The 525,327-nt window shown below is 40.8% G+C and overlaps 3 protein-coding genes and 1 long non-coding RNA gene across 11 annotated transcripts; 2 read left to right on the top strand and 2 right to left on the bottom strand.

Annotated features, from left to right (window-relative positions):
* Positions 1-7,325: 7,325 nt before the first annotated feature.
* On the bottom strand, positions 7,326-11,444 carry LOC142013180 (uncharacterized). Of its 2 annotated transcripts, none has more exons than XR_012645575.1 (3): positions 11,377-11,444; positions 8,939-9,049; positions 7,326-8,211 (listed from the first exon to the last, which is right to left on the bottom strand). It is a non-coding gene; the product is annotated as an uncharacterized LOC142013180 (long non-coding RNA). The 2 variants fall into 2 exon arrangements; XR_012645574.1 differs by lacking the exon at positions 11,377-11,444 and adding an exon at positions 10,656-11,092.
* A 347-nt stretch (positions 11,445-11,791) lies between these two features.
* On the top strand, positions 11,792-264,859 carry ADAMTS6 (ADAM metallopeptidase with thrombospondin type 1 motif 6). 3 transcript variants are annotated; one of them, XM_074995514.1, is made up of 25 exons: positions 11,792-12,057; positions 25,664-26,045; positions 27,298-27,656; positions 38,566-38,734; positions 54,434-54,651; positions 55,215-55,298; positions 55,815-55,960; positions 116,146-116,189; positions 119,523-119,628; positions 135,569-135,715; positions 150,346-150,487; positions 161,871-161,978; positions 169,036-169,181; positions 171,014-171,077; positions 185,454-185,556; positions 189,726-189,859; positions 193,089-193,212; positions 193,578-193,658; positions 203,734-203,897; positions 204,477-204,615; positions 229,761-229,890; positions 236,030-236,234; positions 242,787-242,963; positions 246,273-246,429; positions 261,722-264,859. In XM_074995514.1, the coding sequence occupies exons 2-25, from the start codon at positions 25,949-25,951 to the stop codon at positions 261,829-261,831; spliced, it is 3,354 nt and encodes a 1,117-aa protein (XP_074851615.1). In that variant the 5' UTR covers positions 11,792-12,057; positions 25,664-25,948; the 3' UTR covers positions 261,832-264,859. The 3 variants fall into 3 exon arrangements, with proteins under 3 accessions (XP_074851615.1, XP_074851616.1, XP_074851617.1); XM_074995515.1 differs by lacking the exons at positions 150,346-150,487; positions 169,036-169,181; XM_074995516.1 differs by lacking the exons at positions 11,792-12,057; positions 25,664-26,045; positions 27,298-27,656 and adding an exon at positions 38,944-38,984 and having other exon boundaries at positions 38,709-38,734.
* Positions 264,860-324,550: 59,691 nt separating this feature from the next.
* CWC27 (CWC27 spliceosome associated cyclophilin) lies at positions 324,551-489,405 on the bottom strand. Of its 2 annotated transcripts, XM_074995517.1 has the most exons (14): positions 489,226-489,405; positions 484,195-484,291; positions 474,572-474,684; positions 470,462-470,605; positions 469,504-469,602; positions 469,204-469,307; positions 463,941-464,010; positions 457,337-457,416; positions 455,449-455,482; positions 453,245-453,411; positions 376,719-376,822; positions 347,044-347,153; positions 346,487-346,590; positions 324,551-324,945 (listed from the first exon to the last, which is right to left on the bottom strand). In XM_074995517.1, exons 1-14 carry the CDS (start codon positions 489,265-489,267, stop codon positions 324,783-324,785), a joined length of 1,431 nt encoding a protein of 476 aa, XP_074851618.1. In that variant the 5' UTR covers positions 489,268-489,405; the 3' UTR covers positions 324,551-324,782. The 2 variants fall into 2 exon arrangements, with proteins under 2 accessions (XP_074851618.1, XP_074851620.1); XM_074995519.1 differs by lacking the exons at positions 324,551-324,945; positions 346,487-346,590; positions 347,044-347,153; positions 376,719-376,822 and adding an exon at positions 427,265-428,982.
* A 160-nt stretch (positions 489,406-489,565) lies between these two features.
* Positions 489,566-504,117, top strand: SREK1IP1 (SREK1 interacting protein 1). Of its 4 annotated transcripts, none has more exons than XM_074995521.1 (5): positions 489,566-489,707; positions 492,401-492,508; positions 493,301-493,441; positions 498,424-498,502; positions 498,964-504,117. In XM_074995521.1, exons 1-5 carry the CDS (start codon positions 489,695-489,697, stop codon positions 499,151-499,153), a joined length of 531 nt encoding a protein of 176 aa, XP_074851622.1. In that variant the 5' UTR covers positions 489,566-489,694; the 3' UTR covers positions 499,154-504,117. The 4 variants fall into 4 exon arrangements, with proteins under 4 accessions (XP_074851622.1, XP_074851624.1, XP_074851621.1 ...); XM_074995523.1 differs by having other exon boundaries at positions 492,401-492,448; positions 498,964-504,115; XM_074995520.1 differs by lacking the exon at positions 489,566-489,707 and adding an exon at positions 489,897-490,002.
* Positions 504,118-525,327: the final 21,210 nt, after the last annotated feature.

Consider the following 525,327-nt stretch of genomic DNA (forward strand, 5'->3'; position numbering starts at 1 on the left):
CACACAAGGATGCCCTTGAAGTATCCCTTCATAGCTCAACATCAGATGGGCCATCGACTTGTACCTCAGTAAGACCAAAGCATTCTGCAAATCCATAAGACTGTTGGTCTCCCTAGCAAAATAATCGAAAGGTGCAGCAATCCCTTCCTAATGATTTTCCAAATGGATCTGCATCTGTATGTATACCAGCTACACAATACATAATGAACACCTCTCAAAGGGAATCACAGCACAGTCTACCTGAGCAATGGGAGCTTCCATGGCATGCCTTAAAATGTCCTGTTAACAGACACATGCAAAACTGCAATTTGGTCTTCCAAAAAAAATTTTGCAAAACGTCATGCCATCACAAGTGGTCCCAGTCCTACATCAAGTCAATCTTGCTCTTCTCTCTTCCATGTCCAAGGCACAACTCCAAAGCCCTTGATCTGTGTGGAAGATACTGCTGTACAGACATAGAGCGGAGAACCCACAGGGGCAGCCCTCAAGAGAGGTGGCTTCCCACTGCCCACCCTTCTCCCCTCTCCTCTGTAGTTCATCTACTGAATATTATGGTAGAGAATGCACAGAAGGGCCATGTTGTGCACATGAAAAGCAGCTGCCAATGGCACCACAAGATGACAAATGTGCATACAGGGAAAGGCCAGGGATTGCTAGAAAAAATCTCCAAAAGCCAATGCAAGGGCACACTGACACCTAAAGCAGAGCACCCACACAGACACACATCACTACTGCCATTGTTACGAAACAAGATGAATAATTTCTTCATCCAGGTTATTTGCAAAACCTTCTGGCATGTTTGTGACTTGTTGTTCAGGTTTGATGCTGGCTGCAGACACTCATTGATCATTGATAAAGTTGTAGAAAACTCATTGGAGTGGGTTTTGGCAGTTTCTTTGGAGGTTGATAGAAAATTTTCTTGGCTGATAATCACTAAGAAGAAGAGTAAGTTCTAATGCTTCCTTTAAAAACATGACTTCCAATATAAATTTTTAAATAAATAGAAATGTACATACATGATATTTGCACCTGCATTTATCTTAGTATATGTCATCTGTCCTTACACATTAAACTCATTAAGGTTATAAATAAAGGGATAATAATAGTTGTAGGCACTTATTTTTAGGTGGGCCTCACTACAGCCTCCAGTATTAATGGAGCAATTTTGTGTCTGTAATGAAATCCAGGCACAGACCTGCAGGTGCAATCATTTACCTGCATCTGTTTAATAGTGCAAGTGCCTAATTTATGAGTGAAATCCTGTAGTTAGACTTTCACATGGCTGTGATTCTGGGTGCAAAGAGCTAAAAATAAATGCTTACAATTATGATTCCTTCTTGATAAACATACATCTAAAAAGCAGCATGTACAACACAGCATAGTTGCCTCTCATTCCCCCCAGAGTATCAGATACACCACAGTGGCTACGTCTACACGTGCACCCAACTTCGAAATAGCTTATTTCGATGTTGCGACATCGAAATAGGCTATTTCGATGAATAACGTCTACACGTCCTCCAGGGCTGGCAACGTCGATGTTCAACTTCGACGTTGCTCAGCCCAACATCGAAATAGGCACAGCGAGGGAACGTCTACACGGCAAAGTAGCACACATCGAAATAAGGGAGCCAGGCACAGCTGCAGACAGGGTCACGGGGCGGACTCAACAGCAAGTCGCTCCCTTAAAGGGCCCCTCCCAGACACACTTTCATTAAACAGTGCAAGATACACAGAGCCAACAACTAGTTGCAGACCCTGTATATGCAGCACGGACCCCCAGCTGCAGCAGCAGCAGCCAGAAGCCCTGGGCTAAGGGCTGCTGCCCACGGTGACCACAGAGCCCCGCAAGGGCTGGAGAGAGAGTATCTCTCAACCCCCCAGCTGATGGCCGCCATGGAGGACCCCGCTATTTCGATGTTGCGGGACGCGGATCGTCTACACGTCCCTACTTCGATGTTGAACGTCGAAGTAGGGCGCTATTCCCATCCGCTCATGGGGTTAGCGACTTCGACGTCTCGCCGCCTAACGTCGATTTCAACTTCGAAATAGCGCCCAACACGTGTAGACGTGACGGGCGCTATTTCGAAGTTACTGCCGCTACTTCGAAGTAGCGTGCACGTGTAGACGCAGCCAGTATGTGGTATGCATCTATTTGCTTTTCCATCCATTAATCCTCTGTATCTATAAATGCATCCCCACTTTATGTGCCCTCTCTACTCTGTCTGATCTTTCCAATTAACTACAAAATACAGAAGTTTAAAATAGTTAAATAGTTAAATACAAAAGTTTAAAATAAATAATGTAGTTATGATTATTGAGAGCTAGCAAAGTTTCAGCCTGTTTTAACAACCCATAGAGTAGGATATTTATTGCATGGGAAGTTGACTCTTTCCAGTAAATCAGTATTTTTCATGAGGAGAAAATTGCTGCAAAAGGCAACATAAATCCCTTCCAACAATTTCCAAAGATGACCTCAAGGAGGCTGAGGCCTCTTTTGTTCCTGAATAGGCAGCCAGTATAGACAAGAAAGAAAACCTCCATCATCTTACACATTAAAAAATAATCACTCCGACTGTCCTATTGCTATTTTATATTAGAATGGAAATCTGTTAGCAAATATTGTGCAAGTCTGCTGAGCCAGAATGTTAAACTTTATTAAAGTTTTTTAGAACAATTCAATCTGATCCCTTTTAGTAACTTGTCTATTGACGTAAATAATCACTTAATGGTTATAGCAGGAACAGCAGCATGCTGAACCCAGTTTATATTTCAGTTCACGGATTGTGCCCAGAATATAAACCTATAACTAAAGAATTTCATCTTTTAACTCTTTAGAAATTAAAAGTTGTTTTGCAATTTGATCCATAGCTCATTCTTTAGCAAATGACACAAAAGATTTCCCTCAATGTGCCTTGAAGAGTAATAAACAAAAAATAACATGAAACATCATAATTGTAGCTCAGAGATGGATCTATTCTGTTTTTGAGTGATTTCAAGAAATGCTTACTTGTAACTTACTGGTCTTCTAACTTCATCTGAAATGGTCTTTGTTTAGTTTTTATCCTTAAAATACAGCAAACTGAATTTACAAAATAATCATTTAAAATGTATACATGAGTTAAAGTATTTCAAGAATATTCAGTTTAATATTATAATATTAATAGGTCCAAATCATAACCGAAGGAAATATAATTGTTCTAATGTGTATTGGTTTGCCAAATCAGGGCCAATTTGATTATGTTCAGTTCTTTTCATTTTTTAAAAATGCATGATCATTCTTAAATCTGTCATTTAATACATACATTCCTGTCATATTATAAATCAGCTTCATCAAATGTTAGTAGTGTTAAAATGCCTATCTATATGAATACTACATAATCCTCATTCAATCCAAATAGTTCACAGTTTTTTTGTAAGTCATGTGGATTCTTTTAATTTAATTCCAATCAAATCACCTAATTTTCAAATAGTTGTAGCCTGGTATTTCAGTGCTTTCATCCTACAATCAAAACTAACAAGTGAATTGTTAGCTTTTGCATGTCCTTGGAGAATTACTACATAGTTTGCACATGTATTTATATGCCCCAGCCCCCAAGCAGTGCTGCCAACCTGAATTTTTGCAGAGGGAAATTTTGTAGAATTTCTCTCTTATGCTTTTATGGCTCTTACAGAAGGCTGCTAAACAAGTTATTTTGGACATGGGAACACAACAAAATAGAAATATATATAATTTGAGCCCAAAACTGCTCTCCTTCATCATGTGAATAGGCTTATTGGGCCAAGCACATCCTTGATGTAAATCCATTGACTAGGAAAATTGAAAATAGACAAATAAATCAGGCTCCCTGCCTTCTGCACAAAACAGTTTGAAGTGCCTGCAACTAGACTGCTTGCCTCCACTTCCAAGTTAGCAACTTCAAAGTTCGTGTGGCAGGAATTATGCTAATGAGGTGCTGCATATGCAGTGGAGCACCTCATTGCTATTCTCCAATGGGGTTAATTAGCATGTCCCCTTTGAAGAAGGGGGCTAGTGTACATAAGCCCAGCGAGGAAGGGTTTAAACTAAGTTCAACAGACGCAAGCTCACAGGTAGATACAAAACATGGAGACCCTGGGGGAATGGCTGGAATCTGGAAGAAGCATGGGCCATTATAGCATGAATAGGGGAGAGATGAGAGAGAGAGCATAATGTGGAGGAAATCAGATGAATATGTTAGATGTCTGTGTGCTAATGTAAGAAGCATGGGGAGTAAGGAGGCCAAAAGTGAAATACTACTAAAAAAAATAACTATGTCAGTTGCGTACCTAAAATTGACTTTTCAGCAGTAGACTTTCATCCCTGTCCTCACAGAAGAAGGTCAACAGACACGCTCCTCCCATCAACATTCCTTAATCCTTGCGGCTCATGAGCAGTTCTGGAGTTGACATTGACCCCAGAATGCACCATTTTGCACATGCACAAAAGGGCTTCATGGAAGATCAAAACTTAAGTGGTTGATCTTTTGGAGTTAGTGTAGATCCAGCCTCAGGGAGGTACTAGGCAAGGTCCCAAAGGAAACAAGTCTAAAGGGGAAGAGACCATCCTGATTTAACCAGGAGATTGTCAATGATTTGAAACTCAAAAAAGCTTTCTACGAAAGTTGGAAACTAGGTCAGATTACAAAGGACAAATATAAACAAATAGGCCTGTTCCCCAGCCTCTGTCCCTCTTTTTTGCCCTAATAATGTCATCAAGAGATAGATTAACTTATCTAACTCCCTTCCAGCCATCCTGATAAGGAAAGTATCAGGTCCTTTAATTTACCTGGCAATCAGAAGAAGGTAAAACCTTGAGTGTGTATCAGAGTCTCAGTGGAGAGGTCAACTGATCAGTTTGACCAATGTGTATGTGGGATCCCCTACTCCGGTCTGCCACTGGGAAGTTTATGTGGTTGCTGGTTACTTGTGGTAGCAGGCAGTATTCCCTTTCCACTCCCAACCCAACCACCATAGTTACGACAAACCATTATGCTCCCCTTGAAACAAAGGATGAGGAATCACCCCCGCAAATGTGAAGGAGGTGAAGCCATATACTCAGGATGTGGGGATCACAGCTATTATTCCCTGGAGAATATGCAAGGTAGTGGTGTTTAACTATCTGAGGAGAACTGAAGCACCCATCTGTCAGCCTCACATAGCATCCTGCGAGGTGTGCTGCCTGCCAGGGGCCCATATCCAAAACATTTTCGAAGAGCAGTCAAGGATCATCCAACTCTCTGCATGCTGCTCATCCATGTGGGAGTAAGGGAATTTTGAAGTTCGGCAGGCACAATGGAGTCCTTGTCCATAACTAGAGGTCCTAGGTGCTAAAATAATTAATTGTAAATAATAATTTGTAGAATAAAGTTTTCTTCAGTATGAATGTATAAAAGTCTTTTGATGATAAGAGATTTATAAAAATTCAATATTAAAACTGGTGTTCTTTCACTAAATATTGTTGGATTTTTTTCCTAGATATTTTAGCTGATCACATCTTCATTGCACTGACCAAAAGAGGAGTGTAAAGATTGTGAACAGGGTGTGTACTGCTCAGATACGACCACGCTCATAATCTTTAGTCATATTGTGTGTTTACCTCATCTATATGATTAAATGAAAGGGTTACTAATTTTGTGTGGGCATGGGGAACAGATATCACTGAAATTTTACCACTGAAATTATCTTAAAATCGTGGGTAATCACTTCCCTATAAGACTCTATTACCAACTGCCATAACTGACATCCTACATTCAAAAATTCAAACCTGGTGCAGTCCTCAATCAGGTCTATTATACCTGAGGGGACTGGCCCTTACCAAATATGGGCATCCTTCCAGAACTCGCTGAATACTAATGAGGATGGCCTATATAAGGACACACCTCAGCAGCACTGGGAATCTGAGGATCTCTCGAAGGAAGTGTGTGTGTGGGACTGACCGGACCTGATCTGAACACAGAGCTGAAATTACTTGCACTGTTGGCCTTTTGAGCTGCAGCTGCTACTAGACAGCACTTCCCTATAGGGGGAGCCTTGTCTGCTGCCGAACCATTCACCACCTGAGAGCCAGCATTCAAGGAGGAACTGCGGAGTCAGCAACCGCTGTTTTAGCACCCTCAACACCTCAGTGCACACACAACCCTCCCCCGCCAGTGCTGACCATCTTCTCCTGGCTGGCGTCGCCTCGACCTGCTGCCATCAACTGCTGCTTCCACAGAGAGCCTTGTGACGTGGCACCCTGTGCCAGTGCGCCAGGCCTCTCAGCCATTTGCTGTACAATAAAGGCCTCGTGCCCTGCTTTTCAGGCTCTCTAGAAGCCGAAGACCATATCCTTTGAACTGTTATTTATAATTGTTATTACTTGTTACAATTGATTGTTATAATGTTTATTATGATTGTTTACACAATATTAATGTAGGTAATCTAGTTAATCTTGATATAGGTATAGATAGATATAGAAAATAGTGTTTATATAATCTAATTATTATCTATGTCAGGATAACTATCTAGTGACAGGGAAACCCTGCACTACATTACCCAGCAGTGGCCTAGCAACCCACTGACTGGACAAATAGGCTCTGGCCCAGCGAGCCAGAAAGCCAAAACTCCCTCTGGCCCATATTGCCAGATAATACCCCAGCAATGGCCTAGCAACCCACTGACTGGACAAATAGGCCCTGGCCAAACAAGCCACGAAAGCCTAAATATGGCTCAAACCGACCTTTAAGGCACCTCAGCCCAATATCTTAAAGGCTTTTAGTCTACATATTTCTTGTGGGTACAAGGTGCTCCAGCCAATCCTAACCAGATACATACTAACCAACCTTTCAGTTATTCCTGACAGCAGAGTACTGTGACCTGTGACAACCAAATTATCTACTCTGTTACTGACAGTAAATTAAAACAATGAGTTTCATATCTTGTATTTGTTACTGTTGTTGCTGTCTGTTTGTATTTTGCTGTTGTATGTGAAATAATATACTGTTTTTGATTCGTTCCAATTAAACATTGTCCCCGCACTCATCATTATATCTCAATCCCCTGGGCACAGGTACAAATTGACTTAGTGTTTGTCTGCATGTTATTTCCGGGTTATTCGGGCTGGGCCAAGGTTAGCCGAGCCTGCTCCCCTAGAATAGTACTTGAGGCATTCAATTTGGCTACCAATTTACCATTTTTATATAATTGCCTCGACAGGGAGGAAATGAACAAGTCTTGCAAGAAGCAAACATGCAAGCATAGATATCCAAGTGCAAGAGAAACAAGAAGCTCATTTTAGCTAATAATGGACAGCTCACCAAATATTTAAAGATTTCTATCATGGTCTCTTTGAAATTAATGGCAAAAATTCCAGGATTGGGCTCAAAATTCCTTTAAATATAAAACAATGTCCACATAAAGTTTAAAACAAATGTTTATTTAATCATAAAAGCATGGCAATCATTAGCTGTAAGTGTCTGGCAGACTAGGGGGTGGCAGGATAGAGGATTTAAAAGGCCTAAAGTCAGGGGTGCTTAATGTTTCAGCAAATCACTCTTACAATCAGAAAAGACTGGCAAAGTAGTTAAGATGTAGAATAACATATGCTATGCTGAATAAATCTGTAGCACTATTCAGGGTTTCTGGTGACATAATTAGTGGTTTATTAGTCACCAGAACCCCAAAATGGAATTACTGTTTTTGTCATGTGATAGATACAACAGAGATTGTCTCAGTCAACGAAGTATCTTCTGTGGTGTGACTCTGCATACTATTTGCTGTATGATTCCTTTAAAAAAAACCTGGAAGCTCTCAAAAAATGCATGTTTATTTTATTCATCTCTTGGCTTTTGAAGCAAAAAAAATTAGATAAATAGGCTGATAATTTTAGTTTAGCTGTATTAAACTTGAAGCTAGGCTTATTTTGAAAATATCCATTTTATGCAGTGAAGTGAAGCAAGCTGGATCAGGATGCATTGGGAGGTTTGTCAGAGAGATTCTAAAGTCTCTAGAGAAGAACAGCAAAATCCATGGAGCAGCTTTACAGTGCTACCACTTTTACTCAGTGAATCACAGAACACCAGCATATTCTTCTCACATTGTCACTGGCTCTGAAAGGTGGAGAAGAAACCAGCTGCCACGCCTTACAATCTGATCTTTTTAGAAGTGGAGATCAAAGTAACAGCCAGTGGTCTCCCCCATTCTCTGTACCGCTGCCTGAAGGAAAGAGGGTAAAGAACAGTCCACTAAGATGTGTGTTGTTGCAGCGTACACTGGTACTCTTCACTAAACCTCGCTAATTTTTTTAAATAATTTCAGATGACTTGAAACATGATGAATTTTTGTTGATTTTGCCAAATATTTTCAACCACAAAAAAATGTTTCAGTAATGTTTAAACAAAATGTTTACACCCAATGTCTCTGGACATTTTTGCTAAAAAGATAGGATTTACAAAACATGCGGGGGAGGGAAGCAGGTCTCCATTATAGGCTTTAGCCTAGTAGATAGGGTGCTTGCTCTCCCACAATCTGAGAGACTGGGCTTCAATTTTTCCCTCTCCCTAGTGAGAAGAAACATGACCTCACATCTCTCCTGTTGGAAGAGAGTAGCATAATCATTGAAATATGGCCATGTGGCCATGTTTTTCCTGTGGAAGCATTTATATTTTGGATCATGAAATAGTAGTAAACACCAGGCTGTATAGTTTTTCTCACTCTCATTCCCCGATCTGATGACTATTCAATGTCATTATGAATTGCTACTTTGAATAACCCACTATGGATGAGCCAACACCTTTTGATTTAATCCAAAATGAAAGTTCTATCAGAATTGCCAATGTTATATTCCACCCACTGTACTCACCACCTCCTTTAGCTTTTTGACTGTTCTTGTGACAAATAGATATTTTGGAGCATAAGCTTTTGTAGGCAAAGACCCGCTTACCTGTTAGTCTAAGGTGCCACAGGGCTTCTTGTTGTTTTTGTAGATACAGACTAACACAGCTACCTCTCTGATACTTGTGACAAGTGAATGTGAACACATAAGTTGTTGCAGCTGCAGAAAGTTTTGAAATAACCTATTTTATAAACTGTGCATACATCAACTGCAAAAATAACTGTTTATCCATATCTTTTGCTACACAGCTGTTGCATGCATGCACACCACAGGAAAAACAGAACCCCTGCATAGGCATAAACACACATGTGAAATACCAGGCACACCCTGGAAAACTGGATACATATTGGCAAACAGGCACGAATCCCACAGAACACACACGCAAAGCATACGCAACAAACAATACACAGAATGCACACAGAAGAAGCAAAATTCTGCCTTGTGAAAGTCCATCCACTCTGACTCTCCCTTTATAGCTTTCAGACGCAGGATGGCGCCCTTTGAATAAGCAATTATATCAAGGGCAACAAACTGACCGCTTATCTCCAGAGCAAAACGCTTCTTTAGAATAACTGGCATTTCTTTTTAATAATTCAGACTAAGGCATGCAGTTACATTCGTATTTCTTAATAGCACAGAGATGTTGTAACATCAATTTGGCTAAAGACAGGATCTGACCAATAAAGAAGGGTTTATAATACATCCAACAGCTACTCAGGTAGTATTTCAGTAAAACAAATGCCAACTACTTTCTTCCAGGTTTTTGTGTTACTCGTTAGAGCTACTGTTAAAAGCAGTTTAATGTAATTAGGTGTAGAAATCCAATTTCACTATAATGGCTCTTTATCTTCAAAAATGAAACGTGCTGCGCCATATGGAGTGTGTTTATTTGAAACTGTCAATGCCGACCACAGGATCTTTTTCTACATTTTAAATGGCACATAGCCAAATCCTGATTAAGGTCACGATAAGGACTATTGACTCTGCAGACTGATACTTTTCCCTTTCAGCACTCGAAGAATTGGCATAACTATTCTTGGACCTTTCCAGTCTGAATAATTTCATACTTCAGCCAACTATTCATGGATTCAACAGAAGAATTACACCTACAACCTCCGGCGTAGGATGAAAACAAATCTCATCAGATGGGAAATAATGTTAGCAGAAGCTTGAAAGCTTAGAAGCGGGATTCTGGAAAGATTCGTGATCTCTTGGCTATCGGAAATTAACTAGGCGCTTATGCGAGCTGAAATTCCAAGGCGCCAATTCCATTCTCTCGCGCCCTTCCCCCCACCTACCCCAAAGCCCAGACTTAGCCTTAGCCTGGCTGAACATAAATGATCCAGCAGAGCACACTGCTCAAAGGCAGCACTTGTCCTGCACTATTTTCACCTTTTTCCTGGTTCCGATTTGTAGGTCAGATTTTGTTTACGGTCCTACTACACTGGAAAATACAGCTGCGCTTCTCTTCCCCCCCACCTCCCCCCGGACGGGTGCCAGGTTGTTGCTCATTGCAAATGAAAGTGAAAGTGCCCGTGCTACGCGTTGTGCTATTTTGATCTGTAAAGTTAGGGCTGAGCGCATGTGGTTACGGGCCACACGTTTGTTCTGCTCAAACTTTAGCTTCATGCCGTTACAGACCGAGCTTTTGCTTTCTGGGTCTCTCTCTCCCTCCCGACTTAGTTGACTGCTGCCGTCAGTACTGTGCCAGTCGATGACCTTGCTTTCAAAAACACCCACCCCGTCCACTCTTTCAAGTACCAACCAGTCGCTTGCAGTCACATGGAAATAATGCACCGTTTTGTAAAGGCTGAAACAGCGCGTGGGGTCAGTGAACAGGCACCAAACGAGCCGTTTTCTGCTCTAGGTACAGTAGTACGGTTCCCTCTTCCGCGCCCGTTCTTACTAGTAAGGAAGATAAGTAGGTGCATAACTACTCTGCGTTCATACGTTAAAGCGGTGCATCAACCCCATGCTATAGCGGCAGAGATACTACGGCGGAAGGACCCTTACGGACACCGACTTGTTTGCACACAGTGTGTGGATCAAAGGACTTTTTCATAAGGGTCTGACGGTCTCTTCGCTTGTAGCCACTCGTTAATACGACCCCTTCCCACAGGGAAGACTCAAACCCGCGCTCTTCACACCGCCTTCCTCCCCCTCCCCCATCCATTGGGCTACGGCGTTGTACAGCTTGCAGCCTTTTCGCTGGTTTTGCACTCACGCTACAACACGGCAGCTCGGGGATGGGGGGGTGGGGGGGCTTGCCCGGGACTTTAACTCATATTCCGCCCCGCTCCAGACCAGCCACCACTCCTCGGCTTGGCAATCTCTGTGCGGTGCCCTGGGGCACGGGAAGCGCTAGAGGGCCAGCTTCCCTCCCATTCCCTGGGCGCGAAAGCGGACCTTGTACCCGGCAGCAGAGAGAAGGCCCTGCCAGCCTATCTGCTATCCGCACACAACCGGCTATTCTGTTCTGAGTGTACCCGGTGAATGACTTTCCTCGGTCGAGCTGCGCTTCTCCCCCTCTCTGGTTACCCTGATTGTACCTCCGCATCCCCCTCCCCCTCCACGTGACGGGCTCGGCATGCGCAGCAGCGCCCTGGGAGCTCGAGGCAACATCTGCGGCTGACGTCAGTGTGCGCTCAGCCTCCCAGGCGAAGCTGCCAAACTTTCGTCTGCTGCTGGAGCTCTAAACTTGGCTGCAGGCCGGCAGGGAGAAGAGATCTAGGGCTACTTCAACAAAACTTTCTTGAGTCCTCCCTGCCCGCTTTCTCCGTTTCCCTTTCCTCGCTCTCCCCCCCCCCCCCACCTCTGATGATATTCACATGGTACTTTGCCCAGAAGAAGCTAGCCAAGAAGAGGGCACTCACCACCACCCCAAAATAAGTCTCTTTTCCTTCCTCCCCCTCCCCCTTTTAGCTTTTTTTTCGGTTGGACGGACAAAATGTGCAGGGTGATAGATTGGGTGAATTGAAGGCATCCCTTTTGCTGCCAAGTCAGTCCGATATCTCAAAATCCCGTGTAGGAAGACTGGAGGATTTCACTTTGTTGGAGAGTATAACTGGTGTGGCTTGCAAAAAGGGGAAAAGCAGAGAGGAGTACGGGACTCGTACAGTGCTATCTCTATTGTTTGAAATTTATATCAGAAATTGAAGATGAAAACGGTAAGAAAAGATTTCCCGCTGTTCAATGAAACTTCTTGTGCTTTTCTTGTCTGCTGAATAATGTTGCATGTAGATCTTTTGGGGGATGGGGCAAGTTGTACGGCAATAAGAGAGGTGGATTTGGAGTCGTTTCAGAAAGAAACCTTTGAGGTTAGAGGATTACGGGGTGGGGGGGAGAGTTGTTCTATTGGAAATAATAGAATAGTGGTAGAGAAAACCTCATCAGGTCTGGACTAAATCACTCGTGGAAAATAGGCTACACTTGCTAAAAAATAGAGTTAAAAAATCCAGTATTTTGTCGTGTCATGTCAGTGTCTACTTAAGCGGCCAGACAAGTGCATATTTTGTGTCTGGGCTCAAAGGGTCCGCATGAATGTGCTAGCTGCAGTCTGATGCTCTAAGAGAAGCTAAGCTCTTAATAGGCTAATCAGCGAGATGGAAGCGTGTGTGTTTCTGATTTACTTCAAGCCATTTGGGATTTGCTGGACTCTTAACTCCACGGAGTCTTATTTAACGCTGTGTGTCTGTGTGTATATTGTACGGCACACGGTTCAAAGGGATTTTTAGAGGGAATAATTGAAACCCCGCTTCCTGGTGATGTGTGTGTATAGTTCTTGTATTTGCTCATTTCTTTCACTGTACGAGAGGAAGAAAGACAAACAGAGAGCGAGGGCGAGCGTCTCAGACTCTTGTTTTTATTTGGGCTGCCGGTGCAACGCATTTGGCCACATGCCAAGTGTCTGGGTCACACGCGTTTTATCCAAATAGATTTAGCGCTGCTGTCTGGAAATGGGCTGCTGAATGTTAACTTTCAGATCAACTCCGCCAGAGCAGCTAGACTCTTCTCTCCAGTCTCTCCGGGGAAGAGAATTGTTCTTTGTCATTTTACAAGTGTGTGTGTTTGTCTAATTTTATGCTGATGTTTTGTATGAGGCGATTTTTAAGGATTTTTTTTTGTTACTATGCCGGGTTTTTGGAAATAAAACTGCCAGCTGATACCTCTGGAAAGTTTGGCATGACTTGAGGGGAAGACTCGGAGAAGGCTGTTCAGATAACTGCCGTTTTGTGTCTGCCCCAAGGTGGTCCCCGATCTGGTGGTTTACATTACAACATACACAACATCACTTGGTTGTTCATGCTTTGGCTTTTGATTAATAAGTGGGTCGCAAGGACCCCTCCCTCCCCTCAGTGATTCCTTCTCTTTCTCCCCAACACGTTTTTTTCAACAAGCCCTCTAAAATGAGGTCCGTGTGTCTGTAACCCCCAGGGCATCAGCTTTCTAACTCTCAGGCTTCTGAAGCAGGGCAAGGCGTTTCATGGCCAGCCCAATACCTGTAACTGAATTTGAGGTCGGGTTGTTCTATTCCTACTCGCTCCTTGTCCTCTGTACCCCTCCCACCGCATTTGCTTAGCAACCACTCGTACTACCACCAGCACTCAAGTAGGACTGCCCCTGTCCTGTGGAGGCTGCGCTTTGCTTCAAGTCTGAGCCGGCTAGGGAGGGCAAAGGGGCAGGAGAGGGGACTGCACCTCGATCACTGCAGAAGGAGATGGTAGACTGAACAAGGTTTGCTGCTTATCCAGGCGTGTGTGTCTAACCTGAAGATTGTTCATGAAGTGGGGAACATTTCTTCTGAAGAGAGGAAATGTGGTTTATGTGTGCGATCAGCAATAACGGTAGCTTGTGTTTTAGCTGAGGGCATAACTTCCACATGTCATTTCTCTCAATTTCTTCTATTTGGGGCTCTTCACTGATAATACTTGATCTCCTCCTGCCCCCTAAACTGCAACCTGTGGTTTGTTTATATACCCTGATGTAATTTAATGAGAGGTTATTACTGGACCTCAGGTGCTGATGCACGAGCAAATAGTGTCAAAGGAAACATTAACATGGAGGTGATGCTTAGGACGTAGTGCTGAGCCAGCTGTTGTGGGAGACCAGTCAGGATTAGCTTCCCTGTTCTGGAGTCCTAGTGGTGACTAAGTGGAGGCAGGTGCTGTTGCCAGTGGCAGGGTTTGAGGGAATGAGGAAGTGCATGGACAGGGGCTCTGTTTCCTGAGACGTGTATCTGTTATTAAGTTACAGGAGAGAATCCCTGAGCTCCCCTACACCCCCCTGAAAGTACGGGAGAGTTGCCTCTAGGAAGTCTAAACCAAAACTCCCTGGAGCCTGCAATGGAACAACTGATAATGCACATGGAGCCATCTCTCCAAAATAGCCTTTACTGGGGGCAAAAGGAAAATGCATGTTGTTGTAGGTATGCTAGGGTAGGCAGATTACAGCCTGTGGGCCACATCCAGCCAGTCAGCCATTTTAATCCATCCATTGGGTCCTGCCTCTGTCCATGGCTCTATGCATCTCCTGGAAACAGCAGCAGGTCCCCCATCTGGCTTCTATCCATGGGGCAGCCAGTGGGCCCCATGTGCTGCTCCTGCCCAATCACCTCCCCCCACAGCTCCCATTGGCTGGGATCCACGGCCAGTGGGAGCTGCAGGAGCAGTTCGTGTGGAGTGACGGGCAGTTGCCTGGTTGCATTTCCAAATAGGCGCCAGCCAGAAGCAGGGCATGTCACTGCTCCAGGTAGCTGCTTGAGGAGTAAGTGCAGTCAGGATCCTGCAACCCTGAAGCCCCATCCCACATCCCAACACCCTGCCCTAGACTTGATACACCTCCTGTCCTCCAAACCCCTTGGTCTCAGCCCCGTGCACCTTCCTGCACCTGAAATCCCTCCTCCCCAGCACCACCCCAGAACCCACACTACCAGCCAGAGTCCTCACCCCTTTCTGCATTCCAATACCCAATTTTGTGAGCGTTCAGGGCTCTCCATGCAATTCACATACCCTAATGTGGGCTGTGGGCTAAAAAGTTTGCTAAATCTGAGCCAGCCTTTTTAGGCGACAAATCTGAGGAACTCACTCAGATTGAAGTGACATTAGAGGAGGTTTTGGAATTAATTAATAAGCTGAATAGTAACAAGTCTCCAGGACCAGATGGCATTCACCCAAGGGTTCTGAAAGAACTCAAATGTGAAATTGCGGAGTTATTAACAGTGGTTTGTAACCTATCCTTTAAATCCACTTTGGTACCAAATGACTGGAAGACGGCCAATATAACACCGATATTTAAAAAAGGCTCTAGAGGAGATCCTGGCAATTATAGACCGATAAGTTTAACATCAGTACCAGGTAAATTAGTAGAAACACTAGTAAAGAGTAAAATTGCAAGGCACATAGAAGAGCACGAATTGTTGGGCAAAAGTCAGCATGGTTTCTGCAGAGGGAAGTCGTGTCTGTCTAATCTATTAGAATTCTTTGAAGGGGTTAATAAACATGCGGACAAGGGGCACCCAGTGGACATAATATACCTAGATTTCCAGAAAGCCTTTGACACGGTCCCACACCAAAGGCTTTTATGTAAATTAGGTGGTCATGGGATAGGAGGAAAGGTCCTTTCATGGATCGGGAATTGGTTAAAAGACAGAAAACAAAGGGTGGGAATAAATGGTAAATTTTCACAATGGAGGGGGGTAACTAGTGGTGTTCCCCAGGGCTCAGTCCTGGGACCGATCCTGTTCAACTTGTTCATCAATGATCTAGAAAATGAGGTAAGCAGTGAGGTGGCAAAGTTTGCAGATGACACCAAGTTGTTCAGGACAGTCAAAAGCAAAAGGGATTGTGAAGAACTACAAAAAGATCTCAGCAAACTGAGTGATTGGGCAGCAAAATGGCAAATGAAATTTAATGTGGGTAAGTGTAAGGTAATGCATGTTGGAAAAAATAACCCAAATTACACGTACTACATGATGGGGTCAAATTTAGCTACGACAGATCAGGAAAGGGATCTTGGAGTTATAGTGGATAGTTCTCTGAAGACATCCACGCAGTGTGCAGCGGCAGTTAGTAAGGCAAATAGGATGTTAGGAATTATTAAAAAAGGGATCGATAATAAGACAAAAGATATCATACTTCCCCTATATAAAACTATGGTACGCCCACATCTCGAGTACTGCGTGCAGATGTGGTCTCCTCACCTCAAAAAAGATATATTGGCATTAGAAAAGGTTCAGAAAAGGGCGACTAAGATGATTAGGGGCTTGGAAAGGGTCCCATATGGGGAGAGGCTAGAGAGACTGGGACTTTTCAGTTTGGAAAAGAGGCGATTGAGGGGCGATATGATAGAGGTATATAAAATCATGAATGGTGTGGAGAAAGTGAATATAGAAAAATTATTTACCTTTTCCCATAATACAAGAACTAGGGGACACCAAATGAAATTGATGGGTAGTGGGTTCAAAACTAATCAAAGGAAATTTTTCTTCACACAGCGCACAGTCAACCTGTGGAACTCCTTGCCCGAGGCGGCTGTGAAGGCCAGGACTCTATTAGGGTTTAAAAAAGAGCTTGATAAATTTTTGCAGGTCAGGTCCATAAATGGCTATTAGCCAGGGATAAAGTATGGTGCCCTAGCCTTCATAACAAGGGCAGGAGATGGATGGCAGGAGATAAATCACTTGTCTTCTGTTCTCCTTCTCTGGGGCGCCTGGCATTGGCCACCGTCGGCAGATGGGATGCTGGGCTTGATGGACCTTTGGTCTGACCCAGTATGGCCATTCTTATGTTCTTATGTTCTTATGTTCTTATGTTCTTATGCACCCCTGAGCTATAGTGTGTTATAGCCATGCATAGTTATTGCACTTGAACAGTAGCATAAGGAGGAAGAAGAAATGGAAGTTAGGAACCAGTGGAAGGCTGCTAAACCAATCACCCCTGAGCTCATAGAGCTCCCTGCTGTGTGCAATTTCTACCAGCTATATCTCAGATTTCAAAATACTTCCTGCATCTTTTCCTTCACCTCTCTAGCGTGGCATTTTCATTTCTGTAGTGTCTGTTGCATTTAGCTAAATGTTAAAAACATGAAGTCACACAAACTATTATCTTGGAAATGCATCTAGTTCATTCCCTATGCTATTTATTTGTGAAGAAGCAAGTCTGACAGAAGATGGTACTTGACAAAAGGGGAGAGTGAAATCCAACATTATTTCACAGAACAGGTGTATTTTAGCTAGTGGAAGCTTCCCCAGCTTTGTGCTGGAAGGACCAATCTAGAGTTGAGTCAGTGGTTCAGCCTCCATGTCCATTCTCAGTTTTAAGGCTCTCAGCAGCAATAAAAACATTATTGCTCTTCACTGAACCTTCTCCACTTTGTCCACATATTTCCTGAAATGTGGTGCCCAGAATCGTACACAATACTCCTTCTCAGAGTAGAATGGAAGAATTACCTCTCGTGTCTTGCTTGCAAAACTATGGAAATACAATGTAGATGGGAATCCTATAGGATGCGTGTATAAGTGGCTGGATAACCATTCTCAGAGACTAGTTATTAAAGTTTCATAGTCATACTGGAAGGGTATAACAAGTGGGGTTCTGCAGGAACCAGCTTTAGGACCAGTTCTGTTCAATATCTTTATAAACAATTTTGGTAATGGCATGGAGAGTATGTATATAAAGTTCACAATGATACCAAGCTGGGAGGGGTTGCAAATGCTTTGGAGATAGGGTTCTAATTCAGAATGATCTGTACAAATGGGAGAAATAGTTTCCGATAAATAGGATGGAGCTCAATACAGCCAAATGCAAAGTACTCCACTTAGGGAAGAACAGTCGCTCTGCTAGGTACAGACAGAATATGAGCTCCCTACTGTGATGCTGTGGTTAAGAGGACTGATGTGATCGTTAGGGGTTTAAAGAGGGGACTGTCAAATAGGAAGGAGTCAGGAGGTGATATTACTTCTGCATATGGAATTCATGAGACCATTAGTGGAATACTGGTGCCCAGTTTTGCTTATTCACACTAAAAAAGATGTTGACAATCTGGAAAGGGTTCAGAATAGAGCCACAAGCATGTTAGAGGTCTGGAAAACCAGCCTGACAGTGAGCGATTTAATAAACTCAATGAAATCATAGACATGTATGGCTGGAAGAGACCTTGAGAGGTTATCAATTCCAGCCCTCTATGCTGAGGCATGATTAGGTAAATCTAGAGCAGAAGACATCAGTCTTTTCGAGGTGGAGTGCTGAAATTTAACCTTTTAACTTCTGTGTGTGGTCTGACTGCCAGTGATACTTTTTAAAGTCACTAATAGTCTTACTTACAATAGCTTCATTAATAAATACGTTCAAATGCAGAGCTTTACCAACCACCACCTAAATGATAGCATTAGCTGGTCTTTTAATAATCTACAGGTTACGCGGCTTCGAGCAAGCTCCAGGCTGAATGAGGTAGAAGGGGTGGGGCTGAGCTCCTGCCTTGTGTGGTGATGAAAATTGGCTCGCGTGCCCCTTTTGGCATGTGTGCCGCGGGCTGCAGGCCCCTGATCTAGACTATCCCTAACAAATATTTGTCCAATTTGATCTTTAAAATTTCCAGTGATGGGGATTCCACATCTTTATTTAAAAGACTATTCCAAAACTTAACTACTCTTAGAAAGATTTTCCTAATATCTGACCTAAATCTCCCTTGCTCCAGACGAAGCCTATTATGTATTGTCCTACCTTCAGTGGATATGGAGAAGAATTAATCACCATCCTCTATTATCTAAACATGTTTGAAGTTTTTTTTTAATGATATCAACCCTCACTCGTCTTTTCTCAAGACTAAACTTGCCTATTTTATTTTTCTACTAGCTCAGGTACTACAGTTGAGGTTTCACCAATGGTGAGTAGAGTGGGATCACTATCGCCCATATGATGTTCCTGTTAATAATCTCCAAATAATATATAGCTTTTTCACAGCTGCATCACATTGTTGAATCATATTCAATTTGTGATCTATAGTAATCCCCATATTCTTTTCCGCAATACTACCATATAGCCAGTTATTGCCCATGTCCTAGTTATACATTTGATTTTTCCTTCCTACAGGTAGTATTTTGAACATCACTGAATTTTAGTTGACTTCATACCAATTCTCCAGTTTGTCAGAGTCGTTTTGAATTCTAGTCCTGTCATCAGTTCTTGAAAATCTTCCCATCTTGATGTCATCCCCAAGTTTTATAAGCATATTCTCTGTTCCATTATCCACATCCTTTAAGAAAATATTGGATAGAACCTGACCCAGGACTGACCCCTTCAGGACTGCAGTAGAGTCACCTTCCCAGTTTTATACTGAATCATTGATATCTGCTCTTTGATTATGGTCTTTCAACCAGTTGGGCATGCGCCTTATGGAAATTTAATTCACAACATAGTTCCCTGATTTACTTATGAGAACCTCATCTGGAACTGTGGTAAAAAAGTTATAAAAGCAAGATATATCACGTCTACAGCTTTCCCCCATCCACAAGGCCAGTAACTCTGACAAAGAAGGAAATTAGGTTAATTGGACATGATTTGTTCTTGACAAATCTATGGTGGGTATGGTGATACCCTTACTAGGCCCGCCAAAGCTGAGGGTGAAGTGGGCAGTTGCCCCTGGGCCTGGCATTTCAAAGAGGCCCAGAGCTCTGGCTGCCACCGCTGCTACTTTGTCGTCGGTGGTGGCTGGAGCCCCGGGTCCATTTGAAGTGCCGCAGCAGAGCTGTTTTGGCTGTATGTGGATGTGAGTGAGCATGGGGATGAGGAAAGACTCTTCCATGGTCAGGTCAGTGCTGACGGCTGAAGTCCTGCAGCTTCTGCCCTTGGCCCCACCCATTCCGTGGTGTGAAACCAACCCCCCACCCCACCTTGTCCTGGAGCCCACAGTGGCTGTCAGCCTTGCTGAACCCTGCTATTCACCATGTGTTTACAAATTATTTAATAATTTGTTCCATTCTCTTAGTAGGTGTTTGGGTTAGGCTGACTGGTCTATATTTTAATGGACCCTCTTATCTTAAAATGGGCCTTTCTCCTTTCTGAAAATCTGTACATTTACCCTTCTCTGCTCTTTTGGGATCTTACCTGGTTTCCCGAGTTCTTGAAGAAAATTGCTATGGGTTCTGCAGTTTCTTCAGTAGTTACTTAAATAGTACCAAATTTAGGGATGCAAAATCCCATTTAATTAGTTAACTGGTTAAAGGTTAAGTATAGCTAGTTAACCGATTAAACATGGGAGACGACAGGGGGCTGCCCTGGCCTGTCTGGAGTGCCCCTGTGCATGACGTACCCTGGGCTGCCGCAAACCAGAGCTGCTCTGACTGAGCTCTCTCGCTCCCATGGTGCTCCTGGGCTGGACCTGCCACAGACGAGGGCTGTTCCAGCCTGGTTGGAGCTCCCTTACCCACAGTGTGGACCAGGGATACTCTGGCTGTGCTGGAGCTCCCCCCATCACCCAATAGGACTGGAGCAGCCCCCTGCCTGAGATGAGTGGAGAGCTGATCCAGCCCCCATCCGTTAACCATAATGGTGGACCATTAATATCCCTAGATAAATTTAATCAAACCTTAACAATCTGAATACATCCGACTTATCTAAATATCCTTTAATGTCTTTTTTTCTCTCTCTTGTTTGTGTTCCTTCCCTCTTGTTAACATTAATTGTGTTGAATATCTGATCACCCTTAGCCTTTTTTAGTGAAAAGTGAAGCAAAATAGGCATTAGACACTTCAGCCGTTTGATTTAGTCTGTTATTAGCTCTCCTTCTCCTCTATGTAGAGGACCCCCATTTTTCTTCATTTTTCACTTGTTCCTTCTGTGTTTAATAAGCCTGTTCTTATTACCTTTTATGTTCCCTGCTAGGTGTAACTCATTTTATGGTTTAGCTTTTCTGATTTTGTCCCTATGTGCTTGTGACAGGTTTTGTTCCCTTCTTAGCAATTTGTCCATTATTTTTTGTACTTCTTTAGGATTCCTTCTCGATTTTCAGGTCTTTAAAGAACTGCTAATGGAATTATTAAAGAGAAGATGAAGAGGAAATTTGATCAGTCTGTCAGTACCTGGATGGTAGAAGATTTCTGATAGAGGGCTTTTTAATAAGAGGCAAAGATAGAACATAACCCACATATTGGATGTTGAAGCTAGACAAATCCCAAAAGGAAGAAGGGCTCACTTTTTTAATGCTGAGTGTAATTAAGCTTTGGAGCAATTTATCTAATTGGTGAATTTATTATCTCTTGAACTCATCAAGTCATGATTAGCTAGCTGTCTAAAAGATAAACTTTAATTTTATCAGTTGGTTTTAGTACACGTACTTCTAAATTAATTTTCAGGACAGTATTATGTAGGCAGTCAGATTAGATGCTCATTATGGTCCTTTCTGGGGCTCAAAATCTGAGTCTGTTGAATAAATCTCCTGCTCTCCCTGGGGGAAAAAACCTCACTAGCTTAGACTTGCCATTTACTTTAAAAGTATCCTTTAATCTCACTGCTATTTCCTCGTCATACCATAATGAAATACTATATGCTATTCTGACAAGAAAGCTAAAATAACAAAGTGTAATATGTGGCAATAATTATGGTAACTTCATTTTAAACACTGGTTACAAAACATGTATACTCTTCACTAGAGCACTAATAAATAAATAGACCTAACTAGATGCTGAGTTTATTGAGAAATTTGTTGTACGCAGAGATGAAGCAGATAAACTGCGTACCAGTACAGAGTTAGAGAGCCTTTCAACCCACCTGTTACATGTGCAGCCAATATCAAGCCTGGAGGGGGCAGTAAAGGAGAAAGCCTGGCACAGTCTAGGAGGAGGGGGGGAACTGATTGGCCAAGAGGCAGGAACCATAGAATCATAGAACACTAGATCTGAAAGGGACCTCAAGAGGTCATCGAGTCCAGTTTCCTGGCCTTTTGGCAGGACCAAACACCATCTAGATCATCCCTGATAGGTGTCTATCAAATCTGTTCTTAAATATCTCCAGCGTTGGAGATTCCACAACCTCCCTAGGTAACTTATTCCAGTGTTTAACCACCCTGACAGTGAGGAAGGAAGTTTTTCCTAATGTCCAATATAAACCACCCTTGCTACAGTTTAAGCCCATTGCTCCTTGTCCTATCCTCAGAGGCCACAATTTTTCTTCTTCTTGTAACCTTCTTTGAGGTACTTGAAAACCACTATCAAGTCCCTTCTAAATCTTCTCTTTTCTAAACTAAACAAGCCAAATTCTTTCAGTCTTTCCTCATAGCTCATGTTCTCTAGACCTTTAAACATTCTTGTTGCTCTTCTCTGGACCTTTTTCAGTTTCTCGACATCTTTCTTGAAATGTGGTACCCAGGACTGGACACAGTACTCCAGTTGAGGCCTAGTGAGCGGTGAGCAGAGTGGAAGAATGACTTCTTGTGTCTTGCTCACAACACTTCTGTTAATACATCACAGAATCATGTTTGCTTTTTTGGCAACAGCATAGCGCTGTTGATTCATATTTAGCTTGTTGTCCACTGTGACCCCTAAGTCCCTTTCCGCAGTACTCCTTCCGAGACAGTCGCTTCCCTTTCTACATGTATGAAACTGATTTGTTTCTTCCTAAGTGGAGTACTTTACATTTGTCTGTATTAAACTTCATCCTGTTTACCTCAGACCATTTCTCCAGTTTGTTTGGAGCATTCTGAATTATGAGCCTATCGTTCAAAGCAGTTGCAACCCCTCCCAGCTTGGTATCATCTGCAAGTTTAATAAGCCTGCTCTCTATGCCAATATCTAAATTGTTGAGTAACACTGGTCCCAAAACAGATCCCCGCAGAACCCCACTTGTTATGACTTTCCAGCGTTACTGCATACCATTAATAACTACTCTCTGAGAATGGTTATCCAGCCAGTTATGCACCCACCTTATAGTGTCCCCATCTAAGTTGTATTTGCTTAGCTTATTGATAAGATCATGCGAGAGCATGTCAAACGCCTTACTAAAGTCTGGGTATCCTACATCCACTGCCTCTCCCTTATCCGTAAGACTTTTTATCCTGTCAAAAAAAGCTATCAGATTGGTCTGGCATGCGGGGACCACTAGCCCACCAGCCAAGGAAGCTTCCAGGCAGTAAACATTGTCTCCCTAGCTAAGGGAGATCGTGAGGAAGATATAGGACCTTTCAGTACCTAAGGCAATGGAATGAACAAACCCTAGAGATATTGTGGGACTTGGTCTCAACAACTTGTGGCTGTCAGGCCTGAAGGAGCCTGGGTTTGTGGCAAGGTGCTGCTCAGGACCTGAAAGAAGTCCTTACGAGAAGTAAGCACCAAAAAATTGGACTTAAGGGGCCATGCAATGTTTCCTATAACCTTTTCTATCCATGTGCAGAGTTTTCCATCCATGTGCGGAATACTGTTTTTATGTGTGGCAAGGCGTGTGTGAATGTGCACCGCCAATAGGAACGAAACATTTAGCTGTGGAAACTCTGCTAATCAGATGGACAACATTTGGATCTCTCTCAAGCAGCTGCACAAGTGTACAGGGAACGGGGGGGTGGGGCATGCACTAAACTGTAGGTAGGAAGCAATCCAGGACAATGAATTTTGACTCCTTGCTGGGAGGGCCTTGGTCTGTTTAGGGTTGATGTACACAGTGCTCTAGGCTAGGACCCAATGGAAGGGAAGGGCCTGTGTCCCCTGGTCCTCCCTGTGGTCTTAGACTGAGTCTCCTCAACCAAGGGGGAATGAGAGCCACGTGCTCTAACCAGTAGGTTGCTTAGCCCTCCAAGCTACATGTTAATGCACTTCGAACAGTGTGCACATCATGATCTTGATTCTGTAACCTTTACCCATTCAAGTAATTCCACTGACTTCAGTAGGAGTGTTTGTGTAAGTAAAAGCTATAGGAACAGGCCCCCTGTTTTGCTACAGTTCTGAGGTAAGGTAAGTTCCATTCAGTTGCAATGTTAGAGTGACTTCACATGGCATTTCTGTTTAAGAAGTTTTCAACTTTTTAGCTGTTTTGTTGTGACTCCTGATGGCCTCTCAGAGCCCAATGTGAGGCACATGATACATATTGGTGTGTACAACATTGAGTCCAGCATTTTAATTAAAAAAAAAAAAAAGTTTGTAATGTGTCCTTGTCAACAATTCATGTAGTTCCTGGATGCTACAGTTATTAAAGTGTATACAATTACATTGAGGCCATGTCTACACGGAGCTCTGCTGCCATGCTGCTGGGGCAGCATGATGCAAATGAGGGTTCTTGAAAATGCAAATTGATGCTCATTTGCATATTTGCACAGGTAGTTTGCATAGTCGCACAAGGTTGCCCTGCTGACAAGAGTCTGCTGCCAGCAGAAAACAAGCCATGCAGATGTGGTTCTGTTGGGGAAAACCCATTTTATCATCAGTTCCTTATCCCTGATTCTTTCAAGGGATAGGGGGCTGCTGACAAAGGGGGGTTTCGCCAACAGCACCACATCTACATGGCTTGATTTCTGCTGGTAGCAGCTTCTGCCAGTGGGGCAATCTCATGGGGTCGTCCATTTGCATTTTCGAGAGCCCTCATTTGCATCATGGTGCTGGCAGCAGTGCTGCAGCAGGGCTCCGTGAAGACATGGGCTAAATGATCAGCTGTGTGTACAGAATGTCTTTGTTAACATTTAAAATGCTGAAAATGAATTCAATATATAGTTTCATATGAGGAACTTAATTTTCTAAAAGCAACACATTGCAGAAAATGTCTAGTGAAGGGTGGATTGATTTATATCAAAGCAATTTAAAATCACTGATCTAAATTAAAAAAAATCCCCAAACTAACAAACCCACATGGACTTAAATCAAATTACCAAAAAAGCTAAGACTGCACTTAGAGTTCACTAGGACCCATTGAATTCACTGGCACTTCAGTTTTTTTGAGAAAACAAGCAAAGGCAACATGTGGGGCATGCACATTCTCCCAGCATCCCCTGCCTCACGCTTCTGATGAAAACCAGGGTCTTCCCCCGAAGTGGTGCAACATGAGAGCAATGTGAGTTTTCTAGCTTGCGCTGTTCCTAGGCTGTGCTACAGGGGATGGAGAAGGACTGCCCCACATACACTGTAAGTGGTGGGCTGGGGTGGAGCAGGGGTGGGAGGAGAGCAAGGCATGAATGGGGAAGGGGTGGGAAAAGGGCAAAATAGGGGGAGGGGCACAAGCAGAGCAGGGGTAGAGAATGTGAGGACAAGGTAGGGAGGGGGCAGGGCAGGGGCATGTGGCCAGTGTCTTCCCCCTTTTCCTCTGCAATTCCTGCACCAGCTGCCTCTGAAAACAAGTATAGAATAGGGTTCCCTGAGAAAAGCTGAGTTATGCTTGAAGTAAAATAGGGAACATACTTAAGAAGTCACTATTAAAGTCTGTGACAATGAGGTTCCAAAATAAGGGGCGTATATTATGTAATATAGGATTAAGAAAATTGCACTCAGTGGCAACTGGCAACTTTAGGCTTCTCTTAGTGCAGCTTTATGCATTGCATTCTTGAGTGATCAGTTCTAAACCTAGTTAGCTAGTCTTTGTCTTGTTTAATTAGTTAAAGCAAAACTTTTTTCTCTAGCTACATCTAATATGGCAAACAGCTTGGGAATTTATTTGTCAAATCACACTTAAACTAAAAGACATAGAGAAAGTTTTGAATAATGTTCAAATTTGATTGCCAACTGTGTTGTAGTTCATTACACTTGTCTAGCATTTTTGCAGTATGGATCTTCCAATTTAAAGAAGACCTTTTGCCCTTTTTTAGGTAAAGAAATGGACAAAGTTCAATAACTATCCAGTTTGACATCTTATTGATACGTAAAGAAATTTTACATCATACTTTTTTGAACTGAGAAAATGACTTCAGATATGGAAGAAAGCACAGCTTGTTGGAAAAGAGTACCAGTCAAAAAGTGGAACATCCAATAATTACTTTGGAAGAAATATAAAATAAATATCCCTGTTATGGTGCGATTCTGGAGTGGAGTTAACTCTATAGCTCATAGGTAGCCCTCCAAAGAAATCCAAACCCTTTTTGTTTTTCTAAATTATGGAAATTTTGTGGAAGACGTTGACCTGGATTTTGAGCCTAGTCATGGCTTTGTCAGAATTTCACAGTGACAGCAGGCTTTCATATAATTCTCAAGGTAAGAATCCCATTTTTATAGCTTTAAAGATATATACCTTTTGCATAATTTTAGATAATGTTTTCATCAGCCATTTTAATGTAAGCAGTGAGAGAAGAAATTGATGCATGTGTAGTTTTCTCATGATTTGTTGTCATTAAAGTCAGGGGTGCTGAAATAATTTGTATAGTGGAGGTGCTGAGAGCCACTGAACCAAACTCTAAATCCTAAAAGTGATGAAAACCAATTCAAGATGGGGTGTGACAACACTCCTAGAAACTCTAGTTTTAGCACGTATGATGAAAGTTAACTTGTAGAAAAATTCATTAGGTCCAAGTATATTTTGAGATTGATGTTTAATTTCCTTTATTTCTAACTTTAACTATAACATAGTCTCACAAGCATAATGCGCTGGCCACGATCTCATAAATATTTTTTAAAATTGTAGGAACTACATAAAGTGTATCTTGCATATTTGTATTTGTAGAGTATTTTAGTGAACTGAGGATACATTTATATCTTTTTACAAAGATATTTTTTCATTTCAACTGTTTTTATTTTGGCGAGTGCATGTAATAGCTTTTGTCTTTTAATGAAACAACTGGGAGATGCACATCCTTCACAGTGTAGAATGTATCTCCAAATATTTACATACTACAGGTTGAAATTTGCTAGTCTGGCATTCAGTGGTCTGGCAACATGTATAATCTGGCATGATCTTGGTTAGTTGAATGTCCACTCATCATTCCTGTGGCCAAGTTTCCCATAGTCCCATAAAGTTTGTGTACAGCCACCAGTTTTGGCTCTCAGTGTTCTGTGCTGTTGTTTAACTCTAATTTACCCCTAACTGTCTTCTAAGAGCCCAGTAAGCAGTGGAAGTGTTGGTAATGCTGCTAAACAATGTTGACCTCCTGTGGTTGGGCAAATTCTACTGGTTCGGCACTGGTCAGGTCCCAAAATTGCTGGAATATAAAGGTTCAACATGTAACTTAAATAAGAAAAATATTGTGAATTTGAAATATTTGCATTTCTAGTGACATCAAATTAATGGGAACCTGCATAAATTTGGCTGATTCTTTTTAAAAATAGGCTATTATCCTTGATTTTATTTAGTGAAGCTTTACACCTTGCACGTATTTGAAAATGACTTTCACTCATGAGGGTGATAGGATCTTGCCAGTTGTGGTTAATGTTTATACTACTACTTGTTTCCTGTTATGTTTTCTTCTCTTTTATGACTTTTCCTGGATTGGTTTACCTTGTGATTACAAAGAGGAATTCCTGTCTTATCTTGAACATTACCAACTAACCGTTCCAATAAGGGTTGATCAAAATGGAGCCTTCCTCAGCTTTACTGTGAAAGATGATGAACCCTCAAGGAGAAGGAAGAGGAGTATAGACCTTTATGACCAAGCATCTAAATTATTTTTTAAACTTTCTGCCTATGGCAAGCACTTTCATTTAAACCTGATTCTCAACACAGATTTGGTGTCCAAACATTTTACAGTAGAATACTGGGGGGAGAATGGACCTAAATGGAAACATGATTTGTTAGACCACTGTCATTACACAGGATATTTGCAAGACCAACATAGCACAACTAAAGTGGCTTTAAGCAACTGCAATGGTCTGGTAAGTATATATTACACATTTCAGTGTCATAGTGTATTATCTCTTTAAAATATAGAGGAAGAACTTAATTAGCATCTGATTCTCTGACTTTCTGCAAGAAGCAAACATACAGGCAAGGAACAGAGATCTGGCTGCTGAGGAAAAGTAATCATAAATTTTAGAAACCTTATTCTAAGTACTATGGGCAAGTCCAGAAGTCCTACTTGAGGAAAAATGTTAGTGCTGCAAGATTAGTTAGGGGTGAACTAGATTTGTCAGGACTACTGCTGAATACAGAAATAAAAATTACTTGTCTGATGGGTGTTGAGTGTCTTTACAATGGACCAACTGGCATTAACGTCCAGTTCAGGATGTAAGGTTTCTCTCAGTATTGGGTCCAAAAGGCCTGAAATAAATAATGAAGAAGGAAAACTCTTTGGCCTAAAAGACTTCTGTGATACTAGTCCCAAGGAGTGAAGAGGAAAGCAAAACTCTTGGCAGACACCAAAACCACAAAGAAATCATTGACATTTTTTACAGGATCGTTCATGTTTCATAAATCAAATAAAATACTTCAAAGTAACAGCATTGCTAGAAAGCTAAGTATTTACAATGGTCTTTGTAAATTGTTCTCTCATTGTTGATGAAACTATTGGTCATTTCAGCACTAGGTCTTATATGGAAAAACTCTTACTCTAATACTATGATTGAAGCGTTAAAATAACAATAGGCTATGGAATTACAAAGTGATGAAATAAAAGATCATGATTGGGAAATACTATACCAAGAGTCTACTGATTGCTGTCATAAATTTTAAAATACATGTTGCTATTATCCATTGAAAAAATGTTATTTTACTATTTCTATTACAGTAGCATGTAGAGGCCCCAAAAAAGATTAGGATCTTAATATAGCAGCTTCAGAATGTCGACATGTTTTTTTCTCTCAATTGCTGTATATAGTTATACATAAGCCTGTTCATTTCAAAGCTGACCTCCTACAATAGTTAGGCAAAAAATGGCAAAACGCTGTGATTCTTTCATAAGGCAACTTTATATTTCAGGGATTGGCAAACTTAGTTTCCCTGGCCATCAGGGTAACCCGCTGGCATACCCAGGATGTTTGGTTTACCTGGAGCATCTGCAGGCATGGAGCCATTTCTGGCTAACCGAAGCAGTGGATAGTATGTACCTCAGCCAGCACCAATTGCTGCAGCTCCTGTTGGTTGGGAACAGCGAATTTCAGCTACAGGGAGCTTAAGGGGCTCTGTGCCTGCCATTGCTCCAGGTAAACAGAACATCCCAGCACGTCAGCAGCTTACCATGACAGGCTGGGAGCCAAAGTTTTGCTGACTCATTGATAAGATGACCACCACGCTTTGCAAAACAAACAAACAAAAAAAAAGCAGTCCTGTAGCACCTTAAAGGCTAACAATATTATTTATTAGGTGAGGGGCTTTCGTGGGACAGACCCATTTCTTCGGATCTGGAGAATAACTGATGACTGATAACTGAGAGGGAGGGAAATTTAAAAAAAATAATTTGTTGAATGAGTATATATGGTACTTTGAACACTTCCTTTTTCTCCCTCCAGGTGTTATAAAATAATACATCCTGTGACATTGATCACAAAAATCCACTATTACAGTAGAGAGTGCCAGATCCTTAACTAGCTAACTACATGAAGTCCACCTAAGTGATTAATATGTAAAAATCAATGATACCAGCATGATACATTCTGGGGCACCCTTCCCCTAGGAGAATTTCAAGGGGGAAAATCATATTTAAGAAGTTTAGTTAAACATGTATTTGTGGTAAAATGTGTCCACAGCCTGGTGAGTGGGGCATACAGTATGTACTTCAGAGCTTAATTTAAATTTCCATTTACCTTTACAGTTCCTCCATAAGATTGTGTTTTTGGATGTGCCTTATGGTAATACTCTTGAGTTATCTGCATGTGGATTATGTTCTAAAGATAATGTGGTGACTGGATTGCCACTCTTGAGTCTCAGCTTGCTCGTGTACGTGCCCAGATGCCTGGACTCTCAGAAGTGTTTGCCCTTTGAGGCACAGGCTCGCTCACCTCATTCTGAGATCAACAGACTGCACCTCAGTGCTCTCCTGGGCATTCCATTTTTGTTCCTCTCTGGCCTTGGTCAGCTTACAAACCCCAGAGCTGGGTTTGTTGTGTGTGGTTCCTCTTGTCTGCCCCCGCAACAGACTTCAGCATTGACTTGGTCAACATTTTTATACCATTTGATTTTCTTCTTTAGCTGTTTCATTTGCCAGAACTAGCTAGCTCCTCACAGCACCTGTTTCCTTCAAAGCTTTTAGCTGCGCAGCTGGGAACATCTTAAGGTTATTGGCATTTCATTGAGACTGGGAGTTTTTTGACTTGCATGGATCACATGCTTCAGAGACTGTTGGTTACTTGCCTTGTCACTTCCCTCAGAAATTCCTCTGGCTTCTCAGTAAATTGATAGCTTGAATGTTTTGTCAGTAACGTGTCCTCCTCAGTACACAGGGCTTCTAGGGCCTTGACAATTAACTTTAAGTGTCAGGTCCTCACATTTAATTCATTATCTCTGGTGTCTTTTGGCTCTTCACGCTTGTGCAATATTTGTTCGAACCAAGCCTGGATTAAGGTAAATATGGTTCCCTAAGCACACCATAACAGGGTGCGGGAAGGTACTCAGGACCCTATTCTCTTGTGGGCCTGCCCCTTGCCAGGGTCATGCCTCCTACTTTGAATGGCAGTGTCAGAGAGACCCAGGCTTACAGATAGTGGGGTGTGGGGAAGGCAACAGTTGTCCTCAGGCCCGGCATTTCAAAGGGACCCAGAGCCCCAGCTGCCACCGCAGCTGAAGTAGCACCAGTGGTGGCCGGAGCTCTGGGTCCCTTGGAAACGCTGCCACTGCTCTGTGTGCACCTCGGTGGTGGGGGAGTGGGACGGGCAAGGCTGACTGCTCTAAGCCCCACACCTTCTGCCCTTGGCCCTGCCCTTCTGGATGCGAGGAACTAGCCTCCTCTCCTGCCTTGCTCCGGGGTCTGTGGCAGCTGTCAACACCATTGCAGAAACCACTGCTTCCTCCAGAAGGACTGAGACAGTAGCATGTGGCTTCTTTCTTTCCCCAGAAACAGCATGAAAGGTGGAAGTCAGGCTCTTCTTTCCTCGTGTCTCAAAGAGGCAGGGACCCTTCAGAACTGACACTTAAGTTTTTGGGATATCACACTGTACTCTGGGCTGGGCTCACTGCACACTTCTCCTGCCCCATAATGACTCCCTTGCTGGATGATGTTGGCAGGACCCTCCAGAGGTATGGGTTTTGGAGTTAACTTGCAAATCAGGTGAGCCCATCATAAAGCTATTTTTTCAGGGTCTCTGCAGTTTCAGGCAGAGGTCACTGGATCAGTTACACTTATGGAATATTTTCAAACTTTTCCTCACCATCCCTGGGAGTAGAAATTTAACTGCTTAAGCTGAAAACTTGCATTACAATGTAATCACAAATCTCCAAGAGCCAGGCCTCTAGCCTGTGCCTTAATCTTGACTTAATCTTGTTTCTAGCATTCCCACCACTTGTTTTAGGGGAAAATTTGGGAAGTTGTCTTCATTTTTGGACTATCTGAAACTGTTTTGTATAGTTTATTTTATTCCTCTAAAACTGGACAATCTGTGGGTTTTTGTAGACTGCCCTGTGGTTTTTAGCCTCTAAGAGTAGGAGTCAAGTCAATATTGTAAAGAAAAATAATTACTTATTGACAGTTCTGCTTCTCTGAAGAGGTCATTTATCTGAATACTTATTTCTGCTGCCTTCTTCCTGTCATACATGTGGATGGACCTACCTTTTCAATTATTTTTTTTTTCCTTCAGGGTTTCCTCTTATTACACATGTCCTTTGGTGTCTGTTGTATTTGGAATATGAGAAGCCTTGTTTTTTCCCTCATCAAGAAACTAAAATCTAATTTCTTGAAGGTTCTGAGGCACAATCATTTGATCTTAGATTAAGACTGTGCCTCAAAGGTACACGTGTTGTTAAGACAATTCTGCTCTGTCCCTTTCTGGCAAACTGAGACCCAAGAGTGGGAATACAATCTAAATGATATTTTCAGAGAAACAGAATGGCAGATAAACAATTATTCCTTTTCGAAGCGTCTGAATTAAAAGCCTCTCTTTAATAAACATTTCGGGTGCATCTACACTAGCCGGCTACTTTGAAGTAGCTGGCACAACAGCGAAATAGTACGTGCTGCCTCTACATGTGCCGTGAGCTATTTCGATGTTGAAATCGACGTTAGGCGGTGAGACATCGAAATCGCTATTCCTATCCGAAGATGGGAATAGCTCCCTACTTCAACGTTCAACGTCGAAATAGGGCGTGTGTAGACAATCCGCGTCCCACTATGTCAAAATAGTGGGGTCCTCCATGGCGGCAAGCAGCTGAGGGGTTGAGAGACACTCTGTCCAGCCCCTGCAGGGCTCTGTGGTCGCCACATGCAGCAGCGCTTAGCCCAGGGCTTCTGGCGGCGGCGGCTGCTGCTGCTGCTGTTGCTGCAGCTGGGGGCCCATGCTTTGTGCACGGGGTCTGCAACTGGTGGTTGGCTCTGTGGATCTCATGCTGTGCAGCGTGAGTGTGTCTGGGGGGGCCCTTAAAGGGAGCAGCTTGGGGCTTTGCTGGCCCCTTATTTCGACGGGGAGCGCTTGTGTGTTTGGACGTTCCGCATTTCCTTCTGGGGCGGCTCCTTTTGATGTTCTCTGTCGCTACTTCAATGTTGAACGTCAGTGGCTCCAGCCCTGGAGGATGTGTAGATGATATGCATCGAAGTAGCCTATTTCAATGTTCTTATGTCAAAATAGGCTTTTCGACATAGCGTGCTAGTGTAGATGTAGCCGTCATGAATAGAGAGAAAGTAGTCCCCAGTGGAATAAGGAGAGAGATTCTTATTGAGCCAATTCTAAGGTAAAAACTCAGGAAAACCTCACTCTGTTGTAAGAATATTTTTTGTTCATTACAACCTGTCATTTTCAAAACAGCATACACTAAATTAATGAAGACCCTGATGAGAAGTGCAAACAGAGAGTAATGTATTGCCATTTCTTCTATCCCAAAGTTTCATAGGATTCAGATTCATAGAGATTTAAGACCAGAGGGGACTATTAGGTCATCTAGTTTGACCTTCCACATATCACAGGTGCCTAAATTTTGCCCATTTACTTCTGGGTTGAGTTCAGTAACCTGTATTTGACTAAAGTTGGGTTAAAGCATAATTTCAAGAAAGGCATTCAGCTTGGATCTGAAGGCACCAAGAAATGGAGAATCCACAGCTTGCATTAGTAGTCTCCTTCAGTGATTCATCCCCCTCCCTGATAACTGTTGGCCTTATTTATCAATGTGTGTATGTCTGGCTTTAGCTTCCAGCATTGGTCCTTGTTATGTTTTTCTTTGTTAGGTTTAAGGAGTCCTTTGGCACCTGCTATTTTCTCCCATTGAAGACAGTTATATATTCTGATCAAGTCATCTTTCCTTCTTCTATGTGATAAGCTAAGAAGTTCTTTAAGTCTCTCATTGAAAGACAGTTTCTCTAGCCCTGGAATAATTTTTAGACTCTCTTCTGGACCTGCTCCAATTTTTAAACATCCTTTAAAAATATAGAGGCTAGAACTGTTCATGGTTTTCTGGTGTCAGTCTCACCAACACATTAGACAGAGGAGAAACCGTCTCTGTAGTCCTTCCTACTGCTTCCCTGTTTATAAACCAAAGGATCACACTGGTCTTTTTGTAAGAGCATCTGGTACCGGGAGCTCATGCTGAGTTGCTCACCCACATTGTCCATCTTTAAAAGTAATTACCATTTAACACAACTAAATACTTTCATAGCCGTAAAATCAATTTTAAATATGACACCTTGGATGACATTTAAAATATTATTTGATTTATGAAGATTAAGACCCAGACCACATCCTGTTCTAGGTCTGAGTGGAGTTCCCTTTGATGGAAATGGGCATTTTGTGTGTAGGCTTAGCTTTCAGATGATCATATATAGGCTGCCCTATGTGTGTTTGCAATTACTGGGAAATGAGTGCACACATATTAGCACAGTCATTTGCAACAGGACTATCCAACTACTCATGTACTGTGCAAAAATGGTTGAGGCGTGGGTGGAACTATATTTATGTTGGCACCTTTAACTTCCAGTGGAAAATTGTGTAGGAATCTTCCATTATGGTCAAGCAACAATGCACATGTGTACAAATTGAAGTAGGAGAGCTAGTATTCACGCAGTGGCTAGGCATGTGGATTAGGACATCTCAGAAAGAATATAGTCCAATACAGGGAGCAAACCAAGGAGCTGGTGGTGTGATTCCCCTGCTTCTGTACACACTCACACAGCTCTGTGAGAATTTGCATGAATCTACTGGTGTTACCATCAGGTCCACTGACCGGCAGGGGGTGAGAGTGCCAAATGTGGAATATGACCCTTTGTATAGCCACAGCAGTGCACAGCTGCGAAGGAGAGAGGGAAGGAGGGGGGCCAGTGCCACAGTCCTGGCATCGCTGATGTCAAAATGCCCTAGGCCCTGCCTCTTCTGCCATTGGTCCTGCCTGTTCCAGGGCATAAAGTTGGCTCCTGTCTCACCTTGCCACAGGGACCGTGACAGCTCTCAGTGATGCTGATTACCATGGTTGCTTTGCTATTTAGACATGGGCTATCTCTGAGAGCTAGTATGTATGTTAGCAGGGGACTCACACCCCTAGAATGTAGTATAGGCATAGCCTAATACATAGAAATTATTAATTATTCATGGCTTGTCCACACAGAAGAATAAGCCTTGGATATGAGAAAGTAACATGTTTGACCGCTGTGGGAGCATGTGAGAAGTCTGACATTAGTTCTGTGCTTTACCCCAATGGAGAAAATTGCCATCCATAACATTTTCAGTAATAAGTGTATTTTAAATGGTAACTTGTATAAACACCTCCCCCCAAAAACTTTTTGTTTCAAATCCTAGTTAAGATCACTATATAACAACACAGTTACCTGCAACATCATTTAGAAACCTCAAATTTATCAAAATAAAAAATAGGTTTTCAGTAGGAACAAGACAGGTTTATAACAACTGTTACTGAATTCAGTAGGAACAGGATTGGATCAAAATTATCCAGAAAAGTCGTACGTTTTCTAACTAATGAAACAGTGTTCTATGTCTAAAAAACACCTGAGTTTTCAAGGAGCTTTATCTACATGGAAAATTTGAAGGAGTGTAAATAAACTACAGAAAGACAAAAATATTAGAAAAGACAATATCTCAAATCATGGTCATTTTTGAATAATCTGTAATTCAAAAACAGTTTGATATGGGTTTGCAAAAATGTTCTCTTTTGCCTTCAAAAATGTCTGACTATTTTCAGGCCAAACCAATGTTCAAAGCTGAAGTTTCAGGGGACTAAAATAGGGTTACACATAACCACTTTCCATTATAAAACCCTAATTATGGAGTGGCTACCATTTCTCCATAATAGATGGTATTCTAAGAAAAGTTATTTTGATTAGTAGAATTATATTTCTTTTCCATCAGATAGCTTAATAAAAACCATAAATTCAGTTTATTAATGGTGATCTGCAAAGAAATTTAATAAATTGAGGGTTGTGTGCTAATTTTTGGTGTATTATCGGGTGGCCATCACCTCTTCTTGTCTGGTCTGGTGTAGGCAGACTGAGAGCCTGGATTGGGCCCAACATCCAAGATCGGAAAGGGGTGCCTATCTTATGAATCCTGGTTGAACTTAGATGAGCATTAGATGGTGAACAGCTTGGCAATATCAGGACTTTGTTGGCTTTGCACATTCCCCCCTTGCAGAAATGTCACAGAGACTTTACTGGTGGAATCACAGTAGTGTTAGGTTAGGTGGCACCTAAGTGGGGACTTTGTGAATTCCATTGGCACCTAAAGGACTGAAGTGCATGAGGGGGTAGGTAAATGCATAAGACCCTTTTCTGAATCTAGCCTTTCATTTTTATTTTAAATGAAAACTTAGATGTGGAAGAACAAGAAGGCACTATGAAAGAGGTATGGTACTAGCAAATGCTGACTAAATTTGAGCCAGGATGTTACCTCCTGTGAGAAGTAAGTCAGTTTAGTGAACACATAGTGAAAACTACTGTAGACAAGGAATGTTTTCTATGACCCTTTCGAATCTTGCTTCATGCACTTTACATTGCCTACATAGAGACAATAGCCTATGTGCTAATTTTTGAAAACAGAGGTCCTGAGCACCATCTGGGAGATGTTGAGCACTTTCAGTTCAATAGTCAGACCAGGTCTGTACATTGTTTTAAAAAAAAAAATCTGTGGCAGTGAGTCTCCGAGACAAGGTCTACAAGTGCCAGGTGGGTGGATCTCTGAAACCAAAATTCAAGCTAAGTGGCAATGTTTATACTGCTGTGGCCAGGTCTACACTAGGTATCAAAGTCAATCCCAGATACGCAATTCTAGCCATGCCATTAGCATAGCTAGAATCAACATATCAGGATCGACTGTTCCCTGGTGTAGATCGGAGCTCTTTGGGCTCGTGCTGACGTCCCTTACTCCACGCAGCAGTTGACTCAAATAGCTGAGTCCAGAGAGATCGATTTTTGCCAAGTCTTCATTGATGTGGCAAAATTGATCTCTGGAAGATCGATCACGGTGCATCAAACCCCCCTTAAGTATAGACATACCCTAAGTTTACCACCATAATGTAAGTCCCTCAAGTCTGTCTGTATATCCAGACTCTGCTTTAGTTGGAGTTGATTCTGTTTTAGGCAGGGGGTTGGACTAGGTGACCTCCTGAAGTCCCTTCCAGCCCTAAAATTCTGTGACCTTCTACAGTGTGGTACTGTTTTTTTTTCTTCTTCAGTATAGATCTGTGAAATGGACCATTTAAAACTCTCTAAATCTGGTTGATGCCAGCATAGTTCTTATAATGACGTTTTAACGTAAATAGCATCAGTTCTTCGGTGACTTGTCTAAGATAACAGAACCAAGTTAGAATTTGAAACTTCCTGCTTCTGAATTCTCTTGCTGTCCCATACCCCCGCCCCCCACCCCTCTCTCATACTGTAAAGATTATCATCAATTTCAAGACATTTTGATGTAGAGGCTGGAATCTTCGCATTTGCAGATAACAGTGTGAAATTATCAAAACAAAAAGGCAGTCTAGTATCATTTTAAAGACTAACAAAATAGTTTATTAGGTGATGAGCTTTCGTGGGACAGACCCACTTCTTCAGCTCATAGCCATACCAGAACAGACTCAAAATTTAAGGCACAGAGAATCAAAAATAGTAATCAAGGTTGACAAATCAGAAAAATATTATCAAGGTGAGCAAATCGGAGAGCAGAGGGGCAGAAGGTGGGGGGAGAGACAAGAATTAGCTAAAGCCAAGTCTGCAAAAGAGCCCCTATAATGAGCTATAAAATTCCCATCCTGGTTCAAACCACATGTTAATGTGTCGAAATTGAATATAAGAGAGAGTTCAGCAGCCCCAAACTGCTGTGAAAGAGCTCCTGAAGAGGAATATTCACAGCAGTTTGGAAAGAGAGGCTGCTGAACAATCTTTTATATTGAATTTCAGCACATTAACATGTGGTTTGAACCAGGATGGGAATTTTATAGCTCATTATAGGGTCTCTTTTGCAAACTTGGCTTCAGCTAATTCTTGTCTCCCCCCCACCTTCTGCCCCTCTGCTCTCTGATTTGCTCACCTTGATAATATTTTCTGATTTGTCAACCTTGATTACTATTTTTGGTTCTTTGTGCCTTAAATATTGAATTGGTTCTGGTATGGCTATGATCTGAAGAAGTGGGTCTGTCCCACAAAAGCTCATTACCTAATAAGTATTTTGTTAGTCTTCAACGTGCTACTGGACTGCTTTTTTATTTTGATAGTATATAGACTAGCACGGCTATCTCTGTTACTATTCAGTATGAAATTGTGTCTATTAGGGCAATTCTCTAGTGTTTCCACAGCCACAGGGGCACCAGAGATGGAGTCATTTCTTCTAAATTCACTTTTAGTGGTGAAAATCCATGTATTAAGACAGAAAAGAATTTGTGGAGTTTATTTGACATGCCTCTTTTCCTCCTTGAACCACTTCCTTTTTCATGAGAATCTGAGATTGCAAATATGGAAATAATGAAAAATAAAAAGTCTGCCCTGCCTTGTAAAATTTGGAAAAAATATCAGTTTCCTGGTGAGAATCAAATTGATGAATAATCTACAACAATCATGATCTGCCTAAGATCTGTGGTGTAATTCTGAGGTAGAAATGTATATTTAAAAACTGTCATAAATAGTGAAAATTAATTTAATATTATTAATTTAAGTCCAAAGAAGTGCAGTATAGTGTTAGAATTCAGCATTTGGAAACAAAACACAGTGGTTTCTTTTCATAATATTTGTCTAAAATAAATGTTATGTAAGTTTTCTCCTTTGATGCAATATATGGCATTAAACCATCCTTCGGCATGGCACCATAGAGGGACATTGTGTTCACTCTTTGAACAAGGCCATTTTGGCTTGGCATCATTTTTAATGGTATGAATCATATAATTCTGGAACATCTTTGTCAATAGATTGTTTCATGAGGAAAAAAAAGGCTGATTGTCTGTTACACGCGAAAATGTCTCTCGCTCTCTTACCACATCTGCCCAAAAATGGTGGGAAAGAACTGAAGAAGCAAGACAATACTTTTTTCTTCATTTTCTTGTTATGTTGTTGATAGGAGCCTACAGCTTTTCCCACTAAAGTCTGTGGGGATTTTGCTGTTGAGTTCAGCGAGAGGTGAACTGGTGTCTGCTCTGTTTAGTATCTGGTCTTGTAACTATTGATATTTGCAGAGGAGCAATAACTAGTTGCTTTTGTTTGTCTTCTCATTCATCTTTAAGCATGGCATTATCGCTACAGAAGATGAAGAGTATTTCATTGAGCCTTTAAGGAATATAACTGAAAATTCCAATCGTTTTAGTTATGAAAATGGTCATCCTCATGTTATTTACAAGAAGTCTGCCATGAACCAGCAACATTTCTATGATCATGCTCACTGTGGCGTCTCAGGTAAATAAGCATGAACATCAATTATATTTTCACTCTTTATTAAAAAGTGTCATTTAAGATTTAAAACTAAAAATACCTTCGTATTAGTTCTACATTGGTTTAATGTACAGTATGTAATAGGGTTCTGTTATAGTGAGTTTAGCACTAGGAACTCGCCTCTTGGATGATACTGTTCACCCCTTTGAAAAGTAGCTTTGCATTTTTTTCAGATTCAAGTCAAGACTGTAGTGTCTTTGAAGGCTAAGGCACTGTGAGTAAGTCTTGTTTTATTCCTGTATTGAGCACAGTGGCAGTGATAAGTGCAGGCTTCTACACAAAGTGCTGTAAGTTTACCTTGTCCCTAACTAGAAGGCATGACTTGAGTGACTAAGTATTACAGCTCAATGTTTAGGAAGTGTTGTGCGTGTCATTTGAAAAAGCTCAACACATGATAAATGTGTGTTAATGTTATAATTAATAATATTTAGAAATGATCAAGAAGTCTTGATCTTTTTTTTTTTTTTTTTTTTTTTTGATAGTGAGTATTGCTTCCATTTGTTAAGGTTACTCCAAAAAATGGTGCATGGGTGATTTAATTATGGGAGTCAAAGGTCTGACAGCATATTTTTTGTTGAAAGATGTTTCCATTCATAGCCCAATTTTCCATCCGCTTTAAACTTTCTCAGATCTCTTCTGTGTTCCTGAATTGTCCTTCCTCAGAAAGAGGCCAAAAGACAACTTTTTTTAGTCCAGTTTAGCATAAAGCTAAGAAGCTGTTTTAAATGTCTGGAGGTAAAAATATTTGTTATATCTTTGAAAAACCATCTAACCTTTTCTTGCTTATATACATTTTAAGAATAGTTTGTTCTTAAAAGTTCACTTTATTTTTGGGTGTTAATCCTCAGTAAGATCTGCTGCATAGGACAGTGTGGCAAATATTAATTTTCAAAATAAAAAGATATAAAATTCACGATAGGTGTAATCTCTGTTTCATTGCTGTTGTTGGAGATGGTAACTTGCTGGCACCATCTGAATGAGATTACAACACAAAGGTGCATACCTGTAGAAGATCTTTTCTGAGTGGTTAAGTTAGCTGTTGTCTTCCCTTGAGTCAGAAGAGCACCCCCAACTCCTCCTTTTTAATGAAAGCATCATGGAATGTATGTTAGTGTTCCCTCCCACCCTCCCCATGGACATATCTGCAAAGCAGAGAAAACATAGATCAGCCACTCAGCATGAGGACAAAGATAAATTAACTATACCCAAAAAGTCACAAGTAATAATTGAGGGGAGGAGAGATGAGAGATTACCAGCCTGTGCATATCACACAGTTCATCAAATGTGTACACTGAGATCTTGCAGTCCCATAAAATGTGTTGCTATACCACCCTTAGCTTTCAGACCCTTCTCATCCTTAACCTGCACCCCCTACCAACTCCAAACCACCAAATACAATGGGTTCCTCTCCACTTCACACTCACTGCCTTGGAACCTTCTTGTTTCAAGTCCCTTCCACTGAGATACTCTCCACATTTCTTTCAGACAGGTAGGTCTTCCACCCTATCCACTCAACTCCTTCCCTGCCCACAACTGTCAAACCCTCTTATGCCAGCCACCGTACCTTTTCTGATGTCCTCATCTTAGCTGCCAAAATCCTACAACCTCCTTCTACTACAATTACTTAGACTTCTGACTCCCATTTGTCAAACCCCCAGACTTCCTCAGGACCTCTGACAAGATTTCTTTTTCTCATCTTTTCTCAACTTCCAAATCCCAGGATCAGGTTGCCACTAGAAACATTTGCTTGTATAGTAATGTTGGTTAGAGTGTGTTTTTTTTTTAAATCTGACACTTTTTATATCAGTAGAAGCTGAAGTGTAAATACAGTTCCATCAGCAAAAATGTTTTTGCTGGTATATCTTATATCATTCAAGGAGCTAACCTGGAATAAGCACTTTGGCTGATATAAACTGTGTCTACACTAGAAGAGTATACCAACATAGGTAAAGGATCCCTAGTCAAAATCAACGAAATAGATATAGTGGGATCTCTAATCAATTGCAGTTGGTGGACATGGGTAAGATGATACTTCTGGCCTATCTGACAAAGATATTCTGATAGCTAACATGAAGTTCGATTCTCCTCCTTGTGTACTTATACATGACACTGGATTGTGCACAGGAGTCAGATATTTTTGCTGGAAGAACCCCTACATGGCATATTGCCCCTACTTTCCTTGTGCTCTCAAGTGAGGGCATACAAGGGGTGCGTCCAGCAACTCTCTCTCTCACTTCCTTTTTACCATTGGTGGTGAACGTTGTAGTTCCCCATAGCATTAGCTTTGGTTAGCTAGCTTTAGAAAATGTTCAGTGTATAATTAGTATAGTTGTAATTAATATCTAGGATAGAATAGATTGGGAGTAGTTTTCTTAGTACCTGCAGGATTTATTATGAAAAATAACCCGAAGTTTTAAACAGTGTGCCATGATCATGGGTATTATCTCTGTTGTGCTCTGTCATGCTCTGTCATGGATGGATTTGTTTTTTTTCGTGGGTGAGGGACAGAAGCAGGACAAATACCCTAAATAAACTTTCTTTCCAATCCACGCTAAGACACTGAGGGTGCATCTGCACTTGCATTCCTCTTTCGAAAAAGGTGTGCAAATGAAATAAATCGAAAATGCAAATTAGATATAAATTTGCATATTTGGAACCTTGTTTGTGTATTCTAATTTCGAAAGAGCTTCTTTTGAAAAAAGAAAGCCAGTTGTGACGCTGCTCTTTTGAAGATGGGTTTACTTTTGAAAGAATCCTTCTTCCCTTTATTTAATGAGAACAAGGATTCTTTTGAACATGGAGTTTGCTTTCGAAAGAGCAGCGTCTATACTGGCGTTCTTCTTTTGAAAGAAGCTCTTTTGAAATTAGAATATGCAAACGAGGTGCCACATATGCAAAAATATACTTTGTTTGCATATTCTGTTTACCTCATTTGCATACCTCTTTTGAAAGAGGAATGCAAGTGTAGATGCATCCTGAGTGATTAGCATTTAAAAGTTCACCTCATGAAGTACGTTGTATGACCTGCAACTGAACCAAGCCCAAATCGTGACCCAGAGCACTCTGGATCAATATGGAGTGCTGCTCCAACTAGTTCAGGAAGCAATACAAAGTCTGGAAATAAATATTATGCTTCCGTTTCTCGGTTTGGATTGAAGTTTTTAAGCATTCAGATTATATTACCACCTCAAAGTCCGTCTGCTCAACAGTTACTATATTAACTGGATATATCACCCCATCAGTGCAGGATGGGATGGAGAAGTAATAATGTTTCTAGATCCCATTAATGACCGCTTCTTGGAGCAGGTAGTTCCTGAATCCACAATGAGAGCAGTAACTCTTGATTTAGTTATAAGTGGAGCAGAGCACCTGGTCCAAGAGGTGATGATAGCTAACCCTTTCAGAAACAGTGACCACAATGTAATTAATGTCTTTGGGTGGGTGTGTATAAATACCGAAGAAGCCAAGAAGTAGAATTTATCTTTCGAAAGGTGAACTACGTGAAAATAAAGAAGCTGGTGAAATGGAAATTAAAAGAAAAAGTCACAAGAGGGAAATGCCTGCAAGCTGCATGGAAACTTCTTAAAAACACTGTAATTGAGACTTAAGTGTATGATTAAATTAAGAAGACGACAAAAAAAATTGCCACCAACAGAGAAAAGAAGTGATTAGAGGCAAAAGAAAGTAAAATTCTTCTGAAGAAAATAGAAAGGAGGCTAAAGTCTGGCAAGTCAAGTGTAAAATTTATAATTAAGCAGTCCAAAAAAAGCCATTGAAGAGCAAATAGCAAAAAACAACAACAAAATAAAATTAAAACCAGAAACTAGCAGCAATTTTAAAAAAAAATAATACAAATAGGAAGTTTGCCAATCAGTGGGGCCACTGGACAAATGAGGTGTTAAAGGAACACTCAAGAAGACAGTGTTTCCCTGAGTGCTTTTCACCTTCCAGGAGTGAAAAACACACTAGGGGATTCCATCATTAAGGTTTTCACAAGTGGCCTGTCTAGACTCTCTAGAAGGATAGTCTCCTCCAGATTTTCTACTGCTGGGTTTTGGATTTTTCAACTATAATGTTGAATAAACTAATAAACTTATTTGCAGCCAACCTCAACAACAAATGCACAGTGTTTTGCTCCAGTGCCAACTGCAGCTGGTTCTGTCACTGATGCTTTTTTTTTTTTTGATGGTCTGTTCCAGTGTTCCCTGTAAACTGAGCATTTGGGTAGCCACCAAGGAGAGATTCAGGTGCTGCCCAGCTGATTAGAAGAGCACGTATAGCAGGCAGCATGTGTTACTACTGCTGGTGCACATCCCCATATGCCTTGGTGCACATAACAAAATTTATTCTTCCCATGGATGAAAAATATTAGAGGGAACCCTTGTCTGGTCACCTCCTAAATGCATTCCCTCCAGTTCCTCTCATTTCAAGGGTACTCAGGTTTTGTCTGGTTTCAACTTCCTATCTCACAGAGCTGGAAGGGACCTTCAGAGGTCATTGAGTCCAGTCCCTTGCCCTCTTGGTAGGACCAAGCACCATCCCTGACGGGTTTTTTTTTTTAAATTTATTAGCCCCAGACCCCTAAATGGCCCCCTCAAGGGTTGGGCTCAGAATCCTGGGTTTAGCAGGCCAACGCACAAACCACTGAGCTACCATTGCACTGGGATGGCTAACGCCTGGGGACCATCTACAGCTGGAGCATTTTCACAATCCCAAGATTCTCCCAAGTCTCGCTCCTTCCATTTACTATCCCACCCTCTCCCCAGCATTGCACCCTGTCTCCTGAGGCACACAGCCTTTGGGATTACTTGGGGGTGGGGGCGGGTCTGGTGCAGGAGAGCAGTCAGGTGCCCCTGCAGTCACTATGGCAGCAAGAGCCAGGCCAGATTGTGAAAATGTTCCACCTGTAGATGGCCCGCCAGCCATGAGTTTGAGATCGGTGGCCAAGACAATATTGGCTCAGTCAATGCGCAGGATATCTCTAAACATGTGACAGCCTGATGATGGATCACTGGAGAGTTGTCCTGTTCTGGTCATTTCCTCTGAATTATCTGGCATTGACCACTGTCGAAAGAAGGGATACTGGGACCATTGGTCTGATCCAGTATGGCCTTTTTTTATGCTCATCACATCAGTGTTCTTGAACAACATTTCAATAACTGATATGAGCAAGGTAACAACATGATCATCATCATTTTCCAGCTCTCTCTGCCATTGGTGAAACCTCTTACAATGATGCCAGGTGTGGCAAGTCTGTGTTACAGTCTCTGTTCACATGGTTTGAAATCCCTGTAAGGGAAGTGCTGATAAATAACCCACAGTGTGACGTTTATGTGCACAATCACTTGCGGAAGAAAAAAATATTACTTATCTGACAGTAAGCTTTCCAAAATGTGTTGGGCACGTAAATATTCTCCTGGCCTCACACCTTCCCTAGTAGGTCAGACATTACTTACAGTGGTGCAAAAGAACAGAGAAATGGGTATCAGACACATCCATTTTATGCCCTCACTTGAGAGCACGTGGCACCCGCATCACCTAGTGGTACTGCTGACAAAAGTCTCTAAGTACACTGAGTGTGCACGTGCGTAGAGTTGAATTTACGTGCACAGCTACACTAAAAGCCAGCTGTTATTGCAAAGTAAGTAACCATTTTGTCTTTGTTCCGTAAGTGGTGGATCGCATGCCAGTATGGATTGGAATTGTCTGCAGTCTGTGGCTCAGATTGAAAAATAATATTTAAGGAAGGGTTAAAGATTTCTGTTTCTGGCCTTGAGAGGTGATGTAGAGAAGGTTGTAGGGGAGACTTGAGAAAGAAAAGTCTTACTGATGTTTCCATCAAGTTTTGCATTTTTCAGCTGTAATATTGAATAAACATTTCATATTAAAGTATGTATGTGCTCACAGCCTTACCTGAGTTTGGCTGTGAGAATAGTGTTTCATTAACAAAATCAATGTACAATAGGACAACTTTTCTCCTCTAAATTACGCTAGTGTAAATCCAGAATAACTCCATTGTTCCAGTGTAAAAGTGATGATATCAAAAATTTAAGCAGAATAAATGGTGTCTTTTTAATGTTTCAGGAGAAAAAAAGAGTTAAGAGTAATACTGTTGGAGCTCTTACCCACCTTACCCCCACCAAACTGATTAAATTCCTCATTATAGGCCTGATCCTACTCCACTGACTTCAAAAGGAGTTGAGAGTACTCAGCTTATTGCAGGAGTACTTGGCACCTCGCAGGATCAAGACCTTAGAGTTATCTTAATTTTTCTATCTCTTTTTATAATTTTTTTTGCAAATACATAAATAACATTTTCCTAATGCAAAACCAAGTTAAGTTTTCGGAAGCACGTGAAACTGTATTTTGCCAGATCAGAATTTGGCTTGGTTTATAATCAAGCTTAATGTAAGAGTTTTATAGGCAGCACTCTGAAGTCTTTCACCATTAGTTTTGTGATAAAGAGCATAACGCAAATTTTACTTCCGTGGTATTTTCACTTGTGTGCATACTTTGTTGAGACGATTTTTGAAATGGTTACTTAGTTGATAAGTTGTCGTGTGTGTTCGAATAAGGTTGCAAAGTAGTTTTCATTGTAATCCACTGTTTTTGCATAGCATATGAATTTTTAAATAAACACACACTTTTAGCAGAAATGTTCTTTTAGACTTTTTTTCTTGAAGGTGAATTATGGTGCATTTTGAGAATTTAGCAAAATACCTCAGCAATTTTATAGACGTGAGAGAATGAAAAATGTTATACTATTACACATTATGCATTATCCTATTAAATGTGAATTGAATCTGCTGATTGTAAAAACAATTGAAGTTTGAACTTTACAATTGACAAGTATGTAATCTGGGGTGGCACAACTATGTGATTCCCCATGTCCAGAACAAATTGTATATGCACAGTCTTGTGTAAATCAAGGGCGTCAGGGAAAACACATTAATAGTTCCTGAACTGGACGTTGTAAATCCTATTTAGTATTACTAAAATCTTAAAACATTTGTCAATGCAAGAAAAAGTTGGTACAGGTTGCAACTCTCTGGTCCAGCATGGTCGGGACCTGACCAGTCCCAGACAACAGATTTGCCAGATCAGAGGATGTTTCCTGTCACTGGCCCCCACCTCACTGACCCCTCCCCACTGTGTTTCACGGGGCTGCTCACCCATCTGGAGCATGTGCCCTGTATGTGCCCTGTCCTAGGCTGCTGCTGGGGCTCCTGCTCCCACTGTTAGGGCTGTTTGTGGGATACTGGTTCCAGCTTCTACTCAGCAGGGCTGCAGGGATGGCTGCCTATGGTCCCATGGGGCTGCCAGGAGAAGCTGGCTCTGGCTTGGCCAGGTGTGGCTGCTCCCAGACCCAGTTTTGGCCCCATAGAATTGTCAGGGCTCCAGCTGCGGCTGCGTGGGGCTGCACCAGATGAGGCTCTGGCCCACAGGACTACTTGGGACGCTGTTCCAGCTGTCAGGGCTGTGGCTCCAGTCCTGAACGGCAGCCCTGGTCCCATGGAAGTTCCAGGAGACTCCACCACTGACTCTCTCCCCACAAGTCAGCCTAGGGACTACACAGTTCCCCCCCCCTCCTCCTTCCACACCCTCATTTTTGGGGATGCAGGCTCCTGCCTATGCAGCTGCCCCACCATGGGGCTTCCGGGGATCCTGGCTCCAGCGCCAAGAACTACCTGAGGACATGAGCTGCAGCTTGCCCTCGTGCCCAGCTCTCTGGTCCAGGAACATCCCTGGCCCTTCCGGATGTGGGATGTTGCTGGACCAGGGAATGCTGTTTTAGGAGGTACAATCTATACTTACAGAACTTTTTTTTTTAAAGACCCTTTGTGCTTTTTCATGCATTATTCAATTGAATAGCAACTCTTACTAATTCATGGTTATTTTCTGCTGCATTATTCTCTAAGCCATTAATAGAATGTTATATCATTCAGTAATATGGAACTGTTATTTTTGTGACTGGTTGGACTATTGGTATAAAAGGGTACATACAGCTTACTCAGGAAGGATAGATGAGGTAAACAGGGAGGAAGTGTTGCCTTATGTATTAAAAATGTACACACATGGACTGAGGTGGAGATGGACATAGAAGATGGAAGCATTGAGAGTCTTTGAGTTAGGTTAAAAGGGGTAATAAACAAGGGTGATGTTATGCTAGGGGTCTACTACAGACCACCTACCCAGTCAGAAGAGGGAGGTGGATGAGGCTTTTTCTAATCAACTAGCAAAACCATCCAAAGCACAACATTTGGGGGTAAAGGGGACTTTAACTGTGCATACATATGTTGGGAAACTAACACAGCGAGGCACAGACTATGCAATAAGTTCTTGGACTGCATTAAAGATAATTTTTTATTTCAAAAAGGGGAAAAGGCTAGTAGGGAAGAAGCTGTTCTAGATTTGATTTTAACAAACAGGGAGGAACTGTTTGAGAATTTGAAAGTGGAAGGCAGTCTGGGAGAAAGTGCCATGAAATCATAGAGTTCATGATTCTAAGGAGTGGTGGAAGGGAGAGCAGCAAAACGGAGACAGTGCATTTTAGGAAGGCATATTCCGGTAAATTCAGAGAGCTTGTAAGTGAGGTCCCATGGGAAGCAAGACAAGGGGGAAAACAACTTAAGAGAGCTGACAATTTTTCAAAGGGACATTAGTAAGGGCCCAAAAGCAAGTTATTCCACTGCATAGGAAAGATAGAAAGTATGGCAAAAGACACCTTAGCTTAACCAGGCGATCTTGCATGATCTCAAAAATAAAATGGAGGTCGATTAAAAAGTGCAAACTAGGGCATATGACAAAGGATGGATATCAGCAAGCAGTATAGATATGCAGGGGGCAAGATTAGAAAGGCAAAGGCACAAAAGGAATTCAGAAAAGCTAGACATAAAGGGTAACAAGAAACAGTAAGATGACCAAGGACAGGATAGGCCTGCTGCTCAGAGAGAAGGAAGAAACAATATCATCAAACTTGGAAATGACAGAGGTGCTTAATAACTTCTTTGTTTTGGTCTTCACCAAGAAGCCCAGTGAAGGAATGCTTAACATAGCGAATGCTGTTGGGATGGGGATAGGTTTAGAAGATAAAACAAGAACAATTTAAAAATCACTTAGAGATGTTAGATGTCTCAAGTCACCAGGGCCTGATGAAATGCATCCTAGAATAATCAAGAAGCTGATAGAAAGGTTTCTGAGCCTTTACATATCATCTTTGAAAAGTTCTGGAAGTCCAGGAAGATTCCAGAAGGCTGGCAAAGGGGAAACATAATGCTTGTCTATAAAAAGGAGAATAAGTGCAATCCAGGGAGTTACAGACCAATCAGTTTAACTTCTGTCCCAGGAAAGATAATGGAACAAGTAATCAAAGAATTCATCTGCAAACATGTAGAAGAAAATAAGGTGGTAGGTAACAGCAAGCATAGGATAACAAGCCTCGTGGATTATGGAGAAATGGTGGAAGTGGTATACCTACACTTTAGTAAGGTATTTGATAGGGTCTCGCACGATCTTCTTATCAATAAACTGGAGAGAAGCCATTTAGAACCCTACTATAAGGGGGGTTCATAACTGGCTGGATAACAATTCTCAGAGGGTAGTTATTAAAGTTTCACAATCATGCTGGAAGGGCATAAGAAGTGGCGTTCCACAGAGGTCTCTTTTGGGACCAGTTCTGTTCAGTATCTTAATCAACAGTTTAGATATTGGCCTGGAAAGTATGCTTAGTAAATTTGCAGATGATACCAAGCTGGGCTGGGTTGCAACTGCTTTGGAGGATAGGGTTGTAATTCAAAATGATCTGGACAAACTGGAGAAATGGTCTGAAGTAAGAAGGATGACGTTTAGTAAGGACAAATGCAAAGCACTGCACTTAGGAAGGAATAATCAGTTTCACACATACAGAATGGGAAGCGACTATCTATCAAGGAGTCCTGCAGAATGGGATCTTGGGGTCATAGTGGACCACAAGCTAAATATGAGTCAACAGTGTGACACTGTTGCCAAAAAAGCAAACATGATTCTGGGATGCATTAACAGGAGTGTTGTGAGCAAGACATGAGAAATCATTCTGCTCTACTCTGTGCTGATTAGGCCTTAATTGGAGTATTGTGTCCAGTTTTGGGCTCCACATTTGAAGAGAAATGTGGAAAAATTGAAGAGAGTCCAGAGAAGGACAACAAGAATGATTAAAGGTCTAGAGAACATGAGCTATGAGGAAAGACTGAAAGAATTGGGCTTGTTTAGTTTCGCAAAGAAAATGCTAGGAGAGGGGTTTGGGCTTGTTTAGTTTACAAAAGAGAAGACTGACAGGTGATTTTTATATCAGCCTTCAACTTCCTAATGGGAGCTCTAAAGAGAATGGTGAGAAACTGTTCTCAGTGGTGTCAGATGTCAGAACAAGGAGCAATAGTATGAAGTTACAAAGGAGAGGACTAGATTGGAAGAACTACTTCACCAGGAGGGTGGTGACGCTCTGGAATTCGTTGCCTGGAGAGGTGGTGGATTCTCCATCCCTTGAGGTTTTTAAGTCCCAGCTTGACAAGGTCCTGGCTGGGATGACTTAGTTGGGTTTGAGCCTGCTTGAAGCAGGGAGCTGGACTAGATGACCTCCTGAGGTCCCTTCCAGCCATATGATTCTATGAGAGGACGAGACAGCAGATTACAAGTGCCTAAAAGAGTGTTACAAGGAGGAGGGAAAAAATTGTTCTCCTTGGCCTCTGAGGATAGGACAAGAAGCAATGGGCTTAAAGTGCAGCAACAGAAGCTTAGGTTGGACATTAGGAAAAACTTTCTAACTATCAGGGTGGTTAAACATTGGTATAAATTGCCTAGGGAGGTTGTGGAATGTAAATCGCTGGAGTATTTAAGAGCAGGTTAGATAGACCTGTCAGGGATGGTCTAGATGGTACTTGGTCTTGCCATGAGGGCAGGGGACTAGACTTGATGACCTCTTGAGATACTTTCCAGTTCTATAGTTTTATGATTCTATGACTGTTCCTTCTTTCACTGAAATTAGAAGTAAACATCACATAAACTTCAGCATGAACAAGATTGGGCCTTTCTTTGGAGATACTGTGGAGGTCACAAATCCAAAGATTAGGTTTAGTCAGGTTTTTCACTTAATCAACTATTTAACATCTGCATGACTTATGAAGAATGTAGAGTTTTCTTCCCAAACTGACGACATATACTCTTGTTACACTGAATCTATACGAATACACAATAAAATTTGTTAAAATTAATTTTAAATCTATTCTTTTAGAAATGTAGGACTTGTTAGACATTTTTGTGTCCCAAATGATATTAATAACAGAATAATGCGGATTCATTGAACTTTATGTGGAGTCGAAAGTTTTATGCATCAGTCAAAGCATACCAAGTGTGGCATTAAAAATTAAAACAGAAAAATTATTTAAGATTGATATTATAAATCTTTACTGATTTGTGATATTACATAACAATGATCTCTTTCGGGTTTATGTTTCGTGTTCATATGTGCAATTTTAATACTTAAAAACAAAACAGAATTCAGCAAAGACATCCACAGACAAAAATCCCCTCTGCTATGTTAGTGTTAAAGTTGAAAGTATATGTCAATAACCTGTCTTGTCTTGTAGTGATAAAATGTAATTACAGTATGATAATGAAAGAATTTTAGTGCTTCTAAGTCCATATTAGATAGAACTGATTTTAAATATTAACTATTTGGGGAGGGGTTTCCCTTCTGAGATCTTTACAGGGCAGAGTTAAGGTTGTTTGAGTACTTTAACTTAGTGTTTCCATACCTAACAAGTTTGAATTTCTTTAAATCTGAATTTCTTTGGTTTGTAGTACTTGTTTTATGGATCATTACAACACTCTTGAGAGGGGGTTACTTTTAAATTAATAATATATACACTCTTAACCTTAATGTCAGCTTAAGTTAGATATATTTTCTGGAATCATGTATCAAAATGATAGAATTACAGCTGGTGGGGAAAAAAGGCAATTATCATGAAAGGATTGCCAATGTGCTTCAGTTTTCATTGAAATTTAATTTTTTTTTAAAGTTCTAACCAATTTTAGTTAACATGAATTTAAAAAAAACAAACAGAAAAAAGAGCATATAATGACTGAGGAAGGGACCAAGAGTGTAGGTACCTGGATTCATTCCAAAATTTCCCCATGATTTGTGTGACTGGTCAACACCATGTTGCCCATGGCTACGCAGGAAACCTCTGTCGACAGATGTCACTGTTGGAAGAGATTTCCCGGCAGGACCTCTGTCAACAGATGGAGTCAACACACAAAAGCAGATGAGAAGCGCAATCTACTCAGTCAACAGAGAGCAGCCAGATTACCTCTCCGTCGCTCGACAGAGCTGCTGACCGGACGCTCGGCAAACAGGGCTGCCCGGTGAACTGGAAGCCCGGTCTGTCAGCAAAAGGGCCCCAGAGCATCTTCATGGCTGTTTTGTTGACAGAACACTGTTAAGGTAGGCATCATACCTGAATGGGGAGAGGCATAACGCTGCTGGTGGATGTGCTGGGTTTTGTCAACAAACTGTCGACATAGCGTATTTTGCATAGACACTCCATGCGTTTTTACAACAAAAAACCCAATTTTGCCAGGAAAAGATACTCATGTAGATATGGCCTTTTGTGTCCCAGTTTTCCCAGGTGCAAAATAAAGATATAAATACATGTTGGATTTTCAAAAGTGCTTTGAAACCTTAATATAAAAGCCAAATCGAGTGTAAAACATGGTTTGTTATTTACACTAGAAAAGGGTTCTGTAAATGCACACTAGATGATTTTCAAGTTATTTGTAGTGGTTTAATGAACAACATTTTTTTCTAGTCCACGTTTCACTTCTGTAAAGTAATTTTTTGCATTATGGGAACACCAAAAGCCAGACTATTTTCAACTTGAATATGGCCAAATAAAAGGGCTTTTTCATCTTATTACACAATTTATCAGACAAGATTCCAGACATTCCCAAATCATTGTTTCAGTGAGATTAAAATCTTTAAACATTTAAAACAAACTTTAATTTCCTTGAACTGTGATTGAAATATAGGAGGATGCTTTGTTTTGATTATAGAAACCGTTCAGCAGGCTTTAATACGTGAAGATGTTTCTTTTTTTCCCAAAGGAATGACTATAGCCTTGCTTAAGGTTTGTCACAATGATACCAATAAAACCAATGCTCTGGTGTAACTGAGTTTATTTGCATTTTCTCTACAATTTAAGAAGGGTCTGTTAAAGAAATGGCACTTGGTAAATCTGTATATTCTGTGAACTGTAAACATTTCATATATAAGAACTATACTCCAGCAATGAGGATTTGATCTGTACAAGTTTTCTTCATAGCTGAGTCACTAACCATAGAAAATGGGGTGTATAGTTGAAGCAACTACGGGCTGCCACTGACACTATAGGCACCGCCACAAATTAACTCACTGCAGTAGATAACTATAGGTTTCTTTCTGCATGTATGACTCCCCTGAGTTGTCCTTTTAAGCATCCAGTTCAGCAAAGCTCTTAAACTCAAGTCCATCCATACACAGCAGAGAATGCTTAAGTTTAGATGTGCACTTAAACTGCATTGCTATAAATTGGACATAAGCATGTGCTTAAATTAAGCTTGTGCCTAAGTGCATTACTGAAGGGTGGGCTCAAGCACATGCTCAGAGTTATGTATATGCTCATTTTATTAAATGAAGCCCAAGCCATCAGGGCTACTTTTAAAAATAAGGATTATTTATTGGGGCTAGGTTTACACTACAGCAATCTTTCAAAAGAAGTTCTTCCGAAAAATCTCTCCTGAAAAAACTTCTTTCGAAAGAGCACGTCCACACAGAAAAGCAGATCAAAAAATTGGTCCGCTCTTTCAGTACTGAGTATCCAACACAACCCCTGCTCTTTCAAAAGGACAGGCCAGAGACTGAAAAATCTGGTGCCATGCAGACTGCTCTTTCGAAAAAAGGCCCTCCAGGGTGTCTGCACATGTTTTTTCTGAAAGAATCTTTCAGAAAAAGGCGCCCTTCTTTATCTGGGAGAGGAAGAGGGCTGCTGGAAAAAGTGCTGCGTTCTTTCGATTTCAGATCAAAAGAGCTCATTTTGTGTCAATGCTCTGCGAGTTCTTTCGGAAAAGGGCTGTTTTGTTTTGTTTTTTTAAAGAACTTGCTAGTGTAGATATACCCTAGGCGTGTGAAGTGCCAGTTGCTGTTCCATAGCTGAAGATGACAAACTTAAATATTCATTGAAAGTGAGAGAGAGAATGATTTGGTAACCCAGGAATTTAGATGCCCACCTGAAATTTGGGAAATCCAAATACAAGTCCCTGTTTCAATGCTGTTTGGTTATTTACACATTATGGCATAGGTTCACTGGGAGACACTGAGAAAAACCCAGCCCAGAATATCCCCAAAGACCAGTAACTACGGCATGCCAATGGGAGGATGAGACTGGACTTCAAATTTTTGTGCCATTGGGCCCAGAAAAGGGATTTGAACATGATTCTGTTGTATTATGGATGATATTTTAACCACTTGGCTAAACTTAGTAGGGATCCTGCATTTGCCTCCTCCATCTGTTTTGTACAAGGTCTGATTTCAATAGCTTTGCTCTGATACACTTACAGATTGGGCCCCACAGGTGAGATAAGTGGGGCAAAGCCTAACTTGAAGGTTTCACTGGGATTTGGGTGTAAACTAGACACCGGATGTAGGTGGCTATACCTATGCATGACAGAAGAAATTTAGGAAGCTTGGGGACTTTACCTGAAGAAACTTGGGTATCTGCAGGGTTAGGTAGCAGCTGAGCTGGTGTTTTGGGGACCTAAATTTTGGACTGAGGCACATAGTATGAATCTCTCTGTGGATCTAGCCCTTAGTTTAATTTATTGTTAAATTTAAATTTAATTCATTTTATGTTATTTACATTTAATTTATTGTTTAAATGTATGGTTTAATTTATTGTTAAATTTAATTAAAAAATTAGTCCATGAAGATATGCAGTCAGGACATTTTTAATTCCTGCCTGAATGAAAACTTTTTTGGTATGTTTTCAAACATCAGCTTAATTTAATCTGGAAGAACAAACACTATTATGCATGAAGCAAAATTGAACAGTTATTGCATGAGGTCCTAATGGGGCACAATCATTTTTTTTAGTGCCTTAAATGTGTATTACCATGACTTAGCATGTTTGGAGTTCCTTAAACTTTAACTCTGAATTTCTGAGGATTATAGTTCTTATTTTGGGATAATGACAAGATCCCTGTAGTAGTTTTACCAATAAAATACTGAAATGTATTAAGCCAATGTAGTTTGTATAAGGGAATATAAATTAGGGTTTTGCAGAATCAGACGTTTTAAGAGAGCAAGCTGATACTGATATCAGCAGATTTATGAAATAATGTATGAAAGCAGAACTTGTGTATAATATTTTTTAAAATATTTTATATTAAATCTTTCTCCTTTTCAATTTGCAAATATAAGTGCTAATGAAAGTGTAAAATATACTATGTTTTTAAAGAAAAGATTTAATTTCTTCCTGCCCTCGCGAAAGTCTTGTTTATTTTAGAAACTTTAAGATAATATCAACATGAAACAGCTGTATCTGAACATGTTTAACTAGTGACCTATCTGAAGTGGTTAATTATTTTGATTCCTAGAAGACCTCACAAGAAGTAGTAAACCTTGGTGGATGAATGATACATCTGCTTTTCCAACTGTACTTCCAATTAATAACACTCTAAGTAGTCATCGTCGACAGAAGAGATCAGTAAGCACTGAACGCTTTGTGGAGACGCTGGTAGTAGCAGACAAAATGATGGTGGGATACCATGGTCGCAAAGACATTGAGCATTACATTTTGAGTGTAATGAATATTGTAAGTTTGACCCCTCCATATGTTAACATAAGTAACATTTTTTGTAGGATAGGCAATTGTGCAATAAGTATTTTTTTATTTGAAATAAACACTGCCTTAAAATATGTATCAGCCTGCAAAAACTGATACAACAGAATGTTAATATTAAAAGATAAGTAAGACATCCAATACTATTGTCTTTCTTATTCAGATGGATATTGTGATAGTTATTAATACATGTTGTTTTGAGCTTTATTTTAAATAAATTAACCCTGTTGTGGTTATACTTTTAATTGGTTCTTTTGTTTAGATTAGCATTCTGAACATCTTTTGTCATAAGGTATTCAGTTATGAAACAAGTTTATTCTCTTCAGTATTTGCAGTGCAAAAAAGTGTATGGGATATTGATTTATCTTACTGAATAAGTTAAGATTGACTTAGATATATTTCTTTAGATAGTTGTAATAAGTGTTCAAATTATTAAATTATATATAGTAAAAGAAAACAGACTAATTTTAAACATATGTCAAATAAATGGTGTTTTTTGTCTGACTTTGTATCTTTTCTTCTTTTCTGGAGGTCAGGTTGCCAAACTTTATCGTGATTCCAGTCTAGGAAACGTTGTGAATATAATAGTGACTCGTTTAATTGTTCTTACTGAAGATCAGGTAAGACGGGGCTACTGTAATGTTAAACTTCAGACCACTAAACTACAGGCTGTTTCACTGTATGTTATTATAGAATCTTCCTAATTGTTGTTTAGAAAGGCTATATTTCAATATAAAGCCTCATCTGAAATCTTTTGCCATTTTTAAGGAAATTAGAAATAGTTTGAAGGACTATGCCCCATCTAACATCTTAATAATATTCACCTGAAGTAACAGATGTAATCAACTTTTGGAGATTTCAGTAGTAGAGACTTAAAATTACAATTTTATTTCTAGGTCTATATTTTAACAATCTAAACATTTTAAACTGGTATACCCATTATTAAGCTGGAAGTGAAAGAATTCCTGTTCACAAACTGAACTCTAGGTCAGATTTTAGAGATAAAAATTGGCAAGAAGAAATTATTCCTAGAATCCACTGCTTCTAATTATAGTCCCATTTTAGTCTTCAAAAGGCTTAACAACTGACCTTAGTAATTTGTTTGGAACATTTCTGGTATGCATTTTGTATTGCAGCCAAACTTGGAGATAAACCACCATGCAGACAAGTCCCTCGATAGCTTCTGTAAGTGGCAGAAATCCATACTCTCCCACCAAAGCGATGGAAACACTATTCCAGAAAATGGGATTGCACACCATGATAATGCGGTTCTTATTACTAGGTATGGTTTATTGCAAGTCTTGTATTTATTTTATCTTCTTTCTATGGTTTTCTTATATTTACTTAAGTATAAAACATACATTTAAAGTAATTTAAGGGGTAGGTAATCTTGTGATGGTAAAAAGATAATATGTTGCTTGCCTTTGAGAATGTATCAGACCATTAAAATACATATGTAAAAAATTGAAAAGAGAATGCATAAAAACTTCAAGTACATACAGTTTCAGTAACGTCCATAACTGTGCTTCTCTTAACTACTCTCATAAAAAAAATCTTGGAGTAGAGCTGATGAATTTGTTTGATCATTTGAAACTTTTATAGCTGAACAAAATTTCTGGGAAGAGGATCAAAAAGCAGGATGAAAATTGTTTTGTTACTACTGCATAATGTTTTCAGTGTAAAACATTCTTGACAGATCCTAGGTGTAAATCAGTGTCACTTCAATGAAGTCAGTGGAGCTATGCAGATTTACACCACCTTAACTTCTGGCTGTGCATATGATGCTTTGTAACTTAAATGAAGAAAAAGACAGTGAAATGTCAGTGTTCATACAACACTTATGTCTAAAGGTATTTCACTGTATATAAACCTTTTCCATAAGCAAGTTCTATGCTGCATGCTCTGTAATCTCTCAGTCCTATTATTCTATTTTCTTTGTGTGGTTACAGGTAAAGAAGTAATGCATTCTAGAATTAGAATGTCTTAAAATAGTATTTCTGTGCAGCTGTTTCTGAGGGACATTTTTATTATTTTTAAATATGAAAATGATGCTAATATTCATGGATCTTTAATGTTTAAGGATCTTTAAAGTTTCTATTATAAATACCGTTTTCAGTGGTTTACGCAACATATCAAACTTCATTGGAAGCTTTTGGTATGAGATTAGTGTAGAATAATGCCCTCAAGATTTATACAACAAAGTATCTGATTCCTGGTTGGCATTTGAGGATAAATGGCATGATATTTTTGAGGGGGAAAAAATCTGATTCTAAATTATAGTAGCATATCAATGAAAGAATATGCTACAGGTACTGATCTCTTGCATGTAACTATTTTGAGTGCAAAATGTTTTTCATCAATATTTGATAAATTGCTTTTAATATATTCCATTAAGGAACATGCAGTAGCTACACAAATACAATAAATTCCAGTATCTTTGAGAGAATCACTTTGCTTTAACAGTAGAAATTGTTCTGAAAAAGTCCTTAAAAAAAGTACAAAATTTAGAACCTAACTATGTACCATGTTAAGGCACTGATTTTGTAAAGACATGCTGAATGTGCAGGATTAATGTTGTACACGTGAACACATGTATGTCTCTGGCTCTGAGACTGTTAGTACATGTTGAAGCGCTCTCATCTGGAACACTCTCGTCCAGCATGTAATCCAGCATGATTTTAGTTAGGCAACCACTTATCCTGGGTGTGGCCAACTTTCCTGTGGCCCCATAAAGTTTGTTTACAGTCACCAGTCCTGGCACTCAGTGTTCTGTGCTGTTATTTATCTGTAACTTACCCATAAATGTCCTCTAAGAGCCCAGTAAGCAGGGGAAGTGTTGGTAAGGTGCTACACAATATTGACCTACCATGGTCCGGCAAAATCTCTTGTTTGCACCAGTCAGGTCCCAGTGGTGCCACATGAGAGATGTTCAGCCTGTACAATAGATAATGTTTTTATGTACTTCCTTGGGGGAATGGTTCTCTTCATTTAATGGTTATAACTATTGATGATAAAAGTGAAAATTCGTGCACCAAAATTGACACTATATGACATTAAAGACTTGCCCTTGCTTATCTTGAAATCCCTGATGTGCACTGATTTATTTTAGTAAACAGTGCTCAGTCTGAAACATCAGCCGTTAGTCCCCATTTATATCATTCCCACATAGAACATGGCACCAAGCTGGTGTAGAAAAGGAAGAGATTGTGAGGCATTCTTTCCTCCCTTCACCTCTCTCACAGCAATGAAAAGATTGGTACGCTCTGCTTTCTGTAGGCAGTGTTGGGAGGATGGCTTTTGATTCTGTCAGTGATGCCAGTGTTTATGCTATAGGCAGAAAGGAATGCTGATCATCAAGAGTATTTCCTGCCCACTAAAACTGTACTTCATCAACATTGTTGTGGAGGTTCTGAGGACACAAAGCGTGAAGCCTTTAGGTTTTTTACTTTTTGACATAGCTCAGCAGCTTATTTACTTTCAAATAAATGTCCTGTAGTAGCTGAGTGCAGCTAGCTTATAGTATGTGCTTATTGCAGAGTCTCAGTGTAGTGGTTGACCTGACGTGACATCGGAGTAGAAATTACTTAAAGACAATAGGCATATTTGATAAAGGAATTGCATTCTTATCTTTTTACTCAAAAATTGTGAGATTATTTTGTTTGTGTTGGTTTTGTGCACAGAATAATTCTGTGGTTGGACTAAAATGTTCAATAAATGAAGGCCATTTTTTCTATCACAATTCCTTATTGCATGGTTCAGTTAACTATTTTTAGCCTGAGACTATAACAAATATTTTATCCTGAAATTGTTGCAGTGAATTCTTTAAAAAGAAATATTAATGTTTGAATACTGAGCTGACAGTCTTCTGCATAAAGCCTACTGTTGATTAATACTCTAATATTGTTTGTGTCATCTCTTTCCTATAGAGTAACTCTGACTTTATCAAACTCCAGTGGAGTTTTAAATATTTTTCTTTTTATTGTCAAAGCAACATTAATAATAGTATGGAAACTTCTGTGGGTCCATATTTTATATCTGAATGCACACAAGAACAGTTTGTGTCTTTGAGGACAAACTACCATCATTACATTCGGGTAGAACATTGTTGGTGTCACAAATAGTATCATCTTATTAACAAAATGATCTCCAGCCCAGCTTTTTGAAGTTAGCACTGTGGAACTGGGCATAGGCTTTGTGAATCAGTGCAAAACAGAAAAGAATAGAGACCTTTCCTGCATATGAGTGAGATCCTGTATGTTTGTATATGTGCAGTACACTCTTCCTGGTAGCCTCTTGTCTGCCTGTGTCACAGCTGCTATCTCACATCAGAGGTGCTAAGAACTTTAGAAGCTGAAATATCCAATATATTAGACTACTAATTATTTTTGGTATGCATGATTGCATTCAAACGTTCTGAGTTGGGCTTTTCTCCACAGTTTCAAATAATCTTTTCCTCTCACCCGAATTTAAATAAATAAAAGAAGAGAGAGAGCATGAGAGAGATTTTGAAATCATGCATACCTTTATCCTCCTGGCAAGATTTAAATTCCCTCTTTGTGCTCCTGCTCCCTTGCGACCCCCTGAGCCCCCCGCCAACCTCCAGGATTATTCTATAGCAGCAAAAGTTAGGTGCAAGTGTGTTGTTTGTTCTAATCACCTGTGCAGAAATGTATGGGGGCATAAAGTGTCTTTTGCTGTCATGCACCGTCTGCTTGTGCCACAGATCACAGTGTGAGGGGAATAAACAAAGCAAACAAAATGTAGTTATAGTCTCTCTCTCTTTAACAAAAGGATCTTTAATCAAGCCCATTCATTTCTGTAGACTCATAGCTTGCGACCTTTAACTTGTTACACTCAGGTACTGAAAAAGCTGTTTTTTTCAAATAACGTGACTGATTGAATAAAATGTGCAGGGAATGATTCTCCTCCTGCTGGAGTTAAGATCCACAGCCATTAATTTTATTCCCTAGTATGGCAGCAGACCAAATTAAACACATATCCAACAACCTATAGAGAAAAGAGTTGTTCCGTGGGGAAATTGAGATGCGCATGTGTGTCTCCAAAGGACAGCTTTTGGCCCCTAGGCTTTAAATGTTTTAAACAGATAGATAAATATTTGGAAGTTGATTCTCTTAAAGGGATGGTGTTTCTTTAAAAGAATAAGAGCATGAAATTTCACATCCTACTGACATAATCCCATCGCAAGTCTTTATTTTATCCTTTAGAATGAAAAACAAACTTAATGTGGTTTGCAAAACCATCAGGATCATATTTACACAGCCACAGTGCTTTATGTATAAGAATAACTTATTACATCCATAAAGGATTTAAGAAGCATTCATTTTTTTTTAAACTTAGGCGCAGTCTTGCTTTTCCCATTTACAAACTGTATTATTACTTTTTCAGTAAAGTGTTGCAGTGATACACTGACATGGCTGTGGGCCCTGTAATTAGTACCTTATCGTGCCTAGAAATTTGAAAAGTTTGTAATATTAAAGTGTTTGGAATCCCTATAAATGACTTATATATAGCTTAATTTTTCAAACCTGATATACATACTAGTCCTAATGAGTAAAGTGGAACCTCTAATGTGAGTGTAAACACTACATATGGGAGTAAAGAATCAGACTGATAGTGTCTCACACTGAGCAGTCCAAATAATTTTATAATCTATATAGTTAGACAAACTGCAGGAAAACAAAAAAACATGCCATGTGTGGTATATTTTGAGTATTTTTAAGTGGTTGACATTCTTCTTTGGGCTGAATAGTAACAGAGAGGAAACCGTGCTAGTCTATGGTCTGGCTATGGTCTGAAGAAATGGGTCTGTCCCACGAAAGCTCACCTAATAAATTATTTTGCTAGTCTTTAAAGTGCTACTTGACTGCTTTATTCTTTGGGCTGGAGACAATTGAACAGGCCCTGAGTACTTTTCTTAACTAGACAGTTATGTAATGTTGCCAACTACTACTGTCTTTGTTATTTAGGAAGACATTTCTAACCTATATGCTGTGTCTCTTTTTGTCACCAATCAGAACACATAGCAACATGTGTCTCCAGCACTGCCCGTATTTGCAGGAGAGGAAACAGTATTGCTAAATGTTTGTTTCTCAAGATTTCTTGTCCTTTCAGATTTGAAAAAGTGCACAGAGACGCATTTACTGTGTATATATTAAAAATCACTTCACACAATGAGTGACCGACCCACTGCAATGAGTCACTTGACAGCTATTTTCCAGTGCATAGCAGCAGTATGTAATACTTTAGAATGTACAGTAGAAAGTATTGTATCAAGGGGAAGTGTGGGTAGGCAGAACTTAATTCCTTCGAATTTGCAGAGATGAATTATGCCTTCAGGACATAACTTATGATAGAGGTTAATGCATGGCTGCAGTGGCCCAAATGAGAACCTGGAGGCATGGTGCCACGTGGCAATGAGGCCCTTTAAAATAGCCATGAATTGGGAGAATATATCTTGCGCTATCTCTGCTGGCCTTTTCAAGGAAAAAGAAAACTTTATGGCATCAGTGTAATAGACTCTTAGTTCTTGAGCTCATAAATTAAGGAACTGTAAATTTTCTTGACCGCTGCAAAGAGGCACAAAACCGTCTCACATACCTGTGCAGAGATGACTAAAGGCCTTTCATTTTTAATATATTTTGAAGTGCTTTTGGCTTTTAGGCTCCAAGAGGTGGTGTTCAAACTTTATCATCCAAAAGTAGTTCCAGAAGTCACTGAGATGTTACAGACACAATGCTTTCTGTGCATTCTCTTCAGTCATGTGGCTCTTATTAGAGTTGCTTGCTCATGTCAGTTCCATATTAGCTGTGGGTGCACCCATCAGCACAGTTGCTGGAGATTTTTCCCATCAGGATATTTTCCATAGGGCTGACCTTAGTGGTGTCCCCTGAGGCCCCATGCTTACGCCATGTCATTAAAGGCCTCTATCAGCTCTGTGCCTTCTCAATTACTTCTAGCCCATGAAGGTTACTGCAGCCTTTTCTCGTGTGACTGTAAATTCTTGCAGTGGGTTTTTGGACTCAGTTGTTCTTGTGTGCAGTTAGGTGTTTAGTTGTTAGTAAATTGGTTAGACTGAACAGCAGTCCCTGTCACAGAATGTCCTAGGGATGGGACATGCCTTGGTCCTTGGGTATCAAAGCATGTACCACTTCCCATAAGTTTATCCAAGTAAGAGACCAGCATGCAAGCTGCTTAAAGATCCTTGGGAAAACTCACATTAAAGATAGGTGCAATATCTGCAGCAGCTTCACTCCACACAGAAAAGGACCAGGACATTTGTTTGAATGTCTTGTTAATGGAACCAAGTGTATTTAGATCTGTTCCCATTCAACACCAAGCATTTCAGCCATGATAGAAAGGGCTTTCTACAATATTGGGACCTTCTTGACACTGATCACCATCTCCAGCACCAAGGAAGTGGCACCAGAAACAGTGTGCAGAACTCCCCTCTGCCGAATAATAAAGGGGGAGCGACTGAGATGAGACCTGCACCAGGCCACTCTTCCTCCCCACAGTCTCCACTCACCACCACTTAACTCCACTTACCACCTTCACTTGAGAGCAGTCAGGGCATACTGTGCTTAATATTTCTTCAACCTGAGGCTTTTCAGATGGCAATGAATTTGATGGCCCTCCCAGTACCACTGATTTCCCAAGACAACCCACCAGTCTTAGAATCACTGAAAGCCTCTCCTTCCAGGGGGAGACCACCATGAACCTGCTGCAGTGGTTGCCAGCTCCACGTTGATCACCAGCTTCATGGCCCACACTCCAGCTTTGTGGCTCTGATTACCATCTTCATGACCCCAGTTCTCGAACTAGTTTCTGGAGCCACACCATTGGGCCCTGACTCCCCAGGACTGCTCCTTGTCTCTGCATCCCAGCCAATAGGTGAAAGTGGCAATGACTGCACCATGGTCTCTGAGTGAGGAACTCTCAGAAGAAGAATCCATTCCCCCCCAGCAAGGAGACACTGCTCGTTTTATGCATGGATTTTTGGTGCTGTACCAGCCAATGCACTGGAAGTACTGGAATCCATTGAGGTGCCCTCCAGTGCCAGATCCTCATTCTCCCTGTTATCTGCAGTTGCATCGGAGAGACAAGCCCCAGCATGATCTGACTTGGACTGTGTCTACACTTACCTTGAAGGTTGATGGCTATTACGCATGTTTTGGTAGGCCAACTGCTTACCAAAAATTGACTTTTCAGCCATTAACTTCTGTGCCTGTCTTCACTGCAGAAGGTCAATGGGAGCACTCCTCCCGTTGACCTTTGTTACTACCATGCGGCTCAGGAGGAATTGTGGGGTCAGTGTTGACCCTGGAACACGCAGCTTTGCACTTGCATGAAATGGCACCCTAGAAGATTGACCCAGAGTGGTCTGTCTTCTCTGGTAAGTGTAGATGTAGCCTTGGATTCTGTCCCAATTTTCCAGCTCACCAATAACTCCTCAAATGAGTCCTCACAAATTTGAGGCAAAAAGTAGAAGAGCTAAAGGAGCCTATGTGATGGCCATTTTGATATTTTGGCTGCAAGAAACCCCTTCAAAGATTATGCTGCCAGTCCAAGATGGGATGTTAAAATTGTTCTGCCGTCAACCTCAAAAAGAGCAGAGAAAAAAATATTGTGCCCTGACTGAAGGATTTAAGTAGATGTTCTAGCACCCTCCATGGACCTATAATATGTCTGCACCCACTGGTGTTATCTGAAGCATTGGCTAGGGATGTGGAGAGAGCCAAAACTCAATACGTTTCTTGCTTCTCACGGGTCCAGGCTCCTACAGGGGTGTAGTACAGGAGGAGCTCTTACTCCCTCTTACTGGGTAGATAGTCCAAGTTGCAATCTAGTTTTTAGCAACATATACCATCAAAGAAAGTTACTTCATTAATTTTATTTGTATTTTCAGCTTTACAACTATACAAAAATAGTCTCTTCCTACAGGAAAAGTGGGTTGACATTTTGAATGACTTAGAGCAGCAATTGGGCATGCGATCAATATTCTGAACACTTCTGTTTCTTCTTTGGCCGTGTCTACACTAGCCAAAAACTTCGAAATGGCCATGCAAATGGCCATTTTGAAGTTTACTAATGAAGCGCTGAAATACATGTTCAGCGCCTCATTAGCATGTGGGTGGCCGTGGCACTTCGAAATTGATGCGGCTCACCACTGCGCGGCTCATCCAGATGGGGCTCCTTTTCGAAAGGACTCCAGCTACTTCGAAGTCCCCTAATTCCCTTCTGCTCATAGGAATAAGGGGACTTCAAAGTGGCCAGGGTCCTTTCAAAAAGGAGCCCCGTCTGGACGAGCTGCGCGGTGGCGAGCCACGTCAATTTCGAAGTGCCACGGCCACCCGCATGCTAATGAGGCGCTGAATATGTATTTCAGCGCTTCATTAGTAAACTTCGAAATGGCCATTTGCATGGCCATTTTGAAGTTTTTGGCTAGTGTAGACATAGCCTTTATGAAGTAATGTGACTGAAAGTTGAAAGCATCTGTCACAAGGATAAAATGAAACCCATTTTCAAGCTTGCATTGTAGCAAGGTAAACCATTGATCATCTAAATTTCAGAAAGGATTTACTGTTCTTCATCGGAGTGCGTTTTAAGTTTAGTAGTCAGGCAAACAGCATAATACATGCATTTCTTGGCTCTCTTTTCTGTAAATTCTTTAAACCATTAAACTTCTTCCATGTATGTGAGATTAGGAAATGCATAAATTCAAATGCTTAAATCGATTATACTAAGTATTGTAATATAAGGTTCAGAAAAAAAATTAAATTGTTTTTCGTACTGTGAATTTTACGATTAAGTAGGATAATCTGAGGAATTAAGGAAATGCATTAATTAAAAGGAAAGCTACTGCAGATACACTTGTGAAGTTTAGACCAAGTATTTGCTTTACATTTAGACTTTTAAAATAACTCATGCACAGGACCAGATTGCTCTCCTGATATAAATTTTGTACAAGGAGTGTCTGGAGGAGCAGATGCCTTCAAAGAGCTCCTTGCAGAGATCCCTTGACATCATTCCTTGTGTAATGGGGAGGACAGGTTTTGTCTCTTGTGAAAATGGCTAAGGAGACTGGCCACAGGTGGTGTGTCCTGAAGAGGATAATTGAGATCAGAGAGGGCACCCTGTACTCACAGATATTTTCCTCTAAGCAGAAGGGTGTTCCCTCCAGCCCTGCTCCTTCTGTGAGCCACCCATTAGTCTGGGGTCCATGCAGACGGGAGGCGAAGTTAGTAGGAAGTGGAGACCAGCTAGGCTGATGGAGGGTTGGATAACCTAGAAAGAATACACTTTGGAAATGTACTGCTTTAGATCCTTAAGATTTTATGAGGGCTGTGGATGATTCAGCTGATGGAGGAACTGTTTATAAACCTTTGCTCTCTGCAGTTATGGAGCTCTATGTTTCCTGCTGCTCTGAGATGCATGGGTTGTGCCTGCTCTGAAGTGATGCAACACTGTTAGGCTTCAGCACTGGTTTGCTTGCCTTTTCTTCGACATACTACCTCTCTGGCAATGTTCCATATCAGGATAGCTTGTCCCACTCCCATTCTGAAGCCTGCCTTGCCTTGCAGAGAAATGCTCCTGCCCAAGCTTGGTACATACATTAAGTCCTGCCTTAGGTTCTCACTGAGCTCTTGGACCTTGTCCTGTCAGGGAAAAGTGGCTCCAATTTCAGGCAACAACCTAAAGGGCATGTTTCTCAGGCCTTGCACTCTTATTTCATTAGGGAATATCATGTCCAAAGTTTCAAAGGCAAAAATCCGTCTGTTCCTGTCTCTGCATGCACTTAAAATGTAAGGAATACTGCAGGCAATCCTAGCCCAGAACAAAAGTGCTCCATTCCTACGTGGTATAACAGATTAGGTCAAATGACTTTCTGCCTTCTCCCGGAATACAAATCCAAGCCAAAAAAGTACAATATTAGCTTCAGGGTTTCCTGTACTCTTCTCCTTTAAGGACATCTTAAGATCTGAAGGAATGATGCAGATTAAAACTAAAATATTAAATAAAAACATATGGAAATCTCATAAATTATGAAAATTAGTACAGATACCAAATAAATATTCTTATGGGGGGTAGTGTGTTGGTCTGTAATTTCACAAATAACAAGCAGTCCTGTAGCACCTTAAAGACTAACACATTTATTAGGTCATGGGCTTTTGTGGGTAAGATGATTGTAACAAGCAGTCCTTGGTGCCAAATACATAAGATCAGCACAGTAATAATCACCTCTGCAGTAGAAGGCTGCTATCCAAAAGACTCCAGACCAGAGGAGAGAGGACAATTTATGTAGAAATTTTAAAGCCTCAGTTTGTCCATCAGACTGAATGGATTCTTTGTCATTAGACAGGCAATTTACTTCATGTCAACCAACTGGTTTATCACTGTAAGTATGATGTGTCTTGGCTTGAGACTCTAGAGAATTTCTTGCAGTAGCGTATAAAATACTTGTGACCATCTTCCCTGTGGCTTGATGCACTTTGCATTAAGATCTATAGCTCCCAACTCAATGGGTACATGACAGTCATGTTTAAACCCCAGAATAACATACAGTTATCCATAACATGTACTTGTGCCAAAGAATGCCAATTTTTCCACATTTAATAGTAATGGCACAAAGCACATTCCTGATCTAAAGATCAAATGTCAAGCCCCTGCTCCAAAGCATAAGGACACTGGAAATTTCCAAATGAATGGTCACTGATTGTTTTTAAATATTGAAAAATGTATTTTTTTCAGAAGCCTTTTTCTCAGAAATGGCTGAATCAGTTTGGCTCAAACTATATAGTTAAGCCAAAACATATAATATGAAAAAACAAATATAAAACAAACAAAAACATATAATACAAAATATTGTGGACCAGTTGGCTTTGACATCATGCGGTACTTAACTTTAGATTTCTCAGATATTTACTTTATTGAAAACCAAATTCTTTATTGCATGTGTGTTGCACGTTGTATCCGTTCAAACATTTAGAAGGCTGTACCCAATCAGACAGTGTATTCAGACCAACTGCTGAATTGAGGCAGAAAATATTACTCATTTTATAATGTTGTGTATTAATTAATTTTAACCCAAAGAAACCAGTATGGTAGTGAATTATGAATAAAGTTCTACAATCTAATTGCATATTAAGAGTTTAGCAATTAAATTAAGAATCAAGACCAGAAGTTTTATCAGCACTTTGGCTTTAATTTCCATTATTGTAATTTATTTTATTTGTCTGTTTCTTCTTTTGTACACATTTGTGAGTTGAAGGCCTAAGATACCACCCGGGTTTTTACCCTTACGTGTCAGCTTTGGACTTCTGTGTGTGTGTCAGTTGGAACTTTAACATTTCTTAAACACAGATTTTTGTAGCTGAAAGGAGTCAAACAGACTCAGGGAATTAAGGGAACTCAGAACAATAAAGACGTTAAAATGTGATTCTGAAAAACTGCTTACTACATAGTAAATGTCAACCAGCAGGTGATTTGCAGCTAATTAACAAGAGCATTATGTGAGTGGAATGTTTTCTAATCACTAAAAAGGGAGTTATTTTTCATTTGTGATGGAGTTAGCTGAGCTGTGATTTTCAGTTGGTTAGCAGGTGTCTTCAGATTTAGTTTATAAAATTTTTGTGTATGTGGTGACAGGGATAGAGAGGTGGGGGAAGGTATACCCTTAGGCTGCCTAATCCGTTCCAGATGGCCACAGTGAATTTTATTTAATATCAAACCCAGTGGAATGACTAGAACCACAAACTATAGTCCAGACTGTCATGTTTCTAACTAAAGGAAAATCTGAAGGTGTTAATTAACGCTGGCGATGCACTGTATGACTAAACAAGTATATTCTTTCATCTCAATTTAAAATGAAAACTTTGAACCTAATCTTGCAAACCCTTTAGTTTAACTCAGACAAGCAAACCCCGTACACTCATTGGGACTGCTCCTTGAGTAAAACCTTTACATATGCATAACTTTTTGTGAAGTTCAGCCCAAAATTTGTCACTTGAGGTAGACTGCTTCACCATTTTATAGGTACCTTGATGGGAAGGTGAGAGAGCTTTCCTTGTCTCTTTGGTACACTGTTAAAGACCAGTCACAAACTATTTCTTGGATTTATGGCAGCAAGGACGTCTTTTCTTATTTCCTCAGATTGCTTTGTACCATAGTGGAGTTGGAGAGAAAACAAGGCCATGATCACCTCCCTTTTCCACTATTGCACGAACTCCCTGCAGAGGAAGGGTACAGCCAGAATAATAAGATCTATGTGGGCTGTGTCTACACTAGCCCCTTTCTTTGAAGGGGGCATGGTAATCAGTCTGAGCGGAGAATACTGATGAAGTGCTGCAATGAATGTGCAGCACCACATTGGGCAAATTTTCCCCATGGCAACTTCGAAGTTGCCTAATATGGTGCTGCATATTCATTGCAGCACTTAATTAGTATTCTCCACTCAGGCTGATTACCATGCCCCCTTCGAAGAAGGAGGCTAGTGTAGACAGTCTTTTAGATTGGGTGTAGCAGTAGGTATGCTCTTTTCAAGTGCTGCAGAGATAGATAATACCTACCTGTGATCTACCCAGGTGATGCGAATCCCTCTTGCCATCTGTTTAAGTCTATATGGTACAACTGAACAATTAAAAGTATTTTAGGACAAATTCATGAGACAACAGTAGAAACTAATAATCTATGAATAGCAGTGGTATTAAAGCTTGTTTTAGATTATAAATAAAAACTTGCTGCTGTTACACACTGAGCTTACTACAAAATAAAAAAAATGAAAACTTTTTTTTTTAAATCAGACATTTACTTTCTGACTCTGGAACTCACAAAGGGTCATAAAACTATTTTTCCAGGAAATGTGTTTGGATGTAATTGTTTAAAATATCTGTTAGAACATTCAGTTAATAGTTGGCCAGATATCTAAGAAACAACTTTCTAGGCCTCTGGAATGTCATATTTTTGTCATCTTCTTTAAAGTACATAGACATGTTTAAAATTACTTATTTTTTGTCTTCTAAATCAAAATCTTAAGTCTTCTTTCTTTTTCATTCTCTGTTCCTTACATAGAGAGAAAGTACTAATTTTATTTTTCATGTGTTACAATCACTAGCAAAATAATGTATCGGCTAGTGAATAGCTCTACTCCTCATTCTTAATAATGTAGAATATCATGATAGGCCAATTTCTTCATTGGATTTTCACCAAAGGTGAATTTGTTAAGTAATTGCAATCTTTTGCACAAATCCTGCCTCTCAACAAACACAACTATGCACTGCATTTTCATCTTTCTTCACTTTTTCACCATGGAAAATTTACTTGAACTTCGATCAGATTTTATTAGATTTCTTGTGTATAAGAATGCATTTAAAGCATATGTTTTAGATAAAAGATTGAATGCTAATTGCAAATTAATTTTAGTTATGAACAGCTAGTCCATTTAGCAGTCTGACATTTGTAGTAGTTGAGAGACCTATCTTAACATAATCATGATCATTCATGCTTTAAGCTCAATAGCCAAACTCCCATTGAATTTAAGGGGGTAGGATTGAGTTCCAATCTGGGGTCGTATCGTATTTGCTTTAATCCTAACAATAGTGCTGTCTGAAGGTGAGCAAGACTGGGTCCACAATATTTAGCCAATTCCTAAAATATTTTGACATAGCTTTACAAGTAAGTGTGCGTGTGTGTGTGTATGTGTATGTGATTCTTGAAATGCATGCATATGTAAAATGTATGCTCTTAAATAAATATGCCAGTGTCCATTAAGCATTTTTGTTAGGACTGGTGTTTTCTTTTTAATTGATTTACATCTATCATTACATTCTACTCACTGCTCTTAAAGATTAAAGGCCAGTTTAAGTGAAGATAGATCACTTCTGAATTAATTGTGAAATTCTATTCCATGTGTTGGAAATCGTTTCTATTATGATTAGCACAGTTTACAGATGAGCATTTGGGCTTGCTTTATGAGTTGTGGTCCAAGTTAGGGTCACCTCTTTGGTCTGAACTAACAGAAAATGTCTGGATACTTTCCAATCACAGAGCAGGTGCGATCAAGCAGGAGCAGAGTATTGAGTTGTCCTAAGTAAGAAACTACCTCGGAGTTCATGACTGGAACTGTGGCTGCTTAGTTTCACAGTTACAATATAATATGGAATACTGTGTTTAGAACGCTATTCTGTCTTTGAAAAACTAAACAATAAAGAGATCATCCTTTATTAAAAATAAAAATTCCTATATATTACTATCAGTTTCATAATTATGCATAATTTTAAAATGAAGACTGTTATGCACTCTATTAATTGGTACTAATGTTTATTCAATTATAATTGTTAAAGATTTGTTTTACAGTAGATAAGATAAGGTGCTTCTGTTTAAGCTCATGTCCAAACAAGATTAAACAAAAGAATTCTGATAAGAAATTAAGCTGGCAGCCTTTGCTACGTCTACAGGTTTTATTTTGTCTTTCCTCAACTTGAAGATGTAATGTTAGTATTCTGAGACACAGTAAAAGTTAGTATAGAAGACACTCTGATTTGTTTACATATAGCATACTCAAATTAAAATGATAAACAGGGAGTCTGAACAGGATTTTTTTTTTTTTTCTGAACTGACACTTTGAACTTTAGGAAAGCATATACAGCACATTTTTGTTTATGTGAAGTAAGCATGTTAAAGAATGTTATGAGTACAACAGAAAAACAGACAAATGCATTTTCAGCCATTTGCTTGCTTTTTATATAGTCTATAGTTACATTTATGAATTAAAAAGGTTTTTAAAGCTATGAGGAGAGTAAACATATTTTGGTCAAACCCTGTAATCTGCCAATTGTGTAGCTAAAATAGATTTATCAGTGGTCGACATTAATATCTATTTACATGGAAGAAGATCAATGGGAACATTTCTCCTGCCCACCATCCTCAATCCTTGCCGTTCATGAGGACTTCTAGAGTCAATTTTGACCCCGGAAAAAGCTGTTTTGCACACGCGCAAAACAAAACCCCAGAAGGTCGACCCGGAGCAAGTTGATCTTCTAGAGCAGTGTAGACGTAGCCGAAGGGTGGAAGTTTCTGGTCCACTGCAAAGAATTATATGTGTAGTTAGGCTAGGTCTACACTGCTTTGGAAGATCGACCTGCTCAAAGTCAATCTTCCAGGGTTTTGTTTTGTGTGAGTGTGAAACACTGCTTTCCAGGGTCAAAGTCAACCCCAGAACTTCTTGCAAGCAGCGAGGATTAAAGAAGGTTGACAGGAGAAACCCTCCTGTGGACCTTCCTCCATGTAAACAGACATTAAAGTCGACCACTGATAAGTTGACTTTAGTTACGCAATTGCAGTATCTAAAATTGCGTACCAGCAGTCAACTGCTCCATCTAGTATAGACATAGCCTTAGTCTGTAATCTCTTCATCAGCATGATTTGTGTGACTCTGCCCTTCCCACTATGTTATATGCTGTCTTTTCCATCCTCTTTATTTTTTCCCCCTTTCTCTTGGTACCCTATGAACTAGTCATTGTTGGGTCGTGGATTATGACAGCCTATCCCATGGGAATGTGACATCAGTAGTAAATTTGTCCATAATTCATTTTTATTCTTTTGCGTTTGTGTCTTAAACTTTTGGTGTTAATTTTAGTCTTTGGAAGCTAGGGAATTATCTGTTATTTCTGAGCGGTAGCTCCTCATGTGTCAGTCTCGTTGCTCAATAGGCAAGCTATTTTTAATATTCTGTAGCAATCTGAAAGAAATTTGTTACCATTCTCGGAAATTAAATAATGGAATATTTTAACTTAATCAGATGTGGAAATAATACAGTCAGCCAACCAGTAGCCCTTCTGTTATTTATTTTTATAGTAAATTTTAATTAATTTTACTCTGTCCACATCTCATCAGTTTTTCATATGCCACAGATACTTATATGGTCAGTGCTTAACTTTATCATAACATCAGCCTGTTTAGTGATATGCATCTGGGCCAGGCTCTGCAGTGCTGCTCTTCACTAGGGCTGGCCCTAGGTGTTTATTTCCCTACTCTCCTTGGTACTGATATGGCACCCAGGTTGACAACCTTCATTGACTGCCCCTAAGTCTGGCAGGCTGCAGACAGGAGTGGGGCTGGGGGCTGTGGAAAAGGGGAATTGCCCAGGGGCCTGGGTGATTTGAAAGCCCCTGAGGCCCCTAGCTTCTTCTGGTACCACTGGCAGTGGGGCTAAGGCAGACGTCCTGCCTGCCCTTGCTCTGCGCTGCTCCCAGAAGCAGCCAGCACGTGTGTGTGTGTGTGGGAGTGAGAGAGAGTGTCTCTCCACACACTGCCACTGCCCCAGGCTCTTGGTTCCATAGCTCCCATTGGCCAGGAACTGTAGCCAATGGGAGCACACAGGTGACATGCGGAGACCCCACTGATCCTCCAGCTAGGAAGCATTGCTGCTGCTAGAAGGGTACACTAGTCATTTCTGGGAGCAGTCTGAGCTAAGTGCTGAACCCCACACACCTCCTGCACCCAAACTCCTTCCTCTCATCAACTTCCTGCCCCAGCCTGGTGAAAGTGAGGGTAGAGTAGAGTGAGCAGCTAAGAAGGGGGATTGAGTGAGGTAGGGCCTTGAAAAAGGGCAGAACAAGGGCGTGGCCTTAGAGAAGAGATGGGGTATGGGCAGGGCAAGAGTCATTGGGTTTGCACGGTTACAAGTGGCAAACATACCAGATAGGCATGTGGGAGCCCTGGTTGTGCCAGAAGAATGAATCCAGCCGTGCATCTTGCAGCTTGCTGGGCACCAGTCACTGCAGACACAGCATCCCCCACATGGGAAAGACTTATGCATGTAGGGGAGAGATTACCTCTTCTGTCCTGGGGCCCAGAATTGTTGTGGGCCTGAGACTGGTCCTATTCCCAGGTAAAGAAGCAATTCAGGAGGGGCTATACTATAGAAGTCTGAAAGAGGGGCCCAAGTTGATATGTAAGAATGCATTTACCCAGCAAAGAAAAACACACAGCTGACCCATGCCACCTGACAGGCCTCAGTGTACATAGCTGTTTCATTTCTGCATAGATTTCTGTGCTCTGGCCAGAGTCTTGGCTCTAGGACCTTGTAGGCAGTGTGGGGGAGGGGCCCCGTATATATATTTGCTATTCAGTAGAATGCGTTTCATTTTTTGTGTGAACAGTCAGTAGTCTTTCATGCTTCCAGACTCATAGACCATTAACAATTTAAATCATCTATTTAAATATGTGAAGCGGGTCTAGTTTATATGAATTCTGACTAATATTTTTTTGGAGAGAGTGTTTATTTTTTGTTCTAAAAGCAAAAATTATACACAATTTAATGGGCCAAAGTTTTTAATGTCTGTAAACATCTTATATGCTAATATTCCAAATGGATTTTCTGTCATACTGCTTTTGTTTCTTTGTTCTGAGTGTCAAGTGTACTTTGCTTTGCCTACATCTGATTTATATTACACAGCAGAGGAAATGGATTAAGCCTTTAATTTTGAATGTTGGTGTAATTATAATTGAAGGGCAGGTGAAGATTTGCTTTCCACTCTCACTCATGCTGCTGCTTATCTACTGAACATGAACCTACAAAATATCTTCTGATTTCTGCCGAAACCAAATTTGTGTCTTGCTGAATTTTCTAAATGTTGTGTTATCACTTGTCTCCATAAAACTTCACCTTTGGGTCATATACAGTGTGGAGACAGCATTGTTTAATTAGGTCTAAACCCTTCCATCCATTTTCCACATCCCCTAATATCTTATCCAAACTTCTGGTTATAATTTTCTATCCGAGCAAGGACTGAATAGCCAAAATATATTTAGTTTTTATGTAGTAAGCATGCATATTATAAAACAAAAAAAGCTGTCTTGTAGCACCTTAAAGACTAACAGTTTTAGTTTATTAGGTGATGATCTTTTGTGGGATAGGTCCACTCTTCAGATCTGGAGAATACTGATAATTCAGAGGAAGAGAATTTTTAAAAAAGGGAAAAAGAAAGAAAGAAAAAGGAACTCCCTGACAAATCAGCTACATAGAGCAGAAGGAAGGGCTGAGAATGGGGCAGAAAAAAAGCCTCTGCAAGTGTCTATTAAGTGGGATGCCTGCAGTCACTGTGAATATCAAAGGTGAGAAAATAGTCCTGTAATGTGTAAGATAATTGATATATTTGTTGAGTCCAAGGTAACAGGTATCAAACGTAAAAATAAATTCCAATTCAGATGTCTCCCTTTGTAATCCGGTGTTAAAATCTTTGTTTTAAAATGCACACCATTAAGTATTGAATACTGTGTCCTGCTAAATTGAAATGCTCACGTACTGGTTTATGTGTATTCAGTTTCCTAGTGTCTGATTTGTGTCCATTCATTCTTTGGCAAAGTGATTGTCCAATTTGTTCCATATATGTAGGAGTGGGGCATTGCTGACACATGATGGCATATATCACATTAGTGTAAGTGCAGGAATATGAGCCCCTGATTGTGTAACTGATGTGGTTAGGTCTTGTGATGTTGTCTCTAGTGTAAATGTGCAGACAGAGATGGCAACGGGGTTTGTTGTAAGGAAAGGTTCCAGGTCAGTATTTCTGTGGTGTGGTGTGTGGTTGCTAGTAAGAATTTTTTCCTGAGATTGGGCAGCAGCCTGTAGGAAAGAACAAGCCTGTCACCTAAGGTCTGTGAGAGTGCAGCCTCTTGTTCCAGTATAAGATGTAGATTGTCAATAATGCACTGGAGGGGTTTGTGTTGGGGGCTATAGTGATGACAAGCAGTATACTGTTGTTATCCTTCTTGAGCTTACCTAAAAGTAGCTGGTTTCTGGATGTTCATCTGGCCCTGTCGATCTGTTTCTTTACTTCTCCTGGTGGGTAATTGTTTTACAAATGCCTGGTAGAGATCTTGAAGTTTTTGGTCTGTCAGTAGGATGAGACTATTCACTATGCATATTATAGTTTCTATAGTATATAGTATTTAGATTTGTATAGTAATCCTATATCCTTTCAGAAGTATGAGAAGCAGCTCCTCTGTCTGTGGCTGCTTCTACACTACAGGATGAATTCGAATTTAAAGCAGTTAGCTCAATTTTACCATATGACTGTCTTCTCTGTAAATACCATTAGCTCAATTTTGAGAGCACTAATATCGAGATTACAATATCGTAGTTACCTGATGGGTATAGTGTCAAACTTGAATTCAGAAGTTCGATTAAAGGCCAGTGTGGAAGTGCCACTTCTTAAAATCAAATTTATTAGTCTCCATGAGTGTCCCTATGTATCCAACAAAGCTATTTGCTGCACCTGGCTCCCAGCTCCCTGCTACTAGTAGGAGCCAGGAAACTGACCAGGGCTGCTGCGCTGTCAGTTTCCTGGGTCCTGCAGCTTGTATCATATTGTCCTACTTGTGTCAAATTGCAGGAGCTGGGCCTTCCAAGGTACAATTAAAGGAAAAGTTATTCTTGTTTATCGCAAGTACAACACTCTGCTTAATTTGTAATAAAAGGTGCTGAAGCCGAAGCATTTTTTTTTTTTTAATTTTACATTCATAGCTCACCCAGCAAGTGTAATAGTGCTGGGGCTCAGGCCTGGTAAGTCCTGGCACAAATTAAGCACTGACAACACTTGACTTTTGTAGGACAGTAGTCTTTGTAATAATCTTTTACTTTTTTATCTTTACATAATTACTCTTCTTAAAAACAAAACAATGCCTCCCAGCCTGTACTTTTCGGTAATAGTCCTACATTAGCTAATGTAAATATTAGTGTTTTGGACAATCATTGTGAAAGATAGTATTCTTTTTATGATTGTCATTTTTTTCTTTCAAGTTTGATTGTGATTTTACTTAATTTAGCACAGTGTGTGGGGCAAACGGAAAGAAAAGCAAGGAAGGAAGCTGCACTTTTTTAAATCCCCCAAACTATTTTGACTGCTTCAGTATTGCATTGTTCCAGCTACAGCCTATGGCTGCATCTACATATGAGTGAAAATCAAATTTATTAAAATCAATTTATTAATGCTGGGTTTTAAAAATTTGATTTTCATCATCCTCACTTTCCCACATGCTCCCCACAAAATCGCCTTATGCTGCTACACGCAAGTAGCTTAAATCGAGTGCTGCAGCAGTGTATTGTGGGAACCTATCCCACAGTTCCCTGAGCCCCATAGCATTCTGGCTATTTCACTGGTGCAGCATGGGAAAAAATGCCCTGCAAGTACATGTGGGTATCTGAGGACATCTTCCCACATTTCATTCCCCTCCTTCCCCTGCCATGTTAAACAAATATCCCTTTGTCCAGACAGGGGTCTGGCTTGCCTTTATAAGAGATGTGCTTTGTATAATTGAGGGGAGGGGAGTGGTACTAAACCTGTCCCAACTGACAGGTTTTTGAAAAATGGATGGAAAAGCACTGGATCTTTGCAGGCTTGGATCTGGACCCAGACTTCCTGTCAAAGGAGACCCTCAGAAGAAGACGACCCAAAAATCTTGATCACCCTGGAAGACTCACCACCAGCCCTTATTAACAGCGTGCCTAGTCTTGGATCGAAGTTTGGACCTGAATCTGGATTTAGACCTTCTGGAAAAGAAGACCCTTAAAAGAAGAATATGTTTAAGCAGACGTTGGTGTTACACTGAAACTGCAATGAATCATTGAAACAGTTATGGCTTGGGGTGGCTAAAATACTCCAGACTGTAGCCAGCCCCCAAAATTGTGGCCACCCAGGGATACCCACCACCTGCCCTTATTAACAGCGTGCCTAGGTAAGGCTCTACATTTAGACCTGAATCTGGATTTAGACCTCCTGGAAAAGAAGACTGTCAGAAGAAGCCAGCTAAAAGACCCCTGTCTACAGCCAGCACCCAAAAATCATGACTGCCAAGGGAGACTTCCCCTGGGCTCCTGAAAGAATCCCTACTACAGCCAGCCCTGAAAATCATGACCACCAAGGGAAACTTTCCCCAGGCAGCTGAAAAACCCTCAGCTACAGCCACAACCTGAAAATCATGACCGCCGAGAGAGACTTCCCCCAGCTGACTAACAGACCCCACACTACAGCCAGGTTTGGACCTGACAAAGAGAGGACTCTAAAAACAAGAATATTCCTTGGTGCAAGCCTTACTTTGTGAACTGTGGTAATTGTATAGCTACTACATTGCCTTCTCTGAAACAGTTATGGCTAGGGGCAGCTAAAAGACCCCCCAGCTACAGCCAGCATCTGAAAATTGTGGCTGCCGAGGGACACTTCCCCCCCCAGGTGGCTGAAAGACCCTCGGCTACAGCCAGCACCCAAAAGCATGTCTGCCCAGGGAGACTCCCCCTCCAGCGGCTGAAAGCCCCCCTGTTACAGCCAGCCCTGAAAATTGTGACCACCAGGAGTGACTTCCCCTGGTTGGCTAAAAGACCCTCTGGTTACGCCCAGCCCCTTGGCCTTTGACTAAAGCCCATTCAAATTTTTTCCTCTCAGAGGACAGCCATGCTGGCAGCAAAGTATCTTCTTCAGTTGCCCAAAAATCGTGACTGACCAGGGAAGTTTGACCTGGCTGCCTGCAGGACCCGCACTATGCGTGAGCTGCCTGGCACCTTGCACAACACATCATTTGATTGGTTCAGGGTCAAGCCACATCATGTGGCTGGGCACAGGATAGTTCCACGCTGTGTGGAGCCTCCAGAGGGAGGGAAGGGAGGGAATGTGGAGGGGGGTCAGGACAAATTGTAAGTGGCTGAAAAGAAGTCTCTCGTCCAAGCACGACCCTCACCACTGACTAGCTGCCACATGATGCGGGCGAGGGAAAGTTCCAGAATGCGTTGCACCTCGCAGGTAGGGAAGGGAGAGGAGGTAAGGGGTAGGACAACATGTAAGTGGCTGAAAAGAAGTTTATCGTCCTATTAGACATGCATGACCCACAGCCTAGCTGCCACGTTGGGGGGTGGGAGGAGCACAGAAATAAAAAGGCAGCTAGCAAGGGTATACATGGAACCACAGACCCCACAGTTGCACTACTAGCAAACAAAAAGAAGATATTTTCACCCTCTCATGACCTTACAACCATGGGCTTCCAGGTGCCAAATTGAAACAGTCTTCCTGTTGCCTAATTCCTCTGCACCTGAGAGCAGTGGAGATGGAAGAGAACACATCAGAGAACTGGGGGGTGTTGTGGGGCACATAGAGGGCATGTCTGGAGGCTAATGAATTCAATTTGAAGACATGGAACTTCCTCACTGTCCTTCATTTGAAATTTTAAATTTGAACTGAACACTACACCTGTCAGGTTACTATGATATCCTATCAATATTTTGTTGATTTTAGCGCTCCATAAAATCAAGCAAATGGAATTTACATTGAAGAAAGGACTTGGAAAAATTGGGCTCCATGACTTAAAATTGATGTTATCTTGTAGTGTAGACACAGCCTAAGATGAATTTTCCCATTTAATGAGATAGTTGAAACATAAATCATTTACTCCACATACCAAATACTCTGCTGACTTGCTTAACTAAGCCATAGGAACCCGGCTATGTGAGCTCAACTACATTCTCTTTAAAGAAACCAACATGGCTGAAAGATAAAAGATGAACTGAGGCATTCAGCAGTAGGAGAGACTGTCCCTGTAATTTTCCTCACAGATACTGCATATATTTGTGCAGTGCTTTTGTGGTAAAAATAAATAAATAAATAAAAGAGTAGCTGGCACTCAGTGGAAGTGTTGATAATGTGCTAGAAAATATTGATCTCCTGTTGTCTGGAAAATTCTCTCATCCAGAACTTGTCAGGTCCTGAGGCTGCTGGATGAGAGAGGTTCAATCTGTATTATGTGCTTATGTAGAATCTGTATGGGCAAGATATCGCTGACAGTATTGTGTAATCAGTAACTATTCTCTTCCATCTGAGAGAACTTTTCTGATCTCTTGCAGTTAGGGTTTTAGTAGTCCTTTAGTAGTCCTTTAGAGTTGCAGGAGGGGCCAGGGATTTACAGTAGAACTATAGAAGCTTTGAAATCTTAACAGCCCATTAACAGCAGGATGTGGTTCATGAGATTTAATGGGTAGTTGTAAAAAATGAGACAGGACTATTTCAATTCAGAGGGGTAAAAGGGTACCAAATGTTTGTTTTTTTCCCTCCTTTCTGTCTGGTAATAAATTTAGGTGGTAATGAAATGGACTTTATCTTGATAAGTAGCACTATGATTGTGAGAAAGCTTTTATGGTTGTATACATTAATTTCCTTTTCTGTTGAGCATTTCTCAGTACTGTTTTAGAAAAATTCACCACCTTAAGAGTGATTTTTGTGACTTCCTCAGCTGTTTGTCTGATCCTTGGCCACATACTTTACAAGAGCTGTGGTGTCCTGGCTGGCTGACTTATAAGCCTTAAATGACAGAGATTTCAGTTATACCTGTACCCTTAAAATACCGCCAACAATTGCTTTTGAGCCACAGAGATGCTCTGTCAAGACTATAGCATCTAGTTGAACAGCCTTGAATTGCCTCTGGACAGCAGTTGGCAGTTAGCCCCTTTAAACAAATCCTGTGCTCATCAAAGCTTATGCACTCTCTCCTATCAGGATAAAAGATGGCTAAGATGGTGGCAGACAATACATCCATAGGGAAGCAGTCCCTTCTGTGTGTGCCTCAAAGACTATAAGGCTAACAGGAAGTTTACTTTCTTAACAGAAGTACCAAGGGAAAGCTGCAACAGGGCTACCCTGGAACTGTGGATCAGGCATTCAGATCTGAGGTGGCAGGCAGCAACATGTCCAATTGCCCTGGTGAAAAAGACTTCTTCCTGTCTAATCTGAGTGTAGAAGGCAGACTTTCTTGCTTCAGTAGAAGAGTCCCACTCCACTATGGGTGTGTAGGTGAAAGAAGTAGTGAAATTCAGTTCTCTCTCAAATTCAAGAATCCTGCTCACCCTGCTTTATACAATCACTCGTCTTGGGCAACCCTGTCAAACCTGAGGTGATGGTCAAGGGCTCCAAGATGCCCAGGCCTAAGGTGCAGGAGAAGCTGTAGTCCTGGCCTGGAGGACCTATTAGATAGAGAAACAGGTTCCCTTAGAAGAAAGGTTCTTAGGTACATACTCCGTGTTTAGGTTTCACGAGATTTGATTAGGTCAGTATATTGGTAAAGGTCTATTTTAGCCTACATTGAAATAAGTGTGAAAATACTCATCCGTGAGAGTCGTAATGAGAGCAGACTCCCCCAGCAGCTTGTGTGTTGTGGGATTCTTCTGTCACAGAAATTAGTGAGCACTGTTGTGCTATTTGAGATGCAAGGGGTTCCCTTCACAGCCATGGGGCTGGGGAGACCCGATAACTGCAGGAACAAAGTATGATGAAGGCCGAGGTCTTGCTGGAAGAGATCTGGGAACCCTGGGCCAGGGCTGCCAAGAGGAAGATGAACGCCTGACTGTGAGGGAGGCCAGATTTCACAACGTCCTGTGCCTGTAGGGATCAGGTGTCACCAGCTTCACAGCTGTACAGAGAGCTCTCTGTTTTCATGGGCCTGATTGTTCACTTGCTCAGCAACCAAGGGTTTGGGTGTGGGGGTGCTGGGCTTCAGCATGAACTCTTCAGCAGTAAGGTGGCCTCCTCTCATTGCCCTTCTTGCAGCCCTGGCTTAGCATTTCTGTTCCTTGGGGCTAGGACGTCAGCTTCCCCCGCACCTTAGGCCTGAGCATTTTGGAGCTCTTGACCACACAGGTAGCGCCTCCCCACCCCCTCACACTCCAGCTTTTTCACCCTTAATTTCCCACAACTGTATACAAAAATGGGCTTAAAATTAAAATTATTAGATGTTGAAATTGCAGCAAAAAATCCGTCAAGTCTGCCCAGTAGATTCACATTGTTATGATTAGAGAAGATGTAATGCAATAATTTTTGGTGGCAAAATGAAACAAAAAATAATTAACTCAGAAATAGAAATAGGGTATATTTAATGCCCTTGAATATAATTTGTTATATGTACTTTGTCCTTCCCCCATGCATATTCCCAGAATAATGAGTCAAAGTTGGTGTGTAAAGATGTAATAGCAAACAATATGTGATAATAAGGAAGTTTGGGAGTGTTTTGGCTTTGGGAATTAAATGATACCATTACAGAGATTGTAACCATGTTCAGTATTTGGATACAGCTCCAAATAGCTTCAAAAAATAGAGGGTTTTGAATCAAGGGTATTTGTTTGGGACCGCTTCTAATAAAACATACTCCTTCTTCATTGGAAAGTACACAATGCCTCCAAATCATAATTAATATGAAAGCATGAAACTGATTTCACTATGAAAACATGAAATGTCTTTTTTAAATGGTGTTATGCTTTGGATACATCAAGAAAATACCAATAGTTTATGTAAAATGAATAGTATTTAGGTCTTGTATTTAAATTGATTTCCATAGTTCTGTATAATATAAAATAACTGAATTAGGAAAACATGGAGTGATTCAATATTTGAATGACTTCAATATTAAGCACTGCACAACTAATACAAAAGTTGAGTGAAATTACGTGCTAGTCACTAGAAAAACTGCACATGCAGTGCGTGATTGTGCCATCTTAATTGCACACTCAAATATCCATGAATGTAGATCTTCAGAATACCCTTTGTCACCATTAAAATCTTTGAATATAAGGCACTATTTTGAACCTCATTGATGTGTAATTCAGGACATACTGCCCAAACAAAAGGGCTTAGGTGGTGGGAGGAGAGAAAGACAAGAGAAAGTCTTCAGAAGATTAATTTGAAAACGTTGTGATTTTTCAATACATGATGGCAATAAAGGTAAAAAACCTGCAATATAATTTGGGAGTACTTGTTGGTAGGGTACATGGGGATTGTGCTGAAATTTTCTTAACTGTGAGAAAATGTTGCTAGTGCAGTATGCTAAATAACACAACCTCCAAACTGAATGCAGGGAGAGAATATTACAATAAGAATAATGGCTGTATTTTTATAAAAAAATTCTGCCTATAAATTCAAATTGATCACCTTAACAATTAGTTGTAGTGCACAATAATGTCTGCTGAATCTGTTTTATAATTTGTAACTGTTTCTGTAACTGAAATGAATGAAAAGGGGTCTTAGCAAATGGACCCCCTTTCTTATGAAATCAGCCCTGCAGCTACAGTATCCAAAAAAACAAATGTTCTACTTTCCAAGCTAGTGAAAATCTTTTAGGATTCTGTTTTCATTTCTAGTTATTCCAAGACACACATTTTTCAATAACGTTCAATAATGAAAGAAGCAATGTTTGCAGCTTTTAGGACCTGAACTGTGAGCCTAAGCTCTTAGGTGCAAAATGGTAAAGCTAAGGCTCATCATCGATAACCTGTTGGTGTCTGATGCCTCTGTCACACTTTCTTTCCATCTTTCCCTGTCCAGTGCAGAGTGGCTTAGTTTCTGTAGACTAGCTCTTTGCCAATCTACTATATAATCTATCCATACTCTGTGGGGTCTGCCTCTCCTGTTTGAACCATCCATTATGCTGAATACTAGGGTCTTGATTTTTCGTTCATTGTTCATTCTGCAAATATGTCCAAATAGTTGTAGCTTCCATTTTATAACCTTCTGCAGCAGGTTCTCTTTTGGCTGTATCTTCCTATATAATTCCTCATTGGTGACCTTCTGCATCCATCCTATTCTTGGAATCTTTATATAACAACTCCTTTTGAATGCCAATATTCTTCTTTTTGAATCTTTCGTTATCACCCATGTCTCAGATCCGTACAACATGCTGCTGAATACACGTTTTCATGACACTCAGCTTCGTTCTTCAGCTAATTGCTTTGCTTTTCCAGATCTTATCCATTGCCTTCAAACTCGCTCTTGATTTTGCCATTCTAGTCGCTATTTCCTTCTTACAGTCTAGATCATACGTTATGTTGCTCCTCAGATATGTGAACTTCTCTACATTTTCTAGTTCAATACCATCGACACTGATCTTCCTTCCTATTTTCTTATTTCCAAATACCATTGTTTTTGCTTTATCAATGTTCATAATCAGTCCGTACCGCTTCCCTTCTTCATTTAACACCTGCACCGTTTTTGCTAGCTTCTCCTTATCTTCCTCAATGATAACTATATCATCCGCGAACCTCAAGTTGTTAATTCTTTTCCCGTGCACAGATATCCCTTCTACCTCTTCCTTGATCTTGTCTATCACTCTCTCCAGATGTGCGATGAAGATACTTGGTGATATTGGATCTCCTTGTCTCGTACCTCTACTTGTTTTAAACCAACTTCCCAACTCCCTCCAGTTTCTCACCACTGCCTCCTCATTGTCACTGATATGCTTCAACAACCATATCAGTCTGCTCTCCACTCCGTATGACTCCAACACTGCCCAAGTCACTTTCTGATCTATACTGTCAAATGCCATTTGAAAATCGACAAAGCAAGTGTATATGTTCGTGTTCTTTCATCAAGTTTTCTCCGCTATCAGTTTCAGTGCCAATATCTGCTGTATGGTACTTCTATCTTTTCTGAACCCTGCTTGCTCATCTGCTGTGTTCTTCTATCTGCAATCTTAATCTCTCAGTCAGTATCATCATCAGCACCTTAACTAGATGACTTGTTAGGGCAATTGTTCTGTAGTTCTTCCATGCCAATGTACCTCCTTTCTTAGGTATTGTCACTAGCACAGATCTTGTCCGTTCCTTAGGCACCTTCCCTTCTTTCCATGCTATATTACATAGTCGGTGTATTTCCTGAATCATGTTTTCTCTGCTGTATTTGATCATCTCTCCCGTGATCTTATTTCCAGGCCTCTTATTGTTCTTTAGTCGTTTCACTGCTTTTTCTACTTCCTCCTTCAAAATATCGGTCTCACTCTTGATGCTTGGGGGAGATATTTCTTTCAATTCTTCCGTTAGTCTCTCTGAGATACTCGGGTCCAACTGTGCTTTGTACAGATCAGTGCAATATCTCTTCCATCACTGCACAGTCTTCTCCCTATTCACGAGCACTTCTTTGCTCTCATCTTTGATCGCCATCTGCTTTGGTTGTCATTTCCTATTAATATTCCTAATTGTTTTATACGCCTCCCTGGTCTTACGTTTGCTGTAATACCTCTCTATATCTTCACATTGCTCCTCTGACCATTTCTCCTTATCCTTTCTGGCTGCTTTCCTTACCTCATTGCCTTTCATCCTATGTTGCTGTTCTGCCGTCTCAGAAACATCTCTTATGATCTTCAATGCTCTCTTCTCTGGAACCAACTTCAGTGTCTCCTGGGGTAATCCACTTCTTATTGATCTTTTCTTCTTCTGGAACAGTCTGCTCAATTGCCTTTTCTATAGCGATGGCTATCCCTGCGACTCTCTTATCTAGGTCTATCTTTGTGGTGATGTTCTTAATCTTCTCTTCAAGCGCTCTTCTGTATGCATTCCCTGTGTCTTCCTCACATAGCCTCACCACGTCTCTTCTTTGCTTAAACTGTGTTTTACATTTTCTTTTGAGTTTTATCTTGATGTTTGTGATCACTAGACTGTGGTCTGAGTCCGTATCCGCTCCTTGGAAAGTTCGGCACTGTTCTACTAATGTTATCTATCTTCTTCTTATCAAAATCATATCTATCATGTTCTTGGACTTCCCGTCATTTGATCGCCATATCCACTTCCTACAGTCCTTTTGTTGGAATCTTGTGTTTCAGATCACCATCTCATGTTCTGTAGCAAACTCTAGCAGTTTGTCACCTCGTTCGTTTCTTTTTCCATATCCAGCGCTTCCCATGACTCTCTCCCAACCTTCATTATCTGTTCCAACCTTCGCATTCCAATCTCCTCCGATGATCAACACATCTTTCTTGGGTATCTCCTCCACTGTCTTTATCAATTCTTTATAGAATAGCTCAATCTCTTCCTCCGTACTCTCTGGTGTGGGTGGATGCACCTGAATGACTGAGATGTAGAAGGGTTTTGCTTCGAATCTCGCTACCATCATTCTTGCACTCACTGGTTTGTATCCCAATAATGCTCTTCTAGCTGTTTTGCTAAGAAGGAATCCAAAGCCTGTTTCATGCTTCGTTTCATTTTCTGACCAAATGACTTCGTAACCGCATAGCTCTCCTGATGTTGTCTAAAGCATCTCTGCCAGTCCAGGTATATCGCATCGGTGTTTCTCCGTCTCCTACCGAAGCAGCTCTAATTTTCCAGTTGCCCACAGTGTTTGGACGTTCCATGTTCAAATGGATAGCATATGTGTTAGCTGTAATTTTCTTTTGGTAGCTGTTAGCCAATGGCCGGGGGTGAGGTACCACATGTGCCCTTATCTCATCCGAGTCTTTAACTGCTAGGACAGACAGTCCCTTCGCAGCGGGCAGCCGGGGTGGCTGACGGATGCCCCAAGGATTTACTACCCGAGTCTTTAACTGCTAGGACGGAAAGTCCCTTCGCAGCGGGCAGCCAGGGAGGCTGACGGTGCCCCAAAGGTTGTACTGAGAGCCTCCTTCACCCAAGTCTTTGACTGCTAGGACAGAAAGCCCTTTCGCAGGGGGCAGCCAGGGAGGCTGACGGGTGCCCCAAGAGTCTGCCCCATGGAGGCGGCACAACTCAGCACTCAGCTCTCAGTATGCCTCACCAGTGGCCACGCTAATACAGCCAAAAACTGGCTGGGTTCTTTTATTTGCGTTCGGTTTGCACAGTAACAGGAAGAGTCAGGTTAAAACTTAAACAGTTACTATTTAATTGATAAGGAAAAGCTTAATTCTTATGGTTACAAGGTTTATAGTTTCACTTCTTTAGTTACAAGCAGCTAGCATACAACAAAAGTACTTTAACTCATAGATCTATTATTAAATGTGCGCAAAAGCAAAACATATAGCAGGTCTTATTCTCACCCCTGTGTTACCCGGCTTGGCGTGGCCAGTGTGTGTCACTCAGTCCCTCAGGAAGAAGTACGAGGAGGGTGTCCCCTGGGACCTCGGGAGGCAAAGACCTTCCTGACCGACAGGTAGAGGTAATTTGAGCTCAATTACAGGGGGCTGCCGGACCCTTCTTTATACCCCTTGGGTCATGTACACTCTTTCTTATCTTTAAAGATGCCAATTGTGTTAGATCGTCTTGTGACACTAGTTCTCACAGGGGAGTTTCAGGGACTTAATTCACACCTGTGAGGTGGAGATAATTTAGACATTCTTTTCTTATGGGCGGGAGATTCATCTCCTGGGATGATGTGTAAGCGTATCAATCTCCAGTACTAGCCAAGGGCAGCCTGAGGCCCCGGTCGTCTGCTAGCCCATTTGTCTTTTGTTGTCTGGTTTTGGTCCGTTCAGGGTCATGATGAGGCAGTCTGTCTATGCTCTGAGGCATCAAAGACTGTGCTTGAGATTAGCACATCTTTGCTCTCAGGCATTCCAAGACTGGGTTGTGTCCTTTTGCTCCTTTGTTCTCTGAAGCACCTAAGAGGGGCAAGATGGAGTAGAGCAGGGGGGATTCTGTCTGGCTTCAGTAGCCAACTTATCGACCCAACCCCAATTGCTCGATTGGTATCGTGGACCTTGTTTTTCTGGGTGACGTCCGAGCCGGCTTCTTTTAACACTTAGTTGTACTGGCATCAGATTTCATTCGTATTGTTGTTTAACAGTCAGCGCATCGACACGCATCTGACCAACCCACCTCCTTCATCCAAGATTGGGACTGGCATGGAGTTGGTAGTGGCTTCATGGCAGAGTTAAGCTAAGGCTTCAGATCTGTAAATTGCTAATATGATCAGTTTATAATAATGTGAAATGATAGACTGATTGCTAACCTGGTAGTGTGGTAGGCTGTCCTGTATAAATTCCTGCCAGGAATTCTTAAAATGGCAGTGTTCTAGATGGTAGTTTATATATGTTGCACCTAAGTCAGAAGGCATTACCTCATAATGATATCAAACAATAAGAGCCAGATCCTGATCTGCCAAAAATCAGAAGCTGTTATGTATGAGAGGTAAGATGCTGATCATTATTATAGAGCCATAAAATCATAAAAATGTAGGGCTAGAGAGACTTAGATAAAACTTAGGCTATACCCAACCCATACTAAGGCAGGGTTTTGTATACCTTGTCCATCCTGGTCAAAAAAAACCTCCAGTGATAAGGATTCCACAGTGTCTCTAGGTAATATATTCTAGTAACTTTCTTTAGTTAAAAAGCTTTTTCTAAATATCTAACCAAAGTCTCCCTTGCTGAAGATTAAGTGATTATTTCTTGTCCTGCCTTCAGTGGGCATGGAAAACAGTTGGTCACTATTCTCTTTATAGCATGGGTTAGGAACTGCTCTTGGGCCCCTTAGCCTCCTGCCCAGCCCCACAGAGGTCCAGGCTCCCTGAGCAGCCCTTACCAGAGCCTAGGGAAGGGGTGGCCAACCAGTTAGAGACGAAAAGCCAAAACAATGGTGGATGGAGTGCAAAGAGCCTTCTGTCTGTCTGTATAGAGAGAGAAATATAAATGTAGATCATATATAGATATATATGTGGCTCAATGCCTTCCCCCTCCCCAAAAGCTAAGTGCTCCCAGCCCTCTCCACTCCCATTGCCCCAGAGCCAAGCACCCCCAAGCTCCCTCCCCACAAATAAATGAACTCACTGGAGATGCTACTGCTGCCACCATGGGCATCTCCCACCAAGTGGTGGGGCGCATGTGCGGAGCAAGCAGGAGGCACTCCCAATGTGCAGCTCGAGGAGGAGCTGCCACTGCTGTGCCACTGCCGTCGCGTGCTTCTCCGACCAAGCGGTGGGGCATGTGGATGGAGCAGGTGCAGCACTCCCAGCCCGTGGCCCTGAAGAACCACATTTAAAGGCTCAAAGACCCATGGGTTGTCCACCCCTGGCCTAGGGTACCATACATCTTACTGATCTCATGCAACTTTCCCACTAGCTCTGTGCACATGAGTACTTACACCAGCAAAACATGGCACGCAGGGCTCGGTGTTCTTTTCCTGCTCCCGAGTGACATAAGCCTTGCTGACATAAGTGGTAGTGTAGACATGGTCTCAGAGAGACAAAAATTCCTTTCAGTCTTATATATCAAAGATAGTTTAATTTGATAGGTAAAACTTGATGATAGAAATCTTCTGGAGTCCTTTTGGAAAGCGCAGATGACTCTGACTGCTATTTGGTATTTCTCTGGCAACAGAAGAGTACCAGCGATGTCAGCATGACATGCTGGAAGGATTTGAGTGGATGCTAATGCTGATTATGATTGTAAGCTGTTGGCACTGCTCAGTAAAGCATATCTATCTGAATTAGGAAACCACAAGACGGCAGCTGTTAGCTATACCATGTATTAGACACCAAGGGTCTTAAAACCTGACCCTGGAAATATATAAGCAATTCTAAAATGTCCCATCCAAGAAGTGAGCAAGGCATGAATTGTATTTTGGCATTTGTTCATTGTTTGTCATAGGTCAGTGAACCCTTTAGAACATTGATTCACGGATTCTGGAAAGTGTTAGGAAGCTCAACCACAAGACACTTTCAGATACAAATTCTAGTGGCTAACTAAAATGTTATCATGTAAAGGAACCTGTAATTAGAACTAGGTGAATTTTTTCAGTTGAATAGTTTATTCACTAATAAATGCAGTTTTGGTTGTCCAGAAACTGCTTGTGAGTCTGAACTGATAAGTTTCGGCTGGGAAAAAAGTTTTCCAGCATTCTTGCTCTATGCCCCGTGTTTAGGGCAATTACCTGTAGCATATAGGATCCAGATTTGAATCCCACTCTGGAACAGGGATTTGAACTCAGAGTCTCCCCTCTTCCTCCTTTAGTGCTTACGCCACCAGGCTACTAGGCCAATATGGGGGGTTTTCTCAGTCCTGTTGAATCTTTTCTTTGAAAAATATTTCCATGTTCATTGGGCCAACAGGAGAGTGAGAATGACTCTTTGGTGTGCTGCGTAAGGCACTCACATGGGCATGAGGAGGTAAAAAATCAAATCTCTCCTCTGAGTCAAGGAAAGAGAAGATTTGAATTGATATATCCATTGTTTCTGCATGTAAACACAGCTGACCGTTGTCTCCTAGGATGTGATCATATACATGTGGACACAGATTTTAAAGATTTTTGGTCCGTCGTCAGAAAATTTTTATCAGCTCTAAGCTAACTTCAGGCAATGTTAATGAAACTTCAGAAATGTTGCGTAGGTGGCAACTACAAAAACTGCAGCCTTTTATAAGCATAAGGGCTGCATCTACACTACATTCCCTTTTTGGAAGGGGACTGTAAATGAGGCACTGATTTACATATCACATGCCTTATTTGCATAATGACAGCCACCTGCTGTTGTACAAGTGCTGTTTTCAGGGGGAAAAAAGCAGTGTAGATGGGGTTCATTTGAAAACAAACCCTTTTTTCTGAAAAATATGAGGAAGAAGGGTGCTTTCAAAATTGGGTTTTGTTCTCGAGTGAACCCTGTCTACACTGCTTGTTTTTTTTCCCCCGAAAACAGCACTTCCAGAAGAGCAAGTGGCTGTCATTGTGCAATGAGATGCACAATAAGTAAATCAGTGTCTCATTTGCATTTCCAATTGGCCGCATTTGCATTCCCCTTCCAAAAGGGGCATGTAATGTAGATGCAGTCTAGATCAGAAACCCATGTATAATAAAATCATATGTGGAAGTGGTAAGTTTAGTAATCTTGTAATATTTTGTAGATGATGTTGTACTGACAATTTGAATTATATATATTCAGCTGGCAAATGTAAGTTGTTACTTTGAATTTAATAGTATTTTATGAATGTGACAGTTTTACTTTTTGGTTTCTTGATTAGTTCTGCACTTTTGCTACGTAGTAATTGCCCAAATAATAAGGTTTGACTATGTCACTTAATTTGTAAATAATAATAAGTAGCATACGCTATACATTGTGAACTCTTGTGAAAAATTTTATTGTATAAATAATTTTAGTAGATATCCTTGAGACTCTTTTGCCAATAGCTCACTAGCAGTGTGGATGTGTTGATCTTTATTATCGTTATCAACACCTTAATATCTACTAGCCGAAAATGGGGGCCAGGAGGACCCCACTGTGGTAGGCACTATAGAGTGTGAAATTGAAAAATGCTCATTTGTTTAAATATTTTTCATTCAGGAAATTTGTGTTCTCACCGAATTCTGCACAAGACCAAGTGAAATTTTCTTGAGCTTGACCTTGGTGATTATGTTTTAGTAGAGTTGTCTCGGAAAGCAGGCTTTTGTGTGTAGGAATGTGGTTTTACGTTATATTTCTTGATTTTTATGGGTTTGATTTTTTGGATTACTGTCCCTTAGCAAGGTGTAACTGTTTTTCACTAACAGTTCTGTATATTCTGAATATGAAATTATTGTGGAAAGTATGGGGTACTTGACATTGAGAGTCCAAAGTTTTGTGGGGCTGTTAAAATCGATTGATGGAAACACCAACATTTAGTTCTTACAATAAATTTTCTAATAGAACAATGTATTAAAGATAAGACTGATTTATTAAAGATAATTAATAGGATCAGCATAATGGCAGCTTTTCCATAGTAAAAGGCACGGGAAAGTCTCAGTGTCTGTAAATTGCAAACATGTGCAGGAAGTATAGCTATATAGTTGCTTTGCATTGTTCTATCAAACAAGCCTGCAGATAATGATTGTCATATTCAAGGGGGAGCATGACCTAGAATAGTAGGTGAAACCTCTTAGATGAGAGAGTAGGAATAGTCAGAGCAATTTTTAATTGTAGCTAGATTTTTAAAAGTATTTAGGCGTTGCTGTAGTCAGTGTTGCAACACCGAAATGACTTTTTTTCAAAATAGCTGTGCTGCTAAATACATAAATCCTTTTTGAAAATGAGATTTAGTTTCCTCAAGCAGTTAGGTTTTGTTGTCAGTGCCTAAATACTTTTAAAAATCTGTGTGTGTATCAGTGAGCACCACTCAAGAAGCAACCATCCTGGGCAAGCCCATCCTTGCCATGCAATTAACTGTTCATAACTCTGCATTCTATGAATTATGTTTCTATTTTGGATTGTGACTGTCTTGCAATCAAAATGTTAAGATTATATTGGGTATCATTGACACCACATTCAAAAAAGGCATTGGGTCAGAGTTTAAGGAACCATTCGGAAAAGATGGTGGTTAAATGTAAGAAAGTAAAGAAGGAAATGTGGTAGGTAGTGGTTCATTCCCAAATATCTAGAAGATCTGCTGTAATAAAAAATACCAACTGAAAGAAATGGATAATATCAGCACTTTTCTAAATATTTATCTTGATTGGCAAAAATAAATGCCGCTGTTGGCTTAGCTGATGAAATGATACCTTGTTGGAGTGGAAGTGAAGCTGGGGCCAGAGAATCTAATTTCTGTCCCCTAATTTACTTTTTTGGCCCTATTTCCAGTATTCCCAACATTGTTTGTTTGTTCATTTATTTTCTTGGTCTTGGCAAGTGTGACTATCTCAAGAAGTTAAGTTTTACTCTTTTTTTCCCCCAATTAAGCTACTAAGTCAGCAAAGTTGGAAGGTTACCCTAATGTTCTATAAGCCAATTAGATTACAAGGTGTCTGACATAATTTGGGATGCTGAATAATCTTAAACATATCTGAACAAGTAGAATTTGCTGTGATAGATGAGAAGTAAAAACACAGTTCCCTTCCCCCAACTTTTAAATGCAAATCAAAAGAACAGAACCGTGAAGCAGGGTGTAATTACAAACCTTTGAAAAGTCAGTCTGGTAATCAGTCATAACAGTTGAGTTCTGCTAATCTTTCAACAAAAGTTTGCATCTGGTTTCAATGTTAAAACTGTCTCCTTTTAACAACGGGTAAAATATAAAAAGTTCCCTTAGGCAGGAAGATGTTTGAATTATCGGATGTGAAATCTTGGTGACCTTAAACTGTGCTGATATCAGCCCATTGCAAAGATTGCAGTCTCAGGGTAGGGGGAGTAATTACATAAAATGGGAGCATAGAAAATTGTAGGCTGGAAAGAGGTTTCCTTGTTAATTGATCCGATAATTTATAACACTGAGTTTCCCTTTTATCAGTCTAGAGTGTTCATATTTAAAATAATATTTGAAAAACATGGTTAATGTAAATCTTTATATAGTGGGTAGTATCATTTTCTTGCACATTTGTGGTATCATTCAATGAGTGCCTTTTTCACTGCATTTTTATTATATAATGGAAATTAAAAGGATCTTAATTTTTGTGAAAAATCCTCACTTATAATAAAAATTTAAGCAGCACTGTCACATTAGAAGTCTCTGTGCTAGCTTTAATATACAGAAACTGCTTTTAGTGTCTGTTTTAGAAAACAGTGAAGCATAACAATGATTAATGGCTTAGCTGGCAAAGAACATGAGCGCTAAGTATAAAAAAAGTCTCCTCTCTCTTGTTTAGGAATTTAGTTTAGAAGACATAACAAAGATCACAGTCCACTCTTGCCTTGTCCAAGATCTACATGTGGCTTTTAACAATATAAAAACTCAAGTTTGTTCTATTTGTACCTTTTGGCATAATTTCAGTATGGTCTTTCTAAATTTTTATACTATTTCTTCTTTGAAAGTTTCATTATTTTTACATTGTATAGGCTTTATCCTATTCTGCTGATGTCAGTGGCAATTTTACATTGACTTCATTAGGTGCAGGACCCTAGCCTAACTCACAAATGGAATACTTGATAGTGCTGTATTGTAATAACTATCCAGAAAATTCTATAGTAAAAGGTGCAGGGGAAGGAAACCCGATGAAGACGTGAACATGCTATTAATGAAAGTAAAGTCTATATACGAAAACATGAACCTCAATTCAGTCAATTTTTCATGTAGTCAGACCTCCTCATGGAAAAATATGTGCAGGATATCAGATATAAATCAGGATATAATAGTTCTATTATTACGTTTAGCACAATAAAAGACAAAAGATATAAGCCAAGTTAGACTCCCTACTTACAACCTTCTCCACCTGTGCACATCTCAGCGTCTCAGCAGAGCTACACTGAAGTCAGCGGAGCTCTGTGCAGGTACAGAAATCTTTGTTGGTGGGTCAGCTTCCAGAATTAGGAGCCTAGCAATCCAACAACAAAATGCATCCCATTTATAAATTAAAATATTGTCTGTTTGTTAAAGAGCATCCACTCTATAGTAATTGAACATGTAGTAAGACTTGCTTGTAATAATACTATTCTGTTCAAGTTCTTACACCATGCCTATCACTGGTTTAGGTGAGCACCTTCCAGAGTCTGACAAGCCTACTATCTGTCATTCTTACTTTTTAACTTCCTTTCTTTAAGGGAAAATTGTCTGTGTTTTACTTTTATACTTTGTTTTCTGAGTGCTGTGCATGGTAACTCTGGCCTGGCACTAGCATCTGCTACAGTGTTGACCAAGAGGAGTAGTGTTAGGGCCTGCAGCTGTGATGCAGCTGCACAGAATGCTGTCCTGGGGGTGGGGAGGAAGCCAATGAGAGGGCAGCTGGGGTCAGGACTCAAAATCTACCCAAATGAGGTGGTTAGAAGGCAGTTTGAGAAGAATGAGGTGAAAAAAAGCAGTGCTGGTGTCTTTTTGGAGGAAGCTGGGCATAGAACGTCAGCATGCAGAAGTCCATAAACAAGGGGCATAGAACATATCAGTGGGTGAGGTTGGCCATAGGGATATTGACAGAGTGATTAGGGAATGGGTGTAGCCCTCCTTTTGTTTGAATATCACGTCTTGGAAAGAGAGTGGTCATTGCAATGTCAAAGCAAAGGAGTATCGCTAACCAGGCCAAGGTCAAGGCAGGACTACTATGGTGAAGATGGACGTTGCAGCCCAAGAGAGAAATTGATTCCTTCTTGGGGTGAAATAGTATGGCATTTAAAAAAAACACTTTTATTGTGATGGTAATTTTTATTTATTATTTTCCTAAGTAAGTATTTGATATTATTTTATATTATTTATATTCTGTCATTACTCTGTTTGTTTATTGTACATGCATAATTTCTGTTTTATTTTGTAAAGTTTAAACTTCAAGCTTACATCCATTGTGTTGGTTTGCCTCTGCTTCTCCTCAGTAGGCCATAACCTACCTGAGACCTGGGTCACTGCGCTATGGTGGGTGTATTTTAGTGATGGCCAGGTGTCACAGATCCTAGCAAGTGCCTCCTCCTGGCTACCCATTAGGACTGCGATGAGTGTAATCCAAACTTCTGTGTTCTGGATGGAGGTGAAAGTAAACAGGTGTGCCCTGGTGCACAGCTCCAGCAAGAGCTGGGTAAGTTGTGGCAAAAGCCACCAAGGAGCTATTTAAAAAGCTAGTGGGGATCTGGGTTGCAACAGGACAGTACCTGTAAGAAATTTTAAGTTACTTTCACCCTTGCTTCTGGATCTTCTGGGATGTTGAACTTCTGGAGGTCAATAAACCTCAACACTGGCTCCTTTTTTGACTTTTCTGGTATGTTTCCCTCTTCACTGACACTGTTTGTTACATTATCTCAGAAATGGGGATCCTCATTCCAGCTGCCGTAGGACACCAGTACCAGCATTGACCCCAGAAATATTGGTGGGTATGTATGCACTTGCTGGTAAATCAGCACTGCTGCAATCAATGTAGCAAGTATTGATTTAGTAGATCTGGTAAAGACAGGCTAAATCGACTTGAGAGCACTCCCCAAGTGTTTGTGTATTCCATCTAGCTGAGAAGCTTAAGCGAAGTTGAGGGGAGGCACTCTCTTGTTGATACAACACAATGTAGCCACCATGGTAAGGGGGTGTAAGAATTTCGACTTCAGTTACATTGTTCATATAACTGAAGCTGCATAAATTAGATTGATTTACTGCCATTGTGTAGACCAAACATTAGTTACTTAAACACACCCCTCTTCTACAACTTCACCCTAAAGTCATGAAATTTGTGGTCTACTGCATTCAGTAGTTGTGAAGCAGGTATCATGCAGAGAGACATTTTACATTGTCTGACACTTTTATGCTGTTTTATACTTAATCATGTGAAGCAAAGCAGAGTTACAGATTACACAAAATAATAAACATCCAAAACCTCAGATGTGTCTCACTTTCTAGATCAGTTTTCCTTTCTGGGTCCTAGAGGAACCATCTGGATCCAGGCAGACAGGCAGTGTCTGCCCTGCTTCATTGAGGCTGTTGCCAGGAGGTGGTCTGTGTGTCTGGATTGGAGGAAAGCTGCTCTGGCAACCAGACTCTGCCTTTTTAATGCCTTCAGCCACTTGTGTCAAGCGACACTGTGGACATCTTCTTCACTTGAGCACAAATCCCTGTTCTCAAAGGCTATGTTTTTTTGGAGAAGGAATGCAAATAACGGAAATTAAAAATGCAGATGAAGCACCGATTTACAAATCTTGTGGTTCATTTGCATAAGTTCATGTGATCACATTTCCGGAAGAGGCTTTTCCAAAAACAAAAACAGCTGTCTAGATGAGGTTCTTTCGGGGGGAAAAAACCCTGTTTTCTAAAGAACCCTTCCTATTTTTTTTCAGAAAGAAGGGTTCTTTTGAAGGAAAAATGTAGTGTATACACATCCAAGGTGACTACTTCTGGGCAAGAGTTTTTCCTGGGATAAGTCTTCTATCGAGTGAATAGATTTCCAGCAACTGGGTATTTGAGTCAACTATCCTGTTTCTTTTGGTACTAGCCTTTGGAAATTTCAATGCAACATAGAAGCAAACTACAGAGAAGGCAGAAGGCTGAACATTCAAAGTGGAGTTTTCAACCTGACACAGACACACAGGGTTTATAACCTCAAACTACTGTTACTTCAGTGCAAGCCTTGGACATAGTACCTACAATGCTGTTTGGATGAAAAACATTTTGATTTCACTGAGCTGTTGTGGTACCTGAGATGCCTGATTCACCATTGCATAGATCCGATAACTTCCAGATTTCTGTATGTCGATCTAATGCCAATGGTGGTACCTCACGTCCTTGATATTTAGAGTCTCCAGACTCCCCTCTGGTTCTGATGTGGTATCTCATGCTTTTTCTGGTGCCCTGCTGTTACTGAGTGACTTACAGAATTCTGATGAAGATTTGGCCTCAGCCTCTGAAATATCTATCTGTGTAAGGCTCTCCACTCTACCCCTCTCAAGTTTTCTTTTCCTGATGTCCCTGAGCTGTCTCATGACAGTTATCCACAGCTACCCACCTGCTGGGGCGAGCATCCACAAATTGCACTATCAATGCTGTAAGCGCCACCCCCTTGGCCTGTGAGCAGGCACAAGCGGTCCTCCACATCCATGTCTGGGGGAGACAATGCCTTCTGGCACTTTGTCTGCTGGGCTGGATCTACATGGACTTTTGTAGAGTTTTGCAGATACTTGAAGGAGAGAGCAAGAATTTCAGACTTGTTGCAGAATGTGAGGGAGGATAATGGTGGGAAAAATGAGAGAGCAAAATTAGAGTAGGTCGATTGTATCGATGGAAGCGATGAGCGATATGGCAGAGAGGGAGTTGCAGAAGTCAAAATCAGAGTATTTGGCCAGGACAGAGAAGCATGGATTTTAAATATCCGATAGAACAAGTGGCAGAATTTGTAGGATCTCATTGTGGGAAGAGGTGATGAACAATAAGGAAAATAGGTATTAACCATTACAGTGATAGTTTTGTAATTTTAAAACAATCAAATAAATACATAATGTATTTAAACATTTGTCTATTATGTTTAATTTTTTTAATTTAAATTCTGTAATCTTTATATTATTTTCTGTGTGCTTTTTTAAAATCAGGCCTTCATTTCCCACCTTTTGGCTGGAGGGCAGATTCTATATATTATTCATATACCTGTTCCAGGGTGTGCATAGTAGAATTCTATCACTTTACAACCTATTATAGCAGCTGGTGACAGCAAAGGGCACTGTACACATTCAACTCCTTGAGGAACTCAAGCTCAAAAAAAAAAAAATTAGAAGGGCCACAGATTTCACAGGCTAAAGTGAGCATATTGTACATGTTCTTGTTACTTCTTAGGAACTTCCCTTATATATTTCTTGTTATATTTTTAGAAAGTCTTGCCACACTGTAACAGTATCTTTGCGGATTTACATGTTTCTTTGTGATAGGTTTTGTTTAGCGATCAGTTTATATGTGGGACTTGATTTGTTAAACTTTGAGTAAATGAAGAAGCAGCAACATTTTCAGATGTAAATTTAGGGCATTGTGTTGGAGCAAATACTGCATGTTTTGGAGACACTTAATCAGCTTCCCGAATGCTGGAGAAAATTATGATGTGTCATATAGAAACTGAATAACACATAGAGAATTTTCACATGACGAGATAAGTATTTGCTTTTCTCCACATTCAGAGTGAGAATGATAAGACTTCCTTGGTAGAAAAGGTCTGATTTTATTCTGTAAACTGAGCTGTACGAAAGGCTCATATGCAGATTCTACTGTTGTTGTTAACCTCATTTGGCTAAAGATTATCCTAGACTGAGCTGTTTCTGAACAGGCTTTTCCATTTTTATTCTAAAGTGAGTAAAAATAGAGAAAATATGTTTGCTGTACTCACACTTTGCATGAATAGTTATGTATATAATATTCAATCAATTCCAAATCCCTAAGTTACAGAATATGTGCCTTACTGCTGCATAAGTGTTTTAGGGCAAAACTGAATGTGCAGTAATCAGTCGCAAATGAGAACACCCAGTACCTCTGTTATGTAAATTTTACATTTTACAGTATTTGGATAGATTTGCTTTTTGATATTGAAAGTGAACATTACTCTTTTGTATCTGTCCTTACAAATTAGCGCTTAGTATTCATTGGCTGTGGTGAGTCCCCCAACCATAGGTGTAACCTGGTGAAACTGAATCATAACATATTGTGGATCATGGACTAAAAACTACTTATGTGGGTGACCAGATTTTAATTTTTTTTTCTTGTTGTTTGCCTGTAGTAAATAATTCTGTTTGTGCTGTGGCTCTTTTAACTTCCAAAAAAATGGAATAATATATGAGAGAATTTAATGATAATTTAAAAGCATGAATTTAGTACACCCTCGATTTAACGGGCTAATGGAGTGGAGAAGTGTCCGTTAAACCCAGATGTCTGTTAAATCAGAGGGTTTACTATGACCCACCCCTGCCAGGCTCCCCCAGCCCCTCCATCATCACCCCCCAAAAAAGGCCCACTACTCACCACCACAGGAGGAGCCACTGAAATCCACCACTGCTGCTGGGGAGCCTGCCATGGTGAGGACTCCACTGCTGATGGGGGCTCCACTGTGGTTGGGGGCCCTGCCATGGCAGCAAGGGTCCCATTGTGCATGGCAGTAAAAGCCGCACCGTGACTGGGCACCCTGCCATGCATGACAGCAAGGGTCTCGCTGTGGCGGTGAGCCCTACTGCCTGCGGCACCAAAAGCTGCACCACAGTGGTGGGCTCCGCTTCACATGGAAGCAAGAGCCACCACTGCCACTGGAGCCACCACACACTTCTCCCATCAGCAGTGGGGTGCGTACGTGAGTGCCATCTGCCCCCATGTTATTTATTTAATATGGAGATACACCTATCTCACAAAGCTGGAAGGGATCTTCAGAGATCATTGAATCCAGCCCCCTGCCCTCACAGCAGGACCTATCACCATCTCTCACAGTCTGTCTACACTGGCACAAAACTTCAGAATGGCCCTATTGATGGTCACTAAAATGCACAGTCAGCACCTCATTAGCAAGCCACCAGCCAATGCTCTTCAGAATTGCTGCTTTTTGCTCCTGCATGGCTCATCCAAACAGGGGTCCTTTTTGGAAAGAGCCCCACCAACTCTGAAATCCCCTTAGTCCTAGGAATTTGCATAGCCATTTTGAAGTTTTAGGCCAGGGTAGACATGGTCACAGTTGTTTTTTTTTGGTCTCTCTCTGCTGCAGATCCCTAAATGGCCCCCGTAAGGATTGAGCTCATGACCCTGAGTTTAGCAGGCCAGTGCTCAAACCCCTGAGCTGTCCTGTCACCTATACATCTGCCTGTCACCTATACATCTGCCTGACCCCTAGTGGGAGGAGTGTGTGGTAGCTCCAGGGGAAGAGGCAGTGGTTCTGGCTCTGCAGGGATAAGTCCCCTGTGGGGGGAGGAAGCAGGCGGGTATTTAGGATTTTATGGTCCCTGGTTAAGCGGACTTCAGGAGCAACAGGGTCTGTTGTTCCTGAAGTCTGCTAAATCGGGGTCTGTAAAATTGAGGGTTTAGTGTGTAGTAAAACCGTTAAGGCACCTTCATGAAAATGTCTGTTTAAAAACGTTTCAAGATTTTTTTTTTAAATTATAAATTGAAATGTTTTGACGATTTTTGACAATCACATTTTATGGACATTTTCAAAATTATTGGTTTTAGTTTTGACAGCAAACAAAACACATTCTGAAATTGTGGATTTAACTTGCAAAATAGAAATTGTGGTTTTCATACAGCTCTACCGGATGTACTTCATTGTACCTATGTATTGCCCCTCATTACATACATTTAAAACTGAAATAAGAAAGTATCTCTGTACCACACCAAAGCTGCTATTTCAATAATAAATTATTAACCTCAGATTTGCTAATTACAAAGAAAAAAATATATAGTAATTTTTGGGTTAATTTACTCCCTTTGGATAAAATTTTCAAAAGCACCTTAGCATGGAAAGTAATGGAAAGTTGGTGAGATTGTGGCTCCTGAATCTCTAAAGAATGTTTGACACTTTTACCTTAGTGAGAGTTAGAGGGATTTAGGCTGTAAATCTCTAATTTTTGAAAATAAGACATAAGCACCTAAATCACGTGCATACTTTTTAAATTTTTATCACACAGAAATTGATGTGAGTGGACCTATAGAAGTTTATACCATTGGAGGATTTAGCTCATTGTCTGAACTAAAAAAAATTGGTCGCAGTTTGCTGAGTTTCCTTTACTTCTTTATATGTGTGCTCATACACTTGCATGGCTCCTGGGTAGCTGCTCCCTTGCCAGTCCCCCAAAGTGCACCTCTTTTGAGTGCTAGAACTGTGCCTCCATTTCTCTTTTGTGTGAGTTCCTGCGATCCAACCACTCTCCAATTGAGTGTCTAGGTTACACCCTCTTGGATGCCAACTCTGTTACTTAGCTGCCTCAGCAGGCTTGACTCCTACAAGACTTTTCTTTCAGCAGTATGTAGTCAGTAAGTGTACGGTGACACAGAAGCAGCTTCATCAAAACCAAGTGTGGTTTATTTTGCCAAAACATGCAGAGCCTTTAAGAGATGGATTTAAAACAACAGGGAGACCTGTGTGCATAGTGTTTCCCTCAAGCCTCTAGATACATGTGATTTAGCTTTGGCATCCCCTGCTTTCTTGGGGACCAAGGTAAAGCGTGCCTTTCCCTGTCCCTGTCAGCCTACAGCCACTGACAACTCCCTCTCCTGTTCAGGACAGATCATTAGATCTGTATCTTTGTCTCTTTGATTTCCAGCCTTGCAAACAGCCCTGTTGCTAGGACTGAGGGAGAGGATGTCTCCTTTTCACAGGAGTGTTTGAAGGGATGCTCCTTTTGTATGATATTGCATTACATTTCCTGTCTGGTTTAACAGCCCTTCTTTTGGTGAAACTAATTATTCAGTAACGTAATATCACACACATGCTGAGGGGTTTATGATATTTCAAGTAATAATACAAATGTTTCCTTGTGCTCCACATTTACATGTTTTATCTTAGGTTTTATTCTTTTTTTTTTTTTACCAACTTTACCACAGTGGGCTCCTAAGGGTTTAGTTGGGACCACTTGCTGACTAAGGCTTTGTCTTTATTAGAAATTGAGTGACAAAGCTTTTGTCACAGACAGCTGCTATGCATGTACACGCACACACTAACTCACTCCCAAAGGACAAAAGCTTTGCCAGGGCAAACAGCTCTCCTGCCAACAAAGCAAACATTTGTGAGAAGTGGAAGTTTTTTTTGTTGGCAAAAGTGCCAACAGTGTTTAGACTGCCTGACTTTTAGCCACTTCCTTGTCACTAAAAGCTGTGTCATGTAGACAAAGCCTCTGATGCTATTCAGTGTAAATAAAGAGGGAGTTGGGACCTCAGTGAAACAAACAGTTTTTAATACTCACAGACAAACAAGTTAGTCGTACAACTTCTATTTCTAACCCATTATTGTAGCTGGGGCTAAATGTTATTTATTTCCACACAACGTAGCTACGACTTGATTAGTAGCCATATCTTTTATCCGTGTCTTCTGCTTGAGGACTAGGTTATAGTTTATTCAGTTTACTATTATCTGCCATGTGGCAAGATGCACCCAGCATTGTTTGCGTAGCAGTTCTCTGAATGCTCCTTCCTCCCCACTCTCTGTGCATTACAACATTCCATTGAGCATTGCCCTACAAGTTTCTGGTGCTGTTCTGGGCTGAGGCCCTATAGGTTAGCTGCTGGATTTTTCCCAAATGACGCAATACGTACATGATCACAAGTGTACTTGGTGTGGATAGTCCAATATTTGTGTTGTCTCCAGTCCCATTTCAGCCATTTTGTGCCCGTCTAGTTCTATTCAAACCATGGCAAAGTACTGAGAAAGCAAGATCTGAGGAAGGGGATGTAGTGATCTGAATATCATCTTCAGGCTGGCAATAATTCCAAACCTCTCAGTCTCTACCAGTGAGCTTGCACAACAAAGGCAAAAAAGTTGCTGTGTGGCCACAAATTGAAATGTATAAATTCAGTCAGCTAAGGTAACTGTGCCTCTAGCTAGTTATATTGGGGTGTCCCACATTCTCACTGAATTTGAAGTCAAAAGGTAATTGCAGAACTAGAGCCACAGTGTAGGAAGGAAATTGAAATAAGTCGTCACAGAAAACCTTCAGAACATTACTCATAATTTTATTAATTGTGACTTGTTTGATTAAGTTTATGAGTTTATTTGCAGTTTCTAGCTTCATGTCCAGTAGGTTAATTTGAATCTCTTTTCAAACTTACATTGAGCAATTGTGGCTCTTAATTCCGTATTTGGTACTGTGAGTGAAGCAAATGGCATTGCATGATGAGTAGATTAAGGCAGAATTCGGCCTTTAGTCAGTGCTAAATAATCCCTGCTTTATCTCCTATTATTTCTTTTCAATGAATTCATTAATAAAAATCATCTGATCAGTGTTTATTTTACCAAACTGGGTGGGGACTCGCACAGGGCTTTATCATGCTCTGTCATTCTATATCCCTGGCCAACATTACTCATGGAGCCAAAATGGGGCTGTCTTAAACAGCTGATTAGCAAAGTGCCCACAGCCAGTAGCATACGTTTTTATTGGTGGCGCACATCTGCATATACCATGGCACATATAACAAAATGTGTTCTGCCCCTGGATGGGAAAAAATAGAGGGAACATTGCTGGCTAATGTATTTTTTTTTCTTCAACTTCTTATGGGTTTGCTGTGCACCCAAAAGAATAGAGAAGGACAGTCGTATGCCAGCAACATTAATTCCCCTGATGCTGGGCAGGCACAGCCAGCAACAATGTAATTTCACATAATTATAATTCAAATATAGTGGTAAGATCTAGACCATAGGAAAAGGGGCTTTGTAAATTAAGAATGTCTCATTGGCTTAGCAGACTATATTTAACTTCTAAATGTGTCAATTTACTGGCCTAAGTATTATCTTTAAGTGAATTGCTAAACCTTTTCCTTATGAAGAGAGACTTCAAACTGAAAAGCAGTCACTAAGGAGGGTTGCAATGATGAATTTTTGAAGGAGAAATGAATAACAGATTACTACTTCCCCGCAATCACCAGAGTTCCTAACTTAGCCGCTAATAACCTGTCTTAAATCCTGCCAAAGGAGACAGACATTATTGGAATATTTATTTTCCATGCCCTCTCTTAGCTTCAGTTGTTGTGCCAGCAGTGCCGCCACATAAAACTGCCATTCCCTCTCTTTTTCCTGGTACTTGAGCACATAGAGGTTTCCCCATTACTTGTTGAGGGCAAGACGTCTCACTTGCATAAATGTTTTCTGAAAACTTGTGAGTATTGAGAACAATTCAGGAAATGAGACACCAGGCACCCAGTCGATATTTGGGGGGAGAAAAAGTGACTCACCTCAGCCCTCCATGTCACTGAACATGAGGCGTTGGGCCACATCCTCCTCCCAGTGGAGTCTCATCTCTTTAGTATGCAGTCAGGCCTCTGGTCACAGAAAACAAACTGTTTAGGATAAGCAAAATAAACACAGGAGAAAGAAATATGCAGACTCTTCTAGCCAGGCCACTGTTCATTCAGAGGCCTTTGGTATGCTTAAAAGAAGCACACAGGATCTTCTTCAAGGGGATAAGACAACATGACACATTTATTAATAATATAACAAAGTAGTATATGCATACACACATACGCGTTCTGCTGATGTTCTACTTACCAGTCTTTTGCCTACCCTAACTTACTGGACAGATAAATTAGGCGTGTGTGTGTGGTTGAACTGAGTCCTATCCTTCTGGACGAATGCTCCATGTTGTAACAGGACAGAACCCAAAGACTAATACAAGACACCCCTATTTTTATAGGGTGTTTTTTCCATGCAGGTCTATTCATTTTTCTCTATCAGGCCTTAATCAGTTACTCAGCATCACAATCAGTCCTTTTGCAACATATATTTATCTTGAAATTGTTCTTGCAGTTACCTGATATCAGTATGCCAATGACCCCCACTGGGTGGTGTTCTCTATGAAAGCCATTGTCAGTTCCCTATCAAGGGATGCTTGTCCCTAACTTGTCAATCTGCCTGCTTGTCAATCTGCCTAGTTCAGTCTTCATAGTCATCTCCTGCCCCCAAGTCTTCAGCCCCACCTCTGGTCATCTGGGTTGCAGTGACTTTTATGCCTATCACTCTCTAAAAAGCATTCCTTCTTTCATTCACATGGACGACACTTTTACATAATTGTAACATGGAATGGAGAGTAGCGAAGTTTCTTCCTAATACTAAGAAAACAAAAAAGCAGTTCAGTAGCACTTTAAAGACTAACAAAATAATTCATTAGGTGATGTGCTTTCGTGGGAGGGACCCACTTCTTCAGATCATAGCCATACCAGAACAGACTCAATATTTAAGGCACAGAGAACCAAAAATAGTAATCAAGGTTGACAAATTAGAAAAATTATTATCAAGGTAAGCAAATCAGAGAGCAGAGGGGCAGAAAGTGGGGGGGAGTCAAGAATTAGCTAAAGCAAAGTATGTAAAAGAGCCCCTATAATGAGCTAGAAAGTTGTCATCCCAGTTCAAACCATGTGTTAATGTGTTGAATTTGAATATAAAAGAGAGTTCAGCAGCCTCTTTCCAAACGGCTGTGAAAATTCCTTTTCAGTAAAACACAGACTTTCAGGTTGTTAACAGAATGGCCTGCTCCATTAAAGTGCTGGCTGACAGGTTTGTGAATCAGGAGTGGTTTTATGTCTATTTTATGCCCATTAATTCTTTGTCTAAGACAGTTTGAAGTCTGTCTAACATACAAAGCATGTGGGCATTGTTGGCACATGATGGCATATATGTTAGTTGAGGAACATGAGAATGTGCCCGTGATTCTGTGAATAACCTGGTTAGGTCCAGTGATGGTATCTCCAGAATAGAGATGTGGACAAAGATGGCAATGGTCCTTGTTGCAAGGAAAAGTTCCAGGATTGGTGTTCCTGCTGTATATACTGTGGCTGTTGGTGAGAATCCTCATAAGGCTGGGAGGTTGTCTGTGGGAGAGAATAGGTCTGTCACCTAGGGCCTTCTGGAGTGTGGCATCCTGATTAAGGATTGGTTGTAGGTCTTTAATAATGCATTGCAGTGGGTTAGGGTTAATGACCTGAAAGTCTGTGTTTTACTGAAAAGAAATTTTCACAGCTGTTTGGAAAGATTGGCTGCTGAACTCTTTTATATTCAAACTCAACACATTAACGTGTGGTTTGAACTGAGATGACAATTTTCTAGCTCATTATAGGGGCTCTTTTACATACTTTGCTTTAGCTAATTCTTGACTCCGCCACACACCTTCTGCCCCTCTGCTCTCTGTTTTGCTCACCTTGATGATAATTTTTCTGATTTGTCAACCTTGATTACTATTTTTGGTTCTCTGTGCCTTAAATATTGAGTCTGTTCTGGTATGGCTATGAGCTGAAGAAGTGGGTCTGTCCCATGAAAGCTCGTCACCTAAAAATTATTTTGTTAGTCTTTAAAGTGCTACTGGACTGCTTTTTTTGTTTTCATAGTATTTAGACTAGCACAGATATCTCTCTGTTACTTCCTAATACTAACATCTTCATAGCTACATCTACCCTACATTGTGCTTTCAAAAGGTGATCTTCTGGAAGGTATCTTTGGGAAGATCGCCTTTTGAAAGAGCGCGTCTACATACAAAAAGCAGATTGAGCTTTCGATCTGCTCTTTCGAAAGACCGGCCTGATCTTTCAAAAGGGACCATCCATGCAGCTACGGGCACTCTTTCAAAAGAACCAGCCAGGAAACACCAGGGATGGGGTCCTGTGGCAGACAAGCCCTTCCAGGGGCACAGCTAGCGGCTCCCTTAAAGGGCTCTCCTGACACCCTTGCCCTGCACATGCTGAGGGCTGCCAGGCTGTCCACAGCACAGCAGACCCTGAGTGCAGAGCGGAGCCACTGAGGAGACCCAGTGGACTCACAGTAGCACCCCGATGGGGACCTCCATGAGGCCTTATTCAGTCGTCTCACCACAGTGCTCATCATCATCTTCTAGTGCCTTTGAGAGGGCCACCCGCCTGGCTGCAGTCCTGCAGGCCTTCTTCTTGGGGCAATGTCCACACCCCCTCCTGTGGGCAAGCCAGTGCCTTTGAAGCTTCAGGTGGCGGGACTAGCTCATCTTGGGGGAGTGGGACGACGACTGCTGGCTCCAGAACTTCTGTGTGACGAAGCGAACATTTCTGGAGTTATGCCACTGGCTGGCCTCTGTCCTTCAGCACCATGACACCCGCATGCAGCCCTCACTTTCCCTGGAGAAGCGGGTTGCGATCTGGAAACTGGCCACCTCGGACAGCCACTGGTCAGTTGGGCACCAGTTTGGGGAGGGTAAGACCACCGCTGGAGTAGTCCTCATGGAAATAAGCTAGGCCCAGGTCACATACCCACCACAGAGAGGGGGGAAAGGGACTGCCAGGCAAGGGGTCTACTGGGGGCAGGGGAGGGAGGAGGGAAGGGGCACAGGGGAGGAGACATGGGGCAAGGGCCAGGGAGGCCTAGAGCACCCTGCCACACACTTATGGGTACATACACTCTCCCCCACTTTGCAGGTCATCCGGGTGATCAACACCGTCCACCTGCGGAGGGTTGTTTGCGTCGGGGACCTAGACACTGCCCTTGTGGGATTTGCTGTCCTGGCGTTCCCCATGTGTTTTGGCGCCTTTGACTGGACACACATCACCACCTGCATCCTCGACCACAGTGTTGGAGGGTACATCAACAGGAAGGGATACCATTCTGTTGTGCTCTAGACCCTCGTGGATTCCCATGTGCGCTTCATGGACATCGGTGCAGGGCTCGCCATGGTCCTGGATGGGGCTCACCCGGGGCTCAAATGGCAGAACTGTGGAGACAGAAGGGGAGAGAGGGACGACCCATTAGTCCTATGACCTGTCCCCGAGGGATCTGTCCTCCGTCTCCCCTGGCCAGCCCCTTCTCCCACCTCATTGTCCACTGGCTTGGCAGCCCAGGGGGCTCCTGGACACTGGGGGCGCTGCATGGTTGGGGTATGTGCTAGGTGCAGTCCCCCCACCACTCCCTACCCGGGCATGCAGCTTGTGATGCTGTCCATGGGCGTGGGTGCTGAGTGCCTTTACGCAGCCCTCTCTGCAGCCCAGGAGACACGGCCATCTGGAGTTCGTCTGGACAGGGGCTGATGATCCTGTGGCCAGCCTACTGCCAGCTGTGGTGGGGGCAGGAGCCCCACCCCAATGCCTCGGGGTGTCCAAAGCTCCAGGTACATACCAGAGGGTCCCTTGAGGCATTCAGGGGAGGCCTAGGATATGGGGACTGGCTGGAGGACCCAGAGGGGAGGGCAATCACCAGGGCCCCCTGTTTCCCCAACATGGGCTTATTGGCGGTGGTCCCACTTGAGGGTCCTGGCTGGTCTTTGGCCCCCAGCTTGGTCTCCACCTCTGCTTCTGACCCGGCAGGCAGTCCAGCTCATTGTAGTGGGGGCAGCTGATGGGCACCGCCCTTAAGCACCTGGCCATATCTTAGGCCCAGCAGTAGGCCTGGTGGAGCTTTTTGACTTTCAAGCACACTTGCTCAGGCATGCGGGTTGGGTGCCTCTGGGTAATCAGGCCACTGGAGAGCCATCCAAAGGCCATGGCAGTTCCCCACTGGACACCGGTGTGGAGAGTGCGAGGCGGTCCCCCACCTCAGCCTCAGTCCATGATGGGGCCCTCTTGTTTGGGCCATGGCCAGACTCCTGGGAACCCTGGAGGGGCATGGAGGGGGGCTTCTGGAGGGGCACAGGGCTCCTGGCCACTGGCCGTGTTGGTGCTGGGGTGCCTTGTAGGGCTGGCTTGTTAGCAGGAGGGTAGCTCATGTCCTCCTGGCTGCTCATATGCTCTCAGCTTCCTGCCACGGGGTCTAGGATCCCTGCACCTTTAAAGGTGGCTGGATGCAATGAGCATAGAGCTCTGCCCGTGCTGGCCAGGGCATCTCCATGTGCCAGCTGACCAGTGCCATGGAGGACTACTCTTTCGAAGGAGTGGCCCGCAGGGTGTCTACACGCATTTACTTTTGAAAGAGTGTTTTGAAAGCAGGCATTTTTCCTGAAAGGGGAGGGAAAGAGCACTTTTGAAAGGAGAGCTGCATTCTTTCAAAAGAACACGTTTTGTGTATAGACGCTCCGTGTGATCTTTGGAAAGGGCCCTTCCTTCGAAAGAGATTTCAAAAGAACTTGCTAGTGTAGACACAGCCTACATGTTACAATTTAACGTCAGACTACACCAATACCATACAGAGCTGGAGCTAAGATGACAAAGCTGCCTGGTGGTAAGACCTAAGGCCTACATCTTGTATTTAATTAATATCACAACAGAAATTCTTTATAAGTAAATTATTGCCTACAAAACTATAAAGTTACGTTGTTTATATTGATTATAACTAATTTTTTGAACACTACAATACTATAAGGCTACCACTCAGGACTGGCCACAGTCTGACAAAAAGTCTGCTAGGTCACCGAAGAAGGAATAGGATACTACTTCCTTCTCATCGGAGGACATAGTAACAGAGAGGAAGCCATGCTAGTCTATACACTACCAAAACAAAAAGCAGTCAAGCAGCACTTTAAAGACTAGCAAAATAGTTTATTAGGTGAGCTTTCGTGGGACAGACCCACTTCTTCAGGGTCTGTCCCACGAAAGCTCACCTAATAAACTATTCTGCTAGTCTTTAAAGTGCTACTTGACTGCTTTCTTTTGATCAGAGGACATGTAACCTTCATGTAGGCAAGTGTCTAGACTCTGTTCTCTTCCTGGGAGCTAAGCTCTCCTCTCCCAGACCTGTCTGATACTGAGCTGAGCTTCCCTCCTCTTAAACGCCTTTATTTTTTGATGACTTGTAGGTGTGGAGGAGTAGGTCCAATCCAGCCCACAGCAGCACCTTAATCCCTCCTTGTCTGATGCAGTGTTTATACACTGCTGCTGCTGTACTTCTTCAGTGGTGGAAATTTCTTCCTCTAAAAGGCAGACAGTTGTATAAACTTCAGATCCTGCTGAAGAGGGCAGGAAGTAGCAGAATCTTCTAATCAGAGTGGGTGGCTGTGATAGCAGAATCTTCACAATCCACCAGCCAAGGGCAGGCAGCAACATTTGCATACACAATCACACCAATGCACATATTTCAAAGTCTTTTCCCATAGTGACGATCATTCGTTTAGTTCTCCAGGAGCAAACAATGAGTCATGTAGCTCAAAAAAGGCGAGAGATGGGGGTGGGGTTTGCCATGGATCCCACTAACTTTTGGAGGTCAACAGTATGACTTTTGGAAAGTCTAAAGGAAAACAAAGTCAAGGGGAGACAGATAAAAGCCAACCAGCCCCAAGCTGCACAACCCTGGAGCAAACCACGCAGTGCCTGAGGAGCTGCCACACTGCCACCCAAGCTACTGCACCAGCTCTCGGGGCTGCGCAGCTTGGGGCTGGGTGGCTTTGGCAGCATTTCTCTGGTGGCAGCTCCAGTGAGTCATGCTGGGCAGGGGACCTGGCTGCAGGGGCATGAGAGTTAGGGAGCCTGGCTGGGGGGAGAGTCGCCTGGCTGTGGGGAGGGGTGTGTGGCGATTGGGTGTCTTTCTTCCGGACACCGCTGCCCTCGGGTCTAGTCATTCCTTCACCTTTCATTTTGTTACAAACTTATCTCCCAACATCTTTTTCTGCTCAAGGTTCTAACAAATAGAAACAGGAAAAATAAGTAGCCTTCCTAAGAGCTCAGCCATGGGTGAGACTGGTGAGGTTTACACATATCTGTGAGCTGGCTTACACATATCTGTGAATCTCTCTGCTTTCCTGTGAAAACAGATTTCCTCTCCATCACATGCCAATGTGTTGGTGCTTCATCTCAATGCATGGCTAGATAGCTCTCTGGTGTAGAACAAAATTGTTCTCCAGATGAACAAATAGTACTGCTTAATAGTCAAAGATACACAACCAGGAAAACTCACTTATTTTGGCATTCCCTCTGAGACCTTTCTACTTGGTTTCTCCGAGCACTTTGTCCAGTTCTGGAAGAAAACTTCATCCAAAAAACTCAACTTTACTCCAACTTATCATTCAGGTTATTGTATTATATGTGTAAAAGCCCTTTGCACGGACTGGCCAGGCCCAGGTGCAGTGGGGTTAGGGACAGGGTTATACTGCAATTCCAATTTGTGTCACACACTACTCAATTTATATACATCTTTACTAACTACTGACTATCTGGGATTCTTGCATATAAGCCCAATTACGTTGCAGGTTGTGTAAGGCAAGTTTAACAGTTCAGTGTTTTTAATGTCTCAGTGTCTGACTCCACTGTTCTATCATGATAGTGATGCTACAGCCACATCCTCATGTCTAACTTCAAGAGTTGTCAGGATTCCACATTAATCAGAAGATTTCTATATGTACAATATAGTGTTTTATTCCAAACCTCGCTCTTCCAAAGAAGAAGCCTTACTGAATGTAAGAAGTCATCTCACCTTTTATGTTGATAGCTTTATGCCTCTTAGGATTTCATGAAAGCTTTTCGTCTTGGTTGCAGAGTGATCAAAAGGACACCTGTCCAGTGGATTACACGATAAATCTTAACCTTGTATGAAGCCTTTGGGCTTGGGGGTCTTGTCTCCCTCCAAGGGCGATTTGCTCATGTCACTAAGACAAAATCTAACTTTGAAGCCCTGCTGAAAAATGTGTGTGTCAGATATTTCTATGGCAACCACCTGGTCTTTCAGTGCACAAGCTTTTCCCAGAACTGGTCTCTCATGCTTTCTTGATAACTAGGGTACTGTTTGGAGATGGTGTGCTACTATCTGTACTGGATCCAACTCCTTGGCATCTTCCTTTGTAATTAAGTATTATGAATATTTGCTAGAGGGTATGCGTAGTGATGCTACTCAAAGGAAAAGGAGACTTTACTTACCTTGTTCAATCAACTGAGTTCTTCAAAATGTGTGCTGCTCTTATTTCCCTTTATCTTGAATTATTTCATTTTTGAGAAGGAATTGGAGTAGCAGGGTGGATCTGTCCCTTTCTTATATTATTCTTGTAATGGAGCACAAGGGTGTTTAAGGTACTGGCATAGTGTAATGGAGCACAAGAGTGTTTAAGGCACTGGCATAGACTACAGACACCATTGACAAAAGTCACTGATTAAAAGTGCATTGGAGCATATACATTTTGACATGGAGCATCATAAGAACACACATCTCGAGCAACTCCAGTTACTGTACAAGATAAGTAACTTTTTTCTTCCTAACTATCACTCAGAATTTCATTTACTTAACCAACTTAAGTACTGAAATGAAGCCCAACAGAGTGAGACTTTGGTTGTCGGTGGCAGTTTTTAAAAGATATGGAAAACTAATAATAGAAAAAGCTATTTCTGTTGAGTGATGTGTAACATGTATATTATGCTTTTCCTTCCTTAGCTGAAATAGCTCCTTTGGTTTTGAGGTTTTTGAGGAAGAAACCAAATAAGATGTGTACTTTATTTTAAGGCAAAATGCTGTTGTGGTACACCACTTTCTGTAAGACTAAGCAGATGCTATAGTAAAGTTTTTTGAAAGAATTCAAAAGGATTTTAGAGTTGTAAAATATATTGTTATTTGCAAGGTATACACATCAAATCAATTACCCTGATGTAAAAATGATGAATAATCTCTATAAAAGCTTAGTTTTTATATAGTAGTCATCCAAATGTGCTAAGCATTAGATTTATGTTCTAATTATTGGTCCACACAGCTCCTTTAGCACCAAGGGGAGCAATTGAACCTGCAAAAATAAACACATACACTTTAGGTAGGCAAAAACTGCATTTGTGTGTATAAATAATACCTATGTAAAATGCCAAACCACCCAAAATTTGCCTGTTTTTGTTTTGTGTAATGATCTGGACATATAACCCAGATTTGTCTAATGATTCAGTGAAGCTTGTGAATCCTTTTTGCAAACCCAAAGGCCTACTTTTGAGAAAGTCTGGACTAATTTGTGTTTCTATATTTGAATCAGGTGAATTTGCCTTTTTGAACTGTTCTGCTTTCTTTTTGAGTTCACTAAACCTAGACGCATGATCAGCGCAGCAGTATTTCCAGTGTAAGTTTGTAATATGATTGCTATGTGGTCTGAAGAAAAAAGAAAAGGAAGAGCAAAAAAAAGGGGGATGGAATCAGTATATTTGTATTGTGGTAATTGTCTTAGCTGATGTCAAAGTGTGTAAGGCCGACAGTTCTCAAACTCAGGGTCCTGACCCAAAAGGGGCTTACAAGGCTATTATAATTAGTCACAGTATTGCTACCCATACTTTTGCACTGTCTTCCGAGTTGGTTTGGCGAGCAGCGGCTGCTGGCCAAGTGCTTAGCACTGCAGGCAATGCTACTACCAGCAAGTAATACAGACGGAAGGTTGGCATGGCAGCAGAGGGGTTCATCGCTTTTGGGGGGAAGGTCATCATGCATGAAATATTTTAGAAAGGGGGACCCGAAACTGTATAGGTTTGTTAGATACAGGCTGTCCTCTGAAGAGCTTAAAGTCAAAATCTGCGATGTTGCAATGATGAGATACAAGGGTCAGAATAAGTAGGATTCAGGTAATAGCAACAGAACTATAAAAAAAATCTTTGTTCATGGATTATTTATTTAGAAAAGTTTCCTATAAAGAAAGTAGCATTAATAATTTTTGATCAATGGCCTCCTTCCCTCTTAGTTATTACCATGTCTATCATGAAGTTTAATCTTGTTCCCTGGTCCTGATTAAATATATTCCAAGTGCATCTCAATTTACTGGAGCAAATTCCAAATAGCAAATCTCTGAGTCTCTTAACCTAAGGGAGCCTCACTTCTCTTTGAAATACCCAATACTTACTTTTCTCCACTCTGAACTTTTTCCATTGCAAGTGCCCTCATGACATTTAGGCATTTTTGTAGTCCCGTTCCCAGATGGAAATAAGGCATTACAAATAATTGACCCATTGGAACAGCTTACTAATTACCATGGTGGGTGCTCCGTCACTGACAAATTTTAAATGGAGATTGGGTGTTCTTCTAAAAGATATGTTCTAGGAATTATTTTCAGGAAGTTCTTTGCAACTATGTTATACCGGAGGTCAGACTAGATGATTCCTTGGTCCCTTCTGGTCTTGGAATGTGCAGTTTTCTATGTTTCTACTTTCTGCTTGTTCAACATTTTGCTTAAAATACATTTCCTTGGAGTCTTTTCTACCAGCTATCTCTATTTCATACATGCTGCTTAGTGGGTAAAATAATCCCCATAGCACGGATGCATTCGGGTGATTTTGTAATATTCACTGCTATTTGGTCTTCTGTGTGTCTTAGTTTTATAAATTTTTTTCTCCTATCAACTACTTAGCTTTTTTTAGTTTGATATATGCCATCATCACTGGTAACTCCTATGTGACAGTCAGTTCCTTTCAGGCATGCTCTTTACACATATTTGCTTATAATATTAGCAATCTAATAAAAGTCTCTTAATACCATTTCTGGGCCGACAACTGGCTTGATTCCAATCCAGTGCAGCTAATCCCTTTTCCCAAAATGATAGTCATCTCCCGTAACATTCATTTCCCAAGACAGTAACAACTGTACTTCTGAAATCCCCCTTTTTGTTACTTTACAATTCCACTTAACCAGGATGAAAAGCTATCCTGTGGGGCTTACTGATTGAGTGGATTCCACTGTAATGCAAAACAAGGCTAGAGGAAGTGGAGTCAAAAGAAGAAAAGGACAGAACAATTCAGAATTATTGAATGCTTAGTTCTGCTGAGAGGACAGGGAACTGGACTCGATGACCTCATGAGGTCCCTTCCAGTTCTGGTGTTCTATGACTCTGTGGTTCTATGAACAGACCAATACACAAACAGATGAATGAATTAAAACAAAAAGCAGTCAAGTAGCACTTTAAAGACTAGCAAAATAGTTTATTAGGTGAGCTTTTGTGGGACAGACCCACTTCTTCAGACCTTATCCAGACCAGAACAGACTCAATATTTAAGACACAGAGAACCAAAAACAGTAAGCAAGGAGGACAAATCAGAAAAAGATAATCAAGGTGAGCAAATCAGAGAGTGGAAGGGTGGGGGGGAATATCAAGAATTAGATTGAGTCAAGTATGCAGACGAGCCCCTATAGTGACTCAAAGTTCCCATTACGATTTAAACCATGTGTTAATGTTCTGAATTTGAATATAAATGTGTATATATAATATATATATGTTATTATATTGATTATATATATATTAATATATTATATATTATAATATATAATATATAATATATTAATATAATATATTATATATTATTATATTGAATATAAATATAAATTTATATTCAAATTCGGAACATTAACACATGGTTTAAATCGTGATGGGAACTTTGAGTCACTTGGCTTGTCTGCATACTTGACTCAATCTAATTCTTGATCTTTCCCCCCAACCCCTCCACTCTGATTTGCTCACCTTGATTATCTTTTTCTGATTTGTCCTCCTTGCTTACTGTTTTTGGTTCTCTGTGTCTTAAATATTGAGTCTGTTCTGGTCTGGATATGGTCTGAAGAAGTGGGTCTGTCCCACAAAAGCTCACCTAATAAACTATTTTGCTAGTCTTTTAAAGTGCTACTTGACTGCTTTTTGTTTTGATAGCGTACAGACTAGCACGGCTTACTCTCTGTTACTATTCAAGATGAATGAATTGTGCAGTTTACCTCAGAAAAATGTTAGGTAATAAGATAAGAACAAATCACATGAAAAGGGAGCATCCAGAACCTTGTGGTACAAAGGACTGAAAAGATCTATAGTAGATAAAATAAATTTGTTGAGGTTGTTTAGCCTAAAAAAAAGTTGGAATTCATAAGAGAAATTATGAATGTCATTAGGACAATATTCTAGTCTGTACCATTGACCTGTTTAGTGAGGCCATATGTAGATTAGTCTGACTGAGGGTTTTCTTAAAAATGGATAGAGCTCATCGGAAAGCAGAAAAAGGTTTTTCCAGAAAATTTTATTTTGTTTTATTTTGTTTTGTTTTTGTCTTTTTCATCAAACTTTTCCTACTAGGTCTACCCTACATAATGGAATTATAGAAGGTACCTGGGACAATCAGAATGACTAAAGGTCATAATTATTCAAAAGTGTGAGAGAATGTAGGGATTTTATTCAGGTCTCATTGTTACCCTAGTGAAACATTACTTAGTGCAATGGAGTTACTGCAGATTCATACCAATATAATTAGAAGGAGAATCATTCTCTAAGGATGAAGTCCTGAACCCAATGAAATCAGTGGTGAAACTCCTATATACTTCAGTGGGGGCAGGATTTTTACCAAAGAATACATTATTGTTTTAGGAAGTGCTGGTTGAGCTTTTCAGTTCTTAGTAGAATTAAAACTACAGTACACTATTTACTTTATGTGCTTTCTTTTGTTGGGTTCAGAAATAGATATTTAACATTTTCAGGCAAGATATTTTTTGTCATTTAGTGTGATTGGCTCCAATCTTTGTGGTCTTTGGATAAACAAAAGTATTGCCATACTTCAGTAAGAGTGGGAACAGGCCCTGTACAGAATGCAGACTAGAAAGTCCTACATCTTCACAGATGTCAAGACCTGAAGCATGTAGTGAAAAATCTTGCTGCTCATTTATAATTGTGATATATTAGATAGTTATTTTCCCACACATTGTATAGCAGAATACTGATCTGAGTTCCCATACCTCAAATATCGTAAGAGGAACTAGGTTAGTGCATGAAGATGGGTTGCAGACAAAAATTTACTCCGTTTATACATCTCAGACTCAATCATGTATTAATCATAAGAGGTCACCAAGTATTAGTTTTTTTAAACATTTTAGCAGTCTGAAATTAGGTCTGAATTGTAAATTGAGAGTGAAAAGAGGAAACCATGTCTCCTCATCTTCTTCTTTGGATTTACTTTTTCATAATGCAGAAACCTCTAAACACACGCTCTGAAACATTGTGCTGCAAGAGATCAACGTAAGTCTATCAAAATATAAGTCTATAATAATGCTGGCATATTGGAGCTATAGGATTGTGGCTGTAACACATTTAAAATATGCAGTTGTATTTCATTGGGCCACATTATGTACACTGGATATTAGCTGTACTGCAGGAAACTTTTAATTCCTTTACAGGCTCCAAAACACTATGTCATCTATACAGAGATTCATTATTTGAACTTCAGTATTGGTAAGATTATATCTAAAGTGAGGGATGTTTTAGCAACTTATTTAGATGTTTGTAAGCAAACAGAATACAAATAAAAATATTAGTGACTTAGTATCCATTACTTCCAAAGCACACATAATATGGAAGATAAGGAAAGGAGGAACCTAATTCTTATTTACTTGAATTTTGATAATGTTAGTCTAATAGTAAATTTTAATGAAAATCAGAGTTAGAATAGTAGCAGTTAAAATGAAAGCTGTTCAATTTTTAAAATATGCCATGTCTACCAAAAGAAATTTTTTCAGCAGACTTAGGAATATAAAAGTTGCTAGTTAGCCTGTTGAAGGAGTAGCAGTCTTCAGACATGCAGCTGTAACTTCATAACAGCATGGCAGACGGTTTTATGGAGCCGGTGATTACAAAGATCCACTTTAACTTTTTTTTTCCCCTTGCTGGCAGGTGTCCCACTGGCCTGAGGCCAAGGGCTGTGAACATACTGCAGCCTGTGGTTTGCACCAGAGTGTAGAAAATGCCGACACCAGCTGGCTGCACATAATTACACTGATTGCGGTCTGACAACTTGACCTGTGATATAGAAAAGTGATAAATATGCAAAATATCTCACAGATATGATCCTCGTACAAGTTGTGTCTGTTTTTTTCCTCCACAGATACGATATCTGCACTTATAAAAACAAGCCCTGTGGAACCCTGGGTAAGTTTACAAAGTAGAATTTCAGCTTGTATTTGCTGTTTGTGTGCTTTATTCTTAATTATTGATTGATTAGTTTTGACCTGTTCCGCTAGTAAGCTTTCTCAAATATACATACATATATAAACAGTAAAATGTGACTTACACGGGTATATGTTTTGTTAGATCGCTAGAACATTAAATTATGTGACTTGCTGTTGGGCGTTTCTTTTCTGGCAGCTGTAATGCTGATAAAACCTAGTAGATGATTCAAACTTACCAAGCACTAATTAAGGGAGAAAACTTACTGCTTATTTCCATATAATCTATTTTCATTATATATTTAAAAATACAAATGGGATAGAAAGGCTAAAAAGACCCAGCCCTAGGAAACAGACTTTGTGGTTTAAATTTTTGTATGCTGCATGAGTCAAGGTGCAGTATCAAGACTGCTTCTTCTATAAAGCATTGTGGAAAATAATCCAGTGCCATAAATTAAAACAGTATTGGAGCTCCTTGGTGCCTTGAGAGTGGAAAGCACATTTGTCAACGTTACAGACAGGGATTGTCCTTGCCATCCCCAAATTTGTCACTACAAAGGTGTGTATTATAAATATTGCAGTTCACTAGTGTTTTAAAGATAGAAATTATTATTAAACAGACTTTAATGTGTGGACTACGTGTCATATTTACATAAGAAATCATATTTTCAACCTTAAATCATTCTGTTAGCTTCTTCCTTATAACTGTCAGAACTCGAAGTCTGAGTGGCTGTGTACTTTAGCATACTGATTCTTGTGTGTGATGATTTTGTAGGTCTTCCACAATCAGGGTCCACCAGTGGGTTTTTTTTTCCCCAGTTTCCTCTCTTACTATTTGCACTGACCAGACTCTGATAGTCTTAATTCATGTTGAATAGTAACTTACTATGTAAATGTTCCTAGTGAAGTAACTAGGGCGACCTGTTTACTTAAACTGTAGTCACTGTGCATAAAGGGTATTGGAATCTTGCCCACCGTAAACATAAACCATATGCATAACTTATTTTAGTATAACATAAATGCCTTCAGACTACAAATTTTCTAAATTAAAGCCAGCACAGAGATGTCAAAACTGTTAAGATGTAGTAGTGTGTCAGAATTGCCACTGTAAGTGTTCAAAGGTGGAAATATCAAAGGAAATACTCAGTGAAAAAAACTTTTCTTCTTGCATACTCATACTTGATGTATTTAACTATTGCGTACTAATCCTCATTGCATAAGACTAACGTAGAGCCTAATTCTGCTCCACAGCAAACCAGCACACTGGAGACTAGACATGGCCCTATACTTCACTAAATAGAAAGTGAACACATTTTAAATTGACGCTTTTGTTCGTAGAGCATTAATCCCAACCCTGCTCCTGAAATGGCTTCTTGGAAATGGAAATAGAACTATGGCAGCTTCTTTGCATTGTGGGAACTGGAGTGGGAGAATGGACAATGTCTTCTCTGGCCCTGAATCAACAAAACACTTAAGAAATACTTGTGTCGTTTACCTCAAGTAGTTAGAATAAAGCACATGCTTAATGAGGGCCTATATGAAGTCCTCATACTGCAGCAGCACAATGAGTAAGAGGAACCAAGGTCAAGGTGCCCTGAAAAGAAATGGGACTAGATGTTCAGCTCCCAGACACATCTTCCTATTCTTCCCTTCTAGCGTCCAATATAAGAAGCTGTGTAAGGTTCTACGTTGAAAAAGCAGCCCATGTAAAAGATATCTCCACACTGCAGTAAATCACCTGTGGCAATGGCCCATGCCAACCATTGTGACTCTGTGAGAGAGGAGAGATCCAGAATTTGGGCTCCAGCCTCAGCCCAAATGTCTACACCACAGTTTTACAGCCCTGTGAACTTAAGTCAGCTGACAGGGCCAGCTGTGGGTGTTTTACTGAAGTGTAGACATACCCAAAGTGGCCAGGCAGCTGTTCTGTGGTTTCAGTGGAGGATTTCTCCTCCATTTCTTACACATCTGTCGAGCACCTGGCACAGCTTCTTGGGCCAAGTACTAGGATTTAAATTTGACCTCCACTTTTTGCAAGCCTAAAAGTACTGTACAGATTTACAAGTATTATCCTGACCTTGAGGCTATTATTTCTGTGAATAGGGCTGTTGATCCAAGTTCTGTACACTGAACATAATGGGATTGCTTTGTACATCCTTGAAATGTGGCCACCTCAGTGGGGGAATATGACAAGTTATAAAACTTCTAGGTATGCTACGTTCAGATTCAGGAAGTAAAGAATACTTCATCCAGTTTAAACAGGAGAGAAATTTAGTCAGGTGGAACAATTATTAGACTGACAACAGATAGTAGACTGCAAAAATTTGTTAAACATTTTCTTAATTTTCTCTCCCCAGTTATGCTCTCCTCTCTAGAGTTTACTAGTCATCTTATTTCTACTTATTTTAGGCAGAATGGCATCCTTTAGCATAATTTTCTCATAAAAGGTAATAACTTGCCTTCAATAGCAAGGTAATTCTTTTTCCAGTCACTGTTTTGGAGTGCTGTGTTTCGCAGCACAGGTGATTCCTTTGGAGAGGCTGTTAATGCTTCTTCCAGATAACAGACCACAGGGAAGAATACCTTAGGGAAGGCTGCTGGTTACTCCATCAACAATGACAGCAAAGTGGTTCTGCCATAGCATATTTGCTATATGATATTCTAATGCTGAAGACACTGTATGACACAGCAAAGCTGTATTCTATAAGTGCCGGTGCCTTTCTTCCCATTAACGAATCTTTAATATAATACGATGATAAATGGAAAAACCTTCCATGTTTACCTGAATTTTTTTTATTAATGTGTCTCCTTTCCCTTTATTGATGCGTTCAGTTTTGTTTTTATACCAAAAGAAAAGAAAAAGGAAAAAAAAGTATCCCTTGGGGCTTTTTGTAGCTTAAAAAGTTTCTTGTGCATTTTTAGGAGCCCACTAAACTTAAACAGATCTCTTTAGAAAAAGAATGTGGATACGTTTTACTTGCTACAGCCTCAAGAATGTTAAAATAGAAATGCTTTCTTGAATTCCCTCTCCTGGCTCAAGTTACTAGGTGGTCCCAAGTTACCAGAAGTAAAATTTATAAATCTAACCCCTAGTCTAGACATTTTCCAGCACTGACTGTAGTTCAAAAATATTAATGTCTAGCCGGCAAGGAGAAATTCCCCCCAGTGATTTTGAAAATGGCTAGAAAGTTAACCTTTTGCCAACTGCTCCTTCTGCATGTAGAGGTTATTAAAAAGAACCCAGCCATTTATAACTAGGGCTTTTAAGAGTTGAACACCTTGGCATGACCCTTTGTGTCTCTTTCTATTTATTCAGGCTTGGCATCTGTAGCTGGAATGTGTGAGCCTGAAAGGAGCTGCAGCATTAATGAAGATATTGGCCTAGGTTCAGCTTTTACCATTGCACATGAGATTGGTCACAAGTGAGTAAGTTTAAAAATAAGTATAATAAATTTGATTATACCACCTTTGAAATAACAATGCAATAATTATTATTATGATTTCTTATGTTTGGCTGTAGCATCTGTCCTCTAGGTCCCCTGGTTGCTCCAGATAATATTATCGATGATGAGTGATGATATATTTTATTTGGTGTGTTTTAGCAAGGACTTCTAATTTAGAACTGAGGATGTACTGATCTCAGTTTAATCCCATTGATCCCACTGCAGATCCCAATTTAATCTGTGATTTTGAGGCTGAGCTCAGAAATTTCTGCCTTGTTTCATATATATTTTTAAACGTGTGGTTTTGGTGTTGTCTTTTTTCCCTCTTTCCTTTGTCTATCTTTCATACTAGATCAAAACCAGTTAAAAGGTAAAGATTCTTACTTCTCATTATTTTGCTTTTAATTTATTTTGATCTGTACTGGGGCCAGTGCTTTTCAACATATTCATAAATAATCTGGAAAAAAGGTAAACAGTGAGAAGGCAAATTTGGTAGATGACACAAAATTACTCAAAATAGTTGAGCTTAAAGCTGAATATGAACAGTTACAAAGTCACTAAACTGGGAATATGGGCAACAAAATGACAGATGAAATTCAGTGTTGATAAATGCAAAGTAATGCAGAATCGAAAACATCTCAAATACTTAAATTTTTAGAATCTAAGTTAGCTGCTGCCTCTCGAGAGAGATCTTGAAGTCTGTGTTGATAGTTCTCTGAAACATCTGCTCAGTCTGTAGTGGAAATCAAGAGCTAACAATTTTTTGAGTCATTCAGAAAGGGGTTGAAAGAAGACAGAAGATATCATACTACCACTATGTAACTCCATGGCAGACCTTGAATACTGTGTGCATAACTTCTCAGAAAAGATCTATTTGAATTGAAAAAGACGCAGAGAACGGTAGCGAAACATGACTGGGACACTGAACCATTTCTGTATGAGGATAGGTTTGGACGAATGTGGCTGCTCAGTTTAGAAAAGAGATGAGTGAATGGGGATATGATTTATAAAATCATAAATGGTGTGGAAAAAGTGAATAAAGAAGTGTTATTTACTACTTCATATAATCTAATAACTCAAAGTCACTAATGAAATGAATAGGCATCAAATTTAAAATAAACCTAAGGAAATACTTGTTCACACAATACACAGTTGGCATATGGAACTCTATCTAGGGATGTTGTGAAGGCCATAAGTGTAACTGAATTCTAAAAACGGTTAGATAAAGTTTATGGAGTATCAGTCCATCAGTAGCTATTACCCAAGATGGCCGGGGATGCAACAATATACTCTGGGTATTCCATAATCTTTGATTTCCAGAAACAGACTAGATGACAGGAATTGGATTAACAATTATCCTGTTCTGTTAATTCCTTCTGAAGCATCTGACACTATTTGTTGCTGGAAGACAAGATATTGGTCTAGACGGGCTGACGTGGAGTGGCCATTTTTATGTTTTCATGATTAAAACAATATTTTTATTTTTACTTTTGGTACAGCAATAGTAATGTAGTAACCATGAAGTATGCACAGTAGTCATAATATCACTTGCACTTTTAAGGCACGCACACATCATTTGGAAAGAATGTCATGCTTTGGGATTTGATTAAAGATTGGTCTTGGGATGTTTCAGATCTGCGTTCAAGAGCAAGAATCACCAGTAATCTCTGATGAATATAAACTGACTAGGCACCTGCTGTTATGATTCAGTGGGTCTCCTTCGTTGTTTACATGTGTTGACCAATGCTGAGTTATGGATGAATTTTTTTTGAGTCATTAACTGATGCAACAGCTAAGAGTTCCCATACAGACTAAAATGGGAGCTATCAATCTACTGAACAGAATTAGCAGCTGGAAGTTTATTTATTCCAGCCCACCTCTCATGCAAGATAATCATTAGGTAACTATTACCTCATTTATTTTATCTGTGAAAAAAGGTTGTTTTACAAATATTTACACTGAGGTAGATTTTTTTTTTATAACTGTAAAACCAATTGTTTAAAACTGCAACAAATATAAGAAAAACTAATTTAAAACACATGTAGTTCGTTCTCTCTTTATATCTCTCCTTTTTCTATAATTATTTACATAAGTGGTAGAGTAAAGGAAAATATATTTTCACTCATGAGGGAATACTTTCTGTGATTCAGTAAAAACCCTGAAAATTTCTCATTCACATCTTTTGTAGTTATATAGAACCCTACTGTGAATTTAACGTACTCTCTGTTGCGGTGATACGTATACATTCTTGTACAGTGTGCATTATAGTGCTCTTAAATCATACAGATTTTAGAGAGGTTATTTACACAAGTTTAAAAATAGTTTAAATGGTTTGGGTATAGATTATAATCGAAGAAGTATGATGCAGCCATCCTGCACATCCTGTGGTCACAGAATCTTTTTTTCTTTGAATTGTGGCTAAGTTGGCTACTACCTGTACTTCTACATTTTCAGCACTGTCTCCTTCCTTTATACTGAAAGTCTCTTTTAAAAAATTCTGAACTTGCCACTGCTGGAGGTTGCTACTTTATATAGCAGAATCGACCAACTTTGTCAAGCTTTGTGTTGAGAAGTGCGTGGACACCAGTTTCACTTTCCCCTGATTTCTAATGCATGTGATGACTGGAGAATGCAGCACAGCCTGTCCTTACTAGTAAATGTTAATTACAGAGAAATATTTGGTTTGTAAAGAGTGACAGCTGTTCAGATATTTTGAGACGTTCAGCCATCATCCCAACTTCCATGAAAAAGAGCTCTGATTAAATGATCAAGTGCAAATTTCCTCTCAACCTATTTCTCCTTATTTTTAAATTGGATAGAGCTTGGTACTGAGTGGTACTGTACCTGAGAGAACTTGCATACATAAGTAAAGTAATTCTATCAAAGAACATTCGTAAATGTTTTCTTTGATTGTGCCATGATTATCAGTTTATTTTTCATAATTACAGTAAAGGCCAGGTTATCTGGCACTCCGATAACCAGCATGTTTAGTTAACTGGCATGCTCAGCTGGGTCCACATGGCCGGTGTCTCGGCTTTGGCCAGTTGACGCAGAGGCTGGCTGACAGCAGGGCTGAAGTCCCGGCAGGGCCAGCTGGTGTGGGGCTGGTGTCTTGCCTGGGGGCAGCTGCTGTGGGTCAATTTCCCACTGCTGCAGGGCCAGTGTCCCATCTGGGGCTGGCTGCCACAGGGCCAGCTGCTGCAAGGCCAATTTCCTTCTGCTGCAGGGCCAGCTGTCCACTGCCCAGCTGGTGGGTGGAGGATATAGGGGGGCCAGCTGCTCTACTAACCAGCACATTTTATTATTCGGCATGCCGGGTTCCCCATGGAAGCCAGATAATAAAGCTTTTACTGTACATGGGAAATTGAGAATTGTCTTCCTTGTTAAATGCAAAAATTTGAAGCATAGAACTATCTATAAGTGATATGTCTAGATGAATATGTAACATACACAAAAAACTGAGTTAAACTAGAAAGAATTCACTCTGAAATATTGTGTTCTTGTTACATCGTAGTCATGGCATATGGAAGTTGTGAAAACTGTGGAAGATGGGAGAAGAGAGTAGTAAAGAATGAAACAAGCTGTTGTGTTTGTATGAAAATTGTAATGTAATTATTTGCATTTTGCTGAATTGTGCATACTTTCTCTGAAATATGACTTCTAAGATATCACTGAAAGAAGTATAACTCAACAGGTGTTATAGATTCATAGAGTTTATGGTCAGAAGGGACCATTAGATCATCTAATCTGATATGCTGCATATCATAGCCCATTAAATTTTACCCATGAGTCCTCCCTGTATTGAGTCCAATAGCTTGTGGTTCACTAAAGCATATCTTCAAGAACGGAGTCCTATCATGATTTGAAGACATCAAGGCTGCGTCTACACGTGCACGCTACTTCGAAGTAGCGGCAGTAACTTCGAAATAGCGCCCGTCACGTCTACACGTGTTGGGCGCTATTTCGAAGTTGAAATCGACGTTAGGCGGCGAGACGTCGAAGTCGCTAACCCCATGAGCGGATGGGAATAGCGCCCTACTTCGACGTTCAACATCGAAGTAGGGACGTGTAGACGATCCGCGTCCCGCAACATCGAAATAGCGGGGTCCTCCATGGCGGCCATCAGCTGGGGGTTTGAGAGATACTCTCTCTCCAGCCCTTGCGGGGCTCTGTGGTCACCGTGGGCAGCAGCCCTTAGCCCAGGGCTTCTGGCTGCTGCTGCTGTAGCTGGGGGTCCGTGCTGCATATACAGGGTCTGCAACTAGTTGTTGGCTCTGTGTATCTTGCACTGTTTAATGAAAGTGTGTCTGGGAGGGGCCCTTTAAGGGAGCGGCTTGCTGTTGAGTCCGCCCCGTGACCCTGTCTGCAGCTGTGCCTGGCTCCCTTATTTCGATGTGTGCTACTTTGCCATGTAGACGTTCCCTCGTTGTGCCTATTTCGATGTTGGGCTGAGCAACGTCGAAGTTGAACATCGACGTTGCCAGCCCTGGAGGACGTGTAGACGTTATTCATCGAAATAGCCTATTTCGATGTCGCAACATCGAAATAAGCTATTTCGAAGTTGGGTGCACGTGTAGACGTAGCCCAAGAGAGAGAAAATCTACTCCCTCCCTTGGTAGTTATTCAAGTGGCTAATCTCCCTCACTGTTAAAAGTACGTGCCTAATTTCTGATTTGTATTTGTCTGGTGCCAGCTTCTAGCCATTGTCCTTGCGATGTCTGCCTCTACTAGATGAAAGATCCATTTAGTATTGTGTATTTTCTACCCATAAACATATCTATATATTGTAATCAATACATACCGCTGCCTTTTGCTTGATAAACAGAGCTTGTAAAGTCTTTCATTACAAGGCATATTCTCCAATCCTCTAATCATATTTGTGCACACTCATCACTGCTTTCCAGGATACAGTCCCCTTTTATGTAGATGTGGCCTAAGTTTCTTGCTCCTTTAAATGTCTAAGTTTCCATTTCAGGGTATTAAAGTTCATTTTGTTTTAATGGGCCTAGTTGATCAAGCAATCCAGATAGCTTTGTGTAACTGTCCTGTCTTCGTCATTTCTCACTTCACCAATCTCTGTGTCATCTGCAAATTATCAGCTGTGATTTTATGTTTACTTCCAGATGATTGAAAATGCTGAATAGTGTTAAGCCTAGTATCCAGGCCTACCAAGCTCCATTAGAAACACCCTTGAGTTGATAATTCCAGAATCCTGAAATTTAGACGTAAATTCTTTACTATGGGCGTAGACTACACTGAGATTGGACGGGATTTGTTCATCTTCCCTGTATAACATAAATATTGGCAGCTAACATGCCCCATGCTTTCATCACAAGAGATGGAAAAATCAGTATGTGTCATGTTGAATGCAAGTAGTCTGTTGGAGATCTGAGGTCAGATGTTGAAAAGACAGAGGTGTGAGACAATACATAAGAGGAAAAGGCTGGCATAGAGTGGTAGATTGCTGAGTCATTGATGTGGAGTGAGAAAGATGATGGAACAGAAGGAAAACAAGATGAATGTGTAGTGGAAGATGTCTGGATAGTTTCTAGATTTTCTACGAGGTCTTTCAAACATTTGAAGCAGTAGTGGAGAAAATGAGTATGAGAAGAGAGAGAGCTCAGTGGTTTGAGCATGGATCTGTTTAAACCCATAGCTGTGAGCTCAGGCCTTGAGGTAGCCATTTAGAGATCTAGGGCAAATAGAAGAGAAAATGGGGAAAGGGCCTGGGGAGAATGCTTAGCTCTGACCATGGTAGAGGGATATCTCAGTGGTTTGAGCCCTGGGCTGCTAAACCTGCAGTTGTGAGCTCAATTCTTGAGGAGGCCATTTAGGGGTTGGGGCTAATAGATATCAGGGATGGTGCTTGGCCCTCCCAAGGGGACTGAACTAGGTGATGTCCCTTCTAGTTCTAGGAGATGTGTATATCCAATTATTTATTTAGTTCTACACTCAGGGTACACAAATGGTTTACCAGTCTATCTTTGGATATGACAACAGTACAATTAAAAACCCTCTGTTGACTTGGGCTCATGGGGCTCAGGCTAAGAGGCAATTTAACTGCAGTGTAGACATTTGGGCTTAGGCTACAGCCTAGGCTCTATTACTGTGCCAGGCTGGGAGGGTCCGAGGCACAGGCTGAAGTCTCCAAGATGCATTTTCCTGAATCTTAGCAAGCTGTGTTCAATTCTTCAGCAGCACTACCTCCTATTACCATCTATGTAATGGGTCATTAAGTGTGGGGCTGAGAAGCTCTCTGTGCACTAAACTAAGGAAATCCATTTCTTATCCAAGGAGAGCATATAGGGATGACGCCGCAAAAAAATAATACTTTCAGCTGGTTGAAGGCATTGCTGCTTAATGACAGGGGAGTGTGGTTCCAAATCGTAGAGAAGACTACAACGTAAAAGAGTAGGTGTATGCTTATCAAAGCCCAAACCACATCTAGCACCAAATGTCATTTGGGTCTCATAAACTTGTCCCTGACAGTTCATGATGACTGGGTTGGTACCTAATTATGAAGAAAAAACATGTTCTCTGCCATGGGAAGGCTGAAAGACCACATCCAAGCTTTACTTGAAATCTTGCTACCAGGATCACAGGCTCAACAGTATGTGATGGTCTAAGTGATATAAGTGTGAAAGATACTTGCAAGCAGACAATTGGCCCCTAAGGTCAGCCTAACTAATGAGAATCCATGAAGCCATTTTAAGATAGTCTTTGCTGGAATGCCAGTGGTCCAGATAACCCAAGCAATAGTTTTTTGCCCTGTTGCGTGTAGAATAATCACTTCACCTTAAAGAGGCACTGAAATAACTGGAAAATCATATAAAGCAATCATTAAATGACATATTCATTTCAGCATTTCTTTTGAGACTCAAGAAATGATTTCCTTTATTATGTCTTGTGTCTGCCTCATGTTATATTGCAGTTGTAACAACACGTGTGCATTAAAAAGAACCCTTCACTGGGACTTTAACTTTAATTATTAATTGTCCAAATACACTTAAATGTCATAACATTGACGCTAGAAAAACAATTATTGTTCCTGTGATGTGAAATAAGATTCGTCTTGTGATTTGTAAAAAATGCAGTTTAAAATTTAAAATTATGATACTAAAATGATTAGTCTGACATTAAAATATTGTATTAAAAGAAAGGGAATGCAGTAACATTTCACAGATCTTCTGCATAAGTAGCGTTGAATACACGGAGGTGAAAAGAAAGGTTACATTAACAGATCAACATGAATGCTGGTTTCATATTTCAAGTGGCATTCTGAGCACAGAAGTTTGCTTCATGATTTAAGACAAACTTACTTCTCTGACCCACAGGGCTGATGATCACTATTGCATATTTGTACTCCTTTGTGTGGCACCTTCACTGACTTTACTTGATTTTCCTCCACTTGTAAGATATCTGCAGGCTAGTTATCCACAGTGAAAGGAGAATTTTGCTGTATGCCATTAAGGGTGCATCTACACTAGCCGGCTACTTCGAAGTAGCCGGCACAACGTTGAAATAGCACGCTTCGCGTCTACACATGCCGTGTGCTATTTTGACGTTGAAATCAACATTAGATGGTGAGGCATTGAAATCGCTATTCCCATCCGAAGATGGGAATAGCGCCCTACTTTGACGTTCAACATTCAACGTCGAAGTAGGGTGTGTGTAGACGATCTGTGTCTTGCTACTTCGAAATACCGGGATCCTCCATGGCAGCCATCAGCTAAGGGGTTGAGAGACGCTCTGTCCAGCCCCTGCGGGGCTCTATGGTCGCCGTGTGCAGCAGCCCATAGCCCAGGGCTTCTGGCTGCTGCTGCTGGAGCTGGGGGTCTGTGCTGCATGCACAGGGTCTGCAACCAGTTGTCGGCTCTGTGGATCTTGTGCTGTGCAGGGCAAGTGTGTCTGGGAAGGGCCCCTTAAGGGAGCGGCTTGGGGCTTTGCTGGCCCCTTATTTCGACGGGGAGTGCTTGTGCATGTGGACGCTCTGCATTTCCTTCCAGGATGGCTCTTTTCGCTGTTCCCTGTCGCAACTTCGATGTTGAACGTCGATGGCACCAGCCCTGGAGGACGTGTAGATGATACGCGTTGAAGTAGCCTATTTCAATGTCCTAACTTCGAAATAGGCTACTTCAGCGTAGTGTGCTAGTGTAGACATAGCCTAAGAAGCAAATGAGAGTTTCCCATTGCCCTGTTGTGAAGTTTGTTTCTGAGCTGACTATAATTTTTTCCCATGATCAAACTTGATGGTATTTTAAAATATTTCATCAGTAGCACAACACAGAATTATGCTCAATAAGGTGATAACTATATATTTTAAAAGATTCACGTTCAACTATTTTTGCATTCATTTATTTTAAAATTTCAGAGAAAAATCATGTTGAGAGTTGAAGAAATGCTTTTGTAGATTTTTGCTTCTGTTTCATAATAAAACATCAACAAATAGAAGATAAGAAAATTAATATAATGGAGGTGTTGCACTTAAATGTAAAGAATATGTTGCCTACGCTTTTTGTCACGAGAATAAGATTTTATTGTGGTATACAATGAAGAATATAAATTGAGTTGACCAATGGGCATATATTACAAATTCATATGGATATTCATCGTGGATTCTATGTAAATATAAAGGGCAGAACACAGTCTATTCTAAATCATGATGTGGAGAGAATGTTAAAAACCAGGTGCTGACACACTCATATCCAGCATTCTATTTTCTGGAACCCTCAGATAACCGGCATTTTTGCCATAAGTAAATTTTAGTTCCGTTTTCTGTAAGTACATTATAGTAAAAATAAATACAAATAAATACAGCAAATACAGTATACGACTGCAGTTTACAATGCTACTGTGGTTGGTAAATAATGTACTCTGCATACATTATTGTTTGTTTCTTAAACTCTAATCTTGTTTTACTTTAATGTTATGCATTGCTTGGTATAACTCTCTATTATCCAGAATATTTGAATATCCGGCAACTTCCCAGTCCCAGGGCTGCTAGATATGAAAGAGTTTACTGTATTGCTGTAAAAGAATAAAAAATTAAGATCAGTTTACAAATAATTATTCTATTAGCTGGCATAAAACTAATATATAAGCCAGAGGTCTTTCAAACGGTTCATCAATTAATGTAGGTATTTGCGTAGTTTTACAATGGACTACATAAAAAAGCACTGGCAGTCAGTACAAATTAAGATTTCATTGGAGAATGACTTGTTTATACTTCTTTGTATACTGTACAGTGAAATGCAAGTGTAACATTTCTATTCCAATTATTTTTATAATTGTAAAAACTAGAGAATGAGCAATTTTCAGTAATAGTGTGTTGTGACATTTTTGTATTTTTATGTCTCATTTTGAAAGCAGATAGTTTTTACTTGAGGTGAAACTTGAGGTACATTACACAAATCAGACTCCTGAAACGGGTACAGTACTCTGGAAACAATGCAAACCACCGATGTAAACAACCTTGCCACATATGGTCTTAGAGGTCTTGTCGAGCTGACCACTTGAATTTCAGAGCTCTGACACAGTAGAAGAAATCCCAGTATTCCGTATTTGTGGTTTTTGTGCAAGTTCATACTTTTTTTCTGATTAAAACAGATTATTGATTAAACACTCCCCTTTCCCCCTTCCTCCTTGCAATTTTCTTATTGCCACTATGAAAAGACATAATTTAGAGTCCTGTTTATACATGTTGAAACTTTCTTGTCCAGCACCCGCAGGACCTGACCAGTGATGAACGAGAGAATTTGCTGGACCCTGGAAAGGCAAAATGGTCTAGCACGTTACCAACACTTCCACTGCTTACTGGGCTCTTAGAAGACATTTAGGGGTAAATTCCAGCTATGTAACAGCACAGAATATGGAGAGCCAGCACTCGTGGCTGTAAACAAACTTTATGGGACCACAGGAAGCTTGGCCACACCCATGATAAGTGGTTGTCTGGCTAACTAAAATCTTGCCAGATTACAAATTTTGCTGGACAAGATAGCGCCAGATTAGAGGGGTTTAACCTGTATTTTACAATAATAATCCTTCTGATTTTTATTATCCCTTAATATTTTTCAATGTAGTTCTTAAGAAGAATTCAGTTATCATAAATATTATTAATATGAGATTTCTCAGTTATATAAAGCACATATTTTTGAAATTTAAGTGATTCTGTGTATTTGATACTAGAACAAGCACAATCTATTTTAAAACTTTACAGTGAAGAATGAAGGCTACACGAACTTTATGAAAAATCAAGTGTGGCTTGCTTAATAGAAACTATGATGTTAATAAAGTGTTGACAGTGTTTTGCATCCAGATTGCTTAAGAGCAAAGAGTGAATTGATTAAAGATTCACTTTAGTTGTGTTGAATCTGTATCTAATTTGAAAACATCTGTTCTTCTTTTACTGTCTTCTGTATATCCCCCCATAAAATGCACCAATGATGCTGTTTCTACAGTGAAGTTTTTTTTTTGTATTCATGTTCAGAGCACTTTTGTGCTCCCATCCTTTCCCCCCACTGCTCCAGAAGATTCTGAAGATGAGGCTATATAATGCTGTGTTTCTTATATTATGTTCCACAGAATGCTGGTGTGCCATGAACAACTTGCAGGTGTGCCGCGAGTGTCTGACACTTTTTTGTTTCATACACTGATGGCATATATTTTTTGTTATTAAAACCGGATACAATGTTACTTCTTCATTGCTATGATACCTGATTCAATTACTTCATTTTGTTTTTGCTGTATAATTTGCAGTTCGGGTTTTTTTGGGTCTGACAGCAATTTAAGAACATTTTCATAGGTGTTCTGCATGAAAAAAATTGTATGGTGTTCTGTGGCCTCAAAAAATTTAAGAAACACTAATGTAAGGGTAGTGCCTTGACCACATCAGCTCCTTTCAACTGCCTTAAGTGCTGGATAAGGTATTTTATCTGGGCCTTTGGCCCAGATTCACAGCTTGAATAATATCTATTATTTGTATAAGGCAGATTTTAGCCTTTGTCGTTGGGTTTTATTTCTTTTTATTTAATTTTTAATTATTTTCTAAGTAGTTATTTGAATTTAAGATTTTAGCTCTGCTCTTAGGATCTGATGGTGGATTGGAAGTTCAAGAGGCTGAGTATTTAAGAAGCGTGCCTCTTGCCTAGAAGTCTTTCCAGCATTAAATGCTCATACAAGATGCTTAGCCTTTCTTAGGAAGTGAAACTTTCCCTCTGGATGCCCAATCTGCAGTACTTTCACCTGAAAGCATAGAAAGAGTGGCAAAATTGACTTAAAGTTCTACTGCTGCCCTCCAGAACTGGTACATCTTCTTATCTGGCAGTGAACACAGATTGGCGCTAGCCCTTGCCCTTAAAGAAGAGAAGCAGCAGACTCTTTTGCAGAAGGGACTATCACAGTTTTTGGGGAAAAAATACAAAGGAGTCTTGTGGTACTTGATTGCTTTTTCTGAAACAGGCTAAAACAGCTACTTCTCTGAAATTTGTCAAGAGTTTTGTACATGACTGCACTTTTGACCCTCTTCCCCCTCCCAGTCTGCTTAAGGAATGCACCCTTAGGTCATGGTCTCTCTTCTTTCTGAGTTTTTATATTGCATCTTCCTTGTTATAGTGTTTACGGTATTACTTTTACTGTGATTAAAATCCGGCACCAGTGATTTGCTTTCTCTCCAAGGGCTATGAGCAATGCAGGCCACTGATTTCAAGAAACTAAACAGATCTTTCAAATGAGAGAACATTTATTTAAGGACAAAAGCAATACAGAGAAAACATAGGAAACAATATAAGTCTAAACATTTAAGTGGCCTCCCATCAGTCCTGTGGAGATCCTGGTAGGTAACAGCCCTTTTCATCCTACGGAGTTTGGCCTCCCTTTGGACAAAAACACACTTTTGGAGGAAGAGGAGCCTATGGTGTCTGACAAATACCAACCCATAAAGCGTGAACTAGAGAAGTAAACTTCTCAGGGAGAGAGTATAGGGATTACAATAGTGTGTTCCCTATGAGAGGTAGCAATATTTCATGAAGTAGCTGACAGAATGGCATCTACTTTGAAAATCCCCTCTGTGATAATAGAGGGGACTTCTCATCACCTTCAACATTCTTGACTCTCCATTCAAGGATAGAATTACACTGCTAGATTTAGATGGGCTTGACAGCCAGCAAAAGCAATATTATGGTTCATTTTCACTTCTGTTCAGGCAGTGTTGAAAAAGATATTTGCCAATTACCATGTGAACATTTTTCATCCTTTTTTTCATTGCTGTCCAGTTCTGAACTTGCATATATGTGAAGCTGCCATTGATGTTTAAAGGTGGCTTGATGTAGTCTACACCTTCCCATAAAGAAAGCATGAAAATGAATATTTTAAGCAAAAAACTATTTTAATCTGAAAAATTGGGTGTAAGAATGTCAGATTGCCAGATTGTAATTGCATGCAACTAACACAGTCTTTGGTAAAAGATAGTAGTATTTGTAAAAATGCATCTCGGGGTTTCCAAGACAATTAGCCAATGCTCTCCTCTCTAAAGGACAGATTATTGCACAATGCTATTTTACAGTATAGATTAGATCATCTGAACTATCTTCAGAGGGAAACAATAAAATGGAGGCACTTCACTTTAAAGGTGTATTTTGTAGTAAAATAAGCTTCTTGAAGAAGTGATGATCTCTAGATACCAAATCTTTGTGAATGTACTAATAACCTAGGAGAAGATCTTCGAATCATCTGTGTTCACTTATCAGTGACAAATCCTAGCTCTCAATGAGATCTCCAACTGGCAAGGAATTACAAATGAAACTTAGGTTGCACATCTGTGACACTGATTGTACCAAGGCACATGCTCCAGTCTTTATTGTGGGAGAGTTGGAATTTCAATCTGAAGGGAATAGCTTTCAATGCTCCAGCTTTATCAACAACAGTCATATCAAATGTTTCCAACCTATGTTTAGAAGAACATTTTGATAAATTGAGCTTTTGGCCAATGGACTTTTCAGGAAAAGAAATTGAACATCAAGATGTTATAGCTAAAAATGATACATTGGGCTCTGAAATATGCCTCTCATAAGATAATTTATATCTTTGTGGACAATACAATGTCAATGCATTATATAAAGAAGGAGGAAGAATTCATTGCATGTAGCTGTATATAAAAATAGTGGCACTGTGAGGATGGGGAATTCAGTACAAATCCTTTAGTTCTACACCTTCCAGGGAAAGGAAGAAAAACCCTTGCACACCAACTGAGCAGGGACATGGCAGAACTTTAGGAATGGTCTTTTCAAGCTGTCAATGATTCTGGAGAACTTCAGTGCATGAGATTATCCAGAGGTAGATGTTTTGTGACGAAGCAAAATAAAAAGTTATCCCAGATGTTGCTGAAGAGCAGGGAAAAACAGTCCATCTGTCATTGCGCCTCAGAGGGTCACAGCTGAGAACAATATATTCTGGACAAACTCCTGAGAATAGGGCAGTCTCGCCCCAAACTGGTAATTATTCTATTAGATTATACCAAGATAGTTATACAATTTAATCTTCCGCCTCAACAATGCAGTCTCCTTAGGCATTGCAGCCCTTATCTCAGCTCCTAGACATTGGACTCTATGATGAGTGGTTATTGAAAACCTTCTAATCTCAAGATATCATTCACATAGCTAAATTGACACTTGATTTTAGCCAAAAAGGGTTGATGATTCGGGGTGTGGGGCGGTGGGTAACAATTGGCTCCTTCAAGGCTGAGGTGTCTGCAGGAATTTGTATCTGGGCAGAATGAGCTTGCATCACAGCTACACCATCAGCAAGAGAGTCAGTGCTCAATGAGTCCTCATGACTGACCTGCCATATGTTGTGTTCCAAAATATAAAGTTGTGCTTCATCATCATCCTGAGTTTCCTATCTAGAGAATGAATTTCATGCTGATCAATCAGTCAGCCAGCCAATAGGCAAGATCCCATGCACATGCAGATTAAAATAGGTTATATGGTTTAGATGTCATTGAGGCTTTTATTGTTAAAAAGCTCTAATTGATTCAGAAAAAATCTCCAGATTTACTCAGATCATATGGTAATAACAAAAAAAGGACAGACACTTGCTTCTCAAGCATTAAAATAGGCTAGACTGTGCATACAGGATGGCTGCTTATTGGCATCTAGTCTCTTCCTATTCCTGAACTGATTAGGTTCCATTCCATGGAGACCACAGCTTCATCCGCTTCATCCATGGTATAGGTTTTAGATGCATTCCACTTAACAGAACTGTGTATTGTGAAGCATGCTCACGCTTTCTGTGTCCCCTAATTACAGTATGAGAATTTTGGGAAGGGTCTTAGAAAAAACAATGGTTGTCAAAGTGCTATACCCTTTTTATAACCTTGCCCTCAGAACATTAAGGTACATTGAGGGCAGACGCAGGAGGGCATGCAGGAGTGTGCCCACAGGCAATATTAGCAAAAGTTTGTGTCCATCAGAGCTGTTCAGGTGGTATATTCTGTGGGTGTGACTATGAAGAGTACATATCTCAAGAACTCCAGTAACCTTAATGTACAGTATTACAACAAATCATGAGACTGCGTGCATAAATTACATTTATGCAAACCTTAATTAATTTACAGCATTTTCACAATATTTAAATGATTTATAACTCAGGAACAGAGCAGAGAGATATGATTAAGATTACCATTTACATTAAAAAATTGAAATTAAAAGTACATTTTCCTCTTTCAGAATTTTGTTTCTGCATAAAAATGTAAAAAATTGATAACACTGAGAAGTAAGACAGAATAAATGCAACATGCCTGAGGGATAACTTGTTTAACATGTTTTGATTTTGCTTTGAATTTTTTTCCTCACAGTGGGAGTGGAAAGTTTGTATTTCACAGTTAGGAATATTTCATTTTCACTAGACTTCTTTCTCCCGCTTCCCATGAGTCATGAAATGTGCAATATCTAATGGCTTATGAGATATCATGATCTTTTGTCACTTGATCCACAATTAAATACAACAAGCCCATTATCTTAAATGACATTTGCATAGAAAAAAGAAATTCCTTTGAGATAAATGAATTTCAGAAAATTAGCCATACTCCAAAATCCCAAAAGACAGATGGGGGAATTTTCTTTATAAAAACTACACAGTTAATTTAAAAGAGTGCCATTAGGTATGTTTTCTTTCATTGTTGTGATTAATTTGTCATAGCAATCACAGTGCTAGCAAACTGACTATTTCACTAGCATGTCATATAAAATGCCATTGCTATTTAATTTTAAAGGATAATGTGATCTATGAAGTTAAATCATTTGTTCTTAAGTAGTCTGTTAAAGCAGAGTCCTTATGGATGTAGCTTTCAGTTTTAGTTTGGTGATGATTTGGCTCATATGCATTATGCTGGCCATGTACAGTTCCAACAGGCTGTTTCAGGGTCCCAGGATCCTTGGGCAGACCTCAAAATAGCAAGACTCAATTCACTATAGAATGGATGCAGATAGGGAGCATGGATTGTTTAGTAGTTAGGCTGCCTAAATTCTGCTGAGTTTTTGATTCACAGTGTGATCTTGAAAATATCACCCAGCCTTTCTGTGTCTATGTTTACTGATCTGAGTGCAAGACCAGGTACTGGCCTGTAGTTCTTGGTAGGGCGGGGGGGGGGCGGGGGGCAAACTCCCAAATAAGCCTATAGTGCCGCTTAATGTCATGTAGTAAAATGTTTTGATATCATTGTAGAAAACTGCAAATTGCATAGTATTCTGAGTATGCGGAGTTTATTGTGAATTAGTCACATATATCTTGTTTCGGTCCTTCTGCATTAACTAAGTGTGCCCTTCCAGTTCCAAACTTTATTTTTGTGGAAATCACAACACGCTGTGAGAGTTGTCTGGTACCGCAGAAAAGTAATGGGGTACTTGATTTCTTCTGTTTTGGACAGTTTTGGTATGAACCATGATGGAATTGGAAATTCTTGTGGAACCAAAGGTCATGAAGCAGCAAAACTTATGGCAGCTCACATTACAGCAAATACCAACCCCTTCTCCTGGTCAGCTTGCAGCCGGGACTACATCACCAGCTTTTTAGAGTAAGTAACCTCTGGAATGAATAATGAATTGCTCCAAAATTTTATTCAGATTGCAATAAATAAATGGTGGTGATACAGTGATTTACACTAATTTTCATTCTATAGAATGCGTAAATGTTTGGTGAATTACTTCCAACTTGTACATCGTAGGTAATTTCTTTGGGCTATGGAATGTGCTTCTGTCCCCTTTTATGAACTATTGTATTTGTAGTCTGCTGGTCATATTTAATTATTTTATTAAAACTGTGGATCGGGAATAGGAATGAGAAGGCTCTTTTAAGGTTAGTGATAAGGTTTGGTTTGTTAAATACAGAGTGATGTCAGGCTTAGATTTTTGTTTTGTTCATCTGAGTACTGGCCATAGTCTGATTAAAATACTATGTTGTTTTGGAAAACAGATTATTCCACAGGTTTCAAAGTGTGTCTAGTAAAACAAACAAAAAACAAATAATGATTGAACCCTGAGGGAGGTAGAAATTTCAGTGTAGTGAGCTCATTGATGGTCTCTTTGATGCACAGTATCTTTTGAAAGAAGCTTGAAACTACTCTGCAGTTCCCCTTTATGAATATTACATTTTTTATGGCTTAATCCTGACAAGTTCTGGGCCCTGCCTTTCTTACTGGCTCTTGTATAATTTATTTCAGAAGATGAAGCTCAACTGTAACTTTCCATTGCTTCATTGTCTTTGAATATATTTAATTTAGTTTGCTTGGATTATTTGCATAAGAACCACTAACAAATCAGAGTTGCAAGCCCGTACATTATGGGTCATATCCTTAGCATGGATGGCATGTGCTTAGTGCAAGACCCAGGAGCTGGGAGAGTAGCAACAATTTTTCCACTCTTCCAATCCCAAGGATTGCCTGGTCCGGTATGGCCCCTAATGCTATGTACAACAGCTCCAGGGCTGTTGATATTGAAAGTGGCCATTAATGGGACATTCCATTGCCCTGTGAGTCTTAGAGCACAAGATAATCTGGCCAAGCCCACTCATATATGCCATGTATAGAGACCCAGGAGCAGGAAGTATAAAGTAATGTACACTGGTCCTCCAGCAACTGGGGATTCCTACTGCATAAAAAAGGGTGGAGACAGAAGAATGGCTTTTAGTTACTTTTCTGCTCAACTGCTCTTGGGACTTTCCTAAGCACTGCAAAACAGTCTGAAGAGGGGGTTGAGGATCTATCCCTATATCTGTCAATTTGATTATCATCATTCTCCATGTCTTTTGTTTGCTTTCTATGAAATATCATTAGATACATTTTGTGAAGGTAGATAGGTTTGTAGGACAGGAGGACATACCCTTAGATATTAAAATCTTAAAACGTATTGAAAATTTTTATCTAAAAGTACTTTTGCCCTTTTGGCTGCATGATGTTTTTACATCTACTTACACCTATTTTTAAAAGAATTATTGATATAGATTAAGTGCTAAGAATGTTCTCAGTGCTGTACATGATATAAATGTAGAGGGGTCCTCTGCCAAAGAATTTACAGTGCAGAAGGCAGACAAAAGAAGCGAATTGGTTGAAACTATAGTTACAAACAGAAAAATGAAACATATAAATTAACATGATTTGTTGTGGGAAGAGTCAACATTATTTTTGTATAGGGAATTCATGCATCAACAATTTACTAGAATTCTTTGTGGGAGATAACATGTGTAGACAAGGGATATAGGGTGTCTGGATTTCCAGAAAGCCCTTGACAAAATCCCTCTCCAAAGTATCCTAATCTGTCATGGGGTAAGGGGAAATGCCCTTTCATGTCTCAGAAATTGGTTAAAAGATAGAAAACAAAGGGTAGGAATAAATGGTCAGTTTTCAGACTGGAGAGAGGTAAATAGTGGTATTTATAATGTGAGGTGACAAAATTTGCAGTTGATACAAAAGTACTCAAGATAATTCAGTCCAGTGCAGATTGCAAAGAATTACAAAGGGATCCATATAAAACTGGGGGATGGGACAACAAAACGACATCTGAAATTCAGTATTAATAACAGCAAAGTACTGCACATTGGAAAACATAATCCTGACTATAGATATAAAATATAAAATTATGGAATCTAAATCAGCTGATAAAACTCAGAAAAGAGATCTTGGAGTCATTGCAAATAGTTCTCTGAATGTACAGTAGTAGTCAAAAAAGGTAACAGAATAATGGGAATCATTAGGAAATATATTGCCTTTATGTGAATCCATTATATGCTGACATCTTGAAGAGTGCAGGCAGATCTGGTCAAACATCTTGAAAAACCACATATATTAGAATTGGAAAAGGTATGAAAAAGAACAACAAAAATTATTAGGACAGGGTACAGAACAGCTTTCATGTGAGGAGACTGGGACTTGTCAGTTTGGAAAAGAGATGACAGGGGGATAGAGGTCTATTAAATCAGGACTAATATAGAGAAAGTAGATAAGGAGGTATTATTTACTTCTCATAACACAAGAACTAGGGGTCATCAGATGAAATTAATATGCAGTAGGTTTAAAACAAAAGCAAGTAATTCTTCACACAACATATAGTTAACTTGTGGAATTCCTTGCCAGAGTATGTTGTGAGGGCCAAGACTATAACAGTGTTCAAAAAAATCACAAAAAAATAAACAAGAACAAAAAACCCACCAACTTGATAATTTCATGGAGGATAAGTCCATCTATGGCTATGAGTCAGGGTGGACAGGGATGGTGTCCTTATCGACTGTTTGCCAGACGCTGGGAATGGGTGACACTATCTTGGATCTACGTATCACGGATTTATAGAAGTTAAAAACAGAAAAAACCTGTCGGAACAACCAACTGATTCATGTCCCTATCAATCAGTTTGAGACTGTATACTCTGTAGTAAGTTTCTACTGTATTGTAACATCAAGGTTTAGCTGTGACATAAGTCCACTTCTTCCACAGCCTAACAGGTCTCACTATCTGGAAGCTCTTTTGTGATACTCAGCCTTAATCAAAGGGTTTTGGAATTTTGTTTTGTAGGGCTTTTTGTTTGTGTATTTTTACTGTATCCCTACTATTTTACTGTAGTATTATCTTAGACTTTTTGTTGCACTTTTTTGGTAATCCAGTTGAGCGATATCATCCTAGAAATGAGTTTTGACAAATGAAAACAATACACCATGTGTTGTCATTCCAGAGACACAGCAGGGGCTGTTTCTTAGTTATGGAATTGATGTAAGAACCACTAGTTGAAATTCTTGGGTCTGTGTTATTTGGGAGATCAGAATATATGATAATTATCATCTCTTGTGGCCTTAAAATCTATGAATCTGCTTACCTGTTTCACAACATAACGCCTCACAGTATATAGCACAATAATTCAGTAACTCAATGGTCTTTTTAACTTTTTATCATATTGCTATGTCGCTGATAGCAAATCCGTCACTGTTTTTCAGTCCAGGGACTTAATTTGTCAGTGCCTGCTCCAAGTTTAAGCCAGTGCAGTGGAATTAAAATCAATTATACTGACGTTAAACTGGATGATCATATTGCTAATCCATTTTGGTTTCTTTGCATTAGTTTTGTATTGTCATTTTTGCTGTAACTCATGTTAGATTATACCATCTCAAAATTTCATTAATATTTTAGGCACATGTTAGACTATTAAAAATATATTATATAAGACTAGAACTGTCTTACATCAGCAAAATATCTAGTAAATAAATTAGCTCCCCTAGTTCAGAACCCTTTCTTTTTGATAGTGCCATGATTTTAGTTGTCAGTGACCATCCGTCCCATTTTGGCTGGGACAGTCCCATATTTCAGGTGTCAGGAAGGCATTCTGACTTATTTTAATATAGGGAATAATTATCCCTATTTACACCCCCAGGTGAGCTGCCCTTCCCCCAGGTCAGTGCAGCTTCAGCCATTGGCCGGAGAGCAGGTGGAGCACATACACACTGGCCACATGTGCAGGCAGCAACAGGAGAGAGAGCCACAGGGACTGTGCCATAGCTAAGGCAGGGCATCTTGGGGCAGGAGGGTAGTGTGTGTCCCCCACAATTTTTTAAGATTTTAATGAGCCCTGGGTAGCTGCCCCTCCATCCAGGGACACGATCCCCCAGGGTGGGGCTGCAGCCCTGTTCCAGCTCCCCGCAGTGTGGGGAGAAGCCAGGATCTGCATTAGCAGGGCTGCAACCCCATTCCTGGTGTCTGGAGGCATGGGGCAGCTGGGGAGGTCCCCTACAGGGCGGCATCCCCCTTCCCGGTGCCCAGTGGCATGCTTCATCTGGTGAACCCCCTCTCCCACTTCCACAAGGCAACCACTCCTGCAACTGGGGAGCTTCCCCCTGGGACAGCAGCCTGTTCAGGCACCCAGTGATATGTGGCAGCCAGGGACCAACACTTGTGTGGCAGCTGCAGCCAGGAGAATGCCCCACCCCATGGGTGTCCTGTATTTGGTGTAGGGAAATATCGTCACCTTAGTAGTAGTGATTTTTTCCCTAGGGAAAAATCCCATTAATTATTTGATTCTGAGACATTGTATTAAATACGTTACTAAGATCCAAACATATTATATCTATCAGTTTCTCTTTATCTACCAACTTTAAAATTCCGTCTTAAAAATTAATTGGTTTTTCTGGCAAGTGCTGTTTGTTTTACTTTCATGGTGCTTGTTGCTCATGGTTCCACTCTCCTCTAAATGCTTCCTGATTTTTCCTCATAATAATTGTTCCATTACTTTATCAAGAGTAGACCTTAGAATTATGGGACAATATTGACTAAGATCAGTTTTTTTCATGAAGATTATTCATGACTCATTCATTTTTTTCCAGTCTGAGTACTAGCCATCCCAATTTTTCATGCTTGAAAAAAAAAGATTGTTAGTAGATATGCATGCTGCTGCAAGTAACTCTAGCATGATACATGGCTCCAGTCCAATAAGGGGCCTTGTTTCTTCCCTCTCTTCCAGCCTCTTCCCCCACCCTTCTCCATGAGGCAGGAGCTTACAGCAGAGGCTTACCCTCTTGACTGTTCACACTCCATCACAGAACAGGGAACTGTAGGGTCTGTTCAGACAGCAGCCCACAGAATTAGCTCCCAAACTGCTCCTGACTTGCAGAACTGCATCCAGAAAAGAAAAGCTGCTCCACATCATGTTAGCTCCTTTAGAATCCAGCAAATCAATCCTTTAAAGACTCCAGACTGTAGCTTGAGGCACTATGCCCACAGCAGATGCCTATGAAGCTTGGAAAGATGAGTGCACCTAGCGTCTCTGAGTGGCAGAAAGGAGAGACTAGGAACAAAGAAACAGTGTCATTTCTGGGTTCCCTCAAGAGTAGACAGGAGTCAAGAAAGGAAGGAAGTGTTTTGGGAAAACTCAGGATACCTGTGGTCCCTTCCCTGCTCAGGTGGAAGCACTGTGGAACAGTTGCCATTAGGGATGGGGCTTCAGTTCAGCTTCAGTTCAGTTGCCACTAGGGATGGGACTTGTGTTCAGCTTCCTCCTCTTCTTCCTCCACACCTGTCTAAAACTAAAGTCCAGATCATGGAGTTTTTGCAACTTACCTTTCAGACTTTAAAAGGGAAAAAGGGAATGAGACTAAAGAGCAAACATAGCTCCTTTCATTGTGAAGGGGGAATTGCCAAACTCTAGCCACTGAATATCACTTAGAAGATGTCAGTTCAACCAGACAGCACTCAATAAGATTGTACCCAAGTTGGAGGGTGACATTTAGTGCATTGAATGAAGTATGCCACATGTTGGGATAGGCATGGGTAGAGAACTCAAAGTTCTTGCAAGGTATGTTGTGGAAGTATTGATCATTGTAGAAGATATGTCTGCAGGCTTTGCATCTGTTCTAACATGATCTGGGCCCGCTTTGAGTTGGTGTGTCCTGGCCTGTGGGGAGTTAGCTTCTGGTATTGAGCTTAGAGAGGCTGATGGCTGTTTGAAGTCAGAAGGGAAATTCAGGAAAAATTGTTGTAATAATATTTCCTGAGTCTGTTCTTCTGACCTTAAGTAGATATAAAGCAGTTGAGTTTACCAAAAGGTAGATCATGCCAAACTAGTCAGATTTCCTTCTTTGAGAAAATAACTGATATCTTGGACAAGGAAAAAGAAGTGGATCTAATACACTCGAACTTCAGTAAAGCATTTGATATGTACCCCAGGGGAAATTATTAAGCTATTAGAGAGGATGGGGATTAATACAAGTACTGTAAAATAAAGAAGGAACTGGCTAAAACAGAGAAAGACAGTGTTTTCTGCTGAAAGGTGAACAATTAGACTGGAGGACAGCAATTAGTGGAGCTCCTCCAGGATCAGTCAAAGCTTGGGACCAATCTTCTTCAATATTTTTATTAATGAGACTGGCAGAAGGAGTGTGCTAATGAAATTTACTAATGATACGAAGTTAGGAGGCATCATCAATGCAAGTTCCAGTGCAGTTTTCAAGTAAATCACAACCACATCACACAGTACTAAATCATGTCCAGAACCAGGATGTTGCAAGAGCCTGAGTCCACAATGCTTTCTTCAGCTGTAGCACCTGCGGTATAAGATGCGGTGATAACATCCCTAAACCTCACTTAAATGCTGACAAATATATAGCTGCAATCAGTCTGGCTTGTTAGCATTGTTGAAATAAGTGTAAGAATTATACAAATGTGTTTAGTATTTTAGACTTTATGGTATGATCATAAATTGCTTCATGCCTTAATCTCATGTATAACATCTGTAGATAATATTGTAAGATAGCAGTCAAATATTTGCCTTGTAACCCTCTGTAACTATGTGTATTGTCAGACAGCAGAGAGACATTAGCTAATTTAAAATGCTGATCTGATGCAGAATGTTCTCTCTCTTGGCCAAGAAGAAAGGTTTGTTGATCCAACCAACTGAACTATACTGATATTAAAGAGTACAAAAGATTTTGTTGTTTATACTCCTCCCACCAAATGAAGATGCATCTTTCCAGTGAATTCCTCCCATCAAATGAGTTTGCAGCTTAAAGTAGAAAAGGGGAAGGGGACCCCTAAATAGGAGGACTTGTATCTTTTTTGCTTCGTGGTTCCTGGAAGACAAGGATTACTAGGCATAAGCTAGGTTTGCCCTAGAAGACATGCAGGGCTTGCTTATAACAGAAGCTTTTGTTACTTTGGGAAGTGCACATAAGACCATAGCTCTGTGTATGTTTTTACTTGCTTTAATTACTCTGTTTTCTTTTCCTATATACAATAAAGCCTTGGTTATCCAGAACTTTAACTGGAAAACTTTGTTAACGGGCATTGTGGCACTGCTGTCTGATGTCTTCAGCAGGCGCTTCTATTCCTGTGAGCCTGCCTCTGGCATTGCCAGATGATGACATCAGCAGGTGCCTCCTTTCTCCTCAGCCTGTGTCTAGCACTGCTTGGTGACATCATCAGCAGGTGCCTCCTTCCCCTTCAGCCTGCCTCAGGGTGCTTAACCCTTTGCTTGAGTGTGACACGTTCAATTAACCAACACCTGGCATTTCCCATGAGTGCCAGATAACATAGATTTCACTGTAATATCTTTATAGAGTTTATTATGGCATTGGTTGCAAACATTGTCTTTGTTGTGACAGTTAAAGTGCAGTTGACTTGGGGTAAGTGACTGGTTCTTTAGGACTGGGATTGACCTGAATATTGCTTTGAAAGGAACCATCTTTCACAAAGGCAAACTTGCCTGGGAGGCAAGGCAGATCAGAGTACCCAAGGGGACTGTGCGTGGATCCATGTTAACTCTATTACAATATATGTAGATTTTACCCTTAATAACTGGTTGAAGGAATTTAAGTATAGCACTTGCCACCAATGGGGGTTTTGTTTCCTGGTTCTTTAAATTTTCCCCTGAGGTGAGTAGTCATGCTTTAGAGCCACTGCAGGCCAGCTTGACACCTAGCCATCTTTGTCTATAGTAACAAATAACTGTAGACTCAGCACTTTATTCCTGTTACTTCTGCTCCTCTGTTACACAGAGGTTGCACTTTTTCATCAGCATCTGAGGGCAATCTGAGAAACTGAGGCAATAAAATAAGGCAACACCAAGAGAACAAAAGCCAAAGTACTTGGTCAAAAATCATCCTTGTTCGCTATTTTGCAATATCTGATGATGAGTTCTCAGACCCTTTGGCTAACATACAATTGTATGGTAGATTGGTACGGTAATGAGATTTTCAGATATGCTACCACCAATTTTCTTTACTGGTCACTGAGGATCATTTGATTGCCAGAACGAATCTACAAGCTGAACTTGATATGGTAGATGCCACCTTAAGATCAATGGCCAGGCCATTGTGATGAGTGGAGCCACATTGCTTCAGAGGTCTTGTTTTTCATGGGAGGTTAACTGCACTGTGGAGGACTTGCCATTCTAAGGACCAGATTTATTTGGTTCCAAGGTGAACAATGTCCTTCATACCTGGAAGGATTCTCAAGCTGCACTTAGCTCTCTCGGGCTAGCTACCTTAGAAAAGAGATTGAGAACATATCTTCCTTAATAATTCACAAAAGAGTTAAACGCAAACTCCATAGTGAGGATGTGTTTTTATCTTCTTTGGAACATAGCTTCAAGTACCTTTTTTTAATGACAAATGACACACTACTGCTGCAAGCAGGGCTTTTAAAGATTGTTTTATGTTCCCATCAGATATCAATTGGATATTTCTCTTTGTGTGCTTCCCTGAAATGGTCAGTATAACCCAGGAACAGGTGCAAAGGGGTACCATTCCATCAAGGACTAATACTGCTCTTCACTGTTGAGATGGGGATCCTATAATTAAGGCCTCTGGAATCTGTGAGAAGCACAAATGCACATAAACTTGCTGAATCTCAGACCAGTCTTCAGAGCTTTCAGTCCATCTGAATGACTGACAATTCAGCCATGTTTTGTAGAAACAAATTGGCAGTCGTAAAAATTTTTCCCATTATTTTCAGAGACAGAAAGACTATGAAAGTGGTATAATTGGTATTGAATCCCTACAGCTGTGTACTAAGTTGTTTTGTAGAACAGCTTAGTGGACAAACTGAGCAAAGACGAGTCTCAAATCATGAATAAGAGACAAGGATTTGATCTTTCATGACACTTTTCAGGTAGAGGCCATCTTCAGGTGAAACTGCAATACACAGTAAGAAGTTTCTAGCCTTCTGTTCAAGAGAGGGTTTCAGCCCAGGCTTCCTCTTTGATGCTGTTTTAAATGTATGGTCAAAGACCCTAATTTATGCATACGTACCAGTTCTCTTGATCCCAAGAGTAGTGCAGAAGAACAGACTGGACTCAGCCAAAACTATATTAATTGCATCAGGATGGCTAAGACTATTTTGGTTCCTGAACATACTGAATTTGCTAGACTCTAAGCTGTCACCAACAGTGCATTGCTTCACTGCTAGCAAGTCACCATAAATGCAACATGTATATGGGTAAATATCTTGATGAAGCAAAGATACTTGTTTGTTGGATAATAGTTCTTCAAGATGTGTTGTATATGCCATCATTCTACTACTCATAATGCTTCTCCTGCGCTTCAGAGTCCGATATCCTTCAGATTACTTGGTGGAAAAGGAGCCAAGCGGTGGTTGGCTTACCCCATTCTGTATGTTCTTTGTCTTGAACATGAGGACACTGAGGCTATGTTTAAACTGCAGAGCTATTTTGGGATACTGAGGTAGCCCGAAATAGCTACTCCGCATCTATGAAACACGCCTGGCTTTTCAAAATATTTTTTGAAATACTGAGTGCATTGTTTCGGCATCCCTCTACACCTCATTGCAGGAGGAGTAAGGAATGCCTCAAAATAGCACAGTATTTTGACATTGCCTATTTTGCCTATTATTTGCCAAAATAACCTATTTTGAAATTAATCCAAAATAGGATTTGCAATTTGCATATCTTATTTCAAGTTAAGGATGCAGTGTAAACATAGCCTCAGTGTGCAGATGTAACCAGCAAGGAAGCTGCTTTCCAAAAAACCCCAGTCTCAGGCACTCGGGGCATTTGCTCATTATAAGTGTAATATACTTAATGATAACACATTTAAAAAAATCCAGTAGCTGTACACATAGGTAACTTTTATTTTCTATCCTGATAAAAAGTCAAATATAGAGACACTCACTGAAAAATTAAGATGCATGTATGCATGCATTAAGACAGTATGCAAGAGGTGCAGCTTTCAAGGATGTCTTTGACTGGCAACATTCTTTGAGATCCCAGGCCTAATATTAACTTCTGATTGTGCATCATGTTTCTCAAACTTGGCAGCGAGGTAGCTTCTGTGTAGTATGGCAATTAGCCAGAGACAAAAATGAGGAGTTTGAATTGACTGAGTCTCCCAGTTTTGGGATCAGTTGCTTGCACTTGGGGCAAGATATATAAAACAATCTGATAGAATTCTGGAATCATGGCTGCCTCATCACCTCAGCATCATGGAAAAGTGCCCTGTTTCCTTCAAAATCTGTCTAGAAATTCTGCCTTTAATTGGGAGATTTATTTCCAGGGAAGAATTATAAAACAGCCAACATTCTTTAGCTACAGCAAAAAAAAAAACAAAAAACTACCCCGGGGAGGTCCAGATGGCTTCTAAGATTGCAACAGGAACAGACCCAGAGACGCTAAACCTTGTCATTGAGGGAACAAACCCAGTTCAATAGGAAGGCAGACTTAAATGGATTAGTCACTTTTATTAGCTAAGAAGAAGTAAAACTGTTAAAGGCTTGCTTTTGTTATACTTCCAAGAAAAGCTAAAAAAATTCAGCAGTAATTATCTTACACAGTGCCACAACCATGATATGTATCCACCACGAAGGAGACGCAAAAAGATAGTGAATTTCCAAAGAAGCTACTACTAAAAATAAATTATCCACTGATCATGTTGGCTGAAAAGTCCTATCATTCTATCATTGGTCCACAGTGAGAAAAATAAATAGCATAGGTCACTGCATGAACAAATAGCAGGTGACTCAAAGCAGATATGCGTTAACTTCCCCCACTCCAGGTCTTCGCCTGTCTATTTATAGGACAAGACTTACATGGTTCTTATGGCACTGAGGAAAAGCAGGCAAGTCCCAAAATATTTCAGCATGTACAAAGAAGCAAGAGGAAGCAAATGCCCTATTTATTTCCCTAGACTGTCAATCTACTTTTACCTTTTCTCCCTTCCCATTCTACTTAGTCATATAGAAAATTGCCAGATCAAGAGAGATTTTTACATTCATAGCATCCGACTCGGTGAAGAACCTGTGATACCTGGATCTGGTGAACACGTCTACGTTCTCCCCTCCCTGGCTCATGCTAACTGTATGGTTTCTTCAGAAAAAGTGATTTCTGCAATCCAGGAAGACATTAGATGCCATGTGCTAAAACTTAATCTGGCAAAGTGAGAACAGTGCCATTCAAAGCCATATAAGTGGATGACAACATGGTTGCTGCTCTGTTGATATACTGTTGGATCTAAGAGCGAATTGTCCTCCAGCACTGAATGCTGGTATGTAGGTATCATCGGTCTCAGGGACCGTTTGTTACCCTAGTGTCTAAAGCAGGCCCACCGATAGGGGGAGCAAAGGGGTAATTAGCCCAAGTCTGGTGTTTTAAAGGGGCAGCTGCAGTGGCCAAAGCCCTGGATCCCTTTGAATTGCTGTGGTAGCACTGCTGCGTGTGGTTGGGAGTGGAGATGGAGTGCTGCAGTCTGGGCAGTGCTGAGGGCCAAATGCCTTAGGGCCCTGCCTCTTCTGCCCTTGGCCACGCCCCTTCTGAGGCATGGAGCTGGCCCCCTCCACCTTGCACCGGGGCTTGTGGTGCCTCTGAGTGCCACTGATCTAAAGGGTTAAAATAGACCACACCAGCCACTGCTGATAGGAAGTCTCTTCACAGTCGGGAGGGTAAAAGGATTGGGAAGCAGAGAGGCATGGCAGCTACCAAAAGTGAGTGAGCAGGCTGGAGGAAGGAGCTTCTGACTACAAGCTATCCTAAACTGTCCAAATACAATGCCCCAGGAAGGCTCACATGGAACAGCCAGTGGGCTGGCACTGCTGGCAGACAGGGTAGCCTGCCTGAGAGTGCTGCTGGCTAGGAGCTGCTTAGGTAAGCACTTCCCAACCACAGCCTGCCTCTGGCATTAGTTTCCAACTCCCTCCCAGACCCTGCACCTTCTTCTACATTCCCCTCCAGGCCACAACCCTCTTCTACATCTATACCCCTCCCAGACCCTATCTCCCAAGCACCTGCCCCAGGTCACAACCCCTTCCTTCACCCAAACTCCCTCTCTGACACCCCATTCTCTCCTGCAACCAATCTCTTACCCAAGCTGCCTTCTGCAATCAACCTCCATCCCAGACTCCACACCCACTCTATAGAAAAGTGTGGCCCTTGACCACTTAGTGTAATCTTGGAGTGGCCCTCCGAACAAAAATTATTGGCCTCCCCTGTGGTGGATGCACAACCCGTCAGTGCTTATTTAAACGAAATTACCATTTAAAGTTTGTCTGAACAAGGAGTACAGAGACAGGTGATGCCTCTCCCCTATTTAAATACAGGACTGTTCTCTTTCCTCACCCAGTATGATCAGTGCGAACACTGAGAATTTGGGTGCACAGGAAATGTAAGATCAGGTTCACCCACAGGTGCCGTGTTAAAAAAAGAAAAGAAAATTTTACACTAAAATTGGCTTAGAGATGAATGGGCTCTGATTTTTATCTCAGAATCATTTTCCTCTGGTGTTCTGAAGATGGATTGGGGGAAAGATTTTGAGCCCTCATCCTGCACACATTTGTGAATGTGAATAACTTTACACTTGTGAATAAATTCATTTCTTTAACTGGTATTACTAATTGCATAAAAACAAAGCAGCAGAAATGTTGCACTTTGAAGACTAACAAAATGATTTATTTGGTAATGAGCTTTCGTTGGACAGACCCACTTTTTATTAAGTGATGAGCTTTTGTGGACAGCTTTTTCTGTCCCATGAAAGCTCATCATCAAATAAATCATTTTGTTAGTCTTTAAAGTGCTACATTTCTGCTGCTTTGTTTTGTTGGAGTACAGACTAACATGGCTCTCTCTCTGTTACTATTTAACTGCATAAAGATACTCTTGTGTTTACAGGACTGATGCCTTCATTGATAGTTGCCGTTTTGAATGTTCAAAGTTTTCTACTGCAGAAAATATAAATAAATTAAGGTTAAAAATTGAGACAGTGCAATGAATAATTAAAGGGTGTTGTACTCTAGTTTATCTCCCACTAGAAATAATGAAAATTTGAGTTGTGCAAAATAATATGTGTAGAATATTCATTTGTGATATTACTTTCCTTTGCCAAGATGCATGGAAAAGCTTTATGTGTGGGGAGGTGGGGCAGAGAAAATCCTAAAACAAAAGCGTTGGCAAATTTTACAGGCATGTTAGAAATTTTTTTTAAATGTTGGCATAGAAATTCTTTTAAAATCCTACCTTATTCACGTGTGAAATTAAAGTAAAAAGCATCTGTCGTATTTTATTCACACTAACTGAATAAACTTGAACAATCATATTTAGCAAACTATAGAGCTTTCTAACAAAGGAACTCTGTCTGACTTTTGGCTTCCTTTATATTATTTGTTCCACTGCATTAAAATATTATTTTTGAATACGGGCATACTTTTAAAAAAAAAAAAAAACAGCAGTGATTATAAAAAAGCAAACATTAACTTTTTCAAGAATGATCTTTGCTGAAATGTGATTTAGTCAGACTAAATCCTACTCATGCATTCGATCAGAGACCTTTGGCTTCATACATATTTTGTCATTCACCTCACCTCTTATTGGCATGCTAAAAGACCATATACAGTTTTTATCACAGTATCTATTTCTTTGCCCAGCTAGAAGAATATAGATTATGGACCTAATCCTGCAAACACTTAAGCATACCTTTGCACACTTGGGACTTGTCTATACTTGAAATGATACAGCAGCAAAGCTGAAGCACTTCAGTGTAAGATACTACTTAAGTTGATGGAAGGAGTTCATATCTCTGAGCGATGGCAACTGGATTGATGGTGGAATTCTTCTGTCAACATCAGTGTCTACACAGGGGGTTAGGTCATCTTAGCCAAGTTGCTCAGAAATGTGAATTTTTCATACCCCATAGTGATGTAGCTGGTTCAACCTATTTTTTTTAAATGTAGACCAAGCCTTAAATATATCCACAAAAGACAGTGGAATACTGCCATTTATAAGGTTGTACAAGTGCTTCACTTGGTAGGATCAGTGCATAGACCCTGAAGGGTTCCACTATATTTCTTTTATTGGTGTCTTGTTTTGCTTTTTATTCTACATTGGGAAGTAGTTATGTTTTCAATAGAACAAATAGGCTTAGAATAGAAATGAAAATCAGTCTTGTGTGGCTCAGAAATTATTTAAATTTTAAAGATAATATTAAATCCATTTAATTGTCTAAAATGAGTATTTTTGTTAATTAATATTAACTCATGAGAAATTATTCTGATCTCTTAATTCCCTCCTAATTTATAATTTTTCACTATGGGTGTACTATATCACTGTTTGTTTATTTGCAACCTTATCTGTTTCACACACCCAATGCTGTTAAAACTAAGAACTAAATACATGATATCATAACTGTGATTAACAGTCAATAGAGTTCCTAATTCCTTTGGTCCTTTATGTTGAACAGTTCAGGCCGTGGTACTTGCCTTGATAATGAGCCTCCCAAGCGTGACTTTCTTTATCCTGCTGTGGCCCCAGGTCAGGTGTATGATGCTGATGAACAGTGTCGCTTCCAGTATGGAGCAACATCACGTCAATGTAAATATGGGGTAAGAAGTCTTAATCCTTATGCTCAGTGTTCTGATTAGTCATTTGTATTTATTCTTTCATGACAAACAATTTAGTTAGATGCAATATTGAGTTACACAGTTTTCCTAAAGTAATCCACGCAGTACAGTGTGTATAAAAATAAAGAGCAGGAAGTTTTAATCCTTATGCTGCATCTTTTGCTTGAGTCATTTGTATATACTATATTCCCAAATGTTTGGGTAATAATGCATGTATGCAGTGTTGTAGCTGTGTCAGTCCCAGGATATTAGAAAGCGATATCCTTTATTGGACCAACTTCTGTAGGTGAGAAAGAAGAGCTTTCAAGCTTACACAGAGCCTGACCTTAAGAAGAGTTCTCTGTAAGCTCGAAAGTGTGTCTCTCTTTATGTTAATTAATTGAATAAATATTGTTTAAGTAAGGCATGCAAAATAGCTCACAAAGCTCAGTACTGCTTTCTTTGAAGTCAACTGGAAAACTGCTATTGACTTCCAGGGGGAACAGACTCAGGTTCCAATATGTCAGATCTTGAAATATGAAGTTTGTGATGCAGGCTTTCATTTTTAATTTACATTTACATTTTGCGGTCATTTTCTACTTGTTCTTTTTTGCCAGACTGTCTGTTTCAGTTCATATTTGCTGGCATTCAGGTTGTTTCACACACTGATCAAATCTCTTACTAAGAAAAGGCAAGAACATAGAGTAATAAGAAACTAAATGGCCAGAAAGGACACAAAAGTAGCTGCTGATGAGAATGGTAGAGAGTGAAAGATTTATTCTCCCGCCACCAAATTTCAGTTGCATTTAGAATAGAGATAGCAATAGCTATTTGGGCATTACTGTTTTATACAGTTCATTAAAAATATATTAAAATATTGTTTTAAAGAAAATCTTGCAGCCCAAGATTACATCTGTTAAATGATGTTATTGTCAGTGATAGTCAATATATATTCAATATCTTTAGATTAAATCTGAATAAAACTAAAAAAGTCTATTTTATAATTTATATTTTAAATTTGTCATCATATATGAAAGAAAATTAAAATGATTAGACAATTCAAATAACATCATGTAATCATAACATTTGCAATAATCACTTCTGATAGAGCTAAAATACAGAGAGAGTTCATTTTGAATAATCCTTGGGTGATAAATCAGTATTAATCTTGGGATGGATCCTAGGCTGATCATATAGGGCATTGGAAGCAGGGCAACAATGCTACACTGGATGGCGTGGAGGGCTGATGTTCTGCCCCTTTCAAGGGCATGCCCTTCTGCCTGATGCTCTGCCCCTTCAAGAGCATGGAGCCACTACTTCCCCCACCTTGGCTGGGTGCCTGCAGGGGTTGTCAGGCTCCCTGTAAATAATACTTGAAAGATGCATGACTTTAACTGTGGGTTTTGCGGTTTAAAATAATTCATAGCTTTATTACTGGTTTGCATCTAGTCGTAGAACTGGGCCACAGATAGTTTGGTCAGTGGCTAAAACCTCAGACATTTTTATGGAGGTTAGCACTTTATGCATATGGTTGGTTTTGTGTGGTGCATTTTATTATCTGTGAAGATGTTGACTGCTAATGTGGACTTACGGATAGTGCTTAGTCATTCTTTAGTATACTAATTGCCTCTTTGGCTGCTGCTCCTTTAAAGGTTCAAATGCCTACTTCTGTTGAAATCAGCAGGAGCCATCTATGCACGTCTAAGAACAGAGTTTTGTCCATACTTCAGGGAATGTACTTCAGCAGGGACTCATCTTTCTCTTGTTGGTCATGATGCAATATGTGTAACTAAACTTTCCAGTCAGTTTTTCAGCTAAGATACCATGAAACTCAAATGTCACAGTTCTTGTTTGCATTTTGTTCGTGTATGTCTGAGGGGAGATGAAGTTCAGTTCATGCAAACTGCAGTAGAAAGCATGTACACTGCCTTATAACAGACAGCCAGAGTGCACATTCTCACATTGGAGTGATCCTGCTACTTTCAACAGCATACCTAAGATCCCATGGGCACTCATACATTACATTGGAACTCAAGAACACTCAGGTTTCCTACCAAATAGACTTTCCAGCAGTGGCTGGATTAACTGTGCCTCTGCTGTTTTTGGGGAGCCAGTTGTGAGGCATGAACCTGATTGTCATCAGTAGAAATTACTGGAGCATTTAATAAGGGGCATTGATACTCATGCCTTAACAGATGCACCTTCCCTGAGAAACCAGTTCTCTGCCTTCTGTTGTCCATTCCCATTATGTTTCCTACCTTGAGTAGATCGCAGTGCAAGGGAAAGCTGAGGCCTATATGTGGCTTGCCTGAATTTTAAGAACAGAACTTAATCTGGCAGCTGGTCTCACTGTACAGTATCAGAATATGTAAACTAAAAAGGAAATGACCAAATCCAGAAAAAAAAAAAGGTGGGGAAGAATGACTGGGCAGCAATTTTTCCTAGTTCTATGTACTTCTTTCAATGGAAATTAAAACTACAAAAGGATTCAAGTTACAGTAGAAGTCATAGTGGGATACTCTAAATATTCAGGGGGCATAAAAGTAATGTATTGTCACACATTTACTTATGTATGTTTTATATTTATATATTTAGAAATGCTCCTGAAGTAGCATGACCTACAACTTGTGGTGAATGAAGTGTTCCTTGTTGTATACAAGTAACCTACCCCATCTAAATGATGTTGACAAGATACTCTGTTAGCCTAACTTGAGGTCTTCTTGAGAGTGGAAATAAATGTGAGAAAACAAGAGCACATTTTAAGGGGATGCTTTGGAAAAAAAAAAAAAAAAAGAAAAATAGAGAGAGAGAGAAATTGTCCAAGGTCTTCACCTGAATAACAGACAATTTGAACCTTCTCTTCATTCCCTCACGCGTTGACATTATGAGATATACTCTGAATTATGTTTTCATAAGTTCCTATTGAATTCTTTCTAATTCATTAAATTGTGACCTTGTTTTCCGCTTGATTCCTATCACACTGAAGTCACATTTTACCTGTAACACTTGTGTTTTTTAGAAGAGCCCAAATTATTCTGCTGGGCCCCGATTTAATATTTTTTGTATCTACTTCATAAATCTATGTTAAAGAGAAGAGTGAGGGGGATTTGATAGCAGTCTTCGACTGCTTGAATGAGGGTTCCAAAGAGGATGGAGCTAGGCTGTTATCAGTGGTTGCAGATGATAGAACAAGGAACAGTGGTGCCTAGTTGCAATAGTGGAGGTCAAAGTTGGATATTAGGGGGAAAAATTACTAGGAGGATAGTGAAGCACTGGAATGGGTTACCTAGAGAAGTGGTGGAATCACTATCCATAGAGGTTTTTAAGGCCTGGCTTGACAAAGCCCTTTCTTGAATGATTTAGTTATGGTTGGTCCTACTTTGTGCAGGGTGTTGGACCAGATGACCTCCTGAGATCTCTTCCCACCTTAATCTCCTAGCATGCTGTAAAAGTTTTTTTTGTAGACTGAGAGGCAGCCTGAGCTTTTAACATTCTATTTTATCATTGTAGGCTCCCTAAAATCTATTATTTTTAAGGTGAGAGTGTCTTGGTTATTAAGTGCAAAATATTGTATCAGGAAGGGTCCCATCATGCAGGGTTTTCCAATTCAAAATTATTGAATTCTGTTACAGTTTTGCTTTCAAAACTAGTTTGGACCATTGTTCTGTTCTTGACGTGTACTTACATCTTTTAAGATTAGAATAGAGTCTAAAAAAGAGGACCATAGACTTGACTTTTTCTGATGCTTTTTATTCTTTTCCATCTTTTCCCTTACAGACTCCCATTAAGGCAACATCATCCACCACCTTGATACAACTCCCACTTTCACCACCAAACATTTCTGGCTACGTCTACTCTTAGAAGCATCTGTCGACAGTAACGTCTGTTGGCACAGTTGTGTCGACAGAAACAGACAGAGTGCATCTACACACGAAAGGAGACCAACAGAGCAATCCACTCTGCTGACAGAATCTCTGATCAGAAGCTCTGCAGACAGGGCAGCTCCATGAATTTGAAGCCCCTTCTGTCAACAGAAGTGTCTACAATGCACTTCAGTCAACAGAACTCTGTCGAAAGAGTGTTATTTCTCAATTTTTTGAGAGATAACACTGTCAAGGCAAAAGCAGAGTTCTGTTGAGACTCTGTTGGCAGAATGCTTTATGTGTGTAGATGCTCCCTGAGTTAAGTTGACGGAAGGCACCTTCTGTTGACAAAACTCTGTAGTATAGACACAGCTTCTGTGTCCATCTCTCCTTACCTTTAAAGATGTACACCCAAGCACACAGACGTTAAATGTAGGTTATACCACTAAGGCATATAGGCCCTGTAATTCAATTTTAGGGGAGCCAGTAGCGAAACAGGGTGGGGGTCATAGAAGGGTAGAAGATTACAAAGTGGATTTGGAGCCATAAATGACAGTTCAGAGGCTATGAGGTGATTGAGACAGGAATAAGAAATACTGTATGGGTCTGAAAGAAAAGGTGTTTGTCTCAGTCTGACTTATTGTGTGGAACCTCTGTAGTTTTGGAAAGGTTCAGATAAGCACTCAATATTTAGTCAAATGAGATGGTAATGTAACATCCATACATCATCTAAGTTTAAGAAGGACACTTCACATTCCTTCATCATGTTTTGATTTATAACATGCTGCACAACTTAATGAGCATTTATGGAAATAGAGCATTAAAATATTAACTTTTGGGTGCTTATCTGAACTGAGCAAAACCTCCGAACTGTCTGAGGTTCACCCACAATTCATAATCACCCTCATAATTCTAAACATGTTGGAAGTAATATTTTTGTAGTGAGGGTGATAAGCCAGCCAGAATTTTTTGCAATTCTCAATCATGTCATAATTCAAGAAAAATATTTTAATGCTCTATTTCAACAAATGCTCATCAAAGGGTGCAGCATATTATGGATTATTATATTCTGAAAGAATGTGAAGTCCCAATTTTTTAAAAAAATTTTATTAAAGAAGCTCAAATCCCAACTGTATCATTAATTCATGTTTGGAGTCAATGTATTTCTCATTTTATTTTTCTGAAAATTTTGGGGTTTAAAAAAACTAAATTCTATAGTGAATATTATTTCGAAACTTTCGTTTGAGTCTAGATTTTGCAAGCAGCACAACAAGTTGATCTTTCTCATATTATTGAGTTTATTATTGAGTTTTCATTGCGCTACAGTGTTATCATCATTGTATCATTATTAATATGTAGGATGTTTATTTGTTTCATAATTTAAAAATGTCTGTATGTAACTCTGTATGACATACAGAAAGCGGCTCCTTCATTTATAGCATGTAGGCAAAAGGAAGATAATTTGATTTGCTGTTTTTTTTCTCTAGATGGGTTCAGCTTTGTTTAATTTACTGCAAATACAACCATCCGAATTCCAAACTGAAGTCATGGAGCCCTAAGATACACCGTTACAGGTTGTCATCTATCTTGTCTTAATCTTGTGAAAGGCCTCAACTTCAGTTTATGTTTCCTGGATTTTTAAAACATTTTCCATTGTTTTCTTTACAAATTAATAGGTATTACATCCAGAAATTCAGTGACTGACTTTGAGCTCATTGATCAACTTTTAGATTGTTTCCTTCTTTTACCATGATCCTTTTTTGTGCAACAGGATTAGGATCTATTTGAAGTTGGGAAAAAGATATAGTGTCCTCATTTGATGTCCAGAAAGGAGCAGGGCTATTGGGTTAACTTATGTAGATTTTTTTGTTTTTGTTTTGTGTGATAAAACATCAGTATCCTTTTTAATAGTGGCTCTGGCCCTGACCTTTCCAGGGTAGAGCTTTCAGATGGTTTTCAGACTGGCTTATTGGAAACAGCTGTTTAGAGATGTTACTGATAGGGTAATGGTAACAAGGAGAGTGTCTCAAATCCGTAATCAAAGAGTAAAGTTAGTGCCCGGTTTAGGGTTGCCCTGGAGTGCAGAATGCTTTGTGAACCATAAAAATTCTTTAAAGCCTTTCTTTCTAATTTTTCCAAACTTCTTTGAAAATAAAGAACAACCTGAATCAGATTTATCCCCGGTGTAATTCCAATTTCATTCAGTAGAGTTACATTACAGGTATCTGTCTTTTAACTTCTGTTTTTTTGAATTAGCATGCTGGGGGAAACAAATACTTTTTACAACTCTTGTAATATCTAAAAGAATAGACAGAAATTTTTATTTATTTCTCTTTAAATTTTCTATATGGAATGACAAATTGTGCTGTTTTGGTGATTAAGGCCTTAGTTTTGTCATGATTTTTCACAAATAAAAATATTATATGCACAATGAGTGATGTGACATGATTTTTAAAGTAGAATTCCTTATATTTATTTAAATGGGGGGTACTTCTTAAACACTAATAAGGAAAAGTCCTTGCTAGTTTTATGTAATTCATTATTTCATTCCTTATGTGCGACTTCTGCAGAGTTTACTGAAGCAAATTCTGAGTAAAGACTGGGTTCATAATATTATTTAGCTCTTATACAGAACTTTTCATTTGTGGCTCTTAGAGTGTTTTATAAATGAGGTAAGCACCATTATCTCTGTTTTACATATAGGGAAACAGAAGTGGAGGGACTTGTGCAAGATTGCCCAGTAGCTGAGCTGGAAATGGAACTTAGGTCTCCTACCAAGTTATTTATTTGTAGTTACACACTGTAGGGTAAGATTCATCTGTGTACTACAGTTGGTATTGTTCAGACACCTCAAAGTAGTGTGTAGAAAAGAGTCTCTTCCATAATTTTCAATGTTTTTTTTAATGTTTAATAACTCTTAACTTCAATAATGCTACTCTGACACTGGATGGGTAAAAAGTTTGTTCCATTACCATTTCTCCCTTAATAGTAAAGTACAAATGTGGTACATGTAAAACATAAGTGAAGGAAACTATAGATGTTGTTATCTGAAGTTCAAAGATAGACTTTGAAAAGTGTAAGTTGTGCTGAAATTCATTTTACTAATAGCTAGGCTGTTTGGTAGCCTAGAGGTATGAAAAGCATGAATCTGAATTCAGATGACCTTGGAATTTAAAGGTGTTTAAAATCCAAATCAGAATCCAAATCTTTTTGTAAGTGGCTTCTGCCTTTATAAGGAACAATCAAAGCACCGTATCCAAAAACATAAAATCTTTGGGCTGTTTAAGATCCTAATCCAGACTTTGCAACCTGAGCCCAACTATCAATTTAAACATTAAAATTGTTCAGGCGCAAACAAAAGTAGTGAGGTTGCATGCAGGATGATCACAAATGAGGTGAGATTTTTTTGAGATTTGCATCAATATGAAAAAATGTCTAAACCACATGTTATGGTACATCAGCCAAAAGAAAATGAAATGGGACATGAGATCACCTCTCCTTACCAGAAAATTGTACCAAACTAATTTGGGGTGTCCTGTTTGGAATCATTAATAAAAATGGATTAGAGACAGGAGTCCTCTTTAAAGGCATATGTTTATGGTTTGGTTTGCATTTTGAAACAGAGCTTAATCAAAGTGAAATTACTAAACCAAGAAATAAATTTTTCAAGGTGGTATATTTTTGGTCTGTCTGTCTATGCTTTTCCTCTTTTCAAGGATCTTTTAAGCAATACACATCTGACAATGTGCATCTCAAAAACATTTTGAATCTTGAGATATTTCTGAAATTTGAAAGAGCTTTTTCTTAGTACACAGCCCAAAATTTTTTTTTTGTGGAGCTATAGTGGGGCAGGGGACAAACGAACAAACTTAATCAGGAAGTAATCCAAATACACTGTATCTCTATAACTGAGAATTTGTTCCAGAGGGAAATGATATATTTTCTTACTTTTCATCAAACATTTTTCATCAAACATGTGAAGGCGCAGCCTTGAAACTGAATGTCACTGTATCATTCATCCAAACTGATTTCAATGCATCTGTGTTCAAAGTTATTTGCATTTTATTCCATGTTTAAAATACTGATTATTTTGAGATTTTATAATCCACCAAAAACCATTACCTTGTCACTGGCAAATAAGCATTGAGTTCTCTATTACTCTGAAACAACTTCTCTAAAAAGCAATATGGTCAGCTGATGTGGCTCTGAAGTATAATTCAGGACAGACCTAGTTCTGTGCCTGCTGTGCTACTGACTGGCTATTTGACTCAGTTCATTTTGTCCATTCACCTCTCTGTTTCCCCTTAACCTCTGTCTTGTCTAGTCAGATTGCAAAATTGAACATTTTGAAACTCTGAAGTAAAGGCAGACACAGAACCTTCCTGTATGGCGTTCTCCTGCCTTAGCCATTACCCCACTCCCTCCCACCCCCCCACAAACTTTCTATAGTAACTGCTTTATTCTTCGCGTGACCATCCGCCCTGTTTTGGCGGGGACAGTCATATATTCCAGGAGTCAGGAAGGCATCCCGACTTATTTTAACAAAGGGCTAATTGTCCTGTATTCCCTTTTCCTAGGTCAGTGCAGCCACAGTTGCAGATGCCAGGTGTGAGCCAGAGAGCATGCATAACATGTACTGACCAGCCAGATGTGTAGGCAGCAGCAGGAGAGGGAGCCTGCAGGGGCTGTGCCATAAGTAAGGCAGGGAATGCTGGGGTGAGGGGGGTAGTGTGTGTGCCCCACAGTCCTTTTTAAGATTTTAAGGGGGACTTGGTGCCTGGGGTAGATGCCTCTCCAGCCAGGGAGAACCACCCCACCCCTCAAGGAAGGGCTGCAGCCCAGTTCCAGGCTGCAGCTTGGGACAGCCGGGAGCCTCACCCATGGGGCTGCAGCCCAATTCCCAGGTCCCCGCAGCATGTGGAGAATTTGGAAACCTTACCTGCAGCGCTGCAGTCCTGTTCCTGGTGCCCTGTGGCTTGCGGATGCTGGGAGCCTCATGCACGGGACTGCAGCCCTCTTCCAGGCTCTCCACAGCATGGGGAGAAGCTGAGAGCCTCACATGCGAGGTGCAGCCCTGTTCCTGGCTCCCCACATGAGAAGTTCAGGTGTAGCAAAGGCATGAGTCTTTCTCAATATGAGATTATCTAAATTAGCATTTTAAACACTTCAGTGGTGGGGGAGGGGGCTATTTTTGAAAATTAAGGCATTTTTCCCATCTGTTATCATAAAAAAATCAGAATTGCTTTTGGACATGGTAACATCTCTCCTAAAAAGAGTTACTAAAATATTAAGTAATAATATTTCAATTGCTCAGGCTCATACCTAAGTAGTTACATGCAGGATGATCACAAATGAGGTAAGATGTCTTTGACATTTGCATCAATATGAAAAAAGGTCTAGCACTACTAATTCAGTAATCTGACTTTCTAAATAATCTCATCTACTTCAGTTGAGCTCCAAAAAGCAATAGGAAAGTGACTTTCAACTGGTTTAAAATTAAACTGGATGCAAACAGGGTGCAGACCATACAGTTAAAAGTGGGACAGAGGCTCTAGAAAATAACACAACCCTGATTCTCTGAGAGAGGTAGCCATGTTACTCTCTATCTTCACAAAACAAAAAAATAACAGTCCTGTAGCACTTTAAAAACTAACAAAATAATTTATTAGGTGATGAGCTTTGGTGGGACACACTCACATTCAGAATTTCCAGATCTGAAGAAGTGGCTGAGTCCCACGGGAGCTCATCACCTCTTAGTCTTAAAAGTGCTACAGGACGGCTTTTTTGGTTTTCTGAGGTTCTCAGTATTTATCCCCCAACAGGTCAATTCCACTGCAAAGTTTTTGAGAAAATCATTCCTTTAATATTCACTATTTGTACCAACATTGAAGAAAAATATAGCAGGGACCCAATCCTGCAAACATTCTCTGTGCACGTCTCTCACTAATTTTCATTACTTAAGTGGGGATTTTTCCATTTGGGGTGGCCTGCAAGATTGGAGTCTAAGTTACTAATATTCAGTGGAAAGGACCACTACTATAGCCATTAATAAATAAATATGTACAGGAATATTTCTGAATGTAGTATAATGGAAGAAAACTGAATCTTATAATGAAGTATAGTAATTTTTACAAGCAAGGTACATATAAATGCACCTTTAATGTAGGTGTGGAAGACAGAAAACTTAATTAACTACACCGTATTTGTAGTAATATTGTTATAAAATGTGAAAGGTAAGATAAATTGCTTCAGAATGGAAATTTTAACTCCTTTTAAATATGAACTTTTGTTAAAGACGGACCATAATGAGGTTTGATAGTAGGTTCTTCAGGGAACCAGTAAATTTTGAGTGGACAGTAGACTAGTATCTTTGACTTACTGATACCTCCTGTTCCTTTAATTCTTTATGTATGTGTTTGTATCATTAAAAGATCTATAGTAGAAATAATAATTGCACTGGATCATTAAAACATCTGTCTGATTATTTATCTTTACATTTGAAATTTAAAAATTGCTTCTTTGGGGTTAACAGTAAAAAAAAAAATAAATTCCATCTATTATTAAGGTCTACACACTCTCACAACATTAGATTCCCATCCGTTCAAAGATATCACCTCCCAGCATAAAACAAAAATTATCGCACAAACCAATGAATACAAAAGCACTATATCCCCCTTTCCATTCCACATAAAGAACATGATCCAAAAGTCATTGAAATGACAGGAAAGACTGATAAAGGCTTCAGAGGTGTTTAGGTCAAATCCCTAGCCTTCAACTCTTCTCAGAAGCCCTAGAAATATCTGACTTTTGCAGTGTACTGTAATGGTCAACAAATCTGGGCTAATTTAAATTAACAGAATTTCAACTGCAAAAGTCATAGTATTTTACAAGAAAAACTATATTGATTTGTTTGATACCACAAATATGAAAATCTCATTTATAAATCTGGGAGGTCTAAAAGAAATCTTTAATTTAGATATTTAATATTCAATATTTAACATTCAATTGTTGCAAAATTTACATAATTATTTTAGTAACTGTAAGCTCAGAACCTTTGTCATTTAAAACATGGGAATAAAATACATTGTTGCTGTTTTGTATTTCAGAAGTAAAGTTATCATTCTACAATTGATATTTGGGGTGGATAGGTAAGGCAATGAGGATGCAGAAGCAGACAGTAAGACTTCTTTTTTAAAGGCATCAAATACGGTATTAGTGTTAAGCAGAGGGTTCTGCTTGTGTCAGAACATCACTTCCATGGAAACATGGAAGACACATTTTTGTAATCTACAGCTGATGCTGCCAGATTTTGTTGGCAGAATATTCCTAGGCAAAGTATAGTGGCTTTGAAATTGCGCCAATATAGTTTCCAAACTCTTTTAAAATACATATATAAAAATTCTATCCATTCTTATTATCTCTATTCAAAATAAATCGTGTGTGTGCGCGCACACTTTTGTAGGAGGACTGGAAACAATTTTAGACTGTTACTCTGATCAACTTGCTCTTGCCTTCTTTCCTAGGAAGTGTGTAGAGAGCTCTGGTGCCTCAGCAAAAGTAACCGCTGTGTTACTAACAGCATTCCAGCAGCTGAGGGTACTCTTTGCCAGACAGGGAGCATTGAGAAAGGGGTGAGTTTAAATGATTTATTGTTTTAGGAGAAATTGAAACACTGCAAAAATGAAAAACTGAAAGTGCTTACTCTTTGATGCTTAGATGACATGCACTAATTCAGAATATATTTACATATTGACCTTCTGCCTAGTGGAAAAGTCCTAAATAATTTGATAGAAAATATTATTTGAAAAAAGCAGTATCTATAATTTAATGTGAATTTGATCCCTGTTATAGAATTCTGTAGGGTGGCTGGAAAAATATGCAGAAAGGGTACTAGACTCTATCAAATTCTTTTGGTTTTCAAATAAAATTTCCATAAAAACGCTATTGGTTTCATCTTTATTAAATTCTATAGTACTCTTCCATAACGAATTATTTTAACTCTGGGCTCATCGTGTTTTCATGAATGAGGTATGACATATATCTGGAGACTGAAAGTTTTTATTTTGCTCAAAGAAAAAATATTCTTTCAGCAATAAGCCAAATCACTCAGGCGTTTAAAAAAAAACGCTGTCAGAGTAAAAGAGTCCTTTATGGTCCCACATTTACCACTGACAGCTGTTTTGGCTTTTAGAGTTGTTTCTATAAAACCCTGTTGTTTTCATAACTACTCAGTTTTAAAGGACTTTTCCATGAGAGCTGATAAACTTGCAGATAATAAGGTTTAACGGTGATAGCTGTAGAAAGTAATTCTTACAATGGGGATACACACAGATTTATTTTCTTTTGTCTCAGGTCTACAAAATCTGTGTATATATGTCTGCACATGCATATTTTTAATAAAAATGTAATACTTTGTTTGGTTAGTAAAGATGTGTATTTATTTTTTTCCATGGAAAGGTTTTATGGCTGAAAATTTATTTTATAACTAGAGGCCAGAGTCTATTCAGAACTTATAAGCTAAAACAGAAATTATTTTAAAATAAATGAATTTACTGAATAGAGACACAGACTTGAAATAACTTGAGTTTCATTTGCAAGTTAATACACACTTTACTTAGGCTTGCTCAAATTGACAAGAGTAATTCTATAGAACCATTACCATAATTTCCTGGGAGTTTGCCAAAGCTACATTTGCAGAACAGTCCCTAAAATTTACTGCTCCAGATGGATTTATGCTAACAATGACTACTGTCATCTTTCCTCAGTTCTGACTCTGACTCTGCCATATTAGCTGAGCTAGTTTAAAAAAACTGCACTACATTTCGGATTACCATCTGATGCTTAAATAAAGAGAATAAAAGCTTTTGGGGAGCTGTCATACCTTATTAATCCTTGCTGGTGACTTGATTCAGAACATGCTGAGTTTAGAAGTATTGGTAAACCATGTTAAATCATTTCTTTGAGATCATTAAAGTAGTATTTACAGTTAGCTAAAAAAATATGGAGATCTTCAGGTTACCAGAAATGACTGTTTATTAGAGTAACACAAAATGATACCATCCTTATTTATAATCAGTAGTCTAGGTTTACTTTGGAATCATCTGCCTTTGCCAGTGATTAGAATCAATTTACCTCTCTTTCTATGTCTAAACTCACAAAACTACAGTGATGAAGTAAAGATGCTTTAAAACACTATTAGAGTCCATTTGCCAGAGGTTGAAATCATCCTCTTTGCTATAAAATATCATGTCACCTCATCAATGACTTATTCCATCATTGTAGAAGTCACAGGAGCATGTGTTTTTTTGCAAATGTAAAATTATCCATCACATGAAACAGTAAAGAAGCTCATCTGTGAATTGAAGCTTCAAAGTACTGTATCCTGTAAATTAATAATCTCTGATAGCAAAAAGCCGTAAAGCACAAATCCTTTCCAAGCATGTAGTTATTTTCCACACACTAAGGAGACAACAATAGCTTACATTTCAGTAATACCTACTGTTGTTATTTGTAACAACAACAACAACATGTATTTTGAAGGCCACTACTAAGTTGGGCCCCACTGAACTAGGCACAGTCCAATAATATAACAGGACAGTATCTATGCTAAAAAGCCGAATTGTATTTAAACATATTCAGAAAACCAGTTTCTGCTTTCAGTTTAATGGGGGGTAAATTCTGAGCAAATGTGTTAAGTCAGTGACATTACTCCATATTTACAATGATATAAATAAGAGCAGAATTTACTCTGTTGTTCAAGAGTGTGTAGTAATGGCCTATCTGCAGAGCTGGCAGCAATATCTGTAATTAAGAATACCTAAAGTTTTTATTACAAGGCCCTGTTTTCAATAAGGTTGCCAAACTTTAACCGTTTGGCTGAAATTGTTATGCAAATTCTGCCTGCTTTGGAAGTTTAAATAGAAATAGTTCATCTATTTCTGACAAAGACATTAGAGAATAATAGTTCTTCCAATGTAAAAATTCTTACAGTTCCTTTATTGAGAAGCTCTAGTTTTGCCATGCTTCGGTGCAGGGACTTGAAATTTGGCAAGGTGTCACCCTGGGCCAGAATTGTGCCTTTTGCTTTCCCTGTGAAAACCCAGCCAGATTTAGTTAAGGTAGGAGCCTTAGATATTATCTTTTGTCCTTATGTCATGCACTGCAGGTGTTCTGATGCTGCTACTGCATAATATTACATATATAAAATGTACTATGTTAAAACTCTCTAGGATTATTATTTTTCATGCATTTATACATTTGTCATACGTTTTTGTCATTATATTTAAGCAACTCAAAAAGCATTAACTTTTTCTTAAGCTTATCAGTCTGGACTTACTTTAGTCAGTTTACCAAAGTCCTCACAATCTGCTTCAGATTTGAAAGAGGTGATGAATTGCATGCCATGATAAAAGTTACAGACAAGCAAAAGAAGGTACTGAAGGTAAAGAAGGTAATGAACCCATTTTCAGATGAAGATAACTATTGAGATTTATTTGTAGACACTTTGTTCATCATTGTTTGAGGTATTTATGTACAGGGTTGAACTATTACTGCTGATTTAAACTGCTTTTAAATCATGCCTCCCACTACATCTTGATCACTTCTGCTCTCCTTGATTACATTGCATCCAAGTTTTTTCCCATTATTTTGTTTTCCTTAATCTACAAGCACATTTTGATGATTGTGGTAATGAAAGTCAGTCAATAGGTTATTCCTTGGAAATTGATATAATTGACAGTGTAAGGGGTACACAGCCAAGTGTCCAGAGCCAGATTAAGAAAGTTGCTGTAGGGTTTTCAGCCTAGGGCAGGTGACTCCATGTTTTGACCCCAAAATATAGTTAATCTGGCCCTGCAAGGTTCTTGCATTAAATTTAACTCAGAAAATTGTAAATGAACAGTATGAATGGCTTAGGTTTTAAATAAGAGGTTGTTGCCCACAAAGTGTAAATACACTGTACAGAAAGAAGTGTCAATAGAAAGCTTACTTGCTGGATACTGAACTACACATAAATTAACAATGTTATGAAACCTACAGTTGCAGCACCATCACTGACTTTAAGATGATTTTTGCACTTAAATTCAACTTCTTAGTTTTGTATGAAAAAGAAGTTCTCTCTCTCTCTCCCTCTCTCTTTAGCACCTGGCGTTATCTTTATAGCAGAATAGCACAGATAGTTAATAACATAGATAGAAGAAGAAAAAAAAAGAAGCAGTAAACATAGTTTGACTGTTCTGTAGTATTCCAGAATGGTATGATGTACCAGAGAACACCAGTACATCTGGCCAGAAAAGTTAAAATAAAATTTAGGATTCTTACTTTTTATCATCAGATTTTTAAAAAATACCACATGATAATATTCTCATTCAATTTCTTGTTTTTATATAATTTTTAATTAAAAAACAGAAGTTCCCCAACAAAAATTGTTAAAATGGAGTTAAGATTGTTCATATATACCAGTAGTGTAGGGTAGAATACATTACAAAGATACTGTGACTATCTTAGATCAAAGTCTTATAAACCAAGGAAATGCACATATAAGATTAAATTAAAAAGAAAGCCATATATGCTAAGGAACAGAAATATGCAATTAGAGCTTATTAGCAACTTTAAGTGTGCCCTGCAGTGAAAGCAAAATGAAAAATAAAAAGAAATTGTAATATGACATTAAAATCAGTTTAATTTGTAAAAATAAATATTAAATGCCTTAATTATAATTGTATAGCTATTGTATGGTGTCACAACAGGGTTGGCACTAAGGTTGTGTGTCCTAAATGCTACAATTCCATGCTTTAACTTGTTTAGATTTCTTTTAAGTTTAACTTGAATGCTGAATTTCCTGTTTCTACAATGATTGGTTGGGGATAATTATGGTCTTTTTGTAATATATTTTACCCTAAATTACTGATATATGTGTGTGTGTGTGCATGCGCGTGTGTGTGTGTGTATATATATATATATATATATATATATATATATATATATATAGTCTAAATTTTCATTCTTTTAATGTAGCTTTTACAGGAATTATGTATTAAATACTGTATCTATCTCTGTGTGGGTACTTATTTGATCCTCCTCAACATTGTACTTGAATTTCCATGCACTTGTAATAGGCTTATAACATTGATGCTTACCTTTAATGGATGAAATGATTATTGCCTACTTTATTATTACAAATATCAGTGTTGTTAAAAAGAATAAAACTCTTCATACATAATTTACTGAACTACTTCTTTACACAGTACATAACTAATCTGTGGAAAAGATTTCCTCAAAATATTGAGAAGAGCTTGACAGGATTCCATAGAAAGTTAGACATGTGTATGAATGATATGGGTATCCATAGTTACATTAGAAAGGAAAATATGTCTGTATAGAAACCCTCATGCTTTAGGGCATAATCCAGTCACTAACTGTCTGGATTTAGGAAAAGACACTCCAAATCTACAGACAGATCCATGAATATCTGCATAATCTCCATTCATCAGGTTTAGTTAGAATCACAGGCACCTTTTCACAGGAAGAGTTGAACCCTACTTCCCCGAAGGAAAAATTCCATCCAGACTGCTAGTTAGCAGGGATTATGCTTGCTCATGTCAGTTTTGTTTCTCTTAGAGCAGTGGCTCCCAACCTTTTTGAGACGGCGACCCATTTTGATGATTCAGTAAAACTTTGTGACCCAAGACAATTCAAAACCAGGGAAGTGGGGGAAAGGAGGTTCTCCCTGGGGTGGGGGGAAAAATTATAACTCTTGATTCAGACACGCACACACACCCCTGCAGCCAGGCTTAAACCCCTCACAGACATAAAACACTCCCCACCAGCTAACTCACTTGAATGCCATAGCTGCCCCTTCATTGCTCCTTTGTCAGGCTGCCACCACCTCTACATGGATCCCCCCCAGCCCTCCTACTCCCTTCCCTCACCTGCAGTGCAGGCTGTTCCCTGCCCTGCTGCACTGAAATGGGACTCTGTTTAATTGGTTTAATGGTTGGAGCCCTACTGCCAGCCATTAAACCAGTTAAATTTAGTTCCATTGCAGCGAGGCAGGGCAGGGACTGGGAGCCAGAGGAGAGAGTGGTAGCAGTGGCAGGAGCCGCACACAGCTCTTTAAAGGCCCAGTCAGCAACCCATAGAAAATCTAATGGCGACCCATATTTAGGTCCTGGCCCATAGGTTGGGAATCACTGTCTTGGAGAAAGACCCTGCATTTTGAACTGAGATTTAAAATATTTCACCTCAGACGTTTTGAAGGGGCACATAAGCTCCTTTTTCCTTCTAGCTGATGAAGTATGAGTTTTTGTGAACAAAAATATGAAGCACGCCAGCAGCCCTGCTTAAAAAGAAGCTATATTAAAGGTAGACAGCTACAAAAATCCTTATAGTGTAGACAAATGTGAAAAAGTGACTAGCATGCATGTGGTTAGCAAAATAAGAAGGCCAAAGGTCTCAATTGTTTATGATGATGCTAAACTCTCATGTGTCTCTGTGTGCTTGGTTTGTAAATACCGCTGTACATAAATGTACTTGTTGAAGGTAAATTACAGTCTATTGATAGTGCCATGTTGTTCCAATGTTAGTTCATTATAATGATGCCTGTAGCACCTCCTTATATCAAAGCACATTTGACAATTTGGAATGGACTTCTTGTTAAGGAATATAATTTTCGGATTACCGTCCTTACCTGCATTAATTGAAAAGAGTGTTTCACTTTACTGAAAGCCACATCCTGTAATCCTTACTCATATAAAACACCTGTTGAAAATTGGAATTTTGCCTGAAAAACTTCAGGCTACATTCTGCTCTCAGTTACTCTGTTGAAAATCCAGAGTAGGTATGTTCATCTTAAGTTGAGCATAGAAAGCAGAGTTTGGGTCTAAGTAAGGAATGCAGGATTTGACCTCCATATTATGTAAATAAGATTTGTCATACTGGATTTATGAGAAGATAAAATCACTGTAATTTGCTTCATTTTATAATGGATTCCTTGCTTCATACTTACATTATGTATGTTCAGAGTATGTAACATATTGCAGATGCTCAGCTATTGTTTGAAAAATATTAATTATGCATGTTCATCCAGTCTCTGAAAAAATGGTAGCCAACATGTATAATTATTTTCTATACCTCACCCCTACTGTCTTGGCATTGCTTTTATTATGTCTGCAGTGTTAGTGTACTGAAATACTGCAACAAATTCCTCTTCCGTTGTAATTTCACACAATTTTTTTAATAAAAGAAGATATTGTCATAAAAATTCTTTAATGGGGAACATTCTCTGTTGCATTATCAAGCCATTAGTTGAATAGTAGGTGCAGTGTTTTTTCATAAGCATTCTTAAAAACCGATCTTAATTTCTAAAAGCTAAAAGAATTGAAAAGACATCAGTCATGTTTAATGACAAAATTGTGAGTATGGTTGTGAAAAGAAAAAAAGGAAAGTCTTTAAACAAGCTCTCGATGTATGTTAAGGATTTATAATGCAGGACTTAGCTAAAGATAATTAACAAATCACAAAACCCTCACCAAGGTCTAAATATGGCTAGAAAAAGTAGAATTTCAGTCTGTTATCTATAGAGGGAATGCTAATGCCTACAATTGGTCATTGTCTGACCTTTATATTTTTCTGTCCTGATAACTCTATCAGCCTGAAAGCTAATTCTGTGTTTTCTGTAAAATCTTTCAGTGGTGTTATCAGGGAGAGTGCGTACCTTTTGGCACTTGGCCCCAGAGCATAGATGGGGGTTGGGGTCCGTGGTCAATATGGGGAGAGTGCAGCAGGACCTGCGGGGGAGGAGTCTCCTCATCCATAAGACACTGTGACAGTCCAGCGTAAGTAGCTAAAGTAAGCCGGAGCCAACAAAAAGACACATTTGGAAAGTATTCAAAATTGTGGTTTCACATATTATCTGTAAAAATGTTTCACTAGTGTGCCAACACATGTCTTAAGACGAGCAGACAGAAACAGCTATACAGGAGAAGTTTGCTAAACACTGTTTAACATTTTTTAAATGTATACATTATACATGTACTGTAAAGAAAGTGAAGCTTTATATTTAGCAGTAACCAGAAAAACTTTCTTCCACAAACCATTTATGTAATGTAATGGTGTACATTATGTTTACATTACATTATGTAAAATTAACTTATCTATGCCTTAGATATACTTCTCTCTTCTCGAAATCTTATGTCTATGATGTTCATACAGAATATAAAATAACTATTGCTATTTACGAAAAAAGAGCAGCAAATATGTCAAGGTTTAGGAATGTCAAGAATAACATGCAATCGTAATGAGTATAAATTAGTGCCCATGTAATACATTATGCCATATCACATCTGATACTAATAGTTCTCCAGAGCTGTCACTCCCCACTGACTCTTTATATGGTTTGACTACTCCTCTCCCCACCACTATCTGAAAAGTCAAGAGAGCTCTCTTCTTCCCCACTGCTGCTGTCATGTCAGTTTTCTTGTTGTCTAAGCTCCTGTCATCTCTGTCTAATTCTTTCTGTCCTATACCGTGTTCCAGGGAATGTCTATCCAGGCACGTGGTAATCTTTCTCTTTTCACCACTTGCCATTTTAAGCTCTGAGCTTCTTTTTTTTCCCCCAGATAGTCCTCACACCCCCCAGCCCTTCCCTTCTCCCCACTTGCTTTTTCTACTACTGCTTTCTCTTTTCAGATTTCTTAACACCTTTTCATCTTGGCTGTAGTTATTTATAGGCTGGGACACTTGTCTTCAGCTCTAGTTTGTTTTTTTTTTTTGTCATCCCTGGTTCTGTCAATTTCTATCCCCAACACTGCTCTCATAAGACTGAATTCTCTTCAATACAGCAAGTGACTTAAATATATGATTTTAGAGCAATGTTATTTAAGTATGATATGGAATACCCATGAAATGGTCAGTTGTTAAATACATTTTCTAGCTACCTATAGGTATTTAATTACTTTTAAAATAAAGCAGAACACAAAGATTTTTTTTCTTTTACCTGCTTTTAACTTGATTATCATCAGCCAGTCATGTGGTGCCTAATTAAACTCCCACCGAAGTCTGTGTAGGCTTTCCTTGGACTTCAAAGCTGGATAAGGCCTGGATGACATTGGGCACCAATTTCTGTTCAGGGACACTAATGTAAATCTGGACTGACTCTGTGGCTTCAGTGGAGTTACTCCAGGTTCACAGCTGTGTAATGTAGATCATAATAATACAATTGGTCTAGAAAGAATGTAGCCTTAGTTACTGACCTTATCATAAGACAAAATCTACAGGTTTAATTTGTAAAATTAATACATAATGGTTGGCCACTATTCACTGTAATGTTGAAAGGCAAGCATGAATAAACAGAAAGAAAGAATATATGTTGTTTGAAGTTTTATTGTGTGTAATTTAATTTTAGAGTTTGTGAAACTATGCAAACTACATAAATATTATATAAATGTAGGATTTTCAAAAGTGCTCTTAAGTGCTTTATTTCTGCTCCTATTGAAGTAAATGGTCAAATTTGTCTTGATTTTGGTGGGAAGAGGGTGAGGACAATTTGAAGCACTTTTGAAAATTGTAGTATAAATTATATATATGCAATTGTATTTATTTATATCCTATATATGCAATATAAAGCTATGTATACAAGACATAATACAAGACATAAATGTTCTTTCAGACCTTCTGGTGGAGGAAAATACTGTCTTGGCGAAAGGAAGAGATATCGGTCCTGTAACACAGATGTGAGTAAAACCATAGTCAGCTATAACAATTAACCAACTGTCTGCTTTTTCTCTCTGGAATCAATGGAATCACTGCATTTCACATTTTAAGAGGGAGTGAGAGCTGTTGTTCAGCTTGCTGGGAAAGAGGGAATAGCATACTTCACAGCCAGGAGGCAGTGAGGCTCAGAAGAAAAGAAGGGGACAATGTTTACCCAAGACCAGAATGGCTGGGGAACTGAAAAATGGCAAGCCTAGGCAGAGCAGTTCCTACCCTTACTAGCCTTGAGCTGCATCTACACGTGCACGCTACTTCGAAGTAGCGGCACCAACTTCGACGTTAGGCGGCAAGACGTCGAAGTCGCTAACCTCATGAGGAGATAGGAATAGCGCCCTACTTCGACGTTCAACGTCGAAGTAGGGACCGTGTAGACAATCCGCGACCCGCAACGTCGAAATTGCTGGGTCCTCCATGGCAGCCATCAGCTGGGGGGTTGAGAGATGCTCTCTCTCCAGCCCCTGCGGGGCTCTATGGTCACCGTGGGCAGCAGCCCTTAGCCCAGGGCTTCTGGCTGCTTCTGCGGCAGCTGGGGATCTATGCTGCAGGCACAGGGTCTGCAACCAGTTGTCAGCTCTGTGTATCTTGTGTTGTTTAGTGCAACTGTGTCTGGAGGGGCCCTTTAAGGGAGCGGCTTGCTGTTGAGTCTGCCCTGTGACCCTGTCTGCAGCTGTGCCTGGCATCCCTATTTCGATGTGTGCTACTTTGACGTGTAGACGTTCCCTCACTGCGCCTATTTCGATGTTGGGCTGAGCAACGTCGAAGTTGAACATCGACGTTGCTGGCCCTGGAGGACGTGTAGACGTTATTCATCGAAATAGACTATTTCGATGTCGCAACATCGAAATAAGCGATTTCGATGTTGGCTGCACGTGTAGACGTAGCCTTGGAGTGACAAAATACCTGGTTTGGTCAGGACCTGCTGTGGGCATTTCGCTAGCTACTCCTTTCTAGAAAGGCTGAAAAGGAATTTTTTCCTTACCACCAGATATTCTTAGGAAATTTTTACCTTTCCCATTGGCTCGGGGGCGGGGGAGCTTTGTTGTAGTAAGTAGAGAGAGGTGTTTGGCTGTGATGTTGAATATCATTATGGCTGTGTCTACACGTGCACGCTACTTCGAAGTAGCGGCACTAACTTCGAAATAGCACCCGTCGCGGCTACACGCGTCGGGCGCTATTTCGAAGTTAACTTCGACGTTAGGCGGCGAGACGTCGAAGTCGCTAACCTCATGAGGGGATCGGAATAGCGCCCTACTTCGACGTTCAATGTCAAAGTAGGGACCGTGTAGACAATCCGCGTCCCGCAACGTCGAAATTGTGGGGTCCTCCATGGCAGCCATCAGCTGGGGGGTTGAGAGATGCTGTCTCTCCAGCCTGTGCGGGGCTCTATGGTCACCGTGGGCAGCAGCCTTTAGCCCAGGGCTTCTGGCTGCTGCTGCTGCAGCGGGGGATTCATGCTGCATGCACAGGGTCTGCAACTCGTTGTCGGCTCTGTGTATCTTGTGCTGTTTAGTGCAAGTGTGTCTGGGAGGGGCCCTTTAAGGGAGCGGCTGGCTGTTGAGTCCGCCCTGTGACCCTGTCTGCAGCTGTGCCTGGCACCCTTATTTCGATGTGTGCTACTGTGGCATGTAGACGTTCCCTCGCTGCGCCTATTTCGATGTGGTGCTGCGCAACGTCGATGTTGAACATTGATGTTGCCAGCCCTGGAGGACGTGTAGACGTTATTCATCAAAATAGCCTATTTCGATGTCGCCACATCGAAATAGGCTACTTCGATGTAGGCTTCACGTGTAGACGTAGCCTATGTGAGCATGGGTCAGATGTCCATTTCAGGAAATGTATATGGGATAAATGGCTTGGTAAAGGACTGAAAAGAAGATAGTTAAAGGCATGGACTTTGTGGTGGTATTCAGGGCTTTGATGAATGGTAAGCCCAGGAGCTAGCCCCCCTCATCTTAGCCCATCTTAACCCTCATTTGAGGTAGAAAGGACCGCAAGGTCCCAGCAATGGGTTGGTTGGGAGACCTGGGTCGATAAGTTCTGGTAGAATTCCCTCCCCTGCAACACAAACACACCCTCCTGAGTAGGTAGTTAATGATCATGGAGGTACTTGCACTGTACACTTTGTCTGCCAGGTAGTCCCAGACATCTAATTAAATTGTGTCCTGATTAAAACCATCTCAAGTTCTCCTGTCCTCCTTCTGACATAGTTGGGACAACTGGTTCAAGTCCACTGACTTCAGTGAAGATATAGAAGAATTTCATTTTTCATTCTGTATGCATCTGAACAGTCTGATGTCATATCAAATGTTTAGACAAATAAATATTGGAGTATCTTTATAACAAATGTTAATTCTGTATAATTTTTCTTTACCCTCCCGTCATCGAAGATCATCCACAGAAATTGCTTTAGAATACTTTGGTCTTTTACTTCGACTCAGCCACTTATGCGTTATTGCTCCTCTTAGTCAATATATATTTTTAATTAACAAAAATCCATAAGTAGCATTTAAGGCTTCAATGAAATTGTAACAGGGATGAACTTATCCAACAGAATAAGATACAGCAGATGCACTGGTACTTAGAAGTATAGACATTCTAGGTTAATAATAAAGTACTTCCTGCAAAAAACCTTCATGACTTTGTGTCATGCCATCAACATCTAGAGAGTAATAAATTGTTTTATCTCCAGCATATGCTGAAATGTGGTGCACAACTACAGTTAACTAGTCAAAAACTTCCCAACTGAATTTTTGCTGGGGAAAATGCCTTGAAAATATTAAAAATGAAATATTTTATTTCGTTTAGCAAGGGAAAAAACTTCTCATTACTTGCTTATGTGAGTTCACGATGAACAAGGAGTATATTAAATGAAGGATTTCAGTGCTTCCCCTCAATATGACTATTCCTCCATGAAATGTCCAATTATTTTCCTCTTTTATCTTCCCTCTCCTATCCCATCCATATTTTCCAACACAACAGAATACATTTTCTTTTCCCCTAAATGTGTGTAAAATGACTGTGGTGTGGAAGTGTGAATATTGCTTTTGCAGCAAGACTTTGCTTTGTACCCTTTGGGGATCATCAGAGTTTGACAGCCCACAGGAGGATTAACAAAGGCAAGAGTAACATCATCAATGGAGTTAGTACATTCATTTCTGGACATATGCTCTTCTTCCTCTCTCCCTGACCCCGGGATGGTTAGAGGGACCAGAGAGAGCAGGAGCATAGGAGTGGACTTACGTATGAATAAGAGCCATGGCTCCTACAGCAGTATTTAAATCCTGCCTCTGTCAATTGTCCTGTGCATTATTGGAGGCACAGCTAATCCAAGCCACTGTTGATGCCTCAGACAGAAATCCCTGAAGGGGCGATTGATCCTACCCCTGCTCTCCAAATCTGTGCAGCTCAGATGGGGCGGAGCTTTGAAGCAAGAGACAGGAATATCTTCCTACCCCTAGCACCAGTGATTACTTCCTCCTCCCCCCAAGTGGGATTTTTACCACAGCCTGACCACTTCTCTGCTCTTATGTGCTGCTCCATTTCCTTATGGTCTACTCTTGGCAGTGGGCCCCAAGTGTCCTAAGCTATTGAAGACTGAATAGAAGTACAAAGAAGGGCTGGGTACCGTTGCTATATGGGATTTTAGGTTTATACCACTAAAGACACGTCTACACTAGCCCCTGCCTTTCGAAAGGGGCATGGCAACGAGCAAGGTTGTAAGATGCTAATGATGCACTGCCATGAATATGCAGTGCCTCATTAGCATAATGGTGGCTGCAGCGATGCAGAAGTGCCACTTTCGAATCATGCACCGCCCATGTAGATGGGGGCCTTTCGAAAGGACCCCCCAGTCTTCGAAAACCCCCTATTCCTATTTAGTTTTAGGAATAAGGGGCTTTCAAAGACTGGGGGGTCCTTTCGAAAGACCCCCATCTACACGGGCAGCGCACAATTCAAAAGTGATACTTTAGAATCGCCGCAGCCACCATTATGCTAGTGAGGTGCTGCATATTCATGGCAGCGCCTCATTAGCATCTTCCAATCTTGCTCATTACCATGCCCCTTTCAAAAGTCAGGGGCTAATGTAGACTTGGCTTACATGTTTCATGTACCTTACATAACAGGAATTGTATGGGGCTTTATGTGAAATTTTTGTCAGTTTTGCGAAAAAAAAATATGTAAAGTTCTTGAAAACTTCCGTTTCATGTTAGAAAGGAGAATCCTAAATGCCTGTGCACAAATAGGCTATGGTTACTCTACAGCACTCTGTTGACAGATGTCACTGTTGGAAGAGATTTCCCAGCAAAACTTCTGTCAACAGAGTGCGGCCACACACAAAAGCCAATCAGGAGATTGCTCTGCTCTGTCCACGGAGTAGCCAGACTGCCTGACAAAACAGGCTCCTGGAAGCACAGCAGACTGGGCTTCCAATTGTTGTGGACACCCTGTCTGTCTGTCTGTCTGGGGGCATTTACACAGCAGTTTTGTCAACAGAAATCTGTGGATGAAGGCATTAAGCCTCAGTGATTTGAGGCAGAACGCAGTCAGCAAAAGTGCTGAGTTTTTTCGACAAACTGACAAAACCATTTTATGTATAAATGCGTGGTGTGTTTTGTTAACAAAACAGGTTCTGTTGAAAAAACTCTCTAGTGTAACCATAGCCGATGAGGGTGATTTTATATAGATACATATCTGAGAACAGGAGAAGGTTTCAGGCTACACAATCACCTAAAAGTTTGGGCGATGTAGACTTTTTTATTTTTTTTTTTACGTTGTTCACAAAGGTTTGAGGTAGAGAAGAGTATGACAGTCACACTGAAGAGCAAAGGGAGCCTCTAATGTATTGAGCTAGAGCAGGAGTGACAAAACTTTGTCTCACAAGACACATGTGGTTCTTTAACCATTAAAGTGCAGCTCACAAGTCCCCATTTTCTCCCTTCTTCACCCAATTCTCTGCTACCCGACAAGAGTGAGGCAATCTGGGGACCTTTGCCTTGTGTTCAGGTTGGGGATAGGCACATTTGTCCATCAGGGAGAAGAATCTTGAGGCTTCAGTCTTGCAGAATGCACCTGCTGAGGCTTAGGGCTTCAGCAGGAGTGGGGGAGAAGCCCTGAGTCCTGGCTCCTGGCAGGTTCGCTGTGGTTCTCAAACTTCTGAATATCATTGTATGTGCCTTGGAGGGCCAGTAACTATGGCCAGCCTTGGAATAGAGCATTGTTGGACCAGAACTTAGACAAGATGAGCTTGTGGTATGAAGTACAGCTGGTTGAAGTTGACCCCAGGCAAGACCAGAGTTTATGTTGATGGACATAGGAAAGTTTTTGAAGTTTTTGCAGCACAGTGCAATGTTCTCTGGTGGAAGATATGCATCCACAATTGGTCACTACTTAGTTTGTATTTAAGGAGTGCCCTTGGATTCCTTCTTGACTGTAAACTCACATAGCAGTCTCTGGCCATGTCAACATTAACACATTTTTCAAAATATTTTTTGAATGAAGGGGATTTTTTGAAATATGCAGCAGAGTATCCACACGCCCAAAGCATTCTTTCAACAGTAAATCAAAAGAATGAAGAGCTCCTTTTGAAGCATGCTTCCACTCCTGTTTCAGGAAGAGCACCTTCTTTTGAAACCTAAAGAAAATGTGTGTAGACGCTCTGTGGGCCCTTTTTTTTGAAAGAGCAGTCCTCATGGTGCCAGATTTTTTGATCCCTGGCCCATTCTTTTGAAAGGGCAGGGGCTGTGTGCATGCTCTCTATTGGATGAAGTTCTTTTGGAAGAGACCTTCCAGAAGGACTTCATTCAAAAGAGTGCTGTAGTGGAGAAGTAGCCTAATATATGGCTTCATCACCTCTTGGCTACGCTACAGCAATGCAATGTGCCTGGGCATGAAGCCTTCAATGTTTAGGAAGCCCCAACTTTTACAGAATGCAGCACTTCTCCTTAGCAATATACACTCCTGCAACCACATCAAACCTGGAATGCACTGCTTTTGTCCTGGTAGGCTGAAGGTTGAATTCACTGTCTTTCTGGCTCCAGGAGATAGATGGATGGAATGCTGAGGTCTTGGATGCTGCCTCTCCACGTCCAGTTTTGGGTAGAGGCTGGATGCCCTGACTCTCTTCCTCACTGTCTCCGCCATTTGTAAGATTCATAGAAGCAGATAGCGAACTTGATAAGAAGACTTCCAGCTGGAAAGCTGTCATTTTAGTTGTTCTTCAGGAATTTTGTTTTCTTTTTAATTATTAAACTGAAATTGTCCATGAAAGTTTTTGGTTTTGTAAAAGGGTAATGAGAAAACCATTCCAACAAAAAATTTCAGTCAGCTCTAGTTCTTTGTCTTATGGGATAGAATTGGCACCAGATTTGTCACAGAAAAGACACATAAACTAGCTTTTAAGCACAAGCTCAACAGTATGTTTTGTGTCAGTGACACGGTGATAGAATCTTCCATGGCCAGGCAGCCAATTGGCTAAATCGCTGGTCTTTCAGATGGTAGGGGAATCTTGTGCCCCAGCCCAGGACCCTGTGTAGGTCGACCCCTAAATAGGGGAGATGAGTCTCACTCGTGGGATGGTGGGGGGTGTTAAGACCACTTCCCTCGGCTGTTTCCTACCCCACTAGTCACGTTACCAGCTGCACTGGCTTGTTTGCAGATTTCCCTTGGCAGGAGAGCCCTTACTTGTCTCAAGTGGTTGTGCTGGCTGGCAAGTCATTGACCCATCCCATTGAGCAGGCAGACAGAGAGGACCTGCCTCCTCAGCACTCAGCCCTCAACTGAGCCAGACTCTATCATCTGCTTCTTTCCTCCAGTCATGGCATTGACTGAACCCAACAGTTTAATTTAACTCCCACTGTGCTGGATGCAGTTCCTCTGCTCCCCCACAGGTACCTTTAAAAATATCTCACTTACAAAATGGCATCAGAGAGTGTTGTAATAGTACCAGGCAACTTCATATAACTGTTTCTAGTATAATTAATCTTAACATGTTAGAGCTGGAAGTTATTGCTGACACAACTATACTAAAAAGTACAGACTGTCCTAGACGTTCTTGTGATGTCTGTGAGACTGTATCGAGAGACAATTCATAAAGAGCCTCTCAGATTTAATATGTACTATTTTGTATTTGTAATTTTACTAATGCATTTGTAACTTGCCAGGTTTGGGAGATATTTGAGGTAAAGGAGGGTGCTGAGGGCTACTGCAAAGAGAAGAGACTCCCCCAGTTCTTTGTCCTTGCAGCAGCACCAGGGCTGGGCTAGGGGCAGCACCTCTTGCCTCTCTGACAGGTCTGTGGCTGGGCAGGGCTGGCTGCGGCATTGCTGGGGCCAGGATCACGGTGGCATAGTCTAAGCCAAGCCCCAGCCACTTGAATTCTGGGCTAGGTTGGGGCCAGAATTAGAGCAGCCCTCCTCAAGCTGCTTCATGTCCCATCCCCTGTGCGGCTTCCTTCAGCACCTGTGCAGTGCTGAATAGGCAGCTGTGCAGCCACATAGCCATGAAGTGTACATGGAACTTAGGTAGAGACCCTACTTTGGCCCTTTGACAACTTAGGGTACTGTTACAATCAGCTTTCCTTACCTAGCAAGCTCGTACCACTGAGAGTGTATGAATGGCTCTGATTTCATTCACATTACCATCTCTGGGCTAGCTTTCTCTGACACCGATGTATTCCGCTCCTCTTACATAGGAGGGCTAAGAGTATTCATCATCTTCAAATTAAGAGGTTGGGTTCTGTGTGTATCAGCTGTGACAGAGCATTCATTCACTGTCAGATATTTATGTACCTTGGATCGAACAGCAGCCTCAGCAGTGGCTGCCTACCAAGGGGTAATGGCCCAGTTAAATATGGCCATAGGACCATGTCAGTGAATGTATTTAATGTGAGCTGCTGGGCAGAGGACTGGAGTGTGCTATCTCTCAGAACCCTCTTGGGCCTTCATTCAAGACCTGTAGGAGCTGACATTTAAATGCCCAGAGATTTTTTTAGTGCTGGACTTAATACTGTACATAGCACATATCTAATGCGAATTTCCTGTCCTTTTTAGAATTTTAGTTTGAATGATTACGACAGTTTGAATGATTACAATAGTTTATATAATTACTTTTTGGAAATATGTATTAAGTTTATTTATCCTGAGAGGTAAATGTAGTGATTAGTATCAGAAGGGTAGCTGTGTTGGTCTTTATCTGGAAAAATGAGAAGTCCTGTGGCACCTTGTAGACTAACAGATATTTTGGAGTGTAAACTTCTGTGGACAAAGACCTGCTTCAAAGCGAGTCTTTGCCCACGAAAGCTTATGCTCCAAAATATCTGTTAGTCTGTAAGGTGCCACAGGACTTCTCGTTGTTTCGAAGACTCAAGTGAATGATTGGGAGACCAACAAAAATACAATGCTTGATAGGGAGGGAAGCATTGGCTTTGTAAACTCAGGATTGTGAGTTCAGTCTTTGAGGGGGGCCTGTCAAGGGTCTGGGGCAGATGATCACCTCTTCTCATAACTGTTTTTTGCTTTGCATAATTCTTGATTTGATTCTTTTCCCTTTTTCTAATTCAGATATAGGCTGTGTACAATTTTTCCCCTACACCTTACTACTTTTCATTTTTACTCATATTTCTGATCATACTTTTTTCCTGGTTTCTCCTTTTATAATTTTCTCTTTCTCATAACTTTCTTCAGAGTCTCATTCTTTAACTTTAATTCTTGTATACCAAATACTGTTTTTTTTCTCTGTCCTAATTTCAACTCCCTGTCTCTTCAGTTGCACTTGCATCTTCAGTCAGAAATTAATGCCTGTTGCTGCTCTCACCATGTACATTCAGGCCCAACTCCAGCTTACTTTTGGTCTTAAAAATTAGTCCACTGATAGTCATTGTCTAGAATGCTATTGGTTAAAAAGTCTGGCATTCTTTAAGGTTCATTTCTACCTGTCTGTAAGAGTGTGAGAGGGAGGCCAGGCATGGCAGGGGTAAACGACCTGTTGGCCCAATCAGCCGCACCCTGATTCACCTGCAGCCTGTGTCAGGCCTGGAGGGGTATAAAGGGAGGGAAGCTAGCCCAGTTTGAGGCTGACCAGCCAAGAGGCAGGAACGAGCTCTGAGGCAGCAGGGTCCGAGCCAGAGCTGCCACCCGGTTGGCTGCCGGAGGGCACATCCTCAGGGCCCTCCCACAGGCACAGTGCGGAGTCAGGAGTCCCTCCCAGGGAACCCCTCTCCCACCAAAGGGGCAATTAGGCTGTCGGGGCCATGCCCCAAACTTATCTCATAGTCTCTCAGGTGGGGCTGAAGATCCACACCCCAAGCCCCGGGCAGGGAGACTAGCCACTAGGCAACACTGACCCAAGTGGGAACCGCTCACACTATCCTTATCATTTTTTGCTGTTAAACACTCTACTAAACTTTTTTATTCTAATCTTGTGTTTCAGGGCATCTTTTCAGTCTATGCAAGAAGCAGTTTAAGAGGTCAATGCAGTGATGTAATCACTCTTCATTAAATTATCATTTCCCACTTCCACGTTCTGAAGTATGTGTTGTAATAAAGTAACTCTTTGCTATGTACAGTATAGTCTTCAGTACGTCCTGGCTAAGTCTAACTGGCCCCCCCATTTTTAAAGGGGCATTAAAAAAGGGACCCATCAAAATGCAAACTATGCACTGATTTGCATATTCAGTGCCTCATTTGCATGACGGCCACTCACTTTTCTGGAAGTTCTGTTTTCAAAAGCCAAAACAGCCGTTTAGACAGGGCTCCTTTGAAAGGAAACTCTGGTTTTGAATGCACCCTTCTTCCTGAAAAAAATTAGGAAAAAGGGTGCTTTTGAAAGCAGGGCTTCCTTTTGAGGGAACCATGTCTACACAGCTGTTTTGGTTTTTGAAAACAGCTCTTTGGAACAGCGAGTGGCTTCCATTATGCAAATCAGAACCTCATTGGCATTTTCGATTGGCCATTTTTGCATGCACCTTCCAAGAGGGAGGGGCCAGTGTAGACATAGCCTCAGAGTATAACTCAGGTGTCTGCATGAGAAGGTATAGTTCCTTTATTTTCGTTACTGTGATGATCTATAATGATAACTGGAAGTTGACAATCTCTTTTTAAAAATGTTGATGTAATCCCCTTTTATCTCAACACAAAGTAAGATTTTTCAAAGGTATCATTTGATGGGGAATATATGAAACAGTTTAATTTTTTATCCTAAAAGATTCCCAGCTCACATCTGTTTTTCAATGTAAATGAAAGAAGAATTATTCTAATAATATTACTATGAGGAGGATGGCAGTTTGTTCAGGCTTGTAGCAATTCAAATTGCACTAGAATATAACTCTGGTAATCCGTATTATTAATTTGTTATAAAGTAATTTCTTTAAGGTTTTAAAAATTTCCTGAGCCTTGCAAATTGTTTCAAGATTTATGATGGACCTTATTGCTAGTCAATTTTTGAAAGGAGAGGAATGTTTGATTAATGTAAACATTAAGAATCTGCAAAACTGTCATGTGTATGAAAAATTTGTTTGTACCTCTCCTTTCTCTTGGGATTTTGTGTAGTGTCAGCATTCATTACTCCTCAAGTAATTTAAAAAAGTATTTCTCCTAAAAGTTCCTAGTATTCATAAACAAAAAAAGGTATCATTGATTTAATTTTTCATTGCGAAATGAAATAATGCTTCTGCCCTTTCCTTTGACCATTTTCGTTCTTTGAAATCACAGTACTCAACTCCTACTAGGCAGATCCTTTGAAGACTTTCAGAACAATATTTGGCTTTTCAGTTGAGAAGACAGCTGCTAATAGAAACATTGAGATCAGCAGAAAGGAGTTCATGAGTACAGTAAACCCTCGATATAACGGACTAACTGGGGGGGAGGGATGTCCGCTAAAAACTAAAGTCCGTTATGTCTGAAGGTTTACTCACTGACCTTCCCAGCTCCTTTCAGTTCCAGCAGAGTGTGGTGGCTCCTTCGGTTCTGAGCAGCCTGCACTCTGCCCTATGCATGGCGGCTTTTCTGGCTCTGAGCCACCCACACTCAGGGCAAAGCACGGGGGCTCCTCTGGCTCCCAGCTGCCCACACTCTGCACTGAAAGTGGCACCTCCTCTGGATGTGAGCCGCTGCTGCTGTGTCCCTTTCCCTGTTTAAAGTGCCTGGGTGAATTTCACCTATTGGACCTGTGCAAAATTTGTGATAATTTCAAGCCCCAGAAGGATAGACAGGACAGGCTGACTCTCTTGATGGAATCTGTTTTAAGACTACCATTGAGGCCTTCCTGTTCAGAGAGAGGAACAATCTCTTCAGCTTCAGTGAGAAGCATTCTGAAATTTTGGTAGAGTCCTGGCACCAGTCACAGATTAAGTATGGTTTCTGTGTAAGAGACTGGAAAATAAGACTCCAGCTGCTAAGCTCACCAATAAGAGTGAGAGAGACTCTAGTAGAGTGCATCCTTAATCTAAGTACTCTTTGACCAGATCATCAGCTAAGGAAGCACCTTTGACTCTGGCATTAAGACACACTCAGCTGGTAGGTGAAGTGGCACTTTCAGCTAATATGGTGCAGTTTTTTATGGTAACTCATCAAACACTGAGCATTCTGGTAACTGACTACACCAGAGGCATTGGTGGTGGCAAGGTATTTATTGTTTGTCGGTACCTGTTTCTGCTCCCATGGTACCATCAGCTGATGCTGCACTAACTGCACTGGTACAATACCCAGTACTGCTCCTGCTGCTCTTTTCTCTGAACTTTCATCCTATGATTCTGTAATGGAGAAAGATGGCAAACCTGGCATCATTTCAGTCATCTCTGAGATCTTAACACTTATCCCCAGTTTATTTCTGTACCTCTTCTGATTCTCCCTTCCTGTCTCCCACTAGAAGGCCCTTCTCCAGGAAGTGCTAACTATGCCTTTGTTGGGGAGTGAAAAAAAAGTTTTGTGAGAGCAAATCCATAGAGAGGTATAGGTTTATTCCCGCTGTTTCCTTATCCCAAAACGACTGCAGACCTGTGAAACTCAGAAAAAGAAGCTTCACATGGTCTTGCTGCCTTCAATAATCCCACATAGTGGTATGCTGCCCTGGACATAAAGAATATGTATTTCCGTGAATTTAAAACTTCCTGGTGAAACATTCTCACTACCACATCATAGTGCTATCCTGTGGCCTATCTACAGCTCCCAGAGTTGTTACAGGATGTATGACAGTTGTAGCTGCAGTTTTGAGGAAATTAGGTAGACTTACATGGTTGGCTTTCTGTTAGCTGTCAACAGGCAAAATCTGTTAGCCTCGGGGATGGTGTAGAGATAGGTCAGATGCTGAGTCCTAGACATGGTCAGTCGGTGTGGGGAGCCTAGCTTGGCTCCTCTCTCTCTTTCTGCTGTACAAGGAGTGAAAGATGTTCTCTCTCCATATTATACTGCCAGAAGCAAAAGTGATAGGCTTCTTGGGCCATGTATTGATTCCAATAAGTTGTTGGCGGAATCAGACCACCCCACTGTTTTTCTCCCATCCCTTTGGACATTCTGGGGAGCCTGTTTTCATGTGGTATCTCCAGAGAGTGAGAAAATCACTTGCTAGGTGCAGGTGGTGAGCCTGGGGGACATGGTCTTTACAGGATATGACCCTGGCTCCATTCCTACTTCATGTATCGCTCACAGAGTGGGGTATGTGCTGGCTATTAATATATGGAGAGCTCGGTTCAACTCTCTCTTCCTCTCTGCCACAAATGCTCTGACAGCTCCCAGTACCGTGTCTGCTGCTGTTTTGGCAGCAGCATGAGACCAGCCTTAGAATATTTGTTTATTATTTTGTCAGGCTGCCAGAATTTTCCTGGGGAAACCTAGAGAAGACAAGTGGCAAATTTTAACCGTTCAGCTCTCAGCAATCACTGAATGAAGTTTCACAGGGCAAAGAGAAGGCACTGTTGTAACCTGATTATTGTGCCTCTAGTGAATAGGAAAGTCCTGCTAAAAACAAAGATGCGAGAACTTCTTAAAGGAAAGGTGGAGAAAGGGTGGAGGGATATTTTACAAAGGCGATCAGGCAGAAATCACAGAGCAGTGCTGTGTTCAGAATTTTATTGTACTTAAAATATTTTTAAACTTGTAGGAAACTTCTTGCTTTGTTTTCAGGTCAAGATTCTATGGCCTTTCTATGATAGGAATTTGACCTACAATATACTGAGAACTCTGGTGATTACGCAAATATTTGCATAGTGCAGTAAGTTTTACCATACTTGTTTATATAGTTCCTTTCACAATTAATTCAACACAGATTTCTGAACACCATGAACTGGCTTAGAAATACAGGTAGGCCAGTAAAAATGTCAAAAATGAACTCTGAGGCTGCTCATAAAAACAGTAAAGTTTATTAACAGCTAAAAATTTCTGTCAAACTGGTTCTTCTGGTCTTGCTTAAAGACAGTATTCTTGATCTGTTTCAAATGTTTTAACTTTACTATGTAAATACTGTAGATGCAGAACTGTAAAAGATAAATTATTTTAATTATCCTACTTTACACAGATTGTAGAGAAGATTATTTTGCAATGTTAAATTCAGAGATTAAGTCAATTAGTTGACTTTGTTATTTTGAACCTAAGCTTCTCATAGACAAAAAAGTGTATGTAATAGCAGTGAATTATATTGTTCCTGTAATGCTTCTTTAGGGAAAATTCATTCTTCTACATTCCTAACAGCACCCCAGATGAGAAAGCTATTTAATATGTTTCTGGGCTCACTAAATTGATTGTAAGAAGTTAGTAGGTGAAATGTAACTAGAAGTTATTCCAAATGCTTTACATTTGGAAGGTGCTTAGAATTGAGACTCAACTTTGTCCAGTCTAACTTAGACCTCAAATGTGTTTCTCAAAGCTAGTCATTGAACAATAGTAGGTCATCAAACTGCGGTTGAGTGTTGAATGTGATATTACAAATCCTGTTTTTTGATCAGTTAAATGCATACTTTAAAAGCAGCTGTGGCGGCTGAGCCTGAATCTGTCATCAAAAAAAAGTTTGTGTTTTAGTTTTTCGTTTGGTTTTTACGTGTGTTTATAAGGAGATACCTGATGGATTGATTGCAAAGTGTACTATGACATAATTCTGAGTGTAAAGTTATACAGAAACTTGTAACACTTAACATTGTTTAAGTTACTTTGTGCCTGCCTAAGATTACAAAATAGACACTTCACTTTGAATTTCAATTGTGAAACAATAAAGCAAGTGCTGGAATCAAAGCCACAAAATAAAGCTGTGAGCTAACATGACACAGTTTAGGATCATTTTGTCTATAGTAAAACCATGCCCTGGCTATGTTGATAATATCTAATTCTTTTTTTGTTTTACTTTTACTTTAGCCATGCCCTTCAGGTTCACGTGATTTTCGAGAGAAGCAGTGTGCAGACTTTGACAATATGCCCTTCCGGGGAAAGTATTATAACTGGAAGCCCTACACTGGAGGTAATGTGTTACTTGGTAGAAATATAAAATGTTTGGGGCCTCTGAAAACAAACTCAGTTGATTAATCTTGCACTTAGATTTTTAAGTAGCCATCAATTAACCTATTAATTAAAAATACAAAATTCCCTAAAGGGCGTGTCAATGGAAGGGCCACACTGGTGGTTAACTGGTGTGGTTCAGTTATGAAAGTGTGACGGGGCACTAGGCAAGAAGAATGCACAACTTCATAGTGTTAAGCTCTTCTCCGTCAACTTCCTTGGCAGCAGCATGCTGAAATTGGACATGGGTGATCCACTACTATACCTGGACACTGTAGTGAGTTGTACACTATAGAAATCCCAGCTGAGTTTCCAGACCTGGAACTCTGCCATCCTGGATGGAGCATGTGTTTGTAAGAGCCTATACAAGCTATTCAATCATTGAGCTACAGTAGCTTCCATTGTTTGGGTAGGACAGTTGTGCTCCCTTGAGCATCTGTACTGTGCTCAGCGTATCTGTTTGTGCCAGATTTTTTTCCATTTTGGGACAGATTCATTTGATTTCATTTATGCCAGTTGTATGCTGGTCTTCACTCTGATGAATTCCCTTGTTGTGTGCCTTTCCCCTTCAAAGTAAAAGATGAAAGCAGATAAAAGATGAGCTCTTTAGGACAAGGAATGTCTCCTCTTGTGTGTTTGCTCAGTATCTGGTACACAGGGCTTCAGTCATGAATGGGGGTTGTGGATGCCACAAAATGAAATTAGTATAAATTAATAGAATAATTTGCAACCTAACTACACTAATTGCATTGTGAGAATGCAAGGATTACTCAAAGCTAAACTGAAGATATCTATAAAAATTATTTTTACATCCAAAGGTCTAATTTCAAACTTTCAAGTGTATCCCTGAGCCTTAAGAGCTGATTCAGTTTACTAAAATCAAGTACAAAGGAGTGAGCTGTGATACCTACACTGTATGACGTAAATGTAGCAATAGAAATATAATCATAGATGCCTCTATTTTACAGTTTCAGCTTTGTGGAGCAGTTAACATCTGACATAGTTAAAGAAGTCCGCAACTGCTCTAATTTATTTTAAGGGATCAGCTCTGTACACAGTAACTGGGAGAGTGAAAAGATGAACTTTTCTTCTTCTTCTCTTCCAACTTGTGCTGTTTGTTCTTCAGCCCTCGCCAAGGATCTGTCCTCCTGTTTTTCTTTTCCTTTTTGTTTCTCCTTAGAAGAAAAAAGGAGAGAGATGGAGAAGGATGGTCTTTTGATTTAGATACTGGACTGGTAGTCAGTAAACACAGGTCCTTACTTTATGCCAGCTTCACAACTGTCCCCAGTCTTGGGGGTATCCTTGGGCCATGTAAGCCCTGGTAATTATTAGAGCAGTATCTGGCCTACTCCAATTTCTGTCTGATTGCCAGTAATTCCACAAGCTACTTTCTTTAACCAGTCATACGCCCTGCTAAATGTTTGCTTTCCAGAGATAGAGAACTCACTAAATTGCTCGAATGTTTAATTACCCCCACTGTTAAAAATGTTACATTCTTTCTATTTAAACTTGTACAGCCTCAGCATCCAGCCAGTGATTCTTTGTCTGCTTGACTAAAGAGTCCTCTGTTACCATGTTCGTAAGTACTCACAGACTAGTCAAAACACCCTTTAACCTTCTCTTTGATAGAACTAAGTCAACTGAGCTCCTTAGCTCGCTCTTTCTGCAAGGCATGCATTCCAATTCCTTAGTCATTCTCCAGACCATTCCCTGTTTCTCAATAGACTTGTGTTGTGGACACCACAACTAGATGCAGAATTCTTGTGGTTGTCACATCACTGCCAAATACAGAGATAATAATACTTCTCATTAATGCTATTTGTACATTTAAGATCATAACATTTTTGGGCATAGCATTGCACTGGAACTCATGGTCAGCTGATTTTCTACCATGAACTTCATGCCCCCATCCTTTTCAAAGTCAGAGCTTCTCAGAATAGAGGCTCCCCATCCCATAAGTAGAGCCTGCTTGAAGAACAACAGTTATGATATATTATGGTTGTTTTTTCTCCCCCAAGATGCTGAGTCACAAATTAAAATATTTTTAAATGAGTGTCATCAGCATGGAAACATATCTCTGGAATAGTAGTTAAAGCAGGAAGGGGCATATGACTGTTTAGCATACATGACATGTAAATAACTTTCAATGCCAGTAAAAAAGTGCCACACAAAGAACTATTCTCACTTTCAATTCACATTGTAAACATGAAACAGGTAGCATTATCGTCAGTACAATGTAAATAAACTTGTTTGTATTAGTGATTGGCTGAACAAGAAGTAGGACTGAGTTAACTTGTAGGCACTAAAGGTTGATTTTTGCATGCAAAAACAAAACAGTTATGTAACAAAATCTATGTTTATCAGTTGCACTTTCATGATAAATTGCTCTACAGTACTTATATGAGATAAATTGAAATATGCTATTTCTTTTGTTTATCATTTTAACAGTGAAAATATTTGTCATCAGAAATACAAAGTAAGCACTGTACACTTTGTATTGTGAAATGTAACCAAAATCAACATATTTGAAAATGTAGAAAATAGCTGAAATATTTTATAATACATTTCAATTCAGTTGCTATTCTGTTAGGCTGCATCTACACTAGCAAGTTCTTTCAAAAGAGTTTTCAAAAGAAGGTGGCTCTTTCAAAAGATCCCGTGGAGCGGCTACACACACACAGCATTTTTTTGAAAGCAAATTGAATGAACGTAGCACTCCTTTCATAAGTGCTCTTCCACTCCAGTTTCAGGAAGAACACCTTTCAAAAGAAGAAGTATGTAGACGCTCCTCAGGGCCTTTCTTTCTAAAGAGCAGTACTTACGGCGCCTGATTTTTTGATCCCTGGACTGTTCTTTCAAAAGAGCAGGGACTGTGTGGACCCTCTCTTTTGAAAGAGAAGATCGCTCTTTTGATCCGCTTTTTTGTGTGTGGGCACACGCTTTTAAAAGAAGCTCTTTCTGAAGAGATCTTCCGGAAGGGCTTCTCTTGAAAGATCTCCATAATGTAGACGTAGCCTTCTTGTTTAACTGTGTAATTAAAGCTGCAATTAATCATGATCAATTTTTTTAATTGCATGACTTAACTGTGATTGACAGCCCTAGTTGGGAGTTCTATCCTTTAACCTAAAATACACTGAAAGTGTGTGTCCTGTTCAAAACACTATGAATGTAAGCTTTAAAACTGCTAAGCATGACATTTTTGTTCATTATCCTAGCATAAAAACAAAGGAAAAGTGACCCAATTAATGATATTTTTAGTCCATGCTAACTAGTAATAGTGAAACAAGAATGGAAATCTTTGCTCTATATTTTGTTCATTGCCTGCGCTCCACACAGGTGAAAAACTGTGTTCAAGAGCTGTGTTATTCTATGGCTGTTAGGGATCCTTTTTGGTGCCTTGTATGAGATTGATTTTCACAAATTATGCCTTGGAAACTGTCTTTTTATGCTCACAATTTGTGTTTGCAGATAATTATGATTCTTACCTCCTAGTAAATTTAGTGGTGGCTGAGGGCACTTAGCATGGCTCAGAAGTGCTTGTAAAAATCAGGCTCTCCTGGCTCCGTTACTTGCTGAGTGAATAAAGGCATCTATATGTCCACTTAATGGATTGTGCTACAAGTGAAATAATTAGACATCTAAATGTCCCATTTTATGTGCAAAAATATAATTATAAGCATTCAAGAAAAGTGAAGTCAGGTTAAATTCACTTTACATTCAGGCCCTACATCCCCAAACATTGTTCATTTTATTAAACATATTGTAAACTTTACTATATTTCAAAACTTGAACGAACAGTAACCATCGTTACGCTATTGCTTAATGCTTTTCAAAAATAATCTTTTTATGTGTTTTAGTGGTTCAGCAGGCATTAAGATGTTATCATTAAGGACTGTTTCACCTGAGCTCACCTGTGTCTTGTTTTGCTATAAGATGAAGTAATCTTTTTATAGAGAGAGAATCTAATGGATAAGGCACTCAGAAGAATTGAAGACAACATTAAAAACTGTCAGTATTCAGATGGAAGAAGATACTATACGTTTCCAGTCTGATTTTGTATGTGCTTTTAAATTAGTTCTTACCTATTTAGGAGCTGTCCATTAATATTTTTTTTCTATTTTGCTTGTTTAGGAGGAGTTAAACCATGTGCATTAAACTGCTTGGCTGAAGGTTACAATTTTTACACTGAACGTGCCCCTGCAGTAATAGATGGAACTCAGTGCAATGCTGATTCGCTGGATATCTGTATCAATGGAGAATGCAAGGTTGTATATTTTCATAAACACTACATTATGGATTATTTCATATTGTCAGTTATTTATCAGGAGTAATTTTGCATAGAATTTTAGTTGCTGTACAATTTTTTTATCTTAGATAAAACAGGATTGTTGACAGTAAAAATTAATTTCTTACATAGACAGTGAGCCTGAGACAAGGGAAAGGAAAACTGCAGAAATGGAGCAGATTACTATGAGTTGTGATAAGCTTTATTAGAAATTGTAATCAGGGCTGTCCCCTCCAGAGCATCCCCTTATGGCCAGAGGTAACTCTGACATGTCTATCCTGTGTTGGTATTCCACTGTTCAAGGCTCTTTAAGAACTGCAGTCCACAGTATTTAAAAAATTCTTCTTCTTAGCATCCAATTTATTCAGTCCTCAGGTAAACATACTGGCCCTCTAGGCCCAGTCCCATTCCACATATCTTTCAGCTTAGGTAGGGATCCTCCCTCCCTCCTCTCTCCCCCCTACCCCCCAGCTCTACTTCCTAGATCTGGGTCACACTTCAGCCACTACTTCCAGACTTCTCCTGACTGCTCAGCCTCCAGGCTTTGACTTTCTCTTGCTCTCAGTGGCCTCCTAGCTAGGGTGCCCTTCAGGAATCATTACTCTTTCCCTGCTTCTACCATAGCTTCCTTACATTCCTACTTTCCTTGTACCTTTCTGCAGTCTATAGAGGGGAATTAGCTGGCCTCCATCAAGCCCCATGAAGACTGGTAACACAGCACAGATGGGCTTGTGCAGTTCCTTCATTAACCAGTGTTTGCTAGCCCCAGGCCTCCAGCCCTTAAGAGCCAAGTCACCCTGTTGCAAGACTGAATTATAATCTTTTGTTTAGTCTCTTTTGGCTTCTCCTAATCTCTAATGTCTGTTGGAGGAGCAGTAACTGTAGGGACCATTTGTTTAAAAGTTAAAGTTAATCATTCGTTTAAGTTCTTTGTAGAATTGGAGTCTTTGTGGGATGAATGGTAATATAACCATAAATATGGCAGTCCAACTCCATCTTTCTTAAATGTCATGTAATTGCGTCATTTATGGCTATACTGCTATTTGTTGGGGTGCCATTTCAGAAAAACTTTGTGGGGGAGGAGCTAATTTGTGTCAGCATATAGAATGTTATATGATGATATTATGTCCTACAAAATCTGAAGTGCAGGTAAACAATGAAAGACCTACTGGAGCACATACATCTATGAAAAATCTGTGGAGGCCCAGATAGCAAATGATGCCACTGCTATTGATTCCAATAAAAGCTCAGTTCACCTAAACGCTTAAGCACATTCTTTACTTTAAACATACGAGTAGTGTTATTGATCTAAAAATTCCTGATTTCTTAGTGACTATTCACTAAGTTAAGTCTAATATTAAGTGATTTGTGGAATCTGGGCCTAAAGAATTTTTTTAAAAGATAAAGAGTTCTGTTTCTACGAAAAGTGACACAATTAGCATCAAAGATTTGCCATGTATTAGCAAACCAATCACAAATCAGATTAAAAAGTAAGTGTTAAATACTCTTCCAGGATGCTAAAAATATGTGAAGATATTAGAAAACAGCTAATACTTTTGAGGATTAAGGTAAAATTGATTGTGCCAGATATTACATGTAATTCCACAAAAATGGAGGAGTGCATTTGATAAAACTAAATTAAAATCTTTCACACAATTGCAAGAAAAATCTCAATTAAAGCCTAGAGGGTTTGTAGTTTCTTACAGTTAAGCTATTATTTATGAAATGGGAAAATACAGATTTGTGTTGTTCCCAGTAGAAGCCTGCCTAAGGAAATATAGGTTAGCCAGATCTCTGGTTTGCTTTTTGTAATCAGTAAACAAGTTGAAATTTGTGTGACTGTATTTATTTGCCTAGCAGTGAAAACATTCTGTAACTTTAACTTCTGTGATCACATCTGTATTATTTATAAACAAGATAATAGAAAATTACATTTTTGCCAATCTGTTCATGTGGCAGCCATATGTTCTGTTGTGGAGATCTTTGATTCTTCTGTGTATTATATAATCATCTGAAAAAGTGTAAATCTGCAATGTTCCTCCTGCTCAGTTTATCCTCTGCTTTTTAAATAGTTCTTCCATCTTTCCCTCAGCATACATTTTTCCTCCATTCTGTGTCTGAGGTGAATCCTTAGTCATGCATAGCTATCCCCTCCAGATAAATAGAGCCCTGCAAATCCACATATATCTGCTTTATATCTGCAAGTATCCGCATCTGTGGATGTCAGTATGGATATCTGTGGCTCATTTTTGCAGACATTGATGTGGATGCAGATACAAATTTTATATTTAAAACCCTTCAAATTTGCAGATATTTGCTTAATATCCATTGTTGTCTGCATACGTAGATGTCAGTGCAGATACGCACAGCTCATTTTTGTGGACACAGATTTTGTATCTGTGCAGAGCTCTGTTGATAAACTCATGACATAGCACATGTACAGTTTAAAGCTCCTTTGTCTTCCTGCCTCTTCAAGGAGGTTCTTCCAATCCACTGCTATTTTCCTGCCATCTTATTTCCAGGCAGTAGTGTAGGCTAAACTTATTTTTGTGTGTCTAATTCTGGAGGTTAGATGCAAGAGACAATCAAATCCAGATTATATACAAGCTTTCTCTGCATCTAGCTGTATTTCCTTCTGCTTGAGTGAGCAGTGAACTCACATATTTAAACTTTTATATAAGTTTGTTATCAAAATAATTGTGATGTCATAAATTTAGCTGCATTACTTTTCTGTGGGATGTCAGATGGTCTGTGAAGTGTAAAGATTTTTAGAAACAAACACCACAAAACTTGCTTTTAAGCAATATAAAAATAGTGTTTTGTTAAAGAAACCAAAGGTGGAGGAAACTTAGTACATTTGGGGCCACTGAATAGACATTAAATAATAATTGTGTTAGGTTGTGTAGTACATTAACATTTGTAAAATACTGTGACAATCTCCTATGAATAGCAGTATAGAAGCACAAATTATTTATTGTCATAAAAACTAAATTTGGATAATCTATAATGTCTGAGTCTCCTTTTCTGGTAAGTAGCTTTTTCTGGTAACTCTTTTATAGTGTGGCTTACTCAAATGGGGAAGGCAAAGGAAGAAGTAAATCTCAGATATTTAGGAAGAAATCTTTTGAGAGAATATTTGGTATTTTCAGATAGTGACCCAAGAAACCACCTGCCTGCAGTAATATTTGTTCTCTCCTTATTTTTCTCAGCATGTGGGCTGTGATAATATTTTGGGCTCTGATGCAAAGGAAGACAGATGCCGGGTATGTGGAGGAGATGGCAGTACATGTGAAGCAATTGAAGGTTTTTTCAATGATTCATTACCCAGGGGAGGTAAGTATGCAGATATAGATCACTTCCTACCCTGTGAATCAGACTGTGAAGGTGGACTGCTGTGCCCACATGGAACCTAAATGAACATGGAAGATAATGTATCAATATTTTACAGTCAGCTTGTAAGTGACTCAGTGAAATCTGAAACTTTGTATGAAGGACTTTATTAATATATAGAAAGGTGAAACTCATGGCTGCATGCTAGAATCTTGCTATAGTTGTTCGTGTTTGTCTCTGAGATTTTACTTCTCCATTTTTTGGCATGAATGGCAGTGTTTGGATATATATGAAAACAAAGTATAATTTATGAATTATTAGTTTCATAAAGGTAATAATTATAAATAAGGTTTACATTTACCTTATAGGCTACATGGAAGTGACTCAGATTCCAAGAGGTTCTGTTCACATTGAAGTAAAAGAAGTAGCTATGTCAAAGAACTACATCGGTAAGAGCTAGTTGAAATAAGAGTTTAATTAGTTAGTTATATTTATAAAGTGCTTTGAAGATTCTGCAGCAGATTCTATGGTCTGGGTAGGCTTTGCTGGGTAGAGGACCTGTGGGTGGGGGCAGGGACAGTAATATTATCCATCAGTTTTAGGTACTTGGATGCCTCTATAACCAGAGTATCTAGTTACCCCACAATCGTCAATGTACTTTACAACATTCCTATGAGGTGGGGAAATACTATTACCTACATTTTACGGATGGGAAAAATGAGGCATAAAGATGCTAAATTGATTTGTCCAACATCACACAGGAAGGCTGTGATAGAACAGGAAATTGAAATCAAGTCCTAACTTCCAGTCAGCATTCTTCCTCCCTGTAGATGTGGATTTATAGATGGTTTTAAACTTGCCTTGTACTCTTCTGATCTTGGAGTCAAACAAGAGCCAACCTGATCCATAGAGTAAGAACAGGTTTCATGAAGGACAAAAGAATAAGCATGGCTAGTTATTTCCCATGGTTTATATAGCAATTCACAAACAAACAAGGCAACAAATTTCTCAGTTGAAAGAGACTGATGATTTAGTTGTTCATCAAACTAATGAACTGACAGTCCTAGAAGCTGTTATGTGGCTAGGCTACAGCTGTGCTGATTAAGCTGCTTTGTTGTGCTGTAGCCACAGGAATGAAAATATCTAGCAAAGCAAAAGCTTGTGGAAGACTGTGATGTGTAGAAGGTGGGAGAGTGGAAGTAGCTAACCTCCTAGACAAATTAACTGCATCCATCCACCCACCCAGAATGATTTGCTGTAGTGCTAGTACTGGACATCTGCTCCCCTCTGATTCAGCAGTATTGTCAGCCTCCTGCCATTTAGGAGCAATAATAATATACTTAATTCCAGAAATCAGAACATCCTGTTACATTTGCAAGACCCAACTCTCCATCCCTTTTCCTTTCCCTCCACCCCACAAAAAATTGGATTGCTGGTAAATTATCTTCTATACAGTAGGGTCTCAACATTCGCAAGCATTCTGGGTTGAGAACCCTCACAAATATTGAATTTCGCAAATGCCGGTCCTGCCTGGAGCCCAGCTGCTGAGGGTCCTCCTCAGAGTCCTGGGGAGGCGGCAGCTGCTAGCGCTCCTGCATGTGGCCCTAGGGGATGCGGTGGCTGCCAGCGTTCCCTGCCTGGATCCCCAGGGAAGCGGCAGCTGCTGGTGCTGCTGCCTGGAGCCCTGGGAAGCAGCAGCTGCCGGTGCTCTCCGCCCTGGAACACCAGGAAGCGTCTGCTAGTGACCTTTCGCAAATACTTGAATTCGCAAACCTTAGGTTCACGAATGTTGAGACCCTACTATATCTTATAACTTAAATGTCAAGCAGAGACCAGGTGAGGTTATATCTTTTAGTGGGTTGGCTTCTCTTGTTGCGACAAAGTTTCAAGCTTATAGGCTACATCTGTGCTTCAGCACTCTGTCAACAGAACACATCTACACACAAAAGCAGATCGACAGAGCATCTGCTCTTTTGACAGAGAGCAGCCAGACTATCTTCCCCTCTGTCGACAGAACGGCTGACCAGAAGCATTGCAGAAATGTCTGCCTGGTGAACCGGAAGACCTATCTGTCTACAGAGTGCTATTCCTCAAATTTTTGAGGGATAACACTGTCGAGGCAAAAGCAGAGTTCTGTCTAGACTCTGTCAACACAACGGTTTATGTGTGTAGATGTTTCCTGAGTTCTGTTGACACAACCATACAGAGAGAGCTCGTCTTCTGCCTGAAGCAGAGCTCTGAATAAACTTGAAATATCATCTGTCCAGTAAAAGATACTACATTGCCCAATTTCATTCTGTAATATCATTGGACTGACATGACTACAAGAACACTGCTCATTTCAAGCAGAGAAATGAGAATCACAGTGTATGCTCTCTCAGCCGTTTCATATTACAAACCAAATTTTTAAAGGGTCATTTTGTAGCTGCACCTCCATTCATTTTACTACAATTACAACTGAGAACAACTCAGCTTCTTTTATCACAAACTCCACAATTAAGGGTAAACATTAGACAGAAGGGCAACTAGTTTTCTTAACTACTTCAGTTCATTTTGTAAAATTGCACAGAACCTAATCCCCTTTGAAAAAAATTGCCGTATATGAAACAATGGAAACATAATTTGGAAAATATTTTTATTGAGAAATCTGTTTTAAAATGTGTTGGGGAAACTTTTGGTTTTATTTTTAAACAAATTTAAAAATCCATACAAAATAGTTTGCAAGAGGTTTATTTTAGTTCTTGGACATCTATCTTCTTTGGCAGTCATTTGAAAATGAGTAGGACGTCTTCATGTCACCTGCCTATTTGTGAGTCTGTTGATGGCTGATCAGCCAAATACTGGAGCTGCAGATCTTATCGCAGAAGGAGCAGGTGTCGGTAGCATTTGGAGGGGTGCAGGGCAGTTTTTTTTCTTCTGAGCCTCTCCTCATCTGCATGGTGGTGGAACCTCTCAAATCGCACCACCTCCTCACGGATTGCCATTCTCCACTGGGGACGGTCCTCAACAAGGTTCTCCCAAGTGTCGACAGTGATGCTGCACTTTTTCATGTGTGCCTTCAGCATTACTTTATATCACTTCTGCTGGCCCCCAACTCTTCTCTGTACTTCCTGCAACATAGAAAACAGAATCTGTTTTGGGAGGCGCTGATCAGAAATCCGAACCACATGACCAGTCCAACAAAGTTGTTGATGAATAATAATGTCTTCAATGCTGGCTGTGTTTGACTCTTCCAGGATGCTAGTGTTCATACTCGTATGCTCCCAAGAGATATTTAGGATTCTCCTGAGGCAGCATTGATGATATTGTTCAGGTGCCTTCAGATGGTGTTTGCATGTTGTCCAGGTTTCTCATGAACATAGTAGCATTGGAACAACCACTGCACGGTATACAAGGAGTTTTGTCTTGGGATAGATGTCCCCGTTTTTGAAAACCCTTTGTCTCAAGTGGATGAAAGCAGAGATTGCACAGCTCAGATGATGCTGGATTTCTGCATTAATGTCGACTTTAGTGGCAAGATGACTTCCAAGGTATGCGAAGTGCTCCACATTTTTCAGCCACTCTCCATCGATTTCAATAGAAGGTACATGAGATTGTCCCATCAGCAAGGGTTGGTGGAGCACCTTGATCTTTCTTATGTTCAGTGTGAGGCCAAAATTCTGGTATCCTTCAGTGAAGGCACTTCAGTCTGCAAGGCTGCAGGAGAAAGAGCACCGACCTGTTGTCATCTGCATTCTGGAGCTCCATGATCAAGGTAGTGGCATTTTGCTTTTAGCCTTCAGTCTCCTGAGATTGAATAGCTTCCTGTTCATTCTATGGACAGTCTTCACGCCATCTGGAAGCTTGCCATCAATCGGCTGAGGGGTCATGGAGATGAAGATGCAGAATGGTGATGGAGCAATGACACAGCCTTGTTTGACTCCTATTTTGACCTCAAAGGAGTCACTTTGGGATCTGTTGTTGCTCAGTACTTCGGCAGTCATGTTGTTGTGAAGCAGCCTCAAAGTGCTAATGAATTTTGGCAGCCAATATTTGGGAGGATGGCCACAGTGTGCTATGATTGACTGAGTCAAATGGTTTGATCAGGTCGATGAAACTCGTATAAGGCTTGGGATTGTTCACAACATTTTTCTTGCCATTTGTTAGCCGGTGGCCAGGTACAGAGCTCGTCGCTGCAGGCATCCAGGCCTGGCTGACGGAATCCCCTGGGTCCTAAATAACCCAGTTTTTACTGCTGGAGCAAGGAAGCTCCTAGCACTCTCACCTATGGCCAGGCTGTGGTAACCAAACGGTTAAAATTCTTTTATTGTGCCGGCTGTGTTGCAGTGACAAAGAGTCACAGCAGTCAGGCTCAGAACTTAACTAGTTACAGGTTTATTTAAGCTACAGTTATAAGTGTGCGGTTACAAAAGGCTATTGTCTACTTCTTATATGCTAGCAAAGATCAGGTGTTAACAGGTTACGTTACAATCCAATACAAAGATATCTGTTACCATCTAACACAATTATATCTTAATACAACGACATCTAGTTACAGAGCTCTAATTCTTTAACTGTGCGAACCAAAAAGGAGACCTTAACATGGGTATATCTTACCCTCCTTGTGTCTCTCGATACCAGCGTAGCCAAGCCGGATCGATCACTCAATTCCGCGAAAAGATGAATACGAGGTTGGGCGTCCCCAGTTGCCGACCTCGGGAGGCAATCACCTGACCCGACCAGCAGGTAGTTGGTGGAGATGCACTCAGAGTTAGAGTTCTGCTGGGCCCACCTCTATACCCCCTTAGGTTATGTATTCTCTTTCTTACCTATGGTGCCAGATCGTACTGGTCTGTCTTCTGTGACTCCAGCTTTTACAAGGGCAATTCTTACTTAATTTGCACTTGTAAGACAGGAGATAAGCAATTTGGGAGTACAGGACATTCGTTTACAGGGGCGGAGATTTCCTCTTCTGGGATGGCTGTGTGGTCATCAAATCCATCAATGCCAGCTGGGGTGATTTCCTGAGGTCCCCCCGCCTTCTCTTGTTGACAGTTTGGCCTGTTAGCCTTTTATCTGTACTTTCTGTTTCTCAGGGTCACGATGAGCTAGCACATCTGGGCCTCAATGAGAGACATCAAAGACTGTGCTGTCAGCAGCTGTTTCCGTGCCCTGTGTGCTTGTGAGGCACCTCAGTGGGGGTGGGGGGGGTAGCGAGCAAGCTGGCTTGTAAGGGGGCGACTTTTGTCTGGCTACACCATTGCTGGGCAGTGAAGATCATATCTGCTGTTCCTTGGAATGGTTGGAAGCCACACTGGGGTTCTGGCAGAATTTCTTCTGAGAGTGGCAGGAGTTAATTTACAAGGACTTGAGCTAAGATTTTCCCTGCTGTTGCTGGGAGGGAGATGCCATGATAGCTTCTACAGTCCAGCTAGTCACCTTTATTGAAGAGACTGATGATCATTGTGTCTTTGGAATCTCATGGCATCTGTTCCCTATCCCAGATCTTGAGAATCAGGAGGGGGAGCTGTTTGTGGAGCTCTGGCCTGCCTTCTTTGATGACTTCAGCAGGGATTCCATCTAGTTTGATTCCCTTGTTGCATTTCATTGCTTTGATGACAGCTTGGACCTCACTCAGGGTAGGAAGCATGCAACATCGTCTTTAGGTAGTTGCTGAGGGATTTGGTCAAGGGATTTTAGGACCAGGCTGGACGGTCGGTTAAAGAACTCAGTATAGTTCTCTCTCCAGTGAGAAGCAATGGCTTCATTGTCTTTCAAGAGTTGGGTACCATCCTTTGATCTCAGGGGATTGATTCATGGTTTCTCGGTCCATAAACAGCTTTGGTAGCATTCAAGAAACGTCTTGTCTCATTGACATCTGTGAGATGCTGGAATTCTTGTGCCTTCTCAGTCCACCACTGGTTTTTCAGATACCTTGTTTTGTGTTGGACTTCTGCTTTGGCCTTGGCATGCATTTCTCTCTTTCTTGTGCAGTTGATGTCACTTTGCCAGGCCTAAATGCTTTCCTTTTTGCCTCAATCACACATTCAGTTTCCAAATCATTCTCATCAAACCAGTCCTGGTGCTTCCTGGATTCGTAGCCAATGGTTTCTCCACAAGCTCCAATGATGGCATTTTTCAATTGACACCAACATTCTTCCACATCTTCAGGCTGTATTGTTGGCAGCTTCCTTTGGAGCACTGTCTGGAAGTCACTTTGGCTGATGTGGTCTTTCAAGCCTTTTATGTTGATCTTTCATCAGATCTGTTTTCTCTGACTTCTCCATTTGGTGATCATCCTGAGCCCTGTTGTGGATCAAATAAGGTGGTGTTTGGTCCAAGAGTCATCAGTACTAGTCACTGCATGTGTGAGAAGGACATCACGCCGATCTCAAGCACAGGCAATGACATAGTCTATGAGGTGCCAGTGCTTCAATCAAAGATGTTGCCATGAGGTCGTAAATTTGTTTTTCTAGCAGAAGAGAGCATTCGTGATGATGAGCTTGTGTTCTGCACATATTGTAAAGAGGAGCACTTCACTGGAGTTGCTGTTGCCATCTCCTTCTTTCCCAATGGTAGTCTGCCAGAGGTACATCTCTCTTTTGACACTGGCATTGAATCCCCCGGAGAATAATCTTGTATTCTTTAGGATTGTCTTTCAGGACTGTGTCCAACTGGGTGTAGAATTTCTCCTTCAGATCATATTCAGCGTCTAGAGTTGGTGTATAAGCACTGATGACAATTGTCTGTTGTTTGTTGGCAAGCTTCAAGCAGAGAGTTGTGAGATGCTCATTGATGCCAAGAGGGACTTCAGATAGGATCTTCATAAGTTTGTTTATGATGTCAAATACTTCTGCATGAATTCATTTTTGTTTCTTTGCAGAAAAATATGTACCATCTGCCATCTTCTCTTAGCTGTCCTTCTTCCGATCTGTATCGGAGGGGTAGCCGTGTTAGTCTGGATCTGTAACAGGATGAAGTGAGTCTGTGCTCATGAAAGCTCATGCTCAAAACTTTTCTGTTATTCTGTAAGGTGCCACAGGACCCTTCGTTGCTGCTTCTTCTGATCTGTGCGTTTCGGCTAGGGCAACTGTATCGATGTTGAATCATCACAACTTGTGGGCAGTAATTGCTGTGCATCTTTCAGGTCGCTCACTGTCTGGGTTGTCCATTAGAGTCTGAATATTCCATGTTCTATATTTGATTTTGACCACATTGATGTGAACCCACTGGATGGGGTTATCTGTCGGGGGATTGAGGTGAACTATGTTATGTTTCTGTCTAGTCCCCTCCCGCTGTGTGGTGAGCAGAGCACACCCTAAATAGGGCTGCTCAGTCATGGATTAAGCAGCCGGACCATTCTGTCATCTCAGTCCTCAAAATGGAATGGCTGATACATCCACCACCTACATGCTGGTCCATGACTAAAAGCTTCCAGATTTCACAATCCTCCTCCCGCCACTATTTGCTGTGGGGCTTAAGTTTAAGAGAGTAGTATGCAGAGGAAGGTGCCTGTTCATGACTTTTTATTGTGGGGGGACTATTGCACTGCAGCCACCACACAGTTCTTGACAAATAGAAGGCTCAGGTCCAATGCCATGGGATCCACAATGACTGGGAGTCTCCTGTCTGCTGCAGCCTTTGTCTTCCTACGCGGCTGTTGTAGCATTACCCTTGCTATCCTCTGCTTCTTCTGCCATTGAGGACTTTTAGGATCGTTCTTCGTCTGGACCCTCTCTCTTGACCTTGCCACCATGGGTTACCCTGCTGGGAATTTGAGACGCGCTATGGCATCGCTCTCGGGTTCACTGGAACACACAAGCCCACTCACCATGACAAGGTGACAATCTAGAGAGTGAGAAAAACTCATGAGCTGCCTGCGACATTTATATGATAGTTTTAAATGTGTATATTAACTCCCTTTTTGTGTTGAAATGTCTTGTCTTGCCAATTTAGCCTGATTGGATCTTTTGAAGTAGATAAAAATTAGGGCTCTGGAAATTTAGCTTCTGCTAAGGCAAAATTATGACCAGTATTCAGATTTTGTCTTCACACACATTTTAAAATAAAAGCATTTCCCTCCATTTAGTATTGTACAATATCATGGGTTGTTCTCTCTTGCACCTTTTGAGTTTGATTGTGATTTAGCACAGTTTGGGCATGAGTGGAAGTTTGTGAGCAGACTCTAGTCCCTTTTCTGGTGAGACCCCACCATCCCTTCCCCTTCCTTGTTACTCTCTTCCCACATACATGTTTCCCTGATACCAGTACCTCTTCATATAAAGTCTGGTGTCATCTCAGGAGCCCAGGGAGAGTAAAAGTTTGAAAACCAAATTTTTCTCTGTTATATATGTCATTCCCGAGTAACACCAGTGAAGTCACTAGAGTGAGATTTATATTGAGACATATTATTTGTCTTATTGTTCACTATTGCAATCTATAAAGCAAATCCTGAATTCCTTTTTTAGTCCAGTAGATACTTTAATTCAATGAAGACTAAGTACTCCATGACTAGATTAATCTGATCACAGGCCACAAGACATTTTGCTGATGTTCTGATGTTGACCACCTGCAGGCACCACCTTCCTCCTGCCCCCTTCCTGTTCTCTGATTCTGGCCAATATGCAGCAACCAGCATATATGTTCCTGAGCCTCTTTGCCTATAGGCACCACTTCCACAGTTCCCATTGGCCTTGAACAGAGAACTGTGGCCACTCAGAGCTGTGAGGGTGGCAGAGCTAACAGACAGTCAATGTAAGCAAAATGTCTCTTGTCCTGCAATCAGATTACTCTGAAGGACCACATGTGGCTTGTGGACTGCAGGCTGCCCATGACTGATCAGATCCGACTTTCGGGGTATCATAGGACACAAACAGCACCAAGAACCCACTGGCTAAACCCAACAGCCTAAATTAGATTACAGTAATACAGTCCATGGTAGACTAGGCTAATATTTGCCACAGTCAGAGAATAGCAAGGATGAAAATGCATCAGTGCCTCAGGCCCCTGCAGTGGCAGGGTAGTGATTAAGTAAGATACACCCAGATAACCCTGGCAATTGACTTGCTCTGATGTGCTGCTGAGGAAAATTTAACCTCTAATGTCCCTGCTAACCTCCCATGGTTAGCCATGGGGGAAAATTTCTTCCTAGCTCCACACATGGTAATCAGTGAGATCCTGAGCATGTGAGCTAGAATCAGCCAGCCAAGTACCGAAGTGCCACCTCAGAGCCCATATTATACATAAAAGAACATTCAGAGTAAAATCTGCAACTTTCCCAGAGTCCATCTTATATTTTTGAAGCCAAAAAAGGAATCTTTTTGATTAAAAAAAAATCAAATACCAACCTTTGAATAGAATCTGTAAGACTACCCTCAACAAACTGATGAAAATTATAAAAAGCTAATATTTTGTACACCAAATAAAATTTTTATTTCAAGCTGTTTTAAAAATGATTGCAGTCTTAAGTAATTTAAATAAACTAGTGAATAAAAAAAAAACGAAACATGTTACCCACAGTGCTATTTTCATCATGTCTACTGTTAAAAATAGTAGTTTAACAAATTATATTGCAAATGCAATAGTTTACCAGTGTTTGGTTTTCTAAGTTGCATAATTTGATTAAACTATTGGTATTTATTACTAATTTCTTGTTGCTTTGAACAATTTATTAGATATTCATGGAATTATTAAAATGTGAATATTCTGTATTACCCTAATAATGAACTGTGATTGCATTCGTATGTACACTTGGAACAGCATAGCTAATTGATTAGTTCTAGGACTCAATCTGAGGGCTGGCCACGTTTTTGTGTTTTGACATAATATATATTTCTCTTCCATGTTTCCTGACTTCAGAAAAGAATCACTGAAAAATCATCTGGGATTTGTGCAGAGTTTTCTGATTTTAAACATTAGTGTCTTTCTGAGTACACGCTTCTAAAATACAATACTTGGGGTTGAACATAAGGAAGTAAGAACTGCTTGGGGACCCCCTTTGGAACTCAATCAGCCTTTTCCTTGGTCCTACACACACATATGCAAGCTTGTGCACGTGCACACACACACTCTCTCTCTCTAATGGTACCCAAGAGATTTGGATATTCTGTACTCCAAAAGATGGGGGTTTCAAGGTTGTGTTCAACTGAAGGGTACATTGCAAATTATAAATTTAAGAGGCACATCTAATTCGCATATAATGGAGTAGATTCACATTACCCATTGTAGTGCAGAGTGCACAGCCTATTAATGTAACAAGTTCTAGCACACACTACTGTATCTCGAACTGTATACCCTGTTCTTGCTGAACTCTGTAGTCTCTGCAGATCAAACCGGCTACTGGAGATATCTGAAGTCAGTACTGTAGATCTCCACAGACCACAATGGTCATTCTGCCAAAAGGAAAAGGAGGTTTTAAATTCTTTGAAACCAGTGATATAGAACTAAAATACACATACTTCTGTCACATTAGTAGTTTAATTTGCCGTGGCTTCTCTATTACAAATGCTGCTTCCAATTTTTAGGTGGCTTGTATTTTTTTTTAAGCTTTAAAATCTGAAGAGGATGACTATTACATTAATGGTGCCTGGACTATTGACTGGCCTAGAAAGTTTGATGTTGCTGGGACAGCTTTTCATTACAAGAGACCAACAGAGGAACCTGAATCCTTGGAAGCTTTGGGCCCTACTTCGGAAAATCTCATAGTCATGGTAATGTAATAATTTAATATTTCTGAACTGAAACATGAGTTTATGTTCCAAGTAAAAGGGGGAGGGGGAAGAGAGAAATAAACTCACTAAAGATGCATGGGAAAGGAGTATGGCTTTCCTAGTCCTTGAATTTTGAAATTACATTGCACTCACCACCTTGTCTTTCCAAAACAGGTGGTGTAGCAATGGAGATAAAGCAGAGGACTAAAAACAAACTGTTACTATTTTTATATTGTGACATTGTATAGAAAACCTGAAGTGGGAAGGGCCTCATTAGTTCCCTAGACAAGTTATGTATACTCCCAGCATAAGAAGTCATTATGGGCATTTGAAGATTGTTGCTCACCTGCACAAGGCCAGCTACAATTAAGTCCCTTAATATGAAGTCATCTCTGTGAAATGATTCAACGTGTTTGTATTAAAAGTTAGTTCGTACTTCTTTTCAGAATATCTGCATGATCTGTTGTGGCTTGCTTGATGACATTTCCACCTTCTACACGATCTATTGCCTAGCTTGAATGTTGTAGTTTTTCTCTGCTTGCATGTTTTCATGGCATAACCAGTTGTTTTCAACTGCAGATTCTGCTACAGGAACAGAATTTGGGGATAAGGTATAAATTCAATGTTCCCATCTCTCGTACTGGCAGTGGAGACAATGAAGTTGGCTTTGCATGGAATCACCTACCTTGGTCAGAATGTTCTGCCACTTGCGCTGGAGGTAAGACACATATCTGGCAGTCAAACTGAAGGATCAGTTGAATTACAAAACATACATTGCCTCACATTTGTTTAGGAAACTAATTGAAAACATTTATTTCAGGACTGCCTCAAGCCTTACTTTAGTGAAAAAAGAAGTTTCTTTTGATTATCGCATTGTATTTTATTTTCAAAGTATGTAATTTGTACAGATTTGTTGATTACATTCAGTAGTTCTTGGCACAGTGTCTGTCTGCTCGTGCGTCTCCTGAGAATCTCTTAAAGTTGGCAAGCTAGGTTTTCACAGGAGCTTTGTTGAGAAAAGACATCTGAAGTTTTAAGTAAGGATATACACAAGACTCAGAAGGTAAATATAAGGTACCTGTAACAAACGAAGAGGGATGTACTTGATATGCTTTTAGGCAGGCCCTCCTATCTTCCAGGCACCAAAAGTTAAGGATATATACTGGCAGCCTTTCAGTAGTAGATATTTCACTACTGGATGATACTTCCCAGCCCATAGCAGTATCTGAGATTCACTGGCTATTGGCAGTGGTGGGGGATTTGTGGGTTGTCCCATGTGAGTTCATCATGGGTGCCTTTTGCCCACAATTTACTGTATTCCTAATCCTCCTCCCTCTAGTGGCCACCAATGCAATTCTTTACCTCTGGCTGGGAGAGCAGGACAGTTGGCTTCCTTCAAAGCCAACACCATTGCTGCTGCATGGACTGGTGAGTAGAAGTGCTGTGTGAGCAGCATCTTTCTTCTCTCTGGAGACTAAATTCATCACCTCCACCACACACATCAATTTCAGAAGACAAGAAAGTGAGAATTTAAATCCATCCCTGGGCCTTTGTAGTGCATGTCCCTGTATCATGGGAAATGCTTCATTTTTATTTAAGGGTCACCAATATTGAGAGGGTAGGATTTTTTTTTAATAATTACTCTCAAATTCAAGTACTCAAGTGATTTTTCTTGCTATTGAAGATTTTGTATTTAGATCTTTCTTCCTCACAGTAGCCTTCTGCTAGATCTTGGGGTGTTTATTTACATTCCAACAGTATGTTCAGAATTGCACGGAATGCAAACAAAGATACAGATCCTTACTTGTGGTGCTATCTAGAAAAATATTTGGACACAAATACACTGGAAGATCAAGAGGATGGTGCTAACTTAGTGTCTTTTTGATTGTTTGACGTAGGTTTTTTGTTGCATAATAGTGTGAGTGACAGAAGTTTTAGTGATCTGCAATAGCATTTTTGAGCCTAATAGAAAAATGATGGTTTAAGAAGGACATTCAAAGAAAGAGAGAGAGTGCCCATCTCATTAGAATAGAAAGGCAGTTCCAAGCATGAGGAAGTCACAAGTGATGGCAAATCCATGTTTATGAAATAGTGAGTGAAATCTAGCCCTACCAAAGTCATTGGCAAAATTTCCATTGACTTCAGTAGAGCCAAAATTTCCTTCCAGAATCTTTTGTTATGAAAGTGATTCCAATGTCACAAATGCAGTATTATGTGGGAAAACCGGTTGTGAAAGAGCTGGCAATTTTTTAATAGATGATGCTAAGATAGTAGTATTTCATCTGTAAACAATGTATGAAAAATTGAGAGGTAAATGAAGTAATTGTGGATTTAAAAGTTTATCTTAACACAAAACTCCCTCTTTAAGTACTTACTCCTGGCTAAAACCAGTCTCTTTCCTCTCTCTCTTTTTCATTTCAGCTGAATATGGAATATGAATATGAAAAAATATTGTGGTGACTGATTTTCTTTAAGTACATGAGGACTCTGTTCAGTGACTAATTGTTTCATTGTAGCTGTAATTCATAAAGAAATGATCTACTTTTCCCATGTTAACTTTTTTTAAATTTATGAAATGCTTTTTGCTATGCACCAAAAGACAGGAATACTCAATTGAAAAGAGGCTGAGTCAGGGAACAAGAGAAGTGTGGTTGATATTGCAAACATTAAGTTAATAAAAATAGGCGTTACGAAAAAATCCTAGAAATGCTGTGTGGTTTTGGGTATTTTATAGAATTATTTTTGCATTGTGCAATCTTAATTTGCTGCCTTTGTGTGTATTCGTTATCATACAGTCTTTAATTTTCATGATCTTGTGCTATTTCTTCCATGGGATTCTTGCCTCATTCATTGAATACATTGTACAGTGCTTAATTAACAAGCAGCAATTCACTATTTTGTTTTATCCTCAGTGTTCATTGTGTGACCCTAGCTCTTCTTTACTGCATACTATTCAAACCCTTTTATGATGACGAAATTATATATTTCACCATAGGCTGTTGTTTGGCACTCATCACTATGACATGTGAGTGTTTCAAAAACATGAATTAATAGTCTAAAAAGAACTCATGAAGAAAAGAGGAGGTATATTATATTCATTTTAAGGATGGGGAGCTGAGGCACAGAGAGACTATATCAAAAATTATCCTCTCTTTTTGGGTGCCCCATCTCATGGGAGTAGGACCTGATCATTATATAGCACTTTATATACTGAAGCATATGGATTTCAATTGTAGTTGTGTGTGCTCTGTACTTCTGCAAGTCAGGCCACAAGGTCTAATGTTGAATACACAGAGAATAAAGGACACACAGTTGGTAACCACCTCTGACTTGCCTAGCATCACATAACAATTCTGCGTCAGAGGTGTGGATAGAATCCCCCATTCAACTCTTTTAATCACAAGACCCTTCTTTCTGTTCCAGAATCCCTCTGCCTAATATACTATACATCTTCCAGTTTCTGAAAAAGCATCAGGGATCTTACAGACAACAGCGTCTTTTACAATACAAGCCCAGTTGCTTTCCAGAGCAGATCCATCCTGTGTACTCAATGAGCCAGGGGTCCTGTGTTAAAAATGGTGTATGAAGTGTAATTAATGACTGTATCATAATGGACACACACAGGGGGTAAGTTATGATTACACAAGCCTTAATTCCATCCATATATGAATCAGGCAGCTTTGTCCATTATGTGGGTGCCCGCAAGGGATATCACTGATAGCACAAGAAATATGAGCTCTCTGGTCTCAGTTTATTTACCTGGCCCTACCTTGACCCAGAACAGGGTGGGAGGGAATGGAGATCAGGAATACCTGGGTTGGGGGGATACTCAAGAGAAGGAAAGAGGGCCCCATGGCAAAGAGTGTAGATGCATGGGCTGGGCGGGGGACCTTGGGGAGGAAACAGGGGGCTTTAATTTACAGAGGCTGGTAACAGTATTCTGTAGGCCGTTAAGTAGCCATGTATTTCTGGAACACAAGGCAGTCTAGCCACACATCCAGTACGCCCTGTATGCTAAAGGAGTAGTTCTCAATGTGTAGTTCATGCAGCCCTGTGGGTCTGCAGACTATGTCTAAGATTTCCAAAAAACATCTCCAGTCAAAAAAATTTAGAGGCCTGCAACTGAAAACAGATTGAAAACCACTGTGTTAAAAGAACTGGTATAGAACCAACTGTATGCCGGCCAAATATTATCCCATCAAGGGAGTCTCCAGTTGCCTTATGAGGATGGCTTTCTAGAAGGGTACAAAGGGCCCAGAGTAGGACTCACGTGTATGGCATAGGAAATGTTTATACTTAACATCTATCATGTGGAAACACTCCTAGGTTATATGAATTCTATCTGAATCATTTAAAGTTAAACAGCATAAAACACTGAATGATATATTGTGAGAAACAATCTTGGAATACCTCTAATGTTCTGATTTTTCAAGATGAGACAAAGATAGCCAGGCTTAATATCTTTCTTGCATTGCTTTTTGATGGAAGGTAGTTATTATAAACTAATGTATGTTGTTAGAAATAAGGTTGTTAAATTAAAAATGTTAGCAAATGTGGTCTCTAAAAAGTCTGTATCTTATGTCCTTTTTAAACCAGTACATACTGAGATGCAAACCGGCCTTTTTGTCATTTATCTAACAGTTGTTCCTCTTTGGACGATAGGGTTAAAATTCAAAATGTTCTGGACAAATAGGAGAAATGGTCTGAGATAGAGAGGAGGAAGTTTAATAAGGACAAATGCAAAGTACTCCACTCAGAAAGGACTAATCAGTTTTGCTCATACAGAATGGGAAGCAACTGTCTAGGAGGGAGTACCACAGAATGGAATCTAGGGGTCATAGTGGAGCACAAGCTAAATATGATTCAACAGTGTGGTGCTGTTGCAAAAAAATCAAACATGCTTCTGGGCTGACTTAACATGAATATTGTGAGCAAGACCCGAGAAATCATGTTTCTGCTCTACTCTGTGCTGATTAGGCCTCAGTTGGAGTACTGTGTCCAGTATCACATTTGAAGAGGAATGTGGAGAAACTGGAAAAAGTCCAAACAAGAGCAACAAGAATGCTTAAAGGTCTAGAAGACATGAGCTATGAGGAAAGACTGAAAGAACTGGGCTTGTTTAGTTTAGGAAAGAGAAGACTGAGAGGGAACATGATAGTGATTTACAAGTACCTAAAAGAGCGGTACAAGGAGGAGAGAGAAAAATTGTTCTTCTTAGCATCTGAGGATAGGACAAGGAGCAATGGGCTTAAACTACAGCAAAGGAGGTTTAGGTTGAACTTTAGGAAAAATTTCCTAACTCTCAGGGTGGTTAAACATTGGAATAAATTGCCTAGGGAAGTTTTAGAATCTCCATCACTAGAGATATTTAAGAGCAGGTTAGATAGACATCTGTCAGGGATGTCCTAGATGGTACTTGGTCCTGCCAAGAGGGCAGGGGAGTGGACTCAATGACCTCTCGAGATCCCTTTCAGTTCTAAGCTGCGTCTACACGTGCACGCTACTTCGAAGTAGCGGCACCAACTTCGACGTTAGGCGGCGAGACGTCGAAGTCGCTAACCTCATGAGGAGATAGGAATAGCGCCCTACTTCGACGTTCAACGTCGAAGTAGGGACCGTGTAGACGATCCGCGTCCCGCAATGTCGAAATTGCTGGGTCCTCCATGGCAGCCATCAGCTGGGGGGTTGAGAGATGCTCTCTCTCCAGCCCCTGCGGGGCTCTATGGTCACCGTGGGCAGCAGCCCTTAGCCCAGGGCTTCTGGCTGCTTCTGCGGCCGCTGGGGATCTATGCTGCAGGCACAGGGTCTGCAACCAGTTGTCAGCTCTGTGTATCTTGTGTTGTTTAGTGCAACTGTGGCTGGGAGGGGCCCTTTAAGGGAGCGGCTTGCTGTTGAGTCCGCCCTGTGACCCTGTCTGCAGCTGTGCCTGGCATCCCTATTTCGATGTGTGCTACTTTGACGTGTAGACGTTCCCTCGCTGCGCCTATTTCGATGTTGGGCTGAGCAACGTCGAAGTTGAACATCAACGTTGCCGGCCCTGGAGGACGTGTAGACGTTATTCATTGAAATAGACTATTTCGATGTTGGCTGCACGTGTAGACGTAGCCCTAGTGTTCTATAATTCTACATTCTGTCAATTGCTGCTGTGATCCAGAACACTTGTTTGCTCTCTTACATAGACAATGCTGCTGGTTTGAATAGATTGCTTGGCGTGAAGAGTCCCAAATGAGTGTGTTAATCTTGGCATATAATGAAGCCTTCCTATTATTAGGGAGGGAGGCCTAATTAATTAAGTACTGTGAGATTTTGGAACAAAAGATGTTAAGGATTGCAATTTTTTCAAAGATTTCAGAATCTAAAAACCAGGACACAAATGGCAAAAAAAAAAAAAAAGCGAGTTAGAGGCTTTTCTGCTTATATTTACCTTGATATATGCCACTAGCACATTCACCCTGCATTGCTCAGGTCCTTAACTCAATGAAGATTTTTCTTCCCATAAATAAAAGGAAAACGTCATTCCTTTGTTTAAATGATGGTATTTTTCAAAATCAGGGAGCAAGAGTGAACTGCACAGCTTGTCTGCCTCTTGTGCACTTCCTCCTCATTCTTTGACAAAGGGGACAGCCCAGCAACGTACCTGTATGAATCTAGGTAGGGGAAGATGGGGGAAACTTCAGCTCACCCCCTCCTAGTGTGCTTGGGGGTGGGAGGCTCAGGGTTGGGGCAGTCCCAGACCCAGGAACAGAGGTATAAGGCGCCTCCAGAGAGGCCCTTTCATTGGCTTGGTGATTCTCTTTTTGTACGGTTTTGTGAGAAGCAATTCCTGTTCTAGGCACATCCCATTGTCCTGACAAAACCAAACCCTTATGTTGCTTTAAGTTATGATAAGAGCAATCTAAATACCAAATTTGTTGGTCCTAACTCTTAACATTTAGGAGGAGTTCTTGAACAGAAAGATAGACAAACTCTCTAAAATATATAGTAGCTTCAAAATAACCCATGATTACAAATGATGTGCTTTGATGTCCTTCACTTTCTAGAAGCTAGTCAAACCATAGATCAAAAAATGATTGTATTCATTGTTATGGTGTACACAGGTGTATAATGAGCTCCTCTCTGACATTCATTTTTGCCCATTCATTACACAGTTAAATAACATCTTTAAACATTTTTCAAACGTTTTGTTGTTCTCATATTTAGAATTTTTTTGGTTAGGATTCTATTTATCTTCTTTGGTACTAGTCTTTCAAACACTTTCTTTGGGTAGGAAGTACATTGTGTGAGGCTGGTTTTTAATATGTGTAATTATTGTTGCACATTAAAATCTTTTTATGCATTTTAACCAAGAATTATTATGCAGAGCTCCTAGCAGGTTGATGGAGCAAGAAAAGGACTATAAATATAAAAATTAATATGATTATTTATGCATTAAACTTACTCTGCTTTAATGGGTTCTATCAATACACTATCCCTGTGAAAACAAAATACCCAGATGAGACCCTTCACTGCACATCCCCTTTATTCATGTTTGCCTGGTTCAGAAAAGATTCATGGATACACACATGAATTTTTGCATCAGTTTTTAAAATTACCTCTGTAATTCAGCTGCATGCATATGCTGATTTCCTTGTTTACTCACTGCACCTTTGACAACATAGCTCTGAGGGCTAATCCAAACCCATAACTGTGAATTATTTCAGATTTAAGACAGCTTCACATTTTGGGACCTGTACACTATGAAAGTGTATTGGGAGCGTCTTGTAGAATAGTAGATAAGCACTATAAAATGACAAGTAGAAAACAGAGATTCTACCTCACCAAGACTCACTGGGATGGATTCTCACCTTGTTTAAATTGTCATTGTTCCGTAGATCTATGTTGTTTTGCCCCAACTGAAGGTCTGCTCTATTGTGTTTTTCACACTATGATAGTAAAAAGAGACAGTGTTGTGTAAGTACCAAGATACATATGTTTGGTTTACGCTACAGATTTATGTCATAACAGTCAGTGACGTGGAAAATGTACAGCCTGGAGAGAGACAGTTATGCTAACCAAACTCCTATTGTAGATAGCACATTGTTGGCAGGAAGGCTTCTCCCATCAACATAGTTATATTTCTCAGCGTCTATGCCCAGTGTTTTTTTTTGTGCCAGTACTTGCTGGTACTGAGTACTGGCACCTTGACAGCCCCAGATATGGCTGGGGGATCTGGCTGAGTACTAGCTCCTCATTTGTTGTTGTTTTTTTAAAAACAATAACAAGCACTGCCTGTGCCTATAGGAGAAGCTTTCCCACAGATATAGGTAATATTCTCACCAAATATTGCTATGGTGTGGTAGCAGCCATTATCCACCATAGTCCATCAAGCTCTCAAACAGAACTTGAAAGGAAAACACAAAAGAGGAAGATCTCAGACAACACAGAGAAGAGCTTCTGAGACTGAAGGACAAAAACTGGGGTACTTCTGGAGTCAGATGGAAGTTTTTTCCCAAGACAGAGTGAAGTGGAGGAGACTTGTAGATGACCTATGCTCCACTCAGAGTACAAGGGTTTAAGTCAAGTTGCAGCAGCACAGTATGCATAGACAAGCCCTCATTTTGGTTTTTCCAGAAGGAAACATCTGTTACAATTTTAAGTGCTCTCAATCCATTTATGCAGCCTTTTGACAATTCAGTTATGCCTTGTACATATCTTTCCCCCAGACTCTGGGTGAGGAAAAGATAAGGAACACAGAGAGTCATGATGCTGTGTTGTTCAAAGGAATTGTCTTTAAATAGTCAGCAACTTCTCTGTCAGCAACACACCTGCCAGGACCCCCTCACCCAAGCAGATTTCAGCAGATTCTAACCCTAGAAAACAAAAGAAGTGGAGACGTTTCTGGGAATAAGAAGGAGGGTCAAAATTTATCGTTCCTTGTGATTTTTAGAACTGAAGGCTACAATATTTTGCAATTTTCCCATAAATTATTATTCATGGCTATACCTGAATAATTATCACCATGTCAACAGTTTTTAAATTTGTCCTTATTTTAAGATTAGAAACATGACGGCTACATCTACACTAGAAGCGGCTGTCTACAGAAGTTGCTGTCAGAAGAAATGTTCCGACGAAACTTCTGTCAACAGATTGCTTCTACAAATAAAAGTGTATTGATCTTTTGATCTGCTCTGTTGACAAAAGTCCCCCTGGAGTGTCTACACAGCTTTTTTATTGCCAGTTTCTGTTGACAAAACACATTTTGTGTGTAAATGCTCCGCAAGTTTTGCTGACAAAACCCCAGGTAGTGTAGATGCAGCCAATATATATTATCTGAAAAGATTCTGTTACTTCCTGAAGAAAAATTTAAAGTATCTTTCTAATTTTTAACTTTTCGCCTGTTATTTTTGCAAATCCGCTATAAGCCCATTATGTACCTAGGGATTAGATAGCAATAAAATGATAAATAATTACACGACCATTATGTTTTTTTTTCACTTTACTCTGCAGCCTGGATCACAGGTTGCTTACATGTTTAAACTAGTGTAAATGGTGAATTCTCTACAACTTGAAGTCTATAAACCATGATTTGAGAACTTCAGTCATTCATCTGGCGTTTATGGTGCGAGGTTCGAAAGCTATATTGTCCAGTGTGCTCCCCATTCGCCACATGTGGCGAATGGGGCTGTGGATTGTGGTGAATGTGGGACACCTCTCTGGACACTCCACATGTTTGCCCCCCCACGTGGCAGCAGGAGTGGAAGCGGCTCCTCAGGTCCCGCTGGGCTGAGGGGCCTGCGTGATATGGCTCCAGCCCTTGGGTGGCTCCAGAGAGTAGCCTGGCTCAGAGGGTGTGAGGCTATAGTTACACTTGCAAGTTTTGCCAGCAAGAGCCCAGTTTTGTCAACAAAACTCATGGAGTGTGCATACACAAAATGGGATTTGTCGACAGTATCTTGACAAAACACAGCACTTTTGCCAGCAGCATTCTGCCTCAAAGCTTTGAAGCATAATGCTGCTGTTGACAGATTGTGTTGGGGAAAAAAAAAACTGTGTCAAACACCATGAGGGGACCTCTCTTGACAGACAGGGCATCCACAATACTGGGCAGCCCTGTCTGCTATGCTTCCAGGTGCCCATTTTGTCGAGAAAGCAGTCAGCTAGTCCAGCTGCTCTGTCGACAGAGTGGAGTGCTCTTTGGATTGGCTTTTGTGTGTGGCCGTACTCTGTCGACAGAAGTTCCATTGGGAAATCTCTTCCAATAGTGAATTCTGTTGACAGAGCCCTGTAGTGTAACTTGAGTCTATGAACTGCTGTCCTGAAGCAGACCGTTCTGTGAATGAAAAGACTTCAAATATATGTTCTGTTTTAACTGAATCCACTCATATTCCAGTTCCCAATATGCAGAGTGATACCAACAACTGATATTCTACACAAACTATCTATAATCTAAATAGCCACAAGAACAACCTTCAGTGTGTGTGTGTGTGTGTGTGTATATATATATATATATATATATATATATATATATATATATATATAAAAATAAACAAACATCATGTAATTTCAGGGCATTTTGAGCAGAGGCCAAAGTCAATCAGTGTGCTTTCTGTGTGTGTGAGTGAGTGAGAATGGACAAACCATGGAATTATCATAGTTGTCAGTGTCTCAGAATAGCCACAAAATATTGCACTGATTTTAAAGCCAGACAGAACTATTGTGGTCATCTGGTTTGATCTGCATAATTCAGGTCATAGAACCTTCATCTCAAATTGTGTGGAAAATAATTTTCCTATTCCATAAAACTTTTAGAGATTTTTTTTCATTTTTCATCTAGATGAAATCAAGTCCTTTTGAAGTTTTTCCTTAGAAATATCTGAGATCCCTCAATATATAGTCTAATACTTTAGGGCACTGTGGCATGAAGCTGGGTCTTTTATATCCCAGGTCTTAAGCATTTGGCTATAGCTTCAGTTCTTGCTGTGGCCTTCTGAATATTTAGTTTATAAAGTGGAGCAACTTTATAAAGGAAATATTTACTGAGTCACAGAGAGAGAGACTGATTCTATAACCCAGTGGTTAAATTACTCACTTGTTATATGGGATGTCCAGAATAGAATTTCTGTCAAAATGCAGGAGTGAGTGACAACCCCTCCAGAAAAGTCAGGTCTTCCATATCCCAAGTGAATACTCCAATCACTGAACTGTAAAGTCAGCCTCTCTGTGTATGGCCCAGTGAATATTGAGTGGTTTATACAAAATGGAAGCACTCTAATTAGAAATACTTAACTGAGACAGCCTGTTGCTGCCTGGTTCAGACTACGGACTTGAAGGAAAGTTTCCCACATCTCAGGTAACATCTTACTACAGGCTATTGATTGTTCATGAGCAATGCTCTTTTACACACACATTTTTAAACAGTAATTTCATTCTGGACTTGAGAAAATGTTTCTGATGAAGTTTAGCTGAAACTGTAATATTTCCTATGGAAAGTTTTGATGTTGATGAATCAGCATGTTCTCATGAAAAGCATTTTATTGAAAATTTACCAGCCAGCTTCACATCACTTACAGTTTCCTTCATCAAGTCCAGTGGACATACTGGAACAGTTCAGTATCCAGGACAGAACAAAACTCAGAAGATTTGGTAGCTGGGTTGAAAAGGTGCTTATCTGAGTTTTATCTACATTATTCAGAGCTATGGAGTTTCCAGATTGTGGTGGAAACATCACAAGAAATGGATTCTAATGATATTTGTGGCACTTATTTCTTCTCTGGCTTGACCAGAAGGTGCAGAACATGAAAATGAAACATTACAAGTGAAATGAAGATGCTATCTAAACTATATTAATGCTCAGACTTTTGCTCAAAGCCATGCTGCCTTTGGCTTAACAAAACATCAGCTAATGCTATCAAACACAACCTGAACAGTAACACGCTGCATTTTTATTTATTTATTAATGAAGCTGTTGAAAATAAGACTATTAGTGATTTTAAAAAGTGTCACTGGCACTCAAACTGTACACAGAGGTCAAAAGGTCAAATTTCATCACTCCACCTTGGAAAAATTGCTGACACTTGTGCTGTATCACTCTACCACTCAAAGTACTGGTTGGATGTACTTTCACATATTTCCATTTGTACCTTTTGCCTTATTTTGTTGGTCTTAAAAGTGCTCCTGCACTGCTTTTTTGTTTTGATAGAATATAGACTAACACAGCTATCTCTCTATTACTACTGCAAACTTGTAGGTATATTTACCACCTGGGGAAGTCCAAATAACATACACAAATATTAAGGAGGCACTCATGTATTATGGTGATGGACCAGTTATGTATCTGAACAGACAGACACAAAAATACAGAGCACTGACGAACTGAATAACAGAATATAGAGTACGCAACTAGGCTGTGCAAGTTTATATAGTGAGAGGGGAATAGATGAGGATAAAACAGAGGGAACGGAGAGCATTCATCATCCAGAATTGGCTAGGCAACCTGATGTTTGTTTTTTTATTACAAGCATTTCTTTGCAGCTCACCTCAAGCTGGGTTGTATCTTTTTTTTTCATATGGGATGAGAAATTTTTAGTCAACATACTCTTATAAATTGTTTGACAGCTTTCCTTTGCTGATAATCTTGTGTCCACTATTGTTTTTCTTCCATGCACTCAGAAGAATTGTAAAATTGAACAAATAAATAAATTTTCCTTGCTAAGGGCAAGCATGTTTGTCTCTGGGATGATTATCTTGTAATCTGATGAGTGAGCTCAAAAATATGTCTGGGTTAACCAGTATGCACTAGTTTTAGTGGTGCAACATTCACAATGTATTGGTATTGTCATCTTTATAGTTAACCATTGGAATTACAAACCACAATTTTTGGGGGGTTGCTCTTAAAATAGCTATAGCCTCTACATTCCTGCAATTTTAAATTAAGAATAAAATGTGCCCTTTGTAATTTAAAATTTGGCCACTGAAAGTCATGCAGACTATTTGGAATTGAAATCCACAAAACATCTGCAAATCTCCAGGGAAATATGGTCATTAAACCACTAGAGTTTTGTTTTTTGTTAGACTTGCACCGACCATTTTATGTCTTTTGTTATAAACTATAAATCTATGTATTTGAAAGCATAGTGTTTCTGTCTAACTGCTAGTAGTTTTTCCCCAGGGGTTTAAATGAACATGTTTAGCAATGTTTTTCAAATTATTTTAAGAGAAGTCATGTACTCAGGGAAGAGTTGATAATTTGGAGATTCCTTAAGGCCCACAGGGCTAAACTAGACTTGTCTGTTGCTTAAGTTTATAATATTTCCAGATATCGTCCATTGTTTTCTAGTTCAGAGTTAAAAGTTAAATTTTGTTTGGGAGAGTAAATTTTAAATAGCGCAGTAGTTGGGTGGTAGAGATTAAAAACTGTTCCTAATCCATACTTTTATTCTTCATCCATAAAGTACATTCTGTAGTATAAGACATAGCATATTACAGAATAGCATATTTAAAACTGGATCAGTTTGTGTTTTCATTAACGTGTCTTCATCTCTGTTATCGCCTTGGAATGGATTAAGGAGTCTTCATTATGTGGATAGTGATGAGTGATGTCTTGTTTGGTTTATGAAACATTGTCTGTATAGGACTAAAGAATACTGGTCCTATAAAAGTGAACTGAAAGTCAAGCACAGTAAGGCTTTGTGTTTATAGTGTTTAAAATGCTTTCATACTAAACAGTTCTTCAGAAATGAATTTCACATAGTTCCCAAGTTTCAGCTACACAGAGATGCAAGTGATGTAGGAGGGAAATTTGGAGCAGATGACTGTGAGAATTTGCAGAAATCTTAAAAGAAGAAAACAAAATAACTTTATTTCATACAACTGATAATATGAGTTTACTATTAAAAGTTCTCATGCTAGTTTTCAAAATATCTAAAATATCTAACCTTTAAAAATGATGACATATTTGAATAATGTCATCTGCCTAGCATCGCTCTCTAACCCTGAGAAACAGATCGGTCTGAAATTGAAAGGAATGAATGATCAGCCACTGTCTTTAAAATGATTTCAAAAAAAGTGGGGGGAGATCTGTTGTAAGCTCAACGAAACTATTTTTTCATACACTTGTATGCATATATTACATAAGAAACATAGTTTTAGCTCAGGAAACTGTTACACCTCTTTATTGTTTGTTGTCATTAAATGAAGCAAAAGACCTCATAAAATCAATAAAATAAAATATATGTTGTGAGTTTAAGGGGTTCAGTGAGATTCATAGAGATTTGAGGGGCTCTTTGGGAGCTGGGACTGAGGTATAGTGAGATTCATTGGAATTGGGAGGACTAAGAGTAATGACATTTGTTGGCATTTAGGGTCTTGGGGTTAAAGGTATCTGGGATTTGGAGTCTCTCTGGCAGCATTTACACTGCAGTGACCTTCTGAAGACAATCTTCCAGAAGATTGCATCTACACACAAAAAAGTTTGAAAGAGATCATCCACACAGTTCCTGCTCTTTAGAAAGAACGGACCAGGGGTAGAAAATCCAGCACCATGAGGACTGCTCTTTCAAGGCAAGGCCCCCCCAAAGTATATACACATTCTTTTTTCCAAAAGAATCTTTTGGAAAAAGGTGCTCTTCCTGATCCAGGAGAGGAAGACGGTTTCAAGAAGAGCTGCATTCTTTTGATTTCTGATTGAAAGAGCACATTTTATGTGTAGACACTCTGTGTGCTCATTTGGAAGAGGGCCTGATTTTCCAGAAGGACTTGCTGGACCCAGACACAGCCTCTGGGTCTAGAGGGAAGAGTGAGTAATGACATTCTGAGGATCTGGGCATTTTGCTATTACTGAGGGGTACAGGGGCATTTGGGGGTCTGCCTGGAAGGCATAGTGAGACCCTGAGGCTGAAAACAGGCTTCTCTGCTTCTTTTCACCTCAGTCCATACTGGCTGATCCAACTCAGGAGCCTGTCCCTGAAAGGTGGTATGATGCCAGCTAGAAAGAGTCATTGTTTCCTGTGGCTCATCCTGTAGTGGGGCAGGATTGTAGGTCCCCCAGGGATAGACTTGGGAGCAGGGAGATGTAGTGTGATTCATAGTGTTAGAGATCTCTCAAGGATTACCATATCTGTTTACTGCCTTGCCAGTGATGGAGATGCACCCTCCACTCTCCCCTCGCCTAGAGGGTGGGAGGGTGCTTCTGGGCCTGACTGGCTTTCTGTTTGGGAGTTGGGAGCCAATTGGAAAGAAATAAACAGAGCCAGGTGGGGTGGTGTCAGAGTCATTCCCCTTCAAGTATGACAGACAGGAAGATGGGCCAATGATTGGATGATGCCTGTGTCCATGGAGGCGTAAAGCCCAGAATTAAGAAAAAGCAAAAACTCAAGAAGTTGCAAATGTAGCAATTTTGATATAAGATTTCATTCCTCAGCGTGACTCGATCATTATTTCCTGAGTCTGTGGCCTCTTGTGCCTCCCCCACCAATCACTGATTGGATATCAGCCACAGCTGTTGAGCACCCGGGTGCACAAATTCTGTGTTAACAAACAGCTCAGCAAGAAAGAGCACTATTAGCATTAGTTGTTGACTTGGGTTATGAAACATGGGGCTCCCTATGGAGGGAGTTAAGAGGAGTTTAGGAGAAGTGCTCTTTCTTCGCATGTGAGAGTCTCAGGTGATCTTTCCTTTGTGCATCTCTGTTGTCTGTATTTTAATGATTTAACATTTTAAATTAGAAGATACAGAGATTTCAAGTGAATCACTGGGCTTGCAACTGAGCCCTTCAGACCTCAAGATCTTTAATTTAACTGTCAGATATTGAGAGAATGAGAGCTGAAGAGACTAAGCTAATAATCATTTTCATCCATCTCTCTTATGACAGTTGAAATTTCTCGATCCCTGTAAAATAGTAAGAGTTATATACATGGAGGTGAAAAGGCTAATGCAATCCTGCAATACATCAGGCAATGTATTTCCAGTAGGAATAGGAGATTATTATTATCATCATACAAGGGCTGTTGCAATCTCATCTGGAATACTGTGTGCAGTTCGATGTTTAAGAAAGATGAATTCAAAGTGTGATGCTGTTGTGAAAAAGGCAAACATGATTCTAGGATGCATTAACAGGTGTGTTGTGAACAAGACATGAGAAGTCATTCTCCCGCTCTACTCTGCGCTGGTTAGGCCTCAGCTGGAGTATTGTGTCCAGTTCTGGGCACTGCAGTTCAGGAAGGATGTGGAGAAATTGGAGAGGGTCCAGAGGAGAGCAATGAGAATGATCAAAGGTCTAGAGAACATGACCTATGAAGAAAGGCTGAAAGAATTGGGCTTGTTTAGTTTGGAAAAGAAGATTGAGGGGGGACATTATAGCAGTTTTCAGGTATTTAAAAGAGTGTCATAAGGCAGAGGGAGGGAACTTTGTTCTTCCTTGCCTCTGAGGATAGAACAAGAGGCAATGCACTGAAATTGCAGCAGGGGAGGTTCAGGTTGGACATTAGGAAAAAGTTCCTAACTGTCAGGGTGATCAAACACTGGAACGAATTGCCAAGGGAGGTTGTAGAATCTCCATCACTGGAGATATTTAAGAAGAGGTTAGATAGATGGCTTTCAGGGATGGTCTAGAAAATGCTTGGTCCTGCCACGAGGGCAGGGGGCTGGACTCGATGGCCTCTCGAGGTCCCTTCCAGTCCTACTCTTCTATGATTCTATGAAAGTGGAACTGGGACAGAGAAGGGCTACTAGGATGATCAGAGGAAAAGAGAATCCTTTAATGAGAGGAGACCTAAAGAGCTTGTGTTGTTTAACCTAATCAAATGAGGGCTGTGGTGGATGGGATTGTCCTCTATAAATACATCAAAGGGATAAACACTAGGGAGGGAGAGGAGTTATTAAAGTAAGGGCCAGTGTTGGCACAAGAACAAATGAATATAAAGTGGCTATCAAGGAGTTTAGGCTTGAAACTAGACTAAGATTTCTAACTATCAGGGGAGAAGAGATGGAGGGCAGCTTTACAAGAATAATGAGGGGCAAAAAAACGAACTTGTTTTAAGACTAATCTTGATAAGTTTATGGAAGGATTGAGACTGCCTGCAAAAGAATATGGTTTATCCTCATCTGCTTTTAGCAGATCTTTTAGAAAAATATCTCCAGTAATCAGAAATGGGATGCTAGTTGGGCAGGGCTCTGATTTACTACAGAGAATTCTTTCCCAGGTGTCTGACTGGTTGATCTCACTGGCATGCTCATGCTCTAATGGATTGCTGTATTTGAGATTGGGAAGGAATTTTGCATCAGGCTAGATTGGCAGAGACCTTGGGGGCTTTCCCCTTTCTCTGTAGTGTGGGCCACTTGCTGATTTAAATCATAATTTGAAGAATTCATTAGCTCAGCCAGAGGTTCTCGAGGTATTACAAGAATGGGTGGATGAGCTTCTGTGGCCTGCAATGTGCAGGAGATCAGACTAGATGACGACATTGGTCTCTTCTGGCATTAAAAATCTCTGTGTGATCAGTATCTGTAGGAGCTTTCTTTTTATTATAGTTTCCAAGAGAATTAGGTATAAATTCTTTGTTACCAGAATAATGGAGCAGAAAACCAAAAAGTCTGCATGACTCTCTCTCACAATGCAAGCAAGGAAGGAGAGGCAGAGCAGGCTTCAGACAATTTTACTTTACAAAGCTTTGTTAGTGAAGTCTTCTGGAACCAAGCAACTGCAGGCTTTGTATAAGTCTCCTATGCCTCCATCACCTATGAATATGTCTGGAGCAAAGAGAATTAAGTCATCTTGTTTGACGTTGAGTATCCAAGGAAGGATCCAAAGGATAAGAATACTCAAGCTACGGTGATGTCGACCTCTGTTGCTAGAGCAAATCCACCAGAGAAACTTTGGAGTGTTATAGTGAATACAAATGTCATTTGTGTTGGCCTTTTTGTCAAGAGTCAAATCACAAGAAAAAGTCCCATCTAATCCACTGATCTTTAAGGAAATGGGATTGGGCAAAACCTCTTCTGTTAGTGTCAAACATATTCCTGTAATCCAGTTGTTGTATATCTGGATGAGTCAGTTCCAAAGGAAGAATAAAGATCCCGAGTCTCTGGCTCAAATAGCAGACTAGTATGTATCTACAGTCTGGTACTGTGTTAGCTTCTGAGATAGTAATAGTATAGTACAAATTCACCAACCAGATCCATCTCCGTCCATGTTGGTGATAAATCCTTGTGTGTCACTGGAACAGGAATCACAAAGTTTTTGAGCACTGATTCAAATAGACAGTCTTTCTGGGATGAGACAGTGAATTGAAGAAAATAGGATTTCTCCAGTACCTTCAGCACCTGAAAGTAAGACTCTTTCAGAATCCCTGGATAAAAATTTCTTTCCAATCTCTTTAATTCAGCATAGACAGTTGATTTCAGAACAGTGAACGGCCCTCTATCCATCAATGGACCTGGAAGAGAGATTTTTCAAGCAGATTCACTCACAGGATCCACATGTTACATCTGATGAAGTGGGTCTTTGCCCACAAAACCTTATGCTCCAAAATATCTGTTAGTCTATAAAGTGCCACAGGACTACTTGTTCTCATAGGATCTATACACTCACAGATATTTCCAGCCAGAACCAAATATGCAGTTTTGGCTAGATTGGCAAGCTACTGCCCCCCACAATAGCGAAGGGTCCTGTGGCACCTTAGTCTATAAGGGTCCTGTGGCACCTTAGTCTTCGTTGCTGTTACAGATCCAGACTAACATGGCTACCCCTCCGATACTTGCCCCCCACAATGACACCCGTAGGTGTCTTAGCCCCTCTCACTACTTCCTCCCCAGGTGTGTGCAGGGATCAGGGAACCAATGCTTACATATCTTATGTGAGCTGGGTTGTGGAGAGGGGCTTGCCCTTTTCGGAATGCCTAAAGCTCCTTTTTTGCTCCCCATATAATCCCAAATCTGAGGAATTCCTGACTGTATGGGTGGGGAGCTGAGAAGAGCCATGCTTCATGCATATCACAGGCTTTAAAGTATTCAATATTGGGAACACCCACTGAGTGAATGGAGTAGTTCACACATCTCAGAGCTATTGTTTCTGGCTTTATTCATCTCCATGGGGTATTCTCATTCAGATGATAACACCCAATTGAGATGAATGGGCCACTTCACTTCTTTCACAGTCTCCTTTGAGGACGATGAATGGATAGGGGGAGCCCTTTTCCTCTTCCTTTTTCTATGCTTCCTGTTTAACGGCTGATGTTCTGAGAGCTCCAAGATTCACATGCTTGTATAACTTGTCTTGAAATTTTCTGTGCATTATCAGGGCAGGGAGAAGGGCTAACCAGCTAAATTTGGGGTCAGGTGAGTCAGGAGTTCTGAAGACAAGCTCTCATAAAAAAGTAACAGAGAGGGAGCCGTGCTAGTCTATATACTATCAAAACAAAAAAGCAGTCAAGTAGCACTTTAAAGACTAACAAAATAATTTATTAGGTGAGCTTTCATGGGACAGACCCACATCGCCTTCTTCAGAAGAAGTGGGTCTGTCCCATGAAAGCTCACCTAATAAATTATTTTGTTAGTCTTTAAAGTGCTACTTGACTGCTTTTTTGTTTTCATACCATAAAAAAGGCATCTTAAAAAGTTTGTATGTGTTTTTTAATCGCCTCAGAGATTGAACTGTTTGCTGTGAAGTAAGTTGAAATGGTCTCATTCGGTTACCCAAGGTAGTACATGGTGCCCACTAAATCTTTGGAGAAGATAATTTAAGAACATACTCACTTTTTCACTTGTATAGATATGCAGTCTGGAAGGATTAGAGTACACAGTGACAAGTTAGGGAAAAAAACCCAACATCAAGGTTTTTTGTGTGCAATCACTTTTTGCATGCATGGGTAATTTGAGTGAATGTGCTGATGCCATTACCCCGGTGAACAAGCCACCACTGACTTTTCTAGTCCAAACCCTTGTACACCTGTGCAATAAAGATTTAATATCTTGTGTTGCTTACTACAAGCTGTCTGTTATAATATAACGTAGTTTAATTTTATGGGGAGGTTTCCTATGAACACAGCAGAGTAGTCAGCAGCCAGTCTAATGAATATTTTTGTTACAAGAAGTATGAAGGAGACAGAGCCAGAGAACTACATATGCGGGGGGTGGGAATGAGGCGGTGGGAGACAGGGTGAGGGGTTGCAGCTGTGTTGAGGTGGGAAACAATAGTGGGTGGCAGCCAAGTCTTGTTTGAGAAAATCTTTTATTTTACTAGTCTGCAAGGGAGGTGGATGCAAGTGGCTACTTCCTGATCTTGCATCAGATTAATATGGTGTTTTCAAAGACATAGTGCAGAGGTTTGGAACTGACAGAACAGGCACTTCAACCACTAAAATAAAAGAATTTTGTGCACTGCTAGGGTTGCCATCATGTGACTTCTGAATAATTCTTGGATCACAAGGTGCAAATACTTGTGGGAGAGCAAGCAGCACACACTGACAAGGGGATGTTGACTGCAGCTTGATGTGGGTGGAGAGATTTTGTATACTGTTCAGCATCTAATCGGTGACTTTGGGGATGATCTACTAGACATTGTTGTGAGGCATGCTGGTGGAAATAATCAAGGTCTTTTCCTTTTTCACACAAAGAATTGTAGAGATTTAGGATTGGAAGGAACCCAAATATGTCATTGTGTGTTTACGCTAAGACTGAGTAAATAATAAGGGTCAATTAACTCTGTGACAGGTGGCACTTAGAGTAGGGTCAATGCTGATAAGCTTTGATTCACAATGAAGACCAGCTGGGTAAGCGGCAGGCTAAGCTGCTATAAAACCAGGAACCGAGTAAGAATACAACTGCAGTATGTAAGTCTTGAGGTCACTGTCTATCTGACAGAGGGAAAAGAGGCAACCAGGTGAGAATAGAAGCCCAGGAATCCAGGCCCCGTGTGGCAGGCATACCAAGAGGAGGCTGAAGAAGGAGGCTGACAGCAATGAAGAGTGATAAAATGTGCAGTGATATCCAGAAATAGTTCATCTGTCCGAGAGGTTACACACAGAAAAGGGGTTTTGTTTGTTTGTTTTTTGTGTATTTCCATGTATGAAATGGATCCATTTACAAAGGTCCATCTTTCTGCAATATGAGCATACCATGTCCCTGTGGATAGTAACTCATGATACAGTTAAAAAAACAATCTGTAACATCAAGCCAGTTTAAATCTTGTACCATCTTGGGGTTTTACTTTAGCACTGATTCAATTCAGGTAACAGCCCTTTGGAACTAAGCGTAGCTGCACATTGTTCTGTTTATCTGACAGTATTGTTTATACTCCTCACCTCAGCAAGGCATATATGTGAATAACTAGCCTTAATTGTGAAGCTACTATTTATTGTCTTTCCTAAATTTGAAGCAATATTAAGTACTCACTCCAGGTTCTTTCCCGCAACAGTACTAATTTTCATAAAATCAGTCTATAATTTTACTTGTTTGCTTTCTCAAATCTCATATTTAGGTTGGTGATGCTAGATTTCATACATACTACAGCTACACTAGAGAGTTTTATAGAAAAAAAACAAAGGTTTTGTAGACAAAACTCGTGGAGCATCTACACACAAAATGCGTTTTGTTGACAGAAACTGTCAACAAAAAAAGATGTATAGATGCTGCAGGGGGCCCTTTTGTTGACAGAGTGGATCAAAAAATTGATCCGCTTTTATGTGTAGACAGGATCAGCTGACAGAAGGTTTGTCGGAACATCTCTTGTGACAGTAACTTCTGTAGACATGCTTCAAGTGTAGATGTAGCCACAATGTATGTTGCGAGTGTATTAGCCTATATACGTAGAACTAAGCATTTTAGACAATCTGCTAACTTGTTTATCTTTTATAAAGAGAGGAACAAAGGCAGGACTGTACCAATGCAAACACTTTCCCAGGTGGTTACACAATGTATTAAAGAGGCTTGTAGATTAAAGGATATCCGTTTTCCTGGGGCTAGTTAGAGCACATCCTACATGCGGTAAGGTGGCTTCAGACACATTCCTTTAATTGAAATTTGTAGAGTGGCAACAAGGAATGCAACCTGTACTTTCACTAGGTAATATTCTTTAGACTTAGAACCTAGTAGATGCCAGGCAGTCTTGCAATCATTATTTAGTTGGGATAACGATGTTTCTTCTAACACTCATGGATCAAAATTGCTATTTTAGTCTCTCACCCTCTATGTGGGTATATGTAGGGACACTCAAAGAAGAAATCAAGGTTCCTTACTTGTAACAGGAGTTAACATATATATCTCATAGAATCGGAAGGGACCTTGAGGTCATTGAGTCCAGTCCCCTGCATTGATAGCAGGATCTATCACAACCCCGCATAGATATGGTTTGTTTTTGTTTGTTTTTTTTACATCTAACTTGCCCCAGACATTTGAAAGGCTCTCCCAAGGATTGAGCTCACAACTCTGGGTTTACAAGGCCAATGCCCTAACCAGTGAGTCTTTGAGATGGACTCTGAATATTTGCACTTGTCACCCACTTTCCACATTTTCTCAGAGTCCTAATTATCACAGGGCCTGGGGTCACAGGTGGCTGGAGTGCCATCCCCCTTCTATACTCTTGCTATGGAATGTATGACATTTTCTAAGAGAGTGGGTGAGGGAGGCCTGTGAATGCTCCAACTGATGTCACTAATTTCAGAATCACCATTCAGGCTGCACGAGTCAGAGCATGAACATGAGCATGCAGAAGTCATCTTGAAAAACTCCAATTAAGATAACTCACCTTAATTTTTTTGATACTGAGAATGGAGATCTTGCAGTGTAACAGTGTGATGGTCTTGATGTCTAATGGAGGAAAATCTGAAAAGGGGATTATCTATCTGTAAGTAATACTCATAGCTGGGAGAGGAGTCTCTTTTAGCTGAATTGTGAAGCTGCTGCTTTGTGACTTGACACTTTAGTTCTAGTCCCAGCTGGGAGAGATTGTTCTGTGTAACATTAAAATAAAATGTTTCCAATATGCCTGCAAGAGATTTGGTGGCTGAAGATTATTCAGAACCAGTCCTCTTCTGTTAGTTTGGAAAGTTTTATGTAGTATGTAAGTTTTTACAGGACTGGCTTACATACTCAGTTTAATCACATGGATATATTGGTCTAATGCTGCAGTACAAAAATATATGTCTAAAAGTGTGGCATCATGGAGGTATCTGACATGGCATGGGGAGGATCTTGGCTTACTGGTGAGAGTGGGCATCCAGAGTGCCTGGTGCTAAACAATTTCTGTTTCATAAATAAAGCTGATTTTAAAAAGTAATCATTATGCGTATGGTCAACCTGAGATGTCTGACATGTGATGGGATTTAATGAGTAACAATGGCAACATTAGAAAGGTAAGTTGTTTATGTGGTTTAAAACAGGCAAAAGGTAAGAAAACATAAAGAAAATCTTTTAAAACTTAGTTATATGGCCTTTGCGTCCTTGCAGACCATAAATAATGCTTTCTGAAGTGTATCCTTCTGACTACCCTGAGGACTAGTAGGCCTTACAAGCTTGGTGGGTCTGATGGGTTTTCCTTTCAGCTTCCTGAGCCTAATGTATGTGATGGGTGATTGGCCAGAGCTCACATAGCTTAAGTAAAATAAGGTGCAAAAGTAACCTGAACAGTGTTTTAATGACTGTTGTGCAGTTCAGAAAAAAGTATGACATGCCTAGAATTTAAGGTGACAGTTTCTCATATTTAATTACTGTGTTTCAGATTAATTAACTTCACATGTGATCCCGCATTGCTTTCTTATAAATACTGTCACAGATGCAGTTTGCGGATTTTATGGAACAATTGGAGAGTGACAAACTGCAACTGTTAAGAGGATATTGTTATAATAGTTTTTTTTACTCCTGTAGGAGAATTTAGCATTCCTGGAATTCTTAGTTTTAGAAAATACAAGTAAAGTGCTTGCTGAAACACCACCATATATCTCTGTATAGACTGGCTAATTCCTAGTTTTACATATGCCACAGGTTCTCAGACTTTTTTCTTTGCGTTCACCCCCTGCATAGGGTTGTCAGATTTTTGGGGAGAGTATGCAGGACAGGTAGCCCCAGCCACGGGATCCCCAGCGGGGGTGGGGGAGGAAAACGAGCAGCCCTGTGGCTGGGATCTCTGGCTGGAATGAGCGTGGGGTTGGAGGAAATGGCAGTCCCATGTCTGGGAGTCTACCACCAGGCTGGGGCACCCCACAACCCAGCCAGCTCCTAGCTGCTGGGGTCCCCCACCCCCACAGCTAGGGTTCTCGTGGTTGGGAGCCATCTTGGGCGTAGAACCCCACCAGCAGCCCCTGTTGCAGGATTTTCCATGACAAGGCCTGCATTTTGGCAAAAAGATCACTGCGGGACATTTTTGCGTATATATGGGATGTATGTACTTTTCATGGAAATTTGGGATTGTCCTGCACATTGCAGGATGTCTGGCAACCCTACCCATGCAACAAAAGTTCCATGGCTTTCCTGCATCAAAACAACTGCTTTTCAGAAGATTAAAAGCCAGGGCCAGCATTAGGGGTAGCCAGCAGAACAATTGCCCAGGATGCCATGCCACAGGGGAGCCCTGCAAAGCTAAATTTCTCAGGCTATGGATTCTCCTCTGGGAAGCAGGACTTAGAATTTATCTTTTGCATCCCAGTGAATCTAATGCTGGCCCTGCTTTCTGGTTTATTTTACCAGACCCACTGAAACCTGCACCCAGACCCCGAGGGGCCCTGGAACAGGTGATATATGGCACATTTAGGTCCTTTTCCCCCCCATTGTTATAGTCCATTTCATACAAAATCCTAGTGTTCAAAAGAAAAGAGCATGTGAATGTGCAGTGACTGAGGATTATCTCACTGAAATAATTTAGCGGATATTTTAGAATCAGTTTATGTTAATTCTTATTTGTTTTTAGACAAGCTGCAATGTAGAACAAGTAACCCCCAAAACCTTTACCTCTGCCTTTTTCATAAACATTTTTGCATGAAAGTATTCCCAGTCCTGCAGCCTTTATACAAACAAATATTTCTATATTACAGTGAGAAATTAACTTGCAAAAAGAACTACAATGTGTTGTGGTTAGGCTCATGCCTTCTTTTAGCTCAAGTAAACAGAAAAAGATTGATTTGAAAAAAGGAAGAGGGGTGCATATTGCATGCAAATTCCAATTATAAGTATCCTGGATTTATGACAATACTCTACACTACAGAATTATTATATGTAAGTGATTTGTTAGCTCCAACATCATAATTTACATCACATGGAATTACAGTTTTTATGTGACAAAATGTTATGGTCTTAGGATTTTGCCCAATGACCACATTTTATCGTGTTTTAGGTAGTAACAGTGAGTTCTGTACAATATGTTACTGGTTAACATAACGAAAGAGGGTCTAGAAATGCCAGACCAATGAGCACTCAAAAAGCAAAGCTGTGTCTATGAGGATTAATAATGGTTTATAATTGTAATGAAGATACTGCTTATGGGATATAATGTGCGAAAAAGAAGGCATTGAATCCCACACTAATGCTATTTTATTTAAAAATGAAAACATAAAAACAATCATTTGGCACTGAAATGTGTCCATATTCTGACTGATGTTGTTTCATTTGGAAATTGAAGAGTTTTTAGTTGGAGAAGCAGTAGATGGGATATAGATTTTGTGCAATATGCAAATAAATATTTGTTATTAAATCTATAAATATATACTCTTTTCGTAGAAAACAAGAGCAATTTAAAATTCTTTATGAAGTGTGGGTGACTGAGATTAAAGTAAACTTAAAGCTTGGTATAGGTGCATTCAGTGAATTGGTCCTTTTACTTTTTTTAACTTTAGGAATATTGATTACAAATGGGTGAAAGATATATGTACTGTTATAATGGGGTTCAACTTCTTTTCAAGGAATACAGAAACAAGAGGTGGTGTGTAAAAGGCTGGATGATAACTCCATTGTACAGAACAATTACTGTGACCCAGACAGCAAACCACCAGAAAACCAAAGAGCCTGCAATACTGAGCCTTGCCCGCCTGAGTAAGTACTATACACAGATGATAAGGTAACTGTTAAGGGTGGGCTAGCTCAGTGGTTAGCATGTTGATGCTGTAACCACAGGATTATGAGTTCAATCCCTCAGGGGGCCATTTAGAGCAAGCCATTTTTAAAAAAATCTGTCAGGGATGGTGATAGGTCCTGCTGAGAGGGTAGGAGACTGGACTCAATGACCTCTGAAGGTCCATTCCAGTCCTATGAGATAGTAGGTACAGCTCCATATTTTTAAGGCAATCACTTATGTTACTTATATCGAAAAATCTGTAGAATATTTACTTTTGACCAAATGTGGTATAAAATGCAATTGCGTGAGGGTCCCATATTGTCACATAGGAGAGCTGTGTTCAGTTTCGGGGTTAGCTTCTTGCTTGATGTTCACTCTGACTTATCTGTGGCCCTTATTTGATTAATGAGCAGTATTAATAAATATATAGGAAAAGTCTGTGAAGTTCAGTCTCTGTTGGTCAGAAAGATAGTACTGAAACAGTGTCTTGAAGGTCGAATGTAGAGTATTGGGAGGGATGCTGAGAATAGAAATGAGGGACAGCCATAAAGCTCCAACATAGGCACAAAGGAATTTTAAGATGAGAAGGAAAAATAACAGCCACTGCCTTTATAACAATTCTTATACAGTTATGGGGTTCAGTAGATGTTTACATTATGAGCTAAGATCTTGCTATATTTTCAAACTTCATCATGTTAAATTTAAAAAATTAAAATGTGATAAGAATTTCAAATCTGATGCAATCTATACATATACTTTTAGGTCAGCCCTGCCATCTACTGGTAGGATGACCAGATAGCCAGAATGAAAAGTTGGGACAGGGCTCAGGAATAGGTGGTTATATAAGACACAGTCCCAAGTTCCAAGCCTGCAACAGTCTCTATAAAATAGGAACATGTCATCACCTTATCTACTGGTAACATTTTTATCAAGTAAACTCTACTGAGCAATGTATGAAATGGCATTGACAATATCTGGACTGCTTGGCACCTAACAGGAGATTCTTTTGAAAGTCCTTTATAGTGTAAGACTCCTAGTTGGGTAAGTTTATTTGCTTTTAGTTTTGAAGATAGCGCTGTGTTACAGTAAAAATAAAATTAAAACCACCAAGCTCACATATTCATGAAACACAGTATGTCAGGGAGCTAGACCTCAAAAGGATCAATTTACTTGAAAACTGTAAGAAACAGGTGAATTATTTCACTTGGAGATACTTAAAACTTTTACTGAAAACAGTAAGAAAGCTAAAACATTTTGGCTGTGTCTACACTTACAAGTTCTTTCAAAAGATGCTTTGAAAGAGGGAGGCTTTTTTCCAAAAGATCCTGTGCAGTGTCTACATGCAAAAAGCATTCTTTTGAAAGTAAATCAAAAGACTGTAGTGCTCCTTTCGAAATCACTCTTCCTTTCCCGTTTAAGGAAGAATGTCTTCTTTCGAAAGCTTCTTTTGAAAGAAAATGTGTGTAGACATTCCACAGGGCCCATCTCTCAAAAAAGCAGTCCTCATGACTTCTGATTTTTCAATTCCTGGCCTATTTTTTCGAAAGAGCAAGGTCTGTGTGGACACTCTCTCTCGAAAGAGCAGATTGCTCTTTTGGTCTGCTTTTTGTGTGTGAACACACTCTTTTGAAAGAAGTTCTTTCAGAAGAGATCTTCTGGAATGTCTCCTTTCAAAAGATCTCTGTAGTGTAGGTGTAGCCTTCGTTCATACCATGCAGACTGGTTATGCCTATTAACAAAACCCTGCTCAAACTTGCCAAGTCAATTTGGCATACACTTGCCGCTGGCTACCTCCAAAAAGGACAAGAAAAAGTAACAAATACTGGCCAATGGGTTTGAATATTTTTTATCAACACCTGTCTGCTGGATCCCTGCTCATGCAAGCTTTCTAGGGCTATGTCTAGATTTCAGGCTTCTGTTGGGAGCCCAGAGGTCTCCCAACAGAAGTCTGCCACTCCAGGAGCTTCTCTGCCAACATCTCGGTCATTCTCATTCCATGAGAAAGAAGGGAGATGTTTGCAGAGGGGGGTTTCCCAAAATTTGGCCCCATGTAAATGGACCAAATGTTGGGAAAGCCTCTCCCAACAGAACTGTCGGCAGGAGATGCGCAAATGCGTTGCACAATTTGTGTGTCTTTTGTTGACGTATCTCTTCAATCTAGACGTAGCCTAGGAGAGATCAAATAAACAGGGTTGTCCAATGACCACCTCTTGAGAGGAGGACCTGAAGAAGTTAGATCATATTGACTGGAAGGTCTACTCTTCAGTGAGCTTTCAGCTGCCAGTAACTATCATACATTTTTCGCAAAGTATGACTTGCTTAGGTGGGATTAGTGCTGGAATTTGGTAGACAAGCTGAATTTGTGTGAAGGCCAACTTACTGCCACTTCACCACATCAGGCAGTGCTGGACATGTCTAAGACATCAGCAAGGATTACAGCTAGTGCTAGTGGAGTGGAGAGATCTTCATGTACCAGGTGTCAGGATCCCTACAGAGGTCCATGTTACCAGAGAGAACCTCCTTTTTGACAGTGGCAAATTATTCGGTAATGGCACAGGTTCAGTGCTGCATATCCTTACTTGTTCAAGAGCAATGATGTGCTCTTTGAGGCTATATTTTTCAACTTTGTAAAGGAAAAGCACTGAAATCAACCTTTTTATAGACAAAGACCTCCAATATAATATTATCTGCAGCAAATTTCTCCAGATCCTCTGAGAAGGAAGCATCGTTTTAATCACGGATGACTCTCTGCTTCCTCTTTGACTGTCCATAATCCAGAGCATCAGGCAGGCAACAAATTTGAATTCAATGTTGAGGTACTGACTGTACCACTGTCAGGTCTTTTATCTTTCATCCCTCCATTTGACAACTGGCTTTCTCTTTTCCAAGAAGCCTCAGCTGGGATAACTTCAGACTGGTGGGGCTTTGAGATGGTAAGCAAACTATCCCTTTAAGTTTCACGCTGCTCAAGTCTTTTCTTCACCCTCTGTATCCCACTTCAAGGACCCCTCTTGCAAGAGAAGTTGAAGGAGGAGATAGTCTCTCTTCTACCACAGGGAGCAATGCAGGAAGTGTCTTTAGCTTTGGGGACAAAGGCTTTTATTCCCACTACTTCTTAATCCCAAAGAAGGGGAGGTCAGTGAGAGTCCTGTCATCCATCTTTAACATCTCAACACATTTAGCTGTTATTTCAATTTCTTCATTGTTACCCAAGCCACCATAACTCTTCCCTTGGATTCTATGAACTGGTCTGTAGGTTTCGATTTGCAAAGTACATACAGTATTTTCACATTTGGTACATCTGTAGCACAGAAGGTATGAGATTCTTGGTGAGCACTACCACCACTATCACTACGTAGTTCAGTCCTTTGGCCTTGACGTCTCCATATGTTTGTGGACCTTCAGGAAGGTCCTGGCTATGATAGCAACCCATCTTAGAAGACAAAGAAGCCCCTTTCTGGACAACAGGTCAGTAAAGGGAAAAAATTCCCCAACAAATGAGATTCTGCATACACAGTTCTATACTTACCTCAACTCCAGATATAGAGTTCATCATGGGAGGTCTTAGCTTCCAAAACAGTGAGAGCATATGTTTATCAGAGAAGGTTTCAGACAATGACAAATATCATCAAAGAGCTCCAAGCAAACTTCAGAACAGTAGTGATGACATACTTAAATTCACAGTACATATGGAAGCATGCACTTACGACACATGGTATCCTTGACTTTTGTCCTTTACAAAAAGTACAGCATGGATCCCTCTAGAACTCTTATTATTAAATTGATGGCCAAAATGATCTAAGATGTGCAGTCGAGTTTCTTTTTGCATGCTTCTACTTGCCAGCACTTAACTAACAGATGCCTCTACTTTGAAATGAGAACATATTTTACCCAGTTGAATATCCAAGGGATACAGTCCCCTCAGGACAGCGTCACTCACGTAAATACCCTACAATGCAGAACTGTATGACTGGAGTTCAAGGTTTTCCTGGCCCCTTCTTTGAGGTTTAACAATCCAGATGTTGATGGACAACATCGTGGTGATGCATACACTATGCCAACAGATAAGAAAGAAGCAAGATCCTTCTCACTCCATCAAGAAGCCATGCATCTTTTACCCTGCTCACATCACACCAGCACACACACCCAACCCACAATCAACAGATTACCTTAGCATCCAATTTAATAGGTACATCTCAGAAAACCAGAATTGGTATCGCAGGGGCTCCATTCTGTAGTATCTTCAGAAGAGGAGATTCCATAGTGTGATGTGCTAGGAGTACATTTTGCTCCACATATGCCTTGCCACCAAAACTCATGATGCCCAGGGCTTTGATGAAGCTGAAACAAAATGCAGGACACATCACCCCCGATAGCCTTCACATGGATCAGGCTGCACTTGTGCTTGAAGCTGGTGGATCTATCAACTCATCACCTTACCAGTTTGTCTATTTCTGATTTCTCAGGAAAGCAGACAAATCTTGTACTAAGACCCAGCATTGTAGCACCTGATTGCATAAAAGCTGTCTGGATGACTTTTAAAGAAAGAAGCTGCTGAGTTGAGGTTTAAAACATTTTACATCAAAACAGAAAATTGGCCACCAGACTTCCCTCCTGGGATCACGTGAGGATTTAAATTGTCATATAGTTCCAGGGAAATAGTCATTTGTGGAGATATTCTTGCATGCCAATCCTCTTGAGTTGAGGGTGGTCAGGAATACCTGTGCCCATTTCCTCCTGCTGAAAACAGGATCTCATATAAAGATCCTAACTGATAAGATAGTGTGCATGTATTATATCAACCATGAGGGAGGAGCCAGAACACCCTTTCTTTGCATGTAGACAATCTGTGGAACTCATGCATCTTTCACAACTTCACCTTGTTGGCAGCTTACCTCCAAGACAGTGTTTCCTGTAAGCTGAGAATTTGGGCAGCCACCCAGGAGAGATTCAGGTGCTGCCCAGCTGATTAGCAGATACCCCGCAGCTAGGAACATATGTTTCTAGCTGTGGTGCACATCCACACATACCTCAGTGCATATAACAAAATTTATTCTGCACATGGTTGGAAAATATTAGTGGTAATGCTGCTCCTGTACATACACAACATGGTAGTGACAAACTCTGTTTCATGTTCCCACAAAACCATGAATCAGAGATGCACCTATCAGTACTGTCAGGAACTAATGCTTGCTCTGTCTATGAGGCAATATTACCCTTGTCCTGGTAGGCAGACAGACTGAGAATCTTTAAAACTAGGGCCTGGGGTCCTCAAGGCTAGCCCACACTTACTAATGTTCCAACAGGAGAGGTGGATGCCATCCAGAACCTGCAGAACTACACCAGTTGTTATCAAACTCTCAGTCCAAATCAGATAGATCACTAAGAACTTCAGAGGCAGTTAGAAATCATTAAGGCAACCTACAGACGATATGCCAACCATTATCTGGCTTTGGGATCGGGGATGATCTGTGGTTCTCCACCTGGAATCTGTCCCTTGTCACTTGTGCCTCCATGAAGCTGGACCATATGTACCAAAGCACATTAACTAATTAATTGGTACAGCTACAGCCCAGCCAAATGTTCATGGGAACCTGGATAATATCTCCATGCTTTAAACTTCCTTTGTGCCTTCCAGAATGCCAAGCCTAAGAAACCAGGCTCCAGGTTCCCTAGACAGTACCCTTGAGTGTGGGGTGGGGTGTCAGGAATTGGGCCTGCAACAGAACAAATATCTCAGGCAGCCTCAGCATTTGTAGCTGGTCTTCAGCAGGCTGCCTGACTGGTTGCAGCAGGTGGTAACAGCTCACTGGCTTCTCACTGCGCATGCCCACCCCTGTGACTGCTCTTGTATTGCCTCTTACTTATATTTTATTTTATGAAGAAGAGCATGTATATTATTGTCCCTAATTTGGGACTATTAATTTAGATTTTATGATTGAAAAATCGTCTCCATTTGAGACAAATATCTGTCAGGAATGGTTTAGTTATTACTTATTCTTTCTTTGAGTGCAGAGCTCTGGACCAGATGACCTACTGAGGTCCCTTCCAATCCTACAGTTCTATCATTCTATATGTGAAATGTGTTATTTAAATTTTCTGATTTTCTCCCTCCAGGTGGTTTATAGGAGACTGGTCGGAATGCAGTAAGACCTGTGATGGAGGAATACGTACAAGAACAGTTCTCTGTATCAGAAAGATTGGACCATCTGAGGAGGAGACACTGGATAATATTAACTGTTTAACACATCGGCCTATTGAAAAAGAACCCTGTAACAATCAGTCTTGTCCACCACAGTGGGTTGCTTTGGACTGGTCAGAAGTAAGGATATTTCACACAGATGAGTATTTTTAATTCATTGGCAATGCCAATGAGCAAGTCATGAGCTTCTCCCACTGAATGTAAATACATCTTTATTGTTGTTTGTCATCTGGAAATTGTGATCTAAAGGCAGAGGACTAAAAAGAAATTAGTAGCTTGTCTAATTTAGAATATTAATTTAAATGTTTTTAAAATTACATTAATGTTCTTTAATTTTCCTTATCTGTCATCACGTAACCAATAAGGCAAACTTTTGCCAACAAAGGCTAAAACCCAAGCTGCTGCAAAGTTTTTGCTATGGGGCAACTTCCTGATTCAGCAAAGTCATATATTTAAAAGGGTTATTTTAGTTGTCATAGGTTTCTTTACAGGCATATGGCTTAAAAAAGGATATGATGATCGTTAGAGTACTTGTGTATCAAAAGCTAAAAGAAATGTCATATTTTTTTCTCAAGTAACCTAGCAAATATAGATAAATAACTACCTTGGTAAGGTGATGTGAAAGGTGGAACTAAGACTTGGATCTCCAACATTCCTAGGAGAGGCTGGTATATCTTTCATTAATATGGCAGTGTCTGTTAGGCCGTGTCTACACTAGCCCCAAACTTCGAAATGGCCATTTCGAAGTTTACTAATGAAGCGTTGAAATGCATATTCAGCGCTTCATTAGCACGCGGGCGGCCGCGGCACTTCGAAATTGATGCACCTCGCCGCTGCACGGCTCGTCTCGATGGGTCTCCTTTTTGAAAGGACCCCACCTACTTCGAAGTCCCCTTGTTCCCATCAGCTCATGGGAATAAGGGGACTTTGAAGTAGGCGGGGTCCTTTCGAAAAGGAGCCCTGTTGGGACGAGCCGCGCGGCAGCGAGGCGTGTCAATTTCGAAGTGCCACGGCCGCCCATGTGCTAATGAAGCGCTGAATATGCATTTCAGTGCTTCATTAGTAAACTTCGAAATGGCCATTTGCATGGCCATTTTGAAGTTTGGGGCTAGTGTAGATGTAGCCTTAGTGTGTGTGAGCCAAGATGAAAGTTCAGTTTATGCTGATTCAGCTCTAGTGCACCTATACAACTAAGAGCAGAAAATGATTCCATTGCCCCAGCTCTAAGCTAATGTAGAGAATGAGAGAAAGTATTTGATGGGATATCGTACATAGTAGGGAATGGTGTGCTAAAACTAGTAAGTAGCTTGTGGTAGCTGAGGTTAATTAGTCAATCTTTAACAATAGGGTGACAGTTTGACCTGCCAGTCTTCATATACCTTGAAATGGCTGAGTTTTGGCTGCATTACTTTCCCTGCACTAAGTAACGATTGCATTTTATATTTTTATCCAAAGTATCTCAAGGTAATAACATCAAAACAGCAAAAATTGCTTGAAGGATTTCTTTGGAGGATCCTTATCCGACTTTTTAGACAAGCTTTTCTTCCTATGCATACATCCAAGGGCCCCACTGCTTTTTTAGCAGGCTTCCTGCTTCAAAAAACAATAGCAAAATGTTTTTTAAATACATTAGAAGCAGGAAGCCTGCTAAAAAAGCAGTGGGGCCCTTGGATGATAAAGATATAAAAGGAGCGATCAAGGAAGACAGTGCCATTGCAGAGCGATTAAATGATTTCTTTGCTTCAGTCTTCACAGCTGAAGATGTTACAGAGGTTCCTAAATCTGAGCCAGCCTTTTTAGGCAACAAATCTGAGGAACTCACTCAGATTGAAGTGACATTAGAGGAGGTTTTGGAATTAATTGATAAGCTGAATAGTAACAAGTCTCCAGGACCAGACGGCATTCACCCAAGGGTTCTGAAAGAACTCAAATGTGAAATTGCGGAGTTATTAACAGTGGTTTGTAACCTATCCTTTAAATCCACTTTGGTACCAAATGACTGGAAGACGGCCAATATAACACCAATATTTAAAAAAGGCTCTAGAGGAGATCCTGGCAATTATAGACCGATAAGTTTAACATCAGTACCAGGCAAATTAGTAGAAACACTAGTAAAGAGTAAAATTGCAAGGCACATAGAAGAGCATGAATTGTTGGGCAAAAGTCAGCATGGTTTCTGCAGAGGGAAGTCGTGTCTGTCTAATCTATTAGAATTCTTTGAAGGGGTTAATAAACATGCGGACAAGGGGCACCCAGTGGACATAATATACCTAGATTTCCAGAAAGCCTTTGACACGGTCCCACACCAAAGGCTTTTATGTAAATTAGGTGGTCATGGGATAGGAGGAAAGGTCCTTTCATGGATCGGGAATTGGTTAAAAGACAGAAAACAAAGGGTTGGAATAAATGGTAAATTTTCACAATGGAGGGGGGTAACTAGTGGTGTTCCCCAGGGCTCAGTCCTGGGACCGATCCTGTTCAACTTGTTCATCAATGATCTAGAAAATGAGGTAAGCAGTGAAGTGGCAAAGTTTGCAGATGACACCAAGTTGTTCAGGACAGTCAAAAGCAAAAGGGATTGTGAAGAACTACAAAAAGATCTCAGCAAACTGAGTGATTGGGCAGCAAAATGGCAAATGAAATTTAATGTGGGTAAGTGTAAGGTAATGCATGTTGGAAAAAATAACCCAAATTACACGTACTACATGATGGGGTCAAATTTAGCTACGACAGATCAGGAAAGGGATCTTGGAGTTATAGTGGATAGTTCTCTGAAGACATCCACGCAGTGTGCAGCGGCAGTTAGTAAGGCAAATAGGATGTTAGGAATTATTAAAAAAGGGATCGATAATAAGACAAAAGATATCATACTTCCCCTATATAAAACTATGGTACGCCCACATCTCGAGTACTGCGTGCAGATGTGGTCTCCTCACCTCAAAAAAGATATATTGGCATTAGAAAAGGTTCAGAAAAGGGCGACTAAGATGATTAGGGGCTTGGAAAGGGTCCCATATGGGGAGAGGCTAGAGAGACTGGGACTTTTCAGTTTGGAAAAAAGGCGATTGAGGGGCGATATGATAGAGGTATATAAAATCATGAATGGTGTGGAGAAAGTGAATATAGAAAAATTATTTACCTTTTCCCATAATACAAGAACTAGGGGACACCAAATAAAATTGATGGGTAGTAGGTTCAAAACTAATAAAAGGAAATTTTTCTTCACACAGCGCACAGTCAACCTGTGGAACTCCTTGCCCGAGGAGGCTGTGAAGGCCAGGACTCTATTAGGGTTTAAAAAAGAGCTTGATAAATTTTTGCAGATTAGGTCCATAAATGGCTATTAGCCAGGGATAAAGTATGGTGCCCTAGCCTTCATAACAAGGGCAGGAGATGGATGGCAGGAGATAAATCACTTGATCATTGTCTTCTGTTCTCCTTCTCTGGGGCACCTGGCATTGGCCACCGTCGGCAGATGGGATGCTGGGCTTGATGGACCTTTGGTCTGACCCAGTATGGCCATTCTTATGTTCTTATGTTCTTACATATTACCATTAGTCATGCTTGCCTCCATTTATTTTGTGAGTCAATAATTCTGAAAGCATGTAGTAATGGGAAACTTTTATTCCTGTTTTTTGTTTGTGTGGGCATTTTATCTTTCATTTGCTTTGGAGACGTACTGTTTTTGTTGAATTCTAGTGATGCCTTTGGTTTTTGGTGATTCAATATTATTGTAGACAGCTTAATTATTTCCTTACTTCTCTTCATTACTGGGGACAGAGTGTAGTTCATCTTACTTAATGGAATTTTGGCTATGTCTCCATAGGAAGTTTTCCTTCTGAATGATGGGTTTCGTCTCTTGGACCTAGTAGCTTCAACAGCATATTTCTCACATAGTGGCTTACATCTTTTCCCTCTGGTATTTACTATGTACTTTGTTGTTTGGATGTAGGACTCCTTTGGTGTTTCACCTGTGAATTTTGCTTACAAGTCCTACTAGGAATGTTAACATGTAACTGGCTAACCAGTTAACTGGGCCTTGTCTAAAGCAGTTATGCTTAATCAGTAGGGTCTGGCATGGGCAGGGGGTTGCTCCAGCTCTGTGGAGCCACGGCAGGTGGAGAGTGCTCCAGTGCAGCCAAAGTAGCTCCCAGCTGTGGCATGCCAGGACCAGGACTGCAGCTGCTTATACCAGCAAGGAAGTCCAGTCTTGTGAAAGATTTAGATTAGTCTGTGTACATGCCCTGTGTAACATGAGAAACTGATTCCTGTCTAAATGTCTTATTGGTGAATTTGCAGGAAAGAGCTGCATATGCATCTCTTTAATTCTAAAGCAGTACTGAAACTGCTTCCCTATCCAAATCTCCTGCTTGAGTGATGGAAGGAAACTGGTATCAGGAACTTCACAGGGTGGTATTTTGAAGTTGTTCTGTCTTCTTTTGTCTCACTTCCCATCCTACCTGTTACCCTGTCATCTTACAATTTTGCAGCTTTGCTAGGTAATGGAAAGCAGCAAAACAAAGGAGGAGATAAAATAATGAGAAGGAAGAGAAGCAAGCAACAGAAGACTTTAGATCTGCCTCTATTAAAGTTCTTCCTTCATTAGGTGGTTGCTATCTGAGCGAGGGAACCAGAAGGAAAAAGGGGGGAAAGTAGCTGGGAGAAGAGAGAGTAGTAACTCGAGGAAAGTTCCTATCTAGAAACCATTTCTACATATACCACTAATGCACTCACCTTTACATATGTTGCAAATTTTCTTGTGCTGTGCTCCAGTATATGTTACCCTCCTTTCTCTGTATTTCATTTGTCTATGTGGGACATTGAGAGAGAGAGACTTTGGATTTGACATTAACCTCTGTATATATATTGATGTACTTGGTAAACTTTGCTCACATATTGAAAATTAACAATGTGTTGCAGTACAATAAAGTAAATGATAGGAAGGCATATCTATTAGAAAATGATGATGAAGAAAATCAGTCACCAACCATCTTGTTTACGAAGACTCTTGTATCTCTGATGATTCTCTGAGGGTATGTCTGCAAAATAAACTTATTTTGAAATAACAGCGCTATTTCAAAATGACTTTGGCCATGTCTACACGTGACCAAAATTTTGAAAGGGCCACGCTAATGGCCAAATCAGAGAATACTAATGAGGTGCTGACATGAATATTCAGTGCCTCATTAGCATGCTGCCAGGGATTTCGATGTCTGCTGGGTCCTTTCAAAAAGGACCCCATGTAGACAAGCCGTAAGCAAGTGAAACGCGGCACTTTCAAAATGCAGCAGCTGGCAGCATGCTAATAAGGCACTGAATATTCATTTCAATGCCTCATTAGTATTTTCCGATTTGGCCATTAGCATGGCCCATTCGAAGTTTTCCCCAGTGTAGACGTAGCCTTTGTGAGAGTCTACAGAATGCAACCGCCATTTTGAAATAATTTATATGTAGCAGTTGACTTATTTCAAAATAAGTAAACCTCATTCCATAAGAAATAGCATCTATTTCAAAATAGCTGTTTTGATAAAGGGGCTGTTTAGACAGGGAATAGTCTATTTCAAAATAAGCCACAATGGCTACGTCTACACGTGAAGCCTACATCGAAGTAGCTTATTTCGATGTAGCGACATCGAAATAGGCTATTTTGATGAATAACGTCTACACGTCCTCCAGGGCTGGCAACATCGACGTTCAACATCGACGTTGGGCAGCACCACATTGAAATAGGCGCTGCGAGGGAACGTCTACACGCCAAAGTAGCACACATCGAAATAAGGGTGCCAGGCACAGCTGCAGACAGGGTCACAGGGCGGACTCAACAGCAAGCCGCTCCCTTAAAGGGCCCCTCCCAGACACAGTTGCACTAAACAACACAAGATCCACAGAGCCGACAACTGGTTGCAGACCCTGCGCCTGCAGCATGGATCCCCAGCTGCAGCAGCAGCAGCCAGAAGCCCTGGGCTAAGGGCTGCTGCACACGGTGACCATAGAGCCCCGCAGGGGCTGGAGAGAGAGCGTCTCTCAACCCCTCAGCTGATGGCCACCATGGCGGACCCTGCTATTTCGATGTTGCAGGGCGCGGATCATCTACACGTGCCCTACTTCGACGTTCAACTTCGAAGTAGGGCGCTATTCCCATCCCCTCATGGGGTTAGCGGCTTTGACGTCTCGCCGCCTAACGGCGATGTTAACATCGAAATAGCGCCCAACACATGTAGCCGTGACAGGCGCTATTTCGAAGTTAGTGCCGCTACTTTGAAGTAGCGTGCACGTGTAGACATGGCTAATGTGTCCAATGGCTCTGTTTTGAAGTAGGCTCTATTGTGTGTAGACACTGAGCACTATTTTGAAATGTGGTTTGTTTGTTTTTTTTCTGTGTAGCGGTGTTATTGCTGAACAAGCTATTCCAGAAAATCTCTTCTGGAATAGCATATTTTGAAATAACACTGCTGTGTAGACATAGCCAGAGTGTCCATCACTGTAGTATCCAAGGACAAATTTTATTTATACTTTGAGGATCTCATCCTTACTATAGACAGGCAGGGATCATTCTAGAGCTTATGGAAATTGTGATAATAGTTTGGTATAAATGTATATGTATATACATTTTCTTAGGAAATGTTTGTCTTTTCAAAATGTAACTGTAAATTTGTTTGCATATTTTTCCAGTGCACTCCAAAATGTGGTCCAGGATTCAGACATCGGATTGTGCTGTGCAAAAGCAGTGACCTTTCAAAAACATTTCCGGCTGCACAATGCCAAGAGGAAAGTAAGCCTCCAGTCCGCATCCGCTGTAGCTTGGGCCGATGCCCGCCACCTCGTTGGGTCACTGGAGACTGGGGACAGGTAAAATAACAAACGGTGTAACTGCTTGCTACCATTTCTTACTATTAATATCCATCAGAAGTTTCTAAAAACATTTCATTCATGGAAATGAGTGAGGGATGCTTCATGTGACATCCTCTTTTGTCTCAGATTGTAGTGTTACACAAGATGATGGTGCCCTCAGAGATCTGTTGGTTTATATAAAATGAGTAACTAGTCTCAGTCCAATTCCTAGTGGACAAGTATTTTTATTATTACTGCTAATTCTTTAATTACTAGAAATGATTCTTCTAGATGTGGTTTCATCCTCATTTGGTGGATGTGACAACATGGTGAAACTTGTGCTTCTGTATCTCTTGTGCTATCTCTTTCCTCTGGGTATCATGAATATCAAGAATATTATGCATAATTTCCAAACAGAAGCAATAAGGTTCATGCCAGAGAAAATTCATGGCACTATTTTGACAAATTTCTTAAAAGACACCATCTGCTACTTTCAGGCTTATAAATATCCATAAGTTCAAAGTTCAGGATTCTGCATGCCAATTCCCACCAGCACGATACATGAAAAATGTTTTTTGCTATAATCCCTGGAGAAATCCATATGCATGTAGTAACCCATATACGAAGTGAACTATTAAAACTGATATAAATAGAAAAGATTTTCTGTTTTTTTTTCTTGTTCTGTTTAAGACATTTAAAATATTTTCCTGTCATTTTACGACCTTGAAAATACATGTGTGTTAGCTCTTGTGAGCCAGAATATGAAACAGACTAGGAACAAAAATGAAACTGGCCACTGTGAATTAATTTAACAGTTAAATTTTACTAATTTTTGATCCCAGCTAATCAGAGCATATGAACATTAGAGCAGTTAGAAATTTTAAATTCAGTGAGCCATATAATTAGTGTTCTTTAATGACTCATGAGAGCAAGAAATTGAGAATTAGAACTTCTGAGTTTAACTCTGAATTTGCCAGTAGTTGACTGTGGGAAGCTGTGCATTTTCCCTTTTTCTTAGTGCTTTAGTTTCCTCACATATGAAAAGGCTTAGAAAGGGTTATTGGCTGCACAGCAATATTTAAAGGCATAACTTAATGAATATTTTAAAAGCACATTGAATTCCTTATTTGAAATGCACAATGGAAGTAATATTATTATGCTAAAATTACTAAGATGATCTACATTAACAATAAGATGTGCAAGTGCAGCATTGACTTCTATGGACTCTGGAAAGTATTTTAAATCTTGTATATAGATACATGCTAACCTATACTGTAGTACAGAGATTGTAATGCTTTGAGATGCTACAGTATTGGCAGAATGGCATTGCCAGTTTAGCCAATGAGTGTAGCTTAGTTTTTATATATAGGCAGAGAGCTACGTTTTCTCTCTTCGATTAAGATTTAGAAATCTAATTTATGATTTATGGCTTATTAAGTAGGAGCTTGAGCCTTGAAACTGTAGTTCTGTCAGAAGCTTACTCTTCATGTGAGGTGATCTACTGAATTCTGTTGGAGTACTCAGGGAATGACAGTTTGCCATATTGGATCCTAAGTAATAGATTGGGGACCTATCTCACCATCTTACACTGACATACATGTTACCAATGCAAATGCATAATTCTCTTAAACTGATGTAAATCAATTAAGCCACTGTTTAGTTATAGACCAGCAAAACATGTTTTGGAACAGCCATTTGAAAGCAACTATTAGTTACCCTCCCTCTTAAAATTCATGGAACCAACTCTGTTATAACAACAGTTATTCATGCAAATGATACATCTCTTGTTCTGCGGATTCTGTGGGAAATAGTGCAGAACCAGCTGTGTCACTCTGTGCCTATTGGAAAGAAACATGTTGGGATATATGTGGGTGGGATCCTTATTGCTGAGCTGAATACTTTTGCCCTGATCAGTCGTTCTAGTGGTATCCCACGTTACTGTTTAAAAACAGAGTCTATAACAGTAAATACTGTTAAAAATAACATCACATAGGAGACAGACACAAAAACTTGAAGATTTCGGTCCATCTTTAAATCCTCAAAGGGACAGTGTCAACTACTGTTTGTTTTTCTTCACTGAGCTGCTTTTTCCATTAATTATGCTGTAGTGGAAACTTGAAAATAAAATGCGTATTTTATTTACTGAAAAGACTTAAAGAAAGGGAACCAAGGACTCTGGGAACTCTCTCTATTTTGTTCACTTTGCAGTATCCAACTATTCTTCCTTACATGGGAAGGGTATTGGTAAGTTTTGGAGAGAGGAAGGCTAAAACTACTTCAGATTTGGGGAATTAATGGGGAAAGGAAACTACTGCTATGTTATGGATGCATGGAGAATGAATCCTCTTTCCCCCTGGCAATGTGGTTACTTCAATCAGGCTTCCACTCTATGCACTCGCTCCACTTCTGTGGTCTATTTCTGCACTTTAATAAGAGGGCAAGAGAGATCATTGCTTTTTAGCTATATAATTTTATTAATTTTATTTTTATTTACTCAGTATGCTACACACAAGTGGACAACATAAAGGCTACTGGTTTTATGCAGGGACTGGAAAATAGTGTTTTCTTTTAGTTTCTCTAAGGTGGTTTAGCACATTATTTTGAAATATTTATGAATACTTCAATATATCTGTCCCCAAAGACAGGTGTCTCAAGGGAATTAGCGGGGAGATTCAAATTCTTGTTCTCTTTGAATTTTGTTCTGTGATCTGACGTAAAAAAGAAACTTTTGAAGACATATGCCTAAATTTAGAGATGATGGCTTATGGCTTGTCTATATGAACACATAATTTGCAACAAGCTGCTTCTTAGCCAGCTTCACACTAAATATTCTCTAGTGTACTGTAATTCACCCCACTTTGAAATGGTAGTGCAAAGAAAGTTTACACCACAGTTTGCCATGAAGTTTTTGTATGGTCAAACCATTAGTGTTTATGGAGACAAAACCTAAGGCAGAGTGAAATAGGTTCCTTCAGACTCAGTTCTGGGTTGATTCAAGAAAGTAGTATTCCATTGTTCTTCATCTCCTTAAAAAACCAGATACTTGGATATAGTATTGGACATGTAAAATCCTAACTTGTTTACAATTTCCGTCTGTTGTATTAGTCAAAGGAGGTGCTGAGAAGTGCTGTATATGCTGTCCTTGCCCAAAGTTTTTTCTAACCATTACATGTCCGTGGGATAATTTATTCTGGAAATACATGTCCTCAGTGACTTTGTTTTTTTCCATTTTAAATCTCAGCTATCCCTCTTCACTCTTCTGCTATCTTGTTTATATGTTAAATTTGAACAAAATTGTTATCCTGATTTCTTTTTCTTTGTCCTTAGTGTTCTGCACAGTGTGGTCTGGGACAACAGATGCGAACAGTGCAATGTCTCTCATACACTGGACAAGCATCCACTGAGTGTCCAGAAACTGTTCGACCTCCATCAATGCAACAGTGTGAAAGCAAATGTGACAGTACTCCCATTTCCAACACGGAAGGTGAGTTTGGCTTCTTAAAATATTTGATTTCTGTAAAGTGTAGAGTGGTGTGACTAACAATCATGAATAACATGTTGATTGATTTTTTTCCCAATCAATCATTGAATGATTTAGCTACAAATATTTTTTCATTAGTCAGCCAGCTGTAATCTGGAGATCACTGTGAAAATACAAATATCATGTCACAGACATCTTTAAAAAGGCAACATTTACCAACAGTTAGTGTTGAGATATCACACTCTTTTTTCTGTAAGTGTGGGGAAGAATTGAGGCTGTGTCCAGATTGCCAAGAACTGTCAGCAAAAGATATGCAAATTGCACAATCCATTTGCATATCTTTTGCTGAGAGTTCTGTCAGGAGAGGATTTTCCCACATTTGGCGCATCCACCCTGCACTCTGTTGACAGATGTTTGGTCGAAAGAAACCTGCAGTCTACATATAGCCAGAGATACTGCCACTACCACTGTTGGGTGACTGTTGGTTTAATCAACAAGAAGTCTTGTGGCACCTTTTAAACTAACAGATATTTTGAAGCATAAGCTTTCGTGGGCAAAGTTCTACTTCGTCAGATGCATGAGTTCGGATTCCAGAGGAGGGTCTAAATGTACAGGCTTATGAAAAGGAGGGAGTCCCAGTCAAGAGGAAGGCCAGAGCTGACAAGGTCAATTCAGTCAGGAAGGATGTGGCTCAAAAGCCAGAGGCAAGGGCGACCAGGGGAGCGAAGCAGAGAGGGAGCTGCAGACAGGGTAGTTTAAGAGGGAGAGCAATTGATCCTGCCGCTGCAGAAGCTACCAGGTGAGAGCGCTGGCTTTTGGGGTGAGTGAGTGTGCTTAACTATTTGAATTTGAACTGCCATTTTGATTTCAGGTGGGTGAGTTTCAGTTTCAGTTTCTGTGGCAGTTGGGACTGCGTGCCTGACCTTTGTTCCCTTGATGGCCTTGATCAGCCTTCCCCTGTGTGACTCACCGGGGGAGGGCCTGAAAAAGCCAGAGGCAAGGGCGACCAGGGGAGTGAAGCGAACAGGGAGCTGCAGACAGATGAGTTTAAGAGGGAGTTCTACAATGGTGAGGAAGACCCGCAACACCTGTGCCAGTACTACTGCTGTTTCCTCCACCTATGCCTGTGGCCAGACAGACTGCCTGACCATGGATGCCTCTACCCAGATCCTGGTGTGGCTTTGCAGGGACTGTGGCTTGTAATTCCCACTCACTGATATCCAGGATGAGGGGACCATCCAGTGTGAAAGGTGCCTGCTGGTGGAATCTCTCAGGTGGCAGGTGGGAGAGCTATAGGAGGAGGTAGCTAGGTTGAGGAGTATCCGACTCCATGAGCAGTTCCTGGATAGTATTCATGTGGAGACAGCTGAGGAGCTGTCCCAGTACACAAGATGGCTGATAAACCACTGGTGGAGGAGGAGAAAGATCAGGGTGGACGCTGGCAGCTTGTTACTTCTGGCAGTAGGCAGCGTTCCACCCCGGTCAGAACCCTCCCACCATGGCACTAGCAAACCGTTACGCTGTACTTGATACAGGAGACACAGAATCACCCCCTACAGCAGAGGAGAAGCCTCGTATCCCCAAGGCTGGGAAGTCTGCTGCCACCACTTCAAGGAGGAAACGTAGAGTAGTGGTGGTCGGGGACTCTCATCTGAGGGGGATGCAGGCGCCCACCTGTTGCTCTGACGTTTCATCTCAGGAGGTGTGCTGCCTGCCAGGGGCCTGTATCCGAGACGTTCCAGAGGCATTGTCGAGGATTATCCGGCCCTCTGAATACTATCCCATGCTTCTCATCCATGTGGGCACTAATGATACTGCGAGGTGTGAGACTGAGCAGGTCAAGAGTTACTTCAGGGCTCTGGGGGCACGGGTGAGGGAGTTTGGGGTGCAGGTGGTGAATCCTCAATCCTGCCTGCCAATGGTAGGGGCCCAGGCAAAGACAGATGCATCCTCGAGGTGAATGCCTGGCTTCGAAGATGGTGTCGCCAGGAAGGCTTTAGCTTCCTCGACCACAGGATGCTATTCCAGGAAGGATTGCTAGCTAGAGATGGCATTCGCCTTTCAAGGAGGGGAAAGACTGTATTTGGACACAGACTGGCTAATCTAGTGAGGAGTGCATTAAACTAGGTTCGACGGGGCAGGGGAGCAAAGCCCACAGGTAAGTGGAGAACATGGAAACCTGGGAGATGGGTCAGAAATGGGAGGCAGCATGGGCAACAATGTCAGAGTAAAAAGAGGGTCAGGGCAAAACAGGGAGGCAAGATCAAATCAATGTCTTAGATGCCTATATACAAATGCAAGAAGTATGGGTAATAAGCAGGAAGAACTGGAAGTGCCAATAAATAAATACAACTATGACATCGCTGGCATCACGGAAACTTGGTGGTATAATACATATGATTGGTATGTTGGTATCGAAGGGTGCAGACTGCTTAGGAAGGATAGACAGGGAAGAAAAGGGGGAGATGTTGCCTTAATTATTAAAAATGTACACACTTGGACTGAGGTAGAGATGGACGTGGTGAGAGTCTCTGGATTAGACTAAGGGGTAAAAAAACAAGCGTGATGTCCTGCTAGGAGTCTACTACAGGCCACCTACCCAGGTGGAAGAGGTGGATGAGGCTTTTTTCAAACAACTAACAAAGTCATGCAGGGCCCTGGATTTGGTGGTGATGGGGGACTTCAGCTATCCAGATATATGTTGGGAAACTAATACAGAAGGGCACAGACTATCTGGTAAGTTCTTGGATTGCATTGGAGATGATTTTTTATTCCAAAAGGTTGAAAAAGCTACCGGGGGGAAGCTGTTCTAGATTTTATTTTAACAAATAGGGAGGAATTGGTAGAGAACTTGAAAGTGGAAGGCAGCTTGGGTGAAAGTGATCATGAAATCATAGAGTTCACAATTCTATGGAAGGGTAGAAGGGAAAACAGCAAAACAGAGATAATGAATTCCAGGAGGGCAGATTTTGGTAAACTCAGGGAGCTGGTAGGTAAGGTCCCATGGGAAGCAAAACTGAAGGGAAAAACAGCTGAGGAGAGTTGGCAGTTTTTCAAAGGGACATTATTAAGGGCCCAAAAGCAAGCTATCCCGCTGCGTAGGAAAGATAGAAAATATGGCAAAAGACCGCCTTGGCTTAACCAGGAGATCTTGCATGATCTCAAAATAAAAAAGGAATCATATAAAAAATGGAAACAAGGACAAATTACACAGGATGAATATAGGCAAACAACACAAGAATGCAGAAGCAAGATTAGAAAGGCTAAGGCACAAAATGAGCTCAAACTAGCTACAGGCGTAAAGGGAAACAAGAAGGCTTTTTATAAATGTATTAGAAACAAGAGGAAGACCAGGGACAGGGTAGGGCCATTGCTCAGTGAGGAGGGAGAAACAGTAACAGGGAACTTGGAAATGGCAGAGATGCTTAATGACTTCTTTGTTTCGGTCTTCACTCAGAAGTCTGATGAAGGAATGCCTAACATAGTGAATGCTAGTGGGAAAGGGGTAGAGTTAAAAGTTGAAATAAAAAAATAACAAGTTAAAAATCACTTAGAAAAATTGGATGTCTGCAAGTCACCAGGGCCTGATGAAATGCATCCTAGAATGCTCAAGGAGCTGATAGAGGAGGTATCTGAGCCTTTAGCTATCATCTTTGGAAAATCATGGGAGACAGGAGAGATTCCAGAAGACTGGAAAAGAGCAAATATAGTGCCCATCTATAAAGAGTGGAATAAGAATAAACCAGGAAACTACAGGCCAGTCAGCTTAACGTCTGTGCTAGGAAAGATAAAGGAGCAGGTAATTAAAGAAATCATCTGCAAGCACTTGGAAGGTGGTAAACTGATAGGGAACAGCCAGCATGGGTTTGTAAAGAACAAATCATGTCAAACCAATCTGATAGCTTTCTTTGATAGGATAATGAGCCTTGTGGATAGGGGAGAAGTGGTAGATATGGGATACCTAGACTTTAGTAAAGCATTTGATATGGTCTCACATGATATTCTTATAAAAAAAAACTAGGCAAATGCAATTTAGATGAGGCTACTATAAGGTGGGTGCATAACTGGCTGGATAACCGTACTCAGAGAGTAGTTCTTAATGGTTCTCAATCCTGCCAGAAAAGTATAACAAGTGGGGTTCCACAGGAGTCTGTTTTAGGACCAGTTCTGTTCGATATCTTCATCAACAATTTAGATATTGGCATAGAAAGTACACTTATTATGTTTGCAGATGATACCAAGCTGGGAGGGGTTGCAACTGCTTTGGAGGATAGGGTCATAATTCAAAATTATCTGGATAAATCGGAGAAATAGTCTGAGGTAAACAGGATGAAGTTTAATAAGGACAAATGCAAAGTGCTCCACTTGGGAAGGAACAATCAGTTTCACGCATACAGAATAGGGAGAGACTGTCTAGGAATGACTACAGCAGAAAGGGATCTAGGGGTTATAGTGGACCACAAGCTGTATACGAGTCAACAGTGTGATGCTGTTGCAAAAAAAGCAAACATGATTCTGGGATGCATTAACAGGTGTCTTGTGAACAAGACATGAGAAGTCATTCTTCCACTCTGCTCTGCACTGTCTAGGCCTCAGCTGGAGTATTGTGTCCAGTTCTGGGCACCGCAGTTCAAGAAAGATGTGGAAAAATTAGAGAACGTCCAGAAAAGAGCGACAAGAATTATTAAAATTCTAGAGAATGTGACCTATGAAGAAAGGCTGAAAGAATTGGGTCTTGTTTAGTTTGGAAAAGAGAAGACTGAGGGGCGACATGATAGTGGTTTTCAGGTATCTAGAAAGGTGTCATAAGGAGGAGGGAGAAAACTTGTTCTTTTTGGCACTTGAGGATAGAACAAGAGGCTATGGACGTAAACTGCAGCAAGGGAGGTTTAGGTTGGACATTAGGAAAAAGTTCCTAACTGTCAGGGTGGTCTGCTGATAGGAATAAGGGGATTTCCAAGTTGGTGGGGTCCTTTTGAAAAGCACCCCCGTCTGGATGAGCCATGTGGCGGTAAGCTGTGGCAATTTTGAAGTGCTGTAGCTGCCAGCATTCTAATGAGGTGCTGAATATGTATTTCAGCGCTTCATTAGTAAACTTAAGTTTTGAGATAGTGTTGACATGACCAAAGAGAGGAGAAACTGCTTCTGTAATTGGCCAGCCACGCCCAGTCTCTATGCAATCCTTGGTTGATGGTGTCAAATTTGCAAATGAATGGCAGCTCCGCAGTTTCTCTTTGGAGTCTGTTTTTGAAGTTTTTTGTTGCATATATATAGATATATATTTTCAAGGAACCATCAAGATTTTTGTGTATGTAACATTAGCTGATGATAGTTCTGATAGCCTGAGAGCCTAGTGGTAGAATGTTGTCACCACCTATATCTTGCAGTAAGAAATTTCAGATTTTAAACAGTCAGTCCTAGAACACATAGCAAAGGAGAAAGAGTGGAAAGTGTATTCCTTATCCACTGAACGTTATCCATCCCATGAAGGAAAAAGATCAAAGTATTGTGTGGGCGTTTAAAAATAAGTTTAATACAAGCTGTGGCCACATGGCATCAATATAGATCAGAGCTAAGGTTGCATACATTCCTTAACCATGTTTCCATACATTAACCTGTAACTGTAACTGTTCTTTTTTGTTAACTTTATTAATTTTCTTTCTTTATAATACTTGTTTTGGCATGTTTATATGGCTCTAATGATCTTTACCTTCATTTGGTCACATGTACTCTCAACCTTAACTTCATTTAAACACATTTTTGTCTGGGAATGGGCAGAGCTGGTAGCACCATCTGTTTATTAAGGCTACTCCCTCACTTGTCACTACAAGACCCTGATTTCAGTTGCTTATAACTGTGCCAAACTTCAATCAATTGATCTAAAATTTTGCTTCCTGGCTTTCTTCCTCAGTCTGAATGGTTTTTGGGTGGAAATTGTCAGCCAGAATTGTTCAGCTATTCCCAAGAATGAGGCTTGGGAAAATCAGTGTTTAGTCCATAGAAACAAAATATTTGGAAAGCGCTAGCCCACGATTCTTTGGATTAGGGACTTGAAATTAAGTAGGATGCTGCCCTTTGTCAGAATATTCCTGTTGTGATTATAAAGAAAATCTGCTCAAAGGTTATAAAATGTTTACAGTTTGCACATGCACAATAGAAACATCTTTGATTTTAGCAACTAAATTCCTCAAAGTCCATCAGCTTGGGACAGAGCAGAGCTTTCAGTTGAATTGATTGAGTTCAGGGCTGCTGCATGTTAAGCCAGGTTTGAGTCGAGGCATCTGAACTGAGACCAGTGTGCCTGCCTGTCTTACGCTTTCAAAGACCACACTACTGAATTGTTGCGGAGGAGGATTCTAGATTCAAATCCAGAGGAAGTCTGAGCTGGACTTGGGGCTGGATCAGGAGTGTACATAGGAGCAGAACCAAAGAGAATGGTAGATGTTTGGTGTGGAAATTAATGAGTAGAAAGAAGGAAACTGGGAGCTGGGATGGTGAGGAGGACAGGAACTTTCTAGACAAAGAAACTGGGGCCAGCAGCTTGTGAGGGAAAGAAGTAAGGTTTGTAAGGTAGCAGGTAAGAGGAGGAGACTGAGATTGGGGAAGAGCTGTGGGAAACCAAGACCATCTGGATAAGGAAAATGGGACTGAGAACTGGAGGGTTAAAGAAAAGGAATTGAGGGGAAAGAAGAGCGAGGTCTGAGGATGCTCGGGGAGAACTAGGGACTGTGTAAGCAGAGAGACTGGGAGCAAGTGGATACTGACATTAGTTGAAAAGCCTAGGGAGGAAGGTTGAGACTGGGAACCATTGGGGACACAGAATGGGATAGAAGGTGGGTGTAGGAGTTTGGAGGGCAGCGATGGGGTCCGTGAAATCAGGGTGGGGAAAGAGAGACAAATTGGATAAGGAACTAGGAGAGGGAAATGGACTGTCTGGGCAGGAGAATGGGACTGAGATGAGAACCCCTGAGGAGTGGGGACTGGAATTTTCTAGGTGCAAAGTATAGGACCAAGATAAAAATCCGAAGCTGGTAAAGAAATAATATTGGAATGGGTACAGTTTGGATAGAATGGAGCACAAGAGTTACATTTGAGAGAAATGGGCAGAAGAGCCTGTGTCCATTAGAGAACATGCCCTTTCAGGGGCTGGATTCAACCCAAAATTTATGAGAGTCCCCATTCCTTTGCTGTGACCAAATGTCTATGAAACTCACTTGCATAGTGTCTCATCCCCGTCAAGTGCTGGTCCACACAGGATAATGACATACTACTGCTATCATTTACTCCATTAGCTCAAAGTCAGAGGACTGCACAGCAGACCTAAAGTTTTCTTCAGACACTTACTTAAAACTTTCCTTCGGATGAAGCCTACAAAAATTATGACGGGTTAGGCTGCTGGCATGCTGGGACCACTGACTATAACACAAAATCTTATAATGCTGAAAAATATTGTCTAATTGCTAGCTTTTACTCCTCAGTGAGGTTGTCTGAATCCATCTATTGTCTTTCTTCTCATACTGAGATTTTAAACTCTTTGAGACAGAACTATTTGTTTTGTGTTTGTGCAATATCTAGCTCAGTGGTATACTGATCCATGACTGGGGCTCATAGATGCTATGATAATACAAATAATGATGCTGATGATGATTATAAGAATTAATAGGTTCCACCTTGATGATTTAAGTGGGTGTCACTATGATGCCACATGGTGGAATTTGTTTGTTCAGTTTGATTTTTCAAAAACCTAGAAAATTATACAACAAAAATATGTGAAAGTATCATATATTAGGGACCTTAGGAGGCAGGGGGCTGGACTTAATGATCTCTTAAGGTCCCTTCCAGCCTCAGGATTTTGTGATTCTATGATCTAGTCCAACCCCCCTCCTCAAAGCAGGACCAACTCCAACTAATCATTCCAGTGTGGGCTTTTTCATGACTGGTCTTTAAAATCTCTAATGATGGAGATTCCACCACCTCCCTCGGTATCCCGTTCCAGTGCTTCACCGCCCTCTGAGTGAATATGATTTTCCTAATATCCAGCCTACACCTCCCCCACTGAAACTTGAGACCGTTGCTTTTTATTCTGTCATCTGTCACCACTGAGGATTGCCTATCTCCACCTTTTTTGGAACATCACTTGAGGTAGTTGAAGACTGCTATCAAATCCCTCCTCATCCTTCTGTTCTGCAGACTAAATAAGCCTCCTCAGCCTCTCCTAGTAAGTCATGCACCCCAACGCCTTAATCATTTTTATTGCCCTCTGCTGGACTCTCTCAAGTTTGTCCACATCCCTTCTGTAGTGGGGCCCCAAAAGTGAATACGGTAATTCTGGCGTGGCCTCACCAGTGCCAAATAGATGTGAATAATCACTTCCTTGGACCTGCTGGCAATAGTCCTACTAATGCAGCCTTATATGCTATTAGCTTTCTTGGCAACAAGGGCACACCATTGATTGATATGCAGCTTCTCATCCACTTTAATCCCAAGATCCTTCCCTGCAGAATTGCTGTGCAGTCAGTCAGTATCCAGCCTGTAGCAGGGTATTAGATTCTTCCATTCTAAGTGCAGAACTCTGCACTTATCCTTGTTGAACCGTGTCGTATTTTTTTAGCCTAATCTTCCAATTTATCTTTTTCACTCTGGACCCTATCCTACCCTCCAGCATATCTATCTCTCTTCCCCTTACCCCATCTTAGTGTCATCTATGAAATTGCTGTGGGTGCAATCCATCTTATCATCCAAATCATTAATGAGGGTATTCAACAAAACAAGCCTCAGGGCTGACCCCTGGGGTACTCTGTTTGATACCAGCAGCCAAATAGGCATTGAGCCCAGTGATCTAAGCAGCTTCCTGTCCATATTATTGTCCATTCATCCAATCCATATTGCTTTAGCTTGCTGGCAAGGGTACTGTGGAAAATCATACCAAAAGCTTTGCTTAAGTCCAGGTATATCACATACGTTGCTTTTCCCATATCCACGAAGTCTCTTATATCATCTTAGAAGACAATTAGGTTGTCCACGTTGACTGCTCCTGATCACCTTCCTTTCCTTCAAGTGTTTCAGAATGGATTCCCTGAAGACCTGCTCAGTGATTTTTTGAGGGGCTGAGGTGAGGATGACCAGTCCATAGTTCCACAGATTCTCCTTCTTCCCTTTATAAGATACGTAACATCACATTCGCTTTTTTCCAATGATCTGGGACTTCTGCTGATCACAAAGAGTTTTCAAAGATAATGGCCCAGTGCCTCTGGAATCACATTAGCCAACTCTCTCAGCACATTCTGATGCATTAGATGCAATGCTTTTCTAAATAGTCCTTAACCTGTTCTTTCACCACTGACGGCTGCTCTCCTCCTCCCCATGCTGTGCTGGCCAGTGCAGCAGTCTGGGAGTGGACTTTGTGTTTGAAGACTGAGGCAAAAGGAGCATTGGCTACTCCAGCTTTTTTCCGCATAATCTGTCACTAGGTTGCCATCCCTGTTCAGTAAGGGACCCACACTTTCCCTGGTCACTTCTTATTGCTACCATACACATAGAAACCCTTCGTGATATCCTTCACATCCTTTGCTAGCTGGAACTCCTGTTGCACCTTGGCCTTCCTAATTACACCTCTTCATGCTCAAGCAATATTTTTATACTTCTCCCTAGTCATCTGTCCAAGTTTCCATTTGATGTGAACTTCCTTTTTGCTGGTCATTTTCCATATTGCTCTTCTTTCTGTAGGAACATGGTTAAGATTGCACAGTGAAGTTGCCCTCTGAACCTTAATTGTGGCATTTCCCAGCTCCTGGGTTCTTGACTTTGCAACCTTAATCATTATCTGTTCGCATCATTTTTATGTGTAATATGAAATGGTTAGAAATCTGTTGTCCTATTAAAGTTTAGCATCAAAAGTTGTCCTGTATTCTATACTTTTAGTCAGAAATCACAAATTTAGAGTAAAGTCTTTCATGTTTAGGACTCTTATTTTTCACCATGTAACTGCAACAGTGCTTGTATTTGGTGTAATACTGATAGCAAGATATAAGATTGCAAATAGGTAATAGATTAGTTTGTCTTCATAAATTCAAAATTAATGTGAAAACTAATCAGTTGGAGATCTCAGTGAGATAAGTGAAGCAATGTAGTGTGAGTTTAGATGGTCATTTTATTTAATTTGTTGGAATTTCTGATTTCACATGGAAGCTTATAATTTCATTTTGTTGATTGAAAGTACCTTCGTAACAGACTTTCCATTTATTATCCTGATATTTATCATTCCCTTTGAGATATTACACCTTTTATTTTGGTTGCCTATTATTAATGAGGAGAGCAGTATAAATGATGTATTTTTATAAATCAGGAGCTAACTATTAATTTGCTGCATAGAAGTTGTCTTTTGTCCAGCAGAAGCACTGTAAAAAGTTTTTATTGAGTATTATGTATTCCCTACTTAATAATCCCTTCTTAATTTCACATGGCAATTTATAATCTCATGCTGTTTGTTGAAGTATCTTCATAACAGACTAACTCAGAGTGTTATTTAGTAACCCTGTGATTACTGAAAAAAATTGTGTTCTAGGAACAGTAAAAAAGAGGAAGGGATGGCATATATTCTTATATTGGTGACAGTTGTTCTAAGTTTTTATCTTAAGTAACTGTTTTAAAAATTAGATTTCCCCGAATGGTCACTTTTTCGCCCCCTGACCCAATGAAAATATTCCTTAGAAGTCGGGTGACGTATGAAAGCAGTTAGGGAATATTCTAAAGCTTCTGGTAAACTTGTTAATATTAGCTAGTACAGATCACAGTGTACATTGATTCCAAAAAGGGTAAGCAGTGCTTAGTATTCCTCCTCTTGAAGCTATTACAAATACATACATCTGTGAGCATCTTTTGGCCCTACATTTTGAAATATTAAAGATGCAAAATTTCAAAAATAGGCAACTAGAATTTAACTGCAAAACAAGTGTTTTCTTTCAATTTGTCAGGATTGTTTTACAAATACCTCTAAATGGATAAACATCTTATATCTAAATACTGAATATATGCACATAGACTGTGTATTGTCTCAGAATAATGAGTACGTTCCATACATTTTCTGCTTATTCCTTTTGGTCTTAAACAAAATCCTCTTAACTAAAATACGAGTTGAAGTGTCTTGAATTAATAGCTTAAATGGCCTCTGTCCATTTAGTTTATATGGCCAAATTGCTTGTGTTGTTATAATGTCACCTTTGAAATAAATGGTCAAAGTATTTTAACATGCTGGTGGTGACAGAAAGCTTTTAGGATTTCAAGAATTTGCTAATCCTAAAGATAATAACTAATCTCAGGCTTTTATTTCATAAAATCTTTTCTTCTCCTACAGATCAACCATTTTCCAAGTTTCAAAGTAGACTGAGCTAAGCAGGCAATTCCACCTGCTCTTAGTGAGACTTGCTAATGTTTCTTTTAAAATAATATTATTTAGTTGCTAAACAAGAAAAAAATGAGTTTTGGTTATATCCTTGCCACAAAACTGAAGGCGAAATGAATGTTACTCTACATAACCAGAATGGAACCAGATTGCAGTCATGTAAAACTCAAAAGCTTGGGGAGGAATTTTTATACTACAGCTGAGAAAAAGCACAGAGGAGTGGTGTGTTTGAACAGACATATCCTGAAAGGGAGGATTTTTTAAAGGGGATATTCAATAGCCTAGTAAAGTGAAGACAGAAACTGAGGAATTAGAGGTTGGAACTGAAGAGAAACAGTCTAACTAAAAAGAGTCCCAGGCAATTACATCACTGTAAGGCAGACAGCTAAATACTGCAAATTTTTATAAGTGCTTGTATGCAAATGCTAGAAGTCTATGTACTAAGATGGGTGAACTTGAGTGCCAGTTATTAAATGAGGGTATTGATATAAACGGCATAACAGAAACTTGATAGAATGATGATAATCAATGGGACAGTGACAGCAGCATACAACATATATAAAGGGAGTATCTTGCACTGCTGAGGGAGTGGCATTATACGTGAAAGAAAACAAAGTCAAATGTAGTGAAAATGTAAAATCAAATTGTATCATAGAATCTCTATGTATAGAAGTCTCATGCTTGAATAATGAGAGCATAGTAGTAGGAATATACTACCAACCACCTGCCCACCACATCTTTCTGCTATTTTGGGACCGACATATCATAAAGGTTGATGATAATTTGAATTCTCAGGGGGATTAGGGAGACAACAAAAACTGTCCCCATAGCAAGTGGATACAGGTCATCTCCAAAATGATTACGGGATAACATTTCTAAACAGCATTAATGACTATTTCTTGAAGCACCTAGTCCTGGAACTTGCAAAGGGAGTGACAGTTCTTGATTTAGTCCTAAGTGAAGCACAGGAAGTGGTCCATGCAGTGAATATAGCTGAACCACTTCATAATGGAAACCATAATGTCCTCAAATATAATGTACTTGTAGGATGAAAATTAGCAAAGAAATTCACCAGAGTAGCATTTAACTTCTAAAGGGGGACTACACAAAAGCGAGGAAGCAAATTAAACAGATATCAAAAGGAACAGTCAAAAGAGTTTAATGTCTGAAATCTGCATAGAAATTATGTAAAATGTCATAATAGAGCCTCAGAAAATGTATACCCCAAATTATAACAGAAAAAACATCAGAAGAATAAAAATTGGCACCATGGCTCAACAACAGTGTAAAAGAGACAGAGACAAAAAGACATCCTTCAAAAGCTGGACATCATATCCTACTGAGGAAGATAGAAAGGAGCACAAACTCCAGCAAGTCTGATATAATTAGGCAGGCTGAAATAGAACTTGAAGAGCAACTAATAAAAAAGACAAAAAGTAAAAATTTTAAGTACATAAGGAACAGGAAGCCCACCAAACAAGAAGTGGGGCCACTGGATGTTGGCAATACAAAAGAAGTGTTCAAGAAAGCCAAGGAAGAATCTGAATGAATTGTATTGGTCTTCACTACAGAGGCGAGGGAGATTCCCACATATGAGCCAAAATTTTAGGTGACAAATCTGAGGAGCTGTCCCAGATGGAGGTTTCAACAGAGGTGGTTTTAGAACAAATTGATTTACACGTCACCAAGATCAGATGGTATTCACTAAAAAGTTCTTAAGGAACTCAAATATGAAATTGCAGAACTACTAATTATTATATTACATGTTGATTAAATTAGCCTGTATAACAGCTAGCTGGACGATAGAATAAGTAATGTACTTTGTTTTTTAAAGAAGTGGGGGGAGGGGCTTAAGAAGTGATTCTAGCAATTACATGTTAATAAGCCTAACTTCAGTACCAGGAAAACTGGTTGAAATAGTAAATAACAGAATTAAGAGATACATAAATGAACATAATATGTTGGGAAAGAGTTAACAATTTGTTAAAATTTTTGAATGTGTCAACAAGCATGTGGACAAGGGAGAACCCGTTGTTATAGTGTACTTAAACATTCAGAAATTCTTTGACATGATTCAACATCAAAAGCTGTTAAGCAAGCTAAGCCATCGTGGGATAACTGGAAAGTTTTATCATGAATCACTGACTGGTTAAAAGATTGCAAATAAAGGGTAAGAACATTCATTTTTCACAATTAAGAGAAGTAAATAAGTTCTCCTAAGGAGGTGTAACTGCTCAGTAACTACAGATTTGTTAGTAGCAAAGGCAAAGCATAGACTGCAAGACCATTAAGGCATGCATGCCCATAGCAATGGACACAGCTTTTAAGTGGTCCAAAGACACTTCCTTTGAGATTCCATTTTATAAACCAGTTAAAAAGGTATGCATTTCCCCTCTGATGTGGTTAGCTCTCACCTATTACTTTGTACATGATGGTTCATGTAACATCAAAACATCTCTTTCCATCACACTTTTATTCTGAACTTATCTTTAAGAGAAGTCAGTGTGTTCCTGTTATCTTTAGGGATTGTGCTTGAACTGACTTGGCATTGTGGCATTCTGGAATGTGATTATGCAAGTGTCCTGAGCATAACGGTTCTCAGAAATGTTTGTTTTTGCATTATCAGCCCTATTTTTGCCTCATTCTAGGAGTTTTTTCTTGCTAACTTTGCTTTATATTAGCAAGCCTAGATTAATACTTTTGTTCAGGTCTCAGGCTTCACACCTCTGATACAAGGATTTATTTGTCAGGATCTGTTTCTTTCTGTCGCTTTTCTGACATTTTCTTTGTGGCTGTTTTACATTTAGAGGGAATGTAAGGAGAGGACAATATCAAATAAAATCATGTTAGATCAAGAAGTTAGAGGATTCTTTTGAGATGAACTTCTTGCAGGGAAATCAAGTCTGACTTTATTCTCCTCATATTTTTTTCAATGTGAACTTGTGTGATTTACTTTTCCTCTGTAGACATGTATTCCATCTGACTATACAGGAGGTGAGGTTTTTGACTAGAGTCTGGAGCAATACTTCTCTTTCCCCTATTCGTATATCACTCTGGGGCTTAGGCATCTGCGTGCCCAGAATGAGGCAGCAGCCTGCATATACAAAGGCAAAAACATAGGTGCAGAAACATGGGTGCAAGGGAGTCTACACACCTACAGGTTTCAGCCACAGCTGACTGGGAGTTTGTAAATATTAGTGGGGCCTACTTCTGAGATTTAAGCATCTAACGTGGCAGTTAGGCAGCCAACTTCTTTTGTGAAGCTAGACCTAAGTTAGAAAAAGGCCTTAAACAGCTGAGAGTTATCGGTGGAGAAATGGCTTATTTCTCTTCAGAAAATGAAGTATTGATGCAGAGGAAGAAAACCCCCAGTAAAAGTGGCAGTGCAATGCTGCCCTTTACAGTCAGTAAACTCGCACTGCCAATACCTTTACTAATACTGTTCATTCTCCTAGTCACTGCCAGCTGTAATGCATGTTCCACTTCAGGGAATCTTATAAATGCATAGTACACCCAGTGCAACCCAGGCTAGATTTTAGATAATCTTTCACTGATGAATAAAATAACTCCCAAGAAATAAATTATAAAAATACCATGAGAACAATGACTCATATTTTTTGGTTGTCTAAAATGATCACTTATCCCAAGAAATGGTAATTTGTTCAACACAAAGTAAATGTACCTACAAACATCTTGGAGAAAAGACCTGAAATATTTTTCTTACTTTTAAAAATTTACTATATCTGGAGAACTGTACTGGAAAGAAAGTTACATAGTGGGCAATGTGGATAGACAAAGCAGAAGCCTGCTAAATCACAATACTGTGCTTTCTGTCTAATACTTGCTTTTAATTTGTCTGTCTAATATTTTCCCTTTTATACCCTCAATTATCAGAGTGCAAAGATGTGAACAAAGTGGCTTATTGCCCACTGGTGCTGAAGTTCAAGTTCTGCAGCCGAGCATACTTCAGACAGATGTGCTGTAAGACCTGCCAAGGACACTGACCCACAGAAGCAAGAGAAAGTGCCTTGTTTTATCATTGTGAAAACGTGTCAATTGAAGAGAGCCACACAGCGGAATGGGATTGAGGTCCTTGCAAATGTATTACCCTGTGGAAAACGTAACCACTGGTCAGCCCCAGCTGACAGGATTTCAATATTATTTTAACTTCTGTGAAGTGGGATTTATTCATCCAAAGTGCTGGACACAGTATAAGGAGGGCATGCCAAATTGGAGAGATCCACACAACACCTATAGAATAGCTTACTGTGGAACATTTGTGTTCTTTTGACTAAATCTAATAGTCTGTTTACCTCCTTGGACCATTAAAGTAATTTTTATTATGGACTTAGCAATGACACTGAAACCATTTATATTTAAAACTGTTTAAAATGTAGATGTTATGACTTCGTCTACTATGGAAGAAAAGAAGAATCCAAAAATCTTAAGTCATAGCTTAAAAAGTGTTAACTATTTTATCTCATTACACAGCATCACAATTTAAATTATAAAATGGGCTTGGAAATGTTATTTAAGGAGCAATTATAAATCTGAAGTTTAAAAAAATTGTATTTTTTCCTACATTTCCCTGAATTCCTTTAGGAGTAATCCATATTTGCTGAACACTGCTGTGAGCCATATATGAAGCTAAACTAAAGAAAACAACCGTGAGGAACTTAGTTTTAAGAGGGGCAACAGTTATTGCAGGTGTGCATGAAATACAAGTGTGCTAATAAACATGTGCTTCAGGTATATAGCCATTTTGCCATTGTACAAATGTAGCTGAGATGTCCACAGAAGGGAAAAACATTTCAATACTATGGGGAGGCCAGACTTCAATAGCAGTGAAGACCACAGTGCTTCATACTTCACTACTACTGTATAGGCTTACAATTTATGATTCAAGTTCCCTATTGTTTACATCACTAGACATGGAGAGGCATCTAGTTGTGTTTTACCTATTACTCCCTACTTACCGTCATCAAGAAACTCTGGTGAAAAAGATCAGCTTAATGTGTAATAATAAAGCAGACTCTGCAAACTTTGTTGACCATTACAGTGAGTTCCAGATGTTTCCTTCTTTTATATCGTAGAAAGATATTTATTTATGAGAGAGAGTTTCAGTTACCAGGTTTGAAGACCATAACAGAGTGGGCAAAAATTACAACTGAAGAATAAGAGACATATGGGGACTTTTTGGTTATGTTATAATTTTAAAACTCACCGAATATTATTTTAATAATTTTCTCAATTGTGTTTAAATGTGAAATCAAACTACCCAGACAAGTCAGATCCAGAATTTAGCATGAATAAACCTTAATGTCATATTCCTCTTCCCCTCTTCATAGAAGGTTCAACAAGGAGATAAGGAAAGTGGGTACTTCTTTATTTTAATATATTGTACTTGAACTTTTGCAGTTTGCAGCAGGTATTTGATGAATGTGCTTTTGTGACCAACTAGGCCTCCTTTGTTGTAGTGCAATTAACAGTATGTGAACAACACATTGTGTTAACACTAAAAATCAAATGGCACTTTTTAAAAAAAATACTCTTTCATTGAAACAAGTCAATTGAATAAATCACGTGATACCTAAATGTCAGTGTATTTAACAAATCATAATAAGCCAAATGCATTGCACACTATTTATTAATGTGAATTAACAAGGAAAAAGGATTCCTGTACTATGAAATATGTTGACAATCTTATGTAGCCCACTTATTCAGAACCATGAATCTCCTGTCATCTCCTACCTCTTGACGGTGGTTTTCACTTCCTTAATCCATTTCCAGTAAGCATGACTTTACTCACATATGACCATGTGCTGCTCTCAGGCCCCATGTATACAACTCTCATTGTCAATGATTGTCAATAAATAAATAAAAAATAATACAAACTGGGAGTTGCATATGTGTATCAAGGGCAGTGTATAGCCCTTAGTCAATGAGTGAATGAACTTTCTACAGTCTATTGAGAGGATAACTTGGTGCTAGCCTTGACTGAGTCAAAAATATGATAAAAGAGAAGGGTCTTGTGGCATTCTTAAGTTAAGAGGCTTCTTTGTGTCAGGATCTGTTTTTTTCTGGTGCATAATTGTGTCTACTAGCTAATGCGTCTGTTCAACTAACAAGAATAGGCTTATTTTAAAAAATGTACTCAAAATGAACTTTTATTTTACCTCACTTAGGACAAGGAGTGTTTTCACAGACACATTTTGCTCTCTCTAACTGGTGCTAGAGGACTAGGGAGTCCCATGTTTACTCTCCAACTTAAAACAGCACTGAAGCTGGAAATTTAAGGAACTCCCTGGAGCAACATTGAATTGCATTATTAAAGGGAACAAAATACCAGAATGTGTTTGAATTTACAAACTAAGCAAAACTTCAGACTAAGACCTGAAAATAAAACCTAATTGGAAGGAAAAAGAAATCAATGTTTTTTCCAAGCACAGTTCATTGCTGCTGCTACGCTGTAGCCACCTATGTAAGCTAAGCTAAATAATGTTATATTCTTAAGTAGTAACAGTAGGACTATTTGTACTGGCCATATAAAGATGACAGGCCTAGAATCAAATAGTAGAGTTCTAAATACCCAGAGCAATCTGCTTCCAGTACTTCCATTCAGCAATATCACCAACTGAAGCAGATTAAACTAAAAGGAAAACAAAAATTCTATACATAAACCCCGTAGGGTGCATATACCCAGAAACAATCCATTTCATTAGGAACTTTGTTAATGGAGTGAATGTCACATGGATATCCTTAATACAGACTGAAGATACCTTTGTATTATTGTGATTAGTTGCTTATTATTTTATATTCAGTATTAATGTGGTACACTGTTACGTTATTATGTTTTGCTTTTGTAAATTATATTCTAATTTATTGTCGTATTTCCTAACACATGTTCTACATGCATTCTCCTGCTTGTAATGAAAACAAAAATATTGTAACACTTAATGCAGTGAAATTCCACACCAGGCACAGATTTGTTTTTAACATAGTTAATTTAGTAAAATAAAACTGCAGCTTTTAAAAATGGCTTCAGTGGTAAAGTTGTCTGTTTCCAAATGCTCATATTCTACAAGCATGCCTAATTGGTTCATACAACATATTTAAAACTCTGTGGCCATGTCTACACTAGCACAAAACTTTGAAATGGCCATGCAAATAGCCATTTCAAAGATTACTAATGAGGCACTGAAATGCATATTCAGCGTCTCATTAGCATGCTTCCAGCCCTAGCTCTTCAAAATTGCTGCTTTTTGCTGCCGTGCAGCTCATCCAGATGGGTCCTTTTTGAAAGGACCCTGCCAACTTCAAAATCCCATTTTGAAGTTGGAGGGGCTAGTGTAGACATAGCCTATAGGATGTTTCCTATTCATAGATTAGATGTTACGTGTTTTCTCAGAAGTCTGTTCTTGACTGCCACAATGTCTGTCATATATAAGAATAAAAATAAAGTCAGAAACTGTGAAAGACTAAACCATCTACATTAGCAAAAAATATTTTAATTGAGTAATAAATGTTGAAAGAGATCAAATCAGGAAAGGAGTTAATGAGCAGTGGAGCAACCTGCATCCAGTCAGCTGATAGGAATAAGGGGATTTCGATGTTGGCAGGGTCCTTTCAAAAAGGACCCCCCATATAGACAAGCTGTGGGCGAGTGAACCACGGCACTTTCGAAGTGCTGTGGCTGGCGGCATGCTAATGAGGCACTGAATATTCATTTCAATGCCTCATTAATATTCTTTGATTTGGCCATTAGCATGGCCATTTTGAAGTTTTTGTAAGTGTAGACACAGTCTATGACTTATTTTGAAAAATAGTTATTTAGAAGTAGGTGCTATTCCTCATGCAACGAAGTTTACCTATTTTGAAATAAGTCAACCACTATTTCAAACTAGCAGTTGCAATGTGTAGATGCTTGGATAGTTATTTCAAAATAACTTTGTTATGTAGACCTACCCGCACAGAACTGCTTAGAGGAGCCCAGTTCAGGGAGCTTAAGCAGAGTGCTGGGGTGGGGATTGGCTAAGCCATTGGGAAGATCTCTGGCTCCCTATAGAAGGGAAAGGTCAGGTGAGAGATCACTGTGAGGATCATTGGATGAACTACTAAAGAGCTCTAGCTCTAGTGGGAGGAGCAATCATTTGAGGAGACCTTCTTAAAGCATCTCAGCCACAGAGACAGCAACCAGAGGGAACAAGATCAGAAGAACAACTGAAGGGAGGCCAAGAGAAGGAATAGCTGGAAGGGTAGATTACATGATTTGGGGAGCTCTAGCAAAGGCACTAACTATATAATTTGGGGAGCCTCCCCCACCAGGCATCCTGAAGTTACCTGCTTTAAACCTTAAGTGGAACAGCTACAACTATTTCTTCTGTAGCTTGAGTGGCAACTGTCTGCATTATGAATCATAAGGTCCCACATTCTTTTATCTCATCAGACACGAGCTGCTAATGGCTGATGGTAAGCAGCTGTGGGTTTGTTACATTGTGCATAGCAAGGAATCATTAAAACTGGCATAGTTACAAAACCATGTCAATATGACTGACAGAGGGACAGCAGCAACCATGTAACATCAGATAATCAATTAATCCAATGTAGAGCTAGTATTCTTGTGAACAAACCCCTTTAGGCTCATTTGGGAATGTGCTTGAACTCACCACTATCCTTTGGAGATGAAATACTGCACAAGCCTGAAAGATGCCAATAGCTAACATAGTCGTTGCCATCTGAAAGTGCAATTTGGTAAGCCCTGGACTGAAATCTTTATTGAGTTAGCCATTAACTTTATCTGAGCTTTCCTGAGGTTTGTGAGAATGGAGTCTAGCAATGTCCTAGACACTGTCCCAACTAAGTAAAAAAAAAAACAGTTGCTTGGGCAAAATAGTACAGTAAGTTCTGTAAATTGGGCTAGCTGTTTAAATTGAACAGTGCTTTTATTATTGTTCATCATGTCTCTCTCATGATCAGCACTCACACATTCTCTTATGTGTTTTTGTCTACTGATACTAAGGTTGCACTGCTCTGCTTGCTCTCAGAGGCACTTGTAAAAGTCCATGCTGTCTCTGAACCCTGTCTGCATGGTTTGGTAAAAGTATATACAACTGTGCTTCACTATATTGCCAGCCTCAAGTGTTTGTAATTTATGAGTCAAGACCCTGCAAAGATCAGGAGACTCACTTAAAATCATAAGATTTTTAAAATGATAACATTGGGTTGCTTTTGTTTGCTTTTGTTACACTCAAATAATGTTTTGGTATTGTTTGCCACAATAAGGAGAGCTATAAACTTTTTGTGTTCATGTGTGTGTTTTTCTGCTGAAAGCTGAGAGACTTGTAATGACCAAGACTTTAGTTTATGTTAAAAAGCAAAACCAAACAGATATTACCAGTCTTGTGGATAAAATCACAACAGCTGGCAACACTAGATTGGTTTCTGGAATAAAATGCTCATCACCTTTTTAAGCATGCCACCAGTGAAGGCAACTGGTTTTTAAACATTTTAAGCTTCATTCCGCACTATATAAATTTAATGAGCTGACCTGGACAAATGTTCCTTCCTTTCAGGCCATTTCAAGGTACAGTTCTCAAGCTGGGGGTTGTCAGCGCACAATAATACTCCAGCCACCCTCTTTTTTAACCTTCAACATGTCTTCTGCGGTGATAGCGGGATATGCTAACTCCATGCTAGCTGGAGAATTCTCAGATGATAACCTCCAAAGGGTTTCTGGACTGTTGTATCTTATTGATGCTGCTCTTCTAAAGACCTTAGGGGAACCTGAAGTTGCACCTTCTCTGTCACACTCCCTGAGGGTATATATTGATAGACACAATCTTCTCTGTGCATCGAATGTGAAGCTGGCACAACGTCTGAAAAGTGATCATTTAAAAATAATTTTGAAACACACTGAATGCTCTGGGCTCACTGACATTCCTCATATACTGATTTGAGCTCAAACTGCCTGAGTAGTTAATCAAATGTACTCTAATATCAGGGTGTAACTGACTATGGATTCTTGCTCACCCATTGGTACAAGTACTGAGGATGCGGATTTCAGCAAATCTGAACTTCCAATGGCCTTTTTTATGTATAGGAAACAATTACATGCACAATCTCCTTTATTATTTGCAAGTATATAGGAAAACATGCTCACAGATGTTCAGGATCTTTGATACAGTCTGCCACAACATTCTTGCCCATAATTTAAGGAAGTATAGATTGGATACACGAACTGTGAGATGAATAGAAAACTGGCTTGACGGATGGGCCCAATGGGTAATGGTCAATGGCTCAACGTCTAGTTCGCTGTCAGTTTCAAGTGGAGTGCCCCAGGGATTGGTTCTAGGGCCAGTGTTGTTCAACATCTTTATTAATGACCTGGATGAGGGGATGGATTGTACCCTCAGCAGATTTGCAAATGATACTAAGCCGGGGGAGGGGCGGTGTCAGGTAGATACATTGGAGGTAGGGATACAGTCCGGAGTGACCTAGACAAATTGGAGGATTGGGCCAAAAGAAATCTGATGAGGTTCAACAAGGAGACTCTGCACTTGGGACAGAAGAAGCCCAAACATTGTTACAGGCTGGGAAACAACAAGACCTATAAGAAACAACAAGAAGTCCTGTGGCACCTTTATAGACTAACAGATAAAGTCTATAAGGCGCCACAGGACTTCTTGTTGTTTTTGAAGACACGGACTAACTCGGCTACCTCTCGATACTTATGACCTATGAGGAGAGGCTGAGAGATTTGGGCTTATTTAATTTTCAGAAGAGAAGACTGAGGGTGATTTGATAGCAGCCTTCAACTTCCTGAAAGGGGGCTCTAAAGAGGATGGAGAGAGATGGTTCTAAATGGTGACAAATGGCAGAAGAAGGAGCAGTGGTCTGAAGTTATAGAGGGAAAGGTACTGGTTGGATATTAGGAAAAACTATTTCAGCAGGAGGGTGGTGAAGCATTGGAATGCGTTAGGGAGAGAGGTGGTGGAATCTCCATCCCTAGAGGCTATTAAATCCTGGCTTGACATAGTCAGGCCTGGGGTGATTTAGTTGGGGGTTGAACTGGCTTTAGGCAGGAGGATGAACTGGATGACCTCCTGAGGTTCCTTTCAGCCCTAGAATTCTATAATTTTACAAGTCTATGATCCAGCTAAAACAAATATTTGCAGCCAAGCCAACACAATCTTGTTCCCAATAAATGTTTAACTGAAAAATTTAAAAAAGTGAGTATTTTGATAATACTGAACAATTACATATTTTATCCATTGTAATCACCACAGAATATTATTTACTAGAAGATGAATTAAAATAGTCTTCAGCACCTACTAAAGGTAAGAAAAAAGCTAATCAAAGGTTTTGTTGTAATAATAAAAAAAACTCTCAGACTAAAACATATTTGACTGTTTAGAGGCAAATAATCCATTTTTAATCCAGTGCACAAGTTTGATTTACAGCGTATTTCAAAATATTTATCTTTTTTTAGGGTTTCCATCACTGCCTAAGCCAATAACCTGCTGTGTTTGAAAATGTCTGGGCAGTAATTGCCATTGTTTGCAAAGCTATTTTGGAAAATAGTGAGCGTCCTGGCATTTTGCAAAGTAAAGGAATGCAATTACCAACATTGTATATATAATCCAAGTGACCTTCTGGCTTCAGAAGCTCAAATCCACAGAAAAAAAATTTAACAACAGCAAAATGTTTGTTTAATTTTTCTTCTGTAGTTGGTCAGTGGTAGGTGGCTTATGTTATAGCCAATTTGGCAAAAAGACCATTAGTTTAACAATTCCTTATAAGTACATAACAATGCTGAAATAAACACACAAGGATGAAGAGTATAATTTCTCTGGATGGCTATTCTGACCCATTTTCATAAGTTCTTGAGAAAGGACTGCAACTATCTGGGTGATAGCTGGCTTTTCCTGTCACACATCTATAAGGAGACAAGACTTTTTTTTTTTTTCCTTAGGTAGCAGAAAGATTCACTTACTTCAGCAGTTGTCTGAAAGCTTGTTGTAGCTTACAGCAAATGGAAGGTTTTGAAGTCTGGATCATGTATAAACTTACTAGCTAGTAATGTGCTACAGAGGGTTGAGATTTCATGGATACAGCGACTTACTAACAGGCAGAGACATAGATTCTGGAACTAGGGGTGCAGGGTGGTTTCCATTATATACATGGTTTACAGTTTGGTTCAATGGCTCTCAGCATCCACTCTATATAAATTGCTGCAGTTCCCCTCTACAGAGATCCCCCCCACAAATAAAGTATTTTTCTGTGCTCTTCCCCTTTCATTTAAGGGGACAGAGTAGTACAGCTAAGGGGAGGGGGATTCATACTGTATTATTCTATCCTTGATATAATTTTCTGAGGACAAGAACTGGTGCAGGGAAAAAAAGCTTGAAAGAATCTGCTGGAACTGCAGTTGCCCAAGCACGAGGGGTAACACGTCTGTCTTTGAAATATATTGTTACGGTTAATGAAGAACAAACTTTTAAAAGCCACAGACATATTTTAAACTAAAGTAAATATTCACAAAATGTGTCAGAAGTGGCAATAGCGGAAGAGAAATCTTTGGGCGTGATATCACCAGGGCACACTGAATATGTTACCATAGCTTAGTTACACCATGAAAATACCTAATGTGCTCAGCACTCTCTTCTCTGCTTTTTTGCAATGTATTTTGGAATAGTTTGCAAACGTGAATTTACACCACCAGAAGGCATGTGAATGTTATATCCATTTGACAAACGGCAAACTAAAGCCCCAAACAGTTACTGACAGATCCATTGGTAAAATACAGGAACTGACTGTGTTACCTTACATTGCCTAATGAACAACACTTCCTTCTTGCACTAGGGGTTTTGAAAGGGCAACACTGGCATGATTTTGTCACAAGTTACTTGTCATCAGGTTCCCTCTAATTTTTTTCCATCAATGGGCAGAATAAATTTTACTATGTGCACCGTGGCATGTGAAGAAGTGCACCACCATAGAAATACATGCTGCTGACTATGGGTGGCAATAGGCTCTGCTAATCAGCTGGGCAGCACCTAATTCACTCCTGAGCAGCCGCCCAAGAACTCAGCTTACAGGGAACACTGTTTGTCATATACATTTTGAAAAATGGACATTAGAAGTCATATAAACAATACAGCTCATGGAATAAAAGCCTGGAAAGAAATATCAGCATTAGCACATCGTGTCCTTTATTTTATGTGCCCAGGTCAGGAGTCTGCAACCAAAATAGCAAGAAGAGCCATTTTTTTCAAATTCTATTACAAAAGCAATACTTTAAGAGCTGCAATGCATGTGAATACGAGACAATTTTTAAAAAATAACGTCAAAGTTTTAAACTTATTTTGGGATGAAGTCTGCCCCCATGACACCAGAATAAGATATTTTATTACAGAGGACCTAGTCCTCATCTATGCCACATACTTTTAAAGACATTTGTAGAATAAGGGTTCTAAACATAATTGTGTCTATAACCATGCTTACTACTCATGTAATATGTATAGCTAGATGGCACAGCAATAGGGGCAGGCCTCCATCCCCACTGCCCCTCCCACTGCCACCCTGCCCAGTTGAATGCTGGCCATCCCCATCCCCTGCTGTCTTGACCTGGCTAGATGTGAGATGGAGCGGAGGGATAGTTGAGTGATGGCCAGTCTGGAGATAGCTGCTATTGTTTCAGGAGTGGCAGGGCAGAGTTATTACAATGTCCAGAGCTGCAAATGACTCCATAAAGAGCCACAGGTTGCTCACCCCTGGCACAGGCTGATTAGACTAACATTTGAAGGCTGCATTCAACATATAAGAAGAGCTAGTAGCATTGTCTGTTGGGCTATGTCTATACTATATATCTTATAGCAGCACAGCGGTACTGCTGCAGCTACGGTGCTGAAAGGTCTCTTGCTTTATGCCAAGAGAGTAATTTTCCCGCAGCATAACTAAACCATTGTCAATGCTGTCCATATCCAGGGTTTTTTTTGGAGAAACTTATGTTGGTCCTGGTGTGTTTTTTTTCCCCACACTCCCACACATTGCCTATGTAAAATAAAATTAAAGTTAAGATCAAAGTAACCTGGGAGCCTATTTTTGCATCTTATTTTTAGTTCGGTAATAGACTCCCCATTAGCAAAGAACTGTTTGACTTTTAGGCTGAATTTGCTTTATAGTATTTTGCTACTTTTCACGATTTTCTTTCTAAAAGAAGGGGTGTCTGCCTCTCTAGCATGAGGTTTCCCAGACTCAATCCTGTGATCTGATCAGTGTGATTTTGCTATGGCCATTTGAAACCATCGTTCGATGTACATATTAATTCAAACTCTATCTTGTGGTAGTAATTCTTTCTATTTCTGTCATTTGTGGCATTGTTGCTGAATCAGGAAGCAGATCTGTGATACGAGGAATCTAAGCTTGCGTTAGTAGGATACCATGATCTATAATGAACTGTTTGGCAAACTAGAACCATGACAGCAATAATAAAGGCGCAAAATGGAGGCTTCTTTCTGTTTCCAATTACTGCTTTATCTCTGCCTTACTCCTCCTAGTTACTCCAGTGTTTTCATAGCTGTCAGCCGTTACTGTGTAGGATTGAGAGGATAAATGTGAAACTTAACTAATTATAAATATCTTGTCTCAAGTTGTGTTATAACCCTCCAAATAGAGACCAATAGCAGACAGAGACTTTGAAAGCAATGCTCCTTTAGCTACTTGACTATAAGTTAATTCAACAAACATCTATACAACTCTAAGGTTGTGGGAGCAAAGGTTAAACTTCTTTGCAAAACAAGTGTTTAAAATTCAGTGAACGTTGACATGGAAACACACCTATGTGTTTAGTATCTTGGGGGAAAATAAAACCTCAAATGAAGAATTGTTGCTGGAGAATGGAGCGCTTGCAAACAGCAGGTAATAGTTGGCCTAGGAAGTCAGTGGCTTGGCTCACTTACTAAACTGGCTGGATCTGCAGGCGACTGGTAGAAAAGACGAGAGAGAAGAATCTAAAATGCAAACAATATAAGAGATGAGGTTTGGCTTGATTTAAATTTTCCACCTCAAAGCATAGTAGAAAAACAAAAGAATGGTTCTGCCAGATACTTCTTGATGACAATGAAACCTGAGTTATCTAACTGACAAAAAAGATTGCTCTTTTGGAATATTTTTAATAGCCATGGTGTGGACTCATTTGCTGCCTAGGGCCATGAAGATTTTGAATGTTAGACAAGGTGAAATGTTTCCACTATCTACCAGGAAGAAAGTCCTTTACCTTGCACAGTAAGATCTATCTAAATAAGGAACAAACATGCAGCTAGCTTTGGCTTCCAGCTGTTGCTGCAGCTTTCCCTCCCAGCATGGATCTGCTTCAGGATTTTTGCCTACAGCTTTCCCTCCCAGCATGGGTCTGCTTCAGGGCTTTGTCTCAGGATCTCTGCCTGCAGCTTTCCTCCTAGCATAGCCCTGCTTCTAGGCTGTGTCTCTGGCTGGCATGGTGCTCAGCTCAGCTCAGCTCAGCTCAGCTCAGCTCAGCTCACCTCAAGCACATATTGTTTCCTTAGCTGGGCCCCATTCAGTGTAACCCAGGAAATTGTAGTTGACAGGAAGGATGAGATACTCCCCACACTGCTCACTCCCTCATTGGTCTGCCAGCTCTGGCAATCAAACCATCCTGGAGGGCTGGCCTCCTCCCATTGTTCCCAGAGGCTGTCAATCTCAGGGTCCTGATTCCTCAGAGACCCCGCCTCTTCTTTTTCTCTTCCAGTCCCCTTATACTGAACCTGGTAGGAAAGGGAGACATGACAGAGGCGGAGCCTGCTGGGCAACCAATGGGGAGTGAGATGCCCCTCCCACAGAGACCAGGGAAGAGGAGATAACCATTTTGGAGCATGGCATGGTGACAAGTACCAGATGGGCAGCTGAGTTAGTCTGTATCTTCAAAAACAAGAGTCCTGTGCCACCTTCTAGACTAAGAGATGTTTTGGAGCATAAGCTTTAAGCCCATGAAAGCTTATGCTCCAAAACATCTCTTAGTCTAGAAGGTGGCACAGGACTCTTGTTCATTTTGGAGCAGTGACCAGCAGGGAAGGAGAGTGGCTGAGTCAGGGTAGCTGGTGAGGCCTGCATGCTGGGATTCTCCACAGACCTGGCTTCCAGGATCATGAGGCTGAGACCCTTCTGCTTGAGCAGGTCCCACTCCGAGGTAGCTGCCAGTTTGTAGCGCTTGGCTGGGAGGACGTCTCGCAGCCAGGCAGAATGTGCCCCAGAGCTCTATAGGTGACAGCAGCCACCACGTGGCCAGCTCTGCCCTGGCTGCGAAGCCGAGGCTGCTGCCTGCTCTGAGCGTGTCTGAGTGCTGGGGTGGAAGAGTTGGGATTTTTAGTATCGTGTTGTAATCTGCATCCTGATCCCTGCATCCCCTTTGTGGCGAGGGGAAATCCTGGCACCAGAAACAGCCTGACTCCTGCATTCACCCATCAGCTGTGGTTATCAGTTCTGTGCAGCGAATGAACAGTCTAGTCGAATCTTTGAAGCTGCAGATCCATCGTGAACTTGTGAGTCCCCACCTTTACTTGGCTAATAAGGGAAATTATCTGGGCAACTCTGCTCCCTGAACTGTGTCCCCAGGCCGGTGGGGAGGGGGGAGTAAGGGTTTGGGGTTTTGTTACCGGCTACATGTTAAATCTGTGGAAGTTCTCACCACTTTAGCCCAATTGTGAGTCTTTTGGGTGTAGTGAACCCAGTCTGTGCAGCAGTCAGCATTTTGGTCACAGTCACCAAGGACTCCTACAGTGTACACATGCCAATAGGTCACTAATTTGATGTGTGTTTACTGTATCAGATAATCTGACTGGGGAAATTCATAGCCATTATCACTGAAGCAAAGATGTAGTCATGGATATTTTCAGTGAAAGTCAGGGACAGGTCACTGACAATAAACAAAAATTCACACCATGTGACCTGTCTATGAATTTTTCTATGAACTTTGCTGACTAAATCTTAACTTCCTCCGGGCACTGCTCTTCTGGGAGAAGGTACCTGTGGGGTGCTGCTGCACTGGAGGGGCTTGGGTCCTGTCCCATGGGTCCCTGCTCTGGCCATCCCCAGGGCCAGCTGCCCCGGCTGCCAAGCAATGACAAATCTGACCTCCCTTTCTTCAGGGAGATGGAATTGGTGACAAGGGGTGGGGTTGTCAGACAGCAGAGGCACGTCCACATGGCCTCTTTACTACCAGCAGCCTCCTCTGCCAAGAGTGAAATCTTGCATAGCTATAGAAAAGGGAAAACATTTTCCATTTCTAGAAATCTCCTTAGCATAGCACTGCTGGCAGCAGTGCTGTGCTCTGGGGTCGTGTAGACATGGCTGTTGAGAGCACCTTAAAACACAGATTGATTTGGGTTCCTCTTTTCAGGTAACACGCTATTCCCTTCCATGCTATTTCTGTTTCCATGCCCTGCCACATAACCAGTCCTATACCTGTTAATCAATGGAACAGCGAGTGCCTTTAAATTTAGTTCCCTGAGAACATTTGTGATGCCAGATTGTTACTTGGCTGGAAAGTGGGGGTCATTTAAATCTATTTTTTTCTGTTTTGTTTAGCAAATTAAGTAGCTTTTAAGACCTTATTTTCAAATAAATGCAAATGTAATATTAATCTGAACACCCAGTGCATCACACAGTGAATTTGCTGCTTCTTCTGACTATTCAGTAGCAAAATATGTAAGAATTCATTGTGTTGACAGATAGCACACTAAGTTAATACTCTTTGGCAGTGAACTGCACTGTTACAAAGAAAATGAAATTGTAGCAGGATTCAGCACGCTTTTCTGTGACAATCCTAGCTTGTATTCTGTAGAACACCTTGGCATGTACATGAATACAAAGGGTCTTTAGAGGATGCATGGTATATTTAAAGTGACCAATGAAGATAAAACCCCTTAGGGTTTTACAAATAACATAGTTGTGTGGACAAAAAAGCAGTCAAGTAGCACTTTAAAAACTAACAAAATAACTTATTAGGTGAGCTTTTATGGGACAGACCCTCTTCTTCAGTCTATAGCCATACCAGAACAGACTCAATATTTAAGGCATAGAAAACCAAAAACAGTAATCAAAGTTGACAAATCAGAAAAAAATTATCAAGATAACCAAATCAGAGAGCAGAGGGATATCAGTAATGTTTAAATATAATTAAAACTGAAAGATTTGAAATGCTAGTTTAATTGCATTGTTTGTTTGTTTAATTTTTTCGTGTTTGCTCTTTACAGACATTGAAACTGGACTAGTTATTTTTAGTTTCGTTTATAATAGACATGGACCTGAACAAAAACACCAGTTGCAAACATCCTCAGCATTGGATCAGGGCCTGAACCCAGATCCAGAAGTGAAATTTAACCCACAAAGTTTGCTCAGAATCTGGATCCAGGTTCCCTGCAAATGTTGTGACTTTTCAATTCTCAGCGTGTAGTCATTGTCACCTTCTGGTTCTTACAATGGTAAAATAATGCTACCTTTGGGATAACAAACATATAACAAAAAACGTTTTAAAAACAACATGGCTGTGTCTACACTAGCCCCCTTCTTTGAAGGGGACATGGTAATCAGCCTGAGCAGACACTACTAATGAAGTGCTGTGATGAATATGCACCACCTCATTAGGTTAATTCTACCAGCAGCAACTTCGAAGTTGCAAACTTCCAAGTGCCAGCATGCCGTGTAGCTGCGGGCACTTCGAAGTTTGCAACTTTGAAGTTGGCGTGGGTAGAATTAGCCTAATGAGGCACTGCATATTCATCCCAGCGCTTCATTAGTATTTTCCGCTCAGGCTGATTACCATGCCCCCTACAAAGAAGAGGAACAGTATAGACATAGCCCATATGTTCTAATTGTAGTATCATACCCTGCTCCCCACCAACAAAATTTCCTCTTCTGGTCACGCTGGGTGTTGTAAAATAAAATAAACTAAACCCTACGTTTATGGGCCAAAACTATATAGACAATGACATGGTCCCCAAAAGTTGGGCCCACATGTACCCTCTGTTAGGTTGTCATAACATTAATTGACATCAGCGGGAGCCACGCCTATTTATGGCCCGCCTTTAGGAAAGCATTTAGGCAGGAGTTTATGTGAACTTTGAAATCAATAAGATTTAAATGAGAACATAGTTCCTGAATAGAATGCTTTTGTAACTGGTATTTAAGAGAAGGCAGAATTGGGGTGTTCACCGTATAAATCATTCATATTATTTGGGGGATATGGAAGAGGTACTTGGTTTCTTCTTTTTGATTGGCTTCAGGAGATTGTATTACACCAGCTGCTGCCTGGAGCACAGTGAAATGTTGCCCAGATGCCTGTTGCTTGAAGAGGTGGAGCACTTGGTTGCAAGCAGGCATTCATAAACCAGGCGGAAGCATACGGCTTGCGTGTTTGCAACCAGGATCTGCTAGCCTTCAAGTGTCTGGAGAGCATTCTCCACAAGTAGCCACCAGTTTCCTCTTGCTCCTATGAAAGTTGGGGAAAAGGGCTCATGCATTTATGGGGAATGAATGAAGAGCTGACTTGGGGAAGCTAGCACCAGGCCCTACCCTCCCCGCTTCTGTGCCCACTGGAGCCTATTGTAGCTGCTGACCCTCTACCCCACATCTGCAGTCTTCCCAAGTGGAGTGCCAGGTTGCCGGGCAGTGCAGCCCCTGCTTCCACCCCTGAAGTATAGCGGTGAGAGGGTGGCAGCCTTCCTGGCCCGAGTGCCAGATGGCCATGCACCCCAGCTTTTCTGGCCCAGATCATCCAGAGGCCCTGGCCTTCCCAGGTCTGGAGTGTGGGGGAGGAAGGCAGCCTTCCTGGCTCAGAGTGCGAGGCAGCTAGGTGGCCACGGAGCCCCAGCCTGGAGTTTGCAGAGGCCCCAGCTCTCCTGGCTCTAGTGCAGCCAGTGGTCAGGCAGCTGCTCGGCCCCAGCCCTCTCTGGGGAGTGGTGTGGGCCACGCTGCCCTACCTGACTACTTGCTGACCCTTCCACCTCCAGCTTTGGGCCAAGTGCAGCCTGCTGCATGTAGGTAGGAAGAGGCCTGACTCAGGGCAGAGCATGAGCAGGTCTATCTATGTCTGTTTGATAGCCAGTGCTTCAATTGCCTTCATTACTCACCAACCCCTGTGTGTATTCTTCAGGTCCTTGTTCTGGCCTACCTGGGTGCTCCCTGTAAAGCTGAGATCCTGACCCATTCTCTTCGTGCAAGAGGACTTCCTCCTTCTGTTGCCTAGTATGCTGTATCTAACTGATTAGATACTGAGTTCTGTTAATTTTGCTCGCATTTGTTTTAATTTCAAGAAGAAATAAGTAGGCACGCAGGGGCCATGAGTAGGAGTACACAGGGCACAAGAGATATAATCTGCCATTAATATAAATAATTCTTCAGTATTTGCAGACTGTCATATCCTTTCTTAGCCACGTTCAACAGGACACTTTTACATCTTATCTTCTAGCAGAAGCTGAACCCTCTTATTGTCCACGCTTTTCTGCACTTTTCTAAACTCCTAGTAGATCAGTATTTTTCTGCTATCAGGTTATCCAACATAGGCATGTTATTTCAGGTGCTGTCAAACCAGAGGCATAGTCCTTATTGTACTATTTCTAGTTATCATAGCCCAAAGCTGTATTCATTTTAATAATAGTCCATTTTGCAAACTTGTTTCTAATTTACCTCATTCTTTCCCCTCTAACTCTATTTCAACATTACTAATTTTTCTTCTTTCTTCCTCCCACTGACTATTTAATATTTTGGGTTCTTTTTCACCAGATGTACTAGCTGCCATTTGTCCAAACTGAATCTTGTTTTGTTATTCTGTTGCCATATTTTTTTTCTCTCTCTGTACCTTTATTTTTCTGTCTTTACTATTACTGGCACCACTTCCAAATTTCACCAGTATTTTGCTTATGCCTTATAGGTCTTTAATGAAGATACTAAATAAGATGGACCTACCACAGATCCCTGTGTAAACCATGAGGCACCAAACTTAATAGTCTGGCATTGATCCCAATCTTTTGTTTGTAGTTCTTCAGCTGCTTTTTTCAGTTCATATGAGTGTCCTTATCCAAGCCCGTTGGAAATAATTTCGAGATAGAGCTTTCACAAGACACTGTATCCAGTGCTTTTCTAGAATTCCAATCTATTTAATCTACCCCTTTCCTTTCAGCAATGAATTTTTGTAATTCTATTTTTTAAAAATTAAAAAATGCCAAGAAATCAGTTGAATTTACATGAAAAGATCTGTTCTGTGTAGAGGTATATTGCTTTTTATCCCCCCTAGAGCTGGACAGACGATAACACGTCCATCTTTAAAGCTAATCATGACATTTGGTTGGTAGTAGGCATATATAATCCCATGTAAATGGTTAACTGGTTAAATGCTAGGTTAACCAATTAAACGAATGAGGACGAGGTAGCTGAGGAGGCAACTGCAGCCCAAGTGTGCTGGAGTGTCTCCCCTGCCGTGGGTGGGGGTGATCTGGTTGGGCTGGAGCATCCCTGCCCACCTGGGTGCGCTGTGGGGCAGGGTGCTCCAGCCAGGCTGGAGAAGTCCCTATAAGCAGTGTCCCCACGTGCGCTGCAGGTGGGGGAGCACTGGCTGGGCCAAAGCAGTCCTGGTCACAGTGTGCTGTGGGTGGGGGCACTCCAGCGCTGTCTGTGGCAGACAGGGCCTCTCCAGCCCAGGGCTACTGTGGATGGGGACTGTACTGACCAAGCTGGAGCACCCCTGCCTCTGGTGCTTCTTGGCTGGGCCATTGTGGATGGGGGCTGCTCTGGCTGGGCTGGAGCACTCCCACCTGTGACAGGGCCATGGTCATCTGCAGCAGGGGAGCTCCTCAGCCACCCCACCACCCATTTAGGCAGGGGGCTGCTCCAGCCTATCCAGTAAGCCTTATCTGGTAGGGTGGGGCATACTGGTTAACTGGTTAAACTTTAACATCTCTATTTGGTAGCTAAGTATAATACTGGAAAATGAATTCTTAGTGACTTTATTTTGATTAAATGTCTTTTGTTCATGACATATGACAAAGAATAGTTTATTAGTATTGCTGTTGTTATGATATCACGTATAGGTCTACATTCAGAGCAGGGCCTTGTGCTAGGCACTGTATAAGTGCATTCTATCAGACAATCCCCTTGCCTGAAGAGCTTGCTGTCTAAATAGACTAAACAAACTAAGAGTCTGACAAGAGAGGCGTATGTAAGAGCGGTTAGGGAAACAGAGAGAGAAGCGAAGTGACGTGTCCAGTCAGCAGCAGCACTAAGAATAGAACTCTGGTCTTTTAACTTGCAGTGCCATGGATGATTAGATTACAGAGTCTTCTCTGAACAACCGTAACATGGATTTATAAAGAACAGGTCTTTCTCTGCAAATTGTACTGCTTTGTTCACGTATTTAGATAGAATTACAGATTATTCATCTGAAAGGAAAGCGAAGGCTGAAACAGGTTGGCATTGAAGCAAAGCTTTGAATACAGGATGTTTTGGCGTCATGCTATTCATTCGGGAAGAAGTATGATGAGTTATGTGCACTGAGGATCTGTCTGTAAATTCTTTTGCTAGTTCCTTGAATATCCAACTAGAGTGGCTGATTTCAAAACGTAGTACACTAGTATGCTCACTAAGCATTCAATAGCTAATTTTATACATTCTTCCTCACCTAACTGTATAATCTAATGTTCTTTAGTCTTGTTTAAAGGATGGGATAGTGTTTTTCAAACTATTAACATATTTCTTTTTAGTGTGCATTACTTTTTCTGTCATAGCCAATGGTATTGTGAGGATTTGTGTGAATGTGAAATACTATATATCATAGTGAAATATATTGCTATTGGAAGCTGCTTGAGTCATGCAGGCCACAGGGTGCTCGGTTATTCTTCTCTTCAGTAACTGATGCTGTTTCTTTAAGAGCAGTAATGACATTTACAGCAGCCAATGGAAGAGAAGCAGGCATTTGTTCCCTGTACATTAATCACTTATGGAATTGTAGACCTCAGGGGCATGTCCATCAAATTAGGCCACACAAGCTACATTCTTGAATTTCTGACTGCACTCAGTGCACAGTAAACTGAAAGATTTTGAAGAAGCTTTTCTGTAACCTAGTAAAAATGCTTTGCTAATTAGCATGTTTTGGATAAAGACTAAACAGATTATTTTAAACAGTTTTTTTTATATGTACCTTCAGATTTCAGTTGAAATCTATTCAAACCCAGATCCTCCTAGTTATTTAGGCAACTAAGTGCCATTTATGTCAGTGCCTAAATACCTTTGGGGATCTGGGTCTCAGTGTCTTGACTTTTCAACAGATTTATTTATGACGCAACACTTGAACTGTTAAATTGATAAACCAAATCAATGTGCAGCCCATACAGTATGTTTCCAAGCCATTGTTCAAATGTTCTCAATCTTGACTATGTGAAATAGGGCTAAATAATTTTGCATAGTTTTATTTTCTTCACCCAAAACAACAGGAAAAATGATTTTGCTTTCTCATATGAAAAAAAATGCAGTTGTCTTTGTTTTATGCTAAAGGGTGTAGTTGCTTGCATTGTTTGGGTTCATGTTCTAAAAGGAATGAAACTCCTAAGATTTTTCTAGAGCAGATATGAACAAGTTGAGGGGGCCTGACACCTCTGATACATAGTGGCCAGGTCAGTCATAGGCGCTGAAATTGCCCAGCTACTGAATAATTTCTGTCAGCAATGAAGAAATATTCCTAATCTGTAATATATTATCTCAAAACCCGTACATAGGATGTTGAAGATTTAACATCCCAATACTGCAGCAAAACCAAAGAGAACAGAGTTGACATTCCTGATACATACTGTAAGTATGTGAAAAAGGGAATAAACGTAACTTTTTAAAAAAAATCCTTTATAATTCACCTTTAATAGGCAGTGCTCTTGAGTCTGGCACTCTTTGGGCTGATGTGGCGGCAGTTAAAAAGAAATAAATGACAGCTAGAAATATGAAGCAATATCCGTTAAACTTGCAAAATGAGGTTTAGACAAAACATGAAAAACTAATTTTAAATCCCACTTTTCAAGGACACAGTGGAATTGCAGCCTCTGTCTGGAAAGAGCTCTTAAAATGAGAAGTGCAGAGCTATTACACAAGTTTGTTGGTTTTATCTTGAGTAATAAGACTGAGTGTTGCCACCTGCACACTTAAGAAGCTGATGTATAAACCTTTCTGGTATTCAGATGTAATGCTCTTCTGTGGACGTTGAGAATGGGTTAATGTTCAGTGGTGTGCTAATGCTCATTGCTTTGAACTGTGGGGGCATGTCTTCCTTTCAAGCTTCTGTTATCTTTGCACAGGATTGAGAGGATTTGGCAATGAAACAATTCTTTAAGGCACCAATAGCAGGAAGTCAAAATCAAGACTTGCCTTAATTAATTCAGGAAGACTTAACTTTTTTGTAGAATGCTGCTGACAACAGCTATAGCCTTTCATAGGTCATGTACGCTCGGGTAGCAGGCTTGCAGATGTAAACGCATAATCTACTTATCTGTGTGTGTGAAATACACTAAGTTTTAAATGACACCAGATCTATGTCTATGCTACTTCTTACACTGATATAACGTGTTGCTCAGAGCATGACTAAGCCACCCAACTGAGTGCATAAATTATTTCCACCTCAGAGTTATATGGACTTTGTATTGTTTGGCATATTCTGTTGGCATGGCTGTGCTGCTGTACTCTCTATAGGAACTGTAGCCTTAGATTCTAAATTCTGAAGTACAAGGAATTATCTCTGGCTACGTGTATACTATGAAATAAAGTCGAATTTATTAAAGTTGACTTTTTACCACTAGATTTTATAAAGTTGAAGTTGTTTCCTATATCTGCTCGCAAATTGTCCAAGTTCGACTGTTGCAGCAGTTAATTGTGAGCACCTATCCCACAATTCCTTCAGCCCCTGTTGCATTCTGGATTTTTTTGCCCGTGTGTTCTGTGAAAAAAAAATGCCCTGCAAGTGGTTGTGGGTGTATGATGTCACCTTCCCTGACTGCATTGCCCTCATTCCCCCGCCACTGGAAACAAACAGCCATTTTCAGAAGTCTCATCCCCCTGGTGAAAATACACCAAACAGGAATGGTTCAAAGTGGGTCTGTGTGACTGGTGAAAGACTTCATGTTATTCACAAGGAAAGAAGATGCAATGACTTGAGGAGGAAAAGTGTGGAATCCCAGAGGGCATTGGTGTCTAGTGGTTAGTGTGACTATAAAAGTTGACGAGAAGAAAAGACTGAGGGCATTGGTTTCTAGTGGTTAGGGTCTCTTTCTCCAGTAAAAATACACCAGACAGGCATACCTGCAACTACTGAAAGACTTATTTGCGAGGAAAGACAATACAATGCAAAAGTGATAAAATAGGGGTAGTGTATTTGGCTGAAGGAGCCAGGTTTGAAGTAGAGAGAGAGAGGAAAAAAATGTGAGTAGTCACCACATAGAAGTGAAGAATGCTCAAGGGAGGCCATTGCACTGTTGTCTCCAACATGAAGTGAGAAACTGTTAGAAGTATTAACTCCATACTCAAGACTAAATAGAGGAGAAGGAAAGAATCCCAGAGGGCTTTAGTGTTTAATGGCTGCTGGAAGGAGCCATTCCCCTGTCAGAAGTAGTAGTGGCTCCAGAAGAGAAAGAAAAATTAAGGAAGCATTAGAAAAGTTGAGGAAAAAATGAAGGGATTCCCTTGCCTCTTCTGGTAAAGAAGCCCTAGCCTTAGCAACTGCCTGTGTGTGAGAGAGAGAGAGCAAGACCACAAGTTCTATTCCAGCATAGGAAATATGCTCATGAGCCTCATGATTTGGGAATAGAGGGTACGCCTTATGTCCTTCATCACATTCTGCTCCATCCCAATGAGGGTAAGCCCTCTCAAGCAGTGAAGCCCTGCACAGGACAAGGAGGAGAGCCACATGGTGTGAGAGAAGGGGCTAGGCCGCCAGCTGCATGGCTGCATGGGGAGCAGTCCCATAAAATGTGAAGCGGAGAAAACAAGTGTCTCGGCTGCTCCTGCTAAAACGCATGCAGGGAAGAAGCCTTCACCCTGGGCAGGGCAGGACATGATGCTGTCTGTAGGAATGGTCTGCACTGCCCAGCCACCACGTGGTCATGATGGTGAGGGATTAGCCCACCAGCTGCATGGTGCCTGGGGTCGGGGGGGCTGCCCTGTACAAATGTGAAGTGTAGAAAACAAGTTGAACAACTTGTTGAAATGGTTCAGTGAGTTGAGTGCTTCCAGAACTCATTTGGTAAAAAAGGTTATGGTTCTTTGAAAATCAAGCTTCATTCCTTCCTATGAAATCCTCCCACAGCCACACGTATGCCATATGTCCCCCAGTTACATTTTGTTGCCATCTCAATGATTCTTGAGCCAGGTTATATGACTGTCTTAATGGCACCAGTAAGGTGCTCCCAGAACTGCCCGAAGGAGGTGAAATACATTTTGGTAACAAGGTTATTTTTAAAAGTCACTGTTCTTTAAAAAGGGATAGAATGAAGCACAGTCCCAGTAGTGACTGCTTAAAAAATGTAATCTCTGCAGCATGACAGCCTGGGGAGGGGGAGAGGGGAGCAGCAGCCCTATAAAATGTGAAGCAGAGAAAACAAGTTTCCGAGCCTCTCCCGTCAAATCCTGTGCAGAGAAGAAGCCGTCTTAAGTGCTGAAACCCAGCGCAGGACAGGGCATGCTGCTGTCTGCAGGCATGGTCCACACAGCTCAGTGGCCATGTAGATGTTGGGGCGGGGGGAGAGCTTGATTTTCACCTGGCACTACTGAGCATCCCTGGAGTTTACACAGCAGATTCATCCACCCACACAGAAATGAGATCATGGCTCTCCTGATGGCTCCATGCTGTGGTTCTTTCATGACTCTGAGAAAGCATGGCTAGATCGCCACACTGGCCAGAAAGAAAAATGAATTCAAATTGGTGGGCTTCCTGTTTCCTACTTCCTGCACACCTGGGCTGTGTCTACACTGGCCCCAAACTTTGAAATGGCCATGCAAATGGCCATTTTGAAGTTTACTAATGAAGTGCTGAAATACATATTCAGCACCTCATTAGAATGCGGGTGGCTGTGGCACTTCTAAATTGACGTGGCTCGCTGCCGCGTAGCTTGCCCAGACGGGACTCCTTTTCGAAAGGACCCCAGCAACTTCGAAATCCTCTTATTCCTATCTGCTGTTAGGAATAAGGGGGTTTTGAAGTAGCTGGGGTCCTTTCGAAAAGGAGCCCCATCTGGACAAGCTGCGCGGCTGCAAGCCGTGTCAATTTCGAAGTGCTGCAGCCGCCCGCATTCTAATGAGGTGCTGAATATGTATTTCAGCACTTCATTAGTAAACTTCAAAATGGCCATTTGCATGGCCATTTCAAAGTTTGGGGCCAGTGTAGACACAGCCCTGGAGAGCAGAGAAGGTGAAAGCGGCCAGAATGGACACATTCGGGGAATTGTGGGATACCTCTGGAGGCAAATAAAATTGATTTAACATAATGCTGTTTTCACGCTATCATTAATTCAGCCGTTAGAAATCAAACTTAGCATTACACTGTCTGGGAGGGGTGGGATGAGAAAGTTGACCTTAACTCCCCTTAAAATTTACAGGGAAGACAGTTACATAGTAAAATTGAGCTAAGTGCCTTAAAATCAACCTTATACTCTAGTGTAAACGTAGCCCAATAGTGAAGTTTGTAGCATTTTTTTAGCATTATCATTAATTACACGCAAACTGCATTAAAAGAACATTTTGGATATTTGACTTTGCAATCTTAACAATTAGAAAATGTTGGCAGGAGCAGTTTGTGGGGGGTAGGTGCGGAGCTGCTGGAGGGGTCAGGAGCAGGGCAGCAAGGCCTCAGAAGTCAGGCCCTCCCAGCCACACTCACTGGTGGCAGTGGGAAGTGGAGCAACATGGCTGGAAGACAGTGGATCCAAGGGGGCTGGGACTGGGTTGCTTTGTTTCCTGTAGCCACTGGTGAGTGCAGGAGTGGGCCTGATGCCTGCCGCCAACACTAGGCCCCCCTCTCTGTTAATGCCCCTTGCCATGTTGCTTAGGGAGGGGGTGTAATGGGGCAGGGATGGAGCAGGGGCATTGTCCTAGGCCCTGCAACCCCATTGGAATGTATATGCATGGCCATTGTCTTCAGTCAGTGACCACTTCAGTAGGTCCAATTCTCTCCCGCCTCTTTTTTTTTCCCCTTTGTTTCCTGCCTCCTGAGACACCATATTGCATTACCTCTGATTGCAGTCCGCAAGTCATTTCCTGTTTCTGGCATGAAGCCTGCTAAATGCTAACAGTTCACTTCTTCTCTTTTTTCTGCTTATTACTGCCAAACAGGTAGCCAGATGAAGATGATAAATCAAATGCCAGAGCAGTACCTATGTTATGATATTAACCATCACCAGAATACTTACTGTTATCCTTTGTGGAATTTACATACAATAACACAGAACACAACTCAACTGGGCAAAGCCCTGACTTTGAAAACTCATCCCCAATTCCATCTGGAGTTACTTATGACCTCCTCCAATCTGGCAGCTTTGGATGGATACAGCTGATGCATGAGGAAGAAAGAACCTCCTAGAAGCAGAAAAAGATTACCATGATATGTGGACCAAAAGGTGCCCATCTTGCAAAAGGTGCCCATCTCCTTTGTAAACCAGAAAATAGGGCTAACCATCTCCATCTGAATAGACTCTCTCTCAAGCTGGGGCACTGATTCCTTGGCTCATATCAGATCTGTTGACAAATCAACCTTGTTACATTTGAGCTCTACTTACCTCAGTCAGTCAGAATGCACACTGCTTTTCATGCATTGCTCATGAAGCCATATATAGAAGGCCCATTTCCTCACTGAAACCAACCTCCCTAATAGCACCAACGTAAATCTAGAATCCTGATGAATATATCATCCACAGAGCCTTTGATTTAAAGGCTGAGTAGGACAGACTTTGGAATTTGATCAATGGGGAGGCCTCCGGGCTTGAGAAATGCACCTGGGAATGAAAATGGATGGTCATCTCTAGTGGTCACAGTCAGAGCTTTTAGCCAAGGGTCAGTTTTGGACTCAACAACCAGGGCATAAAACAGGAACAGGGCAGGAATCAGGAGGAGAGAAAGAAGGTGCAATGAGACAGGAAACCATGAATACACCCAATCATCTGAATAAACTTGTGCTTCCTTCTGGCTTAACTAGTGCAGCTGCACCAACCAGTGGGACCAGGCACTTCTCCAATCAGGAGAGTCCTGGGCTGTGCCTCTGATAGGGCCAGGATGTCATTTGCTGGTAGTGCACATCTTTATTTAGTTAAATAGCTGTTTTTATTGTGACAGAGAGCTAGCCGTGTTAGTCTGTATTCTATCAAAACAAAAAAAGCAGTCATGTGGCACTTTAAAGACTAACAGAATAATTTATTAGGTGATGAGCTTTCATGCGACCGACCCACTTCTTCAGATTATAGCCGTAACAGCACGGCCTCAATATAAGCTGTTTGTATAGTGATCCTTTTGAAATCACTCCTACAGACTCTCTCCCACCATATTCATTCAGCATGTGCACCTCTGAAAATTAGAAGGGCCTAAATTTTGAGATCTGAAATTTTCAACCTGTATCTTCACACAAAACATTCATTTCAGAGCAGGTGAAGGGAAAGAGGAATACTTCTGGAAACTACATGATTAATAATCTGCAGGGTCAGGGTTTTGGAGCTTTGAACCCTGAAGCAAGAGAATGATTACAGTGCCCCAAATTGGATCAGAGATAGCAGAGTTTACAGGTATAATTGCTTTTTCAACCTTTCACCTCCATACATTTGATTGTCTAAAAGCCCCTGAGGCCATCCAGATGCCCTTGTAAAATGTGAGCAGGCAGAATATAAGGTGAAGGAAATGAATGGTTAATGCTTTATCTATTAAGAAAGGTAACTGGCTCAAATTCAAAAGCTGAATGAGCTCTTAAGCTTCAGTAATTCCCTAGCTTTTCCATGCAGTTGTATAAAAAACTGTGTTATTGATCCTATTATGCAGAATTAGCATGCAGGGATCTGTGCGTGCTGCTGTAGGACACAGCCTACTGCCAGATACATTAATTTATTTGTCCATATCATGTCTTTGAAGGCAATGGGAGATTTACCTAGAGAGCTGCGAACTGGGCCTTTTGAGCATTTGTTGATAACATGTAAGAAAACATGAATTGGACAGACCTCAGACTCTCTTAGACAAAGAGTTAATGGGCACAAAACAGACATAAAAACACTCCTGATCTACAAACCTGTTAATCGGCATTTTAAGGGAGTGGGACATTCTGTTAATGACTTAAGAGTTTGTGTGTTACTGAAGAGAAATTTTCACATCCTTCAAAGAGAGGCTGCTGAACTCTCTTTCATATTCAAATTTGACACATTAACACGTGGTTTGAGCCGAGATTGGAATTTTTTGGATCACTATAGGGGCTCGTTTGCATACTTGGCTTAATCTAATTCTTGATCAGTCCCCCCCCCATCCCCTCTACTCTCTGATTTGCTCACCTTGGTAATGTTTTTTTTTTCCTGATTTGTCCACCTTGATTACTGTTTTTGGTTCTCTGTGCCTTAAATATTGTCTCTGTTCTGGTATGGCTATGATCTGAAGAAGTGGGTCTGTCCCATGAAAGCTCACCTAATAAATTATTTTGTTAGTCTTTAAAGTGCTGCTTGACTCCTTTTTTGTTTTGATACCTTCTCAATGTGTGAATTCCTTGTTTTGCACATTGGCCTTCTATATATGGCTTCATGAGCAATGCATGAAACGCAGTGTGTATTCTAAGGGACTGAGGTAAGTGGAGTTCAAATGTAACTAGGTTGATTTGCCGGCAGATCTGATATGGGCCAAGGAATCAGTGACCCAGTTTGAGAGAGAGTCTATTCAGATGGAGGTGGTTAGCTCTATTTTCTGGTTTACAAAGGAGGTGGGCACTTTTTGCAATGATTGGTCCACATATCATGGTAATCTTATCCCTCAATGTGTGAATTTCCCCCAGTATGCAACTATTTTAAATATTTTTTGTTTTGTTTCATTGTCTGGTTTCAGTGTTGTTAGCTTTCAGTTCTTTAGAGCTTATAAAGTCTTGGTAAGCTTCTGCAGTGTAGAAAACTGGCATTTGCTCAACTGAAAACACGTTTATCAGTTTCTTATTTTACATTTCAGGATTATGAATACTACTATAAACCTTTTCGTCTTCTCATGTTCGAGATGTTAGGACCTAGAAGGGCCGGGCATGATGAATGAATGGTATAGTGGGAGTTCAGTTAACTGCGGAGTCAGCTCATTAGGACTAGGTGTAGTAATATTTCTATTTTAAATTGTTTCAAACTAATGAAATGCTGCCATTATTTTAACAAGGGCTGTCTACAAAAACTCCCTCCCTCTGTTAGAAAAGATAAATTATGTGACCAACTCTGTTTCCCAAAAGGTGCAGACAGGAGGAGGTGAAAGACAGTGGAACCTATCAGTTTATTTTCCTTTTTAAATATAAATGCTTTCTTAAAACCATAATTATGGAAAAAGACAATAAATATCACATGGCAAGCAAGCTTATAAGCTGCACTGTACTGGAAATGTTTATACTTTTGTTCTGGAAAAATATCCTCAGTGTATTAATTGGCTAGCACTTAGTTCAACATGTGTAATGTGAAGTGATAGTAACAGAGAGATAGCCGTGCTAGTGTATACACTATCAAAACAAAAAAGCAGTCCAGTAGCACTTTAAAGACTAACAAAACTGGGATGACAATTTTCTAGCTCATTATAGGGGCTCTTTTGCATATTTGGCTTTATCTAATTCTTGACTCTCCCCGCCACCCTGCCCCCAGCTTCTGCCCCTCTACTCTCTGATTTGCTCACCTTGATAATATTTTTCTGATTTGTCGACCTTGATTATATTTTTGGTTCTCTGTGCCTTAAACATTGAGTCTATTCTGGTATGGCTATGATCTGAAGAAATGGGTCTGTCCCACAAAAGCTCACCTAATAAATTATGTTGTCAGTCTTTAAAGTGCTACTGGACTGCTTTTTTGTTTTGATTGTAAAGTGATGTGTGAGAAGTACATTAAAGTAAGTTGGCTTGCTGACTTTTATGTAAAACTGTATGCCTATAAAACTATGCCTGTTTATGCCCCAAGAACTGAGTTGCATAAATAAGAGGGTGGAAGAAACTTTTGGACCTAAGCAGATTTTGCCACTTTGCAAATGAATCGGACAAATGATTTCCCAATGTAACGTAGCGGCAGACAATAGTACAGTTGTGTTACTCCAGGGGTGAATTTGACCAAGTGTGTAGGGGAAGTGTGTGTGTGTGTTTATGGTACAAAGTCAGATTATTAATCATTGTGTAACACCTGTTTCCTACCCATAAACTAAACTTTATTTTAGTACTTTCCTCTTATGTTTTTTTGATCACAGAAATACTTTCAGGCTCTGGTGGCTGCAGTGGAGCATTACCACTTGTCTTAGATGTGCAAGTGCTCATTTATTAGGCTGTTTATTCAAATTCTGCTGCTGCTGCTCTGTAAAACCTAAAGGATAATGTAAATGTGCTCATTCCTTAGGGGCCCTTTTGAAATTGCTCTTAAGTGGTCAGATATGTCTGCCAAAGCTATTCAATTAACTCCTCACGTAGTGCTGCAGAGTTGGATCCCACTACTGGATTAAGCACATGCACTAAACTGTCAGGAATCAGAGCAGCTGCCTGTGCTTAACTCCTTCATCAGGAAGAGCTGGATTTTTAAATGAACAACTTTGAATGAACATAGAACTGGAATGAAAGTCAATTCATTTTACTCAGATTTTATCTTCCCACTTTTCTGAGGAGAGCAGCTCTCCTATTAGTTATTACATTTTCACTTTAAATCCAAATAAATGATCCCTACAGACAATCTGGTTTAGTATTCTTTGACGAATCTGGTGAGTGGTTGTCTATAAATACTGAAATTAGACATTCACAGAAATCAAATGAGGTTTACCTGTAAAACATTATTTATTTTTACACCTTCACTGACTTTCATTATAACTCATTGTGCACAAATTTGTAATCTTCCTAATCAATGTTTTCTATATTTTTGCCTTTAGCTAAATAAATTGTTCCCTGGCTCCTTCTTTCCTTTATTAAACAAGGTAACCTCATCAGTTCACGTAATGCTATCCTGTTCTCAGTAAGCTGTCATAAATTTTTCCTTATAAGATTTCCTATCTCCTTTTTTCCCTCTTCCATAATTTGGAGATTAAAGTCAGGTGGGTCTGGTGCATTGTTGGGTTTCAGTAGTTCTAATTGCCTACTTATCTGCTCTAAGATGAAGTAAAGCCTTTCAACAATTTACTACCCGAAGGCTAGGAAAACATGCTTCAGTCACTAGGTTGGTATCACCTTTCCCTTTGTGTGTTCTTTGAAAAAAATCATTCAGACTCTGAGCATATTATCAGTCTATCACTGACTTTCCACTTTGACCCTTCAGTGTCTCTTCTGAGTCTTTCCTTTTGTTTTGGCTCCGATGTGCCGAAATATTTTTGCATTGTATTTACTTTAGCACCTCCTTTTATTTATATTATATCTTGTCAAGTTGTTTTCTGCTACCTCCTTATCATCTGTCTTGGATATTTTAGATGTTTAGAAAACCGCTTCTTTCTCCCTTTAATTTTATTTCCTTTTTTAAACAAAGAACCTTCTCACTTATCCCAGAATTCTATTGTTTTACTACTACATATTTATTGCTAAATGGCACACACAAACATTTTTCTTTAACACCTAATCGATGTGGTGATAACTGTTCCAATGAAACCATCCCAGAATTTCATGAGCGGTTATTTCATCAAAACAAAAAAGCAATCATGCATCACTTTAAAGCCTAACAAAATAATTTATTGGGTGATGAGCTTTCATGGGACAGACTGTTAGTCTATAAGGTACCACAGGACTTCCTGTTGTTTTTGAAGATACAGACTAACTTGGCTATGTCTCTGATACGTTTATGTTTTATCTAACTCTGAACTACCCCACCCCACACTCTGCCCCCATCCCTCTGCTCTTCCGATTTGCCAACCTTGATAACAATTTTTCTGATTTGTCAACCCTGATAACAATTTTTGGACCTCTGTGCTTTATATATTGAGTCTGTTCTGGTCAGGCTATGGTCTGAAGAAATGGGTCTGTCCCACGAAACTTATGCTCCAAAATATCTGTTGGTCTCTAAGATGCCACAGGACTTTTATAAAATATCAAAGTATGTAAAAGAGTCTTTATAATGGGTCAGGTATTTGCTGTCCCTGTTCAGACTAAGTGTTAATGTGTCATATTTGAATATAACTGACTGTTCTGAGCATTCCCTCTGTAGACAGTGGTAAAAGTCCCTTTTTAGTAGAACACACACTCTCAGGTCTTTAACAGAATGGCCCACTCCATTAAAGTGCTGGCTGACAGGTTTGTGTATTTGGAGATTTTTGATGTCTGTTCTATGTCCATTCATTCTCTGTTGAAGAGTGTTTGCAGTCTGTCCTATATACGTGGTGTGTGGGCATTGTTGGCACATGATGGCCTATATGATGTTAGTTGAGGAATGTGCCCTTGATTCTGTAATTAACATGGTTAGGTCCACTGATGGACTCTCCAGAAGAGATATATGGACAAAGTTGGCAACGGGGCTTATTGCAAGGAAAAGTTCCAGGTTTAGTATTATTGTGGTATAGCCTGTGGTTGCTAGTGATAATCCTCATAAGGTTGGGAGGTTGTCTGTAGGAAAGAACAGGCCTGTCACCTAGAGCCTTCTGGAGTGTGGCATCATGATTTAGGGTAGGTTGTCGGTATTCAATAATGCATTGCAGTGTTTGAGTTGGGCGCTGTAGGTAATGACAAGTGATGTTCTGTTATTGGTTTTTTTGGGCCTATCTTGTAGTAGCTGGTTTCTGGGTAAGCGTTTAAGGCTTTCACCTCAGAGTCACCCCATACACATGCTTTTATAAGGATCTGGCCTCCCCCCTAAAGGTGTCTTGCAATTCTATGCAAGCTAGGATATTTTTCTGCTGGAGTTCTTTCCTGGGCTCCACACTAACAGCAGTGAATGAATGTTCCACTTCTGAGTATTAGCCTTGTATATTGAACGACCAAAGACATTTCGAAAATCAGTGCAACTCTTGATTGCACTTGTGGAGTGTATGAAGGGGCTGCCAATCTTGTGCCAAAAGACCTCTTCCTGGATCATGTCCTGTATCTGGGTGTATTATGACTTGCAAAGATACTTTTCCCCATCTCTCCCCAACACCCATGCTGACTGTACGCTCCACAAGGGTGCAGGCATTCTCAGTGATGTTCCTGTCCCATATTGTTACCTAGAACATCTACAAGACAGTGATCATCAGTCATCAGTCCACAGCTTTTTATCACACTCGGCCATTATACAGGAAGAAGCAGATTATATAACTTTCAGCAGAGTAGTGCTACAATAAACAATATCATAAACTCCAACCCCAACTCCTAGGTAAGACTTGGGAGCTGCTACTTGGAATTGACATGAGCAAGCACTCGAAGAAGAAAAAAATGGTCACCTAACCCTCCTCATAACTGTTGTTTTTCTGGGTGTGGTTCTCATGTCCATTCAAAAGTAACGCACCTCCTCTCCGTCAGAGTATCCAGCAAGAAGGAACTGGAGAGGCAGTGGGCCATCAGGGACCTATACACACTGTCATGAAGGTGCAGCTCCAGAGAGTTCCACAGCTGGCCTTATGGGTACCACTGGAGGAAAAAAAGTCTTCTGATGCTTATTACGAAGTGGTAGGTAACCATCTTCTCACAACACACATAATTGGCCATTGTCTCTATTTGTCTTCATGATGTTCTTTTAATAACTTTTGGCTAGAAGTTTTTTTTCTTCTGATAAATTACTTCTCATAATAAGTAGTAGTAAATATAATTATTTTTATTTATTATGTTTCATACATAGATTTCAAAGCTTCTCATGCATCCACCTCTTTAGTGTCTGATCATCATGAGAATCAAGTGTACAGACAATTCATTAGCTTAAACATCCTCCACTGAGAGATTTATTTTTGCATTTGCAAAGAGATGGGCTCAGTCCAGCAGGCTTTTTTTTTTTCTCTAATAGCTTCGATCCCTTTATCTCTTTTCCTTCACCAGAATCTGCATGCCATTTCACTAGGTCTTGGTTAAATGTAGACAAAGAGTTTTTTGCAGTATTTGTGTACAAGAATTACCAAAATGCCGCTTGATGAGATTGCTTGCAACCCTTTTATATTTCTCATATCCTTGATAAAGTGACTTCCAAATAATTCCATTTATAATCTGACAACCGATTATAAAATTAGAAAAAAAGTTTTAGAACAATGCTATGTGTTTCCCACTGGCTGTATGCAAGCTGTAAAGGCTCTTGACCAGCTATTTCCTTATGATCTCTCTTTTCTTGTTTGCTCTCTGATGGAGCCATATGTAAATTGTATCAGAAAATTGTATCCAGCTCCTGAACCAAAACATTCATAAATCAAGCAATCTACTAGGCTAGAAAGGGTGAACATGGGAACAGTCACTGAATTTATATGGGGAAGACTGTTCTCTCCTGCAAAGGGGGATTCATAAAGTAAATATATTTGGCTGTGTACTGTCTAGACATAGCTGACGGTCAGACAATGTGCTGATATTTGGAGCAATCTTGAAAAAGAGGGAATAAAAGAAGTGTATTTGTCTGTAAAAGAGGACAGTCTATCACCCAGCCTGTCTGTGCAATTATCTCTTAGACTTTATTGTGGTTAGGTTGTCTGACTAGAGGTATCCACCTGCATCTGTTTTTTTGTCTCTCTTATATGTGTGCAACTTTCTAAGTGGAACCATTTTTTACATTATGAAGTATTAGTAATGATTTCAGAATTATGTTTAAGTTGAAACTTATGAAGCAGAGCTAAAATTTCTTTGGCACAATAACACTTTTACAGGACAATGAAGTTTTCCACATAACTTCTGAAGAACAATATTAATTAAATTTTGTAGAGGAATTCTTTAAAAATTACCACTGACATTTTTTTCGTGTTTTCCTCACATTTTTAGCATTCTTGGTAGCGGTTGTACTAGAAATGCTTTTTTTCCATAATACTACTGACAGGGAAATAAAAAAAATGAAAAACTTTAATTGCAGCTTTTGTAGCTGAACAAAACAAAGTTGTCACATATGTAAACACATGGGCATGCACAGAGAGATCTCAGACACAGCCGACTTTTGAAATTTTACAATTAGACAAGCATTTATTCCTCTTCTTGAAACTATACTTCTTAAACTATGCTAAGAAAGCTACACTTGCTTAGATCTGCTAGCTTTTGCCTTTCTCTAGCATTGCGGGCCTAGGGAGGGGAAGCTCAGTTCCATCTGGAGATTATCCTGATGCAAGCCAGCCTTCCAGCTGCTTTGTGCCACTGGAGTGGTGCCTAGCATCTGGAGAGATGGCCAGAAACTGGGTCCTTGCTACTTATCCTTGAAGGTAGTCCGTATTTAAACCTCATGGTGTGCAAAACATACTTTCTTGGCAGAAAAACAAAAATATTTACATAATTAGACAAAAATGCCATTCTGGGTTAACACAGTTTTGTTTGCTCTGTGATTCCATCATGCCATGTTGGTTGTGAAGGAGTTCTTTGTCTTCAGCACTGAAGAGACTACAAGATAAGCTGTGTGATAGCATGCCCTACTGGATATGTCAAACATTCAGCGGATTTTGGAAATCTTTTAGTGAAAGATTCCCTTGTCCATTTTATCGTATCTAAAGGGTTTGTTCATCCAAATCCCCCAATATGCTATTTAAAAAGTGAATCTAATAAATATGTAAATATTACTATAGGCCAGGTCTAGAGTAGGGGATAAAATCAATTTAGGATATGCAACTCCAGCTATGAAAATTGCATCTCTGGGGTCAATGTATCTTAAATTGATTTCTGCCACTGTTATGGGGAGGGGGAGATACTCACCCATTGACTTCCCTTACTGCTCGTGCTTGTGAGGACTGCAGAGGTTGACTGTGGTACCCTGATCGTTTGATTTAGCATGGCTCCACTGGGTGCACTTAATCGAACCCCACAAGCTTGACCGCCAGCGTGTCAATCTTCCTGAAAGTGTAGCTATAGCCTTTGTGTACTCTGTAAAGGTCTGTGGATGAAGTGGCAGTAGACAAAGAGGTGATAAACTAACATCATTGGAGGCCCACTTTAGTGTTTGATGGCCATGATTAGTAGAACACAATGGGCAGTGGGGAGGAAAAGCACAGCAGAGAACTTGTAGCCCAAGATTAGGAGGGGCAATTTGACTCTAGCCATCTGTTGCCCTATTGATGCTACATTGTTGTGGGAATTAGAGTCCCATAGTGCAACTTGGGTGGCCTATGTGCATTATAGCAGCCTTTTAAGGCTGCCCAAAGAGCTATAGGGCTGCCTGGAATCCCAAAACCACTGCATGATGCAGATGCACCCCCAGTGCAGCTTTCCAACTTCCTGTCTTGTATCAGCATGTCCCTTATTCAAGAACCCATGGAGCAGACATGCACTGTCTTCTTCAGTGTCTGTGATAGGGGAACTTTCATTGGCAAGAAGAAGGGCTTTTAGGGAACTTCCTGCTGCTCCCAACCCTTTTACCTGGTATTTGCTTGTTTATGGTTTGTGAATTTAATAATGTTTTTTCTTATCTAGATAAAAATATAATACGAAATACTATTTGAGGAATCTGTGCTCTTTCTGAATGGCAGTTTGTTTGTGGTTTGCATTCTGAGTACAAAGAGGAAGGTCTGAGGTGGCATGATAAGAAGTATTTCCAAAAGACACGCTGTAGCTCAGAGGTTATGGGTGTGATGTAAAATAGATTAATAAAGTCCAAAGTCTACAAAAACAACTTATGTATCTTGATCGAAGAGCTATTATACAAGTCTGTTTAATGCATAAATTATCTTTCAGCATATATCTCTTTATTTGAGTCCTGTTTACTGTATCCTAAGCAATCTGCATACTTTAGGATAGTTTGGACATTGGAGGAGACCAATGTATCTCAAGCATCTGGCAGTGCTTTGCAGTTGTGTGGCCACTGGGCTAGTGTGGACGCTGTCATGATGTCACTTTAATATTGAAATTACCCCTCTTGTTTTGATGTGGAGTGTGAACAGATTCTGAATGAGAGTCAGTGAGTGTCTTAAGAGCAGTAAAGCCAGCCCAGCATCCTCAGAAAGAACAGCACTAAATTCCATTTCTTCTTTCAGAAAAGTAGAAAGACACCTGTACAGAAATGTGGTCAAGGGAAATTCCTCTTTTAAGACAAAAGATTGTGCCTCTTGGTTAAATTATTCTTTCATAAGAAAGACACAGCACAAGACTTGATGCTGACATCTAAACAATATCACTTACAAAAATCTATTACATTCTCACTGTAGTTTTATTTAATGATTAGGATGAATTGATAGTACCATCAGGTTTTAAATGTTATCCAAATTAGCTCTGTTCTGAGGAAGTCTAATTTTCCTGAAAAGCTGTTTCTGTGACTAGACATAAAATAGTTTATGGCCTAGACTTTGTTTGTAGGAACCATTTTTAAGAGGGAAGAAATGTGACTGTCTTCTATTATTTTCTGTTGTCTGGCTCAGACATTTTTGTGTGATGGCAGTTGCTTTGGATTTGCTGAGACAACGAATATTCATTTGACAATAGACTATACTGTAGACAATGAATACCCATATTGTCTTCAATCCACTTGCTTATCAAGCCTTCTTGCAAATAATTTTCAATTTCAGGTCTACTCCTTCCTTTTTGTATAAGAGAGGTAGCTGCATTAGTCTGTGGCTTTGACAACAACAAGAAGTCTTGTGGCACCTTGTAGACTAACAGATATTTTGGAGCATAAGCTTTCGTGGGCAAACACGCACTTCATCAGGTGCATGAGTGGGGAGGGGTGGTTTCAGAGGGGCATTTAAAGAATGGGGTCCCTGAAAAAGGGAGGGCCAGAGCTGACAAGGTCTATTCAGCAAGGTGGAAATGGCCTATTATCAATAGTAGGTCTCAAAAGAGGAAAAAACAAGTCAGATCAAACAGGGGGATATGAGCCACTGTCAGAGTTCAATGGGGAGATCCATTGGGTGTTGGGGTCTCCCCATTGGACTCTGACAATGGCTCATATCCCCCTGTCTGAACTGACTTGTTTTTTCCTCTTTTGATACCTACTATTGATAATAGGCCATTTCCACCTTGCTGAATAGACCTTGTCAGCTCTGGCCCTCCCTTTTTCAGGGACCCCATTCTTTAAATACCCCTCTGAAAGCACCCCCCATGCATCTGATGAAGTGGGTGTTTGCCCACGAAAGCTTATGCTCCAAAATGCCTGTTAGTCTATAAGGTGCCACAGGACTTCTTGTTGTTCTTCCTTTTTGTGTATTTTACCATTTTAAGACTTTGCATATACTATCTTGTTAACCTATATCTTCACACATGGGTTACAAATTTATTTTTCAAAATTGTCTTTTTTATTTTGAATATTCAGGTAGCCACTATGTTAAAAATGTTTCTCAGTTGTGCATTTATATTTTCAGTTAAGCTTAGGATTTCCAAAAATAATACAGGAGAAGAAAACTCAAAAGCTCATTACTTTTGTGGCTATTTTTGCTGAGGCCAGTTTTAGGCCATGTTTCCAATGATCAGTCTGTACTCCTTAGTTATGTACTATATACATAAACTGTGTCTGCTACAAATTATGTTTTTTTAGCTTACCCATATAGCTTATTAAACAGTAGTTGGAATACTTCCATCCCAAAAAAGAACCTTTGGCATAAATAATATTGTCATTTGGGCAGGCTAGACATAGTTTTGTGAAGTGACCTTGTAAAAATATTGTCTGAGGTATGACTGAGCCTAAATTATATGACAGTGAGCTAGTATATTCTGGTGCCTCCAATGAATGAAGTCTCTTCTTGTAGAAGTGGAATCATTTGAGTTTTTTTTTCCAAAAAATGCGATATTTTTTGTTCCAGAGATGGTAATAAACCATCAATCCTAGGCACCGATCTATATTTGAGTCCTTTATAGTAATGACAGTGTTTGCTGTGTTTTTACTTTTTGATGCTTTTGTCTTCTTGAGATGAAAGGACAGAAAGTTTTAGAAGGAGGCTGTTTTCCTTGTTGAAGAAAGGTCAGTCTGGCACCGCTGAGCTGAAGAAACCATTCTGACTCGTGTACAGTACAGTCATTCCAAATGAATTTTCATGCTGCTCATCCTCATGCAGAGGCTTAGCAGGTCAACAGCATTAATGCTAGAGTGCTTTATGTTAAAACAGTTTGCAGCTTCATTTAGACATACGAGACATATTTTGTTTCTCTAACAAATGTGTCTCAGTCTCTGATCAGAGATAAGCAAACATCAAGCAGTTTCCCTTCTAACTTATAGGGCAGTGATGGATATCCTAGCTAAATATTCCATTTACTTTTTTTATACTTTGGAATCTGTTATCCAGTCCTACTGCTGTAATTTATGCAGCCAGGTCTATTCTAGCTCCTAAACAGAGATTGGGCCATTTACAAACTTCCAAACAGAGGAAAATCTGTCAATATTTTTCTGTCACATCATTCACACTTCTTCGCACACCTAATGTGTCACTTTTTGGTTTATATATTCTCTAAAAATATAGGAGAAAATAGAATTACTCCCACAGCTGTAATAGAAATCTTTGCTGAAATGACTATGTTTGCTTGTTCTTTTTTTATTTAAACTGTTCCCCCTGACATACTTGAGACTAAAAGCTACTTATAATACTAAAAATCTGGAATTACTAAAGTTTCTTCACCAGCTTGGGTGGGGGAATTAATACCTTGGTGAAGTCAGCAAGGTAGAAAAGGCACAATGAACAATGATTTTAGGTTAGATCATAAAGTTTGGGAGTGATTAGAACTATATAGTGAAGCTAAGATGGAAGCATGGAAAAATACAAATCTGTGAGTGAATCAGAGTCTACATCTTGCCAGGAAAATACATAGAAACCCAATGCAAGCAGGTAGAGGAAATGTGGTTGTGAGAAAGAAGCTGTATCTAGAAGGACCATTTTTGAAGAAGAGCTGTTACTATATTTTGGGCCAAATTTTCAGTCATAGCCTCACAACTGCATACTTCCAAATTCTGCGTGCATTTTGGGCTTTCAATTTTGAATGGCTAAATTTGGCTGCCTAATTTATGGTGCAAAAATTAGAAGTCAGGTCCATCCAATTTAAGCTTATTCATAACCCATCGTCTCTGTGGAGCATCCAAGCTCCAACAGCAGAATTAAGTATCTCAGAATAAAGGCCAGATACTAAATCCTGCTAAATCTGACCCACTTTCATTGCCCCTTCAGTCATTACACTGACAGCTTGGATGATGACTGAATGAGAGTAATGATAGCCAAATCTGTGCCCCCGCATACAGAAGGTTTTCCACATAGGCAGCCAGCACAGAACTCCAATACCAAGGGTCCATAACTTGCATACTAAGAACACTCACATCTAGCCCCCTGGAAGTCCATCTGGCTACAGTCTCATCATGCTCTGGTTTAGTTATAATCCATTTTCTTATATCACACTGTAATCATGGGCATCATGTTTATATAATTTTTGGTGATGTCCAAAATAGGTCCTAGCAAAGGCATCCCATCCATAGGACAGACTGGGGCGACCATATAACTTGCTGCCTGTGGTGATAAGATGCCTCAAGACTGTTATATTTGTACTCCCAGTAAGAGACCCAACTCCTCTGTGAGACATCAACATTGTCCTTTTATAAAGAATGCAACCACCATTTGAGTTTCTTTTCAAATGTTTCTTTTTTTGGTGTATGTCTTTTCACTACTGCAGTGGCATTCTTGTTAGCCAGCACTTTGGCCAAGAGAACCTATGAGATCCAAGCCCTCGTGTCCAGATCACTGTATAAAACTTTTAATTAGGAGAAAGGTGATGGTATCATGCTCACAGAGCACATGCTCAGCTATAGCAGGATCTGACTGATTACACCTTCTCAAGGAACTATAGTTATTGTAGTGTAAATAACCATACTTCAGCAGCTTGAGTTCTATCACAGACTCCCCTGTTGGCTTTGACTCAGGCAGATATCTAGAATTAAAAGCTGAGTGACCATGAGGCTTGGCTACTTGGGAGGATGTTGACTAGCAAAGCAAAATGCACATTTGCAGTCTATGAGCTTGCTGTGCAGTAACACTCACTCCATGCAGACACTATGGCCAAGTGGAAAAAAGGAGCTTTCAAAGTCCTTGGGGTCCTTTCAAAATGCACGTGGCTGCTGTTATGCTAATAAGGCACTGCATATTCATGGCAATGCCTCATTAGCATCTGCCACAGTGGTTCATTAGCATACCCCTTCTGAAAGGCGGAGGCTAGTTAGCCACGGGGTACTACAACATAGTGGAAATCCCAAAATGTGGCTTAAGTAGTAGTGGGAAAGCTTGTGTGCTATAGAGTCAAATCCCGGCACCTACGGCAGTAACTTGCTGTGTAGGAACAGTAACAGAGAGAAAGCTGTGCTAGTCTACATACTATCAAAACAAAAAAGCCGTCCAGTAGCTCTTTAAAGACTCTCAAAATAATTTATTAAGTGATGAGCTTTCGCTGCGTAGGCAAGCCCTGCACAAACAAGCTCTATGAAGACATGTTCCAGGGCACTTATGAAATTTTTATCCCCGAGCTCAAAGTTTTTGTACTGCATTTAAAGAATCCTGGAAGCCGATTGAAGCTGCTTCCTCTTCCCCTAATCTACTCTCCATGTTAAGGTAGGGAATGTCTACACTTAGGGGAAAATAGACCCCTTTTTCAATTATCAGAGGGGTAGCCGTGTTAGTCTGGATCTGTAGAGCAACGAAGGGTCCTGTGGCACCTTATAGACTAACAGAAAAGTTTAGAGCATGAGCTTTCGTGAGTTAACTCACTTCTTCAGATGCTGGTCCTGGAAATCTGCAAGGCCAGGTATAAATAGGCCAGAGTAAGGCTGGCGATAACGAGGTTAGCTCAGTCAGGCAGGCTGAGTTGTATTGTCATCAGTAGATCTGGAGGTGTGAACTCCAAGAGAGGGGAAGCTGCTTTTGTATTTAGCCAGCCAGTCACAGTCTTTGTTTAATCCTGAGCTGAGGGTATTGAATTTGCAGATGAATTGTAGCTCAGCAATTTCTCTTTGGAGTCTGTTCTTGAAATTTCTTTGCTGCAGGATAGCTACTTTTAAATCTGCTACTGTGTGTCCTGGGAGATTGAAGTGCTCTCCTATGGGTTTTTGTATATTGCCATTTCTGATGTCTGATTTGTGTGCATTTATTCTTTTACGTAGGGACTGTCCAGTTTGTCCGATGTATATGGCAGAGGGGCATTGCTGGCACATGATGGCATAAATTACATTGGTAGATGTGCAGCTGAATGAGCCCACAATGGTGTGGCTGATCCGGTTAGGTCCTGTAATGATGTTGCTGGTGTGTATATGTGGGCAGAGCTGGCAACGAGGTTTGTTGCATGGATGGGTCCCTGAGATAGAGTGACTGTGGTGCGGTGTATAGTTGCTTGTTAGGATTTGTTTTAGGTTGGCAGGTTGTCTGTGAGCAATGATAGGTCTGCCTCCCAAGGCCTGTGAAAGTGGGGGATCATTGTCCAGGATGGGTTGTAGATCCCTGATGATGCGCTGTAGAGGTTTTAGCTGAGGACTGTAGGTGATGGCTAGTGGTGTTCTGTTGGTTTCTCTCTTGGGCTTGTCCTGTAGTAGGAGGCTTCGTGGCACACGTCTGGCTCTGTTGATTTGTTTTCTCACTTCCTCAGGTGGGTATTGCAGATCTATACACCGCACCACAGTCACTCTATCTCAGGGACCCATCCATGCAACAAACCTCGTTGCCAGCTCTGCCCACATATACACACCAGCAACATCATTACAGGACCTAACCGGATCAGCCACACCATTGTGGGCTCATTCAGCTGCACATCTACCAATGTAATTTATGCCATCATGTGCCAGCAATGCCCCTCTGCCATATACATCGGACAAACTGGACAGTCCCTACGTAAAAGAATAAATGCACACAAATCAGACATCAGAAATGGCAATATACAAAAACCCATAGGAGAGCACTTCAATCTCCCAGGACACACAGTAGCAGATTTAAAAGTAGCTATCCTGCAGCAAAGAAATTTCAAGAACAGACTCCAAAGAGAAATTGCTGAGCTACAATTCATCTGCAAATTCAATACCCTCAGCTCAGGATTAAACAAAGACTGTGACTGGCTGGCTAAATACAAAAGCAGCTTCCCCTCTCTTGGAGTTCACACCTCCAGATCTACTGATGACAATACAACTCAGCCTGCCTGACTGAGCTAACCTCGTTATCCCCAGCCTTACTCTGGCCTATTTATACCTGGCCTTGCAGATTTCCAGGACCAGCATCTGAAGAAGTGAGTTAACTCACGAAAGCTCATGCTCTAAACTTTTCTGTTAGTCTATAAGGTGCCACAGGACCCTTCGTTGCCCTTTTTCAATGTAATGTTCTGGCATCTCAGTTATTTCTGGCAGGTTCCTTTTTGTCCTGATTTTCATTGTGTGCAGGAGCCTTGAATAATATGATCCAGAATAAGTATAGAAAAGCTTTTCAAATATGCTGCTGTCTTCTGCCTAATGGATTTTGGGCATAGTAGAGATATTTATTTTACTTATTCCAGAAATAGGAAAAAAATTATGAATGAAAGCCAAAGACCGTTCTTTCAGGAGATACCACAGCTGTACTGCTTCCTGTAAAATAGTAGGATCTTGGAGTAATGTGACTATTTATTAATTTAAGTTTTCTCATTGCAAGAAGAATCAAGGAAAAAACAGTAACCTATATAACCAGAATCTTTGAGTGAAGGGGATGAATGTTGTACAGGTGTAGAAATAACATACCATTCAGTAGTATGTTGGCTCACTGAGACATTTTTGAGACTTTCTCATGAATTTTAGAAAAATAATACTTATCATGTATACAGCTAATTGCATCACCAAAATGTCGTACAAATAGCCCTTGCAATGCTCTGGTGAGAAGGATAAATAAGAATTATCACCCTTTTACAGATGGAGAACTGATAAACTGATTTACCTGAGAAAACAAAGCAGCAAAAATGTAGTACTTTAAAGATTAACAAAATGATTTATTTGGTGATGGATTTTTCAGAGACAGACTCACTTCATCAGATCTGAAAAAGTAGGTCTGTCCCACGAAAGCTCATCACCGAATAAATCATTTTGTTAGTCTTTGAAGTGCTACATTTTTGCTGCTTTGTTTTGTTGGAGTACAGATTAACACAGCTACCTCTCTGTTACTGATTTACCTGAGGTTGCAGAGGGAGTCCCAGTAAATGTTGGGACTGATAGTTAAAAGTAGCTGCTGGACTCCAGTCCTGTAGTCAGAGAACATATATTGCTGATGTTTACTAGATGCAAATTTTAAATGATGAAAAGCAGTGGCACAAAGAGAGGACGTGGCAGAGGGTGCCTAAAATGCCTAAGAGAAATGGTTAGCAGGTGTAAAAGATTTATCCCATCATCCCAGTTCAAAATATAACTGCTCACCTTTCCACCTTCTTACTCTCTTCATCCAAGTAATTCAAGGAGAAGGCAGATCTGCTCCTTGAGTTAGAGATGTGATATTCAGCTCAAAGAGATGTGATTCAGACAGCATGCTAAACAAAGAATGCAGCAGCATGGCAATGGGAGGCATTAGATGTCATGTCTAGCATTTCTGATAAGGACACACTTGGGCAGAGGACTAGTGCCACTCCAGAGGCACTTTAGTGTTATAATGCTCACTTAACGAAGGCTAATGCAGGTATGTCTCCCTAAGATGGGAATCACAGCCCCAGCTCAAGGAATAGCCATCACCTTGGTTCTCCTTCAGGTGACACACCCTTGAAATCAGAATGTTCCTGAGTGAAGATCAAGGATCTCGGAATTTGGCCATATGTTTTTAACACGAGTGATACAAAAAAGGCAGCGCTTTTTTTGTGCTCGTAGCTGGTAGTCAGTACCAGCACTTCAGAAGCTCAAGCTGTGTGATTGGTTGAGGGCGGAAGGGGCAGGGAGCCGGCTGAGTAACAGCTCCTCTTTTTTTTCAACAAAAAAGGCACTGCAAAAAAGGTTTCAGTACACCAGACAAGCAGTTAACATCTGAAATGGAGAATTTGACATGTTTTCTCTTGCCAGACCTTAGCTCTCTTTCTTTTGTTTTGTAATCCATGTGATATCACACTGCCAAATACAGTGCAGTTTCTAGTTTTCTCCCTGCAAAGTGCCTGATAAGATGCTGTATTGAAGACCCATATTGCTTGAAGAGTTTAAATTACTCCCAGATGATTTTTCTTCCCAGTAAAAATTAGCAATTTAAACAAACCTTGAATGGAGACATTTTTGCAACTTGCAGGTTTAATTACAACCATAAAGAGTATAATTTGATACAAAGTGGGTGATGCTTTTATTATTCATATTTTCATTTTGTTAAACTCTGTTTTGGATGTCCATTTTTGGTCAAAAATACCTTATTTTGATATAGTCCAGAAACGTATGTTAACAGTGTAAATGCATATATATAAAACATAACAAAATGCATTATCTTCCTCCATAGCTAATGTGTGAGGGGCTCTGGTTGTATTTAATATGAATTTGATGTGCTGAAAAATACTTTTACAACCTGCTTTTATAGGCTGAATATAAAAATTGACATATTTACATCATTAAAAAATACCAACAATTTAAGCTCACAGCTTGACTTGCAGATCAGTTTGGCAGATTTCTCTCATTCTAAACATCTATCATCTGTACTACTACTACTACTGCTACTATGACTTAACCCTTGTGTTCCACGTGGAACATAGGTTATGTACAAGTCTCCTCCACTTCACTCTGTCTTGAGACAAAACTTTTAGCTGGTTCCAGGAGTACCTCAGTTGTTATCCTTCAGTCTCAGTATACTTTCTTCACGTTGTCTGAGGTCTTCCTCATTTGTGCTTTCCTTGCAGGATCCATGTGAGAGCTTGATGGACTATGCTGGATGGTGATTTTCTGGAAGTGTGGCCTAGCCACCCCATTTTCTTCTTTTGGGCTATGTCTTCGCTAGTTCAAAACTTTGAAACGTCCATGCAAATGGCCATGTCTAAGTTTACTAATGAAGCACTGAAATACATATTCAGTGCCTTGTTAGAATGCCGACAGCCGCAGCACTTCAAAATTGACGTGGCTCGGTGCTGCGCGGCTCATCCAGATGGGGCTCCTTTTCGAAAGGACCCAGGCAACTTCAAAATCCCTTTATTCCTAACAGCAGATAGGAATAAGGGGTTTTCGAAGTTGCCGGGGTTGTTTCGAAAAGGAGCCCCGTCTGAACGAGCCATGTGGTGGTGAGCTGAGTCAATTTTGAAGTGCCGCGGCTGCCGGCATTCTAATGAGGCGTTGAATATGTATGTCAGTGCTTCATTAGTAAACTTCAACATGGCCATTTGCATGGCCATGTTGAAGTTTTGGGCTAGTGTATGCACAGCCTTGATTTCAATGTCAAATGGTTCATGTCGTGCTCTGTTCCAAAGCTCCTAATTTGTGACAAAGTCTTCCCATTTGATGTGAAGGATGTACCTCAGGCATCTGTTTATGGATGTCTACAGCTTGTGATTTGAAGAATTTTTAGTACGCCAGGTCTCTCATCCATACAAGAGCGCACACATTCTTCACATTTGTGTTTCAGAGCCACAGTTTTGTCTTCTCAGATATTATTTGTGAATGCCATATGGGACAGACAATCTTGAATAAAGCTGTTGCTTTCCCTATCCTGGCATTGATATCCTTATCTTTTTCTCCATCTATGCCCATAATACTCCCCAAGTAGGTAAACTGCTCCACATCTTCCCTCCCAGTGTGGCAGTGGTGTGATTGAACTGGTTGATTCTCATTGTCTTAGCTTTCCCTGGTTAATGCTCAGTCCAGTCACTGAGGCAGTTTTATCTTGTGTTGTGACCTTTTCTTTCATGCTTTCATGTTGGTGTGAAAGGAGGGCAACATCATCAGCAAAATCAATGTCCTCTACCTGTTTGAAAAGTGTCCACTGAATGCCTCATTGATGGCCATCTGTTGTCCTGTTCATAATCCAGTCCACTGTGATCAAGAACAAGAAAGACATTAGGCACCCTTGTCACACTCCCAACAGTATGCTGAAGGATTCTGTCAAGACACCATTGTGAACAACTTGGCATGTTGAGGGTTCATACATTGAACTAATCAAATTAATAATTTTAGATGGGATGCCATGGTGTTGCAGCAGTTTTCACTTTTTCAAAGTCTATGAAGCTTATGTACAGTGGGGAGTTCCACTTGAGTGACTGTTCTGTGATCACTCTGATAGTTGCTATGTGGTCACTACAGGATCTCTTGCTTCAGGAGCCATCCTGTTCCTCTCTGAGCAGTCTGTCGATTCCTGTCTTCCTTCTCTCCAAGAGAATCGTACGGAACACTTTTCCTGGAATAGACAGTATCATGATGCCCCTCCAGTTCTTGTACGCCTTCAGGTTGCCTTTCTTTGGAAACTTGATAAGGTAGCCATGTTTGCAGTCTTGTGGGATCTCTTCAGTGTCCCAGATTTTCCCAAATAGATTCTACATCATGTTGACTGATGTCTCAATACCTGCTTGATTGCCTCTGCAGGGATGTTGTTTGTACCAGGTGCAGTTCTGCTTTTCAGGTAGGCAATGGCTTTTCTGATTTCTTCATTTGTAGGTCTGCTGCTGTTAATTTTCAGCGTTATATTTGCAAGTGGTAACTCAGGAGGTTCCATGTGGGCAGGGTGGTTCAGTAGCTCTTCAAAGTGTTTCTTCCATCTACTGGTTTGCTCAATTGGGTTTGTTAGCACACACCCCTCCTTGTCCTGTACTGGCTGATCCACTGTACACCGTGATCCAGCTAGCTTCCAGGTGATGTAACAGAGCTCTTTCAAGTTTCTCTGTCCTGCAGCTTTTCTGTTTGTTGTGCAAGGTTTTCCACAAAGTTCTTCTTGTCCCATTTTACAGCCTTTTTAACTTCTTTGTTGGCTTCTGAATACAATCTCTGGACATCTACCTTAGTTGCTCTTGTTTTGCTGTTGACTGCTGCTTTTTTGTCTTTTTTGTTCCATCACTTTTCTCAGAGTGATCCATTCTTTGTGATGCTTTGGCCTCTTCCCCAAGGTTTTATCACAGATTACTTTCCAGGTTGTTTAGGTGTGTTCCCACATTTGTTCCACAGTTGTATCTTTTGGGATGAGGCTTTCCAGAAGTGCATATCTGTTGGACAGCTCCACTTGGAAAATGGCTCTTGTCTGTAAATCCTTCAGCTGCTCCATGTTGAATCCCAGTCCCAGCTTGTGGTGTACCTCATGAGCTTGAACTTGAGTTTTACCGTGACCAAATGGTGGTCTGAACCAACATCTCTCCTCTCCTAGCGTGACGATGACTGACCTTTCCAGCCCATCGCTCACTCCTGTCCTCTGCCCTTCTCTTCCCTTCCCCCTTCCTGCCCCATTCTTCCCCTCACAGCTCCATCTCTATCTCCCAATGATCAGGAGAGGAGGTGCCCACTGGCCTGGCTCCTTCCACCTCCTGCAGCTCTTGGAACACTCAGCGCTGCAGCTCCTCCACCCTGGTGGCCTCAGCCGGGGCGGGTATCCCAGCGGCTGTGGTGGCCCTGGTGGCTCCAGCCATGGTGGTGGCCCCAGCCACTCTGGTGGCTCCTCTGGCCCCAGTGGCTCCAGCAGCATCTCTGACCTTGGTGGCTCTTCCAGCCCTGGCAGCATAGTCAGCTCTGGTGGGTCACCAGCATTTACTTTTGGGCACGAGAGGGCCCAGGCGGGCAGCATCCACTATTTCCAAAGTCTGTTAAATTGAGGATTTACTCTACCGCAGAAAGGGGTCTGAGGGTCAACTTCCCCTCCTCCACAATCTGGGATATATCAACAGCTAGGTTGTAACCAATTCTTCTGCTCCATTCTGTACCACCTCAGCTGGTGTATTGTGTCCAATTCTGGGCATCACATTTCAGGAAAGATGTGGATAAGTTAGAGAAGGTCCAGAAAAGAGTAACAAAAATGATTAAATGTCTAGAAAATATGACCTATATGAGAGATTATTGAAAGAAATGGGATTGTTTAGTCTGGAAAAGAGAAGATTAATAGGGAACATAGCAGTTTTCAAGTATCTGTAATGTTGTTTACAAGTAAGAGGGAGAAAAATTATTCTACTTAACGTCTACGTCTACACGTGAAGCCAACATCGAAATAGCTTATTTCGATGTAGCACCATCGAAATAGACTATTTTGATGAGTAACGTCTACACGTCCTCCAGGGCTGGCAACGTCGATGTTCAACTTCGACGTTGCACGGCACCACATCGAAATAGGCGCTGCGAGGGAACGTCTACACGCCAAAGTAGCACACATCGAAATAAGGGTGCCAGGCACAGCTGCAGACAGGGTCACAGGGCGGACTCAACAGCAAGCCGCTCCCTTAAAGGGCCCCTCCCAGACACAGTTGCACTAAACAACACAAGATCCACAGAGCCGACAACTGGTTGCAGACCCTGTGCATGCAGCATGGATCCCCAGCTGCCGCAGCAGCAGCCAGAAGCCCTGGGCTAAGGGCTGCTGCCCACGGTGACCATAGAGCCCCGCAGGGGCTGGAAAGAGAGCATCTCTCAACCCCTCAGCTGATGGCCGCCACGGCGGACCCCGCTATTTCGAAGTTGCGGGATGCGCAACGACTACACGGTCCCTACTTCGACGTTGAACGTCGAAGTAGGGCGCTATTCCTATCCCCTCATGGGGTTAGCGACTTCGACGTCTCGCCGCCTAACGTCGAAGTTAACTTTGAAATAGCGCCCGGTGCGTGTAGCCGTGACGGGCGCTATTTCAAAGTTAGTGCCACTACTTCGAAGTAGCGTGCACGTGTAGACACGGCTAACCTGTGCTGATTAGAAGCAATGAGCTTAAATTGCAGCATTGAAGGTATAGGTGGGATGTTAGGCAAAACTTCCTCATTGTATTGTTAGGGTAGTTAAACACTGTAATAAACTGCCTCGGGAAGTTATGGAAGCTTTATCATTGGAGATATTTAAGAGCAGGGTAAACAAATACCTGTTAGGGATGGTCTAGAAGGTGTCTGGTTCTACTGTGAGTGCAGGGGACTGTACTTAATGACCTCTTGAAGTTCCTTCCAGTTCTACAATTCTGTGAATATTCTGAGCCAGTATGAGCATGCTGATGTGGCTGGTACCTTAAGAAAAACGTTCAAAGATATTTTAAAACAAAGTTCTTCTGCTCCATTATAAAGTAAAAATATTTTTATTATTACAAATGGCCTGGAGGGGCTGAGGGAGAGCAGTGAGGCACTTCCTTTGAGCTGCACAACTATCTGACCTGTCTTCTGCATCTTAATTGATGAATTCAGTAGATGTTCCTTGTTGGTTTAACTTTCTACAGCAGTGGTATCCAAAAGAAATTGAAGGATCACCACAACCCACCTACTCCCCCACACCCAGCTCCTCCCCCGCCACCACACAAGCAGCCCCCCTCCACCCAGTACAGCATTAACTTCTTTATTTTGGAAAACATTAAGCAGAATGCAAACTATGGACTAAACAGCATTCATTTTGTTTTAATTATTCACCTGTTTCAGCTGTATCTTTCCACTAATATAACCGCATTCAGATTGCTTCACATAGTTAATGCTTAACAAATGGCAAGTAGTTTTGCCACAACTGCATTTATTTTTTCATTAAAAACATCTCCAACAAAAAAAAATCCCTCTCCCACATTTAGCAGTATAACAAGTAAGAGGTAGAAGATGCCCTCTGAAATACAGTGCTGCTCTGTTCACCTCTTTGAACAATGGTAGAGAAACAACTTACCTCTAAAAATGGCACCAGTTCTCTCATTGGATGGATACCCATAATTCTACTCCTCCTCATACTGTGCCCTTGTCTGTTCTCCTAGACTATATATTGTGTGTCAGGCCTCAGCCTTAGTACCGGCTGAGTGCACGCCACAGCTTTGGTGGCATTTCACCAAAAAGAGGATGGATTCTTGTTCCTTGCTCCTCCCATTGCCAAACATTTTCTGATGGGCCTCCAAAATACCTTCCTGTCAGTTTGTCCCCCGGTCCCCATTTGGGACCTCAACTATATACTCCAGTGCCTTATGCAACCCCCTTTCTACCCCGTGGCAATGTGCTTCTGGCTTCACTTGTCTATGATGGTCTCATTTCTCATGGCCATCACATTGGCTAGATGAGTCAGGGAGCTCACTACCCTGATGGCTGAGCCCTGCTACATGGTATTTTCCAAGGATAGAGTCACTTTTTGGCCTCATCCCAAGTTTCTCCCCAAGGTTCCCTTGTCATACCACATTAATGAGCATATTTACTTGCCAACATTTTTTCCAAAGCCAAATTCCAGCCCTGCACATGTGGCATGGCACACATTGGACATCTGCTGGATGCTGGCCTTCTACATTGATTGTACAACACCATGGTGCAAATCTCCCAGCCTTTTTCTGTCTTTCACGGTCTAAAGGCCTGCCTGTCTCATACCTAAGACTCTCCAAGTGGATTTCTACCTGCATCCACACCTGTTGTGCACTCAATTATAGGGAACTGCTGGGCACCATCACAGCCCACTCCACTCGGGCCATGTCTTCTACTACCACCTTTGTCAAAAAAGTATCCCTAACAGACATTTGCAAGGCAGCCATGTGGTCTTCCAGTAACACATTTGGTTGATACTGTGCTTTCCCAATTACCATCACTTCTTCTATTCAAGTGGGCCAAGCTATGTTGTCTACTGTAGTAGTGACTGAGCTCCAAACCCACTTCCACTCTACTACTACTGCTTGCTAGTCACCCAGAGTGGAGCGCCCACTGGGACACTACTTGAAGAAGAGGAAGAAGTTACTCACTTTGTGCAGTAGCAGTAGTTCTTTGAGATGTGTCCCCCTGTGGGTGCTCTACTTCCCTCTTGCCTTCCACTGCTTTGGAGCATCCTGCTCTATTTCTCCGGTAGAAAAGGAATGGAGGAGTCTGTGCTGCGCGTGCACCAGATAGCATGCGGAGGTGCTACTGCACATGCACAACATGGGAAAACTATGGCTATGGAATAATCTCCAGGTGCCAGTGCAAGGATGCAACGACACCCAGAGTGGAACACCAACGGAGAGACACATCTCGGGGAACCATCATTACTGCACAAGGGGAGTAACTTCCTCTTCGCTCTGAGAAGCATAGGTTCTCTACGCCCATAATCATAACCAGTATCAAGATGTTAAAGTAATGCACTTCTAATTTCTCAAGGTAGTAGTGATCATATCTCCCTTGATAAGGTGAAAGATTATGGAGAATATTGATGAGCTCTTCAACTCTGGGAGAAGTTTACAAGATGTACCTTACCCTAAAGAACCACAATATAGACAGATCAGCAATTCTCCTTGCAGAAGTGCTTGTTTCTAAAGACTGTTTTTAGGATGAGGCAATATACACTTCTGGGATGCAGTTTATTAGCTATATTGCATGTGGTTCCATCACTTCCAAGATCACTGTACTAGAATAAGTAAATCTGTTCGTGAAGCACAATTGTCTTGAGCCATTATTTAGTATTACTTTATTGATTGAAGGCCCTTACAACTGGAGTTCTGCATGGCCAGAATTAGGCCTCCTGTACATGAAACATTTTATTTTTAGCTACATAATCATAATACAAAGTGAGGACCATGTCTGTGCAAAGAAGGAACAAGACAGGCATAGTGAAGGGATTTGTTAACCTGTCATTACATATGTGTTATAGGCAAGAAATAAAGGGATAATACCCATTTTCTTGGCACTGTACTATCCAAACATCTCCATTTAGTAAAACAGACCTGACAAAATGTTTACTTGGATTCATTTTAAAAATTCAATCTAGAAGAAGGTGGTGGTGGTGTTCCATAAGTGAAAAAGTAGAAAGCCTGTAACTTGAACAGGGTTTTCCCGTTTATGTTAATTGGCTCCTTTGACTTCACAATATTTCTTATGTTGTAGACTGATGTGGAATGATATGTGGTTAATAATTTCTTGAAGAAGTCTAGGTAGTTACTGTTAAGCTCATCCTGTTGTTATGGGGAAAAGAGGGAAGGGGTGAAACTGCAAAGGCCGTTATAAATTGATCTGTGCAAGATGACATGAAAAGAAAAACAGTTGAGGGTGATGATGGAGGGTCCTTATGAATCCCAGTTATTACTCAACATTTGTAATGTGTCCCAGTATTAGTCGTACTTGGCAGCTAGTGCTATGTTCCCGAGTTACTGCATTACAAGCTGGCCTGCTAGAAATCGCTGTCTGGAAAATCAGCCTAGGTACAAAGCAACTCTGGATGGGAGAATTGTTGCCTGTGTAACATACTTATCATGGAGGTCCTTCAGTAAAGCAAACCAGGGATTTGTGTTTTTCTATTCATTTGGTGCCAAATAGTCTGGAGCTTGTACAGTTTTTCTTTAAAAAGTCTGCAGTGTATTAAGGTGATGAGCTTGGAGAACTTTTCCTATAGGTTGTCAAAGTAGTTTCAGAGGCCACAAATCTTCCAAACCATGAGCAACATTTTAGACCATTAAATAAATGTGAAAAATAAAATATAAATTTTCTGTCCTCTTTCTGTGCACCTTCACATTTTTGAGTTTTCTGCCAGACTAAACGTAGTGTTTTACTCTCCCATCTAATGTATTTTAGACTGGGGAGTGCTGCTCACATTTGCACATGAAGGATAAAGAATACAGATTTACAGCCAAATGTGTATTCCCCTCCCTGCCATAGGTTTGGTACAGCTCAGAAAGCAAATATGTCTTCCACAGCGCTTAATCTTAGCTCTGGAAAAATCTTCCTTTCAGAAAGAGGGAAGACAATTTAACTTCCATGATTTCTAATTCTTCTGGGGTTTTTCTTTTCTGTTTCTTTCTTGCACCTACATTTTCTGGTGTTAGTCCAAACCACATGTTAGACTTGAAGTGTGATCTTAGAATATATGCATTAAATGTATGTTATAGTCTAAGCCCCCATAAACAATATTTATCAGATGCAGTGGAAGAATATATTGTACTTCTGCAAGATTATTGCTTTTGGGAGAACTTTACTGACCGAGAATGGCTTTTTGCACTCTGTCATCTTAGTGGAGTGAGCAATTAATTTTCTAGTGTCATCCTACATGTCCCATTAACCTAGTGCACAATATTTAATGGCACTAATATAATGCATTAATATGACCACTTTTTCAGCCTTCCCTCAATTAAAGGTAAAAATAGGAATGAAAAGAACTGCTGGACTGAATTGAGTTTTGGAGAACATCTCTCCTTTAGATGTAAATATTTTCTGTATTCCAAAACAGTTTTTAAAAGTGTGATAATAATTTGTTTTAATAAACAGTAATTCTGCTTCTTTGGAAAGGGGATATGGTGATATATGCCATTTAAAAAAAACTATAAAATACCAAAACAAAAAGCAGTCAAGTAGCACTTTAAAGACTAGCAAAATGGTTTATTAGGCGAGCTTTTGTGGGACAGACCCACTTCTTCAGACCATAGCCAGACCAGAACAGACTCAATATTGAGTCTGTTCTGGTCTGGCTATGGTCTGAAGAAGTGGGTCTGTCCCACAAAAGCTCGCCTAATAAACCATTTTGCTAGTCTTTAAAGTGCTACTTGACTGCTTTTTGTTTTGATAGTGTATAGACTAGCACGGCTTCCTCTCTGTTACTCTAAGATACCATGCAGAAAGTGTTCTGTGGAGGTTCAGTTCAGATATACAGAACAGCTGATAGGTCAGACAAATTTTCTTTAGATTATTTCAAAAGAGTGAGAACTTTTTGTGAAATGAACTCTTCATCTTGCTCAGTGATTAAAAAAAAGAAAGAAATTCGAACTTCTGAGCAGCCTAGTTGCTCTTTATGAGTGAGAACAGTTACAGAACACTTCTAGTAGAAATTCAGGACCAAGACAAAAACTAACTCTAAAAAAATCATGCAGTGTTAAGGATTTCTGTCTTGCACTATATGTAACCAGAAAGGAATTTCTCAACTCTGAAACTTTTGTGGAACTATTGGTGAGGTTCCAGTTTGTGTATATCTTCAGTCAAAATAAGCAAAATATAAGATAACAGGGGATTAAGATAAATTAAGATACTATGCTAATATGTTGTGACCCATGCATTTTCCCAGTTTGTTTTGACCAGTCTTCATTTTTTTTAATAGTAGTCTACTCACGCAGCGTCCCATGGTGCTTTTCAAGCCAGTAGAAGCAGCTGCAGAGGCAGCCATAACAGGATTGCTGTACTGAAATGAGGGGTTAAAATAAGGCCTTACCAGGGCCACATTTCCAACAGCAAGCCCCAGACCTTAATTCTACACCCCCACCCTGCCCTTCTCCCCTCACATAATAGGGGCAGTAGGGTCCAGGTGATGCCGCTTCTCCTTTCCTGCCATTTGGCCTTGGATGTGTGAGAAATCACAGTGAGGACTTGATCAGGGATCCCAGCAGGTAGGAGTAGTTGGAGGAGGAGCCCAAAGAAGAGACCAGGCAGAGAGCGGTCTGTGAGTTTTGACTGGATTTTCCCTGCCCTTTGCTGCTTGGCTGTTTGCTTGAACCCCCTTCCTACCTCCCAGTTTTTGCCATCAGTCTGAGAGCACACATAGCTCTTTTGTCTCACTCACACTGGTCACCAGTGCCCCCTCTTCCTTCCTGTTTTTCTGTTGAGCTCATCCTCTTCTACTTAAGCACCCTCACCAACAACCTTACAAAAAAAAATGTAAATTTTGAGCCACTCAGTGTCACTTGTGTGTTATACTTTCCTTGGATCAGCTGTCTTGTCTTGGGTCACAGGCAGGTTGCAGGCAAAAAACAAAAATTCATGGACGGTGAGCTATGATTGATAAATACCCTGAGTAAATTTGTGTGTGTGTGTGTGTGTGTGTGTGTGTGTGTGTGTGTGGGTCGGGGGGGGGGCGCTGCTGGGAGAGAGAGGGCCACTGCTGAGAGTGGGGCAACAGGAAGGAGAGCTCTGGGGAGCCTACTGTTTTGGTGGAGCACCCAAGGCCAGCTGCATCAGCTGGCAGTGGCTGCCAACCATGGCTGCTCTGGCCAGCTGCCTGGAGCCTGCAGCTGGTTGCTTTTGGCTGGCTGCCTTGTGGGGACTGCTGCCGGGGCCACCCAAGCAGCAGCTGCTCCTGCTTGTTTGCACCCAGGTGCACAGTCGTTAGCAGTAGCTGTACAGTTGGCTGTGGCACCCCTTCAGTGCTGTGCTGATATAGTAGGTTCCACCGTCTCTGTGCCATCTCACTTCCTTCTTACCATCCATGCTGCATGGAGCACCCTGGTTTGCATTGGAAGAGCATTAGTCCAGGGATGGGGGGATATGGTCCATGGCTTGCCTTGATCCAGCCTGCAAGGCTCAGGGATCTTCCTCCCTACTGTGGGGAGGGCCAGAACTGGTGCTCCAGCCATGTGGGAGTTGGGGAGCCCCAATCTTCATGAGCTGAATCAAGTTGAGCCACAGGCTGCATCCAGCCCAAGGTTTCTGCTTGGGGGCGGCGGGGGGCAAGGGAGAGAGAGTGGCTCTGTGCCAGGAACAGTAGTGTAAGGAAGTTCTGTTCTCTGTGGTGGCTTGTAGGCTTCATCCCTGCCACTTCTATTGACCAGGATTCCTGGCCAAGGGGAGCAGTTGGGGGTGGGGGGGTGCCTGCCCGTGAAGGGCAGTGAGGATCCACATGCGCCCTCATGGGAGCTGCACCAGATAGGTCCACTAATCCCCTGCACCCCTCCCCCCACCCCGTTCCACTTGTACAGCTCTTTGCCCAGTTCTACCCCTCCCCGGCCCACACCTGCAGCCTCCCTTCCTGCCCATACTCCACACTGCTTCTGGGCCCTACCAGGCCACGCAGCACCTCCTTCAGCTCACTTCTGCACCCTGGCTCCTGCCAGATGCCGCACCCACTCCTTGCTCCTGCAACCCTGCCCTGAGCCTCAGCGTGCTCTCCAGCAGCCCCCTCCCACGCACTGATGCCCTCATTTTGGTTCCATTACAGATCCTAGGTGGACCCCCCTCAAAAATCAACTAGCCCTCACTCCCCCCCCGCCCCCCCCACCCAGCCGGAAGAGTTTATCCAGACCTGGGAAGACCTGAGCCATGGCATCATCTCCCCCTCACCAGAAGGCAAGTAGGACTTTGACTCTCTGAGGTGCCTGACTAAAGTGAGAGTCTCGCTTTCATTTTTTTATTTTAATCAATTAGGGAAGAGGTGTTATTTTAATTCTCAACTGCATGTGCCCCCCCACCCAACTAATTTTTCTGGGGGTCAGTGGCCTCTGACTCAAGACATGATCCCTGCATTAGTGGTTCTTTTTTTTTCTTCCCCCAGCCCATTCTCTGGCTTCTTTGCATCTAGGTACTTACCCCTTAAAGTAAGTGTTAGATTAATTTGGCCAGAGCATGGTATGCCCCATGTGCCTCACTTCAACCTATGCTTATCAGGCAGCAAACTGATGGCTACTAGTGACCCCCCCACCACCACACATCAGCTGTTTGAAGTGCTTTGGGGAGTCCTATAGCGAGAACAAGTGCAGCAGTTGTAAAAATTTCACCCCAAGAGCCCCTAAGGAGGGGGCTAGCTGCATGTGAGTCATGTGTGCAGAGGCTTTGTTTTTGCATCAGCAGCTCCAGCTTAGCCCCCCTCCCCGCCCCATATCTAGTACCTTGGTTTGGTGTGTTGCCGACACTGGGCTTGGCCCGGCACCATTTTCCCCTTGCTAGTGCCTAAGAACTGGCAAAAAACAGTGAGCTTCCTGATACCAGAGGGGACAGGAGTCTTGGGCGAAGGACCTTTGTCAGGCTATGTGCCATCTGCTGCTGTCAGAATGCCTGGCTTGTCCAGTAATCTGACCCCGGGAGTGGCAGAGGAACCTGGAATCTCACGGGACTGTGTTGCCTGAAGTGGCCCCAGTCACTAAAGAACAAGCATATGCCACACCAGATGCCAGACTCAGTTAATACGGTGGCACCTAAGGGCAAGCTGGTCATGGGGCACCCCCTAAGGCAGTGGAACGTCCTTGCTCCCCAGACCACAGTTTAGCAAGCCATTTCCATGGCCTAGGATGCTGGCAGTGCACCCAGGTCTCTGGTCTGAAGCTCCAGCGCTGCCCTGCCCTCCCCCACCCCCCCAACCCCACACACTTGCTGTGCTCTCCCACTATGAGGAATGAGGCGCCAGAAGTGATGCCTGGTCTCCACACCCCCCACTACCAAGGAGTTTTATGCTAGTTATACATGTCTAGATAACCTTTCAGATATTGGGCCCACCAGGGTGGGTTTGCTTCCCATCATTGAACCAGGCGCCATCTTCCCAGTACCACTAGTTGAGGAACCATTGCTCTCCACTGATGTGTCACTGGTCACTATGGCTGTGCCTTGGTTGTTAGAAGGGCTGAGTCATGCACCGCCCCCCGAGTCATGAGACTGGTACACTATGGTGGTATGGCAGCCAGTATAATGGGCCACTTAATGGCCATACTGGAACCTGGGAGAGACCGGGGGGAGGTACCATACTGCTGAGATCATATTCCCATTCCTCCCTGGTTGCCTTGGACAAATTGCCTCTGGTACTGCAGGCACTCGAGTTGGACCATGGTACCAAACCCAAGCTGGGGGTGGGGGGAAATGCACTGCAGGCTCCACCACCTAAGGTGCTATCTTTGGTGTGGGAAGGGGAAACCTGCTCTTCTCCTAGCAGTACAATTATCATTGGCCTCGATGGGTGAAGTGCTGGCTGGTCCTTCCCAATAGGCACCCCCCCCCCCCAACAGCTTTGAGGAGCACCAGGCCCTTTTTAAAAGGGCCTTCTCAATTTGTACTTGAGAAAAAAAATGCTTTTTGGGAGGAGGCTAACGACCTCTTTAATGCTAGCGCTGCCTCGACTCTGGCTCATGTCATTCTGCCCAGCCACACAGAGGTCCTTAAAGGTGCCAAATTGCTCTGGCAGCCCCACTCTTCTGTTCCACTTTTGGAAAAGTACTATGTCCCTGCAAAAGGGTTTGACTCTTTGTACACACACTCCAGTGATGTCACTGATCATTTCCATTGTTAATGAATGGGGCCATGTCAGTGGCATGACAAAAAAAAAACAAAACCCAACGGTGCCAAGCAACTGGACATTTTTGCAGAAAAAATTATGCAAAGGCCAGGCTGCAATTTCAGGTGTCTAACTACCAGGCCTTGCTAGGTGGATAGAACTTTAATCTGTGGGTTTCATTTTGCAAAGTCAGGGATGCCCTATCACTGGTCTGAGCCCAAGAGTGGAAGCTGGCACTGGAAGAGAGGGGGCCCTCCAGATTGCCTGGGATGCTAGGGACTTGGTAGTCAGGGTAGTTGCCTCTGTGATGGTTCTGAAACACAACGCCTGCTTGCAGTACTCTGTTATCTCAGGAGCTGTCTCAGTATGCGTGCAGCATTTGTGTGTGTGTGTGTGTGTGTGTGTGTGTGTGTGTGTGTGTGTGTGTGTGTGTGTGTGTGTGTGTGTGTGTGTGTGTGTGTGCGTGCGTGCGCGCGCGCGCGCGCGCGCGTGCCACAGCAGACCCTTCAGCTATTGTGAAGGCAAAAATGTGCCAACTGTGCATCTGTGTGAACACCCACCTACAGTGGAATGGACCAGAGCAACACAGATTGAAGACCAACAATTTCAGAGCCGTAGCTAACCTTTTATTTGTGCACCCTTTCACAAGCGATTACCATTGATGCAATTGAAGAAATGCTTCCCCTTTTCCTATGTGAATGACATGAAATATTAATATACTATGTTTGCAGCTTCAGTAGTAGGAAAAAAATAGTAGAGCACCTGACTGAATAAATTATTGTAATTAAATGAAGTTTTATGTGTGAAAGGCCAGTCATCAACTGTAAATGATACACTTTGGGGGAAAATATTGTCAGTTTTAAAGGCAAGGGTTTACTGCTTGGCCAATCCTGATGAGGACAGAAGAGTGTTGCATTCCTATTGACTTGTTTTAGTTTAGCAATAAAATGAAAAATTCAGGCTAATATTTGCAATCAAGCATGATATCAAATTCATGAAATAAACCTGTGCTGAAAGGCAGTAAATAAAAGGGACACCTATGAATGGTGTGTTGTAAGGGCATCTGACACCAGAATTGACTAATAGCATGCACAGACACAGCTCAGCTATGTGTAACTAAGCTCCTACCACTGTTAACCTCAGGACAGAATGAAAGGTTTATACAGCTGTTCTGGCCTGCTGAAGAACAATAGTTTTTGAAGTGACTTCATGTTTTTAATGGACTGTTAAAATAAGTTCAGAGATCATAACAGAATATGAAGAGAATCTGTATAAACTATGTGAACATTAAACTGGAGGTCTCAGCAGCTAGCTAAATGTTGATGTAGAAAGTGCACAGCATGCTTGCTGAAGTTGACCACAGGATGCACTCACAGTAAGTAGTGCTCATGGACAGTGACTTGTGGAAGTAAGTTACACTGTGCTCAAGCTTGTTGCTATGCTCAGCATGTCCCAACAGAGGAGTAGCAACAGCTGTGACCCAGGTTGTCTTATACAAACGGGTCTGACATGATACATTACACAAAGGGATTGGACTATTCAAAGTAAGAGATGAGGCCATGCTCTCAGATGGGTATGTGAGGGGGAACACTCTGGTTGGGCATTTCAAATCTGTAATCCAATGATATTTCATATTTCTGTGAGTCCACACCAGCATCTCCAAGAAGAGAAACCAGGTTGGATCAACCAGTAGAATTCCTGGGGGAAGACTGTGCCACTGAGCACATGCAGAATTCATGTGTCATAGACTTACAGTACAGGTTGAAGTGCTCTACTGCAAAATGCTCTCATCAGGCAAACTCCAAAACCCAGCATAATTTTAGTTAGCCAGGCTACCACTCATCACAGGTGTGGTCATGTTTTCCATGGTCCCATAAAGTTTGTTTCCAGCCACCAGTCCTGGCTCTCAGTGTTCTGTGCTGGTATCTAGCTGTACTTTACCCCTAACTGTCTTCTAAGAGTCCAGTAAGCAGTGGAAGTGTTGGTAATGCTGCTAGAGAATATTGACTTCCTGTGGTCCAGCAAATTCTCTCGTCCAGCACCAGTCAGATCTCCAGGTGCCAGATGAGAGAGGTTCAACCTGTATGTGTAAATGGTCTGAAGCCCCCACCCAGTATCACCAGAGGAAGTTAATTCACAGTGAATAAAGTAAAAATTCACCTTAGAATAAGGTGAGATGATGGCATGGCATGTTCTACAGGCTCATGTAGACAAGGCACAATATACTTCAGCATGAAATAACTGCTCAAATTTAAAAATTGTCAAAGTGAACTGGAAAGCCCAGAGCAGTTTAATACATATTAAAAGTGGAGTGTCTTCATTACATTAGATTTTAAAAATTGTTCCTCGAATGTATAATGTAACAGACTCTACTATCACATTTTTTTATCTTAATTTATACAAGACCTCAACAGCTAGTAGGGGGAATAGACAAAGCAACAGAAGCTAAGGATTTACATGGTTATGGGGGGTAATAGTCTCTTCAGTATTGCAGCTGTCTCAATGTGGGATGTTAGCATGTGCTCTTCCTCCCATATAGTTTGCCATACAGAATAGTTACGCTGAGGAATTAGTTTCAACCTTTGCAAGTACATACAGTTGTCCCACAGTGACTTCTCTCATTTTTTGTTTTTGCTTTTTGCTATTTAATGTTTAGAGTCATAGTCTGCAGGAACTCTAGCCGTTGTCAACTACGATAAACTAAGATGGCTGTATCAGTGAGGTAGCTGTGTTAGGCTGTAGCTTCGAGAACAACAAGAAGTCTTGTGGCACCTTACAGACTAACAGAAACAATGATCTTTCGCTCTCACAGACCTTGGGAGGCAGGCCTGTCCTCACCAGCCACTACAAATCACAAACCAATGACTCTAGGCCTGGAACCAGCCCCTGCAACTGTCATCGCTGCTACCTCTGCTCACATATCTACACCAGACACATCATCCCAAGACCTAAAACCAACTATACCATCACGGGCTCCTTTACCTGTACGTCTACTAGTATAATATATGCCATCATGTGCCAGCAATGCCCCACTGCAATTTACATTGGCCAGACTGGACAGTCTCTCCGTAAAGGAACAAATGGACATAAATCAGATGTCAGGAACAGTAATTTACAGAAGCCTGTGGGGGTAACACTTCAATCTCCCTGGACATTCAGTGGCAGATTTAAGCGTGACAGTCCTGAAACAAAAAAATTTCAAAAATCAAATGGAGGGAGAAATCTCCGAGCTGCAATTTATTTGCAAATTTGACTCCGTTAACCATGGATTAAACAGAGACTGGGAGTGGATCGCAGCTTACAGAGGCAGTTTCTCTGCTCTGGGTGCTAATATCTCCCATTAGACTCTGACAAAGGCTCACATCCCCCTGTCTGAGCTAACTTGTTTTTTCTTCTTTTGCTAAGTATTGTTGACACTGGGCCATTACCACCTTGCTGAATACACCTTGTCAGCTCTGGCCCTCCCTCTTACTGGGACCCCACTCTTTAAAAACTCCTCTGAATCCCCCCCCATGCGTCTGATCAAGTGGGTCTTTGCCCATGAAAGCTTATGCTCCAAAATATCTGTTAGTCTCTAAGGTACCACAAGACTTCTTGTTCTCTAAAATGGTTGTGTGTATGCCCATTTTATTCCCATCTTAAGATATAACTTGCCCCTTCATTCCAAGGATTTGACCGTACACAAATTGGGACATGAGAAAGGCCAATGAAACTGATTTCACTTAAGCACTGTAATGTAAGTGCTGCCAACTGAATCAAATGTGCATAAACAATTTAAATAAGTATTAAACATACTTACTTATTTCAATAATGTAAATATTTAATTTATAATTTACAGTGCTCACTGCATTAGTAAGCATCATCTTAGTCATTTCCCCCGTGGAATGAGAGGAGTTGATAAGCATTTTTACAAATTATTTTTCTAAAACTTTATATTGTTTCTCCTAGGAAAGCAATAAATAAATAGACGTGACTCAGTGTGCAACTGTGGATGGAAAATTGTTCTCGGCTTTTTTAGTAAATAGTAATGACAGCCCATCATAAAATTATTAACTGATTCTAAAGCAGATCACAAAGAACTTTGACGCACTTTTTTGGTGAATGACAGCATTAAGAATGTAACCCCTTTTAACTCTGCTACACCCTGCCAGTATATCATTCACTCTGAACAAAAGGAGGACATTGACAGCTTTCTCCAGGAACTTGTTTCACACCAAGTTTTTTTTTTCTTCTTATCTCAGAGATTGCGTAGCACATTTAAGCAATATTCTGCATTAAGCTAACTTCTGTCATTTGAACCACATTAACATGCCAAGACAGGTTTATGTACCTCACACGTCAGACCCTCTCAAGAAAGTTGGTAGTGGTGGTTTGATAAGGACACCATACCCTACTGAACTTGTTCTAAAAATGACAGCAGCAAAACACTCATATACTGTTTTTATTGACCTTCGTGTCCACTTATTTAGTTTTTTTATTAACTGCCTTACTGTATGTATATGTTGCTTATAAATTTATGCAACCAAAAATGCTACAGTGCTGGGCATTTCAGCTATACTTTTGTTTTGTACACACTTCCATTATACTCCAGAGAAATCTGCATGATGTATTAGTTATTTAACTTTTTAGATTCCTCTGGTGACTTTAAGGTCACGTCATACTAGATGTAAAAAGGCTTTAATTAAAAGTCTGGGATGAGGTTTGCAGTTTCTGTATCTCAACATAAATAAACCCATGATACTGACAAATCAGTAGTGAAGATGAAATTAGAGGACAGGTACTTTGTAATAACCTCTCATTCTAGGACTCAAGCTTCTTTTAAACATGTGATTTAAATTGTTCTTTTTTTCCCCATATTAATTGCTATTTAAATTTGGATTCTAAAGTGGTCTCAAGCTAGTGAAATAACATTTCCAAACTTGTAGATTATCATGTCTTTCCAAGTAATTTTTTGGATATGTTTCTCAAGATGAAGAAAATTTAACCACACCCTCAAATTAAATTTTGATTGTGTTTCAAGAGAGCTGAGAACATTGTACACTCTGTGCTGGGAGTCTGGATTTTTAAACATATCTTCTGAATTTTCCGATATGATGTTGATGAAGAACACAGTTGCTTAACAAAACAAAAAAATTAATCATCTGTGAATGGATTTAATCCTACCATATTTAAAAATTTAATCTTAAAAAGTCTGTACAGCATGTTTTTTCCTTCATTCTTTAATGTCTTCATTTTGGCAAATAGCTTTTATTCACTGTCTTGAAAACATAACTTCTGATTATACTATTTTCAGTATTTAATTACTATAGCTCAGTGGTCTGAGCATTGGCCATGTAAATGCAGGGTTGGGAGCTCAGTCCTTGAGGAGGCCATTTAGGGATCTGGGGCAAATAGTTTAAAAACAAAATCTGGATATTGCCCGATCCCAGCAGGGGGCTTGATTCGATGGCCTTGTGAGGTCCCTTCCAGGTCTGTGAGATATGTATGTAAATAGTGACCAAAACCACTCCAAAACTATTAAATATTTATTAACATTTTAAAAATGTTTAGAGAGCTTGGATTCTACACTGACAGCACTTGCTTATTTTACTGCACATTTCATAAAACATGTAAGCTGTATTTCAAAATCAGACAACAGATTCTTGAGAGATTCCTTTTCATACTAGTTTTAGGAAACACAGCTATTAAAGGGTCAATACTTCATTACACTTTGCAAACCAGCTCTGGATCGCTTTACATTCATTTCATCTCCTTTCTTTTTTCTCCCGCATTATCCTTTTGCTTTGTTCTCTTCTCCTCTTATTTACAGGATTTCGAGGATCATAGATTTCAAAAGTATCTTCATCCTGCATGCTTGCATCTTTCACTTTTCTGCTTCTGTCCTCAAACTGAAGTACATGTGACATCCTAAAACAAATCATAGTTCAAATTTGCCAAATGAAAGAAGAGATAGTAAAAATTGTAATTACGATACAATATACTGTTGTGAGATGGTCAAAATGAAAAAATAGGTTTATTGCTACTTTATATCTCAGGAGAACTGTTTTTATCAAAATATTTAAACTCGACAGTAATCAGATTGACTTTTATGTCTAGTACAGAATTCTTTTGGCCTATTTTTATTTGATAAACCTTCCCAAATCAGATTGATTACCAATGGAAACTTTTTGTCATGGGTTTGTTCCTGTATTATGAAAATTGGATTTACCAGCATTTATTCACTCCCAGAAACTGGGCGTGTGTTTTTTTATTAGTCACTTTAGACCTTCCTTTTTTTGTGGCTATGGTCAGCATGATTGCAGGCCTATTTCTATTTTCACAAGCTGTGTCTACATGTAAGCGCCCTTCTGAAAGGGTGAAAATCGAAGTTTGGCGGTCGAAATAGCAGCCGTCGAAAGGGAGCACCCGCCTCCATTTTTCGGATCGGCACTTCAATCCGCTCTTTCGAAGTGTGGCCGCGGTCTTTCGAAAGAGAGCGTCCACACAGTTCCTAGGCCTCTTTCGAAAGAAGGGAGGAAGAAAACGCCCCGGATGGGGTCCCATGGCTGACAAGCCCTTCTGGGGCCACAGGCAGCTGCCTCCTTTAAAGGGCGCCTCCCTCAGTCCTCCCCTCCACACGAGTCGAGCGCTACCCAGCCTTTCCCAGCCTGGCAGAGCCCACTCGTGCCCACCATGGAGGCCTAGCAACAGCTCCTGCAGGAGGACGCCCTCATCATGGACGCACTGCTGTGCACCATCACTGCAGGTGCCCCCAATCTCATTGAGTGGCTGGGCGGTCCCCCCTGGGGCCGCAGGGCTCCCCGCCCCCAGGTGCCCTGATGCCTCTGGACTCACCCCAGCAGCACCAACTGGTGGGAATGCGTGGTGCTAGGGGAGTGGGGCGAGGAAAGGTGGCTGTGGAAGTTCCGCACCTTCGATGAGATCTGCCACTGGCTCGCCCCTGCACTCCAGCACCAGGACAGCTGGATGTGGCCAACCCCCACCCTGGAGAAATGGGTCGTAATCGCCACGTGGAAGCTGGCCACCCCAGACTCCTACCGCTCCATGGGTCAGCAGTTTGGGGGTGGGGCAAGGCCACCGCCGGGGCTGTACTTATGGAGGGGAGGTGAGGGGAGGTGAGGTAAGGTAAGGCTGGGTGGGAGGGTGGAGCTAGGGCAGGGGGAACCCTCCACTCCAAGGGGCCAGATGGGGCAGGGGCTGGATGGGGGGGCAGAATGGGCCCGAGGTAGGGGAAGACGGCCACCACACCTGCACTAGAGCACGCCCCCCTTCCTCTCCTGCAGGTTGTCAGAGCCATCAACACGATGCTGCTCCATAGGGCATCTGCCTGGAGGATATAGACAACAACATTGCTGGCTTCCAGGACCTGGGCTTTCCGAACTGCATTGGCGCTTTGAATGGCACGCACATCCCCATCTGCGCCCCGCCACACAAAGCTGGACAGTACATCAACAGAAAGGTGTTGCTTCAGGCCCTGGTGGACACGAGGGGCCAGTTCACCGACCTCTATGTGGGCTGGGCCAGCTGCATCCACGATGCCCAGGTCTTCTGGAACTCCGGCCTCTGCCAGCACATGGGGGCTGGCACTTTGGTTCCCCAGTGCGAGATCCCGGTGGCGGAGGACGTCACTATGACGCTCTGCATGGCAGCAGATGTGGCGCACCCCCTGCAGCCGTGGCGCATGAGGCCGTACACAGGACACCTTTACCTCACCCGGGAGGCATTCCAGTCAGCGCCTAAACCACACCCACAATGTCATGGAGGGGGCCTTCGGGCGCCTAAAGGGGCGGTGAAGGTGCCTCCTCACACAGCTGGAGGCTGGGGTCCTCAACACGCCCCAGGTGGTGGGCGCTTGTTGCATCCTCCACAATGTCATGGAGGGAAAGGGGATGCCTATGTCCCTGGGGGGTGGGGCCCTCCGGCTGGTGCCGGCTATGAGCAGCTGGGCGCCAACCCCATCCGCCAGGCCCACCGGGACGGCCACCACATCCGGCAGGTCCTCAGGCAGGCCTTTGCCAACGGCCACTTCTGACCCGCATGCAAACCCACCCCACATACATCTGCCACCACCTGTCCCCGCCACCCCCACCCCCACCCGCACCGCACCCACACATCCATCACCCATCGTCCCCCCTGAGAAGCACAGCACAGAGTGGTGAACAATAAAAGAAACATTTATCTAACTCTTTCTGTTGGTAGCTATAGTAACAGAGAGGAAGTCGTGCTAGTCTATACACTATCAAAACAAAAAGCAGTCAAGTAGCACTTTAACGACTAGCAAAATAGTTTATTAGGTGAGCTTTCGTGGGACAGACCCACTTCTTCAGACCATAGCCAGACCAGAACAGACTCAATATTGGGTCTGTCCCACGAAAGCTCACCTAATAAACTATTTTGCTAGTCTTTAACTAGCTGCTTTGACTGCTTTTTGTTTTGTTGGTAACTATGTATAGGGGGGAACCTAACTTGGAGGTGGACGGGGGAACCTAAATTGGAGGGGGGGGCGAGGCACTTATTCTGGGGCACGGGTGTTGGGCCGCGAGCCCTGTTGGCCCCTGGAGCCCCTGCCTCCCCGGGTGTGGGGTCCCCGGCAGGGAGGAGAGGGTGCGGGTAGCAGTGGCAGGTATTGGTGTTGAGTGGACCTGGTGGGGGCGGAGGGTGCAGGCTGGGTGGGGGCAGGCTCAGCAGGGGGAGCTGCCGGGGGGGCCAGGCGGCAGGCAACACTAGCCATATGGTCCCGGAGGGCGTGGCCAATGCCCTCCAGGGTGGTCATCAGCCTCTCCCAGGCTGCCCTCCTCCAGTCCATGTCGGCCTGGGCAAGCTGCAGGTGTTGCTCGGCCACCTCAGCCTGGTGCTGGCTGGCTAGATCCTCCTTGGCCCAGTGGGGGATCCTCCAGCCATGGCCCTGACAGCGAACGGCCTGGGGTACTGTCCGGGCACCTCTGAGGACTGCAGGCAGGCTTTCAGGGACGAGGGATGGTGCAGGGCTCTCCCAGCCCACGGATGGTGTGGCTGTGTGGAGAGGAGAGCATGTCAGTAATGCGCCCCAGATGGAGGGGACCAGGCTGTGGCCCACCCCATGGGGCCCCCGTCCCCACAGAGGACACTGACTCCCCACCAGGGGGCATCGACACCCCCCCCACGGGCTGGGCCTCCCAGCCTGGGGTTACATCCAGGAGTCTCTCCTGTAGGTAGCCCTTCCCGGCCTGTGGTATGTGGGCCTCAGGCGCTGTCCGGCTGCCACCCCCCATGCAGCTTGCAGCACTGTTCACTGAGGGCAGGTGCTGGGCATTGCTGGTGCACCACCACGGGGTGCTGCATCTCATGTGGGGGGTGGCCTATGCGCAGCCCGGGAACACCAGTCCTGTATGCGGGCGACTAGCTGTTGCATCACCCCCACCCTGTGGAGCAAGTGCGTGCTCTTCCCTGTACATACCAGAGGGTCCCTCGGCGACATCCGGGGATGTCTGGCTCCTGGTCTCCCGGCTGGAGGAGTGGGAAGGGATGACAATGGTGAGGTCCCCCTCCTCACTTGACCTCTTGGTGGTCCCCTTGCCTTCCTGGGTCCCCAGTCCGGGCTGCTCTCCTCCTCCTCCTCCTCCAGCTGCAGCCCCTTGGCTGAGGTGTCCAGGAATGCCGGGGGAGGGGAGGTCTCTTGGGGCCCAAGGATACCCCGGAGCTCCCTGTAGAAGGGGCATGTCGCTGGAGCTGCCCTGGATTGTCTGGCCTGGTCCCTGGCCTGGGCGTAGCCCTGGTGCAGCTCTTTTACCTTGGAGTGTACCTGGTCCGCAGTACGCTCCGGGTGGCCCCTGGTGTGGAGGCCCTGCGCCAGGCAGCCAAAGGCAGTGGCATTACACTGCTTGACCCCCATGTGGTGCAGGACCTCCTCATCCTTCCAGAGGCCGAAGAAGTCCCACAGCTCCCACTCCGTCGAGGAGGTGGCCCTTTTTTTTCTCCCCATGGGAGCCCTGGGAGGGCTCAGGGGGTAGCGGGGGCTGGCTTCTGGCCACGCTGGTGCTGGAGCATGCAGCTGGAGCACGTGGGGAGGCTGCTCCTAGCGTGCTCTCAGCTTCCTGCCACAGGCTTCCCGCATGCATGCAGCTTTAAGGCAGCTGAATGCGGGGACCATAGAGCCCCATGCTCCAGCTGACTGGCGCCATGGCGGACCTGTATTTCGAAAGAGCGGACTGTGGAGCATCTACATGTGTATTCTTTCAATTTAGTATTTCAAAAGGGAGCCATCTTCCTGATATGGGATGGGGGTTCAGATTTCAAAATCTGTACCCCGTTCTTTCGAAAGACAGGTTTACATGTGTGGACGCTCCTCCTGCTCTTTGGGAAAAGGGCCACTTCTTTTGAATTATTGTGCACGTGTAGACACAGCTACAATGAAAAATCCTACAAGTAAGCTCAGAAAATGCAATGTACAGGATCACATCTTTTAAGAGTAAACAGGGAATGCATCAGTTCTTTTGTTCCACTTTAAATTGACTGTACTTTCTCATTCATAAATAATTTAGGAAGGGTTAAATTTTTATTTGTAAATGCTTGTAACTCCATATTTCATCATACACACACAAACCTACAACAAAATATTTCCACTGATAATCAAAATTTACAGATAGGCAAAGTCAGAAAAATACTGCTCGAGAACTTATGGTTTGATTTAAGAATCTTTACCATGAATGTTGACATTTTGTTTTTTAATGCACATAAAACTAACTTTTGGCTTCTCAACATCTACAATCACTAAATAAAATTGTCTGACTCCCTTAATTTCTCACAACCATACAAGCTTAAATGGATAAAAAAATTTAAAGAATTCTAACATAAAATGGGTATTATCTGTCAGATTTATAAAACACAAAAATTGAATTCTGTCAAACCTGTCTGCATGGATGCTTTGGTCTACGTGCATGTGACCCAAACCATTAAAGAACACATTTCCCCTATGTCGTGCAAATTCTGGAGTCCTGTTTTCTAAGTGTACTAAGCTTAGTGCAAATTAACTTTTCATAAAAACCAAACAACTAAGGCAAACATACAAAGACAGAAAGGATGACAGACGATCCATTGTTGGCCATTTGATCTGTTCATTTATTAGGGATGTAGACAGGCATTTTTAGCTAGAGCCCAACAACCTGGCAGAGACTCAATGCAAGAGTGCAAACTGGGGGATGAGGAGGAGGAGGACAATAAAAATACCTTCCCAACAGCCAGGATCTCTTCAGAATGTGGGACCCAAATAATGGTCATGAAGGAAGCCAGTCCAATTCCCAGTTTTGGACACAGAAAGAAGACCCTACGGAGCCTACCAAGGCATGTAAGTAACCTTCAATTTTGTTAGTACACTGCTGCACTAAATTTCTTTTCCAGGTGCCCTATGGCTTCTGTCATTTTGGGCAGGTATAACCTGTGGCCTTTTAGAGTTTTTGGCCCAATCACCCACTCCAAAGCTGTTACCTTAATTTCTCCCCACCTAACACATTTTCAAAATGGCAACTGGACCAGCTAGGCAATTGTCATGTTCTGAGGCCCTGAATGATACAGGATATTGGGAACACGAGCAGATAATCCCAGCTGTAGCCCTGGCATCTGTTCCCTGCCCCAGCACAAGCACAAGGCAGTGAGAGGACCATCATGCTGAAGCTGGGCATATTCAAACTATCCAATCCACTTGGCACCATTAACTAGCACTCAATATCAGCAGGCAGAAGGATAAGAAGTAAATGCAAGATGTTCACTCCTCTGTAAACAGGAATTGCCTCCCTCCTTCCCACTGTCCACCACACTATCCATGAATTTTGAACTTTTTAAAGTTCAATTTCAATCTGTTTTTTACTATTGTTAGCACAACTTGTAATGTATTTCATTCTTGGCCATTACATTCTAGGATATATTCCAGAAAACAAACATTTAAAAATGGAAGAGTCTACAAATGCAGGCACAGTACACAGAATAAGTACAAATGTTCCCAGGTAATATGGTTTACAAAAGCATAACATCATAAGATCAAGACAAAGAGTGCAACAGCATGCCACTTTTACCACCCAAAAAAGCCAAGGCTCACAATTCAACTCTCTCATTGCCCAAACATAGATAAGAACCACACATCTTCAAGCACCCAATTCCAAATAAGAATAAAAGGCATCTCTAACAGCATTAACCTGATGATCTACACTTTCCAGTGGATGCCTTAATCATTGCTCTTCTTGTTCAGCAAGTCTCTGTACCTCCACCTCACACTCATCAGTAACACTTTCTTCCTTGCTCTCACAAATACTGTGCAAAATAAAACCAACAGCTGTTATCTGAGGCAAGTTTTGATCTGCAGCTTCTAAAACAGCCATAAAGACAGCACCATGTAGTTTTGCAGCTTCCCAGTATACATTCCATTGTCATTCTGCAGCTACTGATGTTAAACTGCCTTTTGTTCTGTGTAATGGCTTGTGAATAGCTTCATTAGCTAGGGAAACAAATAAAAAGCCAAGGTCTGTAACAATAACTGGAGCAATGGCTATACCACTGAACAGAGAAGGTGTTGATGACAAATGTAGTGTCCCTTGAGCCTGGGAGGTTTGGGTAAACTCTGGCTCTGATGCAACTGAAGATGATCTGGCTTTAGGACCTTGGTATGTACCCTGACCTGATGATAAGCCAGGGTCCAGAAGGCCTATGGTGGGTTCCATATCTGTGCCCACTGTCCTGAGGAAGGCTGGTGGTGTCACCTGGATCTTGATCTACTGCTGAATCTTCTTGATTGGTTGGAGTCTGCCTCAGACTTGGTCTCTGAGGCCAATGACCAGGGTGGTGCATTTGAATCTCATCCACTATTGCTCCCTGGACTGTCATGGCCAATACACTCAACTCTTACATATCCTGAAAACATTTGAGGTGGCTCAGGGGTTGATTTAAATGAAAGTGCCAGACTCAGAAAGAAAAGAACAGGCTACAATATCTCCCAGGTCACCAGTGCCATCGCGTAGTAAGCCTTTCCTACGACCATGTCAATCACCATCTCTGACAAAAGCTTCCCTGTTTTTTGGTCCCTGAAACAGAGGTCCACCATCTGCACCTGCTCCATGAACACTACCAACCTGGAATTGGACCTGTGTCCTACATCAGTCTGTCCTTTGAAGAACTGTGATGCTTCCTTTTTATTCACTTATTCTTGCTGCTCTGCAGATACTCTTGGATCTGCATCCTGTGCTTGCAACAAAAGTGTCTAAAAACCATCACCCCTGTATATGCACTTCTCTCTCTTCTATGCCTTATGTTTTTCTGCCACTTGCAGAACTTGCTCCTGAGTTGAGGCATGCACTCCAATGAAGAACTCACCTGCACATAGCGAGGGGAACAAGTTCTGCCATCTTTTATTTTGAGTGCCTTCAAACTTTTGCACACCAGTGTTCGCATGTCAAAATCAGATCACTGACCATCTATTAAAGCTGAAAGTACAAATCTGAATTTTACTTTAAAGTAGGTGCATATACAAAACAGAGGCTGGCTAACCAAGTGGCTGTTGGGTCCACTATCAAGAGGCACCGAGGTAAGCAAGGCACAGTTTTTCACATTCTAATCAGCAATAGTCCCTGGAGAGAACGGAGTGTTAAACTCCCGCTAGAAGGCATATACACATCTACAATACATACAGAAACTACAAATCCCATCCACCTTTAGGTCAAATAAGTTCCATTACAATGAATGATATTACAATAAATACCAAAGACATGAACATTGTAAATTGTAATCACTGTATTCTATATGGACAGTCAGTTTAATCCGTCAGTGACATTAAAAGACAAAAAAGTTGAGACGTATAATAATCCGATCACTATCTGAGTATATTTTTAAGATACAACTGCAAAGATTTCCAAATAATTTGTTAGGTAAAGCTTAAAATGGACCTTCATTTTCTTATAGTATTTATGTTCCTTCATTCCATCACTGCCCACAAGAAAAAATGCTGTATTTGAGTGATTCCTCTTTCTCTAAATTATGCCCCATTTATAACATAAAACTTTCTTGAAAATACTGTGAAATCAGATGATTCAGAAAGTACAAGCACAAATAACAGAAAATGCTGCAACATTTTTCTCCTGTCACCCTCATGATTTATAGCCAGTAGATAGAATTGTAACCCATATGAACAGAGACACAAAGCAGACAAGTGAGTCCACAGATCAAAGCAAAAGAGGTTTCTCTGGGGGGGGGTTAATTGTTCTGGAAGAATGAACTCACTGGCACTCTCTTCACTTCCAGCAGAGTAATGGGTGGCACAAGAAGAGGAAAAACAGAAAAGACCAAACAAAAATAAATTGGGGAAGAAAGGTAAAGAAAGAAAAAGGAAAAGAATGACTAACAAAAATGAAGAATAAAGGGAAGCTGACCAAAACGCAAATAATGGAAAATAAAAAGGAAAAAAAATGCCAGAGAAAAGAGTAGAAGAATGAAAATTGAAAACAAGCAAAGTATTTGAATTGAGGAAAGACAATGAGGGAAGACACAAGACTGAGACACAAAAACAAACAAAAGATAATTCAGAAACAAAAATCTTGGAATACCATAGACAAAAAGTACCCCAAATTTCAAAGTAAAGAGAACTGTAAATTTAATTAATAAACTTATATCTGTATTAAAGTCAGATAATAGATGTCTCATAGCATTGACTAGCACATTGGAAGGGAATACTGTTTATAAACAATCACTGGAGAAAGATCAGGTCAAACTTAGTTTCTTCAGAATATTTAGCATATAATCTCAGAAGAATGACTAATTGCATCCATTTGGATCAGTTAATCAATAACTCTTCTTACTACTTTTAGAGGCAGAAAAGGCTTTTGTTTAGGCTGAATTAGCATTTTTCTTTCAAGTACTGAACAGGCTATAGGAGGAAACAATAACATATCACATCAGCAATCTGTGTGTTCTCCAAAGTATCAAGGAAGGACCATGCAAAATACAGTTTTTGTGTTTTCTCCTGGCCTGAGCCTGCAGCTTAAGATGTTTATATCTTTTTGGACACATTTTTTTTTTAAGGAATTCTAACATAATACTCAATTCAGATACCTTCATCAAACGACATGCATTTACAAAGGATAAAGTTGATGGAGGAAAAAATCTAGGATTAAATGCACTAGGGCTTATTGCCTCATTTGAATTTTTAATTTAATTTTAATTTTTAAAATGTTGCTCACCATGGTCATTAATTATTATTTTTCTTTTAAAATAAGATTAATGTTGTGATTAACCAGTCTACTGGGATACTGCATTTATCCATGGAAAGCCCATTCAGTCCAAAAGGCTCTGGGTACAGCAGAAGTGAGGCAACTCTGGTGTGCCATTAGATACTTTATCTGAGCATCCATAGGGATGGTCACTCACAGCTCCAGTGGCCACAGTCTGCCATTAATGGCCCATGGGAGGTGTGGGAAGTTGTGGTTGGTCCACACTGCTTCCCACAGCTTCCATTGTCTGGGACTAGTCAACTGTGGCCAGTGCGGGTGTGACTGTCCATGCCTGCAGATGCTCAGGTAAACAAAGTGTCTGGTGGCTTTCCAGCAGCTAACACTGTCAAATAGGCCAGAGGTTCTACAACCCTGCTCTACAGCTTGGGGACTACAAATACAGAGGAACATAGGCATAACCAAGCCATGTAAATGGAAGGTGTTTTTATTGTGTTACTAACACCTTCGCTCTGAAGAAAGTTAGAGAACTTGAAATGTTCTTTTATCAACCTGTGTCCAGACTGCGGTAACATCACAGCTGGCCCTGTCCACCTCTGCGTCAGTCAGGAGATATGTTCTTTTCACAGCCTGGATCAATGTCACTCTGGCAACCTGACTTTTAAATGTAGATTAAGCATTATACTCTCAGACTGTGTGTACACTACAAGATAAATTCACGTGTATTAATATCAATTTTGTAGTGCTGATTTTATAAATTCAAATTTAACTATCCTCACCTCCCCATGTGCTCCTCACAAGGTTGACTTATTGCTGCCACACTCAACTGGCAAGCATCGACTGCTGCAGCAGTGCATTGTGGGAACCTATCCCACAGCTCCCTCACCCCCCTAGCATTCTGGGTATTTTTGTTCGTGCAGCAAAGAAAAAAAATGCTCCACAAGTGGTTGTTGGTCTTTGACATCCTCTTCCCACACTGCATTGCCCTCATTCCGCTCCTGTGGTAAGCAAACATCCATTTTTCCACATGGAAGGAAGGAAAATGAGTGCATCAGCAAAGATCACCAAATGCACAGAAACCTCTAACTGAATTGCTTTTTAAAACTGTAGTTGTAACTGAATTATGAAAGATTTTATCTTCTCAACTGACCCTCCACTGACTGTCCCTGCCCCTTGATTACATGTGATCCTGAAAATAATACAGGGACAATGAAAAGCATGAAGGAAGAGTAGATAGTAAAAGTTTTGAAAAAAGAGATTTGCTGGGGGTAGGGTTTTTTGGGTTCTAGGTTCATTATACAGTGTCTGTGCACAGTCCCTGTTCTCAACTGGTCCTCCACCATCTGTCTCCCCTCCCTTCATTGCATCTGATCCCTGAAAATAATACAAGAAGAATGAAAACCATGAAGAAAGAGTAGATAGTAAAGGTTTTGGGGAAAAAAATATATTTGGCGAGGGAGGGCTTTTGGCTTCCCAGTCCATTATACTGCTTCTGTGCACAATCTGTATTCTCAACTAGCCCTCTACCCACTCTTCCCTAAGTTAGAAGAAAGAGGATAGAAAAGGATAGGAAAAAAGATTTTTGGCTTCCCCCTTCACTACATAGACATTGCCAACAGGGGGGGATGGGGCTTGCCAAATTTCATTGCCATTGTGAGGTGGTTTGGTATTTGGGAGGTTGAATGGCCAGCTGACATGGCGCCTGAAAATCTTTTTTGGTGGTGGGGTACGGGGTACTTGGCTCAAGGGGCACTTGCTCCCCCCAGGCAGCAGCCAGCTCCCACAATTCATAGTCTCCAGGGGAGACTTCCCCCCAGTGACAGCTAGCCCTCTCGGGGCCTTATTGTGGCAGGGAGAGTGAGGGGATTGAGTGGGGAGCCTGTTTAGGTAGTCCCCCTGGGTGGCTGCAAGCCCCTGCAATTCATAGGTGCCAGGGGCAATGTCCCCCTGGCCCCAAAAATCCTTCCCACCCTTGGAGCCCTCAGCACGCACAAGCCAGGCTATGGTGCTGCCTGGCATGGCAGGCACGGCCCTTTATTGGGTTGCGGCTAGCCATGTGATTTGGCTGAGTGTCGGAAAGACCATGACTGCATGGCGCCTGTGCACAAATGTAAACCGCTGAAAAGTTTCTCGGCCTTTCATACAAGCACGACCGGCACAACAGCCTTGCTGCCATGAGGTGCAGTGGGCAGCTGGTGCCAGGCAGCACAGAAAAATATACCAAGTGCGCAACTAGGTAGAGACAGAACCACATTGGGGCTATTTGTAATGGGTAGATGCACTCACAGCGCTAATAGCAAATAAAGACATTTCTCAGCCTTCCAAACAAACGTGACCCCACAGCCACAGGCTTCCTGGTCCTAAATTGAATTCCTGCTCCTGGGGAGCAACGGCCAGAGCGGAGCACTGTGGGTTACATACGGGACACCTCTGGAGGCTAATAAATTTAGATTTTAAGACATCACGCTTCCACACTGGCCTTTATTCGAACTTTTAAATTTGAACTCGACACTACAGCCAGCCGGATCCGATGATTTTATGATATCAATATTAGTGCTCTCTAAATTGAGCTAATGGTATTCACGGTGAAGACAATCACACTGTAATATCAAGTTAACTGCTTTAAATTTGAATTTATCTCATAGTGTAGACATATCTTCAATCAAGAAATTCTCATTATGCACTTTAAGGAAGCTGATATTCCACATTCTCTCATCAGAAATAATTTACAAGTACAATGTACTGCATTTCCCTATTCTCCGTCACAAAGTATATTAAGTACTTTGATGAAAGAAGAGCAGTGCTTTAAACAGAGAACACACTGGCAGAACAGATCAGTATGGAATACCCTAATGTAAATTCCAGATTTTGTCTCAGACAGTGTACCCATGTAGAGAAAATTTACAGTGTTTATTGTAAGAACAAGTGAACTGCCATAATGGAAAAGACCAGTGATGCATCTAGTCTAATATCCTGTCTCCAGCAATAGCCTGATACTTCAGAAGGCAGTAAATCCCCTCCCCAAATGAAACCAGCCAACTGCAATACTATATCATATGGTCTACAGCATTGGGAAGAGGGGAGGGTTTCCTTGAAGCAAAATCACATTCCAGTCAAACTGCACTCTGTTCTAGTTTTCAGAACTTAACATGCAAAATTTTATTTAGAACACCCCCACTCCTCAAAAACTCTGTATGTAGATAAAAGCATGTTGCCTACATATATGACAAAGTGAGATAATGCAGGGAATGTATGTGAACAAAAATGGTATACCAGACCTGGGATGTTTAAATTGGGCTTAGATGCTGAAAATATATTTCTTCATCTTTTACTAGCTTAGCAATAAATAAACCATAAGATTTCAAGGCAGTATATGCACTGCTAGCCATCCCTAGAGTAAAGCATGGATCATCTCTGAATGTGTTAAATGAACAAGGAGCCAAATCCAAACCCGGATTCCTGGCCCAAATAAACTTAGACACAGAGAAATAAAATCTGTATTTCTCTGGCATGGACCACTGCTAGAAGCATTAGCTCTAAGGAGTATAACTTTGGCAGAAGGACCATTTTGATCAAATACAATCTTCCAAACATTCAATGGTGGAAGAACAAATAAAGGACTGACGTTTTGGTCATATGCTGGTAATGTTGGGGGTATGAGTCAGAGTGAGGATGAGAAAAGAAAGGGATTTACTGCTTATATTTTTACCAGCTTAGTGGCAATACAAAGACCCTAACAAATGTTTTTGCCAAACAGAATAAATATTCCCCTCTTTCCAATATGTTTTTAATACAGATCTCTGGCATTTATTTATATTTTAAAGGGGGCCTGTAGTAATTAAAGAAATATTTTGATCATTTCTTTTTGAAAAGGTAGCTTGGTAAGTTAATGGTCTTAACAAGAGAGAGCCAACATAATGCCTGATTTTCCAGTGTAGCCAAGGTTCATTGGCATAAGTCTGAAGAGGAGTGGAACAAACATGATTACTAATCCATCTTTGTGTTCATAAACTGGAGCAGCATTTTCTCTTTCATTCTCCAGGCTACAAGTACTCATGTCAAAGTAGCCCAAATCTTAGTTTCCAAAAACTGACCGCTCAGAGCACACTTACCAAACTGAGTCCCAAAAACAACACAGAAAGGGGAACATCCAGTGTGTGTGAATCCCACTAGTGTTTAGGTGTGAATAAGGTACTGAGCTGCTGGGACCTGTCAAACTCTAATTGGGCTACAGAATGCCAGGAAACGTTGGAATTTGAAGATTTAATTTCAAAGTTGTTTCTGAATCAAGTGGACAGTGCTGAAGATGCCCTGGAATCCATGCCAAGCCAGACTGAGCTTTGTGATAATAGTCTTTAACTGGACACGATCTACAGAGATCATGAACTGTGAGTTTCCTATGGTCTTAGAGACTGAAAGAACCGTGCGTTGCACAGTGCAGACTGCAGCTCTCATAGCAACTTCACTTTATGAGCGATATGAAAAGATGTGGACACCTTGCCTTCTTGGGTGAGTTGTTGCCATACGGTGATGCATTTGTTAACTACTTGTAGGCTGTGTCTACACTACAAAAATAACTTCAAAGATGGAATATGAGGAAACTGAATTAACTGGACAGCACCAGAGAATTCAGTAACCACATCAAGACGTCCCTCTGTCCCACAGAATGTGTTTCCTGTGGCAGAGGTTTCACTTTCAGCTGCAGTAGATTTCTTAGCAACAATGGACTCATGGTTCCAGTCTTCTTGGAACCAGCAGAGGAAAATATATATAATCCTGAGAATATTGCTGCTATTCCTTTTTCTCTTCTCATAGATTATTGGCACCAACAAAGAGCATTTTGGACCAGGTCTGGGCTTGGTAGAGGTCTACAAGATAGTGTCAAAAAAGCCTGGACAACTGGACAAAGTGTCCTTTTGCACCATTTTTAAACACATTTTCAGGAATGTGGAGATCCATTCTACACTTCACCTGTTCCATAGCTGTATCCCCTTGACTAATAATGGTTTATTTCCCGCTCTCATGCACTTCGGTGCAGGCATTGTGATTTGTGTTGTTCCAGGAGTTCAGGCATTCATAATAGTCCATACAGTGAAATGAGGTCTCTCACATAGCTGAGGCTTCACCCATTAGTTGCCTTGAAAATAAGGACCAAAGACTTGAACCGTCATTGAAAGCTGACTGGGAGCAACTAAAGGGACTTCATGGTTCTGATGTGCTCACAGTGGCCTAAGTAATTCAGAAGGTGGACAGACTCATTTTATACTAGCTGGAACTGGTGTATTATCTTTACACTCCTCCTCAAACATTCTGAATTACAGTAATCCATGGTAGGTGGAGATGACAAATGTACAGACTAATGTGATTGGGTCTTTTTGTGCTATCTGACTGTCCGAGGTTAGTGAAAGTTCAAACAGAACCCTGGGGCTTCACAGCACTTTGATGAATGGGGGGCTGCATGCCTTCAATGGAAGATGGAAACAGCTTCTTGGCTATTTTTTCAAAACTTCCTCTTTCTGTCTGGCATCAGATAAATCTTGCCTGGGTTCAGCTTGTACCAGTTGCTCTTCATCTTATTCAGCTTCGTCAAGTCTACACTAGCCCCTTCCTTTTGGAAGGGGCACTGTAATGAGTGAGTTGGGAAGATGCTAAGGAGGTGCTGCCATGAATATGAATTTGGTTTTAGGAAGAAGGGGCTTTCGAAGTCCAGGGGGAGGAGGGGATCCTTTTGAAAGGCCCCTATCTACATGGGTGGTGCGTGATTTGAAAGCAGCGCTTTTGCATGGCATGCAGGTGCCATTATGCCAATGAGGCACTGCATATTCATGGCAGAACCTTATTAGCATCTTCCCAACTCACTTATTACCATGCCCCTTCCTAAAGGAAGGAGTTAGTATAGATGTAGCCCTTATTTCTTGTAGGTGAGCTGATATTTAATAACAGTGCTTGCATAAGTTGACCATGGGATAAATAGCTGAGTGTCACCAGCATACTGTTGACAGCCAAACCCAACATACTCAATATTTCTTCCAATGGTGTCATGTAGATACTGCAGAGAAGAGGGGACAGTATGGATCACTGCAGGACCCCATGTATGAAGGTCTTCAGAGAAGGAGGAGCAGCAGTCATCCTCAACACTCTATGAAGAGCAACAATTGAAAACAGTTGTTCTATCTACTGCTGTACCCTCCATGATCTCACATAGAAAAGGATGAACCCACAACTCCATTTGCTCCCTTTAGAAAGTGACACAACAGGACCTCATCATCTGTGTTACTGAAGGTAACTGATAGGTTTAATATCAACCTGGACACCTGGTCCCGATAAATGCAAATACTGCAGTTTCTGGGCAAACCACTCAGATCTGCACTGAGATACACCTACAAGCTTCAGCCAAAGCAACCTGACCTAGGCACTGTGAGAGTTTTCTTCTCAAAACCTGAAGTACAACATGGCCTATTAACTTCACTTATATGGTCACAACAGTACCCTATCACTATGCACTGTGTATTTACATGCAGTAGAAGGCTTTCTGAATTAGATGGCAACAAATAGAGGCCCCTGCCAGTTGTGAAAATTTGAGACTCCTTGAAGTTTGTGGAGGAAAGTAGATTTTTCAAATACAGACAGTACATGTAATCACTGCCACAGAATGATCATAAAATTCTACGGACCTCGGTATCTGTCCCAGTAAGAATTCTAAAATTTAAAATTAAAACTACATCATGTGTTACTACTATTTAGCTTTCTTTAACAATACTTCTTCAGCTGCCTTTTTAGACAGTAAAATCTGGTAATAATTATCATACACCATGCACACTATTTACAATAGAGTCATATTTCTTTTATTCCTTTTTTTGCATAAAAACTAGAATGCTGCTGAAAAGTACCCAAATGTCTGCTGTGCTCTGTGCCAATACAGCAGCTCAGCCAAAAATGCAAGGAGAAAAGTTTGCCAAATAAAAGAAAACATAACAAATTGGTAATGGTTTCTGTCTTGACAGAAAATGAAAATTATGCCTCAATGTGTGGCCACTCATGTGGACACATAAAAATATCTTTGAGACAATCATTTTACCTCAGATAACACACCCTGACAGTAGAGCACAGCACGCTGGCTAGTTTTCATTTCCCTTAAAAGCAGCAAGCATGACTGACAAAATGGTCTAGGAATCACATAATTTATGCCTATCACACAAGCACATGTCATGCACTCATAGTATTTACTATAAATCATCTCAAGTACGAACACTGCATTTGAGGGGTGGGTTGAAAGTAAGAGACAAAGAATTTTATGAGAACTTCCCACAATTGGATCAAATCACCCAGTCCAGCTGAGGACACTGAGGGGGGAAAAAAATCACAAACCCTTGTCCCAAAAACCAAAGTTTAATTTTAGTTTCCAAACCATGCTAATGTTTGTGTATGTATATAGTTTATAAACTGCTTAGGGTTGCATACTACAGTAGTGTAGACCCTGAGTGTGCAAACTTAAAGGTACTTAACTTCAGGTTACCATCAGTGTGCTGGGGCAATTTGTATACTGTGGTTGATGAGCCATGTTCCCTCTTTTCCCATTGGTGTGCAGAATACATTTTGCTATGTGTACTGATGCATGTGCTGATGGGCACCACCAATAGATACACACGCTACTGGCTGTAGAAATCCTGTTATTCAGCTGGGCAGCACTTGAATCCTTCCTGGGTGGCCACCCCAAGCATTCAGCATACAGGGAACACTGGTGCTGAGAGCTCCTGAACCAAACTGTACAATGTGTATGATGGAAACCACTTCAAGACAAGGAGTGCAGCAGCACCCCCAGCATCCCTACTTCTGGTCACCATCGCCCCAAGTTAACAAGAATTATGTACTTTATTGTTCATGCTGCAAGGATTTACATGGCATAGTTACAGTGCAGAACTTCAGTATGTGCTGTAACTCACGCTCTGTAGCCCACACCATGGGGCTGTATAGACAAGCCATTAAATTATAAGTTACACTTTGTCAATGTTTTGAGCAGGGACCATGGCTTATTTGATTGTAACATGCCATACAGACTTCACATATCATAAAACTAATAAAATATCTTAAACACTTTTGAAGTTTATTATGTAGCTATACTTATCTTTGATTTATCTGTTAAAAATCAATTAAGGTAAACAAACATGGCCATTGCAAGTCTGTATTTTGTACCTCTGATATCAGGGATTAAGCCACCTAAATTTTCTTATCATTTTTAATGTTTTTGAAAGCTCTTACTACTAATGAGCTTTAATGAGAGTTTGTGCACTAGATGCCACATATTAGGTTCAAATTCCTCCTAAGTTAAAAACAAATATTATGCTGGTAGTTCCCAAAGGTATGGGCCACCCTCAAAGTCTGCTATGTGCATTTTTTGCAGCAAAAATAAAATGTGCATTAATTTTACATTTCTTATTCATTCCTGCTTTGAAAAAATTCTAAGATTTTTAACAATACGCGTTTGATGCTACCACAGCTTTATTCCACTGATGAAAATGGAAGGAAAAAATTTGTTAGAATGAAAGCAGCTTTAATCTATAAAACTATCTTTTGAAGAGCAGAAACCCACAAAACACGTGAACAATTATTTTTGTCAGTTTTACAAACAGTTACAAATATATAGTTCACACTTTAAATTGGTCTCAGACTTTCCCACAGTACACATCAAAAAAACAACATAAAGTCTGGCATCCATGGCAATCTTTGTTCAATAGAGGTCCAGAGAATCATCCTCTAGTCTTTCTCTGGTACAATGTTAAGCAGTAGCTCTCATGTCAGCCTTCACAATATCTCTGTTAATTAGTTTTGGTTGGATTTAGGTCATGGGGAACCATAGCAACAAGATTAAAGCCACATCTCAAATGTTAAAAAAATACAGTGAACACATCCATAAAACATTTCATCAGAGAAATATGGATATTATAATGCTATATTTATCTGCCAGAAAATATGTACTGTACTCAGAACTGTGAATGGGCAGCATAGTACACAGACAGAGATTATGCAGCTCCCTATGGAGCCTGTGACAGATATGGGAATTTCCTACCATCTCCTTGGTAGACCTTACTCAATTAAATTCAAGTGTCTTTGGAGTCCATTGCATTAAAAGGATGGTTTATGTATGAGTGATGGACAGAATTATATGTAATATCTCAAGGTGGGAAATGTGACTACAACTGAACAACACATCAAACAAGAACAAAGTTGAAATAAATTGTTAGGTTGCTTTTCTGGGAGCATGTAGGAGGGAGGTGAATACAACTGCTCCATCTCTGATTATGTAAAACAACCTCTTTTTGAAACTCTGCTTTGTGGAGAGGGTCCTGACTCCTGATTGCCTGTTGCCAAAGACCAAGTTCAGAGGCTGAGCTGTATAAAAAATGGCTGCTCCCCCAAGCCTGTGCTCTACTTCTGAGTCTCAGGCTGCTGCTACACTACCCCTCTCCTGTTGGAGAAGCCATGGCAAATGAGGCAATTTGAAGCAGGCTAATGAGGTGCTAAAGTGCATATCCAGCACCTCGTTAGCATAATGGTGGCCACGTGAACAGACTTCGAATTGCAGGTTGGCAGTGTAGATGGGGGTAACTTTGAAATAAGCACCCCACTTTGACATTCTCTTACTCCCACAAAACTAGATTGGAGTAAGAGAACATCAAAGCAGGGAGCTTATTTCAAAGCTGCCCCCACCTTCACTGTCAATCAGCAATTCGAAATCTGCACTTTAAAATTTGCGTGGCTGCCATTATGCTAATGGGGCACTTCGAATTTCCTCATTACCATGGCACTTCCGATAGGAGCGTGGTAGTGTAGCAACAGCCTGAGATAGTTATGAACTTGTAATTATGGGAAAAGCCTGTAAAATTTGAAGGGCTGACACCTACTACAGTCCCAGACTGCAGCTGGATTGGCTTTGTGTAAGCTTTTTACCATACAGTAAACTTGTGAGACACGCACAACTTGTCTCGGGTTAACGTCACTGATGCCTGACAGAAACAGGGAAAGTGCTCCTGTTGGGTGGCAGCCGAGAGTCAGACAGAGTCATGCAGAGTGACTGGGCTGCCACCTCTGACAGGACATATTTCCCTGCTCCTGTCAGGGGTGGCAGCTGCTCCTATCAGTGTCAGCAGCCGAGAGTCAGGCTCTCAGCTGTCGCCACTGACAGGAGCGGAGAAACTGACAAGGGCACCAGCTCCGGTCAGTTTCCCTGCTCTGAAAGTGGAGGGGAGATGGGAGCCAGGCTGCCACCTGGCCCCAAGCTCCCCTCCACTTGCCAGAGCTAGGCAACTGACCAGGGTTGGTGCCCTGGTCAGTTTCTTGGCTCCCCTGAGTTGCGTGGGAAATTTAACTTATGCAGGGGTTGCAAGAACACAACTCCCATGTATGTTGGGGGTCTACTGTATGTGGAAATTATTTTATGGTTTAAAATGCTTTCTCTTTCACTTTAAGAATAATCATGCTTGCTCATAAAGAGCTGTTGTATGGTAAATTATAACTGTGGGCAATTGCATGGTCATAGCTTCTAGAAAGAAAGCAAATCTCAGACACTGGGCTTTTCGGTGGTCTGTGGTTATCACAGTATAGGCAGGAACTGTGCTATGTGGAAACTCCCCCAGTCAGGAGAGACAGGGATGCGGGTCTCTGTCCAAGAGAAGTGATAGCCGAGGAATCGGGAGCCTAAACTAGATGCTCTTGAGGGACCACAAAGAGTCAATACTGACCTAGTTGCCCTGAACTGTGACATATATTTACACAAGTCTTTGAAATGACACCAGAGTGAGCACTCAAGGCTACTACTTTTTGTGATTCTTCAGCTGAAGAGAACTTACTATCTACATTTATCTTAGGGTAACGTTGATACTACTGCCACTGAATATGACACATCCCTCTGACACAAGTAAGTTCAAAATACATGAGAAACAGGAGATGATATTCTGAGGATGTTTAGAATAATGCAAGCATTTCTTTAATGTACCAATCTCAACAGCCACGTATCTCGACATCACATACAAGATTTTCTCACAGTTTTGGCTTCCAGTAAATATTTAACACTTGTTTTTGTATTTCACCTCTAAACTATATTAGGAAAAAGTATTTTTCACAGTAGCTAAGAGAACTTGGCTGGTATACATTTTCATAGCTTCACACTTTTATGGAGCAATCTGAGGATGGGCCTCCTGGCTTATTAAACTAACAGACTTAGGTATTTCAAAAGTAACATTAGAACAAAAAACATGGAAATAGTCATAATAGTAAAATGATACTGGCCCATCTATTTCTGTAAAAGAAATGCCCCCTTTGAAGTAAGTATATGGTCTGGAAGTCAGGACTTCCCAATGTCAACAGTGAAGCAAAAATCAACTCCCAGTGACAGGAAAGGAATGGGGCATGCCAGTGTGGCTCCTTCAGCTAATATATTTATGTAACTGGATAATATCTGTGAAGTTAAATAATTAATGTGCTATTACACTGATTGGCATAGGCAGAGCAAAAGTTTCATATGAACATCTAAAAGTTAGAAGTTTATTATTACTGTCCATGAGATCTCTTCCCTGAGTCACACCTCATCTCTATCAATAGGCAATAGTTCCCCTGAGCCCTACAGAGCGGTACTGTCTGGTCTTCCCTACTTTCCAAAGCGACAACAAGAAGGAATATACTAGTTCGCTGCTAAACTGGTGGCTCTACAGCTTCTGAAAAGTATGCTTCAGAGTGAGTAAGATCACATTTGCTGTGGAATTTCAGATGCAGGTAATGTAAAATTGCAGGGGATTAAAGTAAAGAATATAATCAAGGGCTTGCTTATATAGTGATATAGTGCACACAAGCCAGGGTGTGAAGCTACAGTTCTCTAGCCTGTTGCAAGCTAAGTGGCAAAGTGTACCCTGCTCTAAAATTTGCCTACTTTTTCAAAACAGCCTTAGCTCAAAGTATATTAGAGAACTTTTAGTACATGGCAGCAGGATCAACATAGGCATTTAGTGCATGGCAGGCTAGCATGCAGTAGACTCGCATGCCAATTGCTGTAATGCTACTGATTCTTGCTTCTTCACTAAAGTAGGAGTAGAGAGCAGATTGTCTGACCTTCTCCAGAAAACAACTCACCACTACAGGTAAATAAGATGGGGAAAAAAAGACTTGCTAAACGGAAAATAGGTTCCGTTTCAGAGACGGATGAAAATTTGAATAGGCCTTACTTTTCCTTAACAGATTTTTCCCTAATATAAAGCATTAAAAATACTCACCATCCTTCATCATTCTCCACTTCAGGTTCAGACATTTCATCTTCAGCAGTGTCAGCGATTGCCTGTGTTAGCTTTGATTTGAATTTGTCCAGCAGCGCCAGTGTCTGAAATTAAATATATTGTTTTACTGAAGTTTACTGAAGTTTTGTAAGAGTAAAATATGCAACATGCTTACATTTGGATCAACTGAAGAATAATAAATTGAGCTGGATAAACAATTTGTTCAAAAACATATCTCAGGAAGATACTCCCACACAGTTCACAAATCCCCCATTCCCTTCAGTGATTACCATACTGCCTTTTTGACATAACGATATGATGTAAGTGTTGGGAGGCAAGGTGTGGTGTAACAAACTGAATGAAATCACTGGCTTTTAATATGGTCATTCAAGGCCATTTCCAATAATTTTAACAAAGTCAACGATAAATTAATAATCCTCCAGCAGAAAACATCTTCTAGACAATTTATGAAAGACGAGGCAAACTATACAAATTTCTATCATACACTGAAGAAACAGGTTTTTCTCAACACCACTTTTATTATTTTAAGCAACTACCTGATCTTCACGAGAAATCCCTTTCTTTGGCTGTTGCTTCCGCAGATCTTCATACTTTTTCTTCTCCTGTAGGTATTCTGTAACAATGCTGTTTGGAACAGCTTCTTCCTCTGAATTAGAAAATATAAAATAAAAGTTGCTGAACAAGGGCAGTAACAGCAATCCACCAGATTTATTATGTCTTCCAAATTATCAGACCAAATAACGTTTAAGTCTCTTGCTGTAAAACACTCTCTCTAGCGCTCAGATCATTTTTGTGCTTCCAATATACCACATGATCCCATTCAGTCTACAGTGTTCCCCCACCTTACGAGGGTAATTCGTTCCTGAAAAACTCCTCTTAGGGCGAATTCTTGTAAGTTGAAAATGTAATTACCATTAATTTCAATGGGAAAACATTTTATGTGCTCCTGAGCCCCAAAATTTATACCCACTTACATTGACCTGGCAGAGGGCACACCTGTGCAGGGCGGGTGGCGGCAGCCCCTTAGCCACCCAGGGAGCCAGTGGCAGGGGCGGGGCCAGGAGGGACTGTGCGCCCAGCAGCCATGTCTTCCAGGACTGCCTGGGAGCCCGCGGCTGCCGGCTGGGCCAGGGTGTGCCAGTGCTGCAGCGCCGAGGCGGAGACCAGATCAGCCCTGGTAAAGGCTGGGCTGGGGGCTCCAGGAAACTGCCGCCAGGTGGCGAGTGGCACCCTGCACCCGAGGCACAGCTGTGCAGGGTGGGCGGAGGCGGACCCCTAGCCATCCAAGGAGCGAGCGGCAAGGGCGGGGCCAGGATGGGCTGACTTTCTCCAGCTGCAGGGTGTCTGAGGCACTCATAAACTCGAGTAAATGCCTCGTAAGGAGAAGTAGTGGTCCTTAATCAAGCTGCTCATAAACTTTAATTCTCATAGCCCAAATGGGCATATCTCGGGGTATGACTGTATATGATTGCCCTGTCCTAATTATTTACCATTCCACCAATGCGTGCATTAGCATAAATTCAATCAGTAATGATTTTATATTTACTCAGAGATCATTGACAAAAATGTTAAATAGCATAAGGCCTTGTATCGATCCCTCCAGAACCCACTTGAAGCCCAGTCCATGATTCCCCACTGACAACTACTTTTGAAGGCTTTTCAGTTAGCCAGTTCGTAATCCATTTAACATGTGGTATACTGAGATCGCATAGTTCGTTTTTTTTTTATCAGAATGTCATGCAGTATTAAGTCAAATTCTTACATCTATGCAGATGCCTTTGCCAACCAAACTTGTAATCTTGTGAGCAAATGAATCAAGTTTGTCTGAAAGGCCTGTTTTCTATTAAACAACATTAACTGGCATAAATTATATTTCTATCCCGTTATTCTTTATTACCTGAGTCCCACGTCAGCTTTTCCATTATTTTGCCTAGGGCTGATGTAAAATTAACTGCTCTAGTGCTACTCAAGCTACCCTGTTAGACCTTTCTGAATACTGGCACATTAGCACTCTTCCAGACTTGTTTTAAAATATAAAACAAGTGTACAAGACAAATTAACAGAGAGAAGGCGTGGGAAAGAAGACAAGAGTAAAAGAAATAAGACTGCATGGTTACACAGATTACACCCAAGCCGAAAATTACTGATTGTGCTGCGGTAATGTTTTTTTTTAAAACCAGGGCATTGTGGCACCTTTTCTCCTGGTGCCACCGCCATTTTGGAAGGCGGCTGTGCTATGCTCCCCATTCACCACGTGGCAGTGAACAGGGCAGCAGCGGGGCGGGGTCGGAGGGCAAAATGTGGCTCAGTAGAGCTGCACACATGGAGTGCCCCTCCCCCCCCCACACGCAGTGCCAACTGGGAACTGCACAGCTTCCCCAGTCACGACACGGCTCCTGCGGCTCGACCCAGGAGCCTTGCAGCTCCTTCTGCCCTGGCACCTTCAGCCCGACGCGGTCCCAGAGGCCCGGCACAGCGCTTGCACAGCTCTGGTGGCATGACATTCCTCTACTTGTAGTGCCTGTGGTGCCAGGTGAGTAACTGGACAGCATTCACTTGGGGGGGAGGGGAGGGCTGGGAGTACCTCGCTCAGTGGAAGTGGGAGGGCACTCAGTTGCGTGGGCTGGGGATGCCAGGCTCTGGGGGAGGGCATGCATTTAGAGTGGGGAAAGGGGGCTGGGGATGCCTAGTTCTGAGCATGTCTGGGTCTGGGGGAGTGCACTGATTTAGAACTGGGGGTGGGGAAGGGTATTCATTTAGAGCAGGGGAGGACTGGGATGCAGGGGGTTAAGCCTGGGAGTGGTTTGGAGCTGTGTGGGGGTGGGAGGAGGTGGGGTTTGGGGCTTGGTTTCCAGCACCTTTTTTCTAGGAAAAAACCACTGTTTTAAACACAGGTACTTCAGTACAAATTTGCAAAATAATATCCAATATGTAGCAGGTGAAGTTTAGAAGTGGAAAAGACCTGCTAAACTAGATAATTTATCTCCCTGCCAATGACAATACAAATTGAAGTCTGCATCCACAGCTAAGATTGGAACGTCCAGCCCAGTTTGCCTGATTTGAGCTTGCCTATCTTTAAGGTCAATAACACTTGCTACTAATGTTGTTCATAAAGTATAGTCCTGAAGTCCTTTAATAAAAGGAAAAATATACTGGCTAAACACAATCAAATTCATGCAGAACCACAAGCAAATTCACAGTACAACCTTTTTTTTTTGTGTGTGTGTGGCAATAGATGTAAATCCTTCGAGCAGGTATTCCAGCAGCCATACCAGCTGTCTGGTTTTGCTGCTCACTAGTTGTTGGTCTTTTAAGAGACTTAGTCACATGGTTTAATAGGGTTTTTTTTTTTTTTTAAACACATCCTCCCCACACTCCCAATACATTTTATTTCAAGCCAAAATGAACAAGCAAGCAGCTTGAGAACAGCTGTGAGGCCAGACGGCCTTTCATTATTGTGCCTCTGTGACATCAGGATTAAATCCTACCTTAGGGTCCATCTGGAATGCATAGAAATGCAGTGCTGTTGAACTACTTCTACATGGTGCAAAGAAAAATTAATAAAGTTAACACAGTTTGGCAAACAAAATCCATAACTTTTGCCCATTAAGTGGATATGTTTGTAAAGTATAATATTTTTATTAGAACTGCCACAGTGAGGGGAAGTTAGTACCTCTGCCAGAGATGTCTGAAAAAGTATTTTGTGACAGCTGAATTTGAACAGATTCTAAATGACAAGACCTTATTACTAATACACCTGTTCCAATTAACCTATCTTTTTGCAAGATTGTATGATGTGATATTTGAGGATTTGTGAATAATTTATTAGCAAAAGTTTATACACAATCAAAAACTATTTAAAATAATCATTAGCTCTTGACTGCAAAGAAAATCACCACCTTGTTAGCATAACTTTGAAAGAGTCTCATCTATCTAGGTAAGAAATAATACAGCAAACAGATTACAATTCTGTTCTGTTTCTCTGGGTCTGATATGGGATGATTTGGACATGGAACACCTTGCAGGTGAAAAGGGAATAATATCCTACACCGGAGATAAAAACCCATTTGAACCTTCTCCATTGTAGCATGTGTGCAGAAGGAAAGGACAGGCTAAGGGCATTATGGGGGAGAGGCAGAGTTTGGGGTTCCCTTGTTACTTGGTCTGCTTGTCTTCTGTTCTGTGGGGGACAGCATTACAGAGCCTACTTCAGTCAATAAACTAGAACAGGTTTTTTAACCACCCTGTCGCTTGAGTGAAATGATTCCTTCACCACTACAGCATTCTGCATCTACCTATCATCCAACCCTGGCTAGTCAGTTGGTAGCGGGGCAGATGTTTTAGTTTTAGGGATAATCAGAAAAGTTCTTTCACAATATTTAAAACCTACCTGAAAGAGTGTACAAATTCACACACAATCTGCTAATGCAAACCAAAACTGAATAAAAAAGAAGAGAAATATACAGATTTCCAGATGAAATGCTTTATAATTAAAATGACCAGGGCAGGAGCAAAGAGGGTAACAGTGCAAACTGGTATAGTACCCATGCTGAATTCTTTTATTAAGAAGCAGATCAACTGTCATAGTTTTGCTCTCATTACTGATACTCTATTATTCAACGAATTTATGCAGATATATCTAATTTAAAATCGTGTTGTAGTATGAATAGAAATTCAAATTCTAGGTCATTGTTAAAGGGTTCTAACATTTTTAGTTGTAAACAGGTGGGTTTCCCTACCATGCTTGGACAATCACATTCATGATACAAAGGCAACCTGGTTTTAGGTGGAAGTTTATGAAAGAAGCCTCACTTTAACTCTCTAAAACAGTTGTAAAAGAGATTTTCTGCATAGCATATATAATATCAGAATATATGATGGTATGTTATGAAATACATGTTTTATTGACACTCATTTTGACTGAATGTGTAACTCACCACTTTTGTGGACACTTTGGTTACCTGTACTGAAAGCTTACAGGGACAAAATCAGAAAGGCTAACCCACAAAAGGGGTTACAAATAACAAGGGATGAAAAAGGCTATGAGAGAAAATTCTTTAAAAACATTTGGAACGGACAAGTAGGAAAGTGTAGGTCCACTATTTAGTGGGAAAGGGAAAGCTAATAACCGATATTAAGAACTCTGCATTGTTTTCAGCCTTCACTAAAAAAGATTCATGGAGACCTGATATTGAATATAATTAATATTAACTACAGGGGAGGAACATAAGCTGAAAAATGCAGCATAAAGAATATGTGAGCTTGAAGAGCAACTTAAAGAATATTTTGATAAATCAGATCTATTCAGGTTGGCAGGGCATGATGAATTCACCCTACAATACTTAAGGAACTAGCTAAAGCATCTTGGAACCAGCCATTAGCAATGGTCTCCAAGAGCTCCTAGAGAGTGAGTGAGGTCCAAGAGGACTGAAGAAGGACAAAGGGATACAGGTTACATCTCCCTGGTCCGGCACTCTCAGGTCTTGAGTGGTTTCAAACAAGGAATTTTGCCAGATCAAGGGACGTTAATGCCCTCTGGTCCTTAGTACACCCCCCCCCCCACACCACCACCACTGGGTAGCCCGCCAGCTGTGGCTCCCTGATTCTCTGACTGGCTTGTTGCTGCAGCCAGCTCCCTGGTGTTCTAGCCCCACAGGGCATTGGGAGAAGCCACCACTCCTGCCCCGGCCCCTGTGGGGCTGCTGGGAGAAGCCCGCAGTCCTGCACCAGTCTCCCTGGGGTTGCCAGGGGAATGTGGCACGCTGGCCCCAGTCTCCTGCAGAGCTCCCTGGGGATGCTGCCTCCAGCCTCAGCCTCACCATGCACAGCTGCCAGCTAGTTGCCCTCCTTCCTGGCTCTCTGGTCCAAGAACATCCTTGATCCTGCCGGACAAGGGATATTGGCTGACCAGAAAGTGCGAATTTTAGGAGGTGCAACCTGTACCTGTCTTAAAAAGTGTAATTAAAAATACCCATGGAATTATAGACTAACATCTATACATGGTGAAGGACTGAAACACATTACACCATAAATTTACAAGCACTTAAAATATAATAGGGTTAAAAGGCATAGCTAGCGTGGATTTGTCATGAACCAATCATGCCAAACCAACCTCATTTCCTTATTTGACAGATTTACTGGCCTGGTACATGAGGGAAGGCGTAGATATGATAGATCTTGATTTAGCAAAGCTTTTGACAGTCATACATGATGTTCTTTAAAATAAACCACGGAAATGTGGTCTAGATAAAATTACTAAAAGGATGGTGACTGTGGAATGCTCAGGGAGATTAGGGAGACTACAAACTCTACAAAAACCAATAAGAGGGCTTTTCAGCTGTCCCTATATTGACAGGGTACATGTTCCCTTGGAGTAAGAGGCAGTGATAAAATTGCTAGATATTATTAATGGATGCTTCTTGGAGCAGCTAGTCCTTACACCCACAAATGGAGAACCTATTCCTGATTCAGTCCTAAGCAGTGCACAGGATCTATTCCAAGAGTTTAATACAATAGAACTGATGGGTAATAGTAAACAGCATCTTTGTAGGAGGGAAATTACCAAAAAAACCAATCACAGCAGCACTGAACTTCAAAAAGGAGAGCAATCCTAAAAGTAGGAGGATAGTTAAATGGAGATTAAAGGTGAATGCCTGCAAGCTGCAAGGAAACTTTTTTTTAAAAAAAAACCCACCATAATAGAGGCTCAAAGTACATGTATACCTCAGATTAAAACACCCTCTTCCCCCTAAACCACCATGGTTAAACTACAAAGTAAAAGAGACAGAAAAAGAGATAAATATATCTTTTAAAAATTGGAAGTCAAATTGTACTGAGGAAAACAGAAATCATCATAAAATGCAGCAAATCAAGTATAAGACTATAAATAAGCAAGTGAAAGAAGAACTTGAAGAGCAACTATCAAAGGACAAAAAAAATCTAACAATAAAATTGTTTTGAAATACAGGTTGAGCCTCTCTAGTCTGGCATTCTTGGGCCCTAACCAGTGCCAAATGAGAGAAACTGCCAGATCACAGAATCTCAATATTGTCTCGCAGCATTACCAACACTTTCACTCCTTACTCAGAAGATATTTAGGGTTAAAGTAGAGCTGAATAACAGCACAGAACACTATCAGCCAGGACTGGCGGTGGTAAACAAACTGTAAGGGACCATGGGAAATCTGGCTACATCTGTGGTAAGTGGTTAATGGGCTAACTTAAATTATGATGGATTATGGATGTTGCTGGACAAGAGCAGTTCAACCTGTATATCAGAAGCAGGAAGTATGCCAAACAACTAGAAGGGCCACTGGAAAACTGAGGTGTTAATGTAGCACTCAAGGAAGACAATAAAACAAAGTAGGAATAAGTGCTCATTTTTCACAATGGAAATAAATAAATACTGTGATACTTAACAGATCTGCACTAGGAACACTGCTGTTCAACACATTCATAAACAAGCTGAAAAAAGGGATGAAACAGTGAGGTAACAAAGTCTGCAGAAGATACATTACTAAGATAGTTAAGTCAAAAGCTGACTCTGAAGACTTACAATGGGATTTCACAAAACTGGGTGACCAGACAACAAAATGGTAGATGAAATTCAGAGTCAATAAAAGCAAACCAATGCACACTGGAAAGCAATCCAGTTACACACACAAAATGATTGGGTCATAATTAACTGTTATCACTCAAGAAAGAGATCTTGGAATTATTGTGGATACTTCTAAAAAGCATTTGTTCAATGGGCAGCCGCTGTCAAAAAACCTAACAGAATGTTAAGAGCCATTAGCAAAGGGATAGATAAGAAGAAAGAAAGTAAGTACCACTGTATGAATGCATGGTATTCCTACACCCTGAATCACTGGTGCAGTTCTAGTTGCCTCATATCAAAAAAGATACCCGGATTGCACCTCCCTGGTCTGGCATACTCAGGACCTGACCAGTTCCAAACGAGGGAATTTGCTGGACCAGGAGAAGGCCCTTTCCTCCAGCCCCTCAGTGTGCTGTCCCTCCTGACAGTCAGCTTCACTTCCACCATCACTCCCACCCGGGTGGACCAGGGATGTTGTCAGACTAGAGAATCCCACTTTTGGGAGGTGCAACCTATATTAAAATTTAAAAAGGTGTAAGAAAGGGCAACAAAAATTATTAGGGATATGGAACAGTATCTATTGGAGGAGAGATTAAAAACACTGAGAGTTCATCTCAGAAAAAAAAACAAGGGGGATATGATATAGGTCTATAAAATTATGAATGATGTGGAGAAAGTTAGAATAAGATTAATAGGCAGTAGGTTTAAAACAAACAAGAAGAAGTACTTCACATAATGCCCAGTCAACCTATAGAATTCATTGCCAGAGGATCTTGTGAAAGGCAAAAGTATAACTGTATTAAAAAAAGAATGGGTGTAAATTTATAGAGGATAGGTTCAACAATTCATATTAGCCAAGATGGTCAGGGGCATATCCCCATATACCAGGTGTCCCTAAACCTCTGATTACTAGATGCTGGGATTGGATGACAGGGGGATAGGTCATTTAATAAACTGACCTCTTTCTGTTCATTTCCTCTGAAGCATTTGACTGGCACTGGCTACTAGGCTTTATGAATCATTGGTCAGCATGTCTATTCTTACGCTTTATTCAAAGTGTAGTTTTCAGTGGTTCACTGCCAAATTTGAAGGATATATCTAGCAGGGCTCCACAGAAGTCGATCCTGAGTCCAGAACTAATCAGTATTTTTATGTGATAAAAGTTATGAAAATGGCTAATAAATTTCATGTATATAATTCAGGAGTGTTATACTCTATTCAGCACTGGTAAGGCCTCAGCACAAATAATATGTCTAATTCTGGGCAGCGTACCTTAGGAGAAATTGAGGGAGAGCAACAAAAATGATAAAAGATTTAGAAAACCTGACTTATGAGGAAACGCTGTAAAAAATGATCATGATTAACCCAGAGTAAAAAAGATGGCGGGACTGATCTGCTTCCAGTCTTTGAATATGTTAAATACTATTATAAAAAACATCGTAATCTATTGTTCTCTATGTCCACTGGAAGACAAAAAAGCAAGGGGTTTAATCTGTAACAAGGAAGATTTAGGTTAGACGTCAGGAAAAACATTATCAGAATAGTCAAGGTCTAGAATAGGCTTCAAAGTGAGGTTGCAGAATCCCTATCAAGGAAGGTTTTTAAGAACATGTGGACAAATAGCTGCAGGGACGGTCTAGGTTTACTTGACCCTGCATCAGAGCAAAAGGCTGGACTTGTAGTAACATCTAATGACTAATTTTATGTTTAAAATTTCCCGAATTTGTAACAGGAGTTTGTTTTCATTAAAATGTCAACTTTTTGCACTAATGTGACAATTTAATTTTTAAAGTTGAAGGAATTAGTAAATTAGTTGATGAAAGACACTTCTAATTCAGCACAAAATAAACAAAAACCATTAGCTATTTAACAGGCCAAATTAAATGAGAGAAAATTAGGGCTATTTTCTTCCTTATCCCACAAATTCAGGCTCTTATATGTGAATGGGAGACAAGTACAGGCAGTCCTATTAATGTCATAGAACCTGCCTACAGTTCAATATCCCCATCTGTAAAGTTGAGGCAAATGATACTTATGGGACCTGTATAAAAAAATAAAAAACCATGAGAACTAGGAGTGAAAAACATTATATAAGTGCTTATATTATATTGATTTATTTGACCATTTAAAGAGCTAATCTCTCACTATTATAGCTGGTTTTTAGTTACAGTGAAATGTCACATATGGCTGATTTGTTAGCTTTTAAAATTTGCTTCTTGGTACCAGGAAAAATGTTTGTCATTATTGTTACTTACACAGGCAAATAGTTTCCAGGGATAAACGAGAACATAATCTCCTACCATGATGAACTTACAATTAAAACATTTGCAAAGAACAAATGCTGAAGGTGTAAGGAAAACAGAGTAATTTACTAACAAAGTTAGCAGGAATCATATTAATATTTCTCTATTTAAAATACAGAACTAATGTAATGTATCTTTTTGTTACCCTCATTAGGGAGGAGTCGCATGCTTGAAACAAATGTGTTGGATAGTAGGCATGAGGGAGGCAAAGATAACACATTTTCAACCCCCAGAAACTGGTAGGAAAGTAGACTTGCCACTAGTAGTAGGGAAGTCGAAAAAGAGAAGTATTTGGATAAAAAGACATTTATATTATACAGTCAAACATGTGTCACTTGAATTAATGAATTAGGGCATATTGAGGATTATGGATATCGCAGAACGTTGTTAAGGGAATTTAAATGACAAATGTCTAATTTTTATTTTCAGGGATTCCAGCTGTCAGTGATATTAGCTGTCACAGCTTTGTCTCAAACATTTTTACTTTTTCATTGAGTACTAAAACACTGGATGCTGAATGATGTGGCCTGAAGGCATTATGGCTCCCTCAGTTGTAACTACTATTCTGTAGTCTGATCATCATACTGATAATTTTCCTGTTTTGTCCTGTCTCCCAGGCAGAGGAAGCTACAGATCACATTCTCAGTGTTGTGGCAACAAGCAAAATTCTTTACCATAAACAGATTTCATCATGACACTAAGGAAAAAAACACGGAAGTATAATAATATTGTCTAAAATATCCCAAGGCTGTTCTTTATATATCCAATTGAACAGTTGATATCAGTGTGACAAATACGCACTTTAACAATTCAAATTATTCCATGATGTTGATTAATAATGATAATTAAATAGGGTACAAAATAAAATTAAGACTATTGATCAGTATTTTCCTTTTTTTGACTAGTAGAACAAAACTATTCTTCTCCTTGGACAAATCTCCATGATGTGAAATATTTTAAAACAATTACAAAATATTTCATAGTTGGGCATAAAGCATTTTTTCTGAGACACTCAATTACAATAATGAACACAAAAGTAAATTAAAAAAACTCCACTTCTCCAGACTTCTGTAGGACAAGACCAAACAGACAATAATTATAGAGCAAAGTGAGTGAGCTACGTTGCAGGTAGGACGGAGACCCCTAAACCGTAAATCTAACTCAAACCTTGATGTCAAGACTTTTGAATCAATGGTAGAAGACTTCAAAGTCTGACAGCTGTCTAGGTAATTGGTTCACACACACTCCCCTATACTTTTTTATTTCCTCATTGCTCCAGCAGACAATGTGTTGCTCCAACTATTATGTTGAGGACTAACAGCTAATATCTGAACAGTCCATGCCCACTGGAGTTAAAACACAAAGACTTGGAACTAGAAATACAGCACATATAGAAACATGGGGAAAAAATAACATTCAATAATAAACAGAAACTGAAGAGAGAAACTACTGCTGAATGTATCAAATAAAATCTACCAGAAACTTCCTGAGCTATAAGATGAAGTGAAGTGCAAACGTAAGAAAATATAGTATAATACCACTAAGTTATAATGGTATGATCCTACGTCTTCTGTGTTTCCTTGGGTCTTGTCTTCCATGGTAAAAAGGTGCGTCCTATACTAGATAACCTGAGGGAGAATCCTACTGAAGATAGCAAGGCAGTTGCAGTTTTCAAACAAGTTAGCAGGCCAACTTAGAAGACTATAGGAAATCCTACATCTCTACCACAATATGATAATGTGTGAAAAAGTACTGAACATCCTTGTTTTCATTAGAATTTTTACCTTGAATTTACCTAATTCAACTTAAGAACGACCTTTTTTAACTACCAGGAGATGTGTGCTCAAAGGTGTAGAAAAATCCTCTTCTAAGGTGATTTATATGTCCCCGTCCATGAGCCGTGGTGTCTGTGTGGTTGCCCTGCATCCTGACCAAACAGCCTTTAAGCTAAGCATTTAAAATTTATAATCTGCTTTACCAGCAGTGGTGACATATTTCCCTCACAAACCACATCAAAATTAGATAAATTGTAAAATGTATTTACTGTTAAAATGGTGTTTAGATACATAAAATGGCCGCTGGAAAATGACAGTTAGAGAATGACAGTTAAAATTCATATTCGGCAGGCTATGAATATGTATGAAGTTATGGTTTGAAATGTTTCAAACTGATTGGTCAATTTAGAATCCTTATACATATGTAGTAGTCAAATGCCCCTTTGATACATTGTGGCACTGAGGATGACCTAGCAGGCAGAAGTTGTCAAACAGGTCCACCCAGGCAGCATATATTCAGGAGAGCAGCCCCGCTTGGGGCATTCTGGACCAGACCTCGGAGGAGAACAGACGAAGAAGAAAGAAGACTACAGAGAAGGACTGAGCTAAGAGCTGGACTGAGCCTGTAGCCGAACATCGCTGGCAGAAGAGCCGAAGCTGACCTGTGTGTCAGTCATCGCTCGCTAGCCGCCGCGGGCCGACGAAGAACAGAAGAGTTCCAGCCAGAAGACCAGATGAGCTCCAGTCTACAAAGAGCAAAAATCACTAGTAAGGCTCCGGTTCTTTTATCCGGAGGGTTTGCCTGGCAGACTGCACCGCCTAAACAACGGTGCCCTGCACGGAGAAACCGCAGCAGCAACCCTGCCCTTCCAGTCACTGACCTTAGCTCGGGCCGGTGTCTGAAATATCACGGTCGTTCCTAAAAAAACACAGGAGGTTTTTGTTAACCAAGCCGATTTTTCCTCCTGGCTTTCTTTTTTCTTCCTCCTTTACTATCTGACCTGACGCGGCTGCCGTACAAGCGCGCCGTGAGGGTCATAACTTCCTAGCTCGAAGAGAACTACAGGCCCAGCGCCTGGATTACAGAGCAGGAATAAGGAGGTATTTGTGGTCTGGGTTTAAAGCCAATATAAGTAATTTGGTGAGCAGTTAATAAAAGGATATCTTTATATAGTTTTGTTACAGAAAGTGGATTGGGACTTCCCCAAGTCCATGATCTGCGTCTTAAATTTTGTATCCCTTGTCTCTTTGTAAAGGCACAGGAGGCCAATGCTATTGGTCTAGCCTAAAACTATTACATGCATACAGAAGAGTAGTCAGGTAAACTGCTTTATAATTATAATTCAGAGCTACAAGCTCCCCCCTATTTAGGAAGGTAGAGCGACCAGGGACAACCCATTAAGGGGAAAACCCTGATATTCTTTGCAACCCTTCAAGGGAAACAAGGTTCTGCAATAAAGGGCTACCATAACAAGGTGGTCGAAATAGGCAGTACCATTTTTGAGGGGATAACCTTTAACTAGGAAAACCCCACCATTTAACTAAGGGGATAACCTCTCAGAAGGAAACCCCGCATATACTGGGCTCTCCCCTGCTTGGCCAGCAGGGCAACCCACTTAACTAGAGAATTGACCTAGCTTAGCGCAGGCAAATTCTTATTCTAAGTAAGATCTGCTCCCCGCAGTAGTCGGCCAAGGGTCGAGCAACCTGGTGAACCTCGGGAAGATCCAGGAATAAATAAATACAATATTCAGCTCTGAAGTTATCCTTTCCATTTTACAGCACGCATCGAAGGCTGCACGGCCCGTCCCGGAAGCGCAGTAAGTAGCTAAGGGGTTAGATAGCAGTGCTGTTACAGCAGTTACCTATTGTTTCAGGCTATAAGCCAATTAGTATTCAAATCCTGTGCTTATTTCAGAAAAACAAGGGTCCATATATTTTGTGTCACCTAGCTTACCATAATCCACACTTTGCTTTGTTAAATAAACCCTTTCTCCCTGTTTGAACCTAACACCTTGTCCGTATTTCTTCCTTGGGTAAACACACTGTAGCAGCGCAGTTCACACACCCTGAAACCCCGTTGTGATTAGACCCACCGTAGACAGCGAGCAGGATCGCGGGGTAAAATCCTGGGAGCATTGGTAAGGACTCTGTTTTAGTCCAGTCCATTGCTCTGGTGTGACTGACTTAGCCTAATGAATATTCTTACGTCACTCACATCCTCGATAAAAGGGATGCTTCCAAGGCGTAATCTCCATTCAACCAAACACAAAGATTGCATGTGAGGCAGGCCCTTGTGTGGCGTGCGGAAAGTATGTATGGGAGGAACACATGGGGATATGTATGAGTCAGTACCAATTTGGTCTAAAAGTTTGAATACTCTGATTTAAGCCTAGGTATAATTAAATAAACCAAAATTCATGCAGTTTTGCTCCTCGATAATATTTTTAGGTTGAATTTTTAATTTAGTGCTGTGAAATTTACACCATGATTCTCATGTAAATTCACTGAGCTCCCATTCTGTTGTACATACATGCACACTGGCTATATGCTGATGTTTCCCACTCCAGGGTAGTGTCGTTTATCGTAAATGTAAATAACTTCCATATCAGGTTAGCCTTTGTCCAGCACTTAAATGTTCCTAGTTTTTTCTTTGCAGAAATTTCTGGAATCCAGTTTCTTCTGCTTCAATTAGAATACCTTTCATGAGTTGAGTTGGAAATAACTTGCATTTACCTCAGTCAACCAAAATAGCTCTATGCAAAATTTCAACAACTTTTATCAAGGATAATATAACAAAAGAGCCCTGCATTCCTCTGCAGGGTGCTCTATCACTATTGTCATAGTCAAAACAATGGGTAAGACTGTCAAAAGTGTGTAAGTCAAGGGACTTGTGCTTCTAAGCCACTTAAAGACCATCTACACTGCCATTAAAAACACATAGGTGGCTCATGCCAGCTGATTTGGGCTTATGGCGCTTGGACTTTTGGGCAAAGTAATTGATGTGCAGACTTCTGGGCTCAAGCTGCTGGGACCCATCCACCTTGCAGGACCCTAGAGTCTGGGCTCCAGCCAAGCCCTGAAGTCTACACATCAATTAACCCCACAGGCCACATTCAGCTGGCAGGCACCAGCTGTGAGCGTCTAATTGCACTGAAGACATAACCTTAGAAATGTCTGAAAATTCCAGCAGAGTGAATATAATAAATTTATTTAACATGACCCAAATATTTCTGTGAGGTGACATACATCTTTGTAAACTAGATTTTTTTTGTGTATACTAAAGAAATAAACTCTACTGGGGCAAATTAACTGAGCAGAGAAATTATTTCTGAGCAGATAGCCCTTGGAAGGGAGAATGCATATAAAATAAAAACACGGGCTTGAAGGTAACCACAATACATATAATCTGCTCAAGCCATTTAATACTGAGCAGAAAACAAAAAGGTGCCCAAACATATTATGGACTTGATCTTTTTACTAGGCTCTGCTAACTTGTGACTTGTTGATCCAGCAGAGTGATCTGATAAACCTGCAGTGAAACATTGTACTTAGACTTCTGACCCCTCATCCTCTGAACTTAAGGAATTCTTCACATAAAACTGCTGGAAAATGGCATTGCATATGCGAACGCCATTGTAATACAAATAATATTTCTCCATTTTTCTTTTCAAAGTAGTCCACAGCATAGATCCATGATATCTAAGAGGCTGCCTAAAGGCCCATGTTGAAGAAAGTAGTTCACAATGCCACTCCTCTGGCAAAATGGCTCTTTCACCAACAACAGTAAAGCTTGTCTTTGTGGGAGTTACAACTTCATGGAGTCTGTGGATTGAACCCTCTCAAGAACTAATTATCACAAACCTCACCACTTTCCACAAGTGCAAGGTGCAGTTCTTTTATTAGGACTCTCTCATATAAACACAAAGAATATTTTCATAAAAAAAAGCATGACCCCCTCCCAACACAAAACAATATGCCCCTTTACACATGCTTCTCTCTCTGGAGAGAGGACAAAAGAACAAGGAAGATGAAACAGATGTGTAATCACATTGCTGACTGCAACAGGAATATGCTTTAGTACTACCGTGATGAGCTGAGTATAACAGCTTACAGAGAACAGAATTTTAAAATACTATAGGATGCCAGCAAAGCTAATTTAGAGAAATGAAATATAAGGCTCTTGCCTAGTTGTGCTCTAGAGAATCTCTTTCAGTAAAACGCATATAGACAGGGAAAAGGAGACATTTTCCTTGGCTTGAATACTTCCATGTTCATTCAAGCAAATGAAAATTACCTTTGTTGGTATCCTACAATAATTTAAAAATTCTATTCTATATAATGTAAAGTCTCATGCTGAATGTATCATTTTAGAACCTGGGCATCTTCCAGATGTTCATTAAACAACACATCTACACATCTGTTACATCTGTTTTGTTCTCTTATCCTCTTGCCACAGGCAAAAATATGTGTAGAGTATCTTGTTGTGGTAAAAAGGGGAGTTGCTTTGTTTTGTGTTTTTTATAAATATACTGTTGCTATGTGTTTACATGAGAGAGAAGCTTGGTCAAAGCAATGTGCAATACCATTTCCAGCAGTCTTTTATGAAGGAATCCTTAGTTCAGAGGATGAGGAGACAGAAGCCAAACAACAGGGCTTTGGCTCCACTTTCTTATGCCCAATTTCAAATATCTAATTAAGAAATTATAAGGAAAGAAGAGCCCCAATATAACTTACTGAATAAATATAATTTCTCATTTTTAAACCTAGACTTTTAAAAACACATGTCCCTTACCCCACCAATCTGATCCTAAATGGAGGCATATGCCAGAGGGTCTTTCATCATTCTGTGACAGTGACTTCAAAGTTTGAATTAGTTTGTTTTCTTTTAAATAGATTTTGGTCTTCTAAGATATTTCTTCAAAGGCTAACAGATGCCAGCTCAATGTCTGGGACAAAGTTTATAGTCTGGAAATGCAAAGTAAATCCCATATGTTCTGGAAACAAAATAAATTGCAACGTGATGCAAATCAGTGAGCCAGTCCTCACACGGTGTGAAAGAACATGTTTATGGATTAGATGAAAATAGTTTCTACCTCTGTGGCTATCAATATGATTGGCAATAAACTTTAGCTAAGGACACCAATATATTTTTGTTAGTGCCTGGACTGGATACTTTCAATGTGTCTCAATATTAGAGCCACAGATTAATTATTTTTTTAAAAATGTTATAATGGAAATATTGGAAATAAGTACCAATAAGTTTGAAATATAGCAGGACTAACCACTTAGAGAAAAAGCAAATTAGAGATGTGAGATACTTTAGGGAAGTTTTCTTAGAACTGGGAAGGAGTTCTATCATGAAAAAGGGAAAACTACTTTTCCCTCAGATCTCTGATTTTCCCACGCCCAGAGCACAATTATTCATTTAGGGTAAAATACTTATCCCTGCATTGGTTATTTTACAAGTATAAAAGGACCAGAGAATCCCTAAAAGAGGGGGTTGCTTACTTGCAACTAGAGGTTCTACAAGATATGATTCCTATCTGTATTCCATGGAGGGCTATGCACATGTAACGTGTCCAGAGCCAAAGCTTTTCAATGCAGTATTGCTTTCAAAAATATAATAATGACAAAGATTTAAAGTCACAGGATAAAGATTGAGCCTTTTACCTCTAGCATGTTAGCTGTGCACTCATCCCTCACTTTTTGAACACAATTGGTTCCCACCTTTCTGCTCATAGGTGAAAACTCATAAGAGGGACACTAAATTCCTATTAAAATACACATAAAAGTCTGTGATTGATTACTAGTGCTGCTAACTCGGCAAAGGAGTGGCGCTACTTTTGAAAGGTAAGTGAACCTTGGGTTTGGGGTGCGCGGGGTTGGAGAGGGTTAAAGGTTGGGGACAGTTTGGTGCCATGAGTGGGAGGGAGGGTTAAAATCTGGTGGTGGGTTGGGTTCATGGGGCGGACGGGGGGGCATTAAGGGTGTGGCGGGTTGGGTCCATGGGGAGGGTGGGGTGTTAAGGCTGCGGTGGGTTGGGTCTGTGGGATGGGCGGTGGGGGTTAAGGCTGTGGCAGTTTGGGGCCGCGGAGCCGGTGGGGGACTCAGGCTGCGACAGGTTGGGGCCGTGGAGACAATGAGGGAAAGGGCCAGGCTGAGGCAGGTTGGGTCTGTGGAGCCGGTGGGGGGTTCAGGCTGCAGAGGATTGGGGCTATGGAGCCAGTGGGTGGGGGGGCGGTCAGACTGCAGCGGGTTGGGGCTGTGGAGCCAGCAATGGGGTGCGGGTGGTGAGGCAGATTGGGTCTGCGGGGCCAGAGGGGTTTCAGGCTGTGTCGGGTTGGGTCTGCAGGGAGAGGGGTAAGGGTCATATTAGCGGGGGGTGGGGAGAGGAGCTCACTCATCTAGTGAACAAAGGTAAGTATGCGTGTCCCTCATTTTAGCAAGTACTCGTAAGTAAAGTACTCGTTTAAGGAGGGATGAATGTAACTTACATAATCATACCCCAAATACTGTAAAGATCTTCAAAACAAGGACTGCAGTACTCTTAAAATATACATGTTTATGATGTATAGCTAGAATCTTGTATTTTTTAATATTGTCAACATTGTCTAGCTTAAAACATTTCTTAACCTAAAATCTTAAGCCTCACTTCAAGAAAGCCTCCATCTCATGAGGATAACACTTAACAACAACCTTAAGTCTCACCGAAATCAACCAGACTGAACAAAATGAAACATGGAATTTAAACATAAACTTAAATGCTGCCATGAATCAAAGCCTTAGTTATTATACACTAATCTCTTATGCTATTACTATTATGTAAAGTTTATTATTATTATAACACAAAAGGTTTCATACTTAAAACAGGATCCTTAGATTTGCTGAAAGTTTCACTGTTTCCTTTGTATTCTGCGGCATTTTAAGTATGTGGCATTTTTTTCAGCAGTTAGGGGTTAATGGGCTTGTACCAGTACTCAAAAGCTGCAACTGAAAAGATGCCAGTTAAAGAAGATAAAGAAATATATTTAAAACAAATTAAAACTGTCAGCATACTGAATACATAAAAAGTGTATAGGTTAAATTTGTCTAAAGAGATTTTCAACAACACATTCATCGTCTTGCACTACAAAGATGTGAAACAAATGATAGATTTTTCAAATATTTCAGAAAAGTACTTGCAAAATCCTGAAGAAATTCAGTGTTCAAATGAATTATATGTTTGATGTAATTTCTGGCATTGCCGCAGTAAACGTCAGATAAAAGAAAAACATCTTACTTCTTACTTGAAGTAATGTCTTGACAGCAGTCTGGCATAGCTAACAACTTTATTCTCAAATTGGAAGGCTGGTTATAATCAAACTTGTAAGGAGGGAAGTAGGTTTATTCCCTCCTCTTTAAACCATGTAAACACTCAAATCTGCTCTCCTCTGCACGGCTCCTCCCCCACTCAGTACACCACTCTGTAATTACTCTAACGCTTTAAATCTGGAATAAACACAAGCAGGCAAATACGTAATATGTACAATTTAAAGTATTAATACCAAATGTGCTACTAATATTAATAAAGGGCTGTCAGCAGCTGTCGAAGTAGATATGTGGTGGAAGAACAGACATCAGCCAGTGGCCTCATAACAGAACTGGGTCCTGATCCTTCAAAGAGCTCAGTGGCTACTTCTACACTAGAGGGTTTTTCCGGCAAAATCAGGCTTTTGTTGGAAAAACCCGCAGAGCATCAATACACAAAATGTGCTTTGTCGTCAGTTTGTTGACAAAATCCAGCACATCTGCCAGCAGCATTATGCGTCTCTCTGCTCAGGTACAACCCCTCTCTCAACAGTGTTCTGTCAATAAAACAGCTGTGCAGATGTTCTGGGGCCTTTTGTCAACAGACAGGGCTTCCGGTTCATCAGGCAGCCCTGTCTGCAGAGCTTCCAGTCGGCCGTTCTGTCAAGAGAAGGCCGGACAGTCTGGATACTCCCTTTCAATAGAGCAGCTTGCTCTTTTGATCTACTTTTATGTGTAGAAGCAATCTGTAGACAGACGTTTTTCCAAGAAATCCCTTTCGACAGTCACTTCTGTCGACAGATGCTTCTAGTGTAGACACAGTCAGTATGAAGAGACTTCTGTCTTCAGTGAGGATCACCTCTCTTCCACCCAGATACAGTTATAGGATGACTTTCAGTTCTTTAATGAATGAAGAAAAAAAAATCAGTGACCTCCACTAACAATATATATAATATGCATGAATCACGAACCCTCATGAGGTGAAAATACCAGGTACAAAAGGGCTTTTAAATACTATGAAAAAAGTACGACAAGAAGCAATGGCTGGAAGCTGAAGCCAAACAAACCCAAATTAAAAAAATTAGCATGATTTACAAGTGAGGATGATTAACTGCTGGAACAAACTAGCAAGGGAAGTGGTGGATTCTACATCTCTTTATGCCTTCACATGAAGACTGGATAATTTTACTCCAATGGTTATGTGATTCAGTACAGGGACAATGGGTGAAATATAATGACACGCAAGATGCAGAAAGTCAGATAAAATGTTCTAATAATAACTTCTATCCTTAAAAGCTAGCAATCTGATAAACTATGTCACAGCTAACATGAGCTGAGAAGAACACGTGCACTAATTAATTTGTTAAAATGAAATAAATTGGTGGGCTTTATTTGTTCAAAGCAAAGCAATTTAAAGATGCTTATATGCCTCATTACTTTAAAATTTAATCATAATAAGAGGATTTTTTTGGGTATCAAAAACACCAATACTGAAATGCCTAACTTTCCAAGGCGCAATTATTTTAGACTGAGTTGTATAAATTGAAGAATATCATCTATACAAGTCTACACAGAAAGGCAGAATCCCTCACTGCAGATCTCCAACTGGAGAAGGAACAGGGGAAGCCTAGGGTCACGTCCCCTTCTGAACAGTGAGGTTCTCAACATCCCAAACCTTTTTACAGGAGGGGATGCAGGAGTTGTATTAAGTGTGATGGATCGGTTTCACTAATTATCAGTCAGAGAGAAAACATCATCACTTGGCCATGTCATCTATTTAAAATTGTTTGTTGAAAAAGTGAATATCAAGCAGTGATGAATCAGAATCTCATGTTGGGATATTATTGCCACACAATGAATAAAGAAATTGGAAAGCAAAAAGATCTATTAGATCATCAAAATCTCTTTCTCTGCCAATTCAAACTTGTTATTGTTACAATATATTTTATAATATTTTGGCCAGTTATTTAAACATTTCAAGTCCAGATGCCCATGCACATACCCTCTCTCCACCAGATCCCAGATATGCTCTCTCTCCAGCCAGAGTCTTGCACTCACCTGCTCCCTCGCACCAGTCCAGACAGCAGTCCCTCTCCCACAGGTAATTGCACAAGACCCTCCCTGGTCCCTGCAATGTTCCCTCTAGTCTTTTCCATCCATGTGCAGAATACATTTTTATGTGCACTGAGGCATGTGTAAATGTGCACCACAAGTAGGTACAACACACTTACTTGTGGGTGCTCTGCTAACCAGCTGGGTGGCATTCTACTCTCTTCTGAGTGGCTGCACAAGCACTCAGCATACAGAGAACACTGCACCCAGGCCACTTGCAATCTAACCACACCCAAACCAAGCCGCAAGCTCCAGCTCTCTTGCACCCTTTCACCTACAGACTTCAGTGCAGCCTCCCCGCCAACTCCGACACACCCCCTCATTCCAGCTGCACCCCTGCCAATCACACCTCCTCCCCCACTCAGACACTTGCACTCGCCCGACCTTCGCTGAGCCATGTTCCCACAGCCCACCTGCATCCTTCCCCCACAGAACCAAGCTGCAGGTGCCAGCTGACTCATATCCGCCCTCTCCTCTGACCTTAACTGCACCCCCCAGCTCAAATACTCGCAACTCCTTCCCCCCCACCATGTCATCTGCCACCTTGCCCAGCCCAGACACTTGCATCTCCACCACTCCAACAGAGCTAAGGGATCTAGAGGGAGAAACAGCCTGATGTTGGGTTCTGGGTTACATTGAGATTCCCCTACGCTGCCTCCTTTCTTCAGGGTGTGCTAAGAACTGCAGCTGTCTGGAACCCCAGAAGCGTCTTATGTTTGACAATGTGCTCTGTGGGGGTCCAACAACCCCTAGTGACAGCCAGCAACTACAAAGCCCATATCCATGGAGGAACAGGAAATTTTGCACACAATAAACACTGTTATGGGCAAATTCTGCACGAATGATGGTGCAAAATTCCTCCGGGAGCATTCAGGTGCACTCACATCAGACATGCACATGAAGGCACTAATATTTCTTTGTTTCATGAGTACTGACTCTGTAATGCTGCTTTAACCAGCTTATTGCTTTATGCAGCTCTCTGCTCCAGATCTCAAGGGGAAGGGAAGCCTTCAGTTGATGCTTTCCCCGCACCCCCGGCAAAAATCTCTCAACTCCCATTGGCCAGTCACCACTCAAATCCTCTGCAACCCCCCTCCCACAGGTTATAATTCCTTCCCAGGCCCTGCATCCCCTCTTGCACCCCTTCCCCAGGCCAGAATCCTCTCCCACACCCATACCCTCTCCCAGACCCTGCATCCCAAACCCTTGCCCCAAATCACAACTGCCCTCTCAGCCCTCCCCTGTCCTGCACCTAGTCCTCTACCCCAAACTCCCTTCTGCCCCCATCCTCCATCCCAGACCCTGAACTCCCTTGATAGAAAAGTGCAGCCCTTGACCACTTATCAAAATCTTGACCACACATCAAAAACTATTGCCCACCCCTGCCCTAAATTGTGACCTGTATTAAATTAAACAGGACTGCTCCATGATTTTTGCTAAAAAAAAGTGCTGTGACAAACCCGCAGCCCTAATCATAACCAAGATTTTAAATCCCTTATTTATAAGATGAGTCTGCCTTACGTGGTCTGAATATTGGCAATATTCACAATTGAGGCATTGTTTTGATAATACCCCAGAGATAATCTGATACTTCATCTTTCAAAAGCACATTAGAAAAATCGTCTAATCTTGCACTCAGTACAGTTTTATTTGCTGAAGGTTCTGATAAAATATTTAAAACTCAAAGAAACCCCTAAAGGGATTAGAGAAGTAATTTAGCTAAAAGGATTGAGAAGATTTATTAAAGCACTGGAGAAAGCCAAACCAGAAAATTTACTTTTGACTAATTAACTATAAATCTTTACACAAATATTATTAGACAACTGAAATTCATTCAAGAGAGGAAAGTACCCTCCTTCCGCAATTGAGGGTACTGCTACACAGTCACCTGATGTGGAGCACCCACAGGGACCGATCGAAGAAGAAAGATAAGTTACTCACCTTGGAGCAGTAACTATCGTTCTATGAGATTTTGTTGGCAAAGCCCAGCATTTTTTGGGTAAAATCTCCAAAGCTGATGATGCCCTTCTCTTATGAGAGGGAGCCTCCGTGGAAGCCACAGCCCCAGAGGACGAAGGCTGGAGGGCTTTGTCAATTATTAACATGTGGCGCCTCCGATCATGGCAGGCTCTCACTGTCAGTTTAGAACCCTGTACGCATTTTTGAGGCACATGGGCTTCGTCCAAACATTGAATGTAAGAGTTGGACTCATCCGATGCCGGCACTGCCTCACAGCCAGTCCCACATTTCTTAAATCCGAGTGATCCAGGCATAATGGCAATTGAAAATGGTAATTAAACAGTAAAAATGAAGATCTGAGTCCTTTTCTTTTTTTTTTTTAAACAAATGAATGGAAACTTAACGGTAGATAAAGAATGTTGACTAAGCTACTACTACTCAGTTTTAACTTTTTTTAAAAAACATATGAATAGGGAAGAACTACGCACAACCAAAGTGAGGAAGATAACTATGTGCAAGGATCTAAAAGAACAGTCTCGCTCTGAAGGATCTCCATGAGGAGAGAAGAGGAGAACCTTCTGTCTGCAGCGCGGGGCAGTTAAAGAGAAACTATTGGGAGCTGGACAGCACATATCACCAAAACTACACGAACGGCAAGAGGCCTGGCTGACTATGGCTCTAGAAAGTTCTCCCTATAGTGGCACTGGGGCAAGCCCAGCACCCATGGGCACTGCTCAAAGAAGAACAACAGTTTTTGCTGAACACACTACAAGATATGACATGATTTGAGATTATCCTACACTGCTCACCCTCTCCTTACCCTTTGGCCAAAACTAGGTTTTCCCCGCTGGGTACTACAGTCATAGAATTAATACAAGAGAACATACTATCCAGCTACTCCATTTAAATATGGATTTGAGGTTTCATATAGTCTTTGCTTTCTCTCACCCCTAAAATGAGTTGTATTTTACATTTCTTTCAAAGACAGAAATAACTAAAAATGCCTGCAAACTGGTATGGGGTTGAACAAGTGTTTGAATCCTTCTTAATACCCATTTAAGCTTTTGAGAAAGTACACCTGCATTCTGAATACCCTCCAGTATGGTGGTGACTGATTTCAGCTCCTGTTGATTAGTTCATCACACTGCAGACTCACAACATGAACAAAATTCAAAATAAGTATTATTTGCTTATGGTATTGCAATATTAAATCTTTTTAATAAGTTTATTACAGAGATAGCTTGCAAATTTCAAAATGTTTTAAAACAATTTCCTGTTACTTCTTCTAAAAAGAAAAAAAATCAATTTATTTTCATCCTGCTGGGTTTTTTTTTCTAATTTGGATTTGACAATGTAGAAAGACTATTCAGTTCTACTTGTTTCTTGTTCATTTACACTGAGTTTAGTTTCCAAACCCCATGGGCTTGCATAATCTTACAATGCCTGAAAGTGCTGAAAATTAAAGTGCTTTCACTTAAATTTAAAAAAAAAATCACAATTTACAAAATTCACATCCAAACATTTAACCTAAAGTTTGGGTTTGAATTACCTGCTATTGTTTCTTTAAAATCAGCTGAAGGGTGGGAAAATGTTAATGACTATTAGTTGCAATTACACAAGCTGGGATATCTGTGGTGAAATCTAACATTTCAGGGTCTAATCCAGGGTTTGCATCTGTCCTGTTGCCTAATTTAATCCAGACTGGTTCCCCATCCTTAAGGTGTGTGGGGCTGGTGAGGACATGGTATGCTGCAGGGGAAGGGAGCCAACCAACTGCGGCTGTACACAGTGTCCCTGGCTTTGTTGTGTTTGCTGCTGGAGTCCCGGGCAGGGGGCTTGGGACATAACCAACCAGGGGGCCCAGAGGATACATATACATAATTTTATTGTTATAGCATGTTTTCTGTGTAATCCTTTTCAACATGCTTGCACAGCAAGTAATGTGTGGTAACTTACAATGGTTGGCTATTAATTTCAGAAGAGAAGCCTGCTTAGGGAGCCTGTCTTTTGTTTGGAATAACAGTGAAGACAGGTAACTGGTAAGCCCGGCAATATACTAATCAGGAGGGAGTGAGAGGTGAGTCTCCCGCCAAGAAAGGTAACAGCAAGACAGCTAGAAACCTGAGAATGGATGCCTGTACTGTACCACTAAGGGGAAATTCAGGAGCAGTTGCCCTGAACTGTAACAGTGTTCTTGCTAGCTCCACAGAGTTTTTCTGCAGGTTCCATGGATCTTTTAACACATGGCAAAACAACCAGTCCACTTGAACAGTCATGGTACTGTAACCCTTTCATTTGTTTCACATAAGACCCAAGACGGCTTTGTTTTTTTTCCAGACAAAAAGCTAGCGCTTGACAAATAACCAGATTGTGAAGCTTTGTTGATTTTTTTTTTTTTTGGAGGATGCACTCTTGCAAAGAAGACCAGAAAATACATTGATTGGTTGAGGTAGAAATCAGATAGTACTTTGGAAAGAAACGCAGCGTGTAACCTAAGCTGCACCTTCCCCTTGTAAAAAATATGTAACAACAGATCATGAAGCTCTTACACTCTTCTTGCTGAGATCACAACTATTAGAAAGCAAACCTTTGCTGATAGGTGCAACAACTAGCTGGGCTAGTGGTTCAAAAGGGGAGCCCATAAGGGCTCAGTTCAAATCCCCCTATGAGGCAGGGACAATCTCTCTCAGATTTTTGAGGAAATTGATGGCCATGTGGTTAAAAAATACAGTCCAAACTGTAACACAAAATTGCGTCCAGGTGCACATTGGTAGAGCTGACTGCCAAACTTGACTCTTCTGAGTGTTACAAATAGCCCAATGTCTTTTGAACTGTAGACCGCACAAGAGACACAATGCAGGGAGTCACCCACATAAAGACCCCTTCTACTCATTAAGATAAATACTCATTGTGGATAGTTCCCTAATGTGAAGTAGGATTTCCTGCGCTGCTTTCAAATAGTGTGCCTCCTCTAGGGTTAATCGCTGAGGTACTATGCCTTGAGGTATAGTGACTGAAGGTTTGGATGCAACATCGGCCCATGTTTCTGGGATTCCAGTTCCTTCTCCCTGATGGATAGCCTGCCCAGGTTCAAAAACTATGCCTATATTGCCCAGGCTAGTACAAGGAATATCAGTTTGCCTCACTGTAGCTTCATCTTGAAAATGATCTTTGGAAATCAGAGATACAAGACAGTTGTGTAGAGCATAGTATTGCAAGGGTAGCCATGTTAGTCTGTATCCGCAAAAACAGTGAGAAGTCCCTGCGGCACCTTATAGAGTAACAGATTTATTGGAGCATCAGCTTTCGTTGCATCTGATGAAGTGGGTCTTTGCCCACGAAAGCTGATGCTCCAATAAATCTGTTACTCTGTAAGGTGCCACAGGACTTCTCATTGTTTATGTAGGACATACAAGCTTACAGTAGAATAAACATTAAGATAAACTTTAATTTATATTTTAAATAAGTTTATGCTGAATGGATTTAAAAACTAGCTTTTGAAACACCTTGGCTTTGAGCTTTGGTAATGTGAAATTATCTTTCACATAGTTCCACAGTGTTCCTTACTTTGTGCACGAGGCCCTGTCTGCCTTGAGAAAGCATAAGCAAAAAACATGTGAATAGGCAGGAAAACGTTTCTAAGACCATATCTACACATTAGCACATATATTGGCAAAACTGTTGTCATACTAGGGTATAACAAAAACCACACACAAACCTCTCTGCCCAAGGAACATGAATTTTGCAAACCAAATGTTTGCATGTCTTGTTCTATGTTGGTGGTAGATTTCAGGGAGAAGGGGTGGGGAAGGGCCACCACTTGTTTTGGCTCAGGGTGCCATAAAACTAAAATCCGCCTCTGCTGATTCAATCAGAAAAGTGCTGCAGAGGTCCCATGAGATAATGCCAGCTAGTGTTTTACCCACAGAAGACCGTATAACTGAGGAAGAAAATGTGCATCTCACAATGACAACTAGACAGCTGTTCCTCCAGGAAACTAAAGATGAAGACACTGCAAACCAGTCAGTTGACTGCAGAATGATACCCACTAGATTCATGGTACCTGAGCCAGAATGCACTGCTTGGTTCCCCAGACTGCAGTTTCTAACAGACTCTTACATGCCACAAAGCAGCCAAAGAGCCAATCTTTTTTTCAAGTATCTTTTATGGTTTCTTTAGACAATATTGGAATATCTCTAAGAATGCCTGCCAGGAAAGACTTGTCATAGATATTTTGGAAGGGCCAGAGGACAATATGTGCATGCATGCATGCTCAGGAAGAGAGGTAAGTGGGCATTACAAGTGCAGCACATAAATTCAAAGTACAAATTACTACTGGGCACTAATTAACCTCGGTTCATAGCAAACCTTATCGCAGATCTCTAAAGGTCACCTGGGGTATAAAAGATCAAAATCTTAATCCATTGTTCTTACAAACAAAAGTATAAGCTGCTAAATAAACTGCACAGAGCTAAAAACACTAAAAAAGCCATTCAATTATTAGTGTTTTTTTAACTTTGTGATTTGATTATTGTCTGCTCCTGCAAAGATGTAAGTAATTGCTGTTTTTAAATTATATTTTAATAATAAATTCTAATGTGTATTACTGTTAATGCCTTGATTTGACTAACTATGTATACTGATAATTAATCTAGTTTTCATGTTGTTTAGTACTTTATGGAAATGCAAGAAATTAATTAGCCCTTTAATTTTTATACGCTTAAATAAAAGATATAAAAATCCACCAAAATGGTTTTCAGTGACCAAATAGCAAAGTAAAAGCAACTTTAACTATGGGAACGTGAATTAAATATTAATAAAGCATTTGACTCAAGTCTTGGAAACTCTACTGTTATTATTATAGTAGGCACGGAATAAGCCTTCTGTCTCCAGGAAGAAGAAAAGTATCTGAGATGGACTTAAAGTCATGGCCAGCCCTCAAGTAGCAAAGGTAGCATATTCTCTTTTGGTGGGACTTCTGTTATGTGTTCAGCCTGTAAATACACAGCCAGAAGGAAGAGAGGTGGGTGTGGTCAGTCAAAAGAATCAATGTCTGGGGAGCTGGAAGCCTAGATTGGGATCCTTGCTGGACCTTATATGTGCAATTGTTCTGAAATGTGACAGCAGGAGAGAGCTGAAGGGTGTGTTCTATATTTGATACTTGGGTGGCTAAACTCTGGTTGAGGAGTCCCACACCAAGTATTCTAATTCAGAAGTCTTCCTCTTCTTTGGCTTTGGCAGCTGAGGATGACCCAAACACTTGTGCCTTTTCGAGGTATGTTGTGGTGAAGAGCATCTCTTCCTGGATCAGAAGGAACTCCTTTTAGTCAACCAAGGTTATCCCAGTGCAGAGCAAAGAGAGGCCTCCATGATAAAGTATCTGGGGTGCTCTCTCTAGTCCTTAGTTCCTGTCTTGGGAAATGAAACACCAGCCTCACCTAAGCACTTCAGGCTGTGAGAGTAAGGCCTGTCACCAGCATCAGTTTTGAGTCTTGCAGCAGGATCTGAAGCCAGGAAACATTGGCATAGGCTCAGAGCCCAGAGTCCACTGCTACTAACTGTGGATTACAGTCCCTCTCTGTTACAGCCCTTCCTTGCATCAAGGCATGATGTTCCAGCAATCTGTGTTTCTAGTGCCATCTGCAGGTCCTCCATCTCTATGCACTATTCATCCTAACTGAGAAGCATCTGAAGTCCAATATTTTAGAGAAACAAAAGCTCAAACTATTAATCAGAGTCTGAACAAATTCACCTTTTTCTAGTGTCTTTTTCCAATCTCCTTCCACTACTCTACTCCAGCTCCAGGGCTGTGTAGAGACTTTCCAAACTAAGTCCCTCTGAGGTCTCTGTGCTTTTGAAGATTCTGGCTTAGGCTCCATCGCTGGAATCCCTGGACAGTCTCCTCTTCAGACTGAAACCACTCCCCTTTTATGAGGGCGAGTTATCTAATTATCACCTGATGCTTCCTAGTTCCATCCATCCGGCTAAGAAGCACATAATTACATATATATGACACCTGACATAATGCAATAGCTATAAAACCATTTCCAGCCTGTCACTGGGTCACAGTGGAGAATGGGTAAAGAAAAAGAACCAAAGAAAGTGAGCTCAAAGACCTGAAAATGAGTATCACTAAATACCTGACAAACAAGAAACTACCTAAAATGTTTTGTTCACTGAAGGAATAAACAGAGATGCTTTGACTATCTGCCATGGACAATGAGAAGGAACCAAAGGAGGGTTGGGTGGCTCCATCCTTTTTATCCTTGGCTTGATATTCTTGATGTGACCCCTCACTGTGGATATTGCTAGAGAAATTGCTCCAGCACCTGTGCATGAGAGGTGCACAACCTAGTCTAATGGACACATGCAATCACTCAAAGAATAATGAGAACATTCAGAGATGGCAGTAGAACTTGACTCACGTTATATCAAAGGTTTTCCCAGTTAAATTTTGCACATCTGAACAGATTCATATTACAGCAATGAAAAATTTTAAAGCTACAACAAAACACAAATTTTGTCACTATCTGTGCAGCTGCAGATATTTTCTATGGTCCCTATTCAGCAAGATACGCAAGCAACTGATTTTACACATGTGAGTAGTCTCACTGAAACCACTTAAAGAAGTTGGAGCAGTTTAAAGTCAATGGAAATATTAACATTCTTAAGGCTAGACACCTGCTTAATACTTTGCTGAATTACAGGCTGTAACAGATGTATCTTTGTTAGAGAATACAATGATATAGAGTAATAAAAATGAACATTTCAGCTGCTGTAGCTCTCCAATAAATGTACATGCATGGAACACACACAAATAAATCTATTTAATAGATCAGAGAATGGCATTTTATATTTTATTTATACATTTGTATATTTTTGTTCAGTGCCTTTTTTTGTTTAAAAAAAAAAAAGAGATGGTACTCAGCTGGCTCCCCGCCCCCTCCCACATCACAGTCAATCCCATGGCTAGGGCTGCCAAAGTGCCAATACTCAGTTTTGGCAAGTACAAGAACAAAAAAAGCACTGCTTTTGTTGCTACTATTGTACATTTTCAAGGATTTTTTTTTCAATTTAGCAATCATGTTTAAATTCATCCACATGGAACCTAATAAACCTTGATGTGAAAGATGGGAGCTTAACTAAAACATTTACAGTTCTTTACTATATGCCTACCTTCTGCTTTATTTCCTTTTGATTTTGCAGAATTTTCTTCTTTTCTTTGCTTTGCTTCCAGTAGTTCACGCTTCAGCTGGCGTACTTCTTTGCGTAGTTCTTCACTGCAGAGAGAACAATATTTACATGAGCCTAATCTTCTAAGAATGTAAAGCCACTCAGGAGAAGCAGAGTCAAAGTTAATGGGCAGTAAATCTCTGATGTAAACAAAGGGAATGAATGTATTGCCTCACTCTTGTTAAGTTTGGTATGAAGAACTTGGCTTAAAAATAAATTGGAACCTTAAAAAGCTCTTCTTTACATTAGGAAAGACAACAAGAGTCTGATAAATGACTTCTTTTAAGAGCCCATTAGAAATATGTCAAATGCAGGAGACAACCAAAACGGGGACCCAGCATTTATGATTTGATTCATTAATGTAACACTGCATCATCCATAATACTTAACTAAAAGAACCACACTTAAAGGAACTATAAAGCAAAGGGGTTTCAAAACAAACATAGCATTGTCTTGTAAAATACAATTTACTGAAATGATAATTCTTCCAATCTATGATTTCCTACATGGACAATAAGTGGACTTGATGAATCTGCATAAATATGACCGAACACCAGGTTAACTATTTTTAAAAATATATTTTGAGTTCTATAAACTTTACCAAAGAATGATTATCTGAAAAAGGTAGAACAGAGAAAAGGAAAAGGATGACAAGTATCAGAGAGGTAGCCATGTTAATCCAATGCGTCTTACAAAGTTGCTCTTTCCCCATGAAAGCTTATGTTCCAAAAAACCTGTTAGTCTAAAAGGTGCCACAGGACTTCTTGTAACAAAAAGGATGAGAGAGAAAACATATTAACATTGAGTGAATCTGTTTTGTTAGTTTATGTATTAAATATTTTCTGTTGAATGTCCATATTATGTTATCCTTCAATTGCTTTTTCTAGATGGATTTTTTTCTTTGGCTCTTCAATTATTAATAAACTTCTGTAGACTAATTAGAGACTGTCCAAAGGTATGCTCAAAAACTGTGTGTTTGGTTCATGGAAAAGACAATCACAATGCGTGAAAAGATAATTTACCGAATTCCGAAATGAAGTCTGGTTAGTGACAGAAAAGGTGTAAAAGACACAATTACTGTTTCAAACTTTTATGGTATTCTAATTTATGTATCAACCATTTTACTTTTTAAGTTGTAACAGACTTAGTGCTCATCAAAGTGAATGAATAGCAGCACTAGCCAGAGCAGAGCATAATGCAGGAATGCACTATGAAAGCTTATGCAAGCTTCTCCCCCACAGTTCTGTCAGAGCACTTCAATTCAATCCCCAGCCTCAGAAATCAAGACTTAAAATTATGTGCTGATTAGTTCTTTTGATTTTTATTTTCAATTGTGTATGTGAATGGGATGCTTGTGAAAAGTAGCAGAATAACTAGAATATGAAGTCATTTATTCACAGAAAAGGGGTAGCAGGGTCAGAAACACTGCAAACTTTGTCCTACTGTCTGAAGGGACCATTAGGCTACACTCATTCAGTCCTTCAAACCCATAAGATACTCCTGTTGTTTCACTTTGCTAATGGGTCCAGGAACACACCTGGTAGCTGCAGCATAATTTTGCTGACTCACTTATGCTTTTAAGGTTTATGCTGTTTATATGGGAAATTGACATATGCCCTAGAGAGAATATGTTGTATATGTGGGAGATTGACATATCCCCTAGAGAGAATGCTTAGATCTGGAATAGGCAGACCAAGGAAAGAACTCTATGTCAGCAAAACAGGCCCATATTGAGTAGTATTTGTGATCTGGAAGTTGGATAGAGACCAACACATTTCACCTAGATCACCAAGCAGCTATCTGGTAAGGATCTGTCTGACTACAGAACTACATATTAATCAGCTTCTGGAGGTGAAAAGTAGTTTTGTGATGTACAAAAATAGAGACTAGGACAAGCCTAAACCAGGAGTGTCCAACACATGGCCCATGGGCCAGAATCCAGCCGACAGAGCCTTTTCATCCAGTCTGCGGAGCCAGCAGCTGTGCCATTTTAAAAGACTCTGCGCAGCATATGTGGCTCTTTAAGGAGCCATTTGCGATTCCAACCACTGCCGCCTGACTCCTCCTCTAGCTCTGAGTCCCTGCCTTGCCGTGCTGAAACAGAACTCAATTTAATTGATTTAACAGCTGGCAGGAGAGATCCAGCCGTTAAACCGATTAAATTGAATCCCATTATTTCAGTGCGGCAGTCCCATTATTTCAACTGCCCCTGCCATGCTGTGCATGGGGGAAGGGAGTAGGAAGACAGGGGGGAGACGTGCAGTTGTGCTGAGGAGCAGACGGCAGCCTAATAACACCCCGAGCTCCTCCATAAGGTAAATTAATCCTGGGTTTGGGGCAGCTAGGGATTTAAGCCCGAGACAGGGGGTCATTTTGGGGCTGTGAGAAGTAAAGCCTGGGGGTGGGTTTGGGTCTGCAAAGGGTTAAACCTGGAAGCGGAGAGGCAGTTTGAGGCTGAGAGGGTTTAAGCCGGGGGAGGGGGGTAAAGGGGGCAGATTTGGGGCTATATTGTGTTCAGCTCCCAGAACATGTGAAAAAATTGCCATGTGGTCCCCGCAGTGAAAAAAGGTTGGCCACCCTTGGCCTAAACAGTTTACTCTCCCACTTATAACCAAAGTCTTTATTTGAAGACAGGTCACACTTTCATCTCAAAATGCTAAACCTTCAAGAAAATATACTGAGGCCATGAATTATCAGGAATTAGTAGGTTTTGACTTCACTCAATTAAAAAAAAAAAAACCTTTGAAGTTCCTTAAAATGTCTGAAAAGATTTCAAACTCATCTGCAGCTGCTGCATCAGGAACGTAAACTCTCGTACAGGGTTTTTCCACACATAATAGATGGGAACAATTTGAGTTTCCATGCAGAGCCTTTTATATTTTTTCTTTCAGGGATTTGATTCTCCACACCCCTTGATCACAGGAACTGATTCTGCTGCTTAAAAACACAATGTGCTAAAACATATAGAAAAGGGTTTTGGAAACAAGAAACAACAAATGAAGAGAAGATTCACAGTGAGAATGGGTATATGCTGTATCTGGAAGACAGGAGCAAAGGAAGGAAAGACATTCTCAGTTGCCTCTAACTCCAAAACAAACCATCTCCCCACCTGGAAACTGGTTGCTGTAGGGAGCTGGTTGTGACCTCCTTTCTCCTCTCCCACCCATTCCTGGCAGCAGTTAGGGCTGGCCTCTTGTTTATTTCACTTACACCACTGGTGTAAAGTCTATTACAGACCTTGCATGAATGAAAAATCAGACGCTCTGTTTCAGTTCATGCTTCTGATGCAAAGTAAGTGCTCCTGACCTGCTCCCTTCTTCATCTTCCACTGGTAAGGGGCAGCTGGCTCAGGAGGAAATGGAGCCATCTCTGCCAGCAGCAAGTTTCTATAGTTAAGTGATGAAGGAAAATTCCACTTATCAAAAGTGATTGGGGAATGGAGAATAAAACTTTCCTCTTTAAAAACATATTAAGGTTCTACCATTATTATTCTCAAAGAGGTAACTAGAAGGAAATCTTAATGCAGTGGACAAAAAGAATGAAGTTAGGAACTAAGTGAATAAAGTATCAAATAGTAAACTCAGTTATAGTCTAGGAATTAAATGAAGAGAAGATTCACAGTGAGAATGGGTATATGCTGTATCTGGAAGACAGGAGCAAAGGAAGGAAAGACATTCTCAGTTGCCTCTAACTCCAAAACAAACCATCTCCCCACCTGGAAACTGGTTGCTGTAGGGAGCTGGTTGTGACCTCCTTTCTCCTCTCCCACCCATTCCTGGCAGCAGTTAGGGCTGGTCTCTTGTTTATTTCACTTACACCACTGGTGTAAAATTCTATTACAGACCTTGCATGAATGAAAAATCAGACGCTCTGTTTCAGTTCATGCTTCTGATGCAAAGTAAGTGCTCCTGACCTGCTCCCTTCTTCATCTTCCACTGGTAAGGGGCAGCTGGCTCAGGAGGAAATGGAGCCATCTCTGCCAGCAGCAAGTTTCTATAGTTAAGTGATGAAGGAAAATTCCACTTATCAAAAGTGATTGGGGAATGGAGAATAAAACTTTCCTCTTTAAAAACATATTAAGGTTCTACCATTATTATTCTCAAAGAGGTAACTAGAAGGAAATCTTAATGCAGTGGACAAAAAGAATGAAGTTAGGAACTAAGTGAATAAAGTATCAAATAGTAAACTCAGTTATAGTCTAGGAATTAAATGAAGAGAAGATTCACAGTGAGAATGGGTATATGCTGTATCTGGAAGACAGGAGCAAAGGAAGGAAAGACATTCTCAGTTGCCTCTAACTCCAAAACAAACCATCTCCCCACCTGGAAACTGGTTGCTGTAGGGAGCTGGTTGTGACCTCCTTTCTCCTCTCCCACCCATTCCTGGCAGCAGTTAGGGCTGGTCTCTTGTTTATTTCACTTACACCACTGGTGTAAAATTCTATTACAGACCTTGCATGAATGAAAAATCAGACGCTCTGTTTCAGTTCATGCTTCTGATGCAAAGTAAGTGCTCCTGACCTGCTCCCTTCTTCATCTTCCACTGGTAAGGGGCAGCTGGCTCAGGAGGAAATGGAGCCATCTCTGCCAGCAGCAAGTTTCTATAGTTAAGTGATGAAGGAAAATTCCACTTATCAAAAGTGATTGGGGAATGGAGAATAAAACTTTCCTCTTTAAAAACATATTAAGGTTCTACCATTATTATTCTCAAAGAGGTAACTAGAAGGAAATCTTAATGCAGTGGACAAAAAGAATGAAGTTAGGAACTAAGTGAATAAAGTATCAAATAGTAAACTCAGTTATAGTCTAGGAATTAAAATAATACACCCTAATTTTACACTTACTACAAAGAGATGCTCATTTCCTCTGAATGTTATTTACATGAAAAAGACTAAAGTAATTGCCAAACAGAGATAAAGAGAATTTTTCCCCACCCCAGGATGGGAATTCATTTTCATTGATCATAGATTAGAATCGGGCAAATGTAAGTGATTTTATATCATCACTGCTCTATTATATGGATAGTGGTGAAATTCTGTCCTCTATATTTTCATCTTCTGGGTTTGCACCTAATCTGTTCTGGAATGATTGTTCAATGTTAAAAAGCCTTTGTCAGAAGAACATGGATTGGTATCGTCAAAGAAAAATCTGGAGACTACAGGAAATAGGACCTCAATTTGGGATGAGTCAAGATTCTACATTTCTTTTTTTCCAAAAGTTCAGGTGTTAGCTCTAGTATCTTCATGACATTTCAATTATTATAATTTGCAGTTTACATTTTGCTGATCTAAATTCCCCTTACAATTTCCTTTGGCTATTCTTCATTTCCCAACCAAAAACACATGAATATAATGTCCTTGGCACAGAATGGTTTCATACAACATTTACAGAACTTTGGCATAATTTATGTATCTTTTCTATGCTAAGTTATAGAACCTTATGCCTCTCTGGCAGGCCTTGGCACCTGCTTCTGCAAATCAAAGAAAGAGATATGCTAAAGAATTCCTCTTAAAACACATTTCATTAACATTAATTTTACTAACAATCATTACCAGGTTTAAAGAGCTTGCCACTTAGGCTATGTCTAGACAGCAGGCTTCTGTCGACAGAAGTTTTATCAACAGAGCATGCATCCAGACTGCAGATCTCTCGGAAGAGATCTGCTGGTCAGGAGCATTCAGTCAATATCCCTGTACACCTCATTCCACAAGGAAAAAGGGACATTTGGCTGTGTGTGGATGGTGCAAATGTTGGAGAAGCCCTTCCCGATGGAACTGTCAGCAAAATATAAGCAAATTACAGGTGCATAATTTGTGTATATTTTGCTGATAGTTCCCTGCTGTGTGAACACAGCCTTTTTGCTGTTGATTTATGTTTCATGCACCACTTTTGTAAGTGGATATACATGGGTTTTTTTGATGGGTGCTATCTTTTGACCTCTATAATTCCAGTAATCTCAATACGCATCTGAAAATTGTTAACTGCTATTTTAAAGTCACACTGTAGTGAATACAAGAATTTTGCTTTATTTTTGTGACTGGGAAAAAGGTATCTTTACTTCAAATTACTGATATCACTCCCATTCAATTATTAGCATTATAGAGGTGGAAATATATTTTCCCAAAGTACAGTAACTGTATTTTAGTTCTTATCCCTCTGTTTTTTAAACTATTTTTCATAAAAAGTGCTTTGTTTGTAATCCATCCTTATTTATTTCATATTTCACCAAGCTTTACGAAACTTTTTGGTATTTTGATCCCATTGTTCATCCAGTGCTGTTTTCTTCTCTAGAAATAACAGTATGCTGAATCAGTTTCCAACCAATTTTTTTAATATCTTGTAAGAGTTTAATTTCCATATGACTAAGATCAAAAGAAAATATGTTAGTAAATGAACTCTTTTCATTCAGATTATAAAAGCAGATTCTGACTGCATAGTGAGTGGTTCTAAAATTTGCCTTGAGGTGATGACAAGGCTGCTTTATCATCTGGTATTGATAAAATTTAAAAAAAAAAATCGGTCTGATGCTGTTCTACAACTCTGGCATTATCCATTTCCTGGGTAGATATTGTTGCAAGAGCAATGTTTAAATCACACTTGGTGCACACACAGCTCTGTGCATTTATTTCTTCTCTGACATAAGGCCATGGTTATCATATAGATTACTAGGCAGCCACAAAAATACAACTATTTGAGATACAGTTGCCCTCTCGTGCATTTCATACTGTATTTGAAAAATCATACCATAGGAATGGCTTAATAATGTTCACATTTTTCACATGCCCGGGATATGACTGTAGCAGCAGAACACACATGTCCAGATTATGCTAATGCATTATCTGTTGATATGTCCTGCCAAACCGATATGCTCTAGCACTGGATCATCTTTGCTCAAATTACACTTTCCTCAGTTTTCAAAGACAATATTTGTAGTGCCCAAGGCTAACTTGAGCATGGCACCCAAGCAAACATCAGGTTTATCTTATTTGGTCATGGCATTGACAGGGACTCAGTTTTTCGCTAATCATCTATTCTCCAAATGTTCAAAGGGATAAATTTATCAAGCATCAACACTGTATCAGAGTAGTAGATAAAAGGATTCAAGAACACCTATAATTATTGCAGGGACCATTATTAGCAAATGAATTATGGGCATACACAACAATCCTAATGTATTCTTATCCATTCTAGTTTTATAGCAGTCATCTTTATAGTTTTATAGTAACCATCTTAATAGTAATATGCAAATAAGTATAATTTTGTCACATGGTGGATGATACAGTGATATAGAAACAAAGCTGTTCTTATTTCTGAATATTTCAAAACCCGACCATAAAACTGACTCTTTTGATGAAAGACATGGGACTGGTGTGCAATTTCATCAATACATCTATGCTGAAATTCCAGCATCCTGATTAAATTCCCCTAATCATACACGGCCAACAACAAATGATTGTTTTAACATAATTTTAAGGGATTTTATGTAGCAGTGTTAGTATTTTATTTTAATAACCTCTTTCTATAGATCATAAAACTTTGACATGGGATAATTAATTTAGTGGATGTAGCACTGCCTCACGTGATATATGCCACACTGCTTTCTTGGCTGAGAGTGACTGAAAAAAAAATAGGCACCACACCACAGCTTGGGTTTATTTGTGCTCTGAAGATGCTACATACTAGTAAATGATGGGCTGAAACATTCAGTGCCTCAGAATAAACAATCCTTTTACTACTCGTCTTTAGAGAGTGGTATATGCCTTCTTCAGAGCTTGGGCCTGCTAGGCCTATTCTTTGTCCTATTTGGCTTGGCTAGTGTTACTAGCCACACAAGAGCAAACAGCAACACTTTCACACCAGAAACTGCAAGGATTGTAACTATGGGTTTCTGTTCAGAAAATAGGCCCCTTTACTACCTGTACTAGGACCAAGCATAATCTGTCCCAAAAATCAAAACTTAAAACTTCTAATAACTATCACTATTTTGTTTTGTATATTGAATTGCCATCACTGAAGGAAACTGATGCTTAAAAAGGTATCCACTGAGGATTCCTTATGTCTGAAACTAGACTGCCCCCGCATGTGTATCCAACACAGTCCTTATTTTACTAATCAATTAGCCCTGAACTTGAACTGCTGTGCCAAGAGATTTTAAAAATTTTAGCTCCTTTCATTTACAGTATTCTACCCACCAAATGTTAGCATAATACCTAGAATTCCTCCAGCACTGCAATAACCTCTCTAGGTTTTGAAGCTCTGTGGAATAGAGTTGATAACACGACTGGACAGCTTTTACAGAAGACATAAGCCACAACCAACTTTTCTTATCTATTTCTTGTGGTACTTCTGCAATAACTACTCCTTTATCATTCCCACAAAATCAGAAGCTTTCAACCATCAATATACTGTTAGTGCTAGTAATATTTAAGAATAATTTTGAATTGTTATGAAATCAGTACAAGAAGAGCTTCAAAGTAATATTTTAATTCCTAAGTAATTTAGAAACCAAAGTCTCAAATTAAAGTAACAGACACTTAATTGCTTTTAAAATTTTACCCTTAATTTCCATTACTTTGAAGACACATTTCAGCTAAATGCCATCTAAATAATTTAAAATAAGCATTAAGTCCACTAAGTTTTGTTAACATGTTAGGGCAATGCCCACTACAGGGTTGCAACTTCTAAACTGCATTAAGCTGTTGAATAGGTCCATCTAGACCCCGCTGGTGCACATCAGATGTTCCATAGGGCATTTTAACATAGGGCTGTTTCAAACTATGAACCTCATAGAGCATTTGACCCCACCACATATACAAGCCCCAATTCAAAGTGATAACTTTTTCAATTGTGACAACAGTATTCACATAATCAATAGTGTAAAAATCTTTTACTTTACTTTTGGAAGGACAATTATCCTAGTTATTTTTCTTAGAAAGCAACGGCAGAAGTTCCTGACTATTATGCTGTAGCTCTCTGTGACTGGAATTGGACCATATGAAGTTGAAAGGTAGCTGCCATTAAATTTCTTAATCAACCAGGCACTAACACCTGATACTACTGCTAATTACCCCTTGTATTCCACGTAGAGCATAGGTCATCTACAAGTGTCCTGTGCTTCACTCTGTCTTGGGACAAAACTTCTAGCTGGCTCCAAGAGTATCCCAGTTATTATCCTTCAATCTCAGTAGACCTTCTCCACGTTGTCTGAGGTTTTCCTCTTCTGCGTTTTCCTTTCAGGTTTCATGTGCAAGCCTGGCAGACTATGCTGGATGATGGTTTTCTGAGACTGTGGCCTAGCCACCCCATTTTCATCTTTTGATTTCAATAGCAATTGGTTCATGTCCTGCTCTGTTCCAAAGCTCCAGATCTGTGACAAAGTCTTCCTGTTTGATGTGAAGGATGTACCTCAGGCATCTGTTTATGAATATCTGTAGCTTGTGATTTGAAGACTGTTTAGTACAGCAGGTCTCTCATCCATACAAGAACACACATGCTCTTCACATTTGTATTGAAGAGCTGCAGTTTCATCTCTTCAGATATTATTTGTGAACTCCATATGGGCTGGAAAGTCTTGCAGGCAGCTGTTGTTTTCCCTATCCTGGCACTGATATCCTTATCTGTTCCTTCATCTGTGCCCATAATACTCCCCAATTAGGTAAACTGCTCCACATATTCCAGGTCATCCCCTCCCAGTGTGACGGTGGTGGTGTTGGTAGCTGATCCTCAATGGCTTGGTCTTTCCCTTGTTAATGCTCAGTCCAGTCACTGAGGCAGTTTTGTCAAGTGTTGTGACCTTGTCCTTCATGCTTTCATGTTGGTGTGAAAGGAAGGCAACATCATCAGCAAAATCAATGTCCTCTAGCTGTTTGAAAAGTGTCCACTGAATGCCTCATTGATGGCCATCTGTTGTCCTGTTCATAATCCAGTCCACTGTGACCCAGAACAGTAAAGGTGACAATAGGCACTTCTGTTGCACTCCCAACAGTATGCTGAAGGATTCTGTCAAGACACCATTGTGAACAACTTGGCATGTCGAGGGTTCATACGCTGAATGATTAACAATTTTTAGACAGGACGCCACAGTGTTGCAGCAGTTTCCACAAATTGTCTCTATCAGTGCTTTCAAAGGCTTTTTCAGAGTCTATGAAGGTTATGTACAGGGGCGAGTTCCATTCGAATGACTGTTCTATGATCACTCTGAGAGCTGCTATTTGGTCAGTGCAGGATCTCTTGCTTCAGAAGCTGGCCTGTTTTTCCCTGAGCTGTCTATCGATTTCTGTCTTCATTCTCTCCAAGAGAATCCTATTGAACACTTTTCCTGGAGTAGTTCTTGTATTCCTTCGGGTTGCCTTTCTTTGGGAGCTGGATAACATAGCCAGGTTTCCAGTCTCATGGGATCTCTTCAGTGTTCCAAATTTTTCCACACAGATTATATATCATATTGACTGATGTCTCATTTCCTGCCTTGATTGCTTCTGCAGGGATGTTGCCTAGACCAGGTGCTTTTCCGCTTTTCAGATGGGCAATGGCTTTTCTGATTTCTTCTTTTGTAGGTCTGCTGCTGTTAATTTCCAGCCGTATACTTGCAGGAGGTAAGTCTGGAGGTGCCATGTGGGCATGGTGGTTCAGTAGCTCTTCAAAGTGTTCTTTCCATTTACAGCTGCTCACGCCCCTCCTTATCCTGTATTGTCTAATCCACTGTAGACTGTGACCCAGCTAGCTTGTGTTTGATGTTATGGAGCTCTTTCAAGTTTCTCTGTCCTGCTTGTCTTCCTTGGCTTGTAGTGCAAGGTTTTCCACAATTTTCTTCTTGTCCCATTTTACAGTCTTTTTAATTTCTTTGTTGGCTTCTGAATACAGTCTCTGGGCTTTCATCTTAGTTTCTCTTGTTGTACTGTTGACTGCTGCTTTCCTGTCTTTTTGTTCCTTTGCTTTTCTCAGAGTTTCTGCTGTGATCTGTACTTGTGATGTCTTGTCCTCTTTCCCAATGTTTTATTGCAGGCTTCTTTCCAGGCTGTTTCAGTGTGTTCCCAAATTTGTTCTATGGTAGCATTTTTTGAGATGAGGTTTTCCAGAAGTGCATATCTGTTGGACAGCCCCACTTGGAAAATGGCTCTTGAGTCTAAATCCTTCAGCTGCTCCATGTTGAATCTCAATCCCAGCTTCGTCACTTTTGTGGTATTTCTCTTCAGCTTGAACGCGAGTTCTACTGTGACCAAATGGTGGTCTGAACTCACATCTGCTTCTCTTCTAGCATGGACGTCCTGCATCGATCTTCTGAAAGAACTGCTGATACAGATGTGATCAATCTGGTTTTTTGACTGGTGGTCCAGTGAAATCCAAGTGATCTTATGGATTCTTTTGTGTGGAAAAACACTACCACCAATCACCAATCCATTGAAGGAACAAAAGTCACTGAAGCGCTCTCCATTTTCATTCATGTTACCTACGTCTTCTTTTCTCACGGTCTGTTCTCTGCCTGTATTTACGCTTCTAATTTGCACATTGAAGTCACCCATCAAAATCAAGAAATCCTTTGCTTTCTGGTTCACCATACTTTGTAGTTTCTCATACCTCATGGTCCCTTCCTTGCCAGCGTGAGGTGGCTTGTGTGCATCAAGGACCCAGAGAGCTATGGCAGTGGGAGCTGAAGCTCCTGGATGGGCTACCCAAACTGGACAGGTGAAAGGGTAGAGGCCAGACAAATTTGGATCACCTCTCTCCGAAGTAAAAAGGGTTGACTTAGGATTAAACAACCCTATCCATAAAAAAACCCAAATATTATAGAAACATCTGCAAAGAAGGAGGAAGGGAAAGCCAAAAGGAAGCTGCCCCACAGATGACTCTTCTCTCACCCAGGACTACCGCCCAATTTGTTATGTGGAATGTTCGAACCATGCATCAAGTGGGAAAGGCAACACAGATGAAACAGTACAAGCTTGCAGTTTTGGGCTTGTGTGAGATAAGATGGACACAATCTGGGCAGCTATGCCTGGCAACAGGTGAAACCCTCATCCATTCGGAACATGAAGAAAAGGGTGCACCACACACAGAAGGTGTGGGTTTTATGTTATCAAGAGAGGCATCTGGTGCTTTAATGGAACGGACAGCAGTAGCATCACACATCATCACAGCCAGATTCTACACCAAAGTGTAAAAGGTACTAATTGTGCAATATTATGAACCAACCAGTGAAGCAGCTGAGGAATATAAAACAGACTTCTATGGGAAAATGACTAACACCAATTCCCCATTAATGTATAATGGTCAGTGACTATTTTGAATGATCATCTCCATTTTATCACAGAAATGTAGAGCCAGATGTGACCAGGTGAAGTCCAACTCCCTATGCTGAGGCAGTAAAACAAGTAAACACCATGTTCAAAGTTCCTCACTGAGAATGAGAAGCATAAAAATTACTGTACGCTAATAATAATAGCCACAGACTGCCAGATAAAGACCTCTGGCTGTGCTTAGAAAAGTATTTCTATATACTATTTACTTGTTAGAGATATTGTTTAATCTAGTTTAATTGGTTTACCTGTTTGCATATTGATGAATAAAGGAAAGCCTCGCCAATCACAGATTTGCAGTTTCACTTACTCATTGTTTGCTGCACCGCAGCTTGTCACTGCCCACTCTGCCACACCATCCTGAGCCTGATTCAGCATGCTCATGCTTTCTCAGAGCCCCCACATTAAGGCTGCTAAAGGAACACCCAGCCTTAAATCATGGCACCAAAAAAGACAAGCAAATGATGCAAAAGTAGAGAACAAGATAAGAAGGGAAAAAAAAGTGCAATGATACTAAGGCAGAAAGTTGAATTACTGGATAAGAAGGCAAATGCAGCCTCAATAGCTAGACCACATGGCATTACATATTTGTTTTATTAAAAAAAAGTAGCAGTGTTGCTGCAAGTGTTGCAACTTGTGTGAAGATGTCATGTGTGAGTCTTGATCCCATAATTGAAAAAATGGAAAAGGCATTAAGCATTTGGATTGAGGACACAGCACAGAGATCAGCACCTATTAGTGGTGCAGTGATCCGAGAAAAGTTTTCAGCTTGTGGAAGCACTTTGCACAAGCATCAAGTGATGAGGGGGGAAGTCAAGGCATTGCAGCATCATTTGTCGCAAGAAGGGAGTGGTTTCACAAATTTAAAAAGAGGCACCATTTACAGGGGAAGCAGCATCAGCAGTCCATAAGTAGCCTGGGTTTATCCTTTGCAACTTCTTAAAATCGCTGAGGAAAAGGGTTGTGTGCCCCACCATGTTTTCAGTACCGTTGAAACTGGCTTGTTCTGTAAAAAGACGCCCACGAGAACATAGCTTTCCGAGTAGGAAAGGATGGCACCAGGCTACAAGGCAGCAAAAGACAGCTGACTCATATTCTCAGTGCCTCTGGGAGTGGATGGTGAAACCTATGTTGCTGCACGGCACACTAAATTCCAGGGCATTAAAGAGAAAGAATAAGAACACTTTGCAAAGTTTTTCTGGAGGTCAAACAGAAGTGCTTGAGTCACAGCTGATATATTTTTGGACTGATTCCACAACTGGTTTGTCCATGAGGCAGAAAAGTACATATGGTCCAAAGGACTGCCCTTCAAAGTGCTACTCTTCTTGAACAATCCTCCAGACCCTCCTCACCTAGCACTTTGGAATTTGCCCATTCTGAAGTGCAAGTGGTTTTCTTCCACAACTTAACATGACTTCCCTCATTCAGCCTCTCAGCTAGGGTGTAACTGCTACTTTTAAAACCTATTACACCAGGAGGACCTTTGCTCTGACTTGTAATGAGCTGGGAAGTTGATGAAATGCTTGATCTCAGACAGTGCTGGAAGGACTACAACATTGCTCTCTGCATCACTAACACCAAGGAGTTGATTGATGAAATAAAATTATTAACTATCAATGCTTGTTGGAGAAAGGTGTGGAAGGAAGCTGTCAATGATATGTCAGATGTCCCACCTGTCCATGAGGAAATTACAAGGGTTGTCAGAATGGCCCATGATAAGGGAGAGGAGGGGTTTGAGGACACAGAATTGGAGGTGGAAAAACTGACTGAGTCACATTGAGAGGAATTAACTAATGAGGACCTAGCAGCATGGTGACACATATTAGTGAGGATGAAGAGGAAAGAGAAAATGAAACAGAAAACCCCAGTTTAAATTTGGAAACACTGGCTGATCTCTTCAGATGCAGCAAATAGTTCACTGACAAAATGTTTGACTATGATCTCTCAAAGTTAAAAGGGACATTGAAGCTGCAATGCTGCCATACCAGGAAATTTTAAAGAACTTAAATAGTAAGACTAAACATCTTCCCATCACAATGCTCTCCTGTGAACCCAACCTTTCAACACTCCCTTTCCAGAGGAACAATAAGGTTCCCCAGGCAGCAAGTTCAAAGAACTGTTTTGGGTGATTAAGGTTAAAGTTGAATGCTTTATCCTTGTGTTCCAGTTTGACTGTTAATTTACTGCTACATTACTACTTTTAAATTAAACTTGCTTGTTGACTGTTAAACAGCAGACAATAAAACTTTTTTTTGCCGTGTGTTGCATCTGAGTCACACACACTGCCCCCCCCCTCACTCCATGTCCTGGTATTTGAGGTTTTCACCATTTGTGGCTTTCTCTGGAATGTAACCCCCTGCAAATGGCGAGGCCTCCCTGTACCTGTGTTTGTAGCCAGACATGAACCCCCCATTTGGCCTTTTCTTCCTCTCCCCCCCACTGGGAGAGACAGAGAGAGAAATAAGCAGGGGAGACAGGCAGCCTTTGATGTCCTGGGAACAGAGGTGTGCTGTCTCGCCCAGCCTCTCTACTATACACAAAAAACAGACAGTGGATGGGCTAGCTAATGGCCGCCCTTCTGGCTGATCTCAGTAATTGACACGCCTTGATCACTTCCCCAGCCTTGATCACTTCCCCAGGAAGATTGGGGAAACCCCGCCCATCACCTCCAAAGGTGCCCAATTGTCCACAATTCACAGATGCAAATTGAGCCTTGCATCTTCCCTGGGAAACCTGGGGTTCAAAACATTCCTCCCAATTGCCCACTTGAGACCAGGAAGAAGCGTACATGACAAAAGCAGTATAAAGGGCCTTGGTAGACCATCCCCCCTTTGAGTTTCAATCACCTACACCTGCTGGTCAGGTCTGGAATTAACTCCCGAGACTGGGGACGCCTGGTTCGTATCTACTTCTTCCTGAGGGATTGAGAGAATCTGGGTCACACTGGATCTAGGAGGCAGGGGTAAGAATTACACCTGTATTAAACTTCTTTCCTATAGGAATTGAGGGAAAGACTCTGGTTCCACCAGGTCTAAGAGGCAGGGGTAAAAATCACACCTGCAATTTGCCTTTCTTGTGTACACATTAATTGTATTAGTTTAAGCTAGCTAGTTTGTCTAAAACTCTTCTTAAGTTAAATTGTGTTGTTTCCCCTTTTAAAAACTGCGAGTACTAACTTGTACTTTAATCACTTGTCTTAGTTATATTGTTTCCATCTTTGTATAAATAAAAAGTAACTGTTAAAGCCTCTCTAAGTGTAATTTTCCTCTTGCTGCTGTACCCGAACTAAACACAAACCAAAGAACCCAGCCTGCCCTGGCTGCTTAGCGTAGCTGCTGGTGTGGCATCACCCCTTTGACCCACCAGACCCTTTAGCTGGCACCTGGGCATCGGCTCACAGTGTTACAGCTTTATATTCCCAAAGTATCTTCGGTTCTTCATAACAGAGTTTGGTGAAGCTTTCTTCACAAGGCAGAGTGTTACATGTTTTTGTTTTTAGACTAAATAAGCCTCATTATTTTCATCCACATTTTGTGTAATTAATAAAGGGATAATGTCAACTGAAATATAATCAACATAAAAAGCCTTTAATTCTGCACCCGCCTCTACCATATAGTGGATGCCTCATGTATTAAAAATCTTTGGTTTGTCTACAAGTTATGGCAATATTATAACACAAGTGTTGCATTCAGTATGGGGAATTCTGTATTAGACTTCATGATTACAGATAAAAAGAATCAGTCACAGAGCTAATATTTCATGATGGCTTCGGTACACATGATCATGATTTGAGTATATCTGTTACGTGCACAAAGAATGTCCCTACAAGTAACACATACCTATTACTTTAAAGTGGCTAATTTCACAAAACTGAACACAATTAAGAGTTTAATAAGGGAGAATTTAATTGAAAAATTTTAATGACAATTGGAAACTGTTGAGAACATTTTACTAGTTACTCAAAAAGCTGTAATAGCCACAATCAAAAAAGAAAGCTGTATCAGTTAAAAGAATCTATGTGCCTAATGGGGAAGTAAAAGCATCTATAAAAAAATTAAAAACATATATAAAACCAATGGAAAATGGGAAAGTTGGTTGCAGTAAATACAAATGTGAATCTAGGAATTGTTTAAAAAGAATTGATAAGAGAAACAATGGATACAAGGAAAAATCTACGGCCAGTAGAGTTAAGGACAACAAGCATTTTTTACGTATGGTAGAGACAAAAGGAATCCTAATTTTGGTACCAAGCAAATTACTAGATGAAAACAGTAGAGTTGTTGATAGTAATGCAGAACATGCTGGAGTGCTCAATAAATATTTCTGTTCCGTAACATAGGGGGAGATGACGTAGTCATATCGTATAATGATGAAAAATACCTAAAGGTCCAATAGTAATTCAGCAGAACATTACAAAGAAGCTATTAAAGAGATATATTGTTAAATCAACAGATCCAGATAATTTACATCCAAGAGTTTTAAAAGATCTGGTTGAGAAGCTTTATGGAGGAAAGCTGTCCAATAATAAAGTAAGAGAAATGGAAGAACAATAATGATGTGACAGCATTTTAAGAGAGATACTGGATGACTTGGATATTTACAGGCTTAGACAAAGTAATGATGTCTTGGACAAAAACTGCTAAAGAACTTGACTGACAAAGAATTAAATGAGTAATACAATTAATGCCAATCAACATGTTTATGAAAATTAGATCTTGTCCAACTAACATCTTTTTTTGGATCAGATTACAAATTTGGTTTATAAAGGTAATGGTGTTCATGTAATAGACTTCTGTAAAGCATCTGAGTTTGTACCAAACAACGATTTGATTGAGAAACTAAAACCATATAAATCAAGATGGTACAGGTTAAGTAGATTAAAAACAAGCTGATGGGTCTCAAAATGTAACTGTAAATACGGAAATCATCACTGACAGGGTGTATTTTTAGTAGGGTCCCATAGGTGTAGGTTCTTAGCCCTAAGCTATTTAAACCTGAGAACACTAGGACCCTTGTGTCACATCCCCTCTCCCTCCAACCACATGGCCTTGGGAGACAATTGCAGACTGGATCTAAGCAGACTCTGGGCTGCGGGGAACGGGGGCTGAAAGATCCAAAGCACACCTTTGCTACTGCTGACATTCAGAGAACTCTACAATTTTGACTGGACTTCCTTTGCCATGTTTAGATTCACTGCCTAGTCCAACAAACTCAAATGGGCAACAAGATATGATATTTTTAATAAAGTAATCAACCACTGGCATAATTTAGCCTGCATTATGATAGACTCTCTATCACGACATGTTGTAATAAAGTTTGAGTGTTGTTCTAATAGCCATGTTTTAGGTTAAATAGCCATGAATACCAGTATTACATCCTGTTGTATGCAGGAGCTCAAAGTAGAAAGTGACCAGAGTGCCTCTGTCCTCTGGGGGGGGAGGGGGGAGGGCACCTTCTGGGCACACTCCTTACTTTGAAGTAAGGAGTGCAGAGCATCTAAACACACTTAACTTCCTGGGAATGAAGTAGTGACTTAGAAGTTAGCCTCCCTCACTTCAAAGTTAACTTTGAAGTAAGGGAAAGTGTGTGTAGATGCTTTGCATGCTACTTCAAAGTAGCAGCTTACTTCCAAGTTAACGTCAAAGTAAGTTTGTAGTGTAGACATAGTCTATGTCCTCTCTACTCTCATAATAACAAGTATGTTAAATGTTGTAAGTAAGAAGAGTAGATAGAAATTTCTGAACAGAAAAGTAATTTTTCACTGACAGAAACCCTTTAAATTTATTTTTGTATCCAAGTTTTCCCTTAGCCTATTCACAAGTATATGATATTGTGGAAAGTCTAAAAATAAAATAAAATAAAATAAAATAAAATAAAATAACCATATTACATATTACTGTAGCATTGTGCTTCTGAATTGCTCAGCTAAACTGGTATACTAATTTAGTCTAGATATGACAAGACAAAATTACATTGTGATGTAATTTAGATTGAGAGCTCTTCAGAACCAGAACTTCTCATTCTGTATTTGTACAGCACAATGATTAGGACTCATAGATGCTACTATGATGCAAATAATAAGCAACATTTTCACATCAAGTCAGAGGTAATAGTGACAAATCAAATTATACCCAATATATAGCTTTTTTTGGTTCTGCAAGATGAACTTGAGAAATGAAGACTAAATCCATGAAAAATAAATCAGACTCATGACTTTCAATATTGACATCAACTTTTCCTGAGAAACAAATAAGACTTGAGTTAACTCATAGATGTGAAACTATTCTAAATGAAAAGATAGTGTTTAAAAATGCACAAATCTTACAAATTAGATTCCAGAATGGCACATTTGTAGGCAGTAACTGATGTACAATGTACACAGGAAAATCGAGAGTTGTTTTCTATAATGTCATAATTTTGGAGATTATCAGGCAATGCCCTTAATGGGTACTTGTGGAATGTACAGTTCTTGGAATATGGAACAAGTTTTCACATTTAGCATGTAGATCTGAATCTAGTTCTTTGGGTTCAATTATCTTATTTTATCTGGATAATAATACTTCTTGTTTTTGGCACAGTAAAACTGAGACTGAAAGTTATGGGTCTGGATATACGTGCTGCTTCTTCCTGCCAAGCTAGGGATTTGCTGTGGAGGTCAGACATATGTCTATCCTTCTCCTGCAAATGCTACAGTGTATCAGTATGATATAAGATGACTGCATGAAAGTGGTGGGAGATACGGATTTAGAGGACCCTTACACAGAAAATTTAGTCTACACAATTTCTGGGATTTGTGTGTGCATGTAAGAGTTTGATAAGCTGAAGAGGCAGTAACAGCAATTAGGTAGTATGTAATTGTCTATAATTCATATAGTAACTTTTTTATTATTGCGTTAAAAGTGTTTTCTGGTTAATTGCCAATATTGCAACTTCAATGCTGCAGTTTAGGTAACTAGCAGGTGTATAGCAGAGATTGCTGGCAACCAGCACAGTTTTAATGCAACTGAGGTTTAAAGAATGGAGAGTATCTCAAGGTTATTTAATTTTTCTATTTAAATAATCATTCTCCATTTGGGATTTTACTTTAGAAATATTCATGTATAAATTGTGTCATATACAAAATTACACACAAATATGCAAACATACTCCCTCTTTCTCTCAACTAGAAGCGGTACATTTTGTGTCAGGGATCTCATAGTTCTTTACCAACACCTACATGAAACTTTAGAGAGGAAGCTGGAATAATAGATTGTAATATCAAAAGTGAAGGAAGTACAATCCTAAGATGCAGCATGGATGCTAAAGAAGTCTCAGAAGGCATGCACGGTTCTCAGCAAAAAGGGAACCAGGCTGGTAAAAAGTAAACTTGTAGAGCTAAATGGCAATTTCAAGACATTATTCAAGCCAAACATAAAAACTTTCAAAATTAGGAAATCTAACCTGAGTGAAGCCTATAAATGGGAACATGAATTACAACTGGCAATATGCAAGAAGTATAGGAGGGATAAGATGAATTTCAGAGTTTTTAAACCAGTATAAATAAATAAATAAATAAATAAAAGAACCAGGAAATCTGCAAGAGAGTCAGTTGTTTTATGAGTTTTACAAGAACAGTTAAGGAAAACAAAGACATGGATGAGAAACTAAATGACTTCTGAGCATCAATCTTTAGGGTAGAGGGAAATACCTTTTTGCTCTTTTCTGGAAATATCAGAGACTGGGGAATCAGAAAAAAAAGGGTGTTAGAACAAATTTAAAAGTAGATGATCACCAGGCCCAGCGTTATAGAACCAGGAGCTGTGAAGAAGCTTAAAAGAAGGTGACAATTATGGGAGAAACCAGCATTCTCTGCCTGGAAGGCATGTGTGTACACTACACATACTAAGACTTTGGAAACCACCGCAAGGCTACGTCTACGTCTACATCAGGATGAATATTCAACTATCTCTTTCCCTACCCCCATCAGATTAATGTTTTGTCCTAACCACTATTATTTAGAGATTATTCTCACTCCTAGGACATTCTGTAACCTTCCAAAACTCATTTTTGCATTACATGTTATAATTGTATATTTTTTTCTTGCCTCTTCATCTTCAAATCTCTGTTAAGTCTTGGGCCGTGTCTACACTAGCCCCAAACTTCGAAATGGCAACGCAAATGGCCATTTCGAAGTTTACTAATGAAGCGCTGAAATGCATATTCCACGCTTCATTAACATGCGGGCAGCCACGGCGCTTCGAAATTGACGTGGCTCGCCGCCGCGCGGCTTGTCCCGACGGGGCTCCTTTTCAAAAGGACCCCGCATACTTCGAAGTCCCCTTATTCCCATCAGCTCATGGGAATAAGGGGACTTCGAAGTTGGTGGGGTCCTTCCGAAAAGGAGCCCCGTTGGGACGAGCTGCGCAGTGGCGAGCCGCGTCAATTTCGAAGTGCCGCGGCTGCCCGCATGTTAATGAAGCGTGGAATATGCATTTTAGTGCTTCATTAGTAAACTTTGAAATGGCCATTTGCGTGGCCATTTCGAAGTTTGGGGCTAGTGTAGACACGGCCCAAGACTTAACAGAGATTTGAAGATGAAGAGGCAAGAAAAAAATATACAATTATAACATGTAATGCAAAAATGAGTTTTGGAAGGTTACAGAATGTCCTAGGAGTGAGAATAATCTCTAAATAATAGTGGTTAGGACAAAACATTAATCTGATGGGGGTAGGGAAAGAGATAGTTGAATATTCATCCTGATCTGGCCACTGAGAGGATAATGAACTACATGTAAAACAGAAACAGAGAGGGAGGTGTGCTAGTCTATACACTATCAAAACAAAATGCAGTCAAGTAGCACTTTAAAGACTAGCAAAATAATTTATTAGGTGAGCTTTCATGGGACAGACCCACTTCTTCAGACCATAGCCTGACCAGACCAGACTTAAATATTGAGTCTGGTCTGGTCAGGCTATGGTCTGAAGAAGTGGGTCTGTCCCACGAAACCTCACCTAATAAATTATTTTGCTAGTCTTTAAAGTGCTACTTGACTTCTTTTTACATGTAAGATGGATGTAAGCTAATATGGTATTGCCAATGTTCCTATCTGTAGTCTTTGCTCAGTGGGTGCATCTCACTTTTGTTCCACAGTAACAGAATTCAGATTAAAGTGCCACAGGAATGTAAAACTTCAGCAACAATGTGCCAGAGCTACATGTTTCCTCACCCAGCCTAAATAATAGAGATAATTTAACTGTGGGTTCACTTTATTTTAAATGGACTGAGAATCCATAAGAGTAAATACACAATTTTCTTTGCAAAATATTTAAAGTTATTACGGGGGCCCTAGACTTGTCATCTAATTTTTCTTCTTACACACCAGAAGAACCCTGGCCCCAAAACCCAATTTGACTTTTACACTATCAAGAGAGGGCAGTTGCAGATGCCTGAAGAAGGTATTAGTGTAAGACTCACTCTGACCCTCCTTTTCATGAAAAAAAAAAACCATATGTGATTAGAACCATACTTTAATTATTATGGTACTAAAAAGTTTAAAGCAACATCCTGTTCTTCAAAGATTAAAAATATATATAAAATTTGATTAAAGTATGAAATATTTTTGTATACTCTTCATACCTAGATAACCTGAGTGGATACATTGTAAATACCTAAATAGTAGATTAAACTGAGAACACACTACGTGCTTATTACGTATCATTGTTTCTTGGAATTTGGATGGAGCATTCACAATTAGCTTATGTCTGCTGTTTCCCAACATCTGATAAGAATTTATAACAGATGGAAGTGATTGCAAAGTGAACCGCGCTCCCTTCATGTTCTCTATTCTGCTGATTTAATCACAAACATACTGAATCTGATAGTAATAAAACAATAGCCTTGCTGTTGATGAGATCACCAAATGGATTCCATAAAAACATATCAGACACAGTAAAATGTAGACCCTACAAATGTATAATCTTTTTCAAACCAGCAGCATCAACTGTCTGTACAAAACAGTAAACCTTCTATCCTAGAAAAGATTATACCTAAAAAGTTAGTTCAACTTGAGCTAGCTTATAATTGTGGTGGGAAAAACTCAAAATTTGCAACAGCAAGGCAAGCCAAAGATGCATTTTCTGTGTTAGTAGATCCAGAAATTTCCAGACTTCAGCAATCATGTATTATTTTTATTATTAAAAGGCCACATTACTCCCAAAGAAGGCCTATATAATCTTTATTCACCACACAATTATGTATTCTGTAAATGCTTCATTTATCAATCTATTTTCAAAGGCCCTGAAACTTACACAGTTAAGCACACATGTATGCACACAAAATTGTCCCCATAAACTTCAATATAACTTGACAGTTTGGCTTACAGAAATCCCCCTTGCGGTTGTCACTGATTGTGGTGATCAGGCTACAGATTCCTGTTTTCCTGTCCTCCTGGGCCAGAAGCGATGGTTTCCCCAAGCCAAAACACAAGGTTTGGGTTACTACCCCCAGCAGAGCAACATAGATGCTGAATTAGCTCAGCTCTGGGAGGGGGATTAGCTAAAAGGCCATAGAAAGCACCCAAGAACTCAACTCTCAAAAGGGATCAACACCCCCCAAATAAGTCTGTCTTACTCTGTATAAAAGTTTTACATAGAGAAAGCTTAAAATTTCATCCTCTTTATCAATGAAAGAAAGATATGCTGAGCTGTGGCTGCCCTCCACCCCCAGTAACAATTATATACCCAGCTTGATCTACACTTGCCCCCTCCTTTCACAAGGGGAATGTTAATGAGTCAGTTCAGAAGATGCTAATGAGACACTGACATGAATATACAGCCCTTCATTAGCATAAAGGCAGCCATGCACAATTCGAAAGCGCCGCTTTCGGAACACACACCACCTGTGTAGATGGGAGCCTTTCAACAGGGCCCCCCTGCAAGTTCAAAAGTCCCTTCTTCCTATTTGGTTTTAGGAAGAAGGAGTTTTCAAAGTCTGGGGCAGTCCTTTCGAAAGGTTCCTGTCTACACGGCCAGCTGTGCATTCCAAAAGCAACACTTTCTAATCACACGCAGCTGCCATTATGCTAATGAGGCACTGCATATTCATGTCAGCACCTCTAACATCTTCTGAACTGCCTCATTAAAATGCCTCTTCCGAAAGGAGGGGGCAAGTGTAGATACAGATCCAATGTCGGCTGAAGAGAGCTCTCCTGGCCAGCATAATTAAACCACCCACAATTGTATGTCAGCAGGAGATGCTGTCCACACCAGTGCTTTTGCTGGTGAAACTTGTGTTGGTAAGGGGTGTTTTTCTCATATCACTAGCCAACAAAAGTGCTAGGCTCTGTCTAGATTACAGCGATTTTTCAGAAGCTTTCTTTCAACAAATCTTCTATCGACATATTGCAGCCAAACTGGCAAGTGGATTGCAAGAGCGAGCTGCTCTGTTGACAGAGAACGGTTGGACTGTCCAGCCGCTCTCTCAATAAAACGACCAACCAGAAGTACAGCAGACAGGGCTGCCCAGTGCTGTGTTCTGTTGACTTACTCTTGGCAGAATGCCTTGGGAATCTGGACATTCCCTGGTTTTGTTGACAAAACCCTCTAGTATAGACTTAGCCCTGGTGTAGATAAAGCCTCAGATGACCTTCAAGTGGAGGGTGGGGGAAAAGAAAAGTTCTTTAAGAAGTTCAAACATACATATGAGAGAGATCCATTAAGCAGGCTGCGAGATGAAAGCATCAACATTTGTCATGTAACTCCATTTTCTTGTTAGCTTTGCAGTTCACCTCAAAAATAAAAGCTTCGGATTCTGCTGAAAACAGAAAATATGTGGAAAATCCAAGGGGAGACTCCAAATCCTTGGGATTTGTGCATTTTCTGTATGAACAGATTTCTATTGTTCCTGAACATTACCCACACATTCAGGCACCAGGCAACATGAGTTATGTTACCTTATGGCATTTAAACAGTACCAGCAGGTACCAGCTGGGCATTCCAACCCCATTTTTCCTAGCTAGCAGCATGCCAAATAGCTGTTTAGAAAGACGAAAAAAACCCCAGAATGATCTTATCAATTTTGTTAATTTAACTGGGTTTAATCACTGCTGCTGACTTGTTAAATAAATTAAGTTATAAAAATATTTTTGTATGGACTGACAGCTCTATTTTCATTCCTTTTGTCATTGACTAGTCATATACTATAGGTAAATGGCTATGTCTTGGCCAAATGCCAGAACATTTACTGCATCGCACACTGCAACAATAGTGGCCTTTGTTGGACACCATCTGCAAGCAAAAAATATTTTCTTAAAACATTGTGCATCTGTTAATACAAATGTACCGCACTTTCACAAACAGCGAAAGTTAGGCAGACCAAATACTAGCCATGTAAAAAGTGCTTTGCATCATGACTGACCTGCAGTTACACTGTCTCATGAAGACAGTACATATGAATTAAGGACATTGTACATGGTAACTTTCCCATAGAATCTCCTTGGTTATAGCCTATTAAGTTTCATATTCTGAATTTTCCACCCTACATTTTAAAACTCAAATAAATAACCTTATATGGTTCAAAATTTAGCAGCTTTGCCCCAGCACTTTTTGTTCACTTAGTTACATATTGAACTGATCTTGATAAAGAACAAAAAGGCTTGACACCATTCAACATTTTATAGATAATATAGATCTTAATTTTTAAGCATTTTTTCTATTTTATGCATTTAAATGTGGGTAATTATGCATTTAAATGTGGGTAATTATGGTGGAGAGGGTCAGAAAATAATTAATGATAGTAGATGTTGCATTTCAGATCTTTAAATTGTTATAAGTGTTACAGCACAGACTGTCATCACGATCACAAATCAAAATATACTAAGTAAACATTCTTGAAGCAAATGCTAATAAATTCTCAAGTAGCATTTTTCTTACTTTACCTAACGATAAATATTGATAATAATTGATGAAAACACTTTTTTCATCAGGTGCTTCATGAACAGTGAAATAAAATCATTTCCCACTCTTTGTAATTGTTGTTCTTTGAGTTGTGTTGCTCATGTCCATTCCTTTGTAGGAGTGCACATGCCCATGTGGGTGGTAATTGGAGATTTTTGCCTTTACAGTACTTGCAAAGACAGATGAGCTGTTCCCTTGAATGCAGCACTTGTGCACTGGTATATCAGGTGCTGCCTGACTGACTCCTCTCAGTTCCCTCTTGCCAACAATTCAAACAGAGGGTTAGGATGACAGGTAAATGGAAAGGACATAAGCAATACATCTCGCAAAACAACTGTTAAAATAGGTGTGTAACTTGTTTTCCCCTTTTTTCAAGTGTTGCTCTTTTTGATTACATTGTAGGTGACTCCCAGGCAGAATTTCTGGAGGTAGGCATGGTATTCACCATCTTGCAGAGTACAGAATACTTATGCCAAAGCCAGCATTGCTGGGAAAGCACGTAACGTGATATTAATGTGTGGATGAATGACCAGGTTGTGACCTGATAGATTTCATGAATTAGTACTTGGGCCAAAAAAGCCCCTGAAAGTATCTGTGCTAGCTCATAGCAGCCACAGGTAAAGGCCAGGATTCAGGGTTGGATTCTCTATGTGGACACAGGGTGCCCTTTCATCCTCTCCACCACCACAATGAATAGCTGTAATGACTTATGTAACAGCTTCATTCTATGTAGAAAGCCAGTGAGCCCGCCTAATATCCAGGATGTGAAGCCTCCATTTGTCATCTGAGGCTACATCTACATTACCAGGGAAGATCAACCCACTCAGGCTCAACATCCAGGTTCAACATCGACTTTTACTCCCTCTGAGCCATGAGGATTAAGGAAGGTTGACTGGAGGAGTGCTCCTATTGACATTCCATGAAGTTGACAGCATAGCTAAAATTGTGCATCAGCCATCGATTGCTATGTCTAGTGTAGATATAGCCTTGAAGCATGGGGCATCAGGCAGAGGACTGGTAAAAATACATCCTGACCCAATCTTGGGCAGGAACGCCAGGTGAAATTTCAGCTTCACTTTCTCCTTGAAGAAAATTGTATACAAAGTCCCGGAAGTGAGCACCCTGATCTCCGACACTGTATGAGCTTAAGTACTAGTGGACAAAATAAAGATTTCCAGGACAGAAGAAAAGAACAGGAAGCCAAAACTTCAAAGAGCAGGACCCATGAGTCTGGACAGCAGTAGGTTCACGTTCCAAGAGTAAATTGGCTGCTAGATGTGTGGGTAGAGGCATTCCAACCATTTTAGGAAATGCGCTGTCATGGGATGGGTGAAGAGAGCCCCACCATGGACCAGGGTGTGCAGCACTGGGATGACTGCCAGGTGGCCCTTAACAAAGGAGGACACCCCCTTGGGGTTTCAGATGCAACACGTAATTCAGGACATCCTGCAAGAAGCTTGCCTGGACTGAAGATGCCTCACTGCACTCAAGCACTCAAAACTCCACATCATCAGGGAGGTCGCCTCGGTCAAGTCTTTTCTGCTGCCAAGCAACATGTGCTGAACATGGGCTCGTTGTGTTCTTTCATCCTCAGTCAGCCATGCAACAGCCACACCATCAGATTTAGAGCCAATAGATTTGGGTGCAGCAGGTTGCAGTGGTTCTGCAACAGAAGATCTGGTTGAAGAGCCAGTGGCGGCGGGGGGGACGGTTCCATAAGATGGGCCCATAGTCAGATATCCTCTCCTTTTGGGTGCAAGGTTGAAAGTTTTCACAGATCTGATACCTTTCTTTAACGCACGCTTCCCCAGGCACTTCGGGGAGCTCCTGTGATGTTCACTAACAAGCATAGGCCTGTTACAGGAACTGCAGGCCTGTACTTAACAGGAACTTAACAATACATGCAACTGTATACAAATCTAAAGGTATAATGTCAAAGAAGAGGGGAACACAAAACCTTGACAAGCGAGGAAGGATACTCCAACTGACTATGATGGGCAGTAAAAAATAATCAAGAGGGCATAGGGCTGGCAGCACCTGACATACTAGTGTATTTGTGTGGTACTCAAGGGGGCAACACAACTGGCCATATAGATACACTAAGGCAAAAGCATCTGAGGATTGAGTATGTGGGTGCATGCACACCTGCCAGGGAACTAACAGAAGCAGGCACTCAAAGAACAACATTTATCGACATTTACCAATAAAACTATAATCCTTGCAAGCCTAGATTAGAACCAGGCAGTAAATTGCAAAGTAATGAAAACAGCACACACTAAATCAGGGAGAGATGTGACCATTGCTAAGAAAAAATAAAACATAGAAATAGCCCTTCCAAAATTAAAAATACAGGCCAAAACCGAAAAACTCACTCCCCTGCCCCCCCAAAGAAATGCAAGTAAATGTATTTGGCAAAAATAGTCCAAAATACAGCTGCTCAGTAGAAGAAAAAAACAAATAATGTGAAAGTAACAAATATGGTACAAACATAGGTTTTTAATAGCTGTGACTGAATCCAGAATGGAAAGAACAATGTGAAAACATGAAACCATCTTTTGTCACGCTTCTAGTGATATGTACACACTGCAATAAAAGATCCTCATCACAGTATTTCAGAGCCCAGGTCAGCAGACTGCATCCATGTTGCTCTGTTGGGAGGCAGTTACACCAACTATATGCCTTGGCTGGGAGAGACTATAACAGGACAGAGTAGTGAAGTGCCCAAGAGGGCAGGCAGGCAGATTCTGTGCCACAATCAGCACACTGGGAGACAGCTCCAAGGGAACCTCTGTAATCAAACCGATCACAACACTGTTCATATGTTTAACATAGTTGGAATTGTGCACTTTAATTGACCTTCCCCTGTAGTAGAGACCTGTCATCAGACATATAAAAGATTCTGCAGAAAGGTAATTTTTTTAGGTGGTCATATGGTTCCGTGGGTTTTCATATACCCTTCTGGTAGGCCAACAACTCAGTCTCTTATTCCTCACTTATTATGCCTTTCCTTCGATTTTTATAGGCAATAGCTAATCAGAGAATGGCTTGTCATTCTTTCAAAAAAAAAAAAAAAAGCAAATCTAGCAATCCGACTCAGACCCTGTTAGAATTATTTTTAACAAATGGAAAAAAATATGTAGAAAATAAAATATTTAAAATGGGCTACAATAATCAAGTTAATAAAAAAAGGCCTGGAAGTATTGCAAGAAGATACGGTTATATGAAAATTAATGCTAACTGACTCAAAGTGTTGCTCAGACTTGTTCCCTTCAGACAGTATTAATGGTCTTTTTCTGACCACACCTGTCCCTTAGGAGTCTCCAGAGGAGTAATGATGTTATGTTTTTGGTCTCAATTCATACAGAGAGAGAAAACATTCTTTCATCTTCTTGGGGGTGTGAAGAAGAGACACGTGGGAGACACATCTCCAACATACATAGTGTGTTTTCATGAAAAGGCATCCTTTCCCAGTAACTTCATTTCCTTGAAACATTCCACGTTCTGCCTCCCACCCGCATCCTCTGCTGAGTGTTTATGTATATCGTAAAAAATTCCAACACCTGGAAACTGTTTTGTCTGCCTCTTGTCCCAGGGCCTTAATTAACAAGCCTCCACTCTTACCCCATGACCTCAAAAGCTTTGCCACTTCAATTCAACTAATTACCCAGTGTTGCCTTTTTTGTGTGAGGGCTTCACTGAGTTTTTTCAGTCTCTGCAATAAGGCAGATATTTCATTACACTTCTAACCAAAGGGGATAAAATTGATAATTATAAGGGCAAACAGAACTGTGACCTACTGCAAAGAAAACAAAGCAAACACTTCACATAAATGGACATGAATATTCATCCAATTAAAAAAACATATCTCATCCACATTTGTGCCTTTTTTGTAACTGATTTTTATTAATAATTTATCTGGCAAGTTTACAGCCACTACTGATCAGAGAAAAAACAATATTGACATGAATATTAACCAAATGCAAATTTTCTACATGCAGATTCAGTTACTGGCACTTGGACCCTGATTCTAAATCAGAGAACAGAAAAACATCAATGTGTAATCAAAACTACATGTCAAAAATTATGAATACTTTCACTGAAGTACTCATGGCTGATGTACAAAAATGCTAGTTTCTGAAAACTGAGTAACTACAAAATACTTACATTAAATGTTAGTAGACCCAAGTCTTAGAGGTTATTAATTTGGCATAAAGAATTTTCTTCAGCCAACAATTGACTCACCGAGTGTTTTAGAATCAACTCTGACAACAGACAAACTGAATGAATCCCACCTGATCTTCTGTGGTGAAAAGGTGATGACAAAGCCATGGATAATAAGGGGATGTTCATGATATGAGAGAGAGAGAATGTACCCTCTGGACCCAGAACAGAGAAACAAAGACTTCTGATAGAAAGCTAAGCTAAGTTTGGGTGCACTTTGCAAGAAGTTTATCTAGCTTATAAAGAAGAGGAGGCACGGGATAGGAAATTGAATAAGTAGCTTTATTTCTGACATAGTTCACTCTTAGAGTCTCATGAGACCAAAAGTAAATAGGATTTTAAAGTTGAGGTTCTTTTAATAAAATATCTCAAAGCATTAGTCCATACAGATATCAAAGGCATTTTTGAATAATGAAAGGAGGTATAGCCAGGGTAAGTGTAATTCAGAAATAGGAAGTTTCACCCGAACAAAGGAATTACTTCCTGGCAGTTAATTTTGTCAGGCTGTGGAATAATCAAGAGACATTATGAAAGGCCCAATAATTAGAAGACTTTTTTCTAGAATGAACAAAATATCAGAAATCCACAGAAGAGAATGCTCCTTCATAGGCAAGGTGATACATGAGATAACTTAACAGATTTGTCATTGGCTGCTGCTTACGGGAGTCTAATATCATTTATAACAGGAATGATCTCATGTTTCAACTACTTAGTGAGGTAACAGTAATTGGCACAATTAGTTACATAATTGGTATTACTGAAACTTGGTGGGATTATATCAGTGGTGGGCAACATGTGGCTTGCTGGAGTTCTATGTAAGACCCATGAGACATTTTGTTTACCATTACCCATGCACAGGCTTGCCAGATTTCGTTGGTTTCCATCCACATATTTTTTCTCCCTACCAGTATTACTAAAGTGAAACACACAAAGAAAGAGCAAATGAAGTGAGGTGTGTGCTGATTGCATACAATGTTGACTGTGAGAGCAATGAACACCCTCTGCATCCAATCAAAGCTTTGCTACAGTTCAATCGGCACACTTTGCAAATTCTAGGTACACAAGTGAAGTTAGAGAAACTACCCTATCCCACGAGACTGTCGTGGTTATGACAATTTTGTGGCTACTGAGATAAAGGAGGCCCATTCATGCCACCCACTCACTTGCCTAGGTTGCCTACTGCTGGATTATATGAATGATTGGAATGTTAAAATCTTTTATTATAAACTATTCAGGAAGAATAGTATGAGTACAAGAGGTATGGGTAGAAGATATTAAAGGCAATTGTTTTACAGTTACTGATAACTAAAAACTGGATGATCTTGAATGCATATTGATCAATGTTCTAACTAGCAGAGCCCACGAGACAATACTAGTGATGGCCAAATTAAGCTATGAACAAGATTAGTTTCCCCTAAACCACCTAGCTAGTGTATGGAAATAAAAAAAATGGCTAGTTATGGGAACTTAAGTTGGGATACGGTAGGCTGGAGAATTCCTGCAGCCAGTAGTAAAACATAATCAGAGTTTCTGAAAATTATAATAAATTTTCTAGAACAAAAATCATTGCAATCATTTTGAACTTTATGGTGATAATGAAGATGAATTAATCATGGCACTAGAAGTTGGTGGCAATGATGATGAGATAATCAGTATGAGCATGTAGAGAAGAGAGATAATAAAATTGTTACTGAAGATACCATAAAGGAAGAAGTGTTTAATAAATATTACTGCTCTATATTTGAAAAGGAGTAGGAAGAAATACTCTTATTATATGAGAACGATTAAGTATTTTTTCAGTCTATTAGTAACCAAGAAAGATGTTCAACAGCATCTACTAAGAATTTTTAAATCAGCAGGCCCAGATAACTTACATACAAGAGTCATTAAAATATTGCTGATGATATCTGGTGCCTAATGATGTTCACTTTCAATAAATTTTCAAATTACAGAAAACCAGAAGAGTGCTAATGTTGTACAGAGCCCCAAATGTAAGAGAGCTCCACAGAGAGGCTACATTTAGTTTATGCTCCCTTTTGTGAAACGAAAGGCTCAACACAATGTTTTTGGACAAATCTCTGCCCCCACTTTATTCCTACTTCACTACTCTGGTTGCATGAGGGCGATGGAATCTTGCTCTATGTACTCTCCTTTGGAATCATCAGGAACAATAGCCAGTGTAGCTAACTCCTAAGCCAACATCTTCCAAAATGCCCAGAACAGATTTAGGAAGGGATGGAAACAAAGGATAGCAAGATGTTAGATGAGGGAACATCAGAAAAGCACATATGGGCCGTGTCCACACATGCCCCTCCCTTTCGGAATGGGCATGTTAATGAGGCACTTTGGAACAGGTTAATGAGGTGCTGACATGAATACTCAGTGCCTCATTAGCATAACAGCAGCCAGTCATGCTTAAAAAGTGCTGCTTTCAAAACGCAGACTGGCTGTATAGACGCAGGCACTTCGAAATAAACCCCACACTTCAAAATTCCCTTATTCCCAAAATTCCTTTAGGGGTAAATTACAGCTAAATGACAGCACAGAACAGAGAGCCAGGACACACAACTGTAAATATATTTTATGGGATCACAGGAAACTTGGCCACACTCCTGATAAGTTGTCGTTTAGCTAATTAAAATCATACAGGATCACGGATGTTGCCAGATAAGGAAGGTTCAACCCATAATAGAAATGATGGTCCGATATGACTACATGCCAACATGAAATGTTCACGTGACAGAACAAGGTAAACAGAAGTCTAATATAATGAACAGAAAAGAAAAATAAGCTTTCAGAAACTAAGGAAGTAGAACTCAGAAAAACAGCGGCTCCCTCTGTGAAAGCTGAATGTCAATGGCATTGATCTCACAATCAGAGAGACAAATCAAGAATCAGAAAATCTAGTATGTGATACATAATTTCTTGCATCAAGTTTTACAAGGAACTCACACAACTCAATTTCCCTACTCAGATATGCACAAAACAGTTTTGCTATGATTAATTATTCATTGGCCCAAACAGAGTTACAGGCTTTAGTTACCTGGCTTTGTTTCTACTTTCAAAGATGCAGCTAGATAATTTCAGAAGGGGTATACGCAGCACTGGAGACATTCAGCAGCAAATACGTATTAAGCAAAAAAAGTCTTTATACATACATGTAAGTGATCTTTTTTAAAGGCAAATCTGAAACACAAAGGTAGCCTGGCTACTATTTTTGTGTAATCTGTGTACTACCCAAAATAAATTAGACTTCAAATTATGATGCACTTTGCACGTATGTAGACAAGTGGGAAAAGGGAGGCATTTAAAGTAAAAACAGACCATATTTCTAAACCATATTTAATCTAGCACAGTCTTAATTTATGTCCTTAAAGTTATCTGGAAACCACAGCCTGCGCCAAACACAGAAACCACAAAACCCACAAGATGACTGTTTTTGATATTTTAATTTGTAATATTTTCAGTACACAATGGAAAGTATAATTCATTCAAATGCATTTGAGTGTTTATAATTAATAATTGTGAATAAGGGCCTCACAGCCTGATGAAAAAGACAAAAGTTCTAGAAATACAGTAAAATTAAGTGGCATAGGCATTGTTTGGTACACCAACTAGTCCGAGTATTTAAACAAGCTGGTAAATAATTACTATAAAGAAACTGAGATTTCTAAACAACAATGTACTTCATTTTTTAAAAACATATTGAGGTAGTGGAAGTAGAACTATCTTTAGATCAATTAAAGTTCTCACTGAGAATTCACATGCCTGGTTCTTTGTGTCACTGCCTGAGCTCCTGTTTCCACTAGCTTCCCATGCAGCTCACGACTTAACTTGGCAGTTCTAAAAGTTCTCATTAAAACTGGTGCAAACTGTTTACCATCACATCCACCCACACTGAAAGCCCAGAATGCCAAGTCATGGATAGTTTAAAAACACATGAAAATCATAGAATCCAAAAGTCTTGTGACAGCCATGACAAAAATGCAGTTTTCATGATGGGATACCAAAAATTTCATGTAACCCTACGCATTTGTGAAGGGTGAGTTAGAGGACATAATATGGTTCATTCTGCATTCTGGAAATTTTCCCTGTGTGGTCACAACTGCTTAAAGGCGTGAAAATGATTGGTCACTGAATGCATACAAAGTTTTTTTTTGTTTGTTGTTTTGCTATTTTTGAGGTATTAGAGGAAAAACCAGCTTTTATGCTGTCTTGATACAAAATTAAAGCTATAAAATATTTAAAAGCTGCCATAGTAAGATGTTAATGCATACTACATCACTCTGAATACAGAGGAATGTTACCTCCCAACTTACAGACCGACACAGAAAAAATCTAATATATTGGTTAAATTTTGGTAACACAAACCAGTTTGAGAAAGTAAAAATTTAATTATAAAACTTATCTAAAAACTAAATAAAAAACAGTGCAGTATGAAACCTTGCGTACAGCTGCATCTACACTAGCCAATTCTTTTGAAAACCCAGGCCCTCTTTCAAAGAGCGCGTGGCGCATCTACACTCACCATGTGCTGTTTCGAAAATGAAATTGATGCGATGTGCTGCAGCAATCGAAAGCTCTCTTCCAAATATGAAGTAGGTGGAAGCCTCTCTTTCAAAAGCCTTTTTTGAAAGAGGATGTGTGTAGACATTCTGCAACTTGCTCTTTCAAAAAAGTGGGGTCCACCAAGGTGGCAATCAGCTGTGAGACAGAGACGTGCTGCCCAGCTCCTGCAAGGCTCTATGGTCTGTGTGTGCAGCAGCCCTTAAAGCCACACAGACCCAGAAACCCCGCTGCAGGAAGCTGAGAGCGCGAGGAACCACTTGCTAAATGTGCTGCCCCTGCACACCTCAGTGTGACACTGAGCAGGCCCCTGCTTGCAACGGCCAGTACCTGGGCAGGTCAGGAGCCCCAGGGCCCTGCCTCCAAGCATGCCAAGGGCTCACAAGAATCCACCCGAGGTGGGAAAAATCAAGACCCCTCCTGGATGGAGCATGAGCTCCAGGACCTGCTGGGCCTATGGCAGGAAGAGGAGAAATGGGCACGAAGTGGAGAAATGTGGCTGCTTTTCCTCAGCTGGCCAAGAGCCTGAATTCCCGGGGCCACCCTGCCTGCACTCCAGACCAAGTCAGAAGCAAGGTCAAGGAGTTGAGGCAGGGGTACGCCTGGGCTTGGGACTTGGCCAGCCAGCCAGCTGGGGGCCGTCCCTGCTTCACGCCCCTACTACTGGGAGCTCCGGAGCCTCCTGGGCCCCCAGGACACCTCCTCCCCACCTGCCATCCTCTATACCTCCGCCAAGGAGCCCCAGCCTGGGGGCGGTAAGGAGCAGGACCATCAGCCAGCTCCACACCACCTGGACCAGAGCCGGATCCTGCTGCTGCCAGCAGAGTGGCCCAGTGAGGAGGGGGACCTCACCGACCTCCCCTCCCGTACCTCCAGCTGGGCCTCAGCCAGCTGGGCCTCCCCCAAACTCAGCACTGGACCCTCAGGTACATACCGGACAGGACACACACCCCGGATCACAGGGCAGGAGCTCCAGACTTGCATGTCAGGCTATGGCCCAGCGGGGCTGTGGGTCTCGGGTCGGCATCACAGCTGCCAATACCCTTCTGGCCTGGGGGAAGTTTATGGGGACCTTCCAGGATGTGGTGGCCACATTCTGCGAGCTGCTGGCCTGGATGTCCCCTCCCACTGCCCCACCCTCTGCCCCTCCTGCCGCGACCCCACCCACCAGCCCCCCCCAGAGAGGGCCCTGCTGTGCCTGACAGCCTGGTTGGGGCTGACTCCCGGCCCCTCCAAGCCCCACTGGGGACTCCAGACAGGGGGTGGGGGGGCGCGAGGCGGGGGGAGATGGGTCCCAGGCCAGCATGTGTCAAGACCATCCATCCCTGTCCCGCAGTAATGGCCCCCCAAGCAGGCCACCCATGTCCCCCACCGTCTATAAATAGTTCTATATGGTTATGTTACCCACAGCATGCATTAAGAACACGTTATTGTAGTGCACAATATAGCAGTTTATTTTGGCCACATCCCCATGTGCTGTGTGCTCTTTAGGAGGGGTCAGTGTGCAGGAGGCAATGACAGGGGATGCGCAGGGTGGATGGGAGTGTGTGGTGGACCTCCTGGAGGTGGCCGTGGTGGCACTCACAGCGGCCCTTGTGCGAAGTAGTTGCGCAGGGGACTCCTGTACACAGACCCCATCGTGGTGGGCCTGTTGGCGAAGGGTGGCAGCTGGCTGTGGGAAGCCCGTGTCAGACTTCGCCACCCACCCCTGAACAAACACCTCCCCCTTGCTCTCTATGATGTTATGTAGATGCAGCAGGTGCTGTTGAGGATGCCTACCTCCAGGCAGGCCAGGAGACAGGGCCACTGGACCTTGAGGCACCCGAAGGTGTGCTCACCACGTTGTAGGCATGGTTTAGCTGTGCATTGAAGTGCTACTGGTTAGGGGTGGGGTGGCCTGTATAGGGATGCATGAGCCAGGGATGGAGCAGAAATGCTGCATCAACCACCAGGCACAGGGGCACCATGGTGTCCCCCAGGGGGATCTCCCTCTGGGGGATGTGGGTCCCTGCCTCCAGTCAGAGAGACCGGCCCAAATTGTGGAGAACCTGTGCGTCATGAGTGCAGCCGGGAAGCCCCCATATATGTCCTGGAACCAGCCTCGGCCACCCACCATGGCCTGGAGGACCAGAGAGTAGTAGTCTTTCCTGTTAATATGCTGTCCTCCTCTGTGCTCTGGGGCACAGATTGATATATGAGTCCCACTTAGGGCCTCAAAGTAATTTGAGAACCCGAGTGCTGTAAAACCTGCGATGGCCATGTCCAGCTCCCCAGTGCAGATCACCCTCTAGAGAAGCACTGCGTTGAGGGCATGCACCACCTGCGGGGGGTGGACATGTACCCATGAGGGTGTGTGGGGTGTGCCAGGACCCCCAACTCCACCCTGGGCTCCACCAGCCCCACTTGGGCCCCTGTCCCAGGCTCCCCTCCTACCAATGGGTGCGTGGTCCGGGACTCCAGAACTCCCTGTTAATATCCTGGTGCAGAAATGGTAGCTACGCTCGAGAGAAACTGAAAAATGTGGTCTTACCTATAAGTTTCTCTTCATCAAGATAGTATGTCTTTCATTGCTCTCCCTTCCAAATCAGGTTGTTTAGTGTATTAGTTATACAAGAAGTACAGTATCTATAACTTTTCCATAAAGTGGACCAAAGCTTATAAAACTGACAGATTGTTTCATGGAACACCCCGCTCACAGTGCAAATATTTGGACCACCTTTTTAGTCCTTCACAGTCACATAATACTTCGGTTGGTAACTACAGCAATTGCTTTCATGGAAAATGAATGTTACAAAAGTACTTTTTTTTTTTAAACCTGTTTATACAGTTTGGCAACTGGAGAAAAGAAGAACCAGTACCATATACCCAACTAATACCCAAAAACTACCAATTGAGAACTGTGCTGGAATACATAGTCATTTTTCTAGAAAGATTCAAATAAGATCTTGCTTTCGCTGAGTAATCTGGGCATAGGTATACTTTTCAAATTTTAAAGTCATCTTGTCAGTTTAAAGAGAACTGGCAGCAGCTGGTATATATTGTCCTCCGTTTTTTGTTTCTGCTTCAACTATATGAAGCTGTATTCAGAGAATGTAACTTTTGGCAAAAGGATAGAAAAAACAAGAGCCACGGAACAGAAAAGTGCAGCTAGCACCATTTTTTCATGATACTGAAACAGCTGCTGTATATTATCAGTTCATGCATTTAAATAAATTAATTATATTATCTTGATTTTAATGGTGGAAACTATCAGTTTAATTTCCAAAACCACATTTCTTCTCCATTTCAGCAACACATGAATTACTATTGAAAACCTGCTTTGTTGCCATTTTAAAGTCACATGAATGGTGAGAAATAACTATTTTGGCTGTTCACATGAACGGATATTTACATGCAACATTTCCTGGCAACTTTATGAGGAAAAAAGGAAGTTGAGATTGTAGGAAGAGACCTTGAGACATTTCACAGTATAATAAAATGTATTTTCTTATATACCACAGAGGTTGGGAACAACACCCATGTCCAGCAACAATAATCCTTCATAATTTCATTTACTTACCCATTCTGAAAACATGTTTTTTTACTTCTGTTCCAGTTAAGAAGCCTCAAACTACATACTTATCCAAAATTAAACACAAGTAAAGCATATTAATATAATTACTTCACACATTCTATAATGCCTCAGAGTTCTCTTGCTGATTTTCTCAATATGAAGTGGAGTAGACATTTGAGTACCTTTTGTCCTGAGGGTCCACTGTCCCTAGTTCTAAGAAGTACAATATGCCCTTCTGAATGACTTGGCATTTCTCATCACCTCTAAAACTTGCAGAGAGGGTAAAAAAGAGGGATTGTCAATATCAAAGAGCTCCATATTCACCATATTTAAGAATTAAAATATATTTCAGTATTCACCATATTTAAGAACTAAAATATATTTCAGTATTAGAATTTATTCTAATTCTGGTGCTCAATAGTTTTCTGTTATTAAATCAAGATACTGTGGCTGTAACTTATTGGCCGTGTCTACACGTGCCCCAAACTTCAAAATGGCCACGCAAATGGCCATTTCGAAGTTTACTAATGAAGCGCTGAAATGCATATTCAGCGCTTCATTAGCATGCGGGCGGCAGCGGCGCTTCGAAATTGACGCCGCTTGCCACCGCGCGTCTTGTCCAGACGGGGCTCCTTTTCGAAACGGGCACCCCAATTCAAGAAAGATGTGGAGAAATTAGAGAAGGTCCAGAGAAGAGCAACTAGAATGATAAAAGATCTGGAGAACATAACTTATGAAGAAAGGCTGAAAGAACTGGGCTTGTTTAGCTTGGAAAAAAGAAGATTGAGGGGGGACATGATAGCGGTTTTCAGATATCTTAAAGGGTGTCATAAAGAGGAGGGAGAAAACTTGTTCTTCTTGGCCTCTGAGGAGAGAACAAGAGGCAATGGACTTAAACTGCAGCAAGGGAAGTTTAGGTTGGACATTAGGAAAAAGTTCCTGTCAGGGTGGTCAAGTACTGGAATAAGTTGCCAAGGGAGGTTGTGGAATCTCCCTCGCTGGAGATATTTAAGAACAGATTGGATAGATGTCTATCAGGGATGGTGTAGATAGTGGTCGGTCCTGCCGTCGGGGCAGGGGACTGGACTCGATGGCATCTCGAGGCCCCTTCCGGTCCTAGTGTTCTATGATTCTATGAAGTCCCCTTATTCCCACGAGTTGATGGGAATAAGGGGACTTCGAAGTAGGCAGGGTCCTTTCGAAAAGGAGCCCCGTCTGGACAAGACGCGTGGCGGCAAGCCGCATCAATTTCGAAGCACCGCTGCCACCCGCATGCTAATGAAGCGCTGAATATGCATTTCAGCGCTTCATTAGTAAACTTCGAAATGGCCATTTGCGTGGCCATTTCGAAGTTTGGGGCACGTGTAGACATAGCCATTGTCTCTCAACTTCCCATACTACCATACCACTTTCAGGAATCTTATTTGTCTTGAGTATTCCCAAGTTTCACTTCACTTAAACACTACTTACTTAGAAAATCAGACATTTGCACAAAAATGTCACAGCACTTTACTGAAAAATTGCTTACTTTCCCATGTTACCGTATCATAAATCAGTTGACATATCGATAATGTACTTACTTTTCAGTGTATGGAATAGAACAAGACACAACATCAAATTTTATTTTGTTTCGACTTCACTAGGGCTTTTCATGTAGCCTGTTGTAAACTAGGCAAATTATCTAGATAAGTTGATGTACCTTTAGCTAAGCACAACCACCACCAAAGTTTCTTCAGTGGTATGTGAACGAAGTCCATTTTTAAGAGTGGGACTTATCTTTATGTCTGCAGTGAAGAAATTTCCCTCAGCAGGAGTTACCACTGCATCAGACTTGTAAGGAAAATAAAAACAGGATTTGGAGAACCATGTAGAAAATAGCTTAGCCTTTTTCTTTTGTTGGGAGTTTCCAACTCTAAAGCTGTGTCTACATGTGCAAGAAGCTGCAAAATATCTGGCCCTCTTTTGAAAGAATGTGAGGAGCATCTACACGTGAAACATGGTCTTTCAAAAGGAAAATTGAAGGAACGCAGTGCAAACTTTGAAATCCCAACTCTGATCCCATATCAGGAACAGTGTCCCCTTTCAAAATACTATTTTAAAAGAGTACACATGTAGACGTGCCTCGGCCCACTCTTTCAAAAGAGGAGTCCACCATGACGCCAGCCAGCTGGAGTGCGGGGATGCTCTAGACTGCAGCAGCAGGGCTCTATGATCTCTGTATCCAGCTGCCCTTAAAGTAACACAGACCCAGAAAACCCGTGGCAGCAAGCTGAGAGCATGCTAGCATCACAGCCAGAAGCTGACTGCAGCACACCCTCCCTCCTACCCTCGAACATCAAAAACAGACCGAGAGCCAGCAGCTGCCAGCCCCTGGAACTCCAAGGCCCACCCCCTCAGAGCCCTTGCAGCATTCCCAGGGGCCTGGGACAGAGCAAAAAAATAAATATAAAAGGGACTCCCTCCTATATGAAATGGGAGCTGAGACACCTGCGCGCCCTCTGGAAGAGGGAAGAGGTCCTCAGAGAGATGGGTGGTCAAGCGGCTTGATGCCACTGCCGTTGCCCGCCTGGCCCATGGTCTCTTCACCCAGGGGCACCTGGAGAGTACTGCCTTTCGAAAGGGCAGATCGACGGGTCGATTCACTTTTTATGTGTGGTCGCTCTCTTTCGTAAAACACACTTTCAAATGCTCTTTTGATGTTCCCCCTTTCAAAAGGGTGCTTATGTGTAGACACAGCTTAATACTTCTTTAAAGAAAGAATGCAGGGGAACAATTCTATTTCAATTTTGGAGGTTAAGAATTTGCCCTTTGTTTTATTCTGCTCATCTACTGGCTCAGGCTGGATTTTAATGATGGCCACCACATTGCATGGTTTCAAGTTGCCCTGGAGACACCATAGCTTTGTTTATCTGAATCAAGGCTATTATGATTTGAACCTGAGAGTGAGCTAGAGGAGGATGAGAAGGTTCTGGAGTGCTCTTTATCTTTTTCATTAAGATTTACATCTCTTTGTAGTTTCCTTTTGCTGTTTGCAGGAAGGATGGCCATCCCTTTGAGAGGACTGGACTGTCTTCTGATGTAATGTTCTTTTGGGTCTTAGTCCATGGGTGTGACTGTTTAAGCCCCTTTGTGTGGCAAAGAGAGAAGCTGCAGACTGGGAAAAATAGTGATAGTGCACCTCTATCTAGAACTTCTGAGACGGTCTCTTTTGATGATAGAGCTGGTCTGCTCCACCATTTTGGGGAAGGAGACAAAAAAAAGAGGAGAAACCTGGTAGATACTCTCATTCAGGAGGCAAAGCCCTGAAATTTCAGTCACCAAAGGGAGAGGAAAGGATGGCAATAAAGATTCTGCTCATGATTGCTTCAACATCTGCTTTAAAAGTTCAAAGAACATTTTAAATCAGAGTTCTTATACATAGCTGTTTGCATGGTCAAAGGCAGAGAATCAAAAGAATGATTTTTGTGGAGTTTTTGTTTAAACCACTTCCAAAGCAACATAAGAGTGCCTGCTCAAGTTTTATTTTCTTACAGAATTAGTGTCCACACAGGGATTAGTAACATATCATTTTTTAATTCACCCTCAACCTTATACCAATATAACTTCCCTGTATGGTCAAGCCCTGAGGCAAGATAGAAGAAGCCTGGCCAAACTCTAAAGCTTTCTTCATAAATTGGAACTGTTGCCAGTATTTGAAGAAAGAACGATGCAACACAAATATCTTAAGACTTCCGAGAGGTAATAACCAAGCAAATGTTCCAGACTAAGGTTTCAGTCATGAGGACCAAAAATGGTCCAAGAGTCCAAAAGGGCTTGCAACTACAATTTTGTGTTGATTCATAAATCTGGAAGGCGCTTTAGCTATACATTTCTCTGGAAATGAATTTGTGACTTATATTAAAAAAAACTTACATTCTATCTGTTTAGAATATAATCTAGTATATGATCTAGAAATAAGAGTTAGCACTCACATATTATGCAATTAAACTTACATAATGAAATTTCTTCAATGTAACTGAAGGCAGAAGTTGGTTGCAGAACTTTAACTGTACAATAGTAAAAGCATCTCAGGTGATACATGACGTTCTGCTAATTTATATATAGTATTAATTTTTTTTTTAGCGTTATATTCTTTTTGCATCATTTGCCATAGTAAGAATTTTATTTTTGACAAACTGTATGTAGCCACAGCAGGAAACTTTTTAACATTATGCTTTTCTGTACAAATAAAGTATAGGTTTATTCATGTTTGCAACACAGAAGAAGAACAATAGTTGCATTGTAAAGGACACTTTCTGTGAGACAGAAGGCAGCGGGGTAAAAAAAGATGCCAGTAACCTACCTCAAAATGCATTCATACACAATCAAGACAATACTGATTTGTTATAATCACAGCCCATGATGGTTGCTTTCTTTAGATTAGCAGGGATCCATGCCTTTAGAAATATGACATGACTAAAACCATGGGTTGCTCATAAATACAGTCTACTTCAAACAGTTCACGCAACTAGAATCTGCTGAGAAAGTCACTGAATGTTTTACATGTGGAGCTATCAAAACATACAGATCAAAATAAATAATTACAGATTATCATGAACAATTCTGGCAATTTTACTTTGTGAACTTAAAATCAAGCACAGTATCCTGTTGTACTATTTTGGCAGACTTGTAAAAATGTAGTTTCCACATTCCAGTTTACAGCCCTTTTGGTTCCACCGTAAGAGACAGATCTTTGAGTAGAATGGCTAATTGATCAACTGTCATTTTTAAAATCTATTTACAATTCACACAACAAATAAAAGCAGGCACAATACAACCCTTTTATGTATTTTATTATTCCCTTTGTATTAAAAATCTGACACTTCTGCTAATCCTGCTGACCATCAAGATACTCCTTCTGGACTGGTGTCAAGAGCATAGTTCTACTTCAAATAAAATATATTATATATATACACTCTCTCTCTCTCTCTGTATATATACATGCACACACACACAAGCGCAAACATTTGTAATATTTTACAACAGTATGTTGTGGAGGAACTATTTGTGACTCCACAGATAAAGCTGAATTATATTTTGCACATAAAGCAGTGGCCCAAGAATATAAATGCATATAAAAAATGAATTAAAAATGAATACATTTTTCACTGTTTATTATTTATTATTATTATTTATTCACAATAATAATAGTCCATAACAATATAAATCTTGACATAAAATGCTTAAGTGCCTAACTTGTTATTACCTTAATTATGGAGGAAAATACGAAATGTACCAAAGTAATAAGATTGTGTGTGATAATTTGTATATTTTCTACAGACTGGTATTTTTCTTCCCAGGACCAGTACTGGGCCACGGACCACACATTGGGAAACGGTAATCTGACAAAAATTACATTTCCTAGTCTTCAGAGGATTAGTTAAAGTCAAAAGACGGCAATAAATCCCTATTACCTGAAAGTGCTTCCAGAGCTACACAGCATCACATTTGCTATGTAAAAATACATAATTATTTAAACAATGTGTGATCAGCACAGAACATATTTACAATTCAAAGTCATTGATTTATTATATTTCTTAATACTTATTAAAAAGGGAATTTAACTTTCAAGTATAAAGTAAACTTTAGCTGACCAATATATTGAGGATATTACAATGTCCCAACACACTCAACTCCTAGGGCTTTTCACAGTGTTATAATTCATCTTCAGGTTATTCTCATGAAATAGAGACTTTGTCACTTAGTTCTAGCAGGCATTCTTGCTGATCCTGTAACCAGAGGACTTTAACAGCAAGAGAACAATAGCCATTATTCAAAAGCCCTCTTTTTTGCCACCAGGCAGGAACTACCATTTCAGCAGTCATTAAACATTTAAAAACAAATAAAATAAAAACAAACCACACACAGTTAGCCTAACAGGTGTGAATAAATTTATGGAGGAAATGCTTCAACAAGAAGAAAGACATTGGCGAATAAAGTTTTGCCAATAGTGTACAAATATTATAATACTGATTAGAGAACAATTAAAAGGGGTGTTTAACCACACTGTTATTGCCTACTGGGTGGTTTTAACTATAATTCTAAAGAGCATTTGGACTCATCTTTCCTTACAATAACTTCAGTACCTAGCCAAAGTTCTCAAAACAACTTTGTGCAGCTCACATCACATTAAAAAATGTCAATCCCCTTCTTGATCAAGTAGGTCCTCCAAATACTTCAGTACCACACAGTCAGGGATGAACAAAAGAGACTGTCTCTTTCCCACCATTTTAAATGGTGTAATGTTATCTCCTCTCTTTTAACCTGTTGTGGTATGAGGGTCTAGGTGAATTAATGCCATTTTTGACAGCATTCCTTTAAGAGTAAATTAATTAAGACTCTCTCCATAAAAAAAAATAAACTTGAACAAGGTGGAGGCTCTGGAGACAATCTACAAGTTATTACGCAAAAATCAGAATATTACACCAACTCCTACAACTATTGCAAGACACACAATAAAATTGGAAACATTTGTGTCACTCCTAGGGAGGGGCCAAACACTGTCTTATATGCTAACGTTTATTATATTTACATCTGTTGATGAAAAAAAGAGCATCAAATTACCAAGAGAGACGGTCAAGGAAGATTATCTGCACGTATTTTTCATTCAAACATATATATTAAAACATTCAATAGAGGCAATTCAAGTATAAAAGTTCCCAAGTTCCTTTAATATTATTTCTTTGAAATCTGCAGTGCTTTAATTTTAGAACAGTTTTGTTAAAAGTTAGAGGATCAAAAGGAGGGAAAAAATTGCAAAATAGTACAGCTTGTGCAACTGACAATTTTGTTTTTTTATCATTAAAGTTAACACAAATCATCCATAAAAATGAGCTATGTTTCATCATGTCTTTCACACAGCTAATCTTCTAATTTTTGACATATAATAAATACTCCTGGAGGACTTCTGTATCACAGTCCATGTGCAGATTTTTTTTTTTCTCTGCAAAAAATTTTCGCTGGAGAGGCATTGTTGTTGCCCCTTGCTCTTCAGGGGCTGCTTTGACACCAGAGCAGAGGATATTCAGTAGCAGCCAGCAGCTGACATGGAGGCGGAGAGGCTGCTCCACATGGCCAGTTGAGGAAGCACATGTTAGGGGGAGAACAGATGTAGCAGAGCACAAGGGACTGATGAGGAAGGAGGGAGAGGAGGAGGGAGGGACGGAGAGGTGTCACAAAGAATGGGGCAGGGGCTGAATGGGAGTGGGGATGCAGGGCCACATGTGGATGGGGACATCTGGTAGCTGAGTGGGGGAACAAGGGCACATGGGGATAGGGAGAGAGGGAAGCAATGCAACATGGAGATGGGGCAAATGTGCCTGACTGAATAGGAAATACTAGGGGTCAGCCAGAGTCTGCATCGTGGAGGATACCCAACAATCCCTTTATTCCCCCAACCCCTCCAAAACACTCGTTCCATACTTCCCCACCTGCATCCAACAACATTCCAAGTTCACTCTTAGGCTCCTTCCCAGCAATTATTTCCCACTCTCAGCACTCTTCCATTACCTTTGACTCTCCCAAGCTTTCACACTTACTCTGAAGCAAGCAGGAAATACTTTTCTATATTGTAATGAATTATTACTCTAAGTTCTGTATTAATATGCCTAACAATGAACCTACTGACAAAAAACATTCCCTCAGTCAATTTTGTGGTTTGTATTGTTACACACATAGTTATTGACAGGTATTTTGAAATAAATTATGAAAATAATTGAAACTGGCATGATTATACTGTGCTATTTTGACAAATAAAATATGCAGAAGTTTGCAGAATTTTAAAATGGTTTACATAACTTTCAATTTTTTGGCACAGAATTCCTCCATTAGTATATAAGTAGCACAATCAATGTAATATAAAGGGTTATGAAATTTAATAATGTATAACCATCCAAGTAGAAAAAGCCCACCAAAGGGCAAAATAATGTTTGTAACATGAGTTTTCAGCAAGAGCCAAGGGCGCTTACAGTGTATATGGCTATGTCTAAATTACAGGTATCTGTCGACACAAGTTTTTTCAACTGGCTTCCCTTGAAGCTGATAGCAGGTTGGTGCCCATGCTTGGGGGCTGTATGCTGCGTCCGGGTGGTACACACTACCTTGCACATGGTTCCACATGCTGGGGCCGCAGCGTGAGGACCCGCCCAAGCTGACCAGCTGAGGCTTGCAGCACACCCCATCTGTGCCCATCTCCCATGCCCTGGGATGCGTGACACACAGGCTCCTCACAGGAGGGACTCTTGCCCAGCTCTGAAGATGCCCAGGAGGTGGCCTGGCTGGTGGGGACTGGCTCCAGGCTGATCACAAGGGTGCTGCTGCTCACCACTGAGGCCCTGTCTGCTTCCAGCTCTGTCTGGGATTGTAACTTCGAGGCGTGCTCCTCCTCCTCCAGGAGCTCCAGCTGCAGTGGGGGGGGCCTCCAGTGCCGTGTCAACAATGCAGGTTGGAGGTGATGTGTGTATCGCCCACCCAGGATGTCCTGGAGCTCTTTGTAATAGGGGCAGGTGCCAGGTCCTGCCCCAGAGTGTCAGGCTGTATCCAGGCCCAGATGTAGTCCTGACAGAGTCCCTTTACTTTAGCCCAGACCTGCTCCATGGATCAGGGGGAGTGCCCCTTTCCACCAGGGCAATGGCTATCTGGGCACAGGCAGGAGCACTGAGGCACTTTGCCTTGGGGTCCTACAGTATGTCTTCCTCACCCCACAGATCCAAGAGGGTCTGGACCTGCGCCCAGCCCAGGAGGGGGCCTGCCTCTTTGAGCCCCGGGGTGCCCCCTGGGACCCCTCAGTCTGGTGCCTTGAGGGCCCAGGGGGACTGCCATCTGAGAAGGCTTGGACAAAAGGAGTGGCTGCGAGGGTGTGGGGACCACAGATGGTACTTCTGCTGCTTCCATGCTCTCAGCTTTCTGCCACAGGACTTCCTGAGCTCCCTGCGGCTTTAAGAAGGGCCAGAGGCAGAGACCACAGAGGTCTGATTGCTGTGGACAAGGTGTCCCTGGGGCACCTGCGTGACGCCCAGAAGGCCTTTTCTGTCAACAGAGGTCACCTCCCCCCCCCATAAGTACACACCCATCTTTCGTCAGCTGATCGCTGTCAACAGAGGTGTTCTTCCTTGTGAGAAGCGGGATACAGCTGTTCACAGAATTGCTGCATTCTGTCGATTTCCTATTGACATAACGCGCTTGATAATCTGGACACTCCCCAGGTTTTGTGGACAAAATGCCAGTTTTGTTGACCAAACCCTCTAGTATAGACATAGCCTCTTAGGCCACATTTACACAGGCAGCCACTGTCGACAGAGAAACCTCTGCAGTACCTCTGTCAACAGATTGCATCTACACACAGAAGCAGACAGAAACAGTAAGCCACTCTGTCAACAGAGCAGCCAGACTGACCTGCCCCCGCGACAACAGCTGACAGGAAAGCTCTGCAAAGAGGGCTGCCCAGGGAACTGGAAGACCTCTCTGTTGGTAGAAGTGTCTACATGGTCACACTGTTGACAGAGGCATTATACCTGATCAGGAACAGGGATAATGCTGCTGACTGAACAGCTGAGTTTTCTCAACAAACTCTCGACAGAGCACTTTAACTATGTAAACGCTCTGTGAGTTTTGTAGACAAAAGCCCAGTTTTGTCAACAGAAGCGGCCCTACAGACAAGGGAGTTGGGATAAGAGAAAGCACTTTATCAAACAAGAAATTGCAACTGCCTATTTGTTTAAGGCTCAGGCAAAAAAGTAACTGTTGCAGTATCACTATTGTGGAATTAACCACAAAAAGGGGAATGTTCATAGATAATCTTCATTAACAAATGTAGTTATGGCACCCTACTAAAATCTGATGTGTAAATTCTGCATTTGTAAAAATGAATTTTTCAGAGTGTCTTCTGTGTAAACTCTATGTAACTACAGAACTTCACAAAACTTCTCAAATATACCCTAGCAGTAAATCTATTACTGATTATGAACAGGAGGGCAGCAAGCTTTGCAATAGTTTTGAAGAACAGCCACCAGCATATTTTTATTTTTCAAAACGTACTTATTATCAAACACCAGAAAATGTGAGTGACTGTAAAGCCGAGCAAGTTCCTTTCTCTACAACTTACATATTATGCCTACTAATTGATGGAGCAACATTGCAAAATTGTCCTTGAAATTTTGTCCTTGCCCAAGGATCCTAAATAGCAGCAGCTGATGGAGGCCTTTTCCTCTGCCTCAATCACATCAGCTTTTTCCTGGGCCACTTCTCCCACTGATCCCTGGCACTTGGCTGAGTCTCTCTTTTCCCCTAAATCTCAGTTTCCAGCATCAATTCCTGGCCCATTGCTCCTTTACTGAGGAGAAACCTTTTAAGGGTAAGCCTGTCAGCCTTACTGACTGCAGGTGTCTAATTAGCCTGCTACTGCAGGCCAGCTCTTAATGAGCCTCAAGGGCTTTTTTTTTTATGTGGGGAACAGAACCTCACTCACACAGCTCCTGGTGTATCTGCCCTCTAAGTCTCCCACAGCCCACTGCTTTTGGTCTGCCACAGTATGTAAAGAAATACCAAATTTCAGAAAAATAAGTTTTAACTGATTATATATACAGAATAACATCTGTAAAATATAATCAATTCCAATCATAACTTAAAGAATGAACACTATTTGACATAACATAACTAACTGTAACATATCAGTGTATTGTATAAAATATGAAAAATAAATCTACAAATCAAAATACAACCTTTAGTAAATAATTATATGGTTAGTCAATATTTAGCTGAATAATGCATTATTGGGAAGGAATGGTATATTTCTTATTTTCTTCAAAGTTATTTGCAATGAAACTATTTTTGAGACACTTTTTTCATGGTTGGAAAAGTGACAATCTGAATTTAACATACACAACAGGTTGCCAAACTAGTACTACATCTAGCAATTTTCCTCAGTAAATTGAGCTCTTTCGTGATCCTTCTGACCTTTCAACATGTAGTTCAGAGACTATTGGATTATGGCAGTTAACTGACAGGTGCAACCAATTAACAAAGCAATGACGTAACTGTGACTTCCAGGCTTTAACATGAGCGTTGCTTAGAAAATGATGCTTTTCTATCAATGAGCTCAGTATGGCTGCTTATCAGCCAAGCATAAGAAGAACTTCAAAAGCTCTGCACTGCTGATATACTTCTCATTAAAAAGTGATTTCACTGTGAAATTATCCAACTGTGACTATGGTATGCTCTACTGTTATACAACTTGCAAAGCTGTCAAACAGCATGGATCAACCCTTTTACTGCCAAGATCACTGAAATTTCCAAAGCTACAACGAATCTAAATGAGCATTGATTAAAATGGTGATGATCATTACACATCAAATTGAATGACTCCAAAAAAGGATTACTTAAAATCATTTAATCCTCAGCCAAAAAACAATTTGCAAATTCAAAGATCTAAACCACTTCCCTGTCCCATATCCTTAAAGCGTGAAAGGGAAAAGGTAAGCAAAAATCAGAATGAAATTGCTCTGAAAGACTTTCCCTCTTCTGGGTTTGCAAAGCCTTTTTCAGGAAATTAGGCAATGCATACTAATCTGGAAATAAGGTCCATATGGTGTCACTTTGACTAATATCCTTTAAGAGAGCTTAAAACAAAAGTAATTGGAATAGTCTACCCAGGGAAGTACTGGAGTCTCCATCCCTGGAGGTGCGTAAGTCTCGCCTCTACAAAGCCCTGGCTGGCCTCATCTGATGGGTTTGGTCCTGCCTAGGACAGGGGGCTGGATTTGATGGCTTTTTTAGGTCTCTTCCAGCTCTATTGTTCTATGATTCTGATACCCTGTTTCTAGTTTTCATATGCATTAACAATGCAGGTTAGAAATTTTATAATGTGTTTGCTCCTAAGAGTATGAGTAGCATGGTATGTATATAAAAGATTCTGGGATCATAATCTGTCTATGTGACACTCAAGAAGTTTAAAATGATTGTCAAGTAAGTATTAAGAGATGAAAACATCTACACAAATGCGTGAAACTCTTTTTGTCTAAAGTATCACCAGGTTCAATCACTGGATTTAGGATCCGTCTATTAACATCAACATTCTCAGACATTTTGACTTAAAAATTATACCAAGTGACAGCAAGGCATGCATTTATGCCATGCCAAGAATCCTAGACCATTCTGATACTAGAGGTAACTCAGTCAATCACCACACTTACATTACAGCTAAGGTGCATGCAACAATTTCACTGGTTATATGAAGGAAACTACACAAATGGTGGATTATCAGGCCCAAATGCCACCCCTGTGCAATGGTACGAACTTTCATTACTGTGTTACAAAATGCTATTGCTCTTTTTTCAATAATTTAATTTTTTCCTATAAAATGAGGTTGCCTTTTTTTAGTTAGAAGTAGTAACTTCTTTTTCAGCAAAAACTGAAAACAATCATTTGCCAGCAATACTAGGAAAACAGGAAATGACTAAATACTTCTTCTGAAGTATCTGGCGTGGTTGGAAGAAAATTCAAAATGTATACAAATGTATAAAATTGTCCAGGAAGTAAAATAGATAAAAATTATAATGAATTCAAATCATAAGGCAAGGGGGTTAAAGGTGAGTACTGCCATTCCTGATATATTTCTGGTAGAATTATCTTCAAGGTATACCAATGAAAAATTAAAAATATGGGCAAAAATTATTTAAACTATAAATATTCAATTGCCATTTTTGGAAGACGCTCTGGATGAAAAAATCTCCTGTTTATAAAATGTAGTATGCAGTCTATCAGTCACTGTAGACAGAATGTCAACTATTTAGTCATGAAAATAAATTTATTTAAGTGATGGAAAACAGGAACAGTAGTCAAACTTAAGAAACAATAATATACTTAAAATCTCACAAATCATTAAGAGGAGTTTATGTGCCACAAGACAAAAAAAATTTAGTTTCACACACAGAAAAAAATCTCATTAAGAATAAAAATATATTCCACAACATAAATATATTCCAGCTAAAGTTCTTCTGTTGTTATGGAAAACTTACTGATTTATTTACCCCTAAAAGCACTGGGCTCCCAGGCATTGGGGCAATGTGCCTGGCAGCTCTGGTTTACAAAGAAAATTTACTTGTGTTTCCGCAAATGTGTAGTCAAATCTACAGCAGATTTGGCAAAACAGAGAACTGGCTCTTTTAAATTACTCTAGCCAGAATGGGGAGCTTTGCTCAAGCTGCTTATCCCTCTGCTCAGCCTTTCATTGCAGAAGGTTGTCTCCAAAACATGGAAGTACATCAGTTCATATCATTGTGTGGATATCCATACATTAAGAAACACAGCTCTGTATCAACGTGCTTCACTCTATATAATTTCAAGCACATAAGTGATACTTCTTACCAAAACAGCTTCAAACACATCTAAGCTATGAATCACTGATGATCAAATCCTTAGGACCTGTTAAGGATAATTCGTTTATGAAGTTTTCAAGTTACAATTAAAATGCCAAGGGCGCTTCTGAAGGTGTTTTCAGATCTGTGAAAACTATACTATTTTCATACTAGGACAATTCAAACAGTCCAAACGGAGTGTTCGTAATCATCATCATCAAAATGGAAATTAAGTTCTGAGAGAGAAAAAGAGGAAGTTCAACTGAAGTTGAGAAGTTTATTTGCACCTAAATGTAGGGCCTTATAACAAATATTTAATCCCTTATGAACTATGGAATGAGTGCCAAAAATGTTTTATACCACTTCATCTTGCTTCATTGTGTGTTTTCTGTGTGTTCATTCTTTTATTATTATCTTCAAGGGATACCAATAAAAAAATTAAAGCAAAAGTGTATTAATGTATGTTAAACCAATAAGGTTTTTTTTATTGTGAATATTTTTTATCCCCCATACTTTATAAAACCACCACAGAAGAATACAGATATGAAAGGGACCTACTGAGTCATCAAGTCTAGTCCCATCTTGTCATACAATCCTATTAATAAATATATTAAGCTCCATCTTAAATTGATTAAGCCTCTTGCCCTCATTATTCCTGTTTGAATGGTGAACTTCACTGATATAATGGTTAGAAACAATCTAGTTTTCAGCCTAAATTTGTTCATAACTAGTTTGTTCTTGTACCCATTTGTTCTTGTGCCAATGTTGCCTTTAGCTCAAATAGCTCCTCTGCCTCCCTGATATTTACTCTTTTGGTGTATTTGGACAGAGCAATCATATCACCTTCTCAGGCTTCATTTTGCTAAGCTAAACATACAAAGCTCTTTTCGTCTCTTCTCATAAGCAGGCTCTCCATTCCCCTGATCATTGTAGTAGCTCTTCTCTGCATCTGTTCTAAGATAAATTCATCTTTCTGGAACAAAGATGAGGTCTTGCCAGTATCTTGTACAATGATATTAAGACCTTCCTCACTCTGCCAAAATGCCTTTTTGATCCATCTTAGAATTGAATTTGCACTTTTTCACAGCTACATCACATCTTACATTGTATAAGAAACAAGACAGAAGTACCATGGAGAATACAGTACAGTCTTTATATACTCCATGATGCAGATGCACTTGGCATACTCTTCTGAAGCATTAGTCTCATCATAGCAAAAAGGTGGTTCAGAGGAAAAGAACGATCAAGTGGCTGGAAAAAAGCATATGAAAACAGATTGGAAAGAATGTGATGGCTTACTTTACAAAATTAGCGTGTATCAAATAATCAGTGACAAACAGAAGGTAAATTGGGAGCTTCCGTTCTCATCTCTCAATACAAGAAAAAAAGGGAAATTCAATTAAACACAAAAGTTGGAAATTGAAACCAAATAGGGACACCGAGAGAGAGAGACGGGGCGGAGGGGGGGAATTGGGAAATTCTTCACTAAGGCTACGTTTACACTAGCCCAAATATTCGAAATGGCCATGCAAATGGCCATTTTGAAGGTTACTAATGAAGTGCTGAAATATATATTCAGCAACTCATTTGCATGCCGGCAACCACAGCACTTCAAAATTGCCACAGCTCGCTGCCATGCGGCTTGTCCAGACGGGGCTCCTTTCCAAGAGGAACCCGCCAACTTCAAAATCCCCTTATTCTGATCAGCAGCCACCGGCATGCTAATGAGGTGCTGAATATGTATTTCAGTGCTTCATTAGTAATCTTCACAATGGCCATTTGCATGGCCAAGATTTGAGCTCGTATAGGCACGGCCTCAAGGAAACCACTGAGAATAAGTACTTAGTAAGGTTATAAAGGTTATGTCTTGATATGGCTGTGGACATGAAGAATACCTAGAATTATATTTCGTGATAACTAAACTTTTATAAATGGTATATTAAGGCTCATGCTCCATGCCTAAGCCAACATCTACTGGCAATCATCGTGGGTCTATGCAGAGGGCCAGAGAATCCCACATATGCTTCCTCTGACGTTTTTTACATTGTCATCTGTAATATCTGGTGAAGATCACTGCCAGAGACAGGTCTGTACAAAACCCTTTCTACAAGCAAACATACTGCACAACATGCTACCCAGGAGAATTGAAAATAAGAAACCATTTTTTATTGTTTTTCAGCATTAAATACTAAGGCAATCTGCCACTTAGAATGACTTTGGGGTGGAATAAAAAGTTTGCAATATTAGAAGTCATCCCAGGAAAGAGGAAATACATGTTTATTACAGAAATGACTTGCCAAACAAATCCACTCCGTTTACAAAGTAACGAATCTTTTTCTAAATGCTAGCACTGCAAATTTCACCTAACAACCTTTCAATCAAAAACTGAACTGTGCCCTATTCACTATATACATCATTACCAGTAATGCAAATTCTGAAACTGAAATTTAGTAACCAACTCTTAAACTTGTCCTTTGACATGATGTGAGACAGAATGAAATCCCAGTAACTCTCATACACCTATGTTAACTCTTCAGTGTTGTAAGGAGTGTAAAATAAAAATATAGGCAAATGAGCTGTGACATGACTGTAAAAGATTTTTTTTTTTTTTTTTTACTGAAGTTGTCTCTGAACGTAACCCTATTTTAAAACTACATTATTCATACTTACAGAAAATGAACTCTATGGTAGAAATATATAGCCCCAAAATGTTTTTTCCCCCCCTTGCTACTTAGCTACTCAGCTTAGTTGAAAAAAATGCAGGAAATGGAGCATAAACATTTAGAAATTACTAAGTGAATTACTATACCACAGCTAAATCCCACATGCTACATTACAAAAATCACATGTGCAACTAAATAGCTCAGAGTGCTGTAGACCTTTAAAATGATATCTTATCCTTAATACAGTGCTAGCAGTCCACTATATAATAAGGATTACACATTCTCACCTTCCATCACACTAACTACATTTTCATGGGTCATCTAAGCATCCTTTTTCCAGGTTACTAGACAAGTGCATACACAAACTTCACGTAGAACTACAATAACTCTTGCCAAGTAACAGCACGATGAAATATACCACAATAACAGTTCAGTCTTTGTTCCAGGCTAACACTATACCTATTAACGTGCTTTGATAATGAGCCAAGAAAAATCACAGGGCTGGGATACAGTTTTGTGCCTAAATAATCTGTGCTTGTGTTTAATATACTATCATCTGCTTTTAAGTCACTGCCCATTAACTCCACAAATAGGTCTGGGATTTTAAAAATTAATTTTAATAATGTAAAGAATACAGAAAATCTACAGTACCTTAACAAAAAAAGAATGCATCACACAATCTTTAAATTAAGTAGATGATATTTTTAAAAATATCATGTATATTTAATACCTGTTGAGAAGGAATGTTTTTTGACATTTTAGTTACACGCTTCCGAAATAACAGATTTCTCAAACAAAATATGAAAAACGAAAGTTAAAAAAATTATAAAGGAATAGACTCAGCAACTGAGATTTATATGTTTGCTTAAGAAGTTGAGGAAGTTTCAAATATATAGCTAAATTAAACATCCCAGCTTATTGTAATGAACTTAACTCAGCCTGCAGTTAGTGACCTTGGATTCAGTATTCACTGAAAAACAGATGTCATTTTCTAAATTAAATTGAGGTATATCAACAGAAATGCCTTTAGTATCAATATTAGGATTTCATTTAGATAATACATAAAAAGGGAAAAAAAAAAACCTAAAAGATATAAGGTAGCAGAACTCTGATCAGTTAACTAAACATGTTAAAATAAGAAAAAGGACATAGTGTTAGGAATGCCAATTGAGGCTCCAGTCTAATCAGATTTTGACTTGGTCCTTCATCCTTTAAAAAGAGCTCAGTTTCACTACCTTAATTTACTCTGAGGGGCCTTTTGCATGAGAATTTGAAAAGCATAAGTCCTGTTTATTGCTTGAAGTTTAAAACCTTTTGAGACTATTTTAGGAGAATGAGGTTGATGCCCCTTGTGTCACTGGTCAAAATGTTCCCTCCTCTCCTTTGTTGTATATCATTCTAATCGACTGTCAAATCCGAAGTCAGAATTAGCAGATTTCAAAGATTTGGGTCCCTTCTCTATAAACCTTTATTCATATAAGCAGTCCCACTAATTCAGTAAGACTATTTATGTAAGTTTTTGCAAGAATGGGCTCATAATTTAACAGGTTTTATAAATTTGGTGTTGATACATGATTTATAAATGAAAAATACTGCTCATACTTACGTTGAATTCTGATATGGCATATCACAAATCATACACAGAGTAAACATTCACCCACTAATATGAAAATACATCTTCAGGGACAAAAGTTAAGTCAGTGTGGGTGTAAATTTTTCATAGAAATAATTTGTATACGAAGATTTCTGATAGCAAAACTGTTAAGGTTGAGCCGAGAATTCGATCAGTAGTGCACATAATTTATTTACTGTAAATAGGGCTTGTAGCACCACCTAACTAGTAAGGTTGTGCAACCCTTTCTATTGCAAGTCTTTGCTTTCAGCTGCTTACAAAACATTGCCATACTTTACCCATTTGGGCTGAAATTTCACGTTAGATGTCAGTCTCAGGCTAAAGTTTTTATAAAATTTCAGTCAAAATAATTTAATCATTTCCAATAATGTGAAAGTAGGGAAAATATGTGGTCTTCCCAGCTTAAAAAGTTCTGGCAAGGTTTTCCTTGAACTTACCTAGCACTTCTATTCTTCGGATAGGAACTTTAAATTTGACAAGGGGTGATGCATGTGTCAGAGGTGCTTTTTGCCGTCATTGTGAAAAATCCACCCAAATTCAGCCTAATTATAAGCCTTTAAAAATAGCAGTTGGCATATGACCTACCTTGCTAGAGCTTAGCTAAAACCGTCAAAGATTTCTTCCTAACTGATCACACTTGAGACTCAGTTTTTAGTGCAGACCAGACTGCACAAGCCACTTCCACAAAGTAAATAAACACAGAATCATAGGACTAGAGGGAACCTTAAAGACATCATCAAGTCCCATCCCCTATACTTGTGTCAGGACCAATATATGGAGCTACACATCTTGTAGAAGTGGAAGGTACCTCAGGAGGTCATTGAGTCCAGTCTCCTGCACTTCTGACAGGACCAAGAACCATCTCTTACAGATATTTTTTCCCCAACCTATTTGCCCCTGACTCCTAAATGGCCTCAAGGATTAAACTCATAATCCTGGGTTTAGAAGGCCAATGCTCAGACCACTGAGGTATTCCGCCCACCCCACTCAAGTACCAGGCGTTCTTAACCTTTTTGCCCTCAGATGTCCCCTGAAAGTGAAATTAATGTTTACACCTCCCGCCCTCCCCCAAATTAATCAGTGAACCAATCAAGACATAATCAAGATGATAAAGGGATTTTATCTCTAGCCAATTCCTCACATACACAAAAAATATAAAAATAAATAAATTAAAAAGTTCATCAGGACCACCTTAATGAGATGGCTGTTGCTGCTTTCGGTCAGTAAGGACAGAAATTCGAGAGACAGTCTTGGACAATCCTAGGCAAATGTCATGCCTGGCATCCAACCCATTTCTAGCCTTTGTCTTCACACTGACTAATGTTGAAAATCCAGATGTGTGGATATAGGTTGTAACAAATGGGATCAAGGCTGAAAGAGCTTTCTTTGTCAAAACTGGGTAGGCGGCTATTTGAGAGCACCAAAATTCATCAAAATTTTGATTGGAGAATCCTTGCATCAACAAAGCTTTGCTCTGCAAATCAATGAGGTCATCCTTCTGCACGTCAGCATCATCCATCGAGTCCAAATTGAAGGTGAAAGGATTTCAAATCCACTTGTCATTTTTCAATTCGTCTTTAACAAAGGAATTATCAAAAAAGAGTCCATGAGATTTTCCAGGTGCCTCAAAATATCACCTTGAATCCAATCTGGGACTGCCTTTAACAAACCCTCTCCAGAGAAAAGAACATTTTCCAGAGTAGGAAAATTTGCATAATTGTTCTTTGCCACATCTCTTCCAAAGAGCCAGTTTTTGCTGGAAGGCAGCGATCTTTTCATTTGCATCCAGAACAGTCACTTCTGACACTTGAAGTGAAATGTTGAGGTCATTAAATTGCGAGAATATATCTGCAAGATGGGCCAATGACACAGTGAAACCTGGGGTTTCAAACTCTTCACACAGTTTGTTTTCCTTTTCTTAAAGAAACATGGCTATCTCAGTTCTAACTTCCACAACACAAGTGAAGCCTCTTCCATGGGAAAACCAGTGTACTTCTGTGTAATATAACAATAATTCATGAGCAGCTTCACCTTCTTGGCAGAATATTTTGAAGAGTCTGTGGTTCAAAGCTTGAGACTAGATGAAGTTCATTGCTTGAACAGCCATATCCATGCTGATTTTAGTTTTGAAGAAAGAGTTTTTGATGCCAGTGCATGACAATGTAGAAGACAGTGGATGAACTCCACCTGTGGGGCCTCCATCTGCACCAAATCTCCAAAGCCAGCACAGAAGGTTCACCATCAGTGCATATGAAGCCAAATTTCACCTTCCAGTCCAGTCCATTTTTTGAAAAGAACTCCTCAATTAGCTGGTACAGATCAGCAGCTTTTGTGGTAGCCAACAGGGGTTCACAGAACAAAAACCTCTTCTTTGATGCACGTTTCGGTGGCGTATCTCACAAAAGCCAAGGAGTTGACTGCATTGAGCCTCATCAGTACTTTCATCCAACTGAAGTCCAAAGGACAGAGTCACTTTCTTGAGTTCATCCATGAGTGGATCCAAAATATCAGATGACATATCCAAAATCTGACAACTGATGACGTTGTTTGACAGAGGTATTTCAGCAATCCGTTCCCTCTGTTGCTTTCTGAGAATAACTTCGAGCATTTGAAGAGCACAAGGCTTGATCAGAGTCTCACCAATTGTGTGAGGCTTTTTGTTCTTTGCAATGAGATATGCCACTTTGTAGGAGGCCTCAAGGAGTGGCTTCTGAGTAGATCCAAAACCTAACTTGGGTAAAGTGCCTGATGAGTGGAATTGAGCTTTCTTCTGCTTCAGCGACTACAGCGAGTCTCCAGAATTTCCTGGGTGCACATTTGCGAAATGATCTCAGAGTTTAGCATGCCTCATGTTATCATTACAGAGAACTTTTGCACATGAAAAGCACTGAGGTTTTTTGGTTCCATCGCAGTCAAAACAGCACATGAACCCAAATTTCACATAATCCTCACTGTATTTCCTTTTCTTTGACATTTCTTGTCTTCTTGAGGGTACACAAAAATGTAAATTAAACTATCAAACTTGGTAGAGTTAAACACAAAAACAACTACCTGCACCGGAGACAGACTGCTAACTGAACCAGTGCGTGTGGGCAGAGTACATGAAAATACAGCGCTACACAAGAGGAAGTGGCACGCCTGACCTTGAACAGGTGCAATCGAGGCGTGGGATGTGTGTGAAGATTGCAGTAATTCTACAAAAGCACAATATTGTGTCTGACCTAATTTTTTAAAAGTGTCAGCCTTGAGGAAAAAAATATCACCTCTTGTTGCATCGGCCAATCAAAATGTAACACAGTTAGCAAGATGTTAGTTTCTGTCGTAACCAGTTTAAAGCAGTTTTGTGGAATATGATCGAATAGCTCTAACTGTGAAAGTAGACATTATTCTTTTAAGTATCCAATCTCACCCCAAGTTCCCCTATATTTAATTAATAAGCAATTAATGTTGTTAATTTTAATTCATAATATTAATTATAAAGAATTCTAAACTTTAGAATTTTATACAGTGAGAAAACAATTGTGATAAATTTTCTGGGAGACACCTCACACCTCCCCTGTAACCCTTCTGCACCTCCCCGGGGAGGTGCACCCCACAGGTTAAGAACCCCTGATCTACACCATCCCTGCCAGGTCTCTATAGAATAGCTTTACTGCAGCTACACTACGAAGATATATTGAAAGTTAATGATCGAAAAAAGCTTTGCCATCTCATTTATTTATACGCTGCATAATGCAGTATGCTCTTCATAGAGTCACTGAATCACAGAATGCTAGGGACTGGAAGGGACCTTGAAAGGTCATTGAGTCCAGCCCCCTGCCCTCATGGCAGGACCAAGTACTGTCTAGACCATCCCTGAAACATTTATCTAACATTTATCTAACCTGTTCTTAAATATCTCCAGAGATGGAGATTCCACAACCTCCCTAGGCAATTTATTCCAGTATTTGACCATCCTGACAGTTAGGAACTTTTTCCTAATGTCCAGCATAAACCTCCCTTGCTTCAGTTTAAGCCCATTGCTTCTTGTTCTACCCTTAGGGTCCAAGAAGAACAAATTTTCTCCCTCCTCCTTATGACACCCTTTTAGATACCTGAAAACCGCTATCATGTCCCCCCCTTAATCTTCTTTTTTCCAACTAAACAAGCTGAATTTTTTCAGCCTTTCTTCATAGGTCATGTTTGTCAGGGATTTTTCATCCCTTGGGCATAATCGTCCCCGTGGGCCAGGGGAAACAAGCCTTGGGCCATTAATATTATTACAAGGGCAGGTAGACCCTAAAAGGTACATAGGCTGCCAGTTAGCAGCCCCCGTAACGGTCACTCTGTGTCGGTTGGTTTTACCGGTAACCTGAACTCACAAACATTTCAAATCATGAATTTCAAAATCCAGGTTCCTCATTGGACGGAAATGAGGTAGCTCCTGGAAAGGGACCTGGTTGAAAACAGGCCCCTCAAAACGCTTATATGCAAATGACCTCATGAACAATTCATAAAAACAGGGAATATAAGGCAGCGCCCCGCAGCGCTCGGGGGGTCCACTATCCACCGGCAGCCGGCGCTGAAAGAAGACTTTGCGAAGTGCTCCTGACTTTGTGAAGAGCTCCTGTTCCCTGAAGGTCCTCAGCTGCAATTCTACATCCGCCCAGCAGAGTCCGCTCTGCTGAGGCATAGCTGAAATCACACATACAAAAAGAGCTAAGGCAGTCTCCGCTCTGAGGTAAATTGGGTGAGGGACGAACTGGCCTCACCCTTAGGGTGGGGTACTGCGCCCTCACCCCTTAGCACCCAGAGCCTGCCAAAAATCACTGCGGCACCTCCGATCTCGCCGCCAACAAACAGATTGAGAGCGGATTTGGAGTGGGTCGAACTGGCCCCATCCCTAGGGTGGGGTACTGCGTCCACTCCAATTGAGGCTTAAGATCTGCCACCATCGCAGCACCACCGCTCTCGTTGCAAACGCCTCAGCCTTTCTCCACCGGATGTGACCATCTTATCGGATTAGACCACCGGATCAGACACGTAAAACCCCCTACGCCCTAAACACTAACTTTCTAGCTTAATTTGGGCTGTGTGGGGATACTTACCAAGCCAGTAACTCTAACTGGGAACTATTATTACTTGGGGCTATAACCATTGGCTTAAAGCTGCACACCTGGTTAACAAGCCCATAACTAGAAGTTTTACTAATTAACTGTTTATCGTTGTGTTCTTTTTCTATAACCCCTTTTCTCCCTTCTCTCCAATCCCCACTGAAAAAATCAGTTGGGAAGGACCCTTGTAGGGTGGACCTCAAGGTGTCCAATAGAGTGGCACTATTAGTCACTCAGGGTACATAGGGGTGACAAACTAATTCATCCCCTATAACCCGGAGGAAAAACTTATTAGATTTTTGTGTCCTTGTGTTTTACAAGGAGAGTCTCATACAGACTTCCCTCATGGAACCCTTGTTGCTGTTTATTGTAAGTGTTTAAAGTATAATTAGAAGTAGATAAGTTAATATATATATATATATATATAGTTACAAGTTCAATTATTGTGCTGTTTGTTTATAAGTTACTGTTTTTGTTAATAAATATAATCATTATTTAATCCAACCTTTCTCTCCGTATCTCACCCTTGCCCTCAACAAACAAGCCAGCACCTAACCTACCAGGGATTAGCCTCTCCCCAGTCTCTCCCCACTTACACTGCACTGCGCTCTAGGCCCCCTGCCGGAGGTGGGTGGGGTCGGTTTGCTGAGGAGCGGAGCGGTCCTTTGCCAGTCGGCGGGCTTCCTGCCGTCTCCTCTTTGCCCTCGTCTGAGGCCCCGTGGGGATCCGGACGGACTGCTGGTGCGGGGTCAGCGGGGGGTTTATTGCCCGCAATTCTGCCCGCACTGTCAATGTTCTCTAGACCTTTGATCATTCTTGTTGCTCTTCTCTGGACCCTTTCCAACTTCTCCACATCTTTCTTGAAATGCGGAGCCCAGAACTGGACACAATACTCCAACTGAGGCCTAACTAGTGCAGAGTAGAGCAGAAGAAAGCCTTTTCGTGACTTGTTCACAACACACCTGTTAATGCATCCCAGAATCATGTTTGCTTTTTTTGCAACAGCATCACACTGTTGACTTATATTTAATTTATTGTCTCCTATAACCTCCAGATCCCTTTCTGCCTTACTCCTTCCTAGACAGTCGCTTCCCATTCTGTATGTGTGAAACTGATTGTTCCTTCCCAAGTGGAACACTTTGCATTTGTCTTCATTAAACTTCATCCTGTTTACTTCTGAACAAATTGGAGAAATGGTCTGATCATTTTGAATTTTGACCCTATCCTCCAAAGCAGTTGCAACCCCTCCTAGTTGGTATCATCTGCAAACTTAATAAGCATACTTTCTATGCCAATATCTAAATCGTTGATGAAGATATTGAACAGAACCGAACCCACAGACCCCTGCAGAACCTCACTTGTTATACCTTCCAGCAGGACTGAGAACCCGTAAGTACTTTCTGAGTATGGTTATCCAGCCAGTTTTGCACCCACCTTACAGTAGCCCCATCTAAGTTGTATTTGCCTAGTTTATTGATAAGAATATCATGTGAGACCCTATCAAATGCTTTACTAAAATCTAGGTATACCACATCTGCCGCTTCTCCCTTATCCACAAGGCTCGTTATCCTATCAAAGAAAGCTATCAGATTGGTTTGACATGATTTGTTCTTTTCAAATCCATGCTTGCTGTTCCCTATCAGCTTATCACCTTCCAAGTGTTTCCACATGATTTCCTTAATTACTTGTTCCATTATCTTTCCTGGCACAGAAGTTAAACTGACCCGCCTGTAGTTTCCTCCATTGTTCTTATTCCCCTTTTTATAGATGGGCACTATATTTGCCTTTTTCCAATCTTCTGAAATCTCTCCTGTCTCTCAAGATTTTCCAAACATGACAGCTAATGGCTCAGATACCTCCTCCATCAGCTCTTTGAGTATTCTAGAATGCATTTCATCAGGCCCTGGTGACTTGCAGACATTAACTTTCCCAAGTGATTTTTACCTTGTCCTTTTTTTATTTTATCTTGTAAACCTACCCCTTTCCCACTAGCATTCGCTATGTTAGGCATTCCTTCTTCAGCGTTCTCAGTGAAGACTGAAACAAAGAAGTCATTAAGCATCTCTGCCATTCCCAAGTTTCCCGTTACTCTGATCAATGAAGAAAATATGAAAAAATTAAAAAAATTTAACAAGGAAAAATAATCATGGAGCACCATATGAAGTGGAGCAGAAATTTTTTGGAGAATAAGTTCATGATTTTTTATTTATAAAATGTTTGCTCCAGGTTGAACCGCTCTAATCCAGAACTCTCTCTGCCAGCAAAATCCATAATCTGGCATGATTTTAGTTAGCCGGATGACTATTTTGGGCATGGCCAAGTTTCCAGTGGTCCCATAAAGTTTGTTTACATCCACCAGTCCTGACTCTCAGCATTCCACGCTGTTATTTAGCTGTCATTTTTCTCCTAACGTCTTCTAAGAGGCCAGTTAACAGTGGAAGTGTTGGTAACGTACTAGAAAATACTGACTTTCCATCATCCAGCAAATCCTCTCATCCAGCAGTGGTGGGGTCCTGAGGGTGCGGGAAAGAGGTTCAACCTGTACTATTACTGTCCTATTTTCAATCCAAAATCAAGTACATTCAGTGACCAAAACCACAGCTTTAAGATGTCATGACTATATAATTTTTGGTTTATAATAGCAATAACTTCCAGCAATTAAAAATTATTTTCTAGAATTCTAATCTTTTTCTCATTTGCTGTGAAAATAACACTATCTGCTTATTTAAGGCTGTGTACTACAACAAAAGACAGATTTCCATTGATTTCAATAGACTGTGAATACTTTCTTGGAAAATGGAGAAGTTAGAAAAATAAAAACTGTATTACTGCCATTGTTCAACTCACTTTTGCTTTTCCTCTATTTTACTAAGGCTACATCTATACTCCGAGATACACTCGAATTTAAGGTAGGTAGCTTGATTGTACCAAGTGACTGTCTTCACTGTAAATACCATTAGCTCGATTTAGGGAGCATTAATATCAATATCATAATACCGCTGGAATTGTGTGGGTGTAGTGTCAAGTTCGAATTTAACAGTTCAAATGAAGGTTAGTGTGGAAGTGCCATATTTCTGAATCGAATTCATTAGCATCCAGAGGATAAGTGGCACTGCTGCTCCTGGCTCCTTGCCACTCTCAGGGGCCAGGAAACTCACCAGTGCAGCACCTGGTTCCCTGCTGCACCTGGCTACAGGCTCCCGCAAGCCAGGCGCAGCAGCACTGGTCAATTTCCCAGTTGCCCAAAGCTGCAGGGACCCAGGAACCAGGCTGCAGGGTGAGCTACCAGCAATGGGGTGCAGCAGGGCCTGGGGTGAGGGCACAAAATGTGGGGCTGAGGAAACTGAGGGATAGGTTCCTACAATGCACTGCTGCAACAGGTGATGTTTGGCCACTCTAGTGTGGCAGCACTAACTCAACTTTGTGTGGATTTTGTGGGAAATCAAATTTATAAAACCCAGAGCTACAAAATCAAATTTATCTGGTAGTGTAGACGTAACCCAAGTGACTAACCTGTTCTTAGCGTGCATAAAATTAGAAAACCTCACACTTCTAATCTGTTTAAAAACCTTTGTACACTTATTTGATTTAATGGGGTAGCATACTACAGTTTTTCAATGGAATGTCATCATTTTTTCCATGTCTATGTCAATAAATTGTGCACTTACTGCTGTATGAGTATGGATGTCAGGTTTTTAAGAAATTAATTTATTTACATAAGTAGAGCTCAAAGATGCTCTTTAACGGTTATTTACAGTACAATTCAAATGTGCATTTCCTGAAGCACACCAATGGGATGAATATCACTTATTTTGTGAAAAAAAATCATTTTGAAAAGGTTTTAATCAAAACTTTAACTGACAGCATGGAAATGCAAGTCTCTAAGTTGTCACATATTGAAGTAACTGTGCAGAAATAAGAAAATATTGCAATGAAAAATTCCAGGTGCTACAGTAATAAACAGCAGAACAAGAAAGAAAGGAAGTATTCTAAAATACAAGATAAAGTGCAACAGGCAGTGCTGGGCAAATGTCACACTGAGTTCACGAATTAATCTTATGTAGTAATACAATGTTCCTGGAGTCATACATTCCCATCTGTTACTGGTTATATGTAACATTAATTTGGTAGTTTTAATAGTATCATGAAGATGATGTAAATTTCACAAAACATGGCATTCATGCTGTCTCTGCCCATGAAAGAGCTTGACAGAAGTTTGAGGTCAGGACAAAAGGCCAATGTCAAAATTGCATGGATCACCCTGCATTATACACAGCTGTAGCTAATTAATTTCAGTGTGTTCACAACAATAAAAATTAGTCAGTATAAATCTATTCCTGTTTAATTTTAAGTCAAACCTTATATATATTTTAGAGAGTTTGTCTTTTTCTTGGATCAAGAAGTCCTCCTAAACAGTATGAGGTCGGACCACCAAATTCAGTATCCCACCTTCCTCTTATAACTTAAAGTAGCATAAAGGTTTGGTTGTGCCAGGAAAATGGGATGTACCTGGAATGGGACTGCTTCTTATAAAATCAAAACAGAAAAGACACAATCACCAAATCAAGCACAGTCCTCAAAACAAACATAATTGAGAGAATGTTGAAAGAGACTGAACCAAGATGAGGCAGAAAAATGGTATGAACCTGGAATAGGACTGCTTTACAATAAACTTTACAAAAAAGAGGTAAAATGGAGACATATGGAGTAGTCCTCTGTTTCAGCACAGCTAAATTAATGTTTAAAGTTTGAAAACTAAAAGAAAAGGTTATTGGAAACCAAATTGACCATAGCCATTTTTTGTTAAAACATAATGACTGGTATGAGTTTATAGGGGCAAAGAAAAAATATACTTGCTGGAATTCCCATTTAAAAGACATTTATTAAAAATAATTAAATGGGCAAATTTTAATAACCCCTTTTTAAAGAAATCTGAAATAAAAATGAACTTCATAAAAACAACACTAGTTTTGAAAATTACAATAAAACATACATTTTCCTTTAAAAAAAAAGCCAAACAAATAAAAAACTAAAAAACCACCCTTGATTCTGTTAAGGAGCCAAGCAATGCAAGACAAATCTGCAAGGTCTTACATATTTAATCAGCAATAAAACTTATTTAATAGTCTTTATTTTTTCTGGGACTAAAAATGTCCAGATTATGCCTCAAAGCAGAAACTACATAAAAAAACTAAACAGAATGGAAACTAGATGGTTTGCCCATGTCTGTATTGAACAGATGGGTGTATTTCTCAGGCTTTTGAGACTGAGCATAGTGGAACACTGGGGTCCTGATCGCTACGGGGCCTTTAACATCCTGTTATGATCTTCCTCCAGTCCTCATTCATAATAATGGTCTCCAACTGCATTTGGCTATCCATTACAAGGATGGCAGAATTCACAACAACCTTCCCTGGTGGTGTCGGGATGGTTCTGACCACCTGATTTTGGATGACACTGTGTTGCAGCTGGCAGGCTCTTGAATGGGACTTACAGTTACACAAGACATGGGAAAGCATCTCTCTGGCACAGACTCATTTCTTCTACAATCAAGTGGATAAGATGACAAACATAGTGATTAACTCCTAAATTTACTTAGTGCATTAGACTCTTTTCTACTGGTGCTTCAATGCTACGTGGACATCACGTTTGGCTCCCTCGAGTGCCACTCTTGTCCAAGAGTGCGTGAGCTGCCATAACAAAGGGGTGTTGACAGATCATCTATGATGTCACATTCCAGTCTGCAGACTTGGAATTCCCCCTTGGAAAACAAGCAAATCCTCCCACTGGCATTTCCTATTGCTTCCTGATAAATCCAGCTCCATGTTGACAAGCTGAATGTGGTAACTGTGCCACAAACCACAGTGCAGCATTTAGTTGAAGCAAACATCAGGGCTAACAGAGATATATTAAGGACATAAAGGATCTGCTCTTCAAGAGGTTCCCAAGAGTTTTCATGTAATTTGTATCAAAACACTATAGGAAGAGATCTTCATTTTAATTTGTTCCAGGTGAGGCTAGTAAGGCTGGCTATAGTTTTACTTCCAAATCTGTCAGTTGGATACAATGGCAATAGCCTGCCTCGGGCACAGATCAGCAAGATGACTGTGTAAGATGGAAAGTAGTGCCACTGTCTTGATTTCACTGAGAATTTCATTACTAGCAATCAGTGGTCAGAGCATCTACACATTGACTGAGATTCCCTTCAATCTGATAGAAGTCATCCCCAGTAATAAACAGATGATTAGCATACACATTCATCTCAGCATGCACTTCAGGAAGGTTGTATGTGTGTATACCTTGAACAAAAAAGGAGTCAAAAATTGACTTTTATGGAAGGAGGTTATGCAGTCATTTAAGGTAATATATGTTCTCCTCAAATTTCATGAGAAAGCCTTGAGTGCTAATCATTTCTTGAACATACCACAACATTGGCCTATAGGCGATAACTTGTAGCAGCTTAGCAGTCTACCTGATGTGCCACACAGCATAACTAGTTGCCATCAGATCAATAAGAATTCCACCACCTTGACTTCCTAATCCAAATGTATTTTCTACGTCTCGAATCAGAGAACCTTGTCTTGGGTTCATTATCCCCTTCTGAAGACAGCCTGAATGGTGTTAGCTCTGCCCCCATATCTCTCACTTGCTTTCTTAGTAACAGAGAGGAAGCCGTGCTAGTCTATACACTATCAAAACAAAAAGCAGTCAAGTAGCACTTTAAAGACTAGCAAAATGGTCTATTAGGTGAGCTTTCATGGGACAGACCCACTTCATCAGACCATAGCCAGACCAGAGCAGACAATATTTAAGGCACAGAGAACCAAAAACAGTAAGCAAGGAGGACAAATCAAAAATACAAAAAGCAATCAAGTATCACCTAATAAACCATTTTGCTAGTCTTTAAAGTGCTATTTGACTGCTTTTTGTTTTGCTTTCTTACTTCCTCTTCACTATTTACCACTCCCTCAGTTTACGTTTTCACCCAAGTCATTGGTAAAAATATTAAGCAAGCAGGATCAAGAACTTCTAAATCTTTGAGGGCATACCCATAGCTAGATTTTGCATTTTTAGGAAGAAAGGATTAAATAAATGTGACTTTACTTAAACCTTTTCACAAGGCCTATGTTAGAGGTTAGTGAGATTCCAGCTACACCTAGGAATAATTTCACTATTACCCCATGTTTATATAACTGAACTTACAAAATTCCTTCAGAATCTGTTGGGAACTTTTCCCATTCCTACTGCTGTATGATGTACAAAATTTCACAGAAAGAATAATTTATAAGAAGATATAGACTTGTTTTAATTAAATACACAGCCAACAAATTTTCCTGTGTATTCATTCACTGTTAGCTGTATACTTTACCAGTATTTTTTTTAAAGTTGTCATAATTTCAATGTACAAAGTTAATGTCTTCTGCATTACAACTCTAACCTTTTTCTCCAATATATTTAAGGAAAATAAACATTTACATGTCTGAACTAGTATATTATTAGAATTGAGTTTGTATAATTGAACTTACTTTCAATAACATGAATCCATGTTGCATTACTTTTATCTTTTGACTTAGTAATTCTAGCCTCTGGCTCAGAACAATTTCTCAGTCATTTTTCTATTCAGCACTATTTAGGAGAGACTTACTTACTATACTTCGATTTCTTTAAGGTATTTGGCTACCTACCCTATGATACTTTGATTAAATACAGCATATAAAATTAAATGGATTAAAAGCTTAATGACAAGGTCTCAAAATATAACTAAGAGGGATCATCCCTGAGTGGATGTGTTTATGAATGAAAATGACCTAATGCTATACTTACAGACCCCAATTAAATTTTAGGAAGAATAAACTAGATCTTAAATTAAAGGAAATTAAGAGGATTTAATCTAGCTAATTTACATGGCAATATTAAAGGACCATCCTATAAACTAGCATCAAGAGATCTTTCTGGCATGGACAGTGTGTTTTTATTTTTATCCAAATTTTTAGAAAGTACTGTGGTGTCTTAAATTCATACACATTTTTAAAAATTATGTTTTCTACCAGAGCTTGTAGCTAGCTTATATTGCAGATTCTGAAACAGGCCTCGCTTGCAGCAGAGCTTGTCTGCTAATAATACTGCCCTAGCACCCAGGAGTGTGAATCATAGAACAGTATCCCTACTGTGCTAGGAGCTGTAAAAACAGAGCAAAAAAATAAAATATATATATATATATATATATATATATATATATATATATATATATATATATATATATATGCCCCCAAAAGCTGACGATCCAATTATAGGACAAGAGTCAATAGATGGGTATGGACAGAGAAATGGGAGAATACAAGAAATATGAGACGGCTGCAAAGGTCTACCACTAAGATATCATCTTTTAGCCATAAAGGTACAAGTCTTTTTATAATCAAGCAACAGAAAATAGGTACGTAATTTTTTAAGCAGGCAGCTCAAATGATTACACAAAATGACTAAGAAATAAATAAATATCCATCACATCACTACTTTTCAGATCTGTGTGGTTAATTCCAGAGACATTAGATCTTTAATTTGATTTTGAGATGTCATTATTCAATTATGTCAAACATTTCTTCACATTCCTTTACTGCCCTCTCACTCTCCAGACAGCTATTTCATAGACGCTATTCAGCATATTACCTTACTTACATTTTAATATACACCATGAGATCATTAATGACCAGACCAAGGCTGTGTCTATACGACAAAAATAACGTCGAAGTAAGCAACTTTGAAGTTGAGTGGCTACACACACCCTACTTCCAGGTTAAACTTTGAAGTAGGGGACTACTCCATACCCCGGAATGCAGTAAATTAACTTTGAAGTAAGGGTAAATGTGTGTAGTCTCTCTGCTGGCTACTTCGATGTAGTGTCTAACTTCGAAGTTAGTTCCTAGTATAGACACACCCCTAGAATAGGGACAAAATTCTATTTAATATTCTGTATTTGTTATCTCGATGCATATGAATATCTTCAGACTTCCTTTTAGAAATTTAATTTCATATAGGTGAATGGAGTATTCCTGCAATTTTGGGACTTTAAAATTATTTCAACCCATGGACACACCCTCTCTGTTTCTATAGGTGACCAATGCATTACTTTTTGTACTGTGGCTGCATGTTGTATGCCCTGTAAATAAAAAGTATGGAAAATAAATGAAACTATTGTATTTATAAATGTGTAGTACCTGAGCTCCACCTAGAGGATGAAAACAAACATATGTAAAGAAATGCTTTTCACCCATTCACTCTTCTAAAGAGCCATTAGACTAGAAGAGGATCTCTCTATACAGTATATAACATCCAAAAGATCCTCTCGAGCCTTCAACAAGCAAAGGCTTTATATTTAAAAGGCCAATTTGATGCAAGTCTAAAATTGAGTTTGATTCCTGATGCATGAGTCTAATTTTTTTTTTTTTTTCAAATCTGGAAGTATGCTTTTGAAGTATTCTGCTGTTCTGAACTCTGGAGTTTAGCTATACAGAGACCAAAAGACTTTGGCACTTCCCTTTCATACTCCAAAAATATATACAACTTGACAGAATCCTTGTCCCTCCAGCTTTAACACCAATGAAGAATTGAATGGTCTACTAAGTTAAAAGATTCATATATCAAAGGTCTCACATACACTGAAGCAACCAAAATGAAGCTCCCTATTCTGAGTATAATTGTATTGATAAAGGAAGTGCTGCCTTAAATGTTGGTGCCTGGTGTCTTTTGTTTTCAATTTTCTCTTTTCGACTGTGGATTTTGGATTAAGGATCAATGGATTTTGCATTCGTACAGCAACGGATTTTGTATTAAGGAAACAAAAAGACAGACCCATCTGACTGTACATTTGCTGAAAAAGTTACCCTACTTAGAAACCATTAATCTGAATAAAATACTTTAAAAACTCAAACAGTCTGCTTTCATGTTTAAATTTCTGAGGCGATGAGTAACTGTGATAGAGACCAGATGTTCCTTTACACACCAAAATGCTACTAGAACTTCCCACTGAAGTCATACACTGCTGATTCTACTCCCTGTTTGTGGACAGACAACTACTACAGCACTGTCTGCTATGAACAAATGACGCTTGGACTACACTAGGTGGACTCACAAGGCTATCGTATCATTTATTGCCAGCACATAAAGAATTCCTTCTTAAGACAGAATAATCAAATATGATACTAGGCTAGCCATATCGTCACAATGGGATCTAGGGTTAATACAACTGCATTTGGATCCAACAGAGGCATGCCTTTAATGTCTAAGTAATAGAATGTTAGACTCTTTATCAGTTGGAAAAATAACAGATTTTAGAATTTAATGCGACTGATACAATAAACAAGACAGTAATGAGTACTGTAAACACACCCATGGTCACCAATGCTTAAAACTGAAAGAATCATGTGCAATACACAAAACACTTTCCCAGAACCAAACATGAGAGACATCAATACTTCCCAATGTACTTATATCTATTCAAAATATTTTTTTATTTGCCATCCTTATACCTGAAGAGATGATGTTTCAGAAAAAATAAGAGAGATACTCCCTTTGATGTTCCTGGTCCTGGATATTTGTAACATGGAACAGATAACAAGACTGGAGGCCTTAATAATGAATCAGCTAGAGATGTCAATTTAACAAATTTTCCTCAAAGAAAGAGAATTCAGCACTTAGGCTTTAAAACCAACCTACACTAAGTTCCGAGGGTAAATCAAATATTGTTTTTACATCCTATAAGCCGTGGATTTAAAAGAAAAAAAAAGCCTACTTTCAGTTAAACAACAGAACATGTAAAATAAATCTGTAGTTTAAATGAACTTTTGATATCTTTATAAGTTTTGTGTGTTCTTCCCAACTAACAAGAATCTGACTTTCTTTGACCTAGAAATAAAGAGCCTGGTACCGTTTGGTCCAAATCACGGTGTTCTAGTTGAAAAAGAATGCATATTTTTATTTGATTAAGCAAATCAATTACACATTGACTGTCCCTGAATAAAAGAAAATAACAGAATTATAATTATTTGCTGATGTGTCATTTTTAAAAATATTTTTGCTTTTCATGGAGAATAACCTATTAGGAAAAATTCATAAAGTTCGACAGTGGGAGAGATCCTCGCATCTCACTGAACAGTCACCGCCCGCCTCGAGCTGGGCAGCCCCCAGCCAATAGGGTACTGTCCCGCCACAGTTCACCTGCCTCGCTGGGTGCGTGAGGCTTAAGGTTCCTGAACCTGACAAGTGACTGAAATTTGGGTACCAGGCAAACCAATAAGAAAATCAACAAGAAATGAGAAACATCAACAATTTAAGCTTGCTTGATGGAATGTGCGGACCATGCTGACTAGCTTGACTGAAGATCTTCAGGCCATCAGTGACATCCACAAGACCGCTGTCATCAACGAGGAACTGAAGAGGCTCAGAGTTGATATCGCTGCACTGCAAGAGACGTAACTCGCAGATTCGGGATCTCTAAAGGAAAAGGACTACACCTTTTTCTGGCAGGGTAAAGTCCAAGAAGAACCCAGAGAGCATGGTGTCGGCTTTGCTGTCAGAAACACCCTTCTACAAATGGTTGATTTAGTCATGGGCGGATCAGAAAGACTTCTTCGGATCACGCTTCAAACTTGTGCCGGTCCTGTCCACCTGATCAGCGCTTATGCTCCAACCCTGTACGCCACACCAGAAGTAAAAGACAAGTTCTATGACGTGCTTAGTGCTGCTGTAGCACAAATACCTGCTCGTGAACAACTGTACATCTTGGGTGACTTCAATGCAAGAGTTGGAGCTGATTGGGCCTCTTGGCCTTCCTGCTTAGGACACTTCGGTGTGGGAAAAATGAATGAAAATGGACAGCGTCTCCTTGAACTGTGCACGTACCACAATCTGTGCATCACAAACACATTCTTCCGAACGAAGCCACAGCACAGAGTGTCGTGGAGACACCCACGCTCGAAGCACTGGCATCAACTAGATGTGGTCATCACTAGGCGTAATAACCTCAAAAATGTCCTTCTGACACGCAGCTATCATAGTGCTGACTGTGATACACATCACTCGCTAGTTTGCTCCAAGCTCAAGCTGAGACCCAAGAAGCTGTACCGCTCTAAACCTGCTGGAAGGCCCCGCATTGATGCCAGAAAGACGGCAAACTCAGAGAAAGCTGAAAAGTTCAGAGAGACCCTCCAGGAAAATCTGCGCAGCGGCCCTGGGGGTGCCGATGCGACATCCAAATGGCAACATCTGAGGGATACAGTTTACAACACGGCCTTGTCGGTGTTTGGAAGAAGAGCTAGAAACACAAACGACTGGTTTGAAGCTTACTCCGATGAGATGATTCCAGTCATTGAAAAGAAGCGTGCTGCACTCCTGGAGTACAAACGCTCACCGAGCCAGAGTACCCAGGAAGCACTTAGAGAGGCCAGAAGAACAGTACAGCAGACAGCCAGGCACTGTGCCAACATCCACTGGCTCCAGCTATGAAGCAGCATCCAGACCTGTGCCGACTTTGGTAATCTCAGAGGAATGTACGAGGGTATGAGGAAGGCATTAGTACCCACCCAGAACAAGATGGCACCTCTGAAATCCAAAACTGGTGAAGTCATTGCTGACAAAGCCAAACAGATGGTGCGCTGAGTTGAGCACTACTCTGAGCTGTACTCGCACGAGAACGTTGTGGTTGACGCAGCTCTCAATGCCGTTGAGCTCCTACCAGTAATGGACGAACTGGATCAAGAACTGACTGTGGATGAACTGAAGAGAGCCATCGACAGCATTGCAGCAGGAAAGGCCCCTGGTTAGGACGGTATACCACCAGAGGTAATCAAATGTGCCGCGGACACACTCCTGGAACCCCTACATGAGCTACTGTGCCTGTGCTGGAAAGAGGGTGAGGTTCCACAGGATATGCGCGACACTAACATTGTAACATTGTGTAAGAACAAAGGAGACAGAAGCGACTGCAACAACTACCGTGGAATCTTCCTCCTAAGCGTCACTGGTAAACTGTTCGCTCGCGTCATCCTTGGCAGACTCCACAAGATTGCTGAGAGGGTGTACCCCGATCGCAGTGTGGATTCCCCGCAGAGAGGTCTACCGTTGACATGGTCTTCTCTCTAAGACAGCTGCAGGAGAAGTGCAGGGAGCAGAGAAAGCCACTCTACATAGCCTTCATCGACCTGACCAAGGCCTTTGACTTGGTCAGCAGGGATGGTCTGTTCAAACTGCTCCACAAGATAGGTTGTCCTCCACGGTTACTCAAGATGATCCAGTCATTCCCCAAAGACATGAGAGGAACCATCCAATATGATGGCACATTATCAGATGATTTCAGAATCAGGAGCGGCGTCAAACAAGGATGCATGCTTGCTCCGACATTGTTCGGGATCTTCTTCGCACTCCTCCTGAACCATGCCTTTGGATCTTCAACAGAGGGCATCTTGCTGCACACAAGATCTGATGGGAAACTGTTTAACCTTGCAAGGCTGACAGCTAAGTCTAAGGTGCGAGAAGTCCTCAGAGACATGCTGTTCGCAGACGATGCTGCTGTAGTGTCTCACACAGAAGACCAGCTTCAAAAACTGCTGGATCAGTTCTCCAAAGCGTGCAAGGACTTTGAGCTTACCATCAGCCTAAAGAAGACAAACGTACTCAGTCAGGATGTTGCTGAATCCCCATCAATCAACATTGACAACTATACGTTAGAGGTTGTCCATGAGTTCGTTTACCTCAGATCCACCATCACTGACACCCTGTCATTGGACACTGAGCTAAATAGGAGGATCGGAAAAGCGGCCACAACTCTGTCCAGACTCAGCAAGAGAGTGTGGAATAACAACAAGCTGTTCACTCACACCAAAATGCAAGTCTACAGAGCCTGCATCCTCAGCACCCTCCTCTATGGCAGCGAGACTTGGAGCCTGTATGCCCGCCAGGAAAAGAGGCTGAACTTCTTCCACTTGCGCTGCCTCAGGCGCATCCTTGGAATACCATGGAAGGACAGAGTGACCAACACCACCGTCCTCAAGCAAGCTGGAATCCCAACCATGCACACCCTCCTCAGGCAGTGTCGACTCCGCTGGCTTGGCCACGTCCACAGGATGAATGATGGAAGGATTCCAAAAGACATCCTGTATGGTGAGCTAGCCTCTGGCAAAAGACCTCCCGGACACCCCCAGTTGCGCTACAAAGATGTCTGCAAGAGAGACCTCAGAGAGGTAGACATCAAGCTGGACAACTGGGAAGAACTAGCAGATGACCGCAGCAGATGGAGGCAGGGGTTACACAAGGGCCTTCAGAAGGGCGAGATGAAGATTAGACAGCTAGCAGAGGAGAAGCGAGCGCACAGAAAGCACAATAAGGACTTCCCAGACACCCACTACATCTGCAAGAGATGCAGCAAGGACTGTCACTCTCGTGTGGGTCTTCATAGTCACAATAGACGCTGTAAATGAAGTCCTCAATTGAAACTTTAAAGGGTGCGATCCATAGTCTATGCAGACTGAAGGATGCCAACTACTACTCATAAATATTTAAGAAAAACAGGAGGAAAACATTCTGAACAGTTTTGTCTGTTTAGAATGTTTTAAATTGATTTTCATAGTTTTGTTGTCCTCTTATACTGCAGTGTGTTTACCCCATGTGCCCTCTCGTCTCAGATCTGACTCTACAGAGCCTTACCAATGTCCCAATTCCCACCTCCACCTTCTTAGCAGGCCTGAATATACATACTTTCAGTGCATTCCCATAGTCACACCCATATTGTATCCCATGAGAGGAAGAAGAAGGAGGTTGTGCTACAGTCAGGGACAGGCATTTCCTTCCTCATTTGGTACTTTATATTTCCCCCTCAACTTCTTTTAACCCCACCAGCTGGGTACCTGACCCTTCCTTGAGATCTGAAACAATCAAAGTGCGCTCATTTACTACACTCCCACCATAGCCTGAAACACTTTACCTGCTCTAATCCTTATCTGCACGCATTGTACTAACAACGCAATCTAGCTAGGCAGAAGCAACACATACTTTTTCACTTTTGTTCACAGATACTAGTATAAGATGTGAAGAGTATCAAAAGGTCAAACCCAAAATTCTACCTCAGGCTAACATATACTAAGACAGGCCTGGGAGCTGCCACAACAGCAGCCAGAATGGTTGTTTCCAAGGCTGCACCACTGTTCACTACTGCTGAGCAAGTCACTGTGGTTGCAAAAATTCATGAAATCTGTGACTTCTGCATCTTTTGTGACAGATTTGCATCCTTAATTATAACTGTTACACTGTAGATATGCAGCATTCTGTAGATATTTCCTTCTAAAGGCCTTTAACAGGTGACTAACAGGCCTTTACTATTTTGTTCGTATATTTCTGAATAGGAATCACTACAACTTAACATTTCACTTACAAAATAAATTTGCAGAGTTCATATTTAACAGGATTTAGCTAGAAAATCTGTAAAATTTGATTGTCACATAGGAAGTGAACTAATTAGATTATTTTGCTACTTCTTACAACATGCTATTATCACCCCTGTCATCACATTCTCAGGGGGTTCTCAAACTTAATTACACTGTCAGTCCCTTCTGACAACAAAAATTACCACAGCCCCAGAAGGCCTGAACCTGCCCAAGGCCCACCATCCTTGGTGAGAGGACCAAAGCTGAAGCCTAATGGCTTCAGCCCCAAGTGGTGGAAGTGGTGGAGCTCAGACTTTGGCTTCAGCCCTGAGCCCTAGCAGGTCTAACAGCAGCCATGAAGACGATTACATTGAAAAAATACCAGCAAAATCACAAATCCCATTATTTTAACACAACCACCTAATTCTTGTACATGGAACAACAAAAGCCTACATAAAAATTAATACAAATTATATAATTACCCTAATATCATTTTTCTGTAAATCAAACATTTAATTCAACTTCAGGATGAAAAATTAAGGAATGTGCTTATCAGAGAAGCAACTAATTCTTATCAAAAGTTTAACTTCTGTGATTCAAACATAATATGTAATGTTCAGCATAGTGAAGAAGCAATAGTAAAAGTGAGCAGTTAAATATTTTCTTATAAAAATATTCAAGTCGGGGAAAAAAAACCCACATGTTGCTTACCTACGGCTAGTTGCTTTCTTTTCAGTTTCTGGTTCCTCTTTAAATGGTAGTTTAACATTTTCATTTTTACCTTTTCTCAACTTTTTAGCTACACTTTCTCTCACTTGATATTTCTCATCACTATCCATTTCTCCATTTTCATTATCACTGTCCTCCTTGTCTTCATCCTACATTGATTTAAACAGAAAGCTTCAATTTTAGCTCTATTTTACTGCAGGATTTTTTTAATTTGGGAACAATGTCTCAAAAAGTGAGCTGATATCATGCTTATATTTTTATATATATGCACATATATGCAAATATTTTGTAATTGCCTAAAAATATCAACTATTTAAACAAAGGAACATGTCCACTATATCTGTCAGAGGTAACTTACACAGTGATTCAATAGTAACAATGAAAGGCATACATTTTTAGAGCTTGTAACAAATAATACTGGTCTTTTCATATTTAAAAGCCCCACACTATTTAATATTCTAAAGCATTCATTTTCAAACAGTGGTTGATGAATCTGTCCAAAATCAGTCAGTGACAAGCTGCTGAGGTATCGTTGCTGATTCCAGATTCTAAACTTTATTAAAAGACAAATTAAATATTTGAATATTAATTTTCCAGGTAAACAATTACTGTGTATTACCTAACACAGGACTGTTATACTGTTCTGAATGGAAGGGGAGGTGATCCTACATAATAATCTCTCTATTATGATATGATCTATGCTATGAAAAAGTTTGACAGTCCAACAATATACACAAACAGAATTTAAAAGTTCAAGTCAATACATATTTAAATAAAATATGTGAAAAAATCATGTCCAATGTGCAAGAACCTCAGTTCAGAGCTTTAAGCCAGATTTCAGTGGACAAGCATCCACGCCATCATTGGTATATACAGCAGAGAAGACAATACATGGTCATGGAAACTAAACTAACCAAGGAATAGCATCAATAGCGTTTGCTGATGGACTGATACACAGTCTCTCGTAACTATTAAGTCTATCATTTATGGAAAACACTAAGCAAGAAAATTGACTGAAATTTGATTATATAATTTTGATTTACAATTAAAACAGTGGGTAATACTTGCAAACTTTCTATAGTTTGAAACCTTCAAAGTGATGCTAATTCTACTGCACCAATTATGATGTCTAAAATACTTTATAGACAAGTAAACAGGCATGACTCCTGCTGAAAAGAAAGAATCATCAAGTCCAACTGTTTTTGATGTCTCAACCCAAAGGCCAAATCATGGCAAGAAAATAAGAGCCTCAGACCAGTCACTCATGCCATGTGTTGTTCTGTAGGATGGATCAGATTGTACAGAGCTACTATTGCCCTCTGCCCAGGAAAGCTTCTACAACACATTTGCCAGTATTGAGGCAAATATACCCTACCAGGCATACACCTGACACATGGTTTCTGTCTTCTGGGAGTCTCAAAGTTACTATTTTCTCTAGGGGCAGTGCGACAACATGCTGCCCTTTGCTCAAGGACTCAGACAAAGTCACAATTCACACAGAAGTTTTACTCACCATAGCAAATGTCGGAAGCTGCTTTTTTGTAGTTAAAAAAACCCCTCTATTCTGCTGTTGGCTCTGGACTTTATTATCATTATAGTTTGCTTACCTAAAGGACGTGACTCAAATTTCTGACTCTCAGAAATGAGAATCCTGATGGATGCAGTTTAGGTAAACCCATGATAGATGGCATTTTTAGTAAAGAAAAAGTTACCTGAAATTCAGCTTTCATGAACATGAACATATCTTTCCACTCAAATGCACACTCATTTACATGCCTGCCCTCAGTGTCCGGAGCTTTTTCCTTCATTGAATTTGTTCCAATACATGTGTTTTACTCTGAGGGGTTTTTTTCCCCTCCACTTTTTGATTGGTTTATAACACTGGGGGAGTGTTGCTAGCCACATACCTAAATTATTGTCAGAAATGTTTGGGCAGTAGTCTATGCAGAATGTAGAAGCTTGTATGGCAGGTCATGGTCACACTCTACCTTGTGGAGATGGCTCAAAATTTAGGGGCTCTGAGAATTCCATTAGCTTTACTTCTGGGAATCTTAGAACCACAGTCAAAATCTGGGTGGAAACTCTATTTTCAGAGTTTACCTCACCCTTAAGAACAATAATTCACATGAAATATAGAATGAATATCTAGAATGAGTCAAAACTTTGTTTTCAAAAGTACCACTCACCTCATCTGAATCCTTCATTTCATTTGCTTTTTCACTAAGAAAAAATACAGAGAGAATCCATATAAGATAGTAAGTCTTTTTTTAAATAGTCTCAATTAGTTGAAACAGATAAGAGTAGCATTTAAAAACAGTACAGCAGTACACTAACCTAGAATTCACTTATGTTACCTATTAGAAATTATGCCAGCACTCACTCAATCTAGACATTTTCACCACACTCATCACTACAGTGTCAGCTGATATTTTTGCACCATTTGATTGCCCTACTGATTAGATAAATGTTTGAAAAATGTGGGATAGACCAGTAAGAAAATACAACACTATCATGTAAAAGAGAAATTCTGTTAAATAAGGACATTTCAAGACCAACAAATTAAACACCACTGTATGCTTTTTCCTGGAAATCTGGAGGATCACATTGTACACTTAAATCAAGCAATTCTGGCCCAAGTGAAGAGCACAACAGGCAAGTGGAGAAAAGACAGCATGGCTGTGTCTACACAGGCACAAATCTTCGAAATAGCCATATTTCAAAGATTACTAATGAGGCACTGAATTGAATATTCAGCACCTCATTGTCATTAGGACACTTCCGGACACTGCACTTTGAAAGCGCTGCTTTCGAAAGTGCATGGCTCGGCACGGCTACGCAGGGGTCCTTTCTGAAAGGACTCGCACCGTTTGAAATCTCCTTATTCCAATCAGTAAGCAGGATAAGGGGACTTTGAAAGGTGCAGGGTCCTTTCGAAAAGGACCCCTGTGTAGCCGTGCCAAGCCGTGTGCTTTCAAAGCGCCGTGGCCAGAAGTGTCCTAATACTAATGAGGCGCTGAATATTCAATTCAGCACCTCATTAGTAATCTTTGAAATGGCCATTAGAATGGCTATTTCGAAGATTTGTGCCCGTGTAGACACATCCTATGGGTATAACTCTGTAAGCAAATTTTTGTGGCCTTGGTCACTAATTTAGAGAAAGATGAAGTATGATACCTCATCTAAGCTTAGTTTGAGTAAGCATGAAAAAAGGTCGCTCCTGAAAGCAAAAATGCCAGTCAAAGAATTATACTGAAAACACAGAAAAGCAAAAGTATGCCATCTGTTGATTTTTGGACTAATAGCTATACCAGAATGAAATGTAAAAACAAAAAACCGAATCTACCTTTATTCATATTAGTAAAATAGATATTCATGATCTCATATGTAAAGCATTCCTTGGCTTGTACTGAGTAGCTGGTATCTGGGTTAGCCTTTTCACTAATTGAACATTTTATGGGATTTATTAGAATTTAGGGGAGAACAGCAACAACGTAACTGACTCTCTCTGTTTTTTGTTGGTGTGCGATTCTTATTTATTTTCTTTCCATTCTCTACTACTCCAAAATCCTAAATTCTTTAGTCTCAGACCTACAACTATCATTCATCTACCAATAAATAAATAATAAAATTTATTTCTTATTGATTGTTGGACAATCTTTTATAGATCAGGCATTAGTACATATTTTTTACTAATCATATGTAGCCGCCCAATACCCAGTTTTCTAAACTGTAAATACATTAATTATTATGAAAGTATAATAGATCATGAGCATTCAATGAAATATGTTTAAAGGAATCCCAAAGACCAAGATTTCATGAAGTGCTTCAAGCCAATAAACAGCTTCCCATCACCAGATGGGAGAGGGCTGGGAATGAAACAATCTAGCACGCCAGCTGTCACTTGAATTTAATGAAAAATTTTATTTAGAAAAACCTATATGGAGAGAATTGTTACCCAAAAGAAGATAACAAACACTTATAGAAAAGTAATGGCTAAAATGAAAATGCGTAGGACAGTGAGATCTAAAATACTGAAAATGAAACAGTTCTTCAGGTTAGACTTATTATATTCACCTTTTAACGGCAGGAACTGAGCTTAGATGTGGATCATCTTTCAGCAAGTCATGACTACTCTTACTTTTTCCCTTCATGCTCTATAAAAATATAAACAAACACAAGTTACACACAACCACACTTAGGAGAGTGAGAAGTGAAGAGAGGTGAACCTGGTACAAGAAAAAGGAATTTCTCCCCTGTTGACTTTAGCTCATGAAGTAAGAAAGAGAAGCAAAAAAAAGCATTATGATCACATGTGCCTTTCTATGAAGGGGACTGGCTAGTTGATTCTAGAAATTTAATAAGTCCTTCAGCAATAAAAATGGATATTAAATCTATAAAAATTACATAAGAATGACTTCAGAAAAACACTCCCACTGCCACCAACACAATACAATAGAAAATAATAGCTTAATTAACAACATTGTTAACCTTTCCAGCTACCAACTCAGCCCAGCAGAAGAGACTCTCTTATCCTGGGGTCTTTCCTTCTGCCCCACTTCCTCCATGAACTTAATACAATTCTGTGGTGACCTTGAAGTCTTCTTTAGCTGTCTCTGTCTAAAGGAATTCTTCCAACCCACCTATGAACAACAGTCTGACTCTCTTGACCCCTCTCTACCAACACCAAAAGAAGAACAACTCTACATGGACTCCCCCGATGGTCGTAGTGAAAGTCTGGATTTCTACGTATAATGCTTCCGCAACCGTGCTCAGACTGACATTATACGCAAACAATACCAAATGAGACACAATCTCAACTACGCTGAACACTATGCTGTCCAGAGTCTCAAAAATAACTCAGACATTATAATCAAACCAGCTGACAAAGGGGGTGCTGTTGTCATCCTGACTAAGTCAGACGATGAACAGAAGGCAGCCAGACAACTCTCCAACACCAAATTTTACAGATCTTTCTCCACTGATCCCACTTTGGAATTCCAAAAGAAATTACAACAACTACTTAAGGAACTCCCTGCTGCTACTCGGGACCTTATTCATTCAGACACACCATCTGAGCCCCAACCTGGATTATTCTATTTACTTCCCAAAATCCATAAATCTGGAAACCCCGGACACCCTATCATTTCGGGTATTGGCACCCTTACCACCAGACTATCCAGTTATGTGGACTCCGTCCCCAACCCTATGCCACCAACACTCCCAGCTATCTCCAAGATACCACTGACTTCCTGAGGGAATTACAAAACATAGGAAAAGTTCCTGACAACACCATACTTGCCATCATGGATGTAGAGGCTCTGTACACCAATATTCCACCAGAAGACAGATTACAAGCGATCAGGAATACCATCCCTGATGTCACCATAGCCAATCTGGTGTCTGACCTCTGTAACTTTGTTCTCACACACAATTATTTCCAATTTGGGGACAATTTATACCTCCAGATTAGTGGAACTGCTATGGGCACCCGCATGGCCCCACAATATGCTAATATATTTATGGTTGACCTGGAACAATGATTCCTCAGCTCTCATCCCCTATTATCCCTCCTCTGCTTATGATACATTGATGACATCTTTATGATTTGGACCCATGGTACAGACACTCAAGAAGAATTCCAAACAGACTTCAACAATCTGAACCCCACCATCAATTTATGCCTCAACTACTCCAGCCGAGAGATACATTTCCTGGACACTACAGTATAAATCAAGGATGGCCTGATCAGTACCACACTCTACCAGAAACCCACTGATCGCTGTACTCACCTACACACTTCTAGCTTCCATCCTGCAGACATAACTAGACCCAGTGTTTACAATCAAGTCCTTAAGTACAATTGCATTTGCTCTGATCCTACTGAAAGAGACTGAAAACCACAAGATCTCTACCAAATATTCATAAACCTGAATAACCCACGAGGAGAAATAAAAAACAAATCGACAGGGCCAGATGAATACCCAGAGACCAGCTACTCCAACACAGGCCCAAAACAAAAACAGTAAGAGAACACCACTGGTCATTACCTATGTCCCCCAACTCAAACCACTGCAACACATTATTAAAGACTGACAACCTAGCCTTAATCAGGATGCCACACTCCAGAAGGCCCTAGGGAACAGGCCTGTTCTCTCCTACAGACAACCTCCCAACCTTATGAGGATTCTCACCAACAACCACAGTCTATACCACAGGAACACCAACCCTGGAACTTTTCCTTGCAACAAGACCCGTTGCCAACTTTGTCCACATACCTATTATGGAGATACCACCACTGGACCTAGCCAGGTTATTCACAGAATCACAGGCACATTCTCATGTTCCTCAACTAACATCATATATGCCATCATGTGCCAACAATGCCCACATGCTTTGTATGTTGGACAGACTTCAAACTGTCTTAGACAAAGAATTAATGGGCATAAAACAGACATAAAAACACTCCTGATTCACAAACCTGTCAGCCAGCACTTTAATGGAGTGGGCCATTCTGTTAATGACCTGAAAGCGTGTCTTTTACTGAAGAGGAATTTTCACAGCACTCTTGAAAGAGAGACTCCTGAATGAACACACACACACACACACACACACTCTCTCTCTCTCTCTCTCTCTCTCTTCTGCTCCTCTGCTTTCTGATTTGCTCACCTTGATAATATTTTTCTGATTTGTCAACCTTGATTGCTATTTTTGGTTCTCTGTGCCTTAAATATTGAGTCTGTTCTGGTACGGCTATGATCAGAAGACATGGGTCTGTCCCAAGAAAGCTCATCGCCTAATAAATTATTTTGTTTGTCTTTAAAGTGCTCCTGGACTGCCTTTTTGTTTTGATAGTATATAAACTAGCACAGTTATTGCTCTGTTACAGTACAGTAGAAAAGTGGGATGCCCCAGCCAGTACAGATAAACTTGGGTAACTAAACAGGTAAGAAAGTCTGTCATCTTTCCATGTCAATTCAGACAGCTGGCACTTACAGCAGCAGTATCCATTACAATAGACAGACAGTAAATACCTACAAAAAACAGAGATTTAACAACCCAGAGTCCAGCATGAGGTAACCACCTACTGCACATAGTATCCACAGAACAAATCTAAAGATGTGACAACGTGCCTAGATCCTTATATACAGACATTCTAGTAGGAAAGCATTCCCTTTTCAACTGAAGAGACTGGATGAATGTGGACTAAGGTTTGATAGAGAGTGAAGCCTTTATACAGCATACGTCTGTAATGTAGTAATTTAAGGACCTCAAAATCAGCTGCTTGAAGCCTCAGGAAGGAACCACTGACCTCATCCTGAAAGAAGGAAAAAATATCAGAAAGGTCACATCTAAAGACACAACTTTTAATCCTGAATGAGGTCCTATGGACACCTTCAACTTTGTATTATGTGGAAGTTCAACGTGAAAAAGCAGAGAGTTCACCCCAGTTTCCTGAACCACATCCTGAGTTGGTGGTTTTTGGGGTGGGGATTATCTTCTCTAGTCTCAAGTGATGACTTCTCAGCAGTCTGCTTCCTACACCACACCACAATCCTATTGTAATAACTGGGGCCTGACAGATCCACTCCACTTGTTAGCACTAATGTACAAAAGTGAATAAAAGTTTATAAAATGTTCCGATACCTATAACAAATAAATGTTCGTAGGAAAAGGAACTAAAAAAGACTGAATTAGACCAAACAAAAGGGCCTAGTGAGATAACTAGGAGATCGTGCCCAGTAAACAAAAGAAGAATGTGACTGGAAATGTGTGGACCAAAATGGTGTGTTGGAAATTAGGTCTATCTGGTAGCAAAATGAGAGGATGGGATCTTTTGCCAATCACCATTTTGCAGGTTCCTTACAAAAAAAGACTTGATGAAATGGGGAAAGGGACAAACTGAGAAATTCCTGGAAGTGGGGAAAAGGCTGGCAGACTTCCTTTTCACTTCCAAAATACTTTCACTCATCCAATCGTAGAATTTTAGAGTTGGAAGGGACCTCAGGAGGTCATCTAGTCCAGTCCCCTGCCTCAAGCATGATCAGCCCCAACTACATCATCCCAGCCATGACTATGTCAAGCCAGGACTTAAAAACCTCTCTCAGTAACACATTCCAGTGCTTCACCACCAACCTGGTGAAATAGTTTTTCCTAATATCCAACCTACACCTCTCCCTCACATCATTATGGTAACAAATCTCTGGATGCTCGTGCATTATCATTGCACTGGTAAAAATTCCAGCTTGAGACACTCAAGACCCTACTCTGTCCTCCTTTCCCATGTCTATCCCCAATAATTTTCCTCCTATCTTATCTCTAACAGGTTTTTACACACAATTTTGAAACCTACTGTACCACACAGTACCAACACAATGAGAAGAGACTGCTCATACAGCATTGCCCAGTCTGAGAAAGACTTGTAAGGAAAGTGACCTAACCAGACAAGTGAGATGATGTCCCACTCTGGTAAAGTGAGCTTGAATCCCACAGGAATAATGCTGTGGTGCCAGCTCAGTGTCTGTATGCTTAACCAGGCAGTTGGTTTCCTGACAACATCAATAAAATCCATATTTCCCTCATCTCTACTATCTTCTTTTTTCTTCTTTTGTCAGAGGCAGAGGAGGACTTCCAGTAATACCTCAGAAGCAAACAACAAAACCCTTTCTTCCCCACAAGGACTGCCCGACAAAATGAGACCTAAAGTGATAGCTTCTAAGAAAAAGTAACTTAAAAAGTTTTGAGTTTGTCCTGCATAAGCATTCCATTTTAATTCTAAAATATCCGTGTTGTCTTCTTTGTGTATCTCGACCAATAAATTTCCAAACATTGGCATGAATTTTCTAGTGTGTTTGCCACGGTGATCACTTGTTACTGAGTACGATCATCTTCTATGGGAGTTGTGGATCCTCAGATAGCTGATAAGGCCTATCCTTGAATCACAAGCTCTACTACAGTGAGGACAAATGTTTCCAGATGTTTCAGGAGACTGTTGACCATGAATGAAAGCCAGGCTCTACTACCTCCTAAGTGTGGCAAGTATGTAGGCCTAAATGCCAAAGAATGCCCATTTTTAGGGCTATGAAAAGGCAGAGCTAGGGAAAAATCACCTATTTAATAGATCAGTAACCAGGCCTAGACAAGGAGTTTTCCCTAATTTTCAACAAATAACGAATGGCGACTAGTGCAACTCTCTTTTTAGAGATCGTTCAGCTCAGTTGGTCTGAATACATATGATAGAGGAAGAGGAGTCACCCAAAATAGTCATCAAGCACCGGCTCTGAGTGGAAGAAAGGATGATAATATTGAAAACAGTGGCACTGATGAGGAAAGCAGGAAGAATTTGGGAAGAAAAGGGAGATAAGGCTCAAAAACTGATGGCAGACCTTCCAAATGGAGGTGTCATAGAGTCGTAGTCTGTCACACAAGACAAAACAGTAAAATAGGAATGTAAAGGTAGATATGTGACTTGTCAATAGACAGATGACAGCTGAGTTTTTGTAAGTAACAAGATCCATCAAAAAAGAGGGAAAGTCTAAGAACATAATCCTAAGGATTACCATCTTCAGAGTGGCAGAAAGATGAATGGGAACTCACCAAAAGATGCAAAAGGACAAATCAGAGAGGTGAAAGAAGATCCACTGAAGATAGTATTGTGAAACCCAAGGGAGAGTAGGAATTTGTGCCTAAGGCTATGGTCAGCAAAATGAAAATGTAGAAGTCAAAAGATGAAGATATAGTAAAGACCCTCAGATTTGGCCAAGAAGAGACCATTAGTGATCCTGGTGAGGGAAGTTTTAGTAGGCTAGAAAGGGTGGAAGGTATATTGGTGAAAGATGAAGATGATGATGCAGTGGAGGAATGCAAGGCAATGGATAATTTAGATATGCACATTTGAAAATATTATCCTAGGTTTTCAGAAATGTGCCATTATTTTTGGTTAATAGTCCTTCTAACCCATTGAGGTCCCTAGCATAGAGCCAACAGATCAGTGTACCTTTGCAACTAGACTTTGCTGTAGACAGTTCCAATCACACAAAACTGAACTTTGGAGAGTACAAAAACATTTAAATAATTTTGTGTAGGTAGCAAAGTCAACCACTTGAAAGTCAGAAGAAACCTGAACTATGGTACCAGTCTAATCCTAATTTGCCTACTTCTGCATATTCACCACGATATACCCTTTAATTACATGAACACATTTTTTTTCCCATGAGCATCATTTAGTTCACTGGAAGGATGAACAAAGGGCCAGAAGTGCAGTTGAATAGACAGCCATAAATCTGACATTTCTTACCTTCTGAATTTTTCATTTAGCCTCTCCTTCTGAATGGAATCTGAATGGGAGAATTTCTAATATACTGTGACGTCTAACATCATTGTATTTAAAGAGACAACAAAACAATTGTTCAAGTCAGGAACCTAAAATCATATTCAAAATTACATATCAAAAGATAAGTTACATAATAAGCTTTAAAAGACTAAAATATCTGAAAATAGAATGCTATGAACTGAGTATGCTACCTACTGCTAATATTGTTATTGATCAAATCTAAGAAAACTACAAAATGAACTTTCAAGGCTTCAAACTGATATATTATCGCTATAAAACAATGATGTCAAAATAAAAACAGTAAGAACAGAAAAAGAAGAGAAAGGGACAAATAAATGAGAACTGTACCTGACTAACTCTGTTGACTTCCACTTCCTCCTCTTCAGCTTCCTCTCCAAATGAAAGCAAACTAAAATTTCTTTAAAAAACAAAATACACATTTTGATCCAGTGACAGTTTGAACGTGTAAACAACGAACATGAAATTTCAAAATTCTTATAAATAACATATCCAGTAAATAACTGGTGCTACTTCATTTAAATTATTAGCTACATGTTCACTACTATTCCACCCTTAGCATACAAAGGTATTTTTAGTTGCTATAACTTTTCCAAACTTCAACTTTTGGGGCCGAAATTTTCCATTCCAGGTGTCTCCCTCAAGCTGATTTTTCTGGGGGCAGGAGATTTAAAGGGGGGGGTAGTGAAGCATAAATTTCAGCTAAAATCATCCAGATACTTCTGAGACTAGAGAAATAAGCATTGTTTTGCCTATGTCACAAAAATTCTTACAATGATTTTTACAACAGTAACAAGAAATGTAACAAGGAGCTGGTTGTCCCAGTATCAGGAGCAAGCCTTTTGCCACCCTCATGAAAAGTCACACAAAGTTTATCCAAGTTGCAGACCTCTGAAAAGACTGCATGCAGTTGGCTCAATTGTTCCTTCTAGTTTCAAGACGTCAATGAGTGCAAGGCATAGAAACTGCTTATACCCGGCACTGGAGAAGGCAGAAGCCTAATGATGATAAAGGGTGGAGAGAAAGGAGAGGCTACTATCCTTGAGCAGTAACTGGAGTTCTTCAAGATGTATCCTTTATGGATGCGCCACTTCAGGTACACATATACCCTTCTGTGCTTTTCATTATAAATGTTTGGTAGCAGTGCTGATTTCGCCCACACACCTGCCCTACTAGATGGGTGAAATGCCTTCAGTTCCTTCTCTATTACCAAGTCCCACCAGGGAGAAGGTAGCAGGTTATAGAATATCTGTAGGTACACACATTTTGAAAATCTGTTACTGCACATGGTAGGTTACCTCTCCTTCCTTCAAGTAACATGCCTAAGTGGTCTCCGCTCCAAGTGACTTCCTTGCCAGAGGAAGGTAGGGTCTTCAGAGTAAAATCCTATACTGAAGACAGAAATGTACTAACTGCCATAGCTGATCTAGAAGCATGAACATACATACTAAAGTACAAAGTACATACTGAAATCAAGGTTTCAGGCCTTCTAATTTCAGTAACTGGAACATTTGTTAGTAATGCTGAAAACATAGATTGCAACATTGTAGAACGGCCTGGCAATTTCTAATGTTGTCTGAGTCATAACATGAAATAATATACCCAGAGATCCACCACCACAGACTTTGGGTGGAGCCTCTGGATCCTCTAGATACTTCCACAGTCAAAACAGTCAGGTACACTTTCAGGGGTGGGGAGGTTGAATGGTGAAGGAATGATCTGTTTAAGAGGAAAGGTAGAGGACACTTAGGAAGAAACTCAGGATTTGGTTGAAACAAAGGCTATTCCTTGAAGAACACTATAGGATGGAGAGGGAAAGTGGGGAGGGGATCTGCCATTAAAACCCTCAATTCTTTCCTTCTCTGTGCAGAAATGGTGGTCACTTAAAAATGGTTTCCATTGCCAAGTGGAGTAGTGAATATGTAGCTAACAGCTCAAAAACCTGTGTCATAAGGCAATTGAGGACGAAGTTCAAGTCCCATACTGGGTTACATTCCTTAATATGTAGATAAAGAATCAAACGTTTTCAAAGTCTTGAGATTGTCATAAAAACCTTCCATGGATTAGTGAAGGACTGTTATTCCTGCTCAGTGAATTCTAACAGAACTCAAAACATGAACTTTTTAATTATAACAGATAGTCGAGGAGGTGGAGAAAGAAGCAGGGACAGGTGACATTCACCAAGAAACATAGCCATTTGAAATTTCTTCCATTTCTGAAGATAAGTATTTCCTGTAGCTGCTTTTCTGCTATTTAACAAAACCTGTTGTACCTCTGCTAAGTGGGAAGACTCCCTCCTGAGAACAACCTAGGAGCCTTGCTTGAAGTCACAAAATTTCCATACTGGTGTGATCCGTTTGACTAGCACCATGTGACAACAGGTGGCAACTGACTGGAAGTCTCAGGAAGGAACAAGAAGTCAACTGAATCAGCTAAGGGTGCCAGTCTGCCTTGGCCAAGTCAGTGCAATCAAAATGACTTAGTCCTTGTCCTGCTTGATCTACATGAGGTGTAATCTTTTTGTTAGCTCTAGCTACTTTTCCCTCAAATGTCTCCTCTCCTGGCTCTAGCTGGAGAAGAGGAAGGTAAGATACAAGAGAATGGGTGTCTGTTTTAAGGGACTCAGTTCCCTTTAACATTTTATCAATACAGTGCCAAGGTATCTCAGTGGCTTGAGCATTTGGCCTTATAACTCCAGGGTTATGGGCTCAGTCCCTGAGAGGGTCATTTAGCAGCCTGGGGCAAACAGATTAAAAAAAAAATCTTTCAAAGTCCCATCTGGCTCTATGAGATATGTATGCATAGTGAGGCCAGTGAAAAAGAGCACAGGACATGAAAAGAAACATCCATGACTGATCACCCCAGCAGGCTGAAGGGCAGTGTTGTCTTTCTGTACGTGAAGGACAGTAACAACTCAGAGTAGGCAAGAGATTTGAGAGTCAGAAGACACCTCTTTCATATAGTCCAGGGAAGCAATACATTGTGTAGTCACATTGTGTAGTCAAAATTGGAGAAGGAAGAGAAGTGTGGCAATAGTGACCCAGGAAACCTTGTTACTGAAAGGTGTGCAGTCCTGGTAAGTAATAGAGGCACTGGATCCTTTAACACCAGGAGGACTTTTGAGTACTGAAATTCCTGCTGTAGCAGGGAGAGGTGGCAGGGGGACAAATAAGCAGGAGCCATGCAGAGTCCCACGGTAGTGAGAATTGGAATGGAGGCAGGTACATCTATATATATATATTTTAGATTCTATCTGTGCAAACTTTGTTCAAGAACTCCTCTTAACCCATAAGAGCTACGACCATAAAATTTTGTATGCAGTTTCCTCTTATCTTAACTTAAACCAAGGTCAGGGTTTGGTTGTGCCTGGAAAGTGGGAAATGCCTAAAATCCCAAGATTTCCCAGAACATGGAAAGCAAGGAGGGGCAGGAGGAGGGGGGAAGTGAAAGTGTGGGGGGAGGGTCTCAGACAGGGATGTAATACTGAGAGTGGCCACTGGGGAGCTGGGGGAAGGTGCAGTACCAAGAGAGAGGCCAGCAGGGCTGGGGCTCTACCATCTTGCCAGCCACAAAGACTGGGTAAGTAGCTCCCCTGCCCCAAATCCAGAGCCTGCTCCCCCAAAGAACCTATAGGCCACAGAGGGGGCTGTTGGAGGTGGGGCAGACCCCAGACAGCCTGCAGACCACAGGAGGGGATGCTGGAGGCCAGTGGCAGAAAGAGCCTGCAGGGTGTGGAGGGCAGGGGACAGATGGAGTTGGAGGCAGTCCCCAGACAACCCGCAGACCATGCGAGGTGGAATAGTCCTGAATCTCTACATTTCTCCAACTGCAGATAGATACATATACACACATATCTCACAGAGCTGGAGAGATCAAAGTCCAGTCCCCTCTCCTCTTGACAGGGCCAAGCACCATCCCTGACAGACTTCTTTAAAAATCTATTTGCCCCAGACCCTTAAATGGCCTCCTCACAGATTGAACTCACAACCCTAGGTTTACAAGGCCAAGGCTCAAACCACTGGATGTGATTCTCAGTGTCAAATTGTGTGCATCTCATCCCCTTCCAAAGCACTTGATCCACACAGAGGTTAAAAGTCTTCTACTACAGCCAATTAATCTGTTGGCTTTAAGTGGTAGGTATCTGTGCTGGGATTTAACTGAATTTTGCTGAAAACTCAATATATGTTATAGATCCACATGACGGAATTTGTTTTTACATTTGTGTCCCTTTTTTGTAAACCAGTAATATACTAAAAAAAACCTGTTAGAAGATTAAGGCCATGCAGCATTCATAAATTAAAAAATGTTAGAATTAAGGTTATCCATGCAAATTTGCTCTCTTGTGCACATGCATTATCATACAATTTTAATTACATAATGACACTATTCTCTACCTAGGACTACTGCCTCATTTACTGAAGGACTAACTAGAGACTGATATTTCTTTTTACGGTCTGCCTTCAAAATTCATAGTCACAAAACATTTTTTTAATACACACCATCCAAACCCTGCACTGAATAAAAAACTCTTATTTTTTTTTTTTTTTGGTAATCTCGCTGTTCTATCTTAATGCTTCACAAACATTAATGAACTTATCAATACAACCATTCCATGATATCACAATGGTACTATCCTCTTTTGTAGAAAAGCACAAAGATATTACGGCTAAAATTGTCAAAAAAGCATTCATTAATTTTAGGTACAAAACTTGAGATACTAAAGGACTGATCTTTACAGATCACAGCATTTTTGTAGCACTTTATTCATTCAAAACACATCTCCATTGACTTTACTTGCAGATGTGAGCATTCAATGCTTCAAATTTGACAACAAATGTCTCCAAAAATGATATCCAGAAAAGGAGAAACACATAATTAGCAGCCATTAGTGAATATTTTAATTTAAATAACTTTCCATATCACAAAGGAACTCTGTGGACACAGGTATGAATAGAATCCAGTTCTCTAGAATGGAATTCAATTTCTTTGAGTATAAGACCATTTTTCTTGCAAATCTTTGCCTTATTAACTAGACACTTTCCAATTACTGCGCCAAATGAATGGTCCTACAGAAAACTCTGACACTCACTAGAGTGTTAATTTATTCCCAAAACTGAGTCAGTCGAGCACACAGAAGGAGGTGGAGATGCCACAGACAAAGTACTATATAATTAAGGAATCAGACACTTTATCACGATGCTTAAATCCAAGAGACCCATATTAAGGTTGCACAGGCACCCTTTATTCTGGCACTTCTTAATTTATGACTGGTTCGTATTACAATCTTACTGCTCTTTAAATACGTTTTTAAAATTGTAATTGGGTATATAATGCTGAAATCTTATACCTATAGCTGTACATGAACAACACTGTACCAACTATAGTATTCAGCATTAAGAAAAAGGAAAAGAACAAATTGCTTAAAACTGAAAACTGATTTTATGTACTCCCATCTTGAAAAAGATCAGCCACAACATTTATTTTACAAGATACTATACAAAGGCACTAGCATATCATACAACAGGAGTGAAATTATTTTATAATTAGAGCTGTAAAAAAATTAAAGAAAAGCCCACATATGAAGTATAATTACTTTGTGGCTTTGGATTTTGACTTTTTTACTTCTTCCCCTGGTTTGTCCTTTTTCAGCTTTTTATTTGTTCTTGGAATGATGTCATCAAAAGGATTAAACAATACCTACAAAAAAGTCAAATATTTAAAAAACATTTTGTTGTAATTTAGAACGCTTATGTCATTAAATATAAGACTTAAAATACACTCATAAATATTATTCTGCAATAATATATAATTCACTCAGATAAATTAATGCCAATACTTCCTACCAGAACACAACTGTTTAAAGATATAATATTTTAGTTAACACCATACATACCTCACTACTTTTTATTTTGTGTGGATTGAGTGGTCTTTCTTCTTTGTCAATTTCTACCTCAGCCAGTCGTAACATATTGTATATGGTATCCCCAGTAATCTATCAAATGCACAAAGAAGGTTTTAAACTTCTTTAAAAGTTCATTTTTAATACTTCTTTTAAAGTTGAAAAAACATCAAGTTTTTGAAGTTAGTTATTTTAAAGCCAAACATTTTTCAGATTGCTTGTTAATTATTCTGCAAAATTTAAGGAAACGTTTATGTAAATAATTTGAATATATAAGAGTGGGATATCTATTACATATTTCAAACACAACAAGACTCTGCTCTTTAGCAACCTGATACTACGTTCAAGGTTTTTTTCATTTAATCACCACAAAAGTTAGTTGAAAGAAGCTAAACAAGTATTTGTGGATCCCAGAAAAAAGTTATTTTTCTCTAAAATTTCTCAGTGAGTGCTGTGAGTTGAAAATAAAACTAACAAAAAAATTCTGTAGTGTACAGGTGTATAAAATGGGTCTTATTTTGAAGTTAATCTACTCGACAGCATCCATGTTTCCTTGACATCATTTTATTGCTTTAATTGCTTATGTTGCTCTTGAATAGTGATATTAGAACTGCATTTCTAAATTAACATTTTAATAATAGAAAAAACAAGCATATATGAGACAATCAGAGAACTATTATTTTTATTAGATTTCTCTGAAAAAGTTTATTGCAAAATTTCCATGTAGAAAAACAATGGAAAATTATTAAGGGGAACTACCGAAAACATTAGTGTCAGGCATGGTAGGTGTAGAAAAATTGCAATGTTCTTACTACTAAAATAACTTTGAAAATAGCAAAATGCATTTGAGTTGTGTAGAGTACTAGATAGTAAGAAAACTCTTTCTAAATTTAGAAGTGCACATTATTGCCTCTGTCAAAACTATGATTCAAGTCAGGACTCTAAAGCAAACCTTTCCAAAAATGGTGTGCTTGCTGTTAAGCTCATCTGCACGGCCCAGGGTAAAGAAGAACTGACTGCCATTATCATGAGCTCCAGCATTTGCCATAGCAACCAGTCCTCTTCGATTAAAACGCAATCTTGAGTGGAATTCATCCTACCAAATACAAAGGAAGATGGTTTAATATGCACTTTTAATTTTCAACTTGTTTAACAAGCTCACAAACACCTTAAAATACATACAAGAATTTCTTGTATTTGAAAAATTTCATAATGTTGTACCAAAATAACATTATTTACGGTTGTCTTCCTATATAAGTATCGTGCTTTCTGATCTTTAATTGAAAAACTTTTAAACAAAATTTCTGCTCTTTCCATCATTTCTTTTTGTTTTCTGGTATGCCAATGTGAATAAGCACATAATTACTCCTCTTTAGGAAAATATTCTTGAAGGAAACATCAAAAACTACCCTCAGGTCAGCAACGCAAACACACACATTAATTTTTTAAAAGTGCAAGCTGAAGAGCGTCTTGTTAACAAGGCCAACAAATGGAAAAAACATTTGTCAACTTCACAACAATATTTTAAAAAAAAATAGTATTTAAAATCTTTTCCATCGGGGAGAAAAAAAAAGAAAAGAAAAGAAAGAAAAAAGACTAAAACCTGCATTTTTCTTGACACATCAAAATTATCATATATTTGTTAGGCTAATGTTGTATTTAGGAACAAATCCAGTTCCCCTTAAAATCAATGGGAATTTTGCAGTTGATTTTAATAGTACCAGCATTTCACCATTTTTATACACTGACTTCTTACTTGTACCGCACAACACAATACTTCCAAAGTAAGGTACAACTCTGAGAAACTAAAGGAGGAAGAATCAGCCTTTATTCAAAGATAGAATATGCCAAAATTAAAGTTGCTCATGCAAACTTAATTCAAACTCCTGTGCATACACATTATGATAACCTTCAAATACAAGATCACATGCAATTTTCCCACAACCACCTCTAGTTGTCATTTCTTTTTCTTTCAGCCAGCCCTGACTATAGATAAATATCCTGGAAACGTAAAGATGATGCACAAATAGGTGATTGTGATTTATTTAAGTACAGTAAACTCTCGATTTAATGGACTAATAGAAGGAAGGGGTGCCCATTAATGAGAAAGTCTGTTAAATCTGAATCTGCAGGACTGGAGGCACCTTGCAAGGTGCACTAGGGAATGCTCTGTCTGAGACCTGGGAGAAACACCACAGGCTCAGGAGTAAGAGCTTGGCAGGAGGATCTTTGCTTCTCTGGCGCCGGTGGCTGCTCAAGCCCTGGCAGCCCCAGCTGCTCAGGTGGCTCCTCTAGCCCCAGCTGCTGCAATAGCCCCAGTGGCCCCAACCCCGGTGACTCCTCCAATCTCTACATCTGCTATGGTCACGGCAGCCCCAGCCGCCCTGGTGAGTTGCTGGCATTTATTTGTGGCGGGGAGGAGAGACTGGCAGACAGCGTCCATTATTTCTGAAGTCCGTTAAATTGAGGGTTTACTGTACACACAAGAGCTAGCATGACAAAAAGAAAAGCTAAGCACAGGCATTTGTCCACTTCTCACTTTTCAATGGGGGTTCTGCATAAACTAAGTTCTCACCCACACATCTCAGAGCATGATTATGACTTAACTGGGCTCCTGTTAACTTTACAGATGCACCCTAAGACCAAGGTTAAGGCAGTGGTATGAAACTACAGTTTTTTTGTGATCTAGTCTCATAAGGCTGAACTGGGAAACAGGAATGGATCCTGTATAACTACGAGGGTGGCAGAAGCACAGTGAGCCTTACAAAACAGGTTATTTTTCTTCTGTTTGTGTACAGAATTTCACTTGTGGAATGGAAAGCTCTCAAAAGTACCCAAAGTGCCCTTATAAGTAGGTCCTCCATTTGGAGCATACTCTGCAACTGCTGAGGCACAGGTCCTCTTTCTCCCTTATTCCTTAGCCTTTTTGTTGAGTCTGTAAGCTCCCTCACAGATCAGAATGGGAAGGAATCACTGCCATATGGAGATCAACACTGCAGCCACACTATTGGACAGAACTACCATAGTGGCATCTGAGCAACAATACCCTGCTCAGTCCTGATTCCACGTAATAGTCCTTCTTGTACATAAAACCTGAAGCTAACTTCATGCAACTCAATCATTTCCAGAAGATACTGTACGCCGAGATAGCACACAAAAAATAAACAAAAGTTGCGTACTAATGTTAACTAGGAAAAAAAATCAGTCTGGCCAATTGATCACATGTTCCCAGTTTCGTAATATAAATCTGTTTCTTCATGCAGTCAGGATAGGGAAACTACCCCTTTGAGGCCTGAGGTTTAAAAAAAGCATAATCCTGAGCTGAAAAAAATCAGGGCAGGTTTACACAGAGTATACAGGGCCTTGCCTCTAAATATTCCCAGTGACACAATAGCTGCCATATAGCATTAACCACTTTAGAGTGGTCTAACAGATCACAAAAACACAGGCAGCATGTACAGCAGATCCCCAAGTTATATGAGTGTTGTGTTCCTGCACACCCACAAATTTCATGCAAGTCGGTGGGGCAGGAGAGAAAGGGAAAGCCAAGAACCAGGCGGCAACCTAGCTCCTGGTTCCCCTAGGCTTGTGGAAGCCAAGAAACTGACCAGAACACCAGTGCTGGTCAGTGTCCTAGCTCCAGCCAGTGGCAGGGAGCCAGGCACGGATTCTGCATGGCTTCCTCCAGCTGGGAGAGCCAGATGGGCAGATAGCCATGGCAGAGCAACTGCTCCTCAGCTTCCCCCAGCTGAGGGAGCTGAAGCCTAGAGCAGGGAGCTGGCAGAGAAGCTGTGCTCCCACCAGCCCCCAACCCCTGGGAACCCCAGGATTTTGACTTGCACATAACTTGCATTGACACAAGTTAAGTGCTAGTCGAAATTGTGCATATCAGGGGTTTACTGTATTACATAGGCTGTGGGCTGAGAACTACAGTGACCACCACCCCCAATCTCCCCACATTTCCCTATGCTCAGTGCCCATGCCCAGAGGAGAGCAGTGGGCACGGTACAAGGGATACATACACCCCTCAAGGACCAGAGAGCGGGACCTGGACCCTGCCGTGGGCCAGATACCAGACCCCACAGTGTGGGGCAAGACAGAATCACAGAATATTTCCCCCACCATGTAGGGCTTGGTGGCCAGCAGCCAGAATCTGGGAACCTCGCTGGGCAGCCCTAAGCCTGGAATCCTGCCACATGGGGCCATTCAGTCCTATGTCAGGGGCCAGGGTGACCCTATCCGCAGTGTTCTGCTCCAATGGGCCCTATGTCCAGTGCCCCTGCCCAGAACAGGGCCAGTTCTGGGGATCACTGGGCCAGGCACTCAGGATCCAAAACACTTGCGTGGAAATGGGTAGTTGGACACAGACCCTGGAGTGGTGTCAAATGCCAGACGCCCCCCGCACAGAGTTGGGTGACTGACAGCTGGAGGCCACCATGTAGGTGCACAGCAAGTAGGCAGTTGGAGTGAAGCCACGACCTTGCCACATGGGAACAGGCAGAAGGCAGGTGGCCACCAAATGAGTACATGGGATCCTGCCACACAGATGATAGAAGCCCAGGATCCTACTGTGCAGCACCAGATGGCCAGCAGGTAGCCAGAGAGAAGCTGAGATAGATCCTGCCATATGGTGTTGCAAGTCTGGAACCCTGATTTGTGGGGCTGGGTATACAGCCAGGGAGAGCCCAGGACTTCATTGAGCAGGGCCAGGCAGCAAGTGGGCAGGGCAGCCAATGGAAGTGTGGCCAACAGGAGCCTGGGACTGCACCCTATAGGAAAGGGCAGGCTCCAACTGGGATCCATCTATATGCTAATTAGGTGACATGCAAGCCACAGGCTGGAAGTCACTGTAATAAGCTAATACATTGTATTAGGGTAATGGGTACAATTCAGACAGATTTTTGCACATGCAAAAATATAGAGAAAAAATATGCAAGCAATCCCTGTTTATGCAAAAAGAGGCATTTCTTGTGTAAAGTTTGTTTAATCAATCTCTCCTTGCAGTAAAGTAACTTGCAAATGAATATAAAGTAATTTAAAAACAAGCTATACAGATAACTACCTTGAAAGGGAGCCCATAGATTGACTCTCCACCAGACCCAGTACCAGTTGGATCTCCTCCTTGAACTATAAAACCAGGCACAACTCTGTGAAATATTGTGTTGTCATAATAACCTGAAAAGAAAAAAGAATATTTACTGCAGATACTTTTAAATTGTTCTAAAAGGACACTTAATATAAGCAACGTAGCCTGCATTCTCCACTAAAACGTTATGCTGCTAAGAAGCACAAAACATCTTTTTGGAAGAAAAGGAACCACGCCACATTTATTGAGAATATAATATAAATGGTAGTATATGCATCCATTCACACATATATACCAGTCCTGCCAATGTTATAATTACTAGTCTGTGGCTTTGACTAATCTAATAGACAGTTAGATTGAGCCTGAGTGCGAGAGCCAGGTAATGTCGATCATCATCCACTGCACCAAGGCTTTGCAGAATGGAACCCAAAGCGTCATGGCAAGACAACCCAACTTCTATACGTTTATTAGTTTTTGCGCAGTATGTTGAAATCAGTTACAATGCAACAGATGGTTATCTCAAGACTGCTTCACTGGAATTCTGCATCAGCATCTTGATGACTCTTTCTGGGTACTGTCTCATTCTGGTTTCAATTGGATTTTTTTTCCCCCAGGAGTCCTTGCTTTAGCTTCACAGTCGTCAATCTGCCTCTTTTAAATTACTAAGTACAATGAGTCATGAATCTGTCTGTTCCTGCTTTGATACCAACAATATCAGTGACTTTCTACTGGTCACATTAAATTAATATTAGAAACTACATATTAGCTAGATGGCTACATCATAGGATGTGTAAACATCTTAAAATTTTCAAGCAAGCAGTGTCAAAAGTAAACACACAAATACACAATACAGAAGAATTTGCTATTTTGCTGTACACTGATGCTGTAAGAAGGCACTGCATGTCACTGAAAGGATAATATTGATAGCTGAGTTGGATACAAAATAAGTCATCACCCAGATAGCCTTAATGGACATAGTTCTCCTAACCAATATACTTCTTTTACCAAGGACTTTGCGTTATTGCTGACAAACATCAGCATAAAAAGAGAATTAAGTTTAATGTGTCTGTGTTTATTCTATTTTACTGTCTTATTTTTAGACTCTTCTAATATAATCATCAGGTGGAGCTTCAAAAAGTATGAGTGTTCTAGCACTATATTTCCACCAAGCTGTGGGACAACTCTTATTTTCCTAACCTGAAAAGTTAGTTTATGTGAATAAAAGGAGCTAAAAACTACATGCAAACTGTATCAATAAATTTGAGAAAAAATAACCTGCATATTCACATTATTTGTTGCAGTGCTGTTTTTTTTCCCTGTGCAAATAATTTTTCATTGTCAGTTATCGAGCATTCAAGAAATTGAGGATAACACCACTATCAAGTAACTGACTGGAAACAAAGACAACTATGTTAAAAAAATTAAACAAGAATACTGAAAGGCCACCCTGCCATGACATATAATCTGGTAGAATATAACATTCTTAAACTGACAGACTAGGGCTATACTCTCATGGAAGGCTTTTCCTCTTTCCATTCTTTCCTTCCCTCTCTATGACCCAATCTTCAAATTTGTATGGCCAAACAATGGTACTGGCTATACACCAGCACTGACAAATATTCATCGGTTTCACCTTATATGGTGCACTAATAAGACTTTGAAATACCAAGTCTACTGTGTTTCTTGGTTTTATTATAGGAAAATCAAAACAGCTTCTGGTAGATGAAAAATTTAACTTTGCTTGACGTGTTCAGCAGGAGGTGTTTAAAAAATATGATGTCATTTTAAGACAATGGGTGACTTCTAAATTTTATACTGTAGGCAGATATATTTCCATTTAAAATAGGAGAAGTTCAAAGAGCCTTCTCATATTTTAAACATTTTTTCACCATATTAGTAATGTTACTATTCTGACTACAGAAAACAAACTTCACTCTAATAACCTCATGTAAAAACATAACTTTTGCTCTCTTCCCATAAGGCCTCCTAATTATGACATAATTATACACTATTCCAGTAATGTGTATGTTTAGGTAGTGTTTTAAACTGGGAGCTATAAATCAGATATTCAAATTAATTACCAACATAAAATTGTTACTTCATAGCATTTGGCCAGTTTATCTTTCTCAAAAAGTCCCTCTCATTATTTGTATTGTAACATGTCCAAGGCCCCGTTGTTTGACATGACAAAGGAACAAACAGGAAGACTGTTGTTGCCTTACTGAGATAAATTTTAAACAAACAAAAAATGGGAGGGCCAGTGGAAGAAAGATGAAAAACCTAAAAAAATGATTCAGCAACATAGGTTAGCTATAAGGTACAACTTAATGATGCCAAACCATTTAGAAGGCGGGAGGGAGGACGTTCAAAAATAAAAAATAAACTATCCTCATCTGCCACTAAACAAATATTTTTATACACAGATTGGTTGTCCATCTAAAGATGCACTTCAGCTTGAAACATGCAAAATTATTAGGTGCAGTTCCTTTTCTTGTATTAGTGAAATCAAATTATATAATCACAATGGTCCCCTGGCCTTAAAAACCATTAATTTAAATATCAATAACTGCTTTTTTCTTGCAAGCATCACAGCATTGTTGGGTCTTAAAAGGATACTGTATTTGCCTTTCATATGAGTACAAGAAAGGCATTCCGTTGGTAAAAGACAGCATGAAACAACACATGGAGGCATTTGTAGGATAAACGAGTATCCACAGTTGGCCTATAGTCTCAGGAGGCGGCCGTGTTTCACAAATAACAAGCCATCCTGCAGCAATTTAAAGACTAACAAATTTATTAGGTCATGAGTTTTCATGGGTAAGACCCGCTTCTTCAGATGATTGGAGTAGACGATTAGAATCCAGAGTTTATACAGCAGGGAATGGGGGTGGGTTAGGGCGCTGGCCTAATTAGCAAAGTATTTTGGGAAAAGTAATAAGATGAGTGGATTGCTAAAGAGGAACAGAGTTACTTGGGTCCAAGAAGAAGTTCATAAGAAACTTGAAGCCTGGAGAAAGGCAAGTCTATGGGGGTTTCCTTGGGGAGGAGAATATGCACAAATCATAGAAAGGGAGAAAAACCAGGAAGATAAGAGGTGTCTAGGAGTAAGTCAAGATGGGATGCGATCCAGGCTTGGACAAGAACTTTAGCTGTCTAGACAGTGATGAAGGCTGAAGTCGGAAGTGAAGAAGGAAGAAGTGCTAAGATTTGCATCGTGCCCCATGAGCTAAAGCAGTGATCAATGTTCCCTCTAATTTTTTCACTGATATGCAGAATAAATGTTGTATTGTGCACCAAATTATCAAGATGTGCGCACCACCAATAGAACCAAAAAGCCCTAGATGTAATATATATATTTACAAGTTACCATAGGGGGACACTTCAGCCAGGACAGGATAAGCATTTTAGATCTCAGTACTCAAAGAATTAAATTTAGGTGCAAGAGAGAAATAAAAAGTATTCGATTCAAAGATCAAATGACAGCACTTTGAAGGAATAATATTACAGAGAATATATTAGCATTACAGGAGGTATCAAGAAGTAACAATAACAACACTGGTATATGTTAGGAGATGAGTGTGAGAGACCCACAGTGTATGTGTGAGAGTGAATGAGAGACACATGTTGCATGTTTAAGTAGATTAGCATTCAAAGCAGCCACAACAGCAGCCAGCAACACAACACCTCCTTCCTACTCCTTAGCCCTGTTGTGTCCTCCCATGCAAAGATGGGGGAAGATGTGGTGAGATGGGGGACATCCTGATACCCACATCTCCATCCCCCTCTCTGCACAGTAAGGCTCCCAGGAGCAGCTAACCAGGGACTCCAAGGCAGAGGGCTATGCAGTCCAGCAGTGGGGGCAGAGGCACCTGAACTGCACAGGGTGCAATCTCTGACGCAAAGACAAAGACACTATTTTTTTCATGGGTCACTGCCGTAGCTTATGGAGCACAGTGCTATGCTTGGTGTTCAGAGCATGGATATTTGGAATTCACTATGATAATAGTCTCATCTGGGCCTGGTTTCATGAGGGATTGGCTTCTCCTTGGTATATGACTTAGACCTTTGGATGAAGTCCCTCACCTAAGGGAACTGTATCAAGAAAAAAGTGACTGAAAAGGACTTTAAGATTATGGTCATGGTGGATAACCAAAAAATATGAGCTCCCACTTCAATGAAGCTATTAAGATAAAGTTCTTTGTTTATATAAACAGGGGATTATCAAACACAAATCAATCTTACTGCTCCACAGGGCATTAATAAGACCCTTACCAGAATACTGAGTCCAGTTTTGGAGTTTATATATTTCAAAAACAATAGAGACAAACTGGAAAGAACTCAGAAAACGTCTACAAGAATTATTTGAGGTCTAAAAAACTTCCCTTACAACTAGAAAGGTAAGAAGCCTGATCTATTCAGATTATCCAAGAAAAAGACTCAAAGGTGATTTGATCATTGTCAATAAGTACCTACATGGGAAGATTTTAAGCAGTGCAAGGCTCTTTAATTTAGCAGACAATGGCATAACAACATCCAATGGCTAGAGGTTGACACTAGACAAATTCAGACTACAAAATGCATAATTCTTTAAAAAAATATTTAAAGTAACTGACCATCGGGGCAACTCATGAAGGGACGTAGAAATATTTACACCATGACTGAATGCCTTTCACACTGATATTATTCTAGCCTTACAAGAAATTATGGGCTTACTTTTTGCTGGAGGCACAAGACACAGGAGTGAGAATCTCCAGAACAGAGGATATCTTCAAGAAATAGTACATAGGAGAAGGGGGTCTGCAGGTACCTTATCTCTAACAGATATATACAAGGGGGTGATGGCACCAGTGTGGGGGTGCTGGCACCAGCTGAAGACCCTGGGTAGCTGCAAGTTCCTTCATCCTCCCATGGTTTAGTTTTCCCAAGGTGACCCTGTACAGGGGGTCCCTGTTCTAAATCCAGATTACAATCCTAAATAACGCAATTTACAGCAAAATTACTTATAATGGGGAATTAATACCCATAGGCTGTGTCTACACATAACACTTCTTCCGGAAGCAGAATGGTAATGAGACTTCTGGAAGATGCTAATGAGGCACAGATGTAAATTTTCCATGCCTTGTTAGCATATGGGCATGTGATTTGGAGTCCAGAAGAAGCTCTTGCGGACTTCAAAATACACATGCAGATGCACGGCCCGCTAAGATCTTCCAGAAGGAAATCCCCTTCCGGAAACCCCTTCTTCAAAATTTTGGGGAAGAAGGGGATTCCAGAAGGAGGGTTTCCTTCCAGAAGTCCCCGGCGGCTGCACATCTGCACATGTATTTTGGAATCTGGAAGAGCTTCTTCCAGACTCTGAATTACATGCCCATATGCTAATGAATCACAGAAAATTTACATCCACACCTCACTAGCATCTTCCAGATGACTCATTACTATGCTGTTTCCAGAAGAATCGGCACGCGTAGACACAGCCATAAGGAATAATGTAATTAGCTTGAGATACATTCCCAACACATAGACTTCACACACACACACACACACACACACACACAGTGTGTGTGTGTGTGTGTGTGTGTGTGTGTGTGTGTGTGTGTATATGTACATATAGCCCATAAAAACAATACACAGAAATAGATAAGACAAGTATGTTGTTATTCTTACCTTGCAAATGGATTTGATGTGCTTGATGGTGGAAGTAGGGATACTGAAACTGTAACCCTGGTTGATGAAAGTTAGGCAAAGGAGAAAGGAGATGACACAATGGAGTCATCCACAACCACCTCTTCTTCATCCAAGATGTCAATTTCTTCATCCTCCTCGACACCTAATGGCTGTCAACAACTTTTACCTGTGCTTCTTCCATGTCTTGAAGGCCTTACGGTCCAGCTTCTTCTGTGACTGATTCAGGTTTCACTGCTTTCCTAAAGAAAGATTCTAGTTTTCTCTGCTTGCCACTGCAAATTTTTGCATCCAAAATCTCTCGACAGCATGAAAAGCTGCCATTTAGGAGACATGCAGTCTTAGAAGAGCAATCAGTTAGATGATCATGAGTCTTGATTACGTCAATGATTTCATCAGCAAGGTTAAAAATATGAAAGACGTCACTGTAAGTCCTTTATCTTCCTTCTTTGTCGTTTCTTCTTCATCTTTCCTCTTCAAGTGCTTCGTTATTTAGCTCTTCAGGTCTTCATTACTTAGAGGTTCTGAATGAGTAGACCGACCATATCTCCACCTCAAATACGGAATGGGGGGGGTCAGGCGGCTCCTCCAAGCCCCAGGGAGCCAGGAAGGAGGTGGCAGCTGCCGGTGCTACCAGGGATCCCAGGGAAGCCAGCCAGTGCTCCCATGCAGCTTGCAGGGATTTACTCTGGTTACTGTATCTTTTACTTTCTGTTTAAATAAGCTCCTCATTTTTGTGTAATTCCCCTTTTTGAAATTAAATGCCAGAGCGTTGGACTGCTGAGATGTTCTTCCCACCACAGGAATGTTAAATGTTATTGTATTATGATCACTATTCCCAAGCACTCCTGTAATAGTTACTTCCTGGACCAGATCCTGTGTTCCTCTCAGCACTAAATCGAGAACTGCCTCTCCCCTGGTGGGTTCCTGTACTAGCTGCTCCAAGAAGCAGTCATTTAAGGCATCAAGGAACTTTACCTCTGCATCTTTTCCTGAAGTGACATGCACCCAGTCAACATGGGGATAACTGAAACCCCGTACTGAGTTTTTTTATTTTGAGAGCCTCTCTAATCTCCCTTAACATTTCAATGTCACTATCACTGTCCTGGTCAGGTGGCCGATAATATATCCCTACTGCTGTATTCTTATTAGAGAATGGAATTACTATCCACAGTGACTCTATGGAATATTTTGATTCAAGATTTTTACTTCATTTGATTCTATATTATCTTTCACATACAGTGCCACTCCACCACCTGCATGACCTATTCTATCCTTCCAATATATTTTATAGCCCAGTATGATTGTGTCCCACTGACTGTCCTCATTCCACCAGCTTTCTGTGATGCCTGTTATGTCCATCTGCTCCTTTAATATGAGGTACTCGAGTTCACCCATCCACACTGCTAGCAGTAAACATTAAAAAGGTCATAGAGCAGTTTTTAAACTAAGAGATGGGGGAAAGCCTATGGGTGCAGAGGAGCATGTGGATCGGATGGAGACTTCTCTTAGAGGAGAGTCCATTGACAGAGATTCTCTAGGTTTTAATCAGAAAGAGAGGAGGGGAGATCACATAACATGCACCAGATCAGGCAGGAAACACTCACATATAAAAGAACCTAATACATCAGGAAAGAGCAGACTAACAAACAGTGACAATTTTTTAAAATGCTTCTACACAAATCCTATCTATGTTTTTAATGATCGAATTGCCCACTACTAACACTTTCCTCTTCCTAACAACTGGTGTTCCCTCCCCCACAGAGGTATCCTCAGTGTGAGAGGAGGCCATAACATCCTGCGGAAGGAGGGTCCCAACTATGGGATGATTTGCCTCTGATTCCATTGACTGCTCTCTTTCCTGAGCCTTTCATCCTCCTTCACAGCACTGAGGCTGTCAGACTGGAGGTGGGACAGTACTACAGTGTCCCAGAAAGCCACATAAATCTCTCTGCCTGCCTTAGCTCCTCCAGTTTAGCCACCCTGGCCTCCAAAGGGCGAACTTGGTCTCTGAGGGTCAGGAGCTCCTTGCACGGGGTGCACACATGGGCAGGCAATCATACTTGTTACACTCAACACAATAAACAGGATAGACCCCACTGTGCTGCTGGGCTTCTGCCTGCATTTTATTCTAAGAATAAACTGAATTATATACAGGGCTTTCATTTAAATGTTTGTGATATAGTTTTACAAAGTCTTACATCTAAAGGTGGTCAGAAGTAACTAGTGCCCTCTGAGAGCACTCTCTAAACTCCCCTCTCAAAACTCCCTCCTGTTAACAAATGCCTTGTTTGCAAGCTCCCTAGTCGCTTACTATCAGGGATTATAAAGCTCCGGCCCTCCTGATACTCCTTCCCTCTGGCTACGGCTTGACCAATGAGCAGAGAGTTTTTTATTTCAAATCCTAAATAAGGCTCACAGCTTCCAACCGCCGGCCTGCGCACAGCCTAAGCGGTTTAATTTTCTTGTCTCCCTTGGCATTGCCACCAAGCAAGGGTGTCAGGTGGTCTTTTGAAGTCTGGTGAATTTTTTTCATTAACAGAAATGTAGGTTCATTTTGGCATTTGTTTCCAATAAAGCCCCATTTCATTCACATTAAAGACTAGTTGTGGATCATATCCTCCTTCCTGAATGATCTCTCGACTTTGCCTCGTATGCCTTGGCTGGTTCTGTGTTAGGACTCACTGCTTCACCTCACACGCTAACATTCCTGAACCCACAGCACAACTGGAAACTGTGAAACCAGCCATGGCTAGCATTAAATGTTTCTTCTTTAGAAGTGCCTCCCTGCTCCTATTTCTCTGTATCCTTCAGGAATCTGAATAACCTCAGTGTCTTCTCCTGAATGGCACTGAGACTTATCGACATATTCCTCATACACAAGTCATCCAACCATGTAGCCAATATTGTCTCCATTGTTTCCATCACCTTTCTTCTTTGCCGAGCGATCTTTACAGAAGAATGCTGCATCATATGCTTAACCTTTTCCATTACATCATCAGCATTCTTGGCAATGGTATGAATGTTTGTCAGAGGTAGATCAAGATGGCAAGCAATGTTGGTAGCCCATTCGCTACTTCTGATGAGCTTTATCATCTCTATTTCCACAGGAAAACTCACACCAACATGTTGCCTCTTGCACATAGCACTTAACTTTGCACAAACACTCGATTTCCCATTCATGGTTAAAGGATTACACAAATATATGAAGATAAAAGTATGTGCACTTTCAATGCATTCACTTCAAAACTTACACACAGTAAGGAGGACAACAAAAAGGATTGCTGTCCCTTGAAAAATGATTTAAGTGCAGAGCTGTGTGATGTATAATGAACTTAGCTTTCTTAATTAATTTACGACTTATATGCGAAAAAACATAACGGGGACCCCCTATAATTCCGAAACCGTCTTACTTTGATCTGGATTACAGTGCTCCTGCTACTCTGAAACAGCGGCACAATGAAATATTTAACCCACAAAGGTTTACTGAAAGAAAACAGGAAGCCATAAACAGGGAAAGGAAAATTATACAAAAAGTAAATTTTCAAGAGACTTTCTTGGATTGGTTGGCTAACACTTCATGAGTTTACTGAAGAACACAGTTGTATGTTACAATACAGTCACAAAGTAAGTCCTCCAAAGTCTCTTTTGTAGCCTGCCATCTACTAGATTTGAGAAAAATGTTTAAAATGTTTTTTAAAATCTTCCTCTAGGTGATTTTCTGTAGCTTTGAAAAGGTTATTTCTCAATGCTTCTAGTTCTTCTACATGCAGGTAACTATGTCTTAATGTCTGTTCCCCTGGGATATTATTGTAATGTTTTTCTGATTTTTGTTTTATGGAAAAGCATACATGAAAAAAGTGACAAACACTGTACATTGAATAATATTAACTACTACTATCCAACTCCATTGTTACCTTCCATACAAAGCTGGACGAAATTTCGGCATGCTTTAGGTGCTTCTTTTGACCATAACTCTATGTCAATATCTCCAGCTGTTGTTTTCAGCAAAACCTATAAAATATATGCAATGTATTATTTATCTTAATGCACTTAAACATTTATAGGTGAAATTTCTGATAAAATAATAAAGTTAAAAGTAAAAAAAACCAAAACTTAGGAATGTATGAACAAAATCAGGAATTTTGTCTGGTTTTAAGTGGCAGCTATTATAATATACTAGATGTCAACCATTTGTCCTACAGTTTGTCCGACAGACAAGATACAACATAAAGAATAGTTTTCATAAGACTTTATTGCCAATGGCCTGCTGTGTGACATTGGGCAAGTTTCTTTGCCTCTGTATCAGTTTCCTTTCCTGACTTTAATTTTTGCATAGAAAATAAAACTTCTGCCACCAGAGGGTATTACAGCATTAGAACAGAGCAGCAGCACCAGCCAGCAAGGGAAAAAAGAAAGACTGTGTCTTTCCTGCATTCCCTGTTGGGCCACGTCAGGAGACAAGGGGTATGGAGAGACAAGACAATGTGGAGCTACTATAAGGTCAGAAAGGACTCATATGGAATAATGGCGAACGACCGACTGGGATAGGGGCTGAATGGGAGTAGAGACACCAGGGCCATGGAGGGAGGAAGGTACAGAGTCACATCGGGGGGGACATGAGCAGCTGAGTGAGAACGCAAAGACATACGTTAATGGGGAAATGTACGTCTGAGTGAGGGTGGAACATGGGGGAGTTCATGAGCACACAGGGACAGAGACGGCTTAGTCCAGGGAAGGACTCTGCACCAAAAAAATTCAAAATTGTGCACCAAAAAGTTCAAAATTCTGCCTATTTAATTTGTCAAAATAATGCAAACTAATCACACCAGTTTCAATTGGTTTGGTAATCTATTTAAACTACAGGTAGCTCCTCTTTGGTCTGGCACCTGGGATCTGAGTGGTCCCAAATGTGGTATTTTGCCACACCAGGACAGGTTAGTACTCTCCGGTCCCTGGCTGCCCTCCATGGTTCTCCAGCCAAGGCTGCCAAGGGACACTGGCACTCCAGCCCTGGCCTGCTGTGTGGGGCAGCCAGGGGACACTGGCTTTCCAGCCCCAGCCCAAGCCTCTTGCAGTTGATTAGGGGCTGCTGGCGCTCCGCACCCTCTTCCCCCTCCACCCCCTGTGGGACCTTTGTGGGCTGCTGGCACTCCGGCGCCAGCCCCACTGCCCTTCGCAGGGCTGCTGGGAGGCCGTTAGGCTTGTCCTCAAGCCCTGGGTCTCTGGTACAGGAGCATCCCTGGTCCTGACAGATGAGGGATGTTGCTGGACCAGAGAGCACTGGTCTCTGATCACACCACGCGTTAATGCGTCGAATCTGAATACGTACTCTAATTAACAAATCTCTTGCTCTAATCGGTTGTTAAATTCTTTGTGTTCCAGGACACAAATTCTGGGGTCTTTAACAGAATTGCCCATTCCACTGAAGTGTTCACTGACTCACGTGTGTACTGAGTTTCTTGAGGTCTGCTCTGTGTCCATTTATTCTTTGGCAAAGGTTTTGTCCAGTCTGTCCAATGTACACAGTGTCAGGGCATTGTTGGTACATAATAGCATATATAATGTTGCTGGAAGTACATGAGAATGTGCCTTTGAACTTGTAACTAACATGGTTAGGTCCATGTCTTTTCCTATAGACAACCCCTTAACCTGAGAAAGATTCTCACCAACAATCACAGGGTACACCACAGTAATACAAATCCTGCAACTTTTCCTTGCAACAAACCGCACTGCCAACTTTGTCCACATATTTCTTCTGGGGATACCATCAGTAATTTAAACCCATTGCTTCTTGTCCTAACCTCAGAAGTAACAAACTTTTTGGTACTTGAAAGCTGTTATATCCCTTCTCAGTCTTCTCTTTTCCAAACTAAACAACCCTAATTCTTTCAATTAAACAATAAATATCTATTTTTTAAAATTAAACATCTTTATTAGTTCACAACACAGATTAGCAGAACATACAGAAGTACTTGAAACACCTACTACTTATAACAACTGCAGTACCATTGAACTAGAAGTTCAATGAAACAGAGTGATATAATTACATATGTACAATACGCATCTCATAATTCATAGGTTCACCAAAAGACATGGTGTAGTATTTATAAATGTATAACTGGTAGTATAAAATTCCTCAAATTCTCCAAAACTTCAGGGCCAGAGGACATTCTTGCACTTCACATTACTGTGGTTGGCCATCAATATACTCTTTCAAGGCCTCCCTCAACCACGCAACTCCATGCTGAACTCCTGTAATCGCCCTGTGCAAATTCAGCAGACAGCCATTTCACTTTGGTCTTCCATCCTGGAGATAGCTTTTCCCCATTTGCAGATACAAAAGACACAACAAGCAGCTATAACCATTGGAATTAGTCTCACTGAGATGCAATTTTGTGAATACACATTGCCAGCAGCATTACATCCATCTTCAAAAAGCACATTCAACTGTCATTCTGCATCGCCGAACTAATAACTAAATCTCTTTCACAGGTCCTCTTAAGGGGCTGGCATACAACTTTATAAGTAGTGGAACAAAGCATAGGCTGGGTCCCAAAGAATCATTAATGATACTTTAATATTGCAAATGGTAACCCTTCAGTCAGCAAAGAATGAAGCTGTTTGCAATTTTTTGAATAATCATTTTCTTAAAGATGCAAGCATCATGCACTCCTCCCTCCCATTGCTATCCAGACCACACAATGTCAGTAAGGTGTTCCTAGTTATCTGTTACATAATCACAAAAATTATTTCTATCACTATACTCTAAGGCTGGGGTCAGCAACCTTTCTGCCACAGAATACTGAAATTTGACCTTTTGACCTCTATGTACAGTGTGACGGCCAGTGATACTTTTTAAAGTCATTAACAGTCCTACTTACAGAAGATTCATTAATAAAGATGCAGAGCTTTACCATTTAGGTGGTGGTTGGCAACATTAGCTGGTCTTTTGTTAGTCCGCACGCAGACCTCCCTGGCTTTCTGCTGCCATAAACAAAATTTGCATCCTTCACAAAACCTCTTCCTCATTACAAAGACTGGCATTTTTGGAACAGCCCCAAAATGATTGCTTGATGTTTGGAGCCAGAAGTGGGTGAAAGTTCAGGGGAAGCAGCAAGGCCAAGAGAAAAGAGCTCTTAAAATCTGATCTACAACTGAATCCTGTCCTGATTCCCTGAATCCACTGGCCAGTCACTGAAGAATATTGGAGCAGGAGCACTAGGGCCCCCATCTTTTAAGATCTTTAGGCACCTAATGTCCTTTGAAACTTAATGGGAGCTGGGCACAGAACTCCTGTAGGTGCTTTTGAGAACCTCAGACTTGACCTCTGTGCCTCAGTTTCCCTGTGAGTAGAAGAAGACAATTGGTTCTCTCACACTCCTTACTTGGGAGCTATGACAAAAGGATTTAAAAAAACCAACAACATGCTAATGAGATAAGGATGACACTACAGGAAAAGATTAAATATGGTTAAGTCTCAGGTTTGAAATTATCATTTTTCAAAAGGAGGCTGAATAGCTACCTGTCTTGGACAAATTAGCCACATCAAATCCTGCCTCTTGACAAGGTGTTAGACTAGATCAGTGATTTTCAGCCAGTGCACAGTGGCACACTGGTGTGTCATGAAAACTGTCCTAGTGTGCCGTGAAATTCTGTCAATTTCCTTTCACTGTGGCTCTTTGCAGAGCCTCTGTGAGGGGAAATGTTGATCCTGCAGGACCCATTCACGCCAGGAGGCAGATGAAAACCTGCTTCCTGACACTGACAAGCTGGCAGGTTGTAGTTGCAAGGGAGAAGGTAGGAGCCTGTCAGAGCTGGGACACAGTTTAAATGCTGCATCCTGGCTCCAACAGACTGGTGGGAAGAGAAGCCTCCTTTTAGTGGTTACTCGTTTACTCAACATCCCTAGCATGGCATTGACCAGCTTTGGAAAATGTGTCTGTGTGGGCTAAGACTGTATTTTGTGGTGGATTTAAAATATTAATGGATTTGATCTTTGTTATGTTGTTGTATACACTATGATGTCGCAAACCTCTCTAGTAAAACTGTAAACATCGTAAATGTGACATTTATGAACAACAGATTTAGCTGAGAAAAGTGAGTGTGCTGTAGAATTGTCTCATTCAAGTGTGTCCTGTTAGTGAAAAGTTTGGGAATCACTGGATTAGATCATCGTCTTCTAAACTGTATACTGTGAACTTTTCTCTCTTAGAGATCTCTGGGGGAGCCATTGCTATCCCTGCATAGAAGAAGAGGTACATAAAAGCATCACAATAGAGGGTACCAGCATTGCAGGCTGTGACATAGCAAACCCCTGATACACTCAATTTCGACTTGCACTTAACTCTCGTTAATACGAGTTAAGCGAAAATGGACCTCCTGTGGTTCCTAGGGGCTGGGACGAAGCCAGGGGGACAGACAGTGGCTGTGCGGGGATTCGCCAAGGCTTCCCGCAGCTAGAAAAGGATGCGCTTCCGCAGCTGTCTGCCCGCCTGGTTCCCAGCTGTTTCCCTCACCCCCATACAGGAAATCTGAGTTACACCAGGGTGCGCAGGACTAGAGGGCCCACTGTATAACCGTGATCACCGCACCTTGCAGCGGCCCAAGCGCTCCCGGCACGTGTGCACGGCTTGGGAGCACGCAGCCGAAAATGCAGGCACGGGCCTGGGCGCTGGCAGCCGTACACGAAGGTACCTGCCACCCAGCGCAGCCCGGACACAGGGACCCGTCCGGGGGGGTAGGGGCTGAGGAGGGAGACCACCTATTTCCGGTTGGTCACTGTTGCTTCAAACCACAGACAGACAGGAGCGCCCTGCTCCAGGCCCTTCCCCTAGCAGCGCCCAGCCCACGGTTCCCTACGCTGGTCAGTGGCGCTGCCCGACAGGATCCCGGCTCCCTTCGCCTCCCCCAGGGGCCCAGTTGCGGCCCTCTGGCGCCGCGCGCACCTTGCCGTTGGTGGGGGGCTCCTGGATGTAGATGTTGCTCATGCTGGCGGCGGGGCAGCGCGCTGAGGGGGGCAGCGGCGCGCGGACGGACCCGGCGGCTGCTCTTTTGCTCCAGTCCTGGCGCTGCTGAAGCCCCGACTAGCCCCGCGAACCTCCCGCCATATTGGACCACGGCATCCGCCGGCGCGGCGCGGGGGGAGGCAGAAGGGGAGCGAGGCCGGCGCGGAGCCACCGCACGAGCGCCAAGAAACGTCGCCTCCGTCGCGCGCACTAAGCGGGCGGTTGCCCCGGCGACCCGGCTCGTCCACTCCCGTGGGCCCCACTCCGTTACCCGGCTGTGACTCCCTCATCCCTCCCCGCCTAATGGTGCGGGCCGCAGTGCGCTGCCCAAAGCCCTCCGGCCGGGCCGCGCCAGCGCCTGGTTTGCGTCCGGCTCAGCTCGGTGAGCGGCGGCGGGGCTCGTGGCTCCATGGCGCTGCCAGGTGAGGGGCCTGACCCGGCGTGGCGGTAGCGGTAGCGGGCGGCCGAGAAGACCCTGGGGACACCGGCTGTGAGGGGTCCTCGGCTGTCATATGGGCGGCGGGGTGTTTCCTGTCCGCCGCCGAAGCGTCCGGTGACCCTTACTTAGTGGGGCCAACACCTGGCGGGGGGGTTGGCTAGGGGAGCCGCGGGGGAAGGCTGCCGAAGAGACGAGCTGGGAGACCAGGCCAGGCAGGGCATCCTGCTGAAAGGTGTCCAGCATGAGACAGCCCTGTGACGCTTTCAGAGAGCCAGCAGGTGACTGGTGCGGGTATCAGCCTGGGGAGGAGCTGGCCCCAAAAGACGTAGAAGGAAAGAAATCCAGGTTCCGTGGTGCGGTCAGTAGTTTCACGCCGTAGGGTAAGGCTCAACACGGTCACCTTCTCTGCCCTGCGCCTCGCAGGCTGCAGCCTCTCACCCACCCACTCCAGCCATGAACCTCTCAGCTCTGACCTTCAGTTCCTGTTTTGTGTGTGTACAAATGCTTGTTCCTGCCTAAGTTGAGAACTTTGCACTTGTCCTTGAAGTTCATCCTGCTTACCTCAGACCATTTCTCCAGGTCATTTTGACTCCAGTCCTATCCGCCACAACAGTCGAATCCCTCCCAGTTAGGTAGCAGCTGCAACCTTTAAACATATTTTCTAATCAGACCATGAGTATGTGTCTGAGCTAGGTAGCAGCCCTCCCCCCTTAAGGGCCAAGCTCTAGCCTTTTTGAGGAGATATTTGCAACTAGCAATTATAGATGAGCCATGTGCCATTGTAAGCAACTTCATCATAGCCTCCCCTCCCTAAACTTACCACGCTCTGTCTTGAAACCAGTTAGAGGGAGCCTTCCAAGGGAGGCAGGGAGGGCAAAACCCCTAATAGTTAAAAATTGTTTAATTTTTATGCCTACAGTGGTTGATGGACAGATTATAGTCATTTGCTCTTATGCCATAAATAGTTTATTTTAAATATCTCTTTTTTTATTTCTCTGATAGATTTATCAAAAGCAGTTCTGTGTACCCTCTGACTTCATTTGGCTAAGCTAAACCAGACAGTTTTTCTGCCTTTAATTTTTTACATTTGTGGGAAATCAGGGGGCTCAATATTTTTAAATAGCAGTAACCATTCAGATTCAGAAGGTAAAAGTTTTATAACTGAAAACACATTTATTATCATCACCAGTTGAAATATACAAAGTAAATATCCTTTAATCAAGTTCTAACAAGCTGTCAGGCAGCATTTTTCTTTGTCTGCAAATTTCAGCTATTATAAATTGAAATATTTTTCATCAGCTTGTGTCCATTGAAATCAATGTTGACCAATAAAATCTTGCAGGTTCCATAAAATGTTCAGTTGTCATTGTGATTCAGCTTAAAAATAGATATCTACCACATCTGTAAGAAGGGATTTATGACCCAGTAGCCTCTTTAGAGCCAGTGGAATTGTTTTTACAGATTCTTTATTGTGCCAGAAATTATTGTGTTACTAACAGTTCTATAGGCCCTTATTCAGAAGTATCATTATGGTGCCCTATAATCAATCATCTCATGAAAACGCAGAGATACTTTGCAGATATTGGACAGACTATAATTTGAACAACTTCTTCAACAGGAAGGTTGTCTTTCTCTTTTAGATTGGCAGAAATAACTAAAGTTTTATCATAAAACATCAGGTTTATTATGGTAGCATAAGTGTGAGTGGTGGAATGTGTCATGAAAGCAGCTAATATCCCTTCTGATTGCCCACAGAATGCCAGGGTAGCACAGGCTATGACTGTCATTCACTCCTGGGAAAAATAATTTGGGAATGTGTAAAGGGTTAGACTTAACGTTTCTAGCTCAGAGGTTGTTGGGCAGATCCTGGAACTTTCCCAGGAGTAAAAATTGTTTGGATGTGTTGCAGCACCGGGTGTAGCAGTAAGCTGTGAAGCCTCCCTGGGTGGACAAGAGTAGGAGGTATGCAAACAGGCAGATGACTAAAATCATGGATGGTAGGAGCTGATGATGTCACACCTGGACAGAGCATACTGCGCTAAGGTTATATAGGGTAGATGAGGTTTACCTACAGACTTAGATGATGTTATGTTTTTGACTGATATGCCTTCTTCAGTAAGTAGACTTGTGGGAACCAGACAGGGTTCGAGGGGAAAACAACCAAACCAATTGCTTGTGCTTCCTTATGGCAGATGTCCAGTGCAGGTACTCCATAGGGGGTAGATACACTGATCAGATAACATAAATTGAGAGAGGATTTAAAGAAGGTATTCTTTACAGGAGGGGAGATGGGGGTTTAGGGACTGATAAGACAGGGAGTCAGCCCCCCTCCTTTGAAGAGGAGGAGAGAGGCCCACACGCTGGGGAAAGGGGAGCACTGTCCCCAGGTATCTGTATCAAACTTTACTCTACAGAGTACTCCCAGATGTTTAGGAATAGAATTGTGACCTAATTAAACCACATCCAGTGTCTTCTGTTCCTCCAGCATAGCAAGACAATAGACCAGATATTAGGTTTTTATAACAGACTTCTCTAGAATAATCACTGCAGGATGCATATGTACTTTGATGTGGTGAAAGTCAAAAATATTTAAAAAAAAAAAAGCAAAAAAAAAAAAAAACCCACTATGTTCTAACTAGTAGCACCCAAAATTAATGCAAGTTTGTTTGTTTTCAGGTGGAAATAAAGATAACATCAGGGCAGGATGCAAGAAGTGTGGCTATCGTAAGTATGAAGGCAAGATAAAAGAGGCCCATACTGCAGTTTTGCTCAAACACCTTAAACGTAAGCTCTCTCTTCAGGAAAATAAGCAGTGCCCCCACCCCCACATACACCAACTCTACCGTTTGTTGTTAAAAGCTTATCATAATTTATACTTTGTGTGGGAGTAGATAACTAACTCTGAGAAACCTTAGTGTAGCTCTTCATAATAAAAGTCAGGCCCTACCACTTTCATAGTTGGGAAAAACATGTCATGGCCTGTGAAATAAGCCCTTTCCCATGAATCTAATCTCTGCTATGTGCATCCCAGCTGGGCTGGGGAGGGACAGGATTTGTCCTTCCCCTGCACAGCCACTCAGGAGCATATCAGACCTATCTCTGAGTGCATCTCTGCTACAAGAAGCTTTGTGGAAGGAGTCTACCATGTAGATTCCTGCAGTCAGTCCATTCTCCCCTGCTGATGGGCTAGGGAGAAACAAAGACTTCCTCTTCTCTTACCTGGCTGTGCAGGGGCAGGATGACAAGTAGTGAAAAATAACATGCAAAAGCTTTAGGAGAAGTGGTTCTCAATGTTTTAGAAATGTTCATGAGAATAGCACCAGATGCTACTGGGAACCCTCACTCCCTAAAACAAAAATGTCTCTGCTCTGTACATAGACCCAAGCTTGGCAGTAGTTTTTCAAACAGATCTTCCTTTATTTTCCCGCTGATAAACCCCCAAATTAAAAATCCATCTCACCTGTGAAATCAGTATAATACAAATGTGCATATTTCTCAGCACAAAGCATTAACTCTAACATTATTTTATGATTTGGAGTGTTTCTGCTCATGGCTTACTCTTTGATTTTTACTCAGCTGGCCATCTGACATTTGAATGCCGAAACTTTCTCCGGGTCGACCCCAAAAGAGACATTGTTTTAGATGTTAGCAGTACAAGCAGTGAAGACAGTGAGGAAGAAGAGCTGGGCAAACTGCAGGCCTTACCAGAGAAAAAGAGTAAGTTTCAAATACTGAATTTGGCAAATATCTTGTTTAAAATCCTGCAACTGTCATTTTACTCCTTTGAGTTCACTTCTTATCCAGTGACTTAAAATTTTTGCTTTTATGGCATAGCTGTAGGTTGAAGAGATTTGAGACTCCCTGACACATGGTGGAAAAATGAGAAAAGCTTCCACTTAAAAACATTTGACTAAGATTTCTCAAGCATGGTTGCTTAAAATTAGGCTCTTAAAATGCAACAGATTAGGAGGCTGGGAAATGTGCAAATGGGGGAAAAAAGTATTATTTCATTTGTTAACCATTTGTTAACTGCATAAAGCTGAAATGAGTGTCCCTCTCTCTCTCTCTCTCTCTCCCCCCCCCCCCCCCCGTTGATTGTTTCTCCCAAGCCTGTTTGTGCTTTTCTTGGATTGGTTTTTTTCTTCCCTCTTCAGTATTAGTTAGCTTGAATGTAGCTAATAATTTGGATTTGACATCTAACCTTTGGAAAGATAGCTGCTCACTCTCTGTCTTGGGGAAATGAAGCTCAGCCTCTATAGATCTAGAGAAAACAGGTAGGATTAATTAGTCCAGAGGTGTGCAAGTTCATCACAAGATGGAAGATGGCAAAAGTCTCAACCTACCCAAAGGCCCCAGATTGTGGATTGGTAACTGCTTTAGCACATCCTGAGTCCCCTGAATTTAGGAGTACCGGGGAATGGTATTCTGCTGTTACTTTGCAGTTAGTCTTTGTTATTCTGGGAGCATGATGTTTAGATGTGCCTGCCCACCGTGGATGTATTTTTTTCTTAATTTTATTCATTTGCATTTTCACATGTTAAATTTGTTTGCTCTCTTATCCTAGAGCTTGCCTCCCCTTCCTAAATCAAAACTCTGTAGGGCCATGTCTACACTTACAAAAAAAACTTCAAAATGGCCATGCTAATGGCCAAATCGAAGAATACGAATGAGGTGCCAAAATGAATATTCAGCACCTTATTAGCATGCCACGGCTCTTCAAGAGTGCTGCAGTTTGCTCTCCCGCAGCTTGTCTACATGGGAGTCCTTTTTGAAAGGACCCTGCCTACATCAAAATCCCCCTCACCCGATAGGAATAAGGGGATTTCAATGTTGGCAGGGTCCTTTTGAAAAGGACCCCTGTGTAGATGAGCTGCGGCGCTTTTGAAGTACCTCAGGTGGCAGCATGCTAATGAGGCACTGAATATTCATTTCAGCACCTCATTAGTATTCTTCAATTTGGCCATTAGCATGGCCATTTCAAAGTTTTTGTAAGTGTAGACATAGCCTTTGTGTGCATCTCTACGGTGCATCTGGTGTACAGTGCATGTACACATACCCAAGCTGTCTTTAATCTAGCTAGTGCAAGTACTAGTACAGTAAACTGTGGTTTTCCCGCTCCTGTCAGGGACAGGAGCCTGACTCATGGCTGCTGCCCCGACAGGAGCCATCTCCCAGCCTGTGGAGTGGCAGCTGGTTCCCAGCTCCCCTCTTCATGCAGAGCTGGGAAACTGAGCAGGGCAGCAGCCCTGGTTAGTTTCCTGGCTGCAAGGAGGGGATCTGGGAGGCAGGCTGCCCTGCTGCCCCTGGTTCCTGGCTCCCTTTCACTCCTTGGAGCCAGGAAACTGACCAAGGCTGCTGCCCTGGTCAGTTTCCCCTCTCTGCAAGTGAAGGGGAGCCAGGAGCCAGGCTGCAGCCTGGTTCCCATCTCCCTGCCACTCCTGGGACCTGGGAAACTAACCAGCTGGTCAGTTTCCCAGGTCTCGCAAGCAGCGGGGAGATGAAAACCAGGCTGCCCCTAGTGGGCTGGTCAGGTTGCTGGCTCCTGCAAGTGCAAGTAGTCTCCCATCAACTTGCACAAAAATGTGAGTTACATGGGGGTTGCAAAAACGCAATCCCTGCGTAACTCAAGGGTTTACTGTACAGTAAAGCCATGGCAGTACAGGCTTCTGCATGGAATGTGCAAACCCACCTGGGACTCTGGATACTCAGACAACTAGCCCATGTTGAAGTCCTTGCTGCTGTGACTTCACTGCTATTGAGACTCACTCTAGAATGATTAAAGCTGGCATGGGCATCTCTAAAGGCAGTATAAACAGTCTCTGAGATGGTTATTCTGGTGGCATAAGGAATCTGGGAGATAGGGATGTGTTCCAACATAGCCTTCTTAATTGCTAGAATGCTTGAAAAGTAGTGTTTGGCCCTCTGAACACTCAATTAGGGAAAAAGGGTAAATGTAGCTCGGGACTCTTAGTTGTACATCTATAGGATATTGTGCTACCTCTGTGTGGTAGGTGCTCTGTAGAGTATTAAATCTTTAATTTGTACGTTTTATGTCTCGAATATTTCTTAAAATTGAAATCTTGCTGTAAATTAGTTGTGTATTTTCTCCATTTATGCAGTTTGGTTGGTGCTTGTTTGAAAATGGACACTCAACTATCACCTGTTTTAGTAATATCTTCATGGGTATGGAATGATCTCATGTCCTCACTCCTATCTAGCCTACCCCAGCATCAATCAGAGGAGTGATCCAAGTAAGCTCTCAGCCAGGCTCCCCTGCCTGGGAGCACGTGGGCTGAGCTCCTAGGATAAGTCTTGCTGCTTGAAGGATACCTTTCTATGGCAATCTGTGGGCAGTTTGAGAAGCCCTGGTTTTAAGTATCCTTAAAAGGATGCTGAATAGAACTTGCCTTCTTTTGGGAAAAGTTTCTTTTGGAAAAAAAAAAAAAAGGTTGTGTGATAGCCAAGTGTAGTACATTAAGCATTTAACAGACTGCTCTGGGTCTGTGGAAATAAAGTAGCCCTGTAAAAGCTGCCCAAGATGTCAAATTTTAGCTAACACAAAACTAATGGTGCAGCCAGCCCTGAGTGTGCATGTTGGTTAACTGAATGTGCCAGTTATCCAATTGCAGGATAACTGGGCTTTTACTATACATACATTGCAAATCAAATCTTTAATTCTACAAAAATGTTAAAGGATTATGTTTGCATTGTATACAAGAATGAAAACAAACATGATTCTTGATCAGCTCAGTACACCAGTGCAATACAAGGCACATACGTTTTTCCCTAGATTCAAACTTATGCACTGACATCACGTAGCCCTGAGAATAACTCTAGGGAGTGGTTGGAGTTTGTCATTTTAAAGATAGTTATATTTTTTCCATTATTAAATTGGCTTCAAAAAAAAACAAAACAAAACATACATTGGCTGTATCTACGCTACAAAAATAACTTCAAAGTAGAACCTCTACACACGCCGTACTTCGAAGTTAAACTTCAAAGTAGGGCACTTCTCCATTCCTGGGAATGGGGTAAGGACTTCGAAGTTGGGAAACTAACTTCCAGGTAAGAGGGGGGAAAAAAAGTGTTTGTAGACTCTCTGTGGTTACTTTGAAGTGGTGCCTAACTTCGAAGTTAACTTCAAAGTTAGTTCCTGGTGTAGACACAGCCATTGTCTCCCAGAAAAAGCCCAACCATAACTTGTAGTTCCTGAGCCAGAATCAACATTACAGGATAGCATCACACCTCTGCATGTGTTTTTGATGTTCATGGGGCTACTTTAAAATATCTCTCAAAATCCTTTATTGCATTTCAGAAGACATTTAGAATCAAACTTAGATTGTCCAAGGTTGAGAGCCTTGTGGCACCAAAATATATTAAAATGTCCTGGTCCTGCTGTAATAGTTATTTTATAGATAATGTATTTGTTTTCTTTTGAAATTGATTTACTAGAACAGAGTACTACTTTGTCACCTTGTCCGAGTTCCTGAGGTTTGCAAGACTAATTTTTGAGTATTCAATAATTTCATGATGTAATTTTATAATATCTTGATTCACTATACATCTTTGGGAATCCTATTCTATGTCAGTATCTCACAACGTTCTTCTCTAGGAAGCATTAAAGAAGGAAGTTGTTGTTTTCTGAGTTTGCTTGGCCAGTTTCTACTACTTGTCAGCAGCTATAATTTAGTTAGGAATTTAGGTTGCTAAGTGCTATAATCTGCCCATGCTGTTAAGTGTACAACATCCTTGGAAACTGCTCTATGTTTTTATTGTCTCTACTTTTTGACAGAGCCAACACACAGAATATGCAGATTTAAGTGGTGTCATTGCTTACAATTGAGCAATCTCAGCCAGCATGCTTTTTATATATATATATGTATAACATAGAAAGGACACAACATTTGTGAATTCAATTATTCACGAGTGGTTTGGGGAGTCAGTTTCACTTTCCGGTGCTGGAATTGGTGGGCTGGCAGGCAGAGAGAGCTTCCAAACAGATCTCCCAGCCTGCCAGCCACGGTTATCACAACAGAGACAAATGCGGGGTCACGGAAGTGGTAGGGGGTGCAGAAGCAGAAGATCTCCCCCCACAGCCATGCATACACACACAGTCAGGGATCCCACACATCCTAGGGCTGTGGGCATAGTGGAGCAGGGTGGGGGTGAGGCTGGGGCACAGGGCTGCGGTACCTGTGCTGGAAGTCAGCCCAGCCCTGCCTCCGGCCAGGGGCACAGCCCAACCACTGACCGGCTCCCCACAGCCCCACCACCAGGCTCCACCTCCCCCCCCCCCCCAGGTTCTGGAGGCCATCAAGTTCTGCTCCCCTAGCTGCTCGCACTTGCAGGGGGAGAGAGCGATGCTGGGCAGCACTGGGAGCAGCTCTGGGAACCGGGGATCTCTGGGGTGGGGACCTGCAGTGGGCCCAGGGAGTTTCAGTATTTGTGAAAATTAAACATTCACAAGGGGTTCCCAACACCAAATCCTTGTGAATATCACAACCCTACTGCATAAGGAAAGTTTGTTTGAAAGCCTGAATGATAGCTGTAAGGTTAAAGATTCAAAAGGAGCTATTTGCCTCTATTAAAAGTAAATTACAATTAAAAAAAACCAAAACCTGATTTTCTTACTGTGTGACAGTTTTAAATTAATTTTGAAGTTAAAATATTTCATATAAAATGCATTTTCTTATCTGCAGATACAGATCAGGAAGGGGAAAAGAAGAATTTAAAAAGAATAAGCAAAGAAAAATCAAAAACAAAGAAATTAAGGAAAAGGTAACTTACAAATGCTTAATTCCAAAAGTTTTCTTAACATTTTAAAATCCAAAATATACATTTAAAATGGTTAGGTCTTGTGCATACTAACCTTTTATTTTTGTTTCTATCATAGCACAAACTAAAATTTGAATTTGATACAGAATGTCTTTCCTTACAAAAATTAAAAACCTATTACAAATCTTTTGCATACAAATCAGAAATGTGTTTAAAAATGATAGTCTTAACACTTGTAACTGCGAAGTCTATTTACTCTAAACAAGATACATTTATTTAAAACTAAAGGGTTAGTTCATCCATTACAGGCTGATGTGAAGAACCTTCGTACCTAGGGTGTATGAATTCATGCATTTGTACAATCTCCAGCATTAAATTCAGTACAGAAGAAAAAAATAAAATGAATCTATGATTCTCCCATACATAAACTGATTGGAGTTTTTTGTTTTGGTTTTTTTAAACAGATATTCTTCATCAAGTGTAACTGAAGAGGAAGAGCCAAAGCCAAAGAAACAGAAATCCCACAAAAAAGAAAGGAAAAAGGAGAAAAAGAGTAAATCTAAGAAAGGAAAACATCACAGAAAAGAAAAGAAAAAGAAAAAAAAAGAAAAAGGTTCATCATCTGATAGTTCAGACTCTTCTAGTAGTGACTGAGGAGTCAGTGCTATCAGTGTTTATTACCCTGAAAGATTAGAATTGCTCACCTTTTCAAATCTATCCTCTATGTGCTTTATAATACTGCAGGTTAAAAGTAAAACACAATATTTTAAAAGTACACCTCATTTACAAATATCCCCAATTTAAATTAAGCTGGAAAATTTTGAGGTGGGGGGGGGAGAATTTACACTGTCGTTTTTTTTGTTTTTTTTTTTGCTGCTAGTAGTTTTGTTTTATTATTTCCAGTCTATGCAACTAGGACCAAGAAAATAAACTAATTCTTTAAACTTGTGGTTAGTCCTTTTCTACTCAGTTTTTCAGTGCTTGCTCCCATGCACGCCCAGAATATGCAGGTTGCTAATATGAGCAGGGAAAGATTTGAACTGATTAAAAATGCTTTTCCTTGGAATTAACAAAATTTGTTTAAGTATTTTTATTAACTTCACATTATCTAAAACCTTGATTAAAATAAAAACCTACGTGTTTGGCATGATTCCCTATATGTTACCACTTAACAGCAATAGGTTGAGACCTTGAGCTAGGGTCAACAGAAGTGACAGTAGGGAAAGAAATTCTTATTTATAGCAAATATGTACTCTGTCTCGAAACTGGTCTGGTAATGTACTTTGGAACACGTGGTAATTGTTTTCCATCATACTTGTAAAGTGGCCCTATCACACCTGTTATTCTTTAGTTTTTTTTTCTTTTGTGTAAAATGGACAGATGTAAGGCTATGTCTACAGTATGAACTATGGGTGTTTACACATACATTAGCTCTGATGGGACGAGAGCATGTATAAATAGCAGAACAGGCATGGTAGCAGAGGCAGAGCTGAGCTTTGAGTATGTACCGGTAATTTCAGGTGGGTCTGTGTAAGGCATATACAGTTAGTGAATTGTCACTTAAATACCAGTAAGTAACAATCTAGAAATATTTTCTACAGCAGCAACCAGTCCTGTGTCAATATATTACATTAAGATTACTTGGCTACCTATATCTTTCTGGAAAAGAGAATCAAAAGACTGACACTTTGCATACTCTCTGTTTACACTGGTGTAAAATCAGTACAATGAGTGAGGCCCATAGTCTGAACCTTATTACTTTACCTTCTTAACGAGGGAGAGTTTATCTATACAAATTTAGCAAAGTGTGCTAGAGGGGTGTGATTTGTAAAGCTCACTTACATGGGCTGCGTCTACATTTGCATTCCTCTTTCAAAAGAGGTGTACAAATTAGGTGTAAATTTGCATATTTGGCACCTCATTTGCATATTCTAATTTCAAAAGTGCTTCTTTCAAAAGAAAGCCAGTGTAGATGCTGCTCTTCCGAAAGTAAACACCATCTTTGAAAGAATCCTTCTTCCCTTTATTTAATAGGAAAAGGCATTCTTTCAAAGATGGGTTTACTTTAGAAACAGCAGCATCTACAGTGGCTTTCTTCTTTTGAACACAAATGAGGTGCCAAATATCAAATTTACACCTCATTTGCATTTTTGATTTACCTCATTTGCACACACCTTTTGAAAGAGGAATGCAAGTGTCTACGCACCCATGCTGTGCTCTAAGTAAGTCAATGTTAACTTGACAGACACATTTAGACTGACAGTATGCTTTTCTTGGGCTGTTGGAGCACTTTAAAAATCACATCCCATGCTGCGTATTTCAAAAATGTTCATTTTTCTTTATTCTGGACACAGGACACTTTAGTAATACTGTGATGTTACTCCGACATTTATATTTCAGCCTTTAAAATTGTGGCCTATGGGCAGAAAATTATTTAAATCTCTTGTTAATCCAGCAGCTAATCATTCAAAACATTTGTCTCAAAAAAGCAGATCAAAGAATATTTTAAGAGTTAGCCTATATTGTGCTTTGTCTGAAATGTTTTAAAAAAATACATCTAGGAATCAGATGTATGACACTGATTTTTGTGTTTTCCCTCTAATTGATTTGCTGACACTTATTTGAATTCTAACCCTTCATATTTGCACAAACAATACTTTGAATTCAGGAAGTGATTAATAAAAATGTTGCTGCACTTCTCTGCAGCCTTTTACAAAAAAACACAAACAATGGCACAATTGTAACTTACTGTACAATTATAATTATTTTATTTGCTACTACCAGTATGCACATCCATTTTCATGATCCGATAGACTGTTCAGTGAATTTTAAAACAAATTGACATAAGTGAGGTTAGATAATCTTCCCCAATGCGGTGGTAAAAATATTTTTTGAGCCCTCCAGGTTTTTAACTTCTGACAGTTGCAGGAATTCAGGTTCCATCTTACATGACATCAAGCCTCTCTTTCAGTATGCTCAATGCTGTTAGTTACGATTGATGTGGAACTTGAGTGGTCAGTATGTCACACTGAACCTTTAGCATTTAAGTGGCGATATAAATTTATTGTGAAGAAAAAATGTAATTTGATTTTAATTTAGAAACTAAATGGCTCAGGGGATTAATAGAATAGGGGGTCACATTTTATAGTTTCTGGAGGACAAGCTCACTGCACTGATAAGAGATTCCTTCTACTCCTCCATTATACCCCACAAGCTTCCCCCTGTGTCAGTGGCTTTAAGAGTGAAGATGAGGGATTCCCTCCTGTCCTATACCAGAGTCAAAGGTTCTGTATAAATCCATTTCCTTCTCTATATACTAATTTTGTGCATCCCCTCCTTTCTGCGCGCCCCCCCCCCCCCCATCACCATTATTATTAAGAGAAGTTGTTCAGAGGGTCAGTGCGTTACGTTCTAGTGGGAGAATGTGGGGTAATATGCTAGAAGACAGTCATGGATGACATCAACCAGTTTGATCTATAGACAATGGCAGATGTCCTTAAAGTTGTGGCTATGCTAAGCAGATAGCAGGAGCTCCATGTATTCCCCCCATTTCCTCTTTTTGGTTTTCCAAGTTTCTCCAACAGCAGTAGGTTTCTGGACACAGACACTGTGTTCCCTGAAGTTTTGGAATTGATCATATGTTTGAAAGTTATACTCAACTTGTTGGCATTTTTGTGTGTGCATATGATCCTGCAAGCTCAGCTAAGAATGGAGAATTTCATTTATGTGATCTTGGTAGGAGTCTGGCCAGGTCAGCAGTCAGTGGAAGTTGTTAGCATTTGACGACTGTTTGGCCTATGTGAAATGGATTGGAAGTCTGTTTTAACTGCATATGTATGTAACATCATAGCAGTCTCAAATAAATACCATTGCTGGCAGCTTCAGTAAAGATACCATGGAATCAAAAGATCATGAGAACTAAGTTACTATACAGGAGGCCTAAAGGTGGCTCTTCTGCATGAGTGTTGGAGCTGATTGAGAAAGCTTGCACTGCTGCATAAGCACCATCTGTGATGCAGATGGAAAAAGGTTGCCATTTAGAACTGTCAAACCTGCATTTTTCATTAACAAATATTCTTTCAGACAAAAATATTAAAGAAAATTGAGATCTTACTTAGTATTTTTCTACCCCTCCCCATGTAATCTTGGATAATAGATCTTCTCCCTCAAGAGGAAAAATAGTAGTTTGCTAATTTCTCATGATCAGGACAGCCGGAGAGGAAATATTCACCTCTGCTTCAAATTTTCTACTGGTGAAAATTTGGCAAAAGTAGAAATGAAATATTAGATATAACTATATAGAGTTGGACTTCTTAAATGGTAAAACTGACATTGACTTCTAAATTTTTCAATCACATTTGAACAGCCTTTCTTAAATGCTGTCTATACTAGCATTGCTCTTTCAAAAGAGGCATGCCAATGAGGGAAATCAAATTCAAATGAGGTACAGATTTATATGTTGGCACCTTATTTACATATTATTTCAAAAGAGCTGCTTCTGGGGGAAAAAACCACAGTGTAGATGCTGCTTTTTCGAAAGTACCCTTCTTCCTTTAAAAAAAAATTAGGAATAAAACTGATTTCAGAAATAGGGTTTACTTTCAAAAGAGCAGCATCTCCTGAGGTCCCTTCCAGCTCTATGATTCTGAGGTGCCAAATATGTAAATGCACCTAATTTGCATGCCTCTTTTGAAAGAGCTGTGCTAGTGTAGACACAGCCAAAGTGTAATATCATATTTAGCTGTGTTTCATATCTTTGCTGTTAACAGATTTTTTTGTTTTGAAAGTGCAGTGTTCCTACAGGTTGCATCTCCCTCGTGCAGCATGGTCAGGACTTGAGTGATCCCAAACAAGAGGAAGGTCCAGGGCATCTGCCCCCAGGCAGCCTGCACTCTTGGGGCTGCTACAGCCCCAGCCTCCTTCACTTGGGACTCCAGCCCCACTCTGGGCTCCATGGGGCTGCCACAGGACGCCAGCCCCTGCCCTGCTCCGCTTCTGTGGACAGGGGACTCCAGCTCTGTACCCTGGCCCCACAAGGCAGGTGAGTGGCTGTTACTCTTCCCCAGCTGCCACGGGCAAGGCAGGGGGCTCCAACTTCACCCCATGCTGCCTGTGGGCAGGTGGCGGGGGGGCCCTGGCTCCCATGCTGCCATGCTCTATTGTCATGTAAAGTCAAATGATAAAATAGATGGTATTTTGTACAAGGTCCCAATGACTCAATGTTAATGACAGCATCTCAAAGTCTGAGTTACTACATTTTTTTTCCCCAAATCAGTTGAAGTGCGGTATCTAAAGAAACTGTGAAACAGAGAATGTTGATATTACTTGCCCCCCACCATCCCTCTTAGGTCACAGTTTAAAAAAAAAAAACCACCCAAACACACCCAGCACAATTGCACCTTACTGGAATAAATACACTTTTGATATTGTATTAATTTCATTCCTTCAGTTCTATGAAAAATTGAATACAAACTGTATGTATATTAAAACAACTTTTAAGGATTTTGTTTGAATGGGTATAATCAGAACCACAATATTGTCTTTCAACCATACTTTTCTGCCTCATTGCAAACAGCCTATCCACACGTTAGCTAGTTTTTCACACTATGGGCCAAATTCTGCTTAGTTAGTGCATGCGAAAAGCTGTACTGAAGTAACATTCACTAAATTGACTCCACTAGGATTTGACTCATCTGAAAAGTAAGCAAGCTTGTGGCCAGGATTTGAGGAATGGAATCCCACTGTTAACTGAAAGCTGGAGTGAACAGTTTCTCTTTCAGATGTGTACGTCAACTAAATAAATGTTTATGTTACTGTAACAGAGTACATAGTTAAAAATGAATAGTCTAAACTTTTATCATTGTTTCAATATGCCCATAACTCTGAAGAGCTCACATGTCTCACAGTAAGCTGCACTTATTTCATCTGTGTCCCAGCAGGAATTGCTCTCTGCTGCTCTAGTTTGTGACAAAGGGAGTACTGTTCAGCAGGAAAATGCATGAAGATACAGAAAGATTGCCAGTTATGAAACAAAAATATTCAGGGGGAGGGATATTCTTCATATTAAGTGACAAACCTGGGACTTCATAAATCATGTTTTCATAAAAGGCCATGCCTGCTGTAGCTGGAGGAGTTAATTACTTTTGCATATGTTTATTGTAAGAATTGATGGCAGAGTACAGTAAATTAGATCAATGGTGTGCAACAAAAATGTAAGAATTGCCAGAGGCTCTCCCCCTGCACCCCCTCCAAGCTAGGCCACACCCATCCCACCCCCGCTGCATGGGGCTGTGCCTGGAGCCACTGCCCTGCAGCAGCTAGGCCTGAGGCCACAGCCACAGGAGCCAAGCCTGGGGCCACTGCCGCAGGAGCCCACAGCTCCAAGCCAGAGCCGCTGTTGCTGCCACTCTTGTCCCACCAAGTGGTGGAGCATGTGTGCGCAGCTCCAAGAAGCCACATTTTACCACAGTGCAGTGTCCAGTTTGCCACGTGGGGAACAAAGCATACTGGACACCAAGGGATTAGATGGACTCAAAGCAGTGCCTGTCCCAGAGAACTTACTATCTAAAGGCACAGTCATGTACAACAAACATACATGGTCATTAGAGCTCAGTTGCACAATGGAACAAATATCATTTGAAAATTACTTGAAGGAAAGACGTGACCTAATAAGTAAGTAGCTGTCCCAAGCCTAAAAAGCAACCTAAGAGGAGAGTCCGCACACAAAAATCTGTACTGCAGAATGCCCACAAGCTATTTTCTGGTTATGAGCAGTGAATCTTTTCTTCAATCATTTGTAATTGTCTTGCTTGTGACATAGAACATGTGAAATGTCACCAGAGTTTGTGCCCTACATTTAGCCTGACCAGGGATTTCACAACTCCATTCCACATTCTGGGAAATAAGACCACACAGAAGCATTGCATTTGCATTAAGTCAGTCATTAGGAAACAGGGCCTACTTACCAGTTTTCTTTAGCTGAGAACCTCACTCCCTTAAACTGAAAGGGGATGCTTTTTAGTTCCCCTCCGTGGCAGATTCTTACAAATCATCCAGCCCAAATCATGTTAAGCGTAAGATACAAATTCTGGTTAAATGTCAGGTTTCATACCACAGCTAGGCTTCAGCCACAGATTTAAAACGAAGAAAACGGAAAACACAGTATTATAAACGATTGAAGAAAATGTCCTTCACAAAAAGGAAATGGCAGCCTCAAGTTCTACAGTACCTATGAAATGCCACAGGAAATGCACAGCTCTCAATTTCCAATGCACAATATGAACAAGTTTACTTTTCAGTGGAGTTGAATAAGTTCCAATTATGATGTTTGGGCTGTATATGCAAACACATACAAAAGACAGAGCACTGTGATACTGTATATTCCAGAACAACAATTTCAAGCAGCATTCTTTTGCAATTTAACCTTCACCCAGTTTATACTGATATTCTATTGAACTGGTAACGTCTCCTATCTGTACAAAGGCACTTCATCAATATAAGACCCTCTAGCTTAGGTCTCAAGAAAACATTTCCACATCCTATTCTGTCCATTAAAGTATTTAGTTTCCAACCCTCTCACTCCAGCATTAGAAAAAAATGCATTAAGTAGCATTTATTCTTCAAGAGGTCAGCTGTACTTTGTGTCATACTAATCTTATTTCATGAAAAGTATTATAAAGACGTGTGCAGATGAGTGAACTGCTGCTATAGGATAAGATTTTTAAACATTGACAAGTACCTGCTGTAATTTCTTTGCCGCACCCTTTGTTAGCAACTGCCCACCCTTTATACACTAACATGGTCATGTGGATGTCAAACTTGAGTAAGATCTGTAATAGAGAGGAAGCCGTGCTAGTCTACACACTATCAGTAGGTTTTTGCTACAGTGTGGTACCACAACCACACTGTACCAAAAACCTACTGATCGCTCTACTTACCTACACCCTTCTAGTTTCCATCCTGCACACGTGACTAGATCCATTGTTTACAGTCAAGCCCTTAGGTACAATCGCATTTGCTCTGATCCAACTGACAGAGACCAAAAACTACAAGAACTTTACCAAATATTCATAAACCTGAATTATCCACCAGGAGAAGTAAAAAAACAAATCGACAGGGCCAGACGAAAACCCAGAGACCAGCTACTCCAAGATCGGCCCAAAAAAGCCAAGAACAGAACACCACTGGTCATCACCTACAGCCCCCAACTCAGACCACTGCAACGAATTATTAAAGACCTACAACCTATCCTGAATCAGGATGCCGCGCTCCAGAAGGCCCTGGGTGACATGCCTGTTCTCTCCTACAGACAACCTCCCAACCTCATGGGGATCCTTACTAACAGCGATAATCTATACCCCAGCAATACCAGTCCTGGAACCTTTCCCTGCAACAAAGCCCACTGCCAGCTTTGTCCACATATCTTCTCTGGAAATACCATCACTGGACCTAACCAGGTTACTCACAGAATCACGGGCACTGTCTCATGCTCCTCTACTAACATCATATATGCCATCATGTGCCAACAATGCCCAGATGCTTTGTATATTGGACAGACTTCTAACTCCCTTAGACAAAGGGTCAATGGGCACAAAACAGACATCAAACCACTCCAGATCCACAAACCAGTTAGTCAACATTTTAATGGAATGGGGCATTCTGTCAATGACCTAAAGGTATGTGTGTTACTGAAAAGGAATTATTGCACCGTTTGGGAAAGGGAGACGGCTGAGCTGGCTTTTATATTCAAATTTGGCACATTAACACATGGTTTAAATCATGATGGGAACTTTCTGAGTCACTATAGGGGCTTGTCTGCATACTTGGCTCAATCTAATTCTTGACCTCCCCCCCTACCCCTCCACTCTCTGATTTGCTCACCTTGATTATCTTTTTCTGATTTGTCCTCCTTGCTTACTATTTTTGGTTCTCTGTACCTTAAATATTGAGTCTGTTCTGGTCTGGCTATGGTCTGAAGAAGTGGGTCTGTCCCACGAAAGCTCACCTAATAAACCATTTTGCTAGTCTTTAAAGTGCTACTTGACTGCTTTTTGTTTTGAGTAAGATCTATTATATATTCAGTTTCGATATAGGTATGGGTCCCATTATCATAGTATCGGAGTGTCTCATAATTTTAATGTGTTTTTCCTCACAATCTCCATGAGGTAGAGCAGTCTCCCCATTTTACAGAGAGGTAACTGAGAGGCTAAATTACTTGGCCAAGGTGACAGCAGTAGCCTGTGCAGAGGAATTAATTGAACTAGGTCTCCAAGGTCCTAGAGCTAGAGTCTTAACTACCAGGTCACCTGCTAATATTGACACTAGCCCAGCCCAGATATGCTCTTAAACTCTGACACGTTTACTCTGAACATAAATCCTCAAAATATTGGAGCCAGGACAAACATGAAGCCATAATTCGTCAGTCTTTACTGAAGCAAAACTTCCATTCAGTTGAGTGCAAGTTTTGCCCAAGTAATAGCACGAGTTGATGCTGGGGCCTTTGAGAAAAGAGAGGAATACCATTAGTTAAGGCAGGCTTAGAAGACAGTGTGCAATACTTGTTCTGTGCATAAATTGAGAACTTGGGTTCTCAGGTGCATCAGTAAGGTAGCTTTCACATACCACTTTATCCATTTAGCATTATTCATGTTATTATGATGAAAATGTCAGTACATCAATTCTGACATTTCCACTTTGCAGTTCGCAAGTACTGGTCACAGTCCTTCTTAATATCTTTTACAAATAGAAAACAGTCTCTTCCCATCTACCACTGGTTTTCATTCAGTTCACTCATTGATTCTGCTGCTCTTGGTAAAGTAACTTGTTAAGGACTAAGATGAAGGCAGCCTGGCCTCTGAGTCAGGGTTAGTAGGTGAAGCAGGCAATCATGGTCAGGAATAAAGCCAGTGCAAGCACCAGAGTCAGCTGCCAGTTACCAGAGCCAGGGGTCATGTCAGAGTCAGAACCAGAACCCGGAATCAAAGCAGAGAGTCAGAATCAAGCTCTGATATCAAACGACAGTCAAGCCAGTGTCAAGGTCCAAAGTTGGAGGCTGGAGTTGGAGCCAGGACTGGTCACTGAGACAAGGGGATCATGCAAGTATCAAGCACAGCGCAGGTGCATTGAGTAACATAAGAAAAGGTGGGATGCAGGAGCAGACCAGGAAAAGGGTTGGGTACAGACATCACATGCAACCAGGGTATCTTATAGCCATAAAAGGAAAACACCTTGTTTCTCAGTCAAGTTCCCTCTTCCTGGCTTAAATGACATAGTCCCATTGCTCAGTGGAGCTAGGCAATCCTCAAATCAGAACTCCCATGAGTAGTGTCTTGGCTGGGACTTTCTAGCAGCAGCTTTCCAGCCCCACTGGTTTCTGAAGGTATTGGTGAATCTCAGGATATGACAGCTGGCCAGAGACTTCCTGACATGGGAAATCATGTCACTTATCTAAATGTTTTAGGATTGATTCTGAACTCCCTTCAGTTTTATACTAATTTCACTTCAGCAAGACTAGTCCCAACTAAAATACACCTAACTGGAGAGTAAAATTATGCTCTTTGTGTATTAATTTCTTTTGCTCAAGTGTTATGAGTCCCCCAAAACCCAGCCTTAGAAGGATACAGCAAACAAAACTCAGTGTGTTGAGCATCAAAGTATTGCCTGGACCTTGTGTCCCACTCTGAATTTCACTGTGAGAAAGTCCTCACTTATCAAAGCTCATTCAAACCTCCCAATCACATAAAACAAAATTTTTGACTCAACAACTAAACTAGCCATTAACACTTACGTGGTTCATTACTTCTTCAAAGTGATGTACAAATATTTATTAATCCACACAAAATCCCTGTGAGGTAAAAGAAACTTCTCAAGACCATATTAATATAGCTACTATATAAATAAGCTTGATTAAGAAAGTTATGTGACACAGTCGAGTGCTTGAAAGTGAGGAGGGGGTCAGCTTTACCATTGCCAGTACAACCTTCATTCTGTCCCCTTTTGTTTCCCTTCTGTGGAAAGGTACATTCTGATGATGTCATTGAAGACGGTATCAAAAGGCAAATATGTAAGACAGCTACTTGAGCTTGCTTTAAGCAGTAGGCAAATGAGGCACCTGCAGGCCTGCTGGGCTGCTTGAAAAGTTCCCCCCCACCCCTTGACCTTAGGTTAGAGAGAAAAGAGGAAGAATATGTTGCTAAAGAGCTGAAAATAGATTTGCTTGGGTACCAGGAGAGTGTTTGTAGAAATGGCCAGGGAAAAATCTTGTCAGTTGCTGCCACCTGGGATCCCTGAGCTGAAAACCTGGCGTGCTAGGTGGGCCTGGGTTTCCCTCCCAACCCTCTTAACATCATAAAAGTCTGCGCCTGGAAGGGTGGGGTGGGGGGGCAGGATTGTAGAGGAGTTTCACCCAATTTGTGAAAATGAGAAAGGTGGCTCAGGAAGTTGTGACTCTGGCCTCTAGAAAGAGTTAAGAGGCAGCGTGGGGGATCACAGCAAGCCTCTGAGCCATATAATAACTGCCTAAAAGTGTGCGATTCACAGGGCATGTCTGGAGATTTGCCACATATTTCCATAGGGGAGTGTTACCTACATGCATACTTTGCTGATAGCTTTATCCACCTACGTCCTGTTATACTGATCACACATGACAGGATTCTTCTGTTCAAAGCTCTTTAGCAGGGTGGTTGGGGGGGAAAAAGGGAACACAACAGCAGTGTCTACACTTGCATTCATCTTTTGAAAGAGGCAGACAAATGAGGTGCAGATTTACATATCTGGTGCCTCATTTGCATATGCTTTTCTTCTTTCAAAAGAAGCATAGATGCAGCTCTTTCAAAAGGAAACCCCATCCCCAAAAGATCACTTCTTGCCCTTTTTTAAAAAAAAATTGGAAGAATGTTTCTTTCAAAAGTAAACCCCATCTTCAAAAGAGCTGCATCTAAACTGCTTTTATTCTTTTGAAAGAAGAATATGCAAAGGAGGTGCCAGAGATGTAAATCTGCACCTCATTTGCATACCTTTTTGAAAAGAGGCATGCAAGTGTAGACACAGTCAAAAGTGAGTCATTCAGTAAATAGCACTCTTCACACTCAACTTTCTCTAAAAGAGTTCTTAGTTCAACAGGTCCCTCTTGTCTGCTCAATAAAAATACTTTAGATTCTCTAAACAAAGCACATTAGAAACCATGAGGAAAATTAGGTAATCAGTACAATAGATACAAGAATAGCTCGAGTTCTTATGAAGCTGTTTCATTATTAGACTATGGCTACGTCTACACATGCACGCTACATCGAAATAGCTTATTTCGATGCAGAGACATCGAAATAGTCTATTTCGATGAATAACATCTACACGTCCTCCAGGGCTGGCAACATCGACGTTGGGCAGCACCACATCGAAATAGGCGCTGCGAGGGAACGTCTACACGCCAAAGTAGCACACATCAAAATAAGGGTGCCAGGAACAGCTGCAGACAGGGTCACAGGGCAGACTCAACAACAAGCCGCTCCCTTAAAGGGCCCCTCCCAGACACAGTTGCACTAAACAACACAAGATCCACAGAGCCGACAACTGGTTGCAGACCCTGTGCATGCAGCATGGATCCCCAGCTGCAGCAGCAGCAGCCAGAAGCCCTGGGCTAAGGGCTGCTGCACACGGTGACCATAGAGCCCCACAGGGGCTGGAGAGAGAGAGTGTCTCTCAACCCCTCAGCTGATGGCTGCCATGGCGGACCCCACTATTTCGATGTTGCGGGACGCGGATCGTCTACGTGTGCCCTACTTTGACGTTCAACTTCGAAGTAGGGCGCTATTCCCATCCCCTCATGGGGTTAGCGACTTTGACATCTTGCCGCCTAACGTCGATTTCAACTTCGAAATAGCGCCCAACACATGTAGCCGTGACGGGCACTATTTCGAAGTTGGCGCCGCTACTTCGAAGTAGCGTGCACGTGTAGACGCGGCTAATATTTCACAATAATAAATCAGTTTAAAGCAGCAGAAATGTAGCACTTTAAATACTAAAAGACTAACAAAAAGTGGGTATGTCCCATGAAAGCTCATCACCAAATAAATCATTTTGTTAGTCTTTAAAGTGCTACATTTCTACTGCTTTGTTTTGTTGGAGTACAGACTAACATGGCTACCTTTCTGTTATAAATCAGTTTAATGATTCCCTAAGACTTTATACAGAAGTCTTTCTTTTAAAAGCCTTTAGACTGCTTTTAAAAGCTAGCTTTTCTCAAGTCTGACATTCTAGTTACAGTAAAATGAAAATACAAGTCAACCAAATTCAAAAGAAAAGCCCTTCAGAAATATTTATTTAATGTATCAACATTTGTCTTATTTTGAGAACCAGTTTTAGCCAGACCCTTTCCTTCCCAAACCCCACTTTCATTTTTACTCAGTTCTGCCAGTGTTTATCCTCAACTCCCAGGAAGACAGATAATGCAGAAGGGATGTGGCTTAAAAAGACCACAATCAACTAATTTAGCTGACCTGGGAACTATCCAGCAATAACTGCTACCGGTCAGGTTAGCCACCCTGTCTATTCTATGCCAGCTGATAGCAAACCTCTATCAGGTTCTCATGGCTCCTCCTTTGATCTTTGTCCATTTCTATACTCCCACCACATTAGCTGATGTTTACTGAAAAGGGAACAGGGATATTAGTCTTCACTGTACTAGACATTAGGAGCCCTAACTCACTTCCCAGAACTCCACTTACAGTTCTAGCTTATCACTAAATTGTATTCCCTATTAAATAAATAATGTCACTTGTTCTTAGCATGTAATTCCACTTTTCAATGGGGGGAGGCTTATGTGCCCTTTTCTTAAGAGTGTGGAAACTTCTGGCTGATCAGGGGGGTATTACAATCAGCTAGGATGCCCACACTTTGCAACTATCATCCCTTCTCTCAAACAAGCTCCCACAAGGTTACCAGCAGAAAGTTAAAAAATTTCAAGCCACAACATTACATTTATTTTATTTTGTAATTGAATGAATTGACTTTAAGCTTTGAAAAGGCACCATCTTGCTCTCCTTTAATCTGACTTCCCATTCCCCTTTTAGTTTTCTGGTTATGAACTATAAATACAAAGGCTACTTCTACACTTAAGAAAAACTTTGAAATGGGCATGCTAATGGCCAGATTGGAGAATACTAATGAGGCACTGAGATGAATATTCAGCGGCTCCCTAGCATGTTGCCGGCTGTGGCACTTCGAAAGTGCCGCGTTTCAATAGCGCACGGCTTGTCTACACTGGGGGAATATGGAGATTTCGATATTTGCAGGGTCCTTTCGAAAACAACCCCCCTTGTACAAGAGCTGCGCGCAATCGAAATGCGGTACTTTTGAAGTGCCGTGGCTGGCAGCATGCTAGTGAGGCGCTAAATATTCATTTCAGTGCTCATTAGTATTCTCTGATCTGGCCATTAGCATGGACATTTCAAAGATTTTCCTACGTGTAGACACGGCTAAAGTATTTAGAGAAATATTTCTGAAGGAAAGAGATTCTGAAGACTTTCCAGTAATTTCAAAGTGTGCCTGCTATAGTAATACAGTCTAAAATTCCAGCATCCTAGTACACTTTCTCTTGCCTTGGGCCGCACTGAAAGCTGGTAAGTGTGCAGAAAAAGCACCTACCAGAAGCTTCAGCTACCACTGTATTTGTAAAATTACTTGGGAAAGTGTTTTTGGGGTTTTCCCCCTGGAATTCAGGGTTTAAAGACTTAATGTGAAAAAATAAATTAGACTCAAAAGGAATTGAACAGAATAGCTAAAATACTAATTATAATAGAAAACGGGAGCTTAGCAGCCCAGACAGAAATTCTAAAAACACTTGCTGGAGCAATTCTTCTGGATAGTGTATTGGGGGACTGAGATTCTGTTAATATTGTTGCCACAGAAAAAACAGAATTTGTAGAACATTATAATGAGTAGGTTTTTTGTCAGGGATTCTATTTTATCACGTTTAAATTTTACTGATTATTTTAATCCTCTTCCCCAAATCTCTAGAGTGTGCTGTATCTCCAAAAAATAAAAAAAATTTCCCCACCCCTTCCTTCTCTCAGATCAGTTTCACGTACAATTACTATTGCTTTTATATCATCTACTGACTGAAGGAGATTACTTGAATCTGGGGAAAGGCCAAAAGAAAGAAGCTGATGTTCTTAAAGGCTGAATGCATTTCTTTTCAGTTTCAAAGTGTCAGTACTTTCCCTTCGAAGTTTCAACTCAGTAAAGATTAAAAGCAAAATTAAACTTCAGATAAAAGATTTTTTTAATCCTCCTTGAAGTCTAGTAAAGAGCTTTCCAAGCTAAACATTGAAGAAGACTTATTTAACTCATAACACTTGCAGTTCTGTATTGAGATAACTGAACAAATCATGCTTCAGCTTGTTCCTTCCATGAGGGCATTATTTTTCCCCTCCACCCCCCTTACTGCACAATTGGATAGATGTATTCTGGCCTTTATTCCCCCCCATGTTTTGCTGAGGCATCAAAGATTGGCCACAGCTAAATATTGAACACCACATTGTGGGGTGACCCAGTGTTCCAAAATGGCATAGACAATCCTCTCTCAAGTGTCTGGGCCATGTGACCCTTCCTCAGGGTCACAGCCAGATTTTTGGTCAGAAACAAGTTTTCCCTCAGGTCCAGCTGGAAGGGCCACTGCCTTTGTTTATTTATTTTGTCTTCCTCTGCAGCCTAGGACATGAATCATCTGCTGGGATTATCCACTCTCTGTCACTGAAGGGTCTTCAGTCATTAACAGCACTTTGGTTTCTCGTCTTCTCTGCCTGTGGCACACAGTTTAGTCACTTGAAATGCTCTGGTCTAACCATGCTTTTGACTTAATATAGAGGTATCTGGGTGAAATTGAATGGCCTGTGATACACAGGAGGTTAGATTACATCAGGGTTTCTCAAACGTCATTGCACTGGAACCCCTTTTGACAATCAAAATTACTGCACGGCCCCAGGAAGTGGGACCGAAGCTCAAGCCCAAACAGCCCTAGCCAGGAGACCCAAACCAAAGCCCCACCATCACTATTATACTAGCTCTCCTCAGGATGTGCTTAATTCTGAAGGTGTTTCAGCTTTTTTGTATCTCTCATCAAAATCTTAACCAGAAAACCTAACTGATTATTTCTTTAACTGGGCCAGGGGTCTACAACCAAAATAGCGAGAAGAGCCATTTTTTCAAAATTCAGTTACAAAAAATCAATACTTCAAGAGCTGCAATTCACGTGAACATGAGACAGTCCTCAATAAATAATGGCAAACAGTACATTGTGTTACCCCTATTTTAAGAACAGTACACATACAATGATTTGTACATGTTAGAAAGTTAAGTTACCCCCCATCTCCAGGCTTTAGCCACCTGCCCAAATCTATCCCCTATCCCCAAGCTTCCTCCCCCAACGTCATGCAAACCCACCCCTCTATCCCCCAGGCGTAACTCCCATCAGCAGCAAACTCACCCCCATCCCTAGGATTTACCTGCCTGTGACATATAGCTCCTCGCACTGCCCCTGCTCTTCCACAGCCACCATCTCCCCCCACCCCTCCGCCTCCTTCTCAGCACAGCTCCAGCAGGGCAGGCGCAGCTGCCTCTCCCCACAGCTCTTCTGTGGCCTTAGAGTTCCCCCACGTGCAGTGCGCAGGTGGCTTCCTGCCCTGCTGGCTTCCTCTTCCAGGGCTCCCTGCCACTGCTTACTCCACTTGCGGCTCTGGAGGCTGCCGTCGCTTAAACAAAAAGCCACTTAAACAAAAAGTCCATTTTAACTTCAGGCATTGCTTAAGTGGCACCAGCCTCCAGAGCCACAAGAGAAGTTAGTGGGGGCAGTGCTCAGAGCCACAAATGACTCCTTAAAGAGCTGCATGCAGCTCCAGAGCTGCAGGTTGCAGGCCCCTGCCCTAGGATATATACCTCTTATTAAGTCTTATTTCAAAAGTTGTTAGTGCAGGCTCTCAAAATGGTAAAATAAAGGAGGGAAATAGGTGTCCACTCAACCTTTTTGGAGTAGGGCTATTACAATTTACAGGGGTTTATTAAAGCTGATTTCTTTAAGACCATACCCAAGATAATGAGAAAACTCTTTACTGCATAGGAGACAAGAGAACCAGAAGATAAAGCACAAAGTGAGAATTAGGAGACATGCAGGGTTAGATCCTCTGCTGGTATATTGTCATTTCTCCATTGACTTCACTGGGGGCTTTGGCAATTTATACCTGATGAGGAGCTTGCCCTGGGATTCTGTTCTCCATCATGGACTTGCTGTGTGAAGTTTCATAAGTCACTTAGCCATGTGATGAGGTGACCTTCCCACCCCTAGGGTAACAATGCCTATGGGTAATTTCACCCCAGTCATGTGGCATGGCTCTGGTACAGAGCTTTGAGGCGATAGCGGGAAAGAGGGAATGGTCCCAGGACTTCATAACGTTTATATGTATTCCAATTACTGCCTCTGTAAAGGTACAGACACAAGAACCTTGCAGAGTGGGCAGGAAGCCACCTTTCTGCCATTTGAGATAAGCGTCAAGAAGGCAACAAGGATATAAGCTACTTCTTCTGGCATAGCCAGGTGATTATGTAGAAGAGAAGGCTAGTCTTTTGAGCCCTCTCAGTAGGGACGAGGGAGCGCCATCTGAAGGAGTAGCTGGTTCAGGCTTACAGCTGCCTCAGCTTAAAAGTTCAACTCCAAGGTGTGAATCTGGAGAACAGCCTACAAGAGGAATGCAGTAGGGAAGCAAGACAGGCAGATGGAATCACATATTCACATTTTTAAAGAGTCTTTCAAAAGCAAATCAGCAATGTAAACAGGGTTCTCTGGTTCTTTTGAAATAAAAGCCTGGTTTTTATTCCTCAAAAAAAAGTTAGGAAGAAGTGTGTGCTTTCAAAAACAGGGTTTTATTTCGAACAAACCCTGTCTACATTGCTGATTTTCTTTTGAAAGACTCTTTAAAAATGTGAATGTGCAAATGAAGTGTGAGACAGGTAATCTGATTTGCCTCACTTGCATTCCCCTTTCCAAAGGGGACTGTAGTGTAGACTCAGCCTCAAGGAAAACAAATATACCTAATGTGATTAGAAACACAAAAATAAAAATCACTCACCCCTAAAATTCAAATCTCATATAGGTAGAGAAAATAATCCAAAGCACAGATTCAATGGGAAAGAGATTTTTTTGGAAGCTGGAATCCTGAAAGATCTAACATGGCAGATCATTAAACAAAGCACCCACCTCACCAGATAGGCAGTGACAGATTCAAAGGAGTTCAGAAAAGAACAATAAAAATTGTCAGGAGGTTGGTTGACTTGTAAGCAGCGTTCCCTGTAAACTGTGTGGTAGAACAGCCACCCAGGAGAGATTCAAATGCCACCCAGCTGATCATTAGAGTGCTCCCAGCTAGCAGTATGTGTTTCTAGGATGGATAGTGTTCATCTGCACATGCCATGGGGCACATAACAAAATTTATTTTGCTCATGGCTTGAAAAATTTAGTGAGAACATTGCTTGTAAGGATAGATTTAAATAGTGGATTACATATAACTTGGAGACTTGATAATCAATTAAGCATATTTTAATGTTGCAAGAACCAGGGAAGTAGCCTGAGGCATTTAGTATTGCAGGTATTACTAAAGTAATTAGGAAAAAAAATAAATTGAATCTCAGGAAGAGATTTCCAACTGAGAAATCTAGTCAAACGTGGGATAACTCAAAACAGAGGTTTGCACACCCTACCATATGCCAGAGTGACCTCAGAGTACCTCTCCCATTCCATTTGGTCTACTCAACCCCCTCTTGCATTTAGCAGTAAAGGAAGGGCAGGGTGATCATGACCCATGACCACTGATCATGACCCTTCTGTGTTGCGCTGAGGGAAATAATGGCAGCCTCATCTGTTGCAATTCAGAAGTAAACCTCAAAAACAAAAAATGTAGGGAACAATTCTGGATTTTAATTGGACTAGAAAACCTAGTGCTCTTCCCATGATTCTAACTCACTAAAGGTCTTCATTAATATACTTACTTTTTCTTTCATTCTCTTAGATAATCATGTCTAACATATATACAACTTCCAAGTATTTATTTGTTCTATGTCCAACAGGTTTAATAAGAATAATTATCCTCATGGTGCCTGTTTAATACAAGAGGGTGAAAATATATATTTTTAGGGGTCATATGAAAATAAGAATGTACAATAAAGTGGGAGGGGAAATAGAATATGGCAGGTCAGATATTAGCAATGTGTTCAGGCTACATAGTTCAGAGTGGGTACTGAAGTTGAAGAATTCTGTGAAAGTAGTAGTTTTCCGTGATTCCCCAATGTTTCTAGATGATGATGCCCATAGTCATATTGATACAAGAATCAAAACTCCTTGGGCATGTTTTTGCCAGTTGGGCATTTCTCAAAAAAGAGCAGACTCAGCATGGTGTTATTCAGTTATTTTGGTTTCAAATTGTCTGTCAGAAGTATAAAAAAAATCAACCTCTTCAGAATCCATCATCAAACTCAAGATAAAACAGATAAAATTTTCCTGTAAAATAGTTCCAATGACTGTGAAAGCTCCCAGTTTTTCTGAATAAACAATATTAATGTTATTCAAAAGTAAGTTAGTATTACAGGTATATTTTAGCACATAAAACCAGATTTAAATTAGCTTAAAGGAAACATTTATAAATGGTATATGTTGCATTAACCAAGCACAGTCACAATAAATTGTGCCACTAATGATGACATCACTAGATAAGTTAGAATTTTACTCAGATTCATGCTTACCTTCTCATGCAGATGAAGTTTCCAGGTGTTATCTTGTAGGACAGTGTCTAATCTTTGAGGAGTTGTATATAAATATAACAAAGCACAAGGACAGTGATGATAAAGGCAAATAAAAATTGGTGCAGCAATCCCCAATTCAGTCTGTGCACTTAGGCTGAAAAAATATACATAAAAATCACATACTCTGTTTAAAAAAATTGGTGCTCCCATATGTACTTGTTTGCAGAATAAATACCACTAAAATATAATTTTTCCACATTTCTCCTCCCTGTTACATACATTCAGATTACCTTTTAAAGTCATCAGTAAGTTTATTTAATTGGCTGCATGCAGTCTAACTTTGCCTCCCCACCTGTAGGGCTGCCCACTCTCAAAGATCAACAGCTGCAGAAGTTGCACTCTATTTCAAGACAAAGTCCTCCACAACAGTGATGTGCAGTTAGAGCACTACCCATCTTCTGCAGATAAGAGCTTCCACTACTCCTCCCTGCTTAATTGACGTTGGAAACAGATTTCCAGTATTTAAGGGAATGATATGCATAATTAAACCCATATTGTAAGAAGTAGCAGAGAGGTAGCCCTGTTAGTCTGTATTCTAACAAAGCAAAGCAAAGCAAAGCAAAGCAAAGCAAAGCAAAACAAAACAAAACAAAACAGCAGAAATGTAGCGCTTAAATAATTTTGTTAGTCTTTAAAGTGCTACGTTTCTGCTGTTTTATTATGTTACAAATTGGAAGAAGTGAAGATCCATAATTTAAAAGACCTTGTTCATATGCTTAGATTGAAGCTTGAAGCCTGTACTGACTATGAAGCTAATCAAAGAGTATGCATTTCCAGTTTGCATAGGGCTGCAAAAAAATCAAATGGAAAATTATTAGCAAAAGATTTTTATGTGGGGCTGTTGTAGCTCAGTCATTCACAGGTATTAGACTCAAGATGGTGAGGTAATTTTTGTTTTTATTGGAACAATATCTGTTCTGACGGAGAAGAGCTTTCCTCAGGTTAGGAGAAAAATACTCATGGCAGGACCAAGTACTGTCTAGACCATCCCTCATAGACATTTATCTAACCTGTTCTTAAATATCTCCAGAGATTCCACAACCTCCCTAGGCAATTTGTTCCAATGTTTGTCCATCCTGACAGTTAAAACTTTTTCCTAATGTCCAACATAAACCTCCCTTGCTGCAGTTTAAGCCCATTGCTTCTTGTTCTATCCTCAGAGGACAAGAAGAACAAGTTTTCTCCCTCCTCCTTATGACACGCTTGTAGATACTTGAAAACTGCTATCTTGTCCCCCCTTAATCTTCTTTTTCCCAAACTAAACAAGCCCAATTCCTTCAGCCTTTCTTCATAGGTCATGTTCTCTAGACTTTTGATCATTCTTGTTGCTCTTTTCTGCACCTTTTCCAATTTCTCCACATCTTTCTTGAAATGTGGAGCCCAGAACTGGACACAATACTCCAACTGAGGCTTAACTAGTGCAGAGTATAGCAGAAGAATGACTTCTCGTGTCTTGTTCACAACACACCTGTTAATGCATCCCAGAATCATGTTTGCTTTTTTTTTTTTTGCAACAGCATCACACTGTTGACTCATATTTAGCTTGTGGTCCACTATAACCCCTAGATCCCTTTCTGCTGTACTCCTTCCTAGACAGTCGCTTCCCATTCTGTATGTGTGAAACTGACTGTTCCTTCCCAAGTGGAGCACTTTGCATTTGTCTTCATTAAACTTCATCCTGTTTACTTCACACCATTTCTCCAATTTGTCCAGATCATTTTGAATTTAGGCCCTATCCTCCAAAACAGTTTCAACCCCTCCTAGCTTGGTATCATCTGCAAATTTAATAAGTGTACTGTCTATGCCAAGATCTAAATTGTTGATAAAGATATTGAACAGAACTGGTCCCAATACAGACCCCTGCGGAACCCCTCTTGTTATACCTTTCCAGCAGGATTGAGAACCATTAAGAATTACTCTCTGAGTACGGCTATCCAGCCAGTTTTGCACCCACCTTATAGTAGCCCCATCTAAGTTGTATTTGCCTAGTTTATTGATAAGAATATCATGTGAGACCCTATCAAATGCTTTAGTAAAAGCTAGGTATACCACATCCACCGCTTTTCCCTTATCCACAAGGCTCGTTATCCTATCAAAGAAAGCTATCAGATTGGTTTGACATGATTTGTTCTTTTCAAATCCATGCTGGCTGTTCCCTATCAGCTTATCACCTTCCAAGTGTTTCCACATGATTTCCTTAATTACTTGTTCCATTATCTTTCCTGGCACAGAAGTTAAACTGACCGGTCTGCAGTTTCCTGTGTTGTTCTTATCCCCCTTTTTATAGATGGGCACTATATTTGCCTTTCTCCAGTCTTCTGGAATCTCTCCTGTCTCCCATGATTTTTCAAAGATGATAGCTAAAGGCTCAGATACCTCCTCTATCAGCTCCTTGAGCATTCTAGGATGCATTTCATCAGGCCCTGGTGACTTGCAGACATCTAACTTTCCTAAGTGATTTTTAACTTGGTCTTTTTTTATTTTATCTTCTAAACCTACGCCTTTCCCACTAGCACTATGTTAGTCATTCCTTCTTCAGACTTCTCAGTGAAGACCGAAACAAAAAAGTCAGTAAGCATCTCTGCCATTTCCAAGTTTCCCCTTATTTTCCCCCCCTCCTCACTGAGCAATGGGCCTACCCTATCCTTGGTCTTCCTCTTGCTTTCAATGTATTTACAAAAAGTCTTCTTGTTTCCCTTTTCGCCCATAGATAATTTGAGCTCATTTTGTGACTTTGCCTTTCTAATGTTGCCCGTGCATTCCTGTGTTGTTTGCCTATATTCGTGCTTCGTAATTTGTCCTAGTTTCCATTTTTTTATATAATTTCCTTTTTATTTTGAGATCACGCAAGATCTCCTGGTTAAGCCAAGGCAGTCTTTTGCCATATTTTCTATCTTTCCTACGCAGAGGAATAGCTTGCCTTTGGGCCCTTAATAATGTTCCTTTGAAAAACTGCCAGCTCCCTGCCATTGTTCTAACCCTCAGTCTTGCTTCCCATGGGACCTTACCTACCAGCTCTCTGAGTTTACCAAAATCCACCTTCCTGAAATCCATTGTCTCTATTTTGCTGTTCTCCCTTCTTCCCTTCCTTAAAATTGTGAACTCTGTGATTTCATGACCATTTTCACCCATGCTGCATTCCATTTTCAGATTCTCAATCAGTTCCTCCCTATTTGTTAAAATCAGATCTAGGACAGCTTTCCCTGGTAGGTTTTTTTCAACCTTCTGAAATAAAAAGTTGTCTCCAATGCAGTCCAAGAACTTACTGGATAGTCTGTGTGTCATGGTGTTAGTTTCCCAACATACATCTGAATAGTTGAAGTCCCCCATTACTGCCAAATCCTGGGTCCTGGATGATTTTGTTAGTTGTTTAAAAAAAGCCTCATCCACCTCTTCCATCTGGGTAGGTGGCCTGTAGTAGACTCCTAGCAAGACATCACCCTTTCTTTTTCACCCCTTTTAGCTTAATCCAGAGGCTCTCAACACATCCGTTTCCTATGTCCATCTCCATCTCAGTCCAAGTGTGTACTTTTTTAATATACAAGGCAACACCTCTTCCCTTTTCCCCTTCTATGCTTCCTGAGCAAGCTGCACCCTTCCATACCAACATTCCAATCATGTGTATTATCTCATCAAGTTTCTGCGATGCCAACAATGTCATAGTTGTGTTTATTTATGAGCACTTCCAGTTCTTCCTGCTTATTACCCAAATAAATTTAATTGGTTTAATGTCCACCAGGGGGCGGGAGGGATCCGGTCATTAAACCAGCTGAATTTAGTTCCATTATTTCAGTGGCAGCAGGGCAGGGAGCAGCAGAGAGCCCCTCACTCACCCCCGCTGCCTGATTGGCCACACCCCTCTGGTGGGCATGGCTTGGCTCACCACCACCAGCGGGACACCTCCACAGCAGCCTTCCTTCCGCTGGGCACATGTTGCTGCCCAGCATAGGCTCCCTGGCCAGAGCCATGGATGGTTTAGTCCCAGGGGCCAGTTTGGGGCTGAGACAGGTTAGGCCTGGGGATGGGAGGGTGGTTTGTGGGATGGGGGGGAGAGGCGGAGCTTGGGATTCAGGGCAGATTTGTGGATGAGGTGAGTAATTCTTGGAGATGGGGGGCGAATTTGGGGGGTGATGGAGGTCGAGCTTGGGAATGGGGTTCTGCAAAAATGGGGTTCCATGGCCAAATAAAATTGGAAAACTCTGACCTAAAATGTCATCCTGCACTAAGGTATTCAGTGTTCTAATTACCATTGACTTATAGGAGTGAACTCTAGGCCACACAGTCCCAGAAATATGTTTATGAGAGAGAGTTATCTGGGTTGAAAAATCAGATCAGCTCCCAGTTTGCAAACATGCCATTTTGTGAATGAGTATGTCATGTATCCAAAGAATACCTCATCAACAGTCTCAGAGGTGGGGAGATAGTCTGGGCCATCAGGGAAAAGTAAACCTTTTGCTCCATTAAAGATTGATTCCTCTCTCCCCTTGTTGCAGGCTCTCAGATTCTTTGTGGGTCAGAGCGGGGCCTTTCAGCTGATCCTTTGGACTAAAGGATGCAACACAAAATTGTATGCTTCAAGTGAGATCTTCCCCAGCCTGGAGACACCTTTTTGTACCATCCCTCCCACCCTTGATATTTTTGGGAGTTGCCATGGTCATCACACTAGTCACCTTTTAAAGTCTGGAAAGGGATCTTTCTCGCACGGCCAGGCTGGTATAGTCATTGTGAGGTTTCTAGGATTGAATTCCTCTCAGCAGCTCAGGGTCCCAGTGGGTAGGATTGACAGTAAAATGCATTTGTTGCATTGGCAGGTGCGTAGTGCAGACACTCATTTGATTGGGGGCAGCTTCCTGACCAAGCATAGCTGGAAGCAGATTAGGATGAGGCATCTCTCATAGGTGAGAAAGGTGGTTTGGGCTCCTAGGCTATGTCCTGAAATATCTGCCCGCACCTAATCAACGCACCCATTGTCTCAAAATAGTTGGTGAGATAACAAGCACACTGCTCTGGCATCTCTGTACTCCTCATCGCATGCCTCAAAATAGGACTTTACTTCAGACAGAGCCATGTGCTGAAATAGCCTATGTCAAAATCCACTCAAAATAGGCTATGCATATTGGCTATGTCTACACTAGCCCAACAGTTTGAAATTTTTGACGTTTACTAATGAAGCACTGAAATACATATTCAGCGCCTCATTAGAATGCCGGCAGCCGTGGCACTTCGAAATTGACTTGGCTTGTCCAGACAGGGGTCCTTTTCGAAAGAACCCTGGCAACTTCGAAATTCCTATCTGCTGCATGGCCATTTTGAAGTTTTGGGCTAGTGTAGACACAGCCAATGCATTGCAAATTTTGTGTAGCTTATTTTGAGTTTACGGAGCCATGTGGACATAGCCCTAATGTCCACAGCAGGGAAAAAAGAGACAACATCCTTTCCCCATCCTCACACAATGGTCCCAGCAACAGTGATGCAGCCTGGTTCTTGCTGTGGAAGGGTGGCCTGCTTTTCAGTGTTTTCAGTGGCTAAAGTGGAATAGGATCAAGCAAGGGTCAGGGCCTGTCCTCAGAAAGGAGGGAAGTGGGCCAGTCTGAGGCATTTTGACCCCCTGCAGCAGGGGCAAGGTTTCAGTGCTTCAAGGGGAGACCTGAGCCCAGCTAGCCCAACAGAAGCCACTTCAAGTGAGACAGGGCATTTTGGGGGTCCACGCAGGACAGTTCCACAAACTTGGGACTGTTGGAGATTTGGTGTGGTAGGGGGTTGATACCAGCCCTCTGCCAAGTATTACAGATCACAAGGGAAGGATGACCTGCTCTGCAATAGTTACTGGCAGATGTGTTCCCTGATGTGTCAACATAGTTGCAGCATATTCTTGAATAGTAACAGAGAGATAGCTGTGCTAGTATATATTCTGTTCTGGTCTGGCTACGATCTGAAGAAGTGGGTCTGTCCCACAAAAGCTCATCTCCTAGTAAATTATTTTGTTAGTCTGTAAAGTGCTACTGGACTGCCTTTTTGTTTTGATAGCATATTCTTGGTGTCTTATCTGTTGTCTCCATAGCTATGTCTACACTGCCCCTCTCTTTTGGAAAGGGCATGCAAATGCAGCTGATCAGAAAGGCAAATGAGGCATGGATTTAAATATCTCATGCCTCATTTGCATACTCCCATGGGATCTCATTTCTGGAAGAGCTGTTTTCAAAAACCAAAACAGCCGTGTAGATGGGATTCATTCCAAAGGAAACCCCGCTTCCAAAAGCACACGGCTTCCTAGTTTTTTTCAGGAAAAAGGGTACTTTTGAAAGCAGGGTTTCCTTTTGAATGAGCCCCATCTACACGGCTGTTTTGGCTTTTGAAAACAGCTCTTCTGGAAGTGAGATCCCGCAGGAATATGCAAACGAGGCCCACAATATTTAAATCCATCCCTCATTTGCATTTCTGATCATCAGCATTTGCATGCCCCTTCCAAAATTGAGGGGCAATGTAGATGTAGCTTCTGTGTCTGAGACAGTAGCTCCCAAACATCTATGCCCCGCAATACACAACATCACCACTGCTTGTCAGTCTAAATAATGCATGTGAGCTGACTGTAATTTGTTGTCTTCTTAACAGAACAGCCATGCTGAAAATGGAGCAAATGCTATTATTGAGAGATTACAGTCAACTGATTTCCTAGTAATATAATAAGAGCACAGACAATTTTTACTTTAACTAAAAAAACTTTATTAACAATGTAAAATGTCAAGTATGTTACACTCTGAGCTAATTCTGGCATGCCCTATAAGAGTTAACACTAAATTCATGTGCTGACACCATGCTTCAATTCTTAATGGAACCAAAGTATTTTCTGCTTTATGTTGGAGGGTTATTGTATATTGTACTACACCATCTTCTAACTCCATTGCCCCTTTCTTCCAAAAGTTGAAATAAACACTATTCGTTTAAAAGGAAATTAATTACCTTCTATGTTCTGTACACTATATAGT

This window comes from Carettochelys insculpta, chromosome 5 (assembly GCF_033958435.1).
Source record: "Carettochelys insculpta isolate YL-2023 chromosome 5, ASM3395843v1, whole genome shotgun sequence".
In the NCBI taxonomy this organism is placed as follows: domain Eukaryota; kingdom Metazoa; phylum Chordata; order Testudines; family Carettochelyidae; genus Carettochelys; species Carettochelys insculpta.

What these genes read in the sequence shown, in the direction of transcription:
- ADAMTS6 (XM_074995514.1), top strand. Translation starts at nt 25,949, where the DNA reads ATGGAAATTTTGTGGAAGACGTTGACCTGGATTTTGAGCCTAGTCATG. An exon ending in CAGGGAGCATTGAGAAAGGG is followed by an intron (nt 161,979 to 169,035) that starts GTGAGTTTAAAT and finishes AAAATCTTTCAG; the next exon opens with TGGTGTTATCAGGGAGAGTG. An exon ending in ACTGAGCCTTGCCCGCCTGA is followed by an intron (nt 229,891 to 236,029) that starts GTAAGTACTATA and finishes TTCTCCCTCCAG; the next exon opens with GTGGTTTATAGGAGACTGGT.
- SREK1IP1 (XM_074995520.1), top strand. Translation starts at nt 489,966, where the DNA reads ATGAGACAGCCCTGTGACGCTTTCAGAGAGCCAGCAG. An exon ending in GGCCTTACCAGAGAAAAAGA is followed by an intron (nt 493,442 to 498,423) that starts GTAAGTTTCAAA and finishes TCTTATCTGCAG; the next exon opens with ATACAGATCAGGAAGGGGAA. An exon ending in ACAAAGAAATTAAGGAAAAG is followed by an intron (nt 498,503 to 498,963) that starts GTAACTTACAAA and finishes TTTTTTAAACAG; the next exon opens with ATATTCTTCATCAAGTGTAA.
- CWC27 (XM_074995517.1), bottom strand. Translation starts at nt 489,267, where the DNA reads ATGAGCAACATCTACATCCAGGAGCCCCCCACCAACGGCAAG. An exon ending in AGCACACCATTTTTGGAAAG is followed by an intron (nt 469,603 to 470,461) that starts GTTTGCTTTAGA and finishes TGCATTTGATAG; the next exon opens with ATTACTGGGGATACCATATA. An exon ending in ACAAAATAAAAAGTAGTGAG is followed by an intron (nt 469,308 to 469,503) that starts GTATGTATGGTG and finishes ACTTTTTTGTAG; the next exon opens with GTATTGTTTAATCCTTTTGA.